The sequence below is a fragment of the Thunnus maccoyii genome, chromosome 21 (genome assembly GCF_910596095.1).
Source record: "Thunnus maccoyii chromosome 21, fThuMac1.1, whole genome shotgun sequence".
Taxonomy (NCBI): domain Eukaryota; kingdom Metazoa; phylum Chordata; class Actinopteri; order Scombriformes; family Scombridae; genus Thunnus; species Thunnus maccoyii.
This window is the reverse complement of record NC_056553.1, coordinates 26,285,013-26,845,103: the sequence shown is the minus strand read 5'-3', so window position 1 is coordinate 26,845,103 and position 560,091 is coordinate 26,285,013. Positions and strand designations below refer to the sequence as shown.

Genomic DNA, 560,091 nt, shown 5'->3' with positions numbered 1-560,091 from the left:
AGAAGATTTAAAAAATCATTATTAAGCCTATAGGCCTATTATTCTGTGTGTATATTATACATCACTACATCAATTAATTTAAACAACAAAAGTGAAAAAATGCAAATGTCATCAAAAGTGAATATTTTACATAGTCTGTTATTATTAATATTATTATGATAATTATTGTTTTTTTATTCATAATAATAATTAGTATTACTTTCTTTTACATCATCACTTTATAGCCTATTGCTGCAGAATTGCTGATTTGGACAGGCCTCAGCACTTGCAGAGTTCCCAAGAGTGTACCCACAAAGTCCAAAAGTCTGCAAGTGTGGTGAATCCCAGAAGATGTCGGGATATTGTCCTGCCCACAACTCAACAAAATATGATTGGTTAAGACCAGGGGTGGAGCTGTGATTCTTAAAGTCTGGGGATTCTAGGGGTGGGACATGAGCATCACAACCCCCTGCCTTTAACCCCCATTCAAGTCTCCACAACATGCCAAATCAAAATGAATGCCATGCATTTATACAATTTTTTCTACCACTATAGTTGTGACCATTGCTTCAGCTTATCATAAAGTAATTACTAAGACAATATGACCGTAACAACTCAGGAGAATTTCTTTAGGGTCTGGTAGCGGTTTACTACCTATATCCAGTTATTTGTATGAACTGCTGGACTGGAGCATAGCTATCCTTATTATACTTGAGATAATCACAGAGTATCCTTGTCCTACTACCTTACGCACCTTATAGACATGAAATTAAAGGAAACTTACACTTCCATTAAACGAAAGTTATAGATGTAAAACAAATTGAACCCTGGTAACAAATCAGTTTCTTCAAATAATTGGCTTAATAACATCAACAAGTACAAGTTCAACCTGGAAATATATTTTGTTGCCCTTAAAACTTTAAGGGCCTATCTTACACCTGGCGCAAAGTGGCACCAAGCGCGACGCAAGTGTCTTGGTTAGTTTCAGACCGACGCAGTTGTCATTTTCCCGTCCAGCGCCTATGTTGTTTAAATATCAAATGCACCTGTGCCCTTCAGAGGGCCCATGGGTGTGTTGGTCTTAAAATGAGGTGCGGTCATGCGCATTGTTGGCGCAGAGCAATCTTGAGGCAGCAGAGAGCGATTGCGCTATTGACCAACAAAAACCTGATTTAAAATCAATGGTGCAGTGTTTCACTGTTATTTTAAGGGCGCATTATCATTATAGTAATATGCACCCACACAGGCGGGTGCACAACATACACTCTGTTACACACACAGGAGCGCAGCAGCACACAAACATGCAACAGATTACAAATAAAAGGATTACAATGTGAAAGATTATTATTGTGTAAATTAACATATTTAAAAAAAACATGTCATAATGCTTAGTCATAATATTTATCAGAATAACCTAATAAAATTTTATAAATAAATAGTCTAATTATTTGACCAAATCGTGGCAGTACACGTAGGTATGTAAATAGACGGACAACAACAGATCAGACACAGATCGACTTTCCTGCTGCATCAGTACATGATGACATGAGGAACACATGAGGAAATAAATGAGGTGAAAACAATGGTTAAACTAAAGAAGGAAATAAATCTGGACAGCTTCTAGCTACTGTCAGCAGCAGGATCAGAAACTTGGAGAGCTGATCGAGTCCCGATAACTGTGTTAATGATTCTTTACATGATTAAAATTAATGATTTAATTTTTGAACAATATTTAACAAATATTCTTTAACATTTTTGAGAGTACAGTGATCAGGTTTCCATACTTTCAGCAATTAAAACCCTGCTGATTTGACCTGTTACTCCATGACTGATTTTAAAGAAACCAAAGATGAAATTAAAAAATAAACCTTTTCAAAAACCAAACGAAAATAAATTTTCAACAAATTAATGAACAGGATCTTAAATTGGTGGTCTGGGGCCACGGGAGGGTCCAGGAGCAGCAGGGGTCAATGTGCTCGTTATGGATCATGCACTTTCACTTTGCGCACAAGCAGATCCATTTCCTCTGCAGTTTAGTGCTCCTTCTTACTACTTGGCAAATGCGCCATCATAATAACAACTCGCCAAGGTGCAAGTGCACCTGGCTCTTAAAGGGAGTGGGAGATGACACTCCGATTAGTTTATTGCATGTTACGCCAAAAACACACCCATGATAAATTGGGAGACTATGGACAACCGCCTTGAACCATGCATGTAATGCATCAACCATTTTTCCGTCATTAAATAGCAGAAGTGGATTTGGACACACCCTAAATGCACTTGCGCCATGCGCTTCAGACCATGCACTTTAAATCGTTAAAATAGGGCCCCATGAGTCCTCTCTGAGTCCATTGACTGGTAGAACCAAAATGGTCTTAAGTTGAGGGAAAAAAAAGTGTCCCTTTTAGTAGGAATCCAAAGGGGTTCTTAAACTGTCTTTAATTGGGAAATTAAATACTGAAAGTTGTCCAGGAGATTTTGAGAGAGAGAGTGAGAGTGAGCAACTGACTCTCACATAATTGCCACCGCTGCAACCATCTGAGCCCTTTTTAAGCTCAGAAATAAACTGTACTGTGCTCTAGGTTTAATACACAATACAAACTATAACTCACTGTAACTTATATTAAATGCAAAACACACATTACTCCCTAAAATAAGAAGTAAAACTGTGACATCTAAAGCAACATATTTCTTTGGCATTTAGCTTCAAAAAGTATAAACCATGTGAATTTACATTCTGGACACAGGTATATGTGCAAACTTCTTGTCAAAGAAGTCACATGGTGGCTAATTAGTGATTAGCTTAATTCACAATTAGTGATTAGCATGCTAATAAACATTAAATTGGTTGTTAAAACTTTACCGTATGGCAGGTAACACATTACTATAAGACAGACAGATGTTACACATCTTAAATATGCATGCTCACCTTTGTCTATGACTATTTAAAAACTACAATAGAATTGACATTACAAACCAAATTTGCCACCTGGCTTGCATTTAGGATAGCCTATTTCATTTATTTTTGATGACTAATGTTACCTGAGCTGACACATCACATAACAAGACAAAGTTACATAAGAAAATTCTACATTACTAATTAGTAAAATAGCCATTTCATACCTCTGATCTGTTATTCCCTAATCTGTTTTTACAGCCAGCGGTGAGTAACAGAAGCACCATTTCTGAATATACATATGTAACTTTACCATACCTCAAGTGTTTACTCTTCCCTGGTCTGATAGGTTGGTCAAATGGCTGTGATTGACTGGATGGCCATTCAATCAATCTAACTTGACCAATAGGTTTTCATGTATGGGGAACTCAGTTTCATTTCATCAATGACCATCTCAGGAAAAAGCGGGGGTGATGGAATCATGTTTCTGTGAAAGTGTGGGTGTCGCAACACCCATAACACCCCACAACTGTCAAAATCAATCAATCACATTCATGCCCACATTGACTTCAATTACACAGGCATTCCTTAAAGCTACTGAAGGTCCTGGCGGGGGGAGTCACTGATTCACAGGTACCATCCGAAGAAAAATTGTGATTAGTCCATTTTCCTCTCCGTTATATTAACCCACTGTTTGCCAAGACAGACTGTTTGCCATATTAGTCCAAGTTTATGATGACAATCTACAAATTATTACTATTACTTCAGTGAGTAAAAATAATTGAAAAAAATATTTATTAGGAATGCAAATAACTGTCAGTATTTTTTCTTAGGCCTTCACTGAATACCCTGAAGGCCCAAAGGGTTCCCCTCTGCGAGTAGTAATAGTTTAGTGCTAACAATGATCAAAACTGTTCAACATGTTAATAATATAACGTAAAAAGCTTCTTGTAGTTTTCATGTCCTGCATGATTTAGTTTTGATCTGCCTACTGGTGCAAATGTATCTTTGGCTTCATACACAAACCTTGGATGATGGCTGTAATATTTTGATATATTCTCATTCTTACATATCTACTGTATCTCTGAAAAATTGAGGGGTATTTCTAATAATATTTGACCCAACTTTGTATGAAAGGTGATGACTGCTTCAAATGCTCCCTCTCTCCCTCAGAGGCTCAACATTCAGGCAACAAAGGTTCCTTAACCAGCCATGAAGAGCCACTCATCTGAAAATGTTTATTTCAACCCCTCACTACATCAGATGATGTGAGTTTGAGTCCCATCTCAGTAAAAGATGCACACAAATGAAGCTCAATGGTGCATGTTTGAGAACTAGCCAACAAAACTGTTGGGCTCTAACTACTGTAACCAGTCTGTTAATACACTGGTTAGATTTACTGCGGAGCTTGTAGCAGTGTTCTTAAGCCTTAATCTAATGTTGCAAGCATGAGTTACAGACGGGTGACAAATTAAACAAAAACCCTAAATAAATAAATGAGTGGAAAAATGTAACAAATGCAGATGCTTCAATACAGAACATGAGGGCTCATTAATGATTTATTGAGTATAAAATGATGTGAATCATATGATATGGTATTCACAGTCACCAGATCTCAACCCAATTGAACATATATGGGAGATTTTGGAGTGACATGTTTGACAACGGTACAGATCATCATATTAACATTGAAATTATTTCTGGTAATGCCATGGATAACACATAATGACTATGTAGGAGGAACAAAATATTTCTTTTAGCAACGCTATTTTATCTTTGATTGATTCTGATTCTACTTATTGGTTCCAGTTGTCATTGTTCTGATTCTTAGTGTATTATTTAAGGAAGATGCAATCAAGCCCATTTTAGGGGCAATATGTTAGCAATAATTGCTGAAAGTTTTGTAACCTCCTTGATGGTTACTTTGTGCAAAATATAATGTTCTCAAGGAAGATTTTCAGATGATGTTCAGATGATGATGATGATTTATGGTGTTGTGCTGGGTGCAGGGGTCAAACGTCATACAGGACCTCCAGGATGGCAGCAAGGGATGAGGCTTGGCTCTTACAGCTAAAGGGGCAGTGCTGGCCATTCTCATTGGTCAACCCAGGGAGACCCTTCCAAGGTGACCTATAGAAGAAGACATGGGAGAGAAGAGTGGGGCTTCATCACAAACCTTGTTGAAATTGATTCATTAATGGCAGTAACAGCAATAACATGCTGACTGTGACTTCCCTACCTCTCCAAGTGGACAGCATGATGAGACAGTATGTTTTTCACCAGGTTAACAGTTTTGTCATATGTTTCCTTTCCCATTTTCTTGGCAAAGTAGAGCTTGGCACGCAGGAAGTAGCCCATGGGCCACAACCATTCCTGAAAAAGAAGGAAAAATGTGTCAGAAGCTACTAAATGGCTGCCAGAATAACTGCTGTTAGGAGGAGAATAATGTATGTTTGCTTACTGGGCCTTGATGATAGTTGAAGCCTTTAGCTTGGTTGAACTTGTCATTATCAAGGTTGTTGTCATAGACTCCACAGTATACCATGTCACTGCAAAACAAGGTAGAGGGAGAATGTCATCTATCTGACAACTTGTATTTAAAGGTGCACACAGAGCTTGTTCCTAGACAACGATCTTGCTCTTAAAAGCTAATTGTGGTGGAAGCAAACATATAGCACAGAATTACAGAGGTCCATTTTTGACAGAATCTCTGAGCGTGTCAGAACTCATTCAGTGACTGATAACAATAGATTACAAACAATGTACCATTTTTTTTACAACTTGGGTCTTATTATTGGAGTTTTGCCATCTTCCTTTAACAGTTCAGCCAGCCAACTTCTGGAATAGATTATGTGAATATATATATGTGGAATATGTAGGAGTTGATATTTGGCATCTAGACTCTGACCTCATTTTTCCCTACAAGGAAGCACCTACATCAGCACAGCAATGAGTGGCAATTTCTCCCTTAGGTGTAAGGTGGACTCAGAGCCTATGGGCAGATGCTTGGGTGGACATGCAGTTTATGAACAATAGAGCTTTCAGGTGAGTGATGTGGCAGCAAGTGCAGCAGCAAAAGAGTGAGCAGAGTACTGGTGGCTTATTGAAGTACAACCCCTTGATTTGAACTGTAATCTTACAATAACACTTGTAGTTAGGCTATTGAGAGAGTGGAACATAAAAAATGCAAATACCTGTGCTATGTTATACAATGCAAATGGACCTATACTAGTTACTTATTAATGTCCAACTAGTGTGTTTTTGTTGATACTGCTACTTCAGTTGTTTGTCTGTAAATATAGTAGTTTTGTTGTCATTGTGTTGTAGTGGACTGTTATATTCAATTCAATTTTTATTCATATAGTGCCAAATCACATTAAAAGTCATCTCAGGGCACTTTTCACATAGAGAAGCTCTAGACCATACTCTTTAATTTACAGAGAGAGAGCCCCAACAATTCCCCCATGAGCAAGCATTTGGCGACAGCGGTAATGAAAAACTCCCCTTTAACGGGAAGAAACCTCAAGCAGAACCCGGCTTTAGTTGGGCGGCCATCTGCTTTGACCGGTTGGGTTGAGAGAGAGAGAAGGGGGGGGGGGGGACACAGAGAAGCAAATGTTATATGAAAAGGTGTTCCTGATATTTTCACAAAGACAGTTATAAAATCACCAGATAATAATAAACTACATACATAATAATTTATATATTATATTTATTATAAAATTTCACAATTTTATAATTATAAATATTATCAGTATATAACATTTTACAGAGGTTTACAAATGATCATAGTTTATTTAAAGATTCAGTGTGTAGAATTAAGTGGCATCTAGTGGAACCGACTTTGGCAGAAAGGGAATATAATATTCATAAGTATGTTTTAATTAGTGTATAAGCCCATGAAAATTAGAATTGTTGTATTTTCATTACCTTATAATGAGCCCTATATATCTACATAGGGAGTGGGCCCTCTTCCGTAAAGGCCACCATGTTTCAGTTTACAGTAGCCCAGAACGGACAAACCAAACACTGCCTCTAGAGAGGGCCTTTCACGTTTTTCACGAGTTTCGCGGTCACCGTAGGTTCTTCTACACGAAGGGGAGGGTGAGGTGAGGGGTATTCGTTTGGTTGCAATCTGCAACCTCACCACTAGATGCCTCTAAATCATACACACTGGTCCTTTAAGACATCAAATCTTTATTACTTCTGGTACAGAGGGACATGGCCTGTATGGATGGTGTATCTCCAGATGGGTTTAGGTGGGCTGGTCTGAGTCAAGAGATCCCAGCCAATTTGTAATCCCATTCTGCCCTGCCGTTCACCTTTGTTTTCTCCTTCAAGCTTTTCTAACTTGTTGCTTTTTTTCTAACCTGTCTGATCGTCTGACTGCTCTTGTTACTTGACCCATTGGATGTCTTTTTAGTGATGTCACCGTGTTCCCAGATCTCAGCTCAGCCCAGATCTCAGAACTTGGTGAGTAAAATGTTACTGTTAGAAATTATGGACAAAACTACCAAAATTAGAACAAAGCTGTAATAAAATTGATTTAACCTTAAAGATATTAAAATGGTAGTAGCAGTGTTTGAACTAGTTGTCATACTGCTGCAGTGCTTACACTTAGTACTTACAGTGGTAGTTTTAAAATAGTTGTGGTTGATGCAGATAAAGTAGCATGTGTATGTACTGTGCATGCATATGTTTCAAAATATATGATTTTGTGTTTGTGTTAGGGAGGCACACAACTGACCAACCATCAATTATTAGTTATTTACATTCATGTTGATCATGACCAAAGTGATACATTTTATTGTGGCCACTTTAAAGCTTCATGATTTTGTTATAACACCCATACTTCTAAACCACAGGTCACTGCTGATAATTCTGTTAATGTCACCTGACAGCCCTCAATACTCATGCAGGCAACTCACTCAGGGTCCAAGGTCTTCATTCCCAGGGGCCCAAGCAGCTTCCTCTCAGCTACATCCAGAGACTCCCAGGCTTTCTCCACTGTGAACAGCTCAGGGGCCTGCCACACATGCACATGCACGCACACACACACACACACACACACACACACTTTGCTCACTGTTCATGGTGACAAATTACACAAATTGAATTTATTTTGCCCCTATAATTTAATACAACACTATAAGTGCAACAGATTCACCAAATCTTTGGCAGGACTTGTTGGGGTTTGATATGATTTTATCAAATCTGAATCCAGTTTCAAATCTGCCCATCTAATTACACTACCAGCCAACAGCAAATAACAGCTGGCCTTTTGGCGATGTCCATGGCACAGAGGAATAAGATATATCAGGCTTTGGATACACACACAATACTTATTAGTACATCAATCCATTGTTGGTTTGGCTCTGCACATGAAAATTGTTGACAATAAGAAAAATATAAAAAACAGCCATACCCTTTAAGGCACAGAGAAACGTCCCTCCCTCAGCAGATGAATGTGAAAACAGCCTTCTATTGCTAAACTTTGCAGATCTTTCTGCACAGTGAAGGTCAAACATACAACTAAAATGTACAGGCACAGCGGCTGTAGCTACCTACCACCACCATGGCAATGGGGAAGTTAGGCCGGAGCTGGTAGTCACACCAGGGGCTCGAAGCCCCAAAACTGTCCTTGTAGATTCCTCTTTTGTGGACCAGCTGTGGGTGTTTCTCCTCAGGGTCGTGGGGATCATGAGAAATGTAGAAGTTCTTCTCAAAGTTCTCCTGGATCTTATGATCCCACTCCACATATGACACAGAATATGTCTGTCCTGAAATCAAACATTTAAGATGAAAAAGAACATGGTTCACAGATGGTTAATGAGACTGTAAAATCCACCTGTAAAGTTAAATGACCACAAACACTAGTAGGAACAAAAACTGTTAAAGCAAATCAGCTGCTGCAATTTCTTCCTTACTGTGATGTGATTTCATTTCATTATCAATAGTTGCAGCACGAAGGAAACATTTGATTTCAAGCTGATTTCAGCCATGAAAGCCCATCTAGAAGCACTATTATGAATACCACAGCATATACCATCATAGAGCTGGGTGATATAAACAATATATACACGTCGCAATATAAAATTTGAACAATATGAAAATTAGAAACTTCAATATAACTGTCGATAGGAAACACCGTCTGACAATTCACACAAAAGCCTATCAAATCACAGGAACAAAGCTGTTTGTAACCAATCATATGGCAGTCCACACTTCCAGCACGGTTGGTTGACTTAGCTGAACATACCACATGCTACTGTTTCAATTATACAAGAGTCATGAAAGAGATGAGCACTCCCTCAGAGGAAACTTCAAGTGTCGACAAAAAAAGCCACACCTCAGAGGACACAACAACCTTTAACAAAGGAGCCAGTAGAGCGGGCAGAGAGCAGGCATTTACAGTCACAACCACCACCAAACACATCCCCTGGAATTAGCAAGGAGGTCCTTACAGAAAAAGCACAGGTGGAGCTCTCTGCTGGACTCTATGGGTAATACTCTCCAATTAAATGCATGCAATCGCCCATCGAAATTTGCATGTAAGTAGCAAGCCAATCAGGACGCATCTACAGATTATGTGTGTCTCATACAGTAGGTAAGGTTTCATGGGAGTGGCATGACATGAACATGAAGTGGGTTTAACCATGGCCTAACCTTGCAGGGGTCACAATCATACAACAGACACCCTGCAACAGAACAGACACCATCTTGGATCATGGGAGAATGCAAGCGTATAATTACCGTGCATATGTCCTCGATACTCACCCCACTGAATAAGGCCGTAAATGCTGCTACATTATGTGTAGAATGCACTCACACCACAGTGGGGGTGGGATGGGGTGGGGGGGGGGGTCCTTACCTGCCTGCAAGCTTGGGAGATACACTCACAAAGCCAACTAGCTAGGTGCTTCTTAGATAGGGGCTTTGCTGGCCACTCCTTGTCCATAGCACATGAACAGCTGTTCAGTGTGCTGAAAGGGGGACGTGCATTCAACATAACATGCCAATGCAAGTACTGGGCACAAAAGGTGCAGTTTTGCCTTGCTGGTGTCCCCATGGAGTGGAGGACAAAATGCCTCTAGCTGAATAGTTCTTGACCTGAATGAACTCCTTATGTTCTTAGGAACAAAGGAGGGGTTTGGTCTGAGAATACCACCACTTTGGTCACCACAAAGCAGCAAACAGCTGGGGTGAACCAACAGGGCGCACAATTCACTCACTCTCTTATCTGAGGTCAGTGCAAGCAACAAAATTGTCTTGAATGATAAGCCTTCAGAGAGGAATGCTCCAGAGGCTCACAGGGATCACTCACTATGGCCTTTAGCATCAACAGCAGTTCCCACTGGGGGGTGGAGACACGCATCACCGGCCATTGTCTCCTAATTCCCTGTAAGTAATGTTTCACGAGGGGGTGGGCGAACACAGGTGTGTCACCAAAGCCCTCATGACTGGAGGAAACAGCTGCTCCATACACTTTAACAGTGGCATGAGGCATCCCTTTTCCACTAGATATAGTAGAAAGGAGAGAACCTCTTCCACTGCATGCAGGGTGTTCAGTCTCCTTTCTTCACACCAGTGTTGGAATCCCAACCACTTTGCTTTGTAGCAAGTAATAGTGGATCCTGCTCTTGCTGCTTGGATGGTCTGCACCACCTGTGCAGACAGTCAAGCCAGCATCAGCCTGTCCCTCTCAGAAGCCAAGATTAGAGAGGTTGGCCCAGCGTGGGAAGTGTGAGCCCACCTCCTGAGACAGAGCCATCCACACTTGGAGAATGGACCAGGGCTGGAATGGATCACCAACAACTGGGACATCTCTGCGTATCACAGCGCCGAGGAGCAATCCAGGGTTATCAGGATGACCAACAGTCTCTCTTGTCTCACTCTCTCCAACAGAGGGGGGAATGAGATGAAGAGAAGGACAGGCGTAAAGCAACCTCCTTGGATATGGCACGTATGCAAACACTTCCACCCTCAAGGGTGAATCATCCTGCGGCATCAGGGAGAACCAGAGCAGGCAGTGGGTGTTGTTTCAACTGTCGAACAGATCCACTTCCGCTCTCCCGAACTGGTTCCAAATCTGCTGCATTACCTTGGGGTGCAGCACCCACTTGTCTGCCAGGGGGCTGCCCCTTGACATGAGGTTGGTACCCCTGTTCTCCAGACCCAGAATGTGGAGGGCTCTCAGAGACAGGAGGTGTTCTGAGGCCCACACCAACAGGTTCTCCTCCATCTTCAACAGGGCTGTGGATCGGACTCCACCCTGAATGTTGATGTAGGCAGCCATGGTGTGGTTGTCTGTTCTCACCTTAAGCATCTTTCAGGTCAATGGTGGTGAACCAGTTGCCTGGTTGAACCAGTTCCAGCAATCTCCTGATGGTTAGCATCCGAAACATCTTTTGGGCGGTGCATTGGTTCAGAATGCGGAAATGCCAAATGGGTCTGAAACCTCTGACAATTGGTCCATGGGGGCCGGTATCTCAAGGGCCGAGCCTCAACATGCCCATCACCCTCTATATTTCAATCAATCAATCAATCAATCAATTTTTATTTATATAGCACCAAATCACAACAAAAGTCATCTCAGGGCACTTTTCACATATTTGGTTATTTCCCACCGAAATAACCAGAGGGGAGCAGAGCAGACTCAGTGTCACTTTTTCAAGTAGTGAACTGTGTATGCTGGTCCCATGCAGAGCAGCGAAAAACAGCAGAGACAGTGCTGATGTCTAGCAGTGTATTAGCCCCAGCAACGCCCAACTCTCCCGGATTGTTCTGCTGCAGCCAGCTGCGTGCCCTGCCAGAATATTTTCTCAAAATATTCCAGCATGTCCCTATCTTGCACTGGTGGAGGCTGTGGCTTCTTGCTCATTGCCCAGCCAGCTGAGTGAGGAATCAGAATCAAATTTTCTGTTTGCAGCACATACAATTCTTGGTTATTTTTCCACATTCTTTATTCACTTAAAGAAAATCCTAATGGAATTTTAAGTTTGAAGGGAACCTTGAAGTTCAAAATTATTAACTTGATTTATATCGATATAGAAAAAAAAATCATGATAACATTTTTGGCCATATCTGTTATGAGTAGCAGAGCAGGTGGACCCAAATGCAGAGACTGCAGGCAAAACCAAAAAGCTGGCTGAGCTGAGCAAAACTGAACACAGGGCAAAACTGAAGAAACTGAACTGAACAGAATAAAGGATCCAAAGACTGAACTGGAAACCAGGGCTAAAATACAAACTGAACCAATGAGGACATGGGAAACAGGTGACTGGATAAGGGAACAGGCAAGGAGCTGACTGGCTGAGGGAAACACTGGGAGCAGGGAAGGGCTGACGAGGCTGATAAGGGACAGGTGTGTAGAAAACACTGAGGAGGGCAGGGCTAACAAGCTTGATCCAGGGTGTGGAGGGAAAAACAGGCTGGGGAGGAACACAAAAGGGGAACACAGAGCAAACAGAAAATGAAACACCAGAACACACAATCCTCTAAATTCAACCCAGCATACATTAATGCTGGACCCACAACATTATTTTTTTCACTTATGTAATATTGCAAAAAATCAGGCACATCCTTTTTCAAAAAAATGCAGAAAAATAGTCCACACATTTGTTACTACTAGCCTGGATTATTGCAATTCCTTATTATCAGACCCTAACAAGTCTCTAAAATCTCTCCAGCTGGTCCAGAATGCAGCTGTACATGTACTGACAAAAACTGGAAAAAGAGATCATATTTCTCCCATTTTAGCTTTGCTGCATTGGCTTCTTGCAAAATCCAGAATTGAATTTAAAATCCCTCTCCTCACCTACACAGCTCATAATGGTCAGGCACTATCATATCTTAAAGAGCTCATAGTACCCTATTACCCCACTAGAACACTGTGCTCCCAGAATGCAGGATTACTTGTGGTTCCTACAGTCTCCAAAAGTAGAATGGGAGGCAAAGCCTTCAGCTATCAGGCTCCTCTCCTGTGGAACCATCTTTCAGATTTGGTCCGGAGGGCAGACACCCTCTCTATGTTTAAGAATAGGCTTAAAACTTTCCTTTTTGACAGAGCTTACAGTTAGGGCTCACCAGGCTTGCCTTGGACCAGCCCCTAGTTATGCTGCTATAGGTCCAGACTGCCAGGGGACTTCCCATGATGCACTGAGCTCCTGTCTCCTCCTCTCTATCTGTATGTATTCATGTACCATTACTGCATATTACTAACTTGGCTTCTTCCCCAGAATTCTTTGTGCTTTCTCATCCGCAGGAAACCCCCGGCTCTGGGCTGTGAGCCCTTGCCGCGGGAATGTCCTTCTCCGGCTATTGCTGCTATTTGTTATTGCTAATCATATATCTATTATTATTATTGTTGTTATTGTTATTATTGTTGTTATTCTGCTTCTCTGTGTCTTATCAACCCCAATCACATGGAAAAGAGCGTATGTTTTTGGCCAGTTTGTCTCAATATAAAACACCTGCTATGGTGTATTTGATTGATTGATTGATTTGTTTATTTAAGTGTCCTGCACCTTTCTGGAGCCCAGCCCATATGGGCTTACAAGACACTAGACAATAATAACCAGGATGGCCACATGACAGATCATGATGTACAGTTCCACAAATTCAAAAAGAGAACATTTCATAACATTTAGTTTACATTGAAGAGATGTCCTGTTATAATTGATAGAGTGCTCTCTATCTCAGCAGCCAAGCCTCTCCTATAAATCGTGCTAGAACAAAAATCTCCATATTAAAAAGCCAACTCAACATATCAGCTTCAAACAGCCATAATAAATAAGGATTTTTCAATTAGATCTTTTGAAACAAACAATTCCTCAGGTCACTGTACAAAGGGCAATGAAATACAAAATTCAATTCATCCTCAACATCACCAAGATCACAAAAAACACATAAATACAGTAAAAGACATTGCAGGAAATTTATGCTCCCCAAGAAGACACCTCATGGTTTGAATCTGGATGGCATTACTGTCAGGGGCATCCTTAAAACCCCACACACTTGCAGAGTAAAATGAAACCGAGCCAACCATTGAGTCATAAAGTTTAGTGAAAGTTGAAAAACTAAGGTCAGGGCACAACTTTATTTTATTCATTATAGACCCTAGCGCTCTTCCTGCTTATACTAAGCCAAGATATGTATAAGAACTAGTGTACTTTAGAGGCATTGATCCAAATTTAAATATATGGTTGCTCTGCCGTTCACATTGCTTCCTAAAATGTATAACCTATGTTTTGTCGCTATAAATGAACAGTTTTCATTTACTACACCATGAACTAAGAATATTTAACATTTTTTGTAAATTAATCTCTGTCTCTGCAACAAACACAATATCATCAGAATATAATGAAACACTTAAATTCATATTGTGAATCACTATACCCAGCTTGGCCTGCTTAATTTCTTCACCTGAGTAATTTACATAAAGGGCAAATACTGGAGGGGAAAGGACATCTCATTGTTTCACTCCAAATGGGGTTGGAAACCAGCCAGTCCTAAAATTATTTAACTGCAGACATGAAAATGGGGCTTTATATTAGGCTTTGGTGGCATTATAAAATTTACCATTGATAGGAGAACATATTAATTTATATAATAAGAGGTCTATATTGATCCAGTCAAAGGCTTTCTTGAAATCGACAAAACCAGCAAATATATTTTTCCCTTCTTGTAGTCTTGCTCTCATCACTGAGGATATAACATAAATATGGTCAATACATGCCCTGTTTTTCCTAAAGCCATTCTGCTCATCCACCAATAATCCATAAGTCTCTAAGTAATTATTAAGTCTGTTATTGAGGATACCTGAATATAATTTATACACTGTACTGATCAAGCTAATACCTCTGTCGTTTAATGACCTCTGGGGTCAACTTTTGCAGATTTAGGGATAGGTTTGATGATAGATTTATTCCACACAGATGGAATAACGCCATTCTGAAAGCATGTATGAAACAGGCAATGTAAAATGTTCACCAAATTAGGAGTTTTAAGAACCTCGTGTGTAAATGGTTGACTGTACCTCCTCTGCGTATGGTCACTGCCGCATGGGGGAAGTGGCCAATGTTGTGGAGCTTCACAAGCCAGCGCACAGTAGACTTACACAGGCCCACTAACTCCACTGCAGAGCCATCCCTGGATCACACACACACACACACACACACACACGCACACACACACACACACACACACACACACACACACACACACACACATATATATATATATATAAAAAGAGTTGCTTTGATCTAAACAGGTTTTTACTAAAAGCATGGATAACTTTGCAGATGAAGAAGCTGTAGGCCGCCATAATGAGATGTGAAGGTTGTCCCTCTACCAGCTATGTCAGCTACTGATATTATGTACTGTCTAAGAAATAGGCATTATTTTGTCAAATTTCAATTAATCTCTGAGACCCATCAGCTCCTGGACAAACTAATATTCATGTCTGTCTTAGTATTCAATGTCTGTCTTAGTATCTCATTTCATTAATTGGTTTATTTTAAAAAAAATCCAATTCAATGTGTTTAAAACCATCAAGTCTCAATGTAAAATTTAAAGTGATTATACCTAATTTATAATATGAAGGCAGCAAGAGATGTGGTCAATTATCCAGCAAGACTGAATGAAAATGAAAGCAGTATCAACAAGTTATGAAACATAAAACAGAACTGCTGCTTCACAACATTTCTAAAATCTAAATGTACATTGAAGAGAGTTGTAATAACACTATCTATGTTATAATAGTGTTTAATGAATAAAGCTGTTACACAAGCTGATTGTATATAATGATCAAAACTCAGCTTGTCATGAAAAAGATTTCTGCTGTGAGATTTTATGCTGGATGACAGAGAGCCAAGTCTGATACTGAATACTGGTTTCTAGTTTTACAGGTATGCAACTTGATAGCCCGGAATGTTGGGCAAACAAGTTTGAACTGACAAAGAACCCCACCCCCACCCCCCACACTGCACAGGATAAAAGTAATGATGGCAGTTGAAGCTTGAAATGTACCTGGGTGTTGCAGGGATTCCCTTGTTTTGGGCCCTCTCACTCTCACCCATCTTGTCCATCCAAGTCCCACAGTTGAAGCGACTTCCTCCGTAGACAAAGCCGGTGCTCTGGTCCACTCCAGCCTCTACATTGAACCCTGGTGGGAGGGAGAGGGGTCACACAGTCAGCTGCATATCAGGTAACATTTACCTTGGTGAAACTGTTCACTCACAAATGAAATATACAAACTACTATATATCTGGACTAATCTGGTGAGTAGTATTGTTAATGAGTGCATGAAAATACCTTCATCAGTCATATTGTGGTCTAACTGTGGCCCAGCATTGTTCTCTCTGAAATGGATACCCTGCATGTGTCTCTGCATGACTTCCTGGACTACATCGTACAGTGGCTGATCCTGGAGGAAAAACACACGTAGATATAATTTTTTCTTAAATACCAATGAATCACCAAGCTGGACTGTGACTTTTACTGTGAACAACTTATTTTTTTGGAACAAATGATTTTACATGACTGTATTACATTCTGAAAAATACTTCTGCATATGTACTAATGAAGAGGCCGACTTTCCAAGGAGTCATGTGGGTACGTCAAGCAAGATGGTGGCACAGTAGATGAGCTCCTCTCACCTATCGATATTTATGTTGATTTACTGGATGATAATCCACACCTTCTGGTAAAATCTGCTTCCTCTGCATTTACAAGATATATCTGAACAGTCTCGAGAGGTCTTCTAAACCACAATGGCTACCACATTGAAGTATTTTAAAGAAAAGTCAACAAACTGCATGGTCACCAGGAAAACACCTCCCCCAACTGAGGAGAAGGCAACCTCAAGCTCACCACTGAAAAAGCAGACCAACCAAAAAACAACAAGGCTGGAGAATATGTTTGCCAAAATCACCACAATGAGAACTACAATGCAAGGGGTGGCTACAGACATATTAACTATCAAGGAAACAACCAGTGAATTAAGGAATATGGTGAACAGTATACAAGAAAGACTGGAAGAAACGGAGGGACAGACCTGGAAGATACGGCAGAGAGGCTTGTGAACAACAGAGAGCAAGAGGAGAAAAAGATGGAAGTCTTATGGGATCGCATTCAAGTGCTTGAAAATCACAGCAAGAGAAATAATGTGAGATTACTGACCTATCTGAAGCATAGTAAGGTTGACATTGCTTTCATACAAGAAACTCATTTTAACGAAGGAGAAGCAGTGAAATTGAAACAGGGTTGGGTTAAAACATCTTTTTCATAACTCCTTTTCTAGGTAACGGAATGGGGTAATCATACTGATAAACAAAAATTAGGTTTTATTTTAAAGATGATAATGGCAGAATGGTATGCATACAGGCATTGATAAGTGGACTCAAGATGATATGTGCAACATTTACACACCAAACTAAGGAGATCCCAATTTTTTTCATGAAGTGAATAAGACCTTGGGAGAAAGGGAGGGTTAGATCATTTTGGCAGGAGACTTCAATCAAGTCTCAGACACTTTTCTAGACAGGAGCAAATTTAATGGACCAGTAATGCCTAAGGATAGAGCTGCAATACATATGATCAGTGAGGATATGGGTTTGGTGGATATATGGCGACTGATACATCCCAGTAAAAGGGAATATACTTTCTCCTCACACTGCCATAGATCTTATTCTAGAATGAATATGTTTTTAATATCAAACACCAAAAAGGGCAATACTGCCGCAATTAAGAAGGTGAAGGAGATGGATTGGAAGAAAAATTGCTGACAGTTTAAATTAAATTGAATTACCATAGTTTTACTTTTTTTTTCTCCATATGTTGCCATGTATGAAATGACCTAAAATGAACACTGTAGGCGGACTACTTGATTACTATAGGCAAATTATTTAAACTGCATACATTTGGTATAGGAATGATTTGTCCCAAGCTTTTTGATCCATATAAACCGTTGATCACTATAACTGCGATCAGTATAAGCAGTTTCCACTGCATAAATTTAAACACATCAGAAGGTCATGGTTTGGACTTTATTTAATTTTCTTTTTGTCTTCACAGCTTGAACAAAATGAGTGAGTGAATGATTAAATAAATAAATAAATAACTTATAAACAACGTCGGCACACTTTTATTTCTTAAACTATAAATGCTAAGCTTTTAAATAAAAGGCTTCACTCCAAAACAAAAGTGACCATGAATAAAATGGGAATGAACTGAAATAGGTATTTTTGTAAAGGTCTCTCACACTCTCACACCATCTCTTGATTCTGAACATGGACATGACAAAAGTGATGCAAGCGCGAAAAGACACTGAAGGAACCATCTTTTGGGATTCTGTTTCTGCCTGTTAGACATTCTTTGACACACAGCTAAATTAAGCTTGACAGTTGGGCTGCGTCGGCAACTCCATACTAACCTGCTAAAACAGTATGTGAGATTTTTTAGTATGTCTGAAACTTTAGTGTGAAACCAATAATATGTGAAGTGCGTACTATTTCTGGGGAAATATTACAGTATGTAAGCACTGGATGCTACGCCGGCATAAATATCCCACAATGCAATGGAGTAGTGTGGACAACAATAATAACATAACAGACAATGGTGGACAGTGACCAAGGCAGCTCTGGTGTAATGTTAGTAACGCTTTTCAATTCAAGTAAGGTTTCACTTTGCCAGGCGTAATATATTTTTTAAATTAGCTCAGACTTTATAGTTGGCACGGGTTACCATTGTTACACGTCTCTAACCGGCAAGGAGGCTCTCAGCTTAGTGCATCCAAAAACATACATACTACTGTTTAATTACACATAAAATAACTTTTTTATATTTAGTTTTTATTTAAAACAAGAAAAAATAAGAAAATATTTCAAAATCAAATCAAAATATGGGTGAATATCTAGGTAATAAAATATCATCTGTAGCACAAACATCGTAGTTGAAAGGCTTATTCTTTTGTTTTGCTTACTGTGAAAGACTCACTGGCTCATATTACTTTTCTCTTTTACTTTTTTCTTCTCTTCCATAAAATAAGGTAAACAATAGCCTTGTTTGTTCAATGCTAATGTGTCGGAAAAGGGCCATAATCTGCAATAGATTTGAATTAGTGTTAATTTAGTAAATGGATATATGAATGAAATTCCTTTTTAATAGTCACAGATGAACATCGGCTCTTGCTTATGCTGAGACCTATGTGAGAACACTGCACACTGTCCTACCCAAGCTCCAGCAGGCTGTGGATCAGACACATTGGTGGGGAACATCCTGGATACAGGACACTTGAGGATGGAGACACCGTCTGGTACCAGTGTGCAGAACTCCTGGATACACTGCATCCACCACCACACAGCATCCCGGCAGTTGTAGCGTAAATAGCTGTCCGGGCCCAGCAGGTTGGGAATCAGGCCATAACGCAGTGTGCCCGCAAACGCCAGGATGATGTTCCTGTGGTAGTTTGGAAAATTACACACACACAAACACACACACAATGTTTAGTAGGAACTTAAATAGGGTTTACTTATGTTACAGTTTTAGCCCATTAACTATTTTGCCAGGCATTTCTCAGAACACACAGTACATTTTTAGATTTGGCTACTAGGCTTTGCATGCACTAACTAACCTCTCTTTTAACCTGGCATCTTTTATCTCACCACACTCTTTCTAAACATAACCACACACACTCGCACATGTGGCCTCAGCCAGCACGTGGTCTGAGTTCCACCCATTCACTGTATATAAATATGGATGACGTGTCTCCACTTCCTATCCAAAAGTGAAGCCAAAATATCTCCTTTCCAGGAGCTGCCATCTTGCTTGTGTGACATCATTTGGAGCCAGAGTCTGCACAGTAGAGTCGGGTGGTGGGATGACAGCCCATGGGACATGTCGTTTTAGAGCGGTTGTCACAGCACAACCACAATCACGACCTCAGACCCCCATTTTATATCATTGCATAACTAATTAAAAACAAACTTATCAGAAAAATGAGCACTTGGTGATCATGATAACAACTACCGAAAATGACAGACACCATCTTTAGGAAAAATTTATTTGACGTGTATTTTGATTTCTTAGTTTGGCTCATGTCCCATCTGCTCACATGGAGTGGGCGAGACTTATGACCTATACTACAGCCAGCCACTGGGGGGGGCAATCAAGATGTTTTGGCTCCTTTTTTGGGGGGCTGTGATGACGTCCATATTTATTGTGGATGTATTATAGCAGCTGGACACCGGACCAAAAATGGCGCCCATTCAGTCTTATTGGAATCGCTTGGCTGGCACATACGCCAAAAAAAATTCCTAGCCTCTGGGTTTGCTTCCGCATTGTGCGGCCCACTGAATATGTGCAGTAGCGTTTCCACCGCTGGCCCCGCCTGTGAGATCCCACTTGGCCCATAGACTTTACATTGTGATGACGTCACAGATTTTTAAATCGCTTTTCTTGGCTTGAGGAAAGTTTTACAAATATAAAACCTCCAGGGATCAAAAGCTCATATTAGAAAGAGTCATAATTGACATTGTTTGCAGTTCGAGGTGTCCTGTCAACAGTCTTACAGACGTTTCTTTTACAGCGGTGGTCTATGGGGAAAATGCTTTTCGGGCCATAGGGGGATTTTTCGCTACAAAATCACGAGTGAACACTGGGAAAAATTGGCTGCAAGGCAGAGCAGCAGCGCCCTATCCAGCTCATATAATACATCCATGATATTTATAAACATTTTATTCTGAAAGAATAAATGAAAACAAACGGTGATTTTGCTGGTTTCAGCAGCTTTACTCTAGGTGTAACTGCCAACTCATCTGGCTTAACACAATGTACAGTATATGGCAACAATCACAGTATTGCAGGGTTGCCAACTCCCACGCTTCTGGCGTGTGACACACGCTTTCACCTTCAGTCTCACACTCTCGTGCTGCCCAAGCAATTCTCACACCAAAACTCTGCGACAGCAATGGAGATGAACAAAGTCTTTTTAGTATAGACTAATAGTTAAACCAAGCAAATTTTTTCATAGGGCTGTAGTGGAGACTAAACGCACACAAATGCTGTTTAGCCACCTCTCAAATTCTGAAATACTGTTTATGCAGACATCCCTTTACAACTGTTAATGGCTCAGACAATCTTCCTACCTCAGTTTCTGTTGTAGATTCTAGGAGCTTTGAACTTTTATGGTGATAGATTTGTTTCATAATGATTTGTGTAAACAGATCGACAATCTGTGTGTAAATGTGTAATCTGTAAATATAAACACCTTCCACAAATACAAAAAAAAGATTTGTAAACTCACAAAAATATTTTGCAAATATAAAACGGATCTGCAAATACACAAACAAATTCCACAAATAAAAAAAATATCTGTGAACACATTAAATTAATTTATAAATAAATGAAAAGCATTTGTGAATATCTTCCTAACAGGCATTTGTTAACTCGGTTTTTATTTGTGAATCGAAAAAACATTTGTGGATCTCAGTTGTACGCGTGTGGATTTGCTTTCTACACACACAGAGTTTTGAAACAAATCTTCTGCCGGTCCAAACAAAAATCCACTGGTATCACTCGGCCATTTTCGGATAGCACATGATCGCCTGCTAACGATGTCATTTCCGCATTTCAAAGTAAGAGCATGCAGTCTTTCTATGAACTGTTTTTTGTTTTTGTTTTTTTTTAATAATCAGTATTAAGTAACGTGCATTCATTGTTTTCTGTTAATGTCATACAGTGAGTATTAGTGTGTGTTTATTTGTTCTATGTATATTATCAGGCACACACTTTCGTATACATTTCTGTTTGAGTATAAAAGGCACGAGGATGCTTGTGAGCAACGTTCAGTTCTGTAAAGTGGTGGCTTGGCTGTTTCTTCGTTAGCAGTTATCAGCCACCTCATCCTTTATATTTTTCATTTATTTTTTCAGGTGGGTAAAAGTCACAAAGCACTTCACATCTTATTAGTAGTGTAGCCTTACTAATGTAGTTGTAATGTCTGCGTTGAACTGCACCGTGTTTAGTTAAGTTACATTGGTTCAGTGAGGCTACTTTAACTGTTGTTGTTGTATGACAAGTGACAGCATCCTGGTTAAGGTCTTTGATAGAATGGCTGTTTAGAAATGTTGTATTATAGTTTTATTGTTCATTGTTAATATGTAGATTACACTAAGCTAACATTAGTTACTAAACCGGCATCTGTTGCCATGGCAACAGTACACATTGATGTTACGGGCTGAGGGAACGAAAGTAGGATGCAGGATAAATTTTAACAGTTGACCTATCGGATGTGAAGAAGAACACAGAATATTAATTAACATTAGATCCTGACCGCTGCTGTCGATGTGTCGGAGATTTAAATAATAAATGAAGTTACGCTGCTGTGCCTCGTGCGTAAATGCGCACAGCGTCTCTAAACAGGGAGACACAGCTGCGAGGAGATCGCTGCATATAACTCTATATTTGTTAAATATATATATATATATATATATATATACTTATATGTAGAGTGTGTGTGTGTGTGTGTAAACCCTTGTTATTGCCTTTTAACTTGTGAACATTCAAATAAATAGTTTTGATATTGGAAACAACAAATCTTTAACTTTCATTAGTGAACAAACCTGTGTGCCCTTTATTGGGTCAGTGTTTGTCCACTATTGTGGTGTAGTCAGGCTATATCCTTAAATCTTAGACCTAAGCTCCTGCTCCCACCACATGTGTAAACTGCATACTGTTTAAACCCTGAGGGTCATTTGAGTCCAAACCATAGATGTATAATAAGAGCTGGATAGGGCGCCGCAGCTCAGCCTTGCAGCCAATTTTTCCCAGTGGCCTCTTGCGGTATTGCAGCGAAAAATCCCCCTGCGGCCCAAAAAGGATTTTCCCCATAGACCACTATTGTAAAACAGACGTCTGTAAAACTGTTGACACGACACCTCGAACTGCAAACAACATCAATTATGACTCTTTCTATTATGAACTTTTGATCCCTGGAGGTTTTATATTTGTAAAACTTTCCTCGAGTCGAGAAAAGCGATTTAAAAACTCGTGACCTCATCACAATGTAAAGTCTATGGGCCGAGTGGGAACTCGCGGGCGGGGCCAGCAGGGGAAACACTACTGCGCATGTTCAGTGGGCCGCACAACGTGGAAGCAAACCCGGAAGCCAGAAACTTTTTTTGGCGTATGCACCAGGCAAGCAATTCCTATAGGACTGAACGGGCGCCATTTTTAGTCCGGTAGCGAGCTCTTATAATACATCCATGGTCCAAACACTGTATGTGCACGTGATGTAGTGCGTGAAGTGCGTGTGCATGTACGCATAATTAAGCCCATGACTAGTATATTTTATAGAAAACAATAAATGAACCCAAAGATTACAATAAATTCAATTGTATTACAAATTAAACTCTTTTGTACAAGTTTACTAACTACTAAAATCATCCATTCTGTGCTAAATACTATGTATGCCATCAGTATTTACAATGAAGCTTGATTATGGTGACAGCTGACGTAGCATATATTAACTAGCTTAGCTTAATCATCCAAAAAACAATAACCCATAAAATTGCAATTCAGCATATTTAAACAAAATCAACAACTACCAACAGTCATAGTCCTTAAAACCTTAGCTAATGTATTGTCACAGGTTAGATTGTCAAAATTAGAAAAATAACAGCTTCAATCTCTGAAGCGCTAGGTTAGCATCAGTGACGGTTGTGTCCACCAGTATGCAGTTACCAATGTTATAGTTACCTCAAACAATGTAACGAAGCACAATATAAACTAAACAAGTAAGCTATTAAGGGTAGACGACCAATATAATATGGAGGTGCTTGGGTGACATTTACCCACCTGAAAATATAAATGAAAACAAAGCAATTTTGCTGGTTTTCAGTAGCTTTACTCTAGGTGTAACTGCCAACTGAAGAACGCAGCACAAGCCCACAGCTTTTATACCCGCAGTTGCTCTCGTGCCTTTACTCAAACTAGTAATACATTATATTGAATGGGGAGTATCTGTAAAGATACAAAATAAAGTGCATGTACATAAAATAACACATAGCTACAAATGAATGGGCAAATTAAGCAATATTACACTCGAGGGTATGCTTTACCATCATTGTTAGCATGACTGTGATGCAGTTAGGAACGAGTTGCTTGCACCAAGTTCCGTAAGCGTCACTCATTATTAGACTCAACTGGCTTCTCTCAGTGTGTATGCAAACCCACTCACTATCTTAACCATATCCTTGACCTTGTTCTGATTTATGGCATTGAAATTGAACATTTAATAGTTTTTCCACAAAATCCTATTTGATCAGACTATGATTTGGCACTATATAAATAAAATTGAATTGAAGTGAATTCATTTCAATTCACTTCAATTCAATTCAATTCAATTCAATTCAATTCAGTAGTTTACTTTTAATGTATTCTCAACATAATGCAAACAGACTGAGACTAAAATCAGCATACACTGTTGGTACATTTATAGTTTACTTATAGTGTATAAACAATACAATACAAATATGTTGTTCTAAAAGCACAACTTAAAGTTAGTATTTTATAACGTGTTCTTGAGTTTAAATATATTAACATCATACAAAATATACTGTACTTTTATTATCACAAGTTCATTTCTTTACACTTAAAACATTCTAAAAAATGATCTACAAAAGTTTTTAAAACAGTTTAGATATCTAGACAAAATACAAACAGAAGTCAGTCAAAAACAATTCAATACAGCCATTACAATTCAATTTAATTTTATTTATTTGAATCATTTTGATCTGTATTGGCGTTAAAATAAAGAGCATATTATCTTGAAGCCTTGTTGTCTTGAAGCCTAAAATACTCTCGAGTGTTTTGTGGTCTGTTGGACTCACCGAGCCTCCAGATGTCTGCCAGTCAGCAACATTAAGCCTCTCAGAGCAATGAAGGTGTCACGACCCCATGAACGGAAAACCCCCACACAGAAGTGAGGAAGACCTGAAGTATAGACAAACATCTATAAGCTCAGAGCACTAGTGGGTCTCGGTATATGTTGCCTATTTAATTTAATTACAGACCAATCATTGAATAGAACTAGATGCTGTGCTGCTGTGATTAGTTTTTGGCCTAACACTATTGAAGTTATTCTATATTTTTCTTACTGTTAACAAATCCAATGGAAAGACCAAAATCAACAATATGTTTGTCTCTCAATAATTCCTAACTTCCCTAGTCTGCCTGTTGTACTCAGCCCTTGGCCCATGGGTTCCTACTGAAGATGGAAATCTTTAAAAGCAGCTTACAAATATATATTTTCAGTTTTTTAAAAGCTTGGTAACTTAGCAAATCAGTCAGACACTGTTGTTTTTAGCACAGGTGACTCAAACAGCATTTGTTTGTTATTTTAATAATTTTTGGTGCATTTTATGTCCTTATTAGAAGGGGGGAGTTAAATACAACAATCAGCTCATTGTTGGTTTTGGTCTCTTCATGTGATATGTCACAATAATGAAAAAAAATCACCAAACTGGACAGTTTAGAATGCTTTTGAATTACATTTTACATTTATATTTTTATGTTTAGTCAGTTGGCAGACTCTTTTATGCCAAGCAACTAAAGTGAGGCAATACAATCAAGTCTTAAAGGACAGTAACTCAGAAGAGCTGTGGTAGAAATTTTAGCTAGTAGTGGCCAGGTAAAAATACAATGAGAAAGAATGCTAGATAAAATTAAACACTTCCAAGTTACTGTTTGATTGTTTCTGTTTTTTAACATAATATTGTAACGTCGACTCACCTGTATGCAGTTTATTCATTGCATACTTCTACTTTTGTGTTATTTTACTATTAAATGTATATTCAGAATATTTAGAATACTATGTATAAATGTATTTCCCTATCAAGCATCCTGGGTACAAAAAAGTCCTTTGGGATGAATAACATTCTCTTATCTGACATAAATACATCATGATGACATGAGAAAGAGACAGTAAAAATGCTGACCTGCTGCCAGTGACACACAGCATTGATTATCCTGGCAGGTGATTTCACTGAGGCAGTGCGGGACATCTTTAAGGTGAGGAGAGATGGTGGGCAGCGTCAAACAGTGACCCACACCGTACATCTGCACCGAACCCAGGGCCAGCTGTTTAACCAGACTGGAACCATTCTGAATGAAGCTAAGGAAGCCGAGACACAATGGAAAGGGACACATAGATGTCACTATTCAAACAGTGAGAGTTGAGCAGAGAATTTCACATTTAAAGTCAAGCAAATGAATAGATGAGTAATCGAATGAATGAAGGAAGGAACTTGAAAGTGGAAAGTGAAATCAGTCTAGTTGACCCATAATAGAATCTAACTATTAGGCATACAAAACAGATACTCTGTAAAGACTAATACAAGTTCAAATCATCACCAAGAAATATTAGTATGCATTTGTCTTAAGAACCCATATTAGTAATTCCTCTATCTGAAAACATTAGAAAGTGGAAATGAAGAAAAAAAAGACTAAACCTTGACATCTGTTTGAAAACAGCCTCCAGAGCAGTAGTATAGGCTCCCTGGATGATGGCATCAAAGTAACAAGGTACCAGGTAGCGGGGCATGTGCTTCAGGTAGCTGAACATTGCCTGGAACCAGTGGCCTACCTGTAGGTCAAAGGTCAACATCAGTCACAACAAGACTGTCTTCCCGAGAAAAATGTAGTGGTTACGCCTGGGACACACAGCCTGCGTGAGCAGCGTGTGTGCGTCGCGGAACCTCTTGCTTTTCATTTCGGCACGCATGTTAAGAGGTTAGGGCAGCCGCACAGCCTGTGTGAGACAGTGGACTTTGCCACAAGAGACCGTGGTTCTTTTCCTGTTTCCAAATGCATATATATATGTATGTGCATGTGTGTGTGTATGTGTGTGTCACGCATCCATGGTTGTGGAATGCTTCATGGCTCATTTAATTTGGAGGACTTGTTGGTCATGACACCAAAAAGATTCTCTGCTCCACATCTATACTACTGCTCCACATCTATACTGATGCAGACAACTGTTCAGATTTTCTAAAAGCCTGCTGTCCACACCGAAATGACAAAACAGAAAGATAAATGGATCCCAATAGTTCAGTGCCATATGGTAAACAACTGAACTGTGTATTGTTGCAATTGTTTATGTTATGATATATAGAGTACTTTGCCACACTATTGTTTCCAAGGTCAAGGATGAAGCTCCATGTGTTACCTGCTGAATGGCTGACCTGATGTTGACTTTACCGTTACACCTGGTACGTGTAAAGAGCAGGATCCAGCTGTAGTTTTCCTCATTAGATGTAAATGACATGTGGCAAAATACAATACAGCACTGATAACAAACCTGTTTGTGGCATACCTCTCCCACAGCACCACCCTTTGCCAGCAGTCTGTTGGAGATGAAGTCCATCATCCAGTCTCCTCCCCTCAGGTTGTCACAAAGTGAATGACCAAGCTCATTTTTAGGACGAATCTCTGCCAACACTGACATCAGCCCTAAGGAGGTGTTGAACCACAGTCTAAATACTGGTACTGCATAAACTCCGGAATAAGTGATAATGATGATCATGATGGTGATGTTTATACAGGTACATGATCACCAGTTTGTGTTGCATTTATTCAGTGTGCTTTTAGTACCTTGCAAGCCTCCGTAGTGGAGAGATAACCATGAAGGAATGTCATAGCATCCTCCCCCATCCTCCCTCTCCTCAGCATCACAGCGATACAGCAGCATGTTCATGTCAGCCAGCGTCAGTCTGGACATGATGCTGTGGAGGAAGAGCATTTCACTGGTGGGATGAATAACACAAATACATGTATGTACTGATAAAGTCTCATGAAATGCTGAGACTGTCAGAAAACTTCAAATTCTCTCTGTATACAACATACATATTCATCAGGGACAATATTTATCAAGCATCCCAAAATCCCTGACAGGGATCTTGCTGAAAGTTAATCTACTGCACACTCCAGCCACAGAGGAGGACTGAGAATTGTGAAGCTTCCCACACTGATGATGGGTGCGTTTCAATAGCAGTGTTTAACACGTCCTTCTTCACTTTGCTCACTTCACCTCAACAGAGTCCTATTGCCATTTAAAGTGACATTTCAGTACTCTGAAAACTATATAATGATCACATATTGTAGTCATTCACTGAAACTGCTGTCTCTTCATTTACATTAACTGGTTCATGAGATGAAGTAGCTGCAATCCACAGACAGTTGGCAAAAGGCTGCTTGATGATTCATCATTGACTAATACTTGTGAAGACTGAAGATGTGTGTGAGTGTGTTCCATTTTTAATCTTTCACTCCCCTCGGACCCTGCCTGCCCCGTGGCCACTTGCAGGAAATATGTTGCTACAATATATCATGCCATGGGGAAGTGAAGGAGGGAATGGCCAATGATTATTGATGATTATTGAAATGCAGTGTTTCAGCAAGAGGACAAATCCCGAGAGAGAGTGAGATGTTGCTGTTTTACTACATTCATTGCCACAAACTATATATGATAAATACAAGTTGTAGTTTTATGACTGTTGCAGTTTGAATTATTAGATAATATAAAAAGTATGAATGCAGAAAATACCTTTTTCATGAGTAGGCTTTATGTGTATACACACAACCTGTAAGTCACCCTGGTTATATATGCCAAAATATGATGACTAAATTGATAAATACCTCATATCTCATAATGATATTGATCTCTATATAGCAATTTGCAAAGGCTATAAGTAAACACTGATTTATATATGAGCAGGGATTTGACTCAGCCCTATGCAACCAAATCGTTATACCTTATCTACAATAGTGCTGCATCTTGCATATATTGTTAAACACAGCAACAAATTTGTGCCTGGTTTATAAAATTTTAAATGGTTTGGCCCCTCCTCCACTATGTGATTTTGTGTACACTCACTCAGTAAATCCTATTAGATCCTCCAGATTAGATTATCCTCTATACAAGAATGTACCATACCATTTTCTTGCGCTGCATTTGGGCAGTCAGCTTTCTCTGTGAAAGTCACAACTCAGTGGAATGTCCTACCTGATGATATGAAGAACTGTAGTTCTATCAGTACGTTTAAAACCAAATTAAAGTCTGCTAAAAGCTACTCAGCTCTGTAAGCACTGACTCTACATTTTATCTCATGGTCCTCTCGTGAACGCAAATAATCTTGCTTTAAATTTGACAAGCTTACATTACTCATTTCTAGTTGACATTGTGGGTGTATGTGATGTGCTATTGTGTGTACCTTTGTATTTTGTATTATGTGTCCTGTGTGTTTTTTGCTTTGTACTGTTCGTCATTGTGCTGTTTTATGTTTTAATTATGACCTGCTGAAGGGAATGCAGATGAAAATTAGCTATAAGCTAACTCTAGTACAGTACATCAAATAGTAACATTTATGTCATTGTACATGGTCCCAATCAATAAATAAATAAATAAAAACAGTATAAACATATTGTATCTGTCAAATAGTGCCATTATTGTAAATTTTAAATTAAAAAATGAACTAAGGTTTATATAAATGCATCTCGTTTTTCAATGACCTTCTTAATGAGAACTGTTAATAGCGATCAAAGTTTGATTTAGGACTGTTGGTTGTCACAGAATCAGCACTATTGTACAGCTGCATTTTCCCTGTTACCAAGAAGCCTTAGGTTGCAAAGTCATTCTGATATCTGTTAAGACTGCATGTGTTCTCTTTTTCAGAGTCCTGCAGTCATTCACAAAATGTATTCCAAACTTTATCATATTCATTGTATGTTCTCTCAGCTCCTAACTCACAACAAAATCAACAAATCAACATGATAAATTTCAGATTTTTGCACCAATACTAATAATTTTACAGTCATGATTACTATTAATATCATTATCACTTTAATTGGCATACTCACGTCATCAGTGGCTTGGTGAGAACAGCAGGAGTGCTATGTTCAGCCAGGCTGCCAGTCTGGTACTGAGGACTAAACTGGATCAGGTGGCGTCTTAGAGCCCCTAGCTGCTCCCGGGACCTGGACTCCAGAGTTACCCTGGAGAGGAACATACAACAACTTAGACAACTGCTTCAAGTGGTTGCAAGTAGACACAAATAAGGTCAAACACACACTCAGCACTTTGTGTACTGTAAGCCAGTAACTGTGTGTGTGTGTGTGTGTGTGTGTGTGTGTGTGTGTGTGTGTGTGTGTGTGTGTGTGTGTGTGTGTGTATGTGTGTGTGTGTGTGTGTGTGTTTCAGAGAACCAATTTCATTTGAAAACCAGCATTGTGAGGACATTTCTGTGTTGTGAGGACATTTTGGCCAGTCCTCACAACTTCAAAGGGCAATTTGAGGGTTAAGACTTGGTTTTAAGGTTAAAGTTAGATTTGGGTTTCGGTTCAGTTTGGGGTAAGGGTTAGGTTTAGGCATTTAGTTGTGATGGTTAGGGTTAGGGTACGGGGCTAGGGAATGCATTATGTCAATGGGTGTCCTCACAAGGATATAAAGACAAACATGCATGTGTGTGTGTATGTGTGTGTAGATACTGCAAAAAAAATGAGTCAAATCAAATATCTGTAACGCTGAAAGATATTTCAATCTTTAATGCCAAAGTACCTCTTTTTTTTGTTACTATAATTTCACCGAAGCTCAACAGGGAAACACTGTCCGAGGAAACACAAGGAAGGAATTTGATGCTAAAAAGACTGTAAATATCACAGATGTCCACTTGATATGACTAACTCAGACTGCTAAAGGCTCATATAAGCTTCAGATCAACTTTTAAATGCATTTTAGCACAAAATGACTGTGTGGACACACAATGGTTCTAGCCTCCAATACCCCCTCCTCTATCTGACCTGTGAAGATTTTGGCCCCCATCACTTACAATGAAAGCACATTTAAAGGGGATCTTTTAATAGTCAGTATGAATAGGAGGAATGATTACAGTGAGGAAAACCTCCTTCACTGTTCGTATGGACACCTAACTGTTGTATTAAGACACAATTGAAAAACTGTGAAACTGTCCTAAGTCACAAAACCAATACATATACTGTCAAACAAAGGTTGACCCACCTGAAAATGATAATGCAGCCGGGTTTGAACTTCTTAAACAAAATCTCCTGGCCAACACCACTGTGTTTTGAAACCATAGCTGCCTTTTTCACCACCTTACTGTCCTTCAGCTGGAAGACATTTTAAAAGACTTTAAATGTCAAAGCATAAAGTTAGTTCAAGTGGACTGTATGTACCATAGCAGAGTTTGTCTGTTTTAGATCATAGACTACTACTCTTTGGCAGGGGTAATAATAGTCACAACACTACAGAGGAGTGTTTTGGACATACAGACAGGTGTCAAATTAAAGGAAAAACTGGTACAGGTCTGAATGCTTGACCCCTACAGTGAGGGGATCTGGTGGATCTTTTATGCTGTGGGGGCATTTTGCTGGTATGGTTTGGGTTCACTTGTCCCCTTAGAGGGAAGGATCACTGCAAATCAATACAAAGTTGTTCTGAGTGATCACCTTTATCCTATGATGAAACATTTCAATCCTGATGGGAGTGGTCTCCTCCAGGATGACAATGCCCAATTCACAGGGCACGAGGGGTCACTGAATGGTTTGATGAGTATGAAAAGATGTGAATCATGTGCTATGACCTTCATAGTCACCACATCTCAACCCAACTGAACACCTATGGGAGATTTTGGACTGACGTGTTAGACAGTGCTCTCCACCACCATCATCAAAACACCAAATGAGGGAATATCTTTTGGAAGAATGGTGTTCCTCAGCCTTAGCATTGATTCTAAAAGTCTCTGGAACTCGTCTAGAGGGATAAACACCCCTCACTGTAGGGGTCGAGCATTCAGGTTCAAGCATTCAATCTGATTTCAACACTGGAAAATATTTCGATGTATCCAGAATCCCACACCACTGAAGATACCTGGATGTGTTCTTGGATCTCTGCAGTGTACTCTGGCAGGCTGTTGATGTTGATGTCACTTCTTCTGTCAGAGTTTATGTCCCTCACAATGGTCCTAGCCTCCAACACCACCTCTTCTATCTGACCTGTGAGGACAAACAAAGAGTCCATGTTAGCTGGAATCGCTGGAAGTGGAGGCAGCATACCACTGATGATTAGGATTAAGGGTTAGGGTTGGGTTAGGGGTGAAATTAGTTTAAAATCAGGTTCAGGTTGTAGGATTATCACCTGGTATGAATAAAGGTGGAACATTATCTGTATGATGGTGTCCTTCTGGGTTCTTGACTGCCCTTCGCAGCACAGCTAGGACAGACTGATGGCTGCTGGGACAGTGTCTGGTCACTGTAACTACATCCTCATCCAGCTGCTCCACATAGACCTGTGAACCCAAGCAGTAAATTATAGCAGAAAGACTACATTTACAACAGGATAAAAAACCAGAATGTTCTATAATATCTAGCTCCCATTTTTTTCTTCACTATTGTGTGTGGGGGTTTTGCTGGCTTAAGGAGGAGATTACATTCTACACAAAATTTCAGTTCATCACTTAGATCTATCAGCTTCCAGACAAACTAATATTTATCTCTAGCTGCTGACAGAAATCTGAGGACCATCAGCTAAGAATAAGGAAATGTGTCCAGTGCACTGTCTTAGTATCTTATCTCATTAAGTGACTTATATAACCAATTTCAATTTTGTGTGCATATAAATATCAAGCTTATATAGGATTTTGTATTGAACTGAACATACTTAGCCATCTTTATACTAAATATTTGGTATAGATTGGAAATCAACCTTGTGATGTAGTAAAATCTTCAATAATTGAGTATTCTTTATTCAAAATGTGTTGACAACCCTTTAGCTTGGATTAACTTGCACTTGTATAGAGGGAGATTAGCATTGGGTTACCCTGTGATTACAGAATCCCAAGAAGAAACAGAAAATTGAAGACAATTCAAAGGCGTCTACAAAATGCAGCTAGAGGCAGCAAGGGAGGAGAAGAGAGAGATAAAGATATGTTCGCATTAGCCGTTAGCAATGACAGGGATGCCTAGCAGATCTTAAACCTGTGCCTAGGTATGTTAAAACGTTTAAAAATGTATCCTATTCTGTCATGAAACTCTTATGAAATATGGAAGGGAACCTTTTGAGTAACCCTGTTAACAGAGAAATAAACAGAGAGGAGAAAAAAACAAGTTCCTTGGTAGTGGTAAAAACATAAATGACAAAGGAAAGAGGGCTAGTGCAGTTCTAGTGCTCTATGTCAGTGCCTTACCACCCCAAGTAACTAGAGAGGCATGGCAAATGACAAAGCTGCCCGATCTGTCAAAGATGTCTGCCACTTCTATGACATGGAGGAAAACAGTATTGTCACTGAATTTAAGGTGTTCCACTCTTCCTGTGCTCTTCCTACTGCCAATATCCAAGCTAGGCTTATGTGCCTTCAAGAAAACAATATGGAAACACTCTTCCCAAAGCTGACAAAACTCCTCAAAATATATGATACATTGCCAGTGACAACTGCATCAGTTGCACAATCATTCTACAAACTGAAGCTGATCAAGACCCAGCTTAGAAATAGATGTGGAGAAGAGAAGCCACCAGATCTTCTGCTGTAGTCCATTGAGAAGTACATTCCAATTGACCATAACAAGGTCATTAACATTTATAAACTCTTGGCCAAAAGAATTCAGTTTAAGCATAGACAGACACAGAAATTTCACACACACACATTTTGACAATATTTTAAGTAAGAAAAGCAATTACAATTGGAAATGCAAATAGTTCATCTGTACAGAGGTTAGTACTTTGAAACCAGTTTTTCCGGTCTCAGTGTGAACATGAGGTACAGCTAATGTGTCCTGTGACCTGACAGTGTAAGTACTATATTTAGTGACCAGAGAGCAGAGGTAATTACACAGTATTTGCATTAGAGCCTTATAGATAAATAACATATAATGGGTCACCATCACACCTTTTTATATAGGATGCAATGTAAAGATGCAAATAACTAACTATAACTTAATTTAACTATAAATACAATATTTTTTCTTAACAAATGTTCATTGTATTTCATAAAAAAGCAACAGTACAAAGTTACGGCACACCTTTTCATGGCAAGAACAAGTGTTGGGGGAGAAGAAGAAAAAGGAAAAGCAAATGCATAAAAAAGGTAAACTAAAATAATAGATAGTACCATAAAAATGTAAGGTTTAGATGACTAATAAATAATCAGTGTTGATGGTATATAAGATCAATGTGGCCAGCAAGGTATATGCCTACATACTCTATATATAAGGACTGTGCATCTATGTGTCCTATCCACAGTCTCTCCAGATAACAGGGAATAACACATCTACATCAGGATCACACCCAGCCCACCGTGGCGTGCAATAAGCACCAGAAAACAGAAAACAATATCTTTAACTTTGGCTGTTTCTGGAAATTAAAATAAACAGGTTTAGTATCCCTCCATTAGAATTATATTCCTGGCAAAGTGATGAGGGCTTTTGCCGTAAATAGTAATTAGACAATCATGTAGTTATAACATTTATAGAAATTTGTAAGAAGAAAAAAAATGCATGTGAAGAACAGATTCTTAGATGGGGTGTGGTTAAGCTGGGAGAATTTTGACTTATGGCCTTTATTTCTAAAATCCTAACAACAGCTCTGAGTAATACTGTACTTCCAAGAATTCCAGAAACACAGGCCAAGTGCTTTCATTACACTCTCTTAAGACATGAAGTCTTTTTACAATTACTGAAGGTATTGCCTGATTTCCTCTGGTTCTACCTTTTGAATACTCACTGACTGTTTGACTTCTGTATGTGATAACTAACTGATGGGGTTTACTGATAGCTGTTTTAATTTTGTCAGAGTAATAGATATCAAAAGACTTGTCTTTGTTACTAAAGAAATTAAAACTGTAGAGATGTCATACCAATCAATTGATAGAAGAACATAAAATCCAAAGATCCAGCTGACTGCAAAAAGTAAAGCTCCAGGAATATAATATAACACAAATAATCAGTATTAGACAACAGAAAAGTCTGTTGCATCACCGAGTGAAGGTAGAGGACTGACCTGAGTAAAGCCTTCAGCAGCCAGTTCCTGGTGCAACTTGTTTAATGCCATCTTCCCTGCCATGATCCCAGTCTTAAGGTTGACTTGGTCACATTTTTGGACCTCAGGGTTCCAGCAGCTGTACAGATGATCCTCCTTCACCAACGAGATCTGAACAACACACTGAATGTTAATCACTGAACAGCTGCTAAAACAGATGTGGTAGATGGACAGGACCAAAGTATCATTGTGTTTGGTGGAAGGTCAGCCCATCCAAATGTTCTGATGACTACACGGTAGTGATGTTTGTTGTGGATGTTCAAGCTGCCCTGATGGTAAATTCTACTGTTAGTGGTTACCCTCTGACCTTTTCTTTACTGCCACCTACAGGCTAAGATCTCCACTTCTACATAACCTACTGCATACTGCATTTCATAATCAAATGAAAAGAATGACCTTGTAAAATTAGAAACTAATGAAACTGACAAAGTGCAAGCAGAGAGATACTGATACTTGAAATTGACTTTTAAATGCTTCACATCTGCGCCTAGCCTTGTTTATTCATATACTGTATTTACTACAAACTCCATAGCCCCACCAGTAATTAACTATAACTTGCACCAGCCAGAACACAGCTAGAAATTGTACATTCCCATAACGTTCTGAGAACTGAGAACTTCACTGGTGTACAGGTCATTGCCTTGTAACGTTCCCAGAACATTCCTGGATGGTCACGATGTTGAGTTCTTTAAAGGGTAGGGGGACGTTATTTGGTGGACTGTCAGGAAACATTCAGGACGTTCTGGGAACATTTAGGGGACCATTACTATAGGATGTTCCCACTAAGTCTCTACACTACATTCTCGTAATGTTTTCAGAACCTCTAGTGACATGACAGGAACCTTTAAAGGAACCAGTAACAAAAAAGATGTCACCCTCCATGATGCACCTTACAAAGTGCACCCTTATTTTCATACAAAATTGAGTCTTAGCCTTGGTAGTAAAACACCCTTCTTGCATAGCACTGAATGTACAGTAGTTTCTGTCCAAACCCAAGCTTGTTGTACTGTATTTTGTATCAGAACTAATTGAAAAAGAGTCAATCAGAACTATGTTAATCAAACAATGTGAGTACCAGACACAAACTGTAATTTGACGCATTCTCTTTTAATTATACTTTGATGAAACAAATGAACACACATTGCCAGGCAAGGTAATGTCTTTTTTTGACAAGATTCAAACGAGTCTTATCAGTGAAACCAAGCTCATCCCTTATTTTACCCAGGTTCTACGTTTGAACCTGGAATTATGTATTGTTTAATAACATTAAACATTTGTCAAACAAAAACACAGTTCCACAGTTCCATTGTTTCATTACATTAATTAATTGCTAATATGAATTGATTCATTAAAATTTTAATGTGATTCATTCTTTAAATATAAAAAATAAAAATTAAAAATAAAAGTAAAACAGGTCCATAGGACATCATGAAATCAGTCAGTTGAGGGGAAAAATCCCCACAAACTAAAATAAAGAAATAATAATAATAGTAGTAATAATAATAATAATATAGATAATAATAAAATCGACAGGGGAAAAGGGAAAATTCGATCTTCTCAAAGTATGTTTTAAAAAAGATGATTAAATTTAAAGTAAAGATCTGTTTCCTTTTTATTCCTTGAAAATTTAAAAAATATTAATAATAGACTTATTTTAATAAAGTTAAAATGTTTATTTTATTTTTAAAAATAGATTTTCTTATTCTTATTAATAATACTTTTTATTTAATTTATTTATATTATTTCTTCTGTATTAAATCTTTTAAGGAGTAAGGAAATACAATTATTACTGTAAAAGTCTATAATTTAAAAGGTCTATAACTATTCCAGTAGCATAAAGACATTTTGCTGTTGTAGTCGATCATCCTCAACATTTGATGTGTTTTGTGTTCCGAGATGCTTTTGTGCATATCACTGTGTGACTATTTGAATTGTTGTCACCTTCCTGTCAGCTTGAACCAGCCTGGCCACTCTCCTCTATACCTCTCATGCTTCTGCCCCACAGAACTGCTGCTTACTGGACGATTTTTTGGTTTTCACAATATTCTCATGCTTTAGAAACAGTTATGCATGAAAATGCAAGGGCACTTTGACTTTGGCTATTTCATCATCTGAACTGAAATACCTAACCTCTCAATATTCAAAAGAATAGTCCTTATCTCTAGAATTAAATTGTCTCCAACCAACTGACCATATACTGTATAAAACTCTAGAGTACTGCCATGGAATCAATGCATATGACTGTTGCTAGGGCTCTGATTTCTTCCATCCATCTTGAAGCCATTATAATCCCAGGCATCTCTACTGAATAGACTGATAGATAATTAGCCTACTGATTCTGTAACATTTTGATAAACATTTTGCTGTAACTCACAAAACTTTATTGATCATTGAACTGTTTCTTTTTCTAGTATCACTATGTTTACTTTGGGGGCTGGAAGTAAGGAAGTAAGCCTGAACTGATCTGCTGATCTATGTTCCACTCAAATCCTTTTGTGTTCATGGAGTAGTCCCAACACTTATGTAGCTGACTTTGTTGGATGGCTACCCACATTCCCTTGTAATCTGATCCAATAAACTGACAACTTGACATATCTTAAATTGAGCAGGACCTTCTCTGCTTCCACCAGTGATGCACCTGGGGGTCTTCGTAGCCCCTGTAGCTTATCTAATTGCTCTGTGTTGAGTCCTGTTCATTTTCTCTAATGTTGTTTTGCAAGTTCCACTGTAATGCTACTCTAATGTCCCTGTAATTTTACTGTAATGTTACTATAATGTTTCTGTTTGTCATGGACTCATGGTTTTGGGACTCTTTGTGTTTGTTCTTTTGGTTTTCTGTGTTGCACTTCTGTTCAGTGCTTTTGGTCATTTGATCATGCTCTTTAATATTTGAGTTTTTTCTTGGAAAGACTATTAGACTATTGGTTAGCTTGTAGTTCTGTGTTCCTAGGTTCATTCATTCAGAGACGTTTTGGTTTATGCTGGGTTGTTGAGTGGTGTTTTCTGGGTTTTGGTTTGCTCTGTTTCCCTTGTGTGTTCTTCACTCCTGTGTTCATGTACTCCTCCGCTCACCTGCCCCACATTACTCTTGTTAGCCCTGCCCTGCTCTGTATTTTTCCCGCACCTGTCCTGTATCAGCCTCATCAGTCCTGCCCTGCTCCTAGTGTCTTCCCCAGCCAATCACTCCCAGCCTGCCCTTGTGTCTTTCCACCTGTTCCCTGTTGTCTATTAGTTCAGATAGTATATAAGTCTTGGTTTGCAGTCACTCTTTGTTGGATCCTCTGTTTTGTCATGCCCAGTAAGTCTGTTCTGTTGTGTTTGTTGCCTGCTCAGTCGTTTCCTGTATTCAGTTCTACACAGCCCAGCCTGCTTTTGTTTTTGCCTGTAAGTCTCAGCAATAAAGAAGGTTTTCTTCAGCCCTCCTTCTCTGCTCTCTAAATTTGGGTCCACCTGCTCTGCTATACCTGACACTGTTATGTGCCTGTAATGTTACTGTTATGTTGCTGTAATGTTATGAAATGGGAACTAGACCAGCTGGGAACCAAACAGAATGTTGTAATGTGACCAGCTGGGCACGAAATGGGAATATCCCTTTTAAGTGATGGAAGTTCTGTTTGCGGACGTTCCCCGATGGTTATCAAGGAAACTTTTTCCTAAAGGGAAAGTTCTCAAATGACCTACAGAGAACCATATGGGAATGTTTTCTTTACATTCCAGAAGTCCCCTTTGTGATGCTGTGTTACCATAAAAGAACAAAAACAGAGCAAACATCTAAAGTCATGTAGAGAATGTACCGTATACCAACTTAGATGCAGTCCAGAATGAAACGTCCCCATGTGACTAATAGGGAACCATATGGGAACGTTCTCTTAAAGTCTGAAATGCCTTCTTTGTAATGTTGCAATGTGACCATAAAATGGAACATCACCCTAAAGTCATATAGGGAACATTATTATATGGCCAACTTGGACCCTCATGCGAACGTTCTCAACAAAATGTTCTCATATGAGCAACAGGAGACTACATGGGAAAGTTCTGTTGACAACCCAGATGTTCTCTTTATAATGCTGCTATGTGACCATGTGAGTTTAACGTTCCCTAAAGTCGTATAGAGAACTTTGAATTGCAGTACTTTCATGACCAAAAGAGGACGTTTTAGGAACGTCTCCAATGTTCTGTAAAGGTTTGGGACATTCGTGACCTTTAGAGAACTTTTAGGGAACGTTACACAAGGTCCCCAGAACGTCCCCTCCTACGTGGGAAATAATCTCTCTAGTGCCTCCTGCGTTCCCAGATGATGACCAGTGGCAAAGATAGTTGTGTTCTCACCCACTAACACCTGGGACACACTGGATGCGTGAGCAGCGCGTGTGCGTCACATTGCTTTTCATTTCGGCGCTATGTTAGAGCAACCACACAGCCCGCATGAGACGCGTGACTCATGCGAGGCTGCTGCGTTGCGTCATCTAGAGATTCAAGGTCTCACCTATTTTCTCTGCATGATGCGTGCGGTTCTCAGCAGAAATAGACAGGGAACACGATAGAAAGATAGGGCTGCTAGTGACAGAAGCGCCACAGGAGACACGCCTCCTGTGTGGATGCTGCAAGCGTGCGAGACGCAGCAGTTCAGCGACGCACACGCACTGCTGAGGTTCACGCATCCAGTGTGTCCCAGGCGTAACACCTCAGTTGGACAGGTGGCAGATACTATACAAGGAATTTTTTCTATTGTTTTGCACTTTGTTTGTTTACTTAATCTGTGAATAACATCTGAGCTTCAATCTGATATACCGTCAGCAGAGAGGGCCACACTGTGGTACTTTATGTGTATTTGTTCTTACCTGATTAGGAAGCAGCTCGTCATATCCTCTGGTGCTGCCTGTAGCACAGCAGGCCATAGAAACCAGAGCAGAGCTGGGCAGGAAGTCATACACTGAACGCTTCTGAAACAAAACAACAAGACTGAGCTTAATGGTTAAAATCAACAATTTAATAATGCCACAGCTAATGGATTTAAACACAAGCCTTATTACGTGTTGTTGTGAGGCAACAAGGTAAACCACTGAGCAAATAATGCTAAGCTAATATTCAATTATCACCCAGCTCTACAACAGCCTATACTGATACAGAGCTTACAGTATTACAATTATTTTCTTGTTATTAAGGTGTTCCTAGGCCAGATATCACCATTCTGGGAATCCCTCAGGTTCTCCCAGCAGGAGCTGGAGGACATGGCTGGGGAGAAGGATGCATGGGCTGCCTTGCTTAGCCTACTGCCACTGCAACCCAGACCCCAGCTTGTGTTTGAAAATAGATTGAGGAAAGGTTATTTATTCATTTTCACTGTTCAGAATTGAATGCTTTCTCATAATTTATTGGTCTTGTATGTGCTGTAAATGCTAATTCAGAGTGATCACTTCCTTTTGCTGTTGTTTCACAATACACCTTTCCACTGGCAATTCACAGGAAAATGCATTGTATTTGTCAATTGGTTAATGTCAATTGCTATCATAATGAGCAGGTTGTGTGAAAAGCTGCAGACATCAAGTCAAATCTAGTCAAGTCAAAATTTATTTGTATAGCACATTTAAAACAACCAGAGTTGACCAAAGTGCTGAACAGGCTTAAAATGTCAAAATAAATGAATATAAAAGTAAGTAACAAATAAGAATAAAATAAAACAGTAAACATAATTAAAGCTGCAAGCAGCGATGAATGGACCCTCGCACCTTGCGCGCATGGTATCGCCACTGGATGTTGGTTGACACATCTCTGAATTTTCAGGATTATCAGACACTGTGTGTGGCGCTGGAGATGACATATTGGAATTTGTCTATACATTTGATAAACTATGTGTCAATTAGGCTTCACTTCCTGTTGCCTGTGAGTGTAACAGAGTTAGAAATGACCTCTATTATGAATTTCTACAAAATAGATATGCTTGACTTACATATACATAATTTTAGAGCCACCCGGTGGATTAATAGTGCAACTGCATAGATAGGGTTCCTCTCCTTGCACCGTACATGCCTCATCAAAGAAAAATACTTCCAAGCTGGAGGTTGGTATACGTGAACAATGCTGCAACCAATGTTTCTATGTTTAATGCTTTAAAATTTGTTTTTGCAACAGTCAGTAGCACGCATTTTGACTGTAAGCACTAGTAGCATGTAGTCAGAATGTTATAGACATTTATGTGCAGGAATAGTAACTTTATCTATGAGTGGCCCTTTTATTAGCATGTTGAGCTAATGCTAGTTAGCTAGCCATGCACTTGCTGGCCTGCTCCCGGCTGTAATGTTTTCTCGTAATTATTTTAGATAGTAATTTTTCACTTTTTGTTACACAGATCTAAATACTTGTAGTTACATGACACACTGGTGACTGTGTGTTGGTGATTTTTTTTTTTTTACCAGGTAGGCTTTTGTTAAATGTGGGTTTCATATATAGTTGTTACATGAAAACCTTGTAAGTCCAGCTTTGTGATTTATCATGTTTTGTGTGAAATGAAGGCTTTTGTAGTTTTTCATGGGCTAATAGTATTCCATATCCCATTTATAGCCCATTGTTGATTTGTTGATTTTAGAAGTATGTGGTCAACAGTATAAAAGTAAACTTATTTTTCTGTGTTCCCACAATGTTGATGTGAGGTTTTTGTACAACACCAATGACAAGTTGCATTATATAGGACACAAAATGATGTTTCATTTATTGTCTATGGATACAATGTTTATTTAGAGTGTTTTAGAATTTTTATTGTGGATGTAAAAGAAAATTGTTCTTACTCTCTCGTTTAGGTGCTCTATAGGTAATCATACATTACCACTGTACAACCACATGTTTGTTTTACATCAGAATGTGTAGGGGAAAAAAGACTATAATAGCACTGTAATGTGAAGATGTGTTTTTTATATATTTTTTTGTAAAAATCAAAAAAGAAAAATACTTCCAAGCTGGAGATCTGCTTGCAGTTGCATGACACACTGTTGATGGTGACTGTGTTGCTGATTTTTGTATCAGAGTGGAATTTTCCATCTTTAGGGGTTACAAGTTGGGTTACATTGGGTCAAGCCTGGGCCTTGAGGTCACACTAATTCTTAAGCAGGAAGGAGACATTCTCTCCTCTCCTTGAGACTTCAGAACCCTCTGTGTCTGTTTTGGGGAAAGCAGAAACCTCTCTGATAAAGGGTAAATCAGCATTGCTATGGTTACCAAGGTCGGAGGAGGCTTTCCTAGACAACGCGGATAGATGAAAGAGTAGATTCTATTGACACAATCAGACATTCAAACCAGAATGTGCCGACAGTGACCTGAAGTTCCATGCAACATGACCTGAACCAACACAGGTAAAATGCAGTTCCGTGTTTAGAAACTAGTGAACCAATTAGACTAATTTTTCATATTGTAGGGTGACCTGCTTAGGTTAAAGACTAAGGGTCAGAATTTCAGAGGGCAGAATGGAAAGAGACAGCATCCGAGTTGTAGATGACTTCGATGTTCGCTATTTCAGTTCTCCTTGATCAAGTGCTTCAATAAACATTTTCAGCTTTAAAACATCAAAGGCTCCTGTCCGCTTTTCTCCACTGAGGTGCTGACCATCGCTCAAAATATCCACAACAGACAGTACCTGTCACATAGGCAATACTATATAGTGAATTATTAATACAGCAATACATTTTCCAGGGGGCAACTGACATTGATACACATTTTCATGAATATTGGACATTGCATATAGGAGAAAAATATTACTTCCTGTGTCCACAATGTTGCACCAGAGAACACCCACTAATTATATGTCATGTTGCTGTATATCATGTGTAGACCACAGCATGTAAATTTAATGTAAATCGGATGATGTTTGTCACATGAGGATGACTTCCTGTTGTCAGTAGGTGGTGCTATAACTATGACTCAATAGGTTCCTTGCACTTTCGGTGCCAGGGACCAACGGTCCCTCCTCTACCTTGTGCCATTCCCAGTCTTCTAAAATGTATATCTGATAAGAAGAGAGGAAGGCTTGTAGTCTGGTTGTCCAAATCATGCTTTGACAACATCTCTTGAGAAGCTTGGATGTTAAGAAGTGCTTGGCGATCAAACAAGTAAAGCAGAAACATCTCAACAACATACACAGAAAAACAAAGCAGCAGCAAGCAATAAGCCGAGCAGACTTGACAGACTGCTTGCCATACACACTAGTGCCATCTTGATGTCAGGCTGTAATTTTTACAACACGTCATCAAGGTAAAGAAAACCTTTCACTGGCACTTCTGTTGGGTGAAAAGCTACACATACGCATCACAAAACCTGATTGTGGTTGCTCACACCTGGCACAGCACCAGTGTTTCAACACTATCCACTTTGAAGCAGTCATTCACATCTTGATGTACTGCAACAATAAAGGCCAAGCAATTGCAAAGTCATGCTGTGACTTTACATGTACCATGAAAAGTTAACAGAAAATACAGTGGTTTCTTGAGTTCCTAAAAATGTTCTAGAGTTTCTGGAAGGGTTGTAATAGATAATCACAAGGTTCAGGAGGCAGAGAGTTACATAATCTAAAAAGCTACTCATAGCACTAGAAGGAGACATAGAGACATGCTAGCAATAATAATAGTATCATTAGCAGTAGATTTAGTGGTAGCAGCAGCAGAAGTGGGCACTCTAGATTCAAGCGTACCTGGATAGGACTGTGATCGTTGAGGGTCCCGTCCATGAACATGGTGTGAGTGACAGCTGGTATCAGAGGCCGAAGGCTGGGCTGGAAGAAGGCACCTACAGGCTCCTTGCCAAACCAAGACAGCCATCCTCCCTCCTCCTGACTGCCTGTAGCACTCCTAGCATCTGACAGAGGAGAAGAGCTGCTGCACATCACATCAGTCAGGTCAATAATGATGACAACATTGATTTGAAGACATGCAAGTTAAAATCACAAAGTATGGCTGCAAGATTCCAACTCATTAAAATGCTGTTAAATGAATGACCCTATTTAATTCCAGTGTGGATGTGGTTGCTAGTGGGTAATCATCTCCATAAAGGAAGTCCTCACTGGCTTTAAATGTATATTGAAACTAATTCAATTTTTAAACAATAAAGTTTTTTTTCAAATGTTTTTAGAGTCAATTTTTATTTTATTTATTGTAATGGAAAGGTATGGCAAATGGATCCCAGGCTGTGACCTGCTGATCTGACTGTCGCCATTAATTCCACAACACTTCTGTGGAGGCTTGACTTACCTCATTCCACCCAACTAGAACTGTTTCCAGCTGAATAACCTTATTCCATTACTGTCAGTTAACAGCTGTGTTACCTGAAACTTGAACCTGAATTTGAAAGACCGCTACTTCAAGGAAAACAGTGGTCACTTAATGGTGCCACTGAAAAGATTGTGTGACTGAGAAGTCCAAACAAAGAAGTCATCATGCAGTTTTCAGCAATCCTACCTTTCTACTCATCCTATTAAACTATCCTTCTATATGTAACTAATATCCCATTACTTTATACATTGGATTAACCTCTCATACACCTGTGTCAATGGGTACATACTACATCAAGGAGGCTGTGTAGGCGAACATTTGTCAATTTAAGTGTATATATGCCAGCAATCAAATAGGACTCTCACAGATTTGTACTCTGCTCTGATTGGCTAATAGTCAGTGCATTATAGTATTTGATTTTTCTGACATCAATTATCAATCTGTGATTTAATTCAGTGTAAGTAACATATGACATAATGATATAATTTTACCACTAACTAACTCCCACCTTTTTTATTGTGACGCTCTTATAATTACCAGGAAGGCAACTTGACTGAGAATGAGAGAGAGAGAGAGAGAGAGATGGATTTCCACATAAATTATTCTTTTCTATCATTCAGGCTTTGTGAGGTCCAGTAGTTTTTGATTCCTGTTCATTAAGTTCCCACATTTGTTGCACATTTAGTTGCTCTATCTAGTTGTTATACATTTAGATATGAGGAAAGAAAAGGAGATAATTCAACTGTTAACTTTGATGCATAGTAAACTTTTGTGACTGGCTGTAGGACTGAAATTAGCGATTTGTAAAAGTTGTTCTCGTTATTTGGACACAGCAGTTTTCAGTGTTTCATTATTATTCACATAGTGTGCATAACAGTCAGAGAATAACAATAACAGTCAGAGGGGCGTATACGTCATGTCAAAATGCAGTGTTCCAATTGTAGAGATGCACCGCTACCGATACTGATATTGGATATCGGTCTAATACTGACTCAAATAGCTGGATCGGGTATCAGTGACAATGGGCTGATCTGGTATCAGATACCATAATTTTAATAAATAACAATGCAGTAAGTTTATATTTATGTATTTATTTGTTATATTTTGTTTTACAAAGTTAGGAAATCAATGTTTAAGTCAAGTCTGATGTTGCCTTACACATAAAAGAATGATCCCAGTCTCTTCCACACAGTGAGGCATACAGCTTATTAATTAAACACTGGAATCAGATCGATGCTCAGTATTGGCCGATACCCAAACCCCAAGTATCGGTATCAGTATTGGGACTGAAAAAGTCAGATCGGTGCATCCCCTCTTCCAAACTACACACACAATGCTGGTGTGATTGCTTACCTCTGCTGAGTGAGGTAATGCCCAGCCTAGTCACACAGACATTTTGCAGCTCCTCACTGCTAATGAATAGCTTAGCCAACACATATAGGTCTGACCTCAGAGAACGAGCCTGGTCAAGCATGTACTGCAGAGCCGAGCCAGGCCAAACCACACCACACCAAACATAACCAACAGGATCACCCCAACACCATGCAAAAGTGGACATGTGACCAGAAACAGACGAACTGAAGAAGGAAAAGAAACAACACGAGGGAGAGGAAGGATGGGAGGATGATGAAGATGTGTAGATGGACAGGACAGATGTGCAAACATAGAGGGAGATAAAGTATTAAACATGCAGCATGATGATGTAACATGGATCAGGTTGATGGGATTAGGGAATCAAGTGGACATAATAGCACAATCATGGACATATAATTATATAGTTGAAACAGATTTGTATTAAAAACACATATTTGAAATGACAAAAAAAAAAAAGTGCGACAATATGAAACATGCATGTTCATGTTAGATGCAATTATGTTAAAAAGCAGAAGGGAGCACAAAAAAGAAGAGGAGAAAAAGAAGATGCGATTTAGTGTCATTCCCAGTCCTTAGAGATCGATCAGTTCTTCACATACCAGTAGACTTTGCAGTGTTTTGTCTACATTGTGCATTTTCAAGCAGAGCATTGAGCGGAGTGGAGCGAGCCAGCAGGTCGGTCTCAGTACCTCGCACCAAACTGGTGATTCCCAGACGGTTTACAAAGACATTGTCAGTAAGCTGACTGCCGGTACAGAGATCAGCTATCACATAGAGGTCAGGCCTGATGGCTCTGGCTGCTGCCAGCATCGCCTACAGGGACCAACACATAAAATACACAACAGTTAACCTGGATTAAGTCCACCAGAGCTAAACGTGTCAATAAAGTGTTTAACCCAAACCCATGATACAAGCCCATGATTACATAGGACTTAACACTATTTTCATTTGCTGCAGTAATCTTTGCTGCTTCAGCTCATTAATTGATGATAAGAAGGGCCCATGTTGTCTCTCTTTAGGCCCAGATAAACATTTTTCAACTGTGCTCCAAAACTGTACATCTGCATCTCCAAGGTGCTAAATTCCAGACACACTGTGCCACTGTGGTTAGCCATGATGAATCACTTTCAGCGACAATTTGTATAATATTTGATTCTCTCCTTCCACATTTTAGAGGTTCTAGATGAAGTGCATCAAGGTTTTGGCCTCTACAATTTAAAAAAAAGTGATCAGGCAATACCTGTGTGGAGCATTTTAAAGGCACAAGGTGATTCAGCAGACAAGCATTAAAATGTAAGCAGAATGTACTATCAACATGTGCTGAATCATTAACTAAACTCTGTGGCACTAGTTCACTTAGTTTACCCTTTCGAGCCCCATGAAATTTTCGCTAAAACAGCTATCAAATGGACATTGAGATGAGATTTTTTGAAATATCTGGTAGGGGACATACAGAACCTTACATTTTTTATGTAATATCTAGCGACACTATATAATATTTTATTGAGTTAGAGTTATGAGATATATTCTTTTATATTTCACTTCACTTTTCTTCATGTAGTTTTAATTCATTATAATATTATAGAGACTGTGTATGTGTATGTGTGTCCTGTCCAGAGGCTCCCAGACAACTAAGAAGACTAGGTAAAATATTCATAACACATTCATATCAGGATCTCCACATCAACACCCGTCAGGACCATATGAGCACACACCGCCACAACATGATCATCAGTCTCTGCCATTTTACTGCCATGAAACTAAACCCTTTGTATGTTTTTGTGTATACCTCAGCTGGAGAATATGGACTTATTGACTGTTTAGCATCAGTAGTAAATTATCCTCTAAAGTGGATCAGGCACTCATCATTTTTATTAATCTTGTGCTGCTGTTAACTAACACTAAACATTTCAACCAACCTGGCTGCACAGCCAAAGCATACATCTCCTATGCTCACACTGAACTGAACTGGCTGCTCATGATGTGGCAGGATTAGCAGTCATTCTTAGCTCAAGGATAAAAGAAGCGTATTATAATTAATATAATTTAATAAAACAAGACATGCTCCATGTAGAACCTTTAAAGGACAGGTTCACAATTTCCCAGTCTGAAAACAACGGTCAGGTCATATGAACACTGAAAGAGGTTTCCCTCCCTGTAATCACTCCTCCTGTTCATATTGGCTATTAAAAGATCCCCTTCAAATATGAGAGAGAGAGATATACAATACTTTCCATCAAAAGTGACAGTTCCCAATCAGATCGCACCACATCAGAAGTCGTGCCCCCACTCCTGACCAATAAGATGACGTTGCTGGCGTTAACCTCGGGTGGCTGTGGCTCAGGAGGTAGAGCAAGTCGTCTACTAATTGGAGGATCGGCATTTCAATTCCCAGCTCCTCCAGTCAATATATGGAAGTGCCCTTGGGCAAGATACTGAACCCCATATTGCTCCCGATGGCTGCGTCAGCACCCTGTGTGGTAGCCGCCATCAGTTTGTGAGTGTGTGTGAGTGAAAGGGTGAATGTAGCTTGTAGTGTAAAAGCGCTTTGAGTGGTCAGAAGACAAGAAAGGCGCTATAGAAGTGCAGTCCATTTACCATTCATTTTACCTAACCAATCAGACAGTCTGGAGGTGTTAACTTGAACCATTTAAATGATGTTTGGGGGAGAAGGATGTCCAACAGTGAACATTCATGATGTAATGCAAAGTAGTCCATTGAATCTTTGACAATGAATGCAGAGTAAATGTGGGAAAACCTAAATCAATAGACTTAATCTACTGAAATGTTAGTAGAATTAGTTGGGGAAAAGGTCCAATTATAGCATTGGGGAAAAAAACAATACACAATAGACAAAACAATAGACAAAGGTAGTGAAAGGTGAAAGGTTAACCAGAATTAACAGAAAGCAGGATAGCCATGGAGGTGATCTGTGGGAAGGTCCAGAGACAGTTCCTCTTCATGTTTAAATTATTTTAACGTTTTAAAGACATTCTAATTTATAATAAAGCTTACAAATGCAAACCATTTTTAGGGATAAAGCATACACATACTACACACACACACACACACACCCAGCAGAATATTCATGATTCTTTAGTTGCTGTGCTTGAATTATTTTAGATGGTTTGGCTTTAACTGTAATTGGTTTAATTGGTTTTGGGATTCTTTTGAAGTGTCTTTGGATTGTATAGTTTTGTTGTGTTGTTTTTGTTTTCTGCCATAGTGTACTGCCTACTGGACGAAAAGTGCAATAGATTGGATAATTAACCTGATTGAGCAATAGGACTGACAGCTGGAATAGCCAACCCTCAGTCGGGGACAGGACACCGAGGAACCATGCAGCTACCAGGAAGTAGGAGCTGCAGGTGGGAGGAGGGTGTTTGCAAGGCCATGAAGACACCAGTCGAGGGGAGGAATTGAATACCCACTTGACACTAGTCATGGAGCTAAGCCAACATTGGTGTCTACGGGCCAAATTCTACAGTTGCTGAGAGGAGGCTGGAGCCTTGGCCCAGGCAAGTGAGTACAGTTTTAATGATACAACAGACATGCTAGTGTTGGCCTAGCCAGGCGTTCCTGGGCTACAACAAAGTTTAGTAAACAGTAGCAGTTGTGTTAGCAATAAGACATTTGGTGGTGGATCTGGCCAGTCTTTCCTGACAATAGAGCCATCAAGGGAGTGCCCCATGGAGCTGGGTCAGGAAGGAACTACTTGCTGTAGAAGAGGGTCTGCTTGCCGGCTATGAAAGTGAATGAAATGTCTCAAAACATGCAGTATAATATACCACTGACTGGAAGACACTGATTATGAATGTATGTACATATAACTACTGTTATCTGTATCACTGAGTCAAAAGCAGGTAGTAGGAATCTAAATAAACATAGTACAAAAAGTAAGGAAATTTGTGTTTCGTAGATTATTTCTTTGTTGTAACAATGCTTCTTGGCAATAAATCTTATATCGTCGGAAAGCCTGTTTATTTCTCTGTTAAATGGTGCCACACTTGTGAGTAACATGCATTTGTGGGATGAGCAGCAGAGCTGAGTATGTGACTTGCGTCGATGAAAAATTTGCCAAATCTTCTGGTAAAGATTTTTTTCACCAGAACCACGTCCCTTGATGTCTGACTGTTGAGGAAGAGAGCTTTAAACCTTGCCGCTCTTTTATCAGCTGTGACAGGTATATGTAATGATGTATGAAATACCCCACATTCAGAATTGAAATACTACAAATTTGTTTGAGGGTTCCTTTCACATGGACACCAGATGGCTTGAGCAGTAGTACCATCCACTGGAGGCAGCACTTTTCCTCTCCCACAGGGGTATGGCTGCTCTCTTTCAGCTGAACGGTTGTTTGCTGCTGTTTTTCTTTTGTTGCTTCTTCGTTCTTCTCTACCACATGTACGGTGGTTACTCTGAGATCGTTTAAAGCCACCAGAATTAACATGACCTAGTCCGGTGAGGTGAGTGTTGCTTTTACAGAGTGGGGTCCGAAAGTTTCCCTTTCTCCAACTGATAAAAACATAGGTCATTTGCACTATAGTTGAACACATACCCCCAGACGTCTCCCGCTTCTAAAGTCCACTCCTGTTGAAGTGAGTCAGCTGGCAGCATCTGGATCCAGCACAAATACAAGATATGTTTCTTGGGCGCTGCTATTGATGATAATTTTTGAAAGCTTGTCATAGGTGTACCCTGGAATCACTCATTTTCCATGCTCTCTACATCATTGGATCAGGTTTTCTACAGATAGTTTTGTTTTAACCACCCTCTCCTCTCTCATTGGTTGAGGATGGGGCGGGACTTTCAATGACATGGTGCAATCTGATTAGGTGACATTGGGGTTACTATAGTTCAGCAGGATGGCGGAACCTCCAGTGATGTGGCACGATCTGATTGGGACCTGTCACTTCTTAATGGAAAGTATTATGTTTTCAGTGTAAATGATGGAGGCCAAAATTCACAGTGTGTCCACACAATCATTAAGTGCAAAAATGCATTTAAAAGTTATGAAGCTTATATGAGGCTTCAGCAGTCTGAGTTAGTCACATCAAGTGGATATTTGCTACATTTGCAGTCTTTTTAGCATCAAATTCCCTCTTTGTGTTTCCTCGGACAGTGTTTCCCTGTTGAGCTGTGGTGGAAGTATAGTAACAAAAAGAGGGACTTTGGCTAATGGTCAGTATGAACAGGAGGAATGATAACAGCAAGAAAAACATGTTTCAATGTTCATTTGGGCCCCTGACTGTTGTTTTACAACAGACTGAATTGTGAAATTGTGAACCTGCCCTTTAAGAGTGTATACACTGAGTAAGATGATCATGTAAAATGAAGAAAGATGAGTGGTTAGAGAATACCTCAGCCACATGCACAGGGGTAGAGTGGCAGTTGACTAGGCGTACACCACAGAAGAGCTTGGCTGTAATCTCAGTGTATTTATTCATATGAGCCCACAGGTAAGGACAGTCCTCTGGTCTCTCTCCATAACGGAGCTTGATAGTGTCACTCTCACAGACGAGTTCTCTCCGCAGGTAGACCTCTGAGCCTGCAGACAACATCAGAGGAAGGAACATCAAATTTGAAAAAGATCATTAGTGTTAATATCTTTCTTTTAAGATTAAAGATTCATTTATTATGATCATTTTACAACACAAGGTTTTTAGTTCCTTTATGCTACTTACAAAATCAGAAATTGTATAAATGGATTAATAAATTATAAGTCATAAAAATAAAATTATTTTTTTATATTGGAGTGTGGAGGATGAATTGAGGAATCTCACAGCCTGAGGAAAGAAGCTGCTCTGTATCTGGTGGTACGACAGCGGATACTTCTGTATGGGTATTGTCTTTTAGTATCCTTTGGGCTCTGTGCAGGCACTTCACCTCACTGATATCACTGATGCTCAGGTACTGATGATGCTCTGGGTGGTTTTAATCACCCACTGCAGAGCCTTCCTGTATTGGGCCATGTGCACCTCATGCCAATTTATGATTTGATTTCTTTATCTTTTCATTTTTGCATGACCTTTCAGAAATATAATGCTGCAAAACAGCAAATCGATAAACAACCACAATAGATATCATGAAGTTCATGTCATAAAGATACAGTGAAATGGGCACTTTATGCTACTGGAGTTCTACAGAACAACTATCATGAGGAAACATTAAAACATGTGCACCTTTTTTTACAGAACAAACAAGTGGGAAGGTTAATTCCTCAGAATGTTTGTTTTTAGCCTCAGCTATGCCTTTTGACATGCTGGTATTTAGCAGGGTATGGTAACCATGTTCACCATCTTAGTTTAGCATGTTTGCATGCTAATAATTAACTTAAACACAAAGAAACACTCCCACACCCCTTGAAGCCCAAACCCGAATCCAAAAACTAAGCACTGGTACTGGGAACACACTTTGAAATTTGTTTGAGAGGGATGCACACATTCTGAAAACATCTTGCTCTTGTTTGAATACACTTACTGTAAAAATGAGTTTTATTTGAATTTATTTAAAGCAAACAATTGATTCCTGCACACTGTCGAAGCTTCATGGGTTATTTTTTGTCCTTAAACCTTGTACCAACAAATACCACTCAAGGACACCAAACAGCTATCACCTAGACTGCACAGTGTGACAATACCATCAAAACTTCTATATTTTATCACTCTGACTGGAAAAACATTTCACAATAAGAGTGTGCTTATATATGTTATCTATCTGATAGGCTGTCCCTGTGGATTTGCCTGAGTTGGTAAGAACACTACTGAAACAACAGATAAGTGAACACAAAAAAACAATCCACAGGAATTATTCCTTTAAAGATTAAAGATTACCCTCTATCAGTTCATTTTAATGAGGTTGCAATGCCACCTGGTGGTGACCTTAATTGGTTGTGAAGAAGGGAGGCTTTATGAAACTTTAAACCATCACTGCTGGAGGACTAATGAAGCTCAGGAATTACAAGTTATGCTTTAAATCATTATCTTTGTCCATTTGGATAGCCTCTTTCTATTCCAGTGGGGTCAATACCTGAAACATGCATTACTAGCAATCTCCTAAATAAGTAAGCTTTAAGTGGAATCTGTGGTCAGTATAGTTATTTAGAGATGTTTCCTATTTTCCTATTTCTCTGTTTTTTCTAGTCTGGTGTTTCTAGTCTTGACCTACTTATGATCAGTGTGAGAATAACTGTTTCTTGTATAGATCCTGGGGGTGCAAGTATAATATATCTGTTACTGCTGTGTGTATGGATTTTGACTTATTTAGGATTGCTATTAGTACCCAGGTGTCAGTAGCCAACAACGCTATTTGCACCCGGGGTGGAATAGCCAATGTGGCTATTTACACCTGGGTGTATATAGCATGGCAGAGACAAGCACCCAGGTGTCCGTAGCCAACAATTCTATTTGCACCCAGGCACACATTAAATACTGTATGTATATATGTACTGTATGTGTATTTGGTAACAATTTATAATAACATTCAGTAGTAAGTCATTTATAAGACATTAGTTAATGATGAACTAATGAAAAAAACAATAATATACCTTTGTAAATGACCAATTAACGCTATGTTAACATCTAACAAATATCTTGTAAGTCATCTATGAATGATTAGTTAATTATGAAATATTCATGAATAAACCATTAGTAGTTTATGGGAGTGGGATAATGTGAATCTATGCACATTGTGACCTGCCAATATAGCTCCTCATGCAGGTAAACAGGGGCTGGTGGCCCCATGTGTTAGCTCTATGCCATCCTCAGCTGCTTTCATCATCCTCATCAGTTATAAATGATGTGTAAATGTGTGACTAAATCATTTATAAGTCATTTACAAGTGCAACCCCTAATTTAAAGTGTAAACAAGTAAGCTGAGTCAAGCCTAAGTGAAAGAGGAAAATTAGTTCAACCAACTTCATTAAAGTCAACATATGAATTAAATCAAACATTTTAACCAACTCTTCTTTTTTAAATATGATGTCAAATATACTTTGAATAATTAGTTAGCATCAACACAATTCACATTTTAACAAAAATTCATAATATTAACATTCTAGTTGTTTTTTTATGTTTAATAACCAGTTCTTGCAGTTTAAATTTAAACTTTGTGTAAACTTAAACATGGAAATTAATGTAGGGGAATGAGGGTCAGGTAACTGTGACCTGGAATGAGTGCTAGGTAGCGGTGACCTGTACCGATGCCAAACATGTCAGTCCACCAAACCAAAAACAGGAGACATCTGGAGATATTAGGAAAGAGGCAGAATACCACACACACACACTTAGTGCAGAGACGCCCCCTCAAATTTGGTAAAGGTCCAAAGTTAAGTGAGATTGAGAAATGTCCCACCATTTTTTTGGTGAATTTGAGGGTGCCAAAGAGTCTGGCAAAACAGGATGAGACTTGTCACGCAACACAAACACATACACACACATAGCCTGTCTCCAGTATAAAAAGGCATGTCACGTTCTGTAATGTTGGAATTTTCTCTGTCTACATTGTTGGTGAGCCGTTGTAAAATAAAAGAGATTCCCCATCTGACACCTGTGTGTCGACCATCTGATTCCTCTGTCGTCCACCTCTTTCCGCCACAACATTAACAGACAATATAACTCAAAGCAGTGGTCAACAATTTCTGACACAGTAGGATGAACAGACCTGATGTTCCCTCCACAACAATTACAATTTGATCCTGAAATATGTGTTTAGTTGCCAGTAATGAGCTTCCAAAATGACAGACAGTTTTAAAGTGCTGCTAAATGTCTCATTTATAAACAAAGTCCATTAAACCAGGAACTCCATAAAGCTCCACACTGTGCCACACATACTGGAATACACAAAAGAGAGCTGTGCACAAGCCATGTCAGGCCAACAGCTATGTTTGGTTATGTGAGTCAGAATAATGTAATTGTAGGCTGGTTTTAGCCTAAATGGTTTGAGTCTCATAGAGACTTTTCAAACATCTCAAGTCTTTGAAAGACTTGAGAAATTTGACTGTGTGACTATTCTCACCCAGGTGCAAATAGACACTCTGTTAGGATTATTATGTGAATCCTAACCTGAGAATCCTACATATTCCCATTAAGATATATTCATGCCAGTAATTATTATACTGTTCAGCGGAACATTTAATTGCTTTGTACCCTTGAGTATAGCCTTTTTATCTCCACCAGGTGTAAGCTTGGAGGGGAACATGTGTTTGGCCGTGTGTGTGTGTGTGTCCGTGTGTGTATCTGTCTGCAGTTAATCTCACCTACTACGTGGCCCATCAGCATAATATTTTTTTTTTTATGACTGTATGCCACAAGAACCGCTCATGGTTGTGTTGATTCACAATTTCTGAAAAAAACATTTTTATAACGCCACTGACTGCTGACTCTTCACTCCTCTTAACCGGCTGGTAGGGGCCATAAGTGATTAACAACTGCTTCAGTTTGGAATCTTGTTTCCGCTAGGGACAACCAATCATGCCTTGTTGCCGTGTTAGATCAATCAGTGCCAAATTTCAGTACGTTGAGAGCAGAATGTGTTGTTAAATCAAACAAATATTGATAAGATTAATTTTAAGCTGTAATTGATTGTAAAGTTTAGACTTTTGTCTTTTCAGCAGTCCTCGCCATTTTTCAATATGCGTTATGACATAGCAAAGGGCATTTCCGGCAATTGGCTAGGCTAAAAACAAGGCTTACCTAGTCTGTTGCGGGCCACATTTTGGCCTTTGTTGTGGCTCAAAAACTGACATCCATAGAAGTTTGGTCTCATCTTGAACCGGAGCATCTGCAGATTAATTCCATACCTGATATGTTATGATCCACTAAAGTTATGCACGATACGAGATGAATTAATCCCTGTTTTTGTTATCTTCACCAAACAATTGATTTTATTCAGTATTGATGAATATGTGGGAAACTAGCCCATTGGGCCTCAACAATTTATTGTCTCTTTCCCCGCTCCCCAGGTGTGCATTTCCTATTTGTTGATTGCTTGGTCCTTAGGGTAGGCTGATTTTACTATTGCATTTACTATTGAGTGCATGTGTGTATGTATTAAACAGACTTGTTGTCATTTGCTGTGTGAATGCCTGATGAAAGTCGCTTGACCGAACCGTAAATCTGCCATTAGTGTCGACAGTTTGTGGGGGTCAGTTTTTTGTTTTGAACTATTGCTTTTTCTTATACGCATCTGTCTTTACAGGTATGCAAAGACTGTTTCTTCTTTTGTATTTTATTGCATTTAATCTTTATTTAGACAGGGGAACTTTGTTGAGAGCAATTCACTTTTTTCAGGAAGGCTCTGTTCACACTCAATTTCATACGTTCTCACCTGGAAGCTGCCCAGTACAATCACAGTTCCATTGTAGCAGCTGGAGATTAGGTGCCTTGATCAAGAGGCCCTACTCCCCAATATGGGCGTTGCATCACTCCACAAGGAGTGTTCTTAACCTGGGGCTGTATTTATCAGTCTTCTCAGAGTAAGAAATCACTTCTAACTGGACAAAAATGCTGTTTGTCCTCTGCTCTTGGTCCTACTTTCAGAACATAGAGTAAAAGCATTTTATCTTACTTAGGAAATGACTCCTTTCATTGCCAAAATTTAAGAGCTCCAGAGATGTCCTGACCTGTTAGGACTTTCCAGGAGACGCCGTTAAGGCAGAGATATTCTGTGAGAGCTGTTTTGTAAAAGCTTGGTGAGAATAAGCATATTGATCGTTTTAGCACCCCCAAAAAATAAATAAAAAAAGTTGTAACAAGAAACATGCAGCTTTGCAACAGTGATTAATCAAACTTTGATTACCTGTATGAATATAGATATTGTGCATCATGTGAAAGCAGACTAAAACATATGAACACAATCATGTCCCCCCTGGCTTCATTACAACAGGTACAATATTTTGATAAGGTCTTAAACCTTATTATTTATTTAGGCTATAGATAGGCTGTTATTCTGTAGTTAAAGGTGAATTGGACAGTGGAAGAGAAGATGCCATACAGTGGTGCAACATGTGTTTGTGCTATATGTGTATATGTAGTTGAATGGGACTGATATCACACACCTGGGTCACATTAGGTCTACCTACTATTTTAATTTAAACAGGCAATTTTAACAGGCTACATTTATTTTTTAACCCATGTCAGAAGCTTTGTTTACAGTCTATGTAAGAGAACTACAACACGTCATCATAGTTTCTACTTTGTGGTTCTGAGTATCATTAAATAGAGACATCACACTCTCACTTAGGAGTCCTCCTCCTAACTCAAAGTTGGAGTAGAATGCTTCATAAATGAGTTTCATGTCCTACTCTGAAGTAGTATCTGAGAAGGAGTATTTTTAGTCCTAGAAGTGATTCTGAGAAGTTTGATCAATACAGGCCCTGAGCTCACCTTCCTGCCAAGCTAGCATTGTCCTCAGAAAATAGCAAATACAGCAATTGACACTGTAGAAAAACTGATGTACTGCATAGTTCATCAGTCAAACAGGAAAACTAACACTAATATTACTACTACTAATAATAATGATGCAAATACCACTGCTATTTACAACAACAACAACAGCATAATAATAATAATAATAACAATAATAATAATAATAATAATAATAATAATAATAATAATAATATATTATTATAAATATTAGTATTATTTATTATTATATTATTATAATATATTATTATATTATTACATAATAATAATAATAATAATAATAATAATAATAATAATAATAATAATAACAATAATAATAATATATTATTATTATTATTATTATTATTATTATTATTATTATAACAATAATATACTACAAATAACTAAATGAGGCAACAAAAAGTAGAGCAATGCATCAGTGACTGTTGCCCCTGATAATTTTGCTAACCTGATTCGGCTAAGTTTCTGAGTGGGTTATTTCCTGTCACGGAGCCATCATGGGCCAGGAAGTGACACGCCTTGTCTTTCTGCTCCATTAAGTGCATTTCCTCTTCAAAGGTCATCTCTTCAAATGGGAAGGTAAAATACCTGGAGAAGACACAGTCATAGTCACAGACTCTGAGATAATAAATTGGAGATTGGAGACACACAAATATTATGAGATGCAAAACATATATTTACAGACTCATATATTTCTAACATTTCTATAGTTGTTTTTTTTCCATAAAATCCTCCTTGCGTACTTTTTCATGTCATGTTTATTTGTACAGTCATATCAGGTCAACACATAATTTTTCTATTATAAGCCCCAGTTGGTAATAGATATCTCACGATATTGAGATAATTAATCAAGGGGGTCCCCACTTCATATATTTCCAAATCCTACTCAAGGTGGTTTTGACAGATCAGAGGACTGGACAGGCTACCTGGGACAGAGAGGGTACTTCCTCGTGACTGGGCCCAGCTTAGGTCCCTGTTCAGCAAGACGCTCATAAACTACATTTCCCACAATGCAGTTAGTTGCCTGAGGAGAGAAAACAGTAGTGAGGTTTCAAAACAAAGTCTGACAGAAAAGAATTTGAAAGTTCAATAGTAATCACTTTTATCCTGAGCAAATCATTCACACACAAACACACACACACACACACACCTGCTCTGCATGGCAGTTCATCTCCTTGTACAGTTCCGAGTTGAGCTCTTCCAGTCTCCTCCTGAAACAGTTACAACACTCCTGGATGTCTGATGGGCTCCTACTGTTACCAGAGAAAGGGAGAAAGAGACAATGACATCAACACTTGATGCAGGTATATATGCATGATATTGTTACATATCTGAAGACCAATTCAAGTTTTATTATATAGTTTTTTCATGGCAACTTCACATATCCATATCTCATATCTCTCTGACCTGTCAATGGACAGGTCAGTTTCATGACTGATTGTCATGAAACTGATTGTCCATCCAGAGTTATCCTCTGCTCCACCCGCTGAACACTTCCGTGATCTCTGATATGGGAATGGAGGCCTGCAGGGCTGATTAAATTAATCATCATCATTTGTTCTTCCACATTTTGTGCTCCATTTTACTGAAACATATTCTGAAAATATTTTGCCACACAGCTGAACTGTTAGCTGCCATTTTAGTATAAAAACAAAGCTGGAAGAAATTGCTGCAGCTGAAAAGTTCATCTTAAGCTGTGTGTGTACAGGTGTGTGCTAAAGTTAAAGTTCAGTACATACAACAGTGTTCAGCATGGTAACACACACACACACACACACACACAAACTAAAAATCACAGGTTCCCACTGGTATTTTTCCAGGAAATGGGAGCAGACACACCGGTAAGCTGTCTAGAAATTTCTGTGATGATAAGATCCTCTGGAGGTTAGGTGTCACAGAGATGAGTGGCTGGGGTTACAGCTAAGGTTGGGTTCATGTATGGGGAAATGCTAAGGTCACAGAACTTGATGAGTCACCTCCCGATACCCAACCACATCCGATGGGGATTAAAGGCAAGTATATGAAGCACATAGAGAGAAGTCACCTGTGAGGTGCAAAGGTGTCTAGGGCAGACTCCATGTCCACTGTGTTTCCAAAGCGTCGGTGCTGAGGGTCCTGAACCATCTTCAGCTGTTGTCTACAGTCTGTACTCGACCTGGATGTGACACCCAAACTGCCTGGATGGACAGAGGGTCATACACATAACTCAGCAGCACTCTGAACATTAACCTCTTCATTAGAATGCAATTGAATTGTAAGGTGTTTCTAGTATTTTGTCTATATGTTGGGTAGTATGTTGATAACAATGAATTGCAATGTATTATACAGGTGTTCACCCATTCTCCCTCCCCATTTTTGTTTTTTGTGTCTTGCCTTTTTGTCCATCTAAACACAAAACTACACCATTTTTGATTGTACATCCTTAGAAGTAAGGGTTCCAAAAGGGTTCTTCTTGAAGGGCTGAGGTTCCACCCTGAACCATTTGCCTCTGAAAAACCCTTTTTTGAGGAAAGGGTTCTTCAAGGGTTCTTTGGATCGAAAGGGTTCTTACTGGAAACCTTAGTCTTACAAAGAACCCTTGAAGAACCCTTTTTGGAAGAAAGAGTTCTTCAAGGATTGTTGAAAGCACGGGTATTAGAAGATCCTCATCCTCAAATATTTACCCATGTTTCAAATAGTATTTTTAAATGTAGATGTATCTGGAATCCCCTTAATCAATTCATTTTACTTGTGTTCTGCCATAGTCTTTCTTTACCATCATTTCATGCCATACAATAGGGTGTTGGAGCCAGGAGATGAACCCCAGTCTCCCAGGGGAAAGGTTAGGGTTTAGTGTGTGGGGCCTGGGAGCTGGCTGGCATGTTGGGGTTAGTATGTGGAAGCTGAGAGCTGGTTTCCCTGTGGATTGCAACACATGGTCTGCTCCTCTCAACAAAACAGAAGTGACATATCAATAGTGATTACTGTTCACACATTGTGTGAACACCTGTGTATGAATTGATACTAGAAGCTGGATTAAAGTGACAGATGATCAGAAACTTCAGAGAATCAAGGTAAGCTGAATCTAATATCTTATTTCAGCAAGCTTGACTCTAGCTTATGGTGAAAGGTGGACTATTTTAATGCTAGCATTTCTTTCTTTTTTACAGCCTGGACAAAAAATGACATGTGCCAGTGGCTTGAACAAGAGAGTTTGGGTAATTACACCTTTTCTGGTGAGTTGTTATAATGAATTATCAATGTCTGCATTATCCTATTAAAACCAGAACATAAAAGAAAAAGATATATAAAACATATTGAATTGTATCATCAAAGTGAAATCAATTTTATTGTTGAATGTGGCCAAAATGGATGCTCCAGTAAATATACAAAAATATTATCACTCTGAAAACACCTAATCCGGAAGCACAGCACCACAATCCAACAGCAAAACTCAGTTCAGAGAAACATTGAAGCAGGTTGTTACGCCCCACATAGAGACTGCTCCCTTTTTTTTTAGAGAAACTAGCAGAGGTGAAAACAAATATTAAGAGATCTAGGAATCATGTTTTAGGGGATACTAGGGTGTCTAAAGGAGGCATTCTAAACAACTTTCATGATGGATCCATTTTTAAGAATCACCATTTTTTTCAGTTTCTCGGAAAAACAATTGCAAATACAATTGTACACCAATTAATTTGAGGTTTTGAATTGCTTGGGGTCTAAGAAGTTGAAACACAACATATATTTGATTTTATGTGTATTATTACATTTATGATAATCAAGTATTTGTAGCTTATACTTTTTGTTCCTCCTTGCAGCTTCTGTGATCACAGAGCTACAAAAATTGAGTGCATTACTGTCACTCTATTTTGTTTTTGGAGTCCAGTACCTACCGACAAATGTCAGTGAAGAGACTGTACAACAGTGTGGATAGTAGTAAGTAGACTAGACTATATTGCAGGATGAGCAGCTTTTTTATTTTAATTTTGTGATAAATGTGAGTTTAGTTCAAATGCAATGGTCAAATTCCTACTGCTGTCCAGTACTGTGTTTTCCTAAATACTTTCACCTGACTGATCTTTATAAAAGGTTTTACCGGGAACCAAAAAAGGTTCTTTTATGGGGACAAGCTGAAGAACCCTATATGGTTCTAGTCAGCACCTTTATTTCTAAGAGTGTAGTGATGGCAGATAATAATTAATATTATCATTATTTCTCCGTATATTGTAATTGTGACATGACAATTATCTACTGAGGCAATGTGGTCCACAGTTTACATATTTTATGAATGATAGTAGTCTACATTTTACTAATAAGTGCTCACAGTGTGAGATTTTAAATATTTTTTGAAACTAAATTAATGAATATGAAATGAATGATAAACATGAGTTTTAACTATGTAGGTTTAAATACTAACCTGAATATTATACCAAATATTGTAACATATTGTTATTGAAATAATTCTGTGAATTATAAGTAATAATATTTTTTTATATTATTTAATTATTTCTCATCTATATGTGTGTTGAAACATTTCTCAAGTTAATTATCAAAACTGATTGTGAGTTGTATGACTGTCTGTATTAGTGCTGTCTCACCAGCTTGCAGTAGCTGTCTGAACTGCTCCACAGCTTCATCCACGCTGACCTGCAGGAACTCCCACAGCCTGAGCTTGGAAAAGACCTGCTGCCACAGGATGCCTTGCAGGGCCTGAGACACACACACACACACACACACACACACACACACACACACACACACACACACACACACACACCCGAGGGTTTCGTGTAAATATGTGATTTTATCATGAATTCAAAATATAAACTACTATTAAATACATCTGAGGGGTGTACTACGAAGCAAGTTCAACATACCCAGGCTTTCTGTGTGTCAGCTGGCTCAACAAACCCTAAACTCGCAGTCAGAGATAAGTGGTATCACAACAGTGCTTATTTACTTTCTTTGTTAACCTAGGCTTTCTGCTTCAGGCTCTGTGCATGTTCCCATAAAAGGCAGTGTTTGGCACGTCATTTGACTCTTCTTCCACACAAAATGGACAGATTGTGTGCCGCCTACTGCTGACTACTTCCTAGTCAGGAGGAACAGGTCATTATAACAGAGAGCTATGAAGAGTATAAATACATTATCACAGCAAAAAGCACTGTTGTTGCAAATAAGGTGAGAGAGGAATGCTGGCAGAAAATTGCTGATCATGTAAATTCGTAAGTTAATATATTTATTTTACCACTCAATGCACTCTCAATGCTTCCCTCTGCTGATTGTGGGAACTGTCAAGAAAGTGATCTCCCAATGTGTGTAAGGACAATTATTTACATGGAAAACATGATGGGAAATATGTTTATACTTATAAAGATCAAAGTATAATGATATACATCATATATACTGTACATCAAGCTAATAAATAATAAAGATAAATAGGCACATAAAGTTTAATTTTGCATGGCATGGTGTTAGTCACCAGAATTTGATTTGATTTGGGTCCATGTAGCCTGAGAGGGAACGCAAGCTGACAAAGACACAACCCTGACATACTATCATCTTATCATGTTATTATGGCTAATGTGTTCATAAATAGAGCAAATGCATCCCACTGAAGTTGTTTTTCAGGCCACCTGACCAGTGAAGTTCAATATCAGGGTCTTCACCAAGTGGTACCTCTGAGGCTGAAAAATGAAGCCCAGGGTGCGGACTATAGGGAAGCCATGGGGAGCTCAGCTCCCCTTAATAGGACATGAGCTCCCCTGAAAACATGACCTGTGAAATTTTGGGGGGTCTCTAAAATATTGAAAATATGCTATTTTTGCCATACATTTCTATTTTTTTAATCTTCATCATCATGGATCATGTGCAAAATTAGGCTATTATTGATGTATGATTCATGCATGAGGGTGATTCATCACTAATTTACTTTAATAAAGAAATCAGCATGCACGCTATTCTTGCCATCACCATCGAAGTGTGGGGCGTAATATTATAAACTTCACTCACTTTAACTCAAAGATCAGAAAAAAACAACTTTCTTAGTCCCACTCAATCTGCAGATGACTCCGCATTTCTCTAAATCACATTACGCATTTCTCTGTTTTGTAGTCAGCATACAGATATGTCAAAAAGAAAACAAGGAAGCTTACTTGCAATTTCACAAAAAAAAAAAAAAAGTGAGCTCCCCTGAAAGCCATGGCATAGGTCACACCCTGATGAAGCCAATGTGGAAGTGCCAAAAACTGCAGTTCCTCGAATGGCCACTTGAGGCTGGCTCCAAAAGTGAGTCAATCTCCATAGATCCCATGTTAAAATGCCCAACTTTACAGCAGAAATAAATATGGTTACAGCCTGTTACAAAAAATGGTTTTGGTCTCGATAGCTAATTTCCCCTTTCATGACAACTGTATGGGGGTTAATTTTTTTTATAACTCACCCATTTAAAGTTTATTATGCCATAAAGTTATGCATAATTAAGGACGTGGCTGCTTTGAGTGACAAGTCGCTAACCACTAGGTGGCTGGTTTCAGCAACAAGGCTTCATTCAGCCTGCCTCAGCTCAACCTCCTTGCCCATTTTGGATTAGCCGGGAGTTAGGTGGAATCCATGGATGTATAATAAGAGCTGGATAGGGCGCCGCCATTCTGCCCTGCAGCCAATATTTCCCAGTGGCCACTCGCGGAATTGCACCGAAAATCCCCTGCGGCCCAAAAAGGATTTTCCCCATAGACCACCATTGTAAAAGAGACGCCTGTAAAACTGTTGACAGGACCCCTCGAACTGCAAACAACGTCAATTATGACTCTTTCTATTATGAACTTTTGATCCATGGAGGTTTCATGTTTGTAAAACTTTCCTTGAGCCGAGAAAAGCTATTTAAAAATCTGTGATGTCATCACAATGTAAAGTCGATGGGCCGTGCGGGAGCTCGCGGGCAGGGCCAGCGGGGGAAACACTACTGCACATATTCAGTGGGCCACACAACACAGAAGCAAACCCGGAAGCTAGATACTTTTTTTGGTGTATGCGCCAGGCGAGCAATTCCTATAGGACTGAATGGGCGCCATTTTTAGTCTGGTATCCAGCTCTTATAATACATCCATGGTGGAATCAGGCACTGCCAAGATGGCAACGCTGGAACCACCCACTTTGAGCTTCAAAACCGCTCTTCAGAAATTAGTGGGTGACGTCACGGTGGTTACATCCATATTGTTTACAGTCCATAGTCTTCACCTGATACATTTAAAATTAAAGTGTATTGGGACCAGTGTTGTAGCACTCAAGTCCAGGGCTCGGACTCGAGTCCTGATTTTCAGGACTCGTGACTCAACTCGGACATGAGCACTGATGACTCGGACTCGGACTTGGACTCGAACATTGACTGCATTCGGACTTGGAAGTTGAACACGAGGACTCGAACTTGATTGATAAAAAGGTCATTTATATCTGATTTTTTCAAATTTTCTGCACATAGCCACAATATGGTTCACGTCATGCACACAGCAGCAGATGCGGCACAGACAGTTTGGCCACACACACACAACATGCACGTTGTGTATACAGTGCACAGAAAGCCACACACACACACACACAAAATGCACGTTGCACACACAACACACAGAAAGCCACAGTAACAGCCACACACACACAACATGCAGTCACACACACAGCACAAAGACACTACAACCACACACACACATTGTTGGTATAGAAGTTCTTTAGTTTGAGTGAAGAAGACACAAAGTTCACAATTTGTAATACCTTTAAGTCCAAAAATCCAAAATAAAATCATATTTAATTCTTACAAAGAAAATCAGAATCACCAAAAATCAGAATCAGTGGGTCAGACTTAAAAAATTGGAAACCAGAATTGGCCAAGAAAATCACAATCGGTGCATCATTAATATTAATACGAAATCACAGCTGTGTCGTTTTTGTTTTATGTAGACCTTTGTTATTTGTATGTCAGCTCTTTGACCATGCCAGAGTGGAGCACTAGAGCCCATCTTGGAACTTGACTCAGACTCAACCTTGATGACTCGGACTCGAACTCAAACACTGGGGACTCGAGACTTGACTCAGACTCGAGACTTAGTGACTCGACTACAACACTGTTTGGGACAATGCTGCATGGTGATTCTGCACTTTAAATAAAAAGTTTCATCACTAGCCACTTATTTACTTTGAATCTTAGCTGCACAGTAACATATGGGAGATGATGAGAGCTGTGAGACTCACCTCACAGTCTGTGTGAAACTGCAGAGTAGAGCAGATGAGCTAAAAGACACTAAAGCTGCAGAGTTGAGTGTCAGTTTCTTGTGGGTTAAACACTACAAGCAACGCTCTCAGATTACACTGTTAGTACACTGTGCAGATTTAATATTCAAGGAGTTAACAAAAACAAGAATACACAAATAAGAATATTTAGACTCACATTTATATGCTGCTCGTGTTGGATGAGTGCTGGTAATCCTTGCTCAGCATATTTCCCATCAGCAACTTCACAGCTCAGGTGCCACAGGGCTCTGTCTAGGAGCCACGCTGGTTTTAGATAAGGAGAGTTGACCAGGTTGTAACCACACTCAGGATGGAGGTCAATCCACTCACTGTCAGCGGCTGAGAGGAGAGGAGTGTGTTGAGCGTGTTGTGTGTTGAATCATTTATTTCAGTCAAATGTTTCTGTTAATCTCTTAATTAATCTGTTACATTATATCAGAAATGCATTATAAATTGTTTATGTGTAGTGATACTTTTGTTTACAGGATTATGATCTGTTAAAAAGGGTCAGCCCTACTTTGTGTATGTTTTTTTCAGTTCTGCCTGTGATGTTGTGGGTAGATTACTAGGGGCCTGTACCACAAAGCGGAATCAATGGGGGGGTATTCCATCAAGGTGGATAAAGGAAAATCACTGAGCACCTTGCCCCACCTTACTTTATTGACCTTCTCACCCCTTACACCCCAGCTCGTACTCTCAGATCTGCAGACCAGCTGATGCTGTCGGTCCCCAGGACAAGGCTGGAGACAGAGGGTAGTGGGGCATTTGCTGTAAAGGCTCTGCAACTGTGGAATAACCTTCAATTTGGAATTAGACAAACAACCTCAGTGTCCTCTTTTAAAACTCTTAAAAACTATTTTTTTTTTTTATAAAAATTGCTTTTAATTAGGGTTTTCCTTTATGTTTTAAGCTTTTATTGTGTTTTATCTATGTTTCTATTTATTGATTACATTAAAACTGTTCTAATTTGTAATTGCACTGTGTATTTTCTGTTTTTATGTATGTGAAGCACATTGTTTTCAAAAGTGCTATATAAATAAAGTTTATTATTATTATTGTTTTAAGATATAAATACAGATGTTCAAATGCAGTATATATGGAAAGAAACATTCTTTGTATGCTTGCATACTTGCCTAATAAACTGATTCTGATTCTGAGTCTGAAATGTAGTTTCAGGCTACAAGGGAAGGGAAGGGGAGAGGGAGGGATTTTCTATCTGAAGTCTAGCTGTCATGTGTTGACAAAGTGCTCCCTTTTGCCATTACCAGTCTATCTACGTATACGACCTTCAGCATGAATAGAGACTAAATGTCAAAGAGGAAACTGAGAAGGTGATGCAACAGTCACAGCTGCCTGAAGGAAAGGCCAACAGCTGTGGTTTATTTCCACCACGGCCCTGCCACTATCCTTGTTAAAAATAAGACAAGATATGTTTTCACTCATCCCTCTGTGGTACTGAGTCACTGCAGCAGTACATATAAATAGCACACAGCAAATACAAATACAATAGTAACATAATATCACAATCTTGCACACACAAGCATTGGCAGTGCAATGCTTAATCCCATGACCCAACTAAGGTAGCAAATTATTGGCACATAAGCATCCTTCATGTGTCCTCTGAGATTGCTGACAGATAGGAAGCTGACTATCTTGCTGTTTATCTGATTCTGTTTCATTTCTTCTATCCTTAGCAATGTCTTTTGAGAAAGTTGGATCAACAATTAACAATCAACAATTAATTTTTACTGTCTAAGCTTTACCTTAAATATTTCAAATCGCACACTTTGTCACACCCTCCACTTGTGCCTCCTCCTCCACCTAGCCTGCAGCCACTCTCTCCCTCTCCCCATCCTTGTGTGTCTGTTTGTCTAATTACAGAAGTGGAGTAAGGTGTGCAGGAGTCAGGTAATCAGCTGACACTCATCATTATTAGTCCTGCATAAGTACCTCGTCGCCAAATTGTAGACTCTGTTCACACAGTCAGTCATGCTTCCAGCCTAACTTGTTGCTGTTCTGTCAGTATTCAGCATTTGCCTAATTCTTCTTTCTCTGTGCCTGTAGAAAACTTCAGCCTGATTCCAGCCCCTGTCTTCAGTCCTCCTGCCTCACCTGTCTCCCTCGACGGTTCAGCTCGGTTCCCTACTTTCTGGAACCTACTCTGCCTGGCTCCCTCAGTATTCCCCTGCCCTGCTTGGCCCCAGCTTCATGCCCAAACCTCTGCCCCAGGTTTCCAGCTACCTGCCAAAGCCCTTGCTTCGTTCTCCATGCTACCTGCCCAGCAACAAACTGCCTTGCAACTTGATTTACTGCCTCCTGTCTCTGTGTGCTTCACTTGGGTTCACTAGCCTAGCCTTAACACACTTTCAAGGATGAAGTCTTATTTCAGTAACCAAATTTTTTTCATTCAAATTTTTTTTTTTCTGACTCTAGTACATTGGGCTCCTTCAAGGTTCCATATTAGACCCTGTACTGTTTAGAATCTATATAAATGACACACCTTTCGGGGGTCCTCTGGTGCAAACAAAAATGTATGCAGATGATACTGTTCTGTATGTTCATACAACTAGGAAACAGGAAGTAGCTAAGAAATGAATTGATGTTCTGTCATATATCTTTGAATTGTTGACTGTCTCCTCAATGTAAAACTCTATTTTTCCAGGACTGACTAGTCAACAAGTTGTGTTATGGGGGAAAAACTGAAAGTCATTTATAATTTTAAGTATTCTGAGGTTGCTTTAGATCCCAATTTGAGTTGTGAGTTATGATTTGGTGCTATATAAATAAAACTGAATTGAAAATTGAACTTAAATTCATGTCCCATTCAGATGCAACAAAATCAGCCTTCTCTTTGAGAGAAAGATTACTCTACTTAAATTTAAAACTTAAAATAGTATAGGATGATTCATTTCCTCCTGTTCCTGTTTTTTTCTCATATACAGTATTCATTGCAACTCTAATATGTATAATGCTTTTTTAAATCTTTTTTTTTTTTAAATCTCCGTCAGTATCACTTACATTATTATATAAGCCTAGGTCAAACACAACAAACCTCTGCCTCAAGAAACATTGTATGTGTTTAGTGAACATTTTGCCCAAATGTTGTCTTCTTGGGCAGTGTCTACTCCTTAACACATGACCTCAACAATGTCAGCAAAACACTTCTAACCTTCTACTTAACATGAACAAGGCTAGTAGGGTGAGACTAACTCTTTTTAGTGAGTTGTGCACACTGTGCACCTCTCAGACAAACAGACAAAGTGTCCTAGCAAGATAAATATTTCCAGAGGGACAATTCAATCAGTACCATCAATAGTAATGACTGTACCTGTTTGGTTATAGACTACATCAGTGATGCAAAGCATGTTCCAGTCTTTCCTCACCGTCTCCACCAGATTACCAACGTCTCTCCACGTATAATGCTTCCCCTCAAGTGAGAAGTTGGGGTTCAGCTCCAATTGATCAGCCAAGGAGTAGCAGGAGGACACACCAAGCTTCTGCAGTGGGGTGAAGTGGATCATGTTGTAGCCTAGACAGAACAGAGCAAAGTGTAGCTTGAAACCTCAGATAAAGAGAATTTATTATTGTTGTTGTTGAATCTGAAATGATGGATGTAGACACCCACCAGACCTAATATATGACAGACTGCTGCTGCTGCAAGCCTGATGAGAGCAGCCAGACTGACACATACAATAAAGTTTCAGGCCAGTAAGCATTGACAACAAAGACAACAATGACTTTAAAGACACTGATGAATTCATCACATGATGGATTCATCTCTTCCCTTTCACACATATTATATATTTCACAGTAAAACAGAAATATTGCATCTTTCATCACTTCATTAGTTTGTCACTGACCAGTCTCCTTTGCAACCCTGACCCTGTCAAGCCATTTGTCCAGAGGGCCGAGGCACTTGGCCAAGTATGTTTGACTGCTGATGCAGTCCAGTGGGAGGATGTCATTGTTGGCTCCCACCCTCAGCACTGGATCGACCACAATGTAACCACCACTCACTTTCTCTTTATCCCTGTAAAAGTGAAAAAATAATGCTAACAATCAAACACATATCAGTAAATGCACAAAACAAGATGGATACACATGTACATACATCCATTAAATAGTATTTATTTGTAGCTGCAATTCAATGGTTGATGTCAATTTGCCAGGCAGTAGTACATTTTTGTGCTTGCACTCGTTTGTTAATTTCCAAGCTCCAAGCTTACCCGCAGGTGAGGCACAGTTGACTGAGTTTGTGTTGATGCAGATCAGGTGGCACAATGCAAATTTGATATGAAACTTGCTCAAACAACAACAACAAAAAAAACAAGTACAGTTGGAAATTTCTGTGGCTTCTGGCAGACTGGCCTTTCAAATATTGACATATATAATGAGTTCTTTCTTTTACCATTATTCATCAGCACATGTAATGGGTTAGATTAATTATCCCAATGCCTAATTGTAGCTGAAGCTGAAGCAAGAGGAATTTTTCAGGGAAATTAACAGCTTGAACTGGGATGATGTACTGTCCTCTGATGATCTGGACTATGGCTGTGACACTTTTACAGAATCAACTCTGTGAGGGAAAGATATAATGTAAGGATACAGATAAAATCTAAAAATAAAAACAATTTACCGTGGTTTAATGAACATTTGTGGAAACTAATGAAATCTAGAGATGCTGCACTAAGGAAAGCAATTGAAATCTCGTTTTTATCTCAATATTTTGAATGAGGCAAAAGGCAACAGTAAAATTGATCTGGAAAAACATCGATAATCTCACAAGGAGGGACCCAAATTTTTTTTATTTTAAACTCAAAGTACAAAGAAAGTTAATTGAAGATCATCCTACTGTTGCTTCTGTCTTTAATATGTTTTTCCTTGAGTCTGTATATGAGTTAGGAAAAAAATTTACGAAAAGGAAACTGGATATTGTTCCTATAGATACTACAGGTCAGGGTTTTTGAGCTGGTACAGACTAATGAGTTACAAGTAAACAAAATCATCAGCTCCCTAAAAAGCTCCAAAAGTAGAGATGCTTTCTCACCCTGATGACTGGAAATGTGCCATTGTCACGCCTATTTTTAAATCTAGAGACCACCTTGACGCTAGTAACTACAGACCAATAAGTATACTGCCAGTACTCTCAGAGGTTGCTGAGAAACTTGTCATTAAACAACTGACAACATTTCTTAATGCAAGCAATTTTGGTCTACATTGTATGCTATTTGGCTTTTGAGCAAATGATTCCACCAAAACTGCTATCTTGCACTTAATAGAGCAAATTAAATCAAGACTTGATAAAGGAGGAGTAGTTGGTACTATATTTATATATATATTATATATAAGCATTCAACACAGTCAATCATGATGTTTTAATATCGAAACTGTCTGTCCAAATTTTACTTCTCATCTAGAGCACTGGCATGGATGTCTTCATATTTATCTAAAAGGATACAATTTGTCAAAGTTTGTGATGCACTGTCCAGTAACATGAAGTGTACAATGGGTGTTCCACAAGAGTCAGTGTTAGGTCCCCTATTATTTATCCTATATATTAATGATCTCCCTCAACAGATTCATGATATAGAACTGCAAATGCGTGCAGCTGAGTTAGCTGCTGCTAAGCTAACAGTTGCATTGGAAAGTATCACACATCGGCTTAATCAATCATGTCTGAGTCTAAATGTAAACAAGACAAAGGGTATGTTCTTCTCTAAAGCCATGGTATAACCTCCTAATGTTGATATTCTCATCAAAGGTGAAAGGATTGACATAGTGACTGATTTTAAATATCTTGGTGTGATATCTTGGATCAAAATTTGAACTTTAAGAAACATGTTCAAAAAAAATGGTTCAAACCATAAAGTACAACTTAGCAAATTTTAAACATATTGGAAACTGTGTCTCTTTGGATGCAGCCAAAATATTTATGCATGCTATGATTTTTTCTTATATGTCTTATTGCATCACATGTTTTGGGCAGGCTGGAGAAACAGCCATAAAACCTCTTGAGTCCGTCACTGAAGGATACTGGAGAAATACAATTTACTGAGCTTTGAAAATTTTAGATTATTCTCAAATTTTGCCTACTTTATAAAATTTTAAATGGTTTGGCCCCTCCTCCACTATATGACTTTGTATACACTCGGTCAGTAAGTTCTATTAGATCCTCCAGAATATCCTCTATACAAGATTGTACCATGCCATTTCATCGCACTGCATTTGGGCAGTCAGCTTTCTTTGTGATAGCCACAACTCAGTGGAATGCCCTACCTGATGATATGAAGAGCTACGGTGCCATCGGTGTGTTCAAAACCAAATGTAAAAAATCTGCTAAAAACTAGTCAGCTCTGTAACCACTGAATCTAAATTTCATCTCATGGTCTTCTCAAATAATGTCAAATAATATTGCTTTTCATTTGACAAGTTTACATTATTAATTTCTAGTTGACATTGTGGGTTTATGTGATGTGCTATTGTGTGTAGCTTTGTATTTTGTATAATGTGTCCTGTGTGTTTTTTGCTTTGTACTGTTTGTTATTGTACTGTTATATGTTTTATTTGTAAGGGACAGCAGATGAAAATTAGCTTTAAAGCTAACTCTGGTGCAATACATCAATTGTTAACATTTATGTTTAAAACTGTGCATTGTCCCAATAAATACAATAAAATACAATGTCATTTCTTTTGCCACATTTGGCACCTGATTGGCAGCATAGGGCTGCCAGGAGGCCTGCCATGACTGCCCTTCACCATCAGGCCCGTTTTGCACTGGTGTCCGCAACACGTGCACTGGAACCTGAACATGTGGAGGAACATTATGTTCAGCGATGAGTCCAGATTCTGCCTATGGCAGTTGGATCATAGGGTCAAAGTGTGGGGAAGACGTGGAGAACGCTTTGCTGATTGCTGCACCGATAGAGTAACATCTTTTGGTGGAGGCAGTGTGATGGTGTAGGGCGGCATCTCCCTCACTGGAAAAATGAGGCTTGTCATCATTGGAGGCAATCTCAATGCAGAGAGATATTGAGATGAGATTCTGCAATCAGTGGCAATCCCATATCTCCACAGTCTGGAACCGAACTCTGTCCTCCAAGATGACAAAGCTCGCCCCCACAGAGCGGGGTTTATCAGAGACTACCTCCAGAATTTGGGAGTGGAGAGGATGGAATGGCCTGCCAGCAGTCCTGACCTCAACCCCATTGAACACTTGTGGGATCAGCTTGGGTGTGCTGTTCGTGCCAGAGTGACCAACACAACCACGTTGGCTGACTTGCGACAAATGCTGGTTGAAGAATGGGATGCCATCCCACAGCAGTGTGTGACCAGGCTGGTGACCAGCATGAGGAGGAGGTACCAGGCTGTTGTGGCTGTGTAATGTTCTTCCACACGCCACTGAGGATCCTGTTTGTTAAATGAATAAATTGTTAAATTGCCAATATGTTTTGTTTCTTCAAACTTAAATCATCCAATCCACCAGACACCAAAAAATGTCAATGGCAGAATAAGCTGTTTGGCATTGGCAGAGAAGATTTGGCAAATTTTTCATGGGCGCAAGCCACATACTCAGCTCTGCTGCTCATTCCACAAATGCATGTTCCTTACAAATGTGGCACCATTTAAAAGGGAAATAAACAGGCTTTCCAACAGTATTTATTGCCAAGAAGCATTGTTACAACAAAGAAATAATCTTCTAAACAAAAATTTCCTTACTTTTTGTGCTTTGTTCAGTCAGATTTTTCCCAAATTTCACGTTTGATGAGAGTCCCTGTCTGAAGACATGTACAGTCCAATATTGAATCATAGTCATAGTCACCTACTGACAACAGGAAGTTATAGGCCCCGTACTTTAACTAACTACTCCTAGCAGGTTAACCAGATCCAACTAAAATTCGGTCAGCTAAACTGTAGCTAACGACCTTGATGATGCTAAATAGTGAAGCTTTTGAGTTTTCATCAAGAACTGTTGCCAAGGTGACACATTATTCACCATGAAACAGGAAGCTGTTTTTGAGGGGCTAGGGATGCTTGAAAAGAAACTTGGCACACGTGTCAGAAGGGGTAAATTTTGATGTCTGATATGGGTATTTGGCTTAGGGTATGGCAAGGGGGCTCGATAGTACCCCCTAAAAATTTGAATGGAGCAGCCCTCAAAGTGGGTTTCACTTGGATGTACAAAATTTGATTGGCAGATGTAACATCTTCAGACTTAAAAAAAAAAAAAAAACTCTTCAAGCAATACCCTAAGACCAACAGGAAGTCAGCCATTCTGAATTTTTGCTATTTGCAGGCACTGTACTTTAACAAATTCCTAGAGAATTAACCAGAGCAACTTCAAATTTGTTGGGTGTCATCTAAAGACCTTTGCAATGCAAAGTTATCAAAATTTTGAGTTTTTATGGAACGCCCTTGATGTGGCATGCTGGTCAATTTGCATATTTCGCCATGAAACAGAAACTCCACAGGACCTTGTCCAATCTACCCCAAACTTCACATGCTTGATTGAAGTCAATGCCTGGAAACATCATCCAATTTACATGAAATTTACATGGTGTGATCTACACATGATATATAGCAACATGGCATATAATTAGTGGGTGTTCTCTAGCACCACACAGTGGGCACAGGATCACAGTGGGACATCAAAATCTTGAGTTTTCACGGAAACACCTTTGACATGGTGTGCTGGTCAATTTGCATGTTTCACCATGAAACAGGAAGTTGTTGTAACTTGACTGGACTTTGTCCACTCTGCCCCAAATTTCACATGTTTGATTGAAATTCAGGCCTGAACACGTCTACATGTCAATATTGAGTCATGGTCATAGCGCCACCTACTGACAACAGGAAGTCAGCCTTATATGACAAATCATCTAATTTACATGAAATTTATATGGTGTGCTCTACACATGATATACAGCAACATGATGTATAATTAGTGGGTGTTAGTGGACACACAAAGTGAAATTTAACTCCTTCGTGCAATGCCCGATATTGATAAAAATGCATATGCATGTCAGGCGACCTCCATTAAATGTACTGCTGCATTAATGACTCACTTGTGTAGCACTACCTTCTAGCAACAGGAAGTCAGCCTTATGTGATAAACATCATCTGATTTACATGAAATTTACATGGTATGGCCTACACATGATATACAGAAACATGACATGCAATTAGTGAGTATTCTCTAGTGCCACATAGTGGACACAGGAAGTGATGTTTATCTCCTATATGCAATGTTCAGTATTCATGAAAATGTGTATATTCATGTCAATTGCCCTCTGATAAATGATTGCTTCAGTGTGTTGCTCTGCAATAGCAGCACTTGGACTGCAGCATGCCCCGACATGCACGCTGCTTGTATGAGGACAAAACAGCAACCGTTCAATTTTGTCATATAAGTGTTTCAATGCCAGTGTTTCCTTTTTCAGTTCACATTTTGTTTTCGATGCCACATTCTATTGTCAGTGCCAAAATTTAACTGTCACTGTTCTTGCTTTGTATGCTTGCAGCTTTAATTTCTCCTTCTTTTTGGTTCTCGACCATGGATTGTGGCTATGGTCAGCTTTAATTCATGCAGGTAACAATGGATTCTAATTTCATCTGTGAAGGCCAAAACTACATTCATATTTATTTATTTATTTATTTTATTATTATTTTATTTAATTCTAACTTGTGGCACATGTTTTTAGACTATGTATGTTTTTATGGTCTTATTTTCAACTCTTGTTCCTGTGAGGCACTTTGTGAATTTCATTTCTGTGAAAGGTGCTATACTAAATAAGCTTATTATTATTATTATTATATGGATACATTTTGGGTGGAGTATCACTTTAGGCCAGGGTGTGGTGCAAAAATGTCCAAGGATGGTCTAAAATGGAAAGGATTCATCCTCTCAGAAGGATGAATCCTTCAGTATGAGTAGAAAGTTCTACCTGAGAGAGGTGCTACAGAAAAATCCATAAAGTTACCAAAAACAATACAATTCATTGTCTGGGAAGCATTAATATTCACAATGGTAAATTTTGATGTGATGGTGGCACCAGACAAAAGGTCAGGAGATAACCAAATTAAAGAAAAATCATCCTGTTGAGACAACAAATACAGTACATACATGTACCACGTTTTACCAGAGTTAGAAAGGTATATTGGAGCAGTGAAGTGTTGCATGGGTGGACTAATTGACCAACATCGACATCTTTATGACTTATTGGTCAAGGATCGATCCCTCTCTAGACATTCAATACAGTGGATGTCATGCTATATCCACTGTGATTAAGATTAGGTTTCTTTATTGTCATTTCTCAGCACTCACATACATTGAAATGAAATTTATCCTCTGCTTTTGACCCATCCTACACACCCTAGGAGCAGTGGGCAACCCCAGCTCTTTTTGCCAGGGCTTGGTAAGGGGCAGTGACAGGAGTATTAACCCCTAACATACATGTTGATTGTGGGAGGAAACCAGAGCACCTGGCGGAAACCCACGCAAACACGGGGAGAACATGCAAACCCCACACAGAAAGGACGGCTAGGGTTCAAACCCAGGACCTACTTGCTGTGAGGCAACAGTGCTAACCACTGAGCCACCATGCTGCCATAGCACATCTGTTAGGTTAGGTTAGGTTAGGTTAGGTTAGGTTAGGTTAGGTTAGGTTAGGTTAGGTTAGGTTAGGTTAGGTTAGGTTAGTCACATGTGTGACACACATGCAGCAGTGGTGACAAAGCAACCTACCCACAGGAGAAGTAGTACTGGTAAGATCCAGCCACTATTAAATCCAGTCTGCAGTACTTATCACAGTCATCCTCCTGGCCATTTGGATAGACCCAGTCCAAAGAATGAAACTTTAGGCGATCAAACTTGTGGTCTTTCGCAGGGTAGTTGGTGTAGACCTGGACTTCCTTACCCTGGAGGGTTGGGCCCAGACGGAATTGCAGCTCAAAGCCTGAAGACAGCAGCAATAATTTGTACTTTGTACTATTTCCAATTTTTCCTGCTTTCTGTTTTGTTTTATCATATTTAGGGGCCTCTCTGATCTGAGACTGGTTTTTAATTGGATCACTTGGTTCATACTACACACTGTTAATTGAGTTGATGATTGATGTTATGGCATTTAATTAGTCTCAAAACCCACACACATAAAAACCAGGTGCCTGCACGTGATACGAGTGCACAGAAAAGCAAGAAAGTCTCCTCACGAGGGAGCATTTCTGCTCCACATGCACAAATGTTGTCCTATGAGCATGGGGCTGTGACAAGTACAAGCTCTACCCTCCCTATGCCCTCACAACTGCTCAACACTTGCTTGTTCATAAAGTTGACTTTTGAGACTATGGAGGCGGGGATGGAATAGACAGTCCCCTTCTTTGATTGGTCACTTGCCTGAGAGAACAAAGGGAAACATGAATGATGATATTTAGTGACTGATTCTGTTTTTTGTTTTTGTTTGTTTGTTTTGTTTTTTTACCACTTACACTTATGAAAAAGTGTTAGACATCATAGCAAAAGCCTTTTTAAAACCATTCTCAGATTTTTGAGACCTTAATTTTGCTTATGAAAACAGAAAAAAGGGTGATTTCACAGATATTTCTCAAGCCAGACCACATTAGGCCAGGTCCCGATCAAATGCTCTGCATTTGTGCATGCGGAACAGAAATGCTCCCATGCCAGGATAGTTTTCCGCTTGTGGATTCTGTTCTGTGCACTCTTATCATGTGCATGCGCCTGGTTTTTATGTTTGTGGGTTTTAAGACTAATTATGTGTCATATGATGTTGTGTTCAGTAAATTCTGTGAGTGTGAATGTACATACAAACAATTTGAACACAAATACTGTTTTTTTTTCAGTCTAGTTTCATTATCATCTTAAATTACTATTGAATTCAGATAAAACTAAATGTATGCTGTGATTATAAACTGTGCTTCAAAAAGCACATTAATGAGCTAACAAACTCACTAAAAGCAAAACTAGCATTCTTTTACAGAAATAAGACATGTTTTACCCAGAACTGCAAAAAACAAATTGTTCAGTCAACTTTTTTATCTGTTTTGGTCTATGGCAATACAGTGCACACTTCTTGATTCAGTATATCATTCAACTCATAACTCATAACTGGAGATAGCTTTAGAACACATCATTGTATATTATATCAGAAAGTTGGGTGGCAATCATTGGCCGTGAGAAGGGAACAACAGTGTATTCTATTTATTTACAAAGCACTACTGAGCAAACTTCCAACATATATCTCTTGTCATCTAAACTACAGATCACTTTCTCACCACACTAGATCCCATGACTATTTGATTCTTGAAGGTTAGTACTGAAATTGGAACAGTGGCTTTAAAATATTTTGCTCCACACAAGTGGAACAACTGGCAAAAGCATGCTAAAATGGAAGAGCTGATCCCTTATACTCATTTCAAACATCTGTTGGCAGAATTGGTAGAGTGTGAATGTGCATGCTTTCTATGAATGATGTTGATGAATGGATGAATGTTGTTGTCTCTAATTGAATGTCTTTGAATGTTGTCTCTGTTTGTATGCTTGCTGTAAATCTTGTTGTTTGATACTTCAAATTTGTACACTGTAAACTTTTTATTTTTCTGTATGTTCTGTAGTCAGGACGGCCTTGGGAAAGAGAGCATGCTCTCAATGGCCCCTCCCTGCAGAAATAAAGGTTAATAAAATCAGTGTTAGAACAGACACTCATTACTACTCAGATTAGTCTTCATGTGTGTGAACAGGACATTTGCTTCTGAAATAGAGAGGCTGTTTCAGTTAAACTTTCTGATTCAATAAAAGGTTAAATAAGTAACTTTGTGACATATTCAAGTGGTATTCTGGGTACATTGAACAGACGAGACGGAAAACTGTGACCAAGCCCCTGACCATGCTTTAGGACCAAAGTTTTAAAGGTTAAACATGTAAGACATGGTGTTTATTGCATTGCATCATTCTGCTGTAGGTGACTGCAGTAGAGTTGCATTGAATTGTAGGTGACAGTGTAGGGGAGTTATTGCAGTGTAGTGTGTGCAGTAGTTGTGTCCTGACTGTGCAGTGTTATTAACATGCAGTGGTTAAAGTTCAGAGTCCTACCTTGTTCCAGACGGAACAGAGATCGCTCCAGTTTCTCCATGTCACTGAGCAGCAGGCCCCTGCTCTATCAGCTGATCTCTAACATGCAGTCCTGCTCTATTTAGGCTGCCTTCCACATGGAGGGAAAGAGAGACAGCTCTGACATAGCATGGTAACATGAGACAGCTCTGCTCTGCACAGTGCTCCTTATGGAGGATCAAAACTGCCAAAACTATCGATAAACAATAAAAGTAAATTGATTTCATTTATTACCAGCACTTCCTTCTCATGAACAAATATTAAAGATTTTTCACAGTAGTGTGGTCCTACAGCTGTGCAACATATTTAGAATTTGTCATATATTTTTTGGTCTGGCCTTTTTATTTCTAAAGGGCTGGAGAATAAAATGTGTGCTACATACATATATGTATATTCAATATGTGTAAATATAGGCTATGTAATTGTATGGGTATGTGTATATTAATGTAAGAATATGCAATCTGTATGTGTAGATACATAAGTAGGTGTACACCGATAAGGCACAACATTAAAACCACCTGCCTAATATTGTGTGGGTCCCCGTTGTGCCACCAAAACAGCTATGACCTGTTTTTTTGAAGAATGGTGTCCCTCAGCCTTGGCATTGATTCTACTGTGTCTGGAACTCTTCTGGAGGGATGAACACCATTCTTCAAAAAGATATTCCCTCATTTGGTGTTTTGATGATGGTGGTGGAGAGTGCTGTCTAAAACGTCAGTCCTAAATCTCCTGTGTTCAATTGGGTTGAGATCTGGTGACTGTGAAGGTCATAGCATATGATTCACATCATTTTCATACTCATCAAACCATTCAGTGACCCCTCATGTGAATTGGCGCATTGTCATCCTGGAAGAAACCACTCCTATCAGGATAGAAATGTTTCATCATAGGATAAAGGTGATGACTCAGAACAACATTGTATTGATTTGCAGTGATCCTTCCCTCTAAGGGGACAAGTGGACCCAAACCATGCCAGCAAAATGCCCCCCACAGCATAACAGAGCCACCAGATCCCCTCACTGTGGGGGTCAAGCATTCAGACCTGTACCAGTTTTTCCTTTAAATTGTTACTGTCTGTATGTACTTTTACTTAAGATTTTGAATGCAAGACTTTTACTTGAAATTGAACATTTTGATCATCATCATTGTCATCATTGTGGTATTGACATATATACTCAAGTAAAGGATCTGAGTACTTCTTTCATCCACTGTCAGTCAGAAGTGTGAAAGATTAATTGATACTGTAAAAATAATAATTGCAGTCCAATTACATTGTTGCGACATGCATAAGATATGTGTATATATATACACATACATACATATACACACACACACACACACACACACACACACATATATATATATATATATATATATATATATATATATATCCATTTCAAACTGGAGAACACATCTGGTCCACCAGGGGGTGATGTGGTCTGTTCTTAGGGGGAAAAAGTAGAAGAAGAAATGGTATGAGCTCCCAGAATGCCGTGGTTGAACTGTAGCGACCCGAGGAACACACCAAACCGGTCGTTGTGTCAGAAACATGGCGGCCTTTAGTAAGTATGTGACTGCGAAAAACTCCTCCATAGCAGGCGGTATTTTGCTGGTTTTATACCTGCTGAGAAGAAGAAGACGGACGCCCAGGCAGGACGGGTAAGTGAGGCAGCAGTATGGATTGTTAAGGTTTGCTTTGAAGCGGAACAAACACAGCTGTCAGGATGCTAACTAGCACCTGCTAAGTTAGCGCCCCATTCTGACAGGTGACAGCGACCCGCTGACACTCCTGAAATCACCCCCATCTTTTTGAGGAGGCGGCTGCATATTCTGCGCTTTTCGGCCTCCTTGCTAACTGATACCGACCAGCTCTAATCCCACTATAATGACCAAACAACGAATGTCTTTGTGCTCCGAAAACTCACGTTGATAGAGTGACTCATGTGCTGCATGCACACATAAGCGGCCGATTTGTGTAGTTTCAGCAAACTTAACTAGTTGTCATGTCTTTGTATTGAGACGTCGATGGTTGTCATAGTTATTTAAATATCTCACATTGCTCTCTAAAAAAGAGCAATTGATAAGCCAAACCCAATCTCTGATAATGGCCAGTTGAAGTGGATCTTATCAGCCAAATCTGATAAAGTAGCACTTTTCCAAATTTTTATCAACCACTAAATCCAGTATAATGATATCGAATGCTAAGTAAATGCTATAAGCTTTAGTTTAAGATCACATTAAAAGTGGAATTCAAGAGAGAAAAGAGAAGCTTACTGCTCACTGTTCCTGAACCTGTTGCATTTAACATATTTGTTAAACCTCATTGTCAATACTGACTTCCATCACGATGATGAGAGGACTTCATATCCAGTGTGTTTTTAGTCTTCATGAAGGAGCACAGGGTTATTCTCTGGCATTTGTCCGTCCAGTCATTTCCAAATTAGTTAGGTTCGTTATTCTCTAATGCCCGCTGATTGTTTCGGAATCATATTAAATGTAAGTGACATCATGTATCCAACTGGATCCCCAAGTAGATTAATGGTTGCATTACCTCATACATTTGTTATTACAGAATATGTTTGTACTCTTTGGTATATTTGAACCCAGAATACATTTCCTGGCAGTGAAATACACGCACTAAAAATACAGATATATTATTTCCTCTAATAGTGACAGGGGCTTTTATTTACCTCAACTTCAGAGGGTACCAGGGCTTTATTGAAGCATGTATATATAAAATATGTATATTAGAGTGAGGCCTTTATTTCTAATTCCCTTTGATAAGTATATTCACTTCATTCAACTTCATTACTGTTATTCCACTTACTCTTTGTCAACATGCAAGAGAACAAGCAAAACGGGACACACAAGTATTAACATTGCCCCGAAGCGCTCAACACTCCACAGAGTATCTGTAAGATGTTGATCATATATTCAGTGTGAATGTATCTGCAAATAGGTCGGCTGTGAACATTTTCAGAAATGTTTAACATGAATATTTAGTCTGATATGTTGCTAGACGATAGTTGAATGTGAAGAAACAGTGTAGGGAGAAAAGGTTGAATCAGCACACGGGGAGAAGTTGAAACAGAACCATAGGCGTGAGCACCAGCAATGACATGTTGTACACTGATTTTCAAAATGGTAGAATTTCATAATGGAAACTATTTTGATAAAAAATTATACAACTGTAATTATCATAGTTGTTGTCTGGCTGGTGATGCTTAGGTGGTGTTCGGACCAACATTAGCTTTGTGTGAAAAAACGGGGAAAGGCACTGCGCTGGCCAATCACATACATGCAGGCCCACATTCCTGGTGGATTACTTTATAACATGAGCGCTGTGTTTCTGATGTGTTGATGTGACATGCACATACCTCATATTGTTTTAGGGGGGGAAAGCATTTTAGCATAATTTTATTGTATAACATTAGGTGTGGACAATATGGTTCAGATCCTCTATCCTGAAGATGAAGGTTTAAGTCACGTTGCCCAAGCCTATGTAGCATAATAAACACGTTTAAATCATTTGATGGCAGTATGATACCACCCAGCCCAACTTACACCATGGCTATAGAAATGCAAAAGTGACTTCTAGCTATCCATTTACAAATGGATATGCTAGTGCTGACATTTTTGATTATTTATGTGTCGCTCACACTTCCATGATAGAAGTCTAATGTCTTTAATTCAGCAGTATAACCCGTCTGATTTAAATATTGTTCCTTCTTTGCAGTAGAAAAGGAGGCCCAGATCTTGTACTGAACACTGAGGTATGTCTTATATTCATGTTAGAGTGTCCAAAGTGTATAAAGTTTCCATAAAATATGTCATGAATAGTTAGCTGTAGTTGTATTACAACTCGTCTTTGTTATGTCTCTTCATATAGAAAGATGGCAGAAAAGACCGTGCAGCAGTGGACAAGGTTTTCTTCCTCCGAATCCTCCGGATTGTGCGAATCATGGTACCTCGCTTTTTCTGCATGGAGGTATGACATCAAACTGCTGTTGGACTGTTGGTCTTTACTGTGTGTTTTATGTCTGTGGTAGTCCAGATGTTAAAGCTTATCAGTGCAGGAAAGGTAGACTGAGAACAGAGTCTTCAGTGAATTAGGAGACATCAAACTTTTAAAATGAACAATGTTTACATGTTCATAAATTCTGGATTTTTCAATGAACAATAATTTAAAAATCCAGAGTAAGGAGTACATTTTGTTTTTAAGAATTTTGAACAAGGTAGTTAAACTAAAGATCCTTTATATTTGGTTATTAAAGAAAGATGTCAAAAACTTCTTAAACTTCTGAAATTAGTATAAAAATTAAGTAAGCAACAACAAATACAGCTAGAATATAAATAATACCCAACTATGTAAAGATTAATCCTAAAATATTTTTAAAATTGAACATTGAATTAAGTAGAGTGTGTGAGCAAGCCTAGATTATGACAAGATAGATCTTCGGATATTTACTTTTCAGCTGAAGGTTTTCTTGCATTGTGAATAATGTTATAATTCCATCTGGTTTAGCAGTGGCGGTCAGAAGGTCTGCTTTAAAAGTCTACTTTAGAAGATGGATCATAAAATATTTTATATTGTGTTGGTTAAAAAAAATGAATTTGGTAACCGTGAGTTAGAAATTTGGGAAAATATTATTCAAAATGTCATAAACTAGCTGTAAAGACAGCAGAGCCCTTTGACACAGATATATCAGTTCCAAAAGCCAAGGTCACAGTCACATGGCTCCTCTGGTTCAATTCAGCCTTATCTGATCAGTCCAGGAGATATGAGCAGAATCAAGGACAGGACGATGATGGACTTGATGATCTGCAGTGTTTTTTACATGTTCTATTAACTATTCTCTTGACCACAGACTGGCTGTCTCATCCTTATTGCTGTCATGTTGGTGGCAAGGACCTACTGTGATGTATGGATGATCCAGAATGGCACCATGATCGAAAGGTCAGACCCTGCCTTTTATGCTTGGATTTATATTTAAAGTTTAAGAGACATATTTTCAAATTCATGACCTTAGGAGTATGTTGTGGGTTTTATATTGTCACCATGTAGCAGTCATGACACCCCTCTCAGTCCTTTTTGTCCACGCTTGCAGTTTTAATGTTGGAGCACATCTGTTGCCATCTGTCAAGGTATTCCAGGACCATAAACAATAAAAGCTACTTCACTAACTCTAATACCCTTTTTACACCAATATTAGTGCGTATATGCAGATTTTTTAAACGCAGGTCAACCTGCTAAAAATAGGCTATCGACTCTTTTCATATCGCCAGTAGACGAGTTTGTCTCTCTGTTTTTTTTTTTTCTGATGTGTCATATTCAGCATCACAGCTAGCAGTTAGTGATGATGGCTAGCATCATTAGCATATCCATGCTGTGATGTGTGGAGCCCATAGACTGTATTAAAATGAGGTGACAGGCAGGTGACAGGTGTGTTTATGGTGTTTGTGTGCCCTGAAAGGTGTCACAGCTGACCAACTGTTAGCCTAGCATGCTAATACTACATAAACATATGAATAAGACCTTATGTTTACGTATGGTTTCTCTGTAATAAAAAAGCATGTATTACTTGCATAAACATATGGATGAAACCATATGTTTACAGACATGCGCAGATAGAAACAGATGAAAGAGCAGCCGGAAAAGGGGTGAAAATTTTCCTGTCTAGCCAGGATGTTTACATCACTGCCGATCAGAGCTGGAGATGATAAATATCCAAGACTACTGCAGAGTCATTTGAAACGGGTATGAATGCCGATTTGACCCTTTCCCACTTTAGACAAGAGTCAGATGTTAGTGGGTGTTGGTGGGTTTTTTTGTAAAGGGGCTTAAATGTAACCCTTTTCAACATCCAAAAGGCCGGAGCCCGATGAGCTTAGAGCTCTGACAGGTTCATATTGGCTAAGAAGGTCAGAGAGGAAAAGAAGTAACAGAATCCAAAGCAAAGACCTAAGAAATATGATCAGATGTGTTCTTTCTTATTAGGACTTTACTAGAGGTATTAAGAGTCCTACCAACACAGGATTTTTAACGAAGATAAAGGTTTTGATATTTGCGGATTTAAACAATCCAGTAACAATATATTAATTTTTTAACAGAAGTAAACATTTATGATGAGGATCCCTTACATTTAGTTATTGAGTTCTAACCAATTAATTATAAATTATAATTTGCTAGTAGGCAAGTACGTTCTTATAGACAGAAACAAATAAGACAATAGGTATTGGGCTAAATAGATTTTTGATGCCCAAGGACTATTTCCTTTTCATGTATTCATTTATCCTGTTTATCCATTTACCAGAACTTTATTGTATTTCTATCTATACAGTGCAAGCTACACAAGAGCATTTCCCAACCACTGCTCATGTCAACAGATTCAAAATACAGTTTAAACCCCATCTTTAACAATGCATTAAACTGATACAGTGACTGAGGGAAGGAGGGGGGCGCGGATGTTGTCTGAATCATTTCTCGCTGTCATTTACTTCTCTCAGTGTGCAGACTTTTATTTCTAGTGTTTTTCAGCCTAATAATCCCTTTGTTAATACCAGTTCTGGCCAGATGTTTTGTTATGTGATAATCAGACATTAGCTGAGGAGATTAGTAACTCTGAAAAGGCGCTGTGTCTGAGTTTAAAACTTTTGAGATAAACTACTGGTATAATTTATATGGTGAAAATTAGATGTGTGTTTCCACTGCACCGACTGTAACTGTACTGTTGGCAGAATGAGTATAACGCTACACGTTAACAACTCATAAGCTGTCTTCAATCTACTACCATTTCATTAGCTGGCATCATGGCTAACCTGGGAACTAATTATAAACAGATAAACTGTAAGCATATGTTCTATAGTGTCTTCCAGCCTTATACTGATAAGAGAGGGAACAATAGGGACGCTGTTCATTTACTCGCTAGAACTGTCGGACTGTTTCATAATTAAACATAAAACCAAATTTTTCAACAGGCTTTACACCACTCAACTGCTGTGCTGTTGAGGTAATAAAATAGCTCAAACCCACATATTTGGCTTTTTTTAAAATTTCTTGTTACTTATTGGCCATCATAAACACTGATCCCAATTTGCATTTAAGGGTCCAAGCAGCGAAACTGGTGGAAACCCATTGTTTTTTTTTTCTCATTCTTCTTTTTATTATTATGATTATTGTTATTATTATTATTATTATTATTATTATTATTTTTGTCTCTCTGCTTAAAGACCTAGGAACAAAAAAAAATTGTCTGGTGAGTGGCAAATTCCATTCACTGCTCATGCACACGTTTACCTTTTCAATTATCTCAAAAATGGCTTGGCCTAGAGTCAAAATTCTTCACTCATTTTAATCTCTTAATTCATCTGCATCTTTGCTCCAGTGGTCTTCTGCTCTAAAAATTTTGTGACTTTTTCTCAAAATCCTATTTTCGACATATTGTCAGAAACCACTGGGCCAATTGTCCCGAAACTTTGTCAGGATCACCCACAGAATTCAATGATCTTCAGTTGTTGAGGAAATTTTGATAGGTCAGTCCATTTCTATTATACAAGCCAATCAGTTTTTATCAAAATAGGTAAGTACAGTAGATGCCTTGTATTTCGCCAACGTATTGCGTAATTTTCACCAAACTTAACATGTTAGGTCTTTATGACATTCTATGGATGGTCCCCAAGTTTCATACCAATAAACCACTAGGAGGTGCCACAAATGTCAAAAGTTTATAATTATCCACCCAGATTTGAGTTAAATTTTTTCCACGTTCTACGGTCATGTTGTATAAGTTTGCTCATGATTGGCGAAATTTTTTCAGCACATCCATAGATGTCTGACAGAAGTTTTCCTCACTGCAACCTATGGTCAATTCAGAATTTTTTCAAAATATGCAACATCAGTTAACCTATATAACCTAATCTATATCTCCACAAGTCTTCATTCAAATGCTACCAAAATCGAGACAGACATTCTTTAGATACTAGACACCACATGTTTCAAATTGGTGTTCAGATGTGTCAGAGTCTGCATTGATATTGTCTTATTGTAATTTGTACTGTAAGCACATTTTCTGTTTCCTCCAATTTTTGATACACCTCAGAAAAGCAGGTCGGTGTGTGTGATTTTTTTTTTTTTTTTTTTTTTTTTTTTCAGAATTGTATCCCCAACAGTCAATTGTAGTGTTTTTTTTTAAGTTTAAACTGACAAAAATGCTCATGTTTGGCCTGTGTCATTCTGTCCCCTCAAAATGTGAGAAGGCACATGACAAACCATGTCCTCAGTGGCTCACAGTGTAAGTCTCCCCACCTCAGATTACAAAGGTCCTGGGTTCATGTCCCAGGGTGATCAAACCAAATTTTATTACTGTTTTTGCAACATATTGGCCATAATTTATGATATTGGTTTCAGAAAGCTAGCAGATTCATTGTTCAGTTCATTGTTCACCCATATAATTTTTTCTCTTTGTAAGTAGCATCTGTAATTGGCTTTCAATAACCTGATCATACAGGTTTTTAGTCAGTCAAAATGTTTGAAATGTTAGATGTTGAAGCCAATGCAGCTGAAACAGACATGTTATGTTTTTGCTTTTTTTCTGATGTAAGATTGTAATGAAAATGGGTGGGGTCCCACCATGCATTGCTGTTTGATTCATTTGCAGGAACTGATGACTTTGTTTTGACTCTCCACAGCGGTATTATAAGCAGAGACATCAGTCTATTCAAGAAGCACTTTTATTCCTACATATCAGTCATACCAGGGGTAACTGTCCATCACACGGTTCTCATAGAAGTGAAATCCAGCTTCAAACCACTAACACTGTGGTTTTAACATCTTGCTTTGTAATAGTGTTGTGTTGTGCTTTTTCATCACCTACTGTCTGAGGTCCACATTTCCCTCCAAGCCATAACACTGACCTGTGGGTTTTATCAGGTGGTAAAATTAATATTACGGCATACATTTACTGGACATTTTCCACATGGAATTCCATTCAATTTATGTGTCTGCTACATTAGTGAACAACCTATCTCAGGAATGAGATAGGTCCTCTGTCCAATTAAATCATGAAACTAAATTTGGATACAACCTTATGTCCCTTACATTGGCCTACATAGCAGAAAAAAAACAAAGTGACATAACTTATCAGTTTGAAAGCTTAAACATTCAATACAGTTGTATAACAGTGTATTTAATAGAATATGCATAAGACAGCCTAAAGTTTGCTGTTAACTGAAAATTTCTCAACCATGTTATTCCAAAGGTTACAGGTCCTGATCACAAACAGCGGCCTCACAGATATGAGAGTCTAGTTTGAACCAGTCTCAATGACCTTAATGTGCAGATGTAAGACTGCTGTATATCAGTAGTCAGAAGCACTGAATACATGTAAGTAGTGAGTAAAGGCAGTGTTAGACCACTAAAACAGATGCTATATTGGCTTTAATAACTATGAACTGGTTCTGCTGAAGTACATTTAAATGTATTAATTATATTAATCAATTTATAAATGAGATTATGACGCATAGAAAACTGAAATGTATATGCATGAGCATGAATACAAAGACCCTTCACTCAGTCCTTTGGAGTAGTACTAATGGGTACAATTGGTATCTAATAACTGAAGGATTAAGGATCTTATGTCTGTGATCAGTTTTCTGAAAAATGGCAGGCTTGTTTCAGTGAGTGTCACAGAAGAGTATGTTTGTATATAATCAGCATAGATAACAAAAGTATGGACCCTTATAATAACATGGAAACGCATAAATTGAATGTTATTCATGTGTTCATCTCTGTCAGGACTCCACTGTACTGTCTGTTACGTATCAGTAAAACAATTCACACTCTATTACAAGTTCAAGCAAAGCTGCATTGGCTCCACAAGACAAGGAAATTCAGTTTATCAGGCCTCAGTATTTGTCCCACTGACCCTCTTGGCAATGTTTGCTCATCTCTGTGCATGTTGTGGTTTGCAGTGCAATTATCGGTCGCTCAACAAAAGATTTCAAGACCTTCTTGTTCAGCTTTATCAAATTCATGCCACTTGTAAGTGTGTTTTTTGTTAATTTTTATTTTTGTCACACTCAAGTGTGATCTTACATCTCCAGATGTACTATACATATATTATTCTTTAACACATGAGTAGTTCAGTGTCAGTTCATTTTCTTAAAAGTAAACAGAGGAGACCTGATATCAAAACACTAACATTTCTGTCTTCTACTGTGTAATTGCTAATTTCCTGGTGATAGCTGATTGTACTCATCGTATCATTTCATGCACTTATAAAAACCCCCACTATCATTTAGCATGAATATTCTTTTGCTAACATGAGCAGTCTGTCACTGTTCTGCATATGTACTGTTGTATGCCTCAATTTTAAAGGGTAAGGCCTGTGATATTCTATATGTATATATATCAACAAATCCCATGAAAAGACCAAAACAAAGACAAAAAAGACAAAAAAGTTTTTCTGCCTCTCAGTACAATACTTTCTGGCTTCTCCAGTCTGTGCTTCTCACCTTAAAGACCACTGGTTCCTACTGAAAATGTAAATCTTTAAAAATGTAGGAATGATTACATTTGTTGGACTATTTTCAGTGGCAGATTAATCCACATTTGGTGCTCAAGTGAGTATTTGTGGCAGCAGGACGGTGCAGCAGTGTGGCTCACTGACGTGTGATATGACACGGAAGAATAAGATACACACACAATACTTGATATTGGGATCAATTCATATTTGTTTGTTTTTTACATTAAGAAAAACACAGATTATCACCAGCCTAATTCTTTAAGTTGTGAATTTGCACTGCACTTGTAAAATCATACTACTCTGCTTTTGCATGTTTTCTTCATTCTATATCCTATGCTTGTAATTGTGGGAAAAAATCAGCATGAATGCTCTGAATTCTAAAACCCTGTCACTTGTACAGCTATACTGAAGCAAAGAGCCCATAGTGAGAGATGGATACAAGTATGTGATGTGTGACATTCCAGATAGCCTTGGTGAACAACTTCTTGAAGTTGGGCCTGAATGAGCTGAAGCTGCGGTTCCGTGAGAGGCTCACAAAGCACCTGTATGACCAGTACCTGCAGTAAGTACTTCAGCAGTATTAAAGCTGCTTTCACATCATAGGAGATCCTCTGTTAACCATTTAATCTTTTAAACAAACAAAACCTAACATTCTCTGGTTCCAGCTTTTCAAATGTGATGATTTGCTGCTTTCCTCAGTTTTGATGGACATTTTAAACAATTTTGATCAAACGATTAAAAATAATCAACTCTTCAACTGGTGCAAATTGAGAGAAAAGAAGCAAGCAGTCCTCCAAGAGAAGCCAACGATGCACCTTCCTTGTCAAAACATTACCCACAATGCAACTTGCCAACAGTTCAGTCGGAGACAGGGGTGCTGTTGGTGGCTAACGTAGCTTCTTTGAGTCTTCACTCTGTGTTCTGGTTCTTCAGAGGTTTCACCTACTACAAAATGGGTAACTTGGACAACCGGATAGCCAATGCAGACCAGCTTCTGACACAGGACGTGGAGAAATTCTGCAACAGCATGGTGGAACTCTACTCCAACCTCAGCAAGGTACCAAACTTCGTTGGCTTTGTTGGATTAATAGATTGAAGTGCTTTGCAGGTTTGTCATAGAAAGAAACAAGCTTCAGTGGTATCACCACTCAAGCTCTCTGCCAGGCAGATTAACGACAAATTTCACTCTCACTGTGCAGATGAGGTGTGTTCTATTTCGACATATAAGATTGAGAGGTTACATGGGGTCTTTGCCTACACCTTCCAGCTGCTGGTGCATTGTACCAGATCTGCCCAGCAGCCCAAAATCTGCAACCCAGATTTTGATGCCCAGGAACAATAGACTATACAGCCCCAACATCATGAGGATATGACCACTCATGTCTCCTGCTGCCTTGGAAATAAGCAGTGCTGCCAAGCAGTAAGAGTGGAGGGTAAAGCAAAAAACTGGTAGGCTACCTAGCCCAGCAGATTTTGCTGGCCCAGGAACAGTGGTACCTGATGTTTTTCCCCTTCCTGTAGATCTAGATTTCAAAGTGCTCCTCATTATTGTCACATAATTGATATTATAAGCAATATATACTAAACTGTGAGTTTGTACAGTTCCGTCCTCAATTATTTTTCAGAAAATCTAAGAGTATTTGGAAATCTGTCTGTCCTCTGTCTGTCCTGCAGCCTCTGTTGGATATTGGTCTGTACATCTTCAAGCTGACAAGTGCCATCGGTGCTCAGGTAAGCAGGTTACCTTCTGCATGTGTACTTTTTAGATCAGACTGATCAGAGCTGTAAACTCTACCATGAGGGAGTACAAAGACGTTACTAGGAGGAGGGGAGGACATTTCTCTGTGTTTGATAACGTTAAAAGTAAAGTTTTACTAAAGTGTATATATATATATATGTGTGTATATATATATATATATATATATATATATACTGTCTGGAGTAAAGCAGCCATCCTCCTGATAAATCCTGAGCTCATTATGTTGAGCAGCGCAGCGAAAACTAAAACCTGTAGTTATAGAAAATAGAGGACGTCAGTTGAGTAAGTGGTCCTTCAATGTGGTCCAGGACTCATTGCGTTTACACTACTAAATGAATGTGGCCACATGCGGCCCAGACCACCTCCGAATGTGCTCTGAGTGATGGCATCTCAATCCGTCCTCAATGCGTCTTGGGTGCGTTTACACCTGTATTTAAAGCTGTCCACTTGTGATTGACTCACCCGAGACGCATGTCAATACCAGGTGTAAACAGGGCCCATGCTAAACAGAGCTCTCATTTTGTCTACGTCCCTTTCCCTACCTAGGGGCCAGCAATCATGATGTCCTACCTGCTGATCTCGGGTCTCTTCCTGACCAGACTGAGGAGGCCCATAGGCAAGATGACAGTCATGGAGCAGCGCTACGAGGGAGAGTACCGCTACATCAACTCTCGTCTCATCACCAACAGGTAAACACACCCAACAACTGCTCTGATGTAATTCTTTCATTGCACAGCTGTTTAGTACAACACTACATTGATATTTTTTTCTTTCTCTTTAGTGAGGAGATTGCATTCTACAATGGGAACATGAGGGAAAAACAGACCATTCACACCACATTCAAGAAACTGGTGTGTAACAGTTTGACATAATGTGTGTTGCTTGAGTCCACAAAGGCACTACATCAGTATTTTCAGTAGAATGACCAGCTACAGTTACGGCTACATTTGATGCTTTTATGGACTTTGAAAGCAGTTTGAAATGTTGCCTGATAGAGATATAAATGTACAACAACAGCTCTGTGTACACCAGCTACATGAGAAAAGACACATCAGGTACATTTTACTCTTTTGAAAGGAACAGATATTTTTTAAAAGTGTCAGATATCTTTGGCAGGGTTTCTCAAATTCATTCTACACACGTGAACCTCCGGAATGTAAACATTTTTATTTCTTCTTCCAGGTGGACCACTTGCATAACTTCATCTTCTTTCGGTTCTCCATGGGATTTGTGGACAGCATAATTGCCAAGTGTAAGTAGATTTTTATTTTTTTATTTTGAGTGACAATATTTAGGTCATCTCCCAGACATTTATTAATTTGTCTTGTACCAAATGTAAGCAGAAAGAAAAACCAAATCACTCCTCTTTTACAATAATGTTGGGACAAAAAAAATGAGCAAACAAAAGCATAAAAATAAATATACCAATGAAGACACACACAACACTTTAATAAATGAAAAAAAAGACAATACACAAAGATAGTAGTATAATAGTGTTTTTTTCTACACAACCTCAGGTTTTCCTTAAATTACAGAATGTTTTTTATATGGAATAAAGAAGCCAGTACCAAAACTGGTATAAAACAGCATTTTACGTGTTACGATAGCAAGGGGTTCCATATTGATTGCAAATAAAACTGGTGAGAGACAACATCCTTGTCTCTATATTCATTTTCTCATAGCCTCAAATCTCCAGTCAAAAAACATGAGTTGTTCTGTGTGTTCATTCTCTTGCTCTTATGTGTCCACATACTGTTCCTCCGCAGACCTGGCTACCGTGGTGGGCTATCTGGTGGTTAGCCGGCCGTTCCTAAACCTGTCCCACCCCCGACACCTGCAAAGCACACACTCTGAGCTGCTAGAGGTCAGAGAAAGCACACACAAACACATGCAGAACCCTGAAGTAACATCATTTAAAAATACCTGCTTTGTCAAAATTCTAATTCTAATATTTCTGTGGTTATTGGTGGCGATTAAAACGTGAAACTTAAAAATAGATCTTTTGTGGAAAGCAGTGCAGTGTATCCCTTAAGTATCTACAGGTTGATTTTCATAGTACACAGCAGTAAGGCAGTTTTGCAGTAATGTTTTGAGACTGTGAGGTTGTATTGATGTGATTGGACCTGTTAGGACTACTACCAGAGTGGGAGAATGCTCCTGCGGATGTCCCAGGCCCTGGGCAGGATTGTACTGGCTGGCCGAGAGATGACCCGACTCTCAGGGTGAGTGTTATAGAATAGTACAAAAAGGTTAACATAAAAATACATAAAAAAATCATGAAATCATATAGGTGATATTAGTCTTAGCTCCATAGATGCGTTAGTCCAGAGTTGGAACGTGCTGATGATATTCAGGAGTAGCCAGTTCAATGGGATAAAAAAATCTTTTATTTTATTTCTCCTCAGAAGTTTTTGTAATACTTTTGCAGGTCATTCCCTTCACAGTAGATTAGAAATAAATGAAAAGAAAAATCTGCTACATTGATACACAACCGCAGATCCAACCCAGAATACTGTCAAAACCTGAGAGCTGCAGTTCCTCACACTTCCCAAAATTGAACTCTGTCTGGAAACAGTTCTTCCCAAAATTCATTCTTAAACATCAACAGTTTAATAACTCAGATAATGAGAAACTAAACATTTGACTGGGGTAAATGAAAGGCATTGACAGGCAGAGACAAACTGTCTGATAGAATCAGACTGACCTGCTGCTTCTACATCAGGCCTCAGATTGATTGATTTATTTGTAGTATTTGTAGATTTAGGACTTATTTTGCAGCTGAAGTCTTGTGCTGTGATGAAAGGGATGCTGTAATGTTACTAGGTCTGACCTAGTAAGATTGCTGTCCTGACTTCTATGTAAAAGTGACGACGGTGCTTACGCAGACATGAGCCCAAAATGCTACATTTCCACATTAATGTAAAGTGGTGTCAGTCTGAAAAGGGCTTTGGAAAAAACAAAAAAAAAAAACAAGGTCAAAACCAAGTATTAATGCTGTTTTAATGCTGTTGTTCAGCGTTTGTGATGTGAGAACGTCAGGGAAATAAAAGCCTTGCGTCCTAGTATTAGTTCAGTTATAAAATCCCTGCCGGCTGCTGTCAGCGCTGTCAGCTGGAGAGTCGATCATACTGGACGGTAGAGACGCTGGCACATGTCTTTATAAACAGGAGTTCAGCCGACTTTGCTACATTTAACACTGGAGCTGAGAGCATCAAAGTTCGTGCTGCTGTCCTCCACTTCCATCATCTCACACAGATTCATTTTGAAAGAGCAGCAGCTAACGGAGGAATTCCAACACTTTGCTGGCTGACCGGTGATGTAACTCCATCACTCACTCAGGCACTCACTCAAGGACAGCCATGGTTACAGGACTGGTCCCTGGCCGGTCCAGCCCAAAACAGCAGCAGATGCAGCAAGGTAGCAAGGGAACAAAGAAAATGATCTCACCTTCCAGATGAGACAGAGCTAGGATCTCCTCTGATTATTTCAAAAGTGTCTGATCAGATCTTTTGATTCTTGCGTATGTCCCCCCACAGATTCACAGCTCGTATCACTGAACTGATGAAAGTCCTGAAGGAGCTGAACTCTGGCAAATATGAGCGCACCATGGTCTCTCACCAGGAGAAGGGTATGCATGACTGCAAAGAAATATGTCATAGAAATGAGTTCTCATCTCAGAGCTGAGCAATGACTTACATTCATTGAGTTTTGGTTCATTTCTTTTACCTTTTAGAATCTGATACTGCAGAGAAACTTGCTCTGGTACCAGGAAGTGGTCAAATTATCAACAGAGATAACATCATCAAGTAGGTCTCTCATTCTTGAATGGAATATACATTGTCTTGTTTTTTTTTTACCTCAGTTATTTTCATGTGCTCAGCTTTTAATGAACATTTTTTTAATTTGTAGATTTGACAGTACCCCACTAGCAACACCGAATGGAGACATCCTGATCAGAGACCTCACATTTGAGGTAAAGCTTTGACCTTTCATTGCCATACAGTTTTAGGCTAACTGAATAAATGAATGATTTGAATGAACAAATAAACGAGCAATTAGTTTGAACTTGTTTTTATCATACATGCATTATTTTGCATGATTTGATGAGATAAATTGAGTGAGACAAGTGTATCTCTGTAGTAGTGGACTCCAACATGTCATTGTGTCCTTGTTCTATGAAGGTGAGTTCTGGCACCAACGTTCTAGTGTGTGGACCAAACGGATGTGGCAAGAGCTCACTGTTCAGAGTGCTCGGAGAGGTGAGAGACTCTGTTAAGTGATGTACATACATTGATAACGTTTTTTTCTTTGGTACTGGTTAAAAATGATGCATGTTTTTTTTTTAAGCTGTGGCCGCTGTTTGGAGGACAGCTGACAAAACCAGAGAGAGGGAAGCTCTTCTATGTTCCACAGGTAAAAAAAAAAAAGCATCTCATCGCTCTCCTCTGTAGGCCTTGTTTTCTGTTCCACCACTAATGACTGAAAACCTCCTCAGTACCAGCTATGTTCCAGCTTTTAGCAGCAACTGGCTGCAATCAGGAAAATTGAACTTGACAAAGCAAATTGTTATCCAGTTTCCTGGTGAATGATTGATCCTGGATTTGTAACGACAATAAATATTTCACTTTGATAACAATATACTGGTTGATAATTGTGACAGATATAATATGTACTGAGACAGGACATTTACTGATTATAACTCAAGATCATAGTAACAGTGAACCTCACTGGAGGTTATACCACTATTACCGTTTTTATAAATGATACAATAATATTATATTACACATAAAAACACAAACACAATATATCATTTCATTATGAAAAATAAAGAATAGAATTACAGCCACTTACAGATTAATGTACTACAATTTCTTTTTGCATATTATCCAACATTTATGTTGATAATTTTAGAAAAAACACAATATATACTCACTGAATGAATATAGGTGGAAGTCCACTAACATACAAATGAAATATTGCAACAATCAGACACTGCTGGCAAGGTTTATGGTAGCATACTTGTGCTGGATGTTTAGGAGTAATATCTGTCACAGTTCTGTTCAAACATGCTCAATTCAACAACTCAAAGAAAATTAAAAAAAAATGAACATAGCTACAATGTAAAAATTTAAATAATTAAAGTGTCCATATTCTGAGATTTGCAGTTTGAGTTTGATTGGACTGTGTGTTTGTCCAGAGACCCTACATGACTTTGGGTTCTCTGAGGGACCAAGTCATTTACCCTGACACTCTTGAAGAACAGAGGAGGAAAGGTATCTCTGATCAGGTAGGACACAACACACTCTCACACACACAAATCCAACCTCTCTTTCACTTGCATTCTCTGTGTGTGTGTCTCTGATTACGTGCCTTATCTTCTTTGTGTGTGTGTGTGTGTACCCAGGTGTTGAAGGAGTACCTGGACAATGTTCAGCTGGGTCACATCCTGGACAGGGAGGGCAGCTGGGACGCGGTCCAGGACTGGATGGATGTGCTCAGTGGAGGGGAGAAGCAGAGGATGGCTGTAAGGACTCACTCATTCCCTGTCACTAGGCTTTACTGGAAACATGACACAGTTGACCCAGTATTTGCTACAAAGTCATTTACATCACACAATCAAGGGCTTGATTTCGCCACTGATCTCCCAATTTGATTCAATTTCAATTCACATAGTCCAGAATTGATTTAATTCGATTCTCATCCCAGTTACTTCAGATAAATACTAACATTTCATAAAGCACTTATCAATTATTCATGGGAACTTAAATGACTTAACATTACAGGCTGAACTGTAAACACATTTCCTGGTTATAAAACTATGGACCAAGGATTTTTTTCTTGAGCAAATGCAAAAAGACTAAAACATGATATGTGGTTTAGTCTATGATTATATTTGTTACAGTTGAACGAGAATGCTAAAATACCTGCACCTCTTGCAAGGGTTTCATCATTATGCATATTTTAAAAAAAAGCTATCCCATACAGCCACACAGTACCTGCTGTTTCAACTTCATGATCAGTATGAGTACAGACAGCAGAAACTGAAAGTCTGCTCACTGATTCATCAGCACTGTTTGTTTTTGCATTTGTGTCGACAAGACGTCAGTCTGATATCTTCAAACATCTGCTAGCTAGCGTTAGCTCCCCATTAGGGAATTTACGGACCGTCACAGTTCCGTAAACTGTTGTGGGTCCACAGACTGTAACTATTGACACCATGGTTTACAGGATGCACAGTTTTGCTGAGTAAAGGCACAAATGCAAAGTTTGATCTCTGGATTTCAAGAATTGATATTGGATCATTCAAATAAGAATAGCAATTACTTTTTTTTCTGTTTCTTTTTTTTTGTTTAATCCATCCCGACAAAAAACAAACATCCATCCATTTTCTTGGGCATTTTCTGCCTAGTGACAGTGGAGAGATCAAGGGGAAGAGAGATGGGGGGGGGGGCAAGATAAAAGAAAGGTCACCTGCTGGATTCGAACAGCGGATGTTGCGATTATGTGGCATGCGTGTTAACCAATAGGATACTGGGGCACGCCCCATCTATCCATTTTCTAAACTGATTGTCCTGTGCAAGGTGGCAAGGCATTGTCCCAGCACACATTGATGAGGGTCAGGCTATACCTTGGACAGGTCATCAGTTGATCATACAAACAGTGACGGTGGCTGAACCACTGATCAGGTCATGGCATTCAGATGAAACTGTCTATCAAGCCAGTGGAACCAGCCACTGTAGTTTAGCATGAGCAAGTACAATGTAGATATAAGACCGCTGGGTGTCTGCTCTTTGCTTTGGGTGAAAATAGAATTCAAAGGCAGCTCACAGTGCGTTAGGTCAGGGTTAGATTAATGAAGGCACAGCCTGATACCCACTGCAGGGCCTAAAGACAGGTCAAAACATCATTTAACAAGAATATTGGCCTTTGAAAGGAATGTTCACCCAACTTCCTGCACATTTCATAATGTACATTGATAACTGTCACAGGGCACACATACATTTCAACTCAGGCTGTGTTCAGACCGACATTAGCTCTGCTTCATAAAATGCAGCCCTCTCATTCATTTCAGTGAGTGACACAGAGAGCTCCTGCACAAAAATAAATAAAAATTCAATCTCAGGGGCATTCATTATAAAAGTTTTCAGTAGCTCAGCATTTGCTGTAACTCAGTGTCATCAAGCAAAGCCTTCATATGTTTAATGCTTTGTAACAAGAATAGTGTCATTACTATTTACCTCTCAATCATTGAGACAGAGTATGAAATTATATTTACTTTGATCATTATCCAGAGTGATTCAATCCTGTCTCCATGCAGAAAGACAGGGTAGATTTAAAACCAAGACCTTCTCTCTGTGAGGTGTCAGTGCTAACCCCAGTCCCTGTTGTGCCCTCCACAATAGTGACCTGTAACAGATAATACTATTGTTGGGCCTCATACCACATGCATGAGACAAAAGCAGGCCTGCACGCAGTCACAAAGCCTGATAACAAAGACAAGCGCCAAGTCAGACAAAAGGAGTCCAAACAGGCTTCAACTCCCATCATGCTTTTGCTCAACTCACACTTCTAATCCACTAGAGTCAAACTCGGCTCCCGCTGGACAAGACCCGCCGGAAAACCACGGGGATTTCCCCCTCCACGGCCTTGATGTCACTGAGAGTAGAAACACCAGAGGTAGCCCCCAAACTGTGCTTCCAGCTGTTTTGCCCGGCTAACGTAAGGAAGTAACACCCGTACGCACGTAGCTGGAACTAGGCTGCACAATCTCAACTTCGCTGGACAAGTAGAGATTTTCTCTGTGTTCAACCAAGCACGTTACCAGATCCAAAGAAGACCGCTGTGCAACCCAGCACTCTCCCACTTCTCCTGCAGAAGAAGGCAAAGGATAAACTCTGTGTCCCACCCCCCCTTTTAAGTGAGTCGTCTCAGCTGTTCCATTCACAACTCCGCAAAGGATCAGCTGCCATGAAAACCACAGACAGAGCGAGAGGACGGCCCTGTCATCACCGAGCCCACCCGAAAGATGGACTGAAACACACCTTACTCGCTTCCGTAAGAGATCAAAGTAAGAGGCTTATGTCTGGGCAGAGATAGGATACTAAAGTGTGTGTTATTTTTAGCTTTATTGTTGTTGTTGTTGTTGTTGTTAAGTTAACGGACCAGTGAGTCCGGTTGTTGTTGTTGCTGAGAATACTGTGAAAGTATTATTGTTGTTTGCTGCTTGTTTGCTTGTGTTTATCACACTAAACTGCTGGGAGCACTTCTTGCCAGGGTGTGAGTAGCAGGGCTTAGTGATTTTATTGTTAGAGACACGTGTTAAGCCGGCAGACGCCGTCAGCCTTTGTCTCCGTTCAAATCTCACGGTCACCTCCTCTGACCCCAACTCTTGCATGATGTATTTCCCTCCACACGGGTCACATCTGCCATATTGCTCCTCCCCCTCCTCTCTCGCACACACATACATATCTACATGTGCCATATGCTTGCTTGTTGTTTATACCTGCTTGTGTTGGATGATAGATGTTTGTTGACTGAAGTGCTATTGATTGTAAATTGATTGATTTGACATTTTTAAAGCGAACACCCCCCTGTGTGGTTATTGGTCCCTGACCTCAGAGTGCTGCCCCGTAACTATTAATTCATAGTAATAATTGGATTGATTTTTAATAATTACTAATTATTTTTTTGCTAATAACCAAACCTGCTCCTAACTGAGTCCCAACGCTATTTATTGTACTATTTACAGTGTTTGTATATTGGAAACAAGCCTCAAATCCAAAACAAAAAGCCTCTTAGAGCAGTGATTCTAAAAATCTTTTTTTTTATTATTGTTGTTTAATTACATTTTTTTTAATGGAGCAGTGGGTTGATGAATCATAATGAGATCATTGATCCATTGTTCTGGTAAACTGTGGCCTGTTCTTTTTCTGTTAATCATGTCACAGTAACAGTCTGCTTCTGAGTCAAACTAGGCAGGTTTGAACATGTTAAAGAACACTGTGGACCATACTTTATTCTTAAGTCCTTTAGCCCATTTGGCTTTGTAATGTTTCTGGTGTCAGCAAATGATGAAGATGTGTCTGTTTCTATATAGATGGCCAGACTGTTCTACCACAAGCCCCAATTTGCCATTCTGGATGAGTGCACCAGTGCCGTGAGTGTGGATGTGGAGGATTATATCTACAGCCACTGCAGGACGGTATGACCCAACCACACATCATACAGGCTCATACTGTACATCTCTAGAGAAACACCATCTTAGTTAGTCTCAGCCTCACATCTGCAGTCACTCTTTGACAGGATCAGTGACTGGTGTACAGATCACACCAACGTTTTTATTTCCTCTCGGCAGGTTAACTATCACCCATTGCTGTTTTTACTTCCTCTCTGCTTTTGCATGAGGACTGACTCTCTGTCTGTTGTTGTTCAGTGAAACCAACAGACAAACAAAAGCAAGATGCTTCTGGCAGCTGCAGTTAACACAATGAAACAAACCTAACACACGCACAGTAGAACCCGGCACACAAAGTCATGTAGAGCCCAGTTGAGGCTGCCACAGTTTATAAGAGTCTCTGTTTATGATCATTAAATTGTCTCTGTGTCTACATCCATTAGATATGAATAGTTTTTGAAAGGTTTCTGTCTTGTTGGTATAGAGCCCAGTAGTAATTGTGTTGTCTTTGATCCACAGGTGGGTATCACCTTGTTCACCGTGTCCCACAGAAAGTCTCTGTGGAAGCACCACGAGGTAAGGACTGAATGTCATCCATGACTTCAAAGAAAGTCCTCACATTCACACAGCCATATTTTCTGCTCTCTCTCTACAGGCTGTTATTGTTTTTGCCACAAAAGTTTCCTGCTTTGAGCAGATTTTTCTTTTAGTTTAAAGCGTAGTTTTTGCGTGTAAACAACTATGAATACATTTTTTTTTGGACAGATGATGCATTCTGAACAGATCCGACAAACATCAAGATTTTCGCAGTAATATTCGCCCCTCCCCCGAGCTAACACTGATTAACACAATTTACCACACCACCACTTCTCAGACTCATAGCTCAGCAGAAATACACACACACACACACACACACACACACACACACACACCTCGCTACAGTTAGTGGAATTCACTCTTTACTGTGTTGTCCTCAGATCTTGGCTTATAATCATCAGATTCAGACAACTTCTTGATTATCAGAAGTACTCCAAGTCATTGTTGTGTGTACAGTGCGAACAGGAACTACCAGCGTTCAAAGCAGCAGGACTGTTCATGATGCAGATATGACAGAATATAAACCAACAGGCTATTGGTCAGAGGTGTAGATAGTTTTAAGTTTCATTCTGAATATCTCCCCGTCAGTTTTCACCTTTAGTGGTGCAGTGCTAGAGAAAGCTTAACTGATGTTCCACATGAGTTATTTTTACCTCATGATGATTCAATAGTGAAGCCTGGCACTGTGTGTGACTGTACAGTACAGTAGATGAAAAACTGAGGAGATGAAGTCAGAGACCATCTTAAAGATTCATGCCGAGGAGGCCTCTTGGATTTTTGTGAAGTGCGTACTGTTTTGTAATTTTTTTTTCATTGACACATCAAACCAAAGTTATTTTCATCTAAGCTTCTTCCCATTATAAACACAACCTCCAATTTTTAAAGAAAATCATGCAAAATAACCCAATGCAATTCTGACTCATATTTTTCCACTAATCTCCCTCTCTTCTATTTCCACTATTGATTTCCACCCAGGTGTTTAACAGTTTCACAGCTTTTATTTTGTTATCAGTTTAGACTATATATATATACATAAAACGCATAAGATCGTCAGACAATACTCTACGTTAGATTACAACAGGGCTGCCTCTAAATGTCTATTTTTAAAAGCATTAGTTGAGAAAACTCCAGTTCCAACCTCACTTTTTTCTGCCACCTCATTATACACAGAACACGGTTGTACAAACCCTGTCTTGTGTCTTTGTTAGCCAAACAAAAGGCATCAATCCAACGTGTCATTGCTCATAGCCTCCTCCCGGCTGCTGCTCCTTACTTTCTTACTGACATTATATTTCTTGTCATCTCATCTGTCATTTCAGTATTACCTCCACATGGACGGGAGAGGAAACTACGAGTTCAAGCCCATCACAGAGGAGACTGTGGAGTTTGGCTCGTAACTGACTCCTGGTTCTAGTTGCAAATGCACTGCTCTAATAAAACCAGTCCATTAATTCTTTGCACTCAAGACAGAAGGTATATCTAAAACTAGAAATGTTTTTAATCATTTGTAACTCTCAGCTTTGTTTCCTGTATGTTTTCTGTTATTTAAAGCATCACTTTAGTCCTGTCTAATCATGCATTTGTTGAGTGTGATTGTAAAAAAAAACTTGTAATTTATATTGCCAACTTCTAGGTTGTGTTTTACACATGCAAGAGATCTGTAAGAGAAGGTGGAAGTGTAGTGTACTATTTTAACCATCTCTGCACACGTGGTTATAGTAACAGAGGTTAGCCCGTAGAATTAAGCTAGATATAACAGTGGTTGTTGAGGCATATTGTCCCATACTAAACTGTGTCCTGCACAGAAAAATAATGATGCACACACAACATGATGCTTCTTAGATAAGCACTCACACAAGTGATGCTCCTGGCGGCCTTGTAAGTTCTCATTAACTTTCCACAGCAGACACATGCTGAGCAGCTGAGGGTGCTAATCATTTTCAGGTCTGTTCGCATCAATTTCTTAAAATACCAAATTAACTTTTTTTTTTTTTCTTTGCGAAAGGAAGAAAAGTTAAATTATCAATCCATTCATTCATGCCTTTTTTTTCTCAAGGCCAGATAATGATAAAAGCCATAGGATTATCCATGAAGTAAGGAAAACTTATCCTAACATAATGAGACATGGACATCATTGTCACCAGAAAACAAGTATAATATCTCCAGAAATCCTTGGAATCAATATCTTAGGAAAAGAGGCTTTAAACTGAAACTGAGCTGTGATCACATGACATAGGGCCTAAAAATAGGAGTCAACCACAGCTGCACTGTAACTACTGGATAAACTGATCACTGGAACTCAGTGAACTTGTTCAAAGCCAACTCCAGACTGAGCTGGCCGACGTGAAGGTTTTTGAAATGTTTACAGTGTAACATGGCAGCAAGCCTCTCATGTAAAGTATGAGCATTCTGGTGAATGAGTCGCCCTCTTTTCTCTGAGTGTGCTGCAAGGTAACCCCACTCCATAACCATCACTGTCTTGTATAGCTAGACAGAACAGGAACACTTCAGTCATTCAGAACATTGTTGAAAATATGAACTCACCAGAGAGAAGGGGAAAAACCAAAAAATGGCTTAGCCTGATGCACATGTGCATATTTCCAATGATGTCAGAACAGCTCACATTAAATCAAAGATGGTGCGAGATTTCCTCCTCACTTAAAAACTGGATTGCTGCCTATCAGCATTGCCCTCAGTGCTGCCACTGGTGTTGAAGATATTTTACAACAATACTGGCGTAGAAGCGTTGACTGTTGCAAGGCAGACCTCTGCCACTTGTGGAAGCGCTCCACTCCAGTGATCTTCCTGTAATGCATTTTATGAATGCCCGAATACGTAAAACGTTAACGTGTGTGATGGCCATCCAGGACCCTGATATGTAGTATGATGATGCTGCGTCAGGTGTAGCTGCCAGTGTAGCTGTTCACAGCATTGAAACAGCAAATTTTTGGACCAAAATCTGTTCACATCAATGGAATCAGTGTGATTCACTAACAAAGAGTTCAACTTTAATGAACATGTGAATTGGCAAAGTTGACCAACTGCTAACAATCATAGCAGTGCCATACCAGAAAGAAAGAAATCATGTTGCTTCATCCAGTTCATGAAGCCCTGCTCCACAGTTGTGATACAGCATTATCTGCTGTCAAAAGACAGCAGTTGATTCAATAAGCTCTCTTAAATGAACTCTGTTCATTTTTCACATGGCTAGCAATTGAGCTAGCGACCCTCACAAGTAGACACGATCTCACCAAGCTCCCAGCACCACCTTTTCTATTGTCACAGTGCCACAGCTACAAAGTGAGGGACTGGCTGATGATTAAACATTTTAATTAGTGATGTAACTGAATAAACACAGCCAGGTAGAAGGCTCTAATAAAGAGGGGCCCCTTCTGAGTTTATTTTTAGTTCCAACAATTAATTCGTTCTTCAAACATACATTTTTAAGATGCTTTCTTCTCCCCTGTTGTGTTTTAAATGAAAGTTGTCAGATTGTAGTGGTTAGTGTCAACTCCATTCTGTTCTTGCCAGGTTGAGCTGTAATTCATGAAACATAAGGCTGTCAGTAAGGAAACAGAACACAATGAAATCTGATATTCCCTAGTTGCTCAGCTGCATTTGACTACTTCTCCTCTGGCTTGTTTATCATGTTACCTGGAACATGGGATTCATATTGATTGAACAGTAAATAATAATTATTATTAAACATGTTTTCTTCTTATTATAAACTCATTATGGACTTTTTCCGTTAATTAAATTCTGTTAAAAATGTTATGTTTCCTGGGTGGTGGTATGAAGAGTTCTTCCTAAATTTTGGATAATTATCTTGATCTATGAAGCTGGGGACTGGATCTAAAGTGCAGTGATGGCTTCTCTCAGTTGATCACAGGTACATGAACATGCAGATTTCCCCAGCCTGTCTGTTCAACACCTTTCTCTTCTGTCAATCTGATGTATTGTCACTTTTTTTGGAAAATGTAAAGAAGCCTCACCTCTACTCATGGTTTTATATTGATAATAATACTGTTATGATCTCACTCTGCATTCAAAAATAAACTGTAGGAGTAATTAATTTTCAGAAAGAGGTCGTCTTTTGTCTTTGACAAATGTCAGTGGGTTGTGTATGTGTGTGTGAGAGAGAGAAAGTGAACTAATGTGCTCTGCAAGTTTCAATGAATGACTTTGTTTGGTTGACATCTAACTCGCTCTTCTGTTAGCTTTGTTGCACCTGACATGGTGTTAACATAGTTATTTTTACATGGACACCGGTCACATCACGTAATTCCCAGTTCAGCTCTGCCTACTTTCAACCTGAGGATAGGTTTAATCAGCTAAAATATCTGAAAACACATGTGTGGATGTGCATGGTCTTTAAACCTCTGGTGACCATTAGAATCTGCTGCTGATTGCATGGAAATATAGCAGTGCTTCTTATGATATATATGATATGATATCTGTTATTGTAGCTGAGCTAAAACAAACAAACCATGGTGACCAGAGGTGTGAGGAATAAGGATTCCTATGTTGCACTGATGCATTTCTGCTAACTAATGACATCAGTCTGTTAAAAGAAACAAATTAAGATACTCTGACCCTGGTAATAATCAATATGAAACACATCAAATTGAACAGAAACTACTCCCTATGTTGCAAAGATTTAAAGGACAGGTTCACAATTTTCCAGTGTGTCTCAAAAACATCATTCAGGTGTCCATATGAACAGTGAAAGAGGTTTTCCTCACTGTAATCATTCCTCCTGTTCATACTGAATATTAAAAGATCCTTCAAATGTGCTTTCAATGGAAGTGATGGAGGCCAAAATCTACAGTGTGTCCACACAGTCATTTACAAGTTGATCTGGAGCTTATATTCAGCTTCAGCAGTCTGAGTGGGTCATATCAAGTGGATATCTGACACATTTAGCATTTTAGCATCAAATTCCCTCTTTGTGTTTCCTCGGACAGTGTTTCCCTGTTGAGCTGCAGTGGAAGTATAGTAACAAAAAGAGGGACTTTGGTGTTGAAAGATATCTACTTGATTTGACTCATTTGGATGCTTGAAGCTTCATATTAGCTTCAGATAAACTTTTAAATACATTTTTGCACAGAAGGAGGACTGTGAATATTGTTCCCCATCACTTCCATTGTAAGTGCATTATGAAGGAATCTTCTAATGGTCAGTATGAACAGGAGGAATGATTACAGCGAGAAAAACAGGTTTCAATGTTCACTTGGGCTCCTGACTGTTGTTTTTAGAAAGACTTAAAAAAATGTGAACCTGTCCTTTAACTGAAACAGGTACTGTCACTATTTCTATTACTGCTACTACTGTTTAGTAATACTAGTACTACAGGTCCCCACTGCTGCTGCTGTCACCATTACAACTATAGTAAAATGTTTGGTCAGGCAGACATTAGTTAACACACTTTGGGACATTGTTTCATTCTGTAATTAATTTTGTTATTTATATTCAGTATGGCATCTTTACATCTCTGTTTTTCTGTACAGTTCTATAAAAACTGTCCAACAACTTCAGTGTTTGGTGTTCTATTGAAATATGAAAAAACAAACATTACTTTTTATCTCCAATTTTAGAATATGTTCTTAAACATAATTCTGCTGACTACTCATGTAGAGGAAAAAGGATAGTTTCACAATGTTGTACATTATAAAGTTTAATGAATGCACAGCTTTGGCTTTAGTTAGTGTACTGAATCAAAATATTCAGTATTTCAACTTGATTTTATTTTTTGATCAAAAAATCAAGTTGAGAAAGAAAAAAATCACTTGTGAATTAAATGTCCTTCTTACAGGCTAAAATTGAATCAAACCAAACCTCTAGTGATATGGTAAAATATAATAAAAGACACAAATGTATCTTGATGTCCAAACCTTTGTTTAGTGCTTCACAGTTTCACAGGTTGTGAATGTATTAAGACACTGGACATGCAAGCTGTGTGAAAGAACATCCAATGATTTGTGCAGCTCACACCTTTACATTCTCCCAGCTCTCACTGTGATAAAACAGCCACATGTGATGAAACACGTGACGCTTAAAGACAAGTGCAATAAATGAGTAACTCGCATTGACCTGCTGATCAGCTGATATTCTGTTTTTCTAGCCTAGTCTGATACAGGAAGTCATACTGCAACAGCAGAGAAGTTACTTTCACATTTAAACAAAGCAGAAACAGACAAACTGACTGGTAAAGAGTCATGGACAGAACGAAGTTTGTGCTGTTGATACTCTCCTTCCAGACCTGCTGGCAGCTGCTTCAAACTCTGGAACAAGGTACTGTACTGCAGTGTGCACACAACGCAGCAGACAGGGTTAACCGGAACTGTGTGTCACCCTGTGTATCTAGACCAGCAACCACCTTATGTGCCATGTGATCATTTACAGTATTTGGTATGACTCAATGTGACAAAGTAGCCATGTGCTGAGAAATCTAGTCTAAGCAGCATTTCAATAGTCCAACTTTATAGTAGTATTTAATTCTGGTCAAGTGTTTGTGGATATGCTATGAGTCAGTCCACACATTGTGACGATTTTTTCATATGAACTAAATTCACTATAAAATATTGTTCTCATAAGAGTGGCAAGACACAAAGGCTAATAGTTAGGAATGAGATTGATTTGATGTTTCCCTACTATACGTTTCATTTTCTTTTTTGTAATCTTAAACAACATGTCAATAGTGTTTCAGGAAGTGTGATGTAAGATGTTATTTTTCAGCAAGGAAGTCTGTCACAATCTGTTGAAACCTCACTAACTGCCCAGAAAATGAAACCTGTGAGAGAGAGGAAGTGACAGAGGAGTGTTGTGATTTTCCACAGCTGCTCTGCGTTTCATTGTGTTGGCTGACTGGGGCGGTGTTCCAGTGCCTCCGTACTACACTCCTCATGAGGAGGCTGTTGCTGCAGAGGTGGACAGGTTGGCCCGCACTGAGGGGTTGGACTTTGTCCTCAGCCTGGGAGACCACTTCTACTTCAATGGGATCAAAAGTGTGGATGACCCCCGCTTCAAGGTCAGCACACAAAGCAAACACTCTGAGAGGGTGGGACACACCATGGATTTATGAAGTTCATATCTGGTAAATGTTTGTTTTGTAATGGTCTCATACAAAGTAACCACGTTTGTTTTTATGGATAAATGTCATAAAATGTCAAAAATGCTTTCTTCCTTTAAGATCTTTTTCCTTAAAGTTAATGTTAAAATAATAAGTCCCAAATAGAAATTATATACATGACATATCCCTCTTATCCCCATATCTGTCCCCACCCAATGTCTCCTTATCAACACATGCCTCCACCTGGCTGCTCAGACAGATGCGGAATGCATGGGATAAACATTCATTCATAAATAATCACTATTACTGTTACCATTATCATCATCAAAAAAATAAGTGAATAATAGCCAGAATGTTTTGTAACACAAAAAGTACAAAACGTTACTCATTCCACATATGCCACATCATATAGCTCCAGATCAAACACAGCAGACCTCTCTTTTTGGAGACACTTTCTCATTCAAGGGAATGGGAAGGTGTGTCCAATTTTTTGACTGGTACTGTATGTATTCACTAATACAAAGGAACATTACAGTAGTGCATTATAAATACACATAGTATATATATACACACACATACAAACATAGTATAATGTGAGTGTGAACATTAATTGTTAACCTAAGGATTAGTAGTTGAATAAAATAATCTAAATTTCATTATAGACACTGACCCACTAGCTATAGTGATATATTCAAAGAGGCTATCACAAATTTTATAAAACAAATGAAATGATACCCAGATGGAACAACAAATCTTCAGTAGACTAAGACATGACATGAAGTCATTCAACCAATTAGAATACGTGGAGGTAGGGCTGCTTCCCTCCACTTTAACAAAGTAGTCTAACATGCCAGAGTGGGAGGACGTTTGGTTCTGCTCACAGATGTAAAGCTACAGGTGGTACACCAAACCGTGCAGGTTCAGTTGAATGTTGTGTAAATTGAGGTAGATGGTCGAACAGAACTCTCCAGAATTGTTGCAGGTTTGAGCAAGACCAACCCTGGCAATGCACTTAGTGTATATGAGAGAGACTCCTGCTAATGGAGATCAAGATGATGTAGTGCCGGGGTGACCACCTCAAACATCAGGGTTTGGTCTAGAGGCCCTCTCCTTTCTAATAACCAAGAATGAACCCAGCACCCAGAGTCCAAATGATATTCAATCTAATAAGGTCTGGAAGGGTCTTGTTATATTGCTGCAAGTCTCAGGTCTGTGTGTCAATACATCTTAAACATAAGTGGATCCAAGCAGACTCTCTATCAGAGATATGGGGAGTCATCATCATCACACAGTTTGTGAGATTCCAAGATTATAAAATAAAATCAGGAATTTGGCTAAATATGTGTAATATGATAGAACATGGTTCCTTGGGTTTGATTTTTTTCATTATGTAGCTTTGGTTGGAACATGAACGTTCAGTACATACAGTTATATTATTCCGGGTTTTTTACTAAATAAAAAAAACAAAACATTGAAGGTAATTTTTAAGTGAGAATTAAAGATTTAAGAGGTTAAAATAACATGAAAGGATGAAACTACTGGCTGGATTTTAGGTGTGTGGTTGACTTCAGATGTGTTCAGTTATATTTATTATTTATTGGTTAAAAGCAGCATATCCTTAACAGCAGAGTAATTCCATTTTAAAAATTAAATGCCATGTTAAATGTGCTAAGCAGAACAAATATGACACAATAATTATCTGTTTCCTGTCCACAGTACACATTTGAAAGGGTCTTCTCCCAGCCCTCAGTGCTGGATATCCCATGGTACCTCATCGCTGGAAACCATGACCACAGGGGCAACATCACAGCTCAGATAGCTTACTCTGACATGTCACATCGCTGGTAAACATCAAACAACACATACACACAGTCAGAAGAAACATTTGCAGGCACAGATGCAGCACACACCAAACTCTCCTACATTCACTTCAACATTTTAGTCTAACTATTTTGTTATCAGTTTTACATGCAGTGACGTCAGACTTCTGATTTCATGATCTTTTTACATCTCCCTGCTGCCTATGACTGTATCAGTATATCAACAGGTCTGTTTTGTCTCTTTAGGAACTACCCCAGCCTCTACTATGACCTTCTATTTACTGTTCCACACACAAATGTGTCAGTGAGCATCCTGATGATCGACACAGTGGTGTTATGTGGAAACACCTATGACCAAACCCAGCCTTCAGGACCTGATGATCGCAGAGCAGCAGACCATCAATGGGAGTGGATCAAGTCTAAACTGGCCAGTAGCAGGTGAGCCAGTGTGTTTAATAGGATTTAGAGAGTGACATTTCTGTTGCTGTGTGCTCCAACGCACTGGACTTTAAGTTACAAAGTCTTCCAGATTTAAAGGACAAATGAATATGAGCTTGAATGTGAAGCAGTTGACTGTGCTCGTGTTGCCAGCCCACTGATGAGACTGGTTGTATGACTCGCCCCAGGTCAGACTATGTTGTGGTGGCTGGTCATTATCCTGTGTGGTCCATGGGCCATCATGGACCAACATCCTGTTTGGTCAACAGACTGAGGCCACTGCTGAAGAAGTACAGAGTCTCTGTGTACCTGTGTGGCCATGATCACAACCTGCAGGTATGTACTGTATGCTCAGTAGGGGTGGGCAGTATGGCCCTAAAATAATATCACAATATTTAAGGTTATTTCTGGGGTAATGATATTCTTGATGATATGACAAAATACTCCTGGCGGGAATTTTGGCTCTCCTTGTATTCAACCGGATGCTTCTGCTTGACGTGGTGTAATGCGTTTGTTGTATTGCTGCCTTTTGTTTTTACAGTCTTCTTGCACTTCTTACATACTATCCTGGTTTGTTGTGCATCAGATCTTTTGTAACCAAACCACCTCTTAACTACTGAAGTTGCTCCCCTTTTTAACTCCTCCACTGTGGAGCTGATTGCAATGCTACTTTCACTTTCACCCATGCTTTTTGTTGACATCAACAAATTGGAATATTGCCATCATCACATCACATCATCCTAATGCTCAGTCACATAAATATTACCATGTGTCCACAGATTCAGTCAAATAAATGTATGTGTTTGTCCACCAATTGATCAGTCCAGGCGTCTGTCCTTCTGTCCATTATTTACATGATCTTGTGAGGAGAAAGGTGCATTTCATTGCACCTTTCAGGCACATATTGGTCAAAGACACATGCTGGCAGGTGCTACAGTGAATGTTTACTTGTTGCATCTTGGTCCACAGCTGGTTTGCATCATTCTTGAGCAGGTCTGCTCAGCCTTTATAGGCCTGTAGTCACATTTTGAGTTTCAAGACCAAAACAACATTCCAAGTCCAAAATGTTCCCAAATGAAGACTTTAGAGACAGGCCAAGTTGTCACAGTAATATTAATGGTATTCTGTTGTATTTTCATTTTTCATTTTCAACACATAATTAGGTGCCAGTGGAGTCACATAGAATGTATGTTTAGTTACATCGCTTCATGAACATATCAGTTTTAGAAATGCAACGCCATCTATATATGACAACAAGAGGGTCTGATATATATATTTTTTTAATCTAGTGAAGTTGTTGTAAATACAGTACAGCTGAGACTGACAATTTAGATGCCTTTTACACTGTCTGTTTGTTTGTTTCTACACTTCAAACAGTTTATCAGAGAGGATGATGGGAGCCCGTATGTGGTCAGTGGGAGTGGGGCTGTCAGTGACCCCGCCACCAGTCACAGGGAAAGCATTCCTCTGTCCTGGCAGCTCTACTCCAGTCCTGTCAATCACACAGCAGGTGGTGTGGTTTACTTCCAGGTCACTGAGCATCACATGACAGTCGGTTTCATGCAGACAGATGGGAAGTGTGTTTACCAGGCAGAGCTGCCGACACGCAGAGTCTGAGGCGTTTCATCAGTCTCCATCAGAAATGTTTTGCTGCAGTCACAGTTAGAACAGGTGCCATACATGTATTGTTTAGACATTGTTTATTCTCTTTCATAATCCCATGTATATACTGCTACTTCACTGGCAGTACATCATTTTAATGCTGTTGTCCTATTTTAATACTGTCACCATTAACGTGGCTCACTGGCTTTGGAAAGGCCAGTAACATTGGTGTAATGCTGAAGGTGATGCTGACGGTTTTGGGTGATGATGTATTCTGTTTTTGAGTCAATTAATATCTAATTACATGATGAAATAATTTATACTGTATTTACTATACTATATTTTATGTTATGTATGTATTGAAAGTCTGGCTATGTACAATAATGTAGTTTTGGCATTTAGTCTTGATGATCAAAAACTGTCAATGACTGAATGTTGACATCAGTGTCAGTGTTTGATCAGATAGTTCCCGATGTAAATCAAAATGTTGTGCAAAATTCTTGTACAGCTGCTTGTGTTTAGACAATTTAAAATTTGAGAACTCCTCCTTTTGTGACATAAAATTGAGCTTTGTAGATAAACAGGTTCATTTTCCTCAAAGATGAATTTCCTCAAAGGTATCAAAAAAGTATTGATTTAGTGTCAGTACCAAAATTCATTTATTGCATCAGCACTGGTATTAAACGACAAGTTCACAAATTTTCAAGTCTTTCTTAAAACAACAGTCAGGAGCCAAAATGAACATTGAAACATGTTTTTTTCTTGCTGTAATCATCCCTCCTGTTCATACTGACCATTAGAAGATCCCTTCATAATGTCCTCCTTCTGGGCCAAAATGTATTTAAAAGTTTATCTGAGGCTAATATGAAGCTTCAGCATCCAAATGAATCAAATCAAATAGATATCTTTCAATGTTACAGTCTTTTTAGTACCAAAGTTCCTCTTTTTGTTACTATACTTCCACCGCAGCTCAACAGGGAAACACAAAGAGGGAATTTGATGCTAAAAAGACTGTAAATGTGGCAGATATCCACTTGATATGACTAACTCAGACTGCTGAAGCTGAATATAAGCTTCAATAATATATGAATATAAGCAACTTTTAAATGACTGTGTGGACACACTGTGGATTTTGGCCTCCATCACTTACATTGAAAGCACATTTGAAGGATCTTTTAATAGCCAGTATGAACAGGAGGAATGATCACAGTGAGGAAAACCTCTTTCACTGTTCATATGGACACCTGTTGTTTTTAGACACACCTGTCCTTTAAGACAATTGCTACCCAAACCCCTATTGCTGAATCGTTGCAAATATTTTGAGTATTTTGAACTATTAGCATGAACTGCATAGTAGTTACAATACAAGGTATTCTCACTATGCAATATTCACTGATTGTAAGGAATGGTGGCCACCTAAATTTGAGAAATGTCAAAAAGTCTGAGGACCAGTGTGGTGGCAAAAAAGAAGATTTCACATTGTCTCTTTTTTGCTATGCCAACTTCTCCATGTCTGCCTTTTTAAGCATTGAAATGTGAATAAAAACAGGTGAATAGAACTGTATTGAATGTTTCACTTCTCCTGTCTCTCTTTACACTTTACACTTCATCACAGTTACTTTACACTTACTTATTACCATATATTATTTCAGGCTAGCTTGAAAATTCAAAAACTAAATGGCACACTGTGCCTGTTTCATTGTGTTTATAATTTTCAAAATATTTGCATATTTTCTGTCCTGTTCTTTGAATGCAGCGTTAGACATTTAAGGTCCTCTTTAAAGCTTCTTGGCCCATGATTTCATGAACTGGAGCCAGTTTTTTTCAATAGAGGGCAGCAGTGAGCTGCAGAAAGACAGCTGCTAAAAACTGTACAAAGTTATGTTAAACAGACTATATTTTACATCAAAACTACATAACTCAGTGACTCAAAACTCTGATCAGATGGCACTATATTTGGTAAACATACATTTCAGAGGGGCAGTTGATCTATACAGTACTGTGCAAAAGTATTAGGCACTTTACATGTTTAGATTTTTAGCCATAATGCAATACCAATAGGGAGGCATCTGGGTGTCTCTAACGTATTCTGCAGCATGACAACGAGTCCAAACATCAGCCAGAGTCATAAAGAACTATCTTAAGCAACAAGAAGAACAAGGAGTCCTGCAACAGATGGTTTGGCCCCCACAGAGCCCTGATCTCAACATCATGGAGTCAGTCTGGGATTCCATGAAGAGACAGAAGCAGCTGAGACGCCTAAATCCACAGAAGAAGTGTGGCAACTTCTTCAAGATGCAGGAACAACCGACCTGCCAATCACCTGAAAAACTGTGTGCAGGTGTACCGAGGAGAACTGCTGCTGCTTTAAAGGCAACACTGCTCACAGCAAATATTGATTTATTTGATTAAAAACTATTCACGGCATTCCTTTTTTTTTTTTTTAAAGCATCCTCACTTTACTTTTAGTGCTTACAACTTTTGCACAGTACTTGCACAGTAAAAGCCTGTCTGCCTGCCTGCATGCTGCCTTTAATACCGGTTTGACATCGTTCTTTAACCTGTCTTTAGTATTCCTTAGTTCAAAATGAGTTTGTCCAGACAGACTACACATCAAATTTAGGAATTTTAATGTTACCAGAGTGTTAAACTGGGTTTAATGTTTTAGTCCCATCAGTGTATCATGAATGTATTTATATCACAAAATGTGGCACATAATTTCTTTCCTTGTTTCCTTTCAATAAATCCCACTGAAGATTAATCAATACTGTTTATGTAAGTGCCAGCACCTGATCAGACTCAGAATTACTAATAGTGCCTGCAAACTCCCTAAATGCCTGTCTGTCTCTCACAACACAGTCAGTGTTTTGAAGGTCAACAGAGGTCAGTTAAGTTCCAAAACATCGCCACTGAACTGAGAGGACATTTTGGAGGCAGACTTCACTGGTAGCCTGACTTCTACAGCTCACAAACATTCGGTTCATACAGCATTATGAAAGTGTTTGTATCAGACGATCGTGTCACACTGGTATATGAGCACTGGTTAGTACGTGTGATGATGTATCACATTTTCTGGTCCATCCCAGCTGTGTTTGTGTCTGAGGCTTGAATCTACCTGATTTACGGACGTCTCTTCATCTGAATGCCACGACTACACTGTTTTTTTTTTCAAAATTGAACCAAATGACAGTGGTTGATTCTTGTTCTGTAAAATGTTTATTACTTTTTCAACATTAAATGACATAAAATGATCTGCAACAATCAGAAGTATAAAACAGCTAAAAATATCAATATTTACAAATATGTTAATTCCCATTGAACACAATAAATTAAGCATTTGATACAAAAATAAAATATACTAGGTCTTGATCCCATGAAGTGTAGATTTCTCCCCAAAAAGCATTTAAAGTTAGAAAGTTCACAGTAAAGTGAAATAAATAGGAACAGTTGGTAGTGTTTATCTAAAGTCATCAGAAGTACCGCTCACCAAAAGACAATGAATGAAATATTACAGCTTCAGCAATATGATTTGTGTACAGCAGTGTTCAAACAGTGTTTTCCAAAAGTCTCTTCATCTGCAGCATGAAATGATATAGAAAGAATAAAATATGCCTGACAGGATCAGAGGCAGTTTCACAGAAACTAAGGAAGGATTGATTCCGGTGTTTGACAGTGGAATGTTATACTAGATCCTGATCCATCCAGGCCAGCTGTACCGCATGGTCCCACAGTGATGTGTTGGAATACACATTCTAGACATTCTGGAGTGGAACTCCTTCTTTTCCACTTCTTCGTCCTTCAGCGTTCTTCCTGCGGTTGCAGCAGATCACTGTGACAGCGATGATGATAGCAATCAGCAGCAAGATGACTAAGATGGCACCAGCGATCACACCCACTGAGTACTCTGTGGAAGACAAAACAAGACAACATTACTTTAAAAATGAGACGTTAGTGATTGATGTGAAAAAAAGATAATTTTTGCAGTAATTGGATGTGGTATGAATAAAGATTTAAAAAAAAAAAAGAGACATAAAGTAGAGTCTAAAATAAAATAAAAAAATACACACCACTAGGGGTTATACTTCATTAACTGGGTGGGCTGTGCCCAGTGCACTGAAGCAGCACTTTTGGTGTGGAAGATTTTAGAAAGATTCACTCAATCTTAATCTGTCTTGCTGGTATTAATCGAATTAACATGTTTTTTTGTTGTTGTTGTTGTTGTTGTTTTTCTGTCAGCGTAGAATGAAAATAAATGAAACAGACGAGCAAAACATGAAAAAAGAAGTTTGCGTGATTTTAGCGAGGCTTGTGTGAGTATAGGGACAGAGCTGCACTTTTCCCACAATCTTGCACACAAATATGACCCTAGATGTGAAAATACTCCCTATTCCCCCAAAGGGCTTCATCATAGCTAATAACACAAACACAGAGAAGCTTCTCTAGCATTTACAGTAAATACATGTAGGAGTTGGTCACATGTAAAGACACAGCCCATAGGGAGTGTAGCTGAACTGCATTTTGTTACAGTTCAAACAAAGAGACATGAGTAATCCTTCCTCCCAACATCCCATCATCTTCTGAGAGATGTGTTGACCTCCAACTAAACAACCAACAACAACTAAAGATTGAGGTTTGTGGGAAAGAAATGTGCTTCTACTGTCTCTTTACAGTTGCACTGATAATAAGGACACTGTACACTGTAGTTTATAACAAAGGACAGAGCCATGTGAGTCTCTTTGTCAGATGGCTGCTAAATCAGCATGAGTGTTAGCTGTGATAGCAAAGGGACAATCTGTCAGCGCTCTCCATCATCAACTCATTACTTTGCTTATGTAAGAGTCTTTGTTGTAAGAGGTCTTCAGTCAAAAGTTGCACTTGAAAAAACTGAACATTGACCATGAACACGCTGACCATTAACATGCATCTATGTTCTGCTTCTGCAGGAAATAACTAGAGTGAGATCTGGACGTTCACTCAGAAGAACACCTGTACACATTTTTTCTGCTTGCCACCTCTTGTCTGTCTCTTTTAAAATCCTCTTTAAAATCCTTTCCTCCTCACCTTCAAAGATGGACAGGTCTTTGTCTTCGGAGCACTTGGTCTGGCTCAGCTCTCCCAGCTGTTTATTGGGGCTGCGGCTGGAGATGTAGGCCTGGACGTTGAAACAGTAGCTCTCACCTCGGTCCAGATCAGGCAGCTCTATCACATTGGTCTTGGAGAAGTGCACTTTCTGACAATACAGAGGGATAACATCAGGCTTACTGCATGTCTTCTTTGTCATTGGTGTGTTTGAGGCTGATGTTGTGGTGTGTGCTGCAGCTCACCTTGCCAGTGCTCTTATTTCTACGATAGGTGACTTTATATGCCAGGTCATCTGCGAAGATATCCCTGATGTTCAGCTGGCGACCATCTTTAAACACGGCAGTGAGTGGGTCAGTCACATACAGTGTGGTCTTTTTGTTTGCGCTCACCTCCAGCTTGAAGTCAAGTCTGCCTATATCAGCTGTGGTGGAGGGACAGAGGATCAGATGTGTTTTACAGGCAGACAGAGAGTTCACAGGTCTATCTCTGCATCTAACTGTGTGTATAATGACCAGTCTGATCATGACAACATGATAACCTTTAACGTTAATGAATTGAACTGACCAATCACAGTTCTAATCCCTTAACTCAGACCTATTAATCCACCTTGAGTACAGTAGGTTAAAGTTGAAGGATGGTAATAATTCTACTGCTCATCTCCTCTTAAATAATCTGACTCCTCTTGTTTTGACTTATTATTACTGAGGAGAATGATGACAAAAGCTATGAAAATAAAACACACATTGTCATAAACTGGAATTATCCTATAAAACATGTTTGTTGAGGAGAAAACCATAAAGTCACTATGTGTGTAAGCTGTTTGGCTGTATGGTGTGTTCGTGTGTCATGCTTCTAAACAGTCTGTATATTATTCTCACTTGACTGTGTGCTTCAAAATGACATTTTTTCCAACACATTATGTTGATAAAAAGAACATACTGTCTTTGTAGGGGCAGAATCGTGGTGAGCTGGTGTAGGGGGGCTCAATGACATCAGAGGTCTCCCCCCGCGGTGGTTCAGACTGGACATCAGCTGTGTAGCAGGCCTTCGGATCTTTCAGAGAGCTGGACAGATCACACACTGTTGCCGATCTCCGGAAGCAGTTAGGGTCGTTCTTTTTGTCCTGACCAACCCTGCAACAGTTTGACAAGACAATCTCCTTATTATACACAGACATGACTGGCTGATATAAATGTAACATATTAGAAGAGCATTCAAATAACAGCAACGTCAGGCACAAGATAAAAGATTCCAGGATTCCAGTAATTACTGCATTCCTGCAAGTACACTGCAAGAATGCAGTAATTACAGTCACAACCCTATATCATAATCACAATGCACAAAAAATGTTTGACAATTCGATAATTTAATGAAATGAATGAATGAAATTGCAAGAAAAAGTTGCCTTTGCCTCAGTTACACTTGTAATCTGTCACTAATATTTCATAATACACCCCCAGTTTTTGTTTTGTTTGTTTTTTATTTAATATCCATTCGTCTTTCATGAAAGTCCATGTTCCTTTTCATAATCTTTGTTGTTTAAAGATGACTGGCATAAAATCAAGATTCCCTGTAAAAGCTTTTAGTGGATCAATAATGGCTTCTTATCATGCACTGCTGCCATTTAACTTTCCTTCAAGACTACTCAGCCAGGATGTTAGAGAGGAATGTACTTCAGTCTACACACTAAAAACCTGAATGTACTTTTGCCAGGAATGAAGACTGCAATTAAATGTAATTTCTGGTTAGGGTTTGGATGCAACTACTTACACAGAGAACTGCACAGTGTAGGAGTAATCCGCTGATGGTTCTGGACCCCAGGTCAGTATGGTTTTAAAGTTAGTGGATTTCCAAGTGACATTCTGTGCTCTGGGATAGGAACCTGAAAAATGAAAATAAAGCTGTGTAAAATACTATTTGAAAACGTTGTAAAACCCCTATATAGGTATCTTATATCTGTAGATACATTTCCTTATACATGTAGTCTATGTGGCATTCCAAAAGCTGAGCTGTAGAGGAGACACAGTCACACACGGTGCCTAACTCAAACACAAGAGGAGATTGCCCCAAAGATTCTTTTTAAATGGTAAATGCTGCACTTTTTATGTATTAAAACTGTAATAATTTATTTTATATTAATCTTATTTTGGATCACACTAACTTATTACTGTGTTATTACATAAACCTTGATAAATATTTGGACGCACCACTGCAGAACAACATCATGGTATCTACAAGATGAATATAAGATCAAGCGTTCACACGCAACATTTCATCAGGTTCATGAAGTGATCTCATCAAAGTGCTGAGTGATACCCCTTGCTCTTATCAGTGTTATAAAAGATCTCCGGTCATCAACTTCATGTACTGACTGTCTGCTCTCTGCCACAGACACTTGTGGTTTATTTTTCCAACTACAGAAGAATGTAGAAGACAAAAAAAACTGCTTTGATAACAAAATACTTTCTCTGCAATAATGATAAAGATAAGATGTTGCCAGTGCTTCCTCTGGACAGAGTGGGCAAACAAACACACACACTGATGCCAGTTATGTAATCACTTTGGGAGGTCCTCACTTGTGACAATTTAGTAACTTTGCATTAAAAAGCAGGATGATTGAAAATGAAGACGAATGGATGACAGATTGAGGGGCCTGGGTGGTTCCACAAAGAACAGAAAGAAACTTTCCTAGCTGTAAGAATCAGTAATGTGCATGTTAGTTTAGGTGTAGCAGCAGCCTGAACACTAAAGTGTTGCAAGTAATCTTCATTTAAAATGGTGAGGTTACACACAAAGCACACAGTAAGCAATTTACATACTAATAATGTATTGCATTTTAAATAAATGATATATTTTGTACAGTATGGGCAGCCTCTTCTTAAAGATATATAGATATTTATAAGCATGTTCATTTGTGCTCAAAAATCCAGTTTGCAGAGTGTGAAGTGACCTGTTGATTAACCATTTAAAATAAATTAAACAAAATTGTGGTGAAGGAAAAAACGCTTAACATGAAAACAATTGTTGTAAGTACCCCAAAGTAGACTTTCAGCAAAGGCAACGCAAAATAATTATATATGTGTGTAAAATATGAATATAAATGGGAGGAAAAAAAGTGAAGGCAGAGTGTGACCTGATGAAGGACCTCTGTAGATGCACTAGTTGTATTTAATGCAACTACAAGTGACCTTGGAGTCCTGATTGATGAAACTCTAAACTGGAAGTCATATTCGTTTTGTTTACAATAAAACGTCCAAATCTATTGGCATCATTTGAAAATGAAAAAGTTTGGTGTTTATTAACTCTTTATTATTACCTCATTAATCCATACCTCAAACGTGTCATATCTGACTATAATTGTCTTTTCTCTCTCTCTCTCTCTCGTAAGGAGTTGACTTCAGTGCGCCTGCACGCTCACATATACGCCAAAACACACACTATCATTAAATTATTTTATTTATTTTATGTATTTATTTTATGTCTTTACTTGGTTGATGCTGCATACTTTATGTTGCTTTTTGATCTTATGGCTACTTGTTTGATTATTTTTGTGGACTTTTGTTTTTGCTTGTAATACGTAATGAGGTGAGATTCCTTTTCTAAATCTCACCTGCACAATTTGCTTCTTCTCTCTTGTTGCTGTGTTTCTGCTGCTTTCTTTTACCATGCAAATAAATATATAAAAATAATCTTTACATTTTCTATAAATTCAAGCGTTTTTTTTTTCTTTTTCTAAATAATATATAAACCACTATTTACATTTCACTATGTTTTCTTCTTTTTCATAGGCCTACTCAATTCTACTTTTTTGTTTTCATATTTCAGGCGCGCTGCATTTCTAATATCTTATATTGTAGACTAATCAACATATACTTTTAATGAAAATAGCTTTCAAATACTGTTACAGTCCCTGCTAAGGTGGTATGAATATGGCTGGTGGGACTCACCTGAAGCTGAGTTTGTGAAGAGAAAGAGGAGAATAAAGAGAGCCAGAGAGGCTGCGGGTAGTCTTATTGTCTCCATGTCAGCTTAAATTAAAGGTAATGTAGTCCAGTGAAGAGGATTCTGCTGTCTCTCTCTTCAGTCCTTCGTAGAAGTAACGTGGTGGTTGATCGTGTGTCTTCTATGATCCTTTCCCTCTGTGCGGGTCTGACGCCTCTAACGTCTGGGTATAGCAATTTAACTGCGCGAGGCTTCACCATATAAGGAGCGTCCGGCTGCGGCGTCACCAGCTTGTGACAGCTATTGTACGTGCCTATGCAGCTGAGCTCATAGGCGGTTAGAGCTGTTAGGTATTCTGCTGCATTACCGCCACTCTCAAAACTCAACCATGTGACTTTTAACTGCAAAGCACCATCTAACATTCTGCTGTAAACTCAGTAGTGAATTACGCCTCATGTCTGGAGAGAGAAAATACGCTTTCTAAATGTACTTTAATAATAACAAGGATAATAATACATTTCTTTTGATCAGTATTGCTTGCTTAATGTATTGATGAATTCAATTGTAATCTGTTAATTCAGTCAACTTTTTGATTCTGCAATCAAAAAGTTGAAGAATGGAACATTATGAGTCGGAAAATGTTCACTTGTTCACTTTCCATTCTTACACATCGTGTTTTTCCCCCTGTTTCTTATGTCGAATGACTCAAAACACTACAATCCCCATGAGCCATGAAATCAGCTCTACATATCCAGAATACTCTATTAATTAATCATGAACAAGAGAATTCCATTGAACAAAACTGATCTAAAATCCAGTAGTAAATGAATCCAGATGAATTTTCTACCTGATTCTCATTCACCCTGCTGCTGCAGCAGGATTTGAAGTGTACTACTCCTTGGAGTTAATATATGACTTCTCTCTTAAAGTTTTCCAATCAGTGTCTCACTGTTTGTAGTAATGACTCACCTGGGAGTCTATCCATGTCTATCCTTGTGCTCCACAATGTCCCAGTGGCCAATCAGCTTACACTGTATATGGGAAACATGAATAGGACTGTTGCTGCTGTAACTGCTGCTCAATATAAACCCCTCTGTTGCTCTATAGAACTTAGCAAAGGTGGGAGTAGCTCTCATTAGGTCATGTTTTTCTGTAATGCCATTGATACACTGAGTGACACTCATGTCTGAAGTCTTTTTTCTGCAACAAAGTGACTGATATTACAATGTATACTTCTAACAAAAGGACTTACCTGTACACACTAGGCCTGAGATAAAGGTTCCCTTGAACAACAGCTCACTGGGCCCTGTACTATGAAGCAAGTTCAACATACCCAGGATATCTGTTCATTATCTGGTTTCACTGAGCCAGATAACCAGTACTATGAAGCTGCTATCAACTAGTTCAGTCACCTCTGGGTTTTTCAATCCAACTATGAACACGTTCATGTTAGAGAGGCAAGGGTTGTTAATTATGAGCGACATCATCAGAACCATGAATGAACTTCATATGATATGAGAGGAAACAGTGATACCAAGTACCTGCGGAAAACTTCTGTTTTAGGGACAACAAAAAGTCATATTTAACGAAATGAAATATAAATGAGCCTCTAATCATACAACAGAAAAAGAAGATCAACAAACACTAGAAATAATTTCTACATATTAACAGTAGACTAATAAGGCTTAAAATACATGTAGGTATTATTATATATGACTTAGGTATAGAGCAAGTGTTTTTTGTTATTTAGTTGGATGATGAAGAAACCATCTGAATATGTCACATAAAATAGTAACGTCAGACTGTTTCTGCTACTGAAGCAAAGAGTGGATCTAACTGACCCAAATGTTGCTTTATAATCACAGGAGCCAATTAATAGTGCAGATTATTTTTCTAATAAAAGACAATCTTTGGTTTTTATTTCCAGTTATAATCACACAGTTGTCTCATGTTATTCTGAGCTGCAGTGATGGAATCAGATTGTAAAATCATCATAAGTTACCATGGCGATGTACCCCAATACACCTAGAGTTAAATCTGCTTTGTGACACATGCTTCTGGGCCTCACTAAAACATTTCCCAGCTGCAGTGTACCAACACCTGACCACTTTATTTCTACATGAACAGCTTGGAATGGTGCAACATCTCTTTCAGTTAGTGAGAAATTCCCTCACATATAGTGCAGTGCAGTTCAGAGCAAATCTTTAAGATGGTAAAGGACTTAAAAAGAACAGTGGAAACTATTCAGAATGATGAAACATACCGTTATGATCAGACACCCAGAGACAGAAATGACCAGAGAATGAGAACATATGAAAGATAACTTCAAGCAGTGTTGTTTTTTTTTTGTTGTTTTTTTTTTTACCATAATTATATTTATCTTCTGTCCTATTGGTCTTGTAAATCGGTCTCTATAAATGAAAGAGTACAGTCTAGACATACTCTATGTGAAAAGTGCCCTGAGATAACTTTCTATGGCTCATGACTCGTTTCTCTCATTCTTCAGTCAGACCTGTATAGTAATCAGTGTAGTCATAGAATGGATGACATGCTTTTCAGTGGTATGCTGACCAAACAGCCACATTTACTACTGCGTTACGTAACAGTGGAGAGAAATACTGTCTACCCCACAGAAGCTTGGTTGGATTTTTCAACTGTGACAGCATCATTATGGATCTGACAGAAACTGCAACGCAGTGCATGAGTCAGGACGTGCACTCATCAGACAGCTTGAGTGGGTGAACTGTAGGTCTTTTTATAGACTCAGTTGTTGTGAAGTGTTTTAGAAAGCTTTATCTGAAATCTGAAACCTTTTTCAAAGTTACTGACCTCAGTCTGCACTCACAACTGCATTACCATGCTATATATCATAACCTGTACAACAATGTAACAACAATAAAAGTCTCTGCAAGATGATTTTCTGATGAACTGAAACCAGCGGCTGTCTGGAAAGTAGGAAGCTCAGTTCAGCTCCATTCTTATTTTCCCTCATGGGAAATATGGCTTACAGGAATTGAAAAAACAGACACATCAAAACAGACTCTTCCATCAGCAAAACAGTTTAAAAAAGAAATATCATTTAATAAGTATGATAACAATAAAAAAGAAACCGTAAATTAAAACTAAACTAATTGAAAAAGACTGGGTGTTCAATGTGGTATGGTCCTTTAATGTGGCTTTTGTTTTGCTTAGTTTGGAGCTGGTTGAGAATATCTGTTTGGCATTGTGCCAGACCTTGTCCCCCTGCCCTCATTCTTCATCCCCCACCGTCCCTGGCAGTGAGGGGCCCGGCAGTAGCACAGTCCACCGTGGCTTTGAATACCAAGCAATCCTCTGACGGGAAAGACTGAATGCAAAATGCAAGATTTCCCCAATTCTTTCCATATGAATACAAGCCCAGTACACACACACACACACACACACACACACACACACACACACACACAGTACAGAGTTCAGAGTACTGAGTACAGTCCAGACAACAGTCAACGACTTAGATGAAAAACTATATCAAATAAAACACAACGCTTTGGAATATGACTCTTTCACATTAAGAAATGGGATGACAGTAAATTCACCTGAGTGGTAAAACTGATTTTAAAACAGTGACAATTAAGACTAAATTCAAGATCAGAGAAAAAACTCAAATCACATTCCTTGTTTTCAGACCTTTTATGGAGTCCATTTTTCCATGATAAATTCTACTGACAGGATAATGCAGCAACTAGTCAGAGTGCAGTGCTCTATGTTGATGGATGGATGATATTAAACCACCATGTTCTCAGAGATCAAGTGACTCTCCATTAGCTTTATATACTAAACACAAAACATCTACAAACACCCTAACATTAATACTTCACATCATCTTGAGTTGTTTCCTAGCAATAGCCTTCCAACAAAGTCATCTACCACACTGAGCTGCTTTCACGTGGCTCTGTGCTCTATTGCATTATAGGAATATACAATGGCATGACATCACTGGGCCTCTCTGTCTATTTTATGAGACCATGCTCTAGTCAGGGATAATCAGCTCTGCCTGCCGGATTTCTGCCTTAAATACTTTCTCAGTCTCATTCCCAGAGGGAAGGAGGGGAGCAGCTGTACAGAGAGCCTGGCTGCTAACACTTAACTGTTAACTGTTGTAATCAAGGCATCAGCAGCCAATGAAAGGCATGATGTGGGCACTAGTTCAGACAGCACAATGCTTCTGCATTAGTCATAGTTGCATCAAAATCAATCTGAGCTTTATCTTCTTTTACTGAACAGCAAGATTTCTTATGAATGGGTTCATGGACCACTATTCTAATTACTCTCAGGTTTTAGTCCTTACAGTAATTCAGATCTCACTGCAACTCATGGGCTCATTCTTCATTATCTTCTTGAAGTCTGATTCACAAATTATCATCTTACATATTTATTCCTTTTTGCTCACATGTAGCTTCTTATAAGCCAATAGACTCAGATTGGAACCCAGATATCCAATCTTCAAACTCAGGTTATAACTGGCAAAGAGTCTGGAGAATCTCTTTTAGCCATCAGCCGTATTTGAAATGCATCTCTCTCCGGCAGATGGTGTTTAATGCAGACCAGATTATCAGCAGACTCTAGCTTTTGTTCCTGAGATTAAAATGATTCATGGGATCCGGCATTTACCCATTTTCTGAAGAAATGTATCAAAGTCTTTGATTTTCGGTAAAAGTATTCCATGTGCATCTGTTTTCATTAAGTCTGGTGGTCACTGAAAAAAGAGAAGAACTTGTGTACTTGGCATGGATTACAGCGTGCAAGAACATGATTTATATTTGGATCGGAGTCGCTTTTATGTTGTTTATTTTTCTCCTTTCTGTATTCAGAGGTCATCTTGGTTTTTAGGAGGAATGTTGTTGAGGTATTTATGTATTTACGTGTTAATGACTCCTGGATGTGTTTCTTCAGCACTTAGTGAGAAGGTAACAATGATCAGGGTTAAAAGATCCACATCTTCCCTGAATCATAAAACAATATGTCATTACTCACTGACAAAAACTCAAGGCGTATAACACATTACGTCAGGTCTCACAGTCAAGAATTGGTGTTTTCTTCAGAGCTCAAAGTGGGACTCAGCCTTTTCTAACAGTGTACCATCTTCACTTCTAATGTTTATTTAAAGGTTGACGGAAAAGGAAATTGTTTCCTTGATTCTTGGGGGGGAAATGTCTTAAAGACAAAGGCCTCCAAAGCTGGGTGTGCTCCAAAACTTCCTGTTTTGCTTGCTGGTTTGTTGTAGCATATTTACTGATAGCCTTAGTCTGCCCCCTACATTCATCTGAGCAATGAATGTAGCTGAATCTGTACGTCACTTTGAGAGTTAAGCAACAAGTTGAATGAGTTTGACTCAGGTAGCTGTATAAATCAGAGATCTCATAAAACAGAATGTCATTGAGGTTTGGTGTGTATTGTGAAACAGAGGAATGTGGGAAATTATGTGGAATTCATTACATAAACACTTCTTCCTTTGGTGACTTCCAACAAGGGGAAGTGTGTCTTTAAAAATACTTTCTATCCCACATCGTGCTTCTCTAAATGGCTTTTCCCTCCAAATTCAGATTTCCACTAAATCTCAGAAACACACAATGTAGATTTATTAGCCTATATAGTGACTAATAATAATAATAATAATAATAATAATAATAATAATAATGTCTAATCCAAGGCCTAATCAGTCAACAGCCACAGAGAGTGTCTACAGCCAGGTAGCTTATAATAAAGCTCAGATGACTGATAAGAACTGAACGCTGGGTTTACATTCCTGTGATGGGAGATGCTTGGACACAAATAGGCATTCATGCAGTACAATTACTTATTATAGTCATCTTCAGAGGCTATATTTTCTCTACAGCTTTAATGAATCACCTGGGAAATGTGGATGCCACCAGACTTATAAACCAAGTGTACAGTGATTGAGGTGTTCTTATTGTTGGGGGATTTACAGGTTGATCTGATTTGTGTTTTTGTCATATAAAGTGTGACGGCTGAGAGATTCAATGCACTGTGTCTCAAGACTGCAAAAAATGAATCTCCATCTTTTTGACAACACATATGTAGGAAAATGCTGCAATAAGACAATCAAAGTGTTTTAATAGCCTAACATTAACCATATCTAAACTGTCCTTTATTGGGCATAACTACAGTTTTTCTTGAAAGCTGGATTGTAGTTCTGCATTAAGGGGTTAAAGTGTAGCTATGGAGCCCAGGCACATAGTCCCTGTACAGCAAGCTATGCCACAGCTGACATGCACCTTCTCAGAAATGTAACTACCCATCGGGGTTACAGTGGCTACAGATGGCAACACATGGACCACAAGAACTGCGACTGGTCAGCACGGGCTGCTTGTGTTCTCTCCTACATGTTTCTGATTATTGATAGTGAAGACAACATGAAGTAAGATGAGGAAAGATTCAGTGATCTCCTGATCTTTAGTAACACACATCTAGCAGAGACATCTACACTGCAAACCTTGCGCTCAGCAGATGAAAGAATGTCAACACATTGACTGGTGGGGACATCTGTCATGTCATATATACAGTACTATGCAAAAGTTTTGGGCACTTTATATGTTTAGATTCTTATCCATAATGCAATACCATTAGGGAGGCATCTGATTGGTCTCAAATTTATTCTGCAGCATGACAACAAGCCCAAACATCAGCCAGAGTCATAAAGCAAAAAGAGGAACGAGGAGTGCTGCAACAGATGGTTTGGCCCAGAGCCCTGATTTCAATATTACGCAGTCAGTCTGGCATTGCATGAAGAGACAGAAGCAGCTGAGACGTCTAATTCCACAGAAAAAGTGTGGCAACTTCTCCAAGATGCGGGAACAACCTTCCAAATACCCGAGAAACTGTGTGCAGGTTGCACACAAGCTGCTCACAGCAGATATTGATTTCATCTAAGTTTCTTCTCTTTACTCAACTTTGTATGAAGTTAATTGATGAATAAAAACTATTCATGGCATTATATTTGAAAACATCCTCACTGTACTTTTAGTGCCTAAAACTTTTGCACAGTACTGTATATGTATATGTTTATATGTATATTTTTTAACAGAGGTAATTGAAAAGGCTACTATACTGAAAATGGATCAAAATACCTCTTTGAATAGGTAATTTAAGAATTTCTTGATGTATGAAATATGGAGATCTAACGTACCTTTGAGGACAAAGTGTTCTGTGTGATCTGAATGCTCTTTCTCTGTGATATACTGTAGGAGAGAGCAAGAATGGACAGTGTTTCAGGAGTGATAGGGAGGGAATGGTGACTGTATTTAATGTTAATATAATTTGATCCAACTACACAAAACAACTCCAAAACATAAGGTTTTATGGGTAAAAGGAGAGAAGATGACAGCTGAAAGCCAGCAGTCAGTCTGAACCAATGCTTATACTTAATATTTATTCATCTGTTTGAATAGAGAAGGGCAATCATGGTAAATAATTCAGCTTAATAATTCACTTCCACAGATCACAGGGAGGTCTGGTGGTGCAACAGTGAGCAGCTCTACAGCTTCTAAGCCACAGGGAGTGGCTACAGACTATGCTAAACAAAAGCCAGCCATGTTCCAGTGAGGCTGGAAGTGCTGAGGTGTTACATTCCCTGCACAGAGATAATGGCTAAATGAAAAGCAGCCACCGGCTGTAGTTTAGCAGCAGAGAGGTCACCAGAGATAGGAACTGTGTGGGAGGCCTCATGTACAGTCAGACATCTCCCACGCTTGAATTCATTTATCCAGTTTTGAGGATTCATGTATTGTTTCCAAGACAATTTCTATTTTAGTAAAACATCATTTATATGAAGTCATGACAAAGGAATAAATCATGTTTTATTTTTATGTTATGTATTACAGTATATTCAAATTATTGGATAACACAGGGAAAAGGTCAGTTCATCCAAATTACAAACCATATTATGTCCCCTTTGTAGTGGTATCTGTCCATTTATCCAGGTTTTCATATCAGTCTCTAGGATTCCTGCCTCCACCCCGATACAATTGATGTAAATGAAATTAAGTTTGTGTTGTTCACAGCATGGAGAAACAAAATGTAATTAAAATTTCAACTGCTATCTCTTTCCAGGAGCAATGTCCCTGTCTAGGATTAGGACTACAGTACCAGTCAAAAGTTTGGACACACTTCTCATTCAAGGGGTTTTCTTAGATTTTTACTATTTTCTACATTGTAGAACAATACTGAAGACATAAAAACTATAATTAACACATGGAATTATGTAGTAAACAAACTGAAAAAAACAAAAAAAAAAAGAAACAAAATATGTTTCATATTTTAGATTCCTCAAAGTAGCCACCTTTTGCTTTGATGACAGCTTTGCAAAACATTGGCATTCTCTCAACGGGCTTCATAATGTCATCACCTGGAATGCTTTTCCAACAGTCTTGAAGGAGTTCCTCAGGGATTTCTTAGGCTTGTAACTCTAATGAACTTCTCCTCTGCAGCAGAGAGAACTCTTGGTCTTCCTTTCCTGGAGCAGTCCTCATGAGAGCCAGTCTAAACTGAGAGTTTGATGGCTTTTGTGACGGCACTTTTCTGAAATTTTCCAGATTGACTGACCTTCATGTCTCAAGTAATGACGGTCTGTTGTTTCTCTTTACTTAGTTGAGTGGTTCTTGCCATAATATGGATTACTACAGTAGTGGAATAGGGCTATTTGCTGTATACCAACATTACCTCAGCACAACACAACTGATGATCTAATGATGTTCTAACACATTAAAAAGACAAGAAATTCCACCAATCAACTTCTCATCAAGCGTGAGCTGCTGTTAGCTGACAAGAGGAGAACACGGCTAGCTTGAGGTGGGGGGAAGAAAGTTAGCTTGGAGCTAGAGAGACAGCTGATTGATATTTGATATTTGACTGTGCTGTTAACTGGCTGTTAATGTTTATATCCAGTGTAACATTACCTCAGATTTGTTTAATTTTTAACTAACACTGGCCATATTTCCCGGTACTTGACCGGTCATACTTCACACAAGTTATATTGAAATGTATGTGTAATGTTTCACAATAAGAGTCAGGAAATGAAGGCTTTTAATTTTATTAATAGTATAATGCAGTACCAAAAATTTAACAAACGGAAGCAGATCAGAGGCTTCGTACTAAAATATAAGCAAATATACTTATCAAACAGAGGGAATTAGGAATAAAAGCCTCTCTCTAATATAAGTCTGCTTCTAGTAAAGGCCTGGTACCCTCTGCGGTTGACGTAAATGACTCTCACAGAGCACAACAAATGTACAAAGTAAACAAAAGAGAGCCGAGGGTCAGACTGAGGGCTTTCAAGTCACTGGGATTTTGATCTGGCTGGGCTTTCTGCTGTGTGTTTACAGGCCAGACATTTCCTCTGTGTGAATTCAGCCTCCACCCACCTTGCGTTTAGGTGTTTGAGTTGAGGCTGAAATCACAGGAAGGCAGAGAGAAAATTGTTCTCTCTGACCTGAGGCAGCACACGGAATAACACTGACATCAGAGCATTCCTAATCAGAGATAGAGGCACATTTTTTTAATCAAACCTCTTAATTTAACCCTCCTGTTGGCTTAAGGGTCTTAAGGGTTTTTTCAGCATTAAATTTTGACCTTAACTGACATCACCATTAGGAAAAGTCAATCGCTGACCTTTTTATATTTTAGAAAAGTACATCATCAGGCTTCATTACCGACCCAGCATTTATAAAATGATTTACACATTAATTGAAGTGTTAATACAGGGTTTATAGCAACTACAAAACCAAACACCTATCATGTGCAAGTGCCGTATCAGCCCGACATCACATCAGACTCAGTTTTAGACAAAAACAAATTCTTGCAGGAGAACCTTGTTTTCTCACAGGGAAGTTTGGGGGCAAGGCTATAATGTTATAAAGGTGCTGCATGTCTGTTCACCAGTGTGTCTTTGCTGATGCCATGAGTGAAGTCTCTGCAGCACATGTGAAAGGTGAGCAGCAAGGCTTTCAGGAAAAGCAGACAACTGGTTCACTTTGTGCCAGTTTGCCTGGGGGATTTGCACCATTAAATTATCAACTGGGTCTTGTGTCATATGTCAAAATCTGTTTTTGTTTTTTTGCTTTTTTACATCTTTACATTGCGTTCACATGGTACTGTTTTCTGAGCAAAGTTATGTTTAATTTAATCAGCACACACTAACTGACACACAATAAACCTGGGGCAGCTAGTATTCCAGTACAGGAGTATTGGAATACTGGTATAAAATAAAGCTGCAATCTACACTGTGCACTGCTCTTGATGGGAACTTGGAGACAAAAAGGACAGTATATATTGTGTCCCAAATAGATTAATCCAGCCAGTCATCAGGGGATTAAGTCTAGTCCTGATCCAACTGAAACTTTGTAAAAGGGCTGTGGTGAGGGTGAGGCAGTATACAGAGTATGAAGATATCAGGAGGATTATCAAGATAAGTCCCACTGAGCTTGAAAACCTCTTTGCAACTTCAATCACATCATTGGTTTCTTTAAATCATGACGGTGACCTTCCTCTAACTTTAAGTAGCTGAACATTAAAGTTCATTGCTGACCAGAGAAACTGTTATTTGACAAACTGATATTGTCTCAAGATGTCTCAAATGAAAAGTGATCATTCATTATAATCCACTACATCTGCCAGTACTACCACTGCTATTCAGTATGTGCTGTACAGTGGTTGTAGCATTAGGGTGGCACTAATCCAGTAACAGCAGTTTTGTGCAGACGGCCCTTCCTGTAATAACACATTGTACTGAAAACACACTTTGAAAACCATCCTGTCCCGTTCTGCTGCCAATTCAATTAGCCAGCAATTGTACTCATAAAATGCTATGTACACATTGCTGGAAGAGTCATTTCTACTGGGTGACTACATTTTGCATGTACAGTATGTTCTGTTCTAAGGTCAAAGGCTGGCATGCTTGGAATATACATAAGAAAACAATAGTTTAGATTAGATGAATGGCCTTGTGTACACCATCCTTATGTATTCCTAGCTCTGCTGAAGTCCAGGTAAACACACAGTGCAATGTCAAATACTGCAGCGCCAAAGGTGTGGGAGCAGTGAATTTCCACTCTCACAGACTGGGATGATGCACAATGCCTCAGCTTGCCCAGGAATGTAGACAAAGGTGCTTGTTTGGTGTGTTGGCATGCTGGATGTTGGGGGAGCAGAGGTGGGATATAATCACCTGTTTGAACATGACTATCTGCACCTCGTTTCCAAAGCCGAGCATGAAAGCAGAAATGGAATCACATAGAGAGATAGGTTTGTCTGTTAGCATGACTCCTGCAGACCCAGATTCCTGTTGAAGAATTACGGGATGGTGGTGAAGCAGGTTAGGACATACTGTACCATGAAACCTGGGGGATTATCTGATAAAGAACATGCAAGTCTGAGCTGAGATGACCTCAGCTGATAAACAGTAAGGTTGTTTTAGTAGCAAACAGTAAAAGGATACAGCAGTAGCAATGGCACAGAACAACATCGAGGTTAATGTTAGAAACACATTAGTTAGATTATACAGTGTTAACATGAAATGAAGCACCGAGGATCCCTTAGACAGTGAAGCAGCAAATGCTAATATCAGCAAAACACAAAAAAGAAGAAACAAGAAAAAAAAATAGTAAAAGTAGTTAATGTAAAGATGCTCAACAACTGCAGTGAAAAAACATGTTGAAAGAAAAATTCCAGTTTATAACAACTTGGATCTTTTTTCATCATGTTGCACACATTTAGATCACTTACAAACTGTGACTCTATGACATAGTGTATTTTTTACACTGTAAAATTAATAAGTGTATTTTTTACACTGTAAAATCTATTTTTATGTGTTGTGTCATGTGTTTATATTAAAATGAATATCAGCTGATATATTGTTATCAGATTTTTTGATTGTAAAAATCATGGTATGATTTTATATATTGCTGTGTAGTTTAATACATAACGACACATCATAATTTATAAACTGATCATATATTTTACTCAGCAAAGTAACTATAGCTCTTATAAACAAGTACTATATTTTCCTCTGAAGTGTTGTGGAGCTGAAGTATCAAGTAGCAGAAAATGTAAAGATAATTGTAAATGAAATGTGAAAATACCGTACTTGAGTAAATGCATTTAAATGTACACATCTGGATTTTTAAATGTAGTTTTACTATGTTTCATTCAGCCACTGGTTTAATTTCAGTACGCCTTGAGAGTCAATGTGCAAACCTCAAATTCTTGAGATAGATTCACAGTGAACATCGTGTTGCTGCTCCTGCTGTATTGAGTGGAACCTACTTGCTGGCAGATGAATGATTTGGGAACCTTATGCAAAAACACTCAGTCCTGAGCCTTACCCTTTTCAATTGCAGCTCAGCAAAGATCCAATGCAGTCGGGCAAGAACGCTGCAGCCAATCCCTACTGACTGAGTAAAGATGAATCCTCACATAATGTGACTGGTGACAGAGGTAGAAAACATGACTCAGGGATGACAAATTTGCAGCAGTACTATACATGCAACAAATGCAGGGCTGTTTGATGATCGATACCTCTTAAATTAATAGAAAAGAAGCTGATGTGTGTGTTTGGGCTCCTCTGAAATGGGGCTTGAAGCGATGGTAGACTGGTTGGATGCATACTGGAGATGTTTTCTGAATCAGTATGACATCCAGGTATTTTTGGCATACTGCAGATTTTGCTTTTGTTCGCATGCACGGTTTTAAAGGGGTGGCTGGGGTGGCCAGTGATTGATTGGCCACATCTCTGCCACGTCATTGGCTTCCACCCTGCTGTGAGGTGAGTGTTTGGCCAGTACATTTGGTCTTACCAAAGCACTGTGGCTGTATGGTTGACAGAGGAATGAGGAATCCCCTGAAGGCTGACTCAGACTGTCTCAAAAGGTGCAGCGACAACCAGTACTAGGAAACACCACCCCACCCAAGGGGCCCCATCTCATTGCTGTCTCTGTGACCATTGTTAAGGAAGAGAAAGAAAGAAGAGGAAGAAAGAAAGCAGGACAGAGGTAAATGGAGCAGATTATGTCAAATGATGATAAATGATTATTGATGATAGTAACTGGTAAGACAAAAAGTTAGCAAAAACACATGATGTCATGTAACATGTAGCCTAGCTAACGTTGGCATTTGTAAACTTTATTGTGAAATTCAATTCAAATTCAAAATTCAATAAAGATAAAAAAATGCAAGAACTTAACTAATGCTGACATTATCTAGTAAGCTAACATAATTTAGCTTACTAGCTATTTACCGTGAGATTATATGAGACTGATTAAAACCTAATGTAAACTTTGGTAAGGTTTGTGAAACTGATTGAAGTTAAGAAAATCAAATGAATAAATAATAAAAAAGATGATAGGATAATATAAATGAATAAGGCCTGAATATGCTTTGTGAATACGCTATTGCTGTTTAGTATCATAGAGTAGCTATTTCCTATCACTCCAATGGAACATTGGGGAAGTTCCTTTCAACAAAAAACGAGAACAAGCCCCCCCCCCAGGTCCTGAAAGTGATGTGAGTGTGAATGTGAGTTCACTGCATCCTAATAGTACTGATGACATGTGCCATGTCCTCTAAAAATCATAATGACAATGTGTTCCCTGTTGTTTTTTCTTATCAGGTCCATCAATTCCTGCCATTTTCAGCACTTTAACAACAGCAACTACACCATGCGTAACTAAGGAGTTTATTTAGTAGTCAGTCACTTTAAGAATTCAGAAAAGATTATTACATTTGTTTTTTTCTGCTCACCTTAGTGTGAAAAATGTTTAAGCTAGATGTTGATGAGCACTGATCTCATAATGAGGTTTGTTCCCAAAGAGAAAGAACTTTTTAAAGAGTTAGTTTGCATTTGTTATTTATATAATTTTTAATATATTTCATATATTTGTATACTTTTTTACTTTATACTTTTAAGTTGTTAAACTATGTGTTTTTATTGTAACTAAGGAGTTTATTACATTTGGTTTTTTGCTGTTAATATAAATGTGTCAAAATAAAAATGTTAATATTACTCTCACAGTCTGTAAAGTCTGGATAATGATTATCACAGGTGCTGGTGATATGAACATGCCACTTGTTTAATCCAGATAAGAGATAAATACAAATACTGTACAATATTTGCACTTGTTAATCAGATGCCTATTACTTCCACATTATGTGCTGCTTGTGCCATTGTTGACACCGCACTGTTCCCTCATCTAAGTTTCTGCAATCTCTCATTGCACATCAACGAGGCATTGTTTTCTTACTGCATCAGTCACAGGCCTTGATATCATGCCCAAATCATAACATACATTGGTATGTTAATAATTATGATAATAATCATAATTATTTTTGCTGTTCTTATTTAATCTGAACAATAATGTGTAGCAAACTTGTCTTGTAAGCTTATTTATTTATAGCAGATGTACAGCTTTCATGAAGTCAGCTTAGTATTATTATTATTATTATTATTTCAACGTAGCCTACTTTATGGTAAAAGGCTTCATCAGCTCTCTGAATGGCTTGTTATAGATCCATGACCACAAATACTTGCACAGGTTAGTACAGATCAAAGCATTATTTATTATAATAAAGGAACCTGAAGATGGTAAAACACATTGTTGCCTTGTCCAAAAGTCACATTCACACTAACTCTGTAACGATGCATTTTACTTATCCAGTCATGCTAGTCTCATCAGATAAAAACCAGCCTGTAAATAGGTGTTATGTTGATGTACTATGGCAGGGATTGCCTAACACCTTGCAGTTTGTTCTGCAGAGCAAAGTCCATGACTTTAACAACATTAAACTTGGCCAGAATCTGTTCTTTATTCTTGTTTTATAATTGTTTTATTATATTAGTATATGCCAGACATAAGACAGTACCCAGAGTTTGCATAATCCATTTTTGTTTGGTGGATTGCTTAGAACATTTGACCAGTTAATAGCCTTACATTTTGCAAATGAGCTCAGAAAATGGTCCTATTTATTTGTCATTGTCAATGTTAGCCTACTTGACTATAGAGATTCTGCAAAATAGGAGACTGACCATCATCAGTTACATGTATGCATGCAGCCTATACATTTATATTTTAGCCTATTATTAGTAGAATATTAATGCATATAAAAAAATTATGTGTGCTGAGCATGCACATTAGCACACTGTGGCCACTTCTAGACATCCCTTTGCCACCTCTGGGCCACCCCAGTTAAGACTGCCTAGAACCGCCTCTGTTTGTTTGCATACTGCATACTACATGCTACATTTTGGCCAAATCAGTACATATTGCTAGTATAGTAGGTGGTTTCCAGTGCAGCCATAGTCTACATTTGCTTAGACCTCCTCCTCATTTCAGGTCAGCACAGTCATCATGGTGGGGAGTATCCCAGTAGCAGAATCACTCTGCCAAATCATCCACAACACGCTGATGGAAACTGGGTGAAACCCACACAACATGAATCACTGATGATCGGTGACATTATTGTCCTCCCATATCTGTGTTACAGCTTGTAAATGTCTCAGTTCTCACATATCAACACTGATCCTAAACTTATATTCTTATTGATAGAGAGGTTACTATGTTTGAACTTTGACCTGGCTAAATGACTATTTGGTGTGTAAGATGAGCACGTGTTCCTTTTTAGTCTCTATAGAGACAGAAAAATCCTTCTCCAGACTCTGAGTGTTAGTTTTGTCTGGCCCCATATCGTATGAGTCCATATCAAAGTACAAATCAAAGTCTGGAAGTGAAAGCAGACACACCTGCACTGTGATGGTTGACTGACAATGAGGGCGCAGATACAGACACATAAAAAAGGTGCTCATGGTGAGTACGTCATATTTGCTTTAGCTTCTCTTTGTATGTTATCTTTTTTGAGCATTACATTGTGAGTTGCTGTGAAACTACTTGTGCTTTGCACCACTGTGAACTCATTATCAACCCACAGCGGATGTGACTAAGAAAATGGTTGGTGAGTAGAGACTGACACAGAGGGATCACTGACACAGAGGGATCACTGGCAGTGGTGCAGAATACAGGTGAAAAAACTATTATGACCTGCTAATATAATCTCCGGCTTGTTTGATGGTTTACACACATTAAGTAGTCTTATTTTCTGAGGTTCCCTTTTGTCAGAGTAACTGGGTTTTCTGGTAGCATGTCAATGGTTTTTCATTTGTACAGCTTTCCTTGAAGTTTCATCCAAGTTTTTCCTAGTCTTCTTACTTATTCTTCTTCTTTATTCACCACCTCTAAGAGCTGATGAAGTAACACTCTTTTCTTTATATACCGCCAGCACTGTAAAACTCTGTAAAAGTAATTGAACTAACTACTGAAGCTCCAGACATGAAATGTTTCATGGAGGTCAGAGTAGCACAGAACAGAGGCTCTCTTAGGGATCTTGTGGTTGCTTTACATGCCCAGACAGTGACGTACAATGACAGACTATAAATTCTTTGACTTCTTGTAAATTCAGTATTTCTACTGAAATCCTTACATTGAGAAAAAAATAAAAATTAGCGAGGGTGATGCAATGATGTTAAAGAGGAAGATGACCCATTTGTAGCATTGCGTCCATTCTCCTGTGATTCCAACGTTTCAGTTTTTTTATGTTGACATGAGAGCCGAAGGAGGGATGTGTGTTTTTTTCTGGACCCAGAGGACTGGTCTTTAATAACCCACTTTTAATCCAAAGATCTGTCCATAAGGGTACGACTATACAGCTGGGGAACAGGAGATGTGTATGTGTGTCTGTGTCTGTGTGCGTGAGTGTGTGTGTGTGTGAGTGTGTCTGTCATAGGCAACTATTTCAGACTAAAAAACAGTTAACTGGGGATATCTTGTCCAATTGGGGACAAAAACCGTGTCAATGTGTGTGTGGTGATGACAGATGACAGAAAGAAAGTGCGACAAAGCCGCAGCCCATATACTGCTATAGAGCTGAGGGGCAGGAGATGTGTGTGTGTGTCAAGTCAATACGCTTTCTTGGCATAGTTTTACTATTATTACACAATATTATTATACTATTTGTATGGGATTTTATGACTGCTATTTTTCTTTTGTTGTAATTTGTGGTATTCATGGTGGTTTAGCAACATTTACTATCTATTTCTCTACATACACAACCCATAATTACTACCAGGTCGAATTTGACCCATAATGATGATGTAACTTTTTTTTAATAGGCATTAAAAAAAAGAAAAATTATAAAAATGTGTTTTATTATATTCAGTAGGCCATTGTAGATGATGTAATGAAGCCTTTTTTTTTTAAATCCGAAAAAAATAAAAGTATGTTTCACACATCTAAACTTGAAAACATTTAAAGTAATGACAGCACACATAGCCTTTGTTTTCATACAGCACACACTTGATTATTGACAGTTTGCTAATTTGAGTGTACACTGTCACAGCCCGGTTCTAGACTGTGGCAAAAAGGGGAAGTCACACGGGTAGCAATAATACAAAAGTAAATTTATTTAACACAAAGTACTCAAAACAAACAAAAGATACTAGGTAGGGTTAGTCTGTAAAATCAGTCGTGTAGGGAGTGGATGAGTGAATGTATGCTGTGTGGGTGTTGTATGATGAAACAAGAAAAACAGAACCAAAAGCAACACAGGAATGTGTGGAGGAGAGAAGGGAGATCTGAACTGGCCGCTTCTGTGTCCCATCCTGATAATTAGCATGCTCAGGAACCTGCCCCTGCAAACAAAGAGCACAGCAGCAACCAGCACAAAGCAGAGGGGCCGTCACAACACATTTTGGTTAACATTCTGTCATTAACATTTCTTGCTTGCATTAAATTACGCTCTACCTTTTCTTTTTTCATGGATCCAGAAAGTCCTCCCCTGGCCAAAAGACGTGGCTCCAGTAAAGAGGGCCTCTTATACTGTGGCAGGCAGGAAGTGGAAGAGGTCAACCGGGCATGCCAGAGGGAAGTTTGCCTTTTGGGAACTAGTTAGCTTTAATTATTTTGGGACTTAAAATTTTGTTTTTTCTTGGTTGGACAGTTAGTTTGATTGTAAATCATTTCTTGATTGAAATCTTTGTTGATATTAAGGTTAATTTGTCATAAAGAGTTGCCTTTGTGTTTATTTTATATTGTGTTTATATATTAAACCCTCCCTTTGCGTCATTTGGCAGGTCAGTTATGTTGAGTTCAGTTTAGGTTGCTGTTTGTTTAGCTGACCTCAATTTGAGCTGAAGGGCCCTAGTTTTGAAATTACTTTTCTCTAGTTTCCCTATTTTTGTATTTTGAAGAAATAATTTGTTACGTTTAAATTAAGTTGTAAATAATTGTTTTGTTTTGCTTTGCTTTACACACCTGGTGTTCTTGAGCCTCACAGCTTGGTCTCTGACAATATGGTAACAACAGTTCCACTTAAATGTTAAATGTTTTAATATGTCTAAATGGGAATGCCTGACCATCTTTCTAAAGCTGACCTGAGGTTATTACTGCTGCAGGCGGGGAAGGAAAATGTGTTGCATGCAGCCTCCTTGGTTTGTTAATGTGGTGATTTGAGACATGGGAGCTCTGTTGTTGGATATTAAGTTTTAATGTTAGTGCAGTCTTTTACACTCATTGCTCTACCTAAATGCTGCTTTGCTTTGTTTTTGATTGATCACTCTCTTTATTTTCGTCTTATGTTCAAATAAATAATAGCAATGACTAAAAACATAAATGCACCCAGGTTATTACATTGACATAAAATAATTAATTTATGTTATGAAGTGATTATAGAGATCATCAAAACATTGAAGGAAGTCATGTAGGCCTATATATCCCATAGCCTGTATATAAAGATGGACGTAGCGAGGTGTGACATTACCTGTTGGTTTCATTGGAGCCATTTATGGCTGCAGTTTATGGTTGGTGCCATCTTTTCCATTTGGAGCCAGTACCTTCCAAATGAGGAGCGTGGGGTGCCACCTTTCATGCTCTGGAAACATGCCCTGCTACCTTGGACCCAAGCTAATGATAGCTTACTGGGACCACCAAGTGATGAAGACTTGAGCTATCAGTAATAGTACCGTAACAACATAAGTTCAAGGTCGCACTTAGCCATGACAGTTGCATGGTAGTGATAATGAGGTTTGGAGAAGGTGTCTTTGTTTCAGTAATACATACATATAGTCTTTGCATACAATAGTTGTGAAGTATGTGAACACAGGCACACACACTCACACAAGTACACACAGTACCAGTCAAAAGTTTGGACACACTTTCTCATTCAAGTGAATGAGGTGTGTGTGTGTGTGTGTGACTGGTACTGTATGCTAAAAAGGTATTTTTTCTGAAATGCCAGGATCTCACCTGTATACATGCAGACATTATGTGTTATGTGTTATGTGTTAGAGGATTTGTATTAGCCTGAGTCCACCACTGAGAAGAACAAAGAGTATTACTGTTCAGTAATAACTAAATCTGCCCGGCCCCCACTTAGCTGGTTCACCAGGTGGACAGATTAAATTCCTTTCCTTTTTTGTCACCTCAAAATCTGTCTCGTGCAGTTAAAAGAAAAAAATAGAAATTAAGAGATCAAAAATAAAAAGCATGTTTTAGTTAAAGCTATTAAGATCTAGCCTTTATTTATTCCGAGTGTCAAATCAATCACTCCAAATGAGAACTCCCACTATCTGTCTGCCAGAGCCTACTCATCTGGGATGAGAAGAATGTTGCTCAAGTCTTAATAAAGCCCTGTGTTTGTTATCTCTAGCTCCTCTAGGACTACAGAGGATGGCAGAGATCTCAGCCCAGCTGTGAGTACTGATTCACTGCTCGCTGTAAGGGCTCAAACATTGAAACACTGTCCACTCTATAAATAGCTGATAGCCATATAGCAGTAAAAAGAAAGGGCTCTGAAAGAATGTGCCATTACCATGAATGATAAATCATACTCCTCCTGACCTCTCTTGTGTGTAAAGATGGAAGTAACGCAGTATTGTCACATTGCTGCAACTACTGTAAAGCCTCTCTGAGACATGCACTTTACTTTTCAAATGTGTTGGCAATTTTACATGATGGTCTCATCTTTGAATAAGCCCCTGAATCACTTCTCTGAAAAAGTCAGACTTTCTTTTTTCACCCCTCAACATCACTAACAAAGTCATGCTTGAACAACAGTTTCTGAAAAAAGGCTTTATGTAGGGCCTGCGAGAATGAGACGCAACATTTTCTAAATTGTGTTTGGGTTCTGTTGTACTGTAGCAGCAGCAGAAATGTATGTACTAAAAACAACTAATACTTCCTCATCTGCCATCACGTGGCAGATAAGATGTGTGTTTTTCATGGAATTGGGTGACTGCAAGACACTAATTACCAGGCAGCCCCATCTTGCTATTGTCTAATCAAGACAATGCAATATTTCCACCATTTGGTTCTTGCGTGACGCGACTTCCTCCCATAGTGACGTCCGCGCCCCAAACCCTCAACGTCATCATGCCAGATCACGCCGCCATCTTGTCACACACACACACACACATATATTCACCTGCATGTGTCCAACCCTGTACATAGCTGTTTGTGTTTTGTTTGGCAGAATTAGATTTCAGAATAGTTGTTTATTGAATGAAGCATTTGTTAACTTTGTTAATTCTGCTAAGTTTAATAAACACTGTTATATCTGTAAAGAGAAGTTCTTTTGTCATTTTCGTGTTTAATATATTGTGAAAAGTGGCTGATTGAAGGAGTCAGAGCTCAAATTCTTTGTTCATCCATGAATGTTGATATCTTTCAGATATTAACATTCTAGGTTAACTCTTTTATGAGACTACTTTGTTTGGTTATTGGTCCAGTTTTCTGGGTGGTGCCCCGTATTTGTTAATACATTCAATTATTACTAATAACCACAAACATTCCTACCTGTCCCAACAATGCCAAAAAGAAAAGTCCACATTTCTGGTTAGAGAGATAAACACACCTTTTAAAGTTCAGATGAAAAGGCATTTCGAAAGTACAACACTGCATTGTGACGTATTTCTGAGTAAACAGGATAGACAGACCAGACATAACATTGGGAGGAACTTGATTTGAACTTTGTGGGCATGTCATAATGAATCTTAGCTCTGTGCCGCTAAAAGTTGAAGATTGATTGATGGGTGGATGTCATGATATTATTGGTTGAAACTGGTTGGTTCAAGCCTACATAAGCTCATGTCATATTTTGTTTTACAGGAAGGAAACATAATTGGAATCTGATATGAGAATACAAAGAAATTGATTTTGTTTTGGTATATATTGTTAAATAGATGCACAATATGACTAGGGGTGTGATCTAAAGGGATTAAAGAGGCATTTTTCATTTCATCTTGACTTAAAACATTTTGAAAGAAGGTTTTTGGATATGCGCAAATATTACAGCGCCGACCTTTTTAAGAATGTTGCTGAATGAATGAAAATGGGAAGCTGTCAAAAGTCCCCACCAAGGAGTCACCTGACCACTTCCGAGGCAGAGGAGAAATCAAACGCACCTGCATGGAGGGAACACCGCCTCTCAGCTGAAATCAATCAATTCACACATAAGGCTATATATGTTGCCTTCCTCCCTTTGTTTGTCCTTTTTGACTCCAGCCAGGTGCTGTGTGTGTCATGTCAGTGAGATGTTATTTGATTTATATCAATCCATTCCATATTTTGACATGATAAACTGAGTATGCCTGGCTGCATGTGAACAGGAATATTAGCCAAGGAATATTTTCATTAGCCATGTAAACAGCTTAATACGAATATTGTCTTTTTTGAAATAAGGGCAAAAAATTGAATATTTTGTGTTTGTAAATGTATTCACTGTAGTGTTGTGATCATAGACTGTAAAAAATAATGGACAATGCCATTGTGATGTCACCCATTTGTTTGTGGACTCCCATTTTGAAGCCTCAGGTTTGCATTTTGACTGTCGCCATCTTGGATTTTTGGAGCCAGATGTGACCATATTTGGATGAAAAGGTGGAGCTGACCCTAACGCTAGCTGCTAGCTTGGTTAGTATGGTGCATTTACAGTCTATGGTCAAGTGTGATAATGCTAATGCTAATGCTAATGCTAATTTTTGCTAGTTAAAAACAGCCTTAAAACCATTAAAACAAATGTACTTACTGGAAAAAACTGAACATCTGACTCCTTAGGGTCTTTAAATACAACCAAATGCAGAAAAAGGCTTTTTTAAGTGACCAAAATGTTACAGTTAACTTTCATGAACTGAAAACACATTGAAATAGAGACACCTATGCCTATACTCTGTAAATGTGGGGTTATTCTGTGGTTACCTTACCAAACCAATGTTATCATCATGGTAGCTGCTTGCCTGCGATGGCACCCACCTGTCACTCAGAGCAACCAAGCCCTTAATTATACATAACTTTAAGCATCAATGAAATTTAAACAGGTGAGTTATCTAAAAATTCACCCCCCCGTACAGTTGTCAGTGAACGGGGAAACTAGCTATAGAGACCAAAACCTTTTTTTGTACCAGGCTGTAAACATGTTTTTTTCTGCTGTAAAGTTGGGCATTTTAACAACGGGGTCTATGGGGATTGACTTGCTTTTGGAGCCAGTCTCAAGTGGCCATTCGAGGACCTGCAGTTTTTGGTACTTGGGCATTGGCTCATCTTTCAGCCCCAGAGGTTGCTGCTTGGTTGTGATTTGACACAGGGATTCGAGGATTCAAGGATTCTCTCCGCTTCGTGTCGGGGTCCTGCATCATCCTGTCGGGATTCATTTCACAATAATGACCCGCTGGCTGTACATTATCCCTTACTTAACACACACCTACAACTTGATTATCTCGCTTATACCATGGTCATTTGCCAACAATATAAAATAAAAGCATTTAAAAATTTTAATGAAAATTTTTCACTCAAAATTGAAAGGTTATGAAGCAAGAGCTTACCGCTGTCATGACAACTTGCCACACTGTACTCACTGCCAGCTTGAACCAACACATAAAATTCATGTAAGGTGTTATTAAGCATAACTGCAGAGTATGTCTCTAAATCAGTGTTCCTTTGTTTTTGGTAGAGAAAGTCTCTAAGTATATTAACTGCCCATTTTGTTGCCTTTTTTGTATTAATCTCATCCTTCTTTTCCTCTATTTATATTCCCTTTGTGCTGTTTTTTGCTTGGTTTGTTTCTTTTATTCTGTTTATTTTTCCTCTGCTGTGTCCCATTCTTCAGAACTTCATATTGAGTAAGCTCTGACAGCTGTGTCTTTAATGTTGCTATGGTTATAAGTTGGGTAACGGATGAATTTCGAATAGTGATTAAACTGGAGCCAAACTACATGTGCATCAAATGGTTTTGACGCATACCTGCTGGCCAATCAGAAAAGAGTATTCACCTAGACCAGTATAACGTAAAAATAGTTTTTCCAGGTTAGTGCAGTTTCCAAGGAACTTATTGTAATCAAAAAACTGTTCCAGACTTTAGGCTCAGTGAGTCAGTTCTGCTGTGGTTGTTCTTTAAAAACAGGACAGATGTGGTCTGTAATGACACTCTCACTCACTTTCATGCTCAGGGGTTTTGTAATCTGGCTGGGATTGTCTAAGGTATGATCTTGTAAATGTGTAATATTGCCTTAAGTATTGGGCTGTTTTTGTTGCAATTTTCAGCACTACCTACTTGTTTAATGTTGAGGAATGTTGCACTTGGAATATTGCACTTAAAAGAAATTTATATCCATTCCATGACTTTGTTTAACTCTGAAACATAAAATGTGGAGTTATCTACTTTTGCCAAAAAACAAACTTTAAATTTGAAAAAACAAACAAACAAGATTTTTCAATAAAGTTTAATATTGTAAGTTATCTGTATTTTGTTGAGTAATTTTTACTTAATCAAAACAACCCAACTGCAGTTTGACTAATATTATCTGGAGTGCACATATTAAAATTAATTAAAAAAATAATAAAATAGACAGATTGATAAATAGATAGAGAGATAGAAATGAAAGTGTCACAGCAGCCACTTCACATAAATCAAAATACAAAAACAATTAGGTAGGTAAAAGAAACAAATTACAATTAAATAATAAATTATATGCGATAACTACATAGACTAACTTAAATATGAAAATAAATAAAAACAGAATAGAGACTAGAGATGAGTATATCTATAATATAATATTTGCAAGATGTAACCATAAAAGCTCTGGAGACTACTTTTTCTAAGGTGTAGAATAAACTTTGATGTTAAACTTTTAAGCCAACATAGACTATAATTCCTAAACATGCTATGAATGAAATCCTCATACAGTACAGTCATCAGATCCATCTCCAAGACACCTGAGCAAACTCTATCTGCTGATGAAGAGCTCTAGAAAAAGTTTTCTTGGAGCTGAGGAAGCGCTTTAACATTCAGCTACAGAGGTTCCCAACTTAATCAACTAAAGACAGGACAGTAATCAGCTTTTGACAGTGTAAGCTACAATGTCGTATTTTTCCAAACATTTATTTTCATGTTTTAGCTACTTTTCTTTCTGTTTTTAGCTAATAGCACTTTGAATTGAGAAGTATATTTTGATCATTTTCAACCCCCGTCTGTAGGAACATTTCATCCATGTACTCAAAGGATCTGACTACAACACTTATATTTCACAAGAGAACTCTTAAATTCTTGATGTTTATTAGCACTCACTGCCTCTTATACACGGACTGCTAGACTGCTAGAATCACTAAACAATCTTAAAATATTTGCAGACAGTCTCAACAGCATATCAACAGGACACTATGAACTTCACAGCAGCCCCATTCCCTGAGAGAGCTCCATTTAGCATTTCCTGTAATCGGGCATAGTTATCAAAGCAGGGTCTGTTGTTCCAGATGTTTGATTCTTACCGAGCTGAGACAACAGAGTTCACATGGAGGAGAAGTTGAGAAATGTGATCCTTTTTTTTTGGCTGTGAAGGGGTCATTTGACTAGTGTGGTGAGAAACCAGATGGAGAAATAGTCCAGATACCTACATCATGCTTCTCTGGAAGTGGTCAGCATGGTCCTGGAATCTCATGTCTCATATTGAGATAGTTTCAGAACTGTCTCATTCTTGTTGGTTTCCAGACTTGACTTTTTCTTGGTTTTCTCTTTTTGGTGTAATTCCTCCCAGCCCAGCCCCTCCTCTCCTGAGCTAACATGAAGTAAAATAACAAAAGAGGATGTCAAATCAAAGTCAGTTCCCCAGGGAAGACACATTACATTCATCTCCTCAAGCTCACATAGAGGCCATTTTCCATGGTGTATTTTTCTCAAGGCACCATCTTTTACAGAGTGTCCTACATTTGGAGGAGCCATTTAAACAACACATGCGCAAATGTGCACTTAAATAGGACCACATGACAAAACAGTGTAAGTGTCCTTCCTTCAAAAACATCATATACAGATAGATGACAAATTAAAGGAAAAACTGGTCCAGGTCTGAGTGCTGGACCCCTACAGTGAGGGGATCTGGTGGCTCTGGTATGCTTTGGGGGGCATTTTGCTGGCATGGTTTGGGTCCACTTGTCCCCTTAGAGGGAAGGATCACTGCAAATCAATACAAAGTTGTTTTGAGTCATCACCTTTATCCTATGATGAAACATTTCTATCCTGAGATAAGGCTTTTAGGAGCCAGCTGCTGTCACTACGAGTAACCACAACACATTCAGCTGAAAGTTTCCAGTTACCACGGTGACTGGTTAACCCAAAACACCCGTTTCAGTGTAAGTACTGACTGTGTTGGTTGTGGTTTTTAAAAAATATGAGTGTTCTTCCTAGAATTAGAAGTTATAAATACTGAATTGAGAGTACACTGAGGAGTTGGGATGGGGATGGGGTGGCTGTGGCTCAGGAGGTAGAGTGAGTCGTCCACTAATCGGAAGATCGGTGGTTCGATTCCCGGCTCCTCCAGTCCACATGCCGATGTGTCCTTGGGCAAGACACTTAACCCCTAATTGCTCCTGATGGCTGTGCCATCAGTGTGTGAATGGTTAGTTTCCTCTGATGGGCATGTACCCATTCAGCGTGTGAATGTAATTCGTAGTGTAAAAAGCGCTTTCAGTGGTCAGAAGACTAGAAAGGCGCTATACAAGTACAGTCCATTTACCGTTTAATCAAATTTTAAAAATCTAATTGTTAAATGGTTGAAAATGAATTTTAACCATATTTTACCTATATTTGACAGCACCCCCAGTTGCTGAGTGGCTCTTGACCTCAGCTCACATGATAGCTTAGCTCTACGACAAAGTTTTAATTTTCTCATTTCATGGACACAAGCCAGCCCAGGCCTAGTTTCAGAGAGCATTTTGAATGCCCAATATATAAAATGGAGCTTTTCGTTTGATTCTCTGTTTGTTTTTTCTTTTTTAGTGGAAATGGTGACCAAAATGAGTCACCTTCAGAGATTACAATACTGCTGACAATCTTGGGCATTACTACAGGCATGGAGGAATGCTTGAAGTGTTTGGTTTAGGGTTTGGGTTAGGGCTGAAAAGACCAACCTGTTCTCATTCATGCATGGGCAACTATTTACACAACCCTGGAGACTATTTGTATCTTTATGATTCTTGGCTTTGTGATTTTATGTCAGCATGACATAGCCCATTCAATCAGAATCTGTTTTATTAGCCAATGCAAGCATACAAAGAATGTGTCTTGGTGTTTGCTCCCAAAAAACACAACACAGAAGAATAAAAACAGAAAAAAGTAAGGTAATAATAATAATAATGAAATAAGTTATAGTAATAAAGTAATAAAAGTAATACAATAAAATTTAAATTTTAAAATCTATTTACAGAATGGAATAATCATAGTTTTGAAATGGGATATAAAACTTGAAATGAAATATTGACTGTACAAAGGAAATATGGACTGTGCTATGGACAAAGATGAGGAAAAATGACATGTGATATGCATAAATAATTAAATATCATTTTTTTAATTTTAAAAAGTAGCTCCTATAGTCACAATATTCACAGTAGATTTGATATTTTGCACTTTTTCTATAATATCACATAGCCTATGTGTACCCCAACATGGTGAATCCTTCATGTGTGGCTTTGTGATCCTTTTTGTTTGTCAGCTGCAGAGCACATACTGTTTTCATCAGTTGGAATTAAACATGAAGCAGCTCAAAGTGTAATGTAGTCAGCCAGGCTTGCCGACGACAGTGCCGCATTCTTTAGAAACTTGGTGACTGGCACCAAGCAACTCGACAACTAAAGACCTGGATCACCCAGCTGGCAGCAGCTGACAAGAGAGCTGGGAAGCAGTAAAGCTGCTTTAATCTGCATGTTGGACTTCCCAGAAGGAACTGGCTGTGGATGATGAAAACAAGATTCAACAACAACAAGAAAGATTTGAATCAAGAGACAACAATGGGATCTCAGCGCTGTCTGTTATATGATTTTTACAACTTTCCTGCGTTATGTTGTTATTATGACTCCAACAGTGACCTTGACTCACATTGTGCCTCTCATACATTCTGTAAATATGTCCAGCAGTAACGGTTGTCATGGATTTGTGAATTGTAGGACGTTGCTCTGTGCTGAGTCAACAGCGTGAGTTGAGGTGTTTGACACCTTCCCGCACTTTGCTCCTCAGTGCGGGAAGGCTCCACCTCCTTTTTATTATCATGTGAATAGACAGAGAGAGATGTCAGGGATAGGGGGCACACTCAAGAGGGGTGGGAAATATAGAAATATAAATATTATTTATATTTCTGTGTGTTCTTAGGTGCCAGACATGTTTAGTATGGTTAAGACTGGAAGCAGAGGGAAACTGCTAGCCTAGCGTCATCAAAAGTAAAACAATTTGCCTCTCAAAAACTCTAAAGCTGCCTCAGACACATGTTTTGTCTTGACTAGAAATAGAAAAAACAAGACAAGGAGAGATCAAAGTTAAACATAACAGTTTCAGTTTAGGGACACTTCCTTGTTACGGTTTGTATGTAAGTATGGTTTAGCATGGTCCGGTAGTTTATTGCCAGATAGGAATGTCAATTAACTATTTTTTCAGTTAATCAATTAGTGATTCAATCAATAGAGTAAGAAATATTGAGAATAACCCTCACATGCCACCAGATGCTAAAGTGATGCGTTCAGTTTGTTCATCTGGTCTGCAGTCTAAACCTCAGAGACTCACAATAACATGACACATTCCTCACATTAGAGAAACTGTAGCCAGCAAATGTTAGACTCTAAAAAGACTAGCAGGATTACTGAAAATTAAAATCATCAAAACTGGCCATTCATCAATTAACTAACTGAAATGAACTCAATATTTTTCTTTTCTTTTTTTATATCTCTCATGTGGTTCTGATTTTCATGCATTGGCCAAACCACTGTCTCCACTGGGCATTTCAGACATACTTTACTGGTAGTGCCATCCATGCACTGCTCCTATTGGACCTCTCACTATGACTACTTTGTTGTAGTGTGGTGTGTGACTGACGTCAGGCTGCTGTAGCCTAGCTGTGGATTCTCCCTCAAACAGCTGAAAAGCATTTTAATATATATAAGCAGTAATTATGTTGTAGCAGGATAATTGTCACAGAGGATGATTTAACATTTATTTTATGTAAGCTGCCTGTATCCTCACCATTAGCTCTATTCTAGTACTTTTCATGCTGTCAGCAAAGTCATAAAGTCATATTCAGATCATTTACAGTCATTCACAGTACTTATTAAGTAAGAGAATACCACAGTAAAATACAAGTACAGAACTATTATCAGCATGATTTTAAATATCAAAATGAAAACACTCATTATGCAGATTGGCCCCTTTCAGACTGTTATACTATTATATGTATAGTATATTATAGAATTGGAATATTATTGGCCTGCTCATGCAACTTGTGAGCATTATTTTATTATTGTTCCTGGTGGAAGTGAAGCTAATTTTGACTATTTCATTTACATTTGAGTATAATCTATAGCAATGTCTCATCAACTGTTGGAGGTGTAATAACCTCCAGCAACTCAGTGAGGACAAATCTGAAATAGTCTTGTTTGGATCATTAAACTCTGATCTGATCTTAATGATCAATTTGATAGCCTTTTGGGAGCCTTTTTCTTTGTAACCTAATCCTGTATGTTGCATTGTGAAACACTCCTTCTTGTACAAGAAAATAAATACCGTTAAATTGGATATTTTGGCTCAGGTCTCTATTGTTTAATGGTCATTAAGAAGAATTTTTTTTTAACACTCTGTTTACCTGCCTGAGTGTGAAAACCTGCTCACATCTTCAACTCATACAGAATGCTGTATGAGAGCTCATAACCTTCATTTTAGCCTCTTTGCATTGATTTGAATTGACTTTAAGGTTTTGCTCATTACTTTGAAAGCCCTCCACGGTCAGACTCAGCCAAATATTTGTGAGCTTTTGTGACCACATGTACCTGCACTTAAAGGAGAGGACAGTTTTTCAAGTCTGTCTTAACACAACAGTCAGGACAACACAACAGCATCCAAATACGTCAAAGATTTCAACATTACAGTCTTTTTAGTGGTAAAGTTCCTCTTTCTTTTAATAGTTAGTATTCAGCTCACTGTACTCTTCTCTCTTTGGAATGAATACTATTCTTTCCAACCTTACAGTAATTCAGGAATTTATCAGTAGAGGAGGATGTCCATGACTCGTGGTTACTAACAGTGAGGTTAAAAAAAGGCCCTGAGATGACACATAGCCCTCAAACAGGATGTGTTTCATTAGACATCAAGTGTTGATCTTATGGAGCACCAATACATCTTCAGAGGAAATCAGACAGTAAACTTTAAAGGGAATCAGCAGCAAAGTGTCTGTGAATTATATGTTTTGCATATTTCTCATAACCCCTCTTAATCTAGGTTCAGTTGGAAAATTCCTGACTTCATTAAAATGATACATTTCAGTTTTATAATGCCTCTGAGAATCATTTTCAAAGCATGGTGTTTATGTGAGTAAACAGAAATATATCAAAGGCAATGATGTAAAGTATAGCTTTTACATTTTAATCTGGTCCCTTCTTGAATATTTATGTGTTCTGTCCTTTAAAGGCTGCAGCCTGCTGGTTCTCACATCAATCAATCAATCAATCAATCTTTATTTATATAGCGCCATATCACAACAGAAGTCATCTCAAGGCACTTTTCACATAGAGCAGGTCAAGACCGTACTCTTTAATTTACAGAGACCCAACAATTCCCCCATGAGCAAGCACTTGGCGACAGCGGTAAGGAAAAACTCCCCTTTAACGGGTAGAAACCTCAAGCAGACCCCGGCTCTTGGTGGGCGGCCATCTGCTTTGACCGGTTGGGTTGAGAGAGAGAAAGAGAGAGGGAAAGGGGGAGGGGGGACAGAAGAAAAACAATCACAACAACAACAACAACAACAAGCACAAGCAGCAACAGCCAGGGAAGGATGCCATCAGGACTGTGAAGGACCGCGAAGGTTCGGCCCGGGAGTCAGGTTTTTCTGTGAGATGAGAAAGCACAAAAAACTCCGGGGAAGAAGCAAAGTTAGTGACATGCATTGATGTTACATGAATGCATACAGATGGAGAGGAGGAGGAGGAGAGAGGAGCTCAGTGCATCATGGGAAGTCCCCCAGCAGTCTAGGCCTATAGCAGCATAAATAAGGGCTGATCCAAGGTGAGCCTGGTCGGCCCTAACTATAAGCTTTATCAAAAAGAAAAGTTTTAAGCCTACTCTTAAACATAGAGAGGGTGTCTGCACCCCGGACTGAATCCGGTAGATGGTTCCATAGAAGAGGAGCCTGATAGCTGAAGGCTCTGCCTCCCACATCTCACACTGAGCACAGAGAGAGAGAAAGAGAGGACCTTGAAACAATACAAGAAAAAAATATGAGTTCATAAAAAACTAATAAAACTCAATTAATATCAGAACAGAACACTTTCCTCTTAAATATAAACTCCCTGTGCGTTGTGATTTGTTTCCTTGTTTTTGAAAAAAAGTGAACCAGAAACTGAATTCTCATTGCAGTATGATTAGTATCTGTACAAACAAGTATATTAACTCCATCTTCTCCAATTAGTGATGTGATAAATACAAGAAGGAAATAATTTGTATTTTCTGAAAATAAAAGCCTATCCCATTATAGGACTCCTTACATCAGTTGGATTATGCTGTGCTCTATGACATTTCTAGTTAGTATGTGTCAGACTATGAAGGTGGAAAACACACTGACAAGTCAAACATCCTTGACTAGCACATCTTTTTCAGACCAGTATTAGTATTACAAGGCTAGAGCATTTCCTGTTTTTAAGTAAGTGACAGTAAATGTTTGATTTAACTACAGGAAAAGGTTCAAGTCTGTATGCTACATATTTCTCAGCCTTTGTCATACACAGTCTGCTGGCTCTGGCTGTATTTTCCAGTCTGCTGCTGCTGTTTCAAGTAGACTGTGACAGGGAGTAAACATGTGTTGAAGCATGACAGGAATTATGTGACTGTGACTGGGAGACGGGTCAACTGGAGAACAAAGCCAGACAAAGAGCAACAAGACATCAAGTTCTAATCTCTCCATCAGATTACACTCAAACAAACGCTGAAGGTTGTCATCTTTCTTAATCATTGCAAATATTCTGCTATACAAAATTAAATCATCCATCCAATAAATCCATAGTCAGACTGAACAGATTGACTTATCATAGGCAGACAACCTACGGGTTATTTATAGTTTCCAGTTGACTTAACTGGCATGATGTTGGGCTGTGGGAAGGAACCATAGCACCCATGGGAAACACACTGTGTATATAATATTTTAGATGAGCGTCTTTTTATCTCTATATTTGCTACTTGACAGTTTGCAACAACATCCAGATTTCTCAGCTCATTAAAACTGATCTTTTGTATTTATTATAGGTTTTACTGTCATACATTGGTCAGATATGCATGGTTCAGCTGAGTCAACTAAACACATGATATTACTGAGTTAAATTAAACTGTTTATTTTGAATTGTCATTGTCAGACAGCTGATGCATCATCAGAATGCTCACATCCTTATGAATGATTTTGTTTCCTTTTTAGTAGTTCTTTTTTCTTTCTCTTATTACACCACCTTTCCCTGACCTTTTCACCTCTGAAAGGTGCAGTGTGTAGGTTATTAGTGGCATCTAGTGGTGAGATTGCAGATTGCAATCAACTAAATAGCCCTCACTCTCCCCTTCCAAGTGTGTAGAAAACCTACCGTTCAAAACTAGCGAAAAACAGGAAAGGTCCTCTCTAGAGCCAGTGTTTGGTTTGTCTGTTCTGGGCTACTGTAGAAACCTGGCAGCCTCCGTGGAAGAGCTCCCTATGTAGATACTCATTGTTAGGGCTCATTCTAACATAACGAGAACACAACTATTCTTATTTTCAGGTGATTATACACTAATGAAAACATACTCATGAATATTACATTCCATTTCTGCCAAGTCTGTTCTGCTAGATGCCACTAAATTCTACACACTGCACCTTTAGGTGTTTTTGTTGACTGAGGCTGACCACACACTTATACTGTGTATACTGAATATGGACCATTAAGTGTTTCTGTGTCAGCAAAAGCTTTTCATCATTCATGGAAATGATATCCTTTTATTTTGTCATCTCAAAGTCAAATAGTAATTCTGCAGAAAATCCACAGGAGGTCAGTATCATCACAGTTTAAGCTTCGAATCACTAGACGTTCATTTTGCATATGTTCTGTCATGGTTATGTCCTTCATTCAGAATGAGTTGTGCCTATTCCATAACAGAACAGCATTAGCTTCACTGTCTACAAGACACACACACTTTCAGATAAACACCATAACATAACTGATGTGATGTAAATAAGGTCAATCATGCAGATTCATTGTTTTATTTGTCCATGTTCTGCACCAGCTGTTCAGATTTCCACCAACATGTGCACATTTAACAGACCGTATGCAGTGGCAGTACTCATGGAGCCATCAGTGATCCTTAAGACAAGCAGCTAAATAAATAAAATCAATTAATTTCTATGAAAGGAATGAAATGATACCTTTGTCTATTAAAAGAACCCTCATCATATATCTTAGAACACTGTGATGTAACTGAGCACATCTCAGCAGGCTTGTCTAATTCCCTCTTACATCTTAACATGAGTATGACAGCATGCATGTTTTTTCAGTAACAGAGAGCTGTATGAAGTTAATCCTGATGTGTTTGTAGCAGACAGGCTCACTGATGCTCAAGGTTTAAAATAAGTGAATGTAAAATTGATTAAAGTCCTTTAAAAGAACACTGACATTTTGAGAAAAATGCTTATCATCTTATCCAGAGTCAGATAAGAACATTGACCGGAGAACATTTCTTTTTTTACCTCTTTACACTCAGTAAAGAGAAAGACCAGGAATATTTTAGCTTAGTTTAGCACAAAGTCAAGTCTGTAAAAGGGAAAACATACATAAAACAACATAAAATGCTCATCATAGACCAAAAGCCAAATATTTATCAGGTGAGGTGGCAAATTAGTCAGTTACGTCAGTTTGCTGATGCTCTCTGCTTTTGAAAACATCTAATATTTACTTACTGTAAAGGTGCTTTAATTATTAAAAAAAAAAAACATCAGCCATTCATTTTCAGTTTTTAATCATGTCTCATGGAAAATGAAATATGCTCACACCAGCAGCCAAATGGATTATATGGAAAGGTCAACTGAAAAGCATTACACAGACTTACTTTAACGTAATATCTCGTTTAATTTAATTTTAAAAGTTAATGTAATAATGGTCTGCAACATGTAATGTAAAGAGTACATGATTTGTAGTTAAGGAGCTAGAAGTTGCAAACACACTGGGATGCTCTTTTGGCATCAATAGCCATAGAGACTTGAATCTTATAAACAACTTGTGACATATGTGAATATAGTTTTTGAATACTGGGTATTTGAAATTGAAAAATTCAGACCACATAAATTCAGATAAATGGTTTTAAAAATAAAGTATTTCAGTGCCATAAAAAAGTATTAAAATTTCAACATGAAGAATTCAGAAGCAATTAAAACTCATAAGAAGGAATTCAGTTGTTTAAATTATTCAAATCTTGATGGTGATTATTTGTTTCCGTACTTAAAGCAGTGACTTGAGCTGTATCTTCAACACTCAGCTGAGCTGGCTGCTGCTTTGGACTCCAATATTCTCATTAGTGGGACCAGTTTTGGGGGGCACACATGCAGACCTGGAGGGAAACAAGAGCACAAGATAAAATTTGATTATTTGTTTGAATCTTGCTGATAAAGTGAAAGACAACACTTATCAAACTTTCCTTCCCTCCTCATCAAAAGACAAACTCCAACATACTCTTATCTAAATAATGATTTGATTCACTTACGTAAGATAATCCACGTAACTGATTATTTTATCATGAGACTCCACATCACAAGTATAGACTGGTCAGGGTGAATAAAGTCTTCAAAGGAAGGAGAAATCAATGCAGTTTATTGCAACAAATTGTATAAATCTCAGTGGATTTCTGTGAACTGTGGAAAATTCTGACATGTTCCACCTCATCTGTATTCAATAATAAATAGTTCCATGAGGTGCTTCACATCTAAAAAAAGTTTACCAACACAAATGCACTGAACAAATAATTCTATTGAGCGGGTGAATGATCATCAGAAGTTGGTTGGCTGCAGCATGTCTGATATTTACTGACAATATTATTTCATTCATTGGTCAGCTGATCCAAACTGACATTTTGACTGTTTTCTGAGAACAGTAATGGTTTGAGTTTTAACAGACCACCAGACAAGAGCTGTACACCATACAGTAAATGCACTGTTGGTGTGGATATGAGGGTTTGATGAGTTTGAAGAAAGACTGGAAAGGGTGAAACTTTATTGTAATGCTGCAACAAATCATTATAATTATTTTCATTATAAATTTATCTGCCAATTATTTTCGTAAGTAATTTATTAATGTTTTATTTGTAAAATGTCAGAATACTGAACATGACTGTTAAAAACTAAACCCCCAAGTCTTCAAATGTCTTGTTCTATCCAGTATTGTAGTATTCCAGTCCAGGACTCGGACTCGCACACTGATGACTCAGACTCAGACTTGGACTCGAACATTGACTGCATTCAGACTCAGAAGTTGAAGATGAGGACTCGAACTTGTTAATTGATAAAGAAGTAATATATATCCGATTTTTTGCTGGTCAGAAAGCCACAGCCACACACACACACACACACAGACACACACACACACACACACACGCACACTTCTACTACTATGATGTGTGTCCTCTCACTGACAAAAAACCCTCATCCCTCATCCCCTCTAAACATAAAGAAAACTCAAATTTCTTCACAGGTGATGAGTTGAACAGAGAGTCAGTCTGCAAAAGCTAATCAATTCTCTTGGTTTGTCTTCAGCCTGTCTGATCATCTGACCTCACCTTGTTCTTGTCCTGTTGGACTGCGTGGTGATGTCACCATAGACAAGTAGCAGATGTAGAGGAAGTGTAAATGTTATCATAGAAATAATGGCCAAAAAAAAAAAAAGAAAACGTAAGATGATATTAAAAAAACAAAAACAAAAAAACGTTTGCATATCTGCTTCAGAATGTTTTGTTCTGTCCTGTGAACAGTTTTATTATTCAGATCTTGACATTTTTGTTGCATATTTTAATTATGTTTTTGAGCTCAGACAAATATACCATCTTTCTTTATTATAAAGTGGAGCTCAAACAATTAATCAATCAAAACTAAAATAATGAGTAACTATATTAATAATCAATTAATTGTATAGATGATGGATGAATGGATGAATTAATTGTGTTCATCCTTTTTAACCAGAAATATTGAATATTTTAGTTTTTGGACTGTTGGTCAGATAGAACCAGTGTTGTAGTCGAGTCACCAAAGAAGAGTCTGAGTCGAGTCATCCAGGTTGAGTCTGAGTCGAGTTCCAAGATGGGCTCCAGTGCTTCACTCTGGCATGGTCAAAGAGCTGATATACAATGATTTTCTTTATAAAAATTAGTTTTTTTGTTTGTTTTTTGCCTTAAGGTATTACAAATTGTGAGCTTTGTGTCTTCTTCAGTCACGCTAAAGAACTTCCATACCTACGACGATGTGTGTGTGTGTGTGGCTGTAGTGTCTTTGTGCTGTGTGTGTGTGCGTGTGTGTGTGTGTGTGGCTGTAGTGTCTTTGTGCTGTGTGTGTGTGCGTGTGTGTGTGTGTGTGGCTGTAGTGTCTTTGTGCTGTGTGTGTGTGTGCGTGCGTGTGTGTGTGTGTGTGTGTGTGTGGTGTCCAGGTATTCCTGACATGGGGACATAAATCTGTTTACACACAGTCACATTTTGAGGACTCGCCTCCCTTATGGGGACAAAAAGCAAGTCCCCTTACCATAAATCATTAATTTTAGGGTGAAGACTTGGTTAAGGTTAGTTTAGAGTTACATTCAGGTTAGCGTAAGGGTTAGGCTCAGGCATGTGGTGGTCATGGCTAAAGTTAGGATAATTCTCCAGGAAATTAATGTAAGTCAATGTAATGTCCTCTGAAGTGATGGAAACACGACTGAGTGTGTGTGTGTGTGTGTGTGTGTGTGTGTGTGTGTGTGTGTGTGTGTGTGTGTGTGTGTGTGTGTTTTCTGGTGCTTCTCGAGCCAAGGATTACACAACAGACTGTAAACTCCATCCCAGCAGTCAGCTGAAGACTGGACATGTGTCGTCTCTCAACAAAAGCTGTTGAGCAGAGTTGGAGGGGGCAGAGTTCTCTCTGTGGAAATATCTGGAAAAAGAGAGGAGAGAGGACAGATAGTCCATAGCCTTAGTAACATAGCCTGTTAATAAAGACAGAGTGATCATATCTAGTACAGAAGTGCTAACTAAGGGTAAGGCTTCCTTAGGGCAGCATAGTTGGGATGGGGTATAAGAGACAGGTTGATGGTTTAGATTAAGAAACTGTAGAAGTTAGTTCAGGAAGGTCGACTGGAGAAAAACAGTCTAAATATAAATCAGGATTTACAGCTGTTTCTAAGGTGCCTGTGTTTGGGGATAAATTGGTGCCTGTTGAAAGCAGGAGGTGGTGAATTTTGTCTCTAATAGTTAGAATTTTATCATTAAAGAAGCTCATAAAGTCGTTACTACTGAGAGTTATAGGAATACATGGATCAAGAGAGTTATGACTCTTTGTCAGCTTGGCCAAAGTGCTGAAAACAAACCTAGGGCTGTTTTTCTTCTTCTCTATTAATGATGAGTAATAGGCGGCTCTGGTATTACAGAGGGCCTTCCTACATGTTTTAAGACTAAGCAAGATTCTTCTAGTTTGGTGGAACGCCAAATCTTTTCAAAGTAAAGTGAAGTTAGCATAAGAGTCCTCTGTAGTATTGAGACATGGCAATGAGTTCAATACTGATGGAATTGCTTCCTTAAATTTAGCTACAGCACTATCAGATAGACATCTAGTGAGGACATGTTGTCTAATGGCGTGTAATCTGATGAAAGGAATTCAAAAGTAATGGTCTGATAAAAATAGGAATTTATGGAAAGACTATTAAATGTTCAATTTCTATGCCACAAGTCAGAACAAGGTCGAGGGTGTGGTTAAGACAGTGAGTGGGATTATTTACAACTTGAGAGAAGCCAGTTGAGTCTAAAAATGAGATAAACACAGTGCTGAGACTGTCATTATCGACGTCCACATGAATATTAAAATCACCTTCTATAATTACTTTATCTGTACTAAGGACTAAGTTTAATAAAAACTGAGAATTCAAGATAAAAATTCACAGTTCAGGCCAGGAGGACGGTACACTATAACAAATAGTAAAGTTTTCCAGGTTGGCTGAGAGAGACTAAGAACAAGGCTTTCAAATGAGTTATAATTAAATTTAGGTCTAGGGTTGATGATTAGGCTTGAGTTGAAAATGTCGAGTATTAATATGACTGGGGGGAGTGGATTCATTTAGGCTGACATATTCTTCATGACACAGCCAGGTTTCAGTAAGACAAAATATATCAATATGATGATCTGAAATTAAATCGTTTACTAAAACAGCTTTAGATGACAGAGATCTAATGTTCAAGAGTCCACATTTAATTATCTTATTTTGTTGCACTATTGCAGTGGTGTTATTAATTTTTATTAGATTTTTATGAATGAATCCTCTTCTGTTTACTTTGGATTTAATTGATTTAAGTGGTCGGGGGACAGACACAGTCTCTCTGTGGTTTTGGGTGGGTAACTGCTCTAATGGAAGCACAGAGAAGCGTGTAGGACTGCAACTCTGCTTCCTGGTCTCAACTCTGGGTTGTCATGGTTTTGGTCTACTAATAAACTCAGCCATATTTCTAGATATGAGAGCAGCTCCATCCAAAGTGGGATGTATGCCGTCTCTCCTAATCAGACCAGGTCTTCCCCAGAAAGTCTGCCAGTTGTCTATGAAGCCCTCGTCATTTGCTGGACACCACCTCGACAGCCAGCAGTTGAATGATGACTTTGGGCTATACATGTCATCACTGGTCAGGTTGGGCAAGGGCCCAGAGAAAACTACAGAGTCTGACGTTGTCTTTGCACATGTACACACCGACTCAACATTCATTAAAAACTGTATATACGCCATATATGACGCTTCTGAGGTTAATAACATCTTTTCCCCCTCTGTGTACACACGGTGTTGTACTGCTATGGATGGAGCATAGAAATATACTTGTGGTGTGAAGAGCTAAGTTACAGTTCCGAGTCTGCACTCTGTCAGAAAAAGGCCTGAGGCTCCAAATGAATCCCAGGAAAGCGTCCCTGATAGTTTCATGGTTCATGCTACAGTAATTCCTCTGATGTTGACTTTTGTACAATTTCCTTTATTCACTTATTAAGGGTAAGTGTACATTATCCAATACAGTCTGGACAGATCAGCTGTCTCAAATCTTGTATGTATATAAGAGCTCTGTACGCTTTACATTGTAGACTTGCTGTGTTCTACAAACTAGACCCAGAGCTCACTAACTGGGTAAACAAAGGAAGTCTTGCTTCTCCATTTATTGCTTCAAATTGAATCTGATGTATTGAATGTCACACTGGAGACGTAGTGATAGACTGTGTTGCTGCTGCCATTCACTTGATTCCATCTGTCACTGGGTGTTTGAGATCAAAGACATCCCTCTGTTACATGAAGCTATAAAACAGTCTCCTCTCACTCCTCTCACTCAGTGTCACTGTGCCAGGAAATAAGGCCTAATATGCAACACAGCACGTTAGACTTGAGATCTATTTTGTTTTACATATGAAACTCTTTCCATCCCTCCTTATCAACCAATCTCTGCTCTCACTGAAGTAATGAAGATCATGGAAAAATGGTGCTAGCTCTGATATTTTCACTGTACAGCAAACACTCAGAGATAAAATAACTAAGTCCTTATACAAACAAACTCTACACACTCTGGACAAAAAGCCAATACATTTGCATCACTGTAGGGTACTGGAGAAATACAATTTACTGAGCTTTGACAATTTGAGATTATTCTCAAATTTGTGCGTAGTTTATAAAATTTTAAATGGTTTGGCCTCTCCTCCACTATGTGACTTTGTGTACACTCGCTTAGTAAGTTCTATTAGATCCTCCAGAATATCCTCTATATAAGATTGTACCATACCATTTCATTGCACTGCATTTGGGCAGTCAGCTTTCTCTGTGAAAGCCACAACTCAGTGGAATGTCCTACCTGATGATATGAAGAACTGTAGTTCTATCAGTACATTCACAGCCAAACTAAAGACCAATCAGCTGTGTGACCACATTATTAATTTCTAATTGACATTGTGGGTGTATGTGATGTGCTGTTGTGTGTTGTATTTTGTATGGTGTGTTCTGTGTGTGTTTTTTTGTTTTTGTTTTGTTTTGTTTTGGATTTTTTGTTTTGTTTTTTGTTTTGTTTTTTTGTTGTTGTTTTTTTGCTTTGTACTGTTTGTTGTTGTGCTGTTGTATGTTATGATTGTGGGAGACTACGGATGCAAATTAGCTTCAAGCTAAGCAAGCTCTTTAATGTTTAAAACTGCACACTGTCTCAATCAATAAATCAAATCAATCAATGTGCTGATGTCCCTGTCTGTGACATCATCAGCCCAAATGATGAAACTGTGTAATCAGCTGCTACACCTGTTATTAATAGCTGTAGTTTACTTGCTCCTGAGTATTGATAGGCTAGCAATATCCCCCTGCTTCCACACTGTGCCAAAGCTAAACACATTTTGGACTTCCATTGCAGGAATTTAATAAAATATAAAATAATGTGTATCTGATGTCTTGGGTTTTGGTTTCGTTTCCACTGTTCTCCTGGAAGTAAATTTGGACAATGTTCAGGAGCTGGTACTATATGCATGCTCCAGGTACTTTCAGGTTGGCAGTGTGATGTCACAATAATGATCACAACATTAATGACAATAACAGTAACCACCTTTTTATTACTCTTCACTAAATCTGTAGATCAGGAAAACTAACACTTGTCTAACGCTGTAAGACACCGACAGATGGACCAGAAGATTTATTGGTGAGAGAACATGCAGCCAAGCAGTGGAAAGGAAATGACAGAGATGAAACAAGCATTAAAAACTAAAAAAAAATGAAAAACTTCTAAGTGGTTCCACGTACTGGATGCTGTTAGGACCACTGACCGACTTGTGCTGGGCCCCAGCAGTGATCTGGATACTCCTTCTATTGTTATCTATCCAACCACCACTTCTTATTTCAACTTCAACAAACCCACTGAAAAAATGATATTGAATGTATATTTGAAACATTACAGTTTGTAAAATAGAGTAGAGGAACCTTGTACCAAAGGTTCACAGGGCTCTTACAGGTTCAGGTTATGGGAAGCTCGACAGGGTGGCTTGTTCAGTTCTAATAGAGGTACAACTGATATTGTATTTCCCCTAAATGTCAGACACTTCTTTTAAGTGGAATAGCAGTTTGGTGAAACACATGTGTCATGTTCTTCCTTACCAGAATCAACATTCTTTCTGTGCAGATGTCAAGTAATAACTGTATACTGTGCTGTGCAGGCTGGCCATTTTGTGTCAAAGTCTTCCCTCTTCTGAGTTTGACATGGCCCCCAGCCTTCCTCTCAGCCAGCAGGGGCCGTAGCTCAGGATGATCAGCGGCCTGTCAGCAGCAGGAAATCAAACCTCCACCCTCTTACCGTCCCAGTTGTCCATGTGTCTGCCAGAAGCCTGCACACCTCCTCCCCCTCTTCCCATGCAGAGGTGCATTGAATTACAGCCTGAGGAGGAGGAGAGCTGGAACTCCCATGCTAATAAAGTCCAGGCCTTCCAGGCTGAGAGTGTTTCCACACACACTCACTGCACTACTCTTGTGCCTGGAGGAAGGGCCGCATTTGTCTTGAGTCACTGGATTCTACAATTATTAGGGCCCAACTCAAGTCCAGCCTACACTCACCAAAGAAAACATCAGTCAATGAGTTCAAACAGAATGGGAGAATTTAAAATGTGGGTGCTGGTTAAAGCGTCTCTCATGAGGAAGAAAAATGATCAGCTGTCTCATTCTGCAGTGGCTGAACACAGTCAGCATAAATTTCCAAACCTCAAACATACACCTCATCAATTTTGGTGAGAGGTTGGTGCAATTAACTGATCAGGTCTGACACCAAAGATGTAGCAGCAGAGCAGTGCTGTAGCTGTCGACTGGACTGGTGAAAAATGATACTTTGCATCATTTCTCACAAAAACTGTGATATGTTTTTGGCCCCTAGTAGCATGTGCAGAGTGGGAGGGCACTGTCGGGTTGGTTTCTGCTTGCAACAAGCCGGGCCTGCAGGACTGGTTCTGTTTTTATGCCTTCCCTTTAAGGGCCCTCTGCGGTTGCCGCGGTTACCATGCTTTTTTGGACTCCTTCTCTATAATTGAGTCTTGCGTTTTCACCCTGGATTCCGCAGGCCTGCACAAAGCGGTGATTATTCCTGAGCAGCGGACGGGTTGGGGGTGCTGGGGGGAGGAGGGGCTTTGAATGAATGCCATTACATTCTCATGAAGCCCATTGGATGCTCACTCTTTGTCTTCAACTTTCTGAAATCCCCGGGTGCCCTGACTGACGCCATACAACAGATACAAGCTTGTTTGATCCATTCATCACAATGAGAGATGACTAAATTTATCCAGCAGCACACAGGGTGCCACTGCTCACTACACCATCACTGACAACCTCTTCATGGCCCTCAAACTGCCATTATTACATTAGACAGCAAACACGCTTAACAGCATGAAAACTATACAAACCATCTGAAGCATTATATTAAAATACAAAGACACACAATCATGTTTGAGGTGTGAAGACAGAAAACTTCTTCATTCTCTGTTATGATAAGTTTCAGTGTCATCTCTCTGGCAATTCAAGCTTGTAAAAAAGATCTAGATGTATAAATATCTATAAAATAAAAGTTTTTTTTCAGCCGAAAGAATAAAGATTGTGGGGACTCAACCACAGTTTTTTTCTTAACATTTGTGTTAAAAAAAATGTTCAAAATATTTGTCATGGTTAGTGCTGCATGTCTTCTGTGGCTCTGGAGGAACTTTGTGCAGATATAGTCCAAAAACAGACAAAATACTACATTAGATGTCTGCATGTTCACATACTGTACCACCTGTGCAGTCATACCTTATGGATGATGACAGTTTTGATGTTTCTTGGACATGGGTAGATGACAACATTTACATCATGTTGGCTTCACAGATCCATGCAGATGTCAAAACTTTAAACTGTGCTAAAGAAAAAAAAACCTATGATGTCATCAGGGTTAAGACTCAGAGACCACAATTTTAGAACACAAAGCCCTAAGTTGTTGGTATGGAGTTTGAAATGTGTGGGCATTTACAAGACTGGGGGATCTAACAAGAAATGCTATAAAGTGTAGGATGAAACGTAGGATGCAGTGTTTTTGAAGCCCTGCCTACTCTGAAGAGAAACCTCTCATTCACACCTATGTAGCCAAACACTGGAGCATTCATTGCGAATTGAACTGCAAAACATCCTGCTGTCACCACCATGACTACACGCTTTGTCTCAAAAGAACCTCAGACAAAATCAAGAAAAGTATCCTAATTTTGATGTAACTTAACAAGTTACGGGAACCTAAATAAGACAATGTACAGAAATACATCACTCAGAAAATGAACGACTTTGTCAAACACAGCAATGACAACATGAGAAAATAGTCGTCCAATCAGAGTTGAGAATGTAAATTACCAGCTAAACAAGCTTGAGACTCATGAGGGTCAAGAGAGACTGCCTCCTTACTGGATCTGTATGGGTACATCATCCCAATTCCCTCAAAATATTTTCCCAAACTGACACACCTTTTTATTGGAAATGTGATGTGACTGGACGCTGCAGCTGATCAAACATACTAGGACAAATAACAGAACCAACTCAAGTGTTTTACGTCCAAGTTTTAGATTTTCTTCTCTGATTCACCATCTTGTTAAAAATAGAGGATCTATAGGTGTTATTAACAAAAGAACCACGAACAACCTTTCTTCCTTTATTATAAAGGTTTTTCCTTTCATGATCTGTTATTTTTCCCTTTAATCTGCATTATGGTAATATAATGAGTGAGGAGAATTCAGTCAAAAGCACCCAATTCTGCCTTTGAGTTTTAATAGATGAAACTATTTGTTGAGCTCATCTTTGCCATGGGTTCTAATTTAAAGCATCACACACTATCAGGGGGGTAGGGGCACTCTGTCAGTCATTTTGAAGGAGACAGACACAGATGCAGCAGACACAGATTTCTTCATGTGCTCCTTTTGTCGTCCCTAAATTTTCGCTTTACACAATATGCAAATTAATTGTAATTTTCCTAAAATAGCAATAATCTGTTTGTTTTTCTTTTCAGATGACACTAATTACATAACTAATAATGTTTTGAGACGAAATAAGTCAACTTTTTGCTATGATGGTTGTTTCTTACAGTAGTTTAGTCTTGGGGTCCCCAGGGACCCGAGTCGGCAGTCCTTGTATATTAAATATGTTGGTAGGATGAGGGTTAAAAAAACATTTGGACAGTGCATATATGTGCAAATACAAACCATCAACAGCCACAGAGCTGCTAAAGATGACTTAAAGCTGTCATCAGCTGCACCACCATCATCAGAAATGGACGCTGCTTCACATGAAGGTTCAGAGAAAAGGAATCTCATTTCTCTAAAATCACATTTCCTCCTTTCCTCTCTCCTCTGATCTTTGGCTGCATCTCAGTCTTATTCTCTACCACTGAAGATGCAAGGAAAAGACATAAGAGAGAAATGAGGATGCAATTGGGTTTTTATCCTATTTATGAACAGGGTCTAAACGTCAGCATAACAAAATCTGACCGTTCTTTTTTTGTCTTTCTCTTGGGTGTCCTCCAACTTTATGCAAGTGTAATTCTAAATCACTGGTGAAGCCTTTTAACAACTAAATTCAGCCATGTACACATACAGCCATTGCAGCTTCTAATAATCCATCCTGATAGAAACCATGAGTGTTAAAGCGCCAGTATATTCCAATAGAAGTACTTGTCACATTATTGCTTTTATTAGTATTGCTTCTCCCCTTCTCTATGATGACCTGCTTTTCACTTTGTCTTTGAGTCTTTGATTCCACTATGTTAAGACAACATGTCATACGAACTAGTTCTTTTTAAGCATAACTCAGTCCTATTATTCTGTGCCTATCACAAAAAAAGGTCTCCCAGCATCTGCATCAGAGCACCAGAGTGACTTTAATAAGTCATGTACAGTGGGAAAGAGACAGGAGAGAGCCTGTTTACTACAGCACTGTTCAGCAGCACATATGAAATTGTAGACACACTGGTGACCATGGTCACTTACACTAGGAACCTTATGTACCATAGACACATGGTTTCACTTCTTAATCCAAACTACAGATATTAGCAAACAGACTCTATGGTGTTTTGAACCAAATGTGCTCTAAACTTGACTTGGAAAATGTGATGCAATGTAAGTGCAATTTAAAACCATTTCCCACAAAGGTGTTTTAACACTGAACACATATGAGTCATATATCTAATCTTAAATAAAAAAAGTTAAAGAAATGTCATGGAATACACCTTTAAGTAAACGTGGGAAGCCCTGGGCACATGACAATAAATTAGCATTTGCACTCAAATCTGTGACCCTCTGTAACACTGGGCTACTGAAGTAGGAATTAGAAACAACAGATTACCAGAGAGGTTTGAAAGCCAGTTTTAAAGCAATGTGTTGCGGAAAGTGAACGGTATTCTCAGGTTTTCAGTACGTCATTCTGAGCAGTGTTTGAATACCATGTTGACTACATGTGGATACAGTAACTACATCTTGGAAAACTGGCCTGAAATCTGACCTGAGTGTCCTATTTGGCCTCCATTGGATTTTTCCCAGTGGAAAGTTAGAATTCCTTCCTTTAGTTGAATGTAAATGGATGCATTTTATAGTCACTGTCTCAGTTATTCTTAGAGTGTATGAACAGCTTGCATGCTGCTGTTGGATCTAATTTTTCACTCGCTGAGCTTTTATGTTAATTCCCAGAAAGTCTTGGGACAGGACTCTGTATCCTCTAACACTGACAAAATAGTAGTGTCCCATAAATTCCCAGCAGTTGGGTTCAGTGTAGACTTCAAGGTCAAACCTATCTTACATAAGACCACTGACATATAAAAACCTGACAGAAATTCTAAATTCTGCCCTGTTGGCTGCCTCTAGGGGCTAAACTGTTGATTACATAATGAGGTGTTGGAACCAGCAACACACTGACAATTTTGCTTTCCTTAAAGCCCTACCACAACTGGAATTGGGAGAAACATCATGAGGTCATTGCAAACTAAAAGATCCCCCTGGGTGCATGTATGTGCTCAGCAAATTTTATGGCAGTCTGCCTGGAAGATAGCCTACTCATATCATGTGTGAGTGGTAGATGTTTTATCCACAGGCTGGCACAAGAGAAAACTTAATTGAGTGTCCAAAATGAAAATGAATGTTATATGTTATTTTTTGACAATCTTTGAGTCAGATTTTGCAGTTACAAATTTTGGTCTGAAGGTGGTACAAGAAAAGAAAGGTCAAAGGTCACCAAAACCATCATGATTCATCATCTGGAGACTTGCACTGACAGCTGCAAGATAAATGAACATACTGTATAATTAAGGCCTGGGACACACTGCCTGCCTCTACCTGATGTGCCCTCTAGTGGAATTCCCCTGTGACACGCAAAGTACATAAGCAAGTGCGTGAACAATTCCGTTCACGACACAGCCAGTTGAGTATGTGAATACGTGATTAAAAAGCGAGTATATCTCCATGTGCCGCTCATGTCTCACTTCCTGTGTGGATTCCCAGTAACGCATCTACATACTGCTGGATAACACTGGAGTTATTATTCCATACCCTGTCTGTGGCACTTAGTCCCTTTGTTCAAACTGAAGATGTAAATAATCTTTAAAAATGCCTCACAAATATATCGTTTCAACTTTTAAGAAGTCTCAGTTGGCAGGTGTTTTTCAAACAAGAGGAAACAGTACATTTGTAGGGGACTATTTTCAGTGGAGGATTAATACAAAATTGATGTGACTCATTGATGTGTTTTTTTTAATGGTTTTTGGACACCACAGGAGCTCTATGGCACAGAGGAATAAGCTATATCAGACTTTGATACACACACAATACTTGTTAGTGGCATGCATTCAATGTATTGGACCTGCACAAGATTTGATGTATATTGGGGAAAAGATCGCCAACCTTATTCTTTAAGCTGGTCTCATTTTAAGCAGCTGGACAACTTTTAAAATTGAGTTTTCTATTACATATCTACATTCCACTTTGTTTAAATTATGTCTGGTCATACATTTGATTCCTTTGTCCTTTCAAGAAATATCAGTATGTATTAGTATGCAGCACTGTGAACTTTCTGTGTTTTTAACAATAGTGTGCAGACAGGCTTCAAGAACTGAAGAATTTAAGGCTTTATTTATAACATACCATTTTTCTTAAAGAACCATATAACAGTGGACTGGTTTACAACAAGAGTCGATGCAATAAATACAGATTGGGAATATAAGGGGATACAATATGAAAATATAGGCTGTGTGATGACATGAGGAAGTCTAGCCCTAGGGTTGAGTTAGCTCAGTTTGGTCACCTGCACTATCTGAACAGCCATCACAATTTACATGCTCATCATTTCAAGAAAAAACTAACCCTTCTAGTGATTATTACGAATTTAAACCAATATCACAAACTGTGGCCGCTTGTTATGAACACAGACAGAACAAAGAGGGGAGATAAGCACATAAATGAGCCTATTGTGTAGGACTACATGGATCATCAGCACAGTTTCAGTGCAGGAATACAAACATTGGAATGCAGCAGCTTCACCTGATGCTACATCATCACTCAACAAAGTTATCACTACTTCAGTGTTCCATCATTAATACATCTTTTAAAAAGTGGGTATTAAAAAGAATGTTGTCAAGCTTAAAAAAAAAACATTTGTATCACTGTATCTCATTATTCTATGCTACTACAACTTCTTACAACATTTGCTGCTCAAATCAAAGAGTTGAGGTGAAGAAGGAATGCACTCAAGGCAACATTTCATTTTATGCTTCAAGATAATAAGAAGACTATGAGGATAGCAAAAGACTTGCTCTGTTGTGGACTTGATAGAAATACACTCGTTAATACTGCTCTGGAGGTTGAGGTCTCCACTAATAGTCAATGCCCTGATCATTGTAATGGGAGCTGTAGTCGTCATGGTAACCTCCGTGGTACTCCTCCTCCTGGAATTCGACCTGATAGTCACTGTCGCTGATCTCAGAGCCGTTGGTGCCAGTGCCCTGGCTGCCGTTGGTGTGTATGACCGGCTCTGTTGGGGGAGCGCAGTACTTGGGGTCATAGACCTGGCGGCCCAGACCGTACACACTCATACCCCTCTGAGACGCCACCTTGTTGGTGCCCATCTGGAGAGAGATGGTGGAGTTGTCCAGAGGCTGCTGTGCCACCTTCTGGTCGTAGATGTCTCTGCGGGTACCGGGGGCAGACATGCCCGCCTGCAGGAACCAACACACAAACTTTACCACATGATACTATGCATACACTCATTTTGTGGTGAGTTCTGTCTAACTGGACATTTTGAATAAAATCCAAGTAAGAATGTTCACAATTCAGCAATGATGGCTTATGCTCATCAATCAAGATTAACATTAAACCTATTTTATTTTCAGTAATGTCAAGTTATTCCACACCTTTACAGACAAAAGTTATGATTTAAGGGGTTTCCTCTCCTCCCTCTGGTGGTTCTGGTTTTATTTGTCCAGGTACTCAGATATCCTATTATGAACGCCTCCACCCCTACACAATAGTAGTGTATGGATTTACATGGAAAAAATTGCAATGAATAATTTCAGCAGCAAAACCTCTTTTCAGACACAAAGTCTGTTACTCTGGATTATCCAAAGACTACACTGGAGACTGTTTTCACTAGAGCTACTTTGACCTGAGGAAGTTTAGTTTCCATGAAAACTGTTGAAGGTGGCTGATGAATTTTTCAAGTACATGACTTTCTGCCCTACAAACAAAACTAATTCCACCTCCATTATATTCACATAGAGGCAGAAATAAGAGACGGATATCTAGGTAACAACATGGATACCATCAGGTTTTGGATACATATAATACTTGTTAGTGGGATCATTAGTTGATGATACAGATACAACAACAGCAGGTAAAAGCTGAGGGGATTTTAACCTGGCTGGCTCCTTTGTTGGTTCCCATCTGAAGGCTGATGGTGGTCTGGTCATAGGGTTTGTCAGTCTGAGTCTTTGGATCATACAGATGTCTTCTGGTTCCATATGCAGTCATTCCAGCCTGACTCGCACACTTGTTTGTTCCCATCTGAGGAAAAGAGGCCAACAAAAGGATCTCATCAGATCTAACCATATTTCAGTCTAAATTGTTTAAAATATAGAATCACTGACTTCAAACCTTAATTCATTTTGCAGTAAACTGTTTCTTTATTTACGGATCAGGTGTTTGTCCTGCTTTATAGAGAGGTCCTACAACTGAAAGTATGGCTTTTTAATGAGAGTTTTAGTGTCCCATGACTGTTTAATTGTAGAAGAAATAAAATTCTCTTGGGAAAATGTGAATCTATTTACTTCTCTGGCACCAAGATATTTAAAGCTGCAATCAAAACAACGGCTCTCAGTGACGTCAGCCTAAAGATATCAGTTCAAGTGTAGTGGTGACTGGTTGCATAGTTACCTGCAGTCCAATGACACACTGACCAGCCTTGATCTTCTCATTGTCGAAATGTCGAGCCTGTTTGTCTGCATATTTCACCCCGATATCAATCTTTGTGTCCATACCTTTGGTCTTTGCCTGAGAGAGAAGAAACACTGGTCACAGAGCTGATGTGACACTGCATTTGGTTTCCTATAACAACAGAAAACGTGCACCTCAGTAGACAATGACCTTGTGTACTGATGAGTGTTCACTCACCATGCTGGCCAGTGCTAGCAGTGTGGTCTGGACTTGAGTCATGTTACCATTTTCAAACAGGTCATTGGCCTCAAAGATGTCATTGGGCTTCAGGCCATAGGCCAGGATAGCTTTGATGAAATTCCCAAGGTTTTCCAGCTGCAGAGGGCAACAGAAAAAAAGTTTAAAAAAAAAAAAAGGAGTGATGGGGGCTGGGACTGGGACTCAAACAAAACCATGAGGAAGTAGTAATGGCACAAATAAAGCTGTTACTGAAAAGGAGAGCCTGACGTGCTGCGAGTGGTCTGAAAGGAGCTGAATGTCTCCTTTATGATGTTGACTTCTGAGCTGCTTTCTTTATAGGAGTCTTTATTATCAGCAGACGGTGTGACTGAGCTGGAAAAAGTGCAGGGCATTCATCAAGCATCTTAAGACTGGAAATCATTCCTAACTGGTCAGAAATATCAAAAGTCATTGTTTTACCACATGCTGAAGACGTGAAATGTAGAAAACAGCAGCATTTTTAAATACAGGCTTTATGTGTATAGGTAAATAAGGTTATATATGCCATAATAAAATGTCTAATTTAATAAATAGCTTAAATATTACAAAAATATTTACCCATAATCCATTTGCATAGGCTGTATCTCTGACAGGATACTCACATGGATTAAACAATAAATTGAAATAAAATACATTTAAATTTGTAGGCTAGATCATCTGATTCACATCAGTCATTCCTGTCCAATCACATCATTTCACACTGCCTTTATTAAAGCCACATCTTGCATGTATTGTGTAATATTGGACATCCAGCAATGATTATGATAAACAGACTATTAACACATGGAATTTATTATCTCTATCATCTGTCCAACTCACCTTTCAACTGCACCTCCTAATGTGTTCTTATAGTTGGGGGAAATGATTTAGAGTGATGCAACGTTGGGAAATGCAACGTAACAATATGAACATATCTTATTTATATTGCCTCACCATCAGTCATTTTAAATAATGAATAATTAAATAATGAATGAATGAATCAATGATTAAACAGGCCAAATAAACCCATGATTTGCATGAATGCTGCTTGTTTTTCCATACTGTCACGCTGAGTGGTGGAACAATGAACGGCACTCCGGATTATCTGCACTGTGTTAGGCCTATTACTGCTCAAACTCTTCTTCCACTGAATGTGCACCTGGAATCTCCTGCCTCTCCTGGAAACTCCTAACAGGCTGGGACTCCTCTGGAGCTCTAAATACTGTCAGAGGTAATGCTTTAACTCCTAAAAGTCAGATTGAATTTGTGTCACTCTGAGAATGATTGGCCAGTTAGGACCAACTTCATACTGTGAGATGCTTGATAAATATGGCTCCAGATCTTACCTTGTGCCAGTTCAGTTGTGAAAGGTTGATTTTCTTTACTGAACCAGGCTGAAGCTTATTAATCAATCTACGAGAGAAAGAAAAACAAAATGTATCACAACATAATGTGATCAAATATGAAGGATGAATGTTTTGTCAGCATTAACTACAGAGTTCACATAAAAATCCTAACACCACAGTCTTCTGAGACACACTTACTCGCAGAGGATGACTCCATCCTTCAAGCCTTTCTGGAAGTTCTCCCCAATAGACATTCCTGTAACCTCCTCGATCCAGAAGCGAAGCTCCTCCTCCTTCTGTTGGTCATATTTCTGAGCAATCTGAAAGATAAAACATTTCATTAACTCTAAACTGTGGGAAAAAAAACCTATAAATATCAATAAGAACTGATAACTTCCAGCTGCACTAGACCACTTAACCAGTCGGCAGTTCTGTATGATAATGACAGGGAAGTGAAGTTTGAGTTCTTCACGCCCAGAAATCCTTTAAAGTACAGAAATGTCTTTCTGTACTGCCGTTCATTTGTCTTCAGAAACCCAGCTGGTAGATCCTGACTATGTGATAAGTGATAAGAGTGGGAGTAAGACAAGGTGTGAAGCAGTGATTGCTTTTTAAATATCTCTATTTACTTCTCTGTAGACCACTCTCACAGATGTGTGAAACCAGATGCTTGACCTGGACGGTTTGTGCATTCTGCTGAAGTGTTTGCTCACTTGGGAGACACTTTTACCAATGAATTTGGATTTGTCTCTCCCTGAGTGAACATTACCCACAACAGCTGAATGTCATTTGTGCTAAAAGGATCAATTTATATTTTGCACAGAGAGCTGATGGTAAGCTGAGCTTCAACTCCACTGTTATACAAATCTTGCCTGGACTAAACTGCCCAGTTGCCACTTCTGACAATTTCACATCCAAATATGATCGATACCTAACACAGACCAGACAAAACTCACCTCAAAACAACAGTCTCGGCTAAATAAAACCTCATATTCAACTATTCTGATTCTGAAACATCTGTTGTTAGATGACAGCAAGATAAATAGGGAATCACACAGTTCAACCAGATTATCTGAACCACTTATTATTTGGAAGAGAAAACAAAGGTGACTGATATATATTTTTTAAAAGGCCAATATTTTTTTTAACAATTAACTGGTAAAGAATCCTCTTTAAACTGGGTTACTGAGACATCTGGACATTTCTGGGACATATACCAGAAGTAAAATAATGTAAAACAATCTAGTAAATCTTATTTTACTGTCCTCCTCCCATTAGCTCTCTGGACAGTGTAAACAGTCTTTTAGTGTTGGCTGACACTGCATAAACATCCCACAGACAGCTCTGCTCATCCACAGCAGGACAAAGAGCTGCTTCAGTTTATAGTCAGAGAAGGACCACAAGAGACAAACCATCTGCTGTCCAACCTCAGCACAGTCCACTCTGGTTTCCTGTGGACATCCTGCACTTACATACTGTCCCTTTGTCTTTCACACACTAAATATCACAATGTTGATTTCTCTTCAAAGTCTGATGTGTTATTTGGTAGAATTCTTGTGGTTTGACCTTTACAGGGACTAAGGTAACCAGGTTACAGTCGGTTTTCTCCTATAAGCCAATTTCTGTCAAAGCAAACACTGTTAGAGGAGCTTTTCATATGTGCTAGTGAAATATTACCACCTGCTAACATAGGGGAGTTTTACCATTAAATACCTCCAAAGGGTTAGTGAATGAAGAAATCATTTTTTGGCAGTTGTGATAATACCAACTCATTTTCACTAAAAATACCAGGTTATATTAGAAGCACACATATTGCCCACTTCCAACAGTTGTTGTGTCTCCTGTCCTGCTAGAGAACTCTTCACTTGTGCAATTCTTTTCAGTAAGCAAAGTCTTTTTGTGATGAGCAAACCTCAGTCAGAAATGTTTCTGCTTACAGAGGGTGAAGACACAAATTGGAAGAAGGTCATTAATAAATAAATTCCAAACAAAAATAACAAACACCAATAAATCCCTGGATTTAAAAAAAATAAAAATGGAAAGAGAAGACACAATGAGCTGCAGGCTAAATATAAATACTAATCAGTCTCCCAGCTGGGTTTTGCACATAGATACAGAATCTTGTTCTGCACTGCTAAATAGCAACCATACCACAGATCAGCTGTCACTGGACACCACACCACAGCTGAGTGAAAACCTTTTTCTCACTCATCAATTAAGATATTGCCAAATATATTCTTTGCAGAAAGAGACATGCCCTCAGTACTACTGTAGATCAAAGTATAGTGTGGCCATTATTATCTGAATTCATCGTTTAGTCTATAAAATGTCAGAAAATAGTGAAACCTGAGTTGAACAGAAAATCTGAGACATTGGAGAAGATGGAACCAGAAATTTCTGGCATTTTTCCTTGACCTGGACGGTTAATTGATTATAGAAATAGTTGTTAATTGACTACATGATTCACTGACTAATTGCTTCAGCTCTAATCAAACCAAAAACTATGGTATTGTCCATTACTACTACTGTGCTTACAACTAGAAATGTGTCTTTAGGTTGAAGCACAATTGTGTTGTGACAATCAGCAAAAGTAAAGTGTGTAATAAACATTGCAGATTATTAGTTTATATAGACTCATTTGTCATTTTTTATTAAGCTACATAAGTCTTGAGGACAAAAACAGCTCTTAACTTTTCTCCATGTCAAAGAAAGGTTGTCTCATGTCCGTCCATCACTTGTCCTCCTACACTGAAGCCTATTAGCAGTCACATCCAACACTCAGCGCCAGTTTCTTCAAAAGCTAAGCCTGTTGTCATGTCATGAACAGACAAAGAATGGAATCTTCATGTGCCCTTCCCTCCTCCCAGTTCCTGTCAAAAGGCAAAGAGGATGTTGTGTTCTAAACTGTGACTCAGTGGAAGGATAGAGTTAAAGGTTACATGTTCTCCGGTCATAATATCAGGGTTGAAAGCTGTGTCATTTAGGAATTAATGTGAGGCGTTTGTGTCTATGGAGTTTGAAAACAGAGAGAACCCCCACTGAGAGGCCAAAGAGCTGGAATGATCGGAGGGAAGGGATTTTTCTCTCTTTACTTCTCCCAGCCGTTATTTTCAAGGAGGTTTGCTAAGAACTTGCAGGAAAAAAATGAGCAGGCATTGGAAAAAGGGATCTAATTCTCTTGATGGAACCATTAAAGTGAGCTTCTGAGGGAAAAATCTAGAAGGTTACGGTTCAAGCCTGCTGGAAGTGAAAACCAGACAAACCCTCTCCCCATTTCATCTCTGTACCCAAAAGCATTTCCTGATGACAACACAAAACTGCAAGCATTTGGAAAATGGGTTGAGTGAAGCCCGTGCTACTGTCCAACACTCTCAGAAGAATGCAGCGTATGTAGTCTGAACTGGTTTCAGCCAGAAATTCAGTCACACATGATCTAACCAGGGTGATTGTAATCTTAACTGAAACAGTGAGTGTGATAACAAAATCATCCAACCACAGTGGTTAGTCAGCATGAAGCTGATTGGCATTTGACTGATTATACACATGACCGAGTACTGAACCAAGGCTGAGCAAACACACCAGCTGCTATTCATTAATATATAACTATCTCTGAGCTTCAGAAAGTCGCAACAATACCACATACTGTGGTGAGAGCAGCATGTCACCAACCAGTAGAAAAGCAACAAGTCAGAGTTTCAGGAAAGAAGAAGAACACATTTTCTGCTGCAACTAATCATTATTTTCTTTATTGATTCATCTGTCAGTTATTGCTTTGATAAATCTTTGAGTCTATAAAATGCCATTAGCATCACAACTTCCAATAGTTTGTACCTACAGTCCAAAACCAAAACATAGAAAAACAGAGAAGCAGCATTTCCTCACACTGGAGAAGCTGGAACCAGAGAACCAGCTATTTTTACTTCATCAATGACTTCAACAATTCATTGAGTAATTCTATGTCTATTGACTAATGTCTTCAACATGAAGTAAAGCAGTCAGATGATGCAAACCACAGTCTGACTGAATAAAGACATTTCATCATTTCTTATCATATTATCCTGACTGCAGTACACAGAGAACCCAACACTGTACAGTTTGAGCATACACAGAATCCAATCTGTTAATACCACGAATCTACCAGTCATCTAAAAACCCACATGCTTGACCAGACTAAGACAAAGTGAGATAATGACTGACATTAGAATGGTGGACAGGGGCTGTGTGTCACACTGACTTGACGCAACAATCAGCCAGGTGTGTGCGGTTGTGTGAAAACAACCAGGGTTTGAAGTTGACAGGTTCTCCTTTTTCATTCTTCACACTTTCTGTCTCTTTTCACGTGTAACTGCAAAACTAAGGAAAGACTGTCCATTTGAATGATTTGTCCAATCGAGATGGCAAAGACACAAAGACACAGTTATTGGAGAGAGATCATGGCTGTTTGGCATTCCATACAGGTGGAAACACTTTGCCTTAAGTCATGGTCCGATGGCACGTCACATGGCCTAGATCTTTTTTTTTTTTTACCCTTAACAGTCTAAAGCCCCACTAGCGTCCCCTAGAGGCCACAATGTCTGTTGTATCCACAGGTGTAGTGTTTGGTATACGCAGGCATACTGTATATACCCACCTATATATCTGGGTGTCATCTTTGACAACAAACTTCACTTTGACCAACAGGTGAAGCTGGTTGTTCAATCGTGCTTTCTGCACCTTCAAAATATTGCGAAAATTAGATCTCTTTTTATCAGCTAATGATCTGGAAACTGTCATTCATGCTTTCATTACATACCGCTCAGATTACTGTATTTCTGTCTCCAAACTTCAACTAGTCCAGAATGCTGCAGCAAGACTTCTCATAAAGTCCAATAGAAGAGTCCACATCTCTACACTGGTTACCTGTACGCTTTAGAATCGATTTTAAAATTGTATTGATTACTTTTAAAGCACAGTTGGGGTTGGCCCCTGATTCTGTCACCTACTTACTAACCCCTTACGGGCCTGAATGCAGCCTGAGATCCTCCGGCAGAGGTCTGTTAGTAATTCCTAGGTCGAGGCTAAAAAGCAGAGGAGAGCGAGCCTCGGGAACAACATGCTAGCTCTGTTTCTTTTTTGAAATCTCTCTCTTAAAAACACACTTTTTTAGAATTGCTTTTTCTTAAATCAGTTATTCTTTTTGTTTTTACCCTGTTTCAGTTATTCATACCTCTCTTGTTGTTTATCTGGTCATTTCTCTTGTTTTTATATCTTTGTAAAGCACTTAGTAACTTGTTTTTGAAAAGTGCTATATAAATAAAGTTATTATTATCATTATTTACAGTTACCTCCCTAAAATAGCCAGAGATACCATATACTGTAAAAAAAATAGATAGAGATAATAGAATAGAGAATAGAGAGATACGCATTCTATTTTGCTGAACCATGCATTTTACACTCGTGCAAATTATATCTGTGTGCACAAACCTTTTTCACACATGCACAAAATATTTTTTACTGCTGCAAAACTGAAACTTATTACACATTCATAAACCATTTCACAAGCTAAAATATTTATGACCCTTATTTGATTCCCTACTCAAGCAGCCCAAAGTTTGACTCTGCTTAGAACTACATTTACACTAGTTGTGAAGTTGTGTAATGGGTCTGGATTGATTTGCCCTTCTGTCCAGATAAGGACAGAGGTCCGGACTTTGAGAAGCCCTGGTCTAGGCTGATAAACATGTTATCATTCCGGGGCTGAACAATAGTTTAAGGAAGGGAATCTTTCCTGTGAATCTAAAATTGGAAGCATCTCGCTGACATCATTACAGACTGGGTAATCACAGAGCTGCACTTAAAACAACACTGAGCAACAGGACTCTGGTGTCAGCACTTTGCATGGGAACTGACATGCTTGACTGCTAAAACTGCAATTCCCATCAGTCAAAGTGGAAATTTAAACCAGGATGGACCTGGGGCTTGTATCATGAAGCAAGTTCAACTTTTTCTTTGGGTTTGATACACTTGAGTCACCAGCTTTGGGGTTCTGGGACATCAAAAGATAACTTCAGGCTGTATTTGGGAAGATAAGACACCAAGGATTAAATATAGAACCTTACAAAGAGACAGGAAGTCAGGAAGCCTGGGAGTTCCAAATTACAACTACAAATTACATACAAACAACTTGTATTTTTGGTCTTTTACATCAGTTACGGCAGCTTGGCACACCATTGAGGAGAATATAGTTAAACCATGGCACAGTATTCCCTTCAAAATCACTGAGGCTAAATTTGTTCAGTTTGTCTCAGAAAAATATGAAGTCCCTCCCCTGACATCATTCTCAGTTTCTTCTGTTCAGTAACTACAGTTTATCAACTGGTGGAAAGCCTTTTTCTTCCCCATAGTGGAGTGGCTCTGACAACATTTACCCTCTCTCAAAATGTACCAGTAAATTATAAATAAATTATAATTTTGTTTAACTCTACTTCCAAACAGCTGACACTTGGAGAGGTTGGAGTGAGGATATACTACCTTTCATTGCTTCAATTAATGGATGCAGAGTTTGGAAAAACATTCAACTTTCTTTGAGCAACACTCATTATTCATTGATCCATTATAAATATCTAAAGCATATTTTACTCCTTGGATTTTATACCAAACAAAGTTGTTGGCATCTACACATCGGGAGTTATGCTCCAATGGTTCTACTAGGACATACAATATTAGCTCACAGTATGAGCATACCAAGAAAAATCTCTGTTATGGAAAGTAGTGAGCATGTAATGTGTATAATTATTTAGTTCCAAGCTATCATAAAGCCGAATGAGTCTTTGCTTCATTTACCATGGTTACTTCACAGGTCTGTCAGCTGCAGTGGTTGCTTTGATGGTTGGACATGACAGTAACCAATGTTCAAAACAAGTAGCAGCCAGGAGACATGGGGCGAAGTCAAAACATTTAAAAAGTATTTGGGGGGCAACTTTTGCCCTCAGGTCTGTTAAAAATATTTGAGGAAATAAAAGGCAGTGTTTCACAAAATGCAAGCTGGTGACCTTACAAACAAATGTTTTAACACTGCAAATTGCTAAAGTAATAACCAATAAACTAAACTATTCAATAAGTCAGTCACAGCAACCAGCCGTACTTCATGGGCTACTTGAGTAGAAGTCATATTATACATGGGTGTCACTGTCAGACTCTGTGTCGTCTATTTCCATTGCTGCTGCTGTTGGTGCAGCAGATTTACAGGGTGTGCTCCTTCCCCATGCAGCTTTATTGCTGGGCGTCTTTGTATTTTTTTTCCCCACTTTTAAACTAGCTTCACCAATAGTCACAGAGCTGGATCAACATCTGCATAAGGTACAGCCGGCATGGCGGGACAGGGAGCTGACTCTGTTGTGTTACACGTCACGCCGCCATGCTGTGTAAAAGCACACACGGTGGTGGCATTACGCCGGCTTGTTTGGTTCAGTGTAAAAAAGCAAAGGCAGCGTAATGATGGATTCTTACCAGATACAACGCGGCGCGGCACTGATCACCCCACCTGTCAGCAAGACCCACATGTAGGCTGTACATGTGGCTCACTTCCGGCTCCGGAAAAGATGGCGATGTTCAAAATGCCAAACTCACATATCAATGTGTGACGTCACGGTGGCTATGTCCATTGTTTTTATACAGTCTATGTGACCATCACACACACAACATGTTTAACAGCATTAAACAACTTAAACCAACTCTGAGATGAAGAAAATAACGGTGCAGTGGAGAAGCTGCTTTCCACTGCTGGAGACATGACGTTAATAACAACACAGCTGAGCATTCCCCTCCCTCCCTTTGTTATTCTCATACAGGCAGGAGACTGGAAGATCTTTCAAATAAATGAATTCATTAATTAATGAAGTTAAATGTTTTAAAATAAAAACGCTGTGGACCATTTATCTTATCTGCCAGTTATGTTTCATATTGTATTTCAGTGGACTAAGGACAGTGGTGAATGCTTTGGCACATAGTAGGCCTATACATAGTAGGCCTATACATAGTAGGCCTATACTGGACCAAGAGACTGAAGATAGTGCCCCTTTGTCTATTCCCAAAGATTCATACCACTAAAAACAGGTCTCTGGTTCATCTCCAATCTACAGTCAGCTAACATAAGCCAACCGTGTAAAGCTGAGTTATGAGATAACAATAAGATAGCTAGTGATTTTTAAATTGTAGGACAATAATTGACAGTTCTTCAAAATGTGCTTAAATGTTTTTAAGCATAGTCAAGCCTTCAAATGTTTAGCTTGAATCAGTTTTCATGTTTATTTGCATAATTATTTGCTTTTCTGACGTTATTTAAAGACTAGCTTAACAGCAGCTGAGATGCTTTCTGTTTTTTCACTGACCTCCAGTGGTTCAACTTGTCACCTTGCAGCAGTGATGTAGAAGTGTGCTGCAGGGTGTGTCAGTACAATGTAACATCACCGATGGCAGTGACAACACACAGACAGCACACTACTGGCCGTCAGTGAGATAAACCAGACTTCAACTTGCACCTGGAGAGGAGAGTGACACACTGCTCAGCCTGGTGTTACCCTTTCATTATCATCTCTTAACAGTTTATAACTGCAGTAGGAAAAGGAAAAAAAATAAATTGGTGTTCTGTGTGCTATGATGGTTTGTGTTATCTGGAGAGACCACAATGCCACCCTCTTTAAATCTAGACTCTAAATAACAACATTTAATATTTATGAAATTCTTTTCATAGAAAAGAGGAAGTTTCAGAGTGAAAAGCTGACCATCACTGAGCTAACTGACATCATTTTGAGGTTTCATCAATCATAGCTGTGCCCAAAAAAAAGGGAAAAATTGATTAAAAGTTGATTACATTCAGACCTTTTTAGTTAACTGAGTACAGAAGTCTCACAAACAATGATTTGATTAAATCTGTCAATCCAAGTGGTCAGTGTGTGAAAGATACTCCTACTCACAGATTTAATATAAGCTAGTAATCATATTTTATTCAGTTTAAAATATTATTAAGGGGGTTATTTTTATACTGCGTAGTGTATCCTGATGTCGGATGTTAAACATGGTCAAAGTTCCAAAACTTGAGGTGAACATATGTAGAAATGCTGCCTGCAAGTCAAAAGCCAGGGCTTCAGCATGCCTGCAAACAACAGTCTGTTGTGTAGCCTTGCTCGCTGAGGTTGTTGTTAAGGTTTTTCCATGTGTTGTTTAATCATTTCCATTTGGCCAATTTCCTAGAATGAATCCTACTTCCATTAAGTTACAAAAGGTACAAATATGCAGTGTTGGGCAATAGCATCACTACAAGTAGCAGCGTTACTAGTTGAACTAGATTTCTCATTAGCATGGTGGTAGCATCTCTGTTTCTGTCTCTGGGTGCAAAAGACGAATTACAATGAATAAACACACATAGGAGGAAAAGTTTAGATTACTCTGAAATATTATTTTTGTAGTTTTTTAACATTGACCAGCAGAGGGTACAACAGAAATGCAATTCTGTACAAAACCAAAGTATGAAATGTATGTACATGTAGATACTAGTACAGAGTGATCTCTATCTAAGTGATACCACTTTTTAAACTGCCAATCATATCAAATACAATAATAATGAAATAAAAAAAATAATAAAAGTAGCTTTGATGTACCAAACTACTTTTGTCATGTTGCTGTAGCTTAACTTGCTACATTTCTTGCTTCATTTCATGTAGAGTAACAGGTAGCTTAGCTCAGCACACACAAACACAACCTGTCTGCTTGATTAGAAAGCCAGACGCCCACCCAAAGGCAAACTGAACATGACGGCTGTGAAAACAAACAGGATGTATGCTGTGGTTAGTATTTCAAGCCGTTTTTGAGGCAATAGTTTCCCTTTAATACATTAAATGCAAAACACATAACAAATATGCAAAGTTCGGTTGTATGAACAACGCCCAAGCATGCTCCCGCCTTGGCTCATTAACAGCCTATCATATCCCTTGATAATGGAGTGTGCTTCAAGTGACACAGTAACAGCCAATCATTTAACAGGAGTGTTGTTGACATGTGACACAACAACAGAAACAGCGTGGAGTGAGAAAATAAGTGCAGACAGTGAAATTCAAAGTAAGGTGGTTCAATTCAACCTTTTTTTTCTCTTGGTCTTCATTAAAAATAGATCATAAAAACTAATCAATAATTATCAATATCAACTGAAATGAAACATTTTACTGTGATACATTTTTCAGCTATATCGCCCAGCAGGGTTCAGCATTATGTAGATGGTGATATAATTGTTCCATGAGGCTTGAAGGACACATTAGAGTCTGCTTCTGCTTCTAAGAAGAAGAGACTAACTGGCAGAGCTTGATGAGCCAGTCAGCACGGAGTCCATGACCCTGGTGAAAGGAGCAGACAAGCTGAGAGATTCATGGGAGAGAGCTTTCCAGTTGCCAGACCAGTCAGACCTTTAAGCCAACACTTCAACCACAAGTCAAGTGTGACCGCTTGGAAAAAAAAGAAAACAACAGAAACGATGGACCTGGAGTGACCTGGAGTTCTTGAGAGGAATGTGCGGAGGTCTCAGGTTTCGCTTTTCTTTTGCACACAGAGCAGGATTAGGTTACTTTACTTCAAGAGCTGGCTTTTAAACTGAAAGTGTATGAATAACAGGACAAAGTCAAAGTTACAAACAGTTAGGCTTTGACAAAATAACGTGTCCTTTCAAAATATTCCGTTAGGCCAGTTTCTAATCGTTGTTGGAGATAAACACTCAACCACTGGAAATCATGCTGCTTTCCATCTCCTCTTGACATCTCAAAAACACATAGACCTTTCTCTCCTGAAGGTGAAGACAGACTTTATAATTATTGAAACCTACAAAGACTAAACACCCCACAAATAACAACTTATTTCTACTAACATACAACACACAGACACGACAAGAACTACAGAAGAGTAGACTGTGATAAGAGTAACAATCCCTAAATCCTGCCATCAGTTCACTTTGTATGCAAGAGGCAAAGTGATTGAGGGCACATGAGAGGTGAGTGAACTGTGTAACAGAGAGGTGAACACCTGGACAAACAGCACACTGCACTTTTTTTACTGTTTCATGTTGTTTGTAATGTTATTTCTACAGTAGCAGCGTGTGTGTGCCGTGTCCACACAGACAGAGTTACTGCTGCATAGAGTTTGACTTTGATAATGACCATCAATAACAGAATGTTTCATATCATTTCATTATAAATTTCAACTGACAAAACTGACAACAAATAAGGAAAATAACACCACTGAATCTCTATCTGAGAGCAGGTAAAACAACAAGCAGTTTAAGCTGATATCACAGAGTCGAGAAAAGAAGCTCCGTGTGTCACCGTCTCTCTGTCCCGGCGTGCAACCTGCAGGCTGACCCGCATGTGTCTGTGACATATTCTACAGATATAGACAGTGAAACTATAGTGGAGGGTGTATTGTTGCTGGTATGATGTTAATATGACTATCAACAGATCATTTTCACTGTCTATTTTGGATGAGAAGCGTGTGCGTCACATGGAAAGCTCTGGATGGTGCGCTGCTGCAGCCGTGCATTAGGCACCAGGCTGGAGGTTCCTTGACGCACACGCCCTGCTAACACAGGCACATACACACTCCGCTAACAGCTAGACAGTTACATGTTCACCACATCAGATCTTCTTTTTGAATGGATAAAGTCCCAGTGTAAAACCAGTGTTGCATTATGGGTTGTTTGTAGCATCAATGTTGCTAGGCTAGCGAGTGTCTTACAGGCTGTCTATAGTGAGCGTGTTAGTGTTTGGTTAGTCCAGTTTAACCTGCAGGACTTTCTGAAGGCTCCTGAAAACTGCTTTTCTGCCATAGAGGAAATAAATTCATGAGGAGTGAAAAGGATCTCTGCTGCAGAAACGGAACATGTCAAGCTGCCAAATACCACAGTCACAGATGATAAGGAGCTTAAAAAGACAAACAGGCAGTCTTATAAATCATTGAGAGAGAAATCATTGATTTTACTGCTTCCTGACAGAAGAGTCTGTGTGTATGTAACTATGATGTTTCTATTCATACCTCCAGTCCGAGTATGTTATGTGATCAAGAGCTACTGTGACTAAACGCATTGAAGAACACTTTGAGGAGAAAAAGGAAGAGCTAAAATTCAAGCTAATGTTAGCTCTGACCACCTGCTGCTGACAGCTCTCACAAACGCAACATACATCACAACTTTTCTTCAAAATGAACCAGTTAGTTACTGGTTAATGGGTGTGTCTGTCGAAAGCAAAATGAACCAAAACTGACATCCCTAGGTCAAATCCAACATGTTTGATAGGGATGCACCAATCAACTGGGAGAATCTGTTGGAACTCATCATCACTACGTACAGTAACATGAGTCACTTGTCACTAAAAACTCATTGTCCAAATGAATGGAACAGGTAGCAGAAACACTGACTCCTGTGATTACATTTAGAAAGAATCTGTATTTCATGTGGATCAGTTACGTGATAGCCAATACCTGATCCACTTGATCCATTTAACAATAACAAGTTGTTCTTGTATTGTTTTTATTCAACCCTTCAGTGTGGAGGCAGACGTCTCCATCGCAGAAACTTTCCCAGGAACTCAGGAGCTCAACTTTTGACCAGAGGAAACAGGAACAATATTAGTTCCTGTACAATAGTTCTAAACTAGTCTCTCCTTTGGGGTTACAGCCTTTTAATAGTCCAGTGACTTTAGACCATTACCCATTGATTATTAATATTAAAAAAAGAACACTTACATTTTTGTTGCATCTTAATTTGAGCCCCCAAGACACAATGAGATTTCAGGCACTACAAACCCAGGAACTGAACCCTCAAAAGAGTCCCTTCTGTCAGCTGGTCCTGAGACTTACTGATCAAATAACACCCAATACTATTCAACCTCAGACCAGCACTGCTTTCCAACCACCAATCACAGTCAACCAAATTATTAAACTAACAAAAGATGCCTATCTGGAACACTGAAAGAATCAAACCACAACTCCAAACAAACTTAATTGCTATCTGGCCCTAAACCATGAGTATAAATTGGCAGAGTATCTCTTTACTGTCAGAGATACAAAGCAGAAACAGATCCTGAGTGACCACAGTGGAGCCACAGAGAAAGCACCATACGACAAGTCAAAGAGTCTGTGGTCACTGCACGACAGGTGAGGAAGACTCAGAGATGCACTTCCTCTTAAAATGTGACAAATATAATAATATGGAATACTTTAAGAAATTTGATTAACAAATCAAATTTATTTGTTAATACCCTCCTTCATCCTCCCCTAAACTTCATCAGCACACACACACACACACAAACACACACACACACGCACACGCACGCACACGCACACGCACACGCACACACACACGCACACACACACACACACACACACACACACACACACACACGGACAGTTTTGATGTTGATAGATTGTCTTTTATCTAATATTGTGTTATTGCTAATATTACTGTTTTTGTGTATTTGGTCTGTTTGTTCTTTTGTAACTTTAATGCTATTAAAGCCTTTGAAGTGAGAGAGAGAAGAGAGAGAGAGCAAAGCCCTGAATTGAGTTGAGAATTACAATGTAGAACATTCAATAAAATAAGGAACTTTAATAAATTCAACTCTAAAATTCCAGATTTTAAAAAGCTTAAAGGGACGTATTATGCTTTTCCATATTTTCAGACATATATATAATGTCACAATGTCGAATATTCATGTTAAAAGTGGCCGACCTGTCAAATAACAAGATAAATGTATGTAGCAGTAATCCCTGTGAGCAAAAAGCAGCAGCTTCAGACTGCTCTCAACACTCTGTTTCCAACGGTTTTTTCTACTTTCAGCCTGAGCTGATGTCAGTTCGTGACGGATTTCTTTATATGGCCATCTGCCACGTGCACAGCGTGCAAGTTCACTGCTCCGCTCCGGGAGTAGTTATGCCAAGCCACGATGCCATTACACAGCACAGTAAAGTAAAATAAGTATTTTACCTGTTGGAGCTGTGCTGGTCATCTGCAGCTCTTTATAAAACATCTCACTGTGGCTGTTTCTGCTTATACTGTTCCTCCCTGCATTATTTCTAACTGATCCACTGAACAACTAGCTCAAATAGCTCCATATGTTGTTTCCATCGGTTTTTAGCACTGCTAACGAAGCTCCACGACTTTAGTGAGGAACATGATTCACTTCCTGTAGATTCTTCACAATGAAAGTCTCCCATTATTTAGTCATTTAAAAGATTTTAATTTGAAGCAGTAAGGCAGGAAATGTTTGGTTTGCTTTGGCGGTACTCTGCTTTGGCACAACTCTGATACGTAAAGCTGGCCAATCAGATCAGAGTGGGCTCATGGGAGGGGGGCCTTAAAGAGACAGGAGCTAAAACCTGTAAAAAGAAACTGTGTACACTGAGGGGCTGCAGTATAAGATAAATAAGGAGTTTTTTTAACTTTGAATCATGCAAAGCTACTCTAGTGGAGTCCAGAAATAAAAATTTAGAGCTGAAATGAGCATAAAAGATCCTCTTTAATGACCTCTCAAAATTAAAAATACTCCTTGGAGAAGGAGACAGGATATATCTTGCTGCCCAATATGTATCAACATGCCACAACCTGAGACACACACACACACACACATATAGATATACTATATAACAGTGTTTCCCCTATATTCATTCTGCAGCAGCACCAGTGCAAAATTATGCAAATAAAATTTCACACAATCATTAATATCAATGGGCTACTAATGATTTTCACTCACACACAGTGCGAGCACGATAGCACCCTACATTACCATGGAATTGTTTGAGTCATCCTCTCTCTCTTCATTCTTCAAAGGACATCTACATGAAAGGTGCTGTTATAAGAGCAGTGTAAAAAAGAACATACACAAGGGCAGAACATCAGGGGAACCTTGGTGTGATATAAAGGAGATCTTTGTAGGTTAGATCAAGGTTAGATCAAACCCTGGGCATAACTGACAGGGATCTATATCTCTGTGCTATTTATATACGCCCAGTAGATTGTCCTGATTTTGATGAAGTTTTTGAAACTCTCCAGTCAAAAAACACCTATTTCCAGGCCCAGAGATACCTGCTGCTTGTAACTGGAGATGTGAATGGATGAACAGGAAGTGAACCTGATGTCACCGACCCACAGGGCAACAACCATGTGTTTAGTCAGTCTCCCCTGTGTACCACACCAGTCCTCAGCAGTTGGAACAACCTTGACTCTGAAATAAATCAAAGTGGTAGGGTGCTAGTGCATCTCTGTTGGGCCTTAGCTGTGTAGGAAATTTAAAAAATAATTGGTGGGCAACTTTTGCCCTCAGTTTATAAAACAATGGGGCAATTATAAAATTTGGGGGACACAAAAATTGTCATTAGTGCATAAAGTTGCTGTTTTTAAAGTGAAATGAGCCCAGATTAAAATGGATACAGTAATCACCACCTTAAATAAAAAAGCAGAAGTGTGTGTATGATAGATATGTATAGATACCATCTGGATGTGTGAGTGAAATATTATCTCCTAATAGCCTTTGTATAATGCATTCGTTTATAGATCAGTCTTTCACATGTACTAGTTTATGGTCTTTTTGAAACATCCTCATTAGAAACTCTAGAAGGTCTTTTAAAAATATTTGAGGAAATAAAAGGCAGTTTTTCACAAAATGCAAGCTGGTGACCTTACAATCAACAACATTAACACAATTCTGTTAATGTTGTAACACTGCAAATTGCTAAAGTGATAGCCAATAAACAATTAACCATTGAATAAGTCAGTCACAGCAACCAGCCGTACTTCATGGGCTACTTGAGTAGAAGTCATATTATACATGGGTCTCAAATCGCATACTTCTGTACTTTCACTTAACATTTTGAGTGCATAAGTGCATTCACACTGAGAAGTATGGAAAAATGCAGTGCACTGTAAGTACCCGAATGGTGCACTCAAAACAGTCAAAAAGTTGAGTGTGGAACAACGGACACTTCTCGCTCTCAATGGTCGCCATCTTGGCTACGCAGGTGAACATCGCCACATTATACAAATGTGAGTTATACATGTGTTTTTTAGCACTAAGCACCACTATACTGTTGTCAGATATAAGCCATCAGTATATTTTTTGGGTTAATTTAGCAATCTAATGATTTGGTAGCGTGAACAATAACATGAATGTTAACGCTAGCTAATGCTAATTTGCGATCATCATTTCCGGTAAGTGCACAACGGCTGTATTTGATTTGAGACGACACTACACAAGTAAGTACATAGTGTACACAGTGTACTACACAAAAGTGTACAAACAGAAGTAAGTGATTTGATTTGATTTAAAAAAGCAAAGGCAGCGTAATGATGGATTCTTACCAGATACAACGCAGTATCTCATATATATGTATATATATGAGAGAACGTATAAAACAGCCTGTATAGAACGGCACTGATCACCCCACCAGTCACACATGTAGGCTATAACATTAACGTTAGCTAGTCAAATTACTTACACTAATGTTAGCTAATGCACCAGAACAAAGACGTTTTAAAGTCTCTAGTGTTAGCGTTAGTGTTACTAACCATAAGCAAATCAAAGATGCTTGTTTGGTGACAATGAGCTGAATACTTTTTAACTTGTTTGCTTCCTTAAACAAAGTCGTGATTAGTTTTCAGCTGTCCAAGGCTACGTTTGTGTGGGTGAGCCCTGCATACTTTAGGAGAGTAATCTTATTCACCTCTTCAACACCAGGCCAGTCTATTTACCATTTTTCAATTGTAGAAGCAGCAACTTTCTTTGCCATCTTATTTGCCGGGGGTAGTGTTGGTGACGGCCCTGGATTTCGGTTGCTGTCTTCAGTAACAGTTGGAGCTTTTTAATGAGGTACCAGTCCATCGCAGCAGCAGGACTGCATGGCCTCTGCCAGGTATCATTATAGCAGTGTAGTGTTTGTGTGAGCGTGTGTTAGAGATGGAAACAGAAATTTAATTAATTGAACTGAGATAAAATGATGGCTTAATGTAGGATTAGGATATTGGTCTAAACTGGTAAATATAAAATAATTTTTTCAAAATCTTGGGGGCAATTTTTCAACACCATTAATCAAAATCAATTCTGGGATATTTGGAACAACTTCAACACAAAACAACCACAAGCATTACCTATCCAAAATAAAGATATACCAACAAATCTAATTAGTTCAGATCAATGTCTTAAAAAGAAAAACTCCAAACATTAAAAGAAACAATTAAAGACAACCAAAAGCCCCTTGATTTCCCAAGTACTTGGGAAGAATTGACCACACAGATAAAATCTCTCTCCGGCCAAGAAAAGCTTGTGGTCCAGACAGCATTAAAATGAAATGTTGAAATGCAGCACCCCAGAGATGCAGGGTGCAGCGTTGAAGTTTTTCAATATCGTATTACAGTCAGGATGTTTTCCTGACATCTGGTGCAAAGGGCTCATTCCCCCCCCCCCCCCCCCCCCCCCTTCATAAGAGTGGGGACAAATCAGACCCTGATTGGAGACAAAGAAACTGAATTCTTCATCCAGAGAAGAAGTCTGTGTTAGGGCTGCAATTTCAGTCCGACTTTATTTAACGTGTATAGAAATGAACTTACTGTTCAGTTGGATCAATGTGCTGTTCCTAGACAGAGAAGTGAAGACTCTGTTTTATACTGATGACCTGGTTCTACTGTCTCCTACTGAACAAGGACTACAGCATCAACTGGACATTAGGGATGTGCAGAGAGCCCAGTATTTGTATTTGTATCTGTATTTGTTGAGGCAGCAAAATTATTTGTATTTGTATTTGAATAAAAGTGGAAAGAGGCTTAAAAATCCTGTTTTTGTTTTTATTACACTCTTAATTTTAGAAAATGAAAGTGTTCATAATGAAGGAGGTCCCCACACCGGGTCTCTAACTGGAGTCTCCCAGATCATAGACGACTGCACTGACTACTGAGCTAAAACTTTACTCATCGCCTCATTGCAGACAGACCTCTAACTTACAAATATTTTTTAAAATATTTGTATGAAACAAATATTTGTATAAAAAAAAAAAAACATTATTTGTGCTTTGCCGAATAACGTATTTGTATTCGGGCACATCCCTACTAGACATAGTAGGAAAGTTCTGCATGTAGAGCAGAATTAGGCAGATACTCACTAATAATTAACATTCACAAGAGAGCACTCACATTTTTTAATCACTTTAAATCCAGCCCCCTAGACACCCTCCATTTCAGAGCTCTCCAGACCCAAGAGCTGAGCCTAAAAACAGTCCCCTATGTCAACTGCTGCTGAGACTAACTGGCCCCTCTCAGACACACTCTGACCAGTCTCACACCAACACTGCTTTCTAAAACACCAATCAGAGTAAACCAAATGATAACGCAATGTAAAGAAACCTATCAGGAACACTGGAAAGGAGAAACTAAAAGCCAAAGCAAATTAGAATGTTATCTAAGATTATGAATTAGCAGAATATCTCTCTACTGTCAGAGATAGGGACAGGCTCAGTGACCACAAACTGGCCGTCCAAAAAGGACGACACAACAAAAAATCATGACAACCAAAAGAAAAACAGAATGTGGTGGATGTTGGACAGGTGAGGCTGAGACAGAGGTACACTTCCTGCTACTATGTAAATAATTCAATGAAAGAAGGAACAAGTTCAACTCTGTAACCTCTCAAAATTAAAAAGACTCCTGGGAGAAGGAGAAAGGACATATCTTACTGCCCAATATGTATCAACATGCCACAACCTGAGGGACAGTGAATGACCTAGATACACACACACACACACACACACACATATGTATATATTAATATATATCAATATTAATATAATTCATATATATATACACACACCAATCTTAATGTTGTGTTGTATGTTCATATTATTGTATTTTGATGCTTTGGCAACATTGTTCTCTAAACTTTCATGCCAATAAAAGCCATTGAATTGAGCTGAACTGAACTGAGAGCAAGAGCAAAAGAGAGAAAGAGAGAGAGAGAGAGAGAGAGAGCTATGGTCGAGCGAGTTAGGGAATGAATGAGAGAGAGGAAGCAGTGATGAGAGAGGGAGAGGGGGAAAAAAAAAACTTTTTTCACTAATAGCTTCATGACAGGAAAAAAACAAAACAAACAAACAATAGATTGTCACTGGAGAGCGAGGCATTCTGGAGTTTTCGGTCTCATTTTCCATCTCTGCATGTCTCCTTTTCATTCATAAACGTGTCCTCTTATGTACACAATACCATGTACTGACCTGCTTTCCTTCTCTTCTCTCTTTCTCTCTAGTGTCTCATAAACCCATGTGGGCTGGGCACCTTTGGGTGTATGACACTTGAATAAAAACAACATTCATTCATTCATTCATTCATTCTTTTCGTGCAACAGTTAATACAAAAAAACAACAGGACGACTGTGTTTCCTCCCAGGAGAAATATGCTTTTCAAACAGTCATTGTTCAATCCATCATGGATCTAATTTGCCTGATTTTCACTGGAAAATAGTTACTTCATTGAAATGATTTAAGATTAAAAACCAATGTATTCATCAAAAAAAAAGCCTTTATATCAGAATACTCTGTCATTTGCACCAGCATACTGTAAGCATGTCTACTACCCAAACTATAAAAACACTGCTGCCACAGAGCAGAGGAGAGAGTGAGATGCAGCGGGCTGGTGGATGGGGTCCTCATCGAGGGGTTTGTGCTGAAGAATTTCAGGAATGTAATGTATGCAGCTCAGAGAAGAGCATGGACTACTGATCACACCTTATGCAATGAAACCCAGATGGGCCCCTGCCTGTCTTACTCCTTTTGTGTATGTGCACTCTGACAGAGGAGCTCTTCTCAAATCAACTGGGCCTCTGTAGACTGTAGTTGTGGAAGAAAACTGAGTCATCACACTTCACCGACAGCTGCCTTTAAATGGAAAAGAGGAATCCAGAATTCTTTCAAATGATCATCTGTCATACTTAATACACAAGGATAACAACGGTCAAAGGTCGAAGACTGCTGCATCCAGAGTGGACATGAATACGTCACTATCAAAGTGCTACAGGATGTAGTGACATTTTTGTATTCTCAGTGATCATTTGGTTTTTTTTTTACTTGCCTGATAGATTCCATAACAGACATGTTTCCATTTAAAGTATATTGGATGTGTAAGTGGATGTGTTAACACGTGTAGGATGTGAAACTAGTCTTTTGGACTGTGCTCCAACAGCCTTTAACAACAGCTTTCATCCAGTGTAACACACTCTCAGAGTCAAACTTTCCAATCAGCTGGAGTAAGACAGTGTCCTAAAATCTGACAAGCCATATAAAAAAAGTGGGGGGGGGGGGGGGACATGACATGAGTGGGCTTGCGTCAAATCCCCGTACTCATTCTCAGAGATATAACTGTCAAATCTGAACACACAGACATGATACACATATTCCTCCTGAAGATATCATCATCATCTCAGACATGCATCGTGAATAAACACCCAGAAGTCTGCTTACTCGCCTGAGAATCATCACATATTAAGTTTTCTTCAGTATCAAAGTAATCCAGTTACAGTTGTGTGTACGTCCATGTTACACTGCCAACAGGAAGTGATCACACATCATGCAGGATGATTTTAATGGTGCCAATATGCCACAATGTGGAGTGACGATAATATTAACTTTTTTCATGTTGCACTATCAATAATTCTATGACATTACTAACACTCAGAATCTTATATAATCTAACACAACATATACATGTATAGTTTAGCTTCTACATGTAGCCGAGGCTTTCAGGACAGTAGCTTTACCATCCGCACATCCTCTCATTTCTGTGTGTGAAGACCAAAGAACTCATTTCTCAAGATGCCAGTTCTACTCCTGAAAGTTCAAATGAGTCACTTCCTGTTATGAGAATATTTTCCACAGTGACCTTACACACGCTTGGGGTTTAAATGGGATAACCATGAACGGGGAAAATCTACTGCATCACTTTGTATCACTCTTCGGTTTCTGTTCCAGCCTGTATTTGTGCTTCTGGCTAAAATATCACTGGAGGTTGAACTTTTAAACACTGGCTGATGCAGCTTTACGCAGCACACACGCCTTCTCTCCTCACTATACTGACATGCCTGTCATGAATGCATGTGTGAAAAGGGTTTAGTTGTTTTCACACTTAACATGAAGTGAAGTGAAGTGAATGAAATACAGAATTTTCAAATCAACCTGTTCATACAACTACATAACCCTGTGTTGGCAGTGTCAATATAGCAATGACAGCAGATATGCTGTTCCTTGTGATACAGTACCAAACTCAAGCAAGCTTCAAGTCACTACATTTCACAATACAGAGAAATCTACAGCAGTCCATGGCTGCTGGGATGATGGAAAAACATTCAGAAATAACTAAAACAACAGCATGCTTTCAGAATGGAGAGCAGTGATGTCAAGTACATGTCATCTGTAGTCAATGACTGATGATAACATGCAAAAACTGTTTTAGTTCTCCTCTAATGAGCTTCTCTAGAGAGAGCTGTAGCCAGTGATGTACATGAGAACATGACAGTGATGCACAGTGAGGAGAGGATAGCCCACCTGGAGGAGGATGTTGTATCTGCGCAGTGTGCACTGCTTCTGATGATGTCATCATTTCAACTTTTCCTACAACTCCAACAATCTGCAAACTACAATCACTCTCACATCACCTTTCATTTGTTGATTTTCTTTACTTTGCTACTGTTGCATATTAGCCTTAATTATCATTTTAATGATAGCAAGCGCCTGTAAACTCAGTGTGAGTGAATCAACAGATACACACACCCCCCCCCCCCCCCCCCCCCCCCCCCACACACACACACACACACACACACACCCAACACACACAAACAAACAATGCAGTGAAGTAGTTTTTTTAAATAAAAGATAAGATTATATCTGTAATGCAAAGATTAACATGAGTGTTTTATCTCTAGAAGTGCATTTTGAACAAAGACTGCTGTGGCCCAAACAAAGAGGACAGAAGGAAAGAATAGTTTCCCATCACTGAAGGAAAAAAAACGTTGCTTATTAGTCAACAGATAAACTTTTCTACAGACTTTCATTTGTTTTATCAGCCCAGGCAGACCTTCATATTCGCTAAAATCTCTACGTTTAAACTCTGTTCACATTTCTGGCTTTGTTGAGGTAAAGTTAAAGAATTAAAAGGTTGGGAATGGCACTTTTTTCCCGAAAGCAGCGCGCATTTCTTTATGTAACAAAAAGGTTCCCAAAATTGGGGAAGCTTTGGAAAGTTTGTGCAGGCTGTGTGAGAGCTGAGAGGACATTAAAGAGCCTCTCTGTGACTCTCTCACTTGGACAAAGAAGCACAGCTAACGGTTAAGACAGCACTGATTTATTTACATGCCCTATGAAGTTCGTTTTTTCCTCTCTGAAACACAAATGTAAAGACAGGACTGCAACACTTACTTTGCTTCTCACTTCAGCAGATAATCCGTAGGCTGGTCCCTTATTAAAATGAGTCATTTTCTTGATTTTTTCGCGTAAACCCAACTTAATATCCTCAGCTACAGTGTAGCAAAAAAAAAGCCCGCTGTGGAAAAGTGCTACCAGGCAGCGGCTTCAGACCCTTAAACACTCAGAGCAGGAGGAAAGTAATCCGTAAGCTTCCGTGAGCAGCGGCGCACCACACTCTCCACTATCTGCCGGACAGGCTCAGTTTGCAACAATGTCGTCAAATGATTGACGCTGCCACGAAAGCCAATCAGAGCAGCTGATTTGTATCGGGTTCCTCCCCTCTCCTGATGCTCTGTTCTCAAGGATGGGATACAGTTCAACCTCAAAACCACTGCAAGTATTTATACGAAGTATTACTGATACACTCACTGAGTATTGTTTACTACTAGCTACTATCAACATAAAACTGACTTCATGTCAGTATGCACATATTTGGGTCTGTCTGTGATTTAAGATATACTGAGGTAAAAACAGTATAATAAGCTACAGTATAATAAGTTACAGTATAATAAATAAAAATACGTTAATAAACAGATCTTACAAATAAAAAACATTAAAATAATGAAAAGATAAGTATTTCTAAATCATGAATCATATCACCTGCACCCTCAGTTTGTAAAATGTTAGAATTAATCAGATGTTTTGTGTTTTATTCATTCAGTTTATTTTGCCTAAAATATCCATCATGTGTTTATTTTGTTTCATCTTTATTATGTTTCATCTTATTTTTATTTTATTTTCTTGTAACTGGCCCAGGTCTCTAAACCCAAATATTCCAGAACCGACATGACCAACTGTCCTCAATGGCTATATCTTTGTTCAGTTAATTATGTGTTCAGTTTGTAAATAGTTTCTGTTTATCTATGATTTAAAAATGCTAAAATAAACTTCTTTACAGAAGTACATTTGGAAAGCAGTCCAATCAAACAGCTAACCTGGAGGTGGGATGGGAGTTAACGTACAACCTGTCAGACACAAACCGTCAACAGGATTCACTGTTGCAAAGTTTGTAATTGAACTTTTGAGACCTCTGCAGTGACTTTATTTCTCATTTATTTGCATTATATGGTTCATCCCTCCATAGCAAATATATCAATATGCAAATTAAGAGCGATGTTATCCGTCAGAGTGCATATCACAGTGGCCTGTAGTCAGTCATTTTTCCAGAGTGTATGACTCCAATTACACTGGATCAACTCCCTGGGAAATTCCCAGAATGCACTGAAAGTGGCAGAGGGCATATTTGAGGTGCTTCAATGACATATTTCCTTTTTCTACTACTTTATATTTCTACTCCACTACAATTAAGAAAAGACATATTGTAATTTTTCACTTTGCTACATTTATTTGTCAGACATAGTGCTTTGCATATTCAGATTTTACAACCAAAATATATAACCAGGTTCTAAATACACAACTAACACAAGACATAAACACATCTTATCTATACATGGAAGAGAAGATTCCACCCTGTTACACTGCAGTAGTATATACACATGCACATACATATAACTATTTACATAAAGACATACATTTCTGACTGCCTCTTGCTTTTTAAATAATGTCTGAATATGAAAGTAACTGATGTTTTTGAGGTAATATTACATATATCCATGTTTACCATGTTTCAAACACAGAGACTTCTTGGCATTCCCAAACCATATGATAACATATCCCCATACAACCACTGAAGCATAGTTTCAACTGTGAAGATGCCGTTGTGGCCAGTATGTTATTTGATTGATCACAAAAGTACCATTTTATTATAGCAGCTTATTGAGATGGAGCTGATTTACTTATGAACCAACAGGATAGTTCAAATTAGCTCCAACTCAATCAGCTTCAACATGACAATACTGCTTAACTGTTAATGTATCCAATCAAATAATAAACAATCTATAATAGTATAGCACTCTGAAAGGGGCCATTCTACATAATGAGTGCTCTTACTGATAAAACTTACAGGACAGGTTCACAATTTTTCAAGTGTGTCTTAAAACAGCAGTCAGGTGTCCATATGAACAGTGAAAGAGGTTTTCCTCACTGTAATCATTCCTCCTGTTCATACTGAATATTAAAAGATCCTTCAAATGTGCTTTCAATGTAAGTGATGGAGGCCAAAATCTACAGTGTGTCCACACAGTCATTTTGTGCAAAAATGCATTTTAAAGTCTCTGTGAAGCTTATATGAAGCTTCAGCAGTCTGAGTTAGTCATATCAAGTGGACATCTGACACATTTACAGTCTTTTTAGCATCAAATTCCTTCTTTGTGTTTCCTCGGACAGTGTTTCCCTGTTGAGCTGCAGTGGAAGTAACAAAAAGAGGGACTTTGGTACTAAAAAGACTGTAACATTGAAAGATATCTACTTGATTTGACTCATTTGGATGCTGAAGCTTCATATTAACTTCAGATAAACTTTTAAATACATTTTTGCACAGAAGGAGGACTGTGAATATTGTTCCCCATCACTTCCATTGTAAGTGCATTATGAAGGGATCTTCTAATGGTCAGTATGAACAGGAGGAATGATTACAGCAAGAAAAACATGTTTCAATTGGGTTCCCGACTGTTGTCTTAAGAAAGCCTTAAAAAATTGTGATTCCGTTTTTTAAGTATATTTTTCTGACACTATGTCCATGTATTTACTTCAATAAGATTGTTTTTTTTTAACACTATGGTTAAGTTTTCTTGAATAAATGAACTAAATACTTTGTCTACCACTGCCAATAAAATAAAGTATTCCCTACAGTATATGTCAGCATTGCAATATTTCAGGCATTAGTATATTGAAGTAAAGTAAAGTACTATACTTCTTCTTAAAGAGCCAGTATCAAACATGCATGTTGCTTTCAGTAGGTAGGCTTATCCATTATTATTTTTATGAAGTGCAGCTGTGTTTAGCTTCTGTGACATACGAATCTGTGATCAGAGCAAACATGGAAGATCAAACTTCATTGAAACAAAGCATATGTTTCACAGTCTGTGGTTTTTCTTTCTATGGCTTTTACACCATCTCCCCCCTTAACAACTCCAGGGAGATACAGTATGTAGCTATGTGACATCCTTGTCTTGCTATGCCTTTGAATTGTGTCACAGGTCACAGAGTCATCAGTTTCCCAGAGTTCACTGAATCAACTTGGCCAGTGTTGGGAATCAAGTTCACTGTGGTGATTCACTACCTGCTGAACCAGTTTCCATGGGAGATAACCCGGTGTGAGTGGTTCAGTGTGAGCAGGCAGTGAGGAGTCTAACCCTCCTCTGTTATCCTGTGAAGCAGCTGCAGTTCTGTGTTTCTTTTCCACAGATACTCAGATCCAGTATGTCCTATAAATAGCCCCAGATGTCAAGCTGGAGCAGCAACTTTTGCTCCCTCTCTTCTCTCCTCCTCCTCTTTGGTTCCTCCTCCTTTAGTTCAACAAATTGTCCCCATGCTCTTCCCGTCCAGTGCTCCATCCAGGAACAGGAAACACAGCACAAAGAAAGAAAAACAGCAGTGACAATGATACCAAAGTAGCAACATTTTAAACAATACCCCTTTACTGGTCTAAGCCAGTAAAAAGCTATTCCTAAGTTCCTATAGGCAGTAACAGTTTTTAAACTCTCAACACACTTTTTAATTCTCAGCCTTTATGTAACTGTGGATTCACAGCAAAAAAATCTACATAGATTTGTCTTCATTACAGGGAAATAAAAATAATTTTCTTTTATGGATGAAATCAACATTTTTATATATAACATGAACAAATGTAATTTTTAGAATATCAATGAATAAAATAAATCTGATACTGAAGTTAATTCTCAAGCTTGAGAATAGTTTGACAAAATAATCTTAGCTCAAGGTCCATTTGCTAGCTTTTTTCAGAGCTTTCAACTGCATCTCATGGGTTTCATCAATCAGCAGATGGTATTTGCTGTGTTGTCATGGAGATGGATCAGTTATTATCATTGGTGTGCTAATAGGTGGAGATGGTAACCTCTAAATGCATCCTGATTCCATAAAGCATACTAATAGCACACAGTATATATTATATACTACAGAAGTGGGATTTTTTCTTTTATTTTTGCATTCACTCTGATCCATAGAGGAAGGCTGAACTGTATTATGATACAATATCATGTATTATGAAACAGTTTAGCTGCTTGTAGCAAAGTGCAAGTGGGTGCATGCTCAGCTGTGATTGGCTCAGCTGCAACTCTGTATGATTGAAGCTAATTAGTTAAGATTGAACCTATGTAATGTCACATGTGATGTCATGATAATGTTTCGCACCACTCCGGTCATAAGCTCCAGTTGAGAATTTCAACTGGCCAAAAGATGATGCATGTGTAATCATTTCTAAAGGCAAGGCATCATACTGACAACAGTTAATAATCAGAAAACTTTGTATTTCATGGCAATATACAGTTGAAATTAAAAAAATAATAATCTCGAAGCAACACTACCTTTACTATCAACTGACATTTCAATAGATTGTAATAATTTTCTAAATACATGTTTCACTCAAAGTCCCCCTCCACTCAAAGGGGGACTTTAGATGTTTAGATTCTTATCCATAATGCAACACCATCAGGGAGGCATCTGATTGGTCCCAAATGTATTGTGCAGCATGACAACGAGCCCAAACATCAGTCAGAGTCATAAAGAACTATCTTCAGCACCAAGAAGAACAAGGAGTCCTGCAACAGATGGTTTGGCCCCCACAGAGCCCTGATCTCAACATCATGGAGTCAGTCTGGGATTAACATGAAGAGACAGAAGCAGCTGAGATGACTAAATCCACAGAAGAAGTGTGGCAACTTCTTCAAGATGCAGGAACAACCGACCTGCCAATCACCTGAAAAACTGTGTGCAGGTGTACCGAGGAGAACTGCTGCTGCTTTAAAGGCAAAGCTGCTCACAGCAGATATTGATTTCATTTAAGTTTCTTCTGTTTACTGAACTTTGTATGAAATGAAATGATGAATAAAACTATTGATTTGAAACATTATTTTTTTAAAGCATCCTCACTTTAACTTTTACCTCAAACCTTAATCTTTTGCACATTACTGTATGTTCAGGGTTTGTTTTCACATTCATCTGCTGAAGAAGGAACATTTCTCTGTGCTTACTTTAAATCCAACTTTAACACGTGCACTTACTGACTCAGTTTGTGACATCACAACTTTTTTGGAACTTACATAAGTGCAATGAGGAAACTTGAAGCCTCCACTGCACATACACTGAGAATGGTCTTTTTAGTGTAGTAGGAGACATCTTGTGTCCAGCAGTTTTACAATAAAAAAATATTTTTTTCAATGAAGGAGAAGAAGGAGATGTCAATGTGAGGATTATAACAAGGTAATTGAACTGTCTTTGTGGAAAAACCAAATTAGACATAAATTATTATTCAAAGCAAAGTATTTTTAAATATCTTAAAACATATCTGGAGGGGATCTGTAAAAATAGTCATTCCAGTCAGTAAGTCTTCTGAGACTAAATTACATCAACCATGATTATGTTTGAGAACTTCACCAAAAACACTAATAAACAGAGACGCTTGGGGATTTTGGGGGCAATAGATTACTCAGTAAGGTTGAGTTAATAACAAATGTTTCCACAACATGTCACAGGATGTGGTCAACCAAATGTTTGAACATTCCTTTAAAAGGGCAGAAGCTGGGGTTTTCAGAGTACAGTAAATGCAACCCTGCACCTCGACCTCACTTACAAGAAGACACCAAGAAGCTGATGTGATTTGATGCAAGCGGACAATAATGTTCTTAATTTGTACTTGCTGCTCCCACCGACACAGACAGGCTATGATGTGTTGTTGCGTAAGAAAAACAAGTTGTCAAAAAGCCAGCAGATATAAAACATGAGAGCATCACCTTTTCGTTCACACAGGACGATCATTCAAAGCACTTCCTGCAGAGTGCTCAAAGTTATTATCTGATGGAGCAGAGAGGTGTTTTTATCAGCCTATCAATCTGCCATCTCGACTTTTTTGCTTGTCGTGGAATTCTCTCCAAAGCTGAACTGTGGAGATGATGTAATACTATCAGCATTCAGAGACTACAATAGGTTTGACAAACAGTCTCATGTTATTCAGAGAGCTCTTTTGAAGATGTATTGAATCTCTGCTTTTGAATAGTTTGAGTTATATTGCTTTCTCTATTGACCTTCTCTATTCCACAAACTAGGATTAACATTAAACCTGGATTAAATCATGATTTATTTTTATAATTCTACTGCATCAAGCTTTACAGCTAACTTTAAACTCAAAGGAATTCATTTGTAATCTATTTAAATCACAGTTCAGTCCTCTCTAAATCTAGATTCATATCAGCTCTGTTACTCTGACCTTTTCAGCTCCGGTTTAATCTCTCATCACTGACTGACAGACACCCTGCTGTGGCTGCAATGTCCCTTTATAATTAATTATTATAAAATTATGGAGAATTTCCTCGCTGCAATCATTCCTGTTCATACTGACTATTAATGCATAAATGCATTTAAAGTTAATGTGAAGCTTATATGAGTCTTCATCAGTCTGAGTTAGTCATATCAAGTGGATATCTGACACATTTACAGTCTTTTTAGCATCAAATTCCCTCTTTGTGTTTCCTCGGACAGTGTTTCCCTGTTGAGCTGGAAGTATAGTAACAAAAAGAGGGACTTTGGTATTGAAAGATATCTATTTGATTTGACTCATTTGGACGCTGAAGCTTCATATTAGCTTCAGATCAACTTTTAAATATTTTTTTGCACAGAAGAAGGACTGTGGATTTTGTCCCCCATCACTTCCATTGTAAGTACATTATGAAGGGATCTTCTAATGGTCCGTATGAACAGGAGGAATGATTACAGCAAGAAAAACATGTTCCACTGTTCATTTGGCCTCCTGACTTGTGTTAAGATAGACTTGGAAAAACTTTGAGCCTGTCCTTTAAGGCCTATTCTTGTGTTTCTATGACTTGAAAATGACATAATCCATATGAAATAAAGACTTGTAAATCTGTGAACACTGAAAGTTTAGACACACAACAGCAGCCCCTTCAGGCTATACCAATCATCCTCAATAATAATTACGATAATGTTACTCATTGTGGGCCTAAAAATGCAAAGTTTGTTCTGAGGGTCATTAAAGGACCAGTGTGTAAAATTTAGTGGCATCTAGTGGAACGGACTTAGCAGAAATGGAATAAAATATTCATAAGTATGTTTTCATTAGTGTATAATCCCATGAAAATAAGAATTGTTGTGTGTTTGTTACCTTAGAATGAGCCCTATATATCTAAATAGGGAGTGGGTCCTCTTCAACAGAGGCCGCCATGTTGCACGTTTCTACAGTAGCCCAGAACGGACAAACCAAACACTGGCTCTTGAGAGGGCCTTTTGCGTTTTTTTTGCGAGTTTTGTGACCACTGTAGATTTTCCTACACACTTGAAGGGGAGGGGTATTCAGTTGGTTGCAATCTGCAACCTCACCACTAGATGCCACTAAATCCTACACACTGGTCCTTTAAAGTCATAAGGCTGTACGGTAACTTTGGCATAGAGGCCACAGCTGGAGTTGCAGTATACACTGTTCAAAAATATTTTTTCCATACACAAGACTTACATTTGTAAAAATATATTTTTATGAATGTGAAGTTGCTTGAACTTGGACGAATACGTCTACATTATCTGTGATATATCCACATCCATATATGTATGTCTGTGATACAGCCATACTGGTGGGGGGGTTCTTTTGTTTTGTGTTGTTTGCTTGTTTGTGGATGGGGTATACTATTACCACGTACCAGTTTGCATCCATTGCATCTCTCCAGATCTCTCTCGTGTTTTGTATCTCTTTATATAATAAATACTTGATCGCCCAAAAAAAAAAAGAAATAAATGGGAATGTCATCTTGGAACACATTACTCAGTTCTCTTAATCTGTGGGTTTGTCCTTATAGGAGCATGAAGTACCACAAAAGTATCACATTGATATTAGTACTCTAAAATATTCTTTGACTGCAGCTTTTTAAAGACATGTACCTGCAGTGTGAGTCTTTACTCTTCTCCTTTCATCTTATTCAACCAGCAGCAGACAGAAACCCGTCAGTGTTTAGTGAAACTATCATATGTTCATGTTTTTTGAATGGAAGCCAATATTTTTGTATGTACCTGTGGTGTTGAACCTTGCACTCTGTATGACACACACCTTCATAGATGTTAAATGATAACAATGCATAAACAGAAAGCAACAATAAAAATAGAGCATTTATTCAAGAACATTAGTACATATTAGATTATTATATTTCGGTGTACTTTGTGCCCACATATAAAGGATGTCTTCACACTATTCTTCCAAGGAAAATGGATTTGGGGTATTTGTCCCTCAGACTGGACCACTGCACAAAGAAATAGTCTGATATGAGGTAGAGGATCTTCCCCGTGAGCGACAGCGTCTCCACACGGCAAATGCTTTCAACGTAAACTATCAGGACTTTCTTCATTCCCAGAATTCCAAGCAGGAGTCCTGCCACGCACAGGGGAACGCAGGTCCCTGGGCCGTTACACAGCACCTGAAACAACACACAAAGAAAGGAGGGTAAGCACAGTTCCAGGAAGCGATAGTGTTCTTCACAAGCTACATAGAAAGCAGCATCCAATGCTGTTCATGAAATCTGTGACAGAATTCTCATGTCAAGTGGCAGAAACTGATTAAAAGTGTTTGACTTCATAAGCCCAATATCAATTTAATCACTGTGTGATTTGTTTTTTTTTATCAAGAGATACTATTTCCTTGTTCTCTATGACAAGCAAGAACGCAAGATCCACTGCTGAAGCCTGCAGTTGTCTCCAGCTGAACTGTGGCGTCTCCAAACAACACAAGAGTTCACATGAGAAATATTCAGGTTTGCCAAACAACACATACACACACACTTTCTGTATGTTCACTTGTTTTCTAGTTTGTAAATCACTGGTTCACAATTCAATACTTTTGTAGTCATGTACCCAACAGATGTCTGACTACTGTTGTATCAATCAGGTTCAAATATTTATTTTTCTTATTACACATACAGAATGTTAGAAGAAAAGTTCATTCTAAAAATTGACAAATTGCTATCTGCATCAGAACTAAATGTAGTGACTAGTGGAAAGGATGTAAAAGTGTCTGAGAGGCTGAGGTTGAGCCTTGTTTGCTGTTTGTCTGACACGCCACCAAACAAGATGAGCTGAGATCAAAAAATAAGTTTAATAACTTTTATTCATGAAAAAGATCAACTTATTATAACGTGCACAAAGTCTAATCAAAATAATCACAGCGATCAGATGTAAAACAGCTGTCAGCTCTCTCTCTCTCTCTCTCTCTCTCTCTCTCTCTCTCTCTCTCTCTCTCTCTCTCTCTCTCTCTCTCTCTCTCTCTCTCTCTCTCTCTCTCTCTCTCTCTCTCTCTCTCTCTCTCTCTCTCTCTCTCAGGTGAACAGGTGCTTATATTAACTATCACCACCCATATCCATGTGACCATTATTATTATCATTATTATTATCAATCTATAATAAATAAACCAAAATAACCCAAAATATAAACCATCAACACTAACTCTAAACTTTGTTCCAACACTTTCATTCAACAGTGGCTCCCAGCCTAAAGGTTGGGACCTCCAAAGGTTCCTATGATAAATCTGAGCCACAAGGTGACTTGGGTATAAAATACTTCTGTTATCTGTCATTTCTTGTGAAACACTGGAAAATTTGACCTCTTAACATCCTTCAATTGATGCAATCCAAGAACCATCCCTCTTGTGCTCACAGCTTATGTCCACGACCTTTGAAAAGGGGTCACAGGTAGTTTCATTTTAAGGGATCACGAGCCAAAAAGGTTGGGACCACTGAGCTGAGGATAAAACAGGAAAAGAGGCTGTGTTTGTTTGTTGCACTGAGATCTATGTTATAGTTTGCTTCAAGCTAAATATCACTGAGATGAATCTCCCATCAACACTCAGAGAGAAGAAACGTGTTAAATACTTAGTCTGACAATGAAAAAAGACAAAGAGAGCAGAAAGTCACAACTCACATTTTGAGAGTGACTCAAGAGGAGCAGTGAAGGCCGTGCAGAGACAGAGTCAGAGGGGGAGGGAACTGGGATGAATGAGTAGCCTCGGGGCTGAAGGAGGCTGAGGGAGTTAAGGGAGTTTGGATTAACAGGAAACCAGACGAAGCTGCTGTGGAGTCTGGAGAAGTCATCATACAGCTCCACAGTGCAGACACTGCAGCAGTCTAATATCTTCTGCACAGTACAGAGCTAAACTCTTCTCAACACACATCCTTCATACACACAGAATGAAATGAGTTATGCATTACAAATCTTTCACTTGTTAATTGGTGAAATGAGATGGTCTGTGCATTCAATAAAACAAGCAGATCTTGGAGTCTGTCATGAACATCAACAGATTTCACCACTTGATCTTAAGCTCTCTCTGGCTGCAGTGAACTCTGAAACAGAGATGGAAATCTTATTTCTGCCACAGAACTCCCGGAAGAATTTACACTTATATAACCTGCTCATTGTCAGCTCTCTGCATGAACTCATTTCTTACACTATTCAAAGGAAAAACATAGAAAATTAGTAAATAAAATTAGTAATTAGTGACTGAAGAACCCTGATTTCTTGGCCACATATGCACTTAAGGCCAATTCATACTTTGCACATCCACGTGACCGTGAGGGTCTGCGCGGCCCCTCTGCAGACGTCGGTGTGCCGCAGACTATACGCACACAAAGCATGTCAACTGCGCATGTGCTAGAAAAGCAAGCAGGAATGCCTGTATCGTCTACAGTAGCTTTTCTTTTTTTTGACTTGTTGTTCAGCAACATACAGGAACTCCTCAGCTGCATTCTGACTGAAAACAGTCCTGTGTAAAACAATACAAGGGGCTGTGTTGTTGTAGACGTGTTGTTTAAAGTGCTGGTGAGACAATGAAATGTGATCATGCAAGTCCGGTTGGAGTAACGGATTACTGCATTTAAAGGCTGATTAAAAAAACACTGCACAGCAGTTTGTAATACTCACAGACTGGATTTTACAACTCTGAAAAATTATCAGGCTGCAACCCTGTTTACTGGTGGGAACATGTGGAACGTGTCTGTGTCCACAGACCTCCAAAAACAGTATGGATGGAAGAGCGTGTGCGGCTGTCTGCAGACGAGGAATGCTGAAAGCATGAATTGGTCTTTAACCTGGATTGTTTCTACATGTGTGCGTATGCATGACAACGACAGGGACAGTACTGCAGTGACAACAGCAGTACTATGTCACTACTTAGTCTGGAGTGTAACATATCTCAAATAAAACAGCTGCATGTGAACACAGGTTTAACACAGTGTTCATGATATTCTGCTATAACCTAAAATCTCCCAGTAAGCTGGTTTCTTTAGCGCCTGCAGTGGGCCACTGGAATAATTACAGTTTTACATTGTTTAACTGTAATCAAGTAATACATTGATCAATTTAATTGAAGCTATAATAAATGAAGTTAGCATTCAGTTTATGCATGAATAAACTCTCAAATAAATATTAATATTTGGTTACTTGACAAAAGTTAAAGAATGAAGATCATTTTATTTGCTGATTAATAAAAAATATTCTAGATTTAAATGAGGAGTTCCTCACATACAGTATGTTTTTTGTCATTCTGCTCCTACACAGTGTCATTTCACTGTTGTTTTCTCTCTTCCTGATGTTATATCTGAGATTTCTCCCTGTGAAAGTTTCTTTTTGTTATTTGAAGCGAGGGCTTAACCATAGACGCTTTTACATGTCTTCCACATTGTGAGGCAAAATTGTGACTTTGGGCTGTATAAATACATTTTATAAAGGAATTGGGTAATTCCTTTTTTAAACGTTTTAGATCATGGTTTTTGTAATTCCATTTACTAATGAGTGCATGTATTCCATGTATAATTTATAGAAGCCTCTGTTTAATGGAAGACATGGGAGTAGTGTACCTGTCCAACCCACAGAGGAGCAGCAGGAGCTCTGATGGGCCTGACCCATATCAGACACATCAGAACCTCTCTGTTAAAGCAAACACCACTTCATGTCTGCATTGTGGTCTACACTGTGGAAATTCTGCTGGCTTCAGTTGTCTAAAGATGATCTGCTTCCCAGCAGTTGCACCAGTAAAATCCACTTATGACAGAATCAGTACCAAGCTCATGAGAGCGGCGGGGGGGGGGGCGGTTATGGCTGTTCTTCAGCCGCGCCGCAGTCATAAGCCTGGCTGGAACATTCCTGGCATGACTGCCCTGGCACTAAGTCCCCGGCTTTGTTTCCAACCAGCCACCAATAATCAGAGGGTTCTGCTGGACAGCCCCGCTGACGTCCAGAGTGACAGCACACAGGTCAGGAATCTGTTCTCTCTGCTTCCAACAGAGCAGAGGCAAGCTGCATTATCTGTACTTTATCACAAGTGATGAAAGATTTGATTTTCCCTGATAAAAAAAAAGTGCAGGTTGTCTGTCGGACAAAATAAGACACAGGTTGTGTTTGTTGTTGTTGTAGGGTGTACATATGGTGCAGACCATTTATACTGTCACTCAAGTTAGAGTCTTACTACAATACTCAAACACAGTGTCTTTAGCCTTCTGCACTGTGTCTATATTAGTAATGTTGTTGCTATTAAAAAGGTCAAAATCCAGAGAAATTAAGCATGAATGTCTGTTTTTGGCTAATCCAGTAAATTAAATACCTGACAAATATAAGGTACTTTGACATATTAATCATTAATTATGTAAAAAAAAAAAATCAATATCATAATAAAGCAGTCCTTACAATGAATTTGCAACATCGCTCAAAATTTTCCAACGTAACCACAGACATTAAACTCCTGACAGTCCACACATATGTTTAAATATGTTATCTTGAATTTATAAATAATATGTTGTTATTAGATTATTATTTCTCTGGTCCCTCTGGTGGTATCCATCTATGCAGATAGTTTTGCTTTTATTTGTCCAGGTTGGACATGTCTGCCTCCACACCAACACAATGGAGGTGAAGGTTATTGTGTTTGTGTTGCTCACAGCATTGAAAAATGACATTTAAGAAGTTTAACAGCAATATCTCTTTCCATAATCAGAGTCCCTGTTATTCTGGATAACACACAGAACACAGTCCACTATTGTCACAGGGACTATTTCTTTGGTATTAAGACGTTAAAAAGAAAGGAAAATACTAAAGTACAGCAGTATTCAGTTGAAGCTACAAGGGGACATGAGATGAACTAACCTCAGAAGGCCAAAACTTTTGTCACAAACTCAGTTTGTACTATAAGATTTAGTCCAACGAACACGTAGTGAGGATGGAGTGAGTCACAGTGACTGAGCCACCCGAACCTCGTGAACAATCGTTGAAACTCAGCATTACAACTGTGACAGAGAGGAACATCATTTTCATGCCTGTGCTGGGTTGAGTGTGTCATCTCCACTCACACTATCACTCACGTGTTTGTCTTGATCAACTGCTGCTTTGCACAGCTGCCCAAAACAAACACCTGCCTCTGACTGTGCCATTTCTGCCTTTATTATATCTGACAGCTGCCGCAGTGTTCCTTTTACACTCTATTCTATTTAAGTTCTATTTAAACAAACAATATGATACAGCATGAACCTGATCTGTATCAGTCAGAAGGTGAACATAGTGCTTCCTTTGATCTACCATGTACAGTATGATGTGACCTTTATGACCACATATGAATGTTACAGATGATCAGAGGTCTGGAACAATGTCAGCACATCACCATTAATCAATGAGATTCATATCATTTAACTGACACATTCAACAAGACAACATGGGGAAAACTGCTGCTGTTTGCCTGTTAGCAGTGTGAGGTATAAGGCTTGGATATATACACATTCCTCTCCCATCAAAGCTGTAGATCTGTCTTTATTATCTCTGGCTTTATTATGTCCCTGTGAGCAATGCTGGAAGTGAATGAGTAGGACTGCTTTATGGCAATATTGGATTTTCAGATCATAAAACATTTGCTAGATCCAGTTTTAAAATATTGTTCTTCACTTTCTCCACACATAAAAAAACTTTGCTCCATCGTGCTACTAGTGGTCTACAACTCCAGAGGGTACCTTTGATTCCATTTCATTTAAAATGACTATATCACCATCACAGTCTACCCTGCACTGTGATGAATCATTTTATCCATATTAGCCACTATGAGGTATGACACCACTGGGGCTAGCTTGTTGCTTTCGCTATGTGAAGATGGACAGAGAAATATCACACAAGTCTATTGTGTGTTCACAGTGAAGCACATCAACAAACTGCATTTACAGGTGAAACCCAACAAACCCATTCACCATTCCTTCATGGGAGCCAACAGATGAACCATTCAAATACAGTAAATGTGCCTTGTTGTTATTTTCCAGGCAACCCTAATACCTCTGAAACCCTGATATGTTCCAGTGGTGGACACCATCGTTAACTCAAACAGAGACATCATTAATAATCCCTCATTGCACAGACTGAGCCACAGTGAGAACAGCTGAACTTCAACCAGTCTGAACACTGAATGTTTTCAGCAGACAGCTTAGAGCATTCTTGGAATGTTGACCGTCATTTTCTCTGTAAATTTCACTTGATGTCTGATCATCTGACAGCTACATGACCTGTCGGACCTGTTGTTTCTGGTGATGTCACCACATCTCACTGATGAAGTCATGTGTACACAAGTGTCTGCAGTTTTTTCTTTTGCCTCTACATGTTTTAGACACTATTCCACCACATACACTTGTATTCTTATGAACATTAGTCTTCTTCTTTGTCCTGGTGAACGGAATAATAAACAGCATTCTGCACTCATTAAGTTTGCTTGATCTTGGAATGAAATGTCTTTCAGAGGCCAGTCCGTTAACAAGCTGGAGGTTGTGTGATTCAATCAGCATGATCTTGTTATGCTCTCTGCCTTCTAAACTCCTCATAGTTAGCTTTTTATGCTTCTGAACAGCCTCATTACCTTGTAAAGAAATATTCAATGTATTTGTTGCCAATTCCACACATAGTTTTTGAAGCTTCCAGTCTCTGTTTTTAGTTTTGTGATTGACAGTGTTTTTCTCTTTCCCATCTGTTGATCTGCGCTGCTGCTGCTTACAGTTGCTCTTACTGGGATAAATAAATGTGTATTGAATTGAACACAAGCTAAAAAGTCAACACTTCTTCAGTGTTCATATCTGTATGTTATCTGCACATACACCCAAAAACTGCAGGACAGAGTTGGATGGGTTAGTGCTCGTCTGGGTGAAACTAACCTTTAAGGTCTGCTCTGGTGATTTAGTATTGTACGTCTATGATTTAGGGGACTAACAAGAATGAAAACTGACTTTTTGTTCCTTGTGCGGGTCAAGATCCAAAGTAGCAGCACTATCAGTTCTGTGGAGGAACAGCTACTCACCATGTCAGGTCTGAGTCTGAAGACCAGAGGGAGAGAGTAGCACGTGGCGCTCAGGGTGCTGAGCACAGAGGAGCTCCATGACTGATGCACCTCCCGGCTCCGCGGGATCCGATAGATGGTGAACTGGGAAACAGTGAAACATGTCTGTTACAGGCGCTCACACACACATCACTGTCTGTATCAGATTATAACGTTCCATGGAGATTTTGGTTATTGACGTGTCTTCAGTTGAGATATAGATACAGCAAAGTCTTCTACTATTCCATATTATATATGAAATATAACTACTTTTCCATGAAGATAGTTTTGATGTCATTAAGAAGGTTGTAGTAGGAACTTTCCTGCATTGTAGGATATGATTATTTGGACTATGTTTGATACAAAGGTCTGCCACTTTTGTTTATTTTTATATTTTCATTTCTATTACTGTTCTATTTTTACAACATGTCTCTTTGTAATGTCTGCTTTTATAATATAAATATCCATTTGTAGCCATGTACCAAGCTTTCCTTCAATAGAAGCTGTAACACAAAGATTTTTGACAGTTTATGAAGTTGTTTGTAAAACGTTTGTTCTCAAATGATCAATTTGTATGAAATGTGAGTAATATAGAGCACAATTAGATGATGATATTCAAACAAGTAAAGAAGAAGGTGTGTTGTACTTCAGTCACAGGAGAGAAGCATAGATAAAAAGAGTACTCATGCCACCTGCTGGCAGTTATTAAGACACCCTCCACAGTATCTCCTTCATGTCATCAGCCTGTCATTATCAAGAAGCCATTATTTAGACTCAGACGGTTGTGTACCTGTGACTTGGAGTCAGAGTGTTGTTTAGAGTTTTCAAAGGTACAGATTTTTTCCTCACTCATCCTGTCTGTGTCAGCGATGACATAGTGTCGAGGTGTGTAGGCTGCAGACAGGCTCTCCATCAGCCGCAGGATCTCTGTAGTGTGACCACCTGAAAACACAACAGACTCACAGTCACTTACTCAAACACACCGTGAAGATGAATGTGAACAGCTGAGAGACCTTTCTGATACTATGACATTAAGACTTGACTTGGTGGAAGAAAAACTGGCATGGAATAGATTTCTTATCGCAGTCTACATGACAGATTCCTCTGCTTCTTTTACTAACTCCTTATAATGTTTCTACGATGGAAAATGATCAGGTGTATGATTTGTCTTTATAAAAATATCAATTATGGCAGAACAAAATCACCCCAACATCAGTGTTGCACCTCACTGATGCTCTTGTGTCTGATGGGAGCAAATCCCTGCAGCCAGACTTCAACAGTAGCCTGGAGGCTGTTACATGTTCAACACTTACATATAGCTGGAGTGTTTAGGTGTCTACATACTTTTGGCCATATAGTATATCTATTCTTATTATTATAATCAGATATTCATGTGTTCTGTCTTATTCAGTTTCATTCAGTTCAGGACTGATATTAATGATCACTTGAATGTTTGCTCGTCACAGTGCCGGGAGACTATAATATATTAAATTATTCATTTCAAATGAATTATTTCTGTAAAAAGCTCCACCCCCAGCCCACCAATGTTTTGATGACGTTATGGCTACAGGCCAGTGGGATAGGTCTTGTTAGCATGGAAGCTAAGGAAGTCAGCTAATGGCAGAACATAACTAATATTCTTCATGTTGGCGCCTGTATGCTAGAATTAGAAATTATGCCTCCGCAGTGGGAAAGTAGGGTCTAACATACACTATGTAAGTTAACAGTTAGCTGAAGATATAATAATGGAAGTGTGTTATCAGCAGAGAACAGAACACAGCAGAGCCGCTGCGCTTCATAACGTTACCTGATCCTGCAACGACAAGAGCAGCGACCGGACCTTTGGTTCCAGGTTTATGGTTTGATCCAGTCTTCACAACAATATATAAGCGGATAATAAACAACAAACATATCAGTAAAACAGCTACAACAGCTCCTACGAGGAACGTCATGTCGGCTACGGCAGCTCTGAAGGACCAAATCGGATCATGTAGGCTTGTGTTGCGTTATTTTAACCCCTGAATATAGGCTTTCAGGCACATCCTCTACACAACCTATGTAATGACATGATGATGTGGAGCTCCCCTTCATGGATGTTCCCCTTGCAATATCAGTATATCCGAAATCACTACAAGTGGAAATAAATACACTGACGTTTGTCTGTGGTTTTGAAAATATGCTTTATATCCTCCATGTAAATATTACACAAGTAGCTTAACAAGATTTATATGAGAGATATGCACTTTTTAATGAAGTTCATCCAGCGGTCTAAAATACTTTACTGCTGGTGAAAAAACTCCAACAGTAAAGTAAACTATACAATATAGCATGCAAGTCCAGTTTATACTTGCATGCATTTTCACAGGTTAATATTCATGTGTTATCTCAAGTGAAACTTCCTTTACTTTGCTTGTTAGGAGGAATCATCTTGTTAACAAGCAAGAAAACTTTTCAACTTCTCATACACGAATGAAACAGAAACCTGAAAGGCATATTACAGGGCAAAATACACGTCTCTTCTTCTCTGCCTCAGCTGGTTGTGTGAGTTTTGTACTGCCCTCCACAGTCACTGCAATCATTTCTGTTTCAACAGAATAGTGTGTAAGTATTTGGATGGTGACTGATTTACTGTCTCTGTACTGCAGAACATTGCAGTTGAAATGAAACTGAGGTGTTGACTTTCAGCTGCAGGGATGTTTCAGTGTGGAAATCGTAACCCTTTTACACTGTGTTCCCCAGGTTCTCAACTAAGGCCCAGGGTGGTTATTACAGTTACCCCAATATTATATAGTGAAAAAGTGCTGTAGAAATATAGTATCAGTCAAAAGTTTGGACACACCTCCCCATTCCTTTGAATGAGAAAGTGTATCCACACTTTTGGCTTGTATTATATTTATATGTATTATATATATTATATATCATATTGTATTGTATGCTGTTTTGTTTTGGATTTAATTGACAGAGTACAAGTCAAAAATGTTGTTGGTTCTGTTGTGTGTGTGACTGTAAATTCACAGTTACAAACATTAACTAAACTGGAAAGATCAATAGTTTGTTTGGTGATCAGTCAGTATGTAAAGGATAATTGGCTTATAAACATATTTTCCCACAGTATAATCTACATTAACAGGAGTATTCAACACAACAGTACGTCTCAGTTCTACACATATAGGTGAATAGAACGGAATGAACATCTTTTCAATGCAAATGGTCATTTACTTATATATATGTCAATATAAGCCAAATACACAATATACAGTGGTTCTTGATGTCAAGGGGTGTTGAACATGTCTTTCAGAGGTTTAAACTGGGTACTTTTGTGCTCTCTTTGTTAAAAATGTGTATGTAAGTTCCATCGATAAGAACAAACGGCACTGCTCTTAGTCCCTCAAAAAACAATGCAAGATATTTTCGAAGTTGGTGTGTACGATCTTTGCCACAGTCAGTGAACACAGCATGTGTTCAGAGCGGAGGCTGAGCAGCAGCAGAGCAGGATGGGCAGCTAGCAGCTGGTCTGAATCTCTGCGTTCACAGCAGCATCCCTGAGAAGCTCGATGACAGGTGGGTAACCAGTGTGTCAGGTCTGACTGTGGACGTTTATCTCTCAGTCGTGTGTGTTGTCTTCAGCTTGCCGTGCAGTGTGTGTGCTGTGCGGCTCCGTGGCAGCGCAGCAGCGGCGGCGGTGCTGCAGCGCTACAGGTGCACATTGCGCTCACACGGCCGCGTCCTTCACTGTCTCTGCAGACAGAAGGTCATAAGAAGACGCAGCTTCTCCCGGAGGACGATGTCCTCTCATCGGCTGAAACCAGCCCAGTGCCGTCCGATGGAGAGCAACGTACAGGACAACGCAACGACCCCCGCCGTCCTGACCCCTCCGCACATAAAGGCACACACGCACGAATCCATACAGTAACTGAGCAAGAAAAACAATTGGCAAGAGAGCCTGTCGTTATGTGGTGTTCTATAATAACTGACAGTGCGTAAAACTAATTAGAATATCACAGTGTTGTGAACTGAAGAGCAACACTGGGCCTTTAGCAGCACAGTATCTGTCCGTAAACATACTGACAAGTTCAAATATAGCATCAGTTGGTAGCCTATACAATTCACCTGCTAACAGGTAAACTGTCTTTTTCAGGAAAAAGCTTCAGAAAAGCATCTTTACTCTGGTAATTTAATTTTAAAGCATTCACTGTTGGACCTACATCCACACCAAAATCCAAATTGCAATTTACTGTAGTCAAACACAGCTGACTGTTTCAGCATCACTTTATAATAAGTCACTGTAGTATAAGTTGTAACTAATGGCTTTATTAACAGTTAATAAATTGTTTTCATCATAAATCGGTTATAAGCTATGAAAGAAAATTGGGTCGTGAAAAATAATTGCTGTTGACTTATTAATCAAGTCAGGCCATTATTAGTTATTAATTAAATGTTAATAAGTTCATATTAATAACACTATAAGCATTAACTCAAGCAGAGGTGAACATTAGTCAAACTGAAGCAGCAGAGGCAGAGACATCCTGACTTTTAGTCAAGACAGTATGAGTCAAGCTCCAAAAACATCGGATCCTACATGTCCCATAATGCAGCCAGTATAGCATCACTGGACCTGCTGTCTGGTAAATGCCAACAGCTGTCAAACTCCCCACCCTCAGTTTCAGTTTCTGTGTCTTAAAGCCCAAGCTGAGATAACCCTGATGCCATCACAATGACATCATCAGGGTTTATTTTCAGACTTGACAAAGCTCCTCCAGCCACAGAAGACATTATTCAGCTGTTTACACAGGCTGTGTAGTTGTCGACTCCTCATGAGGAGTAAACTGATCTTCATCTGGCCTTTCAACAGCAAAACCAGACTCTGTCTGTTTATGTGGAATGCAGTTGCTTTTTATTTGTGACAGTTATCCTGATGTTTAACATGCTGTAAAAGTGTGAATTCAGACTTTGAGTGTAGGTGGAAGGCATCAAATCTGAACATGTACAGAGCTCATCACTGAAAGGTTTGATGTCATCTTTCTCATTAGCGAACACCTAATGTCATGATGATGCGTAGTTATTCTGCCTTTTATTATATGTAGCAGCTCAAGAATAAATTCCCCAAAAACTAATTAAATGAATTCTTCTCCCCTTAGACCCACCGAAATCCTCCTAAACAGAAAACCACAGAAGAAGAAGCGACAGGGAGGAAGGATGGACTCCATCTCTATGATGGGCAGCAGCAGGAGCCCTGTGTTCCTCACAGCGTCCTCCTCCCACCTCCTCCACCAGGGCCAGGCCTGTTTCCTGCCCAACAGCATGAAAAACGGTGTAGCTGGAGACGCTGGGACCACCTGTCTGCCAGCCCAGCCCACAGTGGCCATCCTGGGCTCAGGTGACTTCTCCAAGTGCCTGACCATCCGCCTGTTGCGCTGTGGCTTCCATGTGGTGGTGGGCAGCAGACATCCCAAACTGGCAGCCCAGTCCTTCCCCCACGTGGTGGATGTGACACACCACGAGGATGCTGTAGGGAAGGCCAGCATTGTGTTCTTAGCCATCCGCCGAGAGCATTACTCTGTATTGTGGGACCTCAAGCATTTACTGGAAGGTAGATAACAACACACACACACTGATAATAGAACACTTACTGTTGATTTTATAGTGTACAAAATGAAGGAAACCAATGGCTGACTGAGTAAAGGAATGGTTGGTATGGTTTGGTATGACAGGTGTATAAAGTATATGTGTTTTGTATAAAAGGGATGAACACGTGCAAGAACACAGATGATATGGTCCATTAAAAGGCAGAGACGGTGCAGACTAGTAGTCTGGAAGGCACCCTGATAACAGTAGTGTAGAGCAACAGCATCATTTCCTGCAGAGATGGGGGTACATGTTCACCTCACTTTCAAAATTATGTTTTATTATCCACAGTTTTCAGTTTTCAGTGTCAGTTTTTTTGATTTCTCAATGTAAACGCTGTCATCTTACTGTCTAGTTGCCAAAATCCAGATGGGAAAGGAGCTTATACCATGTTGATCATTAGGTTGCCTCTAACTGTTACTATGTGCTCTCTGCAATAAGCTTTACCAACAGCAGCAACATTCATCTATTCATTCATTTACAAATACTTAATTTATATTCTGATTTAGTGGTGACAATGCATAATTACTGTATAATACTCTCTTAAGTGATGCTACTGATTTAACATGAATTAAAGATAAGGCAAACTAGTTGTCTTTAGAAAAAAGATAGATAGATAGATAGATAGATAGATAGATAGATAGATAGATAGTCAATAGTAATGAATGAGTCAAACATTCAACTGTAGGAACAAGAAGAAAAACACATATTTGAGTGGAGGGAGACTTTAATATAGTATCTTCCAGTCTGTTCTCCAGTAACTCATCATTTCTACCATATAGTCCTTGAAAAATTGTTGTTGGCCCATATTAGAATATTGCTCAGTATATTAATAATGTTTTTACCACAGAAGTCATGTGAGTTTGGCTTGTCGTTGTGCAGGGAAGATCCTGGTGGATGTGAGTAACAACAGAAGGGTGAACCAGTATCCAGAGTCTAACGCTGAGTATCTGGCTTCACTGCTGCCAGACTCTATTGTGGTGAAAGGATTCAACGTCATCTCAGCCTGGGCCATGCAGCAGACCTGCCCCAAAGACGCCAGCACGCAGGTGCAAACAAAACAATCATTCTAACTCAAAGTCCATTTCATAGCTTTTTCTGAAGATTTACAGTCAAATGTTGCCACTTAGATTAAATCACTCTGTTCATCTTAAGTAGACATCATCACCTGTGTTTTCTCGTACAGCTAACACTGTGGCATTGACTGTTCAGTCTGTGTGTCTGTCACATCTCTGACACATTCACTGTCTTATAATTTTAGCAGGGATTATAAAAAGGCCTGTGAGCCTCCACAGCCAGAGCAAATTAATTCCCACACAATAATAGAGCATCTCTGACTGACTGATGAGGATTTTTCTCTCCTGAAATAATCACCCAACCAGTCAGCTCTCCTTAGCAGTGGTTTGGATTATAAAACTATGACTTCAGTCCTGCCATTAAGAAGCTTCTTAAACCTAACATCAAAAGCTTAGAGATGGGTTTCATGGAGAAAGCTTAGTAGCAGTAATATTACAGCAGGAATGATTATTCAGGACTCAACTAGTGCTAGTGCATTTGAACAGGTTAGGTCAACTAAAACATTACATGAATATTCCCTGATTGCCCTCACAAGACATTATGAGTATTGCAGTGTTTGATATTAATACAAGTTCAAATGGTAAATGGACTGTACTTGTATAGCGCCTTTCTAGTCTTCCGACCACTCAAAGCGCTTTTACACTACAAATCACATTCACCCATTCACACACTGAATGGGTACAGGTCCCAACCTGCCCATCAGAGGAATCATTCACACACATTCTCACACTGATGGCACAGCCATCAGGAGCAGTTTGGGGTTTAGTGTCTTGCTCAAGGACACATCGACATGCGAACTGGAGGAGCCGGGAATCGAACCGCTGATCTAATTAGTGGACGACCCGCTCTACTTCCTGAGCCACAGCCGCCCCTTCAAGTCAAGGTTAAAGTTCCATGCATTCATTAGATCAGTGGTTTTTTTCAGGGGCCTTTGAGGGGACACAAGAGAAATCTGAATAGGCTGCATTTCAGCTCCACAAAATTGTCCTCCTTTTTTCAAATCTTTGCTTTTTCTTGTGAAAGAGTTTTATTTCTTCAGGACTCTTAAAGGGAACATATACATGCTTTTTGTAATTTTCTGTTATTTATATACAGTAATGATGTCAGATATCTATGTTAAACATGGTCACAGTTCCAAACGTTGAGGTTAACATATGTAGAAATGCTCCCTGCAAGTCAAAAGCCAGGGCTTCAACCTGCTCTCCCCAGGTTAAAAATACAGACCTGTATAAATAATCACTTTGCATCTTATATGGAGCTGTCAGACATTTCGTTAAAATAATTTCAAAAAATTTGAAAACTCACCCAAGGAACACTCTTTTTATTCTTAAATGAAACAACATCCTGATTCTAAACATTTCAAAATTTGTGTTACCATTTTCTAATGTGACTGTTGAGAGGATCCATTTAGGTTCAATTAATGATAGGTTAATGCATAGATTACATTATTCAAAAGAAAAGATTTCCGCATGTATCTGATATTTGTGACAGATATAACTTCTCAAAAGGTACTCCAGGTCATCATTTCTGGTTTTGTCCTAGGATTGTCCCTTTTTGGCAGGATATCATTATTGTAAAATGTATGATTTACAGATTGAACCTGATGCACTCATTGCCTTGTTTGGCTGTTCTCAAGCTTCTCACAGCCACATACCATACAGCAGACCTGATGTTTGGTATATTAATAATTCTCAAGGAATGGAAGGCTACCGGCACTCCTTGTTTCTCCGGATGGTTTAGGGAACTGCCCCTGCTGCGTGATATCCCGTTTTGCTATTCTTCACCACATGCTTTTCCTTTAATGACAGGCTGAAACATTGTTGTATTTTTCTGTATCTAGTCTGGCTTTTTGTGGTTGTTGAACGTGAGGTGTGTATGTTTGTGAGTTTGTTAGTAGATGTTATTTTGTTGTTTGCGTAATGAAAATTTATTATAATTAAAAAAAAATTTGACCAATATGTCCCACTGAAATGAAACAATCTGAGGAGGAGACAGTTGGTTAAACTGCCCACAGCTCATAGACGAGGGCAGTAGTGGCCCAAAGGTTAGAGAAGAGGGCTCGTCAACGGTTGCCAGGACCAGCAGGATAAATGTGGGCAGGAAAGTGAACGCTTGCTCCTCCCTCATTAGCACCACTTGGATGCCCTTGAGCAAGGCCCTTAACTCCAGCTGCTTCAGTGGAGCTGCTCAGTGGCCAGCAGGTTAGACTGTGGTTATACTGGGCAGCTTCTAGGTGTGAATGTGTGTAACACATTGTGTGGTCAGAATGTTCCTGCAAAAGAGAGCTGGACTCTCCCTGAATAAATAAGTGAGGTGATATGGAATTTGCTTGACACAGCTGACCTGACACTTGATCCCAGTGCTGTTTAATAATGATGTAACCTGGGAAGAGTTGAAACTACATTTCACAAAATAACACAGTATACCTCAAGTTACAGTTGTTATATCAATAATATCAGACTAATGACCAAATAAGGTCGGTTAGATAATAGAATCAGATTTTTCCCTCTCACTGTAAACTACATCAACACTACTAACTCTGAAACACACTGATGTATTCAGATAAAAATGAAACAAAGTCATACTGGCATTCACACAGTATTAGAAGTGAGGTTTAATATCTAACTTGGTCCCTTGAAACCGACTATAAGTCTTTACTTGCTGAGACATTTCCTAAAATCCAATTTAGTAGATCACCAGTTTGAAACAATAATACAGATCAACTTGTCAAATCAAGTCAATATACTGTATATATACTTATTTTTTATATATAATATATACATATATATGTATGTATTGTTTTTAGAGAATGAAGTGTGTTCCAGGGGCTGTATCTGTAAGCTGACTGTGGTTGGCCAGTCAAGGTGGAAGTCTGGGGCTGTTATTATAGTTGAGATCTGGCTTTGTCAGGCATCCTCCCCTGTCTGTTCCTTCCGCCTTCTTTGTCTTCACTGCACCTTTAACCTCTGTAATCCTGGCTCTGTGTAGGTGTTCATCTGCAGTGACTCTGTTGAGGCCCGTCAGCAGATTATGGAATTGGCCCGCCAACTCAACTTCCAGCCAGTGGATATGGGCACCCTGTCTTCTTCACAGGACATTGAAAACTTGCCTATACAGTTATTTCCTGGCTGGAAGGGCCCCGTCCTAGCTGCTGTGGCCCTCTCCATCTTCTTTTTCGCTTACTCATTCGTACGGGATATCATCCACCCATATGTGAAAAACAAGCAGAGTGACTTCTACAAGATCCCCATAGAGTTGGTGAACCGGACATTGCCCACTGTTGCTATCACCCTGTTGGCTCTGGTGTACCTGGCGGGTCAACTGGCTTCAGCCCACCAGCTTTACTACGGCACCAAGTACAGGCATTTCCCACACTGGCTGGAGGGCTGGCTGCAGAGCCGCAAGCAGCTGGGCCTCCTCAGCTTCTTCCTGGCTGCTGTCCATGTTCTCTACAGCCTCTGTCTGCCCATGAGGAGGTCTGAGAGGTACCTGCTGCTCAACACTGCCTACCAACAGGTCAGTTGGGAACCATGTCCACACAGACCCTCCACTCATGTCTGTGCATTAAGTAGGGAGTGTTTAAGATAGCTTAGCATAAAGACTGAGAGCAGGGGGAAAAACTATCCTGGCTCTGTCCAGAGATCAAGAATAATTATAGGAAGAAAGCAAATAGGCCTATTTCCCCATACTGTTCCTTTAAAGATCCCCTCCAGACATGTATTAAGACATATAAAAATACTCTGCTTGGAACAATATGTGTGTCTGATGTTGTTTTTCCAGAAAAAAAAGAATTACCACGTTAAAATCCTTAAAATGGCATCTACTCTGTCTCCCTCATTAAACATTCCATAATCTATAAATCTGGCTTCAAGTTTCTACATCACACTTGTGTAAGCTGAATATTGGATCACAATTGGCTTCCATACTAGTTGTGATGTCACAAATCAAGCTCAGAGGTACACCCCTTAAAATCAGATTTTCAGTGAGCACAGAGAATCTTTCTACTTTGAGCAGATGAATGTGAAAACAAACGCTGCACATGCGTCATTCTGCACAGTGAAGCTCAAACATCAACTGTTGGAAGAAGAAAAAAATCATTTTAGAGTGGAGGGGGACTTCAAGCTTTTAATAGACATGAGGTTCTGATTGGATAAGTTAAAAAACACTTGTAATAGTTGTGGCCATCTTTCAGTATAATCAATCATTATTGCTAGCCAATAAAATGACAACAATAATAATTATTTTCTTAGTTTTTATAAGGTAGTATACATAACTGCACTGCTCTGTACAAGCTTTTGACATGTTCTTTCAACCACTGAATAATGTATATGTATGAAAAGAAAGTCTACCACTACCTGTGTAAACACTAATATACACAGCCCCTTATATACTAAATACATACACAAGAGACGCTGACATCATTATGGACATTGTGACATGTGTACGTATGGACCATGTCTACGGTCACACATCAGGCTCTCTCTTGAAGAGAGAGAGAAAATACAGTTTTAGGAAATTCGTTATTGCAATTTTGTGCTAGGTAGTATTCCAGCATAGATCACTACGGCACATTGCATTATGGGTAACAGGAGGTTAATAAGGACCAAGCTGCAGTTTTACCTCTCTAGCAGGTTAATGGTTGCCATGCATAAAAAAACAAGTGAAAGATGATAAACGTGATGAATCTTGAACATCCCCTGTGCTGGCAGGTCCATGCTAATGTGGAGAACGCGTGGAACGAGGAGGAGGTGTGGAGGGTGGAGATGTATGTTTCTTTTGGGATCATGAGTCTCGGGCTCCTCTCCCTCTTGGCCATCACCTCTATCCCGTCTGTCCACAGCACGCTCAACTGGAGGGAGTTCAGCTTCATACAGGTACAAACATACTGTATATGCTTAAATGTAACCTTGTTTGTCTTTTGCATTTAGTATAACCCAGAGGTTTTCAATCTGTGAGGCCACTGATTTGGCTGCTTATCAACACGGTCAGTAGTTGGAGCTGCAGCAGTAACTGTGACACACAGCTCACTGAGGCAATGAAGGCACTTTAAATGCCACAAATTGTGTCAACATTTGAACAACTCAGGGTCATAAGTCAGTCAAATCTGAACACAAAGACATGATAAACATATTTATGGTTCTGTGTGATTTATACTTTCCAAGATATTATTATCGCTGATGTGCATCATGAAGAAATACCCATAAATCTCTGTAGAAATCATAAAAAAGACGCTCCTTGTACGTCCAGAACCTGCCTGAGAATCATCACATTTTTAAGCTTTTGTCAGTATGAAAAGAATCCAGTGATAGTTGTCTGAGCACCCATAGCTAACAAACAGGAACTGTTAATAGCTAATTCAGCATACTTTTAATGAAAACATTTAAACAAATGAACAGTATTTATTCATGGGATTCTCAGTGAAACTGTGTATTATTCATATTTTGTTACTGTGAACAGGTTTTGCAAAACTTTGTATTTGTGTCTTATTAGCTGCTGTAACTATTCAGACGACCTTGTATGACTAATATTCGAATGAAAAAATGTGAACAAATATAGGTTAAAAAAATGGAGCTCAAATTGTAGCCTTCATATAACTGAGACATGGTCAAGTTTTTCCTTTCATTTGTCACTAGTCTGTATTCTTACATCAGACAATAAGAAAACAGTGAAGATAAGAAGCAGAGAAACAAAAAGTCAACTGAGAGCCACTCACAGTTTTGTTTTCTGTCAGCCAACTCACACAGATGAGTTTATCTATGTGATGTGGAAGTACAGCAGTGTCGTTAACGTGTGGTGTCATAGCTCTGACCTCATCACTCCCCACAGCATACATCTAAGGGTGATTGCATGGTTATGATAACGCATTCACTCCCCTCAAAACTACATCTCATACAGAGTCTGACTCCTGGATTATAATGAGGAATCTTTTCTGCGTGAGCTGATGTGAGTGTAGCCTTTCTCCCTCTAGCACCTCAGACCTTGAGGGCAATGTACTGGGTACATTCAGTTCACTAAATAGTACAATCTGCTGTGAACTAAGATGGATAATCTCAACCTACAGTTGCAGAGTAACATGTTTATTGAGGTGATACAGGAACTCATTCATTTTTGAACAGACAATATCTTATTCCAATGAAATCTAATCACTCCCTCCAGGATTTCATGCTCTTACTGATTTATTGCAACAATCAACAACATATTGAACCAATATCTGCAATACTTGTTAAAGCATTACTGCAATTTTTCCACATAAAATACTCACACTGGAAGACAGCTTGACATTTTACTAGTCACTGCAGTTTTCCACATCAAATTAAATTCATAAACATTTTTACAAGCCAAAGTTGATGAAAAATTAAGAGTCAGTTTCAACAAACCAACTTCCTTGTAACTACAGTACAGTAGGAGAAGAGTCAGGCAGACAAGTCATTGAACGTTTTTAAAGTTACATCACCAAACCAGAACAATCTCTAAGCTAAAGCTAACCATTTGTGTCATAGAGCTTGCTGGCATTGATACATATGTGGTATGGAAGCAGTCTCTACCTCTCTGTGTAGGATATGTGTTTGCAGAGAGTGGACTGTGTCACACGTTCCTGAGCAGGCTGTCTTTGCTCTCTTTGCTGAATGATACACAGCATGTTATGTACCACCATGTCTTTCTTTCTTTGCTCCAGTCCACTCTGGGCTACATCGCCCTGCTCATCGCTACTTTCCACGGCCTGCTGTTTGGCTGGAAACGAGCCTTTGAGGAGGAGGCCTACCGCTTCTACCTGCCCCCCAGCTTCGTCGTAGCCCTAGCCCTGCCAGTGTGTGTCATACTGGGGAAGGTGCTGATGCTGCTCCCGTGTGTGGCCCGCAAGCTCCACCAGATCCGCCGGGGCATGGACAGCAATCAGTACCGGTGTCAGCGCCTGGAGCCAGTGGGCTCAGCTGCCCATGTTTCACCTGAGAGAGTCACCATCATGTGATCACTGCAGCACAAAGCTGTCTGCTCCTTTATTTGGATTTGCACATATACAGTTAACTGTTTCATTGAAGCAAATGAACAATATTTATTCATGTGATTCTCGGTGAAACTGCGTATTATTCTTATTTTGTTACTGTGAACAGGTTTTGCAGACGTGTGAACTGTGTATTTTTCGCCTTATTAGCTGTTGTAACTATTCAGATGACCTTGTATGACTCTTATGTCACAGTTGTGTTCCCATTTAAATTGTAAAACTGAAGATGCATCCCTTGTCAGTATCTTACCAATATACTCCCAATATTGTACCAATATTTTACCCTGAGACACCAGTTGTTGGTCATTACTTTAAGGGAGGAACTACACTTTTTTTTTTAACAGGAATTGAACTAGTTGAACCTGTGAAAGGAGCTGTATAATGTGTGGTCTGAGAACATAACCCTGATGATGTCAGAGTGATATCAAGGAGGGTGCAGACAACATTTAGAACGGAAATCTAGTGTTTCAAAAATGTGGGCAGGCGTTTATAAGACATGTTGTTCACTGGGCAGGGTGGATCTAATGAAAAAACACTGCTGAGTTGCAGCATTCAGTGCTTATTCTAGGCATAGTAAGGATATATTGGCTTCTGTTGATTGGATTTTTGACCATTCTTTTTTAAAATCTGTCTCTTGTGAGTCCATCAACGTTATATACTAGGTCACTGTAGCACCACTTTAATCACGGATTTCAGTTTATAGGTTGACACATCTACTCAATAAATAATTATAATAGTGTTTTTTGTTTGGTTTGTTTGATGTTTGTTTCGATTTTTGCCTTTTGGGGCTTTTGACCGCATCTCATGAGTTTTGGAAGACCATGCTATGTGGTTGAGAGCATTTAGCTTTTTTTTTTTTTAAATTTATCACTAAACTACTAATTCCAAGGTGAAGAATGAACTTTCTCACTCTGCTTCAGTGGTTCCTCTCACAGCCCACAAAATAACATGGAATTGTCAAATGTGTACAGAATAAATCATTTATTTATCAGTTTACAGAATATTACTTGTTACTATTGTCTTCTCCAGTGTTTGAAAGCATTCTCATCATTAAAATGTCCCACTTCAAACTGATAACCAATAGGTGTTTTGGTATCTGTTTACCTGTGTTGTTTCTGCTTTGTATTACTGTACTGCTCAGTGTTGTGTCCATCTGTCACACTCTAGTCAAGGAGAGATGGCTTTGATTAAGAATTGAACACATATTTTTTATTAACTGTTACCACTAGTCTTGTTAGTGACATTGCAACATACCTGAGAGCAGAACTACAGTAGCTGATGTAATGATTGAGGTTTACCTGTGAATTAGCACCACATCAAAATCAGTTTGCCAACCTCATTATGCTTAAATCCTTGTCAGTGTATTAGATGTATGTGCACACGTTACGTCAGCGCTGTGGGTATAAAGTTTCATAGTGGTTTGATTCTGTTCTTTTCAACACGATCAGTCAAATGTTGTATCTCCAAGACAGCCCACACATACAAAACTTTTGAAATCAGTCCGTTCTTTTAATTGCAGAAGCTCAGAGTGATTTTCACTGTGATGTCATGTTTCAACTATCTGCAGGTTCATTCTCAGACTGTACTGAGATGTGTCAAAAGCAATGGCTGCCTGGCTGTCTTAATGTAAAGTATATGTAAATGTAATGAGGACAGTTTGGTCCTTTTTAGTCTGATATTTGATGGAGAAAATGACAAAAATGCTACCAGATTTAGAAAATACAAAAAATAAAAATGATTGTCAGAAACAAAAGGTCCAGTTTTGAGAGATGATGATGGAGCAGCCAATAATGTAATAACTACTGTTAAAGTAATAACTGACGATAACATATTTCCATTCTTAATGTAATTAAAGTTGATCATTTAATAGCTTTCCCATAATGTAATAAAATTTCTAAACCAATAACGTAATAACTTTTTGCACATAATGTAATAAGTTATCAAATTATTAGCTGAGTTTAAAAAAATATAAAATGTAATTACTGGAGCCGATAATGTAATAATATACGTATATCACTTTATTCAAGTTTCTAGGAATTATGACTGTATATTTGTGGTACTTGATGTTAGGCTGATTTCCAGCCCTGCCTTCTACTCCTTAACCATTTGAGTAACAAATGAAGTGCGAGCACATCTTTGCAAACACAGACAATTATTCTTATGTCATATAATATGAAATCTAAAGCTCTTTGAAGATGCTTTGTCCTCGAATACAAAGATCACCATCTCTTTTCATGAAAAATGTCATCTTTAATTAAACATATTTAAATCACTTTTTCAAGCAAACTGTTTCAACCACACTATTATAACTACTCTAATCTGTAATAATGTGGTTGAAATAGTGGACTTGAAAAAGTGATGAGTGAAATGGTTAAGGAGTAGCAGGCAGGGCTGGAGATAAGTCTAACTATCAAGTACCACAGACAAATATATAGTCATGATTCCTAGTGAGAGAGTAGGTGTGTGTGTGTGTGTGTGTGTGTGTGTGTGTGTTTATGGAAGTGGGACACTTTATAGCCAATAAATAAAGCTTAAATAAAGTGATACAAGTATATTATTACATTATTGGCTCCAGTTATTACATGTTTTATGATTTTTTTCTTAATCCCAGCCAATAATGTAATAACTTATTACATTATGTGCAAAAAGTTATTATGTTATTGGTTTAGAGATTTTATTATATTATGGGTAAGTTATTACATTATCAACTTTCATTACATTAAGAATGGAAATATTATTACGTTATTGGCAGTTTTTACATTATTGGCTGCTACAGATGATATAACCACCATAATACATGAAGACAACAACACTAGAGAAAAGAAGAAAAGAAGAAGCACAAACTCCAAATAAAAATTACAAACTGTAAAATACAAACACAAACATTATTTAGTCCACTATTTGTATGTATGTCTGCTGTCCTATCATCTAATGTTCTGCTTTCATTCTTGAGGCAGCAGTGACCTCTGCTGTCTGTGATGAAACCTGCCAGCACTTTCACTTCACTTTCACTACTTCATTTTCACTTCTCTCTCTCTCTCTGTGTATGTGTGTGTGTGTGTGTGTGCGTAATTTACACACAAACACATTTCCCCTGGCCTACATATGCTCCTCTCTCATATATGAACCTGAGACAATCTGTCTTCCAAAAGGTCTTTTAATTCCCCCTCCACTCAAAAATCTCTCTGTCTTACAGTTAGATGTTTGAGCTTCACTGTACAGAATGATGTACGTGCAGAGTTTGTTTTCACATTCATCTGTTGAAAGTGGGAAGTGGAAAAAAATCTGACATCACAACTTGTAATGGCAATTTTTTCAACTTTTCCAGTGTCCTTTTTGCTGTTGCCATAAGTACACTACACAGGTAAGGATGACATCTCATGCAGACCCAATACAATAGATTTTCCAGTCAGTATCTGTGGTTTAGTTTGTTGTTTATTGAGGTAGCAAGCAGTTGTACAAAGAGATGAACATACCAGATGAAGCTGGTCTGTTCCTGGTCTGGTCAGAACTGTGTGTGCTCTCACTACATGTGCCCACCATTTCACATATGACCCTCCATCTACAACCCTATTGTGTGGTTTCAGCTTCTTGGAGCAGACATATCTTAGTTATCAGTCTTTCCACGATGTTGCTGTTTGTCTGAAGTCAAACTATGTGCACAAAGCCTTGTGCATTTGGTTTAATCTCCAGTATTCTGCCCATTAACCAGGAGCCTTGCGGTGCAGTGGAATCAACCACCACAGCAGCACCTGGAGTAAAGCTTCTTTTTACCTTTGATCATTGTTGTTGTTCTTGTAATAGAGGCAAGGCAATTCTTGTATCCACTGTTTCCAAAAGAGATGTGCCATGTATTGCACTTGTCTCCACTGTGTTTGATGTACAAGTCTTCTTTTACAATGAATGCAGGTGGTGGTATTGGCTTGGTTTTCAACAGAAGACGATGGTTTGGTGTGAGTGCTTCCAGGTCCATTGGATCATCAGACGTTTTGGTAATGGGTCGAACATTTAAATTTGCTTCAACTTCACAAATTAAAGTTTGCCATTCTTCATCGTCCAAAACTTGTTGGTTAAGAACAGAGCGCAGCACATTTCCAACCATGCAGATCAGTCACTCCCAAACACCGCCATGATGGGATCCTGCTGGGGGGTGAAGGTACCACTTTATCCCTTGCTGAAGCATAGCACTCTGGATTTTGTCCTGACTCCTGACTCTGTTCCATTAAGTTGTTGCATTGTCTGATCTTAAAAATGAAACATGACCTCGTCAACAGATAAATCTTCGTAATGGATGCAGGAGTCTATTTCATGAGTCTTGATATCCTTCAAGTACGGCCATGGTGTCAGGTCTTCTTGTCTGGGAATGTTGAGCTGGGAAACAGACATGGTCTTATGTGTGAACACATCAGATAGTTGAATGAAATGGTCTTTGTCCAGGCTAGGTATTCCCAGACCTGAGATATGATGACTGCTCACAGGCTTCACTTGATTCATGGGATGAGAAAGAATATTGGTCTTTTGACCTGTTATGTTCAGCCTTCTAATCAAGCTGTCAAAAATGCATATGTCTGCAACTCTGTGTTTCCCTCGCTCTTTACATATACTGGTAGAATGGAGAAGATACAGGTTTCATCACTGGCCCCAGTACGCCCACATGTATGAGGTGAGAGAACAGCATTACTCCCAATTGGCTTCTCATTCTGTTCTGTATGTTCTGGTTTCTTTTCTTTGTCCTTTTGTACAATGTGAAGTATTTCAGTATGATTTTGATTTGACTAGATTGGAAGCCAATCCTGGTCCAAAAATCTACTTACACAAGTGTGATGTGGAAACTTAAAGCCTCCAGCGCACAAACACTGAGAATGGACTTCACAGTGAAGTAGGAGACATCTAGTATCCAGCAAGAAAACTCCTGAAATTAAATGTATTTGCATATTTATAGATTCTGGAACTTTTAAAGAGGAAGACTGAGGAGATGACATTTTAAATATTTTACAGTGGTAATTGTACTTTTTTTTGTGGAAAAACCATATGAGACAAACATTATTGTTCTGAGCAGAGTATTTCTATATGTGTTAATACATGTCAGAAGGGGATCTTTAATTTTAATTTATCAGTCAAAACATTCTTAGTGAAGTCAAACTGAGGAGCTTTGTACTGTATACGGAGTCACTGAGTTGGCTCAGTGTGATTCCTGTGCTGGCTGCAGTGTCTCCTCAGTGTTGGACCACAGTCATGTCTACCCACAATGCCCCCTCAAGCACTGAATCAGCAAGTAACGAGCCTTCAGGATAATGTGTCATGGCACATCACAGCTACACGTCATCAACTTGTGTGGCCATATAAATGTTCAGAGATCTTGGTCTCAGTTCTCAAATCATTTCAGAGAGCTTGAGAGGTCAGTTAGCAGTGACCAGCAGGTGGCTGTGTGACAGCACAAGTCTAACAATTAAACATATATGATTATCATGCATGGTCATTTGCTATACAACACCTGCTCCAACAAGCAGCTTATTTTAGATAACTTTGCTGAGTGAAATTTGGTGCTGGTCAGTCCTTTTTCCAGATTAGAGGGGGCTCTAATCTCAGCAAAGTAATCCTCAGATAACAGGTAACTCTGTAAATATCCCACTGTTGATGTCATTGTGTTCACTGTCTGTCACCATGATGTGAGGAGGGTTGAGCCTGCTGGGCTCTTTCTATATGGAGTCTCTGTTCTCTGTGTTGGTTTGACTGGCAGCTCTAAAATGCCTGTTGGTGTAAATGTGTGCTGACCTGTAAACACAATGTGAGGAGGAGCTGAGAAGCAAAACACTAATATAGTATAAAAATAATTTTAATGAAAACCTATCACTCTTAAATCTCATTTTACAAACTCATCATAGTAAATAAAATTCAACTCACAACACATTTGATTTCACAGGTTAAGAAAAAAAATGGCTAAAACTGTCAACTCTCACAATAACCTGAGGTGAGGTGAAACAATGATGTGTTAATGACATGTGTTAAGAACTTCTGTCAGTGGGCTGAAATAATGACACATCTACATAAAGCAAAGTTTGTTGTCTTGATACTCCAGGAGTGATGCCTCTAGCAGAGACACTGATAGCAAATGACTCAAGTCAAACTTTTTTGGAAACACAAGTGCAAATACATCAGTCTGACGGTATTCATGCAAATAAATCTGTACAACTGAAAAAGGGAGAATAAATGAGGAGTTTTAGGTGTAGCAGTTTGCAAGCTGTAGTGACTGTTTCAGAGGACTGTGTTGCCTTCAATCGTACAGCATTTTAAAGATACCCTCCAACATGGCACAGCCAAGTAGCCTCACACTGCCGACAACACTACTGTGCAATGTCCTTGGTTGATCATTAGCAGCAACTGTTCAATTAGGCACACAAATAAGTGAACCACATTTACTTGAAGAAAAAAAACAAACATCAATCCGGTTAGAGTGAGCGACAGGAAACAACCACGAAGCTGGATTTTAGTACAAGTAGTGCTTGGTGCTGGGTTTTATATGTGCCGAATTGTAAAGTGCATCCGGATATGGCGTCCTAGAAATTTTGATTTTGAGGCACACATTGTATTTTCGCCGATCAACAAGACGCCATTTAACTGCATACTTTCTAAACAGGATTCGACATGAAGGACCATACAAGAAAATTGTTAGTCCACTGTCCGGTAAAGCTGACGCTGCAGGACAGAACCCACTAAAACGCTCCTAAAACGAGTCCATTTGACTAAAGCCACAGCTGTAAAAACAGTCATATGTGGGAGCGCAGCTGCTCCAGGTCAGGCAGCAGCTCCTGGGCGCTGGGTCTGCAGCGGGGCTCTCCACTCCAGCACCGGCTCAGCAGAGTCCTGCACAGCTGCCCCTGCTGCGACCGGAACACTTCTTGGTCCTGAACCGACGGCCGCAGATGGTGTGCCACAACCGCGTAGAGCACGTGCTGCCTGTCGCCGGTGTAGGGCTGCTCTCTGGTGATCAGCTGCCACAGAGTGATCCCGAAGGAGAAGATATCCGCTTTGACAGACACCCCTTCTCCTTTCAGCAGCTCCGGGGCTCTGTGCGTGTACGTGCCGCCTACGTGGCTCAGATAGGGGCTGATGGCGGTATCCTCGCACCCACGGTCCAGTTTCAGAGAACAGCCGAAATCGGCGATTTTGCAGACGTCCTCACTGGACACCAACAAGTTGGCTGGTTTTATGTCCAGATGCACAATACTGTGGGAGTGAAGGAACCGCAATCCGTGAACAATGTCTGAGGAGTACCTGAGCCACCTGTCTGCCTCCAGCGGCTCTGCACAGCCGTAAATAGTCTGCTGCAGATTTCTGCTCCCGACAAACTCCATCAGTATCGTTCCGATGCTGCTTTCATCTCCAAAATCCGCCGGTACGCAGGTGGTCGCCGCGATGACGCGAACGATGTTTTTGTGCCGCAGGTGTGCAGCGTTCAGCTCGGCCCAGAAGCTCTGTCGAGACGCCAGTTTGTTCTTGGCGCACTTTTTGACTTTCTTCAGTGCGACGGTCTCCCCAAGGTACTCCGCCTTGTAGACCGAGCCGAACCCTCCGGAACCCACAGGCTGCACGGAGCGCAGCTCCTTCCAGTAGATCACAGAGGACCAGAGCCGACTGGCGACTCTGCCGTGGAGCCGCTGAGCAGGCACCTGTAAAGAGGAGCCGTGAGGGTGTTTGGTCAGCGGGCTGCTGCAGGTCCCAATGTCCACAGAGGGATAGATGTCTTTGGGCAGCAGGCGGGTCACGGGGATTGGAGAGGGCATGATGCGCGTCGTTCTATTAGTCCGCACAGTCTGAAGTGTGCTGCTGACTGAACAGCAGCTCTGCAGCCTCAGGGCTTTTCAGCACACGCAGACACAGACAGCCACACCGCCGCTTAGTGTTGAGGAGTATGAAATGCTTTCTTTTTGGGTTCAACGGGTTCGTTTAGATGGTTCAACTCAGTTTACTCTACCGACAGTAGGGGAGAACAGGGCAAAATGAGATACATTTAGTATTTGATGTTAGGAAAGCACATTCGCGTGCATGTGTGTTCAAAAGTAACCACCATGTGTGTGTATATGACATGGACGTGATCAGCAGCAGTTTTCTGTAGTGAGCAGTTTCAGAAGTGAACACTGACAAATTTGAGCTGGTAGCTTCAGCATGAGGCTGGGGGAGGGAGCTGCACTGAGCGATATGTTACAGCTCAGAGCCTGTGTTTGTCCTTTTCAGTCTTTCCACCGAGACCTTTCCAGCATGCAGGAACAGACAATCACATTCTAACAACTAGTTCAGTATAAGGTGGTGATGATAACATGACAGCACACAGCGTGCTGCATCACCCATTGATGGTATACTGTATTACTCAGGGCTACTCTTTAGTTCTGTTCCCCTGCAACTGATCAAGTTTTGCTGATACTTGGAACTTCAAATAGGCTTTTGACATCATCTGCAGTGTCTTTTTCCAAGACTGCCTGAAAACTGACCTTGTGGCCAGTTGTGAATGAATTCTGAATTTTCCAGAACCCCCACAAAGGGATTTCAAGCAAACAGACATCATGGTTAAGTGTGAGAAGCATGAATGAAGGTGCAGACAGCAGTGAGAGCAGGACTCAAGGATTAAGTAGCATAGAGTGAAATATATCCAAATATTGTAAGATGAAATTTCGATGGAAATTCTTTTGCCTTTTTGATTGTATTGTTTAGCATTACCAGTAGATTAAATAAACTCAACATCAAATGAGAACAACAGCATAAAAATAATCACTAGCTCACATCCTGGTGTAACCACATCATATTTGCATCAACACTTCCTGAGCACTATAAATGTGTATGTGCCAGAGATGAAACCGTTGACTCCAGTGGGATAGGAAACCAAACTTAAAACCAACATCTGCCAAGTGTAGGCTGCCTGGCTCACATCGGAGAGTTGTGATATGCATGCATACTTCTGAACTGTCACAAAAATGTACAACTAAAAAACAATATCATGAGAAGCAAGAACAACTGTCAACGACGGTCTGTATGAACTCAAACATTTCAGTTAAATAAGCAGCTCATTATCAGAATCATTATTATTATGCTACATTTAGCTGAACAGTACGTTCAGAGATCATGTTGCCAGATGTCCATGGTGACACTGAATGGGAAGTTTTTGGAGTGAAGTTTGGTATCTTATTGCTGTAGTGAATGGATATATGGACATAAGACATATTGTGCACCTCCAGTTCTTGCAAAATATCAAGTTCTGACTTTAACAATGACACTTGTGATATTCTATACATTTTTCTTATACTCATCCGATTTCATGTGCAGAGCCAAACCAACAATAAACTGATCTACTAACAAGTATTGTGTGTGTATCAAAGCCTGATCAGTTTTCTTCTTCTGTGTCATAGAGCTCCAAAAACTATTAAAAACACATCAGTGAACCACACTGTTGCACTGGCTGACATGTTCCTTCATCGCAGTGAACACACACACACACACACACACACTGTAGTTTATTTTGACTCAATCCCACACACACACACACACACACACACACACCATCCTGCTGCCACAAATACTCACTAGAGCAGCAAATGTGGATTCATCCGCCATGGAAAGTAGTCCCCCCCAACAGATGCACTATTTCCTCCTGTTTGAGTAACATTTGTTAAACTCTGCAGTGAGCAGCTGTTTTAGGAAATGACTGAGGTTTTAAGAAAACAAAAGCATCTATTTATGAGGCGTTAAAGATTTGCGTCTCTTAGTAGAAGCGGTTTGTATGCATTTATGAGTTTGAGCAGCATTCACACTCATCACATTGTTCAAGGCTGCACAGTTTTCCACAGTCCTAGCCACAAACTCATAAATTGAATGTTACGAGCACTTTCATTGTTGTATTTACTTACAAGTTCTAATATGTATATATCCTCTTCTGTGATAAGAGGCGCAACCCTTTCAGATGCCTTCAAAGAACCTCTGACACAGACACACAGATGTAAAGTCATCACCAAACAAGACTCGCAGTTGGATCCTTCTCTTATGTTTATTGAACTTTCAGTACATTGCGTAAAAACACTGGAGTTGACGACTGCAGCTCTTCTCTCTTATAGCAGCAAGGTATGTAAATCAAATCAGGTTATTCTGCCAGACAATAAATAATCTGCCTCTTTGGATGATGTCAATGTTTAAAAAAACAACAGATAAAAGCTGCAGCATTTGTTTTTATTTTACACAACCTATAAACATATACATATATATATTTACTTATATATATGTGTATGTGAATTACTTTGCCTATATTTATAAAAATACAACAGTAGTTTGTAAAATAGATTTGAAGTAAAATGTTGAGAATTAGCAATGAGTCCATCATTGTCACAGGATGGCATTGTTGAAATGCAACGAATAACAAAACCAACATGGCTGGAATGCAGTTCGTCTCTGAACTTCCTCAGCTCATTTTGAATGGCATCACGTTGGAGTCATGTTAGTCGGCAGCGTCAGCGCCGACGTCTTCATCTCCGCTGAGTGACTTCACTCAGAGCTTTCTCCCACCATGACTCAGTTTCCCAATATCACAACACACAGGTGGGGCAGGGGTGGGAGGGGGTGGGGTGGGGGGGGGGCATGTGATATTACAGGCAAGTCTGTAAAAAGACTACAAAAGTCACAGTACAATAAAAATATATGTAGCTATATAGTACAACCAGGCACACACATGCCAACTGTTCAGCTAAACTGGATACTTTGTTTGTACAAACGATACATTTAAGAACTAGAAAAGAGGTCTGTAGCACCTTAAGGAGCTTTAGAAGTATGTTAGCAGCTTGATCCAATACCAAAATATATTGCAGTATTGCAGTGTTTCTTACATACACATTCAATAAAGTTCACTGGTACCACTGAAGCTTATAAAGAAGTTTGACATGAATTGCTGAAGGTCTGTGCCTCTCACTGAAGAGCATCTCCTGTTCACCACATGACTGTGGGAGACATTCTGTTTTTGCTGTTCATCCCAGAACACTTTAGATTAGCTTTAGTTATGAACTTGATCTGATACCACACTCCAAATTTGGATCAACTTTCTTCAATGAGCTTTTTTTTTTTTTTTCTTTCACCTTTGATCCACAGTTTGTTGCTTTTATTCTCCCATTAAATCTCTGGATTCTGTCATATAGTCCATATAAGTTATACATCAAGTTAAATTTAGCTGATTGGAAAAAAAGTTGTGTTCAACAGCTTTCAGACAGTAACCAATACGAAATCAAGTAGTATTTTTTTTCAAGATGTCACACTGAGGTCAGAGGATGACTGAATAGAACAGACACCATCCTGTGAAACATATATCCTGTTTGTCTTTTTAAAAACTAATTAAACAACCCATGACCAGAGGATTTAAGTAAGTGCTATATAACAGTCCATTTAAGCTTCATTATTGCCTGTGCTCTCATCTAAACCAGCGGTTGAATAGTCAAAGAAGGCCTTATGCAAAACCTTGCCCAAAAAAATATCTGTGTTTAAGGTACATTATTTGTTAAAAGACCCCTCAATGAGATACACAGAACACTTGTGCAAGTAAAGCAAAAATGACACTTTGATAGGAAAAACACTGGCAAAATTGTACCTGTAAAAATAAAACATTTTATATTGTATTTACATGTTATTGTTCTCTAAAAGAGCTAAATATATCATCTATACATTTGTAATAAAGGTTTTAAACATAAGGTATTGGAGGAAATAAAGGCATTCAATTTACAAAAAGTGCTATGATTACAAAAAAAAAAAAGTAGCGGCTTGCTAACATCTCTTGTAAAACCACAACCTTCACAAGATACAAATAGCAAACTTCCATAAATGCTTTGAAACATTACACATTCAACTCTACATTTCACACAACCCAGAAAATATTGTCTCCATTCAGGTCTCACCCAATCCTGTCATTCAGGAAGGAAAGAGGAGGCAACAGGGCGACTTAACACTTCTAGTTCGTCATCATTTTTGAATCTCCGAGTACAAAAACAAGATGAGTATGTGAGGTAAATGATAACACTATTGGGTTATTTATGCGTCGAGCATCTCATAGAGCTCATAGAGCTAAGATGCACCATCAGTTTACTGTTGTTGACTACAGGGAAGAGTCAAAGTTGGACGTCATTTTTTGCAGCCTGTTAAGTTCACATTTTTGCCATATAGCGTGCAGTCCAATGTCTACTGAAAGACGTAAAAATGTCTGTTCCACACGTATTCTTTTTGTTGCTCAGTTACTTTGTTTTAGGGCTGGGTACAGTTTGGTACCAATACCAAAACTAGATAGATTTTGATGTCTTCCTTAAAAATATATAAAACTGGTTTATCAGCAAATGGAGTTTGTTTAGTAGTCATCACTTGACTAAGTGTGAAACTTCAGTCATGTGATAGATGTGACATTTGAAACACAAGTAGCCATACAAAACTTTAAGTCTTAAATTGGCAGTTATTTGATTTAAATCATGATCTATCTGATCAAAGAATAAGTGAACGACATGAATCTGATCAGATGTTTGATACCAGCTTTCAGTACTTGACAGTTTTCAATAGTGTGCGCTACAAACACAAGCAGCACCGAGTACTGAGCTTTGATACCCAGCCCTACTTTGTTGGGTAGTGACTGCTAGCAAAATGGTAACTGTAAGAGAAAGGCGACTACAGTCACTAGTCTATCTAGCAACAGCTAAAAAAAAACACATAGCTGGATTTAGACTAACAACAAACTCATACTAAGCAGCATTATATGAGCAGCAACAGCTGGAGTAACTACTGAATGCAAAACGAAAAATCTGAATGTACAACACAGGTAATGGCTGTTACTAACATGTCAAAGCAATGATCAGAGCTAAACTGTAGTCTACTCTCTGATTCTGATAACAGTTTGTTATCAAAAACCTCAATCTTCCACATAAAGATCCACTTAATATCACATATATATTCTGGATCTGCTTGTTCCAACACTTCATTGAAGGTACATATGGCATGTACACTGAGACTGGACACATTTCCAGCATGACACATATCAGTGGAAATGCTGGGTTCTTTCATAGAATTTAGAGGTTTGTAAGTGACAAGTGATGCTGGTGGACGTTACTGTAATGGGAAACAATGTATAAAAATGTATGTATTGGCTCCCTGTGGGAAATGACGTATAAAAAATATATATATGCATTTTGCATCTGTTCTGACAGAGCCATTATTTGTGCCATTTTTAAAAACGCCCTTTCATATTTTCCATATTATTTTGGAATCACAGCAATAAGCTGATAAGTTAAAGTATGGCGTGAAATAAGGCACAACTTCTGCTTACAATGTACGGGTTCAAAATATGATAGTGTTTGTACTGGTGACTGAGCGCTGCGGCTACTGTTCATGACTTCATGTTGACAGAGGATGAGGTGGAAGAGGACATTTCTATCTGTGTGGACTCATTGAGGACTCTGATGTTACTGCCTGTCAATCTGAGGAGAAATACAGCTACTGCTCACTGATTCTCTCCACTATTCATGTCCAAACATCAACCTCGGTTTCATTTGCAGTAAATACCATGCTGGGTGCAGCTTCATCTCTCAGTTAACAAAAGCCTCAGACAATCCCGAGGAAGCTAACCCTTTTGCTTCTGATTCTCCCACTTTTACATTGAAGAAATGTTAAGAATATTCTAATGTAGATTCATGTGTGCAATATGTTATCTGGTAGAGGTTTTGTTGTCACACACCCCTCTTGATTGGTCAGAGAGTGGAAGCCCTGATTTGACTGCAGAAAATAATAAAAACACCATCTCAAGGATTGAAAAGGTTAAGGTTCAAAAGATATAGATTTCATCTCAATTTTATATTTTTGGAATTAAAAGGTTAAAAACAAACATATTTTCTTTCCTCCCTTAAGTGGCATCTATCAATACAGATAGTTTAGGTTTGATTTGTCCACATTCTGAGATATGTGTCTCTGCCTCCACTCTGATATCATGGAGATGAATGGTCTTATGCTCACTGAGCTCAAAGAATACAGAAATTCAACTTCATTTGAAAAATTCATCAATGAAAAGTTTTTTCATTAACAATGTCTCAGTTACTGAGGGTGATCCACAGACCTCAGTTAGGTTATGGGTTATCACAGGTCATTTTTCAGTGGTTTCAGCAGCACAAAACTAATTCCATTCACCTCTATACTGTATTGGGGAGGAGGTAGAAGTCCCAGAGGCAGATATCCCAAAAACTCAGCAAAACCACCTCAAATTATCTGCATGATTAGATACAATTCGCGGGACACCTGAGAAAATATGTTTATGTGATTTGAGAGAAGTGACCCTTTCAAGGGTCTGGCCTGAGCCTTGAGGCACGTCCGTGTATTACTGTTCCCAAAGCAGTTGGAACATTCCTCCACCATGTTAAACAATCTATAAACATCCAGACCCTTACACTCTGGGGTTCCCAGTTTAGCTGGAGCCCTCCGCACTGATTTCAGCTAATTTACACACAGTCCTTTAAAGTTTCAAGAAGTAGTAAGTAATGGTATAAATCTACCATACTTTGGCCTAATGGATTTCATTTTGCTGTGCATCTGTGCTCTCTTCCAGCACTGCCCTGCTTCACATTCACACCTGGGGAGGAGCCCAGGTCTTAAAAGTTAAAAGTCAAGTTGTTCTTTATACTACAAGTGTTGCTTCAGAAGCCCAGGACCACTACAGGAAGGAAGGGACAAGGTTGATTATTCCTGCCCACATTTTCAGCTCTCTGGCCACATGCCCCTAAAACAATCTACCATCTTTAACATTTCAGTCTCCTCTAAAGCTAGAAACCACAGTGCTGAGAGCTGAATATATAAACATTGAGGTAAGAGACAATGAATAGTAGACTGCTGATTGTGAGCTTACAGGGATTTTTATGGCTAGGTTTTCTGGGAGATAGAATGGGTTCTGCTATCTTACATATTAACGCTTTGATCTTGAAATATTTTATCTTTACATTTTGTATGTAGGAATATGGTACTAACAACCTTTCAGAGAAGCTTTAGGATGAACACTGTGATGTCTGTAGTTAGTAAGACAGGCCGATATCTAGGAATTATGAGCTTCCATCATGTTAGAGTGCAGTAGTGACACACAAAGGATTTGACTGTAATATCTATTCTAACTTAATATAGTAGATGAAAAATAATGCCATGCAAGCCAACGTAACATTTGAAGGTAATGAAAATATATTTTACACATACACACACTAACACACACACACACACACACACACACACACACATATATGTATGCTCTGAACTTCGGAACTACTCATCACATTGTTGGAAATACCATTCTCCAGTGGAATAGGTTGCAACATTTGTCTACGTACTGTGAGATGCTAATATTTAATAGCTGTTATCATTAAAGAGCAACTTGACAGCAGCTGAAAAAGATCTTGATGTTGACCTCCAGTGGTTTCATTTGTCACCCTGCTGCAGTGACGTAGAAGTGTACTGCAGGGTGTGTCAGAACACCGTAACATCACTGTTGGGTGAGGTTACACGTGCAACAAAGCATACTTCTGACCATGCCCGTCAGTAATGCTGGCTGGGTCGGAGGTGAAACGCACTGTTCAGTTACTCTTTAACTTGAGTATCAACTCTGGATATATTCTGGGAAATCAAATATGAAGCCACATGACTGCAGTTCATGAAGAATGTTGCATATAGCCTGAGGTTTTGGGGGCCGCAGGGTCAATTACATATTAAATCTCTGCATAAATTTGCATGTAACTAGAACTAGAGCTATTCCCTTTGTCCTAATTTTGTATTTCAATGACTATGTAAGTGTAAACAGCATTACAGCATTGTTTCTCCTAGCTCTGTTGTTAACGATGTCATGTTTTTAGCTTTCAGAGAGTTCATGTTATAAAGCTTATAGTCAAAGCTTATAGAGCTAACATGTGTTTTCTCTTTTACTGGGTGACTTCCTCTTAAATCTAAACACAAAGTGGAGCCCTGCCAGAGGAAGTCAGAACACGTGGCTGTGCACATTTATTTTCACCATCAAACCGGTGAACTGATGCTGAACTGTGAAGTATTTTGGAGCGTTTGCATTGTTTCTGCCTGTGCTTCAGGGGGACCTGCGTTCTGAGTTTTAATGGCAGCAGAAGCCTCGCTGTAAATGGAAATGACTACAAAAGATGTGGCACAGTCACTCAGAAACGATGTTCTGTCAACATTTGGAGTATTTGTTTCACATCCCATTCTTTTGGCTAAATAACCAAAATAGCAGCAAACTGTGGCAGTTCCACATCGCATTACAATGACTTCATTTACTACTGAGGAGTTCCACACTGGATGAGAAAGAACAGAATTTGCTTATTTTATATTTATATTCTAGATCTAAGTGAGTTTAAATATTGTGGCTGGAATATTTGCTGAACAGGACACTATTTTGTTATATTTGCCATAAATTAGGCAAGTGCTGATATGTGCATATTGGTGGTGCACATTGAGATTAATTAAAGTTTTCTTAAGATATGTCATGTTTAAAGTGGGGTACATCATCTTAAATTCGGAGGATGTGACATTTTTTTTCTAAGTCAAGGGGAAGGTCAAATGAAATATGAATAACTCTGGGGAGGCTGCTTTTTGAAAAAAACAAACATTAGGTTCAGCCTCCTTCTCCAACCCAATCATTTCTGCACAGTCTCTAATTTGCATTGATATGGTTTATTTTTGCATACCACCCTGTGCAGTGATCTTTTATGATACGTAAAAAACTATGATACTATGTACCATATAGAAACACTTAGAGATTATTACTTGCTTTCTCATCCTGTCACTACTTAAGAGAAATTTCAGTCCAACATTCACAAACAAATCAATCTAACTCTTTACAGCCTTAAGCATGAAATGAATCATCAATGGCCAGCCTTTGTATCAGAGGCTCTCTGAGTTGTTTTGGCACTACACTTCTTAGAAGTCTAAATCTAAATACACAGGTGCTTGAGTGAAGACAGGGAAGCAACACGATCACGATCTGTGCGATTATGCATTTTTGCAACTTCTTTTTTATAACCTTAGAGAAATAAAGCACCGACAAGGGGAGAGTGGAAGAGCTCAGTGGACATGTTCAAAACCATCAGCGATGACTCACTGAGCCTGGTTTAACTTGTGTGTGCTGTAGCTCTGTGGTATTCACTCCTACAACAAGACCAATAGGGTAGTTGATATGATCCTTTCCAACTGGATAAGCCTGTGGCACAGAGACAGTGAACGGCTATGTGTGTTTGTGTGTCATGGTTAAGAGCGTAATTTGTCAGTTTTCTTTGTGGAAACTGCTGCCTGTTGACCCAGATACATGCTTGATCTTAACTCTCTAAACTGGGGATGCTGTGTGTGTGTGTGTGTGTGTGTGTGTGTGTGTGTGTGTGTGTGGTGGAGACAGCACTAAGGGCGGGAAACTTTCTCTATGTGGTTGTTGCACTGATGAGATTAGAGAGATATGTCTATTTCAGCTACCTGAACAGTCTAAAGTAATGTTTCAGCTGCTAGCAGCCAGCTCTGTCTGTGTTTGGTGGACTTTGGTTTGGTTGGAGAACTAAAAAGCTCCATAAAAAGATGCATTTCAGTTGTGATGAAAATATCCCCACTGTTGGAGAGTTAAGATCAAACCAGCAGAAAAACTACCGACCAAAATGAAATGTAAAATTGTAATACTGTTGCTCAGTAGTTCCTGCTCAGTACTTTGTCTGTAATAAAGTGGATTAACTCTCGAATTTGTGTATTGATCAAAAAGGACCACGCCATTGTTTTTGCATGTTTTAGCCTATTTACCACTAATCACATAGACTTTCATTTATAACATGTTTGAGATGTTTTAATTGAGTTTTCTACCTTCTGTGAAGCTGTTGGTTTCCAATCATTTCTCTATGTAATGGAAATAAACTTGCAGAGACTTGTGTAATCCAACACAGTAAACATCAGGTCTGCTCTTACCGCTGACAGGTGACGTTACTGTATTGCATGGTGATGCAGCTGTAAGCGCATGCGTTACAGTGATGTCATTGACAAAAATACAGCAGACATGATCTCTGTAATGGATTCTGTTACTCAAGTTAGTTGACTTCCATATGGATTAGAAATGAATGAAAAAACCTGCCGAGAAAATTCATTCAACAATCTGGTATGCTTTGGAAAATGGTCAGCAGTCATTTAGAGTACATGACCTGCTAAATTGTTGTAAATGGGCTAAAACATCTAAAAACTACAGATTGGTCCTTTAAAATCCTACCAAATATAACCAACATTAAATATAGGTCAACTGTGATGCAAGACAACGTTACAAAAGTTCAAAGTGCTATAAGAATAACAATATACATCGCAAATTCTGCATACTAAGGTCAATCTATTCCAAAAAATGGGGGGTTAGGTATGAAAAGGAAATGTCACTGCAATCTCATTACTGTTAGAATTCATCTAAAACTCTCCAAATCCCAAAAAAAACCAAATTAATTTATAAACTGACACAGCTCTGGCTGTCATCATTAGCTCTGTTCACATTACTGTGGAAAAACTGCTGTTGCTCCATTATATTGTGTGGCGGTGTGTGTGTGTTTTTTTTTCTCTTCTTGGTGACTGCCCTGTGTTGATGTATGTGGCGCAGTGCACAGAGCAGGGCTGCACTGAAATTCTCATTTTCGTTGCACTGTGAACACAAGCTGTGCTCGTTCTACTGATTGTGCTGCAATTAAAGACACACTGTGATGGACACTGAAGCCTGTAGGAAAGTCATTTTGTGTGGGAATCAGAGGAGGACATGAGAGGTTATAAAAAATTGCAAAGTGCAAGAAACTAACACTAAGTATTTGAAAATTGCCAAAAAAGTTATTTTCCACAGACCACTCCCCCCCCAAGAATCCTGCGCTGAGCAACAATGCACAAACAGTGCGAGAGCTTGTTTCTCTATTACAATGTGAACACAGCTTTAGTGAATAGTGGAGGTGATGATTTGCCAAATTTCAATAAAAAGGCCTGATAAGTGAAGAAGACATCCCAACAGCAGCCGTTACAAATCTGACTGAGCCAAATCGTGTGTGTGTGTGTGTGTGTGTGTTTGTGTGTGTTGCTGCTGTGTGTGCGCTGATCATCATGTTGTCATACTGAAAAGACAGAGGTGCTAATATCTTCAAACATATGTTGCTGGCATCTTGTTGAGGCTGTTGTGGACATGTAGCTGGACATGTGTGTCAGTATGTGTGTGTTAAGAGTGCATGTGTGCCAGGCGCAGTACATACTGGATCACTGAAAAGCCTGATGGAAGCGGGGCAGTGTGGTGGGTGTGCTCAGGTTGGATATGAAGGAGGAGGGGAGCCCTTGAAGTGGACTCTCTGCAACCTCTGGGCCTTCGGGGGGCTGGGGGGGCAGCTGGACAAGAGGTGTGGACTCTTCATTGGGTGGGTAGGCGACACCCTGACCCCCACTCCCCCCTGCCTGGTTGTACGGCGGCCCGTTCAGCGGCAGGAAGTTGAAAAGCTGTGAGAAGTCCATCAGAGAGGAAGATGAGGCCAGCGAGTCGCCTGCCGCAGAGGCTGCTGCCACTGATGTGGAAATTTTGGACAAGGACACTTCCTCGTTCGCTTCTTCCAGCACGCCCACATGAGACTCCAACTCAAGTTTGGAGGTGGAGAGTTGGGGTTCTTGGGCTGCAGAGGATGAGGAGGGCATGCTGCTCTGCAGCTCCATCAGGTAGGTCTCCAGTTCTCCCTTTAGATTCTGCTCCCGTTCCTGTGAGGAGACGGTGTATGAGGTAAAGTTGGAGCCCAGCGGGTACTTTAAAGAGAAGGGGTGTGCAGGGTTAGGGAAGGGCTCTGTGTCCAGGACGGGGCCTGTGTACATGTTGAGCTGGTGTGGCCTCGGTGTCAGCATGCCCGGGAGCTCACCCTTGATGCCCCCAGACGCCAAGTCATAGACAACGGGCTCCAGCAAATCAGCTGGCTCAGTTTTTACCCTCAGCAGCTCCCGGGCGTGGCTCTTCTTCACGTGACGTGTCAGGTGGTCCTTCCTACCAAACCGCTGGGCACAGTACTGACAAAGGAAGTCCTTGCGTCCCGTGTGCACCACCATGTGGCGCCGCACATCTTTACGGGTGTAAAATCGCCGCTCACAATGCTCACAGCGATGCTTTTTCTCTTTGGTCCCGCCAGAGGACTTCCCAGCGTGTGTTTTGAGGTGTTCCAGAAGCACTCCGGTGCTGGGGAACGGCTGCAGGCACACTTGGCAGGTGAGGTCTCCACTGTTGGCGGCATGGAGGGCGAGGTGGCGCTTGAAGCCCAGCTTGGTGTTATAGCTCTTGCCACACTCCTGACAGGTGAATGCCTCCTTGTATGGGTCGTGAGTGTGTAGGTGATTCTTTAAGTGATCCTTGCGGTGGAACATTTTCTCACAGTATGAACACTTGTGGTTTTTTTCTGGCGAGTGAGTTGCCATATGCCTTGGAACACAGACACATTCTATGAGCACTCAGAATTGTTGCAATCATGTTTTAAGTAGGCATGCTTTATATTACACTTAAACACAACAACCTGAAAACTAGAATTCATCAACACATACTGTGACTACTACAGAGCACTATGTTATCAAATGTATAAAGAGAAAAGCAACATGCTGCAGCCTGCTATACACTGCTGCTTGTCTGTACCGTAGCAGCTTGTATTTGGAGACGAAAGCCTTGGTGCAGTCGGGGTGGGAGCAGCGGTAGGGTCTTTCTCCTGTGTGAGAGTATGAGTGCACCTTCAACTTCTCCAGACTGTTGAAAGCTTTCTGGCACTCCTGGCAGGGGAAATTCTTCTTCTGCTTCCCCTCTGCTCTCCTGCGCCTCCCTGTGGGTGGTGCGAGCTTGGCTTTCTCCAGGACGTGGTCGCGGTGGCCCTGGGTTCCCGTGGCCATGGCACCCTAAGGCAGACCAGTTACATGGACAGGGGCGCAGTGCCCGACTAGTACTGATGCAATTACTCTCTCCAGTTTTATGTGCTCAACACCGCCCGGACTCAGGGGCCTGAGAGAGAGAGAACAGAGAGAAAAAAGAATCACTATGAATAGTTCAGTTTGTGGTTGTGAACAGAGCTGCTGGAATCACAAAAGACATTGACACCTGAATCTAAATGAATCAACAAAATAATACTATAACTGAATAATATAACAGAGTAATCTGTGTTTTTCTTCTTGTTCCTACAGTCGGATGTTTGATCTTCACTGTACAGAATGATGGATGTGCAGAGTTTGTTTTCACTTTCATCTTCTGAGAGTGGAAAGTTTCTCTGAGTTTACTGGAAATCTGATTTGAAGGGGCAGGCCTACCAGTATGATTTGTGACATCACAATTAGTTTGGAGCCAATCGTGGTCCTGTATTCAACTTACACACATGTGATGTGGAAACTTGAAGCCTCCAGTGCACAAACACTGAGAATGGACTTTTACAGTGAAGGAGGAGACAGGACAACTTTTGAAATGAAAAATACTCATATTCATACATTCAGAATTTTTGATGAGGGAGAAGGAGTAGATGGCAATTTAAGAATTTTAATAAGATAACTGAAGGTTTTTGTGGAAAAATTATATCAGACACTAACTGAATTATAAGTGGACCTTTACATTATATTAATGTTCCTAACAAAATCAAACAAAAATGCTGGTCTGTAGTTTTCCAAACCTTGACTGTTGTTTTACATGTTTTATGTCCCACTGAGCCAAATCCCACATCTTTAGCAACAAGAACTGCACAAAACAAGACACACTGGCCTTCATCACTCTACTGGCTTGATAAGCTATAGTGAGATGAAGAGATACTGCCACTTTATTTAAGACACTGGCCTCTAGTTTTATGGCAGTATGTGCTGTCAGAGAGATCAGCAGTGGTATATGCAAATCCAGCGGTGTGTGAGCTGTGGTTGTCCCTCTGTGTCAGCTACTTACATCGTAAACTTCATCACATTTTAACAGATGTTTATCTGTCAAACTTAAGTTCAGCACAGAGATACATCGGCCTCCAGACAAACTGATATTTATCTCCAGCTGCTGACAGAAATCTGAGGAGAAACTTTCACTCCATCAGCTGAGTAATGAAACATTAAAGGGGACATATTCTGCACATTTCCAGGTCTACATTTTTTTTATTCTGGGGTTCTACTGGAATATTTTTGCATGAATTACAGTTTAAAACTCCTTATTTATCTTAAACTGACCCTTTATGCAGCCCCTCAGTTCAGCCTCTGTCTGAAACAGGCCGTTTTAGTTTCCCTATTAGTCCCGCCTCCTGATGAGCCCACTCTGTTCTGATTGGTTAGCTTCCAGAACAGTGGCGTAGGCAGAAATTGTATTTTGGGCGGGCCAATACAAAAGTGGGTGGGCCATTTTTTCCCAGAAAAATTGACTTATAAAAAGTTAGAAGAAAAAAGAACAAACATAGACAAAGTGAAAAACAAGTGACCAGTTTTCTTTATAATGTTCTGATTCACAAAGCCAAAAACAGCAAAACACTGTCTGTCCAACATCCAACCAACAGAGTACACAACAGTACAGACAAAAAGTGCTCTTTTATAGCCTACCCAGCCTAAAATACAGTATATTTGCACCAGCAAGATTGGCTGTGTATTGGTTCTACAGTACACATTACTGTTAAATTAAATTATTATATTAAATTAAATATTTTATTGCACAAAGTGGCAACTAAACATAAACCCAGACAGCAGAAAAGGTGTTCACTTAGACAGAAATCGCACATGTAACATATCCCTGGTGCATTCAGTATAGTCTACAGCCAGAGTGGATTCAGTACCGGTTCGCTCATGAAAAACAAAATCTGAGTTTGAGTTTATGAAATACTCCAAATGAAGAGAGACGCTGTGTGCATTTATGCATAAGACACAGCAGCATAACTTCACTGATTATTTAAATCTCCTGACATGCCGACAGGATTAGTCAGGATCTAATGTTCATTAATGTTCTTTGTTTTTCTACAGAACATTAATGTCTATGTCACACACACAGTCCAGCTTCTTACAGTCATATTTTTTGGGGTAAAGCAGTCTTTTTTCAAATAACACATTAAAAACTTCATATAGCCATTGTTGAAGCATCGCAGCCTGTCTGACAGCCTGTTGTAGGTTGCTATGGTTACGCTGGGTGTGCCAGCTTGAGATTTAGATGGCACAGGCACATCTAGGCACACCAACGGCTACACGTGTGTTCCAGAGGCTTCGTCTCAGCCAACTTCCGGCCGTGAAACAAACAGTAGTAGTAGGATTTCACTACTTTTTCTTGTTCTTTTATTCAAAATGTCAATTTTTCAAATCCATTTGTACATGTTCGAGCTGAAATCCGATCCGAAATATGAGAGTGGACAATGCAAACAACACATGGAAAAACCTTAGCAGCAAAGGCCATGGAATGGACGGCCATTTATGGGCATGTGCGTCTAACAGGTGGAAGCCCTGGCTTTTGACTTGCAGGGAGTATTTCTACATACATTAACATCAAACTTTGGAGGAAAAAGCAAAATATGACCCCTTTAAAAAAACAACATCATCAATCATTATAAATCTGGAGTACAAGTTTACTTATTTATCATTTTAGGACCTGTATAATATTCCAAATTACAACATATCTGACATACGTGGATTTGTGTGTTATTTCTAATGTTACTATTTTCATATTTTAAAATATTTGTATCATATTTCTCTGTTGTCAGTATTACATTTAAGGTTGAATCACCAACGGCATAGAGCAGTCAACTGCCCAGTCGGTCAGCAGAGCCCAAGGGGGCCCAAAAATTCCTCATCAATTGGTGTTGGTAATCTGATTAGCAGTGCATTCCCCGATTACATCTGTAATTAAAGTACAATGTCAGTGAAGGCAAGCCTTGCATTATTATCTCATGATATGGCCCTGTCATGTGCAATGTAATTATTAAGGTCCAGGTGTAGAATTTAGTGGCATCTAGCAGAACGGACTTGGCAGAAATGGAATATAATATTCATAAGTATGATTCAATTAGTGTAGAACCCCATGAAAATAAGAATTGTTGTGTTTTGTTACCTCAGAATGAGCCCTTTATATCTACATAGACAGCAGGTCCTCTTCCATGGAGGCCGCCATGTTGCACCACCATGTTCCTACAGTAGCCCAGAATGGACAAACCAAACACTGGCTCTAGAGAGGGCCTTTCATATTTTCCGCGAGTTTGATAGCCACAGTAGGTTCTCCTACATGCTTGGAAGGGGAAGGGGGTAGGGGAGGGGGAGGGGTTGCAATCTGCAACCTCATCACTAGATGCCACTAAATCCTACACTGGTCTTTTAAGATCTTTATCATTTTAGTTCATATTATTCTTAAAAATTATATAATACAACACGCTCAACTCATAATCATAAAGCCGGGTGCTGAATCCTTGACGTATTGAAAATGAATGAAAAAGGGGGCTAGGACAGCACACCTAGTATACCATTTCTAATTTTTAATTGCCACATGGATGTTTGGGGCTGGCAATCTATTAAATTGGAAGGGCGCCTGGCCAGAAACGTCCGTGTGGCAACTCAAAATTAAAAATAGTATACTAGGTGTGCTGTCCAAGCCCCCTTTTTCATTGAGTTCATATTGTTCACATAGTCCATATTCCTTGATACAGTTGTGTTTCATCAACTGAGGTCAGGTAGTATTATTCACACACACAAGTACTGTATATTGTCTGTTCTCTGGGTACCTAGGCTTATAATGAAGCTTCCATGTATAGTCTGCACTTAATAGGAACGGGGGACATATACAACACAGAGTTGGAGTGGTAGGCCCCCTTAATGAATCCAACATGGTTGGATTAATTTATTTGGGCGCCCCAAAATAAATTATTCCAACTATGTTTATACCTTGTGATTTGATCCACATTTATCTTCAGTTTTAATATGGACCATGCATCTGTGTGTCCTATAACAAGGAGAGTAGTCAGAATATTTAGAACACACCCACATCAGCATGGACACACCACGCCCAGCAGTCAGAGCCAGCACACACACTTGGGATTCACCAGGAAAAAGTTGCATTTCTTGTTTTGTTGGGGTTTTTTTGGAGGGAGGGGGGGGGGGGGGTTGTCATGCTATATCTCTTTTAAACTGAATGGTATATCACCCACTGCAGATATTGATCATGATGTCATACAGATGACAGTGTGGCTCATTAATAATACTGATATGCAGGTAAATTATTTGCATTCCGATTTCAAATGACTCTCACAATTATACTTTCAATTCCTATAGAGTCTAACATATCTGTCATCACTGGACTTAAAGGACCATACCAGTGTGTCTGTGCTGGTCTTGTTCTTTTAGTCTTAAAGATGTTTCATCATTGAGAGTCTGAGTGTGGGTCCTTCCCACCATCATATCACATGACAGTCATTGAAGTCGAGGGAGTTGCTGTTGTCACAATATATAGTATAGATCCACAACTGCTCCCAACAAAGAGACAAATCCTCAGGTCTACCTGCATCTACAGGACAATGGACATTTGAAAATGTTTCTATATGGAGACAAGACAGTTGGTCTGAATGAGTGACAGAGTCCATCTATGTGAGGATGGAACAGCTATCCATGAACACAGGATGGCTTAGAGGTTCAGAAACACAACATCCCTGATTCACACCCAGCCAGGGACCTTTGTTGCATGTCATCCCTCATCTTTCCTTTCCTGTCATCTCTTTACTGTCCAATATAAAAAAAAAAAAAGTGACCGAACAGCAACACATTTCATTACAAGCTGAACAACAGAGCATAGGAGACTGATCAGATAACAGTGATGCTGCTATCTGTTAGATGAAGGTCAGACACAAACTGTAGGAGTGCAGCAAAACTCCACAGAGGCTGTAACTGTGTCAAAAATCACTTCCTTCTTCACTCCTTCACTTCTCCTATCTTCTGCATCTCATAGAATCTCAGTGGTGTACTCTGTAGTGAGCAGTAACTTGAGATTTTGGACACTCATGGATTGTCATTTTACATCATCACTGACGGGTGAAGTGATGTCCCAATGTCATTTGCGTGTCTATAAAATGATCTCTGTCCACTGGTGGAATGTTTGAGAGCTCTCCAAGTGATTTCAGACTGAAACTGAACTTACTGCTTAATTGTTTTGCCTGATATATTCTGTTCTGTTGCCTTGATTATTATTAGTAGCAGAATTTTTTCCTACGTAGTTTGGTCATGTTCTGTCGGGCTGGATGGTGGGCGTACAAACAGCAGGGGTTTGACACCGGAGATCCAGGTTCACAAGCAGTATCCCACGGTGATTAGAATGCTTTGTGGAAGGAGAGGGAAAGATGCTGGTTTTGGTTCAATATTGAGAAGGTTAATGCATCCTGTGTTGGATTTTTTTCAGTATTTAACCAAGACCACCATCATTCTCTAACCTAAAGCAAGTCCAACGAGTTGACTAAGCAGAACCATAAAAACACTAATCATGTTTTAGCTGCTAGATACAGATATTGTAGGAAAATGAAATATGTTGTCAGCAGAGATTTTTGCAGATATGCTCTGTATCAACATTTTGCGACTTGACAGATGCTTTCAATAAAAATGTTTCTCATTGTGTTGATAAAACACTTTAAACAATATTTGCTGTTGAAAATTAGAAGCATATAAAGTAGGATTTTTAGGAGGCAGTGTGGTTAGTATACTGGAGCAGCTGGATGAGATGATGGTCAAACGTCCACAACAGTAAATCCAGAATAAAACTTAGTATCTGCATCTGTCTCTGATCTGGATGACTGAGAACCATCAAAAACATGCTGGAGTCTATTTGTCCAGTCGTGCCATTAAAGTAGGAAAATTCACTTTGAGAGACTTGAAGCTCGAGTCAGATAATCCATCACAGTGAACATCATGTCAGAGTTATGACTGAGCTGCATCCTCTCTTCCAGTCAGTGGGTTAGTCACCCACACATCAAGCTTCCAAAAGTGTCCAATGACACCAAACAATGTCGGGATGAATTTTGGGGAAATGTGTACAAAACATGAAGAATATTTTATTCCATAATTGTTCACTGCAAACATGGATTCTTGAAGCTTAAACACACACAGAATGCATGTCAAACATTTTTCATGCATGGTGGCAAGTTTTGATTTCAATTATGAAATATATTTCTTATGTCAACTGTCCAGAAACCACGTCTATGTCAATGTATCACACGTCAAATGTTGATTTACAGTAACCAGATATAAATCAATGTTTCATGTTCTGAAGATGATAACTTTAAAGTGTGAGCTTCTCAGAGAGGAGAGTCTGATGCTGGTGAAAGCAGCAAATCAAATGACATGTAAATGAGCTGCTGCATACAGAACACATACATGTCCTGCTTCCTTCAGGCAGCTGGAAGGATTTAAACAACTGAAGGAGATGAGTGACACATTCCAGTGACGTCATCCATTCATCTCTTGGCTTATTTTGCATGATGCACTGGGCTTTAAAAAAAATACCAAAGAGACAGAACATGTGCATTTCTGAGTCAGGAAAATACCAACGTGTCACAGCACTGCTTACAATACTCTGCTGTGATGAACCCATCAGATCCACTGTGATGGATTACTTTCATTTACTTTATGTCTCTGCAAGCTGAATTTCACACTGTGTGGATATGAATAGAAACATATGGTGCCGGAAAGACAGAAAAAAATGCATTTAGAATGTGTGCTTGGGAAAATGTTCACCAGTGACTGAGAGACAGAGAAGAGAAGAAAAGGATGCTCGAGGTGAAAGAACAACATACAATAAACGCTATTATAATAAAACTAAAAAACATATACTACAAAAAAACAGGTATACTGTAGTACATGCTATATGTCATAGATAAATACTAACTGTATGTCTTTTATACATAGAGGCACATACTGGTATATGTAATAATAATAATAAGACAGGTCATTTCAAGTATAGTAATACTACAGATACTAATAACATGAAGAAATGCTGTCTCCATCAAAGTCAACTTCAAGTTATCTTTCATGTTGGTCCAGTTTTTTGAAATCTCTCTAATGTACTGTTCATTATTTGAAGTAATGAGCTACAACATATGAAACACAGTCATGCTGTGTAATGTTATCTGGTTTTCATTCTGATACACTATTGATGACATAAAGCTGCCTCTATGCACCTGCAGCAGGTAGCTCATACATGATCACATGATCACATGGAGACACACATGTGACCGCTCCAGTTGAAGATCATTCATACCTCCATGCACCTCTCTTATATATTATGGTTTTTCCCAAAAAAAGCTTGCAGTGTGACAGGTTAGCTCCTCTGCTGTTACTGCAGCGCCTTGTTCCACTCTCAGTCTAAAGCCCCCTGTTGGCTGATTACTGGATCCCATAAAAGAAATACATAGAAATACAAATACATCAGTAGAGCTGCAACCATTAGCCCATTAATCAATTAGTTGCCAATGATTAAATTAATCACCAACTATTTTGATCATCCATTAATCGATTAGTCATTTTTACGAGGAAAACGGATCAATTCTCTGCTTCCAGCTTCTTGAATGTTTCTTGACTTCTCTATGACAGTAAACTGAAGATCTTTGACTTGTGGATTGTTGGTTGGCACTAAACTAGACGTATGAGGATGTTAGCTTGGGCCTTTCTTACATTTTATAGACCAAACAACTGATGGATTAATTGAGAAAATAATCGATAGATTAATTGATAATAAAAAGAATGGCTGCTTGCTGCCCTCTTAATTAGATTGAATTATTTTAGCTTTCATTTCAAACAGTTGTAGCTGCTGCCTTAAAGCAAACAATATCTGAAAGAAACATTTGCATGAAGAGAAGACATTTGGATGAAAGTGTGCAGAATAAGCAGAGAGGAACAACAACAGATAAATAGATCACATCTGCCTCCATACAGCACTAACTGATCAGCTGTCTGCCAGGTAGTTTCTATCCGCTGCCGTCGTTCTCACGTACCAACCAAACATTCTCCTACACATTTTGAAGGAGTAAATTCGCTCCATGCAGCCTACAGCAAAAGCATTCTAGCCATCATAATGTCAGATGAAATCTAAAAAGATAACATATCACTCCCTCTGACTCCTCTTCATCATGGGAAGGACATTTGTGTCTCTTACTGTAAACAAAAATTATCTTAAAAGGTAAAGTGTAAGAAAAAAGCTTTGTGTAACTTGAAAGGCTGAGAGCTGCTAAAAGAATCAATCAAGCATGTGTCTGCAGTCATTCACTAAATTCTGCTAGAAATTAAGAAATTACGGCAAATAACTACACACATAATAGTTCACTATTTGTCAGTAATTATCATTTATGAGTGACTGAAATTTGAAGAACTTATTTCGCTTTTTCTAATCAGTAAAAAAAGTCTTAGAATATTTAGCAAAAAACAAAAAACAAAAAGCATCAGCAACTATGAATTTATATTTCTAATACTATGAAGAACAGAATTTAAAGACTGTTCATTTAGAAATAAGCTAATTTATCACATAAATGAACATTCTATCTTTCATATTTTGTCTTGTTAAGAAATCTGAGCCTTACACATTTTATTCATTTTGAAGAGTAATAACAATAATTATACACTGCATTCATATTGTATCTTTACTGAATTCCCTGAGATTTATCTGAACTTTACCTAATAAATATACTAATTTATGAACAGAAATAAATTGACAAATTATATGTTTTACTCCAAATTCTAGACAATTATTTTCAATGAAGTAAAAGTGCACTTTACCTGAAAGTTCAAACAATTTCAAAACCAAATTCTTGACATGCTATTAATGTGTTTCCTTAGATTTACGTCTAATACTTGATGTTTTCGAAGGCCAGGCTTTCAAACACGGCTTCACAACACACAGTTTCTCTGCTTCAAACACTAAAGTTTCAACAGCAGGATTGAACTGAACATTTCAGTCTAATCACAGTTGCAGTTACTAATCTCAAGACAAGTAATAAAGCTTCTTCAAACTGGCTGCATTCATGCAAAAAATAACCCCGACAGAATAACAAGTAATAGATGAATTATATTATGTCCAAAACAACAACAGCAACGCATTTTAATGTGTCATTGTCAACACATTTAAATTCTTAAAACATCCGTGAACAGATGAGAAGAAGAGAATATTTTTATACAAATGATTTCTTTTTAAGAAATTAAAAAAAAAAAAAAACATTTAAGATCAAACTCTCATTTCTATGAGACTCGATTAGTAGTAACAAGATCTGCAACATTTTTCACTCTTGTCTTTACAAACAAGATGAAACATACAGCAAAGTATATTTTAGCCACAGCAGAATTGAAAGATAAAGTGCATGCTGAATCAGAAAGACATGACACAGCTCTCTACTTCTTCTCCAGCATTAATATTACACATCAAGACTACTGCTAGACTGTATTATTGAACATCACACCATGAAGTACACAGCAATGCAACAGACCACAATCTACATTATTTACAGTCTAATTCCATGTCAGATGTAGAGTTTAGGGTCTTGCTTTAAGGTATAGGACAGGTGGAAACAGGCACAAAGACTGACAACACTGCATCAACACACTTCCTCTCAGAAACTGTTTCAGTGTCAGCTTTCTAACCACTGACACTAACACACTGGCTACTTCAACTCAACAACAAATCTATGCGATGAAGACGACTGTGATCTCTCAACTGACATAGCTTTCAGAGGCAGCAGCTTGTGTTTAATGACAGACTGCTGTTGTGATATCAGCAGCTATAGGGACCAGAGCTAAATGCGAATTACTAATGTACCCAGTGCAACCTGCCACACCAATAAAACTCGACACAAGTTGATTTTTTGGTCTTAAAGAGGCTGTCTGCGACATGCTGGGACACAGGCTGCACCAGCAAATCTTAAGCATTGCCTAATTAGTTTGCCTTAAGTTCTCCCTCCATTTTGCTACTTTATTGACAAGCAATTTCTTGCCGTTTCTTGTTTAGTAGCCTTACAGCGGGTCATAGCCGAACTGTCATCTGTATGACATCATTATCAATACCTGCAGTGGGTGAAAATGCGATATAGCATTCAGCTTAAAAGAGATATAGCATGACAAAATGTCATTGTAGCCGCTACATGCTTGCATTTAGCGTTAGAGTTCTGAACAGGAGATGCTGGAATCGATAAAGATATGTTGACATTGCTTATGATGAAGTCTATATGTGAGGCAATAATACATGTGAATGCAGACAAATTGACATTATTGCTGAATTCAAGTGCGTCTGTGCCTGTCGGTGCTCATCGCACTGCCGATGTTATTATATTAAAAAATATACTTAGTGAAGAGGCTATGTTCAACTTTACTCAACTTTCCTTCATTCTACTCGTTCTGTGGTCGTTAATGTTCGTGGACACGCACCGTCACACTAATATCACCAGTGACATAATTTATTTAATTTTTTTTTCAATACTTGTGCCTTCCCTGGGTTTTCTCTGTGGTCCCAAACTGGGTACTGATTAACACAAACTTTTTCCCCAGCTCACCCCTCTCTCATAATTTAAATAACCCCGATATTTTAATTCAACAACTGAGTAACCGTTTACTTAATTTACATCAAACTTACCCCGGACGCTTTAACATCCTTTCTGTCGAGTTTTTCTTGACTTTCAACTATTTTCCGAATTTTTAATAATTTTTTTCTCATATTTTTTGCTAGACGCGGCGGGCCTGAAAATTGTTTGCTTTCCCCTCTTTCGAGCAGCCATTGTGTATGCGCTGCGATGCAACCGCACTAGGATTTAGCCACGCCCATTAGAAGTTCCGCCCACTTGTGCGTTTTGATTTGTGTACGGCGCTGCCACTTTCCCTTCACTGTCATTTACAGTCCCTTTCAATAAAACTCCATTTTTGGACTTGCTAGATGTACTGTCAATCGTTTAAACTTGGTTTAGAGTTATTTACAACGATAGGAAGACCAACATGTCTGCCAAGAAATCCTATTGGCTCACTAGATTGTCAGTCTACGTTGTTAGTATCCTGGGGTTTCTATTGGCTAATGTTGCTGTCAGTTCATGGTGACGATGCGGGTGCTTTTCCTGGTGCGCTGTTGCAGCAGCGAGTAAAGTTGACATGAGCATGACTGAGAGGTTACAGCTTATAGCTTGAGTAGCTGCAGTTAGATAATGTTACATGTCGTGTATAGCCAGCTGTTCTGCGTTTAGGAGCAACAGTCTTGCAAGCATTTCAAGCGGATTTAAATGACAGAGTAATTGCTGGTTTATAGCTAGTAAGCGTCAATAGGCTTTCCACTGTTATTTTGGTCTCTTTTTAAAGACTGGATACCCTTGACTGGTGTGGAAACCAGGTGCACCTACAAGTCTATCGCTGGATAAAAGTTGGCTTTTGTTAAAGGTAGGCATTAACTGCGTAAAGCTGCAGCATATCTACGTTCACACCTAACGTTATATAGTCATACCGCTTTGAAAAGCCGCTAGTTTCTCTGTAAGCTGTTTGGTAACATCATTGAAGGTCAACATGTTACATTGTAGCAGTGTTACATATAGCAAGAAGGAGCCAGCCGTGCCAAACTCAGTTGAGAAAACTAGCATTTACATAAGACGAGCCCACTGTAAAATGTACACGACAGGTCGATGCGGTTTATTATATTTTTCGACTAGACAAAGAGCAACTTTTCAATTCGGCATAAATTTAAACACAAACTGAAGCCATTTTAATAGTAATAGAACAAAAAACTTTCAATTTCATTATAACTTTACTTTTCTATTCCACCAAAACACAGTGTGGTTAGTGATATCTAGTAAACCTAAGCTGAAGATAAGACTGCTGCTGAAATTGACTGTGGGGTCATGGAGTCTCATTTTTGACATATTACAGTTGGGACTATGAATATGATGTATCATATTTGATTTTGAAATTATGTATTTTTTGCAACTGGTTGCATAGATTGTGATGTGTTTTCTTTTGGGCCCTGTCAGAAATGGAAAGGGTTAGGCCTACATTAAAACATCACCTTTTTTTATATGTTCTCCTTCAAAACCTTTGAAAGTCAAAATCATTTTAAGAGATTTCTTTGACACATAAAATAGCTTAAGAAATATTACATCTGGACGTGTTTCCTAAAATCGTACTGAAAACCTCATAAGAGAGAATTTCTACTGGTGTGATATCATCCATGAGGTTCATTGCAGTATCATTTCTGCTGCTAGTTTTTCTGCATGGAAATGCAGTTAAAAATGCCAAATAAATCTGAGTTGAAATATGACTTACCTAGTCAAAATAGAGCCCAACTGCTATAACAGCTGGTTTGAAAATATCTACTGATATTATCTTCTCACAAGATACATTGGTACCAACATAAGTGTCTGTTAACAAATAACAAGAAACTGCAGTTAGGACAAATATGTGTGAAGTAACTCATGAGTTCTGGTAAATGAAAGACACATTAATGCATGAAGATGATGATTTGTCACAGGCAACAGGTTATTTTATAAAACTCCACCTTCTACTTTATTTCATTTTTATTTTACTTCATTATATTATAGATCAGATTTTTTTAAGGTTTTATAAGATGCTTTTTTATATGACTGAATTTTCAAGAAATGCTTGTATAAGTTTTGTTTTTATTAAATAATGAATGGCGTCTGATGATCAATATGGATATTGGCCTAAAAAATCCAGCATCAGTCAGGCTCCAGACAGAATGCTGAAACAGAAACAAGTTATTAATGACATTTCTAAATGAGATGATGGAAGCACCAACAGACAAGTTTGCAAACATACTAAACATGTCAGGCTGAAGTTTGGGAGAAATCTGTATAGATGATGCACAACACGTGTACAACATGTCCATTGAATGAAATGGCACCACCATAGAAAAAGCATGGTGTCATGGATTCATACATGTAATCATCATTCATGCACATATATCTTCAGTAGTTCACAGGGATCAGGCATGTATAGACTGTTTTGTTATCATGCATGTTGTGTTTCCTGACTTTAAGAACATTTAATATGATTCAAAATTGAACATTTAGCCCAAATATTTAGCTGTTAGCAGTTTGATTATATAATTGACAAGCCGTTCTGCTGAGAACATTTTATAGAACAAATTATGAATTACTGAAGAAAAAGTGACCAATAAATGAGCTGATAATAAATCAGTCAATGTGGTGCTTTACAATCTCATGTCCATCAGAACATGATGAAACAGCTGTATTATTAGTGATAGTAGAGAGACGGCTGGAGGACATGCAGCACCCAGGTCACCAGGATGGCCCTCAGTCTGTCACTCATACTGCTGAGTAAATCTGTGTCATTGATTCATCCCTGTCAGCTGCACTTTTCACCCTCATAAATATGTATTTTTAATAGACAGTATTCTTTTAATCCAAATAAAAACCCCATCACAGTTTTCCAGATTCCAAGGTGTCATTTTCAAATGTTTTCTTTTGTCCGACCAACAAAGAGATTTCCAGTCATATAAAACAGAAAGCTGTACATCCCACATCCCAAGCTTTATAAATGACTTCAACAAATAATCAGTCATTAAAAGTGATGAAGGTTCATTTTCTGTGAATCTCATTGTTGATCATTTTGGTGCTACAATAGAACTCTACATCTGTCAGTTCTCCTTCTAGTCTACTGTCAAAAAGCTGATAAACCCACAGGTCTTCATAATCAGCGTGATGAGCAGTGAGACATTCTCTAGTGTATGGAGGACATATTTAGAATGTAAAATAACACATTACAGTTGGTTCACCAGTTGCCTTCATAACAACATATATGAAAATGATCTGAGCCGTACAAAGCAGAGGAATATTTCACTTCATGACCATATCAAGCATGACCTATACACACGTTACCTTCAAGAAAAAACTGAACCTGTTCATATTGTCCATCTATACACAGATTCAAATGGAGAAAAATGCACGAAAAGTTCGGAATCAGGACATTAATCCATGCATCGAAGTAAGCTGACCAACATTGACCTTCTGCATGTTGTCACATATCTGCCTGCTGCTGGGATGTGACGGTGTCTCTAACTCTCTCATGCTGCTGCTTCTCTTTTTCAGGAAACTTCTGCCTCCCAGAAGTGTTTGGATGCCTACAACTATGACAAGAGCATGTGTTCAGCCTATTTCCAGAGATATAGGGACTGTAGGAAATACTGGGTAAGTGTGTTTTACCCAGGAAACAAACTGAGTAGACTGCCAGGAGAAAAGTTCAGCAAGTGTTCAGGACATTGAGTGTGTTCTATTTGTGCATGGGAGAGTACTCACCTGTTGACAGGTGGAAGACGATGAGGGTTGTTGGCTGGAGTATTTGCACTGTTGGTGAGAAGAAGCAGTGAGTGACACTATGGGCTCTTACTTTCATAAACTTAGCAGCACAGCGTGACTCACAGTCAAGTGCACCCTGCCCAGTCCGCATCATAATGATCCATACAATAACATCATCACACAGCCATATGTAAACTGACAGTAGAGTTTCAATGTGCTCTAGTATTTTTGTACTCTATGCCTCTAAAGGGCTGTAGTTCCAAGTATGGGTCCACACCCAGAAACATATACTTCCCATAATGCAACAAAGAGCATCTTTTCATTAGACGCTCTCTGCCATATAAATGTCCATCTGAATCCAAACCTATGCTCTTCCATCAATGTAATGTTATAAGTGTCTCTTCTGTCTGAATAAGAATCACACAGAGAGAGATTCAATATAACAATATGCTGCAATATTGTCATTTCTTATGCACAAAGAAAATCAGGTTAGTCAACCAGGAAACTATTTTTATTTGTTGAGAAGATTCTTCTTATGACAGATTAGTCTTTTTTCTCATTGCAGGTCAAAAGTGAAATTTAAAAAAAATCAAATGAAAGAGCTACTGTGTAGTTTGTGTCCACTAGAAGTGCTATGGAGTTGGTCCTCGTTTTATTTTAGAGCTACAGCAATGAATTGATTAGTTGATCGACAGAAAATTAATCTTAATTTTGACAAATAATTGATGTAGTTATATTTTAAGCAAATATGCCAAAACTTTGTGGGTTTCAGCTTCTCACATGTGATGATGTAATGCTTTTCTTTGTCACTCAGTGTAGTAACATGATTGTCTTTGGGTTTTGGACTGTTGGTCAGACAAAATAAGACTGACTCTGAGAAATTATAAGTTTGTTATAATTATAATGAAACTAACATTTTTCACTATTTTCTGACATTATATAGACAAAACAATTAATCAGTAGATTAATCAATAATAAAAATAATCGTTGCAGCCCATTTGGTGTTACTCCACTGATCTACAGTTGCCAGTGATGCTCCCTCTGTGGACCAGTGGCCGCTTTCATGAGAGCAAATAAAATAAAATAAAGTTTTAGATACATTTGCAAGCCCTACAGTCTCCCTCTTGTGTGCTCATGCATGAGTCACAAGTATAGTGATGGATTGGATCTGATAAATGTGTCTCAGCTTGCATGTTGCAAATGAGTTGAAACAACTGGGCCCCAGGTGCCAAATATCAGCAGGCTTTCTGTAATGGTCCTGTTGTGGGAATGAACCTGTAAACATTGATGACATCACAATGACATCATCAGGGTATCAGCCAGTCAGTGTAAGATATTTAGTGTTGTTGTGTTTGTTTCCTTGTAGCACAACATAATGCTGCAGAGGAGGAGAGACGGTGTGAGCCCTGATATGCCCACTGCAGCAGAGAGGCAGGAGATGCTGGCTGCCATCGGTGGCAAACCCTACTGACGAGTCATGAAGGTCACACAGAGACACTGTGAAGACCAGAGGACGTGTTCTACAGGTGAACACATTCTGGTGATGCTACTACACTGCACGAGCTGAGTGTACACTGTAATTCAAGGTCTGACCTGTTGTCAAGCTCTGGTCACAAGGAAGAGACTGCCTGTAGCCTATCTCTGTTCTGAAATACAATGGAAAGAGAGGAGAGGCACACAAGGCAAGACCTGAGATTGATTATTGTTTGAGTTTTGATAATGAAATGACATGAACGGACACAATGTGATAGGAATAAAAGAGATTTTCTGTTTTTGTTTGGAAGAAAAAGTGTATGTTTTGATGTGTTATGCTTGAACCCATGTGTTCAACTGTATTATTCACACAACACATACTCAAAGTTCAGCCGGCCAAAAACAACCTATAATTACATTTACGCCGTTATATGCCACTTTCCAAAACAGTTACAAATCACTGTTAAACAATACTGATGTTTTATGATGTGACAGAGCTGTGGTTGAGGTCTGCTGAGGTTCAGGCACAAAAACAACTTGGTTAGGGTTAGAGAAAGATCATGGTTTGAGTTAAAATAATCACTTGAAATGTGGTTTATACTTCCTTAAAGTTAACAACCTTTGTTGTCATGTCAACAGTAAACACTACAACGTTACAGTTTTACATGATGCTCATGGTTGAAAATGGAAAGCGCACAATGCTCTCCTGCAGCAAAGTCCACTTTTTGTCATCCAACATCAGCCATCCACCCAACCGGCCTCCTCCTAACAAGTCACCTTATGTTGACTTCATCATCACTATGGCTGCTAGATGGTGTAAACTTATTTATAGCTTGTTTTTGCCAGCTTGAATTTTAGACCTATACTGTGTTTTTTCTTGTGAGGACGGGCTGAATTCACAACTATGACATCTGCAGTAAGCTGGTATCTAACTCAGCAACCTGTGAAGGACATCTGTGGGACAACAGACTGTTGGACAGTTTGGTCAATATCAGAATGACTGTGATGTTCTTTAAAAAATAAAAGGAGAACGTGTTTTGTATCTACATTGTTGTTTGGTTCATGTTGGATTTGTCATGCTGTTTTTGAATGGCTATATTTCTTGTGATTTTTTTTTTTTTTTTTTTTTGCATTTTTTGCTGTTTTGGTGCTGATATTCTGGACTGTAAAAGTTACAAAAATGATCAGTTCTCTTTTCATTTTGATCAAAGATGTCAGATGTACTGTAAATGTTAGAGGAATAAAATGACTCCATTCTGAACAGAAATGGAGAGATAGAATTTCATAGTAAAGACTAACTTTGTTAGATATCCTTATTATACTGAATGTCTAACTCAGACTGCAGAAGCCTCCATCAGCTCCAGTTTAACTTCAGATTGGATTGAGACACAGAATGAAGATTCAGTATTTTGTCCCCCATCATGCATTGGAGGCATTCTAACACGGGATCACTTCATCACCAGCAGGCACAGGAAGAATGATTATGTTGTTGTCACTTAAGGCAAAAAAGTCAGAGTCAGTTTCTAGTGATGAGATAGGTGCATGTGTACACATCATAGACTGTATATAAACAGTATACATACAGGTATTTAGTCAAACATGTATGGCTGTCAGTGGAACTGGCACACTGGCATTTATTGATGATTTCACTGCTGATGAATGCAGGAGCATTCTGTGTGTTCCTGTATACCTCTGCATTCATCCTGTTGCTTCAAAACTGGAGCACATTTCATCTTTCAGCAGGACACCTATCATAAACATATGGCCAAAGCAACCAAAGAGCTTTTCAGGGTGAAGAGGTGGAATATCCCCAACTGGCCAAGTCAACCACCTGATCTCAACCACTGAGCATTGCGCAGCATTCCACCTGCTTCTCACCAGAATAAAGGCAGAGCTTGGGTAGTGGTAGGTAGTGAAATCCTGGGAGAGGGAAGATACAAAGCATCTACTGATGTCTATGGCTCCAAGACGTTGGCCAGTCACTGACTGTAAAGCATTTTCCACTTAATATTAAATATGATGACCTCATGTATCTGTCCAATTACATTGGATGGGCACCATGTGTTAAAAGTCCTATATCTCCCTCACATTTCTTTCTATGTTGATGTAAACCTACTCAAATCAAAGCTGAGACTTATCACTTTAATGTAGTATCCATTACTTTATTTCACATCCAATGTGCTGAAGCAGAGTTTAGAACAGAGTTCATGGTGATGTGACAGCTTTGTAGACAGACATGATGTCTGAAGCAAGAAAACCAGGACCCAGACTGAACAATGATCAGATTTCATTTGATTTCTTCTGTTTCTCATTCCATTTACTGTTCGTTACTGTCAGTGGTGGGAGAAGTTTCCACGGTGAATAAAAGTAGTAAAACTACTCCCTTACAAGTAAAAGATCTGCATTCACAATATTACCCAAGTTAAACATTTATACATATTTATAGCAACATATACTTAAAGTATCAAAAATGAAAGTACTCTTTCTGCAGCAGAATGGTTTGTCAGGGTTATATTATTACATGTAATATAGTATTATTGGACTATTATTACTAATTCATTAACATGTAAGCAGCATTTTAATGTTGTAGCGAGTGGAAGTGAAGCCACTTTCATCTGCTTCATAGACTGTTGACTAGTGTAATCTGTAAAAATGCTACATATTATATAAACTGATTAGTTGTAAAGTAAACTTTTACTGCTCTTTAGGTAGATAGTTAAATCATATGTTCACAATTTTTCAAGTCTGTCTGAAAACAACAGTCAGGAGCCCAAATAAACAGTGAAACCTGTTCCTCTTGCTGTAATCATACTGACCATTAGAAGATCCCTTCATAATGCACTCACAATGTAAATCCACAGTCCTCCTTCTGTGCAAAAATGTATCTGAAAGTTTATCTGAAGCTAATATGAAGCTTCAAAATTAGTTAAATAAAGTAGACATCTTTCAACGTTACAGTCTTTTTAGTGCCAAAGTTCCTCTTTTTGTTACTATACTTCCACCACAGCTCAACAGAGAAACACTGTCTGAGGAAACACAAAGAGGGAATTTGATGCGAAAAAGACTGTAAATGTGTCAGATATGACTTGATATGACTAACTCAGACTGCTGAAGCCTCATATAAGCTTCACAGAGACTTCTAAATGACTGTGTGGACACACTGTAGATTTTGGCCTCCATCACTTACATTGAAAGCACATTTGAAGGATCTTTTAATATCCAGGATGAACAGGAGGAATGATTACAGCGAAGAAAACCTCTTTCACTGTTCATATGGACACCTGACTGTTGTTATAAGACAGATTTCAAAAATTGTGAACCTGTCCTTTAAGATGAAATGATTTGTTCAAAATGAAAAGAGATGATTTAATAACCTCTAGCAAAACAGCCTACAGTAACTAGGTTCACACAAGAAAGATTTGTGGTACGTTATTTTACATTAATAATTGAACATGAATACTGAATACAGGACTTTACTCTATAATGCACACCGCGGTACTGCTACTCTTAAATGAGTAAATGATCTTACACACCTAGACTTGATAGTTTGGTCCCGCCCTTCCTGTCAATCATTCCCGTTAAGCTAATGAGCGTGCTGCAGGCTGATAGATAGTAACGGCACACCGGATCTGAACTCTCGTTTACAGGTAGGCTGTAACATCATGAGCTTCTCATCTCATCTGCACTTTAACGCTAACTCTCTATATGGCGCCCGCGCGCGTTACAGGTTAATAATACTCCTGAAACTACAGCTTCAGGCACGTGCACAGAGTAATAAAGCATACCACAAAATATGATGATTAACAGTTACTGCTTGAAGTTTCAAATGAATCTGTTTGAAGTAAACAGCCTGGTAATGCTGCAGGCTAGCTGATTGTTCAAGTCGACACATTGAAGTTACGTTTTGTTAGTTATTAATATAGTTTACTGTAAAGCGTTAGATGCACCTGAGGAAAGCTACTCAACTGCTATTCTCACTGAGCCAGGATCAGCTGTGAGTTTATCCTTTACACAGATGGCTGTAAAACTGATGGATAATAGGAGACTGACACCAAAACTGAAACAATTCGTTGCTGAATTGATTTTTTAAATCGAATAATTGCTGCTGATGTTTGATCAAGTAAAAATGGTTTCTCAGGTATGAAGATTGGCTGCTTGTCTGTGTTGAATTCAAGTTTAAACTGAATATATTTGGATTTTGGACAGTAGGTCCAACAAAACAAGGCATCTAGGAATTTATAGACTAAACAATTTATCAAAAGTTAATGACAAGTTAAGCAGTAATAAACAACTGTCTTGTTTTGTTCAGATCAAACAGTCCACAACCGAAAGATATTCAGTTTACTGTCATTAAGGACCAAAGACACCAGAAAATCTTCCCATTTGAGGAACAGAGACTTTGGGAACCAGAGAATTTTTTTCTTCAAAACTGACTTGTTAGCAACTAATCGATTAATTGACTAATTGTTGCAGCTCTAGTTGTAGCCATAATTCGAGTATTCATAATTGCACAGATGTGAAGAATTCACACATTATTAATCTAATTAAAGCACATGAAATGATCTATATTTTATCCTCTTCCAGTTGATATAATTTCATGTTCTCAGGAGACTGAAGTCATTTGGAGCAGACTTTGTGATTATGAAGTGTGATGCAGTACAGTTTGTGGATCACTGCGTGGCAGAGGTGTGGACTTGAGTCACATGGCTTGGACTCGAGTCAGACTAAAGTCAAGAATCTGAAGACTTTTACTTAAACACCAAAGATTTGTGACCTTACATGGACCTTAGTTTTATGATTTGGAATGACTTAATATCCTCCCTGAACCCAAAGACTAAAAATGATGTCATCAATAAGTGTTCCAAACAATGACTTTGTCCCACCTCTGCTGTCTTTATGTTGGGATTGTTATGAACATTCTCAAAGATAGTTGGTCAGACTTTTGAATGTTTGTTTTAAACTGCATCACATCAGATCCTTCTCATTATCTGGGGGAATATCAGCTTTCACATATAAATCAGCATATAAAATAGTATCACAGAACTCTGTTATTCCTCCATCTGTCACATTGTTAACTAATACAGGTTCTCAGTGCATGTCAGTGCAGTTAAACTGAATACATTGCAGCACTTTGTGGGTATTGTAGATATTCTTAAATCTTGTCATGTATGTGAACTTGTGACACAAGACAATGTTGAAGAATCTGACAAAGACGCTCAATCAAATCCTACTGTGGTGTAACATTCTAGATATATGTAACAATCATGATGATCATCTTATTTGTGCTGAAGAAGACGTCTCTGTAACACATCTATTAACTCTGTGGAAGACACTGAAGACACTATTTTTCTGGTTTTTGGAGGTTGAGTGACAATAGATGAACACATCAGTGCAAATATCATGTATTTTACCCAACTTTGTCATCTGAATTTCATTTCTTTCTTATGTTTAATTGGACTGGAATGGAGAGGCAGGGCTCACACTGTAACTATCACTGTCAGTTGCTTCTCATGTTGACTCACAGAGCATGCTGCCTCCATCAACCCTCTCATGGATGTGTATGTTGATCTCTGCCATTCACTTGGGTAAGATAAAGGTTTCCATCAGCTCTCCCAGTGTTTTACAGATGCAGTGTACATTTCTAAACAACTGGCTTTGTGCAAATAATTACAGAATATAGACCAGCTGGTCTGAAACAGATACCAGAAATGTTGAAAGATCTTGTGATTCAATGTTGTAAGTAAAACTAGTTGAGCATTGAGGTGGAACTGTTAGAAAGTGAAGCATCAGTTCAGTGTACCTCAACAGACTGTTGGTTTAAACATCCATCTTCAACTGTGTTATGTTAAAGAGCATCATTCCCTCTGTGTTTTGGTCTGAACCAGGACAATACACACAGGAGCTGTAGTCATGTTGATGTGGGGAGTGAATGTGATAGAAATGCTATGTTTCTGGATAGGTGACCCATGTCAAATAACAGTGGTGTGTAGAAATCTATGTCAAAACCAAAGATGCAGATGTATCCAGTAGTGTATCGATGCACATCAATACACTACTGGCTACAGTGCCTTGATAAGTTGCATCTCATACAAATGAAAAGGAGTAAAAAAAAAGTTCACTTCAATATTTGGTTGGCTGGGATGAGGTAACGTTACTATAGCTTAGTTAATTCTTAGTTAAACAAAGTCATAGAGTGTATAATCAATTTGAATTGAATACAGAAACATTTCAGATGTCTAAATCTTCTTCAGGCTTCCTCAGTGGATAGCATCTCTGCTCCACACTGCCAAACGCCTGAGAAGTGACCACGCCCGTCGGAAGAAGGTCTACAGGCTTCTGCAGAGGAAACTGGTCAGTATTCTGATAACATGTAAATGTGTTTTACAACCATTTCTCTTTTTAAACCATACCCTGTACCTTCAATATGACAAATGTTTTGTTATATGGAGGACTTGTTGCTGTAGGTATGCAGCTGATTTACTTCCCTACTGCAGACTCGCCTACAACGATAACCAGTGGTGGAAAGTAACTAAGTACATTTACTCAAATACTGTACTTAAGTACGATTTTGAGGAAATGTTGTACTTTCTACTCCAGTACATTTATCTGATAACATAAGTTACTTTTCAGATGAAGATTTGACACAATGGATAATATAACAAGCTCTTAAAATACAACACATTGTTCAAGATGAAACCAGTGGTTTCCAACCTTTTTGGCAAAAAGCAGTGTGTAGTCGGGGTCACATTTCACATGTCTATGAGTTGTTAACAGCTCCACCAAATAGTGATTTTTCCCTCTAAACTTCTCACATGCTTTCATTTCAATAAATGTTCAAATGATCCAATATTTCAACAAAAATCAAAGATTAGAGGAAAAAGTCCAAAAACTGAAAACAGATTTGTGTATCAGAACTTTGTTTTTTCTTCTTTCCTCCCATTAATCATCTCACCACCCCTCAGATTTATCTGCTGACCCTTTGGAGGGGCCCGACCCCTAGGTTGGCAACCACTGGACTAAACTAGCTAACTGTGCAAAAAGTAGTTCAAACAGTAACATGCTGCTCTAACACTGATGCTTCAGTATTAATAATCTAATGATGTCATATATAATAATATATCAGTCAGAGGGACCAAACCACTACTTTTACTGCAATACTTTAACTACATCAAACTCATAATACTTTTGTACTTTTAGGATCTGAATACTTCTTCCACCAATGAGAATAATACTGTATGTATTTGTAATAGGAGACAGAATGGGATGCAGTGAGACCCACAGCAGGATTTCTCCAGCCTTTCCCATCACTACTCCCCACTGTTTATGGCCACAAGCTTGTAGTGACTGAAAGATTAGAATACTGATTTCAGAGGTTGAAATAAGCTTCCTTCATGGGGTGTCTGGGTTCACTTTAAGGGACATGTTGAAAGGAGCCCGTTGATGGATGTGTTGCACATGATCAGGCTTTATCATGCTTTAATTATATTCTATTTATGTTATTTGATTTACTTTGTGAGTCAGTCTGACACCGGGCTACTCACATATAAGTGGAATTACATCTAGTTGACTTCTATTTCACCTTGTCTCATTAGTGAACAGACTGTTCTATGCAGTTGCTGTTTCATTCACAGTGACAGTGTTGGTGGTGAGCAGGTTTGCAGTGGCATGACTTTGTTAGATGAGTGTTACTGAAGACTACTTCTTTCTCCAACATTCCTCACATCTTCACAACTGTTTATAGTTCTAAAGGAATCAGTCAGACTAGCTACCTCTTCTCACTGGCATGAATCATCTGCCCCTCTTATTCATACTCTTAAACTTTTGACTGTCCCTAGTATCAACAAACTTTAGAGTTGTATGTTTATTTAATATTTTATTTCAGCTAACGGCTATCTAACACTTTTCATATTTTTTTCCAAACTAATTCAAACATTCATACATATTCTACTAGACAGTCTAAACATCTTCATCTTCCTTTATGTTCCTGTAACGTGGCTACATTTTCATTTAGATACAGAGACTGTTGGAATTTAAAAAAAAAAAACATGTTGAACAAACATTGGTAATTCAAGTTGACTGTTGCACAATTGGAATGAGATTTTTTTATATATACATTTTTTATGTTCATTCCTTATTATTTGTATTTAACATAATTATGTCAATCTTATCTTGAGTTTTTAGAACAGGTGTTGGTTTACTTTAAATTCAAGTATAATTGAGTATATGCAGGTAAAAATGTGTTTTTATATATGCCTTTTTATATGTCTTTGTGTATATATCAAATTATTAACTCTTCAATAAAAATGGTATTGTATAAATTTGTGAACAAATAAATAAAATAACTTTGTTTATGTTGTCTTGACTATCTACAGTCTCTACCAACACTGGAAAGCACAAACAGCCCAAACTGATCAATCACAGTTCTTGCACTCTCCTCCTGGTATCTCTGCAGCCACCCAATCCCTGATGTCTACTTGCATTGATGACAGATGAGATGTACCTCAACTATGGCACAGCCTACACACGTAGCTACGCTGTAACCCCTTGATTCACAGCCATAAATGAACATCTCATGCATTTCTCACTTTTATTCCAGATGTTCCACAAAGTTGGTATAAAGGAGGGAGATGTGTGCCAGCCCACCTATATTTACCCTGAAGAAGTGAAAATACTGATCCGTTCTGTCTTCTCACAGAACATCTGTGACTACCCCGACCCCTGCCATGGACAGGTGAGTGTGTCCTCTTACTGTAGCTGAGAAACTAATTACTTCTGCTCTGGAGTCATGTCAGTTATGTTTAAATTTAGATTAGATGACCAGTGGGCCGGAAATAGCTCAACATGGGAAAATAACCTAAGATAATGTCTTTATCTCTGAGAGTGAGATGAGAAGATGAATGTCAATCTGAGCTGAGTCTGGATGTGTTACATGTAGCCTAGCTTAGCATAAGGTTTGGAAGTAGAGGGAAAAGGCTTGCAAAATAAACACACAAATACAGTAAAAACACCTACCAACACTTCTATTGCTCACATGTTGTATCACATGTTTGGGTTTTTCCTTTTATTTTTATTGGTTTTAATTCATGAGGGATAAAGTCATGGCAGTGAACAACTGACTTGTGTCAGAGACGATAAAACAAACCTTTCTGATTTTGTTGTCATCTATAAACACCCTCTGAAATACAAAAAAAAAAGTTCCACATAACTCTTTACACAGACCTGACACACGCACACACACACATACACTCACACACTCCAGTACTAGCTCATATGCGCTGTGAAAAAAATACTGACATTTTCCATCCTCTTTGATCATTGGTCTGTGGCTCTGACAACACACATGTGAAGACAAATCAATTGCTTATAGTACATTTGAGAGCTCAATAAAGACTTATATGGATTCCTGTTAGAATAAAAACAAATCACCCCAAATATGGATTTGATTCTAATGAATAGCAACTTTTTTCCTCTGACAGTGTGGAAAACAAGCAGAAAATTCAATGGAAAACTGCACCAAATTACAAGTTAATGTCTATATGTTCCAGTTGAAATGAACCACAGTACAGTGGGTAATGGAAAGTGAGCTAATAAATGCTCCATATTCATAATGCAATGATATATACTGTCTGTGTCTCCTCAGGTGGTGTATGTCACTGTTGAGGATCTGCACAAAATCACCTCCAACTAAAGTGTGTGTCTCTTGAGTTGTCTTGTGAGTTGTTCTGTTATTTCAAGGCACTGTTGGGTTTATTGTGAGCATGTTATTCCAATCTCATGTATGTTTCAGGGTTGAATCATTACTTTGTTTTCTGAGGCACTTCTTTTAGTTCATCATCAGTGAGATCTCTGTAATGTGACAAACAATTAAAATAAAAAAGTAGTTCATATTCTGTGTATGACTATCACTCGGCGTGTTTCAGCTGCATATTTCAGTTGTCCGTTGTGTGCGTCTGTGAAAATACCAAACAACAGTTAAGTAGATGGAACAACATAGTGCAATATCTGACACAGTGTCTACAGTCATGTGATGCTGTCACGGCGCAAATGAAAATTCTTCTTTTGAATAATACTTAACTCTTTAATGGTCTCTTCCAGTAAAGGAAACAGATTTATTTTTTCATTTCTTAGTCTTTTGGGGACAATAACAACAACAAATAATGATTTTTGTGGTAACTCACCACATTGTTTGGAATTATACTTGAGATGGTGATTAACAGCAAAAATGCATTTTCAATAATATGCAAAGATTTGTGACCATTAATAAACTGTATAAGTGTTATAAAAAAGGCACCTTTTTTATAACACTTCTGGAAGAAGACCACTGTGTAAAAACCTGAGAAATAAGGCTTTATACATAAGTATAAAAGTTCATGAAAAGATGAATAAATAAAATACAAAATTTTAGGGTAATATAAAAATTAAAAAATTATACAATATTCAGTGCACTCTGCGTAGAACTAAATCGGACCTGTTCATCTGTGTTGAGGTGTAACAGCACAAGTTTTAGGTGATGGATACATTCAACCACACTAATAAACTGTGCATGAGTGTCAACTGTTGTTTTTGTGCTTAAAATTGACAGTTGTATATTTATTATCAATGTCAGTAGTATAATCATATTATCGGATATAATAATTACAACAAATATACAATGTAATAACATTAATCATACTGACAATAGACTTTCATTAGAAAACTTTGTATTTCATGGCAACATTCGGCTGGTAAAAATGATTAGCAGTTTCACCTTTACTTTAATGGACATTTTAGCTGATTCCTTGAGCATGTTTTAGATTTAGAATATGTTATACACCAAAAACAGGCAACATGTCAAGTGATAGTTTTTTGCACTAAACTTTCAGCAGGAAGACATTTGAAGTGAAGACCACAGTGCCACCTGCTGTTTGTTTTGAGTCCATCATACTTCTACAGAGAGCTAGAGGAGACTCAGTCAGGTTGAGTTAAGAATAGCTAATAAAGATATCTCAACTCTAAATGTGGTCAACCAAACAAAGGTTGGACATGTGTGCAGCTTGCAGTGACCAAATGCAAAAAAAAGTAGTGTATACAAGTAAAAAAAAGTCAAAAAAGACACTCAAGATCTAATTACTATTTTTTTCCAGAGTTTTCAACCACATTTCACAGTCTTTATCAGTGCATAGACTCGGCTCAGGTGTCATCATATGAATGTTACTAACTGCCAAAGGTTAATAAAACCGGGTTACACCTCAGACCTGCAATCTCAGCACTGGTCCCATCAATCAGCTGAATTACTTGACAGTGTCACTGGGAGGGATGCGCAGAGCATCATATTCAGAATAGTGAGGATCTTGGGGAAAATGAAGGACTTGACAGTACTCCCTCACAGAAGCTGGTGTCATTTGATGTCAGTACTGTTTACCAGCATCCAGACTGAGGAGATGGTTAAGTTCTTTACAACAACTAATACAGGAGGGATACAACCAACCTCAACTTTGATCATCTAACTACTAGAGTTGTGTCTTGACATCATTTATTTCATGTACAAAGGGAATTTTTACAAACAAACCAAAGGAACCGCTGTGCGATCACTAACTTTTAAATGGAACATTTTTCTCATAATCACTTTTTATTGCTTTTACTAAATTCTTTGCTCCTCCAGTGTTCCCACTGTTCTCCAGCCCCAATTGTTTTACAGAAGAGATGTCACCTCATCAATTATAGAAGTCAACATATTGATAGTTTATTGCTTAGTCCCAAACATTCTTCTTATTTATGTTTCAATACAAAGTATATCAAGAAAAAAATAAATCATTGGATATGGTCAAGAGAATGTGGGCGTTTCCATTGCACAACTTTTTTTTGCAACTGTCAAACCAGCAAATAAAACACATGTTTTTGGGTTGATAAGGACAAAGAAGAATCATCATTCAATAGTAATAGTTTGGAGCTACAAGGTAGTTTTATGTTAAGTAAATAGGATAGAGTGGAAGATGCCAGGACACTCCCAGTGCATATGTAAGGAAGTATCAAAGTGGTTGTTCAGACAAATATTGGAGAGTGGGAAGGAAGCAAGTTTCATGACAGTTAAATAAATTCTATGTATACATTTAAAATGTATCAATTTATTATCAGAATATAGAAGTATTGTGCAATTTGATCCAAACAGTTTTGTCAATCAGTATTTCTGTTTTATAATCAAGAACGCTACTCCGTAACTAATAAATATTATGAGGTCTACATGTTGATTTTAATAAAAATGAGTTTAGAAAACCTTTTATATCAAACAGGTGATGGAGAGGTTCAGATCAAAGTGCTGAATCACACGTGTATTCCATTGGTTTGTAAAGTCTGTCTTCAACGAAGATAAAAAAAACAAGAAGTTCCTGAAATGTTGCCTTGCATAAATCACTGAACATTCTTATTCCTCTGTCATCTCAAAGATCTGATGAAACATGAATCCTTTTGTTCTCCACTGAAAGGTGTGCCACCAGTTACAAGGTTAGAGTTTTGTAAGACTGGACTAGTCATATGTCATGCCAAGAGTGCTTGCAGTTTGTCTGACTGCATCCCATACAGATAGTGCAAATGACATTATGGGACTGAATTCTTTCTATATTCTATTATAATAGGTAATGCAGAATGTATATACAGTACATACATGGAACCTTCTGAACAGATAACTCTGACAAAAGCTTGTACCTCACTTGTAATCTGGTACCAGTATGTGGATGGCATTTACATCAAACTGCACCACTCCAACATCAAAAGCTTCACCAGGACAGACACTGTGAGATCAACGAGATGGAGCTCCCTTACATGTGTGGACTGTCTTAAATTTTGGTAGCCTACCAGTTGGAGTTTAGTAAGTTGTATTGACATAATAAGCAGCTGTTGACTTAGTCAGTTGAGGAATAATAAGAATAATTGCAATCCTCTATCCAGAGGACATCAGTATCCAGCGGTGGAAGTACTCAGATCCTTTACTAAAGTAAAAGTATTAATACTGCACTGTAAGAATACTTCATTACAAGTAAAAGTCTTGCATCTAAAATCCTACTTAAGTAAAAGTATAGAAATATTACAAGCTAAAATTACATAATGTAGCTCTTAAAGTCACTGGTGGATGTCTCATTAAACTGCATCTAAGGAAGCTACATTGTGCAGACCTTCATCTTTCTTTTTCTTTTTTACATTTTGTTTCTTTGGTCCAGCACCTGTTTGATGTTTATTGGATGTGCGTGTCTACTACACTTTCAGCTAAATTTACTTAAAAATACTAAAATAAAAGTACTCATTTTAGGCTGTGACTGAATTTAACAAAGTACATTATTAATACTGATGAGTTAGTGCAAAAGCACTATTATCATTACTGTTGTAGCAGCTTGAGGTGGAGCCAGTTTGAACTGCGTTGTGAGGGTTACAAGATAAATCTGAGAGGTCTTGAAATTATAGATTGGGTAGGAAAGAAGAAAAAACAAAGTTCTGCTACATACATGTGGATTCATTTTTCAGAACGTTTCTTTAATCTTTGCATTTTGGTAAAATATTGGAGGGTTTTACCTCTTTGGGCTTCAAACATTTATTTATCTTTGGTGGAACTGCAAACAATTCATACACATCTGAAAAGTGACAGAAATAAACACACACACACACACACACACACACAGTGTTTATATAAGGGCCCCAAGCCAAAAAGTTTGGGAACCACTGGTTTAATCTTAAATAATGCAGTGAGATTTATAGTCTTATCATTATGTTATTTTGTGTTAAATGTTTGTCTGGAAACTAACTAAAGCTGTCAAATAAATATAGTGGAGTAGAAAGTACAATATCTCTCTCTGAAATGTAGTAGAATGGAAGTATCTAGTAGCATCAAATGAAAGTACTCAAGTGCAAGTGCCTCAAAATTGTACTGGTGTACAGTACTTGAGTAAATGTACGCAGTTACATTCCACCACTGTCAGTATCTCTACAGTCCTGGCTAACGTTACCTAAAATCAGGCAGGTAACTGTTGAAGAGGGCAGATGTTGAATGATGCTGCCACAGCGGGGCGCTGTAAACCGACGCTCATGATAAATGGAAGTACAAGCAGCTGATAGTGATTAGGAGGGAAGTCCTGGGACTTTACATTTGAGAAGTGAAATGTGTTCATACTGGCAGAGTACCGGACTGATGCAGGTCAGTTGAATCCTCTCAGCTGGCATCACCAGCTTCTGTCAAGTGGCTGAAACGTCAAAGTTTCTGGGATCTGATAGTATGGGAGACTCTTCAAACTTCCAGACACTGCTCTAATACAAGTGGTTGCTTCTTGGTGAGCTGCGAACTCTTCTGAGCCACATCTAACCTGACACAGCGGACCAGTAACCTGATGGATGAGTCGAGGAGCAGCAGGGACCTGTCCGCGCAGCACAGCGGGGCCGCTCGTTCAGAGTCCGAGCCGAGGACCGGAGAGCAGCCGGAGCAGCTCGCCAATCTGAACTGTCTACCGGAGAGATACCGAACCGCCAAGTCCAGCCTGGCGGCGTACCTGCTTTGCTGGGCTCTGCTCCGATGGTACAAGGTAACATTTCCTCCTAAAAGTTGACTGTGACATTTTAACTGTGGATTTCAGTGTAATCTTAATAACAAATACCACAAACAAGACTAATTAAAGCACATTTTAATTAAAACATTAACAAATGGGTAGTTATAGTTTTAGTTTTGTCTGATGAGACGCGTAACAATGGAACACAGTTCATTGCAGTAAACAAAGATTTTGTATTGTTTGCATATTGCCCAGCTTATAGCCTGTACAGTAAGATCCAACATTCATCAGTGTCTTCAGCTCAGTTTTGGTCACAATCTAATAATCTGGCCAACTAGGCTGCACATAATCCAAAGTTTCAGTTTCAACTGTTTAAAAACACCTTTTTAGAAACAGCAAACTGAGGCACTGCAGACTCCAGTTGTTGAAGGAGCACATTAACTGAACCTTCATCAACAAACGCATTATTACCATGTTTTTATGGCTTTTTGTACAATGTGGCCATAACATATCAGAGATTTTGCCACACTGTGGCATCTGCCCTTTTCATATCAGTTTGTATTGGACCATTGTGCTGCAAATTACTGAGCATTTATGGTATGGTGGATTTTTATATGATTTTCATCAGTGTGATGATATTTGTCAGCTACAGAGACATTCCTATCTGGTGGTTATTTTATCCATCAGACAAATTCTCAATTGACTTTCCTTCAAAGTAACCATATAACAATACATATAAAGATAAAGAAGTATAAAATTACACATACATTGATAGAGGATTTTATCCACATGGCCCACTGCTCATTGTTTATTGCTGCTTCAGCAGATGTTAATAGAACTTAACGATCCTGATGATGAAAAAGTCCATGAGTTGAATCGGGAGAGAACTTGGTATAAATGGTATGTGGTCTGAACTGTATGATCTTATAGAAAACAGACAGTTTTACAGGATAATGACAAGAGGACAGAGTGCACTAATGTTCTCAGTCAGGGCTGACTGGTGTCTGTTTTCTACTCTAGCAACCGTGTTGCTAAGATAGCAAACAGAAACACAGAACACATCAAAGCAGTTTGCAAAGCATTAGGGTATTTGTGAATGAGTCTGTTATATGTTAAGAACTGTGTAAAACAAATTTACACACATTAGACTTCTGGAGGTACTTTATGCCACACTAGTGCACTCATAACTCAGAAATCATCAGTTTATATTCCATGAGTACAGAATGAATATTGATCCTTCCAGAGTATAGCTATGAAAAGAGGAGATTCTGTTGAAATCTTTTCAGATGTTTGGAGTAGTTGACCTGACACAAACCAGCATGTGGAGTTATCAGATGGAATGTTTAATGTGTTTACACATAAGATCTTTATAGCTGACTGTTGCTCTTTTCAGTGGATTAACCAGTTTAGGGCAGTGAGCCTCATCATGACAAACCAGTTATAGAGGCCAAATCAGATCATCTGTCAGAAGTCTTCAAGAGTGTGCACAACATTAGCAGTGTGTCTGTTGCCATGGCTACAGGGCCCATATATGAAACACGAAATGATCGATTGCATAAGCATTCATTTTATACAGTGGCACTTGGAAGGTCCAGCAGCAACTTAGTCATTTTGTGGCAAAAACCAAATCTCAAAGAAGAATATTCCAAACAAATGTGCAGCAAGGCCAGCAAAGCATGAATGAAATTAATCACTGAGTCTAAGAGATAAAAAATATGTTTTTATAGGTCCTGTGTTCCATCTACAGAAGTCCTGAAAGGTCATTTTTAATCTTGTTTGAAGATAACATGTTCACACAAATCATTTTCTTGCGCACCCATGTAATTATCTTGTTTGTACAGAGGCCATATTGCACACAAGTTATGTTGTGTGCACATGTCATTATCTAGATTTATCTAGATAATAACGTGTATAATCTTTTGGGCTTGTGGGGACTCAGTAATATTCACACCTAAGGTGCTAAGACTCATATGGCAGGCAACATTTTCACAGTGGTAGAAATGTGAATTTCGTTGAGTTGGTACTGCTTTGTTATAACTGTGAGTGTTAACAGAATTCTCTGAACTGTTTCCAACAAATTATTTATATATGCAGCTATTTTTTTTAGTGATTTACATACATTCAATAGCTGCCTTCAGCGGCAAAGCAGGAGGAAGAGATTTTGGTTTTTACAAACCAGTGCAAAAAAGATGGCTGAAAGGTGTATAACAGTGGTTACCAACCTCTTTTTTTGTAACCCCTGAAATAGAACCAATGTCTGCTTGTTACCCCTCACATCACAGATTATTCCCTTAATGTGGACATAAATTGTAAGCCATTCAACCAAAGTATTCTTCTTCCACAGATTCTTTCATGAAGGATTTTTACAGTACAGAAGAGATACAAATGTCCAGTATTTCACATGAAAAAAAGGAAAAAGTAGGCAGATGTTCACAGGAGTTTTTTCTTCAATCCTCTTGCGACCCATCAAATTCATCTTCACTTCGAGGGTTGGGAATATCCTGCTAATTCAGGTCAGGACCTGAATTAGCCTGTTGCAGGATGTTTTTAAGAATCTGTCATGTGTTTTCATTGCACTGTATTCAGTGATGTCAGCGCTGTAGTGCACCATCAAAGTTTGCCATGACTCACTGCACATTGATTTGACAAAACCATTAGCAAGCTTAATAAGATAAGGGCGTATCAGGTTGAGGGTTGATCCCCAGGGTGAAAAATGTCCATGGACTTGGCTCATGTTCTCATCTTTGCTGTGCTGACTGCAGGGACAAGCAAAGTCATGTCTTGAATCTGCCTGCAGGCTTCACTCTGTTCAGCAGCTACAGAGGTGTTCTGGCTCACATCTAGTCGGACTGATCCACCTCCTCCACACACTGTTGGATTCCAAGGTTCAGCTCATGGACGTCTGCAGGCATGCAGCATGTACTCTTTTCTTCACTGATATATCCAATTAGGTTTTTGAGTGTGAATAGATCGATCAGTCTTCATTTAAACTGAGCTATTTTTGTTGCTGTTTTTTGTTGTTTTTCTGTTTTTTCACCTTGTAGTAGAACAAAAGTCTTGGTATGCTTCAGAGAAAGTGCTTGTTGAATTGTCAAACAGTGTCTGAAATCTCCTCTGCACACATCTTTCTGATAGTGGAATTAGGGGGGCTGTGTGTGGCACTTTTTGTAACTTTCAGAAACTGACAATCTGAAAATTATGCCCACTTTCCACGGTGATTGGTCAGATGTGTGGAGGTGAGAAAATAGGCAGGATTTTATTTTCTCTCTCAAGTTTCTCTTTTAATTCTTCTCACAACTACTTGTCACTTCACATATAAGTATAGTTTCATGAGTGCATCACCATGAATGCCTTTAAGTAAAGATTGTGCAAAAGTGTGCACATTTATCCCCATTTGATTAATTATTGCATCTTGCCTCTCTCTAAGATGGCAAGTTTTTCACCCTGCCTTTAAGGTTATCTGCTTTTTTAAAAAAGCATAAACATGTAAGGGAAAAAAAATGTGGATGCTGGGAACAGCTACACTTTTGCCTTCAGACATATTTGGATGACATGTTGTATAAACTTGAGCATTCCTCAGCCCAGAAATTCACAGTCAAATGGAAGTTAGAGTGTTTTTAGCTTCTGTACTCTTACACACCTCCCAGTGAGGCGTATGTGGGTGGTGTGCAATTAGAGGAGGAGTTTAAATCACATCCTTCAGATTTCATTGGACCGCTAAAAGGTGAGAGAAACAAAGCTGTATAGGAGTCACAGTAAAGTCATTACAGTGTGCAGTGGTTAATTTTGATTTTCTTATATGTTCCTGTGACCGACCAGCACCTGACTGAAAATACTGGCTGTGCATATTTGGTATATAACAAGAGATAAGAGAACAGAATTAGAACTTTGAAAATGTATTTTTTATTAAGAAGATAGAGTCACATTACTGCAAGTTCATTTTACAATATGAAGTTTAGGTCATAGTTAAAAATCTGAATCATGATTTAAATTACCAAATTACATTTCAACTAACTTGCCAGCCATTGACTCATGAATCAAAATTAATCACAGTGATTCCCACTTTTCCATGTACCAAGAGCGAGTTTCTGTAGATAGGGTTCATCTCAATACCTTCTCATTTGCATTTATCCACTACCTGGCTGGCAACGCAATCGTTGTGGGTGTGATCCCACATGGCAGTGACCACATAGCTTTTTCAGGAGTAGTCCAGCTCTGTCCCATGGGTGCTCTCTAACTCTAACCACCACAAGATCAGTAGTAGGTATCCCCGACACAGAGCACGACATCTTATCAGTGAGGAGGAGGGGGGATGATGAGATGGGGGGTGGGTACAAAGAGTGCATGATGAGAATCCCACTCTGACTTCAGACCAGGACAGACACTGTTAATGCAACAGAGACCACCAGAAACTTCACAGAGAGTCACCACTTACCATAAACCATCTCTTCTGGTACACCCTAAAGACAGGACCCCCCTGAGAGGAAGATTGGAGTGATGTATGACATCATCATGACATCACATGTGTCAGCTGTGGGGAACACTACATCAGTGAAACAGCAAGGACTATGAACAAGAGACTGTATGAACAGCAGAAACAGACATTAACTGTCCATGAACACCAGTCCAAAACCTCTCACAGCATCCACTGTAAAGAGGTCAAAGTTCAGGAGATCTGCCACCAGAGACACAGGTCACACATATACAACAACCTGCTATCATGTGGCCAAAGTTCCACACTGAGATCAGGTGATGACAACTGGATAAACTCCATCCTCAGTGTGGTTGAAAGCTTCTCAAAAAGCTAATGAGTGGTTTGATGGGAGGTGTGCGTTCTTGCCCTGTCAGCCTTTGTTATAGTGTTACTAGAGTGTTACGAGTTAACTTGGTGACAAAACTACAAAAATAAGTGTAAAGTTGAAACAAATCTGAAATGTTCTTTAAAGGGAAACTTGGTTGACTTTGAAAGTAAGCTATGCTTTCTGTTCTCCAGCACAACAAAATCCTCCTGGCACTCCTCTCTAACTCTGTCATGGCTGAATATTTAGCTGATTTCAATGATTTTGAAAGGTAACGAAAAACGTTTTATTTCTCTGTATGGTTCTTTCCATAATGTTGTCAGACAACAATCCGAGCCTGTCAGTGGCAAAAACAAGCACTTTTAGTGGACGTACATTGACGGCACTATTGCCCCATTGGATTACATTGCAGCCCGTTTCATGTCTGCTGGCTGAAGCGCTCTCATTCAATATTTGACCAATTCAAAAACTGTTGTCACCATTAGTCACTTAGACACAAAAAGATGGGAAAATAGGGTCCAGGTTGAAAAATACAGAAATTTCCCTTTATATGTATTTAAAAAGGACTATTCCTTTAAATGTTGAAAGCCATAAAACACAATAAAGGGAGTTATTTTACTTTGTTGTTGTTTATGAAATTCTTTTGAAGATGGGGTTTACTTATTAGAGGTCTTTTTCCTAAAAGATAAATATTCACAAGTTGAATCTGTAGTGATTGACTGTAGGCACAGGAATATACAAAGTGAGGGGTTTAGTTCAGTAACGGTGCATGACTGTAAAATGAGTTTTTATCAGGTGCCTTAACCTGAATAACTGGTGCAAACTTTTAGCTCACTGGCAGCTAGCAAGCTCAGCAGCTTGAGTTAAGGGATCACAGGAGGATACGACTGAGGAGGTCATTGCATTGCTTCTGGACTCGGTAGAAATTCCAGGACATCATGGTTATTTTTTGGCATTGGTTTTTGGATTTATTCACGTTTTTCTAGAAGGACCTCATGAGGCATCAGCTGTGGATTTACTTTGGACAGAATGGTGCAGTGTTGTAACTCTTCCCGTATGGATTCACTCCTCTGAGTACCAACGGATATGCTACATAGACTCTCACATACTGTACACACACATTTTGTGGGCCCAATTCATTTCGTTGTTCATTACATGCCAAACGCTTTGTAAATACACTGAAATTGCCAACTTATATTTGGGTGTCTGGCTGATTTATGGTGGCTGTGAATGTTATCTTTGCATAGGGATATTTCCTCATGTAATGCTATATTTTCAATCCCTCTGGATGAAACCTTCAGCCCTTGGCATTTAGTATTACCCAAATCATAAGCACCCTAGACCTGTTACCCGTGTTTAATGGCCCTTTCACTGTATTTAATGCAGTACGAGCCAATGGAATGAATGAAAGGGTCACACTTAAAAGTACAGATTTGTATTAGCTTTTCAATTGCCCACCAAGGGGGAGGTTCTTCATAGTTAAAGTTCACTGCTGACATCTCTCCCATCGATTCTGGTATTGCCTGGCTCTCCACTGTGCTCTTTTTTGTTCTATATATCATAGCCTTTAAAACTGTGCAAACAGTACCAGCATGGCTTTATAAGCACCAGCTTGAAGTGATGCTTCATACAGACATGTCCTAGAAATACTGTAGTATTTGAGCAATTTATTGCCTGTGACCACCCTCACTTTAAGACATCATATAGCGTTGTGTTCATTTTATTGTGTCAGGGGGCTGCAAGTCTTCCTGATGTGGAATTCTGCTTTCTGTGAACATCAAAGCTCCACAGACTCACCATATGTTACAGTAGCTGCGTCTTAAAAAAGTATAGTGTTTTATAGTGCAGTTTGTAAGAGCGCCAACAAGCCTTTTTATGAGGCTATACTGTTTCTTTAGCTGCTGTTGAAACTTCAAACTGTGACCGGTGTTCATTATGAGACTGTCACCATGTGTTTTCAAAGCAGCTGTGATACAAAGAGGCCACATAGTTAATTAAAGGAATACTCTTGCTAAAACATGCATTTTGAAAATGTAACACCTCTATAGGTTTTGGCTCTGAAAAATTTGTAGCTTGCTCTTCTGACAGCTGTATTCTGTTTGAATTCATGGAATAAGCCAGTGTAGCGTAGTTTTGAGTGACAGATGTAATGTGAACAACATCTTGAGCACAATAATGGGCAGAGAAGAAGTGGATTGTGATGCAGAAGTGGTTTGAGAAATTTTTATGGATGTTTTTGATACTTTTTATTGCTGTGAAAGTGGGTTACTATTCAAATTCACTGTAATCCAAATTGAATAAAGCATTTGATATTCAAAACAGATTTTTATCTCACTGTTTCTTTAATAGTTAATCTTATGAATGTCTTACAAAAATTATGTATTCATCACTGTGTTTTCCTTTTTTTCCTCTCTCCAGAAACTCCGATGCCAGTCAGCTCCGCTACAGGTAAGACCAAAGAAAGTGCATTATCTTCTTTAAAATTCAGTATCTTAAAGCCTTTGGCTTGCTAGTTTATTGGGATCAGAGTGGTATCTGTAATCTGTAATGTCCCACCTTCTTTTCCGTGGATCTACAGTAGCTGTGCCTGAAATAGCACACACTTTACAGTTTAAACCTCTGTATAAACCTTTTGGCAAAACCTGTTTCATTACTGTCGACAGCCACAGACAGTTTTACATTCAAAGCACCAGATCACTCAAAACCATAAATCCCAACATCCCTTACACCTACAAGGTCAACATGTCATCTATTTTTCAGATTTCAATCGCAGTATGTGCTAGAGCCGATAAAATCCAAATTCAACGAATGTCTAGAAACATTCAGTAACGCAGCATGGGCCCTAATGTTATGGCATGTTTACACTGCTCTGCTTTAGCAGCACTCTGCCAAGGGAGTAACTGCACTGACCTGAGCTGTGATGGTCCTGCTTGGTAGCAGGGCTGAGCTGGACTAACCTGGGACAGTGTCCTCCCTCAGTCCAAAGCCATGTCTCATACTATACTGATTGGCTCAACATGTGTATGCAGGGACAGAGAAATCATAATATCTGTTTTTAAATGTTGTATTATGGGTAGCTTTTGTAGCTCCTAACTGAATCTCTGTTGTTTGGAGTTTAGTTTCTCTCTTACTTTCCTGTTCCTACTTTCACATATCTGCCTTTTTACTCTTTGTTGATTGTTTTTGAAGCTGTATTTTCTGTGAAAGTTACGACTGATGTGCACTGCTACAGTTTGCTGCAATTTCCTGCTACAGCTGCTTCAAATTAAAAGCTTTTCACCAGCTAACAACTGAATAGCTTTTGCCTCAGTGCCCTCCATCAGCTGTAATTAGCCAGGTTTACAGTCAATATATTTGTGAATGAACTTTCAGGTTGACAGTTGCACATGGTAACCCAGTCTCTGTTGTCTCTTCTTGCTTGTGGCAGAAGTACTTCCAAGTTTAGATGGAATAATGACATGCTTAAGCTTGTTTGGCGCCTTTGGCCTTGAAAAATGTCTGAGGGGAGTTGTCGATCGTTTTTTTTTTGGGGGGGGGGGTGGGGTGGGGGGGTTCAAATTAGCAGGCAGCTACACCTTTTTTCCATTTTCTGTTTATCTGTTTAGCGCTCCATGGTTTAGCATCATCAGGTTAGGCTAACCCATTGTTGCTAACTTTGGAGCTAACCCCTTCACTTTTCCAGCAGTTGGGCAAACAACAGACGTGACTTTTCATGGTCTTGACAAGCTGCAGCATTTATTAACTGACACACTGTAGTCTTTACTGTACATTTACTGCCACACTTACTGCTAACCTTTTCCTTTGCTCCGCTCGCATTCACCGTTATTTTTTTGCTGTTCGCTCTCTCGCTTAACCACTAACTCGCTTACGCTCTGCTCTATCCCTTTAAAGGAGTTACGCTACCTGTAGTTTCCCAAGCAACGACACAGACGTTAACTCACGTTTTGAGACAGCGCTGCTCAGCGGCTCCCAACAGCTATTGATTTGCAAATTAATGGATATTTGGTGTTATTTTTGACATTTTAAAAAACTATTTTTTGGCCTGGCGGGGGGTTCTCTTTGGCTTGGCGGCCCACCAGGCCTGTACTATTATAGGGGAAACACTGTTATTAACAGATCCTTTCCCTCAATCACAGCTAAGCACGCCCTTGGTCATCTCTTCAGAGGCTGTGTTCAGGCCCACAATAACTGCATCAAAAACACTGTTGGCACAGTTTAGACTGACTCAACCTTTGCTTCAATGCAATGCAATAACTTACAGCATGTAAGACATGGAAGTGCACATTTCTGGTAGATTATTTTGTAATGTGAATGGCTTAATCTACCACTTACCTTGTGATTATGGAAGATAAAATGATTGTCACTGTGATAACGTAACAGAGTAGTAAAATCCTGTCTTGTAGTATTATAAACCACTATGCAGTGCTCTGGGGTGTGATAGGCCTTCAAACTCATAGATCTGTTTCTCAAACTGCACTTCCTGTATCTTAATTTATTCTTACATCGTTACCTGAAACAACACATTTTTTTAACACGGTGCTGTTTTCAGTCTGAACACCTTGGCCCTTGGGTGTGTACATTTATGCATTACATTACAAACTACACAGTCACTTTGAAGATTGTTCAAATATGTGCTTGGTGAACATGTAACAGAGACAATTTGTGTGAACGGTGCTGATGGTGTTCCTAGATTCAGTCTTGTTTAATGGGTGTCTGCCTCAAATTCTACAGCCTCACTAACGGTCTATGAGCAGCAGGATGGAGAATTGCACACATTGGCAGCAGATGCTAAAACAAATCCTTACACAGTATGTCAGAGGACTGAGCTAGCCTTTGAGGTTCACCATTTACCTGCTATAATGTTTTCTGGATCACTGCTAATGCGCTTTTTATATGACTTTCAAAGGCTCAAATGACTTCAGCTGCCTGCTGAGTAGTTGAAACCATATGGCAACAAAGGCTTCTTATATTGTTGTGGTGCTTTGTAACTCTTTGGTGTTAGTTATGGTACCCTTTGTCAGGAGAGGAAATAATTGATCTAAGGTGAGACTTAACTCTTCCAGAAGATCCTAGCAAGTCAACTGTGTTGTTGCATATTGTTGTGTGTGTGGCCTATTTACACAACTATGTTATTAATAAAAACGTGGAAGAAGGGAACTAAGTTTTATGGTTCTTTATTGGTTGAATCCAAACATAACACAACACATACAGATCAATACGTGCCTAATAGTGCATGTAACGACGTGCTACTACAACATAAAGTAGTCCTTCATTGTAATGTAGGCTATACAGTACACATATCATAGGAGTCAAAGTGTAGAGTTAGGTGGAATTGACCGCAAAAGCCTGAATAAATCCCTTGCGACCCCTCTCTGTGTTGTTGGTGCAAGCAGATGAAATCTCCAGTACTGTGACCCACATTTGAACCTTGATAACCCAGCTCATACAGTGTGTCTGTCAGTGGTCCGCCTGGCAGTTTCCCAGAGGAGTGGAACTCATTGTGTCTTCCTTCAACACTTTGAGGACACAGTGTGAGGAAACGCTACCAGGAGCTCTCTCTGTAATTTACAAGGAGTTAAGTCTGGTTCACTGTGGAGCTCAGAAACCACAGAACACAACAGTAATAGAACTGTGGGTCTGTCTGGACCTGCTGCTTTTACTGCTGCTGTTCAGCTGGTTCTTCAGGATCCCACAATTGCAGACTGGGATCAACATCAAGAGTCTAAACAGTAATATGTAGATACCATGATGCTGTTTGTGTGTGAATGTTAAAAATAAAGACCTCTGATTGGCTGCCAACATCTTTGTTGTTTTCAGCAATTCAAACAGGACTTGTGTTGTACTCATTTTTCCCCAGCTGGGAAAACAATCAGAGCTTTGTAGGTGGGATTAAGAATGGTGACATCATATAACTGACTGATATTATAAAACTGTGTGGATGGGGTATTTGCAACTGTACAGGTTGTTGTAAATTGACTCAGAGAAAAAGTACTCTTAAATTAACATATTTTTCATCCACCTGTCAAACATAAAGTTACTGCTCTGAACAACTACTACCACAGCTTCTGTGTTGACTGAAAATAACATTGTCACGATGGATATATCAGTAGCTATTAAGGGGTTGCTGTTAACCCCTTGTGTCAAGTGTAAATGCAGCCTATGAGTAAAGCACAGTGAAGACTCTTTTGAAGACTCTTTTTCTTGCATTCTTCATCAGATGTAAGAAAATACCTTTCAATAAATAATTCATATTGGAAACATATAAAGCCATTGCTTTAAATCCACTGAAAATGGTGTGGGTGTGTCGATTTCCCACAGCTATTTTTTTTCTTTTTTTTTAACTTAGGAATCAATGCTGGAGTTAAAAAATAGTTTGGTTAGGAAAAACCTCAAACCTAGCAACTATGCAGCGGATCCAGAAGTCTGCACAGACGGGCTTTTTTCTCCTGGTGACTGTATGTCTTCTTTTCAGTGGCAATAGCTGACAGTGCTGCAGTCAGTGCGTTTGTGTCCGAAGGCATCTCAAAGGGCTTTGGGCATTTAACACTGCCAGGATGACACTGGTGCCAAACGCTAACGGCCACCTTCTCTCTGGGCCACTTTAATAGGCCAGCAGGAAGGAGCACAGTGTGGGCCTGTGTGTTTTTCAATCTGCGTCCATCCACAGACCATCCCAGCAGATTATCAGTTTCATGGCTAGTGTGGGACTTCAGCTTTTCTAATGAGAATCAACTCAAGGTCACATCATGCAGCTAGCTGGTGAGCTCAAGCTTTTTTTTGTGCAAACAATTTTGGCACAGTATTTATCTGTGTAATGTGGTTTTGTGTTTGCTTATGATTTCAAATCAGTAATATCAGCTAATCAGTTAATGTTTTAAAGGGTAAGGCTGGCAATTTCCTATGTTTTACCTATTGTCAACAAATCTCATGTGCAGAGCCAAACAAACAATGATGTTATCCTACTTACAAGTATTGTGTATCTGAAGTCTGATATATCATACTCCTCTGTGCTGTAGATCTCTGTTGTTTCCAAATTAATTATTAGATTAAAAATACATCACCGAGTCACACTGCACTGGGTGACATGTTCCTTGTCACTGAAGATGGTGGTTACCCGAGTTTAGAAATGGCTCCAAAGAGTAATCTGGTTGTATGGGGCCTTTGGAGGCAACATTGCAAATCAATAAGTCTGATTTATTTTTTGCACCACTGCGATGAAGTACCTTCATTTGCCAGATAGTTATTCCATTCGATTGGCCAAAACAAACTCTTTTCTTTTAATCTATAAGTGGTTTTTCAGTTGAAAGTGTACCTTATCACAATGCGTATAAAATTATGTCATAAATGTCATGAGCCCCTTTTCAATTAAATTGTTCCCTGTACTAAGAAGCCACAGGAACTTAACTCAGGAACTAAAAGTCCCTTCTGCACATTACTGTTTGCATTTCCAGTATGTCTGAAGAACTGTATGATAAACCAATAACAGATGACTGATAAAAAATGACAGGGGTTTGAGACCCAGTTTGTTTTCTTGTATGGGGAAACAACATGGTGTCTTGGTGTCCTCTTTGCATTTGCTTTGCTTAGTGAATACATGTAATTAATAAATGTTAAGGAGGTGGAAAAGGAGACTGAAAACTCAGGTATCTATCATAAATTATGACTGTCTAGTGTCATTCCTAACATACATGTGTACTGAAGCTGCTGCTGCTGCTCCTCAAGTGGTTCTTCAGACTGGGATTGAACTCTGACACTTCAAGATTCAAGCTTGCCAGTGTAGCTAATTCAAAGAATGTTTGCAAGAGAAGTCATCTTGCACACACTGGGCTATACTAGTGCTCATAATTTCTATGACAGTCGTCAATGGTCTTCACAGAATTCTAGGATATGATGGCGCCATAAATTTCAAGTCTTTTACCATCATATTTCTAGACTCTGCAACCTTTAGTAAAGTTTAGGATTAGAGAAGAATATGCCTACTTTTCTCTTTAAAAAGCCTCAAGCATAGAGATGATATAAGGGTAACTTTTTATTTGGAATAGGGAGTTAAAATCACACTGCAAGAACATTGGTTTAGCATTATATAGTAAACATTAAACTGTTGGGGAGAAAAGATTTCATTGGAACAACATAAGTTTTTGTCTGATGGATCTAGTGTAAGAAGAGTTCCTCTGTCCCCCTGATGGGATTATAATGTGTTTGTAATGCATCACCATGTACCTCAAGTGAAGTGTTAGCGAGAATTACAAACACAGCTTTACAAACAGTATGGGGTGGCTGGACAGCCCTGCCTTCCTCTGGCCCTCCCCCCATCCTCTGCTCTCTCTCGTGGGCTTCTCTTGTGTGGTTGGATTGCATGAGTTGAGGCTGCTCTGGAGATAAACATACTTGTATGAGGAGAAAGTTGTATCTCTGCTTGCCTGTCAGCCAACACAAGCCACCACAGGATGTTAATATCAGCCCCAACATGGCACAGGTGAGGCTGTTTCTTTCTATTTGAACATGGGAAAAGGCTGTGAAGGAGCAGGAAGAGGAGTTCAGGTCCGTAGAGTCTTTTTATGTGATAACAGTAGGAGTTTGTTATGTAACGACCAGCCTCATTAGTTCCAGTATGTTTGATTTGTGTTGTCTTTGTCTAACTGGGGCTTCACAGGGTCGTGCATGCTATCTGATGGCCAGCTGAGCTCTGAAGTCCTAAAAGCAAAACACATGTTCTGCTTCTCTTCTTAACCCGCCACAGTCACAAGAATATGGGGATAGCACTGAGGCTCTGAACTTTAAACCTTCTCCTATGGGTTGCATTGCATTTTTTTAAGGATCAAGGAATTAGACTAAAAGCTTTTTCTACAGTTGCACTCATTGTGAGCCACTCTGGATTAGGGCCGGCAGCCTATCTCAATAGAGCTGCGAAGTGGGAAGACCCGCTGCTTCCGGAAGTATTTCTCACCACTGTAAATTCCCATTTGAAAGGCCTCTTTCAATGAAATCCTGAATGTTCCACAACAAAGACACACAGGAGTCTCTAGGATAATTTAACAATACTACAGCATAGGTTTATTTTTAACATCAGTTTCAATTATTTTGATCTTGTTTTTGAGAAATACTGTTGGATCCTTCCGTTTAGTAGATGGTTTTATGTACTGTGATACCCATGATATCTACATCAGCCTCTGCTATGAAGAAGAAGCAAGTCAGCAGTGTGAATCAGAGGTGTAGTAAATTCAGAATGCTTTGACATTGTATAAAAACAGAGGAGTAAGTACTACTTGGATCTGACAGTGATGCAACTCAACACAAGAAAGGGACTGTCTGCAAGAAAGGGAGTGGATTCCCCCCAAAAATCACTTCTTCACTTGTCACCTGTTCTTTACACTGCTTCAGTTTCTAAATTGTTCGTTACACTGTAGCTTGTTGATTGGATGTTTCCCACCAAAAGGCTCCTTGAAAGTCATAGTTGACAATTCCTAAATGATTTAACCAGTCTCATGCCCTTACGGAGAGCTCCACCTGTCAGTTGCCTAACAATGTCTATGATAAAATACATAGGACTTTTATTTTCAGAATGATGGTTGCCCAAAATACTCTCTCCCGCTTTGCAACTCTATACTTTCTGAGTACAGACTGAATTGTGTCTGTACCTACCAGTATGACTGGAGTTGATACACAGTGTTTAGTCTGATTCTTAGTGTTATTTACAATGTACACATGCATTCACTGCCATACTGGACCCCAGACATGCTAATGGTATAATCTGTCTGGTGGGTGTTTCCTGTGAAGGACCCTTTGCTGCACAGGAAAGGCAAGAATTAATGAAACAAAGACATTAATGTTTCCCATTTGAATATTTGGAGCATCTATATAAAAAGCATAGGTGACATACAGCTGTCCTCTTTTTCATTCTCCACCTTCTTTCCCTCATTTTGCCCTCCTCCTCTCTTTCTGCCTCTTTCTGACAAGCACACGATCAGAATGTGAGCAGACACACAAGGTCATCTGCAAACCCTCCTCAGTGCAGATCTTATGTGTTTGTAGTAGTGTGAGAACTCTGCATATACACACACCCACACCCACATAGTCATCAGTAAATCAGCGTCCAGAGGCGAAGCCGTCACATTCCTCTCAGAGGGGTAGGACTGCAATGGGGTTGTTGGGGTGATGGGGTGACGGGCTGTTGTCCAAGCTTTAACACACAGTTGACACAAGAGAGATACTCAGGAATTTGACTCATTTCACATCCAGCCAAGCTAAGGGGAATGGATGGCGAGGAAACACTCAGCCGTCCCATTTCCCATGCTCCCTCATTGTATCCATGGTTATGAGAAAAGCTACAGTCTTCACATTTGACTTACAGTGTCTCGGCTTTGTTCTGGCATGTTCTCCATCTATGGGTTTTTTTCGTGACCTTTAACTTCCTGTTGGAGAATATTTTGCAGACTTCCTTTGAATAATGATTGTTTTATTATTATTATTATTATAACTTAATAAGTGATAAATGCTCGGGTAAATTCCTTTGTCACATTAATTTAGACATGAAGGCATTCGATCAAAATTGGTTCTTACGATGTGTTGTCCAACCATGTCAGAAATCAAATGTGTTTATAGTTGTTCAGAACGGTTTCACTCAAAGGCAGAGTGAAACTGTTACAGAGAGAGGAGGGGGACGGGGGAGACATTTTATCGATTAAATACTGACAAGGTCTCTGCCATCAGTAACCAGTTCTCTGCACCTGACCAACTCAGTCTGCAGCTGCCAGCTTACAGGACCACACTCTCCTTATTCTCCCCTCTGACCGAGGAGGCAATCTCCAAACTTTTGATTGACTCTTGCCCCACTATCCCCGCACCTAACCCCACAGTCACACACTTACAACGGGAGTTGTCCTCGCTGCATTTAAGCAAGCTCGAATCACCCTGCTGCTCAAAAAACCATCACTCAACCCAGCCCAGGTTGAAGACTACAGACTGGTTTCAGTCCTGCCCTACCTATTAAAAATACTTGAGCGCACAGTCTTTACCCAAGTCTTTCCCTTTCTGAGAACAACCTGTATGACCCAAATCAGTCTGGTGGGGGCACTCTATCGAGAGTGCACTCCTGTCGGTTACGGAATCACTACGCTCAGCTAGAGCTACTGGTCAATCCTCAGTCCTTTTGATGCTAGATCTGTCAGCTGCCTTTGACACAGTTAACCACCAAATTCTCTTCTCCACACTCACTGAGCTTGGTATCTCAGGATCCGCCCTCTGCTGATTCATGTCCTTCCTCTCACGGAGATATTTTAGAGTATCTTGGAAGGGAGAAGTGTCCATACCGCACCGCTTATCCACAGTGGTTCCTTAAGGGTCAATGCTTGGTCCCCTTCTTTTCTCAATATACACTACCTCACTTGGCGCAACCATCACAACAACATCAGGAAGATCAGACCCTACCTGTCTGAGCATGCAGCACATCTCCTGGTATAGGCTCTTGTAATATCACGCCTTGACTAATGCAACTCCTTACTGGCAGGCCTCCTCACATGTATGTTCAAGCATCTACAGATGATCCAGAATGCGGCGGCATGGCTGGTCTTCAACCAGCCCAAAACAACACGTCACCCCGCTGTTCATATCCCTCCACTGGCTCCCAGTTGCTGCCCGCATCAAATTCAAAACCCTGACACTCGCTTACAAAACAGCAACTGAAACTGCTCCCGCCTACCTGAACTCCCTCATTCAGGTCTATACTCCCTCCCACTCATTACGCTCTGCCAATGAAAAAGGCGCCTGGTACCTCCACCACAACAGGGCCCTGAGTTGCCAGCTAGACTCTTCTCCTCTGTAGTTCCCCAGTGGTGGAACAGGTTACCAAACTCTGTTTGATCCGCAGAGTCCCTCTCAATCTTTAAGAAAAGACTAAAGACCCAGCTATTTTGCGAACACCTCTGCACTTGATGGACTGAAGGAAGAGAAAAAACAAAAATACAAAAAGAAAAAAATCTGCTTCCATGCAATCTATGCACTCTATGCATTGCCTCTGTGCACGGCCTGTTGGAATCTACGTCCTATTGGACGTAGCTTTATAGCACTTCTCATGTTGTTCTCTCTTGACTAGATCCCTGCTTGTGTTGTATCAACTTTCAGATGTATGTCGCTTTGGATAAAAACGTTTGCTAAATGAAATTGTAAGATTGTAAGAAATACAGAGCACATATTTTCAGACAGTCTCTCTTGGAAGGCAGTCATAGTGTTGCATTCGGTTGGTCACATGAAAAGTGACATAAATAGATGTGTCACTTTGGTGGTGATGGTATAGCCAGAAAAAGGAGAGCTAGAGAGAGAAGTTCAAACCCTTCCTACCCCCGCACAGCTGACCAATCACTGTGTGAAGTGGGTGTGAATGTCGACTCGTCTGTATTGGATAGTTATAGAAATGAGGGGGTTAGGTATTTGACCATCTGACAGGCATGTCTGAATGAGAATACTAGGCTCTTAAGCATATTAATATTTGCTTATCAGCACTAAACATAAAATACAACAGTGGCTGACGTAATGTCATCACTTAGTTTTGGGGGTATCTGGCCATAAAACTAAGTATTGGACACATTTTGAACTGCTAGTGGTGCTAGATGAAAAGTCAGGTGATCGCTTAAATTATTACAATTCATCCTTGGGGGCAATCCATTCAAAAGCCTCCTGAAATAGAGTCAGAGCTTGCTCAAAGCTAATGGATGTGATTGGACGATTTACCTCTGAATGTGGAACTCTTGATTTGATGCACAAGAGAAAACTCAACATAGAGCATCAATATCACATCCTTGGATATTAAAATAAAAATACACTACCTGATATTAATACCTTTATAGTCCTCAAAATAACTCCCATTGAATTTTTTTGAGTTTGACAATGACTTTTGACTTTTGGGAGTATCACTTTTTAAATATTGAAGCTAAAATAACATTCATAATCATTATTATATGTGAATTCATAATATTATAGCATGGAAGAGAAGCAGATCTTATGAAAAATTTAATTTTCAGATTTTAGATTTTGGGAAAACCCAATGGTGGCTGAATTAAAGACACAATTACTTTTTACATGATTATAGCATCTTTCAGATCATTCCTCTGGCAGAAAGGTGAGTAGTGAGGTGCGTTGCTGTCTATTTGTCTTTTTTTGATTTTACCACTTCACCATCACCGCCAAAGTTGGATATTTTCTCATTCTACAGTGTCCACATATGGGCTATAAATTACTATTCAAAATACTCTACACAAAGTTTATATTGCATACATCTGAGTCATGTTCAGTTCCACTGTTTTGAATTAGGCTACAAAGCCGCAGGAACATTTTTTGAGTTGGGGGTTCTACACTCTGGATTGACACGCCTGAATAATGTTAGAAACCTGGTTACTGTTGAACCTATCACCTTGATGTCAGTTAAACAGAAACGGTCATGCTTCTGGGGCCGGGAGAAGTGGGCTGTAATGCATCCAAAAAGAAGATATTACAACAATAGAATAGCTTACCTCAGCCCCTCAGTGGCAGGGATACTGTGCAGGTACTTCCTGCAGGTATGCAGCATGGTTATGGAATGGTGAGATTTAAGCAACTAAACCTGCTTTGTTAAGATTAGGAAAACTATGTCATGATTATTTTTGCAAAAATGTCTTGTTGACAACAGGACATGAACCTGGGACCCCACTGTTGAGTCAAGAGCTTTACTCATTCCCTACCTTGACCTCCAGATACTCACTAGACTATATCAGTGTCACACTACTTCCTGCATTGGTATGAATATTGTTATAAAAAAGGTCTGTAAATTATTTAAATATCCTCTTCACATTTCATGCTGCCGTTGTGTTTGACAGAATGTGCTAATGTAGAAAATTGGCATGTGGATGTCATTTGTAGAAGTTTGGTTGATTGAGAACGCACTTAAAGGAGTAGTGTGTAGGATTTAGTGGCATCTATTGGTTAGATTGTAGATTGCAACCAACTGAATACCCTTCCCCCTTCCCTTTCTAATTATGTAGGGGAACCTGTGGTGGCCGCAAAACTTGCGAAAAACACAAAAGGCTCTCTCTAGAGCCAATGTTTGGTTTGTCCGTTCTGGGCTACTGTAGAAACATGGCAGTGCAACATGGCGAGCTCTGTGGAAGAGGACCAACTGCCTCTGTAGATATAAAGGGTGCATTCTAAGCTAATGAAAACACAATTCTTAGTTTCAGCTGATTATACACTAATTAAAACATACTTATGATATACTTTTCCATCTGCCAATAGATCCCCCTAAATCTTACACACTGGTCCTTTAAAACACCTGGAGACAACTATGGTCATAGTTCAGGAAGGAAGCCAACTCAGGTGTGTGTGTGTGTGTGTGTGTGTGTGTGTGTGTGTGTGTGTGTGTGGTTTCCCAGCCATACCAGTAATTGACTCCTCTGCTTCCTCTCAGCAGCTGACCACTAATTTTGGACTCACTGGTCTACAGGCCCAGCAAAAAACAGTGCTTACAATTAGGGAGGACCAAATGTTAAAGGTGAAGCCAGACTAGGAGCAGAGTCAGCCCAGAGAGCAAACACTCGGGCCTGGCCCTTTCCTCCTCCGTTCTTATTTTGTACCTGTCCTATTTCAGTGGCATCTGTGCTAATGGAATCCAACCAGTGGCAGTCTGACCACAGAGTCAGAGTTCCTCTGCTTATTTCTTTTCTGTTTGACTTTTGCATGCTGACAAAAACTCCTGCTTTCTCACAGGGCATAGTGTATGTAGTGACTCTTCTGTACTATTCAATGCAGTGTATGCATTTGAATACGTGGGTTCATAGACTAACTGACCAAAGCAAGTGCAGAGTGTCTTCTGGATGCTGTGTTTGAAGGACCAACAGATGTCAAAATGCATCTCAACTATCTATAGATATAAAACGATCTACTAAGAGAAAGATGCTCAATTTTTCTACAGGTGCTACAGACGTTCTGCTGTAAAATGTCTAGAGAGCAATCAAAAGAGGAGGTAATTTTCATAAAATAGCACATTATACCATGTGATGCACTCTGCACAATTCTTTTCAGTGTTTCCCCTATAATAGTACAAGCCTGGCAGGCCACCAGGCCAACAAGATGCCCCCGCCAGGCCAAAAAATATTTTCTTAAATGCCTAAAATAACGCCAAATATCCATTCATTCAGAAATCAGTAGCGTTAGGGATCCTCTGAGCTGTGCTGTTTCGAAACATGAGACAACGTCTGTGTCGTTGCCTGGGAAACTCCTGGTGGCGTAACTCCTTTTAAGGAATAGGGCAGTGCGTAAGGGCGTGAGTGGTTAGACGAGAGAGTGAGCATCAGAAAAATGACGGTGAATGTGAGCGGAGCAGAGGAAAAAGTCAGTAGGAAGGACAGACTACAGTGTGTCAGTTAATAAATGCTGCAGCTTGTCAAGACAAAGAAAAGTCACGTCTGTTACCTTAACTGCTATAAAAAGTGAAGGGAGTTAGCTCCGAAGTTAGCAACAATGAGTTTTGATAATAACGGATGATATTTTTTCATGAGTTTTCATCAAATGATGATAATGCTGACCTCCTGCTCCTATGTGCATAAGACTGAATATATCTTCAATATTTGTGCTGGGTCCCACAGGACCTGCAGGACCCCAAACCTGGACTTACTGCAGTCAGTCAGATAGTCAGCTGGATAAACTCAGCAGCAGAACATGTATTAACTGTGTGACATATAACATACATGTGTCAAGCACATGATACAAACCTATTTGTGTGTGAATGCATGCAGGAACAGGCTGTGAATGTTGTTGTAGACATGCTGCTAGGATTACACAGCTGATTTAGCTTTTTTTAATTACACTCAGGCTCTTGATTGTGTTGTCAACCTGCAGTATGACTGATATAATGCAGCTTGACTGAAGACATATTATAGTATTTGTCATTACTGATTGGGTTTTCTATCATTTGGCTTGTCTTTAACCTCAATTAGTATTGCTTTTAATGTGGCATTTTAATATTAAGTACATGACTGCTGTATTACTGGTAAAACACTAATGTTTCTTTGCCTAAAATAGTCATATTTGTACATATAGTAGGGCGTATCATGTGCCTAACCTCCTATGTCTACTGGTTGCGGCTGCATCACATTCCGTTGCTGACTTCCGGAAATAATTAAACGGCTTGCATCACTTGTGAATGTGTATAAATGCCTATATGGTTGATAATTGACATTAAGTTAATACTTAATAATGAATTTAATTTGTTACTTCAGACAGGTATTCAATTTGCCCATAAAACACAAAAATTTCAACCAAAACAGCTTAAAATAATATTGGAAATATTGCTGCTGAGGAACAGACTGCTTGAAGATGCTCTGCTTCTGAAACCATGACAGAGATATGATGGAAACACGATGCAGCAGCATGCAGTGGGTAGGAAGGATAGACTCTGTCATTCAGCTGAGCAGCTTTAAATGATGCCACCTCAACCACCTCCTCCATCCACCAATTTTGGTTTCTTTTACACAGTATGTCAACAACATGGTCAGCAGTGAGTTCAGCAGTCACCCTCACCTAAAAGTGTTCTCTAAAACACCGCTGGTTGCCTTACTGTCTTTAGACAGTATAGTGGCTGTGTAATCTAAAACTCCACAGGTGATATACACTCCCTCTTGACTGAGGCCTTTTCATGAGATTGAAGTGGAACCTGTTTTAGTTTGAAGAGAGGGGCGTAAACTTGATCTTTTGGTTGTGCCAGTGGGGATAAGACTGCACTATAGCTGGCCTAGTTTCTCTGTACAGTGCTGAACACTTACTTTATTAGGTGGTAGCACTGGTGCTAGCAAGCTAAAGATTTTAGTAGCATGAAGACAAATTTAGTAGCACACACAGGTGGACGGTTAACCCTCAAATACACTATGCATTCTGACCCTTCATAGTGTGGAGCGGATCATTTTTGACCCGGCTCACGTATCCCCTTTTAGTCCCTATACCAAATTTTGAATAACAAATGTATTTTGCATCCATATAAACCTTATCAATCATTAATAAATGAGTGATTAATCCCTCATTAATGTTTCAGTGAGAGTGTTTTCTTTAAGTTTATCGAGAAAATATTCACAATCACACTATATTATGATCTTATGTTATCTAAAACAGGAGAACAAAACAGCCATTATTATTTCTATGAGTGTTATTGAAAGTGAGTGGTAGGTTTAATTATAACCATTAACACCATCAATCAACAACATTGCTTGCAAAGTGAAAGCCCACCTTTTCTGTCAGCTCTGCATGAAGTGTTTTAGTCATAAAACAAAACAACAAACTGGTTTGCAAATTTCAAACGAACAAAACTGCAAAAAACATAACTTTCACAGTCTTTTTTGATGTGCAGAAGTTGCATCTCCCTCTCTTTTGTTCCCCTGGGGCAGTTGACTGTAGGACTGCAGACTGATCAGGGCTGTATTTGGACTATTGCGCTGCTGTGGCTGCAGTGTGGGGAAGGTGGCGATGCCCTTGCATGAGAGAAATCATAAGGACCTTTCCTCTATTTTCTCTATGTTGTCCTCTTCTTCTAATACTTCCTCTTCCTCTCACTGTCTCCTTTTTCATATTGGATAAACAGATCCACCAAAGCACTCAGCTACTTTTTATAGCCCTATGAAAGCTGCCCTCCACTATAGGGGGCTATGTTGGACAACTATGTAGGTTGCCTGGGAATTGATGGGTTTGATTTGTTACTTTGTATAGGCTTGTTTGCAGGTGTAGATGCCCATCTGGGTGGGAACTCTGGCAAGTGTAGCAAGGGACACATTGGGAAGGGAACATGGGCAGTTCTTGTGACAGTGGCAAGGTCCCCCTTGAGCTCTGTCCCTACTGTCCCAAAAATACACAGACATGGCAATCTATAGTTTCCGGTACCTCAAACAACACGCCCCCACCACCAAAGCCCCCTGTGTTGTAGTGCCAGATTGCCGGATTTGGTGTGAATTCAGCCTTAAGGGGCCAGTATACTCTTTCAGATCTAGCTTGTTTAGTGGTCAGATCACTTAAGTTACATAAGTGGATCAGTTATATATAATAACAGATTCACTCCAAAGTCAATCTCGCAACCCATCGGCTAACTGTCTAACAACGATTTAGCCTCTGGATGTAACAGCCAATATTTCAGGGGTTCCGGAGTAGCAAGTGGATATCCTGACAACGGTTAACAGATATCCGGGCCAAGACTTCCTCTTCCATGTGCCGGTCATTGTTTACAGTCCAATTAACAACTTGAGGCCGTCCAGACAACATCTCTGTAAACATATATATGCATAGCTGATGGGTTTTGAGATTGTGTTTTAGCCGAAATCCAAAATCTTGTTCTGTTGCCTACAGATTCTGCATTCATATGCAGATATCTGTTTATAGAGATTACTCCAAAGTTAATGAAATTGTTGTCATAGAATCTTTTAGCTCTCCCTTCTCTTTCCTATCAGTAAAGAGCAGCAGTGTACAAAACATTCAGCTATGTAGCAGCTTCTCATGTTTAGTCACACTGACAGGTGACTCTCACAGGTTAAAATGACAGAAGTCGCTAGCGGCAGGTCGTATCAGCTGTCTCATTAGTGTTAATACAGTGAGTAACTTGATGAAAAATGAAACTTGTTTGTGTGTCTGTACTCGAACAAAGATAATTTGTGATGGACAAAGCTCCACTCTGTAACACTACTGTACAATCAGAGTGAGTGTTTCTGTGGTTGCCACAACTCCAACAGAGTGAGACGTCTTCTCTAGTAAAACCCGTAAAACTTTCAGTGTTGAACCAGGACCTTCAGTGTGTGGAACTAGTAGTTCTTGAAAAACAACGTGTGCCAAATGTATGTGCCAGATCCATATTTAATCAACATTGCATATCTACAGCTGCTATGTATAGAATTATTGAATTCAGAATGTATCACAGGACTGTTGTATTGGATTACTTTCCAATATGTGGGGGCTTGTATGTTTTTGTCTACTCTGTGGAGGTAAAGACTGAGGGAAGCTGACAGCATGTTATCATGTTAGTAAGATACGTTCAACCATGACATCACTTGTTTGTATGAGTGTGAGCCAGGGCTTTGGGGTAGGACCGGGTTACTTTGATCCACCTCTAACCCAAATTCTTCCTGCAGCTGAAAATAGAGAGGAAGAGAAAGGGGTCGGAAGGCTGGTAGGCAAGCAGAATAGAAAGGGGAGAGCCAAAGAAAGCATTCCTCACAAAGGAGGATGAAATGAGCCAGAGGGAGCGTAATGACTGACTGACTGCTTTTCTTTTTCTGGACCTGTGGTTTGTCTGCCCGGTCATTAGGTTTCTCTGGCCTTCCAGGCCCGGCACAACATCTCAGTGTGTGTATGAGTGTGTGTGTGAGTGACAAAGAGATAGGAAGACAGCAAATGAGCGGGTCTGGGACAGTCAAGGGAACAGAGCATGACTGACATGATTCCTTTGTATCCTTTTGACAAGTTGGCAACAAGACCTCTCTGAGGAGGATCCTGTCCAATGAATCCAGTGAAAGATCAGACTGAGAGTCATTTTTCATGGTTTTAGATGAACATAGATTTACACCCCATGTTAATGAGCTCTGCTCCACTGGCTCTCAGCTTGGCTTTGGAGAGATGGAGCTTCCTCTCTCACCATCTAGGCGCTCTTGACAATGTCCAGCTGATACACACTGTCAGCTCACATTAGAGTTCAGACCACACAGTCTGACCTATCCAGAGAGCACACAAGTGTTTGCATTCTGCTACAGTTGTCTGCATTTCTCCATATGCTGTACATTTTAACAGGAGCATCAGTTTGACAGAATACAAGGGAATATTTTTGTCAAGTATATCGGAATCTCTCCAAGGAATCACAAAATCTAAATTAACACCCCATTCAGACAGGATTCATGTCTCGGGGAGGTGGGATGATTTTAACATTACCTGACCTGTCAGGTAATGACAGGTCTGATTTTAATCCAGTCCAGAGCACGTACAGTACTGTGATTTTAGTTTTAGGCATTAAAGTAAAGTGAGGACGCTTTCAAAAATAATGCCATGAGTAGTTTTTATTGATCAATTAACTTATACAAAGTTCAGCAAACAGCAGAAACTTAAGTGAAATCAATATTTGCTGTGAGCAGCGTTGCCTTTAAAACAGCAGCAGTTCTCCTCGGGACACCTGCACACAGTTTTTCAGGTGATTGGCAGGTGAGTTGTTCCTGCATCTTGAAGAAGTTGCCACACTTTTTCTGTGGATTTAGTCGTCTCAACTGCTTCTGTCTCTTCATGGAATCCCAGACTGACTCCATGATGTTGAGATCAGGGCTCTGTGGGGTCCAAACCATCTGTTGCAGGACTCCTTGTTCTTCTTGGTGCTGAAGATAGTTCTTTATGACTCTGGCTGATGTTTGGACTCGTTGTCATGCTGCAGAATAAATTTTGGACCGATCAGATTGCTCCCTGATGGTGTTGCATTATGGATAAGAATCTCAACATGCAAAGTGCTGAAAACTTTTGCTCAGTACTGTATATGGGTCATTTTCGTATTTTAGAAATGTTTTTGCTAATCTGCTAGATGCAAATATGCAAACAACAACATATCGGCCTGTTTGGGAATCAATATGACAACAGGAAAAAATAAAACTATGAGGAGAGCAAGACTCCATAAAAGCTCATCAGATGAACTGTGATGTCAGCTACAGGTAGGTACTGCTGTTCTCTTTCAGACCCGTTTTTAGCTGATATTTTTATACATTTTGTCAAATTGTCTCCATAAAGAGTCTGCTAGCTGTTAGCAGCTCCTGTTTGCAGTGTAGCCATGGATGTAGACAACTATCACTGGATTATTTTGATACTGAAGAAAACTTAAAAATGTGATGATTCTCAGGCATGTTCTGAAGCCTCTTTTTTCTCTGATTTCTAAGTGGATTTATGGAGGTTTATTGGCGATATTCAATATGTGTTTCATGTCTGTGTTCAGATTTGACTGGGTTTGGAGAAGGAGGGCGATTTTTTACTCTTCTTCACGCAGTATCTTTGCCTCACCTTCAACTCTCTGGCATCCCCCTGGGGAGGCTTTTGCGTTTCTCTTTTGGCCTGCTGAACATCCATGACTATTACAGATCATATACCAGCATTTCCCCGTGGTTAAAATGCCATCTGGAACAACAAATTTAATAACCGAGGATCACAGTGGATATTTAATTCCACACCCCCCTGTAACATTAAATTTTGTCTGAATGGGGTCTAAGACTCAAAATACTCCTACCTCAGAGTAGGACTGAGAGTTAAGTACTATATGAAGCTTCCTCAGAGGTATCCAAGAGGGTACTTATGCAGTTACCAGGGAGTACCTAGAAAGGAAATTGAAAAACAAAACAAAACAGAAATTATGATATAATATATGAATGTATCCACATATTGATATAGGAAGAAAATCAACACAGATAGGATCACCAATTGCTGTGAGACAGATTTTTAGTATATATAGTATTATTCTCACCAACATGAGTCAGCTGTAACACCTTAACACTAACTGTTGCAATTGAGGGCACACAGAAACTAGTGAGCAATTTCCACCCAAAATTCAAAATGGATATTATATGGTTGAACTGAACAGTTTCTGCCAGCTCAAGTGGTAATAATATTTCAAACTTGACTTTAACCTTCTAGAAAAAAAGGGCCAAAGCTATACATCACCAGTTCTATGCAAACATATGTTGCCAAAGTTAATCAACTGCTCGAATCTTATCATATCACATAACAATATTTCATTTGCTTACTAGGCTGTAGTAAAGGCTTTAAGTAAATACTGGCAAGTCACTTACATGGCTTTGAAAATAAATGTACTGTATATAATGTATAAGATTAGAGTAGGAAATTTGACTCAGCTACTTGCAATTATCTACTGTAAGTCAGCCTGATTAATCTAATTGTTTTACAATTACTATAACAAAGCTATGCAGATTTGCCGTAACAATGACTGCACGCTGAGTGAAGGGGAAAGATCAGGTTAAAAAATGATTAAATTCATGGATTCAAAGTAGCATCAAATATGTGTCACTCTGAGAACTTCTGACTGGTTAAAACTGATTTCCTACTCTGCAACGCTTGATAAACACAGACCCAGATCCTGCTAATGGGCCCAAATGAAGGGTCTGGTGGTGCATTCTCAACCTTATCAACACACAGTGCTTTGGACAGCTGATTTGCATGTTGCTCTCATCAATAATTCAGTTTGAGAAAACAAAACACAGTGTTAAGTGGCCACTTGCAGAGAGTGGAAGGGGTGGAGAAGACTGGAGGGGCTCTTTGCACAAGCAGTGACACTCTTTTAGGTTCATGGAGTTGGCCCGGGCCTCTGGAACACTTGTTATGCAAATGAGGGAGTGGATGCATGATGATTTCCTCCTGTAACTGTTGGTTACCCAGGAAATATGGAGGGCCCGCTGTCTTTCACTCACATTGGTGCTATTCTTATTCTCTTTGGATTGAATTAGTATTAGCATGGAGGTCTGGTGATTATATGTTCTCTGAGTGGTAATGATGTAAAAAAAAAATGCAGCAAACATTGCACTCTCATTTCATTTTTGTTTCTTCCATAGACATTTCCATGACTATTAAGTCTGATTAAACAGTGTTGTGTATAGTGATTATCTGCAGACGTCAGGTCATCATTTAACCATATTATTTGAAATTTGTCCATATTGGTGCCAAAACCCATACCCATGTTTCAATACCAATACCAAAACAATATTTTTTGATATAACAATGTGGGAATATTAACATGTTTGAACCATTTTTTCATTCAACACAATAAGTCTAGTGTTAGAAAATATTTCTTTAGAACTGATTTGATTCTGTTAAATATACATCAAACCAGCTCTTGACTGTTGATCAAGTGATTCGGAATCTTTAGCTCTTTATTTATAGAAATGAATTTGTGTTAGAGTTGGGGCACCTGTTATACAATGGAGGATCAGATGATAGTTTAATCTGGAGATGAAGTCAAAGATTGAGGGACCCCTGTGTCTACTACATCAGAGTGTATCTGAGTGCCAGCTCATGCCTTAATGTTACTGACATTTACATGTCATCAGAGCCCTGACACACTGAGATGACAGTGGCAGGTGCTGCTGGGCTGTAGTTGAGAGTGTGTCAAAGACCATTAGCCATAGAGTGGGTCCAGCACTGTTAGCTCTCTAGACCTTACTGGTGGCTATTAGGTTGATTGAAAATGGTGAATTGGTGGTGGAAGCAGTCGGTGAGAGAGAGCTGTCTGATTGGCTGTACAGGCAGTGAATCCATGATCTCACCCATGTAGTGTGTTCTCTCTGCCTCGGAATGACAAATCCAGGACAAATCAAAGAACAAACAACCTTGCAACGTGAGATGAAACTTCTATCTGTTAGTGTTCTGACTTGTTCAAGTTAGATTCACAGTGGCTTGGAAAAGGTAGACTAGTTTGTGACTGGTTTCGTCATGCTTGTTTGGTTTCAAATCATGCAATTCATAGTAGAAACAAGTCTGCCAATTCTTGTCTGCCTTGTCATTCAGTGTGTTCTCCATTAACTGTATCGTTCTGCAGAATGGCTATTGAGCTCATGGCTGCTGTTCATGCAGCAGGGCTGGGTGTCATGTATACTACTGATGGGCTCCTCCCTAGAAAGAGGGAAACAGTCTTTCCTTTACCTCAATCAGTCTTAGCTCCTTTCTTCCAGCATTAAAGCACTCATCTGAATAATCTGTTGCTTTTGTTTTTCTGTTTGTGACAAGGATCAAATAAGAAGGTTGAAGTGTTTTTCCCATGCTCTACAGTCCATTAAAGTCTGCTCTATACACCATCCTCCACCTCACTACTCTTGGAGCCTGTGTTACCATTTGAACACTCATTGTCAGCACACAACTCTTCTATTTTGAATGGATGGCCTGAACCCGTGAGCTTAGCATGTTGCAGCAGCACAGCGCATTGTCATGTATATGTGGAGGCCACCATCTTGTACATCAATGAAAACATTCTAGAAAAAAATACCTTGTGCCCTTCTCCCTTTGACAGGTGTTGTCAGTGCTGTGAAAGACATAGCATAATATGTTTCTGTGGCCCTTACAACTGGCAGACGTGCTGCAGCATTACTGCAGTGAAGCAGAACCCATGATGTCATGTGTTGACAGTCTCCTAAGCTTTGTACAGAGGTTTAACCTGTGACCTGTGGTCACATTGTGTTTCAGATGACACCTGGTTAGGGAGTAGGCCTCAGCTCTTTTAGCAAGTGACCAAAGAGGAAGGCTGCTGATACACAGTGTTGGTATACCTGACCAGGACTGCAGTGGATGATCAGTGGTGTTCAATGCCAATGTGCAATAAAAATCATTAAGTTAAAGTCAACTTCTATTCCAATTGTGTGTAAATGTTTGTTTTTTTGAAAGCAGACTCCCCTGGTGGTGTACTACCAAGTAAGGCCAAAAAATGAACTTATTTAAAACAGTATAGATGCTTAGTACCTTAGTTTTGGTGCTGTAGGACTCAAAACCAATGAGGACAGTGAAAAGTCTTGGTGGTAACTCTTGTAGTTAGCCTTTGTGCCCACTCAGACCAGAAAGTAGCACTGCTTAATTCATTTGCATGTTCTTAATTGGGAAATGTGTGGTGCTGGAAGCTTGGCAACAGTGTGCTGTTGGGTAGTAACAGGACAGTAGGGGAACACAGCTAATTCAAGGTCACTTATTAGTATCTCCTGTCTCATAACTGACTGCAAGCCATGCTGCATCATTTTTGTGGAGAAATATGTATTTTCTGTCAGAGCAGTCATATAAAACTATATGGTGCAACCAACGCCCAGAAATGGTGCCTGGCTGCAAAGTGGATTGCAGGTCATGTGACAACTAATGGCCCCACAAAAACCTTTCCTCATATGCATTTATGACAAAAGAGATGGATGTAAAACTATGAACACATTTTTCACACAAACACCCTGATATTACTCTTATCATCTGGAGGTCAGTAGCAAGACAGTTTGCTATCCATTGCAAATTCAATGTGTCAAAGTTCACCAAAGTGAAAATATTGGATGACTTTACTTAGCCTTTGTAAATTAGGCCATTTGGTTTGATTGCAGCAGTTACACTGAAATTAATACATTTTGGTTTGAAATTTAAGTGTTGATTGTGACCAAAAATACCTTAACATTGATTTCTTTACTTTTATGATTGCAAAATGAGTGAAAATCTGATTTAAAACACAACAATATTAGTAAGCTAATAATCCAGGTGGAAATCTAATAATGACATTTTATTTAGTTCAGTAATCAATGACTTAAAAGAACACACTTGCTTTTCATCATACCTGGGGTCAGATATAGGTCTGTGAGGAAACTGCTATTCTTGCTCCATTACAAAGGCAAAGCTGTCTAATTGACATGTTGTATGTATAGTACATAGCTAAAATGATAATGGATCCTCTAATTTGGCAGTTTGTTGGTTTGATGGCAATCAGGTGTATTTCCCAAAATATTGGTCTGTTCCTTTTCATTTTTGAATGAATTAAATCCTAAGTCTTTAAGTGTTTTTGCAGCCTGGTCAGATTTTTATCTGTCACAGATTAATTTAATTCTCTCAGGATACATGAAGCCTCACTTACATTTTCATTTCCTATCAAGATTCCTGGAGACCTTCTTTTCCACAGGAATCACAACATATTCTGAAAACAAGGCATGAATGTGTGAGCTTGTTGGTGCGTTTCTGGCTGACGAGTTCCAGTGGAGGCTAAGACGTTCGGCTGGCACAGAGCAGAAAGGTCTCTACGTGAGCAGGCAAAGCTCTAAGCCTGTGTTGTCCTAATTGTGCGCCTGTGTGTTTCTCATTAAGAATTGAACAGAAGCTCACATGGTGTGGCTGTTTTAACACTCTAATACAATATCCTCCAATACAATGTTATTGTACTGGATTAGGATTTGAAAAATATCAAATGCCAGTATGATATTATAGTTTTGAAACTAATTTTGTCATTTTTCTTAAGTCAGTCACATAAAAGATGAACCTGCTGATTCTTCTAAGAACAGAAAATAGTGCCCCCAGACTTCCACACCCCCTGCTCTCTATTGCAGATTTGCTGTACACTGTGCTTTTTTGCTGTTTTGTTCGCTGAGTGTCACCAGCTTTTTAGTTGAAACTCTTTTTGTGGTTTTAAAAACCCAAATCTCTCAAATGCAACAGTGCTTATTTCCATATAAGAACTTTGCTTAAAAATGCAATATAATGTTAACAAAATTATACTTTATGTGAGGAAATATGTGATTAAAGAATGAGTAAAGACTAACACCTTACCGACACTGGACATGTTTCGGCTTTGTTTCTTAGTCATCCATCACACATGCATCTGACAGAAGAGATACGCTTCAGTTTTAATCAATGCAGCTGTGCAATATAATGCTTAATGCATGTAACTGCAACGCAAAAGGGTTTTCTTTATGCATTATTTTCTTATGACTTGGGTCAAATTCTGGGGTCAGAATGCCCAATATCAGCCAGATAATGGCTTGACCTGACACACATGAGGCTCCCTGAACCTAAATGAGCATCAAGCATGACACTGTATGAAATTAAGCAAGCTATGATTGGTCAGGGTCCAACTTGTAGTCTGCTGTGTCTCTTGGCCGTGGCAATGCAATAATTTATCACTGTGATTGCCTAGTCTGACATATATTATAGTCTGATCAATGCGACAGTGTGACTTAGCATTTGGTTACACTTTTTTATAGTCAGAAAATCTCATCTGTCCTTACAGATCCTCTCAAGCTCCATCAGGTTGAGTGTTGGTCAACAATGAGATTACAGATTTTTAATAGGGCCAAATCCAGCCTCTGGCTGGCCCATTCAGGGATATTGAGACCTATTCTGATTCCATTGTGGTGTTGTCTTGGCTGTGTGGTCAGGTGGTTGTCATGATGGAAGGTGACTTGGAGGTCATGTTTACTCAGGAGCAGGCTTTTTTCATGGAGCTCTGTGTATTTGATTAATTTCATCAACCACTCTATCATGAGCAGGGTCCCTGTGGCTGCTGCTGAGAGTCATCCTCACAACACCATGTTATCTGTCATTCTTCACCATGGTGATGCTATTAGCCAGGTGATGAGCAACATCAGGTTTTTGCAGAATGTAAGACTTCCTCTGTTTTTGTCCATTCATTCTCTTGTGATTTGAACATTTTGTCTCATAAACATAACATTGTATATCCAGCTGTTCAGTCAATTGAGCACATCATTCATCCCAATTTCAAAAGAATTTTTCCACTGCTGACTATCTGGTGACACATGTTGAATCTCTCAGTCACTGTCTGCCTGATCAGTCCACTCCTGTTCTGTTTTGTCCATTTTTTTTGTTGTGCCAAATGTCCAAATGGGACAATCTCGGTCCTTGAACCACAGCAGTGTTTCTCTTCCTCTGTAATCCTGACAGACAGCTGGCAACCTGGCCAGAACACAGCCATTTATTTCAGGCCTTCTGGGAAGTGAAAGACTGGGCTGCCAGAGAATAGCCTGAGTCATGGCTGTAGCTTACTGGGGAATTCTGGTTTTAGGGATGCAACAGACACCAGGCAGCTGCACATTTTCACATAGGCTTTATTTCATTCAGGGATCACCCTGGTTGTCTGTAATAGGACCTTTATCAGAACTGATTCCATACAACATTTTGTTCAGACTTTGAAGTCTACAGTACATAATCCTGGGATTCAGTGGAGTGTTCAGTGCCCCCCTAGGTTTTGTCTTTAGGGTGTACCAGCGGATATCTAAAGATGTTGAAGGTGTTTGTGGTAGGTGCTCCTTGTGATGCCTTGTGACTTGAAGACTCTGATTATATGTTTTGACAGTCCAGCCACATAAGGGAGTCTCATGAGGGAGTCTTACTGGGGGGCTGGTGGTCCCTATTGATTTAGCAGCACCTGATCTTGTCTTAAGTTGGGGCATCATCCACTCCCTCTAGTTGTTGGCCTTCAATGCTCTTCTGACCTGCTGCCCCTGCTCTCTCTATCCTCCTCTTCACTGATAAGATGTGCTCTGTGTAGGAGGGTCCTCACCACTGAACTTTCTATGTTGTAGATGGTGGTTAGCGTTCAGATTGAGTTATTGGTTTGGGTTAGTGGGTTTCCTGTCTTTCTGCTCCTGTCAGCCCTCACATGAACACGGGTGTCTAGGAACGGCAGCTTGCCATTCTCATGTTCACTAGTGAGCTTGATGTGTGGGTTGATGTTATTAATGTGTTGGATTAAGCTGTCAACACTGGAGCAGTGCAGTTGGTAAAAGTGTTGTCCATGAACCAGCACCACAAGTAGATGTCAAGTGGGGTAAAAGCTGTTGTCAGGGTAATGTGTTGAAAATGTTGCTTGTATATGTTACACCAGCTACAATGGGGGAGATGGTTTACCCATTGAATGTTGTCAATTTCAAGGCACATCTGAAGTAGTACGCCTTCCGGTGTATGTGATGTGCTATTGTGAGTAGCTTTGTATTTTGTATTATGTGTCCTGTTTTTTTTTTTGCTTTGTACTGTTTGTTATTGTTCTGTTATATGTTTTAATTGTAACCTGTGGAAGGGACTGCAGATGAAAATTAGCTATAAGCTAACTCTGGTACAGTACATCAAATGGTAACATTTATGTTTAACACTGTGCATGGTCCCAATAAATAAGTAAGACATTATTGACCTCATGTGGCCCACCAATTTGTTTCATTTTCCTGTTTTATCTATTAACCTCCGGGTGCTGTTGCTGGCTATACAGTAGTACAAAAGTCTCACATCGAGGTTTTTGAGGAGGTCATGTGACCCAACACCACCACATCCAGTACAGTACAGATATTAGATTAAAAAGACAATCCGTGGTGCAAAGTTACCTTTAGTGTTAACTAGCATATAAGTAGCTCAAATAGCTTACCTTGTGTGGCACCAGCAGCTCCATGTTTCTCTGAGGGCCACCTCTCAGTCTGATGGTTATTAACACAGTTCACATTCTTCACTATTGGAAGTGGATTTGTTAACATGAATACCAAATATGTATGTGACTCCCTCTCGTATATATTCTTTAATAATCACAATAATTACACAGTAATAATGGGCTGTGCAGTGAAATAGTGTAACTAACCATATGAGACTCCACTTTGCACACTGTGTTTTGGATGAAGAAATATTGTATCAGCACATGTTTTGAATGGCCAAACTCACAACTTCTGTTATTATATCATATAATTATATACATGCAATAAAACACAAACACTTTGTAAGCACTCACTATGACTCATAACAGTATGAGCAGCTGATCCCAGTGCTGTGTGGGACAAATGATCCAAATAGCACTGCTGTGTAAATAGCACTTGATGTTCGTGACTGGTGGACAAGAAAGTTTCTGATTTTTTTCAAGTATTGAAATCTTATCTTATCCTATGATGATGCAAAGTGATGACAAGCAGCAAAAGTCAACTGACACAACGCCACACATTCCTACTTCTGGTGTAGACAGGAAGTTAAAAGACAAGACAAGAGTAAGTAAGAGTCATGGCCAACACATGTAGGCGGCGTCATGAAGCGTTCCATCAAATGACGTCTATATCACACATTGGGCATGTCAATGTAGTATGGGGTTGAGGCAGGGACTCAGATTTTACAAGTTTTTTCTGGCACAAGTAGGCTATTGGCTGAGTACTGAGGATTAATATCTGCAGTAGTCTGTATCAGAAAATACTGCAAGTGTGACAACCACCTTAGCATAGATGCTAAGGACACTCTGAAGACATGTTTTCATTTCAGACAGATGAAGATCGACTCAAAGCAGCTCTCTCTCTCTCCGTCTCTCTCCCCCTCAGTTGTTAGACAGTCTCAAAGTGCATTCACAACAAAAACCAGATAAACGCTGATCCATCACGGGTTGTGTTGTGTTCTTATCCATATATCAGAGTTCAGCAATGCAGTGTAACTAGCAGCAGGCCTTATCCAACATCACACACTCGATTTTTAACTTCTGCCCTCTGATAAAACACACATAACCACCATCACAACAACAACAAGCAGCTGCTTAACTTGTTTCAACTTGTTTCTACAGTTCTTACAATAGAGATAGCAATATGAAAACACTGCGGACTGACAGTCTCTTTAAACCTCTACCCACTGAAAAAACACAGCCCATAATATTCAGGAAAATATTAAATTAAAAAAAACAGCCACTTCATCAGACTCTGATGTGAGAGGAACAGACTCTCTAAAACATAATCAGTGTTACTGTAGATCTATCAATAACAAAATCTCTCAAACTTCACAGAACAGCCCACAAAGACAAGCCTGTCAAAACGTCAGTATTTTACAGAAAATATCATTAAAACATGTCAGAACATGCCATTAGCATACATTTCTTTTGGAGCAATAGCAAATATGACTATGTGTCTATCATGAAACCCAATCACAGTAACTCACTTCAGAAATAAAATCCTGATATTCTTGTTCTGTCTGATAGTGTCCTCACATCTCAGGATTTCCTCTAGCTGTATGGAGTTTAATGAAGGTTAAAGAAGTGATTCACAAAATCTGGATGAGGCAAGAACTTCACTCAAAACTGCTCCAGTACAGCTGGTCAGAGCAGTGCCAGTGGAAGTGCTGGACACCTCAGTATGGATGTGTTGAATGTGTTCAAATGATAAGACATGGTGTTTAGCAGAGTTTCCTTGGGTAGATGAAGCTAAATAAGTTGTAGTTCCATATTTTACACAGCAGGGGGTGTGATTTGTCTTTGTCCTGTTAGTATTTTTCCACATTCTGCTCTCTGAGTCTCCAGCAGGTTTTAAATCCATTCAGTGTTCAGGTGTCCAACACAATCAGGAAGTATTTAGAATCTGTTGTTTAGCAGGCACCGCACATTGCCCGGCTCTGCCTGGTGCCATTTTACTCCTGCGTTCACTGATGACTGTTTGTGTGTGTTTGTATCGTTGTTTTTCCTGAGGTATTTGTGACTGCTCTGTATATTCAGTGATGTGTTGGCGTACTTGTTTCTTGAGATTCATTTGATTCATGATGCAGTTGACTGTCTTGTTTATGCTGCTCTCAGTGGAGACATTCTGGCTCCCATGTCCTCTTGTGTTCAGTACTCCTGCAAAGGCCACAGAGACAAGAGGAAAGTTTAAAATACAATAATCTAAAACTTGAAGTCAACCAGTCTTAGAAACTGGCAGCAGTGGATTGTTCTTCATTCCTGTGTAATTAACAATTATGGAGTAAAAGGGGTCCTCACTAACATAGCAAGCCTTTGAGAGGGTTTCACTGGAATGATGCACATTATTTAACTTGCATATTGGTGTGATGGTGCAGCACGGGACCCGCTGGCCTTTTGTTTCCTCTCTAAGTCCTTGGATTCAGACAGTGAAATCATTGTTTCCTCTTCTTCATGTGTTTTTTTATAATGATGTGTGAGGATCATGCATGTGTTTTGTGTAGGGCTGCAACTAACAATTATTTTCATTATTGATTAATCTGTCGATTATTCTCTCGATGAGTTGTTTAATTTACAAAATGTCAGAAAATGGTGAATTGGCTTGTTGATCACAAGCTCAAGATGCGATCTAAAATGTCTTTTTTTGTCCCGACCAACAGTCCACAACCCAAAGATATTAAAGATTATTATCATAAAGGACTAAAGAAACCAGAATTATTCACATTTAAGAAATTATTCACATTTAAGAAGTTGGAAGCAGAGAATTTTGGCATCATTCTTTAAACAAAGATTAATCAAAGGATTAATTTCTAAGGCAATTAATCTTAATTAATTAAGATTAACGTTGCAGCTCTAGATTTTTGTATTTTATGCCTACACGTAATTAAAAAATGTATTTATGTATGCATGCAGTTAAAGTTGAACAGTTGAACAACAATCGTGTGTTGTTTATGGTGTATGAATCCAGTGCTGTTCAGACAACTCCTAAAGTTGAATACAGTTATGTTTTATGATCATATCTGTTTGTGGAGTGAGTGTTGTGAAATACTGTGGTAGGAGACAGTCTCACTAATTGGCTATTGAGAAATATTGTTGTGTCTGTCCATGACAATAGCGTCCATACATGAGGGAATTTTCATTGAGGGGTTGTTTTGACCATATCCTGATAGTATCCTGAGGTGTGGTCAAACCTGCACTTTTGTTATCTATATACTGTAAATTTGTTTAAAACGAAAAACAAAAATACTCAACATTATGTTCATTAAGACACCTTGAATTGTGAGAAATGCAATACTATTCATGTCCTCTGCTCTGTTCCAGACTAAACTACTACTAACAACAACTAACATGTCAAGTCTCATGTTTGTTAAGACTGTAAAACTGGTAAAACCTCACATTTGCACAGTTAAAGAAATAAAAAGTGTGCGTCCTGGTCATTGCTCAGTAAGAGTGCTTCTCCTGTGTGTCTCCTGACAGCTTTGTCAGCCCAAGTGCTGATTGCACTGGTCTGCATCTGGTTCATCAATATGGCAAACTTTGCTAGCATTTAATACTAGAGTTCAGAGTAGCAGAGCATCTTGCAAAAATAAGAAAATAAGAGGGAAGAAACAGAGCAGGCATTTTGCAGCCTGAGTCTCTTTCTCACAACACTATATCCTCTTTTCACCTGTTTATTTTGGCTGTTTGGCTAGTTGCAGGACTATTACTAGGTGTGCAAGCAGACAACATATTAGCCATAGTGACTTCATGAGGTGATAATAAGTGCCTGTCAGCTTGTTTTGGAGTGCCACTATTAGCCAGAAATTGATAAATACAGCTTTTAGTTTTGCTCTCAGTTTGACTTATAATTGGTGAAGGTTAGCATGGATCAGCAGTTCAATCCCTGTAAACCAAGATGCCCCAATGATCTCCCAACATGCTGACAATTTTTCCAATTATATAGTGGATTACAAGAACAATTACAAACATGTTGTGCAACGTGGTTGCATAAAAATGTTGCACGCAATGTTTGCTTGCTATGATCTGATTCAACAGGGTCTCATCATCTGCTATGTACCCAGTCAGGGGTCCTTTAAATGACAAAGTACTGGAACTACTTCTATAGACAAGCTTCTTAAATAAATAAATAAATAAATAAATAAATATACAGATGGGTGACAAATTAAAGGAAAAACTGGTACAGGTCTGAATGCTTGACCCCTACAGTGAGGGGATCTGGTGGCTCTGTTATGCTGTGGGGGGAATTTTGCTGGCATGGTTTGGGTCCACTTGTCCCCTTAGAGGGAAGGATCACTGCAAATCAATACAAAGTTGTTCTGAGTCATCACCTTCATCCTATGATGAAACATTTCTATCCTGATAGGAGTGGTTTCTTCCAGGATGACAATGCCCCAATTCACAGGTCATGAGGGGTCACTGAATGGTTTGATGAGTATGAAAAAGATGTGAATCATATGCTATGACCTTCACAGTCACCAGATCTCAAAGTAATTGAACACCTATGGGAGATTTAGGACTGATGTGTTAGACAGCACTCTCCACCACCGTCATCAAAACAACAAATGAATATCTTTTTGAAGAATGGTGTTCATCCCTCCAGAAGAGTTCAGAGACTATAGAATCAATGCCAAGGCTGAGGGACACCTGTGTATATATATTATGTATGTATATATATATGCTGGTTAAGCTCTCACTGTTATGTAACTCGTCAGCACTGGCCTGTGGCAGGACTTCCTCCTCCCTCCCTCTCTCTGTCTCTCTCTGTGATCAGGGCTAAGTCTGTTTAAAATAGCAACAGGTTGTGAAGCTGGAGCTCCTACAGACCCAGAGATCTGGTACAGGAGCCGGGCAGAAGCAAACTGGGGAGGGGAGGGGAGAGGGAACACGTCTATCTGTCTGTCTCTCTGACTGAATTCTTCAAGAATGCTAACTGTTATGTATTTCCTCCGCACTATCTTCCAGGTAAGCCTTTTCATTCTGCACAATAGAAATGAATGTCTTAGTTCAACTTCAGTGGCTGACAAAGGGACGTAATTCATTTTCATGCTGTATAAAACTCACTGCCTCACTTCCTTTTTTGTGAAACTATTGGTTGTGGTGATCATGGGCACAGTTCGCCTGGGAAACAGTCTCAGCTATCATGTATTCAAAGTGTGACGGCAGTAACAGGCTGTGACAAGTTAGTTGGTTATCAGGATATCAGTACTTAAACACTCCAGTGAGAATTTTTATAACATGTGCTGCTGCCTCTCGTGGTTTGCTTTTATCACATGCACTGAAGAACTGCTTGAATGATTATAATGTGGTCTGATTGGTTACGCTGGTCCAGGAGGGCTCTTTGACTCATCCCTGTTCCTGTCCATCCTCAGCTCTTGTTGCATACTGGCAGCTTGTTTCACTGGTGAGAAAAGAGCTGAATGTTCATAGAGAGCTGATTCAGTGATTCATCATGGTGAATGGAGGTAGAGAGGACATGTCAAATGAACATGAGGGTATTATCAGCTTTACTGAGGATGGAGGCTTTGACAGCAGTGTAGACACTTCAGCTGTTAAAGCATCTGCTGCTTCCCACCTGCTGCACACTGAAAACTTCAAAGAACACTGCGTATCAAACACTGCTTATATTAACAGTGCATTTAAAAAAGAACTTCACTGATTTATAAGTGTGAGGTATTGGTACTTTACTTGAATATTTATATTTTATACTTCTATTCTACCTCAGCTATAAATATATGTGTGTGTGTGTATATATATATATATATATATATATATATATATATATATATATATATATATATTATTATTATTATTATTATTATTATTATTATTGTACTCCATTTATTAAACAGCTGTAGTTAAAGTGTTTTCTTTGCATGTTAAGGTTTGAAGCCAAATTTAAATATCAGCCACCTTGGCTACAGACTGGATGGATGGACATTACATTTTGTACAGATATTGATGGTCCCCAGAGGATATATTCTAATACCTTTGGTGATCCCCTGACTTTTCCTCCACCATGCACCACCATGAGGTTAATGTGTGTGGCTTTGAGTGAAATGTCTCAACAAATGTTGGATAGATTGCTATAAAAATATGGTTCACACATTCATGTTTCCCAGTTGTAATGACTTTGGTGATCTCTGACTTTTCATCTAGCACCATTCTGTCCAGGTATCAAATTAATTAAGGTTTAGTTGGAATATTTTTTGATTGAAATAGAGTAGATTTTAGCTTTTGATATATTAGAAGAAGCTGCGAATGGGTAGAATGTTGTCTTTATATGTGATGATGCAGACAGTGAAAGTATGGATTTGATAATATATCAGGCTTGCCTTTCACTTCTAATTATAATTAATTATAATAATAAAACTAATCCAACTCACAGGTTATTACTCAAATAAAGGAACTGTATGTATGAGTCTTTGTCATGGTGTAATATTCTTCCTTCAGTATTGTTGAAACAGTTGTACAATGTGTAATCCAACTACATCTAAGATCAGCTGTTCTGAAACACAGTAAGGTGGGATGTAAACCCTGCTGCATCCTGGCTGCATCCTACTGCACACACTTTTGTGTGTCTTGTTGTTTAAATGGGGATAACAGCACACACTTTCAGTCTCCTTGAAGGCTTTCATGGTGTTGCACTCAGCTGTACAGACAAAAAGTGATGGAAGTTGTAAAAATTTACCAAATTAAATATATTAAAGGGGCCCTCCACTGATTTTACATATGATCAGTTTACTTATCAGTAAGTGGCAGAATCTGGACATGATTGTATAATGTCTTCTGTGGGTCTGAACTTTTGTCAAGGCAGACCCTCGCACACATAGGCACATGATGAAATGTATGTAATGCGGACTTTCATGCTATGAAGCTTGAATTATACATGGACATATAATTTGAGTTTAAGGAAAGGTGCTATGAAGTTGCATCATGGGAAATGTAGGCTCCAGTGTAGGATCTCGATCTCCACTGCACTGAGTTTGACCATCCTTTTTTTTTTTCTTAATCTGTCCCACATGAGCCCCCTAACTTTATGGAAGTGTATACTAAATCACTGGAGAATCTAGTTGAAGTACACATGTATAGTCACAGTATATCAGAATCCAGCTTGCCTTTCACAGTGGATTTCTAAATATGACAAAGTTTAGAAAGCAATTATCCAAAACATCCCATTTACAGCAGAGCCAGCAGCATGTTCAGCATACAGACTGTGTGTTGATGGTTGGGGGCTGATACTACAGCAGTGTGATTCAGGCCTGAGGTATGTGAGTGGAGCTCAGAGCTGGATTCCAGGGAGTGATCCACACCCTGTGCTTCTGTCCCCTGAGAGCTCAGCGGTCCAGGCTGGAGCTTTCCTGAACAGGAAGCACAGCACACACACATAAACACACTCTTCATGTGTATTGATTACTTTAGGGAGTTTGAAAATGAGCTGTGGGCATATGCTCTTTTAGTGTTATGACAAAGTCAGCAATACATTTGAACAGAAGTTTTATTAACGTTTCCCTCACATGAAACTAAATGCTCCTGGAGCACAAGTGATCAATGAGGACAATAATGCATACAGTAGAATTTACACAATTAATTATTTCTGAACTGCTGCATTATTTCAGTAAGAGTCTGACAGAGAGAAGTAACATCAGGATGAAGCATTGATTTGTGCTCATTTGATATTTTATGTTTTATGTCATGGCAGCTGAGTTTGACCAGTCTCTTGCTGTATCTCACCTGCTAACCCGTAAACAAACATCTTCTCAAAGAGCACATTCACCTCAAATCATCCACTCCTCCAAACACTCATTCAAAACATTGGTGCAATGTGGACAAACCCTGCAACACGTCAGTTCAATGCAAAATTCTTGCTACAGTACAATATCTGTGCATGGCAACTACAGTGTGGCTAATGTTATTGAAAGATTTCGGTTATAGTTAATGAAAGGGCCAAGATTAGCTGCAGGTTGGCAACGAGATCCTAACTCCACTCTGCCGTAGGGATGCTCAATCAGAACTAGTTTTGATGATGTGTTGTCTGACCATGTCAGAAAACGAAAATGTTCCAAATGGCCACACTGGAAGGTGGAGTAAAAACTTGTCCTTCCCAGAGGGGTGGGGGGGTTATTGTTTAAATGGGGATAACTGCTCATATTTTCAGACAGGCATTCACAGAGTTGCACTCGGTTGTTTACATGAAAAGTGACAGAGATAGTTGCCTCTAGAATTGGAAGGAGAGCTAGAGAGAGAAGTTCAAACCCTGGCTCCTTTGTCACCTCCACACAGCGGCTAATCATGATATGAAGTGGGTGTGAATGTCTGGCAATTGGTGGTTTTGGAAAGTTACAGAAATGGCCGTACACAGCCCTTGGATTAACAATTCATAATACAAAGAGTAATGATTTACTTTTGAAGTTTGAGGCGTCCTGTTTTACGTCTCTTTTATAATGGTGGTCTATGGGGAAAATGCTTTTTGGGTCACAGGGAATTTTTTTGCTGCAATTCACGAGTGGCCGCTGGGCAAAATTGGCAGCAAGGCTGAACAGCAACACCGTATCCAGCTCTTATAATATATCCATGTTATAAGGGTACATTACTTCCTACCCTGGCACGTTGGCATTAACGTAAATCCTGAGGTCTAGAATTGTAGGTGTTCCTAGGATATCGGGCTGTGTATTCCATGAAGAGAATAAAAGAGGCGTTTTTTTTTAATTAACCTGGTTTAATGTGGACATACTCTAAAACAGATCTGCAGGCTGGACACATTGCTTAGCCACATTGTAACACACTGTACCCAGCCTTTGCCCTGGTAACCTTAGACTCCTCTTATCCCACTGCTTGAACCTCACACAAAGACTTCTTTCACAGATTAACCTAACTCCACACATTTGCACAGTAATCAAATTCTGATGGTTTCTGTAAAAAGAACTGGCATTGACTGAACTCAATTAATTAAATCTATAAAATATTTAACTTGCTCATGAATGAAAGTTTAGGAAAGCTGCTGAGAGAGAGGGGAGATGCAACAAGGCTCATCAGACCCCTGTGGTGAGTTCCCACAGTTAGGACATTTAGGTGGAATGTCTGAATTATTAGTCAGTGTGTGTCTAGTTGATGTGGTGGAGGGGGAATGGGTTTGGTAGTGAGAGTGGGTCAGGAGAGCAGAGCTCTCTCAGGCTGACAGACAGCTCACTTGTCATTGTGAGTGATTTTCTTGCAGCACATGCTGCTCACACAGCAGTTATTAAATCTTTCCTTCATTGTGAGTGTCAGGGAGCATGCAATGAAACAATAAGGAGCCTGGAGTTCACACCATCCCTGTTGTTAACACTAACTGATTAAAAACTTTCAAGAGGCTCCAGGGTGTCTGATGGCTTCTGGCAGACTTTCAGTGACTCTGATCCAAGACTGGCTCTCAGGTCACTCACTGGCTTTTATCACCTGTTGGTACTGATGGATCACCATCTTAAGACTCATTCATATCAGGAGGAGAGAAATCTATTCAGTTCTAAGATACCAAGTCAACTTGTCAGCTTGGGAAGTCTTTCTCTGAGGCTAAACCAGACCCTGACCCGAAAAGAGCTATTGATTTACCTGGTAGTAGGTCAGCAGGTGTTTGAATGTACTGCCACAGTCTGGACTAAAGAGTACTTTGCCTGGTTGTCAATAACATATGCACATCCATATGCACTTCAGATAATGAGACTCTGTAGGCAGAAAACACACTTGGCTACAATGCAGAGATTTGTTAAGTTGTTCAATCTCTTTACCATCAAAGTAGATCAGGCAGTATGTCATGAATGTTAAACAACTGGAAATACACATGTTAAGTTTTCTTAGGCTAATCAGATATAATGTGTGTTTTACTAACATTATTACAGACACAGCACAGCTGTTTCTCCATTAATAAATCTGTTTAAAGCAGCATGAAGGGATTTTTGACTACTAAGGGGCTCCAAAACAACCCTAATAGCCTTTGAACCTTTACACTGCAGCAGGCTTACCAGACATTCAAACAAAAAAGAGACCTGTGTTGAAAATGTGTACGTTGATGGTGTTTTGTTTCAGGCACTAAACAGGAAAAACATCCATGAGTTTGAAGGCTTACCAAATGCCAAAACATTGCATAGCCATATATACATAATTTAACTTTAATTTGAGCAGGAAACCCTCCTTGAGATTAAGAATCTCTTTTTTCAACAATATACTGCCCAAGATGGGTGGCAACAATGAGTACAGACATACAACATAAAACAGATGACACAAAATATGTCTCAAAATGTATCACAATATCTTAGTCAAACAATGCAGTTATGGATCATGAATACAATTTCTAATACAGTCATATAAAATATTACATCCTAGAGGTTAAATAAAATGTATTGGACCAGTCTAAAACAATAACTCAAGGAGACTAACACATCTAGATAGTAAACATTGGCAGCCAGAAGAGAGAACAGACAATCTGTGCAGCAATGATTAAAATTCACAAAGACAAACCAAATTTTACAATTTTAAATCAAGATGCAGAAGGTTCCAGGCAGAGGGAGCAGCATAGTACATAAAAGCTATTTTACCTTATTCAGTGCAGACTTTAGGAACCATTAATAAAGTGATAATCATTTTATCATCCATCTCAAGGATCTTCAGGTAAACAATAGACTATATTGGATGACATCCTATTGCATTGTGTATTTCTTCATGCATGTTTTTTCAAACCCTATTGCCAGACAGAACTTTGATATTGGACAATTCTGCAAACCCATGGATTATGTTCAGTTACACATAGTTTCAATGTCCAATCCCAACTTTTTAAAAATGACCTCTCTCTAATATTTGCGCATGGCTACGATAGGATGGTTATGGTTAGGGAAAGATTGTGTTATGTCAGGTAAACTCCAGTTGAGGTATTCCTGGAATACATGTTTTTCATGCAGTGCTAAGGTCTGTTTGAAGCAGAATCAGCATATCATGAGCATGCCATTTCAGTCCTTTTTCTATCCACCTGTGAAATATCATATTTTCTGGTATGTTAGGTGTGTTTGCTCCACCAGCATTTGAAAATCCATATCTTCTAAACAATGAGCTGAGAACTGCAGACTGGGCTGAAACCTTTCCCACCCTTCCCTGCCACCTCTGTGCTCTGCCCTCATTGTCATTACAGGTGGTTGCAGCAATACTCTTGTGGTCCTATCAGATTACACTGCAGGTGAATTCCAAATTCCAGACTGTTGCTCGAGTGTTATCAGATAAAAGTCTCATCGAAACAACAAACATACCTGTGTTTTTTTGTCTGTCTTCATTCATCCTGTGAGGTAAATTCATCATTACCATTTCTGAGCAACTCAATGATTTTCTCTGGTTCAGAGTAAAGTTTTGTCTTCCTTATGCTTTTTCTGCAATGTCATTCACATAGTTTCATAGAAAGTCATATTATTCGCACATTCAGAGAGATGTTTCTATAAGACTTCATCCATTCATCCAGACTTCATTGGGGATTTTCATGTCATGACTCATGTTAATTTTTTGTTGGTTGAGATAAATATCTACACTTTGTCTTTTAAAATCCTTTTAGAATTCTCAGAAATGTTGATGGTGAAATGAAAAACATGGCTGTCGAAGAGATGCAGTTATAGACAGTATATACTGATGACAGTTGGATGTGTTTCACTTCTTTGCTGTGATGGTAACTGTGGTTTATGGACTGCTGGAAGGACAGTTAGCCTTGAAGGAAAGGTCCACCCTCAGTTATCAATCAATGGTATTTGATGTATTCAAGGATAGTGTTGAAATGTTTTAATCAGTCAAAACCTGCTGAGGTCCACAAACATCCTGTTTGTACTCCAGTGTGGGTGCATGTAATTACATCATAACATTTTCCACACAGTTTTAATGTTTAATTTTATGGTGTTTTTTTTTTTCCTTTACACTTAAGCAATAGTAAATTAACAGTAATGACTCTGGGATGCCAGAACATCCTGTTCAGCTGCTGAAGCAGATTTTTGGACCCAAAAATACAGAAGCCTCAAGAACTTTCTTGCTGTATGCACCCAGTAAGTGCCTTTCTTTGGCAAGAACCAATCTACCAGAGCTGGATCAATCAATCAGCCAGGCTGTTATACCAACCCTATTACTAAACAAGAATGTTGCAACATTCAATGACAGCAGGCAGACAGTAATGTAATTTAAGCAACTACTTCTGCTGAAGAGCAATTAGCAATTACATTGTCAATCACTCATAATAAGTATTGAGTAATAGGTTACAGTTTCCAGCTAACTTGCCCAACACAAATTAAAGAGACACTAATGCAACATGTTGTTTTATTAAATGAAAATGACAATGATATAAGTAAGGACTGACTTGTATGTTTTGTGAAAAAGCAGTAATCTGATGAATGCAGCTGAGACTTCATTAGATGTTTGCACTTTAGTAAACATATTGCAGTATTAGCTATCCATCATTATAATTCATACTTGAGGGAAGTGTTATTGCATTCCAGTGTGCTGCAATACTCCCCAACAAGTTATTTTTAACCACAAACTCTTCCCTCCATTAATCCTGATAGCACGACAGTCCTTCAGCACCCAGTCTGGTCCTTATTCTACTAGCAGGGATACGTCCATCGGATCATGTGTTGAACTGAGTTTACAGAATTATCTATGTAATGTGGAAATTGATAAAACTATTGTGCATGTGTGCGTGCATGCATGCGTGTGTGTGTGTGTAATGAGCTGTTGCAGGAGGAAATGCTGGCCAGAATAATGCAGTCTGCAGGAATCACATGTCATTATTGGCTGCTCCTTTCCCACACTTTGTTATTGGTATTCTAACCCAGATCTCTGAGGCCTGTTTTCACTTGTCCCTCCCTTTGTGCTGTGTTTCCATGGTAGTGTCCTCTGGAGGGGAGAAAGGACTCTGTGTGTGTGTGTATGTGTGTGTGTGTGTGTGTATTTGAATCAGTATTTTACCAGTAGGGGAAGTTTTGTTTGCTTTGTTGAGCATGTTATTATGTTATGTCTTTTTTTTTTACTACCACAGGGAGGCGCCAAAGTCTGAAATGTACAAATCATGCACATAATGGCTTTAATAAATGAGTGCAAGCCTGCTAGCTCTTTTTTCAGAAGGATAAGGTGATGTTCTGTCTCTGCTGGAACTGTAATGACTCATTCCAGGCTGTTAGGCTGTAGTTGCTCTCCTGGATCACATGACCCAGTGTTGGCCCAGTGCTGACCTGGTCCAACAGTGACTCAGGACACAGAGGGGCTACAAACACAAAGCCTACAATCACAAACTGCGGTGTGGCATGCATGCATAAGAGCAGGGAGAATACCAACAATGAAGAATGGTACATCTTTATTATGTAAACCTTTTCATTTTCATATGTGTGCACAAAAATGTCTCATGAAAACAGGGAATTCTCACTAAGTGTCCTCATGTTGAACAACTACAGTACTGTGCAAAAGTTTTCGGCACTTTAGATGTTCAGATTCCATTATGCAGTACCATCAGGGAGGCATCTGATTGGTCCTGCACCGGAGCAGGTTAACTTCAGAGGATCAGCTCAAAACCTGCCAACAGCCCAACCACTGACCAATCAGATGCCTGGGAACATTGAGTCATCATTTCTACAGGATGGACAAAAGTCCTGAGTTTACAATTACGTAACAAATAAAAAAAGAACAATATATATTTTTATAGGTTTACATATTATAGGAGCTTCTAACAAACAGAGAGAACAACACTTACCACATGATGATGATTGTGGCTGCATTTTAATTGTGCAAAGTTTCTTTCGTTCTCGGAGTGATTGCTGACTGTTATTTACTCCCATCATTATAAATGCACCATTTCGGTTAGATAGACTTCCTCAGGAATGAACTAATGTTCCTCTCCTCTCTGCTTTGGTAGTCTGACATTACTTTAAACTGTATATCAAATATTCAGAATAGTTTATACATCATCTGACAGAAAACAGAAAATACTCACCCTATACTGAAGATGTATATAATTTTAAGTCTAATTATCCCACAGGTATCCAATATTACTTTTTCATCTCATATCATATTAAGTACTTCATTCATGATAAGGATGATGTGACTTTGCCTCTTTCGCTCATATCTGGAAAAGCCAGAGTTGACAGAGTTAGTTGATAACCAGCTTCATGATACCGGTTATCCAGGATCATCAGTGTTAGGCTCAGTGAAGCAGGTAACCCAGAGAAAGCCAGACTTAGTTGAAATTTGTGATACAGGCCTCAGATGTTCTCTTTGGTGACCCTGTTTTTAAACAAGCAGTCTTCTTCACTGTATTCTAACATTTGAAATGAATGAATTGCAGCTCATTAGCTATGCTGGTTTTGTGGCATTCCTCCAGGGGAAGACAGAGTATTGCCTCTTCAGCTTTGTGTGAGTAGTGAATGGATGCTTTGTTATAAACTGGAGTGCTCTGTTTTCATTGCAGGCTGTGGACAGTTAGCAAAGCAAATGTGCTCAGGCAAACTCAATGATATATGTTGACCTTTTCACTGATTCATGTTGACTGACATCACCTCTGCCCACAAATCATAAGAGTTGCATTGTCTTTTAAATATGAAATAATGATCATCAGTTAGCTGTGCACTGTCACTCAAGCTTTCAGAGTCAAACACTGTCAGTGTGTTAAGAAGCTTCTCTGTGCTGCATTCTGTTCTGCTCTTTAATTCAGCCACAGATTAAACCATAATCCAATAAATCTCAGTATATTCATTTTCTGTGTAATGAGCATTCTGAAATGTATTCAGAAAGAATGGGAGGAGAGTATGAAGTGAATGCTAATAGCTGTTACTCATGCTTTGCTGAGAGACACTGTGTGCTTCTGTTTTTTTCTCTGTGCCTGTTGGCATTGAGGGAGTTAGAATTTGCATGTAAAAGGATGAGGAAAAATAGGATTAGAGAGATTGTAACTGCTAACATTACACACATAAATTGAATTGATTGATTCTGATATTAGACTAACACAATGATGTCAGTGTGATACTCATGTTATATTGTATGTTATCTTTAACATTCAAACATATTTAATTTAAAATTATATGAAACAAAGAAAAAAAAGACCAAAACCAACATTAAAATGATCTACTAACAATTATTGTGTATGAAAGCCTGATATGTGTCATTCCTCTAGAACTATTTTACTATTACTAAACAGAAACTAAAACAGTTTTAATAGTTTTTAGTGAGCCACACTGTTGCACTGACATGTTCCTTCATAACCATGAACACACACACACTGTAGTTTATTTTATACTCAATCCCACACACACCGTCCTGCTGCCACAAATACTCTCTAGAGCACCAAATGTGGATTTATCCACCACTGAAAATAGTCCTCAACAAATGCACTATTTTCAGTGCACAGTAACCAAGTGTTTTAGGGAATGACTCAACCTTTTTAATAAACTATAGCTTATATATTTATGAATCACTTTTAAAGCTGTGAGATTGTGAGGTTTAACTGTGGATGGATACTCAGCTTTGATGCTCAGCAAAAAGTTTGAAACAGAGGCTGCTGAACTGAACGTGCATTTAACGGCATTCCTAGTGCTGTGCTTGTTGTTGACAGTGAAAGAAATGTCCGTTGAGGATTTGAGGGGGTGGCTGATAGCTGTTTGTTCTTGTCAGATAACATCTTTGCAGCCTGGTAGCTAACGCTGCACAGAACAGTACCAGGTTATAGCCTGGTCATTTATAATCACTGTCTTAACCTAGTGTTTTCATCTCCTAACCCTAACCATACCTTCGCCATTCACTAACCTTGACCATACTGTTGCTGTCATGCAAGGAGTTGGCATTTGCAAAAGTGATATTAACATCTCTTCTGGTGATAGGGTTGTGAAACTAATGTGGATAAAGGATATCACTTTAAAGGAGGTTAATGTAATTCAACGTTAGTCTGTTTCTCTATTTGGAAGGACAGTAAAGCCACACAAACAATAATGGGTGAAATCCATCCTGGTCAAACTGTGGTGTGTTTGTATCCTCAGTATGGCTGCTACCATATGTGACTGTGAACAGCAGCTTGTGTGCTCTTTTCCTCTCATGAATAATGGAGTGACTGATGTAAACGGAGACAGCTGGCTGCTGTAACTATAGACCTCCATTAAGTCCACTTTGTTTCCTGTGTGTAACCACTTTCACAAAATTCATTCCCTATCAATCCTTATCTCTTTGCAGCAGATTCAGTTGCTGCTCACCTCTCCTGCTGACAAGATTGAAGCACAGTTTAAACCAGGGCCACTGTCCTACTCTGATGAATATGACACTACCCTCTGTCATCAACACAATATGGACTTTAAATGCCTTGGGGTCATGATACAATTGTATAGAAGAAGATAAACTTAATGCATACAAAAATTTTATTTTTTTAATGATTGTGATTGATTGCTTTTATTTAAGGGGTCACAAGTGAAAAAGGATGGGATGCACTGGCTTAATGACCCATTTATGGTCAAACTGATCAATACCTGTCTGTGGAAAGCTCTTAAAGACATTTAAGACATTCTCTGATTTTCTACACCCAAAAACACTCCCCAAGTCCCTTAAAATTTCCCTCCTAAACTTGGTTTATGATTGAGTATCTGCCTGCCTTAACTGATACTCACACACTGAAAGATAGAAATATTTTTGACAAATTTATTGCAGTGTATATGAAGAATCTGTGTCCCTTAATGGTGTAAATTAGGCTTGTCCACTACTGTATATAACACCCCAGCCATTCCTAATCTGCTGTGTGTTGCTCCAGGGTAAAAGTCAGACACCTGGTCTTCTGTCTGCAACAGGATAAGATGTTGTGCTGTGTGTAGGAGGGTCCTCACCTCTGATCTCTGATGTTTTAAATGTTTGTGGAGTGAAAATGAAGGCAGTGGTCTGTGTGAGCAGGTCTCCTGTACACTGTGGAATTTATGCTCCTTGTCGTAGTTTCATTTCAGCCATCAAAACAGGAAATGTCTCATTGCCCAAACACTTCTGAACTGCAAGATACTGGATGAGTTCACCAAACATGGCAGCCCATTAATTCTAATGAAAGCCTGTCACCCAGTGTTAAAAAGTGTTTAGTGCTTCTTCCTTCTGTGCCCATAATGCAGTGCATCACTGTTCTTAGTGACTCCCCTGTTTGGACCAGCATACTGATATGTAGAACAATTGTTGCTTTTGAAATGGATGTGTATGGAAAAATGTTTTTTTGCTAAAGGGTGTCATGTGATCTGCAGTTCTGACTGTGGCCCACTATGCCAAAATCAATGCACAGCTCAGTGCTGTTCCTGGCTTCTTGGTTAAGACATCTCAACTTCCCTTCAATATTTATTTCATGTTAGCTTAACAGCATAGCAGCTCCAAGCCCAAAGAGGTTTTTATCGACCACGAAATATCTGTTGAGCTTTAGTGTACATGAAGGTATCACATTTGACCCCAGGGACTCCCAACCATCCCCTCCTTTACTCCGAGTACCCTCCACAATAGAGATCAGGTTCCTCCTCCTCTCTGCTGAGGTTCAAGACAGTAGGCGACAATTTGGGGATGACCTCAGATAGCAGGCAGAAGGGGGGAGGGGCAGGGATGGTGATGGTGATGGTAGATGGAGGCAAGACAGAAGGAGAGGAAAATGAGCCAGGAAGAGTCTGCCAGCAGTAACTACTAACACTGCCAACTGAGTGTCACACACTGCTAAAGGTAAGATGGTTTGCTTTAAAGCTCGTAGTATCAGCGTGAATAATTGATGTGGCCCAGATGTCTGTTTTTTCAGTTACACAAAGAAAACATCAGACAGTTAACTCACTGCATGTGAGCGGGTGCAGCAGAAGTCAGGTTCAGCTCCGGGTGTCGTGAGGTGAAGGATCGGTCGCAGCCAGTGAGGCAGAACGAGCAATATTGTATCTCAGAAGAGAAAGATGAGCCTTGTTTCTGTGTGTGTGTGGGTGTGCATGTGTGTGTGTTTATTCACACTTTGTGTGCGGGTACGCTGCGTGTGTGTGTGTGTGCGAGCTTGTTCAAGCCCTGCTGGCACAATAGCCAGCTGTCCCCAGGGCCCTGACACATCAGCATGGCTGCAGCACCCACGTCCACATTCCCTCCATGCTGGGTGTGGGTGGCGTCTCCAGGCCGTCAGGAGGAAACGTTGGCTCTGTGGAGTGATACCGAGGCAACAGTTGGTTCTAGAGACAGAAAGAGAAAGAAGAGAAAGACAAGGGAGTGGAAGATAAAAACCTAGATCAAAGACTCATCTAACGACAGGTATCCTGTATGTGTGAGTGATTGTATGCTTCTCTGTGTAGCAGTTGTTGTTTCTAGTAGGAGTGAAACCAGTCTGCATGTTTTGTCCTGGTTAAGTTGTGCAAGTAATAGCGTGTTTGGAGAGGAAGGGGAAGTCCATAGCTGTAAGTTTCTCTGCTCAGATTCTTACTGAAGTGCTTTTAATGCAGTGAGATGTAGAGCTCAGTAGCGGCTGGTGACTCAAACGATTGGGGAGGACAGGAGGGAAACCAGCCTGCAGTGTCATGTTATTTTACACTAGTTGGCTCTTATGCTCAAGTTATGTTCTTATGTTCAATGCAGGGCCATGCAGAGACCTTTAGTGGAGCAGGTGCTGAAAGTTAAAAAGGGGCACATGAAACAAGATTTTGAAAAAACATACAACAACATAATTTATAGTATAACCTGTTGAATTATAGCAACCCATATTCAAAGAGAATGTAACATGGAATATTATGACAAACCGCATCATACTATATCACTGTCTTCCACCCGATGAAATCAGACGGGGGGACAGTTTTATATGTCATTCACTGAATGGCATATAAAACAATTTGCTTTCAAAAACAAAAACCCCTTATAGTGGTGAAAAGGTTGCTTCTTTAAAGACATTTATACATATTGTTTCTAAACAGAAAGTGCTCATTCTATCCCTGGAGTGGTTCAGAATGTGTCATTTTACCAACAAAGTTAAACAAAGTTAACTTCAAATTTATAGTATTGTTTTATTGTGACAACAGATTTATGTCTTCATCAAAAACAGAAAACATATCACATGATTTCTTATTTATTTTCTTAGTATACAGAAATATATAAAGTACCACAAAGCTTATAATGTGGTACAGGTACAGATCAGTTATGAATACCAGATAGATTGAACACTAAAAACATTCACAGATCTAAAGGTGTAGGTTCACAACAAAAAGTATTAATGCATGTATCACATGTATGACTTACACACTCTTATCTATATGCACGACATACAAAAAATAGCCCACAAAGCTGACATGTTAACACTGTTGTTATTCTAGTTACTTATTTAGAAAGTCTTCATTCTAGTTACCTCAGCTTATTACTCAATATACGGCTCATCTTAAAAATGAAGAAATTCTCACAAGCAAGCAGCCAGACCTGCTGCACACTCATTCACTAATCACACAACATCAACAGGTGACTGAACAACCAAATCAATTCCAAATGAATCAGACTCTTTCCATGTGAGTCCAGACAGCTCCCTGTAAGTCTTCAACAGCTTCAGTGTCCAGCAAACTACCTGCAGCACATTATATGATCTCTGCTGCATTCTGGTTGAGGAAATAAATTCACACAACAGCCAAAGAGAGACATTTAACCATCAGAGAAGAAATGAGCCACTAAAGAGACAGAGAGAGAGAGAAGCTGTATCTGACTCACGTTATCTGATGTTTTCTTCTTTCTTTCATGGAGATGAAGTGTTCATGTCATAATGTGCCACTGTATTTGTGGCTGTTGGTCATCTTAACCAGTCTGATATCATTAGCAACAATGACAAACAAGCTAACTCTCCTGATTGTTTCATTTAAATTATATTGTTAACTTTCTATTGTTGATGAGAGTAGTTCACTTTAGAGCAGCAGCAGCAGCAGCAGCAGCATCCATTCTCACTGTTAGCTTAGCTCAGTCATTCAGGGCTAATGGCTAATGTAAGTAGCTATATACTGCTCGATTTAAAAATGGAAATGTAAATCTGAAAAAAGGACATTTGGACTCTTTTGAAAAGGCCTAAACAAAATGTATTTTTTTAGTGATGTGTTTAAAGGTAGTTCTCAACTGGCACATTATAATTTCTTTTCTGACATGCTGCTGTATGAATTTATCTGTTGCTTTAGGGAGGACGTCCTCCTTTGCAGCATCATTTTACGTGTTTTGGCCAATAACAGATTAGCATGAAAAAAAATGAAGTACATTTAATTGATATGAGATCCCACTTCACACACACTGCCCTTTCAAAAAAAAGGAAAAAATATTAATTTTATAAATGATACTGAGATTTGGTAATGGTTAATTTAAATCAATTACTGTTTTTTTATATTTTGGCCTCCCTCTTGCCTCTCAAAAGAGGAGAAGCAACCTCCTCTGTCTCTATGGACGAACCTCCTCTGGTGGAGCTACTGTGAGTGATGATAAGCTCTGCTGATCCTTGAAAAGTCTTAAAAAGTCTTAAGTTTGATTTTCAAAAATAAAAGTGTCCCTAGAAGTGTCGGTTTTTAAAACTGATGATGATGAGACCTGTGAGAATGGATTTAGACTTGCTTTTGTACTACAGTATACGGGGCTTTTTTCAGTGATGGCAGTTGTCTTTGTCCTTGATTTACAGAGACAGGTGAAGCAGGCATGGGCAGGTAAAAACAATGGCCACTCCACTTTTTTCTTTCCTTTTTAATAGAAAGAGAGAAGTAAATCAGTGTGCTTTCAAAGTGTTTATGTTCGGTCTGCCTTTTTCTAACTGAAGGTCAGGACAGCACTATGGAAATATTAGATACTGTACACATTTACAGTAGTATATGTACACTACATACACCACAATGTCTGACAATATCACCAAAAACTGAAACTGTATAAGCTTCATGAAAGTCGAATTTATGGCAGAGCTGTTGTATAGGATTGCTTAAGATTGCACAGGTGTTCCTAATAGTGTTCAGTGAGTGCATACTGTGATGGAAGTTTTTATCTCTAACTACTAGTGCAATTAATTCTGTTTTCCACTGGAATTACTTACTGTATGTTCACACATTATGTAAGCTGTAGGTCGTATTGGTCATTTTAAGAACCATGCTTATGCTGTTCTTGGGAGGACAGTCTCATAAATGAATACATAACACCAAACAAACAGAATTGTGACTGTGCGGTCATTAAACTTAACTTATTGTTCACTGAGCAGTTACTACATGAAGATATTATATATATATATATATATATATATATATATATATATATATATATATATATATATATATATATATATATATATATTATTATTATTATTATTATTACATCAACAGACCTGAGTGGAATCATTCATCCTCCGAGAACTCTGTGTGTGTGTGTGTGTGTGTGTGTTTGTGTGTGTGTGTGTGTGTGTGTGCGTGCATGTGTCTAGAGAGAGGAATAGAGAATTACTCTACAAGCTCGTGTGTGTTTGTTTGGGTTGTCTTTACTCTGTCTGAGACTTACACAGCCCCCTGAGGTCAGACTCAGTTCATCTTAAAGGGCAATGCCACTGAAATTCAACACTTGGAAAATCATCTCCCACAGTCAGAAAACTGTTAGGCCTTCATCAAAACCAGGGAAAAACACTGTCTGGAAAGTGGAAGGATGAACAAAACAGAGAGGTTTATATGTGTGTGCTTTCACCAAAGAAAGTGACAAAATATTACATAATTGCACCAAGCTTTTCGACCCACTCTGAGCAGGCAGGCAGCACCAAGACTGCGATGCACTGCTGGATAGGCATCGCCACACCCTCTACTGCACCTCTCCTCCCACTCTAGTGCACGACAAGTCACCAAGATATCAAACCAGTGCAGTCGAGGATCTAACCTCAGGAAAATAGCAGTTTTCACGGTGCAACACTGCGTTTTGTGCCCTGCTGTGCCACTGTTATAGTGATTGTTAAAGAAAGAGGATATACTGTAGAGATCAGTGTATAAAGTATTCACTGTGCTGCCAGATCAGTGATGTTAGGCAACATATCCTCTTACAATGCTGTCACTGACTGTTAAAACACGTGTGTGTGCGTGCATGTGTGTGAGTGAGTGACATCACGGGTGGTCATGTGGACTATATGTGTGACATGTGTCTGCCACCGTTTCATCTTTCATTTTGAAGCACACATACTGTAGACACACAAACACACACACAATGACAGCCTGTGAATTCTAGGGTTATTGTAATGCCATTCTTGACACAGTCTGTTGCCACGGAGACTTTGGCAAGGCATGCTCGGCAGTAAATAATTTATTCTTTCTCTCATAACTTTTATTGCATAAAAGGGAAGGGAGGTGGTTTTGAAAGTATTGTTTAAAATATCTGAAATTTCCCATAATGAACTTGGTTCAGTAACAGCTTTGAAATGGGATCAGCATTTGCCTTTGGTTCCCTCAGTCTGTAGGCTTCATGAAACATAATCCAATTTGTGGTCATTAGTGATAAAGTGTCATTTTAAAACAATAGTCTGGAGCCCAAATGAACATTGAAACATGTTTTTCTTGCTGTAATCATTCCTCCTGTTCATACTGACCATTAGAAGATCCCTTCATAATGTACTTACAATGGAAGTGATGGAGGACAAAATCCACAGTCCTCCTTCTGTGCAAAAATGTATTTAAAAGTTTATCTGAAGTTAATATGAAGCTTCAAGCATCCAAATGATTCAAATCAAGTAGATATCTTTCAACGTTACAGTCTTTTTAGTGCCAAAGTGCCTCTTTTTGTTACTATATTTCCACCACAGCTCAACAGGGAAACACTGTCCGAGGAAACACAAAGAGGGAATTTGATGCTAAAAAGACTGTAAATGTGGCAGATATCCACTTGATATGACTAACTCAGACTGATGAAGCCTCATATAAGCTTCACAGAGACTTTAAATGCATTTTTGCACAAAGTGACTGTGTGGATTTTGGCCTCCATCACTTACATCGAAAGCACATTTGAAGGCGATCTTTTAATAGCCAATTGAAAAACTGTGAACCTGTCCTTTAATTTGATAATGCAACCACAAACTCACTCCATGAGGAATGCCCTTTTCCACTGCAGGAACTTAACAACCTGGGGCTTCTCCCAATTGTAACATTTAAGAACCTTGTGAGATTTTGGTACAGGATTCTTCCTTGCACTTCTAATGTATTTTTTGGAATGCTTTGGATATGCATCATCAGTATAGGAGAGATTCTTTCCTAAAGCGATTTTCACGTAAGAGATGGAAGATTAAATCCACAGTCCTCTTTCTGTGCGAACATGCATCCTAAAGTTCACGTAAATTGAATATTTTTGGGTTTTGGACGGTTGGTTTGGGCAAAACAAGACATTTAAAGATGTCACATTGGACAAGAATCTGCAAATTTTTTGAAAGTGTATATTATCCTGATCTATACAGATGCAGTATAGTGAATACTGTTGTTTTAATGTGACATCACTTCTGCTTGGTCAGTCACATTCGACAGCACTGCCTGCACAACCTGAAAGCACCTGGAACACGCATTTAGTATCAGAAAAAATATCAGAACCTGTGACAATGGATACATGTTTTATTATGTTCTGTTTATTGCATGCAGTGGAAAAGGGTTATTACTGTACTTCAGATCACTGATATACAAATCTTTGCGTTAAAATCAGCCCTGTTTCAGTGTTTCTACTGGTTCAAATTCATGCATTTAATCTAGATGCTTAAATTGAACATGTCATGCAGTTTTTTAACTGCTGCTCCAGAGTCATATCAACATCTGTCTGCTTCAAATGATTATCAGTGATTATCTTACCACCATTTCCCATGCACATGACTTTAATATCATGACTGATTTTGAAGATTGGAATACATGTAAGATGTCTTGATGTAATCTAGAAGTTTCTTCAGATCCTCTGATGTTTTGTGGTGAATTAGGAAGAACTAGTGCAGTGCCCATTCAAAATGTGCCTGTTCAGAACGAGCCATGCTTGGCCTCCAGTATTGCTGCTTCAAATATATATAAAAATTAATACAGTTGATGTGAGGTGTGAATGAGTATAGACACCAACATGAAAGAAACTAACATTCTATTATGCACAGATGTTATAAAGAATAAGTAGCCCAAAATAAGGGCTGCATTTAAAAATAAAATAATGTGCACCCTAAAATTAGGTGGATCGATCATATTGAGCTGTTAGATTGTTTATTTTCTTTGTCTTCAGTTCTGATTTGAGTGGGTATGTTTGCTCCCAAGTAGAGATGTCAACAGTTAACTGTTAATTAACCGTTAACCACTGAGAATATTTTTGACTGGTTACACACGTCAGTCTATAGATTTGCATACACACTCCGCTAACGGCTAGACAACTATGTGTTCACAACATCAGATATTCTTTCTGAATGGATAAAGTACCGGTTTAAAACCGACTTCCACACAGAGTGTTGCATTATGGGTTATTGTAGCATTAATGTTGCTAGGCTAGCGAGTGTCTGACAGTCTGTTTATAGTGAGTGTGTTAGAGTCAGTCAGCCCTAAAAGTGTTTTGTTAGTCCAGTTTAATCTGCAGGGGTATGGCTCCAGTAACGTGTTTTTCTGCCACGGAGAAAATAAATTCATGACGAGTGAAAATGAGTCCAAATCATCTCCTGACGTCCCTGCTGCAGAAATGGAACATGTCAAGCTGCCAAATACCACTGTCACAGATGATTAGGAGCTCAAAAACACAAACAGGCAGTCTTATAAATGCTAACTGCCAGAGAAAATATTTTTTTTTACTGCTTCCAAGAGCCTGGGAGGAGAGTGTGTGTGTATGTAACTAAAGGTATATTAGAGGATAACATTATTTTTTCAAAAACAGCTGTTGTAAAAGGGGGTGGAAGTATTCTTATGATCAGCGTCACCTTATATTTGTATTATTATTTATATTTGTATCAAGAGCTACTGTGACTAAACGCATTGAAAAACACTTTGAGGAGAAGAAGGATGAGCTAAAAGTCAAGCTAATGTTAGCTCTGATCACCTACTGCTGGACAGCTCTCACAAACAAAAGCTAAATCACAACTTTTCTTGAAAATTAACTGGTTAGTTATTGGTTCCAAAAGTGGGGGACCTACGCTCAACCATGTATGCCAAGTGTGGAGTCGATCAGATGAACAGTTCAAGAGATACACAAAGGACATATAGACATACAGAGAGTCCTTCCTTAAGTAGAGAGATACTTCAGTTGAACCAAGGTGCTCCTCATCATTCATGTGCAAAATATTGCAGCTGTATGGAACATGTTGCAGTCACAACTGCCATATAAATCCACTCTTCTGTGTCAACAATTTTAATGAATGAAGAACAAAAAGTTAACATTGGAAAGATTTTTACCTTTTTAAATGACTTTTCCCTGCTGTCCTGCTGAATGTCCCATGGGATTGTTAACAGCCGATAAAAGATCCATTTGTTCCATGCAGACAATAACATATTCAAATAGAATGGCTGTTTGTTTTGAACACTGAAAATAAATTCTTCATACCTGTAGGCTTATACAGAGACAGATAAAAGGAGATGTTAGTGCTGGCTGTTGGGTGGAGATTACATTCTTACAGTTACTCTGAGATGGATGCAAGCACAACTTGGTGTGAAATACCACTGTTTTCAGAGGAAAACCATGTACAGTAATGTCAACAGTTTAGCCAGAGGATGACGGCTTTTAGACATTATCTAAAAGGTTTTATGAACCTAACGGAGTTGAATGGCCTCAACCCAGTGGTTCCCAACATTTGTTTGTCTGATGTACTACAACTTTATCATGTTCTAAATTATTTATTAATTAACACTATTAATGATATAAAACTGAATATTTTTTTCATACAAGACCTATTCATTTTGCAATTGTTAATGTTTACCCTTGGGCTCTTTTTTTTTTTTTCTTTTCAGTTGGTTTCATCACATGGTTGGTTTGCATTTGTACTATTAACACTCAGAGCAGCAGATAATGGGCAACTTAACCACTTTTCTGTTGATTTTACGCGTCTATTTCAATTTGTTTTCATGCACTTTAATTGTTATAACTGACTCAGATTGGTGGGAAACTGGGCTGGCAGTTAATTGTAACAGTAAATGTAGTAAAGATCAGCCTCACACCAATGTGTAATCATATTTTGCAATGGCAAAGAAAAAGACCCCACCGTGTTCTCTGAAACTCCTCAGTATGCATGTTGTTACAGACCAGAGGTAAAGAGAGAACTTCTGTTTTCCAGCTTAGTGAGCTGGTTGGTCTTATAGTGAACTGGGTGCTCAGGTAGAAGTACAGGCTCTAGCTCATACTAGGGATAATAACATGGACCGTGTGCACGGTTGGATAACTGTGGTGAGGGGTCGGAGTGTTATGACTCAATCAGCCTCTCCACTATCTGCTAGAAAGGGAGCTCTGCTAATCCTTTAAGCTTCTTTAAGACACTCAACTCTAATTAATTAGCAGAAAATAACACTGGCCACTCTGTGAGTGGAGCATGTTTGGATTAACCAATGATTGGAGTTTTTCTGGTTTTGTCCCACCCCTGGGGCACAAGACAGGTTAGGTTTTGGTGGGCAGGTGGGTTCAGGGCATGGTGGTCAGCTGGTCAGTGAGGAATGTTTGTTACTTTGTCTACCACATGTCCAAGTGAACGTGAACTTGAAGAGACTTTGCTAATTAATTATCATTACTGTCTGTTTTAACCACTTCTTCTCCCGTCAGAATGGGTCTCTGTAGTTGATATGTTGTGGCAAAGACACAGTTTGAAACATATCCTTAATGCACTCTGTTTGTCTCATATGTGTCACAGGTGCAAAAGCTGCTGTAGACTGTTGGCAGTTTTTGTTGCTGTGCTTTTTATTTTACAAACCCAGATGATTTGAATTGGGGAAGGCAACAGTCGGTTTCACTTGAATGCAGTGCTGCTATTTAAGACCAAGATTTCTTGCAAACAGTAAAGAGCTGCTGCTGAGCTTGAAATGTTGGTTGAAGAAACCAATCAACATATATCTGAACTGTTAAAATAGACTCCTCTACCCGCCACAAGAAAGAATTTATGTGATGAATTAGCAGATAAATACTGCTGTCAGCTCACCATGAGGTCATTTATGGAATAAAACAAATCTTATGAATGGAGTACAACATGAGCATGTTGAACATTCTCACATCCTTCTGACAATTCAGAAACAGTTTCTCCTTACTCAAACACACCCTGCCAGGCCGACAATGTTTCCTACAAGACCAAACGTTACTCCTGTGTGTCAGACTTTCAATCACAGACACAATTCTCTCAGCAATAATAAATCAGTGGCTATCTGTATAAGTTTTCAATCCATATTTTGTGGTCCTATAGGAAATCCCTACAATAGTAACTACAGTAATAAAAAGTGATTCAAGTAATTAATTGCGTGAGTTTGTTATTAATAGTCAGTCTACATGAGCAGCGAATTAACAACATACATGACAGCCATTTATTGTACACAGTGACAAATTGAAACAAATAACTAAAACTGCATAAAGAAAAAAAGATTAAGTTCATTCTTTTTTCAGCTTGATTCATTCTTGACCTCGGTGACAGCAGTTGACTAAACAAGCTCCAGAACAAGTGAGTGAGTGGACCTTGAATGAACAGATAGTTGTTTTGTTTTTCTTATTGACTAAAATAAGTTTCCTCAGATGCTCTAAAATATGAGCCAAAGTTAGGATGATAGTTAATGATAACTATTCCTTGCTAAGCCACCTTATGCCCTGATTTGCCTTGAAGTGTAATGGCATGTTTTGTGTCATTTAAAGTCCTGTGAGATTTATGTTTGAATATTAAAAGATTTTAACAATCCATATGGGCTATGTAATGGGATCATAACATATTGATTCATGATTTGAGCGTATTTTAGAAGAATCGATATAAGATATAAACTTCCATAATGATCAAGTATGGCAGTTTGACAGAGATCTTACATTGATAAGGGCCATTTATGTACAACCCATGAGGCTGTTTGTTTCATAATGTGATTTTAGTTAGCTTGCATTAAGGTTACTTGTCCTTGAGTTGAGTTGTCATGCACCCTGCACTGCCTGAAGTTGCAGCTCTGTATTTATAGCAGGGCTTCTTAGTGTCTTTCCTTGTTATCCAGACACAGAGATCACTGTGTACCTGCTGTTTTCAGGTTGGATTAAGCCCTGGCTGCTGTAGAAGGACCACATCTTTAACATGCAGGCAAAAGAGAGTTTGCCTCTTCCTGTGTCTATAGTGATCTTGCTGGGCTTTATGTAAAGGCTGGTCGCTGCAGGTAGATGAAAAAAGGGGTGGATCTGTAATTTAAGACATGCAGCTCTTAGCAAGCACGATTGGTGATCATGGAAGATAAACAGAGAGACAAAAGAAGAAGAGTGCAGGGGGAAGCTAAGGGCATGTAGTACCAGGAAAGAGGAGATCTTGCGATTGTGTGTATGAACTGTGTGGTTATGTGTGTGAGTGTATGTGTGAGGGACGCCATGGGAGCTGTGCTGAGCTGGTTTGCTGCACGCCTTTGTGTTCTGGTGCTGGATACAGCTTGTGCACTGAAACGCTGGAGAGTAAGTAAAATTCTGACTTTGTTGGATTTCATAAAGAATTGTGCATGTACCGGAGGCAGTTTGAATCGTGTGTACTTGTGTGTGTGTGTGTGTGTGTGTGTGCATTCATATAAAGACAAAAAGAGAGGGGGGAACAGCCTGGTGCTTCAAAGCACAAACTTTTGCTCAAAGCTTAAATATGGAGAACATTTCTGATTATTCCTATTAAGAAAAAGTTTTGTTTGATATCATGTGTCCCTTGTTTTTTCAAGTTAGGAGTGCTCTAATTTACCAATTGCACTGTGAAAAATCCTAACCCATTCTTATCATGAATCCAAGGCAAGTAAAAGCAGTTTGCAGCGCAGTTTCTCTTGTTCAGAGAATTTATCACAATATGTTGAAACACCATGCAAAAGTAAAAAAGAATCTTAAAGTTGAACTGAAATAGAGACAGAGTGCAATTATGTCCCGCCCACTCTGGTGAGGAAAACAATTCATTGCTCTCCATTGACTTTTATTGAGTGAAGGTGCCTCCTTGTCACATCTGTCTGCTAGCAAACAACAGAAAAATGCCTAAAAGCTGGACTATACCAACAGGGTGAAGAACCTTGAACTAACTTTTTATAATCTACTGAACCAAAAAACTGAGCCTTTAGGAAGACAAAAGTGGATAACAATACAGGGCTGTGTGCCGTGCAGTGGGAGAGACAGACCCGACCTGAGCTGCACGGATAGCCTGCAGCTCAAAATCCTCTGTAAAAATGACACATATACCTGGACACGCTGCTAGTCACATAGAACACACATGAAAGTAAAAACAGAACAGCTGTTTAATTGAAAGGTATGCAGTGTTTGTAATAGATGTTCACAGAATAGCTAACCTGCATGCAGCTGAAATGCTAACTGTAGAAACAGCCTGAATGGGAAATGATTGCATGTCTTTGTGTTTAATTTTCCTGCCTGTGTTTACAAGCTGTAGTCCCGTATCAGCTGTGAAATGTGTGGTGGAGTTTGCTATACAGGTGTGCTATCTCTACTGTAGACGTGATGTCAGCCCTTGCATTCATGTATTGCATCTTAGCATATACAATGTAATGGGTTTTAGCACATGCTATAAACTACCTTTTCCTCTCTGGTAGACATACGGGTGCTAATGTATTTAGCTAGCTACCGACATTTTGTTAGTGTTTCAGCCCTGAGTTACATATTATGGCGCCGATTGTTTTCCCCTACTGTGGGCGTGTTTTCAGAGTATGACACGTTGCAATCTGTCTCTATTAAAATTCATTTTTGCACAGATGTAACCATGACCAAAGGTGTCTTTCTAATCAAATATTTGGGATTGGATAGCTTTAGAAATTGTTAAATTCCATTTTCACAATCATTGTTTTTAATTAGCTTTAATATTATAGTACATAAACAAAAGTTGCTTTTCTGTATGTTTTTATTCATATTTGCTACACACAGACCACCCCTCTCTGTTTAGGCTACTTGGTTCCTTCCAGATAGAAAGATCTACTAGTGGAACTGTTCAGCTGTGGTTGTGGAATTCCTGTAGAATTGTTGGAAATTGTGGTTGTGTTAAACCATAGACTAGAACAGCAGTGTGAGGTTTGAATTAACAATCACAGCTCACACAGTATGACTTGAATTAATTGGTAAATTACTTTGAGCCTCAGAATTTCCCTATTTAAAGTGACTTTAGCATCAGTGGTTTTAACTATAACCCACAAGTAATTAACATGAGTGTTAGCTTGTTGTCCTTTGCTATTATTAGTAGCTAAATTATTGTTTTTGCTGAAACAAATACAAATTTGCAGAAATGAAATACATCCAACAAAACAGAGGATGGACATAAGGAGAATTTTTTACAGAGTCAAGAGCGTAATAGTGTAATGCTAAGTAAAACAGTAGCTACATATTTGTGAGCTTTTTTTTTTTTACTTAATGATTGACAGTGCTGGCTAGCTAACCAGCTAATGTTACATCCAAGTTTAAAGCCTATCCCCTTACATTTTCTTGTAGATTACGATATATTGTTAATAAGTGTCATTAGTTACTGCTAGGGGGACTGTTTGATCATAAACAGAAGCCAAAGCAGATAATTACGTGTAACAACTTAGTTTGGTGTGAACATTAACATAAGCATTGTGAAACTTTGCCCCCTCAAAAAAATGACTGCATGAAGCCCCTGCTGTATCATTATTTCACCTTATGGCAGCGTTCGGTGCATTGACACAGCGGGGGTGCCAACACAGAGAGCTCAGACAAAACACTGCAGGGTCGTTCAGCGAAACAGTTGAACCTGGTTCAACTTTTGCTGACATGCATACATTTTTGCATACATGCGATACAAGCGCAAATTCCTGGTGGATAATTTTGTAATGTGAACACCATGTTTCTGCTACAATCGTTGCAGTGAAAGATAAGACAGTTGCCTCTATGATAACTCTACAGGAATCTGAAATGTTCAGTGCTGTGTTAGGACAGCTTAAATTGCTAAAGGTGGATAGCCATGTGGTGGTGCAGCACATAACTTGACAGCATGTCTCTTAGCAATGCTTGCTTGTTTTCAAGGGCTTCGAGGCTTAGCAGCTGTTTTCACATACTTGTCCAAAAACAGTTTTATTCTCTGCATAATGCATAATAACTGTAGTATAATTAGTACTTTATATTTCCAACACAAAAAGTGACTAGAATAAAACATTTAGTTTGACATTTTTGCTAGCTTTAAAAGAATGTTCAACCCTACACTAAGTGGCTTCAAACAGATGTTGTGTGAATATTGTATATAATTTTAGCACTTGTTCATTTGTTGATCTGGTTGACTAACTCTGGGATTAAAATCAATAATTTTCATATTGCCTAAGTAATGATTGTGACTTCTATAGCTTGTGAGTGGCTGTATGAGGATTAGCTTTAAGACTCTCACTAGCTCACTAAACCTCCTGCCCCCTGTTGTCACCGCACTGATCTATATCTCTCCCTCCTCTTCTTCACTGTCTCCACAGCCCCAGGAAGCCCTTGAAGACTCCCCCCAACTCTCTGACGGATTAGGCTTAGAGGAGGGGGAATTGGGTGCTGACTCCTTGGAATGGTGCGAGAGAAGCATAGGAGGGGGTGACACCTCTGATGAGTATTTTGACTCCCGCTCATGGCACAGCGACACCCTGTCAGATTTGAGTCCGGACGGGGAGGACTCTCTGGATGCCCTGCTGGGGCTGGAGGATACCTGCGTTGGTCGACGAGCAACATGTGGCAGCTTCCACGTTGGTCAGAGTAAAACGCGGAGGAGAGAGTCAGTGTCAGCTAAGGACAGCCAGAGAGATGTTACAGAGACTTATGTTGGACGATCCAACTGTAACAGGAGGAAAAGCCCAGAGAATCCTGTGGATCCTGATATCCCCTTGAAATTCAGCACCAGAGACCTGAGCCCGACACAGATCCGACCCCATACCAGTACAGAGACACTAAAACTAGACTTGCACCGAGAACAGTCCAGTTTAGAGGCTGTTTGCACAGACACAGAAGTCAATAGCAGCACGGAGCTGTACAGTTTACATGTACAAAGCCAACATAAAACAGACGCCTTTGACATAAAGGTAACTAGCCCACCAGACACTCAGGAAGTGAAAGAAAAGTTACAAACTCAGCTTGAAGAAAGTAATCCCATCATACTGAGAGAATCTACTAACTCAGAAACATGCACAGTACAGATAGATAACATAGATGACAAGGCAGTGGAGACACAACAATGGCAAAGCACACACCAACAAGAGACAAGGTTACAGACAGGAAACACAAATAGAAAACACGTAGAGAGCACAGACAGACAAAGATTAGAAATATGTAATGTTCAGGATGTAGAAGTAGAGAATACAGAACTGCTCAGCACTTACTATACAGATAAAATCCCAGGTTCACATAGATGCAACAGTGACTGTAATGATGGACATCACATACAGAGAGAAAATGTAGAGCATCAGGGTATAATCAATGAAGACAGGAAGATACAGGCCATAAAAGAGCAGAGCAAGGATAAAAAGGACTTGTGCAAGAGTTTGGGGACATACTGTAATGGAACACATTACAAAATACAGAGTAACTGTAAAGATAGCATATGCATAGTTGATACACATTTCAATGATGTAATAAATGCACAAACATCTGACTATAATTGTACAGCCGCAAGCTCTAAATCTGAGACAAAATACACAGACTCTCAGTTAATTACAGAATTTGTTGTAGCAAGTCCAAACATCACAGAGGCACATGGCATAAAGACAAATAGTGTATCACACAACAAAAAGTCAGAGTTCAGAGACACACCTGATACACAAATCAATGTATTAGCACGCAACGTGGATGTTTGCTGTTCACGAACTCTTTGTGAGGAGAGCCCCAACAGAGGACTGTCACAGATCCACCCTCAGGTTTGTACTAGTGTAACAAAGCGCCAGGATAAGGCATGGGTGTCAGGTGTCTGCTTCCAGGCGGAGCAATGTGGATGTGTTGGCACTACAACAGAGAGGACTAAACCACCTGGGACAGTAAATGAAATCTGTTCCTCCATCACATTTTCCACAGAGACCACAGCTTCTTTTCCATTGGATACCTGCGCTACTGAGCTGACTGTAGTTCCAAAGGTTTCTAAACGAGCCTTACCTGTCCCGTTGGCAGGCCCAGACAGGGAGGAGTTCATTGAGAGGCAACCAGATCAAAAACAACCCCAGTGTGCAAGGTTACAACCTTGGCAAATACCTGGTCAAACCAAGGATTTAATCCCTAATCACTTTGATGAGGGGGATGCTGCAATAGAAAAAAACACTCACAGACAGCTTTATTCTGTGGACAAGCATTTGGAGAGGGTACAGTCAGGCTCTGTAGAACCAGGGTCTGATTCAACTCAAATCCAGTCTGACACTGTTAGGGGGTCTGAGGAATGTCTGCCTCATCGCCCCTTCTCAAATAATCTGCTGTTTTTCTCCAGCAACCGAGGAGTAGAGGATACCTCCCCTCTGTTATCAGAGAACTTGAGAGGAGAGAGGAAGAGGGTAGGATCACCCTGCTCTCTTCTCCAGCAAAACAAGGAGCAGGAGGGGGAGGGCAGTCATGATTATCTTGACCAGCAACAAGATGTGGAAGCAGTAAGCAAAGTCAGTCTTGCACAGTTACAACTTGGCACAGCAAAGCTTTCTGTGCAAAGTGAGCAGAGAGTAATTCACAAAGCATTTGCCAGTGATCCAGATGCCTACTTTAATCAGCATGTGCCTAATAAGATAAGAAAAACATCAACATGTCCTGCTGATACCGAGTCTGTTCAGGACAGTAGCACAGAACACCCAGGTGTTGCTCAAGAGGCCATTTCCCTGACAGACATAGAGACCATTGTCAGCACAGTTTCTAGTCTTTGTAAGCAAGTTCAGCGGGAGCCGAAGATCCCTGAATCTCCCTGTGGCCTGAAAGCCTCTCTTTCTCTACTCTCAGACTCCAACAATAACACCAAGGCCAGTATAAAAGGGGTGGAGAGAGGGGAAGGCCTAGGCTGTTTCTTAGGGGGAGCCCAGAGCAACTTGGAAAACAGTGAGAAAATAATTTGCCATCTGGTTCCGCCATCAACAAAGGTGACCCCTGACTCCTTGGAAGATGTAGACAAGCCCCAAGAAGATTCTGGGGTGTTCCTGTCTTCACTGGATTACAGAGCTAACTGGAGCAGTGAGGATTCTGAATCTGGGTTAGTGAAAGACCTTGAAAATCACTGTCATTTAAGCCTAGCTCATGCAGATGAGCTCAGAAAACTAAAGACAGAGAGAAGTATTGAGGAGAACACTGTTGCAAGCAGTCTAGATTCAAAGTACTCTAATTCAGAAAGAAATGAAGGCCTTAAGCACTTAGTGTCAGAGAACAGAGGCCTGTTAGTGGACAGTGAATTTAAAGAAGAGAGGCACTATTGTAGCCAGCCAGGGGATCACAGCTTACCTAACAGAGGAAGAAGCAGCTCATCAGAATCATTTGAAGAATATACTCTGGCTGAGGAGTGCAGAGAACACACACAGGTCATTGTGCCAGCTTCACAGCAAAAGGTGAGGGTAGGAAGGTACTCACAGCCTGATGTCAGCCTGAACCTGCTTTCTATCGGTAGCTTAGAGCCAATTCTGGAGGCTGACCGTTCACTGGAAAACTGTTGTACAGCAGAGGATGATTTAAAAGTAGAAACAAAGAAAGAACACAATATCATGAGGCCTGCTGAGGAAGTCAGGAATACTGTTACCCATTCTGGGGACATCTGCAGTTCCAAGAGTCCACAACTCCTGTCTGAGCAGGAAGAAGAGTCTTTAACCACTGCTGAGTTAGAACCTGAGCTAAACCCAGCAACACCTGTCCTACGAAGTAGTAGTGAAAGGCGCTGTAGACCTATGACTGTTGCCTATGATGCTGTGTCTTACACTTCAACTAGTAGCAACTTCGATGAGATGGATGATCCTCAATTTGCTGTTTCAGACCGAAATGCCAACTCTGACAAAATAACTAAGAGAAACAAAACAAAAGGCAACCAGACAGGAAATAAAGGCTCAAAGTTTTCCGTCTTTACTAAAATGCCTTCTTTTAGGAAGGCTAAGGGCTCAAAGGGTGCAAAAAATGAGGAGGTACCGCAGGAGTTAGCAGTTGGAGGAGGTGAGGGCCTTCTGCCTGAGCAAGGGCCACAGGGAGACAACTCAGATGATGAAGTTTTTGTCAAAGACGATATCCTAAACCAAACAGTCCACCAAGCATTTTCCTCAGTGCGTTATGAGATGGAAGAAGAGGACTGTGGCTTCTTCCCCTCTACCCCCCGCACTCGCCATGTCCGCCAGCTAGTCAGCCAAGGGAGTAGCGGGGAGGGTGACGGAGGACCCAACACAGACAATCCCCTCCTTAGGCAAGTCCAGTCACCTAATGGGCAGACCTACAAGAGAAGCAAGAGCAATGACAGTTTAAACATCCGCATGCGCTTTGCACAGGCACACAAGTCCCTTTCCAGTCTTTTCGAGTCTCGTTCAATGGACAAGGAGAATGAAGAACAGGCTAGTGTGGGTATTGAAGGGGATTCTGGTAAAGCCAAACAATCTTGGAGGAAACTAAAGAAGGCCAGGGAGGCTGAGCTGCTGAAAAGAACTACGTCAGTGACAGATGGAGAATGTAGCAACACTGCTTCTGGGCAGGACCATGGAGACCTTACATCCACTCCACTCCTGGACAGGCTCAGCAATCCAGGATCTCCATCTTCCCTCAGAGCCCTTCGCCACACTGATCCCATTTCTAAACGGGGAGTTCCACAGGGGAGTGGAAAGGAAAACCCCCACGAGTGCAAATCTGAGGGCCAGAGAAGAAAACTTGCACCAAATGGTCTGCCGATCACACAGAGTGTGTCTGGCCTACCACCATTTTTAGATTACTCTGCAGTCCCACAGCCCAGTCACATCAGTCCTGTTTCACCTTTGAGCCCCTGCTCACTAGCCACCTTTACTCATCAGCATTTGCCATCCTGGACCAGGTCCCACCCAGGGGCTAATGAGGGTTTGGTGGAGAGCCCCCTACGGCCAATGAGCCCTAAACCTAACAGCCCTAGGCCAGCAGCTCAGCGCAAAGTTTTTCGCTACCCTCACTCAACAAGGGCCAGTTCTGTCTCTCCTATACTTCTGGGCCAATCGGTCAGTGTGGAGGGGTTGACAGACCCCCCAGAGAGACCTAAGACCCTGAAACCCTCAGCTAGCCCTCTGGGTCTCAGCCTCAGCCCTCTGGACGCAGCCGAGGGCAGAATAGACAGCCAGTCACACATCAGCCTGTATGCCATTGGCTCCATCAATGAATTAGAGGTAAGAAAGAGTCAGTTTGTCATGCACCATGCATATTATTGTAAAATGCAAAAGAAATTTGTAGTTTGAAAGAATATCTTTATATAGAAACTTTAATCTTAATACAAAATCAAATGTTTTACTTCAGTCATATTCAAATTTCTGATGTGTATGTCCAAATGTCATAAATGTCCTACCGTTCTGGATGTTAAACATCATTATAAAACTCTGTGGATAAAACAGGCCTTGTTCAGGCCTCAGTCCAGATGCCAATGGGGCTCCAGCTCCCTGGGAAAAATGTTTACTCCTCGCCGTCAACTCACACACACTAACTCTGGCTTGAAATGACAAGAGAAAAAGGCAACACCAGTTTATCTCTTTCTCTGCAGTCGATGGTGTGTGTTTGTGTGTCTCAGGGTGGTTGCCAGTGTATCTTAATCTGTCAGTGTCTAGTTTGGGACAGGGAACAAGTCCCTCTTTCTTTGTGTCTATCTGTGAACAGGATGAAGAGGAGGAGAAAAACAGCAGAGTCAACTCTTTCTCTCTCCCGGCCCCCAGCAGTGTGGTAGATTTCCATTCTGTGAGTTAGCTGGCTACTGGTGTCCTACCTCCCTGCCAGTTCTTACAATAGCCCCGTTATACACAGCCAGAGCAGGATAGCTTGAGGTGTAGCCCCCCCTTGTGGCTTTCTCTCACATGGTCCAAAATAGAATGGACCTATAGAGAAGGCTACTTCGACATGTGGTTTTCCCCAATTTAGATACCCACTCAGTACACAATACCCATAAGCCTTGCCAACTGCAAGTTTAATAATCACACAATCAGAACAAGTTGTGTGGGTATCTTACCCTCTCTTAGTTCTTTGTTCTCCCCTCCAATGCCATTAGCAGCCTCATTGGCCTGACACACATAGGCACTGTCACCTCTATTGCAAAAATGTGGTATTCACATGCACTGGACAGTTGAAAAAGAACACAGTTTATCTTTTGACTGTTGATGGAGGTTAAATTGACCGACCAGTGAGATACAAACTACATACTGTAGAGTCACTGGCAGATAAAAACATTGATAATCTGTTAATTCTGGCTGTCCCTGAGTCCCCAGTCTTTATGAGATCTCAACACATCTTTATAGCGACATCAGTAAAAGACAGAGACTGCTTTGTTTCCCTACAGAAACTTTAGATTCCCTCCAATTTTATACATCCACTAAAAATAGCAGTCTAGTGACATACTGTAACTGAACAACAGTTCTAAATTTTATGTTATACAGTACCTTTGACACTTGAAACTTAAAAAAACATATATAATACATAAAATATATAGGCATCTAATGACTATTTAAAACTGTTATAACCACATAATCATAACCAATGATTAATAAATCTTTCAAATTATTTTTATGGAATAAATTTCTTTTGGTAGGAAAAAGAAAAAAATATCTCTATAATCCGTGCAGTTTGATATTCTATGTATTGGCCATTATTTAACATAAATACAAAACTTGAACAAACATTTTGATGGATCCCTTCAATTTGGTTATTAAAAAACACTATGGACAATCTATGTGATGAGGAAACTGTTTCTAGATGACTTCAAGGGTCCAGTATTTTTGGCATTTCTCTGCTACAATATCTTGATGCTCATTGGCCGGTATATACACCAGTACTGTGATAAGCTAAAATCTGCCAATAATATCAGCCATGCACATGTATCAGTTGGGCTGTAGTGAAAAGATGGACTGAAGTTGTTGTCCTTTTCAGGGTTTAATCTGTTATGTACTCAACCTTTTGCCATTTCATTCTGTTATAGCTTCAAAATGCAATTCAATTTAGTTTTCCAGTACTTTTGCACCATATTTTTTATGAGTGGTTAAATGTGCGAAACCAGCAATTCTGAAATCTGGGTACTACAAATGAATGTCTATTGAAATAAGTGTAAAACAAACAAGGATTGCGAAGAGGACATTTTGTGGAAAGACTGCATATTTGAGGAGAGTCATGAACCCACATTTGTTTATTGCAGTTGGCTTATTAGTTTTTATGTCATCACAGGTCTGAACCCTCCTGTTTGAGCACTATCTGCATGTGAAATGAATAGCAATGACACTAAAACTGTGAGGATGTTGGGATTGACTAGCCAGCTCTATTTATCTATTCAATGAATGAAAGTACAAGATCCTGTGATCATTTCACCGTCCATCCTCATATCATATCATGCAAACACATTACATTGACAGTAAGCTGCCCACTTGTCCTCTATCCAAAGTAACTTCTCACTTTTATACTGCAGGATTAGAATCACAAACTAGAGCTATAAGTAGCCACAGTAGTGCACTGTACCTGGATGACTATAAGGGAGTAGAGTTGGTATGGTAAAGGTGACTGTGACTAACCAGTTAACTGTGCACTCAAAAGGGCACAGAAAATGGTGGTCGACCTGCCAGCCAGTCCAGAACAAGAAAGCTGTTGGAGGCGAAGGGCGAAGGGAAGGTCTCTGTGGTCCTTGGCGGGCTGAGGACTGGCTGCTGGGTGGATGCGGGCCATGATGGAGGTGGCCAGCGACAACGCCGAAAGTGTTCGGATGATCTCTGGATTGAGGAACAAAAGAATAACAAACGCAAACTGGCTAAATCCATCAGGGGGAGCCTGGGTCAACTCAACACACTTTTACCTGAAGACATGGACAAAGTAAGATGTAGCCACAGCACCATGAGCTGCCAAAACAAAGATCCAGACCTTGGAAGTCTTTGTAATCTACTCTTCTTCCTCCTCTGCCTTGCCTCTGAGTTTCCGTTCTTCATGGATTGTCTGCTTCTGTCTGGTGGCTTCTGACAGTTTGTCATGGAAACCTGGGTGTCTCTGTCCTCACTTCACTTTGTTTTCTGTTTATGCTCGGCCTCCTCTTCCTCCACTTTTCTACACTTTGATGCATGCATGCACATTCATCTCATATTCATTTCTTTGCAAATCACTCAGTTGCATCCAGTAAGTGATTGTCTTTTAGATGTTCATGTCCAGTCCGTCATAAGTCGATGTTATTGTTATTGATCATATGTGATTTGAACCATTTTCTTTCTCATTCCCACAGACTCATGCTGGAGTCACCTTGGGGCCAATCGAGGCCTTCAGAGGGATGCCCCTCAAGTCCCACTGCTTCTCACAGAGCACCCCCATCGGTCTGGACTGCCTGGGCTGGAGAAGACACATCTCCTACTCCTGTAAGTACCCACTCTAGTTCACTCTTCTGCATGTCAGATACTCCACTGGTGCTCTTATTCAGATTCACCCAGGGTTATTGAGTGGTACACTGGATTTTGGAACATTTGAACCTGTGACACTTTGGTTTCAAGATGATGTGTATAACTAAAGGATGCTTATTTATTTCATCATGGTGTGCCTCTGTCGGTAGGGTTTGGTGTCGAAACCTCTATGTAATGGGCTGAGCTGTCCAGCAATGCAGTTGGCTGACAGTAGACCATTCAGAGCTCATTCCCAAAAAAACAAAAGAGAAATGACTGGGTGTACTGTCAAGATGTACCTAGTCCCAGTTTCCTTATTTTAATGTCCATCAAGTTAATGCAACTTTAGCAATAGTAGCCATGTGGAGAGGTTGCTTAATTGTTGTTTCAACTCTTGCTTAGTCTACCCCTCTACTTTTGTGACTGGAGCTTAATGGCTGCAAAGTGACCAGCCACTTTCTATCTATTCAAGTGAGTTACTGGTGAGAAATAGTCATTTATGTCCCTAATGTGTATAATTAGCTTGAGGTTTGCTGATTTCACTATTAAGGACATTCAAACGTTCAAATGGAAAATCATACTCTCCCAAAATGAAGTACCATTGTGCTTTGTGCACATGGCCTCATTAACCATGTTTTCACTTTAAAAAGTGTAATTATAATGTAATGACATAATCAGCTCATCTAAATTACATTCTTCACTGAAGTAAGATAATAAAATGTGGAGTGGATTAATCCAAATGAGTTTACAATAATAGATATCAGTATACAGGACAGTTTAAGGATAATCCACATTGCCAGTGCTTTTCTGAGGTCTTTCTGGAGCATTTAAGACACTTGTCTGTCTCACAAAACAGATACTCTTTTACTTCTGCAAATGTTTCAGTACATACTGACTATATACTGTATACTGCACACAACCCCCTCCGTTATTTACAGCCCGTGCCTTTTTCTTTTTCCTGACTATAATCTCCATTTATATCACACAAATCTCCCACTTTCTCTTGTTGTAAACTTTATCCGTGATAGTCAATCAAGGCCTCCAGCTTCACAAAAGATTTCAGGTTTCACTATGGGCGTTTAGAGCTACAGTGGGAAGTAAAATCATTTATTATATAAATAAAAACAATGCTACTTTTATTTTGGGGTTGGTTGCATTTATTGAAATGTGAAGTGCAGCTCAGCAAGTCATGTGGAGCTGGAAGGAAACTGCTGTGTACTGGAGTAGATGAAGGGTTACTTCTTTGAGTTTGTCGTCCATTTTGGTTAAATAAATCTTTCTAGTCTTCTGAGGGGGCAGGACAGATGTGTATGTTCCTTGAATTTAAGTGACCTTCCCACACTTCCTCTAGAACCCACATAAAAAAGATATTATAAAACAACAGACAAATTTTTCCATTGCATAACAGATCACAGACAAAAACAACATTCTTAAATGAGGAGGCAAATTGTCAAATGTCATAATGTATATCAGTATCTATTACAACTACATACTGATAATGCAGATACTCTTTGCTTTCTATAGTTGACATACCACAGCATTTCTGATGGATGCTGATCTTTCACACCTCAGTGAATCTGTGCTGAACTATTTCTGATTCCCTGATTTACATTCTGCTTGTGCTGTAACCATAAACACACTGTACTACCTATATGGATAGTCTGTGAGGCAGGCAGTAACAGAACCTGTGTAGTTCCTAATTCAGCCTGCTGGCTGCAGTAAGTCCTCACTGTAACTAAAAGCTCAGAAAGTAACTCCTGCCATACACAGACTCTGCATAAATTACAGCAGTCGTAGGATTTAGAGGAGATTCTTCCAGCCATGTGCACGTCTGCAGGAAAGCTGCCTTTCACACTATAAGCTCGCTGAGTGAAACAGTTGCTATTAACATTTAAAGAGACATTAGGACATCTGATCTGATTTTATTGGGCTCTTGTGACACTGAGAAGAATGAAATTAGTACATCAGACCTGCTAATCCATCAAAAACAACACACCATAGCACATTTAAATCATGTGACATAACAAATATTTAGGGCTGGGTTTGTTTCACATTCATTTATATGCTATCTGACTTTCTATACAACCACCAAAACAATGTTTTTTTTATTTAGTATAGCACACAGTGTTACTTTTATATTCTAAAATGATAATTTATTACTTTTATATTCTATTTATATTAGGAAATATCAAACAATCGGACTAATCATTTGGGTGTTTTAACACACTGCTGGCATGTCTTCATTTATCTCTTACTGCTTAAACTTTAAACTTTATTTGTGTTTTGATAAAGAACACAAAAACAAAAAAACAAAAAAACAAAACAGATACAGTACAATAAAAAGCAGACTAGATCAGCACACAAGTTTATACATACTGATATATTGAATTCACATGCCCACTATGGCATACAGTTCCTACATCAACCAGTACAGACATTCTTTCCTTTTGTATCATCTTGTATCCTCCATATCTGCTCCACTGACACAGGGGGCCTGGTCATTAGGGATTGGCAGATATTTGCAGTTGGTCTTGGTTTAGAGGAGCTATAAGGGGAACCAGCCCTTCTTTCTCATGCTGCTCACTCCATGCATACTCATCAGAGTGTCCCACATCCTCTCACTCCAGCTTCCTGGGCCAGGACAGAAGCACCTTCAGGAAGGACTCCTGTTAGACACTTCTTGAGGAGTATAATGGGCTTTCAGAAAGAGCTGTTTTATTTTTAGTCCGTGCCTGTTAGGTCACTAACTTTGTGTTTATTCTCAGTTACTTGTTTTTTAGGTACACCTAGCACAAACAAATGCAGTCTGATCCAACAGCCCTGCAATGAATCCTACATCCACGAAGGCTCTAATGTTCTGTTTTTGTTGGAACTGTTTTAGAGAGGTGTAGATTCAACTTTCTGTTCATTGTTCATTGGATTACATTATACTGAGAGGTGTTTCTAACACTTTGTCCACAACATTTATATCAGTGACAGAGTTTTAATTTGGTTGAACTAAGAAACAGGTAAGTGTAGATTCCAGAGGTGCATAAGTGGTGACAGACTGGCGAACATGCATACTTAGCAGTACTGCTGAGAGATGAGATTAACCTCATCATCTCCATTCGGTGACAGTCCACACCTGGGTTGTGGTTCTTAGCATCATAGTGTCTGGGACACTCATGCACATGAGGACATGCCTGCACACACACACACACACACACACACACACACACACACACACACACACACACACACACACAGTCTGAACTTCCAATCTGTCAGACAGCAGATTGCACACTCTCACAGTGAGGTCAGTGGTCTTGCTGCAGATGTCCTCAGTGTAATTAGATTCATTGGACTAAATTGAATTGTGAGCTGAATCATAAGACAAGTGCAGTGCCACCTCTCTGCACTCCCTCTGTGCTGGGCTGTCTGGGACTGAGAATGGGACAGCACACACATAATAAAAGCCGCTCTAATCTTTTTACACAATGCTATGCATTGTCAATCTGATCCTCAGCCAAGCAGAGTTCATATGTACAGTAATATATCTATTTTTATCATGTAATCTTCTTTAAGGGGGTATCATTAAGCCTTAGTAACAATAGTGGTCTGATCTTATAAAGTCATACATTCAACTGTTTAATCAGGCTCTGTTCAGCTAAGACTCACTGTTCTACATATAGTTAGTGTTTGTTTATTGACCGTGACTCAACTATGACGGCTTTGTTATTTCAGTGCTGCACTATCATTTGTTAAACGTACTTTGTGGGTGACACTGGCTTTGAGCTGCATATTAAACATGGTTTAAATAAAGTTGTATATAGGCATTTGATTTAGTGAGGAGTGAAGGGTTTTCTAATCAATTGATTTGTCTTATTCCAAATATGGCATCTACAGTATGTGTTGTTCTGTTTCTTGTTCAGGCTGGTGAGGTTTATTGTTGAGTGTTTAGTGTTAGAAATATCATTGCTCCATCTCTGCATACTTCCCAGACTTTCAGTTTGTGCTTGAAGGGCAGATTCATTTACTGTTTGTCTGTATACATGCACACTTCTAGTGTGTGTGTGTGTGTGTGTGTGTGTGCATGTGTGCGTGCATGTGTATGCTGTAGCTAATATCTAATGTCTCTGCCTTGGTGTCACAATCCTTTTTGGTTTCACTCCATCTGTTGTTCCTTTCACTGTGACATTTTCATCCTTGGCGCCCTGTATTGTGTGTGTGTGTGTGTGTGTGTGTGTACGTGTGTGTGTGTGTGTGTGTGTGTGGGTTGATTTAACGGCAGAAAACTCAATCATGAGACTGAATACAAGGAGTACAGTTATTAAGGTTATTATTATCATTATCACAGACAGACAGACATACAGACAATAACAAGACGCAGTTACAATGTATGTGATGATATGATAAGAGTCAAGGAGTTGACATTAGATAAAGTAGAGTATGTATGGGTAATGAGTGTGTGTGCATGTTTGGATATTTGTATGAGAGAGACTTGCTTAGAGCTGCACCGAGGCCAAGAGGAGGGTGCTGGCCCATTGCTGATCTTGTGCCTTGTCCTGCCTTGGACCGCTCCTAGACCGTTTGGGAGAGAGTGACACTCTTTGTTTTCTTTGTCACGATTGTTCATGTTTTATTTATTTATTTGGGTTTTGTTTGGACTTGTTTTGTTTTTCCCCTTCAAAGAGGGAGGGAGGTAGGCGCTGCCGACCCCGACGCCCTCCCACCCCCACCGGAGCCCCTGCTGCACCTCCAGAAACACTGTTTCTGGTGACATATAAAATCAAAGAAATGATCATGAAAATATTCATCAGCTGGAGCCGTATGTTTAACTTTTCATCGGTGGCATGGTGGCATCACTGATGGGTGTGATTAGAGGTGCAACAGAGCACACGTCAAAGGGGAAACAGAATTCAAACAGTCAACCAGAGAGGATTGGATTGTACTATACTGTTGTGACCATTTCACTCCTGTCAAATAGTCATGTCATTACATTTTAAAAGCAGTTAAACTGAAAGATATTGATATGAATTCAGCTACTGATCTGACTTAAAAAAAAACCTGTTAAACCATGATTATCAGTATTATATGTGTTATGTTGATGCTGCATACCTTACAGCTTCTACATAATATACTGCGTATAGAATATACCTCATCCGTTGCTGTTACACACTGGATATGGCTGAAAATGCCTAGAAATTTAATCTGAAAATCTGCCCTGTAACTCACTGTAGATGATTTGAAAACAACCATACAGCGTGAGGTGCGTGCATGTGTGTGTGTGCATGCTTGTGTTTGGGAGGGTGGAGGAAGGGGGGTTGTATTGAGGGAGGATGGAGGGCTGGCTGCTGTCACTCTCCACCTTAATGTATCCTGCACTGTTAGCAAGCTGTCCATGCTGTTGCTAGCAGGCAAACGACATGGTCGAGCTGCAGAAACCCCCTGCAGGACCCCCACTGATGTCAGCCTGGAGAGAGAGACAGAGAGAGAAAGAGAGCGAGAGAGAGAGAGAGAAAGAGGGAGAGATGGACTCTGTGAGTTAATGTGAGGAAATGAAGCAGTGCAAATGGGTAGAGAGACCCAGAGAAACAGGAGAAGAGAGAGAGGAGGCAGCCGCTGTATGAGAGGCAATCCAGAGCAGAGAGGTGAAGGGAGGCGAGAAGCGCTTGCTACAGCTCTCCTGTTCTGTGCATGGGAGGAGGAAGCAGCAAGTTGACAGCTGAAGCTTACCTCAGCGAATAGTGCAGCAGATAGGAGGCCACCTCCTCCTCCTCCTCCTCCTCCTCCTCTGCGCTCTCTCCCAGCCGGGGAAATAAACCACCTGCTCAGTCGCCTCGCCTCCTCTTCATTTCCACTCACCTCTTTACTGCCCACTCGTATTTCCCCCCTTGTTGTTGTGCGTCCGGATCAGGATGCGGACCCAGCAGGGTTCGGAGGGGGGCGTGCCCCTGCCCGGGGGCAGCTGTGGCAGCAGCGGCAGCTGCAGCTCAGGGCTGTCACCAGGGTCCGACTCGGATGGAGGGAGCCCGACAGGCGGAGTAGTGGACAGCATGGTGGACGGAGGTCTTGGGGTGGGTGGATGTATGGGGGGAGGTGGAGGAGGTAGCTTGGGTGGCACTCTGAGGGGGGTCCTATCTCGCTATTGGAGCTTGGAGAGTCTGCACTCCACCACAGGTAAGTACCCCGCACACACGAATATAATGTCTCCTTTTTTCATGCACATGGGCGCATACGCTGAACTGTATGTGACCACACCAGCAGGCTGACATGTTGCCATGAGGTTAGTGTGTTATTCAGGGATGGGTTAGATGTACAGTGTGTGTGTGTGTGTGCGTCATGCCATCCATTCAGCTGACACCCGCTGACAGGGTAGGTGCTGTGTTGATGTGTTTGGGTGGGCCGGCTGCTCGGCTTTCTAGTCATGCAGAAAGAGCCAGAAAATACCAACAGCTTCACCTTTCACAGCACAGTTTCCTACAGTGTCGAATCTGTGTGTTTATCTGCTGCACACAGGCTATATTATGCATGTAAACGTTTGTTTGCCAAGGTTGTGGTCATGTTAGCCCTCAGGAAGAATATACAGAATCTGACTGACCAACAGCTCTCTCAGCTCTCTGGACAAGGGTTGGGTATCATTTCTGGTATCGATGCTGTTGTTTTTTTGAAGCATATTTTCAAGCATTTTGCCATATTTGAAAATGACAGTACAGGAAATGAGTGTAGAGAGAGGAGGGATGACATGCAACAAAGGTTTGTAGGCAGACTCAAACCAACAATATCGCATTTACATGGTCAGTGTATAAAACCACTTGACCACCAGGATGCCTCCATGAGACATTTTTTCAATATCACACTTTAAGAAACATAAAACATTTAAAAATTTAACAAAAGGGGTTTTTAACAACAGTCATTCTCAAACATTAAATGTCCGTACACAAGCTAGCAAGAATTTTGCCAAAATAATTCAAATGAACAACATTTTGATTTGAATCAGGAACTATCTGATCAAAGATCAAGTAAACAACATTATGATAATGACCAAAAATTCAATTTTGGCTTTTTTGGCAGTTCAAGTCTCAGTGCTATAAACATTTTTTGGACTAGGGCTGCAACTAAGGATTATTCTCATCATGGATTAGTTTATTAAATGTTCAAGAATAAATAAAATTTGACCAAAAGTCCAAAACCAAAAGATATGACATTTACAAAGATATCACACAGAGAAACGCAGCACATCCAAACATTTGAAAAACTGGAAACAGCAAATTTTTGCTTGATAAATAATTTGAATGATTAATGAGGTTGGACATCCAGCCCTACTTAGGTCAATAGACAACACTTTTTTTCTAATGTGTAATACTGCACCCTCTGGTTTGTTTATCAGCAGCAGTGTTTTCTCATGGACACTGGCTGCAGGCCTGGGAGTGTTGTATTGTCTTACAATGATGTCCTCTTGCTTGTATTTAGCTTGTTTGTTTGTGTACATGGATACATGGATACATACATGGTTATGTACCTTTGCATCTCATAATTGATATGCATACTTTCTACTAACCAGTGTTACCTGTCCGCCAATTTTTGTTGTCATGGGACTGTGTTCACTGCAGCTTGCTGAATTAATACCGAGATGAACAGAAGAGAAACTGACCCATCAGCTCAGGACTGTGTACCGCTGCAAGATGCAAAGCTGGGAGCAGCAAAATCAGTGGAGGGGAGACATATTAGCTCATAACACTGTGGCATTTAGCCAGGATCTGCCTCGCTGCAATGGCATCATATTAGCTTTATCATGTCTCCCAGTTGTTGCCGTTGCAGCTTTGTCAGTCAGGCTGTGTGTGTGTGTGTGTGTGTGTGTGTGTGTTGAGCTGTGGTTTTGAAGTTGTAAAGGATGGAGTGTGTACATTCCAGAAAGGGAGGGTGGGGGATGAAAATGTACAGTAGAGTGGGAGGAGGGTCGGATACAACGCCATTGGAACATTAGCAAGTGTTTGTTGCTCAGTCAGAAGTGGACGGAGAAGCATATGTGCTGGCATGCTGTTGTATTCACAAACATTACACACACTTGGAAGTAAAAAGAAATGTGTGTAGTCACATACAATACACTATATATACAAATATGTCCTTGATCAATTCTATTTTTCTTTCTTATTTTTTCTGGGCAGCCATATTCTCACTGCCTCTCTCTCTCTCATATACATACGCACTCCCACACAGCAACCTTTATCTGCTCTCAGTGCCTTGTAAACCTATAGAGACTACCTATTAGAACTACCCATTTGGATGTATCAATGATACACTTAAAGCTGTGTTTCAAGCTGTGGCTTGAAGTGGTAATCCTCCAATGGCAAGGTTGGAGACTGCTCTTACCCAAAAAACAACAGCATTAGTCATTGTTCAAAAACTTTTTCCTGGCATGTGACCTCTTGTGGTGGAGCAAAGGCAGAAGTAGTGTAATGCTGTTATAGCAGCATAAAACCTTGGAGGATCATCAAAAATGTTTGCATTCTGTCTCTTATCAGCAGTTTTGATCTTGACCTTTCTCTAATACTAAACAAATTGCTTAAAGGGTTCAGTATGCTTGAAATAAACTAGTTTGTATGATGTGTCATCCAACCATGCCTGAAGGCAAAGTGTTTATACCTGTTCTGAATGGCTACACTGCATACTTTCACAATGCCCTGAATGCTTAGTTTGCAAAGCTTAAATAACGTCATCTCGACACACATGTCCATAAACAGCTGTCTGATCTGTAATCTTGGTTGCTGAACCTTTATGCTGTTGTCCACTGTCATATTCCAGATCTGATTCTGAATCCAACATGTATGGATGTATTTGGATGTATGGATGTTAAAGCAGTGCTACTGTTGTTTGTTTATGCAGCCCCTGGAGCTGGCCAGTCAGTACAGAGTGGGCTCATTAGGAGGGGAGCTTTAAAGAGACAGGAGCTAAAATGGCCTGTTTCAGACAGAGGCTGAACTGAGGGGCTGCATAAAGAGCCAGCATAATGATAAATAAGGATTTTTTAACTGTAAATCATGCAAAGATTTTCTAGTAGAGCCCCAAAATATAAATATAGACCTGGAAATGTGCAGAATATGTCCCTTTTGAGGAGGGCATGGTCGGTCAGTTATTTGGTCCATCAGTCCAGCAAATTGGTCCAGGAGAATCTTGGCAGAGAGGATGATCCTCAGAGGATGATTCCTAATGATTTTCGTGACTCCCTGACTTCATCTAGTGCCACCATCATGTCAAGGTTTAACCCTGATCAACATGACCAAGATTGTGCCATGAAAGGTACAGTAAGTTCTAAAGTAGTCACCCAAATTAGAGAATTGTTGAGTACATTTTGTATACAACAAATCTTTAACATCAAACCCTCAAGCTGAACTGGGTGTACTGAATCATCAGTGTCAGTGACTGAAACAGTACCACATAAACAATTAATGCAATACAATGCAATAACTCTGCTGCAGAGAGGTGGCTCAGCTAAGCTAATAGCCTTATAAACAGTACTTCTACAGGCTAGGGCCTTTTGTATTGAACTGAAAAGTTCAAACCACAAACAAACTTACTGCTGAATTGAAGACATTCAGAACTGTAATGTCACAGTGCTATCAACAGTGATGCAATTGCTTACTGATGCATGTTTCAACTTTGACATGATTGTTATCATGAAATGGAATATGAGTTGAATCCCTGTTGTATCAAATCTATCAGAATAGGAAGTAGCACAGTGATTTATTAACCCCAGCATGTGCAACTTTACAAATTAAGCGTAATGTCCTGAGAATTGTGGGTATACAGAGAGTGAGAGCGACAGCAGCACTGGGCTGTCTTGTTTTTGCCCTTAACAGATAGGAGAGGGAGTGAAGTAGAGTTTGGGGTTGAGATTTCCTCAGATGGAAATTAGAAGAGAAGTTTAATCTGATTTAGGTTGGATTGTTTTTTTTCTTCTTTTGGAGGGAGCTGGGGCAAATGAAAGTCCTTCCATTTAGTGCTGGCAAAGTGACAAGAACACATCTGTCTCCTGGACAACACTGAGCCCCTGCGACAGACACACACACACACGCACATACACTCTGCTCTACTGAACTCATGAAATAAATGGAAGAAGCACATACTATTTTATCCTGTTGCTGATGTTGACCTCATCATTGCTCATGTTAGAGGAAAATGGGTCTTGAGGATGCTCTTCTACTGTTGTTTATCATTCCTGGGTCTATACTAACAAATCTGTCCTTTAGCCTTTCAGATCTGTTTCTGGCATTCAAGTGTTTAATTGAAATGGGCACCAGGTGATCTATTGGCAACTAGAAGGCGTTGCAAAACAATCACCACAACTTCTCTACTCCGACGATCCAATATCCAAGTCATCACTGTTAAGTGCCCAACTGCAACCTTAATGCCTAGTCACACCAGAAAGTGTCAAAGCAAAATTCATAAAATTAAACATTCACAAAACTATTTGCAGGTCTTGCTGTTGGTTGCAGCTGGTTTTGTTTGTGGCAAAATGAATGCTCATTGAGCAGTGCAGGATTATATACAATTTGATTGTGCAACACAACTAATATGACAGCTTCCTCAAAGGTTAGCACTGTCAAAATGCTTTGTAATTGGTGTAATGTTCATGTCAAACAGTTGAACTCCCCATAAAATCACTGCAAACATGTACCTTGCCTCTGCAAGCTAATTCACTGATCATGATGATTCCAATATGATGAATTGATTTTGTTTGAAATTTCACTATTATAGATTTTGTTGTGATGGGGTTCTTACGAAGCATTTTACCTTTTGATAATGTCCATGTCTGCTTATCATTTGTGTTGCTGGTTAATTTTAATGACAGAAGCATCTTGTGAATGCAACTCTGCTCAGCATTCAAATACTGTTTTCTTAAGAACATGAACAGACACACCAACAGACTTCTTGAGCAGAGATTTGCTCCATTCAGCTACAAGAGCATCAGTGAGATCCAACACTCAGGTCAGTGATCTGTGCCGGCCAGTCAAGTTCTTCCGCACCAAACTGGGAACACCGTTTTTACAGAGCTGGCTTTGTGCACATTGAGCTTCATGCACAAACCAGTCGTATGAGTAGATTTGTTCTCAACATGCACGTATGAGTGATTTAAGAACATTTGTAGTGTGTAAAATCTGATACAGAAATTATCAAAACAAACTTAGCGAAAAATTAATATTCCTTTTTACCATATTATCATCATCATGGCTGCCAATTTACTGAAAGGTTTGCAGATTTTATGATTTTATGGCCATATTTTGGTGCAGCAACTTCTACATTTCAGTAGTTGCTAGGAAACTTCTCCTACAGCTGCCTGCGTCTCTCCGCAGGTCTCTGTCCAGTATCATGTTGTGTTGCAGCTGACAGTGTAACATCACCTACTTTAGGCTATAATATTCTCTCCTCTGTCACATGACTGTCACATGACCACCTCTCATCACGCAGCGCTTTGCTTTATAAAGATGTTTTTTTAGCATCTAACTTCATGTCAAAGCACTCTCTCTTTATTTCTGTCACAGTGCAGAGCTGCTCTGAAGACATGTTAGCTGGATTCATATTTTCTTATTGTTTGGTGTCTCCTACATTTGACTTGGAACACTTGTATGAGAAAACCTCACAGAAAAAAAGTTGAGCATTTGAGCAAATGTTCTTGCATGAGGCCCGTTGTCTTTTTCATTCATGTTGAAACAGGAAAGGGTCAAGCACAAACTGTTGACACAGAGATGGAATAAAACTATCGTGTAAAATATCATTGTATGTTGTAGCATTGAGATTTACAGATTCAGAATCAGATTTAGTATTAGTATGTATGTGGACAACTGAACAAACTACAGTCTACAAAGTTGAGACCTAAATATTTCAGCCATAATATCACTGAAACTAAGACACCACACCATGAACAACAGCCCAAGACCCTTAAGTATATGTGGACTGGGGTGTCCACAGACATTTGAACTGTTTCCTCACCCCATGGTTAGACTTCATTCTCATTCGTTTACCATCATGCAGCATGACGCTACTCTCTCCCAGCAGTGGCGTGTTGTGTCCTGCCTGACCCCAAACCACCATTACACATGTTACTTCCTCCTCTAAGAGGCTGTGCTGCACAGCCCTAATCACAATAAAAGTAATCAAGATGATGCCATCGTGATGAGGTCGTGTGTGGAAATATGTCTGTGACTGGTCCATGCTTGTATTAACACTTGCCTCTGTGTGGGCGTGTGAATTAAAGCAAGGCCAGCTGGCAAATGTGCAGCACGCTGTGCCACCCAAACACACACAGACACACATACAGACACACACACACACACACACACACACACACACACACACACACACACACACACACACACACACACACACACACACACACACACTGCCAACTGTCCTCATCTGTGGGGCAAGAAACAGTGAGGGGAGGAGGGAAGGATGTCTGAAAGCATCCATCACAAAAAAGGGAGGCACAGGGCTCTCTGGGAAATAGGTCGCTGTGGAACAGCCATTAAGCCTGAGGCATCTTCATGCTCTACCTCTGCTTAAGTTACTTTGTTGAGATGAGCAGAACTCATGCAATAATTCTCTTGGTTTTATCCATTTGTGAAGTACATTCATCATCAAACCCATTATCATAACTCAACAGCAGTCTGCATCAAAGAAAGATTTTCATAACACTGTTATTTGGGGAGGAACATCCCTGCTGGTTATGTTCCAGAGAAGTCAGATACCAGTAAAATCAACTCCTGTGTAGTTTCTCTGTGATTTCCCTGGTTGCCATGGTCATGCGGCGAGTTGTGTCGACACACTGAAAAATGTTCAACCATCATCAATTGCTGTGAGCATTCACAAGAGCAGTGTGAAAGTACCTTTAATGCTAGCATGTCAACTAAAGTGAAACACTTGAGTTTTGTATGGCAGATAGAGAATTCTATCTTTTTAATCAAAAAGAATCTTCAAGTACTTTTTGTACTTTTCAAGTACTTATTTTTTTAACTTAAATAACATAACAAGAATCAAAACAAGAATTTGATAAAAAAAAAAAAAAATGATGATGATAATAATAATAATAATGTCAAGCAATAAAATTCGAAAAATAAAAAATCAGATGCTCTTCATCTAATTTTCCTGTGGTAGCTACAGGTTGTGAACATTCAGTAGGCCACCTCTCAAAAGTGTTTCTGTTCTCTCAGACAACAAAAGATGATACAGATCTTTAAGTTGAAATGATTTATAACTAGTTTCTGGCAGGTGTCAAAAGGTAAACCAAATCAGATCCAATGCTGGATCTCAATTTGATAATATGCTATTGCAGCTCAACTTTCAACAGGCTTGACACTAAGAATCACTCTGAAGACCAATCAGAATCCATATTGCACAGTATTCTTCTTCCGGTGTGTGACAATGATCAATATACCAGAGTTAAAGTCGTCCCTGCACTGAGTGTCAAAACAGAAGGGTGATCTAAAGTGCTGGGAGCAATTAGCATGGCTTAATGGCACTGTTGTCTCCAAACAGCCCATTACGTCATGTCAGAGGAGCACAGCGTGTTCCATAAAAGAGATGGAATGCTGTGGTGGTTGTCGTTTAGGGGCGCATGATTTCATGTTGCAATGGAAGTGAGAGGTTTTTCCACAAATCAATGGTCTCCTGTGGTTTTTCTTTCAATGATGATTGATTAAACAGTAAATTATATGGGAAATGTTGGAAGAGTGTTTTTTCCTTTTCAAAATTATGAATAATTTGTTGGATATGGATTACTGCAATGCATTGTTTTAAAATTGATTTATAACGTTCATGATTTATGATTAATAGGATTTAATGATTAAATGTATAGTATCCAGTTTACTTTTGCTGTTTCCCTTCTCTATCTGTGTCACGACTAATGTGAATACATTCAGACGACATCAGTAGCTGGTGATGTCTGTGTGGAGTCATTTCAGTGATCGTGCATATTTTTATGTTACAGGCCTTGCTGTACTAGAAGGTGAATTGTTTGCCATTAACCTGTGGTGGACTGTTGAAGTTGTTGCGCTGTGACTCAGTTTCTACATTTCAAAAGCAGGTCTGCATCATGGATATGGAAAGTAAGAGTTGTTGTAGCACCCCTGCTATGTACAAAAAAAAGAAATTGGGAATTTGTGGGTAGCATATGCCTTCTAGTGTTTGTGGAAGGAAGGTATGTTATTTTGTTTAGTTTTTTCTTATTCATTTATCATCAAATCTGTATCTGCAAGGGCTAAGTTAAAGGCAACTTGATTTCTAGAAAACATTAAACCTTTCATCCAAAAAGTTGAAGGGTTATCTTCAAATGTGGATTCATCCGCCGCTGAAAAAAGTCCCCATGAAATGCTCCTATTTGAGCAACATTTGTTAAAAACTTCAGTGACCAGCTGCTTCAGGAAATGAGTTAGGAGCTTTTTTTTTTTTTTTTTTTTTTTTAAAAGATGAGGAACCAGTGGGCTTGTGGCTGAGAGTCACAGAGAGAGGAGGGAGGTCAGAAAGTACTGAGAGAAAGATTAGTTAGGTAGTTAGTTGTTTTGTTAACAATGAGAGAAATATAGAATAACAACAGTTACTTCCTTGAAATGTTTTTAAAGTAGGGCTGCATTCTCATTTTACACTATATTTTTATGAACTATGATACGTGATACTTTTTACAATTTTCATTCTTCATCGTTGTGTACTATTGCTTTGGCAACTCAGAAAAAACCTTGCTTTATCTGAATGTTGTGCAGCATTTGATATAACATCACCATATACAATCATTTTCTCTCAGCACCTCCAACTTTGATTGTCTCCCCATGTCCCATAGTTTCACAGCATAGCATTTAAAGTTAAAACTTTATCAGATCAAGGATCACCAGATGTCATTTCTGTCTTTTGACTCTTATCTTTCCACTTAATAGATAATCTTTAGTCTGGTCTTTTGAGTCTTTAGTTATTCCCAGTGTATCATTTACTAAGTGGCACATGTTACAGCCTCCATACATCTAATGCAGCATTAAAACACTTTATTTAACAGACAGTGTGTAATCAACCACCTCCCTGTGGCTGGCTTGGCAGCACCCCAACTATACAGAAAGCTAAAATTATTTCTCTTTGTCTTTGCTGGAGAAAGAGGAGAGGAGGAAGAAAAGATTGCTTCCCTGTCTCTGCTCTCTCATTGGCAGGCGTATAGTGAGAAGACTTCTCCTTTAAATAGATTTCCTCTGATGGCAGGGCAAGCCAACCCCCCCCCAGGCTGAGAAGAACTGAGGCTGAAACTCTCTCGTACTTTCTCTTTCTGCGACTCTCTCTTCATCGCATCCATCCCTCACTCTCGCCTCGATGCCACTCTGCCCGTCACCGCTGGGAAGGGCAGAGCAGGGTGATGCAAGGTTTGATGGTACAGCTGCCTGCACGCTGGCTGCTCACAATCGTGTTGAATGACAGGGAGGCAGAGAGACAGCAGAGAGAGGATTGGGTTTGGAAAGATGGGGGGAGGCTAGCAATTAAATTACAGGTTGACAAATGCCTATAGCTGCCAGCTGCATCACTTAGACGGTCCTTTTGGTCCTTCATGTCTGCTTTATAGCAAGGCAAGGCTTCTTCTCTGTCCCTGTTTTCTTTCTTCTTCCTATCTAAAGCATCTCCATAGTATCACTAATGTTTGTCTTCAGTGATTATGCAGTACTCATTGAGAGCAGTAGGGCCTAATTTGTTTCACACTTTCGTTATATGACTTTTTGTTACATACCTAAACATCAACTGCCAAGATTTAATAGTGTTGCCTTTGTGAGTCGTTGCAAATGATCAGGGGAAACAGGTTAAATTAATGTCCATTGCTTTTCTTTGTCATTCCATGCATTCTTCTTCTTCATCAAAACTTGGCGCCTAGATTACCCATGATGCAACTTAGTTCACGTTACCGTACAGATTCCAGTGTGTTATGCTAGTAGCGGCTAATGTAGCCTCCAGCAGAGATGAGGAGCAGTTACAGAGGACTGGAAACCTCACTTCTTTCTAACTCCACCACATTCTTTCATTTTCAAACTTGTAGTCTTCAAACCCAGCTGACACTGACTCAAGTGACATCACTTGAGGCAATTTATCAGACAAACATAACATTCATGTAATATATAAAGTCGTTATGTTGAACATGCAAACAGTTGCCTATTTACACATCCAACAGACATAATCATTCATTATCAAGTTGTGTTTGTGTCCACCTGGTGAATATAAGTCCAATATTCACTCGCCTTTTAGCTCTGTTTTGGTCTCCACCAACTCTTGAGAAAAATGTGTCTCTTTAGCTGCTAAATGCTCCACTTTTTTCACCAGTTAGTCTCTAACTGTGTCTGTCTGCTGTTTGCTGCTGGGCAGGTAGTGTAGAGTGGGTTTATCAGAGATTTTTCACTCAAAACAGCTGCCTGCTGCTGCTGGAAACAGCAGATGATGAGAGCGAACCAAAACAGTGAAGTTGCCAAAACTAATAAGAGCTAAAAGAGGCTTAAAGGCTCTTTGGAGCTGAGGGAAACTGCTGAGTTGCTGATAATTCTCTGTGGGTTCAACCCAATATGTGACTCCTCTCATCATCACACATAATCATTTGATGCACTGTTAATATAAACTGTACTGATTACTGCAGCTTTAATGGCCGAACAGATGTTTCACAGCACATGGCTGAAATTAACGTAGACAGTGATTTTTTTTCTTTTTTGTAATTTTTCATCAGGTTTATAACAATATATTGATAACTTGCATGGGAAGCAGAGAGCCTTAACACAAAACATTTAAACAAGAAGCTATATTTTCCAAATAATAAAAGTCAGTGACTAATCAAACAGTAGAAATTATGAAATTATGAATTATGAAACAATAACAATAAACAATTTGTGTAGATAAACTACATCAGTCATTCTTGGCTGTCCATGCAAGCCCAGACAGGCAATGAATAATACTATTTCTAATAATATTTCTCTGGACCAAGATAGTTCAAAAAGGACCCCATATTTAAATTTAAATTTCAGAAAAATTAAAAGGTTTTTTTTCCATGCTGTAGAGAAAGATTCATTAGGGATCAAACTTATTACATTTTGAGTCCACTGAGCTTTTATGAGTTTTTATCAATTATCCACAATTGCAAACAACACTTGTAAGACTTGGAGATATTATTCCTCACATTGTGCCTTCTTGTACTTGTGTTTGGATTGGACCTGTACATATAGACTTGTACAAGTACAAGCACATTAAATTATTCAGCATTTTGTGCTATTAACCTTGCATGAATTTGAATTACTTTAACATTATAACTGTATTTGGTCAGATGGGAAGTCATAATCTGCTTCCTCTCCAGTTAATATGGAAAAGCAGACATCAGAGTGCTATCTGTACAGGTTTGTCAACAACGTGATGTTGAAATGCCTCAATAAAACCATGTGGTTATAACACCACAGAGGTGTAAAAGCTGCAGTTTACACCTCATAACTGGTGTTTAAGAGATTTCTAACCTGCATTCCAGCACAGAAAATTAGGAGGAGACAGTCCAACATTAGATGCTACTACAGTATATGAAATGTCTTAGTTGTTCATTTCTTCAGAGTCAGACACACAATGACTAACCAAAGCATTTTGTCTAGCTAAAACCCAATTTACAGAACAAATGTTAAGTCAGCACCAAAGTTGCAAAGTCAAGGCAGAGAGAAAGAGAGAGAGAGAGCAATAGAGAGAGATAGAGAGAGACAGAGAGAGAGAGGGAACTTTATTCATCCCAAAGGGAAATTAATGTGTTACAGCAGCCACTTGACATAAATCAAAATTTAAAAACAGTGAGTTAGGTAAAATAAACAAATAAAATGAAAGGCTAAATTATATGCAGTAGCTAAATTGACTGACTCAAATATGATAGATAACAGATGTGATAGTTAGATAGTAGATAATGTAGTAAATTAAAGTCCAGATGAGCAGTCGCCTCTCTTGAAACAGAGGAGAGAAATCTCTGTAATGATCCATTCCACGGTTAATATCAAATCATAGTTTGAATAGTTTTGGTTTGGATATTAAAGGTATGGTTCACCCAAATTATGAACAAAAAACAAAACAATTTTATCACTCACCCCAAGTAGCATGCAACCATAAAGATAGTTTTGGTATTATTCCACATTCTGTCTGAGATCTCCAGCAGGTGGTGAATGTAACTCAGTGTGTGGTGTTCACAGCATTGAAAAAATCAACTGCATCATCTATTTACAGGACCAGTGTCCCTGCTACTCTGGATAATCCACTGAACTCTTTGCCAACATTTTTTATCAGAATGATTTCTTCTGTCGAAAGTAATTCCATTAAAACTGTCCACAGTGAGGTCTGTTATATCTCAAAGCATGTGAAATCTAGTTCTAGTTGTATCTAGTCACGCAGAAACTGTAAGGCTAGATACCACCAACATAAGTGGAACATGGAGTTCATGGTCAGACACGTTTGAATAAGGCAGGATACTAAAGCATACATGACACAACATGAGCATCCCTGCTGCTTTCTCTCTGATCTGGAGCCTACTCTGGCTCCTGCATGTCTGCAGCATGACACCCTTTTAGTGTTCTTGATAGATATCCTACTCTCCTGTACCTCTGTGCATCTTCTCCATGTGACTTCTTGCTTCTTTGCATTCAGAGTACTGGCTTCCCCATGCTGAAGGGTGATTTGACAAATTTTAGTGGATGTTTTTGAAATGCTGTCTTAACTAATTCTTGTTTCTCTATAAGATTCTCTGCAATGCTATAAGGCAAATGTTCAGTTCTTCCAACCTTAATTCTGTCTCTTCCACTGAGCTGCCTCCTTTGCCAAAAGTCAACTTCTTGCTGATGCTTGGTAACCTTTCTGGCTCCCACCATCTTCTGCCTACTTTATAATCACTTTCTACTTCATAGACACAATCATATACTCAGGTATATGTACTTTGTTGTCTATATCTATTTGGCATTTCTCTCAATGTCTCTGCCTGTTTGTCTGTCTTGTCCTTAGCTGCCTGGCCCCTCAGACCCTGTTTCACTTTTAATGTCTGCTCTTCAATTACAGCCCTATTGATAGACTATACTCTGGTTTGCTACTCGTCTTGGGACAGCTGATGTGACAAACTTCTCAAGAAGTACAGATCAATGTCAGTATCACTCTCAGCTATTGAATGTTTTTGCTCTCTGCCTGCCACAAGGGCAGCCTCTGTTCCACTGTTAGTCAGGTTTTCAGTAATGTGCTCTCTCTGTCCCTGCTCAGTCTGTTTTACCTGCCTGTAGTCTTTCTCCTTTACAAACTCATGGGATAGGCGATTCTTTACCTATTATATAGCTTCATAGCTGCTTAGACACACCAGGCTGTGATGGCTCAAGTAAGATGTTGTCAGTTATCTTTTCATGACACGTCAGACACTCTGCTCACAGCAGATGAATCTACAGTGAATGTTAAAATGTTAAAACTGGGGTGGGCTTGAAGTAAACAAGTTCATACACATTGATGACATGGCCAAAGGCAAAGTGTTTATCCTTCTTCCAAAAGGCAACAGTCAATTGCCAGGTGCTGTCATTGCTGAGATGCAATGAATCTTACAAAAGGGATGATGGTGCACCCTTTCAGACTGTCTCTACTCACAGGCAGCCATGGTGTTACACTCTGTACACATGAAAAATGACAAATACATTGGTTGTGTGGTTTGTTTGAATTATACTGATGCCTTTACCATTTGCCATTTCACTAAGGTGACTACAGAGCACATAAAACTGCTTTAGATTCAGAGAAAGAGGAGGAAAGCAGGTCATTTACAATTTAGGTCCAAGCCATGGCTTCATAAGTGATAGCTTTACAGTGTAGTGACATTTCTGCCTTATTTCAGAATCTGGTCTGTTTAATTAAGAATATCATTTTTTATTTGGCCTTTGTTTTTATGAATCACCTGGCTGTGTACTGGGCCTCCTTCACATAGCTCCAGACTCTTCTCCTTAACATTTGATCTCCTGCCTAAAAACAGAAGGCAGACCGACTTTGAGAATGCTTGGTATGTAAGATAAGACCCTGCTCCTGTCAGACTCAAGATGATCACACCTCAAGGTGCTGACCCTTACTAAATTAGCCAGGCCAGCCTGTCTGGCAGTAGTGTCTGTCTGATTGGATGGGTATTAGTGTGGCCATTGCCTTCTGTTTGTGGGTTGATGTCACAACACTGATAAGTCTGGCTTGAGAATCTTTCATTTGTAAATATGGACTGAATTCCACTGATTATACATGAAGATCAGTTTACCCATGAGGAGCCTGCAGCCTGGGAAAACAGTTGTATAATGTTTTCTGTGGCTCCGGAGGAGCTTTGTCAAGTCTGAGAAAATAGCGCTGATGATGTCATAATGATGTCATTAGTTATCTCAGCTTGGGCTTGAGGACTACACATTTAAGGTGCTTACAGACAGAGACTTGTGGCTGCCTGGCTACGTTGATGCCCTGTGTTTTGAATCAGTGGCAGCAGGGCACAATGCAGGGTAGCAATATAACAACTTTGATATAGTTTTGCCATCTATGTTAGTGTCATAAACATGGTTTATCGTCTCCGAACGGATCATCAGACCTTGAAGCTGATGTTGCTCCAAAACTGTTTCTCTTTATTAATCTGTCTGCTCTCTGCTGGTGCAGAGATGTATCATTCAGAAAACTCAGTAAAATCAGTTGCTGTATCATTGCCTTCAATGTGGGATCTGTGGTTGCCATGGTCACATGGCTGGTCATGGCAGCAAGTTGAAAAAGTTGAACCATCATAAGATGATGATAACCGTTATGAGAGCAGCAGCTGCCCTCCCTGAGCTTCATTGTGGGACATGTAGGCTCCAGTGTTTCACAAGGGACTAAACATCAGGATATCTCTCTGCTGATATAAGTTCAGTATTCATTATCCTGAATAAATGATTGTCATGGTCCTCTTGTTAAAGGACAGGTTCACAATTTAAATCTGTCTTAAAACAACAGTCAGGTGACACACTTGAAAAACTGTCCTTTAAGGTGAAACATGGTATCTTAGACTGTCATACACAGGTTTGACTGCAGGTTTCTCTGTTCTGTCATCTGATATGACAAATAACAATACAAATATATCCATCAGCTGTGGTCAGAGAAGTAACATCCTTCATGTTAGAAGCAGACCACATGATAAGATGGTATCTCTTGATCAGCAGGAAGAAAGAGCTCATTGATGCTTGAATGGAGGAACAGCTACTCAAAGCAGGTGAAAAACAAAGGCTCAGAGCAGATGAATGTATGGAGGAGTGTGAGTGGTTTTGGGGATTGTTTAACTCTTTCTACTTCTCTGCATCTCCCATTTCTGTCTCTCTACTCACAGCTTGTCTTGAGTCCCTTTCAGACACACATCTTTACATCTCACTCTCATGTTTTAATACATTTCACTTTTCTATAAAACATAACAAATCCAACAGACTCCAGCCTGATTTGAATGCTGCAACATTAATGTAAAAGCAACAAAAGCATCAATAGAGATCTCATCATGCTACTCTTAAAAGCACTTTAATAAACTAATGACTTAATTTACTTAATTATCATTTCTTATGCACAAAAGAAAATAAAATCTTTTATTTAATAATCCACAAACCAGAGCAAAAAGTTGTAGAGGAGGTTGTTTTCATGTCAGATCAGTCTGTAAAAGTGTATTTATTCACTTTTTCCTTCACAGTGAACAAAAGAGAAGGACAGTTGTCAGAAAAAGCTGTGTAAGGTGGTGGTATTGAAGCTGTTAGCTTGTGAACAAACAGGAATGAAGTGAGAAACCCAACCTTGTCATCTTTACTTACGCTTAGCTGTTGTAGAAGTGAACTCTGTACTCTAAACCCAAAAAGCCAAAGAACACACATTTCTTGATTAGCTCGTGAGCAACACAATTTCACATGTGATAAGTGCAGTTTATAAGCACCTGTGATGTTTTACATGTGACAACATCAATTTTATATTTGATATTTCATGTGAAACAACATTTCACATGTGGTGAATTATCATACAGGCATCATATAGGTTTCTCATGTGCAAACATGACTTTTATATGTGCTTTTTTTGTAAGGTATAAATGATTCAAGTAAAGTGAGAGTTTGAGGCCGACCATGTTAACACTGGCTGGTTATACTGCTCTCTCTCTCTCTCCCAGCATTTCCTGTCTGTGTCTCTACTGTCACTGTCAAATACAGGCAAAATGCAAGATACAAGATGCAAGGTACTCAAAATGTTCAATGATTAAGGCTTGAACTGCAAAATAAATGATTTAAAATCCATCGCTGATGCTACTCTAATAATCTTATTTCTTCGCATCATTACTTTCCATCTCACTGCTTTCTTTCTGTGACGGTTTTTCAATGTTTAAATAAAGCTCTTGAGGAACACACAGAGACAACATCAGAGACCTACAGTGTGTTTGAAGTCCAAATACCATCACTTTAACAGATAGATGAAGCCAGCAGTGTTACAGATTCCATGTGTGGAGGGGCTTTAGTCTACCTTTTCTTCCTCCTCTTGTCCTTCAATCGCCCATCCCCCCTCTTTCACTCCTCTTCTCCCTCCCTGCCTCCAGTTTCTCTGATAATAATGCAGACGAAGGTGTGCAGCAGCAGGAGGAGGAGGAGGAGGGACGTCAAGGTTTTTACAGACCTGCAGAGGGGTGTGTGTGTTCATTCCATTAGTAGCAGTCAGTGTGTTGGTGTCCTTGTACTGTATACATGCTCACATTCATATACTGGCCATGTATGGCTGTAAACACAGAGACCAGAGGAGGAACTCTGCTCAGCCTGGCACTTCCCCGCACGCTCTCTACTCCTCCCCTCTCTTCCCTCTTACATCTTTGTCATTCCTCCTCACTTCACTTGGTCCTCATCAGAGAAGATCAGTCATGTTTGCAGAGTCCACACATCCCTGTGTCTACAGCACAGTGGAGCCAGGCTATAAACGTAGCTCTCATTTGTGTAGTGTATGTATGCACTATATTAGAGTCCCATGATTTAATGATGATTCAGACATGTGGTAACTGCTTCCTCTGCAAACCTGTACATCCAGGTGTATGAGATTATGTTCCTGTCTTGTCCTTTAGCTACTGCGTGTATGGTCTTTCATGTGTGGGTGTTTATGTATTCTCTGTGTGTCCATTGTTCTCCTTTACTGAATGAACAACTGCAGCATTTCAGCTTCAAACATTTCCTTTTAGCAGTCAGATTTGTCAGAACACAAATATGGCATCTAGCTCAGGTTTAGAGGCTGTAGATTAATTTATACATCACTAAACAATGTACTAGTTTGACTAGACACTGAAAGGACAGATGTTTGGATTGATCACAGGTGAAGGTAGTCTGTGTAAATAGGTAGGCAGTAGTGATTAAACCATAGTGGTATCACGTTTCAGAATTTGTCAACTTGCAGTCCATGATTTCTTTGAAAAACCAGATGAAATACCGAATTAAATACAAATATTATTCTATGCAGAGAGTTTCCTTTTGGATGGAACATGTGGTCTTCATGGAGAGGAATTAAAATGAAAATGACTTCATGGAGCAGAGGCATGTGGATTTTGCTGCTGAAGCTTATTGTTGGAGCAGCTGGTATTAACTTGTAGGTGAAAAGACATTTAGATGTCTGCTAAATCTTGGTGAAATCTTGGCTCAGTTAAGACGCTGATTATATAGAACCTTTGTTCCAAATGCATTTTGATGACTTTTTCAATAGCAGCAGTTAAACAGGATCTACTGGGTATATTTCTCAGCAAAACTTGACTAAATGTGTTTCAGAGAAATGAAATCCTGGCCATCCTGGGAACCTGAGGGTTAAAGACACATATAATATACTCACTCTGTCTCTGTTGCATCTCTGCGCTGCACTTACTGTCTCTCTTCCTTGTCAACTGTCAGATAAAGGCCTCATTTTTGAAGTGATAATCCTGTATAGGGCTGCAACTAATGATTATTTTCATTATCGATTAATCTGTCAATTCTTTTTTTTTCGATTAATAAATCAGTTGTTAATTCCATAAAATGTCAGAAAAGGGTGAAAAATGTCACTGTTTCCCTAAAGCACACGCTGACGTCCTCAAATGTCTCCTTTGGGTTGTGGACTGTTGTCCCGACCAACAGTCCACAAGATATTCAGTTTACTGTCATAGAGGACTAAAGAAAGCAGAAAATATTTCACGTTTAAGTATCTGAAATCAGGAATTTGGAAATTACCTTTTTAAAAAATGACTCAAAACAATGAATCGATTATCAGAATAGCTGGCGATCAATTTAATAGTTGGCTACTAACTGACTAATAGTTGCAGCTCTAATCCTGTACAGTAACAGCATAACACAGTTTACAGATGAGAATCCACCACAGTAATGATGTTTACTTTGGCTTACTTCCCTTAATGAGCCTGTGGACAGAAGAGAGCCTACATATAAATATAATGTGGGTCACATGAGAGAGAGACATGAGACATCCCACATGCACACACCAAAAAGACAAAACAAAAGGCATGTAAAGAGACTAATCTGAGGGTTATATTCTTTCACAATCTGTAGTGTGCTGGAGAGGATTTGAGAGGTTGCAATAGATGATTTAATAAAAGTTGACCGTACAGAAAGTACTGTGATGTTTTAACATAAGAAAGGAAGCTCTGTGGTGGCAAATGTATTGAAATATGTGTTTGACTCTTTCCTACAAATACTAATTTCTTTGTACAGATGCCCAGATGTTTCGATAGGAATATAAGTTTCAGTCAGTTCAGTCAGTCCTCTCTGTCTCTGCTCATCACATTCAGAGTTGAGGGACAGTAAAAGAGGACGGTGTAGACATGAACCATTGAAAAGATCATCATCCATTTATTTGTGAAGCTGATCTGCTTCAGTCTGCAGTGTTTTAACATAATGTCATTCACTGGCTGTAATTACTCCTCTTTGGCCTGTTAATCCTGGTGCATGTGAGGATGTGTACACACACTGTTATTTCAGCAGAGAGGTTAAGCTCAACGTGGATGAAATCCCCTCCACTCAGATAACCCAGCCACTGTTGCCTAAACATCAGACCTGCCACGTGCTCTCCACATCCACTCACATAATAAGAGCACACATAATTCTCACATTAGGCAGACACACACACACACACACACACAGCTCTTTACCTCTGCGCTTCCACCCTGACCCATTTCCCTTTATTCATTCTATCCTGACAACGATACACTATTGGCTGTTTTAGAAGACCTTTCCTCCTGACATTAAAGGATCATCCTGGTTTTTACAACTTGGTTTTGGTCACTTTTATCAGGTTAATTACTGTGATCTGGAAACTCTGTGACATCAAAATATACTTAAAATATATAAATATTGTCAAAGTGTTAGGATGTGAATGTTTATTACTGAAAAGCAAAAAATGTGTATAATAAGTGCATTTATTAGCAGTTGTAAATGTGATCCAGGTAAATTCTCTGTAGGTACAGTCTGGTTAGAGATGCATGTTAATATCAGGAGAAAGGAGGACACAACAGCTCACAGTAACACATTACTCTGCTTTCTCGTGAGGATTCTCTGTCTGTTTGTCTCCCTCGTGGCTCATCTCTTTGGGATAATATCTCCATACTCTCTAACATATGCACACATACACACAGATGCAGGATATACACATAAACTACACATAGACTCACCTTGAGTAAATGCTAGAGAGCTTACACGTTTGATCATACAAAGGATGGAGACTAGAAACCTGTTCCTTGCTACATACTGTAGGTCAGACTGCTTTAGCTCTAGTGTTGCTATGTGATTTATTTTTTGGTGGCATCTGCTCTCTGTTAGTACATAAGTTCTTCTTTTTGACACCTTTAAGCAACATTCACACTATAGCAGCATGACCTAAAGGCTACAATGTCAACATTGCTAACAGTAGTTTGATCACTGTACAGACTCAGCGAGTGTTTTTGTAACAGACCTGGTAGTTGAATCTATATTGTACCAAGCAAACATGTCATAGTTTGGTCTCAACATGCTGATTTCTTGTATAGATAAAGTCAGAAACACATTTTATCAATTCAGCATAAGTCAAGTTCAATTTACAACAGATTTGAACTCTTAGAGATGTGTAACTCCACACGGGGCACCACATGTTTGAGCACAAGGCCAGAAAAAAGAGCTCAGTTACCAAAGTATACAAGGTAATGGTAAAGACTGTGAAATGAGCACAAACCCTAACATGGAGATCATTGTTATGTAGAAAAATAATTTGAAAAATGCATTTGTTGAAGGTTGTGTTGTGTTGAATTTCCTGAAAATATTAATTCCATTCAGAGTTTTCTTCCATGTTAGAGATACAGTAAATGTGACTGCTCATCAATGTCCCTTACCTCCTCACCCTTTACTGTCCAATGTATTGAATATTTTCAAACATCCTGTACGCTATGAAGCATATTTTAAACACATTCCGCTCATTTCATGAAATCTCACCAGACCACATTGATCTAAAACTGTGCTGGATGATTCGGGGCCCAGGGGGTAGGGGATAGTAAAAGGGTCATTCCAGCCTGGTTTCCCACCAGTCCTCTGCCCCCGGGTGGATTTTCAGGCTGAGAGGGTGGGGGTCTCTTTCACTTCTGGAGGACAACTTGTCCCACTGTTTCTATTTATAAAAGCAGTAATAACCTAGCACACCAGGGACTCCCCACCAGCGCACATCTGTGTCCTCGCTGTTCCATCCACAGCTTCCCTGTGTGTACATGTCTGTCCTTATGAGAGCCAGATACAGGGAGGCTTTTTAGATTGTCACCCTTCACACTGTATTTCCAAAAGATTTAAATGAAGAATTATGATCTAATGTATTGTGTTACTTTCTTGATTGGTTTATTGATTTGCTCTTGGATAATAGTCTCTGTTAGCATTAGATTGGAGTTTGGTTATAATAAGCTGTTTGTACTTAAAAAATATATATATATATATTGGGTTTTCTATACTCAAAGAGCATTTTCTTTTTTTCTATTTTTATAAGTTTTTCTTGTGTTGTACTGTGAATGGTCACTGGATTGTTGACATTAATTGTCATTATGAGAAATAATGTTTTCTGTACATATCGGCTCCCTTATGTCACTGTATAGTATTTTTTAAGTTATTCTTTTTTAAATGTATTTATTTTACATATCATAGTGAGAATTGAAGCCTAGTGTGTTGAAATTGATGTGTATTGGTAATTTACCTTAATTGACCTTAAAAGTACTTTCTCTTCCTCTGCCGTGGTTCCTGTGGTTGGTTGTTCTTTGTAGGTGTGTATGTATGTAGCTCTTCAGCACAGTTACCATAATTGTCGAAAGTGTGCAGACACTGATTTTTGTTACTTGGTCCTGGTATCTTTGCAAAAATGATTTAGAAAATCCAGAAAGTTTTGCTGTTCCTCACTTCCAGAAGTTTAAACTAGGATTTGGATTAAGGGTTGAGGGTGAAATGTGGATTTAATTTAGTTTAGGGAAAGGGTTAAGAGCTTGGAAAATGAAGGAATAGAGGAGGTTCTCTCAAGTGTAGTAATATAAACATGTGGGGTTGGCTAATCAGTTCTCTTAAAGTTTGCTAAAGAGATCCTCTTGCTGTCTCTGTGTTTATGTGTGTGTGCTACTGACTCATCATGTAAGGCATGCATTCAGACCTGGAAGTAATCACTTGTCAGCCTTATCATTCATTCAGCTGGAATGCTTCCACTGAAAGGCTGCCAGGAAATAAACCTGCACTTTTGTGAAGATGTATTTTCCAAGAATGATGAACACCAGCTTTGTGATGTCACTGACATCCTGCATGTTATGAGTTTTGAATCAGGTCACTGTTATTTAAGGACCATGTGAGTTCATATAATTAATGCTGATATGAACGAGTGTGTTTATATCTTGGTGACAGTAGTAGGAAATAATGAACAATTTGTAAGGCATCAACAGCGAAACGCTCACTGTTAATTAGATCTCCTCTGGAAACACACCCACAGAGCAGCTGAGGATAGTTGACAGGTGTTACTAACAGCAGCACAGTTGGCACATCAAGGCGCAGGGAGTGTCTTCTTCTCTTCTAGGAAGGAAAGTAGCACTGACTTTTATTTAAACAGCTGTCTCTGTTGTGTAATGTAATGTAGATTTATATCTGCATGTCTGAACCTTTTAGCTTAGACTAGCGTCAGTATTTCCAGCTTCCACAAAAACAAGCTTCAAACCAAATGTACCAAAATCAATGAAATAGCATGTTTTCATCACACAACATAATCACTCATTGATAAATTACATAATGATTAATGGTACTGTTAAGGATGACCCCAACTCCAGTATGCTCCTTGTGTATTCTAAAGCAATCACAATAATTAACACAAATTCAAGAAATCTCTGTGTAATTTGCGACAGTAAACTTTTGCGCATGTCATGGCCAATTCAACAGACCGCTTGGTTTTTGGACCAATTGTTGCATTAAGGATTCAGGTGCATATGGAAGATGGACAAATCTCACCTGCCAACAAAAGTGATGCTATGGACCGATTCCCAAATGTTTCCAAATGAGGTTTGATTCAATTAGTCAGAAGAATTCCTGCAATTTTACCATGAAAAGAGCTCACAAAACATTGAAATTGTATCTTTTAATTTAATTTTTGAGAAAAACCACTGCAAAATCAAACATTTGTGACTGCAATAATCACAAAAAAATTCAGTGAAATCCTGGAGGGAGAGAATAATAATAATGTATAATAATATATAATAATAATTTCATCAGTATAAAAGACTCATGCCATAATATACTCACCATCCTGCTGCTCTGAGGAATACTGTTTTCATTCACTATTTATTTCCAATCAGTTCAACTTTCTACTGCCACTGTGAATTTACCACCATTCCTTTCTTGGTATGCTTTTAAGTTGAAATATGTACAGGAAGTGTTGAGTTTCATTGACAACAGCAATGGAAAAAACAGCAAAGTTGAAGTGATTGGAAATAATCGATTAATGAAAATTTATATGTGAAAATGTATATCTTCATGACTGAAGGAGAGACAATTGTAGCTGATATTTTAATCAGATTTATATACCAAATGTATATGGTATTATAGAATGACTGTGATTGGATGTGTGGGATAGTGTTTTTCATTTTTTGTATGTTGTATAAAATATAGTATTTTAATGTCAATAACGTGCATATACATACATTTATGTCATTCTTTGAAAAGGACATAAAAAGCTTCTAAAAACAAACAAAAGTTACAATAAACCAAAACACAAGCAGCAGACAATATATACATTTGCAGTGTTTTTTATTGGATATTGCATTAAATTGTAAGGTGTTCCTGTTATTTTGTAGCATCTTCATAACAAAGATAATCTGACAGAACCAATATAATATGGTTTCCTTTGTTTTTCCGGCTTCAGAAGAAAATGAAAATGCTGGCTGAGTGCTCAGTGTGTTCAGAGCACAGCCCTCCCTCTCTGAGTAGCTGGAATTGTAAAAGGTAATGGTGGTGGTGTTTGGGCTGTTTCTAAAATGGTGCACAGGCCCCAAAGTGAGTAAAAGGGGCGAGCTAGAAGGGACTGCTATGAAGAGTGAACATATGAAGGTGAGTCAGACAGGAGTGACAACTGCTCACACAGGAGGAGACACACAGGCAGAGGATGGAGGCTCAGTGCACAGAGAAGGTGGAAGAGAGATTTCAGGGCCAAAGAAGCCAGCAGGTCTGGAGGTGGAGTGAGCAATCCCATCAGTATGTGGTAAATCCAGAGCCGCTGGGCGAGGCTTACAGTATCAGAAGCTGTCCCTCTCACTGCAGCCATGTATGGTCAGGAGCTGGTTAGCTGTCCAGCAAAGGAAATGAATTAGCAGAGAAACAAGTGAAGATGACATGAGAGGAATTCAGGGCTCTTTATGATTGACAGATGTATATGAAGCTGTACTACAGGGCAGACAAATGGACAAAAGTCTCAAAAACACATTATATCTAGACTTTTTATTTAAGACTTTTAAGCAAGGCTGGGCAATATGATGATATAAAGCATGAGATGATTCTATCTGCTGTGATAGAGAATTCTATCCATCTTATCCACTCCTTGTATTGACTAACTTGACTATGGAATCCATGAAACAAATGTAAAGAAAAGAGTCAGCGCACCACCAAAATTCACAACACATGATGGCCTGCTATCATTGCCAAACTGGGAACTGGGAGTAGAACAGAAAAGTTAATTCTTGACCTGGGAAATTGTATCATCAGAATTCTAGGTCCACTTACTAGTTTTTATAGAGCCTCCTTGATCTTTCTCTAGTCAATGACCTTTGAACTCTTCCCAGTGGATGCTGTGACCAGTTTTGGTACAGTATGGTGTTCACAGAGAGCAGATGTTTGTCTGCCTCTGTTTTTTGTTTGTTTTTCACTGTAAAATGTCTCACTGAGTATCTTGGCTCTCTGGGACAACATACCAATCCAATAGAGTTGACATTTTATACTAGTTTCTTCATAAGGAATCCATCAACTAGAGGAAGTGTTATATACTGAAACCCATGATACAGCCATGCAGGAACACTATTATTGGTTTGTGTCACCCATGTTGTTCATTACAATGGCTGTTAGCACAAGAAACAGTAGTGGAGTTAAAGATAGATGATACTGGAGATAAATATGCTCTGTTTTCGTGAATCACTTAAGAAAACCCTCTGATATATCCTCATAAATCTGCTGTCTGTTTGCCATTGAGCCTATGGACTGCTATTATTTCTGTTCCTTGTTTGATGATTGTTTCTAAGTTTTAGCCTACAAGTCAGAGGGAAACAGTAATGAGGCAGAAAATGCTGACACAGATGCTTCTCCGCTGCTTGTTTGTTATCGGCAGAAAATGAGGCCATCTCTCCATCATCAGACTACCACCCAGATTTTATTTTCATATTTTATTGTCAGCGTTTTCGCGGTGTGCTCGCTGTGTCCCACCCCTTCCCAGTGGGAGGACTAGCTGAACAGTTAACCATCTTTTTCCATCCTACAATCACAATCTGACCTTTGCAGCTGTGTTTGTCCATCTTGGGTACAGTGAAGCAGCCGCAGGGAATCAGAAGTTTGTCTTGACCTCTGTGTCAGAGTCAAGGAAATGCCAAGACACAAACAACTGAAACAAATGCATAAACAGGAGACTCTAAATATACAACTGAATTTCCAACAGGAAGTGGTTTTCAAAGGCCAACAATTTTTTGAAAAATGTAATAGCTTTTAATTTGTGTTAATGTTCAATATATCTTTGTTGAAGTTATAGGTCAATATAAATTAGATATAACATGGGAATTACGCTAATTTTCTTTCTCTCTGGCAGTGAGATGAGAAGATTGACATCAATCTCATGTTTGTGTGTTAAGTATGGAGCTGGAGTCAGGATGTGAATAGCCTAGCTTAGCTTTAAGACTGGAAGCAGGATGAACAAGCTAACTCAAGTGCAACACTTAAACCTTTATTTAGAATATTAACCAAGTTGAGCTTAAAGGTTCATTCTTTAACTGGAAAATAGTTGCGTGACGCAAAATTACTCACTCAGTCAGTTTAATAGATGTTTTACCGGAGGTTTCAGCCACATCCCATGGGCTTAATCCGAGTTAGCCAAGTTGGTTTATGTTAATCTGACCATGTCATGTCAAGTTTTCTCTCTCTGAACATGAGGCATTTAGAGACTGACTAGACTGAGAAAAACGACCTCTCACAGTCATATGCTTTTGACTGACTTTATCAGTTAGTGACATGAGGTTATGGATACAGACATGTAAGAAACATTACTCAATACTTTGACAAAATAATCTTAACACAAGGTCCACTTCATTGCTTTTCCCACAGCTGTCGAAATATTCTTATTATATTCATCAGTAGATAAAATTTGCTCAGTTGAATACCTTAATAGGTGTTGTGATGTATTTAGCAGTGTCCCCATTCTCTACAATGAAACCTATAAGTAAACTTATCTTAACTAATAATCATGAATCAGTTTCACTAACTTCTAGTCTGTCATGTCATCAGCATCATCTGTCAGGTAGTCTGTTTAAATACACACCAGTGTCTGGTTTTAATCATGATGGGATATGATATTGAACATAACATGGTTATTAATAATTATGTATCCTTGTAATCACTGGTGATCAAAATCTTAATTTGTACAATACTTTGGTTTATGACCAAATACCCGCAAAACTAGTGACATTCCCATCAGCCTCAGCTGCACCAAACTGTGTATAACAAATGTTATTAGGCTAACACACACTAAACTAAGATGGTGAACATGGTAAACATTATACCTGCTTAGCATCAGTATGTTAGCATTGTCAAATGTAGCATGTTAGCATGTAGCTCAAAGCACCACTTTGCATAAGTGCAGTCTCACAGAGCTGCTAGCATGGCTGTAGACTCTTAGTCTTGTTCCCTTGTGTTTTCTGTCTGGAAAAAAAGAAGAAAGTTACATAAAGTTGATTATTATTGTTTTATAGAGGTCAGAGTCACTGGTCTGAGTGCCTCACTTTCATATCCAATAACACCTCAGGCTGTGCTGAGTATAGACCGATGATGTCTGCAGTGTTTTAAAAGCATAGAAAACATGGTATTCTCCCCATAATGCGGCTTCCTTTTATCTGTGTTCATGTTGCCAGTGGCACATATGATTGTCACTCACTATTCTACAATACATGTATAATATGTGTGCATGTGAAAAGGCATCCTGCTTCCTTCTGCAGAATTATTTTTCTCTGTTTTTTATGAGTACGATATTAAGATTTAGCATTTAGCATAGAGACCTCATGATGTATAATATTTATCTTCAGTAACATCTTCACACCTGTCTACACTGCAGAGTGTGTGTTTTCTCTCCTCACACCTCCCTCTATCATCCCCCTCAGGCCTGACTGGCTGAATTCTTCCGAACACAATTCATACAAAGTCTGCCTTGAATTTCAATAAGCACCACTGGGATATATTCAACCAGGCATCAGTACTGCACCATATGGTTACAGAGCTGCAGTTATAAAAAATGCAGCCACTCACTTCTCATTGTGCCTACAAAGGACCAAACCCAAATATGAAAGTGTGTTTGCGTATCCCAGTGTTGGTTGTAGATTCAGTGCACACAGCGACAGTGAAGCCGATAAGCTCGCTGTGGTGTCTGTGTGTATGTGGCTGCACCTCCAAAAGTCATTTTGGTGCAGATCAATACACACAGAAATACTGGTGCCTGTGCTGATGATCCTCATTGATCCTACTCTCTGTGATTTAGGACTTGTTTGATGTGGCCAGCCACAACAGAGAACCTATTAACTTTCCTCCAGCCAGCCTCTCTGACATCCCCCTAACAGTACGATGGACGAGCTACCACATGTCTCCTGCTTCTGTAGTTTTACCATCCAGAAACCAGTTCACATCACAGAATTCCTAGTGCATAAGCTGATGAATATGTTACTGTGTTGTGTTTTTGTTTGTACGCTTTATACGCTCAATCATGCTACAGGGTGGAGTAACCTTTGACACAACAGCCTCAGTCATTTATTCTATTATGACATGTGTTTATGTGTTGAAAGTAGCATGGCACTGCAGTGGATGAGTCAACAAAATGTGTAACTTTGACATGGGACACTGCTTTGTTTCTTTCCTACCAGCAGTCAATGTTGGTTTCTTTTCACTGTGACCATGATCTTTCCCTCAACAAAACAGAATAGTCTTTGTGCTCAAGCTTTACCAAAGCCTAACACAGACTGACTGCTTGGCAACATTGTAATTCCAGTTTACAGCACCCAAAGTATAATGGGAACCCTGGTGGCTTAAACTCATATTCATCCCAGATGAATAAAAGGAACAGAAAAGCAATTGGAATGATGAAATACCCCCCAAAATAGCTTTTTGCTGTTGTTTCGGCAGGACTTAGCTTCAGAACGTCACATCAACATGATTCTTATACCCCTGAAATTCTCCTGTCACTTTACTGAGTGTTGAAAACATGTGGCCATACAGGAAAAAGAAGAGAAATGTCTGTGGACATTGTGAGACTGCAGTCTCATCATTAATTCAGCACCCCCCTGCACCTGTGGCAGGATTCTGGAACGTGCATGAAATGTAGAAATATGCCTGTGTCCCAACAGCGGTGCTGCTGGTAAGGGGATTTATTTGTCCTGGTGGCAGGATAGCAGTTTCTCAGCAATGAAATTTGTAAGTAGTTTGTAAGTACTTGTAGCCTGATGAGCTTCTGAAAATGCTATCAGACTTTTTATGAATAATTTCCTCTGCACTCCCCACATTTCCCCATCATGAGTAAAAAGTGTGGAAACATGCATGGAATACTTGTGAGAAAAAAATAAGTCTTTTCAGTGAGAAGCAACAGGCCGACCCAATGAACCTCATTCTAGCAAAGGGTAAGCTATGGTAAAAACTTGATTAGTGTATAGGGCAGGTAAGTAGATCTGTTCCTGCATTCCCCCAAAGTTTAAAACCACTATTTAGGATACTACATATCTATATCTTATCAGGAAAAACTCATCTTAATGTTGGTGTAAATGCACACAGAATACGTTGTAAGCTGAATGTGATTGGATTGTCTAGAGGTGGTCTGATGTACACTGGGTTCAGAACTCAGCCAGGTACAGTGCTCTGATTATTTTCAGTAATGTTAGTGCTCTTAGCAAGCCTTAAGCTGTCTCTATGTGTCATGTGACCCTCACCTTACACTTTTCTTGACCTGAGATGCACCATGTTTGTTGACCTATATTTGCATGTTTAGCTCTGGTCATTCGGTGGAGATAACAAGAACTCTTGATACCCGGTGTCAATGGAAAGGAACATGATAAGTATTCAATATCCAGGTTACACATCAAGATACACATTACATGTGAATACCAGATAGAGATGTGGTCTATGCTCTGGCAACAGGTGATTGCATGTTATGACATGTCTCTTCATGTAGCTGGATCTGTGTTAATTCCGTGAATTCCTAGAGTAAAAAAATGTCCATTTTCATGGATGCTACTGATCTGATTTATCTCTTGGCTGCTTCAAATGATCAGTTGCTGGCAAGAGAAGGCTACTGCCTGATAAAAAGCTACACTCAACAAGGGACAAAATATTCACAAGAAAAGGATATGAGAAATTGTCCCAAAAACTTGCAGGTAAAATTGTATGCTTGAGGAATTTGAAATGTGATGTTAGTTTAGTCTGATCTAGTCAGTTACACCCCTACAACCCTTTACCCCCACCCCACCACCACCAACAGTCACAGACTAAAACACAAGTGGGTTGTCAGGCCCAGCTGGTGGCAGCAGGATGACAGAAAATGGAGAGATGTGGGGAATATTGGATGGAGGAGGAGATGGCCACAGTGGGAGAAATTTGGAATTGGAAAATGTCCATGTGAGACCCCTCCTTGTCTCTTTGATAGTGTCTCTCCTCCAGACCTCCACATCACAGATGTGATTATCTAAAAGCCTTGCTACCTCTCCTGGGTTTCTGCACTTGCTTGTTAGACTTGTGTATTTGTCTATAAACGGTGCTGAAACTGGCCTGCTTCAACAATATCTGCTAGTTGGTGTCCACATCAATACAGGAAAAGTTCCTCCTTGCCCAAGACTCTTCAGTTAGTTTTATTATTCATTTAAGATGTATTATTATTTAGTTCAATATCTGAGTACAGATGTCATTCCAGTCCAGTGTGGGAGACTAGACATCTAGTAATGGGGGAGGTTAATACTTCTTACCATATTGAGTACATATTTTACACAACAAAATAATGTTAGCACTTCCCAGCTTTTTCTGGAGCTTTCAACTGTATCTCTCTGTCTTTATCAGCAGATGAAGCTTGCTTATTTGTTATGGAGATGGTTCAGATGTTATCAGATGGGATGGTAACTCCTGTCTGTATTCAAAGATGCTCTCTGGTGTCAGATGTGAATGTCCTCCTTGATCTTTCTTCTGACTCCTGTCAGTGACCTTTGACCTCTGTTGCATTAGCAGTGTCTGTTATGGTCAGAAGTCGGAGTGAGATTCTCATCATCCACTCCTTGTACACACTGGCCCCAAGTACTCCCTGAACCTGCTGCACCCACTCTCTCTATCCTCCTCCTCACTGATAAGATGCTCTCAGCAGGCAGGTCCTCCCCAACTGACCTGTCATTTTTAATTGGTCTCACATTGAGATACTGGTCTATGTGAATGAGTTTTCTTTACACATTGGTCTTTATGTCTGTATTTGTGTTTATTTTATGTTTATATGATGGAGCTTTTGGTGTCTTGTGAGAAGCTACAGCACAGTGGGTAGTTTCTCAAGCAATCAGCCATGTTGTTTTGCTACAAACAGAGTTTAAGAGTGAACTTTACCTTTAATTTATCTGCACTGTTGAGAAACACTTCAAGGTCACCCTGAAGGATCCAGTGACAGCTCCTGTGTGTGTGTGTGTATGTGTGTGTGTGTGTTTGTGTGTGTATAGCTTCTGCTGCAGAGACACGTATTTCTTCCCTCTGTCTGTGCACAGGTGTTCCAGCTGTTGGCTCTCACAGTAAACACATTACCTCATCACATTTCCATGCATGATGAAAAATTTCTTGCATTTTCAGCCACCTTATTTTCCAATTCCAAATTTGTTCAGCTTTGTTACTGCACTCCTGGAGGAGCAAGGTGGCGAAAATCAATTTTTCTAATTGGATTTTATCCACGTTGGCACATGTGGGTCTGAGGGCACAGCAGGGTCCCTGTGGAGAGGTGAACTTACAACCTTCAGCACTTAAAAAATCCTCATCCCTTCCCATTAACTGAAGCTTGAGATTAAAACCCTGAGGTATCAAAGAATCCTCTTCTCCTCACTTTAGATAGATGGATTTGCTGTTTGAGTAAAAGGGGAAAAGTTCATCTATGAATGTGTGTGTGTGTGTGGAGTGTGTTAAGAGTGTGAGTAGCCTGCCCACTCAGCTGTAGGGAAGTGGCAGCTGAGGCACTGGCCGGCAGGCATCTCTGTCACCTTGAAGGAACGTTTGGCAAGGTGCCTGACTCCAATCTGTCATTCCCTATAACAGAAGTATTAAGCAGTGGTAGTATTACACTGTACTGAGTGGAGGACACATGTAACACTTTACCCAGTTTCCCTACTGAACTGTTTCTTAAACATATCAGATTTAATGTTACCTTGCGAGGCAGCAGGATTCACGAGATCACAAGATTACGAGATCACAAGAGAATCCATCTTGTCAGGCTTCAAGTTATGCACTTCACAATGCTGATGCTGATTCACAGTCAGCATCGTGAATCCAGCTGCCTTGCAAGGTAAGATGGTGATAGACAGATGGTTCATCCAATCACCTGCCAAGTATTTTTTGAAATCGCCTACCTTTTTCCAATCAGTTTCCAACGATGGCTCCTCAGATGGTTCTGTGTAACAAACCATCTGGCGCATCAGGTTAGATTTAATGTATTCAAGTATAATAAATGAGCTGTAGTACAGCAGGTCAAAGGTGAAGCAGGGAGTCGGTCTGTGAACTGAGATGGATGTTTACAACAGACAGTTTGTGTCGTGATTTTAGTTTCCCTTTCTTTTCTCTTCCAAACAAATAAGCTGGGTGTTTATTTCTAACCTGTTTGATTTGTGCTGAGCAAATCTGAGTAAGAATCTAGTAATGAGTGTAAGGGCATGTTGGTTTACAGCTCTTTGTTTTGTGAGACCTACCAAATGGTTGTCATAAACTGGCATATTTGAATTTAGATCATGGTCATAAAATCTGACAGCTATGACACACCGAAGGAATTCACGTTGCTTTCATTTTGTTTTTAACTTTTAGTAGCATGCGAGGTTAGACGTCTTAAAAGTCTGATCTGTGATGCATCAAGTAGCATTTCTGTAGTTGTTTTGGGGATCGTGTCTGAAACAGCAACATTGTGGACCGGGACTGCTCCCAGGCTGACTCCCCATTACATTCACTTCACTACATATGCAGCATGTGTCAGGCACTGATAAGCATGTAACAGTGTTTTGACAACCATCCAGCCCATATTCCATGCTTATTTTCAATGAAAGGCAAATGACTGTGGGTAAAGCATAAAGTGGGAAATGAGATACAGTACAAGGGGATTTCAGAGTGATAGAAAATCTGTATGGAGAGAGTGAGGTAGTATGAAATGACAGGGAGGGAAAGAGCAGCAGAAAAAGAAAACTCACTGCCGGGACTTTCACTCAGTCAGGTCCAGTGAAGACCAATGAGAAAAAGACTACTTTAGAACATGGGGATATATTTGAGTGAAATGAATATCAATTTCATACTGTATCTCTGTGTCAAATATGGTGGTGGACTCATAAACCCCACACAACTTCTAATTAACACATAGTGTATCTTGTTTGTTTAATCTGTGTCTGAACATGGTCTTGGTCCATTTCTCAACACTGTCTGACTTCCCTATCCTGCCTGTGGCTCTCAGCCCTAGGCCCATTGTTTCCTCCTGAAGATGGAAATCTTTAAAAACAAATATATGCTTTCATTTTTAAAAAGGGTCTTTAATTTCCCAAAACAGTTGGTCACTGTAGTTTTTATCAAACATAACTCAAAACAGGAGGACATGGTACAATTGTAGGAAACTGCAGTATTTTCAGTGGCAGAGTAATCCACATTTGGAGGACTTTATATGTTAATGGTAATGAAGGAACATGTCATCCAGTGCAATAGTGTGATTCTTTGACGTGTTATTAGTGGTTTTACTTGTTAATAGATCAGTTCATTGTCGATTTAGCTTTGCATGAGATTTGTTGACAAGGATAAATGTTGTCAGCCTTATCCTTTTAGGTAGAGTAATAAACAGCACAAAGTTAGTTTAGTCTAACATGTAGCCTTGTGACCTTCCATCCATCCACCCTCCCTCCCCCTCTCTCCATCGTCCCGGTTAGCAGGCCAAGTGGTTGGGGGCAGCCAGTCGTACAAGGCTGTCCAGTCACGTGCTGCCAGTAGACACGTGCCACGCTGCTGCCAGCAGCACACACACAACCACTGAAAATGCAACCATTACGCTTGAATTCCTCAGCTCACCACACACACACACACACACACACACACACACACACACACACACACACACACACACACACACACACAAACACAAACACACTGGCACACTCGTGCCAGTGAGTATTGAATGTTCTCCATGCAGACAAATCTGATCCATTAATATGGCTAACCCACATCCAGAGGCTCAGGATGATTAAATGCTACAGTCCAAACTCACACACTAACATGCTTTGCCTCAGCTTCAGCTCACTGTGGTTACACACACAAAACCCATTTAAATCAGTGCTCTGTTCTGTGATCACATCAGCATCTTAGTCATAACACACACACACACACACACACACACATTTCTCAAGGACAGGCTGACCAGCCGAGCGAGAGGCAAACAGTAAGCAGTGCAATTTAGTTCTCCCTCCCTGCTGTGAGTGACATGGTGGCCTGTATGAAGCTGCTGCTGTTCAATAGGTGACACTGATTGCTTTTGTTCTCTGTGGATGATAGTACAGTAGAGAGGAAGCCTTCCATCAAATTGTTTAGTTGCCTTAGCTACATGGCAGGGTTTAGCCTGAATAAATCACAATGAGAAATATAATATTAAAACAAGATCACTCAGGCATGAGTTAAATGTAGAAATGATGTTGTAACCCTGTCAGTTTGGAGAGCAAAACATCTCTATTTTTAAATATAAGGGGCTGTGGTGAATGGCAATGTCTGGAAATGTTAATTTCTTAACATTTTTAAAAGTGCCAGGAAAAAACTACTAAGTGTTGTAATTCATGAACATCTAACAGCTGTGCTTGTCATCAACAGCTGTTAGTTGAGTGTTGCTTTGTTATGATGGAATTGTAGATTAACTGGCAACTTCTAAACTTCTTTTATAAAGTGTGTTGATTCATCAGTGGTTCAGTCTTGGCAACTGCCCTAAAGCCCAAACTTCACTTCTTCTTTTTTCAGGCTTCTTTTAATTAATTGGATTTTTTTAGGAAGTTTGTGGCACTGAAGTAGTACTAAGTATAGTATCACCTACTATAAGGCAGGTCCTGCATTGTCAGCTAATATTGTGCTACTGTCTTATAGACAGGCCTTATGTCACAATGTACTTTTAATAGCTTGATTATTTTAGTTTATGTATCCTGGATCGAGAGGAAGAGATATCAAGTTCCTTTGGAAACAGAAAGAGACTTTCAAAACATGTGAGAATGAATGAATGAAGATTGAAGAGTTTAAGAGTTTTTTGTAGTTATGCAGTAGGTTTTGTTTTTGTAATAGTATTTTGTGTCTTTTTTCGCTGTTTCTGTTTTTGTTGTCTACTGTTATTTTGAAGATTCTCAGTTAAAGGGAAAATTCACTGCTGTGAATATGATGGTCTCTTAAAACCAGGTCACCTATGTTGTAGAAATGTGCAATTATTTTTGAAAATGGTGCCTGCTGCTGCAACGTAGCTCCAGTCCGGTGGTCGCTTCCTCTTCCACACTGTGTTGTGTCTGATTCCACAGCTAGATATTTGGCCTGTACTATGAAACTAGTTTTCTTCCAAATATACTGATATTTAAAAATATTTAGTGGTACGATATTTCAGTGTTTACTTTTCCCTTTCGCTGGTGTAACATGGTAGGCGGAGTGTTTTGGGAGACCCACATTTGATCGTCCTTGAAGGCACCACTCCCAATAGCCTGTAGTTCTTCCCTCCCTAACTATTGTATGCCACTGTATGTGTCAAATGACAGTGCTGGTGCTGGAGTAACAACAGATTTTGCAGCTGCGCCCCAGAGACATAGGGAATATTAAAAAAAAAACTGTTGTTGTTTTTCACATTATATCCCTAATTCAGATAGATAGAGAAAGTGGTCCTTTAATGTTTAAAGGCTGGCCAAAAAATATTTTGATCTCAAATCTATCTTTTAATGGATGTTACAATGTTCTTGTCATCTTGTTTTCTGGTGTGCATGTGTGGAACATGTTTATGTACACATACTCACAGATTATAGTACCTATAGAAATGTGCGTGTGTGTATGAACAAAGCTTATAGTCACTTTTTACTAACTAAGAAATATTTTCAAAATCAGGGGCTTTCTTCCCCAATCTAACTCAGAGAAATGCATGCATTTGTCATCAGCAGGCCGGACAATCCCTTGTTTTTGGGCCTTCCGACTCATATATTGCAACTTATTTAGAACGCAGCTGCACAAGTTCTAACCAGGACAAAAATATCACTCTGGTCCTCTGAAACCTCCAATTGCTACCCGTTGCTTTCAGAATACAATTTAACATCCTCATTTTGGTATACAAAGCTCCACAGTACATATGAGTGCTCTCAGTGCACAATCCCAGCAGATCCCTCCGGTCACAAGGCACCAGAGCATTTTCAATGTCCGGTTAGAGAGAAATAGAATGGAACAGTTTGCCTGCTCATCTTAGCCATACTCCAAAGTAAAGACCATTTTATTTAGTAAAGCATTGCCTGAAAGGAATCCACCTGGGCCTCTATATTGTTTTATATATATATATATGTGTGTTCATTCATTTTGTTTTATTATCATGTAAAGGACTTTGAACTGCTTTTGTATGAAATGGTGCTTTACAAATAAAATTTGAAGTGAATGATATTTAAATGATGCCATTGCTGTTGAGGTGCCCTAAAGCAGAGAATTCGTGTGGTGTCCCTCCTCTAACCCCTCCATGCCGCTGTAAGCCAGACTGCAGAAAATCACGAATAAAGGCCACCCAATACCTGGAGCTCCTCCATCTCTCCACAGCGTCATACACCACCAGTCAGGGGGTCCTACACTGCCCCCATGAGGGCAGCATTCGCAACTTCCATGGTCCTGATGTTGGCAGTGATGGAAATGTCGTATAGTGTTATATGATGTGTATGATGCTGCTGTATGTGTTCAGAAGAGCACAATACTTTCAGTATGCTGTGGCAGATGTTGACTGTGGAGCACTGCTCATTGTCCTCGTTCAGTGAAGTGAAAAAAAATAGCGTCTGACTCATTTTTAAAACACGTCCCCCCCCCCCTTCCGGCGCATGTAACGTGCGCTCTCTAATAGCCGAGTCTTGTTTTCCAAGAGCATCTTTTCCTCATCGCCCAAGGGGCTCTGTGTGCTTTCTCATTATATCCGTCTCTCTGTCTCCACGGTGATTTGTCACCACGGATACGTCCTCCCTGGCAACAGCTGTCGGCAGGGCAGCTGAGGGTGACGCCTATGATGAGGTGTGACAGCGAGTGTATTTTTAGCTCATCAGCCAGGTAGCCAAAAAGTGTGAGTTCAGACACTTCAGAGGATGTTTCTGTGATTAGAAATATGATTAGGAAACACAAAGCCTGGTCTGTGGAAGCCTGATAATATCATGGAATGAGACCGCTCATATTTATGCCCATATTATCTCAAATTTTTCTTATGTCACAAGTATTTAGTTTATATCCATCATATACGGTAGATATGTGGAGTAGATGTTGATGATAATATCTGACATCAAACCTGTACACTGAAGAAGTGTATTGTTTTGTACCTTGTTGTCATCGTAGTCCAAAGTATGTTGTGTAGTCTAGTGGATCATGATGAGTTCATGTACCAGGGAAGGTAGTGATGGGAAAGATCTCCATGGTTACAACTTGTAAGCATTTATATGAGTCATTGGCAGGGAGCTGTTTGACCCCTGGGTGCTCTGAGACCTCTGACAACAATGCAACAAATGCTGGAAGACTATAAATGTCTATAATCCCTGGAATGATGTTCAAGAGTCAGTAAGCACTGTTAGCAAGTTTAAACTCAGCCTAGTCAAGATGTGATTATCTACTAAGTGGAGATTTCCACATCACCAAGTTAAAACAGGTTGCACCGCTCAAACTAGTTCTTACATAGAGATGAGTAGTTACTAAATATTTTCAGGAACCAACTTGGTATTATTTAATCCTTATCCCCTATATGTTCAACACAACTGACCTCACACTTGATTTGAATGCTGTTTGATTATGATGTAATGAGTGTTGCCAGATTTGAATAGCCCAATCAGAGCCTCAAATCTGCTGAACTGTCATAAAAGTAGCCTTTTTTGTTTAGGACAGTTGTTTTTTGTCTGTTCAATGTATGCTCATATAAAATAATAAAGTCTGAAGTGGGATATGATGATAATTTATCAAAATACTGTAGCACACACACCTGCAGCTTGGTTGCAAATATGTCTGCTTCTAGACAATAGTAAACACTTTACTTTATTAACAGTCCTAAAATACAGTGTTCTGTTTTATCATCTTAAGTTTAAGTGAACCCCAAAGTACACTTATATTAAAAAAATGTATCATCTTCAAGTCTTTTGGATAATGTTACATTAATATAAGTGTTCACTTACATGAACAGTGTCCTTATGTAAGAATTTGTCAATCATCAGTGATCTGTCGTTGCATGAGTCTACCGTACTCAGTGTCCTCTCAGTCTCGATCATGCCTGTTCTTATTTGACGTGAGTAGGGGGTGATTATTTTTTGGGATGCAGTTCAAACACAAAAGGCAGCCAAAATGATCTCAAGGTGCCCAAAACATGGCTAGCCACCCATCACAGTCTGGTCACTCAGTCACACTCAGGTCAAACTGTGTCACCTGAAAGGACCGGTAGGGAAGTGTGATTGATGTCTGTTCAATACAAAGAAATAATAGATATTAATTAAGTTAAGAGGGTGCATTACCCCTGCTCATACAGTACCAAGACACTGAAGTCCTTTCCAGCAGCAGGGGGGTGGTCAGATGATGAGATGATGTCACAGCCTGTGTTAGCCAGTGTGCCTGACTAGGTCAATGTGGTCTGGTTATTTGATGGCACAGTAACATAGAGCCACCGGGTGTCTACCCCCACCCCAAGCTCAGCTGTACTGTCACTGTCACTCAGAGCTGATTGTCCCGGCAGCCAGGGAGTGACAGTAATGACACACTTTTATTGAGCATGGTGAGGCCTATTTAGGTGAAAGCCAATTTTTTTTATTTTAGCTATAAATCATGCCTCCTCTGATTTGATGGAAGTTCACTCTGATCCCAGCTATGTTTGCTGTTTATGAACACTGCTACCATTTCTTTTCATTACTGATTCATCTATTGATATTTATTATGGCTTTTATTGTGTCATTGCATGAGAGTTTGTTGTAAATTTCTCTTTAAGAATAATGTTAATTGGAAAAGTACTAACTCTTTGTACTTTTTCTGATATTTTTGGGAAATAGTCCAATTTAAATCCTATGTATGTGAACAGTGTAGTATATATAGTAATCATAAGGACAATGCCGACTAGCATTGATCCCCCACCTGCTTACTCATTTAGTGACTCGCTCAGATGGAGAATGCAATATATCAACTCGTTTAGCACCAGGTTCCAGGCTTAATTAAACACATATGTGAGTCAGTCCATCAAACTGTTTTTTGTCTTTGTCTCTCCTATGTTCTCCCCCTCCCTCCATGTCTCGTCCAGCGGTGGTTGTTCCTGACGGGGCGTCGGAGAAGGCGGGGGCTGGGGACGAGCTGGGCAGTGAAGAGGATTTGTTGTATGAAGAGTTCCGTGGCTCTGGACACCGCTTTGGACATCCAGGAGGAGGTGGAGGAGAGCAACTTGCTATCAATGAGGTAGGCAATATTAAAGTCTACAATCTCCCCATCCCACCACCAAATAATGCGTTTCACCAGGGTTATAGTTAGAAACAGTGTGATTGGCCTGCAAACCTGAGGGATTTGGTTTAAATTGAAGATTAAAACAGCTATATGTAGCATTGTGTGATTATATTATTTTTCAAATGATCCTGATGGCATAAGTGTCTTTATCAAGTCTACCACAGAGAGGCACATCTTGCTGCTTGTTGGGCAAAGTTGCTGTGACAACAGAAAGACATGCTCCTCCAAAACAATTACTGCAGCTTAAAAAACAATTTGGAGTCTCCACTGAGACAGAGGGGCAGAACTGGTGGACTCAGTCCCTCCAGGGAACAAAATAAATTGATTCATTGTTGTGACTAAATACCACAAATTCTTCAAAACTCTCTCCAACTGTAGGGGAACAATGACCTGCCTGTCTGCAGATGTTGGGCTTTGTTAATGAGGACTGTTAAAATTCTATATGAGATATGAACCAGCTTGTCCTTAAACCACTACTGTCACAGGGTAAGGTGAACTGAAGTGACAGGACATAAAGTAAGAAGCCTAACTATGAAATACTGTATTGGGCATATGCAGTCCAAATGCAGTGGTAGCAAGTGAAACAGAGCCCGGCCTCAGCAGAGCGCTGGAAATGGCTCTCATTGCCTTTTGGCTAAGAGGGGTGGCAACAACAAGCTCTGAGGTTGCTGGGTTATTTGGTTGTCATGGATACCTACACTGGATTATGCTGAGGCACAAGCTCAGTGCAATGTGATTTACAGAGAAGATACATGCACTCTTACAGCACCTCAGTAAAGCATCTTAATTCACTGACTATCTGTATCTACAGGTGTATTTGCACTGCGGGACCAACAGTCAACCATATAGTTGAGATGTCAGTATACTGTAGCAACCTCTTCGGGCCAAGAAATGTCTGTGTTACTCTTTCTTGACAAGCGTGGCAAGTTTTTCCCATATCAGTTCAGTCTACTGACATTACAGCAGCTGTGTCAGACAATTATTGTAACTTTCCAGAAGTGACAATCCGACAACCACATCCCTCCACACAGGGATTGGCCAGCTGTGAAAGACGGTGGGGTTTGAACTTCTCTCTCAAGTTCTCTTTTGTCATTCTACATGCAACACACAACAACGAATGCAACACCATGAATGCCTTCAAGAAAAGACACTATGCATCATTTTCCCCATTTTAACAATTTCATGCGTCTGGTCCCTCTCTGTGACTGCAGGCTACTTGCCCCGCCTTCAGTTTACAATCACCAAATAATTTGGTAACTGTTTATTCATTTAAATATGTAACTGCTTAAAGCTGTGCTAATGAATATTGTCTCATTAACAATGGAAAACTGAGAATTTTCACCAATTCTGGAGTTCCATTCAGTTCTAAGGAGCATTTTATTGTGTTTCACCTTATTGTTTCAGTTTTACAGCACATTTACTGTTTTGGCTTAGTCTCAGTGTTCTCATTAACCTCTTTACCATCAGCAGCAGGGAGCTGTTTGCTAATGTTGTATTGCTATAATATAAAGCTAATGTTGCTCTGTGTTTGCTGGATGTGGCAACTTTTAGCTAAGCTGTTTGTCAGAACTTTAAGATAATAATTAGATAATATTATTAAGATGATAATATGTCAGTGTTGTGTTTACAGTGTATTGTGCTGCCCCCAAATGGCCACAAATTCCATTCATGGAGGTTTAATTATAACACCATCATGTGGTCTATAAAGGCAATATTCACTAAGGACCTTCATACAAAACACTACCCACCATATCTGAAGTCTGATAAATGTAAGCAATAGATGGAGAGTTGGCTCACTCACATTGATCCATTTTGCCCAGACTTCAAGTTTAGATTCAAATAGACCAAACTGAAATCATGTATTTCCCATCCAGTCTTGATCTGGTGATTTTAAACATAAAATGTAGCTTTCTGTCACTGTGATTTAGCAGGTTTGATTCATTTTCAGCAACATCTGATTTTAAATAATCATACACCTTCATGCTAGTTTCAACCTGTCAGTGATTTCAGGCATGAAATCAATTACTTAGGGCCCTATGTTAACGATCTAAAGTGCATGGTCTGAAGCACATGGCGCAAGTGCATTTAGGGTGTGTCCAAATCCACTTCTGCTATTTTAATGGAGGAAAAATGGTTGATGCGCCAGGCGCATGGTTTTAAAGGGTTGTTATGTATTTCCCTCATGTATATTATGCCTAACCATGATGACATGTATTTTTTAAAATATGCTGATTGCATGTTTGTGCGCTGCTGCGCTCCTGTGTGTGTAACAAGCAGAGTGTATGTTGTGCACCTGCCTATGTAGGTGCATATTACTATAATGATAATGCACCCTCAAAATAACAGTGAAACACTGTGCCATTGACTTCAGACCAGGTATTTGTTGGTTAATAGCGCAATCACTCTCTGCTGCCTCAAGATAGCAATGTGCCAACAACGAGCCTGACCACACCTCATTTTTTTACCAACACACCCATGGGTGAAAGTGCATTTGCTATTTAAACAACATGGTCGCTGGACGGGAAAATGACAACTGCGTCAGTCTGAAACTAACAAAGACACTTGCGCTGCACTTGGCGCCGCTTTGCGCCAGGCATAAGATAGGGCCCTTAGAGTTATTGTCTTCCACTCCCTCTGCCCCACTCTCCCTCACAGTTTTCTTCTTCTTCTTGAGTATTTGGCAGACAGAGTCAGCACTTTGCCGCCATCCTGTGGGTGACTGATGTGTGGTACTGCCTGTTATGTAGAGACAGCAGGGGTTAAAATGTGTGTCAGCAAATGGTGCTGTGTGGTTCTGGCAGACTGTCCTTACTGCACAGAGAGCAGTAGTCTGGACTCATACAGGAGACTCACAAAGGTTTGATGAAATGTGAGCAGCTTATAAAGAGATCTGTGTGGATCGTTGGTTGTGAGGATTTTCTTCTTCGATCTGTTTCCTGAATGTCTGTTGAACACTGAATATTGTTAAGTTTTGGATGTTGGTAGAACAAAACTGGTGGTTTGAATATGTTACCTCGGGCTCTGGGAAATCATAGGCATTTTCAACTGTTTTCATCTGTCAGCTCCATGCTGTCTTGGCTTCATGTGGAAATGAATGAGTGTGTTGTAGATTAGTTGTGGTGATTCCACCTGCATATTGAGGTCAGGTCCATGGAGAGGTGGAACCTGGGAAAACAGTGGTTCACTGACTTCACCAGGTTAGTTGCTACAAGCTAGTTGAAACACAGGTATGATAATCATGGGAAATGCTACTGATAATCCACTGTAATAGAGAGGCATTAAGGAAAAAATAGAGGAAACATTAATATATAGTCAAGACAGTAAGTATTTGGACAGTTACACATTTTTTGCTCTTCAGGCTCTGTGCTTCAGCACACTCCATTGTAAATAAAGTAATTGATACTACATTAAAGTGACAAGTCTCCGCTTTAATTTGAGATCAGTGTATACAACTATGTGGGAGATATAGCCTTTTTAACACATAGTGCCCAAAGTTTAGGGTTCAAACGTAATTGGACAGATACACATGAAGTCATATTTAATGTTTTGTGACTACTATTATTATGGAAAGCACAATAACCAATTTCATCATAATGTGTTATTTGCGAGATGGATATGAATGTATATGAATGGAGGAAATGGCTTTATCTGCCTCCTTCTGAAACCACCTCAACCTTACACCCCTGCACATGTGCACACACACACACACACACACACACACACACACACACTAGTCATTTCCCTTGGGATCGGTCCATTATTCTGCATGGTCTCCACCGCCCCCCCTCCCCATGCCTTTCATTCCAGCACCCCACCCCCACTCCCCCCTCTCCCCCTCAGTGGTTGCTATGGCCCTGCCTCAACCACTCTCGTATCCAGGATACGCTGACACACTCTGCATCCTGATTGGCTGCTGGCTATACAAGGGTGGGCACACAAAAAAGGAAGGGAAGGAAGGGAAAAAAAAAAAGAAAAAAAGAGGGCGATCCTGGTAGTTAGATGGATGGCTGAGGCAGCACAGCTCCAGGCAGAGCACCGAGCACCATTTTAGCAGGAGCTCTTAACGGAGAGAAAAGGTGGGCAGACACGAAGACAGAAAAGCAAGCCAGAGGGAGAACAAATGGCCGATTTGCATGCAAGGTAGAAACGACTCAGCGTATGTAGGGTAGAGCAAGAGAAGAGCGGGCCGGAAAACAAGAGGACAGAGGAATAAAAAGAAGAGACGAGGAAAAGACGGGGAGGCATGAGCCTGAACAGGAGAGACGCAGCATCCTGTCCTCCGCCTTTCATCCTGACATCCTGACCGAGAGAGAGCCAAGAGGAACGAAAGGGGGAAGAAAGACTAAACGTGGTGGAAGACAGATAGAAGAAAGAGAGAGGGGAGGTGCCTGTTTCTCAAAGAGGAGAAAGGGAGTGAAGGAGGAGGGGGGATGCACAGCACGTAACACACAAATAGCTTCACAACGCGCAGATTCACACACACACACACACACACACACATACACATACACTGACACAAATAGGCACCCAGCCTCCACGGGCAGGCCGGGGCACCGCTGGGCATCGGCAAAGTGGCAGGAGAAGCAGAGGAGGCGACCGCCGGAGCCGAGCGGAGGAGGAGAGGAGTGCTAGAGAACAGCGACGGAGATACTCGAGGAGGAGGACGAGGGGACGTGGTTTGGTGTGGAGGCTCCGCGTTGAGGGAAAGGAGACGGGGGAGGGGCGGCGGCGCTGAGGAGGAGGAAGAGGAGGAGGCCAGGGGACTGATGGCTCGTGGCAGTGGCTCGGGGAGGTGGAGCAGGCAGAGGATGGGACTCCTCAACACCATGCTGCGCTGCAACCTCCCCCCAGAGACACAGAAGGTTGTGGTGTTCCTCATCATGATGCTGCTCATCATCATCAACGTGGTGCTCATGTTCCTTCTGGCCTTCCAGTAGAGAACACACACGCACACACACAAACACACACAAACACACACACACACACACACACACACACACACACACACACACACACACACACACACACACACATAACACATGTTTCTAGTGGAGGAAAAGACTTGAAAACTGAAACAAAGAGAGACCCGGAGCAGAGGAGGACTGCCCTGTTGATGAGCGGGGCTGCTGGGATTGATGGGTGTCCAGCGTGGCAGCAGCAGAACACAGGTACAACCAGGAGGAGAGGCAAGATCATTTAGTGTGAGGTGGGCTGATGTGTGTACATGTGTGTGGATCAAAACATGTAAACTCTATATGAGCACAGGATCCAAAATATGTGTCTCTTTAGCAGCTTAATGCTCCACTGTGTTCACTAGCTAGTCTCTTACTGTGTCTGTCTGCTGTTTGCTGCTGGGCAGGTAGTGTACAGTGGCTTTATCAGAGCCTTTTCACTAAAAACAGCTGCCGCCTGCTGCTGCTGCTGCTGCTGCTGCTGCTGGAAACAATGCTGATGAGATTGCTGAAACTGAACCAAACATTGAAGCTGTGGGCCGTAAAACCAAAACAATGAAAGGAAAAAGGCTCAAAGGCTCTGTAGAGCTGAGGGGAACTGCAGAGTTTGTGAAAAATTTCTGAGTTTGTCACTATGAGTGACACCTTTCACGTTACGTGAAAGGTGTCACTCATCCATGTCATTTCATCCATTGTTAATATGGAAATATTCATGAGTGCAGCTTTAAGCAGGTGGTCCCTAACCCGCCAAGGAATCACAAGATGAATCTAAGTGGTTGTGAGGTTATTAATGGTGTAGCAAACAAGTAAAAATAAAATTCTGCTACAAAATAACATTTAGTTTCTCAAGTTTTCTCTAATCCTTCCTTTTCTTCTTAATGTGTAGTACAGTAGTGTATAGTCTTATAGGCCTCTGAAATGTATTGAAATGAAACAATTAGGAAAAATTGGAAAATGTATTGAATTTTATTAGACTGATAACAACTCAATGCAAGTAAGCAACAAAGGTTGGGGCCACTACTTTAGGTAACAAACCAAATTCCATTCTCTTACTGTGTATTGGGTTGAAGGTGGAAATCTCACAGACAGATATCCCAAAACCTCGACATATAAAACCAAAACTCCAGTATCTGCATGGATAGATACCACATGAGTAAAGTGAGAATATGAAAACATAATTTGGACGAACTGACCCTTTAAAATCCACACTAGTATAAAGAGAGCTTTCAGGTGATGTAACACACTCTGTGGCGACCCTCTTACAGCTCCTCAGCTCTTAGGTAACTAGCTGAATGTGGTCTGAACAGTTTCAACAGAACTGAATAGACATGATGGATTTGTGTGCTGATCTGACCTGCTCATTTCCTCATTGACTTGTGTAATAATCATGATAATAATTTAATGTAATATATCATGTAATATAAGTTAATATAATAACTTTGCCAACCAGTACCAGCTCAGCTAACCATTGCTGTCTTGTTGTCATCACTACAGTAATAGAAGCTAGTGTTGTTGCACTTTAACATTAGCTGCTGTTGCTAAACTAGTTTGCAGTATAGCACTTTGTTCAGGTAAACAGAGGTGATATCTCAGGATACAGAATTTGAAATGAGAGACTAGAGCTAAAGGCAAGACAGTTTACTGTCACAGTAACCTCCATGTGGAAATAAACGAGATGACTTTGACTGAATGGATCTACTCCAGTCCTCTCCCGTACACATCTATCTCCAGCCTGGTTCTTCTAACAGATAGATAGATGGGATTATCTGAAAGCTATCATATGTAACTATTCTGCATTAAAATGTCTAAGAACAACTAGACCTATGTTATATACTTTGCTGAGTTGTGGACTTACATTAAAACAAATGTTTCCAACTATTTTCAAACCCAGAGAAATCTGTAATTTTAATCAAGGTAACAGTCCATTTCATTTGGTCATCTGTCAATGGTGTCATACCCCGTCTACCAAAGAGTATACACGCGCAAGGTGCATGCATTGGCGTTATTGTTGTTCGCCACAATGGCGTCTACCAAAGAGTATACACATATAAGATAATAGATCACCGTTGTGGTTGCCTGCCATAAATTGACTTTTATTCAGTTGTAAGCCACATTTTTATGTTAAACTTTTTAGATCTCGGTTATTTTTAACTGTATCTTTTAACCAGATTAAGGATTTTAGTCATCAGATGTTTAGATCTTAAGTTATCAGAGAAACAAGCTGAGCAAACGTTAGCATCAGCTCGGCTAACAGCCCTTCCCGGACGTCCTCTTTCTGCCAAACAGCATCGGAGAAACACAGATTTTTTAAGTGAAACTGCTTTATTTAGTGTTTTTATGGTGTTAATCCCCATGTACATTTGTTTTGGAGAGGAGGAGACCTCTGTGGATAATTCGGCTGCGGATAAAAAACATGTTGAATGTCTGTGTCTTAAGTTATCAGAGAAACAAGCAGAGCAAACATTAGTAACAGCTTGGCTAACAGCCCCTGTGTCTGCTGAACAGTGTCAGAGAAACACCGCTTTTTCATGTGAAACTGCTTTATTCAGCTGTTTTACCAGTTTTAATTTCCATGTATGTATGTTTTGGAGTGGAGGAGACCTCTGCGGATAATTCAGCTCCTGGTAAAGACCTGCTGAACGTCTGTATCTTAAGTTTTCAGAGAAACAAGCTGAGCAAACATTAGCATCAGCTCAGCTTACAGCCCCTACTGGACATCCTGTGTCCACCAGACAGCATCCGAGAAATACAGATTTTTTTTACGTGAAACTGCTTTATTCAGTGTTTTTACCTGTTTTAATCACCAGATCTCTTTCTTCTGGAGAGGAGAAGACCTCTGCAGATAATTCGGCTTTCGGTAAAAACATCCTCAATGATGAACACTGAAGCTATCCTAACCCGGAGAGGCTGGTTGTTTAACAATGAAGACAACAACTCCCATGATCCCACGCTAACTCACACATCATCACACTCCGTCTTTTGTTACTGTTTTGATTGAGAGACCCCTAGTGGCAGAAATTACATATTGTGTGTTTGTGTGTCAAAATAGACACTTTGTTTTTTTGTGTCATTTTTGAGCATAAATAACATCAACACAAATACATTTTTTTAATAACAGATGCATCAATTATGCTCATAATGGGAGATATTATCGGGGAAATTATTGATAAATGAATATTGATGAATATCATTTTATGAATATCAATAAACCACTAATTGTTCTTTTCAAAGTTTACATGTAGAGATATTATTTGTGGGCAGAACCTTTATTTACCTTCATTTGAACTTATTTGAAGCAGATTTATATCAGAGACATTTATTATAATTTCCTCTGTTTAGCATATTTGATCATTCTTTTGTAATAAGCCTCCTTGTTTTCTGATTGGGTGGCGTTTAATTTGCTGTTGATGCAAACTCAACGCTTCCTTCATGTTTACCTGTTTCCTTGATTCTTCCTTCCCTTTCCTGGTAGGCTTTTTAATATGAAGCATTTCCAGGTGTTAGATTTCAGACAGTAGATTAACAGCATTCCATAAAACAGCAAATAGAAGCACTTGGAAATAATAAGCAAATGAAAACAGTATTTCTGTTTGAGGAGAGAGAGTGAGTGGTGAGTATAACATGACTTTGTTGTACTGATGAAATGAGTGCTGTGGAAATGTATGTTATGCTGAACTTATGGCCACTGATAATTCTTAACCCTGATTGACTGCCTGGTGTCCTCCTTTATTTTCTTGTAACATACAGTATAATGGCACACCTCTCACACAGATGTTTGTCTGATGTTCTAAATGAAACTGCCAAGAATACACTGCAGTTATAGTATAGCAACAATAGCAACAGTTGTGACAGTTTAGCTAAATAAGGGCTGTTAAAGTCAAATGCCTGTCATACTGGTACACGTGCTTAATGTTGCTTGAGATTGTATTCCTGGAGAACAGCAGTTTTCTGCTTGTTGGTCAAACAGGAAACAGTCACATTAAAATCAAGAGAAAAGACAGTTGTCTCTTAAAATTGTCTGTGCTCCAGGTCAGCCTGGAGAGCTGATCATATCTCATGGTTGTGTTTCTAGTGTTAATAAAATGTTTACAGCAGCTTTAAAGTGAAAGAAAATGTACACACTTTTCTTTTTTCCTTTGGTAAGTGGCTGCAGAGGAAACGCCACTCTACTTCTTCATGTTAATGGCACTCGTCACCCCTACGGTACAGTTGTGTGCATTATTGTCTCATAACGGGACAACTTGTCATACATTGTCTCGTAGTTATTCTACTATAAAGAGCATTTTGAGAACATTATTTAAATACATCAGTTGACTTTACATTACTAAGATATGAATTAAACCAGTTCATGAGCCCTGCTTTCTTGAGCACAATCCCCTCAGGGCCAGACCTGTTTATGTCCCACTCAGCTGTTCACATCAGGATCAGGGGGAAAGGTGATGGGGACACAGCTGCTTGTGTGTGTGTGTGTGCGTGTGTGTGTGTGTGTGTGTGTGTGTGTGTGTGTGTGTGTGTGATAATTTACCATTGCTGTTGCCATGGTGACTCTTAGGACGAGCTCTATGAGCAATGTCATGATTTTGGACCTGTTTACATCAAGATGTATTTAGTTGTTTACTATCGTAACATTTAATAACGGGATATTGTGGCGTCATGTAGTCACAGAGCAATCTGGAGAGAAAGACAGCAGAGAAGCACGATGTGTGGGTGTGTTGCTTAGCAACAGCCACATCGTCTGTTTTCCTCATCGCCATGATGGATCAGTGGAGCTGAGAACCAGATCACAGAGAGAGAAATAAAATGACTGTATGTCTTTAACAACACTGGTAAGGTGTTGTGAAAGGCATCCAGCTCCAGGAACAGATCCTGCAGAGCAGAGGGATGCTGGGCTGATGGTCCAGCAGGATTAGTGTTGCCTCTGCAGGAATGAGAGGCTGAACAGTATAATGGATGGTCTCTGAGGGGGCTGGGGCCATGTTGACGCAGTGCAACTAGCGGTGTGTATGAGGCAGTGTGAAATATGACCACTGCATTGTCTACATCAATAACACTGGTTCCATCTCCTCCAGGTCTTACTCTGTTTCTGCCTCCTCTTCCTCTGTCTCTCCCACTTCCTCTTCCTGCTACATTATCTCTGTCTCCATCTTAGTCTACTTAGTCTTCGTCTACCGCGCATTGATTTCTCATGCTGCACTCAGACTTCAACAGCAATCAGTGTCTGCTCACCACTGCCTGCTTGTTAACCTGCTTGTTAAACTAAATAATAAAGTTTCAGTGAACAGTAGTATGCTGCTAGCATGTGTGTGCTGAATTGAGGGCTTCCCTTTAACCTCATGACATTAAATGGACCTTCACTGTCCCAAAACCAGGTTTGGTACTAACACAAGTTAATACTATATTCCAAGGCACTGCACTGACGGTATGCTGACTAATCTTACTAATATTAATACTAAATATGAATACTAATACTTTGTACCAAGAGGACATATGACATGTGCACTGATTAATTGCAATTTGGTAACTTTGTTGTAACACTAAATTTTTAAAAAATGTCACAACTACAAAAATGTTTCTCTTATGTTCTAATTTTTTGCTTACTCCAATTCAGTTCAATTCAAATCAACTTTATTGTCAATATACTTTCACACAAAACAGTAGTTTTGTTCCAAGATGGTGCAACTTGCTAAAAAGAAAAACTGAAGAAGAAAAAAGAAGACAGATTTATTAAAAAGTAAAATAAATAACTGTAAAAGCTATAATAGACAGACAAAGCTGCTGTGTCAGAGCATGCCACCATCCAAACCAACGTTTTATTCTTTGTTTGTTTTTTCTGAGTACTTGCATGATTATTGCATTCGTTTTTCCAACTTTGAGTGGCTCCCTTATTTCTTTCACACATTGCATTACATGTTTGTGGCTGTGATAGAATTACTGGGCTGTGTAGTACTGTATGTGTATGATGTTGATATCACCCTTTAATATAATATATGAAGGTTCATCTCAATCTTCCAGGTGGTACAAAGTCTTCAGCTTTCTCCAGGCAGATATTAAATATATGCAAATTTTATTTCAAAAGCATGTTCAGCTTCAAGTTGCACTTAGCCAACTTCCCAATTAGCTAGCCATCAGTAATGGAACAGTGTTTCTTATATACAGAATGTATTTGAACACACCATTCAGATATATTTTTTTGATTTCTTTCCTTTCCCATGTTGTCCAACTGTCCAAGTTCCCATGTCACTTTTTTCATGCAAAAGGGGGGGTTGCAATCTACAACCTCACTGCTAGATTCCACTAAATCCTACACACCCACCTTTAAATGATGAAAGTGATGTGAAAATGTGTCAGTGGATTCACTGTGAGGGGCGATGGAGAGCATCCCTCACGCTAACTATGGTAATTAATTAAGACTTTCAGCTCCCACTCACATCACGCAAGCATTGTGCCTCTTTCTGTAAATGTCTGAATAAAGCCCTAAAGAACATGAATGTTAAAGAAACCTCTGTCTGAATGACAAAAAGCCATCAAGAGATAGATGAAGCCAGACTTTATACCAGATATATATATATATATATATATATATATATATATCTGGTATAAAGTCGTTCCACATGCTGAAACTAGAAATAATCTGAACTGAAGCCTGACCTCTTTTCCTCCTGTGGTGCTTCCTCTGCAGCTGATCAGCGATGGCAGTGTGGTGTACGCGGAGGCCCTTTGGGACCACGTCACCATGGATGACCAAGAGCTGGGCTTTAAGGCCGGTGATGTCATCGAAGTAGTGGATGCCACCAACAAGGAGTGGTGGTGGGGTCGCATCATGGACAGCGAGGGCTGGTTCCCTGCCAGCTTTGTACGGGTGAGACAAACTCTTCCCAGGCTAGTGGAACACACACACACTACAGTCATACAGTTTTTAATTACCCTGCTTGATTAATGGCTGCAGCTGGTGGAGTATTGGCAGACTGAGTAACATGAAGCCAACCTGTTATGAACCTTTTTGTAATCTGCAAAATTAGGGATTTGGCTTTTTTTTTTGTGGATGTTCATTAAAATTTGACTTTTCCTTTCAAGAACAAAAGAAAAAAGCCTAGACAGAATATAGCTTCTCAAAATGTTTGTGCTTTTTTCTCCTAATAAATCACTGGCACAGCTATTTGCCAGAGGTTATTACAAAAAAGGAACTGCCTTTAACATTAGATTTTTGTGGAGAGAATTAATAAGAGGTGTAGGATTGATTGTTGGAGTGAAGCTGTGTCAGACAATGAATGTTACACTTGTGTCCTTGTCAGTTGCGTGTAAATCAGGATGAGCCCATGGAGGAGTATCTAGCTCACCTGGAGGAGCCGCAGGCTGGAGAGGAGGACCGGACAGGCCTAGGCTTGCTCTTGGGACCTGGTTTACCCTGCAAGGAACAGATGAGGACCAACGTCATCAATGAGATTATGAGCACAGAGAGAGACTACATCAAACACCTGAAAGACATCTGCGAGGTCTGGTTGTTAAGATACACATAAAACTGCAACTCACTGCTCTCTAAAATACAGAATGTACTCATTATTATTATTATTATGCACTACTTCTATTAAACCCACTCCTGTACCATGGCCACAGAGAATACTCTTTTCTGATTGGCTGACAGGTCTCAAACCACTGTTCTACTTACACTAGTAAGACACAGAAATGCCAATATCAAAAAAATTAACTTTACAATTCAAAACATTGGTTCTGTTGTTCTCTGTCTCTTTTCATTGCCATGCTCCCCCTACATACTGTCTACCAAACATCCCAGATAACTAACAGAGGGCTAGTTATATCTCTTCCAATTTAGGTTTTTAACTAAATATAAATACACTAATTGTTTTAAACACAGCCTCCTTTCTTCCTTTGGTAAGTAAACTCTAACTCCTTAAGTTATGTATAAAATAATGGACCTGCCAGAAGGACATCTTGTTGGGGACAGCTTATTGGGTAGTTTATGCAGAAGTCAGTTTCAGTGTAAGATGTAAGATGTATAATGCAACTCAAATCTGTACATGGAGCTTGTCTAACACCATGTAGATTAAAGAAAATGAACCAGACTGTATGAGAAATGTGCTGGCATGGCTGATGTTGGCATACTCATGCACTCAATATGACTTTGCCCTGATGTCAAAAGATTCTGGAAAGATCTACTGGCATTCAGGTTAATTGGACAGATTCTCCTTTGTCCAGCTACATGTTAACTTGAAAAGAATATAAAGCAAAAGTAAACAAACAGTGCCTTACATCTGCATTTCTAGCAGTTAACTGGACAAAGACTGTTCCGGAATATGATATGGATAACTGAAAGAGTGAATGCGAAATGGACTTACTGGCAATTGAGCTAGTAGCCAACAAAATGACACTGCTCAAAATAGATTGTAGCAACATTTAAAGACATACACAATCAACAACAAGAAAGCTGTAGTAATGGACATATAGCATATATGATTTCATTTAGGAAGAATAATGGACATTGTCTCCTCCCCATATCTGTCATTGTACTGTTATTGTTATTAAAATTTGCATATTTGTCATGTTCTGTCATGCTCTTGCCTATTGTCTACAAAAATCAGAAAACTAAATAAAACTTAGAAGTCAGTGTTTGTGCAGCAGGTTCTGACCCTGCCTGAATTTCTCTCAGGGTTACATCAAACAGTGCCGCAAGAGGACGGACATGTTCAATGAGGAGCAGCTTCGTACCATCTTTGGCAACATTGAAGATATCTACCGGTTCCAGAGGAAGTTCCTAAAAGGCCTGGAGAAGAAGTTCAACAAGGAGCAGCCGCACCTCAGTGAGATCGGCTGCTGCTTCCTTGAACATGTAAGCAGAGTCTTAAAAGTCAGAAGAAGTTGAATCCACAGGAGGAATTTTACAGTAGTGCTTTTTATGAAGATGTCAGGGGTGTTAGTGTTACCATACATTGTTGTGATTGCACACATTTAACTCTTGGTTGAATAATCTACCCAAACAATTGCATATAACAATTCGTATGTCTGGTTGTGACATGTAGCAAACAGATTTCCAGATCTATTCTGAGTATTGCAACAACCATCCCAACGCCTGCGTCCAGCTCTCCAAGCTCATGAAGGTCAACAAGTACGTGTTCTTCTTTGAGGCGTGCCGACTCCTCCAGAAGATGATTGACATTTCTTTGGATGGCTTCCTGCTCACCCCAGTTCAGAAGATCTGCAAGTACCCACTGCAGCTGGCTGAGCTGCTTAAATACACCAATCCACAGCACAGGTGACTGCAAACTCTTCTAGCTGTTCATGCAGGGGGGAGTTGGTGTACCCATGTGCTGATCATTTTCATTCTTTTCTCTAGAGGTAGCTAGCTGTATCATGGTCAGCATGGATGAATGCAGTTGATATCAATAATGTTGAGTGTAAAATTCTAGATTTTAGAAAGAAAGTGCACCTTGAGTTAAGATTTATTTTTTGTAATGTAGACCTTGTCTAAATATGAATATATAACTTCAGAGGATATGTTTGAATTCAATAATTCAATATTCGAATATAAAACATTGTATATGCCCACATATTTCAAAGTATTTACAGTTTTGCTGCCTATAAACATACAATTAGCACCTATGATGTGTCATAATAATAATAAAAATAACCAGCATAGCTACTCGCCAAATGCTGGTTATTACATAATAATATAATAATACATTCCTGGGCTCATGGAGGAGTACTCCAGTGAAGTAATAAATCAAAATCTGGAAACACTTTTCTACTTTTATTATGTTTGATTTGGGAAATTCCATCAATATGCTCTTCATTAATAAATTATCTTATGGTATCACAAAAAATCTTATGTTGGTTCAAATTCTGTTTTTAAGGGTGAGGTCAACCTCTCCTGTGCTTCCTGATGCTTCCATTATCATAATATATAAGCAATTTAAATCTTCTTCAGTGGTGTTTTTTTTTAACTTGGGTACAAAATATAACCTTATTATAGTCATAATATATACATATTTATATTGTAGCATAAAGGATTAGTATCATGGATTTTGGTGTTGAAGTGAAGTTTAGATTATTAGGCTGCTTTCATTACAGTGTGTTACTACAGTGAAAGTGTTTGTTGGATTGTTGAATGTACTTTTATAGGCATTTTTCACAGAAGACACAGAGAAAATAACAGGTATAAATAATAAAACCAGTGATGCCTATATTCCATTTAGCTTTAGTTCAGTTATTAGTAGCAATGAATTTCTCCTGCCAGTCAAGTAGGTATAGTAAGTCAAAATGTCTTTCAAATGTCAGCTTTAGACCAACTGCATACCTCTGTCTGACCTTTAGGGACTACAAAGATGTGGAGGCTGCCTTAAATGCCATGAAGAATGTGGCCAGGCTCATCAATGAGAGGAAACGGCGCCTTGAGAACATCGACAAGATCGCCCAATGGCAGAGCTCCATAGAGGACTGGGAGGTGTGGCACCAGGCATATTTATCCTAAAACGGTTTCTCAGTTTGTAACATCCAGTGCAAGAGCAACAGGGTTGAATAACAAGTAACAGCGGTGTGTGTGTGTGTGTGTGTGTGTGTGTGTGTGTGTGTGCAGGGTGAAGACGTGCTCAGCAGGAGCTCTGATCTCATCTTCTCGGGGGAGTTGACCAAACTGTCCCAGCCTCAGGCCAAGAGTCAACAGAGAATGTTTTTCCTCTTTGACCATCAGATGGTGTACTGCAAAAAGGTGCCTCAGCATTTTACACAATTTACTGATAACTGGATGGGAGAAGCCCTCTTCCTCCATCCTCCAATGGAGGAAGACCCTGAAGTATTTAACTGTGGATATTTGATTAATTTAAATAAGACAGTTGGACTCCTCCCAGGCTTGTTTAAGGTAGTATTTCTCAGTTGATGGGTGGGGCCCTCAAGGTGTGTGCAAAATACTTTTTGAGGGGGCCACAAGGTCATTTGTGAGATATGAACAAAGGTGGCCATGTTGGGAGAGAGACAGAGCATTTACTGCTAATCAACCACAGTTACATGAACACCCAACAGCAGCAAGGCGCAAATTTGTATCACTGTAGACTTTATTCGTGCCCACATTTATGCAAAAAAAAGGTGAAAATAATGACAGAATACAAGTTACGAGAGCCCATAGTGGTGAACTAAAATTACTTTTTTGTATAACAGCATGTAGCTCAAAGCTTCCTTTTGTTAGGCTACCTGGGCGGACATGAAACAAACCTCAGCATGACCTCAGAACTGAAACAGATGAAACACATTCATTTTACAGTACCAGTCAAAGGTTTGGACACACTTCCATTCAAATGAATGAGAAAGTGTGTCCAAGCTTGTGACTGGTACTATATATCTGCTTGGGTATCCCAATAAACACATGCCTGGACTCCTGTACTTTTTCAATATGTCTTAGTTTAACTAGCAGCCACAATGGCCAGGGCTGAATTAACACACTAGCAACAATGAACCCAAAGACCCCTCCATGTCTTCAAATCTTTGTGCACTGTGTATTAGTAAGCAATCAGTCATAGCTTGTGGTGACGCATAAATCTATTGAGGGAAAACAAATAACTGAAAGAAAACCTGATGTAAAACTCAGGAAGAAAACAATCAAATTTCAACAAACTAACTGCCACACAGTAAGGGTGAGATGATCTTAGCCTCTTTACAGTACCAATCAAAACTTTGGAAACACTTTATCATTCAAGGGAAACAGGTTCCTGGTCAGTAATCCAGTCTACGATCCCAAACTTTATATTTTATCATATGATAACTTATTATTAACATGATCAATTGTCTGTCAATCAGTCGATGTTGATTGTTGCAGCACCTGAAAGCAGTCAGGTGTTTAATATGGGTGTCCACCACCTTCATCGTTACAGGACCTGCTGCGTCGGGACATGCTGTACTACAAGGGTCGGATGGACATGGACCACATGGAGGTGATAGATGTGGAGGATGGCAAAGAGAAGGAGTTCAACATCAGCGTGAAAAACACCCTGAAGCTGCGGTCACTAGCCGGTGACGAGGTCCACCTCCTGTGTGCCAAGAAGCCTGAGCAGAAACAGCGCTGGCTCAGAGCCTTCGCTGACGAGAGGAGGCAGGTCCAGCATGACCGCGAGACAGGTCAGAATACTTTATGCAGAAAAAGACTGCTTTGATAGTTTGCCCTTTTTGGTTAAGTGGTGAAAAAACACCGTGAAAGCCCACATGCATGTCACAGCACACATTTCTGGAGCCTGTGATCTTCAAGATACTACAGCTGAAGTTGCCCCCCCCCCCCCCCCCCCCCTTAAAACCACCAAGCTGGTTCTATAAACTACTATGAGATCTCCACCCTCTTTTCTACTCCCTCGACTACATCTGCATTAATACTTAAACATGCTTACTTGGCGGTGTGGTAGGAAATGTAGGACTGCCAGCAGTGGATTTCTATGATGCTGATCCAAAGAATAGACAAGCAGAAAATCAGTGATTCCACCTCATCTCCCTTCATTACACATGGCCAGGCTTCTGTCCTGAGTGCTGTTGTTCTGTATTATCAGACTGTGGCAGTTTGCGCTAAACAGTCCCTAAAATTATATGGTTTGTTCTTTCTACAGTCTCTGCAGATAACTGTGAAGAGTAGGTGGAATATTCATGACACACCTACATCAGGTTTAACACACCCAGCACTGATTGGAGAGCACACAAAACCACAGCATTATCCTCTGTTACTGCCAATTTACTGCTGTGAAACTAAAGGCCACAATGTCATATTACCACCAGGACAATGATAAATTATTATTTATCATTCATATCATATGTTAACCTTGTTTTTGAATTAATTCCCTCAGACAAATATCACCACAGATGACAGATTTCTAACTGATTCCATGTTTAAGAAAAAAATATTTCTTTTTTGCTTCTCAGGCTTCTCACTCACAGAGGTCCAGAAGAAACAGGCCATGCTGAATGCCTGTAAAAGCCATCCAGCTGGGAAACCCAAAGGTATGCACCCAAGAATTCAGAGAGTGGCAAATCATTGGATTGCACAGACTTGAGTAGTTGCAGATGAAGCATTAAACACCTGTACCTGAGTCTTCCTCTTTATTGTATTGTATCATATGTTTTATTTTCCCATGTCAGGGAATAAAATAACCCTCAGATCATCTAAAGTCTCAGTGTTATACCAGATTTAAGATGTCCTCCTTTTCTGCCTGGACCACCCAACTATGTATGATGCATGAGCACTGATCTATAATGCATACAGCAGCACTTTTTATTGAATTTGTATGTCGCCAGGACCTGTATTCTACAAGCATCTAGGAATCACAGGAAAGGATCTACTATGACTAAAAATACTCCTCCTCCTTTAGAGCAGGACAGCAGAGTTATTTATGAAGCTTCCTACACACTCTCAGCAAGGAAGAGATCATCTTTAAAATGAAATATCATTTTTTTATGACACTCACTCTCTAGTTCTAACTGCTTCTACTTTGCTGTTTTTTCCATCACTGTCAACACTCCTTCCACTGATATTTACGATTAAAAGCACTCCGGCAGCTGAAAGGAAATCATGCTCCTCTTTCCCAGTAGACTTTCAATATGAGGCATCTGCAGGAAGTGTTGAGTTTCACTGACAGTAGCTTAAAAGTGATAGAAAACACTGCAAAGGAGAAGCGATTGGAAATAAGCAGTGAGTCAAAAGAGTATTTCTGTTAAAAAGAGAAACTCAGAGAAGCTGATCTAAAATGAAATGAAATGATGATGATGATGTGGTGTAGTTTTTGTATGGGGGCATCATCTTCCTGTGCCAGGATAAAACTAATGCAGCTATACAGGTTGTTGTATGTCAGTTTGTAGAAATAATAACTTTTCTGAACTCATATGAATTCAGTTGGCATTCAGTTTTTCCCAGCAGTTCTTGTGCTGACTGAAAACAACAGAGGCAGTACAGATGCAGGACTAAACAGAAACGGGCCAACAACACAGTGTCAGACAGAATAATGAAGTGAAAACAAAATGGCAATTCAGTGCGATTATCAGACTGAAGAATTTCAGCAGCTCAAGAGAAATAATCCTCCCCTTTTCTGGTTTTAACGTCAGACATCTGCAGGAAGTGTTACGTTTCACTGATAGAAGCTAAGATAAGAAGACATAAAACTGCAGAGCAGAAGTAATTGGATTTAAAAATTGAAAGGAAAAAAAAATATTTTATGTGATACATTTTGTTTGTTTGGTTTTGGGTTTTTTTACTATTCTTTTGTAAGAAGCATCCTTGTTTTCTGGTGTGATTCTATTTTAGGGCCCTTTCACAACTACCTCATTCGGTCTGGACTTTCAGACTTTTCAGTTTGATCTGAACCAAAAATACAGGTGTGAAACCTCCACCAGACCACGGTCCGGACCAAACAGCCAAAACTTGGTCTGACGAAAGGAGGTGGTTTCGGTCCGGATCAAACTGAACCATGGTTCAGTTCATTTCTAGTGTGAAAATATTTTTTGGATGGTTCGGACCAATCACAGGAAGTTCCCACAGGCTATCGTCAGAACCGGGAAAAAGGAAAAATAAGCCGCAGTAGCATATGGGGAGAGGAGAAGACCAAGTTTTTAATGGAAATACGGTCCGATGAAGTTATTAAAAGTCAGCTAGAAAAAACTCATAAAAATGCCATGGTATTTTTGGGGAAGATGAGAGAGAGAGGATATGAGAGGACACGTGAAGATGAAGTAATGCCATAATAATATTATTATAGTGGCAACAAAATGATTAATTCAAACTGTGATAGAGGGCTACCCACCGAATTGACGATGTCTACATCAGACGAACGCCCGTCTACAAACCAATCAATGTCAAGTATAGGGAGAAGCAGCCCACATAGGTGATGATAACAGGATGTAGGTATTTCATGTAAAGTTCTTTAGTGCGAATGTATACAATGTAACAAAAACATGAACATTGGTTCAGACTTTCAGGTGTTAAAAGGCTCTTAATGTACTATATGCACACTGCTTTTAGTACTCGTAATGTTATTACTTATTTATTTGTTGTCTTGATAAATTCTTGATAAATTATTTCCACTGCACTAATTCCTTCAGTGCAGCAGAGTATCATGAGTCATACTCACCAATCTGCTGCTCTCACATTCTCTTTTGAACACAAATACTGTTTTCATTCGATAATTAATTCCAGTGAATTCTACTTTGCTGTAGTTTTTTGTTGTTGTTGGTTTATGTCAGTGAAGCTCAAAACTTCATCTTTCCTGTTTCACATTAAAAGCATTCCAGCAGCTAAAAGAAAGCAACCCTCCCTCCCACATCAGCAGAAATAGTTGCATTTCATTGTAGCTCAATTGTGCAAAAAAACCCAAACTTCCCCCCAGCAAAATAGAAGCAGTTGGAAATAATTACTCAATGAAAACAGTATTTTGTGTTAAAAAGAGGAAGTGAGAGCAGCAGAGTGGTAAGTCGGCCTTTTACAACCAATTTCCTTCTCAGAGACTGTTAATAAATACACACCTGAAAACTATCATGAATGCAGCTGTGCCTGAAGTCTCATAAGAATGTTATTAGTAATAATATTCTCTGTTTATCTCCTCTTCATCAGCGGTGACCAGACCCTACTATGACTTCCTCCTGCGACAGAAACACCCCTCCCTCCCCACTGCTTTGCCCCAGCAGCAGGTCTTCATGCTGGCTGAGCCTAAGCGCAAAACCTCCACCTTCTGGCACAACATCGGCAGACTGACACCCTTCAAGAAGTAAAAAAACACACACAAAAAAAAAAAACAGAAGGGAAGAGAAAAGCTGTGGAGAGAAGGAACAGAGGAGGCGGAAGAGAAGAGCTCTCTGCTCGTGCCTGAATAGACCCTTTTTAATTCTTCCTCTCTTTTCTTTCCTACTTGTAACATTAATTGATATACTGATTTATTGTATAGATGAGGATGATTATGATGAGGAGGAGGTTATTTTTTGAAAGCACTTTATAGGTTGGTTAACAATCAGACTTGAGAATGGTCTCCTGGAGACACTGAGTCAAACAGAGAGAGTGGACTCTAGCTTAACTTACTACTACTACACCTTCAATCAAGCGCCGACTGGTACTAATACTACTACTGTACTGCTGCAAGTGACCGTGGGACTCCTGACTGTGCTGCCTCTGTGAAAGACGTTGCCTGTCGACAAGACCGTGTCGTTTATTTCCACTGTTCTGTTGTTTTATGATTTGACAGATGCCAACTGTTCACAGTGCCAGATGATTTGTTTTTATATTTGTTTGTTCTGTGTCTGCTTATGAAAAAAAGGGAAAATTCGGGGAGGGGAGGGGAGGGTGTGGTGGGGGGTTAAGTTTCTTGTGCTTTTCTCTGTGCAGATGAATCATTTTAGGATCATTTCAGCTGGGTTTTAAGTGTTTTGTGATCTCCATCCGCCAGGATTTGGTTCTCTGTATATCTCTGGTGCATTTGTGGTATTGTGCAAACACTTGATAAAAAGACATCAAATGCAGCCCAAAGAAGATTCAACTCATTGCAGATTAGGATCTTTATTCTTCCAAACAAACAGCAGCAACCCACGCACTCCGGCAACACACATTCCTCGAGTCTGATCCTCGACTCCTGCTTATACCTACCATGTCAATGAAAGTAAACAACTTGTTCTTTTCCTTTTTCTTTTTTTTTTTTTTTTTTTTTTTTTGAAGTGCCATTTGAAGTGTGTCATGGATGACTTACAATGACATGCATGGATGTGATGAAAAAATACTGTGAAGACTATTTTTTTATCTCTGAAGAACCCTGCTATATTTAACCAGATTCAGGAACTGAGGTTTCATTGTGCTACCAGGCTGACAACATCATGAACACACACACACACACACACACACACACACACACACACACACACACACACACACACACACACACACACACACACATTCTTTTATCTACCTGTACTTCTGATATCCAGTATTCATGCTCTGTGTATCTGGTCTCCAGTAATCTCATTTCAGATCAATGCAGCCCAGTGGTATCGCTCTGTAAGTGCATTCAGTGAAATGTACTCCTTTTACCTTTATGTTCAAATGTTTTAGCTTCTGAGGATATGGAATATTAAACATTCCTAAGCTGACAAATACAGCCATCAGTTGGGGTGATTATTGTTTTATCGTTTTATTTCAAGTAGACAGCTCAATAGAATGCTGCTCTGTCAACAGTTCAGCGGCAGGTTTAACACAGGATGCAACTAAGGGACTGCACCGAACCAACAATGTGTTAGGTTGTTTCTCGATACTTTCTGACTTCTCTACCCTATCTGTGGCTCTCAGCCCCAAGCCCATTGATTCCTACTGCAAAAAGCTCACAAATATATAGTTTCAATTTTAAAAATGGCTCAGTTATTTCCTTAATCGCTGATCTCTGTAGTTTTTAACAAATGTAAGGAGGAACAGGAGGAAATGGTGCATTTGCCGGGGACCATTTTCAACGGTGGATTAATCCACATCTGCTGCTATAGTGAGTAGTTGTGGCAGCAGGATGGTGTGTGTGGGATTGAGTCTAAATAAACTATAGTGTGTGTCTTCATGGTAATGAAGGAACATGTCAACCAGTGCAACAGTGTGGCTCACTGATGTGTTTTTAATAGTTTTTGGACAACAATGGAGCTCTGTGGCACAGAGAAATAAGATGTATCAGGCTTTGATACACACACATTACTTGTTAGTAGATCAATTCATGGTAGCTTTTGGTCTTTTCATGAGATTTCATGACTATAGGAAAAATGAGTGTGTTGAGTGTGTTTACATCTTCACTAGTATCCTGGTTATGATCAGGTTTTTGGAGTATCCTGGTTATGTGTTGCATATGTAAACACCTTATCCTAGTTTTGAGAAACCTGGATATGCTACCTGGAGTACTCCAATAGAAACCAGGATACTGTTGCATGTAAACACTTGATCCAGGTTTCTGAACTTTCTTTACTGGTATAGAACACAGAGGCCAAGACGCTGAGGAGTCAACAAACAACTGGACACAGATGATCAGAAACCTGAATACTGTTGGAATCATGTGAACAGGGAGATGAATAACCAGGTTTCTAATGTTCCATGTAAATGTCATATCCAGAAAATGATCAAAACCAGGATAAGACCCAATACAGGGATACTAGTGTACATGTAAATTCACTCAATAATCATTTGAGATTTTATTCATGAATTTCTCCTCTGTTTCAGGCAACCATAGGTTTCTACTCATTTATGTACAGTATGAAGGTCCATTACCAAACTCTTGGCATTTCCACCACACCTTGCAGTCTTCCTCAGTGGATGGAGTTTGCTCAGTGTCATTGAGTGAGATGACATGACTCCATGAAAACTGCAAGATTGGATGGAAAGCCCTGGAAAAAGCTAGGAAGTAAACCTTGAGTTAAGATATTTTTGTGACACTACTGTTCCCAAGGTCAGGAACAAACTATCACGCTTAACAGTAATGTAGTTTTGAAAAAAAAAAAAAAAGAATGTAGACCTGATTTTCACTGTGATTATACAAATCAGCCAAGTTCCTAATTGGTAAGCAAGATCAGGCTTTTCTGTGACAGATGACTTAGTCTCAAAGTAGTGCCATTACATTAACAAACTAATCAACCCCTGCCCTGTATTGACTTTTATTCATTCAGGAAATCTATGACTTCCAACGAACTCAGTCTTATGTTTTTTAGTCTTCATCTAGTGTCCTTAGCCAGTTTTTGTCTTGAACAGATCAGTGCTACTTATTGTGTGTTTGCCAGCAGATCAAGCTAACAGACAATCAATCCTTATGTGAATTATTTTTTAAAAGAACTGTCTGACATTTTTTGAAGTACACTTGTAAATTCCAGAGTCAGATTAGAGGTAATTAATAGGAGTATCAAGTCTCCAGACAGAAAACTGTTGCTGTGGAATTACACACTCCGCCATCTTTACCCTTGGTTTGGAAGATTTACTGTGAAATTGGACAGTGCTCTACATGTTGAAGGTAAGTGAAACCTATCAAATGTCAGTCACAGTTAGAGGTAGTCTGTTTACATTCAATGTTTTAAAAGGTTTAGGTTTTTATTTGCCAGAAATATCATGCAAAACAGTCAATCTTAATGCTAGTGCTGACTATCATTCACTAGCTATGCTAATGTTAGCAGTCCTTAAATATCTTTTTCTGTGTATTAACACCCTGTGTGCACGGCATGTGTTTTGGAGTTGGAAAATTTTTAGAATAACTGCTCTTTTCAAATCTGCATTGAAGGGTAGTGGCTTAAAACGTAGTACTAAACAACCTAACAAGTGTGGGGAGAGGGATAAGCTAAAGGTATCACACACACAATTTTGGGAAAAGGAGCAGCTGTAAAACAGTGGATACAGTTTTTTGAGCATCACAACCCCCGTGAAATGACTTGTTTCACTATCAGAATTTGATCCATTTGGTCCAATCACATTTGGAAAGTCTATAAGAGCCGCATGATTGAACTGGTTTATTCCCTTTCAAGTTAGCAGAGGGCTAAACTGGTAGTGAAACGGCTCGGTCTCTGGTGTGCATGCGGTTGGAAGGGGGGGTAAATGAAACACTAGTGTGCTTGCTTTATGGACCGCATAACACCAAAGATCATGTGGAAGCTGTGTGGAAGATCTGGTCATTTTATACTCAAACTTTTTTGGCTTCATGTGCCACATCCACATCCATAGTCTGCACACATTAACCTTTTGAAAAAAGGACGACACTAATGAAATATAACATCAACCTTACAGAGAAAGGGGAAGATGATGTGTTTTATGACACCACAATAGCCCTACATTTCATGAGTGAGGCAATATGTTAAGACTGCTATAATGTGCTAATGTGGGTGTGCCAGAATCTGTCTAATTCAGCTCAGTTGCTGCTGTAAGTTTGCTTCGCTTTAATTAATTACAGCAGCAGGTTGCAATGTAGGGAAAAACGTTGGAAAAGAAAATGATTTTCTCATCATATAAACAGAATGTTGGGGCTGGCTCTGTAAATCTGAACACCCCAGCAGTGATAAATGGGCCCTCACACCTCACGTGCGTTGGAGTGAGGGGGAGCCATGCTATCACTACTCGAGGTCAGCTGACACAGCTCTAAATTTTGTGTCATGCCATGTGTCATTTAGGCCCATAGGCAATACTACTGCTACATAAATCAAATATTAATGCAGCAAATACATTTACCAGAGGGAAACTGACATGAATATACATAGGCTACACAGTACTGTGCAAAAGTTTTAGGCACTAAAAGTAAAGTGAGAATGCTCACAAAAATATTGCTGTAAATTGTTTTAATTTAACAATTAACTTCTTACAAAGTTGAGTAAACAGCACAAACCTAAATGAAATCAGTATTTGCTGTGAGCAGCTTTGCCTTTAAAACAGCAGCAGTTCTCCTCGGTTCACTTTAACACAGTTTTTCATGGTGACTTGCAGGTAGGTTGTTGTAACCATCCTGGAGAAAGAATGTTCTGTGGATTTATTATTTAGGCCATCTCAGGTGCTTCTTCATGTTATCACAGAAGATAACATACCATCTGTTACAGGACCATACCATACCATACCATCTGTTACAGGACTCATCATTCTTCTTGTTGCTGAAAATAGTTCTTTATGACTATCCCTGATGGTATTGCATAATGGATAAGAATCTAAACATCTGGGGTGCCTAAAACTTTTGCACAGTACTATATATATTTTCTAGAATATTTTAAATTGCATGTAGGAGACAACACTTCCTGTGTACACTATGTGGTGCTAGAGAACACCCAATAATTATACTTCATGTTGCTGTATATCATGTGAAGACCATGCCATGTAAATTTAACGTAAATCGGATGATTTGTGTCACATAAAGTTGATGTCCTGCTGTTAGTAGGTGGTGCTATGACTAGGGTCAATATTGACATGTTCAGGCCTGGACTCTTATCAAGTATGAGAAATTTAGGGCAGAATGGACAATGTAAAGTCGAGTTACAACAACTTCCTGTTTCGTGTTTCTTGCGTTAGATGTCTTAATTGTACCGAGAAATTTTTGTGCTCATCTGTATGTGATGGGTAACTTTAACTGTTGTTGATGAGGACTCAACACCTTGTAGGCAGCCTGGCATTCTCTGTTTTTGATTTAATGCTCATACATTTGTGTGTTTATAGGCTGTTTTGTTATTTTACCTACCCATGTCTTATTTGTGTTAATACTATAGAACTATAGAATATAGAACTATAAAACTATAACTATAGAATATAGGCTAATACTTTAATACATCACTGTGCAGAGTATACTGTGCCGTGTTTTATTTGGCCGTATTGTATCATGCTGTGATGTTTGGTTTTGATACCCGTGTGGAGGTCTCATGTGGTCGTTAACTGATTACTATATATTATATGTGCTGACATAAAGCAAGTAAGCCTACATGCTTGCAGCCATGAATGTTTCTCTGCAACATGAGTCACCATAAGTCCTCAAACGACAGCGTAGCTGTTGCAAATAGGTCTGAGTTACTTATCCATTAAAAATTCAAACACCCACATTTTGGACACACCGTCCACTATCCATGTATGTACTCTATATGTCCATGCACAATTAGGACAATTATGACTCGTACATCAAAGTAGATTGCATTCAATACAAGATAATCAGACACAAAAAGAGATGTCCATATTCAGCTGTCACTTATGTGCATTCAAGAATTTAGTTAATAAAAGACTTTTTTGTTCATATCAACACACATCTGCCAGAAAAAGGTGGACTGCACCCTCTGGGTTGGGAGTGAGTTGTTGCCCAAAGTGAAGAAGTTCAAGTATCTCAGGGTCTTATTCACGAGTGAGGGTACGATGGAGCGTGAGGTTGATAAGCGGATCACTGCAGCATCAGCAGTAATGCAGGCAGTTTACTGGACCGTTGTGGCAAAGAAAGAGCTGAACCAGAAGACAAAGCTCTCAATTTACCAGTCGATCTATGTTCCAGCCCTCACTTATGGTCACAAGTTTTGGGTTATAATTGAAAGAATGAGATTGTGGATACAAGTGGCCGAAATGAGTTTCCTACGGAGAGTGTCTTGGGTCAGCCATAGAGATAGGATGAGGAGCTCGGACATCCAGAGGTAGCTTGGAGTAGAACCGCTGCTCCTTCACATCAAAAGCAGCCAGCTGAGGTGGTTTGGGCACCTGGTTAGGATGCCTCCTGGAATGCCTCCTTCTGGAGGTGTTCTGGGTATGTCCAATTTAATAGGAGACCCCAGGGCAGACCCAGAACACGCTGGGGGGATTACATATCTCTTCTGGCATGGGAACGCCTTGGGATTCCTCATTGCGAAAGTGCTGTGTGGGTGGTACGGTGAACACAGCCTTTAAATTAAGCGTGTCACCGTCTAGAGAAATAAAACGTGTGGCACTGAATGAAATCACTGACACCTATCCACTGGCCTGTTACATGGTTGTGAAGCTATACAAAAAGATATAACATAATGTACATGCTGATTTTTATTTTTTCAAGACATTTGTCTTTGTAGTCTGTCACTCCGGTTACCTGTGTATCATCATGCCTATTTTCTCTCCACATTCTGGGTGTATTTGTACTGCTATGTTACCTCTGAGAGTTTTTGCCCAACATTCTCTGCTGTATGCTGTTTACTCCAGATCCTAAACTGAAGTCAAATATTCTTGAAGGCCTGGTGCAAGAAATAGTTTGGAACAAAGTTTATTTCACCGACAAAGAGTTTAAAACAGTTGGAGAGGCCCTCATTTCAAAGCATCCTTGTCTGACTGAGAAAGGCTCCCTCACTGGATATACTGGATGGAAAACTAGCTTGAAGAATAAACTGGCAATCTACAGCACTACCTGAGAAAGTTTAGGTGTCCTAACATGAGGTCAAGCACAAACCAGAGGGCAAATCAAGCGCTGCAAACCAAGAGGCTCTGAAGTGAACTACTGCCCCTCTTATTCTACTGGAAAATCTGATAAGAGCTTTTAGAGTGAGAGTGGAGCTTCTCTCAGGTGTTAAGATGAACAACAGGGAGGTGTTGAGAATGGAAATGGAAAAGATGTGCATATAGGAGACATGAAGTGGTTCATGACACACCAATGATACGAGTCTCCTAGGGAAGATGGCCAGCATTCTGAAGTGAGCCAGGTATGTGATTTATGAAATTCCACACACTGACATGTTATGAACAAGCTAAAACCAAAGCTGTCTTTATGAAACCTAACTGTTGAGCTTAGTTGCCACATATCTTAACATTTGGCTGCTTGGCAGCTCCCCTCCCAAACTAAATCAATTGTAACCCTGTCCTGAATTTATTCTTTTTTAAAATTATATTTTGTTACTTGATCGAGCCTCTGATGAGTAGATCAAATCCACCTGAGTGTCATCTGAACGCATGCTTCAGTAGAAGGGATACCACTCAAGGAAATCTGTCCTTTTGTAGGAGTTCAGTAGGTCAGTGCCACAAATTTGCTTAAATTTGATTGCTGACCTAGAAATAGTGCAGAATCCTAAATATTTCTTCGTCATTTACATGACATAACTTCTTGTGTTTTTTGTATGGTGTGTTCTGTGTGGTTTTTTTGCTTTGTACTATTTGTTGTGCTTTCGTATGTTTTGATTGTGGGGGACTACGGATGCAAATTAGCTTTGAGCTAAGTCCATTGCAGTGCATCTTTAATGTTTAAAACGGCACACTCTCCCAATCAATAAATCAAATCAATAATAAAAACAAAAATCAAAATGTTTCTGAATCCTTAAACTTTCTGATTATGTCCAGGTTTATGTGAAATATGAGATATTTTAAATGTGGTCTCAGACTTTTGGACCCTACTGTATATATGCGCACTGAGGGGTTTTTGCCTGATTCTTTTTTTTTCTGGAAAAGTTTATTATGGAGGGAAGAAAACCCAAAGTTTGTTCAAAACCTCACAGTTTCACAGTTTAGAGTCAATGGTTGTGCAATATTGTTAGACCAAATAGAGATATTTTGTGATGTGTGAAGAAATGTGTTTGTTTGTTTATTGCCACATTTGCTTTCTAAAAAAAAAACTGTAGTAAATGTTGTACATAAAAGATTAGGTTTGCTCAAGTATAGGGATGTACAAAATACATTACTTATATAACAGAAATCTGCTTACAAAAATAAGTTTGACATGTAAAATGGATAAACAAAGTATGCCAGAGCTTTATAACTCAGTAGTGTCAGATTTACCTGAGGAGGTTAGGTTGATTTAACACAACACTGTGTGTACTTGTAGTGCACTGTGTCCTACATAAAAAAGTCATGTTGGTTTAACAGATGATAATTGAATATACTTTACATTAAAGAAACACTTTAAATTAATATAAAAAAGTCATGTTGGTAAATATATATTCAGTGTTTAATGTTTTAGAACATGAATACATCATTTAAGACTTGTTTTTTATCTCAAGTGTTGTACTTCGCTACACTTCCAGTCTCATCAGAGTATGAACATAATCATCACATGAAATATAAACCACATGAGAATGAAACAAAAGAAAGGTCCCAAATCAGCAGCTGCAGAAGGGAAGCTGCTAATGTGCGTGGCTGCAGGAAGACTTGTCTCCATGAACAGCAAGGTGCCACTCTGCACTCAGCTAACATGAGTCATCTGCAAAACATTCAATTTTCAATTCAATTTTATTTATATAGCACCAAATCACAACAAAAGTCATCTCAGGGCACTTTTCATATAGAGCAGGTCTAGACCGTACTCTTTAATTTACAGAGACCCAACAATTCCTCCATGAGCAAGCACTTGGCAACAGCGATAAGGAAAAAGTCCCCTTTAACAGGAAGAAACCTCAAGCAGAACCCAGCTCATGCATTAATGGTAAAAGAATACATACAGATGGAGAAGAGGAGAGAGGAGCTCAGTACATCATGGGAAGTCCCCCGGCAGTCTAGGCCTATAGCAGCATAACTAAGGGATGGACCAAGGTGAGCTTGGTCAGCCCTAGCTATAAGCTTTATCAAAAAGGAAAGTTTTAAGCCTACTCTTAAACATAGAGAGGGTGTCTGCACCCAGACTGAATCTGGAAGATGGTTCCACAAGAGAGGAGCCTGATAGCTGAAGGCTCTACCTCCCAGCAGTTGGTGAACAGAACCAAGAATGTACAACAATGTGATAATGTCTTTGTGGGTTGAGGTTAGCATTATTGTGTCAAGGTTGCATCTTTCTTCATTAATCACTGATATTATGCACCACCCAGCTAGCATGCTAAGTGCACTGTCTTGAGAATGCCTATTTTGTTGCTGTTTTATAGCATCTTGTTGTCTTCTGTACAGCAACAACAAACTCACTGATGGTTGCAACTCTCCAGAGGAGAATGTCAACAATCAATACGTTGCTATAGAACACATTGTGTGTGTGTGTTGTTTTATACGCAGTGTGTAAGCAGACTCCTTCTGTTTTAATATGTACGAGTGTAGGCTGCAGCCACTGTGGAGTTTATATTGTTTATGCATGTCTGTGTTGCCTTGGTGATGCTGCTGTTAATGATCATTAGTGACAGGTTATTTCATTTATGTGGATCGTTGCACTCACTGTGGTGTCCATAGCCTTTTTTTATTTATTCTCAGTCATTTTATTTTAAGTTTTGTATTATTTTCTGGTTGATTCTAGTGAGGCTAGAAGAAGCCAGTTGATATTTGCTAAGAGCCGGACTATAGAAAATGGATTTATTGCAGGTTTGGGCATAAGGGCTTGGTGGCGTGATGTTGTTCCACCAGTGTAGGCTGTTGGCGTGTTAATGCATCTTATTAAATTAATAAAAATCAAAGGTGCTCTTTAATCTACCGTAAATTACTGTACACACTTCCTGTTGTCCTGCATACAGCTAAAGGGCTATGAGGCACATCATTAACTAACTTAACTTCAGTCCATTGGCTAAAGGTTGAAGTGGACTGTACTCTTTGTTGAAGGATTCCTCAAAAGACACCACTTTATATACCAAATGATATTTTGAGTAATTTCAGATTGAGGGTCTTTAAAAATCCCCAAACACATAAAAATGTGATTTTCCCTGCTCTGAATGTTGAAAATGATGCTATTATACATTCAGGGCAAATTTTGGAAAAAGTAGCAACATTTGCTGTTTGTTAGTCATAAGCATTGATTGTTTATAAATACAGACAATGCGTCTCCACGTCCTAGTTTCTGGGAGCTGCCATCTTGCTTGTGTGATGTCATTTGGAGCCAGAATCTGCACAGTGCACACATGCTTTTTTATATCATCAAATAACTAATTAAAATTAAACTTATCAGAAAAATGAGCATTTAAACAAATGTCAGCGAGATAAGAACTATCTAAAATGACAGACACCATCTTTGGGAAAAATGTATTTGACATGTACTTTGATATTTTAGTTTGGCTCATGTCCCATCCGCTAACATGGAGGGGGCAGGATTTATGACCTATACTGTAGCCAGCCACCAGGGGGCGATCAAGATATTTTAGCTTTACTTTTGGGGAGCTGTCATTTCGTCATATTTATATACAGTCAGTGGTCATAAAAGGCAACTTTGATTACATGTAAATTAGAAACCCCCCAAAACGTCATCTACAAGGATTCAGTCCCCACAAAATACCTGGCTGAGACACTGTATCATCTGCCTTCTCTTGACAGGCTGGAGCTCCTCACCACACCATCCAGATTCTGATAGCTGGAGCTGAATAACAAGAGGATAACAGGAATAGGCAGTTTGTTGTGACAAAGACATTTCTTTGCTCATGTTGTGGAGCAAACTGGAGATCTTCAAACACACCTGAGAAGTAGGCCAGTGGGATGGGGCTTGACAACTCTTTCATTTGCAGCACTGGGATGTAAGTTGGTACTATTCACTGCTCATCAGCTCCTGATAAGATTATCTGGATGAAAGGATATATTATTTGTGTAACTACAAACCATAAAGAGCTGGGTTTATAACATGATATATAATTAGGGTAAAGGGTCTACTAAAAACTAGGAGTGTGCGTGTTCATGGTAATGAAGGATGTATTTTTCCCTTATCTACGGACAGCCATTGGGTTCCATTTGCTTGAATTAAGTAAAGTAGCAGCAACATTATCTGGTAATGCACTATAAACAGAACATTGTTACTGGATTTTTTATATCCAATGTCAATGTTTTTAAAATCCTCTTTATGCATGGCTAATATTAACCGTAACTACATTACGGTTAATATTAGAGAGAGAGTGACTACAATTAATGAAAAAAGCAAATACTAATAGCAGGTTGGCAATAGGACACAAACTCCAGTCCCCTGCATTAAAGTCAGATATGCAGCACATGGGGCAAACATTCATTCAATTCACAAGACTTCATGTAAAAAATGAAACATACTTCAAATTAAGTTGATGCATCCACGTTTATTTTACTATTTCTGTAGCTGACTCCGCTCCTCCACAGGCCATAAGCAAATATAATATATATATCAAATACTGTATGAACAAAGCATCATTTTTATTTTTTTAACATCATTAGTACATTTCAGAATTCATCTCAGAATAGAAGCATAATAACACAATGTTTTCCTCTACACTTTCTGTGTGCTTGCAGTTGTGTCTGTGATTGCTGTTAGTGTCCCTCCATGATCTGTTACTTTTATTATTTTTATCTGCGCATCTGGGCATATTGAACAGCATATGACTGCCTGCTGGTTCGCTGACCCTCCTCTATCTCTGACTCATACATCTCTTCCTCTTCATCTTCTTCTTCATCCTCTTCTTCTTCCTCCAGCTCTTCCTCCTCCTCTATGCCTCTCTGGCGTTGCAGGGTGCTGCGAGACTGAAAGTAAAAGGTAAGAACTGTCAGGTTCACTGAAAAATGGAGTTTTGTGACAGGACTTCACCTTCAATCAGAGCAGTATCTTTCTTCTCCGGAACAAGCACTCTCATTGGCACTGGATATTATCAGGTTTTTGGAGCATCCAGGTTATGTGTTGCACATGTAAACACCTTATCCTAGTTTTGAGAAACCTGGATATGCTACCTGGAGTACTCCAATAGAAACAAGTGGCAACTACCTCAGCTTGAGGCTGAAACCAGTACTGAAGTACCTTAAACTGCCACCGACAGCCACTAGCTGATCCAACTGACTTCCATTCGAAAAGTATCAACTTCTCTCTAGAAATACTGAGTGAACAATTTTTTGTAACAAGTCATTATGGTCGCACTATTGTCGCAATATTTCACTAAGTTTAATGTTACTTGATTATGATTTCTGCCCTGTTAAAAATTTAGCTGAAGTAACTAACGTTAGCCCAAGTGTGCAGTGATTGGTGACCCAAGATAGTTTTAGCTTGGGTCCGAGGTAGCGGGGCATGTTTCTAGAGTGTGAAAGGCAACACCTCGCACTCCTTATTTGGACGGTCCAAATGGAAAAGATGGGGACCATAAACTGGGAGCTTCAAACCGGCAACAATGAAATACCACCTCACTCATCCAGAATAATATACAGTCTATGGATAGAAACAAGGATAATGTGGCCTGTAAACACCTGATCCAGGTTTCTCAACATTCCTTGCTGGTAGAGAAATGAATGGCTGAGATGTTCAGGAATCAAGACACAACAGGATGCAGATGATCAAAAACCTGGATACTGTTGGAATCATCTATACAGGCATATGAGTAACCAGGTTTCTAATGTTCCATGTAAATGCCATATCCAGAATATGATCAAAACCAGGATAAGAATTGAAACCGGGATACTCGTGTACATATAAATGACATGAGGACTTACCCTCCTGGCTGTGTCTGGGTACTGGATGTGTTGTTGTCTGAGGTTAGGGTTCCTGGTGGAGGCAAGTGTTGACCTGAAACTTTGTCCTTTGGGGGAGGCCAGAGGAGGACTGGGGTAGCGGTTCGTAAAGGATGCAGAGTGACTGCTCAGAGGAGTTTCCAGGCGCCCAGCCAGAGAGTCAGACATCTTGATCCTTCCACTGAACAGCTGTGGAGGTCAGCAATCATGGAAGTGAGACCTATGACTACAATATCCTCAGGCTGTTAGCCTATCCATATCTTCTCTTTTATTTAATTCTTGGATGCTGAGATCTCTGACTGTTTTCATAATTTACCCTGTGACCATTCCAACTGTATAAAACATGTATTTTATTGTTTATCAATAAAATATATCAATCTCATGCCTGTCAGACTGGAAATGGTGGGAAACAGCTAGCATGCCTCTGTCCAAAGTTCAAATATACACCTCTAATGGATGGACAATCTGGATTCTGTAGAACTGTTTTAAGAATACAGTTACATCAGTAATCACATATTGTTGTTTCCAGTGATATCTGTTGTATTTGGGGTCATTAGCATAAGCTACCTCCAGATCCCTTTGAGTGTTCATTGCCTCCAGGTTGTGGTATGTGTGTGTATAGACCTCCAGTGCTTTAGCATGGAAGAGCATCTCCACTGTGATGAAGTCTGTGAAAATCATCTGGCAAAGAACAAAGCAATGGTTGCTGTCAGTTCAACACTGACGCTTTAATGCTGAGGAATGTGTGTGTGTGTGCGTGTATGTGTTTTTGTGTGTGACTGACTTTGACATCCTCCAGTTTCTGTCTCTGGAAGTCTGTGATGGTTTCCTCCAGTTGTCTGCAACTGCGTTGAGCATTGTTGGAAGCCTTCTGGGCATTTACCTCTGCCTGTCAATCAACACACATCCACAGCCAACACAGGACACAAAGCTTTACCTCACAGTCTGCTTGTGCTGCTTGAAGGCTCAGTAATGTGATGATATTCAAGAAATTCATGGAAGAATTCACATACCTGAGACTGAGAGATCTTGTTAAGAAAATATTCTAAAGTATAAGTGTGTATAAGTTGGAAACATTTTTAATGTATAATGCCCACAATATTGTGAAAGTAATATAACTTACACTGTTCCATAAACAGTAAATAACATTCATGCTTTAAGATGACTTTTCCATCCCATTTATCATCTCTCCACCCCTCAGATTCATCTGGTGACCCTTAGGAGGGGCCTCGACCCCTTGGTTGGGAGCCACTGGACTAAACTAGCTAACTCTATATAAAGTTGTCCAAACTAGCTACACCTCCAGCAGCTACAACAGTGACTGCTTACAGTAACAGCTTAAATGCTGCTTACACACTGATGAAGTTAGAGTTAGGGTACCTAGCCAATTAATCAGTCAGGCTTTAATCAGCACAACATCATTTGTCAGTGCCTTCCAAACACGTTACAAAGGACTATTTTTAAAACTGCCACAGCCACTGTCATACTAAAGATTTGAATATGTTTAAGCCCAAAAGCTGGTTAACATAGATGAAAGAAACCAGTGTTGACTGTTGATAGGAAACAGGATGCAAACATGAGTCACAGGCAAACCACACACCCTGACTCCCTGCGGTTTTGCAGCACCATAACATCACTTAACTTCCACCTTTACTCCTGAGAAATGTCATCATTTATACAACATGACATCACAGCTGCTAGGGTCATGGGGGTATGCAAACCTCTCCACAATATTCAGGTGACAATTCTCAGAGAGGAGGTAAAAGTAAACATACTGTATGTCATTTTAGGCGTTTGATTAAATGACCAATGCTATCTTTTGTCTTGTTGGCCGTTGTTTTGTGTGTTGTGTGTTGTGTAAGGGTACTCTAACCCTAACTCTAACTCAGTGTAAGATTAACAATCTAATAACATCATATGTAATAATATATTACTCACAGGCATCATTCTCTTGCATGCATTATTACTCAACTTTTACCTTTGATACTTTAAGTATATTTTTTCTACTACTTCTGAACTTCCACCTAAATAAGGCTTTGCATGCAGGACTTTTACTTGTACTTCTACCACAGCATGTATCATTACAGTGTTCCTTCAACCCCTTAACATACAGTTTTCTGCTTTTATTTTCCCTTAAGTGGCTTTAAATTTGGAAAAAAAACATCTCATTCCACATTGTCATATATATTCTGTTTCAGTTTGTTTCAGTTCTTCATTGAACCTATGTGATGTTTACACTAAATGACCATATTTTTATAACTTCATCAAGTGGAAATATTCTAGATGTTTTGGACACATTTTCTCAAAAGTTCAGCCTGATGTGTTTTAAATGATAAATTTTAAATAAAATTCTGTGAGTTTGAACAATGTTTGGCTGCATAGCATGAGTGTGTACTGAGCGACCCATTGGTGGTTTGTTGAGTTTTAAACGTTTTCTGATGAATAAAATAATGATAATAAAATAACAAACTTATATAAGTATGTGGTGATGGAAAGAGTCAATAGTGAAAAGAGTTTATATGTGAAGGATACAATGCTCTGTCGATCTGCTGGGTTCCTTAGTCGAAGTTTCTCCAGTTTCTGCAGCTCCTTCAGCTCTCTGTTCAGATCAGTGCTGAAATTCTTCAGATCTGTCTGGAATGATAGATATACTGTCAGCTTACATAACACACAAAACACATTCCAGACAAGACAAAAGATAGCATTGGTCATTTAATAAAATTCCCAAAATGATATACAGTATGTTTACTTTCACCTCCTGTCTGAGAATCACCACTTGAATATTGTGGAGGGGTTTGCCAGGGTGGACAAGCCCCTCCACAATAGTCAAGTGTGTAGTCTGGGGCAAAAGCTCCTGATGGGGTGACCCAAGGCTGGTCCCAGGCAAGGAGCCAGACCAAGAGCAATCCAGAATCCTTACAATGTGGCCCACTGCTAAATAAGACTTGATCTAAGATCCTTTGTTATGGTGCTGAGCAGAAAGCTCTGGTAAAGTTACTATATAATGCAACTTTTATTTTGCACCTGTCTCTCTCTCCCCCTCCATCTCTCTCACTCTTTGTTTCTCTTTGCTATAGTCTCTCTCCCACTTTGTGTGTCTGATAAAACAATGCCACAGATTTTACACCTGCTTTTCCCAGATGCTAGATTTCAGACGCAGTTTCTCTGCTGTAGAGGTCAGTCTGTGGTGATGAATAGGGTGCAACAAATACTTGAATACATTTCAACGTCCTACTCCCATGTTTTGCACCTTAAAATACACATCAGATGAGACCAAACACGCAATTTTCCACTGTGCCACTTTGCCAGCCCGAAATCTGGATCCTTAAGTAAATAAGAACACATCATTTGACTGTTCAGTGCCTTAAAAAGGGTTTACTAAATATCCCCCTAAGAGTCTGCAGTCATGCTAGTGGCTCTGTGAGCTTGTATGTGGGCACAGCACTGATATAAGCTAAATGCTAACATCAGCATGCTAACATGTTCAAACAGACGATGCTAACATTCTGATGTTTAGCAGGTATAATGTTTACCATGTTCACCCTCTTAGTTTAACGTGCTAATATTAAGTATCACCAAACATAGCTGACTAAGTACAGCTGAAGCTGATGGGAATGTAGTATTTGGTCATCAATCAAAGTATTGAACAAATTAGAATGTTGGCCAATGAAAAGTTAAGGAATCACAAAAGTAATTACAGCTCATCCTGAACATGAATGACATGGCAATCAAGCAGTAATTTCATGAAATGAAAGTGAAATGTTGAGACATCTCACTAAAAAAACAAAAATATTAACCTCATGGTGACACAAGAAAAAAAGTCAGTAAGAGACCACGAAGTCAGCAAAAAAAAAAAAAAAAAAAAAAAAAAAAGTTAAGTTGACCAATATATTACTATTTGATATTTTTAAACTCTGAATCAACATCAACAGCAAAAATCCAATATTCAGTAAATACTCATTATGGTTCATTTAAGAGGGCAAGGACACAACATAGTGTGTTGGAGGCTTTGTTGGTATTTGTACTTGTTTTTTTTAGCCATGTCTGTGAGTGTTTAGTAAGAAGAATATATCTGTCCAAACTCACCCTTTTATTTTTGACAATGTCTCCATAGGCTTTTAGAGGAACAACGACTCTTGTCTCCAGTCTCTCCACCTGCAACAACAAAGTGACAGCCACCAAATTCGAAGATACAGTTCATTTATGCATGGATAACTGCAGTGTCCCTAACCTGAGCCTGCCTGTAGTCCTGCACCATGGCCAAGTCTTCAGCCAGGTTTTTCAGGCCGACCTGGAGCTCAGGGTCCTCTGTGCTGGAGAAGTCAAACAGCTGAGCCACCAGCAGGTCGGCCTTGTCTCTGAGCTTGGCTGTCTTCCTGGTGTAGGAAGCCAGCAGGGAGCAAATCTTCCCCAGGTGCTTCTCAGCATGTTTCACTGTCTGCTCCATGCTCTTCACCTGGACGTCTCTACAAAGCAAGAGGAAACAGGATATGGGCGCACTTGGTGGTAGCTTTATAGCTTGTCAGGAATATTGTTGCCAAAGCTACAGAGCACAGGTCTTCTTATTGTCCTCAATGTGAAGAAGCCTCAATGAAATATAAAATCCTACCTGGAGAAGAGGCTGTTCATGTTATGTCGTCTCCTCCACAGCTCCCCTGCTCTGTTGTTGTTTGCCTCGGCTGCTTTTCACCTGCACCAGGTAACAGAGAGCCGTTGCCATGGAAGCACCAACAACAGATGGGTGTAATACCTATGTTGGAAGTGTAAGTGATGCTGTTAGCCACACAGTGGCAGCAGAGTATCAGTACAGCATCTATTGATTTCCTGGAGCACTTATGCTCTGAGTCATTCTGTTTCTCCCTTCACAAGAATATAATTATTGCATTAAGTTATGCATTAAAAAAGCTACAAAGGAAAAGCAGTCTGTCAACCATGTCACTTCATTCTTCATATTATGTACACAACAGATATGACGAGCTATGTGTTTTAATAACAAAAAGCAAACTTACATTAAAATCACTATGTGTAGAATATTTATGTGAATATAGAATCTTATATTATATTATCTTATATTAGTTGTCAAAGTGTCCCCCACCTCCAACATTTTCATCATTTTCTTACCAATTTCTAAGTATTTACCTATTTAAGGGCTGGTCAGCATTTTATTGTCACCCAACATTTGTAATGTTTTCATCATCATTTCCATCTATATATAAATTATGTATCAGAGCAAAAGGAGTGCACCAGAAACAGGCATTTGGCAGGAAGCAATATAGACAAAAATTCTAAGTATTTCCTTGGAGAAGTCAGTTATTATGCATATTATGCACAAGAAATACAACAGAGTGACTCACAGAAATGGAAGACACTTCAGTGCTGATAATCACCATAAATCTATCTTTGTCTCTTGGGTATGACACTCTCTCCATCTGTGGGCTTGAAATATAGATGTGAAAGGTTTGCATCTCCCTCACTGAGGGACAACAGCAGCTGTGGTTAGCTTGGATTTAAGTTGGTTACTAAGGAATTCAGATGTGACCTACTGTCATGGCAGAAAAAGATATATCGTCGGGCCCCAATACATGACTATATATTACTAAGTGGCAAAGCTGCAGGGCTTTGAGGAGGCCAACAGCAAGACACACATGTTGTGTATTTAGGCTTATGTGAATATGTGAAAATGAGTTTCCACATTTGGACTCCATTGTAATTTAAGCCACAAAAAATGATATCCATTTATCAGGAAACAACAAACTTTATGTGTTTTCTTATAGTTCTAAGTTGAACAGTTGTTTACAGCACAAGGTCAGCTAACACAATACACATACACAACTATCACCTGCTTCACGGCCAGATATCAAACTAACAGCCAAATGAAAGTGTAGTCCAACATACTTGTCATTAACAATAGATTTCCCTTAAGTGCATGCATGTTATCAATAGAGCAATACCTCCCCCTGCTGGTGCCATACTGTTACTGGTACAACTAGAAAATAAAATGTACAAAGAACAAGTTTTACAGTTGAATCGAGAAAATGAATGACTAATTGCTTCACACATATTAAGCTGTTACATATTTACGCTTGTATATATCCTGACCATGAGTGTGATGTATGATTTTACCTTGTAATGATCAGTCAAGTGCAGTCCAGTGTAATCTCTAGTGTAATCAGTGAATGCTAACAGGTGTAATCAGCCAGGCTGCAATGGACTGATACCACTGATGGTATGCTGTGGGAACAGTTGAATAATACTTATTAACAATTTTAATGTTTCATATTAGGCCAGAGTCGATACAGGATCAAATTTATGATTCTTTAAGATTAAAATCGTTTAAATATGAAGCTGAGGTATTGTAAGTGCATTTATTCCTAATGTAACTGAATGAATGTTTCATATTGAGACACTTTATTATTCAATGCAAGAGATATGATATCTATGATGATTTTTTTTTTTATTTTATTTTTTTTTTTTTACAGTTTTTAGTCAGAAACTAAGTATAAAATCGCTAAAATGAAGTTACTGCCATCAATGTCTGTCACATATGGTTCTGAGCCACAAAAATTACATTAAATTAAAGGTAATTCTTACTTATTCAGCCAAGTTAGTCCCAATGAGACTTAACTGCATCTTTTTTCTCCTTACCTTCAAGTCTCATTGGGACTAACTTGGCTGAATAAAGTAAGAATCCCGTAATTTAAAATCAGTGAAATGTGACAAGCACTGCTTATTCTTCTGTTACATATTCATAACTTATATTGCATGTCAGTGTGACGCCCCTCCCACTGTCTCAGAGGCTGTCTTCTGGATATTGGCTGACGGTAGAGGGTTGTCAGTGTAATATGGTTCACCTGGGCCTGCCGAGCTATAAAAACTGGCCCATGTGGTCACTCTTTCTCTCCCTTCTTCCTGCTGACATCCACCCTGTATCATCTTCTTTTGGTTTTGCACTTTGTTCTAAACACCTTGTTGTTTTGCGTTAGCTTTCATTTTAATGAACATTTGTTTTAAACAAACTCCTCTGTGGACTCTGTCCTTGTCACATTCCTGAGCCAGTTTGTGACAGTCAGTCTAAATAATTTGGCGTAAACCTGTTCATCTGCAATTTACATTATTTGTCTATCAAGTAGAATTACTAATAACCATTACCATAGCAACAGCAACAAGTGTTTCCAAATCTTCTACTTTACAAAAGCATAATTTTTTCTCTGTCTTTTACTTTTTAGTTCACTTGAGATAAATTATGATACCTTAAAGTTCATGTTTTTGAGAGAGGCATACATTCTAATGTTAAGCATTTACCAAAAATGTAGCAAGCTCTTGTATCCAGCAATGATATTTTAAGTTGTCACCATAAAAGTATTGAAATGAATATATTACTCCCTATACTTATTTCATGTGTCACTTACTGGATATATTTGAAATCAGAAAGTTTGAGAAATTGATTCCATCATTGCCCCAAGTATCAGGAACCTGGAGGAAAATGTTTTCCTAGTAGAGAACTCACATGTCCAATTTTCTTCCATGGGAAGTGAAGGCAACAGAAGGCTCACGGTGGGGAAGCCCTGCCCTCTGAGAGCCAACACAACCATCTGCTTTCAGGGTTATGACACCGTCAGCACAGGGTGGAGGTAAGCCCAAACACTTTTATTTACTTTTATTTATTCAACCATAAATGAAACTCATGTACAAGTAAACAACTTTATGCTAACTTAAACAACACCTGCAACATAGCTTTTGGCTGTCTGGAGACATTTCTGCACAGGTCACTGCAACTGCACATAAAAATTAAATTTCCCCTTTGCTTTTTAAAAAAAAAAAAACCCAAAACATAAGAACTCATTCCATGTTGAAAAGGAGTTATTTTTTCTAACTTATTTTCACTTTCTTGGCACCCACTCTCATCTCTCACTGTGGAAGCAAAGATATCAGTTAACAGTTTCTTTCTAAACAGCAGCTTTTGGTTTCACATGAAGCTACTGACTCTGACCTGAGTGGTTTGTTATCTGTTGGGGCCTGTTGAACTCGGTCTGATCTGTAGTTTACTGATTATGTTGTAGTGGAGCTGATGACAGTGTGTCAGCCTGTGTCCAGCCTCCCTCTGCTGTCTGCACAGAAATAATGTCAGTGACTCAGCTGCACGTTGGAGGTTCATACTGACTAATTTTTCCTTGAAGGCTTTTTTCCTATGACATGTATTTGAATATTATTATTCTTATTTTTCCCATTATATACACTATTACTTATACATTATATACAGTTAGTCTATATCTGTTTCATTCTACACTTACTGCCATTGTAGAGGACCAGGTTATTGTATTTACTCACTCATCTTTTTTGTGTTTTATGTGATTTTTACATGTGAAAGAATTGATATTATAGTTGTTTTGTTAGTACAGGACCTCTGTTCTATATTGTTATATCTCATTTCATCTTTGTGTTTATGAGCTATAATTTTAACACTTGCAACTCTTTCTTCATATAGGTTATTAAAACACACACCTTTGTCAGCACTAAACCTTTGTTTTACATGACTGTAGCAGTGGACTAAAGCTGACTGCCTGAACTAGCTCGCAGGCTTCATTTAATTTCTTCCGGAGCTTTCTCCTGATGAAGGCGACAAGAAAGCTAAGTAGTAAGTGGACCTTGACTTATAATATTTGTTTTAAGGTCAACAATGAATATTTAGGCTCAGTTTCCCCCCGTTGATGAAACTCAACACAGTTCATAATTAAAAAGGATTTAATAAGTCTTCTAAACAATTGCTCTCCAAAATGACCCATATGAATGTTTTCTGATCCTCCACCTTTATGGTTCAGGGTTGGTTAAGTTGAAATTAAAGTTGACTGTTGGTAGGAAGTGTGCAAACAGTGCACTCTGGTGTCAAAGTTTTGTTTATTATTATTATCATTATTATTCTTGTGGGGGGCATTTCATTCTTTCATGGGATAGAAGATAGATGACAGGAAACACAGGGAGACAACCTTAACTCTTAGGCAACCAGGATGCTGCTAAGTAAGATTAGCTGGGCATCCATCCATCCTGATGTCATCCCTAAGAAGTTTTGTAGCATATTAACATCACCATTTCTGCTTCTGACAGAGAACAGTCATTATTCCCAAAGAGGTTGGTTCTTAGGAAAATGGAAACAACTAATTTAAGTGTTTGAACAATCATGTTGTTTTTCTGGTGAAGACTGTTTTAGAGGAGTAGAGGTGCTCTAATAAATGTGGGTATTTCCTCTCTCCTTTTGCTTTAGCAATGTGGCGTTCATACTTTCTGCTGGTGGTGTTGACTGGGTGTGTAGACCCAGTCACAGGGTACAGTAATGGGAAAGTGAGTGTTGCCTGTGGAGATATGGTCCCTCAGCATGGCCATGATCCCAGCCCTGACCCTCCTCCATACAGCATCACTGTGGATAAATCGTCATTCAGTCCTGGTGACCACATCACAGGTACTCCAGGTTTACACTCCACTGCGGTGACACATCATTTCACCCGTTAGCTGTCATCTCTCATCTTCTTGTTCCTCATCCACAGTATCTTTACAAGTGGCCTCCTCCAACCACACATTCTTTAGGGGGTTCCTGATGGAAGCTCGAGATGCTGGGAAACCTCACTCTCCAGCAGTGGGGTCCTTCATCCTGACTGACCTGCATGAGTCCCAGCTGCTACAGTGTGGCCACACTCAGGTACATAGGAGTTTACCCTCCTAAACATCTTGTTACTTTCACTAACTGTTTGGAGATTTAGTGAAGAGTCTTTTTCACACTATCAACTGCCCAAAACACACAAGCCCCACTTTGCATTGTGTGTCAGTTATTTTGTGATAATTAGATTTATTGCACGTTTGTCAGTATGCACCACTAAAGCAGAATGTTAGCTAAATATATAAAAAATACTTTGCTTTAATTAATATGTTTTCAAACAAAAGAAGCACAATTAGCCATATTTTAAAAAATTAAAATTCCATCTCCTCCTTCTCCCATTGAAAAGTCCAGAATCTACAAATATGCAAATATTGTTAATTTCAAAAGTTGAACTGCTGGACACAAGATGTCTCATACTTAATGGTTCCATCTCCTCCTTCTCTCATTGAAAAGTCCAGAATCTACAAATATGCAAATATTGTTAATTTCAAATGTTGAACTGCTGGACACAAGATGTCTCATACTTAATGGCAAAGTCCATTCTCAGTGTGTGCACTGCAGGCTTCAGGTTTTTACATCACACATGTGTAAGTTACATACTGGACCATGATTGGCTACAAACTAGTTGTGATGTCACAAGTCATGCTTGTAGGCCCACCCCCTAAACTCAACTCAATTTAATGGGCTCTGAGAAACTTTCCTCCTTCAGCAGATGAATGTAATAACAGTCTTCTAGTTTCAAACTCTGCATATACATCATTCTGCACAGTGAAGCTCAAACATCCAACTGAAGGAACAAGAAGAAAAACACATTTATGAGTAGAGGGGGATTTTAAGCAAACAAGGGGTCAACAGAGTTCCATAGATACATTTTCAGCTGGGGTCACCTGGTGGGTTATTCTGGCACATAAGTATGCAGGATTATTTAAGTTCTTAGGTGTTGCACATCAAGCACACCTAGTTATACAAAGTAGTATACCAGAAATCTCAGATAGTGGCTGGGGCCATTATTTACCTCAGTTGAGCACCAGGCCTTCATTTGAAACCGGTTTATATTAGAGATGGGCCTTTACTTCAGATTTCCCCTGTTTTATTAGCATATCTCATCATATGTTAGTAAGAGGCCTCCCTGTTTGGTTTTATAATTTGCACCTGTTTTAATTTGCTGAAAACACATGAGGCATTCAGTGTAATGTACATTTCTACATTTTTAAAATTGCTGTTAAAGGACAGTTTCACAGTTTTTCCAACATTGTGTTGTTCTATGTGTTTGTGGTGCTGTCCCTGGCATTTGAAGGGATCTGGGGTGAGCCATAGAAGAAGCTCCAGAAAGACTCAAGTTCAGGCTGTGTGGGAGTCTCCAAAAAGCCCTCCACAAAGAGTCCAGTTTCTGTGAGTACTGAGAATGGGTTAACTGCCTCTGCCATCGTTTTATTTAAAGGCATCATTAGTGATTTTCAAACAAATTGGGACCTACTATCACTGCCAAATTGAATGGAAGCTCTTTTAATACATTCTAGACAACAGCTGACTCTAATTTCATAATGTTTTCTTATGGTTATTTACATCAGTAATGGTTGTAAACAGGAGTAAAACAGCCCTATATTTTTATCTAACTATCTTACTGATCTACATCAGCAGTAAAAGACAAACATTGATCCAAGTCAAACTTTTCAAATATGGATCTGAATTAAGCTTCAGTTTTTATGGTCAAAAAATAAAGAATGAACTCTTAGGGGCTCTAATAAGTCAGTAAAAGGTTGGTGTTAGTGTTACAGTACAGTATAGTGTGTTTGGGATTTGAAATTCCTTACTATGGTGTCACCGAGTGGCAGAACAAGAAATGACACAATGTGGTCAACAACAATGCACACTGCTTTCTCAGAATGAACGAACTGAGAGCAACACACAGACTGCACCAATTTTCACTGAGATTGTTAGAGTTTTATACAAACAAAAACTCAAAGAGTTTCATTTGAATAATTTTACAGATGCTTACTATGATCACATACAAAAATCTACATATAATAACATCAAATAAACAAATGTTAATGAGGTTACTTCACAGCATACATCCATTTTCTTTTAAACTGCGTAACACAGCCGCTATAGATCAGGAGCTGTGTCTTACCAATAGAAGTTGGAAGAAATGGAGATTCTTCTTAAATATGATGCTGCTGATAGTGATTTTTACCGAGGGGCAGGGAAAGCTTTGAAGCTAAAGGAATGCCAAGTCAACCATGTTGCTGTGGATGATTTTCGTGAATGAAATATGCTGCTAATTGTGAAAATACAACACTAGTAGATACAAACACTGTTTACAAAGTCACAATGAAGGTGTATCCAATAACTACATTTTAAAGGTAAAACTTTTTAAAATTGAATTAAACCTCATTAAAACAACCAAAAATGCAACATTTTGTTGTAATGCTACTTGATGTTTGTGAGGATGAAGAACCTGATTTCATTAATCAATTTTTTTTTTCATATATGTTTGTTGCTATAGTTTACACTTCTCTTCACACTACAACAGTCTGTCTGATGATATTCTACCCTATTTCATACTTCAGTTTCTCAAGGTTTGTGTTTGCTTTGTTGTTCCAGTGTGACTGTGGTGCATGAGTATAAGGTGTACTGGGTGAAGATTGCAGGTCCTGTGGTGTCTCTGAGAGGAGCGACTGCTGTTCCAACCACTGCTGTTCCTGCTGAAACCACCAGCCCTGCTGCTCTTTCCACACCGGTCAGTGTCTGACACTGTCACAGAGAAAGTAAACAATAATGATTGTGAAAGGTGTTATGTCCAGCATGTTTGCTTCAGACAACAAATAATAATGTTAAGGCATGGAATAATAACCCTAAACACCACAGTGACCTTGTTAGACACAAAATGATTTATACAACTTTTTTTCACATATGGAGTAGTTCTCCCCAACACCTGAAACACACACTTATGTGGAAACGTGGTGGAGTACTCTTTAATGTGAAGCAGCAACAGCAGGAAATGATTGGTTTACATCAGTAGTAACTTAACACAGCTCACTAAATCATAATAAGGCTGACAGCTGAGGTATGAACTGGAATAAAAGTGTGAAACTACACACCGAACTACAGAGATTGTTAAATTTTAAAGAAGAACTGGGAGCTGACCACAGAAAGAAAACAGAGCTTTCTCTTTGGTCATTAGCACACACACACATGTTGAGCCATGAGTTTGGTGCATGACATGGCTTTGGTTTGAGGGAGGGGATTCTCCTAGGTTTGCAACTCACCAACATGGCAACTGACCTAGCTAGCCCCACAAGTAATCACCACATCATTAAACTTCCAGCACTACCTATTTTGTGAGAACAAGTGAATGAATCTTGTAGCGTCACTTTCTGATCTGACCGAGGCTTTAGCCTTTCAGTTGACCACATATTTTTACATAAATGCATTTTTGGCTTTTTCCGTGTTTCTCTGTACCTAAACATCCAAGGGAAAATTCTTCAACCAAATTACAAAAAAGCTAATTTTCTCTTCCATGTAGTTGTATTATCTTGTTTCGGTAGATGGTTTTTGTCCAGGTTTTTTAGATTTCTGTCTGTGAAATTTTTGCCTCCACAACACAGAGACGTGAAATGAATTTTATTCGTTAAAAATTGACATTTAAAAGCATCTGTTGTCTTCTTCCTCCTCAGTTTAGTTCAGAGGGTTGTGGCCATACTAAGTCTTGCCTCCGAGACCCAATGGGCTGTGACCCAGAGTCTGACCCCCACTGTTTCTTCCTGTCATTTACCACTGATGAAGAAGAGAGGAGTGTGATGTTTGAACTCAGTGGGCCTGCCAAAGGTTACGTGTCCTTCGCTCTGTCTCTGGACAAATGGATGGTGGGTTTCATCATGACATGTAGTTTTTCAAAGAACACTGAACACACCAGAAATGTTAGATAGTGTTAGCTGTCTCAAACTGAGGGGCAGTAAAAGGCATTAAATTGAATGTTAGAGTCCAGTGTACCATAGGCTACTACTCATACCAGGGTTTTTACATCTTGCTGCCTTTTTATTTCAAGCGACCCATGCTCTCCATTACTGCTAACATTTTTTTCAAAGATGTGATTTAGATTTTTAAATGTGTTTTCTCCTTCCTTCCTGCCGCAACTGGTTGTCATTTGTTTCAATACAGTATTAAAATCAGTTTGAGGAGACTTGGCTTTATGTTTAATAGTATTGTCCTGCTGCACTGTCTTAAAATGAGGAGACTATCTATAAAAAGTCTTACACTGTTCACCACTGTTACTGGCAGTAGTGGAAGAAGTACTCAGATCCTTTATTTAAGTAAAAGTATCAATATCACACTGTAAAAATACTTAATTACAAGTCCTGAATTTAAAATCCTGCTTAAGTAAAAGTATAGAAATATTACCAGCTAACTTAACTTAAAATAGTAAAGTAAAAGTACTCATTGTGGGCTGTGACTGATATATTAAATGATTTAACAAAGTAGATTATTAATACTGATGAGTCAGTGCAAAAGCAGCATTTTATTATTGTAGCAGCTTGAGATGGAGGGTCATAAAATAATCTGAGAGGTCTTGAGATGATAGATTGGGTAGGAAAGAAGAAAAAACAAAGTTCTGCTAAATAAATTTGGATTAATTTTTGTGAAATATTAGCGAGTTTTACCTCTTTGGGCTTCAAACATTTATTTATCTTTGGTGGAACTGCAAACAACTCATACAATTCTGAAACATGACAAAGGGACATAAATACACACACATTGTTTATGTAAGGGCCCCAAGCCAAAAAGTTTGGGAACCACTAGTTTAATCTTAAATAATGCAGTGTGATTTATAGTCTTATCATTATGTTATTTTGTGTGAAATGTTTATCTGAAAACTAACTAAAGCTGTCAAACAAATATAGTGGAGTAGAAAGTACAATATTTCTCTCTGAAATGTAGTAGAATGGAAGTATCTAGTAGCATCAAATGAAAATACTCAAAGTACAAGTGCCTTAAAATTGTAGTACAATACTTGAGTAAATGTTCTTAGTTACATTCCACCACTGGTTACTGAAAAGTTTCTGGCTAACAGAGACCACCTTTGAACAGGGACAGGGCACAACATCTCCACTTAGATATGAACACCTGCTATCACATGACTGAAGGCTCATAGGTTATGTGATGACAACCAAGCTCTGTAAAAACCGAGCAAACTCCACTTTCAATTATTAAGTATATAAAAACATATTGTCTACATTGACTATTGTCTATATACTATAGATAGTAGGCTCCAATATTAGGACAAGGTCGTTTTTTCTTTCTGTTTTTTTCTTGTAATGTTCAGAAGAATTCATGGTGATTTTGAACAGTGCTGTTAACTGTAACTGTACTATGAACTGATCAGTCTTTTTCTTACAGTACGAGAAACAGCTTTTGGGAACTAAAAAGTAAATGTCTGAAATGTCGAAATGCATTACCCACATTGCAGGTTTCACAGATATGTTTGTTTTGTTGCTGTTTTAGGGGAATGATGACGTCTATCTGTGTGTGAAGGATGGAAGCAGAGTTACCATCAGTGCTGCATATGTCTCTGGGCGAACACAACCTGAGCTGACAACAGAGGTACATTCTCAAACACTTATTCTGGACATGTGTCTGATCATCATCAACGCATGAATGGTTTAACAGACCGTCAGTCGCTAGTTTTGACCTCTCTGTTTGCAGGACGCTCTGTGGGGTCGGGCCTGGAGGCTGGCTGATGGAGTCATCCAGTGCTGTTTCCATAGAAACATCCTCCTCCCTCAGCTGGAGAACAGGTTCAACTTAAACCAGAGCTACTTCCTGTTTCTTGCACACGGTAGATCCCACCAGGGTAAGAAAAGACTGATATTTGAATTTGCAGATATGATATAAAATTGGCCAATCATTTATATCAACAGCCAGTCTGATGCATTGGAGTGGCCAGAAAAATAGAACTGCATACCCTTCAATACATACTGTTATACTTAAATGTTTCATTTTTGTTGAGATAACTACTGCACTTGTTTGAATGTTGACTCATGATATTCATGGACTGTATTCAGTTGCATACAGTGCATGACGCAGTGTACAACAGTGCACACTCCTCATATTTTACACACAGAGATCAATTTACTAGTCACAAGGAGGACTACACAGCCTGTGAAAATGGTTGCATAATGTCCTCTGCTGCTCTAAATGTTGACTATTATTTTTAAAAATCTTTCTCTCCCAACTTTATGGAAGTGCAATACTAAATCACTCTACTATACTTAATATGGTGCCTCAGTGGTTAACGTTAATTTAAATGAAGATCCCACCCCTAATAATTGTTGTTCAGCAAGGACAAGCACCAATGTTCAACCTAGGTCAGGTGTAGGTTTGCAAATTAAAGGTTGGAGGCCCATTTGTTGACCTGTTCAGATTAAGCAAAGACCATCTGAAAGCACTTTAATTCTATTCTATTCTATTCTATTCTATTCTATTCTATTCTATTCTATTCTATTCTAATGTATTTTATATTGACACTTTATGTATTTAGCTATTTACTAGACTTTCAGAAGTTGAGTACAGCCTGCATGGATCTGTCAGTGCTTTCTGGGTCTGCTGGCTCTGCTCAGGTGTTGTATTCATAGAGACACTTTGAGTAAGGTTGAGGTGGTTTTGCTTGTTCACTCTGTGGGTCATGAGTATTTCAGTCTGATTAGTCATGCCAGCAGTGAGAATACTGGCATGAGTCACACTGCTGTGAATAGCATACACTGTTTCCTCTATGTCTTCAACCAACTTCTGAAAAGAAATGCCTTGAACTGATTTGAACCTGAATCTTATTGTATCCAACTTTTTGTGTGTAAAAAAATTTAGTGTAAATAGTGAAAAGTCCATGTTGACAAAACATCTTCCTCCACAGGTTTTATCCACAGACATGATCGCCAGCCTCTCATCTCCACCAATCAGAAAGTGATCAGCGGACCTGCAGAGGATCTTGGCGGATCCCACTCCCCCCTGCTGATCAAGCTCCATGGTTGGTTGACAAACATGCTCACAATTAGACTGATAATGGCTCCAGTATTGGTCAGTCTACCATTTCAGAGTCATGAAGATCAATATTGATGCAGCAGAACCGGAGATACCATTGTTTTTTATTCCGTGCATTCTTTTTCCTGTCAAAATCTGGTGGCTACATTACCCACAATGCAACTTGACAACTAATGGTTCAGTCAGAGATTGGGGTGTGTTATGTTAGTGGCGGCTAATGTAGCCTCAAGCAGAGGTGGAACTACAGAGGTCTGCTAACCTCACTTCTTTCTAACTCAACACCCTCAGATTTTTTTTCATGTTCAAACTTGTAGTTGTCAGCCCCAACCAACACTGACTCAAGTGACTTGAGGTAATTTAGCAGATTTCACACAGCTCCCTCTGGAGAAATATAAGTCTTTAAACTACTTTGTTCATGTATGCAGTAGTACTCCCCAACACCTGGAAAGACATGATATGGAAAATCAGTGGAGTTTCTTCTTTACTTGTTTGGAATCTAAAGTCTCTAATTAGGATACATTCCAATGAAGAACTTCCCACAGACAAACATGACACCTTTGACCAATTCTACGAGGAATGTTGTATGTGATCAAACAGACTGCATCTTACTTACAGATAAGTTATCCATACCACTGTGTGTGTTGACCTCAGTGTTAAGGGTTTTTTTTGTGTACCATTGTCCTCTCAGGTGTGTTCATGCTGACAGCATGGATGTGGATGGTGAGCACAGCTGTCTTCATTGCTCGCCACTACAAACACCTCTGGCCTGAAAAAACTCTGCTGGGACACCGGCTCTGGTTTCAGGTGAGAGGACCAGTATGTATATTACAGTGAATTTTAAGACGTCCAAACATGTGACACACTCTGAAATGTCTCTATCAAAGGAATAAGTCACATCATTTTCATAAACAATTGTTTTATTTTTCTACTTTCTATCTATTTCTCTCTCTATATATCTGTAGCTCCATCGAACCATGATGGTCTTGGCTGTAGTCCTAACTTTTGTGGCCATCACTCTGGCTTTTATATACAGGAGAGGATGGAGTAAGGTAAGTTTGTGTGTGTCTGTGTGTGTGTGTGTGTGTGTGTGTGTGTGTGTGTGTGTGTACTGTACCCCCTCATGCTTTTCCACCTGTCCCTCCATCTGTCTAGCTGGCTCTTAGCTTCTCTAAATTGTTTGCTCTGTGTCTTTGTGTCAGTCCCACACAAACACATCATGTGTCATCATGGCTTGTTCTTGTGTATGTGGAGCTGTGTGTGTGATTGTGTACAGCTTTGGGCAGTACATTTACTACATAGAGGGAAACTACTAGAAAAAAATGTTGTAAAACATTAAACTACACTTTGCAGTAGCAGGAGGTTCCTGCTGGAATTTAAAACAAAAAAAAGTTTTCTGATGGTTTTTGTGACATCCTGACCTTTCCAGATCAGCTTTGCACAGAGAATATCTCATTATTGAACAGCTAAATTGTCATAACATTTGCTTTGCATGTTCATATTTCCCAGTGGATGAGCCCTTTTGCTATTAATGACTCAAATTACCTTTTGTCTAAGGCCACCCTCATGACAAGCTATACATTTGTAGCCCTGATATTAAGGGCTCTAATGGTGTGGTGAAGGTGTTCTGGCTCACATGGCATCCATATAGCGTGACCACATTCTTAAAGAGAGACTGTTGTTGGCATGTTGATATGGTACAGGTGATTTTTAGAGCAATACACATACACATAGAGCAATGCACATACTGTGTGTAAAAACAGCCTTTTGTGCTTAAAACTTGCTAGTATGTGGATTTGAATTTTCAGTTAAGTCAAATTCTGCAGCCCCCTAACCTTGGCAAAATAGCCAAGACTCTGGGTTTATTTTGTATGTTTACCCTCCCAGCTAGTAGCAGTTGCCCCACAACGTATTAAAAACAGAACCATGGCTGACTGCAGTGCTGCCAACTCTGCAACTTTCTTGCTAGGTTTGACGAGTTTTAAGACCCCTATAGTGACTTCTTTCAAAACGCGGCTAGCGACAAATCTAGCAACTTTTTGACCAGACCTTAACTTTTCTCCTTGGAGGGAGTCACCAATATTTCTCATTGAATAAGAGCTAAAGTGGCTCTCTAGACTGACTATGGAGTAGGACAGAGCAGCGGCACATTCAGCTGGACCAATCACCAGCCAGACAGATGTGGATGAGCTGTGAATATGCGTACCTAACAATAATTCACTAATCCTCATTGTTTGACTGGGGAACTCCTTCTCCTTTGTTTTGACTTTAAATGGTTCAACTATTTAAGTTTGATTTTGTTTAATCAAAATAGATGAAATTAACAACAGTGAGTTCCATTCCATATCTGGATCATCTTTCTATTCATGATACTTCAGCTACAATGTCTATGAAGCCTGCATGAAAGTGTTTTTTAATATTAGAGGTAGATTTAGATGCATATTGAGGGTATAGTTGCTTTAAAAAAATAGCTAATAATCCAGCTAGTTAGAGTCAGTTTAGCTAGCTTCCTTCAACACATCAAACTTTATCTGTCTTGAGGAACGCTTTCCTGTAATTCAGCTTCCTCTGCTGTGAACTAACATGTAGCTAACACTGTAGTGTTTCTGTGTGTTCCTCAAGCTGCACTGTGGTGAGTATGTGTGTGAATGACTCAGCCACGTTAGTCCCATGCTGTTCTGCAGTGTGAGCATCACAGTGTTGAAGCCATCCAAGAGTTTGTTCACTCTGACTCACCACTAAGGCTGAGCTCTCAGGACGGACACAAACAACACTATCTGCTAGTTTGTCCACAGGCTCAACTGCTTCATCATAAAGGTGATGTGAATGTTTTAGGTATGGATGGATGATGCATCCTGCAAATGTGCCGGACTGCAGTTGGACAAAGTAACAGAAGCGCAGCATTAATACAGACTTTCAAGAATCTGGGTCATTAAGGCAGCCGCACAAAAGTTCAACATAAGTTTGAGCTTTGTATTATGCATTTCTTTATATGTAGACGCTGGTTTTTGAGATACTGAGCAGTAGAGATCTGACTGCTCTTTACTTTTGAAAAAATATGGTAACACTAAAACAAGAACTAATCTCTTATATACTAAAATATAGCCTTGAATTTTAAATTAGAGTCCTTTAAATGTAATTATTGTCCACACTGTATGACAATATCACATATATATTCTGTGTTGTGTTCCAGCTCTTTATTGAAGCAATATGATACGGTAAGAATTTGTGTACACATGGTTTTATGATTTTAAACACACAATATGTAATTTCAGCCACAAAGCGTCTCTCAATCAAAACAATAACAAAAGATGGAGTGTGATGACGGTGTGAAGTAGCAAGGGATCATGTGAGTTGTTGTCTTCATTGTTAAACAACCAGCTTCTCCGGGATAGGATTACTCCAGTGTTCATTGTTCAGGATGTTTTCTCCTCTCCTAAAACAAATGTACACACAGATTTAAACCGTAAAAATACTGAATAAAGCAGTTGCACTTAAAAAATCAGTGTTTCTCTGACGCTGTTTGGCTGGCACCGGACGTCCGGTAGGGGCTGTTAGCTGAGCTGCTGCCGACATTCGTTTGGTTTATTTCTCTTATAACTTAAGATCCAGATGTTCGGCAGGTTTCTACCAGCAGCTGAATTATCCGCAGGGATCTCATCCTCTCCAAAAACAAACGTACATGCAGATTAAAATGGGTAAAAATACTGAATAAAGCTGTTTCACCTAAAAATTCAATCTTTCTCTGATGATATTCGGCGAGCACTGGACTTCCTGGAGGGACTGTTAGCCGAGCTGCTGCTAACATTTGCCCAGCTTATTTCTCTGTTCACTTAAGATCCAGATGTCTGATCAATAAAATCCTTCATCTGGTAAAAATTTATAGTGAAGACAACCAAAAAATAAAACGTTTATCATGAAATGTGACTTAAAACTGAATAAAAGTCAATTTATAACAGTTTCTGTCGAACAACCACAACGCCGATGTGTTATCTTGACTGTGTGTAAGTTACTCTTTGGTAGATGCCATTGTAGTGGACAAACACAATGCCGACGCATGCATCTTGTGCACTATACTCTTTGGTAGAGGAGGTATGACACCATTGACAGGCGACCAAATGAAACGGTCCGATACCTTGATTAAAATGACAGATTTCTCTGTGTTTGAAAATCGTTGGAAACATTTGGGATAATGTAAGTACACAACTCAACAAAATATATAACATAGGTCTAATTGTTTTTAGACATTTTAATGTGGAATAGTTACATATTAAAGCTTTAAGAGGGAATTATGAATTATTATTGTGCATGACTCAAATATGACCACCGATATAACTCATATGAGGATATATATAATAATAAGGAAATAGTCCTCCTTGTTGGCCACACAAGAGAGGTCAATTAGAATTATGATTGTTATTAATCTTAATTGTGATTTTGTCAGAGTATAGGTCTTTTAAGGTTAACTGACTGAGATGCAAACACAAGAAAACACAAACAAGTTCATTTTAGATTACTGTACGAGTCCTGCTGTTTTTTAATGAAATGTCACAGAGGATCTCAAACTTTGTTTTTCTAAAACGTCTCTCAGGATAAACTGACCTTTTTCACCTCTCAATAGTGAAGGTGTCAGCATTAACACTGGCCAGACCAAGCACCCTGAATAGTCCAATGCCTAAAGAGATAACAAAATTAATAACAGGATTAAGAGAAGCTTAACGACCCTTGGGTCATGTGAACTGAAGAACATGCAACTCAAAAGAACTCCAGTTAAGAGACTGAAATGCATTTTTTTTTACATCAGGATAAAGAAATTCACCCAGATTAAGAAACTACCCTCAAACTCTCTCTCTCTTTCTCTCTCATTCTCTTCCTTTCTCTCTCTCTCTCTCTCTCTCTGTTAACACACATGCACACAGACACCCACACCTCCCCCCTTTGCTCTGTTTCTCTTCTCTTTCTTTCTGAATTTATTCATTTTATTTTAATATTTCATTATTCATAATTTGTGTCAGGATTACACATACTCCAGTAAAACTAGTCAGAGTAGTTGTTTTAAAGGTATGCCACCCACACACACACACTTGATAAATGTATCTTTTTTATATTTTATAATACATTTTTTCTCCTAAATTGAGTCTACAGAGCATTCTGAAGGGTAATTCTCAGCAGTTTGATACATACTAGCATGTTAGGATTTTGATGATGTCTGTACCTGGAACACTGAATCCCTTCTGTATTTCAGTCACATAAAGGGGACATATTATGCTTTTTTGTGGTTTTCATATACTGTTATGATGTCATCTATGTTAAACATGGTCAAAGTTCAAAAACTTGAAGTTAATGTATGAAGAAATGCTCCTTGCAAGTCAAAAGTCACAGCTTCAGCCTGCCCTGAAGGCTTCATTTGCAACAGTTTTTTCTACCTTGCTGTTGTCCATAAATGTGGTTATTTATGGGGATACTCTGTAGTCTTGGTTGCTATGGTTGTTGCTAAGGTTTATCCATATGTTGTTTGTGTTGTCCACTCTCATATTTTGGATTGGATTTTGACTCGAAGATGTATGGATGTATTTGAGAGGTTAACATTTTGAGTACAGAATGAGAAAAAGTAGTGAAATCCTACTACTACTGTTTGTTCCATGGTTTGGTGACGTAGCCTCCTGAGCGGCTGTGACGCAACTTCCATAAGCTGGCCAATCAGAACAGAGTGGGCTCATCAGGAGGGGGGCCTTAAGGAGACAGGAGCTAAAACTGCCTGTTTCAGACAGAGGCTGAACTAAGGGTCTGCATAAAGGGCCAGTATCAGTTAAATAGAGAGTTAAATAAAGAGTTTTAAACTGTAAATTATGCAAAGATATTCCAGTAGCGCCCCAGATTAAAAACATAGACCTGGATATGTACATAATATTTCCACATTAACTTATTGTTGATTGTCCATCATTCTGTTCCTGACCCTGTTGGCAGTTTTTTGCAGTGGCCTCTAGGTGTCTGTCTTCTTCCATGACATAACATCAGGAAATGCTGACAAAATCTAGTACCAACAAATCATCAGCTGCCGCTCCAACATGATTAAATGTTTAGAAAGATCCTGAAATTTAAGAGTGTTTTTACAGAAGACTCTAGTTATTCAATAATTCTGTGTAATCAAACATTGAGTCATGGTTTGTTCATTCTCATGTCTGTGCCATTTTCTGGCTTTGTCTTAATACAAATACATGCAGTGTATGGACAGAGTGCCTACTTGTGTTACTTATTTCCAATGTTCACCAACAGAAACTAAGTAGCTGTAAAGACTGCAGGAGCACGGAGGATTCTCAGAGCACATGGAGACAGACTTGGTTAATGATGTCATCCTGCTGTTCTGCTGTCTCTGGAGTTCAGATAGATAGATTTTAAATGTGCATTATGTGTTGTTTCAGACATAAGACTGTTATTCTGTACTAACTGGCACTGGCTGTTAAGTGGTTATGACCACAAGTGTGTGACACTGATTTCACTCAAACACTGATCCTGATTCTTCTGTTATGTCTTGTCTCTGATGCTGTGACAGTGTGATGTTCACATACCACCTGCTGCTTCTCCTCCTGCTGTGTCTGCTCCTCCTCACAGAGCTTTGCAAACTTATTAGGTCTGAAAAAGTTGCTTATGTACTGTTTAAAGTCAAATTACTATCATTTTAAAAACCCATTTGCTGTTCTCGATCTCTTCATTATCTGCAATTTCCACACCATCTTCATGTCTCAGTGTATTCAGATACAGTATGTATATCCAGGAATCCAGGGCTGTATTTATTAAACTACATCAATTTTACTCCCACTTGCAAATTTACAAATAAAGCGTTTATCCTTTTTTGAAAAATAGTTAAAAATGAATGAAGATCTCTAGAGGACTGTGAAGTTGACTTAGAGTAGATCCTAGATGAGTGCTGTACAGAAACACAGGTGAGCACACACCTTCTGAGACTTGTTTTTAAGTGACTGTACAAAATATTTTTGATCATGATGAATAATAACTGGAGCAAAATGTATAATTCAGAATTTTTAGCCAATCATTTGCTAAGTCTGCAACTGACCACATAGTTTCCTTTTTTTTTAAACAATATGTTTATTGATTTTTCTTTTTTAATCGAAAATGTATAATATATTACCTGAACATATCATATTATCTATACATATCTGAATTTACACTATTAAACTTATTTAACTTAGCAGGAGTTGCAGATGTTCGTATTAACTAGTTGCATTGTAATAATTTTAACCAAGTGTTCACAGTCCGTGTCTGAGCCTTAGTGCAGATGCTACTCCATTGATCCAGTGATATATCCTCCTGGGTGTCTTCCCTCCAACAATTCAGTTTCTGCACAGATGATTCAATTGAGCCAGACACTAGCATATTGTATAAAGCTGAAATTCTGCCCTTTCCATTACAATGGGTTGAGATCTTATTTATTTTTATCTAAAGTGGACAGAGGGGGTTCTGTTAAAGTTTGGTTATGGGCAGCTGTGAGGAAGGTCCTTAGCTGTTAATATTAAAAAAAAGAAAAAAAGAAATTTTTTTTTAGGAATATCATATTTCACCACAAGTTCTGCAAATGTCATAAAAATCTTATCTTTATACAAGTCTAGAACTTTCCTTAGTCCCATGCTGACCCAAAGTTGGAAACCCAGATCATTTATCTCAGGATAAAGCATGACAGGGAATGTATGTCACTCGGAAATTTCTGTGTCTCATACCAAACATTAATTGTTATAATTTCCTTCCTGCTCCAGCTTGGTTCTCTTTTTGTTTCCATTTCAGCAAATTAACTGTTATCAAATCCTGTTTGAATCCCTCGTGCAGACACACACCACCAATTAATTGATCTACTAACAAGTAATGTGTGTGTATCAAAGCTTGATATATCTTACTCTTCTGTGCCACAGAGCTCCATTGTTGTCCGAAAACTATTAAAAACACATCAGTGAGCCACACTGTCGCACTGAGTGACATGTTCCTCCATCGCAGTGAACACACACACACTCTGTAATTTATTTTGACTCCATCACACACACACCGTCCTGCTGCCACAAATACTCACTAGAGCACCAAATGTGGATTCATCTGACACTGAAAATAGTTCCCATCAAAAGTACTATTTCCTTCTCTTTGAAAAATGTTGTTTTAGAAAATTAAAGAGCCTTTTTAAAAAATAAAACTATATATTTGTGAGCTGCTTTTTTAAAAAATATTTACATCTTCAGTAGGAACTATTGAACTTGGGGCTGAGTGCACAACAGACAGACAGGGTGAAGAAGTCAGAAAGTATTGAGAGACAAACCAACACATTGTTGGAAGAGAAAACCAGTGTGATTGTCTGATTACTTGTGTTTATTGACCGGTATAGGATTTATGTCACAATGTCACCATGTTCCCACATCTCAGCTATCTCAATTATCATTCTTAAAGTAGCTGTAGCAGTAATAGTAAATGTAGTAGAAACAGCAGGTGCATCAAGCATTTGTTGGTATTTTCTTGTCACACATCACCTTAAACAACTCTAATGATCTCACTGCAGCTCCTCTTCCTCTGTGTTTTCTCGTCTTTCCTGTACTCTGCAGCTGGCAGGCTCTCATCCTTACATAGGCTGTACTGTCATGGCTCTGTCTGTCCTCCAGCCAATTATGGCAATGCTCCGACCAGCCCCGGAGTCCCCCCGGTAAGACCTCAAACCAGATTTTAATAACTGCATGACTTGGTCATCACTGTCTCAAATAAGTGGATTTTATGGTTATTCGGTCCTGTGAGAGGCAGTGTTAGGATTTTTAAATTCATCCACAGCAACCGAAATCATGTCAGGTCCTGTCTGTTTGTATCTGCAGAAGGATCATCTTCAGCTGGTTACACTTTGGAGCAGGCACTGTTACCCAGACACTTGCTGGTAAGGAGAGTGATTAGAAAGTCTATTTTCTAGAGACATTGTATGTGATTGCTGCAAGGTGCTGCTGCTCAAAGTGTCAATGATGACATGAAGACTTGTTGCCATGATCTGTTATATATCCATGGAGTATATGTTGGCACAATTATTATTTATTTATTATAAATGATGAATGTTAGTTATTTCAAACATAATCCCAAGTGTCCAACAATAGCCAGGCCTCTTACACTGTACATCAACAATCATAGTTGCACATACAATTATTTTGGGAGGTTTTATATTTTAGGGTCTGTTTTGGCATTTTGTAAGGATGAATTATGCACAATAACATGTAAATCTGATTTATGGCCACTTAGGTACATGTATTGGTGAAATGCTTATCATATTTGCAGTATAGTGAATATGGATAGGACGGTGTGTGTGGGATTGAGTCAAATAAACTGTAGTGTGTGTTCATAGTAATGAAGGCAAACATCACTGTAGCTCATTAATGTGTTTTAATAGTTTTTGGACAACAACTGAAGTTGCACGAGAAGATATCACAAGATATATCAGGCTTTGATACACACACAATACCTGTTAATCAGTTCATTGTTGGTTTGGCTCCAAACATGAGATTTTTTTAATAATATGGAAAATATAGAATATAATTATCATGTCATGATTGTCTCATTAAGACTTATTTTTATGGAACACTTTTTATGCCATGATATATTTAGTCTGTTTCTGTTTCTGTATGAAACACAATGCAGTATAATGTGTAGTGTGTCCCATGATGTTATTCTTCCTCCCTGCCTGAAATAGAAATTCCAGGTGGAACACTGACTGCTTCTCTCTCCCTCTCAGCGTTGTGTGTGTTCCTGGGTGCTGCTCAGCAGGCGCTGCTGTTACCTAGCCCCTGGTCTCCTGCAGTGCTAACTGGATGGCTGCTGTGGATTGTGCTGGCAGACCTGCTGCTACTAATCCCCTCCTGCAAATTCAGGAATAAAGGTACCACAGGCCAGTGTTGGTGTACGATGTCAGGCTGAGAAATGAACTCAAAATGAAATGTCTGATTGTCAGACTGAGTTGCATTCTGTCAAAGCTGAACTCAATTTGGATTTAATCACTGGTCGATGCTGTTTTAAAAGTTGGTGTGACTGGGCTTTAACACATGATGATGCAAGCACTCCAATCAGCCTTGGTAGTACGGGGACATGATCCCTCACTGGCTTCTCACCCACACTTACTGCTGATAGTGTTCGTGGAATACACTCATGCCACCAGTGCGCTTATTAATATATATGTTTAATTTTCTCTCCTGTTAGCTGTGGATTAGTTCTTCATGTCTGGAGTAAACAGTTGGTATTACATGTTTGTTTCAATTAGCGGTGAGTGCTGCTGCTGCCTGCAGCGAGAAAATCAATTGTTCTGTTCCAAAGCATTATGACTAAAGCCACAAATGAATATGATGCGTGTGTGTGTGTGTGTGTGTGTGTGTGTGTGTGTGTGACAGAGGTGGGTGTATTTATGTGGGTGTGTGTGAATGTGAATGCTAAATAGCTTGGAAATGTCAACCCTCTGTATGAATGTTTTAATGACAGACCTAAAATGAACCCTTCCATCAGACAGCAGTGGGAAGGAAGACTGTGTACTTTCACTATCAGTGGTGCACTGATGCACAAGTTCTCTGCTCTGCAGTGTTCCTGAAATTGCTTTATTTGGACTCTAAACCAATATGTGTCATTTTTATAGTATCTTATTCTCTATCCAACAAATATATTTGACTAATTATTGTGTATGTATCCACAGGAAAAAGCAACAGTGAAGACAAAGAGAACATTTTGTTTGCTCAGTTAGAGAGGCAGCAGCATGAAGAGGTGAGACTACAAGCCACACTTTACTCTCTATTTCCGCTTGCATTATTCATTGTGTTGTTTTTTGGGTTTGTTTTTTCCTCTCCTTCATCTCTCCTCCTCCTCCTCTCATTGTTGCTTCTTTTATACAATTTCTTTCAGATTTCTAAAATCAAGAAGATGGTGTTAGTGGTTTTCCTAATAGGAAATACAGGCTTCCTGGCTGCATTTATAAAAGCTATTGTCTGTGTGTAATTGTTCTCTCTACATGTGATCATCATCTGTGAGAATGCTTTGTAACTGTTGTATATACAGAATATATTTCTGTTATTAAAAAATATTTTCTTCACTATGAAGATTGCCCTCGTATTACTTTTTTTCAGTCCATGTGTATCATACTATAGTGTGTTATGTAGTGGCAATATGAAAATCTGTTTCTAACTTATTTATAACATGATGTTGTTTGATCACAAATAGCTACTTTACATGGGTTGAATTAACAAAGTTAAAGGATAAATTTGCTTTCATGGAGTTTGAGTCTTATTTTTGTACATTTGTCAATCATTCTTGTGAATAATTATTCTGTACTTACCAGTTAATTACTGAGAGCTAACAGTGTGTCACTGATTTTGACACGTTCAAAAGAAGTCCAACAAACATATTAGCTAAACTTATTTGGAAGAGAAAACAAAGGTGAACAGTAATATTACTAACCAAGCTGTTGTAAGCATCCATCACAGTATACAGACTTCCTGTTCTAACTTTGACCTACTGTAACCCTGTCTCCAAATAAGTATGTTCATTCACTATTACTGCTAGTTCCTTTAGTCAGTGAGCAGGTCTAGGTCCGTATTTATCAAATTGCTACTCACAAATTTAAGAATGAAAACTATTAATCAAATTTCTTTTGACCTCCAGATGTGTGTTCAGTTGGTTCAGAGAGGATCCTAGATGAGTGCCGAGTATGCCTCTGTTATCTGTCATTGGTCATGAAGCAGTATCATTGAGAATAGAGGTGTTTTAGCCTTTTATTTGTATTTGAACATTTGAAATAATGTTACACCTCTTTTTTTCTACTTATTTTTATATTTATCATGGGTGCACACAAACAAGAATAAATCTGGCAATTATTTTATTTGTAGTCACTTTAAGCATCCTCATAGTCTGCACTCAGTAAATTCTCCTTATATGATTTCTCTGACATATCTTGTCTAATAGTAGACTGTCTAAAAAATACACAAAAATGAAACAAAATTAAGTATGATGTCATTAGTTCACTTCATCATATCAAGTCACCCAAATCAAATACACCTACAGGGTTGGGTGACCCACAGGTGCATGCTGGGTCTATCTGACCTGCTCATGGTGGATCCTCCTGTAGTGACTTCTATGATCGCTGTGAATCTTCTACCATCAGTGAGGTATGTGACCTGCCAGCTGTTTTTGACTGTTAGTCCTTGTTACAGCTGATGAGCTCATTCACATCAAACTGTTTGAAAACTTTGAGGAGTGCAGTGGGATCAGAGAGGCTGATGGACTGTGTTTCTTATGCACTGAGAATGAATGAGCGGAGAAGCTGAACATAGAACAGATTGTGGAGGACTTTGCAGAGCACAGACTCACAGAATGCTGTTCAGTGAGTACAACAACAAACTCACTGATGGTTGCAACTCTCCAGAGGAGAATGTCAGTAAAGTGTTGTATGGAGACTGTCCTCTCCAGAAAAACAACACAATGGGTTATAATGTCAGTCGCCAAAAATGTTTGAGTGACAGACACCATCTTGTGGCTGTAGTAATTATGACCCGGAGAGGTGGTGCAGTTCAGATGACGTCTATATAAGGTGACAAATTTCCATATTCAGAGGTGGCGGGTTGGGTGGCTGGTTAGATCCTAATTTGCAAAAAGTGGACTTTGCTGCAGGAGACCGCTGTTCGCTTCCTGTTTCAAATTGTGAATCGGGATCATGAATACCGGACTAAAAATCGCGCCCATTCAGTCCTATAGGAATTGCTCGGCTGGCGCATATGCCAAAAAAAGTTTCTAGTTTCCAGGTTTGCTTCCGTGTTGTGCGGCCCACTGAATATGTGCAGTAGTTTTTCCCCCGCTGGCCCCACCCGTGAGTTCCCACTCGGCCCATAGACTTTACACTGTGATGACATCACAGATTTTTAAATGGCTTTTCTTGGCTCGAGGAAAGTTTTACAAATATAAAACCTCCATGGATCAAAAGTTCATAATAGAAAGAGTCATATTTGACGTTGTTTGCAGTTCGAGGTGTTTTACCGACGTCTCTTTTACAATGGTATTCTATGGGGAAAATGCTTTTTGGGCCATAGGGGGATTTTTTGCTGCAATACTGCGAGTGACCACTGGGAAAAACTGTCTCCAAGGCTGAGTGGCAGCGCCCTATCCAGCTGTTATTATACATCTATGGTTGGGACAGTTTTTTTTAAAACCATAACTATGATCGCCATGATGTGTCCTGTTGCCATGACAACGAAAGTTGCTTAATTTTAAGGAAGTAGTAACTTTAACCCACACCACGTTTCAAGTGATCATTGTAACCAAAACCATGATCTTTCCCTAAACCTAACCAAGTGGTTTTTGTGCCTTAACCTAACCAGCGTTGTCACATCATTATTTTTTAACAGTGATATATAACGGTTTTGGAAAACACAGACAGATGATGTTGTCATGCTGATGACTGCTGATAGAGGTGCCTGGTTAGAAAACGTTCTGAAAATGCTTCTGTGTGTCGCTCTGAAGTGCAGGTCAAACAACCTATTTGGTCATTTAATTTGGAGGACTTGTTGGATGTATGTGTGTGCATGTGAAGTATGTGTTGTGCAAAAACTCTACTGACACTCCTATTACATTAATATGTGTTTTTGTGTCGTTCATGTTGTTTATAGGCATATGGATTTATGTAACTTAATAATGCTTGCTGCAAAGTGTAATTTATTGTTAGTTTAAGGGCTCTGCTACTGATGCACTTTACTTTGTATCCTAAATGTGTTCTTTCATTTAATAGTTCTATCATCTAACATCATCATCATATATAACACTTTTTCTTCACCTCCCTTTAAAAATGTAAGGCAGCACCTGAGCTACATTTTACTTTTATCTAACATTTTTACATAAGTAATCCCTTTACCAAAACAAATAATACTAGCCAACATTCTTCATATACATCTTTTATTGTTGCACTTATCTCTTTAGTACTTGCATGAGTAATACAAAGTGAAAAGTCCCTGCATATTTAGTCATAAAGAGCTCAATAAGCCCAAAACGCCATGGCAAGGTCATTTCACAGGATGTTTAAACATCAGCAAGCAATTCTTGAGATTTGTAAGCTATACTTTAACAATGAAGCATACAAACATGAAATGTAAAACAATGCTGTTTAAGATCAGCCGAATCTAACATCAAGAAAGTACCAAGCTCTTTATAAGCTGCTTTTCAGAGTAGCTGGAATTATCAAGGCTGTAAATAAACATTTCTTCTTTACCAAAATCAGCATACACCAGTGTTTATACTTAAGAAAATTCCCTTTGGAAATGACTTGTATGTGGGCATGAAACTCATAATAAGGGGAAACACAAAGAAAATTGTTCCAAAATGAATACTGGGCTACAAATGCCACGTTACATAAAAATGGAAATAATTGCTGAATTTTGGAAAACAAAGTCAGAATTTGAACATTTACAAGAAGTATATCAGATTTTCAAATATGTATTATACTGTAGCTTCACTCTATATAGTGTAATTGAACTGCCATTCATAATGCTATTGTATAGAGAATTAAATATATCAATTTGTAAAAACTATTTCATCATTTGGAGTTTCCACAGCACTGATGTGAGAATTCAGACAATGTAAGTCCACATTCCCCATAGTCTCATTGGTCCACTAGTTTTGAGCACTGTGACAGCATTGTTCACAAATACCTTTACTTGGTATGGATTGTCCTACGGTCATAGAAAATAATTTGGAGCTAGTTCAGGCAGACAACTCAAATGTTTCTATGTATCAGTCAGGGAGAGATAAAACAGAGAAAAGAAATCAGTGTTTATCTTTATTCTCAATAAAATCTTGACATTCATCATATGAGTTGCCTGACGGACTTTTTTTTTTTTTTTTTTTTACAGTAATGAGGTATGAGTATAATTTATTTTTTTTATAATGTGCTGATTAATGCCCATCCAGCTCACCCTGAAATATCATTTGCAGCAAAAAAGCATAGTACGAAAATACAATTAATATACACTGAGCAATGTAGCATTTGCTTCATAAAGACATACAGTAACATCAAAATATGTTTTCAAATCTGATTTACATTTATAATGTCAAGAAAGGTTTAGCAAAGAGTTGACTCAACAATACATTTGTCTAACATTCAGGCATCAGCAAAAAACCTGTCTCACAAATACTTTCAGTTTACTGTCAGAATACTGTCGGCTTTTATGTAAAGGATAAGTTTGGATTTCATACAACAGCCACATGCCATATCTATTTTGAAAGAGTTATTGGTCATTGTAATCATTCCTCCTGTCTGTACTGTTTGTGAAGTTATCCTCTTAAGAACTGTAAAGGACAAAATCTACAGTCATTATTCTGTGCGAAAATGCAGTCTAAAGTTCAGCCAAACACAAAAAGTGAACGGGATATTTTCACCGACTTTTTTGGTGCAAAATTCCTGCTTTATATTTCCCAGTCTGTTCCTTGGTAAGCCAGAGTCGAGAGATACTTCTGTAGTGTGCAGTTGCAGATAGATTTGTTGCTGGTGTTGTTCCAAAGTCGGTTACCTAAGGCTTGATTAATCAATCATTATTTTTATATTAGCAAAGGATCAAATGACTATGAATAATATGAAAGGTGTCACTCATAGTTATAAACCCACAGACAGGCCTGCCAAGTTTTGACTTCTGCTTGGAGTGAAATTTGTTCCGGTCCGGAGGGGTCTTATCTGAAAGTCTATTTATCATTGTGTATTGGGCTCTGAGCGCCTGAGCACCTGAACACCGGAGCACTCGCTGCTGCTGCTGCTGCTCTGCTAAATGCGCCGCTCACACTATGCTTGTGGTCTAGGCACAGGGTAAAAATCACAAATTTTACATTGGAGGAAAAAAAAGATGAAAAGGCATGTGTGGTGAGAAAAAAAGCAATTTTACTTATTTTGGGATTCTCAGTGTGAGTGTGTGAACTGGTTGATATGCATGAGTCTCATGGTCAAAGTGTGAGACTTGGCAGCTCTGCACACAGAGAACTTGCAGGGAACTTCTGCACAAGACCAGGACACACTGTAAAATCTTAGTTCATCATAAAATTAATTAGACTGCCTAGGTTGAAGATATCACTTAATTTGTCAATCTCAGACTACGAAAGCCACATATTAGCTTCCGCTGAACTTCTTGATCCCTACTTCTTACAGTGTAGTCATTCTATGAAGGAATCATTTCACAGCCAGTATAGAGAGAAGAATGATATGTTCCAATAACACTTTCAACATACAGTATGCATGGCTAGTAAATATGGTAATAAAATAGACCTGAAAAAATCAAAACCTATCCTTTGATACTAACCTTGTACCCTACTTAAGGCCCAATCAGAAATAAAGAGACTCTATAAAATCTTTTTATTCTACTGGCAGTTTTTTGTTTTTGTTTTGTTTTCTGTGCTTCAGGATTGGACCTTTTTAAAATGTTATATGCATCCATATGAAAAGCATAATCCATAATTATACATGCAGTTATTAAAGATTATTGCATGACAAATTAGCTGATAACTTGAGTTTGCCACAGTGGAGTGCGTTATTTTTTTATAACTGCACTGATCAGGATGGATTATCTCATTTAAACCATGGTGACTTGCCACAGATCCAAATTCCAAATTGTTAGTTCATTATTTGGTGGAATATGCTTTTTAAATGGAAAGAGTGTGTTGGCACTGTATTACTTTGCTACTCCAACGAGTAGAAGAAGCTGTAGCCAGAGCTGAAACCAGCAGCCTTCCAGCTATCGATGTTGATTTAAAACGCTGATGTGGACATGTGAGAGCTGTGTGGGAAAATAATACCACCCTCCCACCAGAATCAAGTGTTATCCATCTGCATGGTATAATAATGTGAGTATTTCAGTGGGGTTACAAACATTCTCATTGTCTTGCTATTTTTGCCCAAAGCATCACAGAAGCAGAGAGTTTAGATTATGTCACAACATGAAACAAACAATTGCAACATTGCATCTAACTTGAATGGTATAACACTCACAATCAATGCCTTTTTATGGCATACTGTTGACTTGTTCCTTTTCAGTCATTTTTTGTAAACTCGCCTGCTTCCCAGCGCAGAGCCATGGCACTCTTGCGTCTTCCTCCAGTGTAGACCTCTGGAAACTGAAAAAGACAGCTGATTGTTTACCTGCTTTCAAAGCACTTCCTCCACCGCCTTCTCCTCCTCCTCCTCCTCCTCCTCCTCCTCCACCTCCACCTCCACCTCCACATCCACCTCCTCTCTCAGGTTATTAGACTGAGGGTGGAATGAGCAAATCTCTTTAGCATGGTAAGCTCAGAGTTATCAGGCTACATTGTGCCACAATGCCTCATTTTTTGTATATTAAGACAAGATACACACAACTGAAAGATACCAATTTAAATGATAAATACTTATTATGGAAATATTTTTCATAAAGTATCATGCAAAACATACCGCAGTTCTTTAGACTGAAATAAGAAAAGGAAGTTCGAAAAGAAAAATGAGCTAGAACGTACTCTGTGATCGCAGGATAAAGCAGAACGATCCATCCTGTAGGCTGTCTTCATTGGTGATGATGGAGAGGACTTGCACTTCACTGGTACATCAACTAATAACAAAGACAAATATGTCAATAATGTATTCTGTGGTCAGTATTTTATATACTGACTATATACAAAGATATACCTGAATTGTCAAATGCTAAAGTGTCCATGTGGTTTGACAACATCCTGTCAGTGTTGAACCTGTCTTTGCCGTACAGGTTTGCCCTCTCTTTCCTCAGCTCCTCTTCCCTCTGCTTCACCATCTTAATCTCCTCATCCACCAGTGATATTTGGCTTCTTGAACGCAGCTTGAAAAAGGGGTTGTTCAGGAACATTTTCTCCTGGGGCTGATCACAGGCTTTGTTGAGAGAGAACTCAGAGGCACTGCGAATAATCAGATTGGATGTCTCTAGGATGATGAGGTTGGAGCTGCTCTCCTCAGAACGCCACTCGTCGGACCGAGCTGCCATGTTGTCTTTGCCATGTCTGGGGCTGGAGGTGAAATCATTGCTAGGGTCGAGAATGATAACATTGTTTGCTGACACTTCATGTTTCAGTGGTTCCTTTGTGGGTGAGGAGGTGATGATGAATGATGGCGTCAGTGGAGTGCTGATGGATCTGGGGATACTTCGTGATGGAGCACAATCAGTGGACTTGCCCATCCTGGAGAGACCTCTCTCTTTCTTTAAGTTCTCCTCTCTCTCCATTGATATGCGAATCTCCCGTTCAACTGGTGTTTCTGGGTCATCATAAGGGGACCTATAACTGGAATCATCCAGGCCAGAATCTTCTGAACAAGGGCTGAATTGTGTGTGAGCATAATCTCCAACCAGATTCAAGCTCTCCAGTTCATGTGCTTTCTTGTTTGTTCTTTCAATGTTGCGGACCGGCGTGTACATGAAGCTGTGGCTGCCATGGAAGCTGGGCTGCTTGGTTGTAGGTAAGATAATCTTGTTTTTGGTTTGCTCCTCCATTTCCCGCCACTGTTTACGAGCCAGCTGGAAGTCCACATGCTCTGTGCTAACATTCTCACTCTTTGTCTCCTGTATTACACAGAAGTCTTTAGGTAGCTTTTTGTTTGGATCTGAGATGAGGTGCTGGGAATGCTGTTGGTGGGTGGTGTCATTATGATTGGCATCTTTCCCATTTTCACTCTCATCTTCCGAGATTTTGGACAAGCCTTGAAGGCCTAAAAGGTTATATTTAACATCCTGTGGTGGGGTGGAGAAAGAAACTATATCATCAGGCTGTTCCAGCACTTCTTCAACTTGTGGAATCTCAAGTTGGACCTCTTCATAGTGATTGTTGTCTTGTTCCTCAAAGTCTGTCAACTCAACTTTCTGGACAAAGAGCTCCTGGGCACTCAACTGAAGACTGTCAAGATATGAGTCATCATCTTCTCTATTTATAGAAGAGGAAAATATTGTTCTCCATTTTTCGTCTGTCTCACTATCTGACGAAGCTGCTGCAATCTCAACTCTCAGGCATTCGTCCATTTCATCAGGGTCAAGGTCATGGTGGGATTCATTGGACACATCTGACATAGCCTCTTCTCTAATGCACTGTTCTAATATCGACTCCTCTGTAATAGGTGGTTCAGGGACCTCTGGGTCTTCCTCTGTGTCTATTGCCAGATTTTGATAGCCAACATCTTCGGGATTGGGCTCATTATCCTCAGCCTCAGGCTCTAGCTCCGGGTATATCTCTAGCTCAGGGTCTTGCTCTGGCTCAGGGAATTGCTCTGGCTCAGGGTACTGCTCCAGTTCAGGGTACTGCTCTAGTTCAGGGTCTTGTTCTTGCTCAGGGTACTGCTCTAGTTTAGGGTCTTGTTCTGGCTCAGAGTATTGCTCTAGTTCAGGGTCTTGTTCTGGCTCAGGGTATTGCTCTAGTTCAGGGTCATGTTCTGGCACAGGGTACTGCTCTGGTTCTGGCTCAGGGTCTTGTTCTTGCTCAGGGTCTTGTTCTGGCGTGTCCTGTTTCTTATGATGAGCCTCATTTTCATAAACACTGTCAGCACTGGAGAGTGTGTCAGACACAGATGAGTTGATTGACTCATTTCTGTTTAGCTCTTCATGCCCTGGCTCTAATATCAAAGCTTCCTTTTGATCCTGACAAGGCATCTCAGTGCAAACACTGGTCTCAGAGCAGTCAGGTTTGTCAGTCTCAGTTGTGTTGGTTGGCAGGTCAGTTAATAATGTGCCAAGCTTTCCCTTTTCCCCCAGGGAATCTGATGAATCTGTCTCAAAACAACCTTGTTCATCATATGCACTGAAAACCTTCCCCTGCTCAGGTGAATCAGCCACAGCGACCTCCACTTCACAGTCCATCGCCAGCTCTGATTGTTCAGTGGTTTCCATGGTGACAGTGAAGGAGTTGTGATTCTCAGTTGTGGTGCAACCTTCGTTCAGTTCTTTTCCATCTGCCTCTCTCTCCAAGGAGGTAGCTCTCTGAGAAGAGAGAAAAAGGAAAATTCATAAAAGACATTTTTGTTGGAGGAAGAAGGGGAACTGTTAGTGTGTGCCTTTGCTAAATGCATAGCTGAGTTGGTCACTTTTGTGCATAGGAATCAGTATAAGCTTTATCACAGTATCCTTACTTCAACCTGCATTATTTGCAGGCTCCTTAACCTTGCCTTCCTCAGATGTCTCCCACTGTTTACAGTGTCTTTTTATTTCCCTTATGACAAATCCATATTTTGTTTGTGTGACACCCCTCTAAATAAACAGCAAAGACATAATCATGTTAACAGATAGAATCAGATGAAGTGCACTCAGCCACTGAAAGACAAGCCAAGCCTATTATTTCGATAAGTGTGCAATATTGCACTCTATATAACACAGCACATTAGAGGAATCAATACATTATAGCTTGATTATATGTACATTTAATGCAAAAAGAATATAGCAGAAACATACAAATAAGACCCTGAATTGTCAGATTGTTTTGGGGTTTTTTTGTTAGCAGAGAACTTGTCACAATGCTAATCATCCTTGCTATTTCATAATCAACACTGCAGACAAGAACACTGGACTGGTTCAATAACACTCCAGGATGTTATTGTGAACGTAATCACACCAATGTGACTTTGGCAAATCTTCCTAAGCAACCCTTGAAGTGCAAGAAGCACTTTGAAGTTGTCCATGGGCAACACTTAAATACTCTGTGCCAGGCGGAGAAACACTTCAGATGTATCTGTGGAAGGATGGGGTGAGTGTGTGTGTGTGTGTGTGTGTGTGTGTGGGGGGGGGGGGGGGGGGGGGGGGGGGGTTGGTCTTTATGTTGTTTGTGCTTGCCATTGCTGTGCTGAGTGAATGTTTCCCCAAGTGGGTTATATGCAGAAAGAGAGGACGCACATCAAAAGCTGAATTAGATGGCATTATATCTGTTCTTATATAAGATTGCAGGAGTGGGTCTGCCTCCCACATGCTGTCGGAGTGTCCCTGCAGATGATTAGCTGAGTCCCACGATCCACACACACAAACAGATATATAAATTACTATTACTACTCATCATAAAAACCATCATCGACTACATACCTTGAAGTTTAATTTTCACCCAGCAGAACATGCTACTAATGCATCACTAATATGTTATAGCTCTAACATGACAGCATCACAGTTGCACCACAGTTACAGTGACACCTCTTGCAAAAGTCATTGTCTTCATTCCACAGTGACTCCTGGAGGAGGTACTGTACATCAACATACCAACAGATACTAACTAATGTAAGAAAATAAAAAGAAACTCAAATAAATTAAGTGGTTAGTGACCCATGCCCAGTAATTGAAATCAAACTCTGGACAAATCCAACACAATAAACAAGAAAATGGTAAGGAAATAATATTATTGAATAAATAAATATGATTAATATCTAAAAGTATCCATTATTTTAACAAACTTAGCAAGATTGGAACTCTTTGATATTTTTGGTATTAAATTATTTTCCAAATTTAACAGTATGTAAAACGGTTTTTCTAAGGTCATGAAAAGTGTTTTTTTTGGAGATACATGGTTTTCACAGGACACTGACAAAATAATCCACATATATACAGGCAAATTCAAATGAACAATATTTATGCCCTAACTGATAAGCTCTCTCCACCATAACTCAATGATTATTTATGCAATCAACAAAGACATTGTAAAGACTGAAATGGTATTTTGACAGCAATCAGTCAGAAGCTCCACAAAGGCTGCTGAACAGTACCTTCATTCAAGCTAAATGCTGTGATTGCAGCATGAAATCTGGTCTATCTTGTAGGGTCAAGTAGTGAAAACACTTTAAGAACGGTGGAAGGAGCTGTATCTCTAACATAAAGCACTACATGGATAGTAAGTGATATGCGTTTCTTGATTTGCAGTATGTGTATGTGTACATTGGACATGGTCTTTGTTTTCATCAGCACATACTGTGATTTAGTATTTTGGTAGCTGCTTGCATCAGCATTCCAAAACCGTTCTTAGTTGAAACAGTTTTATAACAAACTTCTCCTCATTCATGCCTTTACTTTTGAGAACAGCAGATGTGTTTGGTACTGTGGAACACATACACAAGCTTGCAGATTATGATGAGTTTACAACAGCTCAATTAAACATGACAGCTTTATCTAAAAATGTTCTCCTAATTATCTGCTGGGAGCCAAAGTAGATCTGTGAGGAGATAGTTGACTTGGTTCAGGAGGAGATGTGTTGACTGTTTAACCAAAACCACCAATGTTACTTAACACTAAGTTAAATGCTCTAGTAGTCTAAACCCAATCAAATGCAAGGCGTGAACCATGGTCTCAGTGAAAGGTCTGTGCTTTGTAAACCCAACCATCCACTCTGACCTCTGACCTACAACATGCACTATAAGAATGACTGGACTGAAAATAATGTTGCCAGTCGATATAATCCAGACAGGAATTATGTTCAACTCAACAACGCACCTTGGGCTGGTTATACAGTTATAAGTTATACAGCTACCAGTGCCTGATGGAGTTCAAGGCAGTTTGAGGCAGCCTTTAGTTGCCTAAAGGTTAGAGAAGTGAGCTTGTGAATGGAGGGTCGCCAGTTCATTCTCCGGGACCGGCAGGATAAATCTGGGTCAGGAAAGTGAAGAAGAAGCGCTTGCCCCTCCCTCATTACCACCACTGAGGTGCTCTTGAGCAAGACCTTAACTCCAGTAGAGGTTACTCCAGTGGCCAGCAGATCAGACTGTGGTTGCACTGGGCACCCTCAAGGTATGAATGTGTGAATGTGATCAGGGCTGTCCTAAAAAAGAGAGCATTGCTCTCAGTGAAATTCCCCTGAATGAATAAAAGTTTTTAAAAAAAAATGCTACCAGTACCTAATGAAACTTTGGCGAAAGTTCAAGAAGGAAGATCTCCTCCCTCGTACCACCTTTATTTCACTATGGGTTAATGTCTGTTTCCCCCTGTTCTATTTCTCTCCATCACTTCCACTTTCCCACGCTGTCAGAATCCCTTCATTCACGATTCTGACATCATCATACCTGACCAATGATATTTCTGCCTGCGTTCTTCAAACCAATCAGTCCCCAGATGTCATTCTTTAAATATTGCTGTAATTCTGCCATTCTGTCTTTCAGACATACAGAGGGATCCTGTCCTATCTCCTATACTCATTTGGGCCTTCGCTTTATGAAGATTCTTCACATTAATGGAGTCTAACCGCCAAAACTCTTTCTATTGCTAACATCAATAAATACTGTTATACACTCCAATTGATCTCTCCTTTTTGAACTGAGAGAGAGCACCTGTGAGCCATTAAACATATACACTACTGGAGTTATGACTATATAGACCCTGTTACATCTATAACAGGCAAACAAACAAAACAATGGAGCAAAGCTGCGGAGTGAAACTAACAGAGCTTGTCATCATTAGGGCTGACCAGGCTCACCTTGGATCAGCCCTTAGTTATGCTGCTATAGGCCTAGACTGCTGGGGGACTTCCCATGATGCACTGAGCTCCTCTCTCCTCCTCCTCCTCTCCATCTGTATGCATTCATGTAACATCAATGCATGTCACTAACTTTGCCTCTTCCTTGGAGTTTTTTGTGCTTTCTCATCTCACAGGAAACCCTGGGTTCCGAGCCGAGCCTTCGCGGTCCTTCACAGTCCTGTTGGCATCCTTCCCTGGCTGTTGCTGTTGCTGCTGTTGTTGTTATTGTTATGATTGTTGTTATTCTGTGCCCCCCCTCCCCCTTTCCCTCTTTCTTTCTCTCTCTCAACCCAACCGGTCAAAGCAGATGGCCGCCCACCAAGAGCCGGGTTCTGCTTGAGGTTTTAAAGAGTACGGTCTTGACCTGCTGTATGTGAAAAGTACTGTGAGATGACTTTTGTTGTGATTCGGCGCTATCTAAATAAAAATTGATTGATTGATTGACTGATCACTGATGTTTTTTTTTGTTTTTGTGATCTCAACGTTAACAATATATTAACTTCCTTAAGTGATACAACACATAGTTTACAGTATGCAAAGTTAGATATTCTCTTGGATGAAATACTGGTGTTGTTTATCTTTTCAATGTTTATTTTCATATAGGGGCAAATGCACAGCATAGACCACACACAGCTTAGCTGCTATGCAGCACCCATCAATAGATAGGCCTTTATACTGTACATATACACACAACTCAATAGGAAAACACATACAGAACAAAACAAAACAGAATTTGCTATTTAATCCTACCAGTATACAAAGTATGCAGGAAACTGTTAACAATGGCGCTTATATTGCTGGCCCTTGTTTACCTGCTCACATTGTTAAAATGGAGTATATAAGTGCTCTAATGCAGAGGGAATTGGGAGCTCTGGTGATTTGCACCCTTGGTACTGCATTGAAGCAGTGATGCAAATTGTATGACAGTTTCTTTGTGATTTACTGTTGGGTCAACTAAATGATGACTGTGAAATTCTGAGGTAGATACTTAATATTCTTTGATCAACACAAACATTGGATTGGGTATTGATATTTTGTGCCACTCCATGGAGGACGTGGCTGAATCCACATCACCCTGCAGCTGAGGTCATGTGCTGCTGCCTGCCAAGTGTCAGCCAGCAGCTCCCTAGGCCTGTCGGCTCTTTTCACTCCAAAGCTGGGAGTATTTAACAGGATACCCGTAGCTGCTGACTCCAAACATCAAATACTGCCAGCACCCATCCACTCTCCACCAAGTTTCTAATCCTTTTGCTTTCCTCTTTCTCCACATCTCTCTTTGGAACAGTCACAGTAGGCACATTCCTTTCATCAAGCCTGCTTCTGCATAATGTGACCAAGCAGAGTCTAACCAGAGACTGGCAGCAGTATTTGAGCTGCAGTGGCTGTTGTGACAATTTGAATTGCCCACAAATCAATATAATCATCTTAGTGTGTGAATTACTCCATCGGGATGAAACAGTACAGAATGTACTGCTGTCTGTGACTTGGCAGCTTTACAGCAGCATTCAGCAAGATCAGAATGTTAAAAACACCATTCCTACCAGTTTTACACCGTGTGTCTGCAACATCTCATTCTGTATTAAGATTACCATAGATTCACTTTATTTGCCCTCCCATCTTTCTGAAGTCAGTAAAGTCAACTGTGGGGAATCTCCACTGTTACAATATATAGAGCAAATGCATAGAATGTTCATATTCCGACCTAATCTCCAGGAAATTTCATTTATGTACAACCAAATGCAACGTTTTGTCAGCTATGTTTGGAAGAAGACGTTTTAGCTGCCTGGATTATATTAACTGGCAACACACAGGAGGTGTCTTTTTCAGTCGTCCGATTCACGCACCTCTGAAAGACACGCTTCTATTTTGATCATTACAGCCGTCTACACAGGCCATGTATGAGCTCAGTTTTCACTTGCGCAATACAGAAGTGTATTGCGTATCTTCACGTTTCAAGTCTATTTTCTTCCATTTTATGCGTGCATCTATAGTGATTGTGTGTTGATCTACCTCAATACTGTGCCTGAACACATCCCATGTAGACACAGATTGGACTGTGGCAGCCATTTTGCAACATGTGCAGACATTGTGTAACATTGTTTTTCCACACATGTGTTGCAGAGAGATGGTCAGGGAGGATGGTGGGCTCGCAATGCCCAACTGTTCACACATCCTGCATTCTGTGTCTTCTTAGGTTTAGGATAACACTTTGGTTAAAGGGGACATATTATGCTTTTTGTGATTTTCTGTTATTTATATCCCGTTATGATGTTGGATGTTAAACATGGTCAAAAATACAAAACTTGAGCTGAACTTATGTAGAAATGCTCCCTGCAAGTAAAAAGCCAGCGCTTCAACCTGCTCTGTATGATTCGTTTGCAAGGTTTTTTCAATCTATCTTTTTTTTTCTACCTTATTGAGGAGTGGGGCTCACTGGGAGCCCACTCTGCTCTGATTAAAGAGACAGGAGCATAAAGAGACAGAATCTAAAACTGCCTGTTTCAGACAGAGGCTGAACTGAGGGGCCGCATAAAGGGCCAGTATGAGTTAAATAGGAAGTTTTAAACTGTAAATTATGCAAACATATTCTAGTAGAGCCCCAGATTAAAAATATAGACCTGGAAATATGCAGAATATGTCATCTTTAAAGTTAGGGAGATAGTGGTCTTGGTGAAATATTTAAAAAGTCAGTTACTCACAAAATCAGACGTATTGATGTTTGCAATATTAAACCCAGTGGATTTTCCAACCTGAGGAACAGGCCCCCCTGGAGGGATGCAGAGCTTTTGCAGGGACATACAAAGGAATCTTTTTCCTGGAAGACATTTTGATTTGTAACAGTTCGTTTTCACTAACATGTGGCAACTGTGATGGCTGTTCTATTTAAGATTTCCAGCATACGGTACCATGAAACTGAAGCAGCTAAATGGAATTCAGCCATCATGAATCTTATTATTTACACCTGTGCTGTTCCTACTGCGACATGTCAAATTACTTTATGATTTATCAAACACGGGTGTAACTAACATCATGAATTGCTCCCTAATTGCAGTTAATTGCAATGATTGCTGAAATGGAGCCATCGTCCAAATGTTTTGCTGTGAAAAGGGTCCAAGAAACTCATTCATGTGGGAACTTAAAGACACAAGGTGCTCTGATACTGTAAGGCTAGCAATATAATATATAATAAGATTTATTAAAACATCAAATATCCATGTAAAGTAGAAGATGGATAAAAATTTTGATATGGGAGAAAAGGAAAATGGCTGATTCTAACCAAGCAAACATGTCTGCCTTTTGTGTGCGAAAACCCCGGCAGTTATACTTGCATTTTTCATTTGCGCAAGAGGAATAAAAGAAAAGCATGTGTGAAAATAATTATGTAGTCCATGTTCTAATCACTTTAATCAAGTTCAATTTGGCTTTTTTCTTATTAGCTAATAGCTAATAGCTAATAGGGTGTAGCATGAAAAACTGGGCAACCACTGCTACAACCAAACCTAAACAGAATCATAAAAACATTTACCATGCTTCACTGAGTCCACTAGTGTCACCATCCCAACTATCACCATCTATTATCGCCATTTAAATCTCTTGCAGCTTATCTCACCATGAAAAAAAGAATTCCCTTTTATCCAAATAAAATGTTGATATTTACCCTCATGCTGCCCAGATTTCAATCCACCATGTGTAGAATGATTGTAAATATAAAACATTCTTAAAATTACTTTGATGGCAAACATACTTTCTCACAAACGAATGGACATTACTGTCTGCTACAGTGTTGTTACACATATCCACTTGAGGATTTAGACAGTGAGTACTCTGACGACAGCATGTCTCTGAACTCCCAGACCTCATAAAGAAATAATAAAACTAGGTATCATGGATATAAAATTAAACCTTACTCAGGATTTTGATTACCATTTGCTCACCTAAAATGTATTGAGAAACTGATTTTGGATAATAAAAAAACAACAAAACATGACATTTACCCAGTTTCAAAATTGTAATCAAAGCCCAGTGACAACCCGGTACACAGTGTACTTGTCCAGTTAGATGACTATAAATAATAAAATAAAACTATTGTCAGCCTTTTTCATCCACAACTGGCCAGTCACACTCTCAGGTCTGCCAGTGGAAGTTTTTAATAACACACACACACACACACACACACACACACCTACAAGGACACGTGCATGCGACAGACTGAACGCCATGGTAACCATCAACAGGCCTGACACTTAGTGCACTGCTCAGCTGTTGCCTCCTCCACCTCCCCCTCACCACCTCATCAGCAGACTGTTAACTGTGATGGGAAGCAATGCTGCATTCAAGTCGCGTGGGGAAAATGATAAATACATTTGCCATTAAAAAGAAGAATGAGCTTTCAGAGGCTGTTCATTGTTGAGTTTGAATGTTGGTCATGTGTTAACCTTACTTGAATGACCACATTTTGGATCTTTCTCCCAGTTAGCCATTCATTAAGTTTGGATGCTAACAAATCTTATCAAACATTTTATCTCCCCTCATGTGTTTTTATTAGCAAAGAGCAATAGAAGCGTATAGATATCTGATCAGTGTCACACTTGTGAATCAGGAGCTTCAGTATTGGAGTCAGTAGCTGGAGAAGTACAACAGGCTACAACTGAATGTGTTGGATACATTTAATGAACATTATATTATACCGCTTATTTCATTTTCAGGTTGTAGCTACAGGTTGTGAACATAAATTAGGCTGCCAATAAACTGTAATATTTCTGCCAACAAAAGCTGATTAGACATCTTTCTGTTGTGGTCAATCCAACCGGTCAAGGCAGATGGCCGCCCACCTACAGCCGGGTTCTGCTTGAGGTTTCTTCCTGTTAAAGGGAAGTTTTTCCTTACGGCTATTGCCAAATGCTGCTCATGGGGGAATTGTTGGGTTTTTGTAAATTAAAGAGTACGGTTTAGACCTGCTCTATGTCAAAAGTGCCCTGAGATAAATGTAGAGATTTGGTGCTACATAAATAACACTGAATTGAGTTGAATACTTATTTTATTATTTTAGACTTTAGTTACTTGCAAATGTTGAAAGGTAAGCATAATAAGAATAAATAAGCGGATTCAATACTGGATTTGAATTGGCTAAAATGATTTTGAACTCCCTACCACATATAATTGAAAATTAATTTTTATGTATAAATATAAAAAGAAAGGCACTGCAGCCCATACTTTTTGCAAGCAGATGTGACTCTATTGTGTTGAATAAAAGATCACATCAATGAATGCTGGAGGCAGAAAAACATGTCCTCTTTCTTATTGCCACACACCACTATTTTTTCGACTGTTGGCTTATGGTTATGGCAAGTCTGTAATGAACTGTATGTGGTATCAGCATTTAGTTAATAATGGAATATTTGCACTAACAAGCCATTACAGCCAAAAGTCACCTGGGATTTGTTGACAGCCAGGACAGTGTGCACTCCTGACAACTCTTTTACAGAGAGTCAAGTCAGTCTGTGAGGGCTCTGTTACTCAAGTAAGGAAATTTCATTCAAAGCAATTATTAATAATGCAATGAGTATGAAATGCATGAGTGAAAAATCCAGCCCTACAGCATAACCTTATTTCTCCTTACCAGTATGTCATGGGTTCCCTCTGTTTGGCTAAACAGGGGTGGCATTATTGATATATGATATCAAAACAATATTGGTTCTCCTCAACCTTGAGCTAACACCATTTCCCACAAGCCCAAGACTTTTACAGGTGAAGGGGAAACCTGCTTGACAGACTGAGGGCAGTGGAGTTGATGACAACAGACAGGGAGGAGATTGGTGGAGACGGTTTAAGTGATGACTTTGTAACTGAGAGGTGGTGGATATCATGCATATGGAGGAAACTGTTATGATGACTTATAATACACACACTGCCTGCCTAAGGCGTGGCCAGCAGGCTCCATGGTGCCCCAAATGCAGGGCCATGTTGGAATAAAGTTACTTTGATGTTCATGAAATTCAGTGGGATCATTGCTATCACCATTCTGGACATAATATATATTTTTCAATTTTTTTCTCTGGACAGGAAGTCAGCCATGTTGGACTTCATGTGTCAATTTTCATTTTATGAACATGTTTGAGGCCTTTAGGATGCGCAAAAACTCACGAAAATTTGCACCTATGTTCAAACCTTTTAAACTAATAAACTAACAGAACATGAAGGGCTGTGATTCAAATATGAATGTCTGCTGTTGATACTCATGTCTCTCACTTTTTCAAAGAAGCTGATGAAAGAAACCTACAATAGAATAAGATATTGCACCGAGTTGCAGAAGCTGATGGAACAAAGGCTAGTGACAGCAGGACTTTTTAATACTGCATACAGGTAAGCAAGCAGTTTCCTCCAGTTTCCTCTCTTTCTGCTAAGCTAGGCTAACATCCTGGACCTACAGTATGTCTGTAGTGACACAAAGATGGTTATTAATGATATGTTGCATTTCTGATCACACCGACAAGACTTAACTATGTTCCTTTCATTTGTAGTTATCTGTTTTGCTGTAAAATATGAACTCAAATGCCCGAGTACCAAGTTGATCAACAGCAACGTCAATCTACAGCTTCAGATGAGTGCAAGTTGATAAGACAGAATGCAGAATGATGCAACAACAAATCCATCAGTATCATGTTCTGCTTTTATCCTTGTTATTGTTGTTAATGATTTATATCTGCAGTAAGGCTTGACTGTTTTTGTATACTGACAGCAGAGCCATGATTTTTATACTTAAACTGCACCAACTGAACCAAGCCAGAGAAATGCTTTATACTTCTAGAACAAGATACCCATCTCCCTCAAAAATTAATAAAACATGGAAAAGCTACTGTGGTACATTTCATCCAAATCCCTACAGCCACATCCTCAACATTGACTGAACAGTCTGTGTAAAACCAATACACATTGCAGTGTTGAGTCATGGACTATTTAAGTTTAACGTTCAATCATTAGAACATAATGTTTCATGTGAGTGAATGTCCATGTGTGGTATTGTTTATTAGCCATTTATCATCTTTTTCTCAGATTGTTTGACTTCATGCTTTTGTTGTGGGTTTGTGAAAAAAAAGTAGTTTGCTTTGAATGCGTCATAGTGAGCATTCTCTACAGACTGCAGGCTACAGCTTCTTTTCTTCAGAATATAAATGCATTCAAATCCATATCAGTATTCTGATAGCACCGTACAATCTAGCATTACAGCTTCACACATGAATTGGACATGTCTGTGTGGATCTTAGTAATACACTCTGACTTGTTATAGCACCAAACAGCACCCCAATTCATAGATTTTCTCAAAAACTCAACAAATTTTATGTAATAGTTAAAGTTTTAAAATCTTCTGAATCCACTTATTAGATAACCATGATTCCACATTCATGGTGCAATGACAAGATTTTTTGTATATCCACTAAGATGAACCCAGAACATGATCAGCAGTATGTGTGTGATTTCTGTGTTACTAACAACATTAAAATTTCACAAATCTCTTAGTGCCATTTTTCCTAGTCTGTACATCTGCAGTTTAAAAAAGCTTTTTGGTAATGTTTAGCTAGAAATTTGTGATTTTCAAGGACATGTCTGGTGATATTCTATGTTTTTTTTTTACATCAACAAATCTCATGTGCAGAGCCAAACTGCTGCCAGAAATAATCACTAGAACACCAAATGTGTATTAATCCACCGCTGAAAGTAGTCCCCAACAAATGCACTATTTCCTCCTGTTGGAGTAACTTTTTTTTTTTTTTGAAAAACTATAGTGATCAGCTGTCTTAGGAAATAACTGAGCTTTTCTTTTTAAAAAAAAAAAAAAAAAAAAAATTAAACTATATATTTGTGAGCCATTTTTAACAATTTGTATCAGGGTAGGGACTAACACATTGTTGGTGTTGGTCTTTTCATGGGATTTGGTGACAATTAGAAAAATAAAGAATAATCACACTCTTAAAAAAATCTTACAATGATTGAATTTTCCTTTTTAAAACTGTGGATACCCAGTTTTTACTGTTTGTATAAATTGTGTAGTTACCTAAAATTGCATAAGGTTGTAGAATGCGGGTCTCATAAAGAACCTTTAGTAGGTCAATAATGGAGTTAGAACAGCATCAGAAATTAACCAGTGCATTCCCCAGCACATACAGTAACAGATCCATTAAAACAAACCTATCCATTGCACTGCTACCCAGCATGCCATAAAGCAAAACTATACCTACTGTCGACATATAGTAGATCATCCAAACAGAAATCATATTCAGCAACCAGCTTCCAACAGAACAGGTAGAAACACAAACACTGCTACAGTTTAGGGTCCATCTGGAGACACTGGTTGATGCTGGTGTGGAAACTGAATGAAACCAAACTTTATTGGCTTCGTGTATGTGGAGCTGCGTTAATCCGACAACACACGCAGTATTGAGTATTGACTGAACTGTCATTAATATAAGGCTGAGAGTGGAGATGAGGTTCCCTGAGGCTGTGTCCCTAATGACAGTCACACTCACTGTGTGTCAGTCCCAGTCAAAAGTGTGAGCCCTGTCTGTGTAGTAGAAGCCGTAACTAAGCCAAAGAATTCACCAATTCACAAACCAATGGCGCTGCTGCTGTTTCAAACTGAATTAGCAAACCAGTTGTTTACATAAAATAAGTGTTTATATAAAAGTAGAAAATACAATAAGTAGGAAACATGATGCCACCTGTCTTACGGTGTTTGTTTTTATTTTATCTAATTAATGAGAAAACATTTACAGTGAACATATACATGTCTCTGCAAATTCTTTACTGACAATGTATGTCATTAGTTTTCCTTTAGGCAATTAAAACATGATTAACAATTTTATGGCAATGTTTAAACAACTCAAATAACTTGGTTTAGGTAAGCAGGGTAGGGAAAGATGATGGTCTCTATTAAATGTTGGAAAAGTCAACAGTGACTTGAAGCATGAGACAGTATGTGTTGACTTATTCAATATTGAATCAGAACCACCATCTTTGCCAACCTTAACCAAGTGCTTAAGTAACTTAAACCTCAATGATAAGCAGTCTCTGGTGTCGTGAGCTTTGTGTACTCGCCATCCTCCTCAACTTCCACCTTGTGATCTGTGCAGTATCAAGCTGGGCAGACACTGCACTTGTTAATCGTTTACTTTACTTAATCACCTTTCTGTGTGGCCAAAACAACTTTCACACTCATACTATATGGTTTGATTGACTGGTCAAGATGTAGACTCATACTGAGCACAAACTGGGCTTTGTCCATTGTCAGTTTCAGTAAAGCTTTGTTCAAACAGGATGTCTGTGTCCTCCAAAATGCTGAAAAGAGGAAGATGGAAGTTGGAGGGAAAAATCTTGTGAACACATCAACTTGTGTCCTTGGAGGCTCTTTGGTTGTACCTAAAGGCAAAAGTAAAAACGGACAATCCCCTTACGAAATGGAAGAAAGTATAAGAAAGACAGAATGATATCATTGAACAAATTGAAAGGACTGTTTAAGTTTTAAAAGACACCGGATTCTTACATTTCTTATAATTGAAATCTATTCACAAGACATTTTCCTCCCGAGGTATTGAGGTGGAATCTGAAATCTGTCTGGACAATAAACTGAGAGGAACGGCCACTGACAAAGGTATGATCTCAGCACTTTATAAATTGTTATGTAATGCCTGTTCAGATTGTACTATAACCACTAAAGCTCAGGGGGAGAGACATGAGGGTACAATTTACCACAGAGCAATGGAATGCAATCATAAAAGGTACAACAGGTATTTCTAATTATGTAAGATACAAAATTATACAAATGAGGATCCTGCATAGAGCATATATTACTACTCACAGGCCCTCTATTAAGTGTGCTGGGGGTCATTTTGGAAATGATTGCTCTGTTAATAAGATTTGAAGACTTATAGTAGCTTTGATATCTGCCATGTGGGCGTTGATTGATAGCTGTGATTGACAGTTGGCTCACCTGCTTTTAATGTGACTTGATTACTATACCTGCCCTATTAGCACAATTTTGCTAAAGTAGCTAACATTAGCCCATGTGTGCAGCACTTGGTGTTCCCAGTGAGCTAGCACCTGCCATTTGGCCTCCTAGAGAGAAAGTGCCCTTTTTCTGTTTTGATTTTTTAAATAAATAAATAAATTTCTGTTCTCCCTGCTACATCCAGCATGACACAACAATATATTCAGTACCTCATACCTTGTTTCTGAGTGTAACTGACAGAGAAAACATATAAGTATATGCTAGTGTTAATAGTGTTTGCAATTACCTCGAGGTAAAGTGACTATAGTTGATGGAGCTCTGTAGCATGGAACTGACATTAGAGGGGACTATTGTTGTTATCGCACAGCCCATGCAAAGTTGTCACGCAACACATTTCTCCAAGTTGTTTAAGTTAGTTATAAAGTTGTGAAAAAGGTTTGCATCTTTTTCCCCCACAAGCTACAATATAACAACAATATGATGCACTTAAGAAATACAACGACTTTTCCTCCCTTCAGTTACAAGCAGCCAGTGAGGTGCATTCAGTGTTAGCTAGGATAATCTGAGGTTCTGGCGTCAAATTGATCTGTATCAACTAGAGTCAGCAGTGTGTTATAAATGTCAGACATTAAAGTAATGCCTAATGTACGATTATATGTACAATAAGCATACATATTTCCTTGCTTTGTATTTTATGTGTTATGTTTGCTCAACAGGTGAATATGTGTATAAGGACAGTGAATGCAGCTCTATTTATATGAATGTTGAATGATAACTGTTTACTAAATGTCATTATATATTTAGTCATATAGTTAAGTTCAAGCACTTTTTTCAGTATTTTTTCTGTATTTTTTGGAGGGAAGGAGGGAGGGGATGAAGGCATGTTAATTTATCTTTACCTTAAATCAATAAAAAAATAAACCAGTGTCTAATACACCTTATTTGCTTTTTAGAACTGTGGCTTAAATGCATGATGTCTTCCAAGTCTCAGTGTTATGATATGATATGTGAATTGTAGCAGTGTTGGAACCAACCTCAGTCATGGGTTTTGTTTTTAATACATATATTTTAATATCTCTTTAACAATGTATATTGATACACCGGTATATCAATCGTTGAATCAATCATTGAACAGTCAGATCATTGATCATTCAAACAATTAATCAGGCATCAATCTCTTCCTCAAAATCTCCAAATGAACATCAAATAACTATCAATCAGGTGTAAATTCAAAAGTTGGTTGCAGTGAACAATTATGGGTTAAAATCAGGCATTATATGTACGGTGTCTGCCCAGTGTAAGAATACTTTTCCTCCATAATATATTTTACAACATGCAGGAGACGGGGTCAACTCTGACTGTGCTGAATTTCCAAAAATCAACAATACGATGGGAGAAATTTATATGGTAGCATTGACTACCAACAGTAGCAAATAAATCTGTAAATTATGATATTTTGGTTTATAGAAGGAAAATGTAACATATTGAAGAGTCAGTAAATGTACTGTAGGGCCAATACTTACACACCAATAAAAGGATGATCTGTGTAAGGATGTCACCAAAATCAAATAAAACAAGAACCTTGCTGAGTAGAGAGCAGGAGAGACATTTAGTGCTAAAATGTCACATTGAAGCTGTGAGGTTGGACACATGCCGGTGTTATCAGGAGGTTTTTATCCTCCAATCTCAAGGCCTTGTATCTTTGTGAAATAGTAATTGGTTTCAGTCCTGGAGAAAAAAGACTTGAAAAGAAGTGCCTGTGTGATGAGCGGTATGGACTTTATATAACAGCTGTAGAAGCTTGAAATGTGCAACATGTTGCATTACATGTGAGAAATATTTCAGTCCTTTCTCTATGATATAGTGGACAAATACAAAGACTGTCCAGTTTGTAATCATCTTCAGGAAGAAGCAACATTCATTTCTGCTCTGAATGTATTCCTTCAGGATGAAAGTGAGCCCAAACAAAGGTGGCAAATTGTATTTCACCATTAAAATAATGTATTCACTGAGTGTTTTTACCCTCCATTATAACTGCCTGATTTCTTCTGAATATATTTCAACCTGTCAACACTAAGTGAAAAGATGAGGGCTGGCAGGGCTTTCTTTGTCCTCAAAGCAGCAGAAAGTGAGAAAGAAACATTCTTTCATTAAAACACGCTCTCCCACCCACACTCACACATACTCTCACACACACAGACATAAGCATGAGTTAAAAGCCCACAGCAGAATTATTCTCCATCGGTTTGACAGGATCTTTATCCATTACAGCTCTTGACATTGAGGACTGAAGTACGGGGAGGGAACAGAGTCAGGCCATCATCTGCATCCCACAGTGGTTAATGCATGAATGCTAGTGTGTGTGTTGGTGAGTTTGACTGCATCCACTTGCATGTGAAAAGCTTCAGTCTAACAGATGACATGATTATGACAGAGACATCAGTGAAAGTCCACTCAGAGGAATACAAATCTGTCTAAGGAACTAAGGGATACAGATACTTTGTGTGTGTATTTGTGTGTGTGTGTGTGTGTCACAACTACACACACATCTGAACTTACATATGTAAGAGTTTTCATTTTTCTCATTGTGAAAACCGTAAAACACTGCACTGAGAATTCACATGCAATCATTGCAGTGGACTGTGCAAGACAGCTGGAGGCTGTTCTGAACATATAATGCAGTGATTTAAAAGGAAACATGCTGTCTGTTAAGAAATAACCAAATTGAAATTAGAGTCAATCATTTATAAGGTGTTACAGGATAAGACTGGTGATATTCTATATATATTTGTTATAGACAACAAATCTCAAAACCAACAATGAATGGATTTGCTTACAAGTATTGTGTGTGTATCCAAAGCCTGATATGTCTTATCTGCTGCTGGAAATACTTGCTAACATATGAACATAGTCCTCAACAAATGCACTATGTCCTCCTGTCTGATTCAAAGAATGATGGAGTGAAGGAATAATTTCAGGAAAAGCTTCACTGTAAGATAATGATAAAATGGACAGTAGAATATAAAATGCATTTCATTTTCAACCTCATCCGAATCACACAGGTGACACTTTCTCTTTGATTAACATGACATAACTTGCTTTAGAATAGTACTGAGCCTTTTTTTTAAAAAAAAAATGAAACTATATATTTGTGAGTTAAAACCACACATTAAACAAATGGGCTACAAACATGTTAATTGGAGAGCTTTACAGATGTTGGTAGGTGTATTTTTGAACTCTGGACTCCGTGTTGTTATACTAGACTAAACTCATCACCTCCTTGCTCTACTGTAGCTTTATACCTAATGCACGAAAATGAGATTGATATTTATCTCCTCATCTAACTCTCAGAAAGAGAACAAATAAGCGAAAAGAGATTGAAACAAATTGAACTGGAAGTAGCAAACAATGGAGCTGAGCGTTACAGACATGGTAGGGAAATAAGAATGTATTGAGAGACAGATAAACACATTGTTGGTTGGAGTCTTCTCATGGGCGTTATTGACAATAGACCATTTTAACAGCTGACATTTTGACTTGTCAAAGCAGGAAAAGCACAGGTGGAATTGAATGATGGCTGCATTCCATTTAGGTGAGCCAGCCTGGGCTTTTCCTGCACAGGTGTAAATAATCAAAATGTCTGTGGTGAAAAGGGTCTATAAGAAGGAAACAGAATAATGACAGCCTTTTCTGTAGTGCAACTGCATAAATTTGACTGAGTGATTGGTAGATTGATTGACATTCTTGCACTACAAGACTCTAAATTTCAACAACCAATATGATCACTAAACAGATCATGATGTACAGTTCCACAAATTATATGACAGAAAGAACCACAATATCTTAGCAGCCATTCCTTCTTCAAGAAATCTAAACACAGACCACCTCATCAAAGAGGCCACTTAAACTTATTTGCAACACTAATGTGGAACATAACTGACATTGACCCATATACACATTTGGTACATTTGGAAACATAGCAGAACCCAATGATGTGATGAAATGACGAAAAGTATAAGATATGCAGTTAGATGGAAAAAAAAAACTTGATTGTATCAAATGTAGAAAATAATTATGTCCATGTCCTTTGATGGATGTTTGCATTCATTTGCAGTGACTTAATTATTTTAGGATATGTATAGTATGTGTATGTATGTATAAGAGTATTTAGAAAAGGAAACCATTATATCTAACATGGTTATTGTAATAAAGAGAAGATATTAGAAAGAAATTTTTCCACCAATGAGTGGTATAGGCATGAAAAACAAAGCAAAATGGTAAGTAAGATAGCGATAAGATAGTGAATGGAGTGTTGAGATGCAGAGATACTGTCTACCTGCAAAACAAACCTTAAACACAGTTCACAAATTCTCTGCCTCTGCAGTCAGAAATCACACAGACACATTTTATCTCAAAACCTACACAAATACAACCCAAATTATCTGACTACTGGTAAGTGACACACTATTTTTTGTGTGATTTGGGTGAACTGACCCTTTAAAGGTATTCAATTGTCAGTCAATATCAGCATCTCGGGTAATGACATCTTGCCAAACACATAATTCACTCCATACAAGGACAGTGTAACCTCCCGGCTTATTCATACTCCCCAAACACACAAGTTTGCGCAGCTATGCTTGTTAGGACTTTGCATTGACTTCCATTCATTATGGACAGCCTAACCTTAACCCTAACCCTAACCTAACCTCAATTCACACCTTACCCCTTACTTTAACCAGGACCTCAGAAATTATGTTTTGCCTCATTAGGACTGGGATTTGATCCCCATGAGGACTATTGGTACTGACAAGGTTGGTGTTTATGCCAGAAAAGGTCCCGGTGAGGTATACACACACACACACACACACACACACACACAGACTACTGCAGCTAGTTGATACACAGCATACTATCAAGCCAATATCTCTGGTCTGCTGGGAGGCATGCAGCATCCCCCCGTCCACATCAATATCAAACACATGACGCCATTTCCATTTTAGCAGCCACAGCAGATCACGCAGAGTGGATCTATACTCTGACACAAAGGAAAATCTTTGCAAACTTTGGATTGCGTGTGTGTGTGTGTGTGTGTGTGTGTGTGTGTGTGTGTTAATGGACCTACCTGAGACAGTGTGGCAGGCTAATGCAGAGGGCTCTGCTCTGTTTCTGAGTGCAGCCTCACACTGGCAGCTCTGCCTGGCTGCTGCTGCTTCTGATTGGATGGCTGGTGGAAGGGAGGTGTACTGGAGGCAGCCAATACTTGAGCTTTCTCTGATGAACACATATTGAGGCAGAGACGAGCTCATCTTGTGCTCATACACACAGTGGCATTGTTTTGAACCACCTGCTTATTTTTCTCTGCTTGAAAGAAGAACTTTAAAAGCCTGATGAATCTGTATATTCACTTATTTAATTGTGAACTGTGTGTAAATAGTTTAAGTTATAGCTGGAAACCATCATTATGTGTTTCTTTAGGCCTTTTTCAAGCTGCTTAAATCAACAAACAAATTTAGGTTTAGTTGCTGTCTCACATAAGTATTTGTATTAAACACTTTGGCATTGATGGTGGCTTTGTAATACTGTGTTGTGAATTTTAGTGATGTGTATGGCCACATTTTGGTTTGGATCACAAAATTGTGATTTTAAATTAAAAAAAACAACGTTTTAGACTGTGCTATTTTTAATTTAATAATGGGTAAAATATGCTATTATGTTACTGTATGTAATTTGAAAGGTACAAACCAACAGAGGTTTTTATTGTGCATTTTAGCCTCTTTTAGCTCATTGTTTTGGTTTTCCAATCTCATCATCCCTGTCTCCAGCAGCAGCAGGCAGCTGTTTTCAGTGAAAAGCCCTGATAAACCCTCTGTACACTACCTGCTAAGCATCCCACAGAGTTAAATTAGTAAAATCAGACATGTGATGTAAGAAAATAATCCCTGTACAATAATCCTCTAATACCAAAACAGTTATGGACCAGTATACCTGTCACCTTTTATTATGAGAAGTCCTCCATTTTAATATATTAATCATTTTAATAGCATTTTCTAATCTGGTGTCTCTATTGGCAGTAATCAGCACATCAACATTATTTGTCTGTGCTTTCCAAAACCATTACACATCACTGTTAAAAAATAATGATGTTTTATGATGTGACAATGCTGTGGTTAATGTCTGGTAGGCATAAAAAACACTTAGGTTAGGTTTAGTGAAAGATCATGGTTTGGGTTAAAATGATCATTTTGTTAAGATTAGAGAAATGTGGTGTGGTTTAAAGTTACTATTTCCTTAAAGTTAGGCCACCTTCATCGTCATGGCTACTACTTAGGGGATTATCACAGTTACAATTTAAAAAAACTATGCTTCACTGTGCCACTGCTACTGTGGCTAGATGGCATCTGTCACTCAAACGTAACTATTGTTGCTTTTGGGCGATTGACATTACGACCTATTGTGTCATTTTTCTTTGGAGGACAGCCTCTTTTATTAATGGTACAATTATCTTTTTCTGCCCTTAACCACACCATAGTTGCCCTGTGCCAATATTGTAGAAAGTGAGAATTTAAAATCACTGTCATTGAGCAAATCCAGGGTCTTGAAGAATCAATGTTCTTGTCTGGTGACTGGGTTTCACACATTATATCTATTACAGTTTAATAAACAAATTGTTCAATAACATCCCAATATTATCCATTTTTGTCTCATGCAAATCTAAGCAGGCTGTATATGCATATTTATGTTTATGTGAAGCACTGTGAAGTCTTGTCATGTGTCTTCTGGATGTATAAATAGGCAACTGTTAGCTAACATATTTGTCATAATAAATTTATGGTGTGATAATATGTACATGTTTATTGTCAATATAGTAAAAATCAATGTATGCAGCTTTAAAATACAAATGTTTTCTCTGATTTGTAATCATTTTCTACAAGCCTAAGTGGCATTACCTTTTTAGCTAATGCAAAATTATTGTTCAAAATATCTTCAATAATTTAGATATTATACAAGTTCACATTGCACCTACATGGTATGAAGTAAGAGATAAAAGTAATAGTACATACATCTGATTTCACATATTTAAAAAGCAAATACTGCTAATCCAAAAAGTGCTAGTTTTCCCAGAAACAGTGTTCCAGTTACTCAGTTACCACATAATCTACAGGTTTCAGTATATTTATAGTATATTATTTTATGGAGAAGAAATAGTCCTCTGAAAACTGTCACCTTGTGCTCAGATTGCCACTGTTTCCAAGGCCCTCAGAAAATTGAGAGTCAAAAATCTATAAAAATCCAAAACAACTGGAGAACGCCATCTGCTCATGAAGATTATGTGATATGACTGAAAACTCCTGAGCAGCTACTAAATGTATCTTGGGGTTTTGTCAACTGTTGACATTGTGTTCTGTGGATGACCCATAGTAACACTCTCTGATATGACACATTGCTGTTGAATTGTTAAAACGTCACTGCTGTGAGCAGCCTAAATGAAATGCCATGCACCTGCTTTGTATTGGTGTGGAAGCCGAAATCCCATAGACAGATGACTCAAAACTTAGTGAACTGACTCTTGTGTGAAATTCAGTGTAGAGGCCAAAAGAAACTGAAAATCCACCTGGTCTTCATTAGTAATAACAATGATAATAATGTCTCAAATTACATGTGATAGCGATTTACGATTTGATTTGATCCTGTACACTTCAGTAAAGAAGTGTACAGCACATCCACAATGTGTTACTGACTCTTACCAACCATGATGGGTGAAATATGAGTCATCTTATCAACCAAAATATTAGTCTTGTTTACTTGTCTAGTTTTGAAGGCATGTGCATTCTTGTTAGAGGTGGACTATATTCACACAGTGGTGAAGTACTTTCTTCCAGCAAATGGAAGACAGAATCACACTGAATATTGAATTTTAATGAAAATAAGAACAATGGACGGCCCTGGGTTTCTCACTTTTCTGGTTTTGGTCTTACATAAGAAATTGCGGTTATATAACCGTATCCTTTAAGCATGATAAAGTGCCACCTCGTTTTTTTCCACCCTCCTCCATGTTTTTCATTATGCCATGGAGAAACGTAGAGAGGAAGAGAAGGCCACCAAGGACAAGTGTTTCACATGAGGGACAGAAAAACAACATTCAATTCACTCAGCTGTCAGTCCTTGTGTCTATGCAGGCTGGATTGAGAGCACACATGCTGTCCTGTCTTTTTACAAAACAGCTCAGACACGCATACACACACACACACTTCTTTATGAGCATATTCATATTTGTATTCAGTTCTGTCTTTGTGTTTGTCCCAGCTTTAAGTTGCTGCACTGACTGGGGATGAACACAGGTGACTTATCTCCAATAGACTCCGTTCAAATAATCAGTTTGTTGTAGCGTTTATCTATATAGCATTTATTTAGCATTATAGCATTTATTTACTTGTGTTGTTAAAAAAAAAGGTGAATGTACCAGTTCCAAAAACAATACTGTCACCATCAGTTGAGAAGGAACTCTTTTTAATTACAGTTAAAGTAGCAGCACACAGATCAGTTAGTTGACACTGTTACGGTAGAAATGCAAACAAAAGTGTTCACTGTGGCAGGATTTACACCTCCATCTGAAAAAAGCACCTCTTTTAAATGAGGCATACTTTAAGAATGATTACAAATTGTAACTTAAGCCCTTTTAATGGTTTAGAAATAATGTATTCATGCTTTATATGGACACCTGAACATTCAGTGTGCATGCCAGTCAAGTTTTTCCACAGCAAGCTTTTAAAAGCATTTCTTTATGGAGCTGGCATTGTGCACGGGGCATAATCATATTGAAATAGGAAAGGGACAAACACAAAGTTGGAAACAAACTATTATATTATTGTATGCTGCAGCATTAAGATTTCCCTTAATAGGAATTAAAGAGCCCAAACCAAACCAGGTAACACAGAGCCAAACCATTTATTAACATTTACGACTGCAGATTTGATAACTGATGAGAAAATTAGAAGGTCCTTAATCGTCATGAGTAAGGTTTGGAGCTCCAAATTTTAGTAAATCATCAGCCAAGTCAAGTCACTGACTCATTGATAAAGGGTTCTCACACCACAATAATCCATTAATGTAAGTGGTCTAGCTGTACTTTGAAGGGCTCTTAAAGAAGCTAAATAAAAAACACAGCAATTTATGCTGGGGAGGATATACAGCAGCAGAAAGTGACTTGATGTGGCAACTTTAAAGTTGTTAAATTGACTTAATACTGGTTTATGGAGGCATTATTAAAGATACAAATACAATTAATAATGATATTTGGTACAATTAATGAAGTGTACTATTTTAGCCACATAAAACTGTACTGTTCAGGCTGTACTGTGTTCATGTTAATGTGTAATGAAACCAATTTGCCAGAAGGTGGCAATAAAGCTTTCAGAATCATCCAGACATCCAGAGTCTGTGGCTGTCAGGTGTTTCTTTCAGTCAGAATAAGATAGAGTTGTGTCAAGATAAGCATTTTGCAACAAATGACATGAGAGGAAAGGTTGTTGCTTTCCTATTGCATAAGAAAGGCTGAGCACCATATGTTGGATTGGCAGCAGGTTATACATTTACAGACAACATAGACACTACCTATGAAACATGATGAACATGGTGCAGGACTAGAAAGAAAGAGAATGAAATCAGCTAAATCACCATAATTTCATTCCTATACTGCTTCTTCAGTGACCCAGTTTCTCAGCAATAGGTGAAGTTTCGTCTTATCTTCCTGTTGAGCAGAGCTTCATCTTCTCCATATTGATGCTGCCTGTGTTTGTGGACTCATCCATCCCCCGTCCCTGCAGGTAGGGACTGTGCTTTCCAGGCTTGTGGATGAATGTTGGCTTGTGGAGCCCTGAATCATCCCAGTTTGTGTAGGTGTCTTCAATAATGTCTCTGCAGCCTGTGACTTTGGCTATACCCACTTTGGGTTGGAACACCTTGCTCCTGTATCCCTCTGGGTGGTATGAGAGACACTCCTCGTTGTTCTCTTTTTCAACACATTTGGCCTGGTCTTCATCATCATCACTGTTGCCTATGATCACCAACTCAGCATGGATGTCTTCATCCTCCTCGTCTTCTGCGTTCTCGTAGCCCATGAAGATCATGGTGACAGGCTGTGACTCCAGCTGCTCTGGCAGGGTGTTTGCAAGGTTTGGCGATGAGAAACTCTCTGCACTGTTGGAATTGACTGAGCTCTCTATCAAAGCATCAGGGTCTGCTTCAGATATGTGGCTGGACGGTGAAGGCCTACGGCCATCTACAGCTCTGTAGACGGGCTGTATGGGTGCTGGCATTCCTTCAGACCTGGCTTTGACTGAGACAAGAGCTGCCTGGTTTGGACTGCTTGCATCTGTGTTTTTGTTGGTTAGCCCTTGAGGAGTTTTGGCACCAAAGTGAGGGGAGCAAGGCTGTGGAAGTGGATCCTTGTCACTCTTGGACTGGCCTGGAATGTGGAAGTAGGACTGCTTTGTTTCTTCACCACATCTTTGGACTCTTGACGGGGAGTCTGTTTGGATGAGGTTAGGGCTAGGTGTTTTGCATAGGGTTTTCTGTCCCTCTAACTCGTGGCTGAGCTGGCTTTGAACTGCGTTTCTGGGTGAGATGGCTATCTGGAAAGGGCTGGGGCTGGGTGTTGGGGTTTGCCTTGGTGTTTTATTTGGCGTCCGGGGTGTTGAAGGCCTACTGGTTCCAGTATAGGGTGCAGAGTAGACAGGCTGATGGTACTGCACCTCGCTGGGCACATCTGTTGCTTGACGCAGCAGCTCATCTACTTCTGTGGGCGTCATCTCACCAACTGCTCCACTTTGCATTTTGCCTCCATCTTGGTTCATGGCATAAACAGACTTGTGCCCATCGTCATACACTTTTAACCCCTTTTCCTGAATGGTTTCTGGGGTGATAGTTGCTGTAGAGACCACCTGACTTTTTCCTGTTCTTCTATCATGCTCCACACTGATCTCCATTGCAAATGTAGCTGGAATGGAGAAAAGAGATTGAGATGATGTTAGAGTCTTTGAACAAAATAATACAATGTAAATATAGGTCAGTGAATTTTCTTGTCACTGAATATTTCTTGAAGTTATATTATCATTTTAAAAAGATTGTCCTCCATCACTTACACTGAAAACACATTAAGACTTAATGTAGAGTAATGCAGAGTATTGAATGCAGTACTTTCATTTTTGTACTAATTTGAATGTAACATTGAGGTATATCTGTGTTGACTGTGTTGAGATTATAATGAGTGAGATGTGGCACTTGGATATGGGCAGTGGATCAGTTATCCAATAGGTTTGAAATCCTATCCAACCTAATCTCCTGTGACAAATGTACACCTTGTGTCACTTGTCTATATGTGTATCTGCCTCCTGTCTTTTTTCCATTTTGGCTCTGATAAAGATGTGGTAATGGAGGAACATATGTTGCACTATTTAAAGCTAGAGTGTGCTCCAGTCCTTTTTTCCCTCTCATGAAAACTTAGCTTTCTCTGATGTATGACTTCAGCAAAGTTCCAAAATGGTAGGCATGAAATTGTTCTGTTCTCCTCAGAGTGAAAACTAATTGCTTGATAATTTGCATCCTGGTGAAATGTAAAATTACAGCTTTTAAAATAGCATAATGGAGCCAGGAGGCGGTTTTCAGTCAGAGCAGCCAATCTTAAGCTGCAGACAGCTATGCCTCAACAGCACAAAATGAATATCTGCATGGCCACTGAGCTGAGAGACCGAGCTGTGATCAGAGGAACTGCTGGGCAATGAAAATCTCTCCTGTTTAAATTACACTGCATTTCTACCCATTTCCCTGTCACTTGTCTCTTATATTTTCAACTTATTGTGACAGCTGTATGATCAACCAGCAAGACAAACAATGTTTTTCAGCATGTCCAACAGTTATATAATGTCTGTACCTTTCTTTGGTTCTTCACTACCAGGGTGACATGTAGGAGAGCTTTTTGCTGGTGTCAGCTGGATATATGATGGGATATCTGGGAGTGGTGAGGGAGCATGATGTGTCACATCTGAGAAGAATAATATGACCAGTTAAATACAAGAAAACACCATTGAACCCAAGAACAGCAATGTTTGGTCCATTTTAAATCGATCACCACTTAATGATCTTGTTATACAGAGGAATATAACCATCATCTTGTGATTATGACCCAGGTATGTCTTTCTCTTATGATAACACATGATGCTCATGTTATGTTTTTTTTTAGCACATTATCCCAAGATAATACGTTAAAGGGATAATTCAAGACTTTGGGGAAAAATGTGTGAGATCCCATATCCCTGTGTTTAGTACAGAGCTGGAGTCAGGACGTGGTTAGCCTAGTTTAGCATAAAGACAGGAAGCAGGGGGACATAACTAGCCTGGCTCTGTCCAAAGTTCAAAATACACTTTGAAGTTTACTAATACAGTATGTTGCATCTAAAACAAGTTGTATTTCATTTGTTTGAGATTTTGTCAGATTTGGGTTGGCAGGAGGCCACCAACCATATCTGGCAACCTGAAGATGCTGCACAGAAGTATTGGGCAGATGGAAACGGTTCATCAAGAAATGGTTCCAGCACTTGACTCCCCCAAAAACCACAAACTGTTTTACATTTCTGTTTGTGTACATATCAATCAAACAAGATACAACATGTTAATAATTAGTGAGCTTCAGAGATGTTGGTGCGTATTTTTTAACTTTGGACAGAGTCAGGCTAACTGTTTCCCCCTGCTTCCAGTCTTTATGCTAAGCTAGGCTAATCATCTCCTGACTCCAGCTCTGTACCGAACACACTGACATGACAGTGATATCCACCTTCTCATCTCTTTCTCAGAAAGAAAGCACACATGATTTTTTTCCATTAAATTGCCATCTAGTTATAAAGATCAGAGGAATAACAGTCTCAAAGGAGATGAGAGCAAAAATGACACCTGTGTTGTGCCCAATGATGAGATAATGAAGTTGTAATCACAAAATATTGGTTGTGAGTTATTTCATGACAACTAAATATTTACATCATTATCTTGTAATTTAAAAGATTCCAACTGCAAAATCGTAATTTGTTATTTTAAGAGATACAAGAAAATGAGATACTGGATTTCAGTGGTGATTATGAGAAAATACGTTGCTACTCTGAAAGAAGCTAATTAATGCATGATCTTAAAATAACAGGCGTAAAAAATGAGAAACCATGATTGTCTGTGTGGGTATGATGAACAATCAAGGTTAAAATATTTAAAAAAAGGTTAGTATATCAACAATACATTCAATGTTATCATAACTATGATGATAGCAACTAAGATTATTTTAGTTTTATTATTGTTTATTTGATAATATACTGTATATCAAAATGTCAGATCTATCGGTATGTTAATACAGCCTGGTCTGACACATTATGGTAGTTTTCACTAATTAAAAAAAAAGTTAAGATTCAAGATTAAAGAAACTTTATTTACATTACAGACACTATATATAGATAAGAAGCAACTAATCAACCAATCACAACACACCAAAATGCCATAAAAGTGTTTACCTGCGTGGAACTCTGCATTTAGCTCCTACAGGTGAAGACAGAGTAGTTGAGGGTCAAAGTGGAGAGAGTAACAGGAAGCCAACATCACAGCAGCGCTACAGATTAATAAGGCACTTTGGTGTTTAGCATCAGCAGTTATTTCACTGTGTTTAGGTCTAAATACTGACAACAACCAGAAAGCAAATCATGCATATTAGTCCCGGCACGCTGTACACCCATCATGTGAGCAATTACCTGCCACCTTATTCACTCAAAGCAGCCTCTTGTGAACCACAGCACACAGTCCTCAGCAAGTGCATCTTGTTAGAAATGAGCAGAGATTAGAGGAAGAGCCACAGGCAGCATGGAGTAAGTAGAAAACAATGATATTTGAATTCAGTGTGGTATATTCCTCGACAGATCTAGTATCTGTTTGGGAAGTTGGCAAACAAAATTCTACTGTTATATTCTACTCTATAACCAAAATATGTGACACTCTCCTTTTGGTGTAAATGACACTTTCTCTGACCTTAAAGAACATTTGTGAGCTCAGTTGTGGCCGTAAATGAAGTAGCAACGTTTATCAAAGATAAATTTATTTTTACAAATTGTAAACAAAATGACAATTTATTGTATAAAAGAACAAACGCACATTTGGACAAATGATTTATAAATTAAGACGTTTATATTTGGTGTAACTGTTCCATACCACAAAGTAATTTATAATATACACAGTACATTTTATATAGTAATCTTTATAGTTAATTCTTTCTGCAGTTAGTATACAAGAAATCAACACACCTTCACAGACAAACAGGAAATTATACTTGCACCATTCAACTTCAATAATACATGCAAATTAAGCTTCACAATGAGGCTTTTTCATCTCCAAGTTATTATGATTTGTTGCAGCTGTGCGCAGCTCTTCCAGCTCCTTTGTGCATTGCATTGCAGGGCAATAATGAGAATACACAGCAATATTTTTTTGTTTTGCATATTGACCTCACATTAAAATCGACACTTCTAGCGTGACCACTACATTTATCGAAACCTGCTTAGAATTCATATGTAGTATGAACGCATGTTAAGGGTGTACATATTAATAAATAATAAAACACTGACAGATGCAGACTCATATTTATTGAACTTTAATCTGAAACTTGTACTTATAATGTGGCATCACCCAGCACCTGTCTTTGCCAGTTGAATATATGCAAACAAACATTCCTCAGTACTTTGTAATGTAAGTGCCATCATTTGGAGATGGAGGATAAACTGCATGTGATAAACTCTCAGACTCATGGAGCTGTGACTCAAACTGACTGTCCTGGATCATATTTCATCTCAGCTGTACCTTTGGCAAAACACCCACAATAACACAGCCCCTTGCATTTTTTTTTTTTTTAACGCAGTGCTGTTTTTCTGCCTGACTTGCCAGTAACACCTCCAGAAAGACAACCTCTCACTCTCACATGCACACCTACAGGCAATTTAGAGCTGCCAGTTCACCTAACCTGCAAATCATAATTAAGTCAGGAGACATCAGCAAATGATGGTTTGTTAAAGGCTGACGGTTTATTAGATCTCACCATATTTCATTGCATTGCTCAGAAGTTGTAAACAGTAGCAGAATTAATCAGTAAGCAACACACAGCAGTATAAGAGCCAATAAAGCAACCAGAGTGTTAACTTGCAGCCAGTTTATTTCTGCCTACCTTGATAATGTCCTCAGCCGTCTTCTCCACTTCTTTTAACCGCTTCAGAACAACTTCTTCATTGGCAGAGATGTTGAGTTCCTGTGCTTCCAAGTCCTCAATCTCCTTCTCTATTCTGTACAAGAGAGCAGTGAGCAGTGTTGATTATTGGATCAATATCTCAGCTGAACTGCATTTTCACTTATTCTTAACTAACAGCACCACTTAGGGAGCACACTGTATGAACGGCTTTTAATCAAGCAAGCACACAGCACATTTGCTTCAGTTCTCTATTTTCAAACATTATGGGCAGTATTGCTGTCCAACACTTGTTATTTCCAACACTTGTTATTTTAAAATATGACTTTGTACTTATGAATGTTTATTGTTTCTGCCGTGAAGTGAAGATTTGCATATCTGGTTAAATGATGTGTCGGCAGTTAACATATTGGCAGTTACAAATCTAATTACATTTTTATCATCATATTTAGTCATTTCTTTATTCTACATGTTTAGAACCAAATGGGCTTTCAATGAGGAAAACAGACCGTTTAAAATTCTTAAAGCTCTAGAGATCTGCAGTCCATATTCATAAACAACAGTGATCTTCCCATTTCAGCCCACTTTTGGGCCTATTGGGAGGACTATATTGTCAATCACAGAGAGGTCAGGGTTATTTCAGAGCCCATCCTGTGTGCTGATGGGTTGTTGAGACAGGGATTTAGTCCACAGATTGCCCGTGTCGGCCAGCTTTGTTCCAGCTCAGCATACAGAGCTGTCAGGCTGCTGCACTAAAGGCTCAGTAACAGAGTGAGTGAAGTTCAGTCCTGCTCCAGCATCAACACATATTAGAGGTCCCTCAGAGAGCAGCTTGATTCAAAATGGGGAGTAGTGTTGAGCAGATGAGCTCATATGGTTTACTGCCTGTCTGCAAAAGGTTTTGCACCTTAAATATTTATCTGATATACCTGCTCAATATGAGCCAAATTAGATGCATTAGTGTGTTTGTTGGTGGCTTCCCAAGCTTCACAAAGACAGACATCAGCCGAGAGGAGCTTCTTCATGAGCTGTCATTCACTGACCTAAACATGGAACTTCTGTCATGTGATGACAGCTGTTGGTATACAAGTTTACAGGTTATATTTATTCTGTCATTACATGACTGAAGTTCTATACTTTGGTCACGTGATGTAACTGAGTGATCAGTATCCACTGAGGAAGACTGTAAGAGGTCCAAACAAACTGGTAAGTGGACCTTGAGTTTTATTGTTTGCAGATCTTTTTTTTTTTTTAAAAAAAAGGTATGATGTTTATATACAAATTAATGTATTTGTGTTAGTGTTAGAGCCCCACTCCAATGGAATCCCAATGCAGTGGCACCACATCTTCATTTCAATAACACATGTGAGATTAGTAAAACAGTATATGCATCACATACATATCCATGTATATCTACTGTATATGTTTATATGTATGGTGTATATGGTGTACTGTATGTATTGGGGTAAATACTACTATATTAGCCAAAATTAGAATCATAGATGTATCCAGCTCATCTAAATACTACATTATAACTGGTTGCCATATTGTTTGAAACTGAGATACATCTCCTCTGATCTCTAGTGTCAGGAAATTCATTCATTCTTTAATCCACACGCCAAAAGTCTAGTCGTATAGTTCTCCTAGCATACGGCAGGAAAAAGCAATAATATTATTGTTATTTTGACTAGACAAAGATCCTGCAGTTACTCTAAACATTACTGTAAAAGTAATGTTTGTTTCAAAAGCCCCAAATTAAATATTGAATGCCAGTTTAACTCCAAGCAAGACCAGAACATGCAGTATGTGAAAGCGTAGCTGTCGTTTGCTTACAATGATCACATCTACTATAGAGTCAATAGCCAACAGAGTTTTTCTTTATATATGACTGTTTTAAACAAACATTCAAAGATTCAATCTACATGAAGTATGAAATAAAGTCACTCTTAACCTGCATGGTCTGTTTATCACCAGAGACTGTAGTTAGTTTAGAAAAAGTGAAGTGGAAGTGAAAAATGTCATATAGTTTTTCCACTCTTATATTTGTATTATCATATTACATAACTGTATAGAAAACGTTTTTGTTCTCCGCAGAATGTTCTGCTTTTTCATTTACAAACCTGCACAATGCTATAATGCATATTTTATGATAGTTTTATTTATGCATGCCTGCTTTACACACTCTCCAAATTGAAAAATGTGTTACATTTTGCACCTGTCTTTTCCTCTATTCATATTTTAATGTATCATTTATGTCTTATCATCATATCAATGAGGGAGAACAAGGTGTTATGTTCTTGGTTATGTTGGTGTTATATTCACACTTATAGCTCATGGTGACACATATTTATCTGAAACACATATTAGTTGGGCAAAATAGTTTAACAGCGATGAAGGGTCTGATTTAAAGATGCACTTACCACTGTTTTATATTACAGAATCACTGGTTTTGGTTTTACTTGTCCAGGTTCTGAGATATGGAACTACTTTCTTCACAAATAGACTATGAACACTGACTACAGTTCGGTCTTTGGAATATCAGGGACCTTGATTCTGGAAAGACATGTTGCTAATAGAGGCCTTCACAGGTCTAACATTTCTGAGCAGTGGAAAATCTTCCTGAACCCTGTGTGATTGAATTCATTTTAAAAAAAGAGACCTGAAATACACCAAAGGTATTGGTACCAATGCATTGCATGTATGTAGTTGACCTTAACAGACCCAAATAGAGAGAGAATTGTTCAAGAAGATAAACACTGCATGTCCATCTTCCTGCACTTCACAGCTGACACTCTCACCTGCCTCAAAAAACATTTTTTTCTTCTGAGATGATGATGACACACCACATTATCAAAGATGAGTCTTCTCAGATCTACTCAGGTAGACATAGTGTCACGCAGGCCGACTGAGAATAATTTGACCTACCCTCAGCTCCAGGGCATTACATTTCTATCACCTCCACTGTGTTTGGGTGGAGACAGAAATCTCAGAGACAAATATCTCAAAACTCAAACAAACAAAAGTGAGAAAATATGTTTCATTTTTTGTGTCTGAGGAAGCACAAAGAAGGAATTTGATGCTAAAAAGACTGTAAATGCTTCACATCAACTTTTAAATGCATTTTATCTATTATTGCCAAAGCTAAATGACAAACTATTAAATAATTATGTTTAGAAAAGAAAATAGAGAACCACACTCAGCTGTAGCATGGATGTATGCTAGCCGGCTTCGCCAAGGTAGCCTGGTTACCCTGCAGTGTTGCTGCTGTCAGAATGTGAAACGAGAGACCCATAACACTGAAACGATACTGCGTCTCTGTGACGGTTGGCTTTGAGTGAAACTGTTCAGAGCAACTATGAAAACATTTGATTTCTGATGTGGTCAGACAGCATATCGTAAGAACCAGTTCTGAGAGAGAAAAGTGTAGTTAAAAACTATGAAAGTTAAAAGTAGTGGTTTGGTCCCTCTTACTGATATATTATTACATATGACATCATTACATTATTAATAGTGAAGCATCAGTGTTAGAGCAGCATGTTACTGTTGTAGCTGCTGGAGGTGGAGCTAGTTTCAAATAATTACTGTATAATTTTTATACAGACCATAAATCAGCATGAAACAGCTCTTCACTTGACTCCTTGCAACAAACAAAGGTTGTTTTCCCTTTCCACTGCAGCACAACTAAACTGTTCTCTGCTGTACTGAAAACATACCAAACCATGAATTTTGTGTACCATTACACCCCTATGTGAGTGAACCATGAGTAAGTTGAACTAATTCAAGACTTGAAGAAATAAGAAAAAAGATAGAAATTATCAAATGGATTTTGAAATATGACACATCCTTCCTTCATTCTTCACAACACAACGTTCAGAGGAATTCCTCCTACCAGTGCACTGATTTGTGTGAATGCAGAGGGTGCAGACCTTGCATTTGTTGTTAGTGTGTATACACACACACTAAGCCATGGCTAAGTACTCCTGTTATGTAATGAAGGAAGGTTTACTGTCTGTGGTTTGACTGACACACATGCTTGACAGAGAGTTCAGGTCTGGTCAGTCTGATCTTAATCCCCCCTCTGCTTCCCACTGTAGACCACATGCACAGAATCAATCCCGAGGTCATAGAAACAAACGTCCCCAGACAGGCAAAGCCCTGTCCAGTGTTCCCAAACACTATGGTTCATAACACTATTATTCACACAGAAATACTAATTGACCCACTGGTTACTGTGTTTGTTTCCCTTCACCTACAAACAGTTGATAAAATAATTTCTAATTAATCTTATTTTCTCAGCTTGTACATATTTATTTTAAATTTGTTCTCTTTCCCAGTTTGCCCACAAAACAATTCCCAGTTTCCTTGTTGTTAATATGATGATGAGGAGGCGTGAGGCATGTCTCAGTGTGTCCACAACACAGGCTGATACAGTGTTTGCATACATCTAATTTCAGTGGTGAATACAGAGCCATTATAGGCAGTGTTGGTGTTGTTATTTGGTTTGTCAGCTAGGTTTAAAATGAACAGCAGGTGGTAGTATATCTCTGTTATGCAGGGTATCAACTATTTCATTACAAGAGGAAAAGAAAATGGATGCCAGATCAATGTGGAATCCATTCTTTCCACATCCCAATTCCCTTATTTAATCTCTCCTCACTCCTGGTGTGATTGGTATATCAGGTCAGTCATCACTGAGGATGTTCCAAGGCTTCTCTGAGCAAACATAAGAGCATCTAATGTGAAAGTCTTCTAGTGAACTGACATCGCTACATTGAGAATCAGTTAGTGACTCCAGGCTGCTCATATATGTCATATTATATATGTACTATATGAGTAAGGGCATAATTTCCACTGGGGATGGGGGATATGTGCCTGTTAGGTCATCAGGTCTTTAGAGTGAAGGAAATGTGAGATCCTGTCATTATCACTGTCATAATCCAGTTTGTGGCAGAAGACAAAAGCTAAGCTGCATTTCATACTTTGACCTGACTAACTCCAAACTCTGTTATTTATACACTCTGCTGCAAACCATTTCCTCACAGGAATCAGTGAAGTCTCACTTTGTCTTCACGTGTTTCAGTGAACATGAAGCAAATGTAAGAGTCAGTTGTCCCTGCTCTCGACCGCCCATGTCCAGTGTGGGATGTGGGTTATTGAGGTGTCCAGGTGATGTCAGGTTCAGGTGTGTGGAGCAGGGAGGTTACCTGTGGATGTTGCTCTTCAGCTGATCACTCTGCTGCTGTTCATCCTGAGCCTGAAGCCTCATGGCCTCCTGTTCCTCCTCTGACTGCTGAGTCAGACCATCCATCAGCCACTGTTCCCTCAGGGCCTTCTTCTGTCAGTCAAACACCAATACACAGGAGCCTCAGTTTGAGCTTCCAACAGTATTTACTATTACATATATTTGTATTTTAAAGCTGGTATTTCACAGGTTAATCATACCGCACTGGGCTGTAGTGATTACTTTACTGTATTAGACTGATAACATTTAATTCTGATAATGTGCAACTAGACTGTAAATGAGAAAACACACTGTTTATTGTTCCAGTGGTATTTCTAAATTCTCTTCTCAGCAGTTTCAGCTCCCTGATTTTCACCGGCGAAGGGAGAACCTTACAAGGTAAATTCATCACACATCCGGTTTAGCTGCAGTTTAGCTGTGTCTCATCTGAATGTGTGCTCGGTTTGACGCAGCTGTCATGTCCAATTTAATCCCAGCAAGTTCCAGTTTAGCTGAACCTGTTCTAAACCGTACTTACAGATACTAAGAGACACAGCAACAACCTCAGCTTAAGATGTATTTTCATATGACCAACACACCCTATATAAAATTATGGGCATCATCTCATCATCTCTCATTTCACACAAGCTGATTGGGCACCATTGTCCTACAACACCAGCAGTAACTACAGCCGAAAGCTGCTGGCAAAATGTACTCGCATGGTGTGGCCAAGAGGAGGGAAGACAGGAGATAGCGTGGGTGGGGTTGTAAACATAAACTGCAGGATGCTAACTACAACAGTCCACAAAGTTGTAAATTATGTTGCATTATGTTTTGTCAAACACTTCACTGTCATTAGCCTATGCACTCTCCTCTACTCACTGCAGCCAAGCAGCATCTCCTCTTCTCTGCTGCTTAGATTACAAACAATATTTCCAGAATGAGTGGCCAGTCCCATCCCTCTCTAAAACAGCCGCACATTATAACACACAATTTCAGGAGTCAAAGTTAACTCTGAAAGATGAAAATGCTAACACTTTCATCTGTGTTGGAGTGAAACAGCTGTAGGTAGAACAGCAATATTACAAGTTATGTAATGGTTCTGCTGCTGTGAAGGGACCCCAGTTAATATCTGTGAAATGAAGGTCTCGCCTTGCTTCTAGTACTCTAGAGGGGAGAGTTTGTGTCCGAGCTCAGAAATGAAACTGAGATTGTTGCTGTGTTATTAGCTTTGAGACAGTACATGAAATCACAACATCTTCATCCTGGAATTCCTCCTGGGAGTCTTTCCAGTCTGTGTTCAGTGTCTGCCTACAGATTTCTACTTTTGTGTTCCTCATCCGATGGATTAAGAGGTTCAAACCACATGTTGACACATCTGGTGCATGACATATTCTCCTGGATGTTTGTTCCCTCACTGTTATTTAAAATTACCTTTATGTACTGGAGTTTTAGTTTCTCTTCCTCGATCTGTCTCCTTTTCTTGGCAATGTCTTCCTGGATTCTTCTTTTGTCCTGTGGGAGAAATTCAAACACATGTTTACATGTGAATACTTTACAGCATGGAAACTATTCCACCTGTTGTCCTCCAGTGCTGACGCTTCAGCCTTGAGCTGACAGCCGGACATCAACAGCCATAAATAACCAGCAACACAACCTTCATGACCTCACCAAGCCTACCTGTTGTTTGTGTGTGTGTGTGTGTGTGTGTCCACCTGTTCACTATACCTCGTGAACTTTACCTGCTAATAAGAACAAACCTCCAGTCAAAAAGACAATCGTCATAGTGGACACATATTTGTCCTGCCTAGATAATCAAAACAAACTGCTTAATGGCTTTAATCATTAACTCAGCATCAATACACAAGCCCTGTCTTACTAGATGTCATACTTAGGCGGGTAACTGTATAGGCTAAAATTAGCTCCTGGATCCAGGATCAGTGTGGTACTAAGCCCCAGTGAAAGGGGATCTCCCTGATGACGTCTGCTGGTATTTATAGTCCTGTCTCTGTCTGGGTCTGACTCTGTCAAACTCATTGATGTCAGTTTACTGAAATATCTGGACAATGAAAACCATTTCACAGAGACAACTGGCACCAGGATCAGTACTGTAACTGGGAGGATGATGCCAACCTAATGACATTCGCTAGTCATCATGTTTGCTTAGATGGGTGGGGTTTACAGATGTGTATGAAAGTCCACAAAGCACCCTCTCTCACCTGCTTGTGGGCAGCTGACTGAAGTTAAGATGATGCTGTTCTGAATTTATCATCCAGGCAGTGGAGGCAGCAGCAGATTTTTTCATTGCACCAATCATTTTTTGCAGTGCTCTTTTTCGGCATTCCCCCAAAAATATAGTTAACAGTTTACATTGTCCCTTTTATTTTTAGCAATGCGAGTTGCATACGGCTTTAAGGATGCCAATGCTGGTCTGTCCACCACTTTGGTCCAGACTGGAATATTTCTACTTCTAAAAGATGGATTACCATGAACCTTGGTTCAGACATTGATGGTCCCCTGATGATGTCTCCTAAAGATTTTGGTGATCCTCTTGTCTTTCCTCTAATGCCATAATGAGGTTGACCTTTTTGGTTTTGAGTGTAATGTTTTGCCAACTTTAAGATGGACGTCCATGAATAGACTAGAATAGAATAGAATTCTTTTATTGTCATTGCACAGAGTACAATGAAATTGAGTAACAATCCAGATAGTGCATTGAAATCTGGTACAGATATCCATGTTCCCCAGAAGATGGGAATCTTCACAAGTTTATCATTAATGGTTGGGGCTCTTCTGAAGCTGATGGTAGGGGCATCGGGAAGAGTTTCTCTAAGAGAACTGTCACTTTTCAATATGTCCCAGTTTCTTTTAATGATTTGTTTAATTCTATTTGCTTCACTGCTATATTGTTTCAAAAAGTACACTTGATCTGAACACTGTTGTTACTGTTTTTGGATCAGTAACTGTTCTCCAGTGAGACATTTTGCTTTACTGTAAGCTGTTTTATATCCTCTTTTCTTAAATATAAATACTTTGTTTTAGTGAAAGTTTCAACAAAACTAATGACATTCCAATCAGCCTCAGCTATACTTTGTCTTTAGTTGTAATTAGAAAATGTAAGCATGCTAACATACAACTAAAATGGTGAACATGGTAAATAGTATGCCTGCTAAACAATGTCAATGTGAGCATGTTAGCATGTTGGCATTAGCTTTTAAGCATTGGTATGCAGTCTCACAGAGTTGCTAGCATGGCTGTTACTGTTGTTTATTTAAAGTTGAATGTATTGTTAACATTATTTTATTATTAAAAGGAATAAAAACAGGTCTTTGTAGATACGTGATGAATGCTCCCCTTCCTCCCAAGCCGCTGCGTGAAAATGTTTAATCGATAGCTGAGCAGCAGGAGCGCTGAGAGACAATGTAAACAGTTTTTTGTTGCTAACTGCTCACAAGGTTAGAGCAGACAACATTTTGTTAGCAGTGTTGTTGTAGAATAAGCCACACCACTTAGGCTCTAAACTGACTGAAATTACTGCTAACTGCTGTTCAGAGTGCTGCTAATTAGCTAACGTTCCTGGAAACAGACTTTTCCCCAGCTGACAGATTGTACGGTTGTTCATTCAATGAGCCAAGGCCCAACACAAGATCAGCGTTCATATTTGTAGAAACCAACACATAATTAGCAAGAAAGCTAATGTGTGCCATGAACCTATATCTGTGATTCTTTTTATGTTGTAGCTCAGCTGCTGTCTGTGTGACTGTGGGCCAGTAATGGAACACTTGCTTACAAAAGACATCAAAACATACACCCATAAATACATAAAATTACATTAAAAGACAACAATTCCATAAATAAATAAGAGCAGGTGTGCAAAGCTGCATTAAAAAGTAGCAACAGTCTATTTGGCCTTGTTTAAAATGGATATTGCAGTGGGAAACCAAACTAACAGTTCAACCAAACTAACCAAACTAACTTGATGCTGTGTAGAGGCGTTAGTGTGTTGTAGCAGGATGTGCACCGTTAAAAAAAGGCACCAACAAGTACACCAGAGCTGACATCACGCTATCTTGCATTATGACAGAAGTCAGTGGTTAGCAGGCGAGCTAACCACTAAACAGTTGCATTTACCTGCAGCCCAGCTGTCAGTTTAACATGATGTGCAGCACGTGAACTTCCGAGCAGGACATTAAAACTGCTGTAGATTTCACCAGCAGATTGGAGATGTTGCCATAATACAGAAGTGTTGATAATCACTTAGCAGCTCCAAAAGTACGTCTTAAGTAATTGTCGGTTTGTCTTCATGTTTCTTGAATTGTGTTAATCTCTTGTTACCACAGATAAAAGCTATGCTGCCCCCCTGTACTCTGTCAGGGGAATTGACCTGCATATCCACAGACAGAACTGTGAAGGTTTGCCTCTACAGCTCTGCCATCCTGCAACTACACACCCACACTTTTTTTATTTTTATTCTCCTGTTTCAGTGCTGCATCATGACATCCTGTTCAGACTCTCCACTAAATATCACAGCAGTGAATCACTGGGATGCAGTTAGTTATGTAGCTAGAATCATCTAGAAATAAGAAGTTAGAGGTAAATCAGACAGCATTTGAAAGCTGTCTTTTGCAAAACCATATTTAGACCACCTTATAGGTGGTTTGAAAGCAGTATGGCTGTTTCTCCTCTGCCACTTATATGGTGGCTCCATCTGTTGTGATGGAGGAGTTCTGCACCACTAGACCTTGCACTGGCTTAAAGACCTGGAGGATGCACTGCTACTCTTCCTCAGACAGTTTGCTGGTTGTTTTCCATATTGGATAAAACAGCTTTATCCCCTGTTAATTATGTTAAGATGTTTTTTGTCACAAAATGTTTGCATGTGAACATAATTTGTAGACTAGAATGAGAAAAACACACCCGTTAAAACATGTAACCAGTGCAGACACTGCAAATAAACACTACCTGAGCAAAGTAATCTGATCACTGACAAATAACCGTATGTATAAACTGGATTTAACAGACAAATCATACCTGCAGCCTGAAAACCGACTGCAAATCTAAGTGTTGATTTGAGAAGGTTTAAGAAGCTTAAGAGTGGGAGAAATATTTCAACTGGTATTAAGTCCCTCGATGGAAATTAAAATATATTCACTTAAAAATAGAAAGAATCCCAAAACAATAAGAATGCCAATTTAGGCAGAACTCATAAAATCTGCAATTACATGGAGCTTAGCTCCCTCCTGATAATACCAGAGGCACAAAGGCTGGTCCTTACCGTGATTGCCTGGAGCCTCTCCTTCAGCAGGTCAGCCTCCTCCATGATGGGCTGCAGAACAGACAGAGCACATGACAGTAAATGGTTTGGAAGAGAAATCTGAAAAAGGCTCATAACTTCAACTTCACTAACAAAAGTTCAGTCTTTTTCTGGCACTACAGCTCAGTTCCTCATTCAGAGTATAAAACACTATGCAGGTCCAAGAGAGAAAATAATCTTCAATCCCTTTTCCCAACTGAATGTTTTTTTGGTACTTTGTAATGTGTGTGTGTGTTCATGTTTGTGTGTGTGTGCTTAATAAAACATAAGTGTTTGCAATCTTTCTCCATACTTTCTGAGTCCACCCTGTCTGTAGACCACTGATTCCTTATTAAGATGTAAATCTTAAAAAAACTGCTCACAAATATGTACTTTTAGTTTTTAAAAGGCTCAATTATATTCTGAAACAACTGGTCACTGTAGCTTTTACCATTTGTTGGGGATTTTTTTTCAGTGGTGGATCAATCCACATTGAGTATTTGGGCAGCAGGACAGTGTCTGAGTCCAAATAAACCACAGTGTGTGTGTTCATTGTGTAGTGCACAGTGTGGCTCATTGATGTGTAGTTCTTGCACAACAATGGAGCTCTATGCCACAGAGGAATAATATATATCAGGCTTTGGATACACACACAATACTTAGAGGATCAGTTCATTGTTGGTTTGGCTCAGCACATGAGATGTTGACAAGAGGAAAAATATAAAATTTAGTCAGACTTATTCTCAAAGGAATTTGACAGATTGTTGTAAAAAGGAAAGTTGTTTTATTGTAGTGCACAAAAAGATGAGTTGAGAGTGATGATGTTTTCTGTTGTATCTTTATAAAATGACATGGTGTACTGTATACAGTTACATAAACCTTTAATGTGACTGGAAGCACATGGTAAAAGGTCAGCAGCATACTGTGTGAAAATTTAACTTAAGAACAGTGTTTGTCCCTGCCATCAGTGATTTACTGCACTACATTATAACACACAATATGGATTTGCGTATATCAGCCGTGACAGGAGCAGAGACAGACAGAGAGATAGAGGTATCATGTCTGTGTCACATGTCAGATGGATGATTGATTTAGCCCTGGAATGGCACAACTGTAGGGAATGTAACATGGCTCTGTTGGAGCTGTGTGTAATAAAATACAACAGTGAATCGGTGGAGAACAGAATGATGACTGAAGATTAAGATGCACTCCAACCCTCTGCAGACAGGACAGCGACATCCTATAGTGCTCTTTGAGAGGAGACAACCCAATCTCACATCAAGATGTGTAATAGCTACGTTGGTCCACATTAACTTAATTTCTAACTTTATTTCTCAAAATCGAAGGAGAAATAATTAAAATTGATGGCTTTAACTTTAACCTATCATATTGTTGAGTTATCAAGGACTTTTGTATTGAGAAATGTTAAAGATATCATTAAAAGAAAACCTTAACACAGTGACAGTGACGAAATACTTCTGGGGTGCTCTACAATCTATGTTTTTTATTTAAAGAACATCATCAAACAGTTACATAAAATAACACACATAACAGCTCAGATACCTATGCAATACAAAGACAATGATTCAAACAGCATGCAACTATGTGGTTTCAGTGATTCAGCTGCATCCACGGCAACCACCATAGCAACGATAGAAAGCCTAAAAAAATATTTGGGACTGACAAACTAAACATCATAAACATTCACTGAACAAAGATTGTGACAATAAAATGCAAATTTCTCGCTAGAAATTTCATCAAAATGCATTGAAATGCCGAAACTCTTTTAAACTACTGCATTTTCTACCGAGAATAAAAAAGAATGATTTTTTTGTTTTGTTTTCGCAGACATCTGTTAATTGGCCCATGATTGTGAGGCATATTAGAAACAGCTGAAGTCAGTCAGCCAATATAAGCACAACTTCAGTCCTCCGCCTGAACATTTGTCATTTGATTGCAACAGGTGATATTTACGGTTCAGTCAGTGTCCACCACATCAACCCTCTAATCACCAGAGACCCCAAACTAGATCCATCTGTTCCTGAGAGCATTTGTTATCCAGTGTGACATTTCCATTCAGTATCAGTGCAGGAAGTAGTGTATCCAAAAAGCAAGGCTGTGGAGGTCAGGGTGGTGGATGAGTATGTAATTTGGCCCACCTTTATGCAGGACACTAGAGTTTGTACCTTGTCTTAATCTAATAGTTAATGTTAATGTTTTCTATCTACACTAACAGTGAGGCTCTGTGGATGGCAAGATCTGTTGGTCCAAACAGAAATACCTCAACACCTATTTGATGGATTGTCATTAAATTGTGTACAGACATTCATGGTCCTCAGATGATGAATCGCACTGACTTTGATTCCCCGACTTTTCTGCCAGCACCAAAATGAGTTTGACATTAGTTTAACATCATTTAAGCATCTTTGAGTAGCAATTCCAAATGCCAACAATCCCAAATGCCAACATCAGCTGTTTGTGAGCTTGTTTATTAAGATGTGAATTTTTTGGAGTTATAAATAAACCACAGAGGGCTGACTCTTTTCATTGCCTTGTAAACACATCAGCAGCAAACACACAGTTTAGCCCTAGCAGGCCTGGCCAAGCAAGTGAGCACACACCTCTGATGTCAAGGCTGTTCAAATAAGAGACCATGGAGTCCCTCTGACCACTTGTCAGAATAAAAGCAGCAACCCATGATATATATATATATATGTGTGTGTGTGTGTGTGTGTGTGTGTATGTATGTATGTATGTATATATATATGTATGTATATATGTATATATATTATTTTGACAAGTTGTTTACAGTCCTGTATATTGTTCCACTTGAAGATTAGAGATGCACCAAAGCTGATACTGATATCAGATGTAGGTCCGTCGGTCGGTTTACTTACTGTGTCTTTTGGTGATGATGAATAATTACATTTTAAAACGAAAATATTTTACTATACTTTATTTATCCTTTTATATTTTACTGTGTTATTCCTATTAGAGTTAATTTATTTCCTGCTTGAACAATATATAGTTTCCATTTCATGATTGCTAATTTAGAGACACTTGACTTTAATTTATTGGTGGATGTGTATAGTTCTATATGTTTACTGTAATAAATATTTATATTCATCATCTTTTGACATTTGTCATGTTGTGTATATATTTGTTGTTTTATTCTTTTTTCACATCTGGCCAGGGACACCTGATGGAAATGACCCTTCTAGGTTTACTTTTTGTTCATCAGTGAACATTGTCCCTGCCACATAAATGAATAATATAATATAAAGTAAGCAATGTTCCACCAAAATATTGAATTAGATCCAACACATAGAGAAGCAAAAGTTCAGTCACTGGGCTATAGCCTATATCTAGTTCACCACTGGAATGTTTTATACTTACTTGTTGGTTTTACTTACCAACTTAGCTATGTTTGCAGAATGTTTTCACGATGAGCATATGTCCTTTACAGTCTACTCATCCATTGATTCCTCCATTGATCTATACTGTAATCTGTTTTACACACACACACACACACACACACACACACACACACACACACTGATGTATTCTGCTGTTATAAAGGTCAGCACTTATGGGGGATTTAGCTCAGCACACGTTGAATACTGGCTTAGTTGACTGGCAGGGAAATGGCAAGCTGCTGGAAATACATACTGTAGGAGGTAACATGATCCTCAGTGACAAATAAGCAGGGACATGTTTATGTGGCACTAGTGTTCACACTACTAGTAGCACCTGAGCCGGGTAAATGTCATCCTGTCCGTGTTCACCACTACTTGCTTCCTCATTATATCAGAGGGGATACATGGGTGCAGTACAATGAAAAGGTGGCAGAGTTCACTTTGACTCCATCAAAGGTGGTATGTGTGGCATTTTCAGCATCTCCTTGTCAAGATAATTGAAATACATGAATCTATGGTGTAAAAAAGGCCTCTGTCTCATACTTTTGTATTTGTCATTAAATTAAACAAGAGGTGGGAATCATTGTTCTATAGAAACATGAATTTTTATATTTTTGGGACATTTCATGCTTTTACTATAGCAATAGTAGAGAGATAACAGGAAACTAGGGGATGGAAAGAGACGGGGAACAACATGCAACAAATATCTGCTTCCAGAATCAAACTGCACGTTGCACTTATGTGGCATGCATGTTAACCACTAGGCTACCGGGATGCGCAGGAATCATGAAATTTAACATAATGACAAGAGATACTGATAAACTGATAAACAGCAGTATTTTCAATATCAGCTATCAAACTGCCATGGTCCATGCTTATTATGTGTCTTTCCAGGATTACCTGGGAAGAGGGTCAAATAGGCCTATTCTCTAGCGACTCGTTCTATCCAATAAACCATACTGTGGAACTCTATGCTCCAGTGAGTGCCACAAATTAATATTAAAATACAGAAGAATTGATATTAGTCACATTATATAAGACCTATAACTAATGCTGTTCCTAATAATATTTAAGATATTAGAACTTGTAATTAGAAAATTTGGCTGAAAAATGGGGTTATCAAGAAAGAACACACTTCTATTTCAACTGGGCTTTACTGTGTAACTGACCTGCTCTAATTATTTGTAAGAACTTTGTATTTTACTTCAACACAACTTTTAAGGACTTCAAAGTTCATCTGTTTGTAGAAGATCACATTTACTGAGATAATCTATTTACAATACTCAAAAGTTTTATCTAATCTCAATTAGAATTGATTCAGAACTCTGCTGCCCAACTGCACACTAGGATCAGAAGAAGACAGTATGCCCATTTTGAAATTTTAACATTTGTTGCCTGTCAGTTTTCATTTTAAAGGGGACCAATCATGCGTTTCCTTATTTTCAGTCACATATAATGTTACAATGTGGGATGTTTGTATTAAAAGTATCAAATAATGAGGTAAACGTCTGTAGAAGTAATCCCTGTGAGCAAAAAGCTCCGGCTTCAGACTGCTCTGTACATTCGGTTTCCAACGTTTTTTTCTACTCTCAGCTGATGTCAGCCCATGATGGATTTCTTTATGTGGTCATCTGCTCCATGCACAACGCGCAAATTACGTGCACCACTCCACTAACATTATGGCATGTTTCCATTGTTCTGGGGGTAGTCACGCTGAGCCATGACTCAAGTCGGGCTGGCACTCTGTGAGTGTTTTTCCATTACACAGCAGGGCAAAGTAAAATAAGTTGTTTAGTTGTTTGAGGTATACTGGTCTTCTGTAGCTCTTCATCGAGCATCATCATCTCTATGGCTGTGTCTGCTTGGATTATTCCTCCTTGCATTGTTTCTAATTTATCTGCTGGACAAAGAGCTCCAAATATCTCCATATATTGTTGTGTCAACTGTTTTTCAGCGCCACCTACAAAGTTCTGCTAATTCGGTGAGGAACATATTTCATTTCCTGTAAATTCTGCACTTCCAATATTTAGTCATTTAAAAGCTTTTAATTTGAAGCAGTAAAGCAAGAAATGTTGGGTTTGCATCGGCAGTAACTTAACACGACTCTGATTTGGATGCCCTTTGGAAGGCTTCTGGAAAGCTGACCAATCAGAACAGAGTGAGCTCACAAGGAGGGGGGCCTTAAAGAGACAGGAGCTAAGATTGCCTGTTAGAGACAGAGGCTGAGCTGAGGGGCTGCTTAAAGGGCCAGTATATAAGGAAGTTTTTGAACTGTGAATCATGCAAAGCTACTCTACTGGAATCTTAAATAAACAATTACCTATGTAGCTAGCAGTATTTGGCCAGGATTAATTTGCATATGATATAATGTATATTACGGTTTGTCCTGGGCCATCATATGAATGTTTGTCCTGGGCCATCATATAAGAAGTATAATTTCACTCCTATAATAAAAACAGATATAGAGATGAAGATATGTCTTCTTATTTACTCCTAAAAATAGTACAATGTTATCAAACCAAAATTTTACCCTGATAGAATAAATACAAACAAACTGAACAGAAAAGGACAAGTATTTTGTTTTACTTTCTTTTCTTACAGGTGAGGCTGTAGGACTGAACTCCATATGTGGCTGGATCAGTGTTGTGCAACCACTGTCTTGCTCTCCTGTTCCAGTCAGCACATTACTCCCAGCTCAAAATCCCAGTAGTTCCCCCAGTACTAGAGCAGCAGCGGCAAAAACCAAGAACTTTGGCAAGTCTGAGAATAATGTAACTGTAATTCAAATACTACAACTAGATACACATTATGTCACATATTGTACTCTTATAAGCTCATCATTTCTATATCTTGCTTAAATTCCAGGACGAGCTGATACTTAGCTCTGAATACTCCAGACATCCTGATTAAAATGATGACCTTAAAATCCTGATTGGATGTGCTTAAAGGTATAACCGAGGGATTCAAGCTATTGTTTATAGTCCCCTGCTATTAGCCTTTAGTCTGTCACCATTCAACTGCTGTCTAGCTAGAGCTTACAGGGCTGGAAAATGGAGTGTGCCGTCAGCTGATGGTGGATTGTTTAGATATCGACAGACTCGCCACTGGTTGGTTGAGCCTACAGGCAGTGGCTTGCTGTGTATATTCGCCATATAGCATCCAACAGTTTCATATTTTATTTAGAAGTTTTGCCAAAAGAAGTTAACCTTAACTGACTCCAGATGATAAAATCTAAAAATGTGATGCCTACTACTAGCATTAATCCTGCCCTTGTTTTTCCTAGATAATGTGACAGGACATTTTCCATTTTATGTGTAATATGGTCATTGTCGCTGACCCTCTGGGTCAAACCTGTTATTGTAATTGTTCAGAAGGCAACACATAGATTACAGATTCTAGAGATTTCAGAACCCACACATGAACATAATCAGATGAGTCAACACATTGACATGTATTACCACACCAGGACAAGGTCAAACAGTAAAACTACTATGAATATGGTCCCAACACAAAATCAAAAACTATACTATGCACAGTGTGTAGGGAGGATTGATGCAAATGTCCTTGAAAGAGTCCACAATGTTGTTAGGGGAGTGGGGGAGGAACACTGATGGAGGGATCAGATGAACTGTAGTCAAGCCTGTTCTAAATACCATATTGAATGCAAGTAGGCGCTTATATTTTTACACATTAATGCTCAGCCCCCACACACACCCACACACATACCGACTAAAATCAGCCTTTCACCCACACGTGGCTAACCCAGGCACAGCATTCATGTCACACAGAGAGGTTGGAAGATATGCATTTCCCACTAGAATATACCATTCACCCCAGAGAGTTGTCAATATGACTGTTGGGAATTATGTAGTTAGAAACACTTTAAAATGTGTCATCAAAGAATAAAACCAAGACTTTTTTGGTCACAGCTCCTAAATGGCAGTAATAGAAAATGAAGAATAGACTATTGTAACGCCCTTTTCACTGTACCGTACCTTGACTAGGACCAAAGAGTTGAATCATATCACCGCAATTCTCAAACATCCCTAGTTACTTGTTCATTACAGGATGGACAGGTTTGGCTCCTGGTCTACAAAGCACAGAATGGTCTGGCTCCACATTAAATATCTAACATGCTCCCAGTTTATCAGCTTGGCAAATTTTTCAGGTAACAGGCCAGCCATTTACTCCAAATCCCCAGAATGCAATCAAAAAGCTTTCAGTCTTAAAGCACATACAACTCAGAACATCCTACCTGCTAATTGAGGTTTGCACAAACGCTATCTTCTCTATCTTCTAAGCCATTTAGTTTAGCTTTAATTAGTTTTGTGAGTGTGTGTATTGGTGTTCATGTATTCATGCTGTCTTATTTATGTTATAACCTATTTTCTACTGTTATCACTCTGTAAAGCACTTTAAATTGCTTTTATATGATAATGTGCTTTACAGATAAACTTGAAACTTAGCCTATGATTGTTTTTATCTGACAAGGACCTCCAGCAAACAGGTGAATTTTGATTGATGTTGGTCAGACACAAAGACATGAGTAGCATGACATGGGAGCCCACTGTTACTTTCCTGATTTCTACAGTCATTGTTGTTTTCTTGTAACCATGTTCTTTCCTTAACAAGAATTTAAGGTTGGGGAAATGACTGAGGTCAAGTGGACCTCATTCCCTCACTGTAACCAAGTAGTTCTTTTAATCATGACCAAGTTCTTTCTCTAACCTTTCCCCTAAGTAGTTTTTGTGATTTAATAGTTATTGGATCTTCTCAAATAAAAATATCAGTAACCATGTCAAAAATCTAGTATTGGTCAAACTCCTTAAAGGTTGGTGTCATATGACCTTTGTATTATTAACAATTCCCCTAAGAAGATTAACCAAAATACAAATTTAACAAATAAATCAAGTATTGTCTGTGTAGCATCACCCTAATATTGCTCATGCCTGATGTCTTGAACTTCACTCTTGTCCTAGTAAAATATTAAAACCACATGAATGAGTGATACTGCTGCAGTGGGTGACATGCAGCTTCATTCCAATCAACATGGTGAGTGATGCAGTTTAATTTTTGTGTATAAGTTTGAGGTTCAACAGCACATTCAATAAGGAAGAAAATCATGCATTGGGGAAACCCCTTCAAGTGAAGGAAGAAGAAGAGGCTACTGAAGGTCATGCTGCTGGTTAGCTTGTCCACCTGTTGACACCATGGCAGTCTGATCCCGCACTGCTGAAAATAGAGAAGCCGCTTGGCTCACAGCTGGAGCAGCCTGACACTGTGAGCAGGACATGTGTGTTTGCAGCAGGTGACGTAGTGATCTTGAAAGAGAGCTGATGGTGGGAAGAAAACCCTTCACACCTGTCAATCACATGACCACGTGGTCAAACGTGCACAACTGCAGCCTAGGATGCCAAGTGAGAGGTGCCGTCCAAAACAACTATATTTTGACACAATCTGGATATATCTGGACATAGGGACTGAACTGGGACAGTCTGAAGGCGCAGTGCAGTCTAGTTTAGCTTATATCATTGTGGAAGGGAAGGTAACAGGCATTCTAGCACTAGGACCCACTCATAGTATTAAATTAAACATTTGTACTTTCTTAGATTCTTCATGGTTTGGTGAGGAACTAAGACTTGGAGTGAGTGGTAGAGTAGCCATATTGCATGTATGCTTTATTGTGTAGTTTAAGTCTCCTTAGCTTGCTGTGAGTAGGTAAATTTGCAGTGTTGTAGAGCATTTTTTATTCAAATTGGTTCGTGTGTAGTGATATTCATAATTTGCCTACAATTTCCGTAAACTAACCTCCCTGACAGTTCAGTCTAGCCCCACATTGTTTATTTTCTTTGCTGGTTTATTTAATATTTATTTGATTTATGTACTTAATGTAAGAGTTGATTCCATCTGTCCTTTATTATGACCTGCATCTAGGCCTTCTATTGAAAATGCCTTGCTGCTATCTAAGAAAAGTCTTTTATTTAAAAGGGACCTATTTTGCTTTTCCTTATTTTCAGTCACATATATAATGTTTCAATGACGGATGTTCATAGTGGCCAATGTGTCAAATATTGCAGTAAATGTACATAGAAGTAATCCCTGTGAGCAAAAAGTATAGATTGCTCTGAGCACTCAGTTTCCATAGTTTTTTTCTACTTTAAAACAAACGTCGGCTTGTGACGGATTTCTTTATATGGTCATCTGCTCCATGCCAACTCTATGGCATTTTTCCATTGTTTTGGGGGTAGTCATGCCAAGCCATGACTCCATAACTGCAAAGTAAAATAAGTAGTTTACCTGTTGGAGGTATGTTGGTCATCTGCAGCTCTTCATCAAACGTCATCATCACTGTGGCTGTTTCTACTTGTATTATTCCTCCATGCATTATTTCTAACTGATCCATTGCACAAATAGCTCCGAATTTCTCCATATGTTGTTATGTCAACCTGTTTTTAGTGTTGCTAATGAAGCGCTGCTAATTCCGTGAGGGATACCTTTCATTTCCTTTAAATTCTTCACAATAAAAGTCCCCGGCTATTTAGTCATTGAAAAGCTTTTAATATGAAGCAGTAAAGCAGGAAATGTTGGGTTTGCATCAGCAGTAACTTAACACAATTCTGATAAAGCTGCCCCTCAGCTGGCTTCTGGAAAGTTGGCCAATCAGAACAGAGTGGGGTCATCATGAGGGGAGCCTTAAAGAGACAGGAGCTAAGACTGTCTGTTAGAGACAGACTGAACTGAGGGGCTGCAGAGGGCTAGTATAAGATAAATAAGTAGTTTTTTGAACTGTGAATCATGCAAAGCTACTCTAGTGAAGTAGAATAAAAATATAGAGCTGGAAATGAGCACAGTAGGTCTCCTTTAAAGTTTTGTAAATAAAATCTTTATTTTTAGTATAGCAGTCTCTCTCAATTTATTCTTGGTCTTGTGTATTGAGAATCATCTGGTCACATCAATAAACCCAGGAAGTTTCACTAGAAGTGATGTAATGACCTTACTGAACAGAAACACCATGGGGAAATGAGAGTTGGTGATGAATGCAATGGGCACAGGCTACTGAGGGACAAAGCCAAGGAAGCCAACATGGTTCTGTAGGTGCCATTTCAGCACTGGTAGTTAAAGTAATTACAGTCCCTAATTAGCCAAAAGTACAGTCACTGGCCTGCCCAAGCTGTTTGGGCATTTTCCAAAGCTTGTCGCCTTGTAGTCTATCACTTCTCACCCCTCCTCCTGAAAAGCTACTTCTCAGTATATTCCAAACAAAGTGGAGAGAGCTGCTGAAATGTTTTGGACCACCAGTTGGCTACATTTAGAAGCATGGTTTTGATGTAAAACTAGTGTACATGTTAGATGAAATGTACGATAATTTATAGTAATCAGAATAACTCAATATGGGTTGAAAGAAAGATATAGAAACTAACTCCTAACTAAGACATATTGTCTGACATCCTACGGGCTGTATCCCACTGAATCATAAAAATAATGGGCACCCACTTTTGGACAGTCTCTCCTCAGAGGCATTCATGGTTTTGCACTCATGAAAAGTGACAGAAGTAGTTGTGTGAAGAAAAAAAAAAACTACTTGCATGGCGGTGCCATTTAAGTTCTGTCAGTTCTCACCATGTCAAATGACAATGATCATGAGTTCTAATAAACACTCTTGACATGACTAGTTTGAATATATACCCATACTTCTGTAGGTTCTGCACTTTTACATTCAAAGTCTTCCTCATTCACAACACTTCTGTAACACATTGCTCTGCCTATAGAGTTTAGGAAAAATCCCTCAGGTCTTTCTCTCCCTCTGTCCATGATCTTTGCCAGCCTCCAGTCCCAGTGACATGACCTCAATACCTCCCTGTCTGTCTGGCCATTCAGCCAAGGTCCTCTTGACTTCTAATCCCTGCCTCCCCTTCCTTAATCTGATCTCTGATGGATTAACAGCACACAGGCTGACAGCCGAGGCCTCCACTAGTCTGCATGGTCTGCTAAAGTTAAAGTGGCCTTTCAGTGAAACTCAGATGTAGTCCTCAGAGTCAGATTGTTCCATCCTACCAAGAATGTAATTTTTACCAGCACTACCAGCCAAATAATCACAAATGACAATGATTTTGGGTACCTAATTCATTGGCACTCAGAAATATTGCAGAGAAGCTCAGCTAATTTGCAAAAAAAAAAATAAATAAATAAATTTGATTTAAAAGATATATAAAATAAGTACACATACTTGTGTTAAGGAGGAAAATCCAAACACAAATAGGGTTACAAATTGGCATAGTGCTGATTTATTCATTTACTTTTATATTTATTGTGACTACAACCCGTGACCTTCCAGCCATGACAGGCTTACTGCACAAGAACACACCTGTTTCCCACTGATTCAGTTGTAACACCTTAACACCAAGTGTTGCAGTTGAGAGTGCAGGAAAACTAGTCAGTAATTTTGCAGAAAAATCTAAACGAATGTGCTGGACAAATGGTTGAAAGCTTCCTCCACCCCATGTGGAGGCAGTAGAAATTCAAAGCTGTCCGAACTTACTGAAAACAATAAACTATGCCTGAACATTGATAACAGTAGGATTGTATAGATTCACATGTGCAGCCATGAATCCACCACAGTCAATGTTTTGTCTCATGAAATAGAATCAGAAAACTACACAGATATATCCGATTTATCAATGGGTGCTATTAAGGGGAACTTGTGGCCATCTGATAGGGCTGTACATCAGGAAAAAAAAGGGGCATGAACCATAGCCATAAGAAGTATTTCTGGCAGCAGGATGCGTAATCAATAAACCATAATACATGTTAGTAAAATTTATTAGTTGTTGGTTTGGGTTTGGATTTGATGACAATAATAAAAAATATGGAATATGACCAGATATTACCAAAATGCTATTTACTCAAGAAGTTAAAAAAAAAAATTGTTAAACGTTTTGGAAGATACACTTACTCACTTACTTTCGGACAGTGAGATGAGAAGATTGATATCAATGTCTGATTGTTTAAAGTGTGGAGCTGGAGTCAGGATGTGGTTAGCCTAACCTAGCATAAAGACTGGAAGCAGGGGGAATCAAATAGTTGGCTTTGTCTAAACCTACCAAGACATCCGAAGCGCTCAAATTAACATTGTTTATTTAATCTGCATGTAAAAATGACAGTATGTAGTTATATGTTGGAGCTATCTCTTGATGAAAGTCAGTGTATCTATCCACCCACTACACACTTCTGTGTAGTGTCTTAGGCTATGGTGCAGGTTGCCAGACACAATGTGTGCAGAGGTTTTAGTATACTGTAGGTCTCTGTGCAGGCACGGTTGAACCAAAGCTGACAACCTCACTGTAATAACAAGAATGTGCATGGCAGTAGTTCAACAAGCAATAGTTCCAGACAGGGCCAGGCTAATTGTTTCCCCCTGCTCTCAGTTTTTATGCTAAGCTAGGCTAATTCCCACCCAGCTCAACCTCTGTACTTAAAACACATACATGTTAATGGCATAAATCCTCACTGTGCATGCGTTGTGTTCTGTGTGTTTGTCACAAGCTCTGTCATAAATTGACATTTTTATGTAGTTTTAAGCCACATTTTATGCTCCACTTTTTAGATCTTGGTTGTTTTATCAATATGTTTTAACAGGGTAAAAGATTTTAGTTATTGGATGCTTGGATTTGAAATTATAAGCTTCCAGGTCAGGATAGCCTACTGCAAGTGGATTTGCTACTAGCACCGGATTGTTTTTAGCATAGGAACTAACTAACTTAGTCAACAAGGACTGCAGATATCAGGTGTCAAGATGCTACCAACTACCAACTGAAGCCTAATTTCCGCAGCGGGTCCACTTGTTGGACTTGTGCCGGTAAGTCTCGTTGCTTGATGTCCTTTTCTGTGGGTCACCTCTACTAAAACCATATCAATGCTCCCGGTTGGAGCCCTGACGTGCAAATGCCCGAGCCCTACTGCTGGTGGCTGCTGCCCTCCATAACTGGTTGCTAACATATAATTTTCCACTTTTAAGCCTTGTACTGGCCTCCTTTCTATTTCTGTTCCCCAGCCATCTCATCTATAATCCATGGCTCTGCTCACCTCAGCATCAGGCTATATCAGCTGCGCCCCTCTTGCCAATAAGTATTGGCTGTAAGCGTTTGTGTTAGTGTTAAAATACTACTGGAAAGGTACTAGTTATTGGGTTTTATCAGTTGTAGAACTCAAGCTGTTGTGTCTTATGGCTATGTGTCAAGCTTTAGAATTGTTAAAAAAGGTGTGCCACAGGGTCCCATTTTAGGTCCACTTTTATACACTATTTTCATACATGAATTAGGTGAAAAAAGTGAAAAACAGCACAATTCATCTATACGCAGACGACGCTATTATGTATTTAATAGTGCCTTCAGTTGCCCAGGTGGTTCAGACCTTGCATATTGATTCTGTGCGGTACAACTCTTAATGGTACACCAATTGAAAGAGTATCCTCTTATATATACCTTGGTTTCTGGGTAGATAACAAGTTGTACTTCAAAAAACATATTGATGAAATGACTAAGTCTTTGAAAACAAAACTGGCATTCTTTTATAGAAATAAGGCATGTATTATCCAGAATCATAGAAAGCAAATTGTTCAGTCAGTCTTTTTATCTGTGATGGACTATGGTTGTGTAATTTATATGCACTCTCCTGCTTCTACTCTTAAACTTCTCGATGCAGTCTATCATTCCGCCCTATGGTTCACAACTGGGGATGGTTTTAGAACTCATTGCATTCTATATCGGAAAGTTGGGTGGCAGTCATTGGCAGGGAGAATAGAATGGCCATGCATTCTATTTATATACGAAGCTCTCCTTGGCAAAATTCCTGGGTACCTGACATGTCTTATTAACTATTGTTCAATTTCACACTGCTCTAGGTCCCAAGACTGTTTGGTTCATGAAAATCAATGCGTTAGCACTGAGACTGGGAAACTGGCTTTTAAATATTACACTCCACACAAGTGGAACAAGTTACAGAAGATAATACAATTGGATGAGCTAATCCATTTAATCATTTTAAATATCTTTTAGCTGACAAAGGGCTTTTAATTTTCATACTGTTTTCATATGATTTGTTTTATTGCTTTTATATAATGCTTTTATTGTTAATTATATTTTATATTGCTTATCTATCCTGATTGCTTTTTATATTTGCTGATTATGTATATTGTTTCTCATATTTTATATTTGTATTGTAATTAGGGCATCCTTGTGAAGAGAGCCTACTCTCAATGGCCTACCCTGTCCAAATAAAGGTTTGAATGACTGAATGAATGAATTTTCTAATAACTCTCCGAAACAAAGTGATATGAACATTTTCCTAAATGTTGAATTATTTTTTTATCTGGAGGGAAATTATGGATTATGCAGCTAAATCTCTGAAGCTGAACTGTGATTTCAGATTCTGCTAAAGGTGTGAAAACAAGCTCTCTACTTCGTTAGTGTCTTCCCCCCCCAAGTGCTGCCTCATGTGATGAAATGTTGATCAGACTGAGATGAGTGGTAAGGGAAGGGTGCAGGGTGACTGGTTCTCTGCAGGCAGCCATGCACAACATGTACTGTATGCAGGAGTGCATGTGTGTGTCTGTATATACATTAATTACACCCACATATATGCATTTTTCCTGCAAGCCTAGCAGTTTTTTAAAATGTTAATTTTTGTGTTTTAAATGTGATGAAGAGCATGGAAATATGATGAGATGCCTTTGTGACTCCTCAGTCACTCTTCACCTGTGTGTGTGTGTCCATCTGTGAGTAAAAGTACTTGTTAGTTAAAGCCAGACCCCCGCTGGGACGTTGCAAACAGCCGACAGCTTAAAGGAATTAAAAGATTATAGAATCAAGAGACCCTCGTGGCTCATTTTAGCTCCTTACCAACAACAAGAAGTTAGCTCTGGATAACTGACTTATGGTAGAAACTATGCACAGTGTGTAGTGATATCTGTGCACAGTAATCTGTGATCTGACAAGAGTATCTACCCTGTGAAAGCCTCTCAGCTTCAAACAGATGCTCTTCAGTAGTTTGGAAGAGGCAAATGCAAACAGTAACGGTGATACTGAGATCTACTCACCGAGTGTGTGTTGTGCTTGTCCTCGAGCAGGTGATAGCAGAGCGTGTGTGGAAGGCAGAGCTCACTCTCGCAGTGTATCCAACATTACTGAGCCCAGGGTTGTGTCAGGAGAGTGTGTAGGTTGAGAGAGATTCAGACTTACTGGGAAGACTCCCTCCCCTTCTCTCCCTCTCTCTCTCTCTCTCTGTCTTTATCTGCTCCCTGCGAGTCTGTCACTGAGCCCAACCATGTGCCTGGAATACCTCTGCCAAACAATTGCTCCACAAATGTGCACACACACACGCACACACCTCAATACCAGTATATATTGATGCATAAATATACCACAATATACAAAAGTACAAACCTACAAATATGTTATTTGATATCCTTACACGCCTGTGTCCACATTTGTTCATCTCTCATACAGAGACACTGAATCTTATATGATGAGGCTGGTAATTTTTTGTTTTTCCTATTGGCAACAAAAAAACATTCATGTGATCTGGGATGAATGGTAGATATGTGAAAGACTCCTATGTTGTTTAAAACTCTAGAACAGTACATAATCGGGTGACTCAGGACAGTTGTATGATGAGTTGGCAGTGTAGGTCTTAAATACACTGTTTAGCATTATCCATTAGATTCAGGTTTAATTACCTTGAACAATGGACTATGGCTGACGTGAGGCATTCATTTTTGTTTGGTATCTGACTTGGATGTTGCGTGATGTATTTGTATGAAACAAACAGGATGTGCCTAAAATCACTCCCTTATTCACTATCACCTAATAACATTCAATACTGCTCTAAAGAGTTGCAAAGTGGGAGGAGCTGTTTCAGATGCCTCTGGTTCCGGAGGTAAAAACCCCATTCATTCTTCCCACAGACAATGTTACATGACTCACAGTTTGAGCACTTCTACAGCTTGGATCAGCATGAAACTCTCCCAGTTAAACCATCAGTACAAAAGAGGAACAACTGTGTTGGAAAATATCTGTTTCTTTGATAAAAAGTCAAAGGTACAAGACTGTGTAAATGAAAATTTTGGGGTAGAAGTGAACTACGACTCCCAGTGTGCATTTCAGCAAGAAACAGCCAATCACAGAACTTAAAATACACGAACACCACTAACAGTGGGCAGAAGTTACAGAGTACAATGTTGAAAAAACAGATTTTACAATCTACAGAGTGAATCAGTTCACTTTCAATTTCTGGCTCACTTTTGAGTGAATTCAGCAAATATAGTGACATATTTTGTTTACAATGTCAGCCATGAAGCGTTTAGAGTTTATGCTCTGTTTCACACCCTTGGCTTCTTCTCCATAGCAACAGCGGCTGAGGCTCATGGCTATTCTTAGGTGCCTGCCAAAATCACACACAATACATGATATCTCAGAAACAAAGTTGAAATAATGTAAACTGGTGGTCATAATATAGGATCATTGCAGTACTCAGAAGCATCTTGGTATCTATGTTCAGTAACATTGAGGATATTGTTCAAAGAAGATTTTGAAATGGGATTACAGAATGAGGAAAAACACTTTGCAACTCCATAGTGAGTAGATTTATGACACTTATTAAGCATAATAAATAAGTGTTATTTTACATCTGCAAACATATGCAATGCATTGCATTGTGACACATTGATTGTTAGTACAAAATAGTGTATATGCTGTGGACACTACTTTTTTATTGTAGAGCGGGGATTTCTGAGGTCACTATATAGAGTATACATACATTTCACATACAGAATTTGGACACTAGATGAATGGCAGACAGTAAATATGGAGTGATTTCAGACACAAGACAAAATCAAAAGTGTGTTAGTCTGTCCTCTCAATACTCTCTGACTTCCCTACCCTGTCTGTGGCTCTCAGCCCTGAGCCAACTGGTTTGTACTGAAGACATAAATCTTCAAAAACAGCTCACAAATATGTAGTTTTATTTAAAAAGAAATAAAAATAATTTCCTAAAGCTTTCCTAAAGCTTTCCTAAAGCAGTGTGTGTTCATGGTAATGAAGGAACATGTCACCCAGACCCTGTTCAACAATGTGGCTCACTGATTTTTAATAGTTTTTGGACAACAATGGAGCTCTGTTAGTATATCAATTCATTGTTGGTTATCATGGCATTTGTTGACAATGGAAAATGTCCCCAGACATAACCTTTACAGGGTACAATCTTTGAATGGTGCTGATGTAATAGCCTGCATTATGCCTATGTCACCATTAACTTTGACTTTGTTTATAATTGTACAGGAAGAATCTTTCCATAGATGCCAAGTTGATCTGATAATAACTAGTTTATGTCTGTTTCCATTCAGCCATAAATTCTCTGAGGACCATAGCTGGGTCTGGTGGTAATAAATCATCAGCACTGATCCCATAGAACTCAATCAAGAAGACCACCTCACCACTCTGCCTGCTTTGTCCTGAACACTGTTGGATTTGTGGCAGTATGATGAGCTGTCAAATTAGCTTCTATTGGACTGTACATGCCTCTTGATTTAACATTTCTTTGGCAAAAAAGTGTTTAATTCTTTTTTAGGATGCAAGATTATGATATTTCCTCTGGCAATGCAGATATTCTCTAAAAATGGACCAACAGGTACCGGTCTTGTATGTAACAATGTTTGTGTTCTTTTCAACCCAAACATACAGTTCGGTATTCAGCACAGGAGTAGTCTGTATCTCTCTCTCTCTCTCTGTCTCTCTCTCTCTGTGTGTGTGTGTGTGTGTATGTATTCAGCTGTCCATGCTCATGATGGACGTGCACAGACATCAGTGCTGACATACAATTAGTGTACCACTCCTCTCCATATTTAGCTTCAAAGAGTGTGAGCAGGGAAGTGTGGATGTGCATATATCTGTCTGTCTGCATGCCCTTCTCTTTGTGACTCAACTCCAGTTATCCTGGGCCAACAATACTGCTGCAAACAGTTTTCACAGTGTAGGGCACACTCACCATGAGCTATCAGGTTATTAAATGAACATACATATTCCTGCAGAAGCCATCAGTCAATCTGATTTCAACTTCACTGTTAGAAAATTGTCCTCGATTCTTGAGCTGCTTTTGAAATACTGCTCTACCTAAAAGCTTTAATTGTAGAGGTTGCTGTTACCATAGCAACATTACCCACTCCAAATTTGTACATGGTTGGCAGACAGACCAGAGAGGAGGAATGCCTTCCATGGATGTCATTTTCAGGCAGTAAGTCTTCAAGATGGCAGTCACTAGTATATGACTGTATAAGTTTAATGTTATTTACTGGTACTGTTTAACACATCACAGCCCATCTCCCACTGCAGCTGGATGTGGTTAATTTATGCTTTTTTCCATATGACTCTGTTTAAAGGGGACATATTATGCTTTTTGTGCTTTTCTGTTATTAATATACTGATATGATGTTGGCCATCCATGCTAAACATGGTCAAAGTTCCAAATCTTGAGGTTAAAATGATCCCCGCGAGTCAAAAGCCAGAGCTTCAACCTGCTCTGAATGCTTCCTTTGCAACACTTTTTGCTACCTTGCCGACGAGCTGACATCAGCTCTTCACGCATGCCCATAAATGGCTGTCCACTCTGTAGCCTTGGTTGCTATGGTTGTTGCTAAGGTTTTTCCATGTGTTGTTTGCATTGTCCACTCTCATATTTCAGATCAGATTTCAGCTCAAACATGTACGAATGTATTTGAGAAGTTGACATAAAGCTGAAGTGCGGGACTTTTGTCTTCCCATTCCGTTGGTACTGTTGTGGCTGTAAAACGGTGGATAAATCGTAAATGGTAAATGGACTGTACTTGTATAGCACCTTTCTAGTCTTCCAACCACTCAAAGCACTTTTACACTACGAATCACATTCACCCATTCACACACATTCATACACTGAATGGGTACAGGGGCTACCATGCAAGGTCCCAACCTGCCCATCAGAGAAAATCTAATCATTCACACACATTCTCACACTGATGGCACAGCCATCAGGAGCAATTAGGGGTTAAGTATCTTGCTCAAGGACACATCGACATGCAGACTGGAGGAGCCAGGAATGGAGCCACCGATCTTCCGATTAGTGGACGACTCACTCTACCTCCTGAGCCACAGCCGCCCCTGATGGTTTTGAGTGTCATACAGCCCCTGCAAAATGACTTGTTTCACTATCAGAATTTGATCCATTCAGTCTGATAACATTTGTAATGTCTAGAAGAGTCATGCAATTAAATTATTTTATCCCCATTCAAGTTTACAGAGGGTTTACAGGAAGTTAGCTGCTCGGCCAGCACATGCTCTATGGGCAGAGCATGTGCTGTATGCACTCATCTGGCAAGTGCAGGAATGTCAAACCTGACACCAGATTAAAAACTCCAGTATACTGCAAAATACAGAGATTTACCTAGCAGTTTAATCAGCATTGTGTGACCTTTTTTGGCAAGGGCTTGAATGTAACGGATGTTAATTTATATGTTAAAGTTCCGCGCTGCAGGTTTAAAGACACAGGAGCTGAAACAGCCTGTTTCAGACAGAGGCTGAACTGGGGGGCTGCATAAAGGGCCAATGTAAGATAAATAAGGAGTTTTTTTGCATTATAGTTTGTCCATTTGGGATTTTTTGGCTCAAGCTTGATTGTTTCATTCCATAAGCGGACAAGGGATCCCACAAATATTTTGGAATCTGAGAATGGACTTTCCAGTGAAGTAGGAGGCATCTTACGTCCAGAAGTTTTTTTTTTTATTCTGAAATAACAGAACATGTCAAGGGAGTAATGCACCCTTATAATCAAATTAAATGCACAATTTACTTACACTGCTGTCCCAGCATGTGCACATGTACACAAGTCACATAGATAAAACAAATCAAAACAACAACGACAAAGAAAAAGAAATTCAGAAATTCAGAAATTCAGAAATTCACAGTAAAAGAGTATGCTTAATAAGTACAATAATATCAATCTAATGCAATACAGATAATGGCAGGGGGTGACCATTCTTTTACAAAGTCATCTAAGGTTTCTTGCAATACATTGGATAACTTCTTGTATGGAACAATTGACAGTAATTTATCATACCACATTGACAAAGCAAGTGGATGTGCATCAAGCCAAACATGTGGGATTGAGAGGTGTGTAGCATACAACATAATACTAAGTCTGCCTTGTGACCAAACAAGGAGCTAACACCAAGAACACATAGTTTTGGATCCAGTGCTATTTTAATGCCAAAAAATTTCTCAATTTCCATTTGAACATAAGACCAGAATGCTGTGATCAATGGGCATGACCACATTAAATGACAATAAGTGCCATCATGTTTTTGGCACTTTCGACACTCTGCGGAATATGACTCATCATATTTACTTCATATTTCAGGACTCACATGCAGTTTATTACTAATCTTATATTCATTTGATTTGTCAGATCTTGTCATTTTTTTTTGGCATTGTTCAAAACTTTGTGCCTTGTCTGGTCATCTAGACGACGCCCTAAATCCTGTTCCCAACTGTGTTTAATATTCAATGCAGTCTTATCATTCATGAGTAGTTGACTGTATATGTAGGTCATCACTTTTTTAAGTGTTGCTGCTTACATAATAAGATTATCAAGATTATTAAATTTACTGCCATTTTTGGAACTGAGTTCCAATAACTCCGATAAAAATGCATTTTAGGAATATGGAACTCTCTCTGTATATACTGAAAAGATTTAAATGCATCATCCAGATATATATCATGGATTTTGTTATGCCAGCAGCCTTCCATTCTCTAAATTCCACATCTGTACAAGTATATTCATAGTCAAGATTTGGCAACAGCTGCCAAGAATATTGGCTAATTCCAAATTATTTCGTAAGCAGTTCAATGACATTTGTGACTATAAAATTATCTTTCAATTTAGCTTACAACTTTTTGGTTTCCATTCCTCTAAACACTTCAAAGACTTGTATGTTAGCTTCATTGTTGTCATAGAAACCTTTCAATTCTTCATGTGAACATGATCAACAGAACCTCGTGTAAAGACACCATCAGACCACCAAAAAAACAAAAGAGCTGGGTACCCCCCTGAACCATAGTCAGTCAGTCATTCCTTGCACAACAATTTTTATCATTATCCTTATTCTCATCATAACCACACCAACACTACTCTAGTGCCGTTAGGCTGGCACTCCCGTTTCCATGGCAACCACTGAAGTGAAGTGCAGTGTTTTAGCTTCTCCAGTCTAAAGATAGAGCACTTATATACACAGACGTTGGGCAGCTCAACCACATGATCATTTTCAACAAAGGGAGAGCTATAGTGGCTACAGGAGAGAATGAATGAGACTGAATATTAAGTGGCACACACTGAGAAACACAGCATTGAAAAACTAAAATATACTTTTTTCCCCACTCCTATATGATTATCACCATGGTCTGTATTGCAGATTCCAGTTATCTAGGGAGGTTCCTCACTGAACTGTCCAAATCAGAATTCAAATATCTAGCCCTAGTCATTAACTCACTCCTCTAAATTCAAAATAGAGTAAATTAAGTCACAGAGTAACTGTAACTACAAAACCTAGTTACACGCACAACACAAACACCACAGAACGCAGTCTGATAAATAAGTCAGTAATATGTTAGAGGGCCCCTGGTTACAGAAATTGGATGTGGAAGTTGGAAGTTGACATGTTAATTCACTTAATTTTGTAGCCTAAACGTTTCTAATTTAAGAGTTCTAAATGTAAATACTCGTTGCATTTAAAGGAAAGGATTGTATGGCATTGTTTTTTCATCCCTGCAGAGAACACACTACAATTAACTCATTTTAAATCACCTACTTCTTCCTTTTACTTAGGTAAAATTTCTTTAAGGTAGTTTTACTTAGTTTTCTTTTCACATCTGATAATTTAAACAATTCCACTCATCAAGTCTTAAATGTTACAGCTGCTAACAGTTGCCAGTACTGAAGTAAGCTTTCATTATATTGATAGAGCAATGTCTTACTAATTAGAATGCTTATTTATTATTGCGTTGATGGGTTGAATTAGTACTCAACCACATATGTAGTCGAGTTTCTACATCCTCTCTTGATGAAGCTATGCTAGCAGTTTCCCCCTGCTTCCAGTCTTTTGTGTTAAGCTAGGCTACACAATAACTGATCTACAGTATATGTGTACTGGACACACAGAGTTCAAACAAAAATAAATGAGAAAAATGACACAACAGGTTGTCATGTTAGTCACCTAAAAATGACATATTGCTACGTTTGAGAGACAGATGTCATCTAGCGGCCATAGTAATTATGCACCTAGAGTAGTGGCTCAGTTCAGATGACATATAAATAAGTTGACAAATTTCCTCATTTGGAGCCGGTGCATTGGGTGGATGGTATAACCCAAGAATAGACTTTGCTACAGGAGACCACTGTTTGTTTTCTTTTTCAGCCTAAAGTGTCACATTTCCAACTGCGAGTCAGGACAGTGTTTTTAAAAACTGTAACTACTGTGACAACGAGTGTGGCCTAACTTTAAGGAAGTAGTAACTTTAACCCACACCGCATGTTCATCCAACCTAAACAAAGTGATCAATTTAATCCGAACCATGATCTTTCCCTAAACCCAACCAAGAGGTTCTGTGCCTAAACCTAGCCAGACCTTAACCACAGCACTGTTACATCATAAAACATTATTATTTTTAACAGTGATTTGTAAACGCTTTTGGAAAGCACAGTCCTGTTGATTACTGCTGATAGGGGCTCCAGATTAGAAAATGCTGTTATGTGTCATTCTTGGGTGCACATGGTCAAACCCTGTATTTGGTCATTAATTTAATTTGGAGGACTTGTTGTTATAGTCACATAGAGTTTTAACACACTTATTAAGAAATTATAATTCCAATGCCTGGCTACACAGGTTGCAAAGCAGGGACAAATAAACTCATGCTACAGTCATAGAAAGTAGTTTGGATGCTTCCATTTGATTTTATTCAAATGTAGTGACTATTACTGTAAAAATCATAGATGTGTTCTATAAGTGTTTCATAAAACATAGAAAACACTATAAAATAGAAACACATTCAAAAATTAAAAATACTATAAAATGACAGCAATAACACAAACATGAAATATAGAGCATATATATAGAAATATACACAAACAGGAAGAAATGACTTCATCAGCGAAGTGCATGCCTCCCCTGCCACATCACCATGCCACATTCTCCACCAGTTCTCTAATGAATGGAAATGTATGGAGCATCTGAGCTGGCATTGGTGGGCCTGATGTAAGACTGCCTGTGTCGCTGAAGAGGCCTTCATAACACATCCACCCACTCACATTCTGTCCTGGAGAGGAATTATGTATACAGTTATGAGCAACAACAAAGCAGCAAAGTTTTCACTAAATGATAGATATTACAAGAGAGAAACATACCAAACATGGCCTGCAGCTGTTTGACATTACAATAAAAGATTATACTTTGAAACAAGGATGTTCAGTAGTTGAATTACGTCGCAGGATTAACATGTATAGTTGATTTGAAGCATTATGCAGTTCACATTTCCTATTCCTTTTCTATTGTGCATGAAGGTACTTTTAGGGGTGACAAAACCTTTTTGGGGCTTTCAATATTATCACTTAAAAGTTGAGCTTGAACTGTCAACTGTTGCTTTGCTTACATTTGTATTCACATCCTTATTATTTCACAGTGTTTCCCCATTATTTCTCCTTTTTAATGCAAATATTTCCATCCATCCGTCCATCCGTCCATTTTCTGACACTTATCTGGGACATCCTTTTCCCCAACAACATATTCCAGCTCCTCCTGGGGGATCCCAAGGCCTTCCCATGCCAGAAGAAACATGTAATCCCTCCAGTGCATTCTGGGTCTGCCCCAGGGTCTCCTACCAGTTGGATGTGCCCCGACCACCTCTTAAGGGGAGGCATCCTGGAGGTATCCTAACCAAATTCCCAAACCACCTGAGCTGGCTCCTTTCAAAGTGAAGGAGCAGTGGCTCCTTCTGGATGTCCTCGCTCCTCACCCTATCGCTAAGGCTGAGCCTAGACACCCTATGTGTAATAGGAGTAGCAGGAGATGAACCCAAATGCAGGCAGTATGAACTGAGGTGCTTCTTGACTACCTCAAAGACCTCTACCAAGGATATTGGTAAGGCTTACCCTGAGTTGTCCAACTTTGCCATTTTGATTGGGTTTAGGAGTTCCTCATAGTGTTACTTCCACCACCTGACAATCTCCCCAGTCAAGATCAGCAGTTCTCCTCCCCTCCTGAAAACAGCTAAGCCCTGCTTCCCCTTCCTGAGTCATCTGATGGTTTCCCAGAACTTCTTTGAGGCAAAACAAAAGTTCCTCTCCATGGCCTTCCCGAACTACTCCCATATCCATTTTCTTGCTTTGGCAACCACTGAAGCTGCCACCCTTGTGTTCTCTTCGGGAGGTTCCTGCACTCCAAAGATGCCGCTTCATTGAGGTCAATAAACTGCTAGTCTGGATCCGCAGTCTCATAGATAGTGGGAAGAGGGCAGGTGTTTATCATGTGTAAATATCAAACTCATAAAATGTTTAATATCTAGCAGAATGAAATATGGCTGCCATTGTTTTGTCCTGTCTTCTAAAGAGTCAACTGTTTTTCATTCTGGGAGACATTCTGACTGCCACTTTATGCAGCCATAGCAGTCTACTGCCTTCAGACCGTCAGTGTTTACTGCCAGTGTGGCTCCTGGCTTCTTCTCATTCTACTAGATTGTAAGCTACAGCACAGGCTGCTGCCATCCACCACGTATAATTTCATCACATTAAATAAAACTTAGTAGAATGGGTTGTAACTTAAAATAGTGGAAATGATAAGCAATATAACCAATTAATATACTAAGTTTTGCTAACTATGTTAGTGTCATAAATGTTGTTTATCATCCCAGATCATCAGACCCTGAAACTGGTACTGCTCCAAAGCTGTTTCTCTTCATTGTCTGTGTATAATTCAGGAAACAGATAGCAGTAAAATCAGCTATCACTTCCCAATGTGTTTCCCTCGCTGTGGTCTCTGTGGTTGCCATGGTCAGACAGTGGGCAGCAAAGAGCTGTGCATGTTCATGAGTGTAGCCACCCTCCCTCTCCTTGCCGCTGCCACTGTCCTAGACCTCAGTGGCACAGCTACCGTTGTGTTTACGCTGAAAACAATAGAGGTAAGACAAGAACAGAGATTGATAAAGGCCTCTAATCTTAGTACCTCTAAAATCCTGGTTATGGTCATGATATAAAGACATTGCCAGAGATTTTCCATGACATAAAACACCTGGTATCTTTTCTGTCTTGTCAGAAGAGATACAAGGTCAGTCTGACCTAAAGTCAGACTGTCTGTCACACTGCAGTCCATGATGCAGATTACCTTCACTGTGACCATTAATTTTACCATTATGGTTACATGTATTGTTGCTGGTTCTACAAGAAAACCAAAAAAAGATTAAGACCCTGGACAGCTGCGTTGGCATAGAGAGCATATCTAAACCACCACAGCCTGATATGCAACAAGAACATATGTACAGCTCTGCTCTTCAGTCCCTTTGCTGAAAATGAATTACTGCACTGTATTTTGACTGTGATGCATTGAAGAAAAGAATGTCTCCAATAATGTCTGTTGTGCAGGTGTGTTTGATGGATGGTGTAACTTGTGTCAGGCCTGCCTGTCACAGTTATTAGCTACAGCATATCTCGCCTCACTGTCAGTTTTGGCTTCTTATTTCCATAGCCTCGTGCCACTGACTGCAGTCACATTGCGAGCCAGTTAGTATCAGCTGACAGAAATAACTATGATGTCACGTGTCCTGTGAACACACATGTCCTGCTGGTAAGATGGTGGTATGATGGAGATCACAGCTTCAAAATGAAGCAGAAATTCTGTTTTTACATAGACTTCCCTGCTGGTGTCTGGTTTCAGCAATGATCAAGCACTCGTCAGAGTGGAAATTTGTGTAGGTGCAGATGTCACCTGGGTCATATCTCAGCTCAGAGTTTGTACTTTTTAGCCATACTAGTGGCCTGTCTCTATTAGTCCATCACTCTGGACCAGACTGAAATATCTCTAAAACTATTGGATGGATTTCTATGAAATGTTGGTTGTGGACATTTTCCAACTCCAGTGCAGATTCAGTGGTAAGAGTTGATGGAGTTGTAGTGGAGGCCTGCTGTATATCCAATCAACTTCTGCTAAACTTGTGACAGAAATTGTGTTCAGTTGCCTCAGTGTGATACTATGTTCATGCCTGATTTTAATGCATGAAAAAACACACACTGTTTTTAACAACTTACTTCCATATACTGTATACACACACACACACACACACACACACACACACACACATATATATATATATATATATATATGTATAGATCATTGTTATAAACTTGGACTAATATGTCTTGGCAACAATAACAAAAAAATGCCTATGTAATTCAAGCCAGTGTGGTCATGAATTTGATTTTAAGTTGTGGGCTGGACAGTATCCCAACAAATTCCAGGCTTTCGTGAATACTTGGTGGATAAGCGACTCATGAAAGTAGTCAGTGACTGAGCAAGGGAAAAAAGAGAATGACAACGAACAAACTCACTAACCCAGTAACTCCCAGTTCCATTTTTCTGTTGAATGAGAAACATGAATTTATTTGTTGCCTTATTCTGGGCAAAATTAGACAAGAACACTGTAGTATATTTGGTTGAAGATGTTTCTGAAAATATATGCACATGATGGCTTCATTTGCCATAAGGAAACAGTAAGTTGTTTCTGATTGCTTCATGGGCACAAGTTGCTGGTTGTTAACTGGTCTCATTGTGAGCATTGTCTGTCTGTAAGCATTTGTGTAGTTAAAACTGTAACTCTGATTTTAGGTTGACTTTTGTTCTATTTTGTGTCTTAAATCTTTGTTGTTGTTGTTGGGCGGCTGTGGCTCAGGAGGTAGAGCGGGTTGTCCACTAATCAGAAAATCAGCAGTTCAATTCCCAGCTCCTCCAGTCGATGTGTCCTTGGGCAAGATATTTAACGGCTGTGCCATCAGTGTGTGAATCATTAAATTTCCTCTGATGGGCAGGTTGGGATCTTCCATGGTAGCCCCTGTACCCATTCAGCGTATGAATATGGGTGAATGTGATTCCTAGTGTAAAAAGCGCTTTGAGTGGTCGGAAGACTAGAAAGGCACTATACAAGCACAGTCCATTTACCGTTTGAATTTATGTTAAGTACTGCAGTGTCCAGACACAGAAATCAGTATGAAATGAATACATTTGCATCTTATTACCATGGACATGAAATGACAATAAATGGCTTAATTAAGGCCAGTGAAAAATGGCGGAGCATAGCTTACAAAGAACTTGTGCCTTTTCCCTTTTCAACCTCCAGAGTTGGTGGTTGGTCAGTCAGACATCTGATATCTACATTTAGCTTGTTTACATGGTATTGCTGCCTTTACTTCTGATATATATGTACAGATTACAGTTTTCTGTCACTTGAACGGAAATATATATGTTATTTTGGAGCGCTTGCATAAACAGCTGATCCAGACAACCTTGTCAGATGTAACTTTTTTTGAAGTGGCTGGATTCCCAGATGTGGAGGAATGCATTGCTGGCATTCACTTCAAAATCAAAGCCACCAGCAGACACAAGAATGCATATGTAAACAGAAAGGCATGCCTCTCAGTAATGCCCAGCTTGTGTTTGATCAAGATCTACACCTACCAAATGTGTGATTAGATGGCCTGGCTTGAAACAAGATAGCCTTATTCTCCAATCTCTGGGCTGACTCTGAAGAGGGAAGACTATTGGGTGTTGGTAATGCCTCTTGGGAGAGTCAAGTTACCCTCTCATGGCTGATGACACCTCTTCAGCATCCGATCAGTGATGCTGAGGAGCCATACAACACTGCACACACCAAAACTCGGAATGCCACTGAGCACTGTATTGGGATCCTGAAGAGGAGATGGGCTTGTCTGCAATAAAGGTTAGCCATACTGATCTCACTTGTCAAAAGGGACAGGACTACAGTAATACTGTGATAATAGTATTAATACCACCTTAATACTGTTGGTGGCCTGGCCCAGTTCTACAAGGGTGCAAAAGCATGCATTGCACCCTCAGTTTAATATTTTGCACCCTCAGTTGAAATTTGAATAATAAATGCCAAGTCTTAGGCACACGGACTGTGTGCCATTCACACCTTCTATTTTGGTTCATGTATGTGCAGCAGCGCAACGTACAAAAGGGCTGAGTAAAGGTGATTATAAATCAGCGGGTGTGGTGATTATTAAATCCTCTCTCAGACAGTCACATCACTGCTCTCATAGCTCTGAAACGGTTGAGCTAGTCACAGTTAAACGTGAAAATGACAGCTCAACAAACAGAAAACTTTTCTTCAGGAAATGTCTGGATGGTTCAGAGCATCATGACATGAACACACATCACCACAAATTTGCAGCCAAATGGAGACAGATGGAGGTTTTTTTTTTTTTTTTTTTCATCAGTTAGTTAATATAATAACAGTAGAAATAAAATATAAAGAAATTGATTGGGTGAAGCTATTTATATGATTATATTGGACCAATGCTATTTCAGCAATAATTCTAATGTATCTCACCTCCTAAATGGTCACATAGTTTAGTAATTAATGTTACACGACAGTTTCAAGGCAATGTGTTTCAAGGATAAAACACGAGATGCTACTTTTGCTAAAAGTAAGTTTAAAAAAAGTAAGTTAACTTTTGCTAAGAAAGTTGGAAATAGGTTGTGATGAGCCCTGCTAACCTGACGTCTCCTTCATATAAAGCAAAATATCGAGTGATAACCAACCAGTCTGATGTGTGTAGAGGTGTATGTAATTATTCTGTAGCAACCTGGCTTCATTTTATCAGCGGATTTATCAAGGTATCAGTCCTGCCGCCTTCAGATGATGGAGAGATTTAATGAACTGAAGCTTTTCATACAGTATAAACAGGTGTAGACAACAGATATTGTAAGAATCACCCACAGTCATTTATAGATCAGTGCTGGCTGATTTACTGACTCTCCTGTTTTAAGCACTTTAAATGTTATTTTATGTGCCAGTTTTGGTTAGAGAGTGTTAAGTTGAAATAAATTATTTACATTTAAGCATTAATCCGTTATTGCAGCACATCTGCAGCAAGTGTTTAGTTTAAAACACAGGCGCCTGATGTCAGCGGCCTATGTGACACTCACAAAAACAATGGGATTTTATGAGTTAAATAGTTCATATATAAATAATTTATTTTCTGTATGTCTTAAAAGCAGAACAAAAACGAATTTGTGACCAGCACAGTAGTATTGTTCAGGTTGTCCATTTCATGTCCTGTTGCTCTTTTACATCAGTAGGTGGTCGTATCTAGCCGTGATTCCTCTGGAGACTGGAGTTTGAGGGTACGGATGCTGTACTGACTCATAAAGCAAACTGTTGCTGATTATAACTTTTTCCAGCTTTGTTCCAGCATAATCTGCAACCTGCAATTTCAAATGCACCCAAGTCATTTTGTTCTGGAACCAGCCTGTTGGTGGAAATTGCGCTCAAAATTATAAACATTATTTGCCTTGCATAAATGACCTTTTGGGTCATTTGAACCAGGAGAAAGGACCGATAACTCAACACACATGGACAGAAAACCCCTCTCTTTATCTACACAGACCAGAGTCATAAACTCTAACTCACATTCCTGAAGGACATTCATTAAGTATCTCTGTAAATCTGAGCCAAATCTGAATTTGTGTGAATTAAATATCTAATCATTATGTAAATCATGTAATACTGTTTGTTATAAAAAAAAACACGAAGAATGGTATAACTTTGATAACTATGCTACAATCTTTTGAAAATATATTATTTTTTTTATTTTATTATATTTTAAAACATGTGACAATACTGCCCTCTATTGGTAAGGTTAGAACTTCAAATTGATTTTTTTTGATAAATGAATGTTTATGCAACGGTATTTTAAAATCACCTAAGTGTTTAACTTTTGATCTATTAACCTTATAGACAATCATAATTTAATAGTTAAATTACAGAAGTAGTTGTATTGAAAGAATGAAGTTTTCTGAAGTAATAAGAATGTTAGAGACAATATGTGAAGATTTCGGGTTGAACATTTTCTTTCATCATTAAATAATGGTCATATTGAAGGTTCCTTTAAATGAAGTTAGAGTTGTTGAATTTATATTTGAAATGATGTTTCTGAAAGTTTAATGTAGTCACATAATTGTTGCTTTAAACTTTTAATTCACTACTAGATGTGTAGATTCAATTCAATTCAATTCAATTTTATTTATATAGCGCCAAATCACAACAAAAGCAGGGCACTTTTCACATGGAGCAGGTCTAGACTGTACTCTTTAATTTACAGAGAGAGAGACCCAACAATTCCCCCATGAGCAAGTACTTGGCGACAGCAGTAAGGAAAAACTCCCCTTTAACGGGAAGAAACCTCAAACAAAACCCGGCTCTAGGTGGGCGGTCATCTGCTTTGACCGGTTGGGTTGAGAGTCCCCCCCCCCCCCCGGTTGGGGGGGGGGACAGAGAGGCAGAACAGCAACAGCAACAACAACAACAATGATAGATACATGACTAGCAGCAACAAACGGCAACAACAGGAGGAACAGCTGGTGAAGGACAGAAGAAGCACATCAACATGTCAGCATGGTTTATGGGGTTTCCTGCGGATGAGAAAGCACAAAGAACTCCGGGGAAGAAGTCAAGTTGTTAACATGCATTAATGGTAAAAGAATACATACAGATGGAGAAGAGGAGAGAGGAGCTCAGTGCATCATGGGAAGTCCCCCAGCAGTTTAGGCCTATAGCAGTATAACCAAGGCGAGCTTGGTCAGCCCTAACTATAAGCTTTATCAAAAATGAAAGTTTTAAGCCGACTCTTAAACGTAGAGAGGGTGTCTGCCTCCCGGACCGAATCTGGAAGATGGTTCCACAGGAGAGGAGCCTGATAGCTGAAGGCTCTGCCTCCCATTCTACTTTTGGCGACTGTAGGAACCACCAGTAAGCCTGCATTCTGGGAGTGCAGTGTTCTAGTGGGGTAATAGGGTACTATGTGCTCTTTAAGATATGATGGTGCCTGACCATTAAGAGCTTTGTATGTGAGGAGAAGGATTCTTGAGAATTCTTGATTTTGCTGGAAGCCAATGCAGCGAAGCAAAGATGGGGGAAATATTATCTCTTTTTCTAGTTTTAGTCAGTACACATGCAGCTGCATTCTGGACCAGCTGGAGTCTTCAGAGACTTGTTTGGGCAGCCTGATAATAATGAGTTGCAATAATCCAGCCTAGAAGATACAAGTGTTCCTCACTGGCTTAGCAGTGCTTCGTTAGCGGTGCTAAAAACTGGTCGAAAACAACAACATATAGAGCTATTTGGAGCTATTTGTTCAGCGGATCAGTCAGAAATGATACAGGGAGGATTAGTACAAGCAGAAACAGCCACAGTGAGATGTTTTATGAAGAGCTGCAGACAACCAACACACCTCCAACAGGTAAACTACTTATTTTACTCTGCTGTGCTGTGTAATGGCATCGTGGCTTGGCGTAACTACTCTCGGAGCGGAGCAGCAAACTCGCACGCTGTGCACGTAGCAGATGTCCCTATAAAGAAGTCCGTCATGAACTGACGTCAGCTCGGGCCAAAAGTAGAAAAAAACGTTGGAAACTTAGCGTTCAGAGCAGTCTGAAGCTGCTGCTTTTTGCTCACAGGGATTACTGCTACATATATTTACCTCATTAATTGACATGTCACCCGCTTTTAACAATGAATATCTGACATTGTGACATTACATATATGTTTGAAAATAAGGAAAAGCATAATATGTCCCCTTTAATAAGAATTTAAATGTTTGATATGTTGATGGAAAGTTTGACTTATTATGAAATGAATGTACAATGCTGAACTGTTTTTCTGAATGGTTTTACAATAGACAGTTTATAATGTGAAATGAAGTATTCAGACAATAGTGACTCTGGAATGTGAATTTTGCGTTTAAAACTCAAAACTTAATTCCCCAGTGTAGAAATTTACCATCTCAAGTTAAAGTCAGACAAACCTTAAAGTCCCCAAACAAAGCAAATGAATATTTCCCAATATATCCCAAAACCTTTCCTGTGTTGACCAAAATTATAAATAGAAAGTTTGCCTGAGCTCACTTGAGCTGAACTCTCTTTTCTTTCTTTTTCGCCCAAGTGTGCGTGTATTTTAATCTTTTTTTGAAACAAGTTTGTTTTTGTTTATTTGTAACATTAAGTCTCGTGCTTCCAGTAGTATTTTGCTTTTGAAGTTACGTCAACTCACATGGAGTTTATCAGCTACTGAATAAAGATTTGAGTGTAGTCAGGTTAAATTTTATCCGGCATTAAACTAAGATTACACGAAGCCAGCGAAAGCCTGAATCCTCAACTAAACTGAAGCGTCGCTTTAAGCGTCGCGACACTTAAAACTGGATCTCGGCCTGCTTGCTGACAGCAGTATGGCCAACTGGGAGTTAAGCTAACAGAGACTCTTTCACTACAGCCTGAAACAAGGCTTAACTCCTCTTCACTGGTAGTTCAACACCGCTGCATCCACAAATTCTTGCCCACAGCCCACGGCTTGATTTAGGCTGTGAAACTACCACACATCAATGGTGACTCCACAGCCAACTACAGCTTAACCACCACAAACCCGGACCTGCTGAGACAACATCAACTACCACAAATCTTCATCAACAGTAAGGCATAATATGATGTTGTGATCAAGGGTTGATGTCAAATAACATTAAAATTAAAAAAATAATTTATTTAGAGAAGTTGAGTTAGCGTTCCCTTAGCATTTCCCCGTTGCAATATGTTTGCCTCGAGTCACACACTTGGAGCCACTATTTTAAAAAATCTTTATTTTTATTATCACTGAAAGGCCTTATTATGCTTTTTGTTTTTTTTATCGTATGCTGTATCATATATCCTCAAGATGTTAAGCTATTAATAAATGTCTTCATTTATCCTAAGAAGTCATGGTTGTGATTTCTTTGAGCACAGCAAACAGAAGTTACTGCTTTGAAAAGAACTTACGGTTTTGAGACTGATTAATTGACCAAATTAAGAATTGAGTTCAGGATTTAATGTTTCCTCCAGACATTAAAGAAAGAAACGAGGTATATATTAATTAAAATAGATTAGTTCCTACACATGTTCCTGTTTGTAAGTTTGATCAGACGAATGGGGAAGTTACTTTCAAAAAGTAATAAATTACACATTACCAGTTACTTTCATTTGAAAGTAATAAGGTACTTTACAATATTGTCTGTAGAGAGTAACCTGTTACTTATTACACTACTTTTGTGTTACTTTCACCAAAATAACCACAGAAGAAGTGGAAGTAACGAGGGGCTTGAGAACAAGGTTGTTCCCATTTATGGTATGGTATTTAAAGGGCTGAGACTGAAAACAATAAATGAAGTGTTTCCTTCATAACACTCAGAAGTGGCTTGACAAACTCTGTTTATAATTCTTGATATTTTAAAAGTTTCCTCACTGAATATTGGAGATGAATGTTGGTTTTTAATAACTTTTAAGTCTTTTTCACTGGTGTACATTTTGACATTAGTCTTGGCCTAGCCGCGCCTGATTCTGGCAGTTTGTGCCACTGACAGCTGCGGACACCACAACACATCTAGCAAAGCTAATGGCTAACATCCACCCTAGAAAAGACTGTGTGGGCTGTATGGGCTGTCTTTCCAGAGCTTACACATGCCCTGTTGAAACTATCTTCCCGGATGACATACCTCAGAGGGTAATGGCCATGATTGACAGGTTTATCATCCTGCTCTATGACCGAACCAGCACATGCTGCCCTAGAGGAGCATGTTAAGAGAGCAGTGTATCAAGGAGGCCATGTGTGGGTTCAGATGCTGGTGTCCACACCAGAACTACCTTCACTGTGTAGATGGGGCTGGTCAAAGACATCTGAGGGGTACTATGCACCCTTCTGGACAGGTCCACCACAGACAGGCCAGTCTATCTATGAACTTGTCTCCTGCAAATGTAAGAAGGGTTGTGTTAAGCAATGCAAGTGCAAGAAAGCTGCCTTAGACCTCACAGCCCTGTGTTACTGTGAAGGGGAGTGCTGAACAGACTTTCCTGTGATAGATGCTAGGTTTTGGGCAGTTATTTTTGTCACTTATTTTGAGTCTTGAATTGTGAGATAGAAGGAAGCTTCGCTGATAAGAAAATTTATCTGAAAACAGTTGTCACTGACGGCCATTTTGAACTGGCTGCCATGGGTGACATATTAAAAATTCATGATGGCCCAATATCCATATTCTTTCAAAATGCCTTTGGCTATAAGTGAACCAAATTATTTGCTTTTATCAAAAAATGCACAATTGTTATGGTCATCTGCATCACAACTTGTGTTGTGTAGCAGGCTGCTGTCTGGTTCTGCTCTGCCTATGATAAAACACTGAGCATGAAACCGTAGAATCAAATATTAATTTCCCCCTTTTGGTTTCTGTTTTTTTTTTCCGAAGAACACAGGTCAAGACAGACCAGATGATAAAGCAAATCAATTTCCCTACATATTTAAAGGTTGAAACTATTTAAACTGATTCACCATCAGTCTCAGTTGAAGGCTCATCAGGCATGTTGTATTTAAAATCAGTCACCATAAAGACATGTCGTATTTAAAATCAATCCCCATGACCTTTTGGAAAACATTGACCTAAAGAGGGTTATCCTCACACTATGTAATAAAATATTCTCTCTTCCTCATTACATATGCATCATCAGATTTTTTTAAATACACCAATGCTGTCTTATTTGCATGTTAAAAAATGTATGATTTGTCTGAGAGGACTGGCATTCATTTGTATACAAAGTGTATAAAACAGGTGATAAGATGCAGCCTTGTGGTGCTCTGTGGTAATTGTAACAGTTAAGTTGTGTAATGTTATTATATATATAACTGCATTATTTGATTATCTAACAAGCATCCAGACTGATATTTTCTCTAGACAGTTAAGAAAAATGTTCTGTCTTCTCTCTCCCAGTTCACAAATAATACTTTTATGTCATGAAAACAGATACAACATAGTACATAGCAGCACACCAGGCGAGGTTGTCGAAGCCATCTGAATAGACATGATGGTGTTATTAGATGAATCAGTAAGGTAGTGACTCTTTAAAACAAAAATTACTACCCTCGAGGAATCCTGTCAAATCCAAATATAATGTGAATAACTGTGATGGATCAAGCAGAATATGTTAAGCCATTTGCCACATTGTGGAAAAGCCAAAAGGTTTGTTCAGCCAGGAGCATAGTTGAGGGAAACACTGATGAACAAATAGATGGAGAGATGGACAAAGAAGGAGGGATGAATAGAAGAGCAGCAGATGGGTGATCTGTTCTTCAGTAACACATAGCAACAGGACAGCTGAACACAGCTGAATATCAGGCTGCTGCTGGCATGTCGCAAGCTCAATACTGCAGATGTACATTTTACATTTACATTTTGTCATTTGCCGCTTTTATCCAAAGCAACTTACAAGCAAGGCAAGACAATCAAGTGTACAAGAAGAGTGACTCAAAAAGAACTGTGGTTCCCGTTTTTTTTTTTTTTTTTTTTAAATGTTTTTATTCATTTTAAAAAAAACAAATTTTTATTATTATGAAATTAAGAAATGACTGGAAGAGGAAGAGCTGAGTTTTCCACCCATTTTGAATGTTATTAGCCCATTAAATGGCCATTATCAGTTGTCATCGTGAGCATAGATTTGAGGTAGTATGGCCCTACTCAACCTCCTAATTGGCTCAGTAGGCTGTTATCATCTGCTGGTAGACTGTATCACCATGGTTGTTCAAAATGTATCCAGATCCACTACAGACACAGTCCAGCTCACCACATACTGGGAGGAAGAGCAGTACACAGGTGGTGACAGTACTCAAGTTATGTTTAAATAGTTAAATACCGTGTTGTAGTTAAACTTGCCATTAATTTGTCATTAAAAGAAACAATTATGGTACAGAAAATGTATTTACACATGTTTATTAATGTTAAAATTATTAACATTAGTGCTAGTTGTTACATTAGCTTTTATGATGGATATTCTAAACTGTTAACAGTAACGTTACTAATGTTAAGGTACGCTTTACCAGGTTACCACCATGTATCAGATTAGTCATCGGTTTGCGAAGTTTAGTCTCTGTTTTATGCAGTGATGTCATCACAGATCACCCTCACTATCTGCACGAGCTGCTAGCTCTCTTTATTGTGTTCTAAGTTGTCTATGGTTGTTATGGTTGTGTCACCCAGTTGATATCCAGACATCCTAGCATGACGTACAACAGTATTTCTTTAATTTCAAACAGAGACATGGAGAATACCTCACTGCTGGACCCTGAACTGCCAAGTAGGTGTCTATTTGCAGGACATTACCCAAACCGTAAACACTTAGACAAAATGGAGATTGAACAGACTTCCTGAGAAACCATTTCTGATCAGTAATTTGAATTATGGCCTGAACTAAAAGCATGAACTGAACCTAAGGCCACTTAGACTGGATTGGTTTGTTGAAATTCAAACTGTGACAGGAAGGTGGTCATCTGTGGTGGCCACTGAAGACTGTTGTATTCTGTTATGGTCTTCCTCAGTCTCCTGTTACAGCTGTTTATTTGTTTTGACAGCCTGACAGCAATGTCCTGTCCATCTGGGACATGTTCGTACGTGACATTGTTGCTTATTTGAACATTTACATGGTTTTATAGGCTACAGTATGCTCTATATAGCATACAATGGGAACATGACAAAGATTTTTGAGTTTCCCAGCTTTCACTCTGGCCCTGAATCAGTAGATCATCAGGATCTTCTGTTTTTATGTTATCCAAGTTCATATCTGAAGGCTTTCTGTTCATGAAGTCCACAGTCAGTCATTCAGTCTCAACAAGTACTCAATAAGTTTATTTTAGCCACAGAAGTCCTGGGATGGAACAAGTCATTTAGTCATCAAAGATCTGGAACAAACTCCCACCACATATTAGACAAGCATCCTCTGTTGATATTTTCAAGAAGCGGCTCAAAATCTATGGTCTTGTTGTTAATTAACTCAACCTTTTATTTGCCTTTTACTGTTATCAGCTGTTTTTTTACTACCTGTTTTATTTTTCTTATCTCATGATTTTACCTCTTTTTATCTTTTTACCTTTTATCACTGTAGTGATTTTATTGTTTATTGTATTTCTTTCTCTCTTTTCTTTTAATATTTTTAAATATCTGTTTTTTGTTTGTTTGTTTGTTTGTACCTCTTTCTGTAAAGCATTTTGAACTGCATTTTATGTTATGAAAGGTGCTATATAAATAAAGTTTATTATTATTATTATTATTATTATTATTATTATTATCATTATTATTTAGTACAGGTAATGTATCTAACAGAGACCTACACCTACATTAAAGCTGGAGTTCGGCTTCAGCATATTTTGCATTTTTTGACCGTTTACTGTTTTATAGGCTACTGTATGGCATTTCTCCACTTTGGTGAACACGTTTCACTATTGTTCATGCTGATGTTCAAATACAATAATAATAATAATAATAATAATAATACTGATATCAGCTTATTATTTTAATTCTACCCCAATGTTTTGTCTAGTATCATGCTGGTTTTTTGTGTTTGTTTTTTATTGTTTACTGAGAAAGCATTATACTAAAACTAACCAAGTTTCTTTTTTATAGGCAGTATGTAGGCAATATACAGTATGGCCTTTTCTTCATTTTGGTGCATACATTTGACTATTGTTTATGCTGATGTTCAAATAAAAATAATAATTAGATCCTGCCTACCAGAGTATACTGTAGATTGTCATCCTTCCTCAGTGGTCAGTAGCCTTTGATTCGAATGTGTTAGCAAGGGAAACTACAATAATTGGAACCAAATTATGCAAACGTAATTACAGATATTATTAACTTATATCAGAAAAGCAGAATGGGTGTCTGTATATGTGGGCATGTTCAGGGAACATAGCATGAAGTTGAACATAAAGCCCTGGGAAAATGAGTCCCTGATACATAACATAAAACCTTTTGAAAAGTTTACTTAACCCTTGTATTGTGCTAGAAAGGGGAATGTGCCTTTTGCGCTTGCAGGTCAAATTTGATCATTTCTTTTAGATTCACCACAAAATACTCAAAAACAACTTTTTTTTTACCCAATATAGTGTTGTACCTCATAGCTAACTTATTATCCATGCATGACAACAAAATCTACATTTACTTTTTTATTTTGTGATCCAAAGGCCACATTACCTTGCTGTTGAAAATCAAACCAAATAATCAAATCATCAAAAATAGGGTAAAAAACCCACAGAGAACATTGGTTTTTAACAGGTATGCAGCAATTAGACTCTCTAGGTAGTTTTATGGATCAAACTCGACCCAAACAAGAGTTTGATCCACAGAACCACCCAGAGAGTTTGCTATCCACAGAACCACCCAGACTCTTTCATATTCCCTGCCGGATCAGATTTGACCCAGAACACCACAGATGTAACAATCTTCAAAATCAAATAAAATGATAACCATTTGTTTTGTTGTGTTTATATAGCTATTTTGAACCCTTATTCCAATAAAAAAAAATGAAAAAAAGAAAACAAAAGAAAACCAGATAATATTTAAAAAATCTTTCAACTTGAAACTGGTCAAATTTGACCCGAACACAATAGGAGGGTTAGGCCTATTTGGTCAGCTGTTTTCAGTGTGAAATGTCTAACCTAAATATTAGGGTATTCCTCCGAGGATTGAGATAATGATTTAGGCAAGTGAATAACGTTATGCATACTTCATGCTCTACTTAGCTAACGTTACAGAAGACCAAGCTAACATCCAAGGAAAAAATTTCATCAAGCTGGCAAAGATTACACTGGAAAAAGCGAAGAAATACATCAAATAACTGCATTAATTTAACAAAAGTTAAAGTTAAAGTTTAAACATAACTGTCAATATCACTCTTACCTGACAAGTCCTGCAGTAGAGCATGAGAAAAAAACTGCTTCAGCTGACATACTTCTGGAACTGGTCATGAATCCAGCAGTGGGAGTGGATCTGAGTTACTTACTGTTTATCAATGATAATAATATGCACCTTCTGGTCTACTGGTAGGTGAAGTTTGCCCCATCTGAATAATTATAATGGTAGTGATAACAAATAATGGTCATTTAATGGGCTGATAACATTCAAAGTAGGTTGAGTTTTCAGGCATCCTCCATGGAACCACAAACGAGAAGATTAGGAATAAAACAAGTAAAATAGCAGGTAATGTTAAGTCAGTATTGTGACAGAATTTCCATTTAGTTTTCATTTCATTATTCAGCCTGACATTGTTTTCTTAGCAGCCAATTTCTGCGTGGGAGGGGGCTATTCTGTCCTAACCACTCAGTAATGAAGTAAAAATTATATTAAAAGAATAGCTTTAACATTTTGGGAATCCTCTTATTTTCTTTTGAAGATGGAGGTGTTCAGTTGGACTGGCTATCAATTGTATGTCTTGTGTGTTAATTACAGAACTGGAGTCAGGACGCTGTTAGCCTGGCTTAGCATGAAAACTGGATCCCGGGATACAGAACACTCCCTACGTTACTCAGCACACCTGCAAAAAGCAGGGCTACAAAAAAGTGGGCTAAAAAAAAACAAACAATTAAACCACATCATGACTGACCTATCCTGAAGTCAGTCTTTCCATCAAATTTGGTGAAACATTTTCACTTTGAAGCCAACTAAAGCCACACACTGTGTAATGTTAGTGGACCAATGCCAGAGCTGGAATGTGGGAAAAAAGATCCTAATATTTGAACATCCTGTGTGCAGAGAAAACCTAATTAACCTGCACAGCTGGAGTATATTTCTAGAAGTGGCATTGTGGCATTTATTTGGATTGGTTTGGGCAGCGAGAGCCTGTAAACAGGTGTCTCACACCAAAAAAAGATATTAAATAAAGAACAAGCTCCGAGTTAGACAGCTGTTCATTGTAGTTTTTAGCAAATGTTACACAAACAAAAGGGAATGGTGCATTTTTGTTAGACACTATCTCCTCACTATTTGGCAGATTAATACACATTTGGTGCAAGTGAGTGAGTGTTTTGGCAGCAGGACGTGTATGTGGGATTGAGTCCAAATAAACTACAGTGTGTGTGTGTGTGCGTTCATAGTGATGAAAGAGCATATCACTCAGTGCAACACATGCGTGTTGAGCCACATGCTCATTGACATGTTTTTAATGGTTTTTGGGCAACACCGGTGCTCAATTAATGCAAATAGGCATTAACAAAATCATTTGTGTTATTACATTTGCACATCACATATACTGTTACTGTTCATACTAAATATCAATATCTTGTACACTATTTTTTAAACTCCAACAGCACTTGTCACTTATATTTTGTTAACTTTTTATTGTAAAATTGTATTTATATTATTTATAATCACCTGTCTTTTGTGGTAATTCGTATTTTCTCTTACTTTGTATAGGTACATTTTCTCTTACTATCTTTTTATTATTATTATTATTATTATTATTATTATTATTATGCACCAGAACACTAAGGCAAATTCCTTGGATATGCAAACCTACTTTTCAATAAATCTGTTTTGTTCTGATCTAATTTTGATTCTATGTCACAGAGGAATAAAATATATCAGGCTTATATATACACACAGTACTTGTTTGTACTCATTGTTGGTTTTACTGATGATAGGAAGTAATTTAGAATAATCACCAACATGATGCCTCAAGATGGGCTCTCTGGGACTATCTACAGTACATGCATACTAAATTGCATCTGGCTAGTACCTGTTTGGATTGGACCAAAAAATCAGATGCATAAATCAGCTGACTTGAATCTTGAGCCTTGCCACCAGTAGAGCAATAATGCATGTCATTGCTAAGACCTGAAGTGTTGATGGAGGAGCTTTTAACTGCTGTATCCATCAAATACAAATCCCTTCATCCACCCGTGTGCATACATAAGGGCCCTCATTCCATCCCACAGCCCCCTTGCTGTCACACATCCACTTAATCACACACAGATAGGCAGTGTACTGATGTGAGGCAAATACATTCACACATGTGCCTACATGAACATACAGTACATGCAATATACAATATATAGTAGCTGTTCTAAAAACGCCACATATTAACACATGCTGAGACTGGCAGTCCAGTCCATCATTGGTTTTTATAAACATCAAAAGGAAAAATCATGAAGGGTCATTCTGAGGCTACTATGTGTTTCCATGGAAACCTAAAGTAATCATAACCAATGCATAATGAATCTTATAAAAATGCCTCATTGCTTGCTGTTATCAGCTTAAGGGCTTTAAGTAGATAACCAGTGTAGTTTTGATAAATTCCCATCTTAATATGGAATTGAACAAATTGCATCCAATTTTGTACTAATAGCCCTTATCAGTTCTATACAGTATCAGTTTATCTACATCAGGCTCTATGAGTAACACATATAGTACATATTGCAACCTTTATTTATTTTTAATACAGCTGCTACTGCTTTATATCTGTAATGTATTAGTATATTTGAAGACACACATACCCGAACTGTTGGAGACACAAAGCACAGATGAACTTTCACAGGAAAATACACTGAAGGACAAATATTGCCCTCTACTGGCTTTAATGGTATCTCACACCAGATTCCCATCTCCCCTTCAACAAATACACAAACACCATGTAGATTGGCTACCTGATGCATTAATCATCATCATCATACTCATCATTCATCACCCTCCTAATCAATCATCAACATTACACAGCAGAGAATGGTAATAATGTTGTTGAGAGATTCTCTATCTTGTTTGTGGACTTTGATGGTGTATAAAAAAATCATGATTGTTGATCTTGAAGAAGGCATGAGGGCCGAAATGCCATCAAAATGAAAAAAAAATTAGTGACAGCTGCATCCAACCAGATGTTCTTCGCTAATTGTCACACTCATAAACCAATGGAATTGTTTACAGCATGCGAGTGAGACAGACCAGCGCATAATATCTAATACAGAGCATCGCTCAACTTTTTAGCTCATAGTTCCAAGTGACAGATCAAACATTAGAATTCCACATGATGGAATAACAACGGTAAGACTTGTATTATTGTTGTCGAATGTTCAGTCAGTGTAACAAGTCAGTGACAGTGAAAACATTAACAATGGACAGACAAATAACAGTTTGCTACAGACGGTAGCTAGCCAGCTAACATTAGCCTTGAGCTGGGCAAGTTCACGTTTAGCCTACCAATTGAAGTTATTAATTAATTAATTATTAAAAGAAAATAACATGCAGATGTTCAATTGTGTCCCGTAGGCTGTAGGGCTGTTCTCATTCAATGTTCATATAAATTCATACATAAAGTATTGCACTATAATTCATATAACCCATGTAATTGTGTGCCAGAAAGTTGTGATCAGGTGACCTATGCGCTGCAGTTTGTTGTTTTTACAGTTGCTGTAAAAACAAAATAATTGGCGGACGTTCTTTTTATTCTCAGTGGAAAATGCAATATTTTAAAATAGTTTAGGCATTCAAATGCATTTTGATAACATTTCTAGCGAGAAATGTGCATTTTATTTTCAAAATCTTTGTTCAGTTAATGTAACGTTAGGGTAAACGTCCCTATTAAGCCCACGTACCATATAAGCAACTTCTGAGTCAAATAAAAAAAAACTACATCATCATTTTTTGCTGTGTGATGTTTCTTCCAGTAAAGCTGCTTGTTATATAAATGCCACTTTTTGTTGTAAGCCAATCAGAGTTGTTGATATTGAGTTATCGAAGCACATGTCTGACATGTGCCTGCTGATCCCAGAAGAAGTTGCAAAAAAACTTTGGTGATTTTGGTACCCTCAGAAGATAGCATTTTTTTTATATTTCTACTCCTGTTTTTGGTAAATACTCATTTGTTATCAAAATTTAAGAGTTTAGTGTTTTGATTAAGACCTATGTAAGAATATTACTTGAATTAGAAATATTGTTTCTTTTGAAATCAAAATATGAGTTTTAGCATGCTAGCAAACAGACCACATGCTGCATCAATAGAGTAGCTGTATAGTATGGTTCATTGCAATGACATAAAGCATGGTAAGCATGTATAGTTTACATTTTTGCATGCATTATATATTATTTTACTGTTAAATGGACAATAACTGTGTATGTTTATCTTTATTTATTTTTTAATCTACATTTTTACCTGGCGGGCTTAAAGGGGACGCCAGCAAAAAAATCACTGTATCTGGGGTGGATATAAATGAGTACAGATAATTATTTATCTGCATGATCAATTTATACTTTTCATGTTATGATAGTGCACCATATACAGATTTATTTCATCTAGTTGTTTTTTAATGTCATGTGTGTAGAATATAATATTCCGTCTTTTAACCATAAAGTCACTGATTTTCCTTTTAAACCCACCTGCTCCTATTAAGCCCATTTGACTGTGTTTCAATGGGGATTTTCTCCCTTTTGACCTTTGAATCATTTTTCTGCCTAATTTTGGTCAACTAAGTCTGGATAGACCTATATTCTTTCCTAACATTAGCAATATTTTTAAATCTTTACTTTTCAGATGAGTTTTAGCTTGAGATGACTAGAACACAGAAGAACTACAGTTCATGCCTACGCATGATAGAAGCATGCTGTCTGTACAGGGAGGGAACAGTGTGAAATCTCTCATTTCTGGCAAAAAGTTATAAGGTTGACAGGAAGTCATTCAGGCAGAGAGTGAAGGAGCAGCTGAGTATTGATGCACAACAGGGACATGCCATCTACCTGGGTCCAGCGGTAGAGCAGGAGATTTCAGAGTGTCTTCAGGTAGGGTTATAGTGACTGATAGGCTAAGAAAAAGATAACATGAAGCAGTGGGTATCCTAATATGAGGTCATGAAAAATGTGATTTTGCCTAATTCAGTGTTTCTCAGTGTGTGGCCTGTGGGTATGTGTGTGCACTTGTGTATTGTGTATGTGTTTGTGTGCGATTGCATAAGTAACATTTGAAAATCAATTAAAGTTATTGTTTAATTGTAAATCCTGTAATTGACTCATTTACTATCCTTAGAACCTCAGTATTAAACCTGCAAACTGTTTTTCTTTCAGTCAGTCAGTCATTAGAAATCTTCATAAAAACATCTGCACTTTCAACCATCTGGCTGGACCACAAATTTTGGACAATTTCAAACACCAACAGCACACCATAGGAGAGAGATACAGACCAAATGTCAACGCATATTGAAAGATTAAGTATTAAAGAGTAATTTACACTATAGGTTTGATTTTGTTCATGAATAGTTTTTTGGCTACATTCCAAAGAAGACGTGTTGTAAGTTTAGCTTTTTCTACATTGACAACACAGCAAAATGGCTGGTCATGCCCATTTCAAATGCCATTTACAGGCCATAGGATAGGAGTGAAGACTCAGTGAAAATATCAATTGAAAGCTAAGAGATTACAGATTTGAATAGAACAATTTGTATTTTCAAGAATTTTTAAATAAATATAATTATTTATCAACAAATCATGAAGTGGGCTTATTTGGAACACCCATGGGCTTAAAGGGTACGTTAGGTACCCATTAAGCCCATGCCTGACTTTTGACATATTTTGACAAATTAAACAATAAAAACATTAGAAATTGGCATAAATAAATTATTGACACTTCAAATGAGAGATTAGACTTTCATTTTAACTAAAATGTTTTCACTTAAATTTGGGCAGTATACACTAAAAATGTCTGAAAAGCGGATTTGGTGGGCTTAATAGGGACGTTTATATGATGTTTACTTTGTTAGTTATTATGAAGTTTCTTTCAGGTTTCTATCGTTCCTATGGTGGTTGTTATGGATGCTCCTATCGCTGTCGCTCATGTAGCTTCCACTCGGAAGTATTTTCCTTACTTTCCTTACTAAATTTTGAGAGGGAAGTGTGGGGTTTTGGATGAGGAGCAGCAGACCTTGAGATGATTACTGCCCATGACATCTGAAAACGGCACGTTCACTTCCATGACAAGGGCAGCGCATGCGGATGTAGCAGTGGTTGTGCCATAAATGCCCCCCCCCCCCCCTGCATTTGCATTCGAACGAAGAAAGGAAAATCTCACATTTTAATTCCTTGTTAAGGGATTAGAAGAGAACATCGGTTATTTACACTCTTTAGAAGAGTGAGGTTCAAAAGTATGTGCTTTTAATGGGGTTAGCCTGTAAATAAGCTACTCATACAGATAAAACAATAGCCTTCTGATCCATAAAATCAGCCGTCCTGAAAATGTAATGCAGTCACTGTGTCAAGTCATATAACCATATAACCTCTATGAATCCTGCAAAGAGGGGTGAATTTCACTGGTCACAGGAAGGTGTAGTGGATAAAATGGGACTCAGGCTGGCTCACTTTATTTCTTAAGCTCAACAAATAGAGTGAAACACTGCACGGTCTAAGTGTGCGTAAATCCCTTTTGTCATTTTCTCAGTGTTGCAAATGAACAATAATTGTCTTCTACCTGTAATTCGAAAAGATAGGCCAGATTTTGGTTCATCAAAAAGTCACAAGGTGGAGCTGTTAAATTCATGATGTGTGGGTCTATGCTGCTGACTGACCCCTGAGACACACTGGATGCGTGAGCAGCACATGTGCGTCGTGGAACCTTTTGCTTTTCATTTCGGCACCCATGTTAACAGCCATGCAGCCTGCTGCGTTGCTGCTGCGTTGCTTCATCTAGAGATGCGAGGTCTCGCCTATTTTCGCCGCGTGACGCATGTGGTTCTCAGCAGAAATAGACAGGGAACACGATAGAAAGATAGGGCTGCCAGTGGCAGAAGCGCCGCAGCAGACACGCTCCCAGTGTGGACGCTACAAGCGTGAGAGACGCAGCAGTTCAGCGACACACATGCACAGCTGAGATTCACGCATCCAGTGTGACCCAGGCATGAGAATGCACCATTTCCCTGGACATCATACATCTTTGATAGAAAGTACACTATTCATCTTTTAATACAAAGCTAACATTACCATTGATGTTAACTGTGACGCAACACATAAAGTAACTTAAACACATCCCCAAAGTGTGTCTATCTAAGATCAGGTGTTCCTCTCATCAAGAGTCAGTATTTATTAGCACAGGTATATTAGGTAATGTTATATGAGGCCTGATACCTTCCTCTTTTAAACATGGTAGTGAATGAAACTTCATCACAACTTCATGATAACTCACAAATATGAACACACATCTTGTCCTGCAGCATAGCTTGTTGACGAGCCACCAAACAAACATTCACCGCTAATGTCAGTTAGCAGCTAGATAGCTAATCAGCTGCTCAGCTGCAGCACATGAAACAGCGTGTAAACATACCTGCAGATGTCACTACGTACCTGTTAGATGCTGGTTTGGTCATTGCGCTTCAAAATCCCTGTTAGCAACACGCTGTCTGTCCATGACTTGTACTTAGAGCAGTTTGTTACTTGGTCTCCAATGAGACATTAAATTTTACAGTTAATCTGCGGTTTACATTTGTGCGGAACCTTGGGGGGCGATCGCTACAGATCACGGATCAACTACGTTCCGTTACACCACTAGTCTATATGTCTGTGTGTCTTTATGTATGTATGTCCTTCACGTATCTCTTGAACAGTTCATCAGATCGACTCCACACTTGGATGCATTGCTGGGGAACAAAGGGTGTGCAATGTCAAATTTGGTGCAATATGGACATGTGATACATTTAATATTAATAAAGTTTGAATAAAACAATTGCTCAATGAGCCGCACCAGTCCGTGCAGGGGCAGGGTGGAGCTTCAGGGCTCTGCCGACTGACTCAGCATGTCAGGGACAGAGGAGGCGTGACACAAGTCAGAAAACAGTGGTCTTAAGAGAGAAAAGTAGACAGCGAAAACAGCTTTTAATCAAGAATGGGAACTCTGACCCAATGATTAGACAGAAAGTGGGTATATCATATATATACAGTGGGTATAAAGGGTATAAAGTGGGTATATCATATATATATAGGTATATCAAACAACTTCATTTTTCATACTAATACACATGAAATTTGGGCCACTTATATGTCAAACACTCACGCTGAAGTTGATGAAATGGTGAATTTGTCAAAACTTCAAAACAAAAAAAAATGTTCATCACTTCTTTCCCTTCCCTTCCAAGGCTGTGCACCTGAGTTTTAAATTTACTGTGTGGCAAATAGGGACCAACGTCTTCAAATATCTCAGTTTGATAGTTCTTTGGCCAAACTGTGTGACCACCAGATGCATCCCAATCGAATTTTGGAAAAACACATGCTAAACAGGAAGTACTTTGTTACTTGTGAAATCTTTGTCCAATTTGCACCAAACTAGACATGTTTCTACTACAATAGCAAGGAGGTATGTGAAGTTTTAAGACAGTTGGTAGGCCAAACTGTTCGACTAGATCAGGGGCATTGTCAAAAGGCGCCATAAGGATTTCGGGCATTTCAGGGATATACGCTATTGTTGGCACCAACAGCATAAGTTGTTTTGTTTTTAGTAGTTCGCCCATTTTGATAACGTTCCTAATTTGTCTGCGGATTCACAAGTTCAAGATGGCGGGTTTACAACTCTCTTCTCTTATTTGGATATTCCAAAAAGAACACCACATCCTGTGACTACCTCAGTGGCCTGGAGGTAGTCACAGGATGTGACTGGAACTCCTCAGCACTCCTCATCACCACAGCCACCGCAACACTCTGCACCACTAGGGCCATCGCAACACTCTGCACCTGATGAGACAGCATTATCTTGAGAGGGACCATCTTCATCTTTCACCCCTTCACATGGAAGCAAGAAAAATAGCTCCCATCAGAAATCAGAAAATCGTTTTAGGAAATTGAGAGAAGAAATTGGGCAGTTAAAAAAAGACATTTTGAGAGAAAAAAGAAGAGCTGACAGGTTCCACAAGAGCGTAAAGAAACTGAAGAATACAAACTTCAAGGCAGCTAGAAAAAAGAAAATGGAAAAAGTTTTCAGGAAAGGTACACAAAGACGACGCAGTGTGGTCAAATTTCTAACGCGTGATGAAAACAGTCATCTCTTACAGGGAAAAAAGGACACTGTAAACAAAAAGCAAGGTCAAGCAACAGCGTCGTGTGCTGACCAAGTCTCTTAAAGAGCTTCATAAAGAATACAGTACCGAGGTAGGAGGAGCACCCATATCATACCAGCATTTTGCCTGCCTTCGTCCATTTTATGTCACAGAGCCTAAGACTAGTGACCGCAACACGTGCCTGTATTGATAATGAAAATGTGAGGTTGATGATAGAGAAACCACATCAAGGAGGCTTTTTAGGAAGTAAAAGCATTACTGATGCACTCACCCACATTGTGTGTGACATGAAAAACAAAAAATGCATGCAGGCAGTGTGCAAAGTGCTGCTATTCAGAGATGGAGCCAGCCATTCCAAATGACACTGGGCTGGTTTCATGGCATCAACGGCAGAGAGAGATAGTCAGCTCAGAAGGGAAAATCTATTCACATTTTGTGAAGAGAGAAGTGACCAGAAAATGGGGAGATCTCCTGAAGAGCTTTAATGAAAAGCTTGAAAGACTGGCAAAGCATCATTATAAATGGATCCATCAGGTGGAGCAATGTAGAGCTCTCAAGAACAGCCTTCAAGACCATAAGGCTGTAGTCCACATGGACTTTTCTGAGAATTATTCATGCAAGCTGAATGTTGAGGTTCAGTCCTATCATTGGGGGGGAAGTCGAAGACAAGCAACAGTCCACACATGCATGGTCTACACTGCAGAAAAATCAACAGCTTATGCTACCATTTCCACTTCTCTCAGACATGATGACCCATGGTCTTCGATTTTAACTCTGAAAAAGCATCCTGCACCACCAATTAAGAACAGGAAGACAATGGCTAGGGCTATTAGAACCGGGGCTAACGTTAGCTGGGAGGCTAGCAAAGGCTAGCTGGCTGTGCTTCCCTCCGACCATGCTGTGGCTAACGCTCTGCTAGCCTCTCAGCTAACGTTAGCCCCGGCTCTCCAGAGCACCGAGCCCTGGTTTGTTATTCAGGTTAAAGTGGGAAGAAGCAGTGGGTCTGATGGGCAGCTTGAGTGAAGTGGAGCCTGCGGAGGAAGCACCGGGACCGTCAGGGAGAAACAGTCCGTCGAGGAGCTGCTAAATTCGGCTGCACAGATAGGAAACACCTCAGCTGACAGGATGTACCACTCTATTTGGAAAATAAAATCTTTTTGGTTTATAACAGCAGTTGGCAACCAGTGTATTAGGTGCATTACCACCACCTTCTGATATGGAGTGTGGATCAGAGATTAAATCCTACACGTTAATCCTGTCTGTCTAATGAACTCAATTAAAACTCTACTGCTCCACCTACTTGGCAGGTTCATTAAAGTTTTAAGGCTTCCTAAATGCTTCCTTCATATATTATCTTTCTTGATCATACTTAGTACAATCTATGCTTGCATGCATAGTAGTCTCCTCAGCCATCTGGAAAAAAATATGTGCGTATATCAGTATTGGAGCATATATCGGTATCGGCACACATATCAGTATCGGCATCAGCAATCGGCCACAGTGAGTTGGAAATATCAGCATATCGGATATCGGCAAATAAATCCAATATTGTGCATCCCTAGAACTCAGTTAAATATGCAGGTAGTTGAAGCTGCAGATTACTGTGCCATATTCTCTCAATATTCAGATCTGACAAACAATAATGTCAACCCAACACTAAAGTCCTTCCTACACACTTTACAAAATGCATGGTTGTTTCCTGATATGCTTTTTGTCAGGAATGGGAAAATAGTCTCCCAAGTGTTTACATATTTACAATATTGTCTGGGTTTTTTTTGCTGGCTCTTCACCTATCCATTTTTTGTGCTGTTTGCTGACTGACTGACTGTCGTGACTTGTCAAAAAGAAGAAAACAGGAACAAGGATGCTGCTTGCTGAATGCTGCCACCTGCTGCACGGGTGTGGGTATAGCAGGGCTTTACTGGTAACTATATTCAAGTCTATGGATCTAACCGAAACCACTTAGGGCCAATTAGGATCCTGTATAACTGTAAAAAATAGTATTGTGAAAATACCTTGGGATTTACAGGGAAAATTACAAAACAGGAGCACATTGGGAAAGAGGGTGAAATTACAGGAGACACCTTGGAAATTGACAGGTCTGGTCTTATTCACTGTAGTTCATAAATGTTTTCTGTGGGACAAGGGCAGAGGCAGATAGAGGCGTATATAAATTGTATAGTTTGCTGCTACCACCAAAAATCGTTTCTGAAACTTCTAAAATCAACTTTATGTCCCACCCTCTCCTCTTTCAATCACAAAGAGCATGTATCCCAACTCAAGTGTAGTCTTAGTATTCTTTGGTTTTGACGCATGTTAACGTGAGTTGTCTTCTGCATCGTCAACTTTGTCTTTTCTGTCATTTGGAAACCTTTGAGTAAATATCACTAAGAATGAAACACCCACAAACATCTTACCAAACTTTTTACCGTTTATTGGCCTTGAAATAATTATTTTTTTCCCACGCTGACCAACTGTTAACTGAAAACTTAACTCCAAAATTAACCTTAGTGGATATTGCACTCAGTATTTTCAGTTTTCAGTTAACACAAGTGAAAGCTGAAAATGTAGGGAGGTAGACTGCCGGTATAATGATTATTATTTAACCCTTTTTGCTGGGCACAGATTTCACAGACTGATCTGATGTGAGTAAAATCTCCTCAGCAACTTAAAATGGGCATATTCACAATGTTTTCTTTTTGATTAAACTTATTTTCTATGTGCATAAGAGATTTCTAATAAGACTGAGTGATAAATGTATTACAGCACTCTGAATAAGGCAGAATGCTGATGCTACAATGCTACAAAATGCTGCTGAATCTGAATGAATCTGACGGCATTCAGTCCAGACGTGCCATGTTGAAAGTGTTACAAATCCAATTAGGTCTATGCAAAAGTGAGTTGGCTGCTTATTCAGAGAGACCAACATTCAGATTTACATAATGAGGTCCATGTTTGAAAATGGTTCATCTTTCACTATGAACTGTGACATCTGTGAACTGTCTAATACTGAATCAAGACTATAGAAAGTTCTTGGGTTGGCAAACACCGGCCTGTCAGGTACTTCCACATTCAGCTGTGTTGTTGATGGGGGATGCTGAAAATCAGGCTAAGTAGGTATAAAAATGAACCTTTAGCACTGTAAAAAAGGAAAACCTGTGAAATTTGATACGTACTGAAGTAAAAATCAGTCTAAAATCTAAAACAATCTACTCAAACCTTGTTACCAAACCAAGCAGTATCTCAGTATAATATGGGCTTATACTCTTTATTATATAACTTTAACTGAGTTAATTTACAAAAATCTCACTGGGTGTCATCATGAGGTTTTCCCTAATTTCATTCCATACTAATGCAATACCATGGCTTGGCCAGAAGATGTCACCATTTGTCTGTTTCAAACACTTTCAGACCTTTTGCCTCACAATGGTTTTATGCTTTGAGAACTCTTCATTATTAGGAACAGCAGGATTTGTAGAGAAGGGACTCAAATGACTATAAAACGTTGACCTGAGTGATATTTACAAAAACATAAGCTCTGAAATTTCTCATTATAATATATTACCTAATAACTAATTGTTTAAAATGTCTGAATGTATTTTTAGGATGTCTTGAAATGATGAAATTTGTCAGGGCTTATATCACATGAAGTGTAGTTCTGTCAATATCTCAAACATTGATATTTGGTCTAATTGGACTTGTAAGGTATGCTGTATCCTCTCTCTCTTTAATCTTGATGATTTAGAATTGTCTACCTATTTTTCTTCTCACACGAGTGCAGATAATTTGATATTTAAGCCATCTGAATTGGATCAGGGAAGAGGTGTTCAGTTTAATGATTAAGTACACTAAATAAATCATATTTCCTTTCCTCAACGCCTTCTTGTAATTAAAATGTAGTAATCACTTTCATAATCGTATCAACAGTTTTGCTGTTGATGATCAGTATCATAATCGTATCAACAGTTTTGCTGTTGATACGATTATGAAACAGTTTTCAGTTTCATAATCGTTACCAGCTGTTTTCCAATAACCATACAGATGTTTAGTCCATATGCATAGATGCATAGTGGTAAAATGAGTTTTGTGGTCTGCATATATTGGCCACCTTGGTAATGTGCTGTATTAATTATTTGATGGACTGAATTTCCCCTTGGGATACTTCAACATAGATCTTTTAAAATCATGGCCTCACTGAAGATTTCCTTAATTTATATTATTCATCTTATCCTGATATTTATAAACCAACCAACTATTAAAGCTGACATGATATTGACAACATATTTATGAATTCTGTCAGTAAAATATCTTATTTAGGGGTTTTGTTACCAATATTTGACCATTTCAGATAGCTAAGCTTGACAACAGTAAAAACATTAAGAGGATAAACCTATTTAAAGGAAATTCAATGCAAATATATCAGTTTTTACAAAGAACTAGACTGTACTGAAGTTCTTTAAGAAATTTACAATGCAGTACAAAGTGGAGAGGTTGTGATGTAGCAATGAAGCTCTGTAAACAGAACTGCCTCATCATGCACATGCAGCAGCGTCTGCCATCTTGCAATGTATTATAGTCTAATCTATCCTTATTTAAATGACTGCAGTACATATTCCTCACATTTTAACAAACTGTTTATAGTTCAAATGAAATCTGTTACATCTTCAAATTTAATATCACTTCATTTGACTTTAACGGCCAGAAAACAAATTCCACAGACTCTTGTGACCAGCATGGGAAAAAATGCCCAGTACATAGTGTCAACAGCACAACATATAGGAAGACATAACATATTACACAATAAATAATAATTCACACTCCTCAGTGCAAAAAGAAAGAGCTGTTCTTAAACCTGGTTGTGTTGGGGGACCTGTAGCGCCTCCCAGTGGCTGCTTGAAACAGGTAACAAGCAGGGTGAGATAGGTCAGATAACCATTTTACCGAGTCTTTAGGCTGCTGTACGAAACTGTTACACATGAAGTGAGGATGCTTTCAATGATGGCTGTATAAAACTGTGAGCTGCTCTATGTTTCACTTTGAATTTCTTAAGTTCTCTGAGGAACAACAGTCTCTGCCGGGCTTTTTTAGTGCTCTGGTCCTAGTTAACATTCCACATGAGTGTGTTGCTTATGTGTGTGCCAGGAAATTTAATGACGTCAATCAATAAACTAGAAGACTTGTGAGTTTATTTATTTATTTATTGTTATTTACATTTCTCATTTGTATGTTCTAGTAATGTGGTCAATTTAGATACAGAATGTATCTAAGAAAATGGTAGTGTCTTTCATGTTTTATAAAACCAAAAGAGGTAGAAATGAGAAGTGCATCCTCAAAAAAACAAAAACAAAAAAAAGTTTGCAGTTGTTTGCAGTTTGCAGTTGAACATTTCAACCATTTAACCATTATTTTTAACTGTTTAGATGTCTCTACTAGCCTGCTAACTGGTTTCATGCACTCTTTAGTGTTCAGTTTATAGCTGACTAAATATGTGGATATATTTTGTTAATCAAATTGTTATTTATTTATTCATTTTTTACAAATTAGTTGAGCTACTCCACAATCTTTCCATGTTTCCCCTGGCAACTGCAGAGGTACTGCCTGCCATACAAGTGACCCTGTTCGGGATCACCGCTCTATACTGTACCTGTTTATGCAGCACTGAATACAATATGTTGCAGACTACATTTTAACTTTGGATGATTAATGTGACTCAGGTCACAGCCAATGAAGGCTAGTGGTAGGCACGTTTACTGAAAATGAAACCGGCTAATACCTGTTGTATTCTGTGAAATGATACTGATTTCTGGCAAGGTATCCCCACTCGACCTGCACACACGCAGACACACACAAGTCAACCTGCTTTAGAATGTGTATGATGTGCTACTAGCCTTAATGCTACCACACTGAATCAACTGAAATGAGGGCAACATACCCCTCCCGTCCTCCTGAACATTCATCACATACACATTCATATGCTCTGACCTATAGTGTTGATTAAAGAACACACTCAAACAAGCAGCGTGACAAGGGGAGGACTGACATCCCCATGGAGTTACAGTAACATTACAGTGTGTGGTCTGTCAGATCAGATCTGTCTCATGTTGAGGCTGAGAGCAGCACACAGAGCAGCCAGGCGTAAAAGGCCATCACCGCACACCATTAATACTGTCATTTACAGTAGTACACAGCTGCAATGACAGGGAAATGTGTGTACTTGTATCTTATTCAGGGTCGTGAGAGATGGCTGCGCCTATCACAGCATGCATTGGGCAAGAAGGCAAGGAAACAGGAACACAGGAACATTGCTGTCAATCACGACACAAACACAGATAAACATCAGTCAGGCTCACACCTCATTCAAATCTAACCAATGAGCACCATGCAGAATGAATGTTGTCCCAGAAGAAGAAACATCATATAATTAGAAATCAAAGTATTATATGTGATTTATTTATTTTATGTTTGCAGTTTGTATCTTTAAAGATCCACTAATCAATATTTTTATGTTAATGAATTAAATGTGTTTGTGGAAGGATTTGCTGAGTGACAAACTCACACAGAACTGTCACTAAGTTCCACTCAGAGATTTTTAGCCTTTTTTAGCTCTATTTTTGGTTTTCTGCTGTCATTGTTCAGCATAGTTTCCAGCAGCAGCAGCAGCATGAAGAGCGCAGTTCAGCCTGTAAACAGCTAATGTGTTCTGTGCCTCTGAGGAGCTTTTCAAGTCTCAGAGAATTACCCTAATGATGTCATCAGGGTTGTCATCAGGGTTGTCTCAGTTTTGGGTTTGTAACAGAAGGCCTAACTGAAGTTGTGGAGTTAGACGGAGGTTATTTAATGATCAGGGAGGGTGAAACAATGTGCAACAATATGCTTTTGGTTGCATTTTGAGAAATGTAGGCTGCAGTGTTTTTGGAGTTTGACCCATACTAGTCATTAAATGTCAGGATATCTGTGTCTCTGCTTTAACAAAAAATGACCATTGTTTTTATAATCTGTCTTTTGCTATCGATTGTAATCTTGAATTGTTGAAATAGTCCTTTAAGACCGGCATGAACAGACCATGCTGTGAATGGTGTTCTGCCAAAGAAGACACACAGAGGTATTAAAATACATGTGTTTTTGAAAAGGTCAACTGTGTTTCACTCATCACAGGTGTGAACTGTGTGTGTTGTGAGGTGATTGTGTATGACTGTGTGTGAGAAGGCCAGTGCTGTCAGATCTAATGTGATGACTTCACCCACCAGTGACATGCTCAGCCTGTCACAGTGCTAAGAAAACCATCCCAGCTCAGCTGCAGTCAAACTAAAGACTCTAAGACTAAAGAACTTTTGTTTTCAATGAAGGTTTGAGAGGGTCCCTCATGGGGACAACAACTACGGTGGCCAGAAAATTTGAGATTGTAACAGGTTGAGTGCATTGTAGGAAAGCAAGAAAATAAACGGCAAAGATATGTTGATTTGAAACATAGAAAATACAAGAGAAGAGAAGAAGAGAAAATACATTTCCTTTGAAATGTAATTGAGAATGCACTTTAGTTGTATGGGAATGTAATCGTTAGGAGACAGGTCTGCAAGTATCACCTTCCTTTGGAGGAAGACTACCAGACTTTGTTTGCCAGAAGAACTACATTATCGAAAACACGTGTCAATGTACAGCCCAAGATAGTACTAAAACACACTACTGCTGATTTACTAATTCTGCATGTTTAAAACCAGTGTGTTTTAAGTGATTGTATTGAGTTCCTGTTAAGGACCTCAGGCAAATTGTCAATAAAAGCTAGCGTGACTAGTTATGTAAGGTTTAGTTTTAGACATGTGAAGGGTTTTGATTCATGTATTGCGTAACATTGGAGCACAGTTCGTTACATGAAACATTGATTATTATATTTTATCATTTTAAATGTGTTTTGCATGTTTGTTATATGGAGATGCATTTCAATATTGGAAAAATGTCCATTTTAATATCGTGATTGATTTAAAACATATCGTTCAGCGCTAGTATGCATTTGTTCTGCTGTAGAAAGGGTATTAAATCTTCTTTGTTGAGGTCTTAAGCATTAAATTCGATCTCAAAAAGTGCAGATGGTGATAGATGGACCAAAGATCATTTTCCAGCCTGGTGGACAGTAAAGTTGTGTAACCCTGATTTCTTTTTTTTTTTTGGATTGTATTTATTTATTGGGACAGCGTACAGTTTTTAACATAAAAGATGCACTGCACCAGAGTTAGCTCAAAGCTAATTTACACAACAACAAACACCACAAAGCAAAAAACACACAGAACACACCATACAAAATACAAAATACAAAGCTACACACAACAGCACATCACATACACCCACAATGTCAATTAGAAATGAATAATGTAAACTTGTCAAATTAAAAGCAAGACTACCTGTGCTAATGAGAAGTCCATAGATGAAGTTTAGACTCAGTGGTCACAAAGCTGATTGGTTTTTTGTAGATTTTTTAATTTGGTGAGTAGCATTGTCTCGTCATTCTGGGCTGTGGGTAATAGGCAGGCTACAGTTTCTCTTTGGAAAGCTTCTTTAATCAACACCAACACGGCAGGACAGTACACCCAACTTTAGGATTCACAGCAGACTTCTCACTCTATCAGCACATGTTACTCTGTTACCATTACACAAGTGTCCCCCATAAACAATGGCAGGTAGGAACTAAAATTAGTTGGGGACATGAATAAGCAACGTAAATGTTTCACATATAAGAATATGAATAAAATATACTTAAATATACTTAAAAGTGCCTGTAAATGATGATGAAACAATTTTATAAAATAATTCACTCCATTCTGCAAAAGTTTAAAATAATTTTGTGGAATTATTCCCACAGAAAATATATAATTTACCTTTTACGACCCTCTCTGTCCTGTCTGCCTGTGGCTTGATTTGTGTGGCTGCTATTTGTGTTGTCTCTGCAGGTACTGGAGGTGGGCGTGGCAGTGTTATCAGCAACACTGGCAACACCTGAGGGGTGTACTACGAAGCAAGTTCAACATACCCAGGCTTTCTTTGTGTGAGCTGGCTTGACAAACCCTAAACTCACGATCAGAGATAAGTGGTGTCACAACGGTGGATATGAACTTTCTTTGTTAACTCAGGCTTTCTGCTTCAGGCTCTGTGCGCGTCCCCATAAAAGGGGGTGTTTGGTGCGTCATTTGACAAAATGGACAGATCGCGTGCTGCCGACTTCAGGAGGAACAGATCGTTATAACGGAGAGCTATGAATAATATAAATACATTATCACAGCAAAAAGCAACGCTGTTGCTGCAAATAAGGTGAGAGTGGCAGAAAATTGCTGATCGTGTAAATTTGTTAATTAAAAAACAAATTCATTAATTTATTAATTACGTAATTAGTTTATATAGTTATTTTACCAGGATAAATGGAAATCACTTTAGATTCTGGCCAAATCAAAGTGAAATTAATATTATAGATTGAATATTATCTGTGATAAATACCCATAGATTAATCTTTTCTCTTTGTTCAAAGTATTTCTTCATTAGTTTTTTGTTTGTTTGTTTGTTTTTATTTGA

At 39.1% G+C, this 560,091-nt stretch overlaps 14 protein-coding genes and 3 long non-coding RNA genes across 32 annotated transcripts; 7 read left to right on the top strand and 10 right to left on the bottom strand.

The window, feature by feature from the left end:
* Nucleotides 1-4,416: 4,416 nt before the first annotated feature.
* LOC121887706 (glycogen debranching enzyme-like) lies at nucleotides 4,417-78,496 on the bottom strand. 5 transcript variants are annotated; one of them, XM_042398607.1, is made up of 33 exons: nucleotides 78,398-78,496; nucleotides 76,037-76,247; nucleotides 69,156-69,325; nucleotides 68,624-68,824; nucleotides 65,453-65,634; nucleotides 61,611-61,722; nucleotides 59,075-59,207; nucleotides 58,181-58,283; nucleotides 57,957-58,054; nucleotides 57,479-57,618; nucleotides 50,968-51,155; nucleotides 46,297-46,420; nucleotides 43,657-43,820; nucleotides 39,821-39,922; nucleotides 34,941-35,090; nucleotides 32,085-32,235; nucleotides 31,818-31,942; nucleotides 30,948-31,057; nucleotides 29,792-29,926; nucleotides 27,527-27,657; nucleotides 27,249-27,385; nucleotides 26,386-26,519; nucleotides 25,873-26,048; nucleotides 24,766-24,868; nucleotides 19,108-19,333; nucleotides 16,190-16,301; nucleotides 15,905-16,040; nucleotides 14,913-15,025; nucleotides 8,444-8,655; nucleotides 7,804-7,901; nucleotides 5,337-5,424; nucleotides 5,115-5,248; nucleotides 4,417-5,005 (listed from the first exon to the last, which is right to left on the bottom strand). In XM_042398607.1, exons 1-33 carry the CDS (start codon nucleotides 78,435-78,437, stop codon nucleotides 4,888-4,890), a joined length of 4,557 nt encoding a protein of 1,518 aa, XP_042254541.1. In that variant the 5' UTR covers nucleotides 78,438-78,496; the 3' UTR covers nucleotides 4,417-4,887. The 5 variants fall into 5 exon arrangements, with proteins under 5 accessions (XP_042254541.1, XP_042254543.1, XP_042254542.1 ...); XM_042398609.1 differs by having other exon boundaries at nucleotides 39,821-39,919; XM_042398608.1 differs by having other exon boundaries at nucleotides 58,181-58,280.
* A 1,409-nt stretch (nucleotides 78,497-79,905) lies between these two features.
* Nucleotides 79,906-104,541, top strand: abcd3a (ATP-binding cassette, sub-family D (ALD), member 3a). 4 transcript variants are annotated; one of them, XM_042399109.1, is made up of 23 exons: nucleotides 79,906-80,074; nucleotides 82,155-82,188; nucleotides 82,305-82,403; nucleotides 83,284-83,372; nucleotides 88,385-88,454; nucleotides 89,403-89,500; nucleotides 89,872-89,995; nucleotides 90,613-90,669; nucleotides 91,244-91,386; nucleotides 91,479-91,548; nucleotides 91,880-91,949; nucleotides 92,464-92,561; nucleotides 92,828-92,919; nucleotides 94,234-94,325; nucleotides 94,431-94,503; nucleotides 94,607-94,670; nucleotides 94,879-94,956; nucleotides 95,045-95,110; nucleotides 95,895-95,984; nucleotides 96,102-96,221; nucleotides 99,795-99,899; nucleotides 100,392-100,448; nucleotides 101,789-104,541. In XM_042399109.1, the coding sequence occupies exons 1-23, from the start codon at nucleotides 79,965-79,967 to the stop codon at nucleotides 101,864-101,866; spliced, it is 1,977 nt and encodes a 658-aa protein (XP_042255043.1). In that variant the 5' UTR covers nucleotides 79,906-79,964; the 3' UTR covers nucleotides 101,867-104,541. The 4 variants fall into 4 exon arrangements, with proteins under 4 accessions (XP_042255043.1, XP_042255041.1, XP_042255042.1 ...); XM_042399107.1 differs by having other exon boundaries at nucleotides 82,152-82,188; XM_042399108.1 differs by lacking the exon at nucleotides 88,385-88,454 and adding an exon at nucleotides 87,104-87,173 and having other exon boundaries at nucleotides 82,152-82,188.
* Nucleotides 104,542-106,497: 1,956 nt separating this feature from the next.
* On the top strand, nucleotides 106,498-112,160 carry acp5b (acid phosphatase 5b, tartrate resistant). The gene is made up of 6 exons (XM_042399710.1): nucleotides 106,498-106,760; nucleotides 107,306-107,496; nucleotides 109,255-109,382; nucleotides 109,605-109,796; nucleotides 109,985-110,132; nucleotides 111,174-112,160. The coding sequence occupies exons 1-6, from the start codon at nucleotides 106,685-106,687 to the stop codon at nucleotides 111,411-111,413; spliced, it is 975 nt and encodes a 324-aa protein (XP_042255644.1). The 5' UTR covers nucleotides 106,498-106,684; the 3' UTR covers nucleotides 111,414-112,160.
* Nucleotides 112,161-114,651: 2,491 nt separating this feature from the next.
* f3a (coagulation factor IIIa) lies at nucleotides 114,652-120,629 on the bottom strand. The gene is made up of 6 exons (XM_042399531.1): nucleotides 120,428-120,629; nucleotides 118,251-118,362; nucleotides 117,420-117,613; nucleotides 116,723-116,901; nucleotides 116,460-116,628; nucleotides 114,652-115,302 (listed from the first exon to the last, which is right to left on the bottom strand). The coding sequence occupies exons 1-6, from the start codon at nucleotides 120,501-120,503 to the stop codon at nucleotides 115,151-115,153; spliced, it is 882 nt and encodes a 293-aa protein (XP_042255465.1). The 5' UTR covers nucleotides 120,504-120,629; the 3' UTR covers nucleotides 114,652-115,150.
* A 17,275-nt stretch (nucleotides 120,630-137,904) lies between these two features.
* On the bottom strand, nucleotides 137,905-138,802 carry LOC121888373. Its single transcript, XR_006093223.1, has 2 exons — nucleotides 138,266-138,802; nucleotides 137,905-138,153 (listed from the first exon to the last, which is right to left on the bottom strand). It is a non-coding gene; the product is annotated as an uncharacterized LOC121888373 (long non-coding RNA).
* Nucleotides 138,803-167,351: 28,549 nt separating this feature from the next.
* cnn3a (calponin 3, acidic a) lies at nucleotides 167,352-193,983 on the bottom strand. The gene is made up of 7 exons (XM_042400208.1): nucleotides 193,728-193,983; nucleotides 171,468-171,589; nucleotides 171,270-171,336; nucleotides 169,903-170,040; nucleotides 169,666-169,782; nucleotides 169,150-169,296; nucleotides 167,352-168,452 (listed from the first exon to the last, which is right to left on the bottom strand). The coding sequence occupies exons 1-7, from the start codon at nucleotides 193,782-193,784 to the stop codon at nucleotides 168,111-168,113; spliced, it is 990 nt and encodes a 329-aa protein (XP_042256142.1). The 5' UTR covers nucleotides 193,785-193,983; the 3' UTR covers nucleotides 167,352-168,110.
* Nucleotides 193,984-202,004: 8,021 nt separating this feature from the next.
* Nucleotides 202,005-211,228, bottom strand: alg14 (ALG14 UDP-N-acetylglucosaminyltransferase subunit). The gene is made up of 4 exons (XM_042398715.1): nucleotides 211,037-211,228; nucleotides 210,020-210,171; nucleotides 209,212-209,334; nucleotides 202,005-202,327 (listed from the first exon to the last, which is right to left on the bottom strand). Exons 1-4 carry the CDS (start codon nucleotides 211,179-211,181, stop codon nucleotides 202,097-202,099), a joined length of 651 nt encoding a protein of 216 aa, XP_042254649.1. The 5' UTR covers nucleotides 211,182-211,228; the 3' UTR covers nucleotides 202,005-202,096.
* Nucleotides 211,229-212,219: 991 nt separating this feature from the next.
* On the top strand, nucleotides 212,220-224,348 carry steap2 (STEAP family member 2, metalloreductase). Of its 2 annotated transcripts, XM_042398602.1 has the most exons (7): nucleotides 212,220-212,790; nucleotides 212,974-214,235; nucleotides 214,368-214,819; nucleotides 215,737-215,903; nucleotides 218,920-219,447; nucleotides 220,641-220,805; nucleotides 222,608-224,348. In XM_042398602.1, the coding sequence occupies exons 3-7, from the start codon at nucleotides 214,426-214,428 to the stop codon at nucleotides 222,899-222,901; spliced, it is 1,548 nt and encodes a 515-aa protein (XP_042254536.1). In that variant the 5' UTR covers nucleotides 212,220-212,790; nucleotides 212,974-214,235; nucleotides 214,368-214,425; the 3' UTR covers nucleotides 222,902-224,348. The 2 variants fall into 2 exon arrangements, with proteins under 2 accessions (XP_042254536.1, XP_042254534.1); XM_042398600.1 differs by lacking the exon at nucleotides 212,974-214,235 and having other exon boundaries at nucleotides 212,221-212,790; nucleotides 222,608-224,347.
* A 4,406-nt stretch (nucleotides 224,349-228,754) lies between these two features.
* mos (v-mos Moloney murine sarcoma viral oncogene homolog) lies at nucleotides 228,755-231,131 on the bottom strand. Its single transcript, XM_042399301.1, has one exon. The coding sequence runs from the start codon at nucleotides 230,716-230,718 to the stop codon at nucleotides 229,702-229,704; it is 1,017 nt and encodes a 338-aa protein (XP_042255235.1). The 5' UTR covers nucleotides 230,719-231,131; the 3' UTR covers nucleotides 228,755-229,701.
* Nucleotides 231,132-233,542: 2,411 nt separating this feature from the next.
* plag1 (pleiomorphic adenoma gene 1) lies at nucleotides 233,543-254,675 on the bottom strand. The gene is made up of 3 exons (XM_042399640.1): nucleotides 254,544-254,675; nucleotides 243,615-243,971; nucleotides 233,543-243,407 (listed from the first exon to the last, which is right to left on the bottom strand). Exons 2-3 carry the CDS (start codon nucleotides 243,860-243,862, stop codon nucleotides 242,216-242,218), a joined length of 1,440 nt encoding a protein of 479 aa, XP_042255574.1. The 5' UTR covers nucleotides 243,863-243,971; nucleotides 254,544-254,675; the 3' UTR covers nucleotides 233,543-242,215.
* Nucleotides 254,676-255,014: 339 nt separating this feature from the next.
* chchd7 (coiled-coil-helix-coiled-coil-helix domain containing 7) lies at nucleotides 255,015-260,738 on the top strand. Its single transcript, XM_042400095.1, has 4 exons — nucleotides 255,015-255,331; nucleotides 257,849-257,908; nucleotides 258,013-258,111; nucleotides 259,586-260,738. The coding sequence occupies exons 2-4, from the start codon at nucleotides 257,855-257,857 to the stop codon at nucleotides 259,688-259,690; spliced, it is 258 nt and encodes an 85-aa protein (XP_042256029.1). The 5' UTR covers nucleotides 255,015-255,331; nucleotides 257,849-257,854; the 3' UTR covers nucleotides 259,691-260,738.
* Nucleotides 260,739-273,797: 13,059 nt separating this feature from the next.
* On the top strand, nucleotides 273,798-412,949 carry arhgef4 (Rho guanine nucleotide exchange factor (GEF) 4). 2 transcript variants are annotated; one of them, XM_042399142.1, is made up of 16 exons: nucleotides 273,798-274,235; nucleotides 281,417-281,446; nucleotides 339,503-344,347; nucleotides 344,829-344,906; nucleotides 346,743-347,015; nucleotides 347,416-347,545; nucleotides 392,036-392,187; nucleotides 403,864-404,043; nucleotides 404,477-404,677; nucleotides 405,850-406,029; nucleotides 406,220-406,452; nucleotides 407,511-407,640; nucleotides 407,773-407,904; nucleotides 409,061-409,304; nucleotides 410,091-410,168; nucleotides 412,768-412,949. In XM_042399142.1, the coding sequence occupies exons 1-16, from the start codon at nucleotides 274,044-274,046 to the stop codon at nucleotides 412,923-412,925; spliced, it is 7,236 nt and encodes a 2,411-aa protein (XP_042255076.1). In that variant the 5' UTR covers nucleotides 273,798-274,043; the 3' UTR covers nucleotides 412,926-412,949. The 2 variants fall into 2 exon arrangements, with proteins under 2 accessions (XP_042255076.1, XP_042255077.1); XM_042399143.1 differs by lacking the exons at nucleotides 273,798-274,235; nucleotides 281,417-281,446; nucleotides 339,503-344,347; ... (1 more) ...; nucleotides 346,743-347,015; nucleotides 347,416-347,545 and adding an exon at nucleotides 353,332-353,725.
* LOC121887957 lies at nucleotides 376,872-379,185 on the bottom strand. Of its 2 annotated transcripts, none has more exons than XR_006093099.1 (3): nucleotides 379,105-379,185; nucleotides 378,581-378,688; nucleotides 376,872-377,386 (listed from the first exon to the last, which is right to left on the bottom strand). It is a non-coding gene; the product is annotated as an uncharacterized LOC121887957 (long non-coding RNA). The 2 variants fall into 2 exon arrangements; XR_006093100.1 differs by having other exon boundaries at nucleotides 378,581-378,651; nucleotides 379,105-379,179.
* Nucleotides 412,950-415,936: 2,987 nt separating the features above from the next.
* On the top strand, nucleotides 415,937-430,279 carry LOC121888589. 2 transcript variants are annotated; one of them, XR_006093274.1, is made up of 6 exons: nucleotides 415,937-416,167; nucleotides 419,824-420,317; nucleotides 423,823-424,019; nucleotides 424,936-424,996; nucleotides 426,040-426,168; nucleotides 430,070-430,279. It is a non-coding gene; the product is annotated as an uncharacterized LOC121888589 (long non-coding RNA). The 2 variants fall into 2 exon arrangements; XR_006093275.1 differs by lacking the exon at nucleotides 419,824-420,317.
* LOC121888588 (CBY1-interacting BAR domain-containing protein 2-like) lies at nucleotides 424,565-430,655 on the bottom strand. Its single transcript, XM_042400211.1, has 9 exons — nucleotides 430,565-430,655; nucleotides 430,187-430,421; nucleotides 430,042-430,110; nucleotides 428,488-428,589; nucleotides 426,969-426,974; nucleotides 426,740-426,844; nucleotides 426,523-426,636; nucleotides 425,938-426,144; nucleotides 424,565-424,983 (listed from the first exon to the last, which is right to left on the bottom strand). The coding sequence occupies exons 1-9, from the start codon at nucleotides 430,582-430,584 to the stop codon at nucleotides 424,810-424,812; spliced, it is 1,032 nt and encodes a 343-aa protein (XP_042256145.1). The 5' UTR covers nucleotides 430,585-430,655; the 3' UTR covers nucleotides 424,565-424,809.
* On the top strand, nucleotides 430,635-453,688 carry frrs1b (ferric-chelate reductase 1b). Of its 2 annotated transcripts, none has more exons than XM_042400210.1 (18): nucleotides 430,635-430,718; nucleotides 433,488-433,586; nucleotides 434,496-434,590; nucleotides 435,215-435,409; nucleotides 435,495-435,646; nucleotides 436,902-436,996; nucleotides 438,209-438,344; nucleotides 439,282-439,470; nucleotides 441,107-441,205; nucleotides 441,308-441,455; nucleotides 442,512-442,625; nucleotides 443,328-443,443; nucleotides 443,602-443,688; nucleotides 451,237-451,334; nucleotides 451,498-451,556; nucleotides 452,400-452,543; nucleotides 453,345-453,412; nucleotides 453,551-453,688. In XM_042400210.1, exons 3-18 carry the CDS (start codon nucleotides 434,566-434,568, stop codon nucleotides 453,641-453,643), a joined length of 1,818 nt encoding a protein of 605 aa, XP_042256144.1. In that variant the 5' UTR covers nucleotides 430,635-430,718; nucleotides 433,488-433,586; nucleotides 434,496-434,565; the 3' UTR covers nucleotides 453,644-453,688. The 2 variants fall into 2 exon arrangements, with proteins under 2 accessions (XP_042256144.1, XP_042256143.1); XM_042400209.1 differs by having other exon boundaries at nucleotides 434,441-434,590.
* Nucleotides 453,689-484,626: 30,938 nt separating this feature from the next.
* On the bottom strand, nucleotides 484,627-501,943 carry LOC121887738 (palmdelphin-like). 4 transcript variants are annotated; one of them, XM_042398669.1, is made up of 7 exons: nucleotides 501,891-501,943; nucleotides 498,050-498,130; nucleotides 496,599-496,729; nucleotides 491,377-491,491; nucleotides 489,683-489,707; nucleotides 488,065-488,175; nucleotides 484,627-487,131 (listed from the first exon to the last, which is right to left on the bottom strand). In XM_042398669.1, the coding sequence occupies exons 1-7, from the start codon at nucleotides 501,933-501,935 to the stop codon at nucleotides 485,876-485,878; spliced, it is 1,764 nt and encodes a 587-aa protein (XP_042254603.1). In that variant the 5' UTR covers nucleotides 501,936-501,943; the 3' UTR covers nucleotides 484,627-485,875. The 4 variants fall into 4 exon arrangements, with proteins under 4 accessions (XP_042254603.1, XP_042254604.1, XP_042254606.1 ...); XM_042398670.1 differs by lacking the exon at nucleotides 501,891-501,943 and adding an exon at nucleotides 500,747-501,042; XM_042398672.1 differs by lacking the exon at nucleotides 501,891-501,943 and adding an exon at nucleotides 500,592-500,670.
* Nucleotides 501,944-560,091: the final 58,148 nt, after the last annotated feature.

Coding starts and splice junctions, on each gene's coding strand:
- LOC121887706 (XM_042398607.1), bottom strand. CDS start 78,437: ATGGAGAAACTGGAGCGATCTCTGTTCCGTCTGGAACAAG. Junction 7,902..8,443: donor TCCCCATTGCCATGGTGGTG/GTAGGTAGCTAC, acceptor CATGTGTGGCAG/GCCCCTGAGCTGTTCACAGT. Junction 5,425..7,803: donor ATGAAGACCTTGGACCCTGA/GTGAGTTGCCTG, acceptor CTTGTTTTGCAG/TGACATGGTATACTGTGGAG.
- abcd3a (XM_042399107.1), top strand. CDS start 79,965: ATGGCGGCCTTTAGTAAGTATGTGACTGCGAAAAACTCCTCCATAGCA. Junction 89,996..90,612: donor TCTACTCCAACCTCAGCAAG/GTACCAAACTTC, acceptor TCTGTCCTGCAG/CCTCTGTTGGATATTGGTCT. Junction 99,900..100,391: donor TCTACAGCCACTGCAGGACG/GTATGACCCAAC, acceptor TTTGATCCACAG/GTGGGTATCACCTTGTTCAC.
- acp5b (XM_042399710.1), top strand. CDS start 106,685: ATGGACAGAACGAAGTTTGTGCTGTTGATACTCTCCTTCCAGACCTGC. Junction 109,383..109,604: donor TCTGACATGTCACATCGCTG/GTAAACATCAAA, acceptor TTGTCTCTTTAG/GAACTACCCCAGCCTCTACT. Junction 110,133..111,173: donor GCCATGATCACAACCTGCAG/GTATGTACTGTA, acceptor CACTTCAAACAG/TTTATCAGAGAGGATGATGG.
- f3a (XM_042399531.1), bottom strand. CDS start 120,503: ATGGAGACAATAAGACTACCCGCAGCCTCTCTGGCTCTCTTTATTCTC. Junction 117,614..118,250: donor TACACTGTGCAGTTCTCTGT/GTAAGTAGTTGC, acceptor AAACTGTTGCAG/GGTTGGTCAGGACAAAAAGA. Junction 116,629..116,722: donor GAAATAAGAGCACTGGCAAG/GTGAGCTGCAGC, acceptor CTGTATTGTCAG/AAAGTGCACTTCTCCAAGAC.
- cnn3a (XM_042400208.1), bottom strand. CDS start 193,784: ATGACTCATTTTAATAAGGGACCAGCCTACGGATTATCTGCTGAAGTG. Junction 170,041..171,269: donor CACAACTGAACTGGCACAAG/GTAAGATCTGGA, acceptor TGCCCTCTGCAG/CTGGAAAACCTTGGGAATTT. Junction 169,783..169,902: donor TGCTAGCACTGGCCAGCATG/GTGAGTGAACAC, acceptor CTTCTCTCTCAG/GCAAAGACCAAAGGTATGGA.
- alg14 (XM_042398715.1), bottom strand. CDS start 211,181: ATGACGTTCCTCGTAGGAGCTGTTGTAGCTGTTTTACTGATATGTTTG. Junction 209,335..210,019: donor ACTCTGACTCCAAGTCACAG/GTACACAACCGT, acceptor ACTGTTTCCCAG/TTCACCATCTATCGGATCCC. Junction 202,328..209,211: donor TCAGACTCAGACCTGACATG/GTGAGTAGCTGT, acceptor GTGTTGTTTCAG/GTGCTGTGTAACGGCCCAGG.
- steap2 (XM_042398602.1), top strand. CDS start 214,426: ATGGACTCCATCTCTATGATGGGCAGCAGCAGGAGCCCTGTGTTCCTC. Junction 214,820..215,736: donor CCTCAAGCATTTACTGGAAG/GTAGATAACAAC, acceptor GTCGTTGTGCAG/GGAAGATCCTGGTGGATGTG. Junction 215,904..218,919: donor CCAAAGACGCCAGCACGCAG/GTGCAAACAAAA, acceptor GGCTCTGTGTAG/GTGTTCATCTGCAGTGACTC.
- mos (XM_042399301.1), bottom strand. CDS start 230,718: ATGCCCTCTCCAATCCCCGTGACCCGCCTGCTGCCCAAAGACATCTAT.
- plag1 (XM_042399640.1), bottom strand. CDS start 243,862: ATGGCCACGGGAACCCAGGGCCACCGCGACCACGTCCTGGAGAAAGCC. Junction 243,408..243,614: donor TCCAAATACAAGCTGCTACG/GTACAGACAAGC, acceptor CTGTGTTCCAAG/GCATATGGCAACTCACTCGC.
- chchd7 (XM_042400095.1), top strand. CDS start 257,855: ATGGAGAAAAATGCACGAAAAGTTCGGAATCAGGACATTAATCCATGC. Junction 257,909..258,012: donor ACATTAATCCATGCATCGAA/GTAAGCTGACCA, acceptor TCTCTTTTTCAG/GAAACTTCTGCCTCCCAGAA. Junction 258,112..259,585: donor GGGACTGTAGGAAATACTGG/GTAAGTGTGTTT, acceptor GTTTCCTTGTAG/CACAACATAATGCTGCAGAG.
- arhgef4 (XM_042399142.1), top strand. CDS start 274,044: ATGGATGAGTCGAGGAGCAGCAGGGACCTGTCCGCGCAGCACAGCGGG. Junction 344,907..346,742: donor GTGTGGTAGATTTCCATTCT/GTGAGTTAGCTG, acceptor TGCACTCAAAAG/GGCACAGAAAATGGTGGTCG. Junction 347,016..347,415: donor TACCTGAAGACATGGACAAA/GTAAGATGTAGC, acceptor TCATTCCCACAG/ACTCATGCTGGAGTCACCTT.
- LOC121888588 (XM_042400211.1), bottom strand. CDS start 430,584: ATGAACAGCCTCTTCTCCAG. Junction 430,422..430,564: donor ATGAACAGCCTCTTCTCCAG/GTAGGATTTTAT, acceptor CTTGCTTTGTAG/AGACGTCCAGGTGAAGAGCA. Junction 426,145..426,522: donor ACACTCAAAGGGATCTGGAG/GTAGCTTATGCT, acceptor TGACCTCCACAG/CTGTTCAGTGGAAGGATCAA.
- frrs1b (XM_042400210.1), top strand. CDS start 434,566: ATGAAGGCGACAAGAAAGCTAAGTA. Junction 442,626..443,327: donor CCTGCTGATCAAGCTCCATG/GTTGGTTGACAA, acceptor TTGTCCTCTCAG/GTGTGTTCATGCTGACAGCA. Junction 452,544..453,344: donor CTGCAAATTCAGGAATAAAG/GTACCACAGGCC, acceptor ATGTATCCACAG/GAAAAAGCAACAGTGAAGAC.
- LOC121887738 (XM_042398669.1), bottom strand. CDS start 501,935: ATGGAGGAGGCTGACCTGCTGAAGGAGAGGCTCCAGGCAATCACG. Junction 498,131..501,890: donor AGAGGCTCCAGGCAATCACG/GTAAGGACCAGC, acceptor TTTCTCCCACAG/GACAAAAGAAGAATCCAGGA. Junction 496,730..498,049: donor TAAAACTCCAGTACATAAAG/GTAATTTTAAAT, acceptor TTTGACTGACAG/AAGAAGGCCCTGAGGGAACA.